General features: G+C 40.6%; 1 protein-coding gene across 4 annotated transcripts; it reads right to left on the reverse strand.

Annotated features, from left to right (window-relative positions):
• Positions 1–29,283: 29,283 nt before the first annotated feature.
• Positions 29,284–313,352, reverse strand: LARGE1 (LARGE xylosyl- and glucuronyltransferase 1). Of its 4 annotated transcripts, XM_063154401.1 has the most exons (18): positions 312,659–313,352; positions 310,661–310,747; positions 266,095–266,469; positions 231,724–231,910; positions 221,431–221,529; positions 177,286–177,569; positions 171,010–171,092; positions 161,495–161,618; positions 141,488–141,659; positions 99,548–99,652; positions 83,448–83,560; positions 81,833–81,958; positions 71,310–71,465; positions 53,565–53,728; positions 48,916–49,194; positions 41,873–42,019; positions 36,574–36,769; positions 29,284–32,405 (listed from the first exon to the last, which is right to left on the reverse strand). In XM_063154401.1, the coding sequence occupies exons 4-18, from the start codon at positions 231,827–231,829 to the stop codon at positions 32,208–32,210; spliced, it is 2,352 nt and encodes a 783-aa protein (XP_063010471.1). In that variant the 5' UTR covers positions 231,830–231,910; positions 266,095–266,469; positions 310,661–310,747; positions 312,659–313,352; the 3' UTR covers positions 29,284–32,207. The 4 variants fall into 4 exon arrangements, with proteins under 4 accessions (XP_063010471.1, XP_063010470.1, XP_063010472.1 ...); XM_063154400.1 differs by lacking the exon at positions 266,095–266,469 and having other exon boundaries at positions 312,659–313,351; XM_063154402.1 differs by lacking the exons at positions 266,095–266,469; positions 310,661–310,747.
• Between the last annotated feature and the right edge of the window lie 263,364 nt (positions 313,353–576,716).

The following is a 576,716-nucleotide window of genomic DNA, read 5'->3' on the forward strand; positions in this document are numbered from 1 at the left end:
TGTTCTATGAAAGACCAGAGCCAGAGACAGTGTAGGCCTGTAATCCAGAGTGGAAATTGTAAGCTGACCTCCTGCAGCCAGTGCATAGCCAAGGCACAGCAGAAACCTTGCACGGCCTCCACTGCAATACTCAGCTCCAGGGAACACCCTGTGCACATGTTTTAGCAACTGGTGTCACCATGCAAAACCCATTTATCTCATCTCAGCCTCATCCATGTCACACAGTCCCCTGCTCCTACTCAGTTCCTACACAACCACACTTGTACCAACTCTGAAGTTGCTCTTCTAGAATCGCTTTATTTCAGAGGCTGAAGTTCGCCCTCTGCAGAGCAGACCTAAAATGTCTGTGGAAATCTCTGCATCCAGCCCAAGCCCAGTCTTTGGGATGCAAAGCACTTTGGGAGTGAGAGCCAGGATTTTAATCAAGATTTAAGTCACAGACCTCATGCCCTCCCTGCAATTAGTCACCCCATTAACCAATTATCCTCACTGTTGGGAGCTGGAACTCGACTTTTAGCCAGATTTTGTATCACTTCAGGTGCCAACCACTGTGCATCATAATTTTCTCTTGGGTTAGAGAGCCATCTAGCAGTGGACTGATCACCTTGCAGATTCCCACAGCACATTAATCCTTTTTCATACAAGCTTACTAAGCATGGATTTTGCTATATACATTTTCCTGAATTAACCTCAAACATTTTCTGAACTTTCCCGACCTCCTCCACCACCAATTATCCTTTTGGAAATGTAGGCAATATAGACCGATGAAAGAAAAGCATTCAGGGACTTAATAAGAGGTGACAGCATTACTCCTTTACAGGTTATTATTTTACTGACTCATTAATTGCTGGATTGCTGCTCACTACCCAAACCAATTGACTTTCAGAGCTTTATGCATTTACACATCGTATGTTCCCACCTCACTACACAGTAGGTTAATCTTTCACTATGTTCTTCATTGGAATCACACTATTGTGGATGGGTTTTCAACATGCCACCCGAAGTTTGTGCAAGGTATTTTACGGAAAGTGTTTTATTGCCAAGAGGAACCCAAGCTAAACATAGCAACATCCTGTCTTTGCTTGTGTAGTGCAGGAAAGAGCACACCCTTCCCTCAAGGGCTTCTAGACCTGGCTTCTCCTCCCCACCAGCCTTGGCACAAAGCACAGCACTGAAACACAGTGGCAGAGCATGATGTGTCTGGAACACAGGCTTTCATCCCCCAGCAGAACACACACTTGTTTTAGCAGCATGACTACAATAGCAGGAGAGTAAGCACCGGAGAAACAGGAAAAGGTGAAGGAAAACAGGTCAGGATCAAGAACAGGGCTGAGCCCTGGTGCAGTGAGAACATGGTCAAATACATACCAGTTTTGCAGATGTATTTGTCAGACAAGTGGCAGGTCCCATTCTGGCTTTTTTCCCAATCTTTGATGCAGGTAACCCCAGACTTACATGAGCCAGCATCTGTCCTTGGGCATTTAAGAGGTATTTCTGACAATACACCAGTCCTCAGGCAGGCACAGAGCTGATATGAACAGAAAAGCAGAGGGCAGTGCAGCTCTTCCCCTCCTGGGGCTCCATCCACTCCCACATCCCTGCTTCCTCCACTACCACAGACAACACGAGCTGGCAATGCTGCCACAGAGGAGAAGGGGACAGTGACTGCAGAAAAGTAAACTCATTATGGCCCCACAGGCAGAAGGTCAGACTCAGACTTGTGACAGGCACGCAAGGCACAAGTCTGGGCTGCTCTAATCTCAACTTTATGATTTATTTTAACCAAGAAAGATTCTAGGCCTTGAATTTTTTACGGACCAAACTGATATTATGATGGAAGATAATGGGTTCAGGAAATGAAAATATTATTTTTAAATTAAAATATATGTAGTGTGATGTTTAAGCTGCTCAGAAGTAACTTTTTTTTTTTTTTCCTGACGGAGTTGATGCTCCTAAATTTTTTGCTTTTTTTCTTTTAGCTGATATTGCAACTACAAACATAACTGTATCCCAGCTCTTTTGGATATGCTTCTCCCTACACCTGGCTTATTAGTGGAATAATTTAAGTCCTTCAGATCACTGACAGGCCACAGGATCCAGGAATCACCTCTGCACCTGTGGTTCACCTAATTGCATGGTCCTCTTGCAAATATGAGTTACTGAATTTCCTGATATGCTGAAAGGAAAAAAACCCCACGATTTACACAGAATCAAAAGTTTTCTCTAAAGCATCTTTTCTTCTTTGGAGGAGCTCACGTAACAGAGGTTTAATGCTTCAGCATCTTTTAAAGAAGAAAACAAAGCAATTTCCACTGCCTTTGCAAGGGACAGTTCTGCATGTGCAGGTGCACACTCACTGCCTGCTGAGCAGCCTTTGGAGCTGCCATCAGCTGTGAAATCCACCCCACTCACCTCCACAGAAGCAGAGAAGACTTTGGGTTGGAAGGGACCTTCAAAAGTAATCTAGTCCAGCCCTACCCTGCAATGAACAGGGACATCTTCAACAAGCTCAAACACTCCGAGCCCCATCCAACCTGGCCTTGAACGTTTCCAGGGATGGGACATCCATCCACCTCTCTGAGCAACCTACTGCAGTGTTTTACCACCTTCACTGTAAAAAAGTATTCCTTCTATAAATTTACCCTCTTTTAGTTTAAAACTATTGTTTCTTGTCCTGCTGCAACAGGTCCTCCCAAAACACTTGTCTGCATCTTTTTTACCCGTGCCCTGTCAGTATTGAAATGCTGCTGTAATTTCTCCCAGATCCTCCTCTGCTGCAGTTTTAACAATCCCAGCTCTCAGCCTATCCTCACAGGAGAAGTGCTGCAGCCCTCTGATTATCCTCACTGCTCTCCTCTGGACCAGCTCCCACTGGACCATGTCCTGCTTCTGCTGGCAGCCCCAGAGCTGGATGCAGCACCACAGGGGGGGTCTCACCAGAGTGGGACAGGGGGCAGAATCCCCTCCCTAAACCTGCTGGCCACGAAGCTGCTTGCTTTCCTGGATTAGCTCATTGTTTTCCCAGGATTAGCGATCTGGAGGCACCATCTAGTGGTGTCTAGAAAACGCAGTCTCTCGCTCAGTTGCAGGTTCTGAGACTTGCAGAAAACTGGTGTCATCTGCACCCTCCACCTCCTTCCAGACAGGGAAGGAAACCTAGCACAGGATAGACAGGAAGTCCTGCAGAAAGAGGTTTGACGAGCCATTACTCACCAGAGTCACAGACAGGCTCTAGACTAAACTAAGCTTCATAAAAAGATGAATAAAAAGACTCAGCTGTGTGTTCACTTGAAGGACAACAGCACAAGGGTGTTGCTCCTGGACCCTGACCTGGCTCCAGAGCCACAAATGGTGCTCTTGGACACAAGATCTCCATTAGGCTTTCAAATAAAGCGATATTTTCATACCAGATCCTGACATCAAAACCCAGGTGGTTTTGTCAGAAGGAGCAACTCCATTTGATAATGTGGCCATTTAATGCAGAATTCAGTATGAAGACCATATGATTCCTGCAGTTTTCCCATTTAACAGCTACTTGTATTCTTCATCCTATCTGTCTTCAGGAAAGCCGGAAAAAGCAGATGCTGATGGAAAGTAAGAAACTGCACCTCACCTAATTCTTAGTATTTGCAATTTATATTTAGTTATAGGCAGTCAAACAAGTTACCTTTTTCTTGCATTCAAAGCACTCTAGACAATAGGCTTTTTAGTCCCCATTGCATTTGCCTTTATAGCCATGAGTATTTCACATACAAGACTTTTGAGCTGAAGGAAACATACGGCTCTATAATCACATGACCCTGCACAGTACTGGAAACAAAGTTTTCACACGTATTTGTTTAGATATGGTGATCTCATATCACCCAGGGACAATAATGCCCAGCTTCTTTCAGTAATGCTTGAGCCAAGAAAAGGATGAAGAACTTTCTTGCAGGCATTTGCCTCACTTTGTGTCTCGTTTGAGCAGGTTTTGTGTATTTTCATCTCTGACTTCACCACTTTCCCCTCTCAGCGGTTTAACTTTTCCTGGCACTCACATTTTGTACATTGAGCTACCAGCACTGTACTCTGGCCCTAACTCTCCATACAAAGAAGAAAGCAGCTCCTTTACCCCTTATACTGTCTCTCCAGAGACACTTTCATCCTGTAGACATATTTATTTAAGGAATATAAAACAAACAACATTTCCTCACCTGTAACAATGAATATAAATTTTTCATTTATTTTCAGCATTCTCTGCAGATTCTGCACTAGAAGCACTCTCCCAGGTTCATCATGCTTTTGTCAAGAGACCTTCCAAAATTACTGAGCCACTACAGCCACACTTTGACCTGTCTTGAGTCAGACTGGCCTCCTGACCAGAGCCTGCAGGGAGCCCTTCAGTGTCAGCCACTGGGATCAGCAAGGGCAGGATCAGAGCACAGTCAGACTGGGAGGAGCACAGAGATTCTGCATAGTGCCAGTGAGAGAGCTGAGCCCAGGGACTGGCTCCAAACTCCAGAAAGGAGGAGGACAGACTATGGAATGAGAGCTTACAACTCCATCTTTGGCTTGTTGACAGGTATTAACATGCCTTCATCTCCACTCTAGCAAGGACCATGGTTATACTGGGAGCCCTCTTTTGGTATTAAACTGTGGTCAAAAGCAGGACTACTTCAGTAACTGCGGGTGTCCAAAATAATAAACAGCTATACAGGGCTTAATTGTTAAAATCAGACTGAAAATTACCCAAACCCCAAAACTGAAAAAATCCCAAATCCTGCAGATGTTTTCTTTAAGATGGCAAAGTGCAGGTCCAGGATTTCCCCCCCCCACCCCTCTGCAAAGGAGTTTAAATAGTTGGGCTGATTCTGTCTGGAGTATATTCAACAAGAGGCAGGTACCCACAACAGAAAACAGCAGCTTAAACAACCTATTGATGCTGAAAGCAACAGAAGACATGCAGATGGGAACATCAAGAAAAATTAACAATAGCTGTTATTTCCTGCACAGCCTATAATTAGATACTAGGGCAGTACCTTATGCATACTTGAGATCCAAGCCAGAATACAGTTTGCTTATTTTTCCATCTCTGCATTCCCATCTGGGCACCTTGTGTTGATGCCTGCCAGCTTTCTGACAAAGCAATATATCTGTGGCTGATAGTGGATAGGAACCATTGTGAAATATGTTTGCTTCAAAACCAAAATGCTATTAATTTCTTTCTCTAAATAAGTGCTGAGAACAGTAAGGTTTAATTTCCTGCCTCCCCCTTTTGCTGACTTCTCTTATTAACCTCAATTTATTTTTTCACCTCAGCCTGCAAGAGAACTTTACAAACCATGGTGTTATTTCAACACTTATTTTTCATTCTGAAGCCTGGCTTGGGAAGACATCAAATGGAGTATTCTACATTTGCTTTAAATAAAAAAACAAAACAAAACACCCTTTTTTGATGCCTAAGCACATCCTGAGAAGTTTCACGTCAGACAGCCATTTTTGGATACCATCCCATAGAAAAGTTCAGACTCTTATGTCCAAGGGATAACGATGGCCCTTCTTGGATGTCAAGAACCACAGCTCCTGTTTCAGGACATATTTTCAGTCCTGCTGTCCAACCCTGCAGTAGGGAAGCCCCAAAAGGTGAGTCTGGGCAAGGGCTGCTCCTGTGCACAGCCCACAGTGCCCTTGGCATTTGCAGATGAGGGCAAAGGGAGAATCTGGCTGGAACATTCTTGTACCTGCCTATCCCCAGCTGGGATGCTGGGCTGAAAATGCCTTGGGGAGTCCACACAACATCATATTGCCAGGTTAGTGACAGCAAAATTGCATCAACACTCACAGGCCACTGCTTGGGAAAGCAGGTGGTGTACAGGCTGGGAGGAAACCCCCTCCAAATCCCCTCCAAAACAGCAGGCATCAGGCTGTCTCTCATTTCGTCTTCTATCTTTTAACAACTCACTTTGGGTAAAGTAGGCTTGAAAGGGAGAATTTAACCAGATGATCAAGTGGTACTTCTTGTTGGCTGAAGGCTATCAGATGAGACAAGATAATACAGTCCTATGGTAATACAAGCACTTATTTTCCAAGTGTCTGAGTCATGAAACCATTTTACCTGTCTTGGGTCTCTCAGGGAGTTGGTACAGCAGAAAAATGCTAAAAGGCATCTGAAAAAGTCACTGCACCTAGAAAAAACTGTGGTGCTGTTTTGGGGTAGTAGCAGAGAGCACAGCAGAATCTAACTTGAGATTCAGCTCACATCCTGCTAAAAAGCCAGTGAGCATATAGAAGATCTGACTGAGCATTTTCCCTCTTTATGTGACCTAGTGTCAACTACAAAGTTCAGGGAAGCACGCCATGGCAGTAAAGATGGATATTTCCAGACAAGTCATAACAGTACAGAAAAGCCTCTCAGTGCCTTCAGTAAAAATCAGTGGATCTGTGCCTACGCTGGGCCATAAGCTTTCATCTAACACTAAAAACCCAAAACTACCTAAAGCAAGTGAAGTCTATGTCGAAGGACGCTGCTCTCTCCCAATTCTAAGAAAATAAAATCAGTTTTAAAGTTGCTTCACACTTCATGGAACAAATCTGCAGCCAGACCCCGACCCAAGAGCTCTGTATGACCCACAGAGGCCCAGAAGGGCAGAGGGGTGAAGTTTGGAAGTTGCCTCTGCAACAGATTTGTTCAGCCTTCCTGCCCAGACCAGAGCAGAAAAGTTTCTCAGGGCCAGGCTTGATGGGATTTTGAACATCTCAAAGGGTAGAGACTCCACAACCTGTCTGGGCTATCTGTTCCAGTGGCCAACCACCCTCACAGCAAAAGAGTAGGGTAGGGTGGGGTAGGGTAGGGTACAGAAGGGTAGAGTAGAGTAGAGTAGAGTAGAGTAGAGTAGAGTAGAGTAGAGTAGAGTATTTTTCTGTTGAATTCTTAAGGTGTTTCTTATTGTGAGGTTATAGCAGTTAGTTCCATGTACCCCATTCAGTTTCCCCAATGGTTTTGCCCTGAAGTTGTTTATTACTATTTTCCTGCCTAATCTTACCTCAGTCCCCATGTCAATCTCCCTTGCATCTCCCTGATTTCCAGACCCTTCCCTGCCAATCCTTGAAGTACTGCCCTCTTCCCTTGTTCATCAAATGTAACCCACCCCTTTCTCTAGAACCTTCCTTGTCTATCATCTTTCTCTCAAAGTTCCATTGGTGTGCCAAGCCTGATCCCCTTCCATGTTATCTGCTATTGGTTACCTAGAATCTGATCCCCACCTAAGTTCCTCCCCTGCTGTTCTACTATGTATTATTCTCTAGAACTCTGTTTTTTAATTGCTCTTACCTTGTTGGAGCTTGTCGCTTGTATTGAACTTCCTCGGAGATTAAACCCTCTTGAGAGCTTATGCAAGTGGCCCCTTTCGTCTCCTTTGTTCTGGCTTTCTCGACTTGGGATTCCTATCAGCAGCTGCCCAGAGCAGCTTTGCTGCCTCTGGGAATTGGGCAGCCCCGCTGTGCTGCCCCCAGACCAGGCTGAGGGGTGGATAGGGGGCAGCTGCTCTTGGCACGGGCCAGGAGGTGAGGGCTAGCCAGAGGAACTCCAAGAGACTGCCCATGTCAGTAGTTTGGAAAGTAACAATGCTCATGTAGTCCAGTGGCAGGATGTGGGCCATGTGTCTCACCTGACACATGCTGATCTCTGCTGTGATAAAGCAGTTGCAGGGCTGCCTGTAGAAAAGGCTGGGTGCAGCCAGAGTAAGCTTTGATGAGACCTCCTGGCAGGCTTCATCTGTGACACAACTTGTGTTGAAGCACCGTCACCGGGTTCTGGATGTGATTATTTTGATTAATAACATTCATACATCACCTCCCTTCTGGAATTTAATTGACATAAGGAACAGAACACGGAAGAAATCTGTGCTGTGCAGTGACCCAAAGATATATGGAGGCCTACTTACAAGCTCAGGTGAAAAATGGGAGAATAATAACACCTATTTCGCAAGGTATTTGACTTATAGGCCTATAACTCTTAAATCTTGGCAAACGTGCTCCAGAATGATCTGGAAATATGAGAAATTTACTGCAGAGTAAGCATTCTCCCCCTAATGAAAGCAGCAGGGCTTCCCACTCCTCCTATTGCCTCCTCCTGCCATTCATCACTGAGCAGGGAAAAGACAGAACTCCAAAGCTCATAGATAGAAATACAATCCTCACACCAGGTTTTACACCTCAATGAACCCCTATTTCAGCAAGGGCTGCTTTACACCATCAGCCTATCCATCAGTCCAGTTCACTTGATAGAGGATGCAAAGAGGAGGAAAGAGACAGGATGTCAAGAAAGGTCTGTTTCTGAGGAGGTGTGAGGGAGGAGTAATGTGGGTAAAGCAGTTTGTAACTGTCCTGCAGGACTGTTGTTGGCTGGGGGCTGAGGTGACACATACCCCAATTACTCATGCTAGCCTAAAGCACAGGACATGAAGCCGTGTTCCTTTTGCTGCTGCTGCTGCCACCACTGGCTCCTCTAAGGGGCTCCAGACACTGCCCAGGGATGGCACCCAACCAGGCTGGCTGGGTCTAGAGAAGACAAAGATCTGTGCTGGGAGACAGCCAAAGAAAGTGGTCTGAAAAAGCTTTCTGCAGGCATTTAGAGATGGAAAAACTATAGGTACCTCTTCGGAAATTGGAACCAGTAAAAGTGAGATGTGAGGCCATAGTGAGAGGAACAGAGCGAAAAGGTGACTGAGTGCAGGCAGAATGAAGATTTGTTTGCTCTGAATTAATGAAGTATTTTGTCTGCACAGAGCCAAAGGACTATAAAGTTTCAGTCTGCACTTGTTTTTAACGCTTAATATTTCTTGCCTTTATAGCAAGAGGCCTTTATAGCTTGACAGCAGAAATAAAGCAGTCTACCAGAAAACAAGCGAGGCGTGAACTGCGATAAGAACAAGGGGAGATCTGTTTACCAGGCAGGATGAAAATATAAGTAATTAGCTTACCAACAGGCGGCAGGGACTGCTCAATCAAAAGGCAACATGATGCACAGAAGACCTTTACTGATGGACACAGAAGAAACTATTTCAAGGAGATCAAATTTAAACTCAGCTAACAGGAATTTAATGATGCTGTCATTAGTAATTCAGATAGCTCTTACAAAAGACATCACTTCCATTATCCAAACTTTTCCAAACCATTTTACTATTCATGAACTATTCATCTGGCCCTTTGCAGTGAACCCCAGGCAGACTGGAGATGCTACTGGTTAATGAATATCCTGTTCAGACTTACTGTGGATGAGAGACGGCCTTAGGCAGAGTCACAAAAGCAATGCTGTGATCTTAAAAAGGATTTTTTCAGCTGAAAAAGAAGTGTGGATGAAGGTCAAAACACAGGTCAGGATGTAGAAGTTCAGAGACTCTCTGTTCTGATCTACCAGCATTCTGTTTGATGCTGAGTCGAGTATTATCTCCACATGTATTCATTTCAAAAGCTGAAAAAATGGTAATAGTTACTTAATTCAAAAGGCCACTGTCATGACCAATCACAAAAAAAATGTTTATAGAACACTATCATATTCTTGGGCATAACACATCACAGAAATGCAAAGTATTGTTTATAATCACAGAGAAAAGACTATTTTAAAAATATCAAGGTTGCAAATTCAAGCATTAGAAAGCTGGAGATTTTCAAAACTAAGGGGATAGATAAAATCTTAGTTTGACTTTTCTATTTGCATGTACAATCATAGAATCATTAAGGCCAGAAAAAACCTCCAAAATCATGAAGTTCAACCTTTGACTGAATATCATCACGCCAACTAAACCATATTGTGAAGTGCCACATCTACTTGTTTTTTGGGCACTTCCAGGGATGGTGACACTACCACTTCCCTGGAGAGCACGTTGCAATGGTTAATCACTCTTTCAGTGCAGAACCTTTCCTAATTTTTCTAAGCTTGAACCTTCCCAGTACAACTTGAGGCCATTTCTCCTTGTTCTGTACTTGTACTTCTCCTTGTACTTGCCTGGGAGGAGAAGCCAGCTGCCACCTGGCTACAACAGCCTCCTTTCAGGGAGCTGTGCAGAGTGATCAGGTTCCCCTTGAGTCTCCTTTTTCCAGACTAAACACCCCCAGCTCCCTCAGCTGCTCCTCTGAGAACCTGTGTTTAGAGCTTTACCATGTGCACTGCTGTTCTCTGGATGCCCTGCAGCACCTCAGTGTCCCTGCAGCGAGGGCCCCAGCGCTGGACACAGGGTGGAGGTGCAGCCCCAGCAGTGCTGAGTACAGCGGGGCAGCCACTGCCCTTGTCCTGCTGCCACATTGCTGCTGATACTGCCACGATGGCCTTGGTCTTCTTGGCCACCTCGGCACACCTGGCTCATGTTCTGCTGCTGTCTGTCAACCAGCACCCCCAGGTCCTTTCCTGCTGGGCAGCTTTCCAGCCACTCTTCCTCTAGCTTGTAGCACTGCATGGGGTTGTTGTGACCCAAGTGCAGGATGTGGCGCTTCACCTCAATGAACCTCATACAAGTGGCCTTGTCCCATCAATCCAGTCTGTCCAGATCCCTCTGCAACACCTTCCTATCCTCCAGCAGGTCAACATTCTCACCCAACCTAATGTCTTCTTCAAACTGACTGAGGGTATGCTTGATCCCCTGTTTGGATCATCAGTGAAGGTATTCAACTGGACTGGCCCCAAAGCAGCCTGGGGGAGCACTCCTCATCACTGGCTGCCATCTGGATTTAAGTCCCTTCACCACAACACTCTGGGCTCGAGCAGTGCATTACAAGGTACTTTGCAAACACAAGTAATTTCAGGGCAGTACCCGGCAGCAGCAGAGCAAACGCTCTCTCTCTATCAACACACACCTAGGAGCCATCACGTACACACCAAGGGGACAGACTCACTCGTGGGGATGTGAGCAGAGCTGGCCAAAAGCCTGGGGAAACCCAGGGCACCGGGAATATTTCTCTGTCTGCTCTGGGGTGCCCTGCTCAGGGGAGCACTGACTTTGACCCTCATTCATGGAGAAAGTTTCCTCGACTTCAAGATAGACTAGAATCCACAAAAGTGTAAAATAGATTGTAGAGAGTAGTGTAGGTGTATCACCTGGTGAGAAATTTAGGTTTTAGGATTTTTAGTATGTTGTGGATGGAAGCAAGATGGAGGGCACAGGGTGTCATCCTGGGTTTCTTCTTCATGCTGCTTCTTCCTTCTTCATGGGTTTGGGTGGCATTTTGTAATTGGGCAGGAAAGCCAGCATTGGGGGCTCTTTGGGATCAGTTATTGTGTTAAACGGGAAAATAATCCAGGTGTCAGTTCTTAATTGGATAGTTTAGTTTTAAAAGACCTTGTAACAAGAGATTGTTAGCCATTTTGTGCTTTCTAATGAAAAGCTGCCAAACTCACACGTGTGAGACTGTTTCATTGATAAGAAATAATAAACACCTGAGTCCAAACGTGAACTACTGTCTCAAGTGCCTTCAATCCAGACCCAGAGAAACTGACAAAAGCCTAAATAGCCACAACCCCCAAAGCTTTCAATAGACAAAGAATTTATTTATGGGTGTGTGATAAAAAACAATGCTAAAAGTATCCACCCTGGAGAGTGTATGTTACACCTATGGAAAACAGCACAACATTCATTCAGTGTTATGTGCAATGATTGGTAGCACTTTGGCATTAACTTTTTTAGAATTTGTTTTTTACTACCTCATCCTGATGTTGCTTTTCCTTCTATTGGATCACTTCTTTTGCCTTGTTTGTGGCATCCCGTACTGCTGCTTCTTGATTTCTGTATTTCTGCTTCTACTCCTTTCATCCCTTATGGTTGTCCTTCCTTCTTTTTCTCTCTGATTTTTCCTCACACACACTTCCAGTTTTTCCTCAAAAAACCTTTCTCCTCTGTTTTCCTCATATGCATTTAATCATTACTGTGTTATCTTACCGTCATCACTGCAAGAGCCCCATGAATGCCCTTCCACTTCCACAGCCCAATACTTTCAGCTAAAAACCAATTTACTGGCAAGAACTGAGGCAACAGATTAGCATAACTTTGATTACAAACTGCTCCATGAAACTGAGAGAAAATCCAAACTAAGAGAGGCACAAACAACAGATATCAGAGGCCAAGAGAGTTTGTGATTACCACAGTGCTCAGTGAAGCATCTACCTGCAGCCTAAATGACTCTGTGGCAGCCTGTGCAAACTACAAGGAGGCTGCCCAGAGCTCTGCCTCCTCTACCTCCTCAATAAGATTTCTGTATGGAATTACCCAGAAGAAAATTAGACTCCTAGAGAAGAAATACATCTCAAAATTGGGCATGCAGTGAGCAAACTTGATAAGAAATATTGCAGGGGAAATGAAATTTCAAAGAGAGAAATGGATTAGTGATAAACCTCTCACACCTGAGCAAATTTTTCATGTCAATTAAGCTTGGGATAGGTCTATTAAGTTTCATAGGAGTTACAACACTGTACATGAGATCTGAATTGTCCTATGGTATTTTAAATATTATCCCCTCTTCCCTGCCCTGTTCTCCCTACAGCATGAAAGTGTCTGTCTAAAGGACAAGAGTCACATTTGCACGACCCAAGTAAGAGGATTCAAAGTGTGCTAATGATCCAAGCTGTTGCATTTGGCATTTTGAAAGGGCAATGCTAGGATCTTGAGATTATGGGCACAAAGACAGATTTAAGCAAATCAAATTCTCACAACTATTCCCATATAGGCCACTTACTTGAATTACAATGTTTCCAGAGGTGACATTTCACTATAGCATTTGGAGCAAAAGGACATGCCTTCCTAAGACAACTTTTTCTTTGTCATCCTGAAATGATGTGCACGCCCAGGACAGAGGGATAGAGAGCCCACTGTGATAAATGAAGTGAAACTTCAGTTAAAAACATCAGGTAGTTTCACATAGAATTAAACATTCCTGTTTTGAGAAGACTACTGAATTTTGTGCAGGCAGAGAAATCAAACTGGGTCTGAGATAAAGCATTTATTACACTGGGCCACCTGCAGAATTATCCAGCAACAACAAATGCAATTTAGATTCACAGCTTACTTACTTACTCCAGGCATGCAAATCACTGGAGAGCAGCACAAAGCATATTTACATTCCCAGTCTTATATGCCCTTCAGCCAAGCCCACTGCAGAACTCTTGTCTTTCAATCATGAGTAAAGTTTCTGTCAATTGTACGAGCTAACCCAGCTGTGCTATGTGTAGTTTTATTTGGTCTGGCTGTGGAGCTAGGAATTACTTCATTTGTCTGGTTGAAAATCCTGATTGGCTCAGTCTCCCCAAGAGCATTTCCACAATAACCTGTAAAACATGTGGCAATCACTGCTTGAAGTACCTGTGGCTTTCTGGTGTCTGCAGATAATCCAGCCACCCAAGATGCAAATTATATAAACAGCTTGGGACACCCTGATCTGGAGAGATGTGCTGTTCCTGTGCCACCATGTATGCAAGACAGACACAGGCAGAGGGACCAAACCTGATCCCCTTTACTTTTTGAGAGAGAGGAAACTGAGACAAGGCTCTGCAAAGTCTTTCCTGGTGAGCACATCCTGAACCCAATTTCCAAGTACTTCCTTATTCCCACAAAAAAAGGCTCCAGGCTACTGGTTCTTAAAGGACTTGGCCAACAAAACTTAGTCTTCTTCCTTTGCTCCATCACAAGAAGCAGGAGCACAAACTCCCCTGGTTACCTCATCCCAGAAACATCCTCCTTATCCTGGCACAGAGCTTTCCAAAGGTGAGGTATGGGATTGCCACCCCATGGTGGGGACAATTCCCAAAGGCCTTACCATCAGAACTTCTGTCCCCCAGCCTGAGTGAGCGGGGAGTGAAGGAAGCATTGTGCCCTGTGAACTGTCCTGCACAAGCACAAAAGCTCACAAGCTCATTTCACCACCCCCATGCTCCAGGCTGGGCTTCCCAAGCTACCAGTTATGTGAGAGAAAGCAGACCCAGGCTCCCAGAGGAACAGATGTTCAGTCCTTGGGTCCTTTGCTAAGGATGTCTCTTGGTTAACGTTATCTCCAACAATAATGTCAGTCTGACATATTACTGACCCTATTCCAAGTGTTTCCAATGAGTCCTCAGAGATTTTGCTACCTGGTACAGACTTTCACCTTGTTTGAGTTGTTAAACCAGTTGTGACTGCTATGAGGTAGTCAGGAAGGTGACTGATACTTTCCAGGAGTCTCTAGTGGCAGAACAATGGCTATAATTAACCAAAACCTGTTTTCCCTCCTTCTGCCTCTTGCTCTCAGAGTGCAAACAGCGACACATATCCTAAGTGTGCACTGAAGTGTGACTCCAGATAAAACAGTGTTCTCTGCTGAAAACAAAACCAACCCCAAATGTAAAACAGGCAAATAAAGTTTCAGATAAAACAATCAAAAAAAAGATCAGACCCATGATTTCCCCAACAGCATTATTTTCTGCTCCCCAAGGAACAGCTGTTTTCAGACTAGATTAGGATCACTCTATTGATGACCCTTCAGAATAAAGTTTCAGGGCAGCAGTTTCTCAAGTTCTACACGATTTACCATCTATATTTTTGTTGCTGCCAAGCATCCTTGCAAGTGCAGAATAACACTGCTCATTCTTGCTCAGCATGAGAGGGATCTCCCATCTCCAGGCATCCTTGTCACACAGACAGTCATGGAAGGGAAGCTAAGCTGAGAGCAGTGCAGAAACAGCAAAATGCAATGCCTGAAATGTAATATGGAAAAAAGCACTAAAGACTCTTCTTAGGGTTGTTGGGGATGTGAACTTTCTTCTTATTTACTGTGATGCCTCTAAAGGCAATGGGCCTGTGCTTATCAGGCAATAGTGTCCCAGGAACGTAGGCAAGAGCAGAAAAAGTCATTAACCAGTACACTGTAAGTAAGTGAAACAGGGAAATCTTTCAGGTTCCTGATTCTTTCCCTCCAAAGAGCTCCTTGCCCTGTTCATCCAGCATTTTACACTGCAGTGCTTAAAATTTGCTAGAAGACTTATTAAAAACACTCACTAGCATTTCCACACAGTTCCAAAGATGTTCCTTACACAGAGGGGCAATAACTTTTGTATGGAGAGAGAGATGAGGAAGACAAGGACACAACTACCCCTACAGGAGAAAAGTAAGAGGGAAAAGGTGTCATTTACCAAGGGGTGAAGTTGTACCCTGTCCAGCTGCCACCAGAGGAGCAGGAAAGCACAACTGCTCTTAGGCTATGTATCATACAGAGGGAAGGAGAGACTGAAGAGCAGGACAAGAAAGCTGGCAAAGTCTCCCTGTATGCCCATCATTGCCCACGCGGGGCAGCAGCCAGCAGAGGGCAATGCCAGCCCACATACACACCACTCCAAAAGCAAACAGGGTGGCCCTGTCTGCCAACCAGTGTCCCAACACTATCTGAAAAGTGTGAATTAAATAGGATATTTCCCCTTTGCAGACCTGTGGCACTCTAGCAGTGATTGTGCTTGCCCGTTTACTGATGCAGCCCTGAGCAGCTCTGTGTGCCATGGCATGGGGAAACAAGGACCTGAAAGTGCATGTCAGGCCCATTCAATACAAAACCTTTTTATTTTTCATCAGTCCCACAGCCATGCAATTGGCTTTCCTGAGTCACTTGCTATGTACAATGGTCTGAGCTGTTATCCACCGCCTTTCAGCTGTGAGGCAGGTAAATGATAAGCAGTTTTGTGCTGCTTGATTTCTCTGTACTTTAAAGTATGCCTGGCTGAGCCTCTGACACTGGACTGTGCATCTTGACATCCTCAATGGTGCCAAGCAGAACTGCAGTCCCTGCTAACACAGCGCAGAACGGAGGTGGGTGTGAACTCACTCACCTAGGAGCTACACCCATGGGCATTCTTTCAGGCTACTGCCTCTCCTGTCAGCTGTCCCCCAAAGCAAAGCAGTCAAATTTTGTATTGTTGCAAGGGTTTTCAGGCATTACATAATAAAATATTGCCTGTGTATGACCAGAAGCTTCAGGTCATGGCAATATGGAGTGCTTTATGTAGTGACAGAAAGAGAGCACAGCTAGGAGAGACAAGGGCAGGAGAGAGCTGGTGTGCAGGGAGAGCACGTGGAAGAGCAGGAGAGTGCCTGGGCTTGCTGAACTCCCAGAAGGAGTTGGGACTGAGGTGCCAACAGAAAGAAATTCAGGCAGGTGCTTGGGCAGAGTACGGCAGTGACGGGTGAGAGCTGCAGGAATTTCTCTATGAGTTGGATATGTTTAAATGAATCAAATAATTGTTTGGCCTGGAAAGGAGCTTAAAAGGTGTTTAGAACTAGTTCAAACTCCCCTGCCATGGTTTGGGACACCTTCCACTAGATCAGGTTGTTCAAAGCCCCATCCATACTGGCTCTGAACACTTCCAGTGATCCACAGCTTCTCTGTGCAGCCTGTTCCAGTGTCTTACCACCCTCACAGTTTGCAACCACAACCTCAACTTGCTTCAGATAACTCAGCTCTATAATGGGCTAAGCCCTCTTTCCCATTAAGGACTCTGTACAAAGGATGAATGTTCAGAGGACACAAAATACTACAGCCTTTAGCACAGGGTTTCAGCATTTGCTTCATGTCTTGAGCCCATCTGAACCCTGTAGCTGGGATTGGTACAGGAATGAAAGGACCTACAAAGTCCCTCTCCACAATACCCCCGTCTTGGCAGTCAGCAGACCACTGCTTCTTGGAAAATTTGGCATGGCATCTCTTCCCCAAAAGGAGAGACCCAGTCAAGCATGTCTCATCTTGTCACAACACATGAACATGCACAGCCCTGCACCTCTCTCTTCTAGTCAAAGTCAAGCAGAGATGTGACAGGCTGAAATATTTTCCCTGTCAATAAGCAAATGCTCCAGTTCCTTTGCCTTCAGCTTTGCAACAGCTTATAAAGCAAACTGCGTTGAGGGCTGGAATCTGCAGTAGAATCCCATTCAATTTTTTTTTCCACACAACAGCTGGGTTAAAAATCTTTGACTAACGTGGTTTCCCTGCCATACTAATCACTTTTCTGAATCAAACCAATGAACCATCCAATTTAAATCTGTTTCTCATGAAACAGACATTTTACAAAGATTCAGGTGTGATAAATAACCACAAAACTTGAGACACTGAGCTGAAAGGAGCCTCCAGCTCCCAGTTCCTGCCTTTCCTGACAGCCAGAGATGTGAAGAAAGCAGTCATCCAGCTCAGGGTCAGGGCTGTGACAGCTCCTCAGTGTGCTGGGAAAGGGCAGATAAACTGCTGGGTCTCTGCTGCGTTGTGTCGTAGCTGAGGGGAGTTGCTGTAGCACAGCAGCAGAAGGACTTTTAAAGGCTCCAGCTGAAAATTAAGCATCTTGTTATTTTAAAGGATGTTTGAAGTTAAAGTCCTATGCCTCACACTCAGCCGCAATGAACAGAACAGGTGGACTGTTTCTAAAAAACTTCCTCACTGCAGGGGGAATACAATGAAATTAAGCCAGACTACACATAGGCAGATGTTCCTACAGCAAGGCAATTCCCAGACAGAGAAGTTCTGATCCATGAACCGCCTCAATGTATGTATGGTACCAAACCCCCCATCTGTGCTGGAGGAAAAAAGCATCATGCTGCTGTGCTGATGGGTTCACTGGATAGGAACACAGTGACACAGGTTTGTGCCACTGCTCTCTCCCTTCCTAGAAATCCCAGGGAAAACATGGAGCCTCACTGAAATAACCCAGGGTTTTCCACACTCTCTGCCAGCCAGCAGCACCTCAGAGGGACATTGTGTAAAAACCACCTCGGTGAGTGCAGTAGCACACAGAGCAAGGAGGAATTCGCCATGAGAGTTGTCCCCAGCTTGAAATGTCCTGTGGTTTGTAGGCCTGCAGCTTACCCAAATAAGAACACACAGCCTCACCACCTCAGCAGCCACTGCATAATGGGAAACACAAAGAGAAGTGAAGAAAGGCTGAAGACAGTGTCGCTAAAACAAGAAATGAGCTCCAAAGAAGAATGCTGCTTTAGGCTTGAGAACAGGCAGTGTTAGGTTCAAAAAAAATTTAATAGAGGAATAAATAAATGCTGTCAGTACAAAGTGACATTTCTGGTCCTTGAAAGCTGTCTCTGCTGTTTGATGGAGCACTGTGGCAGCCCTCTGAGTGTGATGCTCATACACTACTACAACTGTTATTTTGGAGCTGAGCTGACTGATTTGTGTTCAGGGAGCATCTCATTGGGGTTTCCTTTTGCTGACCCTTTGAGGACTGACAGACACACACCTATGATGAGCCTGAAGTCTCAGTCAGTGGTTTGCCTGTAAGTGCCTCAGTGTTGCTTTGTTCCCTCAAGATTCCCTTATGGTTTGCCCAGGCAATCCTGATGGGCAAACCCAACTTCACAAACCTCCTCCAGATTACCACAGACTAGCACATCAGTGAAATATACAGCAGTAGTACAGATCTCCCAATTTCTTCACCACAAACCTAAGTAAATGTTTGACACTTGTTGCAAACATTGCCCAGCCTGAGAAGGTAATGAGCAGATGTGTGGGTATGCACATGTGCTCCCCCAGAAACGAGAGAGTAACCAGGTGAAGAAAGGACAAGGACTTGGGTCTGTCTAGGAGCAATAATGAGACTAACAGGGCCATAACAGGTGGGCTGCTCCCTGAAAACAACATGAAGGAGCTCTTCTCAGGAAGAAATACATGAGAGTTCTCCAGTGCAAGACAAATCCAAGGGCATGATAAAGGAAAGGCAATTGTATATGGATTCTCACACTTGCCTATGCAGTTCAGGAAAGAGGAACAATTGCTTCTAAGAAATGTTGTTATGCCCTGAAGCAGAGGATGAATTGAACCCATTAGAGTTGTTCAATCTTCTCTCTGGTGGCCACTTCAAAACAGTGGCTTTTGTTTAGCAAAATGTGTACAGCAGTTATAATTGCAAAATTAACCTTCAAAATCAGAAACCAGCATAACTGAAGGAGCTGTATCAGCAAAAGCTTGGAACAAGAACTCTGAGGGGTTGTTGCCATTTACCACCTGAAATTGCCAGCTCTGGAGCCAGACTGGGGGGTAAATGTCAGCAAAATGCTATTTTTTTTCCTGGTATACAAAGACTGATATTCAGTGACCAGCTGATACCTGTGGTTTCACCACAGGCAGTACTTGGGTTTGTACAACTGACACCCCTTTCTCAGCTTTGCTGTGAATAACCTATGCTTTTATTTATGCTGCAACACAAAATTACCAAGGCTCAAGGTTTTAGGACATCCCAGCATGTAGGTTATAAAATCCACACTTTGGTGGGTGAATGAGGTTTTTATTTTCGTTTTCCACGCAGGCTCTGGGTACCTTGCCATACAAGTCAAGGTACAGCATGTGACTCATACTACCTTCATGCAACATTATTCTTTAGGCATAATTTGGGCAGGGGGAGAAAGGAGGGAAATCGTAGACTGTGCTGCTGTGTGGCAGGAAAATAAAGGAACTGTAATCAGATTTGGTGTGTGAAAACCTGAGATGAAAACTCAAGTGGCAAATTAGGGAGATATATAGCCCTCTTTCATGCCACTTGAATGGCTAAATGTGTGGCAGAATTCTCATCAGCATCTCCATCCTCACACCTGGCTCTTGAGCAGCATAACATATCCTGAGGCAGCAAGCACACACACATCCCACATCTGTCTGTCCCTCCCAGTCACCAGCTAACTCCTCTGTTAAAACAGCTTGAAGATGAGTGTAGTTACACAAAGACCACCAGAAATCACACACAGAGAGAGAGAGAGCCTGCAGGAGAGTCGGCATGCAATGAATGAATGAATGCCCCATCACTACTTCAGTCTTGGGAACTCAACTTCCCCCTTCTGATGAAATGTAACTTTTGAGCCCAGGCTGAGCACACTGTAATCTGCCCTACTGCACCTGTCCTGGATATTAATAACCAACATAAATCCTAAAGGAAGCACTGTTCTTTATTTCTGATCTGTCAGAGGTGGAGGGATTGGAAGGGTTGTGGGTAATATGGAAATGGCATAGGCAGAGGATCCCTTCTGGGAGCCCGATTATTGAAAAGCGGCTGCTATTTACACAGTTAATGCCATTCACTTCCTGCACCTGCTCAATCATTCATTTCCCAGTGCAAACCAGCTTTGCCTTGCTGCAAAGTCAGGGAATTTAAGGGAGGTACACCTGCAGGTTTTCTTTTTTTCTACGATGACTGCAGAGTTGAGCTTACAAAACTCCCATTTGTACATTTTCAGTCCTTCATCTTCCTTTTTTGCCAATTCTTTTCCCACCCACTTATATGTGTATATGCTTTTCCAAGTATTTATGTTTCTGATAATGAATCCTCTTTTTCTAACTCCTGTTGGACTCGCAGCCCATTCATGTACTCCAAGAAAACCTATTTCATTCTGCAGTTGTCCAAAAACACCCTAAAAATTCAGCTAGCTTCCCCACTTACACTAGTTTTTCTTCATATTCTATCCAGTCTTTGAGAGATGCTCCATGTCCTACATCCAGGGACATCCCATTTTTTATGATGTCCCTATGAATGTAAATTCCATGTTGTCATCCCCAGCAAACACACTTATAGTTGAATCTACTTCAAATTCTGATTTAAAAGAAGACCAGAACAAACCACAAAGAATTATGCAGCTGACCTTTCTTCCCATTCTTGCCCCAGTCTCCTTTCTTGATAACGAATGTCTGCAGAGGCTGTAGGCCACCACGGAGAAAGGAAGCAGGAAGGGAGAGAGCTGTGGCCCCATGGCTCTGCCTGTTAGTGCTTAAGGATTCACCAGCTGTAAGTCACATTAGGGGAGGGGCAGTTGCAGCTCTGAGCACCTGACAAACCCATCAGCAAGGGTTAAGTAAGAAAAGTGAAGGCTTCTGGTTTTTGATTGTTTTTTTTTCCATTATCAGGAGAAGGACTCCTACTTAATGTAAAATCCATGCTGCCACACAGCACATAAAGCCTTTGCAATACTAAGCTGTTAGACTTGCTGCCATGCTGGTGGTGAGCTGTCATCCATTGCAGAGGATCCATCTGCTTGTTGTCATACTTACACAGGAACTGAACAAGCTGCCCCCATCTGCCAAAGTTTTGGCTTTCATTACAGAGAGACAACAGCAGGAAGGAGGTCAAGGTCAAGTAAAGCAGATAAACATGATTAACTTGGAGCAGATGATGACTCACCTGTCTTCAGTGGGAACAGCCTGGTACTAATGTGTCTGATTGAACCAGGGTTGGTGGGATAAACCAACTTAAAGGGAATGACAGTGCAAAAATTAAAAAGTAATAAAAAGCTTGAAGTTGAAAGCAAAACAGCTCATGACCTCTTTCTTTTTGTTCCCATCTGAAGAAACAACGGTATGCTCTTAAAATCAGCACACGTCAAGTCAGACGCTGGAAAGGAATTGAGAGGATTATTTCACAATTTTATTGCACAATTGAAAATTAACCTTTTTTTTTTTTTTTTTTTTCAATATTTACAAGCCATTTACTTTGCACACACAATCTAAACAGCATTTTCCCCAGTAAAATTGTCGCCTAGAAAACTTACACACGGACTGAAGTTTATGTGTAAAATAAGTGGTTTGTGTTAAATGCAAATTGCCTCAGTCTGGAGAGGGAGGTGCTTGGGAGATGAGGTGGCATAAGGAAAGAAGACGCATTTTCTTTCCTCTTTCCTGAAACATTACTTAAAAATCTTTCCCCAAGCTGGGGAGAGAAACAGAAGAGTTGAAGCAGAAGGACAGCCAGTCAGGTAATATATTGGGAAATTCAAGGTGCTGAGTTGAAAAGTCAGAATCTTCAATGACACAAGCCTAGCTCACCCTAAAGGTCATGGCACTCCAGTTTTCCCCTGGAGAATGTAGAATCACCTTGGCCATGAGAGAAAAAGAATGAGGTTTGAGTCTTAAGAAGAAACACACATGGAAAGCCATTGTTGGGGGATTTTACCCCTTTCTCACAGTTTCTTACCTGCACTGTTGGAAATGTGCTGGCTGACACACTGCCACAGACCTGGCACAACCCAACCACCAATGCCAGGGGTAATATTTTACCCACCATTATGAAGCCCACGGTTTTGGGCTGAAAATGAGTGCTTTTCTGCTGTTAGCACAAACTGTCTGTCACAACATGCAGCACGGTCTCTGGAGTGCACAAATCACCCTCCTCCCGTGGCTGATCCACCCACACCTTTTCTGTCACATGGATTGTTGTTCTCAAGTTTGTCAGCTAATATTGAGTATAAGGCCTTGCAGCACTTACTGCTTAGTTTCCAGAGGATTTTGACACCTGCAATCTTAAATGAGTATGTGGCAGCTCTAAAACTGATGCTCACTACCAGCACTGTAACCCTTTCTGCTACTCACAGAGCAAGGGGTGATGTGGTGCTGAAGTGAACTGAAATGCCTCTTCTGAAGTCCTGTTCATTCCATTGACTCTCAAAGGAAACAAAGGGGACTGCGAGGGATGTCAGTCACCAGAAAAGGCTGCCCAGGAAGTGTCACCATCCCTGGAAGTATTTAAAAGATGAATAGGTGTAGCACTTAGGGACATGGCTTAGTGGTGGACTTGGCAGTGTTAGGTTAATGGTTGGACTTGGTCATAGACTTCTTTCCCAACCTAAATGATTCCATGACTCTATGACCAACTCCCACACCATGGGTCTCAAGACAGCTGCCAAGTTGTATGGGCTGAATCAGGGCCTGAATGGTTGTAGCTGGGCACCTAAGAACTAAGGATTCTGGCATTGTGAGATTTATCTGGTATTCAGATCACTTTGGTGCTACCTTTCATCAGGTTTTGGGTATCCTAGGGAGGAGAAGTGGATTAAGTTTTGTTTTTGCATTGATGGCATTTGAAGCCTAAGTATTCTCTCTCCTCTCCCCTCCCCTCCCCTCTCATTTTTTTACTCTCCTTTTTTTTTTTTTTTTTTTTTTTTTTTCTTTATTTTAACATGTTATTGATAGTTTAAGGGAGCCAGTAATGGAGAGGTATCTTTTCTCTGTGTAATAGTTATAATCAGATCTCAGCACTGTGGATGTTGTATATATTGTCTTTAAAATGCCTGTCAACACCAACCTAAGGTAGGATTTAGGGCTGCAGCAGATGGGAACAAGGAGAAAAAGTGGAAAACGCAAGAATGGACTGGCTGAAGAAGGATCCTGAAATGGAACCCTACAGAAATAGGGAAATTTGTAAATACTGGAAACCTGTGCTAAAATTCCTGGCTTGAGGAGATTACTAACCCTCATAGTGCTGCTGATTCCAGCCACACACTTATGCTCTTTCTCTCAAAACAGTATTTTCCTGGAAGGTCTATGGATGTAGTAGACAGAAAACTTTGAACAAAATGAGTATGTTAAAAATAAACCAAAACATAGTGAACCCATTTTTACAGCTTTAAAATGATGAATTTTTTATCAGGTGTAGCTTGAAGATTAAAATTGAAAAAAAAAAAACAACCCTGCAGAATAAACTTGTGTGGAGGTTTAGGTGCCATGTGAGAAACACTGCTCAGTACTGAAATCATGCAGTGGTCTGGTATGAGCCAGTAGACTTTCATACTTATTGGTAGAGACACAGCTAAGGTAGAAATAAAACCTGAGATAGCACAAACTAATAAAAAAAATCCCCCAGGCTACAGGAAAGACTTTCCCTGCACTATCATGGAGGACAACTCAATGGCCCCTCAGTTCTGTTCTTCTCCACAGACAATGCTGTAATGTTTTCAAGTCTGACAGATGCAGAAGAAAGTTGCAACATATTAAAATAAATAAAATAGAATCACAGAATGTTCTGAGTTGGAAAAGATCCACAAGGATTACCAGGTCCAACTCCTGGTGCTGGACAGGACCATCCCCAAGAGTCACACCTTGTGCCTAAGAATATTGTCCAAATGCTTTTTGATCTTTCTCAGGCACAGTGCTGTGACCACTTCCCTGGGGAGCCTGTTCCAGTGCCCAAACACCCCCTGGGTGAAGAACTTTTCCTGATATCAAACCTAAACCTCCCCTGACACAAGTTAAGGCCATTCCCTCAGGTTCTGTCACTGGTCACCAGAGAGAAGAGATCAGGGTCTGCCCCTCCTCTTTCCCTCATCCTGAAGTTTTAATTGCAGTGAGGTCTCCCCCCAAGTTCCTTCTTTTCCAGGCTGAAAAAGCCAAATTATCTCAGGCACCTCCTCTGGCTTCCCTCTAAACCCTTCAGCATCTTTCTGGATCTTTATTATACTGTGGCTCCCAAGCCTGGCCCCAGCCCTGGAGGTGAGGCAGAGCAGAGCAGGACAGTCCCTCCCTGGCCTGGCTGGCTGTGCTGTGCCTGATGCCCCCCAGGACAGGCCTGGCCCTCCTGGCTGCCAGGGCACTGCTGGCTCACGTTCAACTTTGAATATAAATATCTAAATTGAATAACATTAATGAAAATATTTTGCAAACTTTTAATTTCACTTATGAAAATGGAAAAGAAAGCACTAAAATTTAGAAAATATTTGTGTCTTGGGTGATGTGATTCAGAGTTGTTCTTTAGTACATGTGTTTCTTTTTGGCTCTATGAAGCGTAAAGAGAAAGATGATGATAGTGCCTGTATTCTCTGCATTTATGACAGAAGCTGGAAGGTTAACTTGGTGGATATTTTATATTGATGACTCTGTGAATGTCAATCCTTGTGGGTCTTTACAGAACTCAATAGCTTTTTATTTTTTTAAATTGCCGTTGCTGTTCTTTGAAGAAGACTTAACAGTGAAAAATACAAGATGTAAACTCTCTGTGAGCCATTTGAACCTGTATGGAAATATTCATTGATGTTATGGACGGAAAACATAATTTTGCTTATCTGTCTCTTTTGTCAACACGGCAGAAGCTTACTGCCTGGCCTGAACACTGAGTCTCAGGTCAGCTGGATTAATTGGTGCTAATATAATTAATAAACACTGAGCAAGGTGTCAAGGGAAAATATGCACATCTCTTGTTCTCATTCTAGACCAGCCAACTGCTGAGTCCCATCCTTTCCTCACCCCAAGGCGCCTCTGTCACTCACAGCAAGTGTACATGAAAAATGCAGAAGAGCTTGGTGAAATCTGTCATCAGAATAAGAGATTTCATACTGAACTCGCTATTGCCATCTACAAACAGTCCCAGGTGGTGGTGCCCCTTCCTTCCTGCTGCTGATGGTGAGGTCTGACTGGATGAAGAGTTCACGGATCAATCTGCATTGGACAGCTCTTCCTTCCCTTATAGCATCACTGGAGAGCGCTGCTGGAACAAGAGTTCCACAGGCAGATCAAAAGAAGAAATTCTATGAACCTCACTAACTCTAGCTTTGCCCCAAACATTGACCTCAGTGCTGACAATTTAAGAACAGCTGGATAGCTGAGACTCCTACTGTTATCAAGCTTCTATTATCTTTATTCTTTTTTTCCTTTTACTTAAGGGCACCAAAGGATCAGTGTGGGAATCCAAAGAATTGGAACAAATTAAGTATCTTTGAGCTGTGAATGGTTTACTGTCAGTGCTTTCAAGAATTTTACAATCCATAGAATTTACTGAAGGTGGGATGCATTGGCCAGTGTTTGTTGAGAAATGATACAAATCCAGAATGGGGTTAGTCCAGCCCACACATCCTATGAACAGATCTTCTGGGACTTCAAAATGCTTATGTCTTCCTCATTCCTCTGAAAATCTGGCTACTTAAAACAAACCCATCATATCCCCACCTGCAATTATTTACTTCATATTTCTTTGCTTACCTGACAGACTGCTCATAGTCCTTAGAGTGGTCCCAGTGATGGAGCAGACATGCTTGGACAGAGCTGGGATTCATCACTCTTGCAAGTTCAGCTGTTAGGATTTGTAGCCTGGGGGTGAGTGCTACAAGGCCTCTGAATGTGTGATTTCCATCAGCTTCATAGGATCCCCTCCACATGAGAAAAGCCTGCAGAACAGAACTGCAGGTGTTCTGCTCTGAGAGCAGGGGGATAATTGATTTTCCTAAATCAGTTTATACCTATCCTTTGGGGAAAGAAAAAAAGTCTGTCTTTGCTCAAAATCAAGACTGCTATCACATTATGAAAACCTCAATGAAAGAAGAAGTAAAAAGGAGTATCATACACCCAGCTGCTTCATTTGCCCAAATATTATGCATTCTCTGCAAAGAAAGAAAGATAACTCCCTCAAAAAAACCTGAATGAAGAATTGTGCACAGACTACATCCTACTATATATGTGAGAGGGGACAGATACAAGTTTTATGAGCAAATCACCAACACCACCACCAATTTGAAATTTCAGATCTTCTAACTTTCATGTGATTGAATTTGTAGCCTTATCACAAGACTTGTGATGTAATTGTTAATGCTGAAAATTCACACCTCCACTGAGTCTCAATTATGTTGCCATAATACTCAGAAATAGGCTAAGCTTGGCTTGAATTACCTGGCCTAATATGTTTAGGGAGCTCTTCTTGAACATACCTGGTAAGGGTGTCTAAATCCCTGGTTAGAGAATTACCCTCAGGTCAGAACTGTTTCTTTGGGAATAAAATTTTGTGTCTTGTGGCAGTGGACCATGGAGCTCTCAAATGCAGCCTTTCCTACCTGTGCAGTGACTTCCACAAATTCATGCTGCAGAGATTTAAGACATTTTAACCCTACAGAAATAGAAATGTGCTAGAAGTCAGCAAGCTGCTCTTACCATTTGAGGAGAAGCCACACACAATGACTGACCAGATACTAAAATCTAAGCCTGAGTTCAGATTGTTTGCATCCTGACACTTTCAGGGACCTAACACTTCCACTGGAGTAGCCACTAACACGTCTGGACAAATATGTTCATATGAACGACCACATAAATAAATATTTGGCTGGCTTTCTAATTCCCAGATTATTTTTTTCAACTCAACATCATAATTCTTCTCTGTAAACAAACTCCAAATCCCAAGTAAGGGTAAGAGGAAAATGTTCCAGGCAACTGACACATACACAGCTCCTTTTGAAATTCTCAAGGACTTTATGTTCTGTTCTGGGAGTGTATAACTACTCATAAAACCAAACTCTTATAAAAGCAAGATTTTTCTAAATCCAGGTTTGTAAGCATTTTCTGAGCAATTATTTGCTGTGCACAGCCAGCAGCTCTTCCAAGCAATTTCATTTCGTGAAACAATATACAATCTTCAAATAATCCACAATACACCTAAGTGTTTGGATGTAAACACACCATCTAAATATGCATTATTAATTACTAATCCTCAGATGTAAAAATTATTTCATTGAGCTATCAATCCTTCTACATTTTCAGTGCTGCAGTGGAAATACCTGATTATTGGCTGGCATTTTCTACTAGCGACTTATTTGTTCTAGTTTCACCTAGTGGAGTTGCAAAAACTTAGCTGCTTTTTTTTCCCCTAATATTGAAATATGTTTTGAGCTAACAATGATACATTCTCTTTCTCGCACTCCCACCACTGAAAGTGTTAGACCTGGTTGAAGTTCATAAATAATGACACTCACCCCACTTGCTGAGCTTCCTGTGTTCTGCTGCTGCTGCCCTGAAACCTGAGGAACACCCATACAGTATCTGGCAGAGCAGGAGGGAATGTCCTGAGCAATGCCTAAGAGTAATATCTCTGCTGATTTGCCAGGACTCCCAGTGCTTCTGGCCATTAATCTTTCTCAGCTGAAAACAGATGGGGCTATTAGGCAGGCTGGAGTAATGGGGGAAACTGGCAAGACAGAGAAGGAAATGCATTATCTTCTGGGTAGAGCTGCACATAAAAATGAGAACATTAAAAATGTATTTTTCATATTTAATTGGACGATGTATGATTATACCTACCAGAAAATGATGTGCAATGTGCTTTGTGCAGGGTATTTATAAAACTGTTCAGCTGTGCTAGGGCCTTATTTTCCCCTGTGGAGAGAAACAGCAGCTACAGTTTTGATGAGGTTTTTGTGCTTTTCCCTCTAACACAGGGCTTACTCTGCTGCCACAGCTACTGCAAATAACACTACAAAGTGCCTCTGCTTGTTGCAGTAAAAGAAAAACGCAGCTTACAATTTACCAACAAACCACATGAAGCCAACCAGGTAAAAAATCAGTACTTTAGGAGTAATGGGAGCATATGTCAGATTCAGTCTAACTAAGGCAATGGAACTGCATGTACAGCTGCTGGTTCCTTTATGCCATGGCATCCAGGATAACGATTACAAACAGAAAAAATAAAAATAGCAAATTATGAAGTGGGACCAGATTGTTTACATAGGAAAACTAGCAAGGCTGAAAGGAATTACTACAGCTAGGACTTGGGAAAAAACCTGATAGATACTAAGAACTATCCCAGATAAACAGAGACATTTTCTGTGTAGGCAAATGGTAGATGATCCTTTGAGAGGAAGTGATATGATGGAAACTACAGCCAAACTTTTGAAGATGTGTGTATATATCTCTATACATAGATATATCTACTGTGACAACAGAGAAAAGTCATGGAAACATATCATAAGGGTATGATAAGGTATCAATTAAGTGTTTAATCCAAAACTTGCGCTTGCAGAGCCTGTTACATCACAGGAAGAAGCATGAAAACAAAAACAGGAGGACTAGGTGCCAGGCAGCAGGTTATTATTTGGAATAATAATTATGTCTGATAGTGGTGGGATGTCAAAAGGTGCTGGAAAATGCACAGTTCTGGCTTTGGGATTTGAAAAGTTTACAATGACTCCTAAATGTCAATGTTTTGTAGTGGAGAGGGAAAAGGGAGATACAGAAGGGAGATACAGAGCCCAATTTCTGTAATACTTTATTTCTGATCCCCTAATTAGGAAATTAGAAAAATTTCACATTTAGGAAAGTGAAGAGGAAAATACCCTCAAAACCTAGTAGGGTGACATTCAAGGTAAATTTAAAAAACAAAAACATTATTTTCTTTTTAAAGAATCAATGGCTCTAAAAAATGGACTAGAAAAGCTGAAATCCTCAGATTAAAATAGAAAGGGCTCTGATAAGACAGCCATGGAGTATGGTACCCCTTGGATGAATGGAAGACAATGACAAGGAAATGTTGATATGACTAAATGGGTAATTTTAGAAGTTATTCAGGCCAAATAGGAAACTTTCAGAGAATGGAAATAAAACTGTGTAAAGCTGAAAGGAAGGTATGTAACAGTTAAGATGAAGTTTGAGAAAGCTAAGAGGGAATCTGAAGAGCAAACAGTAGGAAGTTAAAACTGAAAATGAACATTTGCTCAGTACACCAAAAGCAGAAAGTGGAGATAATGGGAAGGCCACCCCAAACAAGTAGAAGAAACAATTAAAGACAATAAAGACATTGCCAAGAATCTAAATGATTTATTTGCATCAGTCTTCACTGAGAGGGTGCTGGAGTGGTATCTAAACGAGAGACTCACACTTTCCAAATATCAAAGATAAGGAGAGGTCATAGATTGAAGACTCAAGAGAGAAGTTGCTGGAACAAATCAATAAATCAAATGCATTACGTTACCAGGTTTATCTGCTACTTCTGGAAGATTTCAGGAGAAAACTGAGAATTAAGTAACAAAGTTCCTAGCAAATACTTACTACAGCAGAGGACTGGAAGACAGCCAGTGTTATAACTGAGTTGGGAATTTTTTTTGTTGTCGGTGGTGGAGTTTTTCATGGTGTTGGAGGAGCCCTGTCAGTTACAGACAGATATGCAGTCCTAACTTGCCATCAGGTAAATTGTTTGAAATGTGCTAAAAAACCCCCAAGACCCATACCTCTCAAATTATGAAGCACAGAAACAAATATGACATGACAGATACAAGTCAGTACAGTGTCTATAAGGACAAAAAAAAGGGACTCTTTGTACCTACTACCAATCTCTGAGCTGGTTACACCAGCCAGCACACCTAAGCCTACCCAGGAGGTCCCAAGACTCAACCTACAGGCAAGTAGCAAATCATTACCTCCTTGCTCCCCCATCCTTCACCACTGAGAAGAGAATAATGAGAAGAATGCTTATAATGGAGCAGCCAAATAATGGTTATGCTGCTGTAGGGCAATCCAGCCTACCCTTGGGCAATGTTAAGCCAAGGAGAAATGTACATCTGGAATGCATATGGAACATAATGGTGGCCACACTGAAGCTCTGACTGGAGATTTCTTGTAGGTACAATGAATGGTAGCCTCTCTTAGATCAGCTTTTGGGATCTTTCTGCACACTGGCTAATCAACAGTCCCTGTGCTGCAGGGTTCTTCTCATTCTCAATCAGTACAATGACCTCTGCATTTAATCGTAATACAGGACTTGGGGAGTTAAGACTTTGATGTTTTTAAAAGAACGTATCTTGGCCAGCACTGAGCACTAATATCACTTCTTCCCAGCTCTCTCCAGCTTTTTATGTAAATCTTTACATAAAGCCATTAAGAACAGAGAAAAAAGCTCTTTGGAAAATTATGCAGAGATATATTCTTATGCAGCCAACACTCCCAGGGGAAAAAGTGAAAACTACACAGAGCCTCCCGCCCCTTTTTATTTCTTGTCAAAGACATTGCCTTTTTTGGCTTTTCTTATATATACACAGAATGATGAACTGATATTTGTAGTTTAAATGTCTGGTTTAACTGCGTGGTTTCCACCGTATCAGAAATCTCTCACAAAATGTCAGGTTAGAAATAAAACCAAGCTCTAGAGGGATGAGGTGGGGAAGAAAGTAGAAGGTCCAGTGGCTGAAAAGCAAAATGGAAAAACGTGAGCAGAACGCAATATGGATCCATTTCCCAGCTCAGGCAGTGGTATTGGTACATGTGGTTGTTTGGGGTTTGGGGCAGGGAGACAGACACATTTCTCACTGAGTTGTTTCTGCTTTCTCTATTAACATTGCAACAGAAATTACAAATAGCCCTGAAAGGGGTAGTGCACCTCATCTCTTCCTCCCATGTAAACACAACATTAATACTGAAGATAAAGAAAATGGCAAAAAGTCCAATGTCTTGTTTTCTGCATTTTGCTTGTTAGGTTCCTGTTCGCCCTCCAGCAAATTCTGGTGTGTACCGATGTTGTGAACTTGACCAGTCCACGTTCAAGCAAACACTCACTCAGATTCCCAACACATTCTTTTCTCCCCGTCCAATGGGGAGTTTATTCCTAACAGTTCTGCTCCTTTTAATTATAAACTCCTTTAACGAAGTAGTTCTGAGACCTTGCGGCAGGCAGCAGGAGAGCACCAAGGCTACTAGTTGCCTTTTACTCGTTTATATTCACTGTTCAGCAAAGAAGTCCACTTAAAGCCTAAGGCCCAGAGCCTTCATGGATGGGCAGCATTGAAATGAGCCTACAAATCAGTATTCCCCTGGTACAATGTGCCTTACAGGTAAAATCCAATTCCTGCCTAAAAGAGATAAAGGGTTAGAGCCAGGCCCTTTATCTTATGAGACACATGAGAACAAGTTGCTCTGATGAAAACAGACTTTAAACTGACAAGTTCTGTTCACTTTCTGGCAGAGCAACTGATCTTCTTTACTGGACCACCAAAACAGAAGATGGCAAAGAAACACAAGGGAGATATTTCCTTGGCAAGGAAAGGAGCAGCATTTAGGACTGGGGCCAAGGCAGGGTGGGATATAGGGGATTTTCCTGATAAAACAATTAATTTGAGAAAAAAAAGATCAACTGATATAATGTATACAACTGAGCCAGTAACACACCTTCTCAGGAGTGCAGTATTGTACAAGTGTCCCCTGTGTTTTCAAGGCTAATTCAGACCTTTGGCTCATCCTGCATTAACAAGGTCATCCATTGTTAACAAGGCCCCTGTGAAAGTTCACAGGTGAAAGTTCCCTTTTAAAGTAGTGCAGATTTGAAATTCACAGGACAGAGACCCGAAGATCTTCCTTTACAGATAAAAAGCATGTCAAATTATTAAATAGCAACATGAAATCCTATATTCTGAAGGTCTGTCTGTGCTCTGCAGTCAAGAGAGCGGAGTGCAATCCCAGCCCCTGCCCAGTCCCACCTTGGGTGGCTCAGAGGGCGCCTGGCCGGCCCCGCTCACACGCGCCTCACGAACGCTGAAGCTGACAGAGCCGGGGCAGTCGGGGAAGGGATGAACGAGCATCGTCTGAAGATATGTCACTTCAAATTTCTACTGTTAGAACTGCCAAGTATGATATAAAAACAGAAAGTATTTCTCAGTTTGGAGTTCGAAGGCCAGGCCCCAAACGCTGAGCGGCTCTTGCCTCAGTGTCCCTGTTGGCCAGGCAGGGGCCCCACGCTGCTAACTGTTGTTCTCTGCCGTCAGGTATTTGAGGGCCGCGAAGCCGTAGTGGCGCGACATGTCCTGCTGGAACTCCTCCTTGAGCGTCTTGAGACAGATGCGGTATTGCTTGTTGGAGCGGAACTTGGTGATGTCGAAGCTGGGCGCGTGCGGCATGTGGATCATGTAGGCGTTGGGCAGCACCGTGAACTCGTATTCCTGCGGGACAAAGACACGGCTGTGAGGGGGATCCCCGCCTCCCACACGGCTCCTCCTCAGCCAAACGTGCTCCAGCGCCGAACGGCGCCGTTTGTGTCTCCGGAACAACAAACCCATCAGAGATCTCAAACAAACTGCCTTTGTTTTTTCAAGTAGCTTTTTCTTGGTTTTTTGAAAGATCTACGTAATCTTTTTGTAAAATCATAGAATTTTTGGGGTTAGAAGGCATCTTTAAAGACAATCTAGACCAACCTCCCTGCAATGAGCAGGGACATCTTCAACTAGATCAGGTTGCCAGAGCCCCATCCAATCTGTCCTTGCATGTTTCCAGCAAGGTGGGGTCCATATCCCCTCTGGATAATCTCCTCCAGTGTTTTCCACCCTCATGATAAAAAAACCCCAGCTATTTTAAAACATTTTACCCCATATAAGCCAAATAATGCGGAAATATTACAAAAGGCACACCTGAAGCCATGTCTGCCACACAGATTTTTCAGCAGTGTGATTGCAACAACACAGCTGTGAGTACACAGCTAGAGTCTTACGTGTCCATGCAAAAACATGGATTTGCCCCTAAAATTTATTTTGCTTGGGATAATGGAATAAGCTACATTTACAAAGACAAAACTGCATGGCATATGTTGCTTTGCCTATATGCTAAGATACTTACAGAGACAAAACTGTCCAAAATTATTTATAAACCTGAAATAAGGGGAGAATATGGTGTCATTTATAGGCAATGTGTGAAAATGAACCTGCTAATTCCGTATGCTTTGTGACATTTTAACTCAAATTAAGTTCTTCCTCACAAAGTTTGAGATACTGTGCTAACTCTCCTTCTCCTGTAAAACTACTTCACTTATTCTCTTTATATCTGACCAAGTCCTTTGACAATTTTTGTTGTTGAAAAAATGATGGTTGATTTAAGTCTCCATTATTCCTGTAAGATTCTTTCAATTTTTACAGGTAAATATATGAGGATTAGAGCAAAGCTCAAAAAAGCCTGATTCTTAGACAAGCTGAAAGTTCACTAGTGTAGTAAATGCAACAAGCAGGTATCTTCTGCAAGGAACTGGGTAAGAGATATGAACCTTGTTATTCTGTTGCCAAATGAAGTACCCTAATCACTTTTTTCATATGGAATTTCAAGAAGTCAGATTTGTATTGGATGCAAATGATAAAGAAACTTTGAAGCCTGCACAGTCAAATTTCCTATTTTCTCACATGGTTTCTATCTGTCGCTGTTGCTGGATGGACTCATTAACCCATTAACAAAAGAAACTGGCCAGGGAAGGAACAGCCACAGAGCATGCTGCCTTTACAGGAAGTGGTGCAAAATACCCCCTGGCTTGTAATTCCCAGTCACTTGTAGATTTAGAACTCTGTAGAGAGACAAAGAATATCTGCTGCAGAAAGGCAGAGTACTTCAAAATATTTTAGTAGAGATTTATGGGAAAAAAAAACACACGTGTGCTGATAAACCTGAGTGTTTCATCTGTATGTGCAGCTAAGTGCAGATGCAGCTCCTGTTTCCTTATAAGAATTCCTGCACCCTGACAGACAGTGCTAAAGTGGTAAATCTTGGTGCCAATTTACAATGTTGTCATATACAGGAATGGGGTCCTCTGAGATTCTGTTTGGGGTGAAAAATGTATAGCAAGAGCAAAATAATCTGGTGCTCACATGCAGAATTCATGCACCTGGAAGATGCTTAGGACTAATGGGGAACCAAATGTGAAACCAAAGGCTGGCACCATGGAGTGAGGAGAGCTGATAAACTACAAACTACAGAAAATTACTCTAAAGAACCTTAAAACTACGGGCTGGAGCTGCAGAGGAAGATGCATTCCCCTCATACAACCTTTTCTTTGTTCTCTGTTTGCATCTCAAGGCTGTAATACTGCAGGTCAGGGACTGTCTACACTCTGCAGTGCTAACTCTTCAGCACAGCAGCATTCTCATCCCTCTGAATGGCCTTCAGACACATAAAGCCTGTCAAAAAACTGTGAGTCTACTGCTAATAATCTCCTTTGAAATATGCTGGGCTAGGGTCCTGGAAAATGGGACACTTACAGTCTAGCACAGTCACTGGAAAGGTAGGGAAAGGTTCCTAATGACCTCGCCCTACTGCATGGAAGCCTCTGTTGAGAAGGCAATGCACTTGTAGGAACCTCTGTCCCTAGCTCCTAGATTACAAATTCTTTAGATGGAGACTAGCATTATCTGTGCATTTGTACAGCATCCAGCTCAGTGGACACCTGCATGCTCCCAGAATAACAATGATGATTATCTCCATGCCATGTCCTGCTCTGAGGGATGCCAGTGGCACAGGTTCTTGGAAAGGGATCTGGAACAGACCTCTTGACAGACACTGCAGTCATGACGAGCAGTGAAATAACTGAGAAGCTGCTCTGCCTGCTGGTAATGAAGCCAGCCTAGCAGCTGGCAGCAACCTGATCTGTGCACACCCAAAAGCAAAGGAATGCCACAGGGGAGGTAGCTGTGCCATCCCACGTCTCCTCTAGGCTCATTTGTGGGAGAACTTGCCAATATCCAAATTGCTACAGAGGAAAAGGAAGCTTCTTTTAAATGTGATACTGTGCTCAAGGCTGGAAGAGTGAGAAGAACAATTTCCCAGAGTTAATTCCAACCCAATGGTCATTTAAAATAATTGCACTATGATCAACTTTGAAAACTGTTTCTATTTCCCATGTGTGAATCTGTGCTGAGCAGAAACCTCTGAACAGAAGAGTTAAATCCTGAATGCTACATAAGAGCTGCCACTGGGAACATAAGCCTTGTTACCCATATTAACAAATAATAAACCATTACCCTGGCACTCTCCACAACTGATGGTTAATTAATTAGTGCTTGGAAAGTGCACTAGAAAATTACAGTGCTATAGCAAAGTATTATTAACATTAATATACGGGAAAATGTTTTTTCTAGTCTGTAATAATTTTTTGTCATGCAAGTAGGTACAAATTTGTTGGGAATGACCTTGGCAAACAGAGGGCAAGTGGCTGCCAGCCCAAGGTGACCATGTGGTTTTGTAAGCAGAAGTAGAAAATATCCTTCCCACACATGCCTGCACACAAATACACTGTAGCCCACACCCCAGAGACACAATCTCCCGCTAACTTGCTCCAAGCCTTGAGCTGCTCTGCTTCACATAAACTGGTAAGACTTGAGCAAAGAAGGATCTGCTCTATTCCAGATTGATAGCAGAAGCTATCATAGGAGGAGAAAGATCACCAAAACTGATTTTTTTGGTTAGCATGAAATGCTACTAGTTCAAACACTGGGATTGAAACCAAACTGAAAAAAACTACAACAAACCCAAACTAAAAAGAAATGCCATGACCCAGACCTTACTGATGAGCACAGTGGGTAGCTCCTCATCCAAGAACAGCAGGGTGATGCAAATCCTGCCATTTCAGTGAGCAGCAGCACTGGGCTCCCATGGAGCCATAGTCACTGCCAGCCTCTAAGATTTAGGTTGGCAGCAGGGACCTTGGCAACTCTGAGAGCTCTGGTGCCAGTCTGGGACTCCTGAGCTTTCTCTGCATCCTTATTATTATAAATTCTGCCCAGCAGCTTCATCCCAAGTCACAGATCCAAGAAGCAGGTAGCCCAAGGCACAAGTACCTGGATCCTTTAGAGTCAGCACCACAGCCCCAGACTTTGGAAATGTAAAGACCATCTTTGCAGAAATGTGCTGTCAATTCCAGCCAGAAATTAAAGATGCTTGCCTTGAATTCAACTGAAGATTAGTTTTTGAATTGTAAATTAGTATTTGGGACTCACAAACCTCAATTTAATGGAAAAAATCCAGCTAGGTCTACATGTTCCTTAATAAGTGATGGGATTGGCAACAACTGCTTCAATGCTTCGGTCAGGAGGAAAGCACTACAGGGAGTGTGCCTCTGCAAAACCATGGATTTCTTAAAACTGACAAATAAATGAACTCAGACTCAGCTCTTCATTTAATACTTGACAAGCATTAAACAGAGTGTTCCCAACTCAAGAAGTGCTCATTAAGGAGCTCAGTAAGGCCAGATGAACACTTTGGTGATGCAAAGCGTGACGCCTTCCTACAGGACACAGCCTTGGTTGGAACAACTCTGCTGCAGAGCCCTAGTGAGATACTCGTGTGTCACCTCCTCACCTGTGCATCCAGTTCCATGATGTGAGCTACTTTGTTCCAGCCAAATCCCACAAAGCGCCTGTCATACTCTGGGCAATCCTTCCTGACGACGACGTATGGCTCAAAGTCTGCTTCCCACTCCACGCGGTAGGGAGTGGTGGCCGTTCGCCACTTGGCAAAATTTGTTGGCGCGTGCCCTTTCGTCCAGACGTGGTACCTGAAACAGACATAAACGGCAGGGGCGTGGGGAGGCAATTAGATAGAAAGCATCTTGGCAAGGAAACAAAATATTACCTGTTAGATGAAATGCTCAAAAATAAGGACATTAGCTTACAGTTCACATCATCATTTTCAGGACGCGTCGGAGGCAATTTCTAGGACTATTTCCAGCACGCCTCCCGGAGCTCAATGCTTAAACACATCTAGTTGGTGAAGGATAGTGTGAAAACAGTACCTCATGCTAATGTGAGAAACCATTACACAGTACCCTGTCAGTTCATCTGCACTACAAGGGCTGTGTCTTATTCCTAGCAACCAAGCAGCTGCATCGGTCGGTGCTCTAAAATCGGTGTAGAAATCTGCAGCTCAGACAAAGTCCCTAAAATTAGCTATTTCCCCACCATGGTGATATTCACGATCTGTTTTACAGGCAATTTTATAATTTGCATGAGAGACATGTGCAGCTCTGGAGAGATGTTCTATGTTATTAATTATGGTTATTACTATGGCAGGAACCAAGCTGCATAATTACATTAATAAGTAAAATATTACATAAAGGCTTTCTGCTCTAAGTTCTACATTGTGGGGAGTACTCCTTGGATCTTCAGTAAGGTAATCAATTTGATTTACAGAAGAAGATCCTTTTATATTTGGCTAATCTAGTTTAGGTCACAGCAGGTCTCCTCCTAGCACAGCTTGAATGCACCCCATTAGTGCCAGGGTCAATGACTCTCTCGCCCACTTATTCTAACACTTTCCAAAAATCAATGAGACAAGCTCTTTCTGCAGAGTCACAGATTAATTAATGAAACAAAGGAATAGCAGGTATCTGTATTACAACACTGAGATAGATAGGCAACAGAAGGGACAAAACAAATATCCTGCCAATTTGTAAAGTAAGGTACATTGAATTCACAGGGATGACTCACATGCTAAAAGTGAAGGGATTTGAGCATTAAATATTGAAAAGTTACAGCATGATGTAATGCTTAAATCCCAAAAATTCTCAAAACATTGTAAGCCATTGCTAAAAACAGGAATATAAAATCACAGCCTAGGAGTTTTCTTTTGGACATATTTGCATGGCTTGTAACAGGAGAATCAGAGGTGTTCATCTTTGCTGACTCTCTCTTTAGGGGAAGTGCAGGAAGACTGAATTATTACCATGGCATTGGGGTCACAAGTAATGTATGGTCTTTTGTATGCTGCATTTCTAAACTGTAAATAGGTTTTACCACTCTCAGATATCTCACTTAGGGACCAGGAGAAACAAAACTCTTTTGTATTAAAAAACAGTGAAATAATGACAGTGACAGTGAAATAATTCTCCAGAGATTATTAGCAAGCAGTGCCAGATTCACAAAGATGCTTATAACCCTTAATGCTCTTTGGAATCATTGCCAAAAAGCCTGTCCCTTTTCTTGGCCTCTTTTGGAGATGAGTGGCTAACCTAGCCAGTCATGAATGTGCAGCTATCTACGCTGGAAAAAAACCCCAACCCAACAGTCACAATGTGGGGTTTAAAATTATATAAGATTGTGGAGGGTGCTGTATCTTCTAAAATCCTACCTCCGGCATTTTGAAATTAATTATGATAATAATAATAATAATAATGACTGCTAAACACTTATGAAGTGATTTGTATCTTCAAAGCCCGTACAAACTTTGGTTAATTGAGAGATTCCTGCAGAGAAGCAGCCAAATGCTGCTGTTATTCTAGTAACACTCTCCCACTGATTTAAACAGGGGGTAACAAGATGCTAACCATAAAAAGAATTCAATTTCTTTCCACCCTTTTTGGAAGTATCAGTGTAAGCACCTATAGCACCTCAAGTATAACCTCTGTGGATCAAGACAGCCAACTAGCAGAGCAAAATAAATAATTGGGAAGAGACAATAAATGGAAAATATGGAACTGGGGTTGCAGAGACAAACAACAACAAAAAAAAAACCAACCAAAAAACCCAGAAAGGAAGGAGTAGATTTGATAGTACAAAACCAAGTAACAACAGAAGTTTTTTACTTACCTCTTCAGAGTGATTGATGTGAATAGAAGGAAAGAGAAAGGCAAAAGGACAGCTAAGGTCCTGACAAAGAGGTAAATGAATATTGGATGCTCAAATGAGGTGTACACACAATAGTGATGGAGGAGTAATTAGACTGAAAACAATCTAATTGTGAGAACATTAAAAGAATTGTAAGAGCATTATTGGATTACATATGTACATACAATATATATGGGTTCATACACAGATAATCTGCTGGAACTAGGTCTTGGTCAATGGCTGATTACACGAGCTGTACTGCAAAGAAAGAGAAGCAGACACCATTCTGTGGAGGTCCACAGAGAGGAAGCTCCCATTAAAGGATGAGTCATTCCAACAGACTTTACTATTGGTGATGCAACTGTGAGAAGAGGTTCACTGTCTATACTGGTATTCCATCTCACAGGACAAATGAATAAATGCAATTTTCTGTTCAGGCCCTCCTCACTCAAGACTTAAATACACATTGAATTTTAAGGCCACACTCAATCTGACAATCCCTGGAGTACTTTACAAAAATTGGGAACAACATATTTTTCACTATGCTCGCATTTTTGACAAATCCAAACCAAGTAATTCAATCTCCCTAAAATCACAATGAGTTTCTTTCCCACGGTTCATGGAAAACAACTGCGACACACCACATCCCCTCCTCCTCCACTTTGGATCCAATGCTTCATTTTACTTGTGTTCCTGATTGCTTTTATTTAAAATAAAATTCCATTTTGCTAAAGTTAGTAAAATGAAGTAGTTATTCTTCTCAGAGTGTCTTCCTCCCTGCCTCCTCTAAGTTTCCCGCTTCAGTGAGAGAGATGAGTGAAAGAAGAACTTTCCCACTTCTGTTCCTAGATGCTTCAACATTTTGCTGGATTGTGGATGCAATCAGTTAATTAGTTAATCAGTTGTTGGTTTTTATGTTTTCTCACTATGCTGATGTGTCTCCTGCCAGCTGTGGTTTCCCCTGTGCCTGGGTGTGCCCATCAGCTGCTAGCCAGGCCCTGAGCAGGCACATCCTCGGGAGCACACTCCCAGCCAGCAGCTGCCAAGGGAGCCAGCGAGTTGGCACAGAGCCCCCGCTGTGGCACAGGGTTTCACACAGCACACCTTGCCAGCCACAGATGCTCACTTGTCTTCTCTTTTCTTCTGCTGCGGACTGAGGGATGTAATTGAGAGCCGTTGTGTACTTCTTAGCTGCCCAGAGGTAGAAAAGGTCACCATTTCAAAAAGAGGTGACAAAAGCAATTTCAGTGAGGGAAAGATTGTAATCTACCATGTGGTGTGAGGGACTGGGATGCTGCAGGCACTCTCAGCAATCACTGTCACACCAGTCCTCCCCAGCTCACTCCCACCTGCTCAGCAGCAAATTGCAGCATTATTAAAGCACCTTGAAGGTGGAGGTGGAAATTCTCAGCCCAGAGCTGAGAGCCCAGATGCTTTGTCGCTGTCTACAGATTTGAGCAATGAAATGAGCCAAAACAAACTGAGGAAGCATTTGTAAAATGTATCCTACATTAATATGTACACCAGCTACAGACTGCATGTCCTTCAAGTCTTACTTAACCTTGCTTTGGAAAAACTCCCACTGGTGTTAAAGACATTTTTGCCCGAGTGAGACTTGAGAAAGGATTTGCAAATCCAGCTGTGTATGTAACACACCAACATGCTGTTTAGCTTGGAGATGAAATCTGTAGTGGAAGGCCACCACTGTGCAGCTGACTGCTGACATCTGAAAATCCTGAGGGTGTTATTTTCCACTGGAAAGACTTTTTCTCTCAACTATGGAAGAGGAAACTATTTTTTATCAGATCTCTTGTTAATTTTTATGTCTTTTGTATGTTAAAGAATGATGGCAGAGGGAAAAGTACTTGCTTTATCAGTATCCTTAAGTAACTTTCCAGAGGCATGCCTCTCTCAGTCACCTCAAGTTTCTGTTTCAAGGCAGTTACTGGTAGAATTCTGACACTGATCAGAATTATGTTTTTCAGACTCACACAGGCTGTCTGCTATGGTATGTGCATGCAACCACATGAGGGAAGGGTGGCTGCTGCAATGAGAGAGGTGTGTAATATAGGGAATGAGAAAAGTGTGAGGAAAGCTCTAAAGTAAGAGAAGGATGAGAGGGGTATGATATGGAGCTCCTCCAGCCATGGATAATGCCTAGCTTTTATCTCAGATCTCAAAATACTGCAAAAAGGAGAGGTGAACATTGTTACCTGTATTTCAGAGAAGGGGAACAGAGATGTAAGAAAGCAAAGTGATTCGTGTAGCACCTCTCAGCAGGGGAGCAGTGGAGCTGAGAAGAGAACGCAAGTCTCCTAAGCCCCCTCTCTGTGCAACATCATAAGGCCATATTGTACTCTTCCCATTGCTGAGATGCTTTACAAATGTCTGCTAATCAGACCTTACCACACACACCCAAGAGATGGTTAACCCCTGCTAGCTGCATTTTAAAACTGAGGAGTCTGGCAGGTAATAGAAGTGACTTGTTCACAGCCACAAAAGAAGTCTGCTTCAGAGAGGAGTTCCAAATTTAGGTGTTCTTTGCTTCTTAGCCTCTAGTCAGAGTACTCTCTTACCTCTGCACGGAGGAACTCTAGGTATTTAAGCAGCTGTTTCACGCTTTAAAAGAGCATAAGACAAGCCTGTGTTTGTTTTTCCAGTAAGGAAGAGAACCAATGGGCAGAGATACATTACTTTTGGTCACATGAGAAGACACAGCTACACAGATAGTATTTGGCAGCCAAAAAGTAAATTACACGCACTTGAGTGTAATGGTCACGCTTGATTTTTTGTAGTGCAATAAAAAATGATGAAAATAAAACAAATTCGATTTAACAACTGAAGTCCTTCAGTAGAGGACTGTAATACAAGATAAAATGCTGAGCTTATAGACAGAATATATCCACATGGTTCTGTTCACTGCCTCTCTTTGAATAGGGAAAAAAATTCCAATGAGTTTTCTTAATGCAGCTGACAGTGAAAGAGAAGAACCAAATATTCAGAAGAACATAAAAACCAGATGTAATTACCACAGGTTAAAGAGTACTTTCCATTACCTGAATGTAAAGAGGGTTCCCATGTCCAACATAGATAACAGCTCTGCTTTTGACTTGGGGAAGGAGAGGCGGTAGCGCAGGGTCTCAAAGGCAGGTACAATCAGAGCTTTCTTGGTGTTAGCTAGGTCTAGCTGGATGACAGACTTCCTGGCAAAAGAGAAACAACGAATAAAAACAGGAAAATTTTCAAATGAGCAAATCACTGAGCTTTTCAAGATAAAGTGCAAAAAATGGGTAGTTAGGATACTATAAATGTAACTATGGCCCATATCTTTTCCTACAGGTGCTTCAAATTTTCTTCTCCTTTTGGTTTGCTGCTCTAAGAGCAGGGAGAGCAACAGAATTCCAAATGAGCTTGTGTGTTTGACTGACCAATGCTGATCAGACTGCTGGCAGCAGAGAAGTGCTCTACACTTGAATGGACTGGGATGCCTCTCTTTTTCCTTCTTTTTGCTGCAAGTTGTTCAGGGCACAGACTGTTTTGGTGTGTGAGTGTGTGTGCACATATGTATTTCACACAGGGCTCTTTTCCAGGCAGGGGCCTTGGGATGACTGTTGCAGCAGAGGAGCAGCTTAGCAATCTCTCATCCTGCCTGCCGGAGGTGTTCAGCCTATTTTTTTCTAACAAACTAAAATTCGAAGAAAAAGAAGGTACTTTTCCATCCCCCAACTGAATCTTACTATACCTGTCATTAGAAATAACCCTGTCTCAATTTTTATTTCATTATCTCCATATTTCATACCAGAAATATGCCTCTCTCTCCCTGTCAAAGTCAGTTCCCTTTAACAGGATTCACTGTCCTGACTTTTATGTTACTGCAACAAGCAATCAAGGAGAATGTTGACAAGCAGCAAACTCTCTACAGCCTTTTAAGTTGAAGGAATTGGGATCACTGTCCTAATAACAGAAGAACCAAACAAACAATTTTTCTAAGCCCAGAATACCTAGAATTCATTTATACTGCTGTCACAGAAAATGAAGATGAGCACAACTACTTCATAAAATCTGAATTTTAGGAAATTCATACCACCCTATAGGCCTGTTCTATATTAAGCAATCTGTTCTCAGCTCCTTACTGCAAAGTTTGCATTGTTTAAAGAGCCCCTGACACATTCCAGTTAACTTTTCACAAATGAAGGATTTTAACAGCATCTTATCATAAATAGTTTTTTACTTTCTTCTTGTAGCTTCTCCCTCACCATCACTGGAGGCCAAGATACCTGCATGTCAATAGACACATCCTTCACAACCAGCAGTTGTGACCTTCCAAAGTTGTTAAGCAGTGCCAGTATACAGTCTTTATGATGCTTTTAAATGTTTCTTCCCTTTCACACTTCTGAAAGCAGGGGATACTAATACAGTTTCTTTACCAAAATCTAAGTCTTTCTGGTGTCTGTGCAATCTATCAGCCTTGAGCAGTACAGTTTTAGGGATTCAGTTCTAGGAAGGAGCAGGTAACATTTGTAGTGATGCTCATCCTTTGGGCTCTGCAAGGGAACAGCAGCTTCCATTTATGGCTGTTACTATAACTTTGTTTTATGGACAGCTCAAAAGGCCCAGGCAAAATTCAAGGCCTTGCTGTGCTTGCACTGTCCAAGAGTAGGAAGCAATCCTGCCCACCAAAGTTTACAATCTGAAGCTGACCAGAGCTTCAGCAGGCACAGGTATCAAGCACAAGTAACAGCAGAAACTGTCAGACAGAGCAACTTGTGATGAATCTAGTGCTGAATGTGACTTATTCTCTAAGATATGGGATATAACCACAAAAATGCTGTTGATACCAGCGATCCTTTCTGCACATACTCTGCTGCTCCTGTCACCTCCAAATTTCATACAGTTGTCAATGCCTGAACTATTAGACGGAATAAATGTGCCTTCATGAAGAAATCAAAAAGCAGAGGGAAAAAACTGACAGAACAGCCTGAAGTCACTTGCAGTGACAGAGATCAACATGAAGAGTGAGGTAAGTAAAGAGAAACAGAGGTCTGGAAGCAAGATACTTGAGGTGCGTTCAGGCAACCACAGAGATGTGGAGATACTTCCAAAGTGAAAAAAAAAATAGCAGGATATTCTCTGCAGAAATATTTTCAAGAGATGCATGAAATATTTCATGAGGTGCATGTTGGTATGGTCGGTTGACCTTGGCTGGACATCAAGTGCCCACCAAACTGCTCTCAGCCCTCCTCCTCTGCTGGGTATGGGAGAGAAAAAAAGATGGAAAACAACTTGTATGTTGAGAAGGCAGTTTGCTAAAACAAAACCAAAAGGCTGAGTATGCACCAACAAAGAGAGAAATGAAGATTTTATTTTCTCCTTTCCATCAAGTGATGTCTGGCCACTTTGGGAAGCAGGGCTTCAGCACATAATGGTTGTTGCAGAAGGCAAACATTCTAAATAACAAATGTCCTGCCTTCCTCCTCCTTTTCTCAGCTTTTGTATCTATCTGAGCTGACACCATTTGGCATGGATTCTCTCTGTTCAGTTTGGCTCAGCTGTATTAGTTGTGTCCCCTCCCAAGATCTTGCCCACTCCCAGATGGGGGGCAGAATGATGGAGAGGCAGCACTGATGCTGTGCCCGCACTGCTCAGCAGTAGCCAAAACACTGGTGTGTCATCAGCACCTTTCCAGCTACCAAGGCAAAGCACAGCACTGTGAGGGATGCTACCATCACATGGGGAAAGACCTCCAGCTCAGCCACAACCAGTGCAGGTGGTAAGGTCAAAGTGGAGGGCTCTCCAAAATGAAGCTGGGAGTTGAGGCACACAGACAAGAAGCCCAGCAGCACTGATCTCTGAGTAGAATCACCTGCCCTTGAGGTGGACTCTGTGACATAAAAGACTGATGCAAAGGGAAGAAGAAATCACTGCTGACATCCAGATGTTGAACTTCAGAGACAAAGGACAACAGAAGCCATTTAAACTGTGATAATGGCAGAGAAAAAAACACCTTCCATTTTCTTCTCATAACTTGGCTAGGGTCTGCTCCTTGGACAATCAGCTGAAATTCTAACTTCTTCCTACTGGAAGCAAATCTACCTTTTCATTTTTCTGTTGGATGACTTTTTCTCCTGTTTTGAGTGGAGGTGCTATTTGTTGGTTGGCTGGTTCTGTTACCATTTGGGAATAAGAAAATTTTGTTGATGCTGCCAGATATCTGGAATATAGCGTAGGGAATACATTTCCTTACTTTGCAAGCTAGCACTGGGTAAACTAGGTAATTCTTGCACTATCCTGATGAGGACTGGTTTTTTGGATACAGTAGTATTGATTCAGTATCCACTTTCCTTTCTTATCCTTTTCCCCAAAACCCCAAAATAAGGATTTATGACTATGAAGAGCTAGCTCTCTTTGTGCTAGTGTTGTCCAGGAAACCATTTCCCAGCTATCTTTGTGTTCAGACCTATGTGTGTCATTCTGACACAGTGAAGGTTGGGTTAAACTTTAAATCTAATCAACAATATTTTTCACAAAGCAGTGAAGAAATGAATCCTAAATCACAAGAGTCTCCTCACAGCTGAATGAACTCCAGCATGCTGATATCAGTCTTCTCATCTGCATTGTTATTTTCAAAATTAACACAGAATTCTCATCCTCATATTAGTAGATAGCAAGATCATTCCCATTTTTGGAGGATAGAGAAGCTCAGACAGCGAAAAGCTAGCAACTTAATCCTAAAGCACTACACTCAGAAAAAAAAAGAGTCCATCATCAGGATTTGGAAAGTAGCTGGTTGCAAGTTACAAATATGTCAGTCATTAAGCTTGTGGTCAGAACTGGAGAGTTGCCAACCACTGTTTAATTCATTTGAATGCTCTTCCTCTCTGCAGAAGACACGAATTCATGGACTACAAAGGCAACCAAAACAAAAACCCCAATAGACACAATCTGAACTATCTCCCTAGCTGAGATGCTGAAAAATAAGCAGAACTACTTCACAACTCATGATGTAGGGGACAGATACAAAACCCATGGATGGAGCTGGGATGCTGGGTCCCAATTCATGCTAAATGTGTCACTGGAAGCCAAGGGCACATTTTACACAAATGTGTTAGGAAAGAACTTCAATGCTAGCTGTGACAGCTGTAGATAAGCAGCCTGTCTCACTGTTCTGTGTTACAAGTCACTGTAGGATGACCCAAGCACCTTACTTGCAGCAACCAGAAGAAGCCTTTACCTCTGGGCCACTGACAAGGTGACCTCAGTAACTACTGGTAAACAGGAGATCTTTAAATGATACATTTCCTTCTGTACTTCACAGAAGACTAAAGCAGGACTAAAAGGGTGTTTGATGGAGATAAAAACATTGAAATGGTTTTACTTAGCAGCTATGAAAAAGCTCAATTAGCACAAATCTAAGTGCAAAGCAACAGATAAACAAAGGGATAGGTAACCATCAGCTCCATCAGCTTCTGCTTCAAAACTGGTTGCAACCTTTATCATATGACACCTTCAAAATAAGTTGAAAATATTTTTTGAAATTTCTTTCTTTTCGAGAATATATTATCTGCAGAGACATAAGATGCAATATATGTAAATCAGCAAACTTTCAGTGAGTAGGACTTTCCTGGCTTATTCTGTACAAAGTGATGCCCAAAATACCACACTATTTCCATTTGTTTATGGTTGTTCTCTCTGAGGAAATGAGGATAAAAATGTTTTACATCTCTCTAACAAACAATTGCTGCCATTCAGACAGATAGCACTAATCAGCTATTTGCAGAGGCAGTGGGAACAGTCAATGCAGAAAGACACAGGGTATCCACATTTTAAATAATCTCAATGCAACTCCCTGCTACTTTGCTTAGAAAAATCGTTACAGAAAAAGCTACAAAAGCATCTAGTCCATGTGCAAAAAAAACCAAAAAAACAAAAAAACAAAAAAACAACAAAACCAAAAAACCAATCCAATCAGTTTTTAAAAAGCTGGTAGTAGCAGATTAGCAACTTCAATATTCCCAGGCAAGAGAGACTCTCAGTCAGAGCTGAGTGGTACAGGCCTTAAAAAAGGTTGGCAGGGTAACACAAAGTCTCAGAGGCAGCAGCTCTCAGAGAGCATCTCTGCTTTTTTCTGAAACATCACCAATGCACCACCATAGTGCACTTAGTTCTGTAATACAATATCACCTCATGCGAAATATTTCTATGGTTGTAATATCTCAACGAAATGGTCGTACTTCATTCTGCCTTCTCTCCTCTCTTCTTCCTTTAATTGCTGGCTCCCATCCGTGCACTGTGAAGCAGCATGAGAGAACAAGTTCCTTATCTAGCACTCAATGCCAGTATCAACAGCTGCCATCCTTACTGTGTCCAGCACTGATCTGAAAAAATGTACCACTATGCAACACTAACAGAAGAATAGAGAAATGAGGAATAACTCTTCATCCACGTATCTGGAGATAGCTAATGTGGGCAAGGAACAGAATAATTTTGGAGTGCTCCTAGCACAACTTGAAACGACTTCAACAAAGTAAGAGGAAAGCAAGCTTCCACAGTGTGCTAATACTTCACTGATACAACTGAAATTCAGCATCTTGAAAGCCATAGAATAGTTTGGGCTGGAACTCAAAGGTCATCTAGCCCTTTTTTTTTTCAAGTAGCTTTTTCTTGGTTTTTTGAAAGATCTACTTTCTCTTTTTGTAAAATCATAGAATTTTTTGGGTTGGAAGGCACTTTTAGAGATAATCTAGACCAACCTCCCTGCAGTGAGCAGAGACATTTTCAACTAGATCAGGTTGCTCAGAGCCCCATCCAGCCTGACCTTGAAAATTTACAGGGATGGGATACCCACCACCTGTCTGGGCAACCTGTACCAGCATTTTGACATCCTCATTGCAAAAAACTTACTCCTTGCATCTCATCTAAATCTCCTCTCTGTTAGTTAAAAACCACTTATCCTTGTCCTATCTCAACAGGTTCTACTAAAAAATCCCCATCTTTCTTATTAAGCTCCCTTGATATACTGGAAGGCCATAATAAGGCCTCCACTCCTCCAGGCTGAACACCTTAACTCTCTGATCCCTTCCTCATAGAAGAGGTACTCCACCCCTCTGAATAGTGAGTTTGGCCCTGTAAATGTCTTACGGAGTAAAGCCTGAAAGAAAGAAACTCCTCCATAAGTTCATGATACCAGAAGGCATATATTTTCCTTTACACTCCAAAGCCCCAGGCTTATGAACTGACAGGGAACTGTGAGGAACTGTGAGGAACTGTAGGTACAGGCAGGCCCTCACTGGAACACTTTGATCAACTTTTACCAAATTAGAATAGAGTTGAAAAGCTAGACTGGTTAGGATAAAAGAACTGACATCCTCCTGTCTGGCCACAGGGTGTCCTCCTTGCTCTGTGCTTTGGCCTCAGGTGACCAGCCTCTGCAGGGCAGAAAGATGTTAATTAAAAAAGCTCCGTTAATGGATCAGAAGTCTGTAGTTTGCTCAGCCCAACGTGCTCACATGCAGTATGATACAATACACACTGATGTTACTCCTCCCAGTTTCCTTATGACAATTACTTTGCCTTGACAGGTGCTGGCATTGGAGTCATATTTTTGAGTTGGTTAGACTCTTTTCAAGATAAGGAACTGAATTAAGAGTGTGTCACACAGACAACAAGTTCAATACTGCTCTGCATGTTTTTCTGTCACTGGCATTAAGAACCAGAGATGTTTAGAGAAACTGCCTGTTTCACATCTCTGCTAATAAATGATGCTCTTGGACATTTAATAATACTTAACCCAGTTCAATTTTCAAATTGGTTCCTCTGCAGCCCTGAGGAGATTATTCTAATGGCTAACAAGGCTCACATTCAGATCTGGGTTTTTTCTTTCATAACTGTTTTGCTTTACTTTCCAGTTATAGTCCCTTCTTCTACTCTAAAAATTCTTGCTCTTTGCTGGGCATTGTCACACTTCAGATCATTATACGCTTCCGTTTTCAGATCTGCTCAAACTGCTTTGTTTTGGGAATATGTGAGAAGGGCAGTGGGGAGGGGGAGTGGAGAGGCTGAAATGGTGGGTGGCAGTGGGAATTCCCTCAGTGTCCATTACCTGAGGTACTCGTAGAGTCCATACATGGGCAGGAAGTCGATGTCGGACAGAAACATGTATGGTGTGCTGATGTGCTTCATGGCCACGTTCCTGAGCAGGTTCACAGGGTAGAACTGCCCCTCCTTGTACACGATGTGGTAGCCAACGTTGTGGCGGCTCATCAGGACCTCCGAGCCCTGAGCGTAGCGCAGGAACTGCTGGGCTTCCGCGTCGGAAAGGTACAGTGCCAGGCTGATGGGACCTTCCCAGTGCTTGCAGATGGCTTCAAGCATCTGGAGCCTGGAAGAGGAAGGGTGAGAGTAAGAAAAAGAAAAGCTATTTCCCTGTCTGGGACTCTGTGTCTGTGTTCACCTGACCAAATGCAGAGATCTTTCTCTAAGTGAGACAGATTGGGGATGCTTTATATGCTGTGGAAAGCAGTAAATATTTCTACAGTGTAATTCATTATTTAAGATGGTAAAGTAGAGGTCTCCTCCTGGACAGATGGACTGCACCCTGGATACACCAATCTCACTAAATCCAATGTAGCCTAAGATGGCCCTAAATCAGATACCTAAAGCACCATCATTTTCTGTCTAAAGCTTTGATGCCACAGGAAAACCCACATGGATAACAGGACTTATCTAGTGGGAGCTTGAGCAATTGCAAGGATCTGTTCATGTGGATCTACCTAGAGGATAGAGGGCTCATAAACTTCAACTCTGTCAAGTGCCCAATTCGCATTTCAGGTCAAGCTATTCCCACACAGTAACACACTACAGTGCTCTTCAGCAAGCTTGTGGAGGACAGAGGTGTATGGACCCACAGATCATTTTACCTCCTGTCAGGAAAACCTTCCCCAAATTTTGCAAGGCAGTTAGTCAGATCTTAAAGGCTGTTAAAAGAGACAGGTCAATGGGATACTGCCTTAGGTGAAAATGGGCAATAACTAGAAGAAGGCTGGCTGTCAGGGAAAAGGACAGAAGGGGTGACACATTGATAGAAAGGGATTTACTATTAGTAGGGAGTAAGGAGAGGAGGAAGGACAGACATGGCATTGCTGTGGAATATCAAAAGAACATTTCAGAGAAAACCATCATTAAAAGTACTAACTTGTGTATGTTTACACTGTCTCAAATTTCATTAAATAATTTCTTAAACAGATTGTATTGATGTATATTTTTTAAAAATTCCTGCAGTTACAATACTACTGATGAAAATGACAAGGAAAGATTTCATTTGCAAACATAAATCTAACCCAACTTGGTCAAAATCATTTAAACATTTTGGGTAATTTATTGCCTAGAGATTGAGATGTGTCACCCAAAAGTACTGCAAGGACTGATTACAAAGCCTCTTGATTTAATATGGAGGGAAATGACTTATGCAGCCTAGCCAGATATTCTATTAAAATCTGGGAAGAGTAGATGATGCAAAATTAGTATCTTCACTCTGTTTGAAATCCACATTACTGAATCTTTCCTATTAATATTATACAAAATGCAAGATTTCTGCATTAATAATGCATTTCTGCATTATCATAATCTGAGAAAATATTTTCCCCCTCCTACTATCTCCCAAAGATTTGCAAAAAAAAAAAGAATATACTCATACCAGTAAACACAGTCTGCCTTCTGAATGATTGTGATGATACCAAGATGATATAATCATTTTTTTTTTATATATGAGATATTACCTTACTAGTCTACACTTGGTACATAATTTTCTTTTTATCTGTTATTGAAACAAAGGCTATTATCAGCCTGAAACATACAGCTAAATTTGAAACACAAATCAATATAAACATATCTAAAAGGTATGTAAGGGGTCCAGAATTTTGATTACACAAATAATAAATAGAGGGAAAATACATTTTTTTGCCTCTTTCCAACATAATACAAATCTGCTAATCAGGAGACTCCAATCTGTCAGCACTCAAATTTAGGGCATCAGTTTAAAAATGGAAAACTTGCCTAGTAAAAAATGCAGCAAAATGCCTTCTAAGGACTCCATGCAGTGGACTAATGGCATATATAACTTATTTAAACAGCACACCTGCAAATGCAAACCTTTTCATGATACTGAAGTGGAAAATGGCTTCTGGTGGTACAAGTTCCCAGCTGGACACCTTAGTACCCTTCAGAATACTCCACTGTACTGTGCTGTTCTCATTGACAGGCTCTACTTCCATAAATATGCTACAGGGACTGCTAGGTGATCCTCCATAATCTGCTCTCTGTAAGTTGTTATGTCTCTTTTGACCACAAAACTTAGAATTATGAGTTTCTAAGCACAACATGACCAATTTATTTTGTTTTTTTTTAGTGGACTTGAGGAAATGTGTTCTCTTAAGGACTCTAGAGAAAACAAATGTAGTGCTGTACTGCATAACAATGAGACCATAATTCAGTTGGTAAATTTTTTAAAGGTCTGTTCAGCTAAGTGAATTTTGCTGGAATTCAATTGTTTTGTGAGATTCTTTATTTTTATTTTTCTTAAGAATACTCAACTGATTTCCAGCTCATTCTCAGATTCTCAGATTTCAAGCAGTGTATTGCTAATCATGTCTTTCCTTTTCCCTATTCTGACCTCACATTTTTTTAAGTCCTACTCTGATTTCTGACCATCAGGTACATACTGAACCTTTTAAAAGCCTGCTTAGCCAAAACACGTGCATGAAAATCACACTGAAGCAACCAAGCCATTATTCAAGGAAATGTCACATCACTGCAATAAATGACAACTACCCAGTAATGAACAACCCTCGATGAAGTCTGTCTCAAAGCTTCCACCTAAAACAATAATGTTAGCTTGCAGAATGCATCCCTCTCTTCCATTCCTCAAGCCTACAGGACAGGTAAACCTAAATCTGTCATGACAGTCACGTCAATCTCACCTCCAACGGGACAAGGGGAAGTGCTGGAGTTGTTTTTTTGCTTTTCCTCATCTCCAATAATAATTTCAAAGAATAATTCAGGAATGTAGTGTACAGCATGTTGTTTATGTCCATGTCACCTTACATCTGAGACACTCTTCTTAAATGCCTACAGTTGTGCCAGAGGTGTTTAATAAAAGTGGTTTAAAGAAGATGGAAAAAGATAAGGCAGTAACTGAAAGATGTCAAAGGAAACAAAGCAGCTAAGCAGTTCTTTGGTAGGTTATTATTTATTGATTTTAGCTGAAAGAAAGTATTTCCAACTCAAATCAATAATTTATAGCAACACACCAGTGAAGTAGGGAACACTTTTCCTGCACAGAACCAGGACGGCTGTTCTTCCTGAATAAAAATGTGTGGTTCTGTCTATCAATAAAAACATGTGCCCCAGTGAGGATCCAGAAAGGGAAACAGATGCTCAGACGCTGCATCAGTGCCAGTGAATCAGCACTGAGCCCCAGCTCATTCTTTTTAATTAAATTCTGGGGGGAAAAATATACCATGTGCACACACCGGCTTTACTAATTTACTGTGGCACTCACTCAGGGTCTGGTTCAATTTATTTCTTTACTTTTTTACTCAAAGGTTTGTGAACACTTAAGAAATGTTTCCTCAATTAAAAATCAATACAACAGACACTGATGTGCACAGCACATCATAACACAAAGTGCAGTGCCGAGGCACCACTGGAACAGAATACTCCTTATTCATTTTTGTTTATTTTAAAAACAGGCTGTAAGTGTTTTGTTTGTCTCAGTTCCTGTAACCCTCCTGGAAAACTGCTGAGCTTCTACTAGTGTAGCAGTGGTGTTATTCACGTGCCATGTCGTATTCTGTATGTGCTATGCTCAAGGAAATGAAGAGTTTCTGGATAATACTCAACGAGTTCTGATTTGTTTTGTAACCCACTATGATGGCAGTAACTACAAAGTTTGGATTAGATTTGAACTGAGAAGCTGGAGAAAAAAAAAAGAGAGCTGACAATTACAAAATTTCACAAAACTGGCTGATCCAGACTGCACTTTCTGGAAAATTTCTTCTGAAGAAAAAGCTTCTGAAAAATTTCAGCTAATTGCAGTGGTGGGAATCAGAAAGGTATATGTGGAACTTGTCATGAAATGGATTTCTTTTTCCCCAAATTAAATACTAAATACCCCAAATTAAATTCCACTTCACCTAAGAACTAAAAGCCCAAATGTTCTTCTGAGAATCTACATTTGGATAAAGATGCAATGACTGCTCAGATGGAAATTCTTTATTTCACACTAGCACAGTAAAAAAAAGGTATAATTTTCAACTTCCTAATTTGAAACTAGAATATTTAGTTCTGATTCTTACTGTAAGAAAAATCACTAATTGAAATTTTCTGCAAGGAAAATGCCAATGAAAGCAAAACTAACATCTTCTAGTGCAGAAAAACACATGCAAAAACTTGGGTCAGCTACAACTGCTTGCCTAATTCTATTACAAACATCTGTTTTTTCCTAAGTTACTGCAAAACTCCATGGACTAATAATGCCTGACAATCCCAACAAAGAACAACTTTCTCAGCTCCAGGAGTCAGCCTCTCATGAACTCTACTCATGTAGAGTGTAGCACAGTGTGTGCACTGCACAGACAACATCTAGGCTTCCATGGACATGCATTTTTCCTTTCTCCAAAGCACTCCACAGTCAGATTTCCCTGTAATAAAAAGCTGTCTCACAGTCCCAGATGAACAAGAGGCGTTCCCCACCTGTCCATGGACAGTTGTGCCACGAGTGTCACGTCGGTGTTGTCTGCAGCAGGCTCGTACTCGTAATGCAGAAAGTAGAGATGAGTGCGATGGACGGTGAAGCGCTCGCGACGGAATTCATAGCACAGGTCGTCCTCATCCAGCTCAGACAGCTGCTTCTGGAGCTGCAAGCAAAGAGTGGAAGTAACATCGTTTCCTTGTAATTATTTTAGCACATCAGAGAGAACCAGGAGCCTGGGAAATTGCAGAATGATGCAAAGAGGAATGGAATACATAGAGTAGCAGAGTTTTCCTGAGGTTTCCCTTGTTACTGCACAAGAAATTAGAAGGAAGGGCTTGCAGGTAAATTTATAACGCAGACAGGACACTCTATTATGGTCTATATATTCTCTATATTGCCTGTATTACATACTTTCAAGATCCAGTGACCAATCCCAGGTTGAATAATCATCAAGTCCAGGAGCTAATGTTCCAATGTTTTGCATAATTTCATCCTTACTAGAAACAGTGTTTTACACCAGTCACAGACATTCTTCACTAGCCAACACTCAGCAGCAGACTCAGCACTGAGAGATTCCCAGTCTGCTGCCTCTGCTGGAGAACAGTAACTGCTGCTACCAGCACGGACGGAGAGCTGGGAATGTAACATCTCTAACTGATCATTACTCCTTCTCTTGAGATTTATGTTCTTTCCACTGCAGAGGTGCCAGAAGTAAGCCTTTAAATGGGATTTATGCTTCTGGATACCTAGTTTGAGAAATCTGGAGGATGGTAGATAACTTCCTGGCTCCCTTGGAAACCAAGCCTCTTCAAAGACAAAACGGGCATCTCAAAGCAATCTAATCCCAAGTCTCTTAGACAGGTAGGTTTAAGACAATAAACTTTAGCTCTAGGGAAAGGTAGAAGTGAAAAACTGACGAATTGTCTATGCACATGACCAATTCCATTCCCAAACTAATTATTTTTGGGGTTGGACTAGATGATCATTGAAAGGTCCCTTCCAAATCAAACTATTCTACGATTATATAATTCTCTGATTTTAAAGCCAAGCATCTGGCTAGGATATTGAAAATGCATTAATTTTAAAGGAAAAAACAGTCACACCTGCAATAAAATGTTATGAAGATGAAAATTTTTTATGGTTTTAACATGTGACATTGAGTTCAGTATCTACTGCTCTAAAATGTAGGTTACAGATAAAGTATCATTTTTGTATCTGATTTCTTAAAGTATCCTGTGAGAACAATAGCCAATTAGTAAAACATTCATCAGCAAATGAGAAAAATTATATAGGAATTTTACAAATTTTGATAAAAATCACAGTGTACCTCAAAACTATTTAGTTAAAAAGGTTATTAAATTATAGACACCTTTTTCTCCTGCTCAGAATGAATAAAGTAGTAGTTTCCCCATCTTCAAGAAAAAAGAAAAAGGAAAATGTAGGTATTTTCTGTTGTGTGTTAAGAAGAGCTGTTGTTCTTGGAACTATAAGCATAATGGTTGCCATCCACAGCAATACTTACAACTGACTGTTTTCCTGTGAAGGCTGATGGAATAATTCCTGATATTTTCCTGTACATCACTCTATAATCTTCTTCTGAATAATGGAAATACCTACTTTGATTTCAATGAGTTTTGGATAAGGCTGTCATTCTTCTCTGCTATTGTTCTGCACAGATCTTAAAACACCCCTCAAGAGGGACTGCTATTAGAAAGATGAGAGTCTGAATCTTCACAAATCTTTACTCAGGCAAAACTTCTATTGATATCAAGATCTCTTTTAGGTGGAACAGAAATCAGGAGTTCTTTTACGTATCCTCGGAGTTTCATTCTTTCTGCTTTACAAACCATCATTCAGCTGTTCCTGCACTCTACTTTCAAAAACACATTCAAATAATATTTGAATTAAACTCAATATTTACAACAATGACTAGAAAGCATCTTATATCTTTCTGTTTCTTCCTTGTAAAGGGACATCAGTGTTCCCTTAAAAGAACTATTAAAAAGATTATTGAAATTTTGAAATTTAAATAGTTAAAACAACAGCAATGCACATTTAGGGGTACCTTACTATCCTTCTGAATGTACAAATGACCAGGCCAGAAGATTTTAATTGCACAGCAGTTATTAATCAGGCAGTCACCAAATAATTATCAGATTGCATTTGGCTTGAAAGCCAAGAGGCTAAAATATTTAATTATGAGTTCAAGAATAACATTTGGAGCTAAATTACAGCTTTGTTCACTATTGAACCCTGGCTGAGAGAAGAGGAGGAGACATAGCTTCTGAGAAGTCCCACCTTTTTAATGGTGAAACTCACCAAATCACAAAGTTGGTGATGGAGGTGAAGGAGAGAACGTAAAATTTCTGTAATATAGTCTTTTCTACTGCACACATATTATGTGGATCCATTACTTAAAGACAAAGAACTCTTAGCTTGGTTTGAAGTTTGCTCCCACACTGTCTTCTTGAAAAGATGTGTTTATAATGGGAATGCTGACAGATCTACGCAAACAGATGCTTAAATACAGTGCTCAATCAAAATAAGGACTTGAATATCAGCTGGAATTGATAAAATCTATTGTGGATTTTTTTCCCATTATGGATGCATCCATTACATTGATAATGATATGCCCGACCCAGCAAAAGTTTCTCAGCTGTAGAGAAGCAGCATGTACTCTCATAAGCAAGTACCCTGCTAAGCCAGACTGTGTGCTTCTAGAAGAGTTTCAATGCTAAGGCTACTTGCCACTTAGCATGTGGGAAATGTCACCCCCATGAAACATTCTCACAGCTGAAAAATACTTTCAGACTGTGTGGGGTAGATACTGTCCTAGCAAATACTGTTGTGGGAAACAACACCTGCCTTCATTGGCATCATGGTGCTACTTGGTTCAGAAATAAAAATGAACTCTGGTTCAGAACTTGGTTCAAAAAACAAAAATGAATTATGATATGCATAAGGCCCAAACAGAGAGACAAATACATAAAAGAAATACGGGCTATATTATTTCTCTGGGACACCAGATGTGGCAGGGGATCAGGCTCCATCTCAGGAAAAGTAGTCTTTGAAGCTAGGCTAGTCAGACAAATAACTTAGCCTTGATCTTCCAGGTCTACTTGTCTAACACATTTCTGTGAGATGAGGTGTTTTGTATCCCTGTGACAGATGGCAGACCTGTATGATACATGGCAACACAACTTGTACCTTTCACTGGCAAACTGGTGACTCTGCTCATGAATCTCCCTTCCTGAAGTTGTTCCTAATATAAGCAAATCTGTCATTTGCTTAGTTTTTTTTCCTAAACGGCTGTGCCACTGAAACAAAACCTCACTTCCCACCAAAACCCAGGACTTCATATCAGATGAGATAGATTAAAAATTCAAGATCAGAAGTATTTTCTGAGGGATTATTTATTAAAAAAAGATCAAAGCCCCCCAACAAACAATGTCATGTGTCTACAGGCCAGTTAGATCTTGGGGAAAGGGATAATGTAGGCTCTCTCACCAAGTGTTCAAGTTGAGGTGAGATGACACTAGGCTTAAGTCACCTGCTCAATATCACACTAACACCACAAGAACTGAGCAGCTTAGACAGAAACTCAGAACTTTCAGATCATCTTTCCTTTTCCCAGATGTGTGCAGTTAAGTTTCATAGCACAAAATCATCTCAGCCACTGAAATGAAAACTGACACCAGCCCAGGATGCAACAAAAACCTGGTTATAAACTGCAGCAGTTTCATTTTCTCCTGTGTAGCTGTCCAGTTCCCACCAGTAGGCAATTTGGATTGCAACATTTAGCATTTTGAAGGGTGTGAATTAACAGTTGCCTTTAGCATGGCATAAACAAAACAGATGATGATGTAGAGAGGAAAAAGCATTCACTGAGAGTTGTTTTGGATGACCTACATAAAGTCCTTCTGGCCTCTCCAATGATCAGTAATAAAAACCAGACTAATCCCACGTCAATTAAACTTTTATTCCTCCCACACCATATAATTTTGTACATTTGCTATGGGTCAAATTGAGCCTTCTGTGAAACAAAGCTGTGCTAAGGACAAAGAGGATAGTTCCTGAGCAAACCCACCTGGCAGGAGGAATTTTGCTGCAGTGTGTGAAAACCACTAATACTCCTGCTAAATGGAAGTGTTGGCTTATCCTGACTGCAAATATTCAACACAACTGAGAATGCAATTTTTAGGCTTGTGGAGTATCTCAGACAGTTCTGTATATATCAAGTACAGCTTGATCTTAGCTGCAGATGTCACATTTGGGAGTGCTCTTCATCTCCTTTCCCCAGACCCTTGACAAACATTTTTGGCTGAGCTGTTCCCAGACCCCCTTGCAGCACACTGTCTTGACAGGTATGTCACCTTGCTTTTGTTGCCCCAGATCAGTCTTTGACCCATTCCTTCTTGTGTGGGAAGTTTTATGGGTCCAAGTCAGTCCCAGTCCTGTGTCTCATCCCATGCTCCCTATTCAAGCAGTCTGCCAGCTCCTTATACCTGTAAGTACCCAACTGTCCTTTCCTCTTCTTGGTACACTCTCTCTTTCCTTTCTGCCTTTGACCTGGATTTCATCTCTTTTGTATGTGAATCTGGATTTTTTTCTCCTCCCTACTGTTTGGTCATTGCTGAAGGCAATGCATGTCCCTCAGAGCAGAGACCCAATACAGGTTCCTGCTCTCAGCTCTACTGTCCAGTCAGAACCTGGCATGGAGGATTCAGAGGAAATAATCACAGAAAACACCACTCTTTGTCCAGGTCCCCTGCCTGCAGCATGCCCAACCCTGCTGTGTCACTGGGTATAATCTGGTCATATGTATCCATGCACATTCCTAATAAAGAGTCTCCAGAGACCTGAGCTTCCTGAAAGTCAAAGAAAACGCTACTGGCAATGTGTAAGCCATAATTTTTTTGCATTATAGTTTGCCTAATTTGTCACCAGGCTTGCAAAAGACAGCTCCTTCTCTTAGGTATGGAGTATTTTCATGAAGAAGTCATCAGAACTTTTGGTGTGGACAAACCTCAAAGCTTTCCCCCATGTTTCATGTTAAAAAAATGTGGGAAAAGAAAAAAAGGGCATAACAACATGACAAAAAAAAAAAAAAAATCCCAGTCCATGTGCTCCTCACCTTAATAATATTATAAACAGTTGAAAGCAGTATAATGGCAACTTTCAGGCAAGTAACAGGATGCCAGCTCAGCATTTAATAACAATAACAGTTACAATAATAGAAACAACACAGCTGGGGGAGTCAGGAATTCACCTCAAAACTGCCATATACCATCTGTTATTACTAGAGAAAGACTATGACATCACAAAATAGTAACTTTAAATTGCGGTTCTACAAATGAGGCTGTACTCTTAAAATTCAGCAGGAGCAAAGGGTACTCAAAGCATCAGTCAGACTGTGAGTTCAGGGCTGTGATACTGACTTGGAAGCTTCATTTGCATACAATTATAGTCACTCAGAAATTGCTGATTTGTTAGTTCTGTTTATACTGTGTGGTGCCTTGGTAGAATCTCCCTCTTTTCTGGTGAATACAATTAGTTGGCATGCACAGCCTTTTGCTCATATTAGGAATCTTTGGTTTTGCACAAAAGAAGTAACTAAGTAAAAACATACTTAGTATGTAAGTTCACATCTAAGCAAGTGTGTTAAGGGACAGCTGGAGTTTTTTTTACACTGTTTCTTTGTATTGTGGATTTGAAAAATTGAGAAGAAAAACATGCAGACATTTTTTTTTCTCCTGTGTTTCCTGAAAGTCTTCTCTACTGGGATTCTACTGTCCTTTCCTTAAACTGAGCAGAATCAGTGATATACTTCCTACTGATCTTGCCCTGGGGTTTTGGATCAGGACACAGGCTTCACTAACAGGGATGCTCCATTCAACCTTCAGATACTTTGGCAGAAGTACCTGGTGAGAAGCTGTCTGCAGGAAAGAAGTTTTATAAGAATGCTGAAAGGTTGAGTGTGTGCCTTGGTCTAAAATCAGGCTGACAGTAACTATCTCATAGAGTAACTATAGAGATTGGCTGGAAGATCCTGTTGAAATATTCTGGGCTTTACAGTAGGTCCTTTAGAATAAAATGCTGGATATAAACATTAAAAGCCAATTGAAAATGTCCAAATGTGAGATTATTATATTATTATTTGAGACTGCCTTTTTGGATTTCTCAAAAATCTTCCACATTGCATCCAAATAACAAAGAGGGTGTGGAAATGGAGAAATAGCATGGAATGAATAGGATAGAGTGACTAAGGACACGCTCTAAGGCCCACTCAAGTCAATGACTGTGCTTACAGGAGGGTTTGGTTCCTATTCTGGATTTTCCACCCAGAATCTGCACAGAAGACAAAGGGATGCTGTAATACCAACTTACAGAGAAGAGTCTGCTTTGCATGACCTCACTCAAGCACGTATTGAACAAGGGTACTCTTAGCACATGGCAGGCTCCTGCACCCAGCCTGCTCCTGCCACATAGAGGTCTTGTAGATTGACTACTTTCAAGAAAGGATGAAGCACTCATGTACACATGGACAAACATATATGCATTTTTACATAAACAGATATATTATCCCATTCAGTGGGGTTTTTTTGCCTCCAGTATTTCAGTTTCTGAGCCCTATCTGTTCTCTCCACTCCTTTGCAGTGCTTTGGAACCTAGTAAAGAGTCCAGTCTGGTGAAACTGAAGATCAGCATCTGATTAAATCAGAACTATGCAGTACATTATCCTTGGCCTTCAGACCTCTTAAAATTCACTCTGTGGTATTATACTTTCATAGCAAACATTAGAAAAAGAAAAGAACTGGTACTTCCACATGTATATAGACATAATATATATTTAAGCATACATGTATTCACATGCATACACAGAGGAAGGGTGAGAGAGATTGAAGTGAGATCGAATTACCTTTTAAACTAATGCCCCTTTACATCTCTCTGGCACTGTTAAGAGTCCTTAAAAAGGGAAGATATGTAATTTACATTCATTTTAAGGCCATCTCTGTATACTGATGAGAAGTGTAAAGGGGCCTTAGAGAAACAGAATCAGCCCAGCGGTCCCCACTGCCACACTTCCTTTTCCTGTTCTACAGATATTTGCATTACAAATGGAATGCCCTAATTACAGGTTGAATTGTAAATAAAACATCACTACAAATATTAAGCTGTACAAAAACAGTGGCTGGTATATTGGAACAAGACCTTAAGGGTATCTTTTGACACAGCCAGACTGTGAGTGAGACTCACACCGAACCATTGCTTCTTCCACAGCAGGGCTCAGTGCATTTAGTGCTCAAGTAATTCTCTCCAATTATAAACAGCAGAGCTGTTCTGACATTTTTTCCACTGCTCCACAGTGCACAGAAGCACAGGCAGCTGAGGGAGCACCTTCTACCCATGTACACTGCCTAACGTAAGAAAGCCCTGTTGTGTTTGGGGGTGCCAGCCTCAATTCAGGAAAAAAAAAGGAAAAATAATAGGAAAATGTAACGTAATCAGCAATTCCTACCCCATACATACTTGACTTAACAAAAATGACAGCCTTTCATGTAACATACAAGCTTATGAATTCTAATGGAAGTCTATGAATGCATCTTAGACTGAAGGCTCACCTGGGCCAGCATCCTCTCTCCAGCTGTGAGCTGGCTGCCTAGGGAGTGTAAAAGCGAGGATTTCTCAAAACTCTAACCTAGACCTCAACTTGTGTGTGGTAGCTAGGGAAGAGGCGCTGCGGAAGATAGTCGCGATGTGACGGAAAGCCAGGACCCTCTGTTTCCCGTAGATAAGATCCTCAGTTACTCATAGATAAGAAATTAACATAGGAATGTGGCCCCACTAACAATAGGAATGTTGCCCCACTGAAGTCAGCAACTTTCTACTCCTTACCCAGTACTTTTCCATTCCCTACTAACCATAGATAAGAAAGACAAACCCCTTTTTGATGTAGAGACCCCTTAGACTATAAGACCCCAGGAGAAGAAGTAATAAACGCCTTTAGACCGTCCACCACATTGGTGTCTTCGTGTGTCATTGGCCCGAACGGCCCTGGAGAGTGGGCTGTCGAGCTGTACCTCAGAACCAGGTCGCCTGCCTTGATCTAGAAGGCAACATTTTGGTGCTGGAACCTGGGAAAGCGGCTTACGCCCGGCGAACGGGGATTCTCCTGGAAAGAGGACAGCGACTGCGGCAGCAGGCCTGACCGTAGTGAGTGGGACGCCTCCGGACCCGCGTGGACAATGGAAGCCATAGCAAAGGTCGTAACAGAGATGCATGCACAATGGGGTATAGAATGTAAACTTAGGGATTTAACTCTCGCATTGTCGAGATTAATTAAGCTTGGGGCTATTGAAAGCCCCGTGGACGTCCTACATTCGGACGTGTGGGATAATTGTACAAAAGCCCTGGTGGAGGACACTATGTCCTTGGGTTCAGGGAAAGCCCTAAAATCGTGGGGCAGAGTCATCCAGGCTCTGCAAAAAGCTCGACAAGAGCAAGAAACCCGGAAAGCTGCTCGAACTTGTTTATTAGCCGTGCTGCAGTTGGGGGTGGGCGCGGTGACACAAACCGCGGAGGTGCCTGACCCGGACGGGCGCGCGGAGGCGAGAACGCCAGATCCCCCTCAGGGAGCGGACTCACCATCGGAGGGGGGGGCAGGCGGAAACCAAAGGACCTATTCACCGGTCAATCCGAAAGATGTGCAGGCAATTGTTAAAGCGATTGCGGATAAGGGAATTAATTCTGCCATGGTTTGCACACTTATTGACGGCCTTTTTGGTGGGGACGATATGCTTCCCTTTGATATTAAGCAGACATGTAGAATGATATTTGGCGGTGCGGGGATGATCGTTTTTAAACAAGAATGGGAGGACAATTGCATCAAACAGCTAGCCTTGGTAACAGGGGCAGACCACCCATTGCACGGCTCCAGCATACAGAGGCTAATGGGCACAGACCCCACTATGATCACCCCCCAGCAACAGACTGAGGGCTTGCGGGCCCATGAGGTCATGACAACAACCCGTGCTGCCCGAGAAGCCATCCGTGACGCTTCTAAAGTGGTAGCCAAACCATCTCCGTGGTCTTCCATAAAACAGGGTGAGAGTGAGAGCTTCACTCAGTTTGTGGACAAACTTCAGGCCACATTAGATTCCTCTGCGTTACCCCCAGAGGCGAAGGGTCCCGTGCTGGCAGAGTGCCTACGCCAGCAATGCAATTCAGCCACCAAAGACATTTTAAGGTCACTGCCACAGGGGTCTAATATAGCTGCCATGATCAGACACATTGCAAAGGAGGAACATCTAGCTCCCATTCAAGCAGCAGTTCACACTGCAATAACCAGTGTGATGGCATGCCTTAAGTGTGGCCAGGCAGGCCACTTGGCAGTAAACTGCCCACAGCCAAGGCGCCTATCAGCAACTGCTCCACCCCGCCAAAGGGGAGATAGGGGGCCGTGCTGGGTGTGTGGAAGGAAGGGGCATTTAGCTAAGGAATGCAGATCCAGGCCCCAGGGAAACAGGAGAGGGAGGGGGCACCTGGGCCGCATCCAGCCCCCTCCCACTTGGAATATGCAGCGGCCCAGCTACAACAACCCCCAGTGGGGCAGGGGACCCTCATACCCTATGCCCCCACAGGGAGCAGTCACCTTTGCATCCCCTCCAACAATACAATGGCAGAGTTGTGCAGCACCCTCAATACTTTCGCACCCCCCACCGCCACAAGCCGCCCCGGTGTCACAGGACCAGCAGGGGATGCCCCAGTGCGGGATCCCTGGGTGGCCCTGGCCATGAGAATAGGGAAGGAGCCCCTGATGGTGTGGGGGACATGCCGCCTTTACGGCAGTCAGGATCCCCACGTCGTAGGGCTCCAGTTTTGGGCGGACACGGGATCAGACTGCACGATTATTCCCCAAGCGCACTGGCCCGGGCATTGGCAATTCAAAGAAGTCCCTCCAGTGAACGGAGTGGGGGGGCAGTCCCGGGCATGGAAAAGCACCCAGCTGGTGGCTATAACGCTTCACACGAAAAAGGGACCAGAACAGACAGTAGCAATCTACCCCTACATTTTGCAAAATTCTCCACCCCTGTTAGGAAGGGACGTCCTTTCCATGCTCGGATTTCGGATTACAAATTTATCCTGAGGGCCACTGCCGTACACCCTCCGCTGCCAATAAAATTGACTTGGAAGTCATCAGACCCTGTATGGGTTGAGCAGTGGCCCCTGACACAGCCTCGAATGGCAGCCTTGCTGGAACTGGTCGACCGCGAACTGAAAAAGGGTCACATAGAACCCTCCACCAGCCCATGGAATGCCCCTGTATTTGTGATCCCCAAAAGGTCCGGACAAGGCTATCGTCTCGTCCATGACCTGAGAGAAGTGAACAAGACGATCCGACCCCTGGGTCCAGTCCAGACACTGCTACCCACAAACTCAGCCATCCCTGCAGGGCAGCCGTGCGCAGTGCTGGACATCAAGGACTGTTTCTTCTCAATACCCCTGCACCCTGAGGACAGAGAACGATTCGCCTTTTCCGTGGCGTTTCGGAACGGCGAGCGGCCCAACCTTCGCTTCCAATGGAGAGTGTTTCCACAAGGTCTGGTCGACAGCCCGACCATATGCCAGATCACCGTGGACAAAGCACTGATGCCAGTCCAACACTCCCATCCCGACGCAACCATCATCCAGTACATGGACAACATCCTGGTCGCAGCACCATCGACAAGCCAAGTAGATCACCTGGTGACCACAATCACAGAGACCCTTCAGGCCAACGGCTTCAAGATCGCGAGCACAAAGATCAAGAGAGGACCCTGCGTGACCTTCCTGGGAGTGGGGATCACAAGCTCCCACGTGACACCCCCCGAGATGAAGGTCAACGGAGACGTCGAGACGCTCCACGACGTGCAACGCCTGGTGGGATCGCTGCAGTGGCTTCGCAACATCGTCCTGATTCCTCCTGAGGTCATGGACCCTCTGTATGACCTCCTGAAAGGGAAGAACCCCTGGGATCCCAAGGAGCTGACACCGCAAGCAACGAGCTCCCTCGACTTCATCAAAAACCAGATGTCCACTGGCACGCTTGCCAGGTGGAACCCAGCCATGCCGCTGGACCTATACGTCCACTTTACACCAAAGGGGGGAGTGGGAGCACTGGCCCAAGGGCTCGCTGAAAAGGCCCGACCGATCCAATGGGTGGTCCTCGGAAGACCCGCTCGTGCATTTTCCCCGGGAATCGAATGCATCGCCAGCCTCATCATGAAAGGCAGGAGACTCGCCTTGAAACACCTAGGGACAGAGCCGACAAGCATCCACCTTCCGTTTCGCAAGCAGCCGACCTCGGAGTCAGCCACAATATCGGAGTACCTGGCCCTTGCTCTCTCCGGCTTCGGAGGAGAAATCTCCTACTCCTCCAAGCCACCCTGGACAAAGCTGCTGACCGTAGTCGACATGGACATGCCACCGAAGGTCAAGGACAGACCGCAGCCGGGACCAACGGTCTTCACAGACGCTTCCTCCACGACTTCAACCGCAGCAGCAGTGTGGCAGGCAGGAGAGCAATGGCACTGCATCAAAGCGTGTGACCCCACACTGTCGGTGCAAGAACTGGAGGCAGCAGCAGTGGTTTTGGTGTGCGGACTCTTCCAAGACGAACACCTCAACATCGTAACAGACTCTATATTCGTGGCAAGGCTCTGCCTAGCCATGGCAGGATCAGGAGTGTCAACATCAGCAGCAGCTCTAATGCTGGAAGAAGCACTCTCCTCGCGACAGGGCACCGTGTCAGTCATCCACATCAACAGCCATGACCCAGTCAAAGGTTACTTCCAGATTGGCAACAACAAAGCAGATGCCACAGCAAAAGGCGTTTGGACCTTGCAAAGAGCTTGTCAACTGCACGAGTCGCTCCACATCGGAGTCAAAGTGCTGGCGAAGAGATGCAGAATCCCGACGGCGGACGCAAAACATGTGGTAGCCACCTGCCCTCACTGCCAGAAGTCACCCCTTTGGACCTACGGGGTCAACCCGAGAGGTCTCAAGCCCTCAGAAATCTGGCAGTCGGACTTCACCTGGTGCGAACTGATGAAGCCCCGAGCATGGCTTGCAGTGACAGTGGACACTTATAGCGGAACGATCATAGCCACAAAGCACCCCAAAACTAACTCCAAAACCACAATTCAGCACTGGCTGACAGCCATGGCTTGGCTTGGTATCCCCAAGCAGATCAAAACGGACAACGGTTCCAATTTCACCTCCAAACAAGTACAGGAATTTGCCTCGAAATGGGGCATCACGTTAGTGCAAGGCATCCCATATAACAGTACCGGGCAGGCCATAGTTGAGAGAGCAAACCAGACCCTGAAAACCAAGATAGAAGTGTTGGCAAAAGCAGAGGGCTTTGCCAATGCCATTCCCCCAGGAGATCAGGCACGTATGCTGGCAACCGCTTTGCTGGCACTGAATCAATTCCCTAGGGGAGACGAAACAAACAGTCCCGTCCAAAAACACTGGGTCACTCGAACGCTAGAAGAGGGCCCACAGGTGGTAATTAGAAACGAGCTAGGCGAGTGGGAACGGGGTTGGAGGCTGATGCTCACGGGGAGAGGGTACGTGGCTGTCAAAAAGGACGGCAAAATCAGGTGGTGTCCACTTAAATCGATTAAACCGGACCTTCATAGCGAGCAGAATGAGACTGACCAGAATTGCGAGTCTTTGTTTACAGGACCTGCTCGTGGGACGTCCTCGTGACGCGTACATCCACATTCCAGAGGAAAGCGACAGACCACCAAGCCGTCAGGCCGCACCCGAGAGACCCGCACGGGTGAGACCCAAGCACCAAGGGTGTTTCTGTGTGATTTTGCTGTTGGGGCTTGTTGCCAGAGGGCAAGCCAGCCCAGATCACTACTCCCATCAGCCCTTCAGGTGGGTCATGCAACACCTTAGTAGTGGCAAAGCACTCAGAGAAATCACCACACCAAACACCCCATCCTTTGTGCTGCGCATCACCGACCTGTTTCCAGGACAACCAAAGGTAGACCTCCATTCCCCGCACGCCACACACATGTACCTATCCTACTGGTGCCCAGCTTCAAACCCTGGGAAAAGCTACTGCAATCACCCAGGGTGGGGACATTGTGGGCACTGGGGCTGCGAAACCATTGTCACAGATGCCAGACCGTCGGGGCCTGGGTGGGATCCACAAGAGCCCGACAAATTCTTACAGTTCACCTGGGCACCCATCGGCTGCAAAACACCCTTCTTCTTTCACGAAAACTTCCATCGAAACCAACATAAAATCCCTAGATTTTGGGCATGCACTGATTACAACATGACGGTCTTGCAGCCAGATCACCCTAGCTGGGCCACAGGCAAGACATGGACAGTGGTCCTTCAAGGGTCAAAAGAGAGGGTGAACTTGCAAATTATCAGGCTCCAGCCGTCAGCACCCCGAGCGGTCGGACCCAACAAAGTGATTAAAAGTGTGCCGAAAGGGAGAAACATAACCTACCCCAAAACCTTACCCACAGGGGTCAGCAATGTCCCGACCGGCCATGCGGAAACCTTTCAGATAGGCCACTCAGCCGGGTTGGACTTAGACCCAATCCTTCGTATGTTAGAAGCTACCTCTGTATCCCTGAACGAATCCAACCCTAACCTAACCAAATCCTGCTGGCTTTGTTACGACGTCAAACCCCCCTTTTACGAAGGAGTCGCTTTAAAAACTCCCTTCAGTTATTCCACAGTCGACGCCCCTCACCAGTGCAGATGGGATACCCCTCGCAAAGGAATCACCCTGAGTCAGGTCACAGGCCGAGGCAGATGCTTTGGCAGTGCAACCCTAGCCAAGCGGGAAGGCAACGTCTGCACCAAAATTGTCAGGCCTAACAGGAAAAACAATAAGTGGGCAGTCCCATCCGCATCGGGGATGTGGGTTTGCCAGCGATCCGGAGTGAGTCCTTGTGTGTTCCTTCCCAAATTCAATGACTCTAACGACTTCTGTGTCCAAGTTCTGATTGTTCCTAGGGTCTTGTACCACTCAGACGAAGAGATGTACCATCTTCTTGAGGGACCCGGCCGGCTCCACAAAAGAGAAATAATGACAGGTATAACTATCGCAATGCTGCTCGGCCTGGGAACAGCAGGAACGGCCACGGGTGTCTCAGCCCTAGCGACCCAGCACCAAGGACTGTCACAGCTGCAGGCAACGATTGACGAGGACCTGCAGAGGATCGAGAAATCCATCTCCTTTCTAGAGAAGTCAGTCTCCTCACTCTCAGAAGTGGTCTTGCAGAACAGGCGAGGCCTGGACCTCCTGTTCATGCAGCAAGGGGGCCTGTGTGCTGTCTTAAAAGAGGAGTGAGGTTTCTATGCAGACCACACGGGAGTCGTGAGAGACTCCATGGCTGAACTCCGGAACTGATTGGCACAGAGGCAGAAAGACAGGGAAGCCCAACAGGGCTGGTACGAGTCCTGGTTCAATCAATCACCCTGGCTAACCACTCTGACTTCTGCCCTGATAGGTCCATTTTCGATGCTGTTTCTAACAGTCACCTTCAGACCATGCCTGCTGAACAAGCTGGTCTCGTTCGTTCAGAGCCGCCTGGAACAGACCAACATCCTGTTCATAGGGCGACGACAATTGCTGTGAATTCAACCAGGGGATTCAACCAAAGAACACTGCCAGTCACAAGATTTCCAAACTTGTCTGGCAAAAGCTTACTCAGGTTTCCCAAAACCCCTTTCCCTTGTCAAGTTACAACCTTATACCTCATTTCAGTACCTATGTACATGACTACCTCATTCATTTGTGAAAAGGGGGGGGGAGATGTGGTAGCTAGGGAAGAGGCGCTGCGGAAGATAGTCGCGATGTGACGGAAAGCCAGGACCCTCTGTTTCCCGTAGATAAGACCCTCAGTTACTCATAGATAAGAAACTAACATAGGAATGTGGCCCCACTAACAATAGGAATGTTGCCCCACTGAAGTCAGCAACTTTCTACTCCTTACTCAGTACTTTTCCATTCCCTACTAACCATAGATAAGAAGGACAAACCCCTTTTTGACGTAGAGACCCCTTAGACTATAAGACCCCATGAGAAGAAGTAATAAATGCCATTTGACCGTCCACCACATTGGTGTCTGCGTGTGTCATTGGCCCGAACGGCCCTGGAGAGTGGGCTGTCGAGCTGTACCTCAGAATCAGGTCGCCTGCCTTGATCTAGAAGGCAACACTTGTGGCTCAAGGACTTCTAGCACCAAAGCTTAAAAGCTCCTGATTTATTTGCTTTCTGAGAAGAGTAACTTTTGAGGACATGTATACTTTTAGAAACATTACTTCCTGCTCAAAGCTTCATCACATTGTGAGTGAAATATCTTTGTTCTGAACCTGCTACTTGCTGTTTCCACTTCATGCCCTCTAATTCTTGTACAGGGAGAAATGACAGTGCTTTCCTCCTCACCTCACAAGATGCTCTGCTTCTGAAGATAGTCCTGCAATAGATCACAGGAATGTGCTGTATTTAACAGGACACCTGTGACACTGTATATGCTACAGCAGATAGAGCAAGAGTTGTTTCCAAGATAATCCTGTTCTTAGGGTCTAATAGCTTCAAAGCTGAAACTTGCTTGCTATGTTCTACAATAAAAGGACATAGTCAACTCTACAGGGGAGTTTATATTAAGGGCAACTAATACAAATGTCTTCTCCTAAGTGACTACTCTGAAGTCTTCTGAAGTTGGATTTTTTCCCACTTCAGATTGTTTTGATAGAAGGCTGTTAACTTTTTGGTGCCTCTTGGCAAATTAGGAATCACATATTTTTTTATGCCTAGCTTGCTCTTTTCCAGTATCTTTTTTTTTTTTTTTAATATATATATATATATGATTTATAAATGGAGGAATGAGTTACATTTCTTTTTCAGACACAAGCCATACCATATACCATATTGCATTCTACTTGTCTTGAATAAGAAACAGGCTTGAACAGTTAGTCATTTCCAGTGTCTGTCAACCAGATACAAGTTCAGTAAAATGTGCTGCTTTAAACTTTAGGGACTGCCATTTACAGCAAGGACTTGCATTTGCTCTGCACTGCTCCCAAGGAACTTGTTGTCTGAATAAATCTGTTTATTAAGGATTTATAGAGCTCTGAAAAATACAGCAAGAAGTCTGTGACTGCATTCATGCTCTTTGAACCCACACAACACATTGTGAATTCAGTACAATTTTAACCTGCATTCTCAAAGTGTTATAGAGGTGTGTATTGTTGTCTTTCTTTTAATGTCTCAGTCAGCTGTTCTCTTCCTATTCTACCCTCTACCCTGTCTCTTGTATCTTGATGTCTCCAGGGGCGAGGCTCTTAGTGGTCTTTTATCACATTGAGTTCACTTGATTGTCTAAAAGGCTCTTGCAGAGGATTTTCTTCCTCCATGTGCTTTTGCTTTGCTGGTGCACTTGTCCTCCCTCTCTCTCATTCTCTCTCTTGCTCTTCCTCACCTCCTTGTCTCTCCCAGTTAAGCCCCACTCCTTTCAGAAGACAATGAGATGGTAAAATAAAGTGTCTGGGAAGCTGTGCCTTGGGTCAAAATATATCTGTCCAATCTCTTAGTGCTGCATCTAAAAATATGGGAATGGCATCTCCTGTGGTCCTTTTATTCACATGCTAAATGGAAACACTACCAGCCTCAATGATGATATTGATTGTCAATTACCTCTTAATTGCTAATGTGTACATGATACTGGCTTTGCTTAATTGATTTTTATGTAGACAACATTGCATATTTTAGAAACATTTTTTTTCCTGAATAAACTATTACAGATTCCCTTTTATTTACTTTCAGATTATGTAGGCAAAATTGGTACTTGGTCTACAAATCTCCAGAAAACATATTATACACAAAGAGTTCATATACATCTGGGTATAAACATTTCAGTTAACAGTTTTTTACTTTGGAATTATATGTAGTAATGCACAGGCATACACATACATGTACATCTGTGGGTAAACATCCTTGATTTCAATCATTTTCAAAAGATTTGCTTAGTCTGAAAGGTTCTGATTGCAGATTTTATGCAGACACACATAAATACTGCTTTGATTAGTTAAGGGATAGAAAAAACCTGCAGTCTCACAGCCTCTGTGTACCTTGAAGCCTTTGCTCATTCTGCAGTCTGCAGCACAGCAAAAATTCACAGACCTAAATACCAGTAGTCTTGGTATTTTCCTTTCTTCTTCATTATTTGTGCATTAGTATCTACCAGACAAAACTGACATCACTGTATATTGAACAAATATACAGCAAGAAACAAGACTTCCTGGAAAGTTACAGGTCTGCCATACTGAATCCAAAACAGAGCCCTGGCTACGAAGGCAAAAAGTTAAATCTATCCCAGCTGAAATCACGACAGGATTTAAGGGTGAGACTGCCTAATGGAATAAGAGCCCAAATCCTCATTTTCAGCTTGTGATGTTGGGGATTTTAAAAGGGCAAAGGAGACAAAAAAAAAGTAGCAAAACCCAGGGTAAAGATGGGATTAATACAATGGTTTTACAGGTGAGGAACTGAGGCATAGAGAGATTAAATGATTTGCACAGTGTCTTCCAGGGTGCTGAGCACTGCCTTTAATTCTCCTGAGTTCCACTGCCCTGCACTACCCCCACAACCAACTCTGAGTCTGCAGAAATCCTGTGCCTTGTCTGAACCACCCTTTGTATCACCAAGCCTTAGACATCCCACTTACATTCTCACTGTTAACATCTGCTTCACTGGGGCAGCCAAAGAGTTCCCGTCTCAGCAAATTCCCATCATATTCCAGGAATGTCAGGTAGAGGTTGCGGAAAAACTCCACATGCTTGTTTTTCACTCGCAGCTTCTTCGGTGAGTTCCAGTGAATCACCTCAGAGGGAAAAAAGAGAAAAGACATCCTGCTGTTAGAATACAGATTTGCTTTATCTGCTCTTTTTATGCGTGTTCAGTGTGCTGCCCTCTTAAAAACAGAAGGAAAAAAACCTCCAAACTACCCACATTTTCATCTGTCTTTTTATAGGGAAGGCCTTGCCGTGTGTTCCATAAGTAACTGTACACTCTGGAGGTGATGTGCTTGCAAACTCTTCCATGGTATCACCTGCACATTCTCAACATACTCTATGTTGAGAACAGCACCATGTAAGTGCTTCCACAACTCTCATCGTGGAGCTGATAGTTTGTGGACTCTGCTGAAGAAGACAGAATGACAAGGGACACAGTGACGTAGGTATTAAACATTAATCTCAGATTTCCACATGACCGTTTCTGCTAATGAAACTGATTCCCTGTTTCAGACCAGGCAGCCTTTTTCCTGGTTAGATATTGAGAAGAAGCAGCTTGAAATTAATTCCCATACCCATTTAAATCGTTCAAAAAGTACTGAATTTAATCTAACTTCCTTTTTGCCATTGCTTAATTTAAACAAGGCTGATCTCTGTTGGATTAACACAACACAGCGATGCAGTACAACTTCTCACCCTCTGAGTTCCAATTTCTAGCAGATATTTATCCTCTGCTAATGGGAGATGACTGTGGCCTAGACTTAAACTCCAATGCTGGCATAAAGGGCCTGATCCTCATTTGCATTGAGGCAACTTTGCACTGCTGCCAGTGTGAATGGGAATAGGACCCTAAGGAAAAACCAAGAGGCAATTGATACAGGCTTGCAGGAATGATTTCATTTTACAAGACTATATTTTAGACATGAGAAAGAAATCACCGAATGCTTTGTATTCAGTTTTATTCCTGTGACTTCTAAAGAGGTTAAAAACAAGAGTCTGCCTTCGGAATGTTTCCAAGCTCGAAGTTCTGGAAGTTCTCTGAATCCATTAAGTTAATTGTGTGAAGACACCGTGTCACTCACACGCAGCACAGAGCTGCAGCACCACGGTCAGCTTGGCTCTGAACATCATGGCTCAGGGAGGACACACCGAGCTGAGGCCCTGCACACACAGCAGGAGCAGCCTGGGGAAGATGAATGCAGCTCCCTTGGTGTCAGCAACACAGCTCCACAGGAACAGGAGGTCTCTGAAACCATGGTATTTGTTGCCCAGTGAGTGGATTGGATGAGGAAAGAACAGGACACAGCCTGAATTCTGCCTGGACTACAGCAAACAACAGGTCACTCCACTGAGTGTTTATACTGCCGTAAAAGCTATAGCACTCTATTCTACCCACCCCAAACCCATGAAATATCTGCTGATAAGAAAAGCTTTATCCATTACTGGGATTTCACTGCTAAGCCTTAGGATGTCAGAAAACCATACAAGCTCTTGAAGAAAAACATCTGTAGGGAAAGAAGATAATTTCAGATATTGGCAAATTGCTTTTCCCAGTTATAGGAGCACCTTAAATAAAGATTATGATGCATCCACACACTGCATGAATTTGGGAAATTATTTGGACCAACTTACTTGGTGTAGATATTTGTCCAAGGAATGCTACATTCTTTGCTGGTTTTACATTTGTCCAGATGTTCAAAAGCATAGCATAACTGTGCAGAAACATGTTACTGCATCATGTGGTGAAAATACACCACATAAATGAAAAGAGCTTTGGGTAAGTAAGGGCATAAACGTAGGATAATGGACTTTTTCCACTGAAAAATGGATCATCAAAATCTCCTTTTTTTGAAAAGAACTTGACGTATTTCCTCCATTGTATTAAACTGCAGCAAAAGGCATTAATGATTGAAAAAAATCTCTGCAACTGAATCCTACCTCAGGGAAATGGGCACATGGAACAGAAGCACAGGGCTGAAGGAACCTAAAGAGCTATTTAACAGTTTTACAGGGTACCAGCATGCATTTTTACAAGCAAGCATAGAATGGAAACTGTCTGCTGGTAACTTGTACTTATTTAAGAGTGCTAAGAAGAAAGCTAAGAAGCTGGCAAATGGGACAAAATGCTTGCTAGAAAAACCTTTTGTGTGCTTTCCTTACTGCTCCTACTCTTCATGTGTTTCCTTTTGGATACTGTTGTGGTTTGAGAGGAAGTGAGTTGTTTTGGGATGCTGTGGTCAAGCCAATAGGTGCTCAGATTTGAATATTGGCACCTGGTCTGGCCACTGGGGACATGGATACGCCTCTGAGAACACGGGGGTTAAAAGCAGAGAACTCCAAGGAAAACCTCTCTTGGGCTCCGGTGGGGAAAGCATTCCAGCTGCTGGCTGGGCGGGGGCGGGGAAGCCATGCGGCCGGGTGAGGTGGGCCTGGGCCCTGAGGATGGCAGGGTGGAGGGGCACCAAGAGACATCGGGCAGCCACCCTCCCCCCCGCAGGAGAGAGAGAGAGAGACAGAGAGAGAGAGAGAGAGAGAGAGTCAGAGAGAGAGACAGAGAGAGAGACCGAGCGCCGGTGTCTGTGCCTGTGCCACCTTGAAATTTTATAGCAGGCCGGCTGAGAAGGACACGGGGAGGGTGCGGCGAGAAGGTGCCCAGCAAGGCAGCCGTGGGAGTTCTGGACAGGCAGAGCCTGAGATTTTTAACCCTTTTCTTGGATGATGGAAACCTTACAAATGCTAATCCTCCTGGAGCTGAATGAGAAGAGAGATAGAGATGAGATAAGAGGAAATGGGCCACGAGGGAAGTGGAGAAGAATCTTAGGTGGGAGGAGGTGATGGAGTGGCCTTTGGCTGGACTTTCTTGTATAGCCATGGACAGAACCATTTTTCCTGTGACACAGAGACTGCATTTGGGGGGAGGCAATGGCTCGGAGCCAAGAGAGTTCAGTGTTGTTATGTGAAGGAGTATGTGAACAGAGGTGACGGGTGAGGAGGGTGGTTGGTGCCCTCGATCTTCAGTGGAGGAGAAGATCTCTGTTCTTGAGATCCCTTGGCCCCAGGGGGTGAAATTTGGGGGGGACAGGTGTCCCAAAAGTGAGAGACTGTGCTCTTGTTTGGAACTGGACAAAGCATCCTTAAAAGAAGCAGCTCTGGTCCATGTGCAGTGGTGAGAGCACTGGGCATGGAAGGAAGATGTCACAACAGCAAATGTTCTCCGGGTGGTGCCATGAATGACATGGAAGCACACAAGGTTTCAACTGTGTTTCCTGAGGAAGCCTGTGGCACAAGAGGGACTCCTCTCCTCTTGATCAACTGAGAATTGATTATCTGAAGGGTGGTGATGGACTGAGAGTTGGTGATATGAGGGATGGATGTATTAGAAATTTGGTGGGGGGAGGAGGAATGTTTTTGGAAGGTTTTCATTCTTTCTGTGTGTTTCTTTTTACATACGGTTGTAGGATAATAAAGTTTTCTCTTCTTCATTTCTAAGCTGGAGCCTGCTTTGCTCTATTCCTGGTCACATCTCACAGCAGACACCAGGGAGAAGGTATTTTCATGGGGGCATTGGCATTGTGCCAGCATCAAACTGTGACAGATACTCACAAGCATCCTCATCTTCACAAGCATCCTAATGCTGCTGAGCACTCTGAGCACCCAGAGTCCTGAGACCATGAACACAGACATGGCTAATGACAATAACCTCAGAAACTGTCACAGGACAGGCTCGTAGGTACTGCAGGAAATTCCCATCAACACACAGAGTGTCACATCACAGCCAGGCCTTTGCTGATGCCTCTACCCAGTTGTGTGGGAGATGATTTCAAACCCAGACAACTGCAGTTGTCAGTGCAGAGGCTCTTTGCTGCCGTGCTTCAGGATCTGTTGTGTGTGTAAGCTGGCAAGTGTCAAGGGCTTAGCTGGTGGCTCAGATCTGATCAGATTTGAAACGTGTCAGGGTGCTGCATGTACTCTGATGTCAGGAGCCTGGAGTGAACTGCACACAGCTGAATGGAGCCAGTGACTACCTAAACAAGCTGATTTTTTAATCAAAAAGGACAGGACATGCCAATGTGTGCTAATATGATGTGCTAAAGAAAATCAAGGAACTAACTATGAAACCATCTGGATGACCTGAGGTAGAAAAACCACAAAACAGGTCTAGCGAAAAAGCAGGCTGCTTTTCAAATGTAACACAATTAGACAAATAGTATGTGATATACCAAAGTATAAAAAAGAACAGCAAGTTACAAAAAGCAACAAGACTTTTCACCCTGATATAAAACACTACATCCAAAGACCATATTCTTTTTTATGTCAGCCCACAAACTCACGTTCAGTTCTGGCTGTCTGATATGGTCTATTGCATCATCAGCTACAGCAGAATTTGTGCAGGCCAAGACACTCTTGTAGACTGTCATGGGCATCAGTAAGGTACACAATAAAGATTGCACAGGTAAAGCTATGGCCACTGCATTAAAGACTGTATTGGGCACAACAGTAAATTGATTGGAGAAATAAAAAAGATCAGTTGCCAAGAGACTACAGGGAAATCAGAAGGAAAAAAACCCACTTTGTTTGAAGACTGTTATCTCCACATTAAAAAGAGAAAGTGAATCTAGAAACTGAGAATCTTATTACTCCAACATCCCTGTTCCAAGATGGAATAGCACCATAATACTGTGTTTATTTCTTCTTCTAGTTTCTAAGTTATTTCAAAGCTCTGCTGGCTTACAGAGGAAGTTCCCGCTAGAAATATAAAATTCCACTGCCATTATTACCTCAGGAACAATGCTAGCCTTCAGGTTGACCTACAGAGCCTTCCCACTCTTGATCAGAGCCTCCTGAGGACTATAAGAAAATACACTTCCTTAATCTTCATTTAGCAATTTAAGTACTGAAAGATCAGAACTTAAAATTCCACATCTATTTAACACTTGATTAGTTGTCATCAAGCAATGTGGCACTATCCACATTTCTGTTAATACCACCCTAGTTAATCAGCAACCATTACCACACCCTGATTACACACAGCCAGCCTCCTGGAACACTTCCATACATTTGTAGCCTAAACCAGGCTAACTACACCCATAGTTCCCATTTATTCCCCAGGTTCTGACCCAAGGCACTCAGTGAATGACTCAGTGGGAGCCTCATGGACTGGCAGTGGGATCTGAGATGGGCGGGAAGAAAGGATGTTATATGCTGGAGGAGTCTAGGAAGGCTCTAAAACAGTTATCTGGATGGAAATACACTGAGAACAAAAATCCCAGCAAACTTCCTTACATTACCACCATCTGCATTTAGTCTCTGGGAAGATTAAATATTTCAAACACAATGTTCAAACCATGAAACAATAAACATGAATACATTATTTCTATAGGTACTTTTAACCATTTTTTTCCCCTGAAGCGTTTTCTCTCTCAAAAGGAAGCATTTAGCCAAATGTTTCCTTACAATCTCTTCCATTATTTCACCCAAAGAGACATCTTGATAATTTCTTGCTCTGCTTCAGCCCTTCCAGAATCAGAGAGCAAAGGATATCCTGGATATCCTGTATAATTATATACCTGCTTTCCAGGCTGAAGGGCAAGAAATAAGAATAAATTAAGCTTAAATTTAAGCTTAAAGAAATTTAATTTTGCAAGGCACTGAACAGATATCCTTAATTAAGCCCATTAGCGCTTCACAGTTTAGGTAAACAAGTGGTATTTTGTAAACAGGAAGTTTTTCTGCTAAAAAACTGGACTCCTTACTTAGGCAACCAGACTCTTCTCATTGAATCAATAGGAGTTAAACATTTGGCAAATCTTCATAGTAAAGCCACCTATATATGTCACTTTAATGCCATTGCAATAGGCTTTTTTAGAAGCTTAAATATGCTCCAAACCACACTGCAAATATGCACCACATGTGTAACTTATGCCATGATTAGAAATGTCTGGAAACTTTATTTTTTAAAGTGTGTTTTATCAGAAATAAATGGTTTAATAAAAGAACCAATTTCCTCAGAAAGGTTCATATACTTCATAAGAATGCCATTATGGAGATTTTAATGTAATATTCTAAACCACCTAAGTGGAAGAGACTCAAGTTGGAGTAGCCAGCAACCCTAATTTGGATGTGGGACTCAAATCCCTGACCTGCCTAGTTTGGTGCCCATGGTCCCAGGGATTACTTTACTCCCCTGCTTACTGCCACTGCTGTACGGCACTAAGCTGACAGACTGCCCCTGCCTTGTGCTTTTCAAACGTCATTATTTGTCCTCTGAAGGATTCTTCAACTTCTTTTCCTTCAGCTCCTGTGCCAGTGTTTAATGAGAGGCCTCGTGCCTGCGAGAACACCCCTATAAAAAGCCATGGTGCTTCCTGTGTAACAGGACAGAAACATCTGACTGGCTCCAATGTTCACTCAAAGGAGGGGTGTTGTTTAACCCTCTTGAGCCCTCACTCCTCTCACTGCAGCTCTTCCTGCGTTGGCATTAAAGGGTGCAAGGCTGCAGAACGCCAGAAGTGCTGCAGATTAGAGCAGAAGTGCTTGGACAGCATGGGGCAGCTCAGGGAGTGGAACACAAAGAGGTGAAATGGGTCATGTCTGAGGCAGAGCTGAAATGATGTATTACGGTTATGGAAAAGAAGCTGTTTAAACTTCTGTAAGCAATATCACAAAGTCATCCCAGTGTGGAGGACATTCCCAGGGAGGACACAGCAAATCACAGAACACAAGTTCCCAATGAGGAATTTATGAGATTCATGATTTATCTGTCTGCTGATTTAGTATCAGCTGTATTCAAAACCAGATTGAAAAGCCATCAATAGGTTGTAAAGCATTTTTCAATGTTAAGAGTGTGTATAAATTCTAATAATTTGATACATTCCCATTGAAGAGTCCAGCATCTGATTTCTGTGATTGTGAATTACCAGATTGTCTGCATGTAAATAGCATCTGTATCCTTGACAACCAGACTTTATGACTGACTCATTCAGTGAGGTCATGATTCATTGTCAGAGGTATCAAAATTCAGTACTTTCTTTCACAGTACATTTCCTGCCATTAGGTTTGTGCCAAATCATAGTAACTGAGATTTCCTTACAGGCAGGAACAAAGTACTGACCAAGAAGCAAGCAAAAGCAGGGACTAATCCAGCAAAAGCAATACATAAATGAACCTCAGATTGAGACCAATCCCTCAGAAAAAGGAAAAAAATCAGTAAAATGGATAGAGATGCAATTTAATGTGGTCTAAAAAGAGAAAAAGGTGATCAGAATCCTCTTCAGGCAATATGAAATATTCAGCTGCTCCCTAGGCCTTGCATAAATGTGAGCAAAGCAGCAAAGTGTCTGAATGCACATGCACACAGAGATCCCTGAACAGCCCTGGGGGTCCGAGCTTACTTGACACAATTCTGTGTATAAGAGATGACAAATCCTCAACTCCCATGGACTTTGAGGCTAGATGGAATCAAATCAGCACCTTTTCAGTCTGACAGGAGGAATGCATTCTGTTTTGGGTGAAGAATCCTTGACTGGGTCAGCTTTACCTTTTGAATTTAAATCTCTCCGTTCACTTCCTTCTTTCCTATGCTACTCTTCTTTATCCTCCAGTGCAAACTTCAAAATCTGTCTTTCTTTCCCTCTTACCCTCAAGGTTTGTTTTACCTTGTTTCTCATTCCAGTCTTATCATGCAATAAAGAATGTGCCAAATCTGTTGTGTTGTACCATTTATATTAAATGCCATGGAACTGATGAACTCGGGTGATTTTAAGAGTGAAATTTTTAACTTGGAGTAATGACATTTGTTAAGTTTTTGTGAGACTCAAATACCTAACCAGCTGGCTTCTTTACAGAACTAGAATTTTGATTATTTTCATAATGCAAATTCATAACTTTAATTGGTCTATGCCTTTTTTTTTAAAATTGTATGAAGAATTTTAAACAGTGCTGCCTGAGGGTCAGTTCTTTAACTGCTCAGTATGGGAAAAGCTTTATTGAAACCAGGGGGTTTTATGTGCACTAGATAAGACTCTGACCTCTCTTTCAAGGCAAAGAATTTCAGCCCTAATTTAGTATGTAGGGGATAATTTTAGTAGTGTGAATAAGTCCAGTTTAGCTGAAGAAATTGCTTATGTGTCTGCACCCCTTGTTGAGTTAAAATACCTCAGGCCAGAAAATCAGTGGAAAGCACTGCACATCTTACACTTCACTGCCTATGCTGTAATGGAACTGACAGTGTGACACAATATACAGCAACAATGACCAAGCCTGAATTACAGCTGTAAAGATAAATTTGTTAATTGACGAGAAAGAAAGGATTAATTTGTTTTTAAAATACTGTCAAATGCTTACTTGTAGGTGTTACATATGAGTTAGATGTCCCACACCTGAAGCAGATGAGTTAACACAGTCACTGGACTCAGAAGATCAGACATCTGCTCTGAGGTGAGCTCCAGCCTCCAAATCCACTCATAAAGATGACACTTTGGCTGCCTACATCCAGATGTACAGCAAGGTGTACATCTCAATCCCTGAAAGCACCTCACAGTTATCCTGCCTGCCCATCAGTTGCCTTGCCAAGAGGACATCTCCTGTAGATCTGTGTTTTATCTGCCACTCCTACATGGATACTGCAGAGTCCCTATGGTGACTCAAACCATGTTTAGGCAATGGAACCAAACCCTTGATCCTTGTTACCAGCTTCAGTATCTTTTCCTCATGTAAATGGTTGTGTCTTTACCTTGTGCTGAGTCCAATCTGAGTGTCTCAATAATATAAATTAATCTCAGCATCTAATTCACACCAAAATACTGTGATATGTCACAGGTGGGAGGTGTATTTTTCCGAAGTACATCTTTTAGGAAACATTTTCCCTGTTACACATCTTTCTTTTTGTTTCAGGCCCTGCAATCACTGTCAAACATGATTCTCAACATGAATGCAGTACTAAAATCTCTATCAGTACTTTGTTTCAAGCCATAAAACCATGATGCTTTTAAAGTGCCTGTGTTGATCCTGCCCTACAAACAGGTATTATAAACCATTTAGCGACTAGTGTACTGACAGTACAGTGATCTAACTTTAAAAGCTGTCCTTTATGGATCACACCTGAATAGACAGTTGTGAATAATTTATATATGAAATTCAATCAATGATGGCCAGTTTTGACAGGTCATTTAACCCATGTAGAACTTTTGTCTCTTGAAAGCACATCTTTGGCAAGTGTGTTGAGAATGATTGATTTTCTATATTCATCCTGCATCTGGTGTTCATATTGAACACTCCTGCTCTTACTCTACAAATTGCTACAAGGGAAAACTTTGTTAGATTTAGGATGTATGCTATACAAAGAGGGTGGCCAGACTCTGGAACATGGGGCCCAGGGACCATGTGAAACCTCAGTGTTTGGAGACTCGACACTCATCTGTACAAGGTGCTGAGCAGCTGGGTCTATCTATGTTGGTCCTGCATTAAGTGGGGTTTGGATACTCTCCAGAGAGCCCCTGCAACCTCTTCCATAGTTTTGTGCCTTTGGTTTTTTTTTTAAACCTCATTTTCATTCTCATAACTTGAGTCCAAATATGCAAACCTTAACTGAATTCTAAAATCAGTCACTGAAAACTACCTAATATTTACTATGTTCTGATGCCACCAGTCCGCTCTGATGGAATCTACTGCTGCACAATCTTACTCTACACCTGGACAAAGCTCAATCAAGCTTCAATTCTGAACTCTCTGCATGCTACATTTGAATCTCTGAGTTCAGTCTTTCAAAATGGACAGGGCACAACTGATGTTCACTTACCCATATCTATTAAAATTCATCCTGCTTTAATACTCTACTTATTAATAGTGAAAAATGTGCTAATAAACTCACACTATAGCTTCATTTAATTAAATCAATAGGTTTTTAATCAGTCTTCTTTTTTTCAGGACAAAACATGGAAAAATGAGTGGCAACATGACTGGGTAAAGTGTGTGCAAAGGCTAAATATGAAGTGAGCAAGGTCTTTACATTTCTCCTAATGCATTTCTAGCTAGGGTCTGCCCAATCCTCTCTGAATTTCACTCTGTTAAATGGTGTTCAGCAAAGAGTTTCAAGCTTGTCCAGTACAAAAAGGAAAGGTTTTGTATTCTTTGTCTAGGAAGATCTAAGACCTGGCAAAGCAATAAGAATTCAGTAGTAAGCTGCACTGACACAGGTGGCAGGTGTAAAATGTAAGATGCACCTGTAAATGTAAGGCAAAGCACTTCTTTAACAACTTGCCAAACCCCAAAGCAGCATCTATATTTGAATTTTCTAATAGTAGTCAGAATGCACAAAACCGAAGTCACACTTCCTTTCCCCGTTTCAGTGTCTATACTAACAGTATGTGTTAGTTTCCCCCCTACTTAAGGCAGTTCATCTTTCTCTGGCAGCAGTCCTTCATTCTCTGTCCCAGAGGACACCTCCTGTGCAACTTACCTTCAGGTCAGACACATCTCTGTAGCACTGCTCAGAACGGGTGTGATCAGAAAGCTGCACATTCCAGAAACATGGGAGCTGGTAGACAAGGAAGGGATTTTGTTTGATGACTGCATTGAAGATATCCTAGCAGAAAAAAAAACAGAGAAACATTTGGGTATGTTGTTTCTACTGTGTGATGTGATCTCAACTCCTCCCCCAGCTGACTCTCCTTCTCCCCCTCACAGGCAGAAATTCCAATGGTGATGAAAGGTGAAGTCTATAAACCTTTCTCCATAATTCTGTTGCCTTGGAGGGTGATGTTAATCTAAGGGGTGATGTATAGATCCACACAAGAGGAAAAAGCTCTCCTGACACACAGAGCTAAGGCACTCCAGCAAAGTTTTCTAACATTCATCTTGTACTGCTGGCATGAGGTGTGGCTCCTGTTCTAGTCACCAGGGAGAGTAACAGGCAGTAAAGACACAGTTCCTGCTGGCACTGAATACGGCACCACTTTTTAACAAAGGGCAGGAAAGTGAATCTGGCAGCTATGTTGCTTCAAGGTGAATTACTAGACATGACTTTAGGTAGAACTTTATTGTTGCAACAAGTACCACAGGTACTTTATGGAGAAGGCATGGAGGACAGGTTGCAGAGCAGCCTACACCATGAGGGACAGAAAGTCTTGCCATAAGCAATCATTCCGTTGGAGAAGTTAAAAGGACAATCTGAGGGTAATGTATTAGGGGAAGACTCAAGCAGCCCTGCTCTTGAGTCTGTTCTGCAAAATTCTGTCCCATGCAGGTATTAGACAGCAACTCAGGACCTGACTGAAAACACAGTGAAATTGCAAGAATCTTTTAAATGGACCTCAGGATCACCCTGCAAAGATGCTGTACAGAGTGCACATCTCCATGAGCATGCTTCCTTTGTGGTGACTGGTCAGCAGCCAGAGGTAGCTCTGAAGGAGAACAAATATCTAAATATGATGCTGTATTGAGTTAACATGTTCAAGCTGTTGAGCAAGAATTATTGGTTCAAGTCTAGTATTACATTCTGTTTCTAAATTGAGAGTTGGCAAGAAGCACAAATTGAAAAACTGTATTTCTATGTTTAGGCACACTGTTTCTTCTCCAGGCCTCAGCCTCCTATCTGTGGCAGGGAGACAGCAGCACTTTTGTCTTTACAGGGCTATTGTGGCAAGGAGTACATTAAAAGACATCTGGGACTCATCTGCCAGAAACAGTAAAGAAATCTCAGGAGACTCTTAAAACTAAAATCTGATTACACAATAACCAGTGGGAAAAGACACAGTTTATTTGGACTTTTGGTGCCTGGAGGGTTCTGTGTTAAAGAAGGGAGGACAGAAAAAGAAAGCTTAAAAACCCCTTTTGTCCCTCTTATGAATCATCTGAGCAGAGGAGGTAAAAATGTCAGTGCAGTAAGAGGAACCAAACCTTGAGACTAAATCTCCATTCTCTTCCACATTTTGCCCAGAATGATTCAACAGATGGTGACTACAGGCACAACAGCTTTCCCTTGCCTGTCCCCACATCTCATCCCCTCTCCCTTTCTTTCCTTCCTCAACCCATGGCTCAGTGGTTGTGCCCCAGTCCTGCAGTGTCCCACTCACCTGGTCAGCCAGTGAAGTGGACAGCATGCTCATCAGCTCCCGCTCCGCCGTCAGTCTCCACATCTGCTCCCACTTCATCTTCCGCAATTTATCGAGGAGCAGCAAGATCACCCCTGAAGGGAAACACGGGGCAGAGATAAAGGGAACCCATGGTGTCACGTGCCAGCCAAGGCCCACCCTGCCCATGTGCTGATGCACCAGCTAAAACACAACATAAAGGTATCTGACAGACGTGACTGCAACCCTTGAAACTTCTCTGAGGAACAAATTATCAATGCTGGTTACAACCTAGACCTTGAGAGGGCCTGCCATTGAGGCACCAAGTGTGCACAGAACAGGATCCTCAAACTGGAAATTTTAAGTTGGAAGAAAGATGCCTCAACATTCATTGTATTCCTCAGTTGCTTTTTGGCTGGCCAGAATTCCTAGTGTACAAGAAGGGAGAACAGCGGAAACAATGAAGCTGCATTGAAACACCAGCCAAACCTTTCCTACAGTGTCTTAGAAAAATCTGCTTGAAAAATGAATTGGGAAAGGCTCAGATAAGAGTGCTGTCATGGGGAATGAATGCAGACTGAAGGACCACAAAGAAGGAGTACTGATAAACAGCAGGCTGACAGAAACCACCTAGTAAAATCAATGATGGGTTCTGTGTTGTTTCATATCTTCATTAGTGGAGGGAGGAAGTAAACAGAACAGTAATGACATCTGCAAATGACATTTAACAAGAGGCCTTACAAAAGAATATCACGGCAACTGTAGAGAACCATAGCAGCTACACAGAAGAATACGAAATGACAAAAAGCAGGCACAGGGAAAAGCTGCCTCAGGAGTCCAAGTTGATAAAACTAAAAGTAATGAGAAAAAGAAAGGAAATGTTGTCTGAATGCTTAAGAAAAACTCTCCTAAAACCGCTGCAGTGAAATAAACTAAAAATGGCAGACAAACTACTTTATTTCATGAGTCTTTCCAAATCAGACTATACCAGGATTGGAAAATGGACCTGGAAAAGTGCTGCTCTGGATGGGAGAGGACATAGGTGGTTCCAGTTGCTTCCTATATTTAGTTTCTAGGACATGGAAAGTTTCTTTCTAGTAAAACCTGGCACTGCTATGAATAAAAAGAAAATCTCTCCTGGCAGTGCATTTTGTGGCCTATTTTAGTTGTGTTTTCCATTCAGTCCATCTGGTTCCCAAGGATGCTGGAACCCGTGCTGGAGGGATCCCCTTTCATCTTCAGTCAACATTTCTGCTTCCAGCTGTTGGATTGGGAAGGGATGCATTGTCACAACATGCTGCAGTTCATTTATGCCAGTGTGTTTGTCTTCTCTCCAGCATAAGGAAAGCCTGTTTTGGAGCATGTAGTGTGCATGCATGAGCTTCTAAGAGAGTCATTATACATTGTCTGAAATTCTACATCAGTGTGAAACAGGTTCCTTGTGCTGCAGCAATAAACTGGGTGGGAGATCTCCTCTCCAGCAAAGGACTTTTCCAGCTGGCAAGGACAGTCAGCTTTGCAGTGAAATGCAACTGAGAAGGTTCTTTATTGAGAAAAATAAAGAATAATGGTTAGATAACTGTAATAGAATAGTTTTTATAATTCATAGACAATAGGCCGATTTTTCTTAATTTCTCTAAGCCTCCAAGTCTGAGGAAGAAAAGGGGAAATATTTTAATATGTGCAGTATTCTTTTATTTTTTTTTTGACTTCCACTCTTATCCTAGCAGCAGATTATGGCATTGCAGCTAACAAGATTATGCTGTCCTGAGGGGCTATCATGGTAGCAGCTGAGAGTAGAAGAGGCAGATGGAGTGAAAAAACTGGAATATATGTGAAAAAGGATGTACTAAATTATAATGCAATTATGGCTACTGAAATTATTCACAAAGTTTTACTGTTTCACCATCAAAACTAATTTCAATATGATTTCTATTTTAATTCACCTGCAGGCTTGCGTTTAACACCTTTGTACAGTTTCTATTTAGGCTTTTAATTTACTGCTCCCGGAGAATCAAGTTTAAATATTTACTTATTAGTATAAGTGAGAATAAGACATTTCTACTAAGAGGAGATTTTAATACTATTCACTTAGTGTTATTGAGTCCAAAAGCAAAGCAAAAGCATGTGTTTTGAGAACTTTTAAAACAGTTCACACAGAGGAAAAATTACTTTTTTCAGAACAGTGAACTTCAGGTTCTTGTCTTTATTGTTGTGTTGCCAAAAGCAAATATAACAAATGAACTAACTTCAATCTACACAATTAGTTTGCAGGCAAAGTGTCTGAAATAAGGAAAATATTTGCCTCAGGATCTCCTTCCCTCAGAGTCAAATTGAGTGAAATCTCAGACTAAATTCAAGATGACATACTGAATTTAGCTGAACATAAGGGGAAAAGGGACTCGCTCTCATCTGCTGTGCTGGGGGAAGAAGAAACTGGAGGAAAAACAAGAAATGAAACGAATATTTTATTAACATCTGGCCCCAGGCAGCAGGACTTCTGATCTTTGAGAAGTGCAGGATCTTCCTGCCCTAACCTACCTGAGAAAAACAGAAGGAAAGCTTGGCAGCAAACAAAGAAAAAGAGAGAAGTGGCAACCCAAACATCTCATGAGTATTAAACAAATTATGATTAGCCACAGAGCACCCTATTTTCCTTCTCCTGAGGAAATAGTTCAGGCATATCCAGAGATGTAAATATCTCAAAGATCTAGGAGAAAAAGAAAGCTTTATTACTAAATTGGTGGAAAACATCCTAGTCTTGTTATAACTTGAATGGCATTTCTCTCCTGCTGCTTGATGAGATTTTGCTTGAACTACCAAAATTTGACAGATTCTGAACTGCTCAAACAGGCAAACAAACAAGAAAGTAAACAAACAAACAAACAAAGCAGTTTCTCAAAAATGTCATTTAAGGACACACAAAAAACCCAGCTCCAAAACCAAAATAAAAAAACTCCCCCTAAGCACAAAAAAAAAAAAAAAAAAAAAAATTGGTGAATAAATTGAATAAAACAGGACAATAAACCTGAATTAACATATTTGGATTAGAATGTTTCAGTTGGAAAACACTGCAAAATATTTTTGGTACATCTTAAAGCTTAATTTACTTGAAAATAAGTTTAATCTCAAAATTGATACAAATTAAAAATCTTATAGAAAATTATTACAAGATCTGAAAAGGAAAATAAATTTTCTATTTTGGGTCTAGCCAAACTTTTGGAGTCACCTTTTCCATCCTTATCCCTTTTTTTGATTCAATCTAAACCAACTTTTTTGTTCTTATAATGTTTTCACTAATGGTTTCCAGAGATGCTTTAAGGCATGTCAGCAAATTTGTTCTTCTTTTTTGTTTGCTTTTGTTAATCTGCTCCAGAACAAAATATTTTATTTCATTTTTCTGAACAGTAAATTGAAAGTCTGCAGAAAGATCAGCCATTTCCCTTGGAATACTACCAAGCATCCCCACCTCTTGCTTCTGGAACAAAGACAACAGCTCCTCCTGAAATTCAGAGAGGAACATATAGTAGAGCTGGAAGTAATAAACAACATTTTAAGACAAAACAGAATCACTTAGAGATGTTATAGTGAAACTGGACAAGCTTTCAAACTCAATCAATTTATTACAATGGGCCTTTCAAAATGCCTGAAAAAAACACTCAGTGCTGTGGGGGAAGAAAATGTAGCTCCTGAGAAAGAATTTTCTGTAGGATCTTGCCTGCTTCTTTTGGGTGGAACAGGATGCTTTTGTGAGCCTTTGAGGCAATGCCATCTTATATGAGTAGCACCTCAGAATCCATCCCTGTCAGATTTTTAAAAATTCTTCTTGAAATCAGGCCTGCAACACTGAACCAGCTAGACAAATAACAAGTAGATATCATCCTAATATCCAAAACAGACAGGTAAGACACGCTCCAAAATCTATCATAAAGCAACAGTGAGTTTTAAAAAAATTACTGGGATTTTGCCACAGCTAAGCAGCACACCAACACCAAACCACTGAGTCTGAGAGAAATCATGTTAAACAGGCCTGAAATTATGCAGATTTTGCAATAAATATCTGACCCAGACATTGAGGGCAGTAATCTACCATGTTTTGTGAAACAGATTTGGCACCCAAAATTTGAACTCTGTCTTGAGTGCTGTGGAAGAGCCGTGTGGCTCTGCTGTCCTACGAGAGGCTCCATGATAGTGCTGATTGCTGAGTACTCTAGCAAATACTTACAACTTCTTTTCATTCTCATTTATTGTACTTGAACTCAATGGAAACTGTCCCAGTGTGCAGTGTTAGAGATGTGACTATGCCTTTGCTGGTCAGGGCTCCAAGGACCAGTTTTGTTAAGGACTGCATTTGGAATCCACTGAGCCACAGCTCCACACCACTGACTGTGGCCTCTCTTTTCCACCCACGGTATCAAGAGCAAACAGAAAAACCTAAGTATATGGCTGTTAGGGATTCAAACATTAATTTAAAGTTAGAATTCCAAAACAAGCCACTGAACATTTTTTAAAATGTACATCTTTGTGTGGATGAAATTCACAGCACTTATCTCACTTGGTTTATGGACTATCTGTTGCTCATAATTTGACAAGCCATAATATTACTGCAATAAAGCCATATTTTTCTATAGCTTTTAACATGATGTGACTGAAAGGACTGTCATTCTAGCACATTTCTGGAGCATCCTGATACATTATTTAACTATGAATTTCACGCACCAGTCTTTTTTTCTCAAAAAAGCTTTTCACAATCTAAAATACCCAAACTAACAAAAAAACGCGCACGGTGTTCATTGAGAATAAATGACGATCCACATTGGAACTTTTCTCTCAGAAAACTGAACAGGGCTGAGAAGCTGTTTTGAAACAAAGTGTGCGTCCCTCCAGGCACGGTGACAGAATGCAATAGCCCTCGTTTTCTCGGCACATGTATTAAAAGTGAAAGTTGTCATAGAGGGCAATTTGAAATGTTGTGCAGTCACTCTGTTGGGAGGCTGGTTCCTCCTGAAGCATTATAAACATTTTGTTTACACTTCCTGATAACCATTTAATGAAATAGAAAACTTTTACTTTCTTTATTCTCTTTTTCCCAAGTATGCTACTTTTCCTTAGGCCAAATTAAGATGAATGTTTTACTCAAGCATATTTCTAATTTATTATAGAGCTGCTCACTGTAGCTCAGAATGCCCCAGTTTTCTGATTCTTTACTGCTTAGATGCTATTCTTCCTGAGCAATTTGGAAGAAGATAAACATGTTTTCTATCTTCTATTTAATGACTTCCACTTCTGGGGGAATTTCTCTAACTTTCTTTAAGCCCCAAAGCTGCTGCAGAGGGATTTCCTTGACTCCAGAGTCCAGGAGGTCTGGAGGAGAGGAAACATGAGCCATAAGACTTTTTGCAGGTCTATGGAGGAATACCTCTGCTACTTAGAGACCATCCTGCTCAGTAATGCTCTCTCCTTTTATCTCCCAGAGTCTTCTGAGGAGAACTAACAATTCCACAGGCCTTTCAGAGGTCAGCAAAGAAAAATCTCTAGACCTGAAGAAACTGGCCTTCTCTCACACAGGGCATATAAAATACCAAGCAGTAAAAATTCACACACTTAGCAGCCCAAATTGCTGAAAAGATTCACCTAACATGGAAAACAACATGGCTGTAAAATAACAGAAATATTAGAAAAGTAAGAAATGGAAACTAGGGGTTATTCCCAGCTGCTGTACTTGTTTGGGCATCAAGGAAGACATTAAGGATAGTAATGTTTCTCAAAACCCTGTATCTTGAACCTTGTGCAAAGGGTTGTTGGAGACAAAAACCATCTGTGAAGAAGCTCCTTACATGGCTTCTTTTTGTGACCCTTTGAATATATAGCACAGAGAAATTACATTTTAGAGGCAAAAAAGAAATATTCCAGGGAGTTCTCATTTGGTAAACTATGGAAATGGATTCTAAGAAGGGAAAAAACCCTGTAAGAGGCACATCATTGAAATCTCATAAAATGCAAAAGACTGGGAAAGTTCTTGCTGAGCACTTTTACACCTTAAAGAACACATTCTAACCTCAGACCTGCAAAGGGAGAGAGGAGGGAGGTTTCAGCCTTTATACACTGCATCACCATGGCAGTGGCCACAAGAAGTGGAGATCTGTCTCAAGGACATCTCACAGCACTGCCATGCACAAGGATGAGCTGACACATCTCTGCACATCTCTGTGTCTGAAACACATCATGAAGGTGCCAAAAGTGGCCACTAGCTAAAAGATGGCCAGGTACACATTTTTATAAAGTATTTTGAAATGTGAGATTTAAAATGAAAAGTGATATTGGGGGGGAGGGGTGTGAATGTCGAAAATTTTTACAAAGTTTTTAAGAACTTTCCTTCTCTTCAATACTAAAGCTGCAGTAAATTCTTACACACAAGATTAACTGTGGCTTCATTTGCCTGTGTGCTTAGATGGCTTCAACAGAAAAAAAACCTCCTGATTCAATATTTATTTAGGTGATAAAGTCAGAAAGGATAATTTTTCATTCTTGCATAACAGAGGTCATAGGATTTTTCAAAATCAGTTATGGGCCTACTAGAGCATAACTTCTAGAAAAAAAAATCAGTCTTGATTTAAAAATTTACAACAATGGACAGTCTACCACAAACTTTGATAAGTTATTCCAATGCATAATTACCCTGATGCAGGGTGTTTCCCTTATTCTAATTTGAACATCTCTTTGAACCTTCAGTCATTTGATCTTGTTGAACCTTTGCTAAATTGGCAAGCCCTCTATTAAGAAATGTTATTTTCTCCTCTGAATATTAATAACGTAGGATCAAATTATCCTTTGACTTGCTCCCAGATAAGCTCCTGGAGCCATTTTTTCCAAACTTCATGGGAAATTTTCCAGTATTATTGCTGAATTTTGCAAATTTTCGAGTGGTCATTATTGACCTGTGAAGCTTAGCCCTGGACAAGTAGCTAAATCTATATTTTAAAATATATACAGTCCAAGAAGTGATGCCCAGCAGGCAGAGCACCAAAGCCCTGTTTGCTGTGTGTGTGCAGCTGGGGGTGAGCATGCTCTGCTCAGGGCCTGGCTCTGTCCTGAGCACGCCCTGCTGGCCACATCCATCCAGCACAGCACTTGCCTCTGAGGTCTGGTTATGCTCCTTCAGTTGTCAGACAGAATGATTATCCTGTTTGCATTTCTCAGTGTGGATGACATTATGAGAGAGCCATGTCACAGTTTTCTAGACTGGAGTGTTTTTAGCAAGGAACAGAGGGCTGTGTTGTGTGCACTGGAGAATGTCATCAGGGCATGTGAAATATTTAATCTTCCGATGCCACACTTGAGGATTAGAAAGAGGTGCCAAATGGAGTGTAGTCCTATCCATGCTACCTTCCAGAAATACTTCCTGAAGTGAACAATGAAAAAATTACACTAAATTTATTTTTATTTTTAATGAAAGACAGTTTGGTTCCTGAGAAAGACAGGGTACCAACTAATTTCTGTGTCCTGTGGATAAACAGGGAGCCAAGAGTGAAGAATGAACTGGGCAGCTAAGTTACCTGGCAGTGTAGACATCAGGTGTCACAGGAGTAAAAAGCCTCCAATCCATACAAAACAAATGCCTCTCCTGTACTCATACTTGAAATTACTCTATTTGTACATCCAATGATCACACAAAGTATTTTGTCAATCATAACAAACCTGGAGTTCATCCAATTACCCATACTGGGTATGGATGATTGTCATGCATCTCTTAATTCTTCCTGAGCATAGAATTCTTCATGTCAGTGCCTCAAAACACAGAATTGTGAGTGAGTGAGTGAGTGAGTGAGTGAGTGAGTGAGTGAGTGAGTGAGTGAGTGAGTGAGTGAGTGAGTGTCACAACTCTACAAAAAGCCAGAGGACCTGGACTTTGGGTGAGCTGTGCTGAAGAGGAATCACAGAATAATACAGAATGTCCAGGGTTACTGTGTGGGAGGTCCAGTCATTGCATCTCCGTGTGCAGGCATGTTTGGAAAAAGGGATCACACAAAACTGGTTTTTATGGATAAAAACTGAGGAGGTTTGTTGAAATTTGCTGGCTATTTACCCCATTGAAAGCAAGTACATCTTCCAAAAGTAATTTATCTTAGACTCTCCACCAAAGAACCACCCACCTTTAAAAGAAAAAATAATCTGTTTCTTAATCCTTAGCTCTTGAAAATCAGCCTAAGTCTCTTTAATGCAAGAGTCAGGCATTTATATCAGATCTGGATCTTATCCATGATACTTATCTATGTTTTACTCTTCCACAGAAAGCAGCAAAAAGTGAATGGTAACAGGGACCATTGCCTTAAATTATGTTTGGCTTTTTGGTTTTGATCCTCTCAAAGGCATCATATTCAATCAGGGTCAAAATACCAACAATTTTACAAGGTTTCCACCTGGGACTATGTGAAGAGGAAAAATGCACCCTGCACAGGTGCTAATTATTTTGGCTGGCTTTTAATCTTAACAGTATTTGCCTTATACTTTCCATCGTGGTGGAGAAGAGCTTGCAAAAGCAGTTTCTAATATTAAGAGTAGTCCACAAGGCTAATTGTAACAATGGGCACAGTGAGCAAGAACCTGTCAGCTTTTCTGGGTCTGGTGTTCACTCAACACCTGACCAACAAAGGAGGAGATGTGGTTCAGGGCTGAACGACTGGAAAGGTATTTCTTTCTATTAGGATGACAAAGAGGTTTGGAGTTTCATATTCAGGAAAAAGCAGAAAACTTCCCTCTGCCTTCCCCCCCTCCCCTTAATGGGCAGTTTTATTGACTGAGTGAGATTCAGGAGGAATAGAACATTCTAAGAAATGGATTAGAGGAATGAAAACAGCAGCACACAATGAACAAGCCTGGAAATTAACTACAGTATTTAAAAAAAAAAGCCCAGGAAACATAATCCTTCCTGCACAACCACTTATTTTCTAGTAACAGAGAGAAGGATTAGGTTCCCAACAGAAATACAGGGATTTGCTTAAGGAGCTGTTTATCATGCTCATATAACCAAACTGAGGTACAGTTTGGGTAAGGAGATTGCAAAGTTGGACTGCCAAGCTTGGAGGGTTGTGTTCAGCAATAAAACACCCAGGTGGTGGCCAGGTACAGGGGGTATTCCACAGGAGTTGGTACTGAGCCTGATACTGTTGAGCATTCAGAATAATGATCTGGAAATGGAACAGAATGTGTCCTAGGCAATGTAACACATGACACCACATGGTGGGCTGTGGCCCAATTCCCTGGGGATGGGCAGCTACACAGGGTCCTTGACTGGGCAAGTGGGTAAGAGAAAGCTCCTGAAATTCAACAGAAAGTCCTGAAAAGGACTATTTCTGAATGGAGAGTACATGCTGGGGGCCAGGTGGATAGAAAGGAGATTTCCAGGAGAAGTTCTAAGGGATTGGGTGGACAGCAAGTTGAACATGAGCCAGCAGTGCGACCTTGGGGCAATATTCCATGTGCTGAGCTAGATCAGCCCTCAGGTCATGGGAGGTGATACCACTCTCGGCTCAGCACTTTTAAGACCACATGTGAAGCACTGTTTTGGATTCCTCAGTCAAATAAATACCCTGATACACTGAAGTAAATCCATCAGAGAGCAACTCAAATGGTCATAGGCCTGGCACTCATAAGGATAAGCTGGGAGAACTGGCCTTCTTCAGCCTGGGGAAGAGAAGACTGAGGGATCTCCTGCTGCTTTCTAAAACTACTTAATGGAACAATAATTTTCTAACAGATGCACAGAGACAGAATGAGAGATAACAGTCACATACTGCAGGAAAAGAAAATCTAATTACATAATATGAATTTTTACTTTTATTTTTCACTGAATAGAAAAATAGTGGCTGAATGCAGGAACAGGCTGCTCTGAGAGGTATCCATGAAGACACTTGAAACTCAGATGGAAAAGGCCCATAGCAACCTGAGCTGATTTTCAATGGGAAGAGGGCCAAAAGACTTTGGGAGATCTTTTCTGATCTAAATTGCCTATAATTCAACAATTCTACTTGGGGAAAACTTCTCTTTTCACTGTCTGTGACTTTCTTGAGTACAACTGTATAGAGATGATCTGCATATAGAGTGTACTGCAGCACTCCTGTCCTCCCCTGAGCTCACTTTGACAAAGACTGGGCAGAAGGGAAGGCAGAGGAGCTACAGCATGAACAATTAAAGCCAGGACATGGCTGAACATAAAGACAAGACAATGAGGAAAGGCAAGAAATGAGCTGCTTCTTCTGAGATTTGTGTGTAATCCACAAGATTTGCAGATTCTTCTCTTTTAAAGTCTCTTGGTATTTTTTTAAAGGGGAAAGGTTTGTCCTGAACTTAGTTTGCCCAAACACAAAATGCTAGGTTGCCCTAGCACCCAAGAGATCCTAACAGGATCCAACTATGACCAAATCCAACTGGTTTTGTTGGCACTCTTATTAGTGGGAATGACTTTGACACGGGGTAGACAGACATCTTAGTCTCTCTGCTCCTTTCTGTGACAGGCACCAAGCTCCCTATTAAGAGTCCAAAGATGGAGTCCAACTGTGATGCCTCTTTTCTTTGTTTCGGGACTGTGGCTAAAACTGCTGTCTCTGTCTCTACAGAAAGGAACTGTCTTTCCACAATCACTTTTATGAGCACAATGAGAACCTGGAAAGTGAACTTGCACTTCAGAAGAAAACGTACTGGTTTTACTATCACTATGCATTTGTCTGGGCTTCTCCCATCATATAATAGAAGGTTTTGTTCTCAGTGTAGACACCTCAATGCCTTTACTAAGCTTTTATGTGCAAGTCTTTCATCCAAATTTAACCTGCTAATCATTGTCCCTCTACAATAAAGAGGGCACTTCAGACTGCTGGACAACATAATTACTGATCAAGGTATGTATGTTCACATAAAGAACTGCCTTAATCAAGCTAAAAATAAAACACTTCAAAATGATTTTTTAAATCATTACATGGGAATGCTACATCTAAATGCTACATCTGATTTATGTACATTACATGGAGAACTTTACAGTATGGACCCAGGTCAGATCAATAAAACTCCCAAAATGAAGACAGTTTAATCAACTAAAAAGAGATAGATTTTATTTACTCCAATACAACTAGAATCTGTTATAGACTGTCTAAATGCCATCTTTTTTAATCACATGTTTCCAACAAGATAAATGTTTTCAGTGTTTCAAAACAAGTCTGGTGGTGTTTTTTAAAAACAGTTTTTGCAGGGGCTGAGACATGAAATTGCTAAGGGGTAGAGGAGGTATCTGAGAGAATGCCATGAACAGTAGACTAAGTCAGCCACAGTAATGCCTTTACTACGTGGATAGGCCTCTCAAACTAGAGACCTCATTTTCAAAATCAAAGACATATTGACCCTCATTTCAGAAATGTCAAACATGCTGTAAACAAGTTCTCAGTACATCACATGCTTTAGAAAGTGCATGAGAAAGACCTGAAATGAAGCTATTCTTTGAGGATAGTCGGCTTTAAGATAGCTTATTTTTAAGTGCAAGCTACAGATTATAGACAACAAAGATAGGCATGTGGTCATCAGAAAGCAGAATTATTGCTTTAGCTTCCCACCTTTGACACAAACAGACTGATCTTTCCTGTTGAGACTAAAAGCAAGGAGAGGCTGGCATTCCTAAAGTGCTACCTGGACAATGTGCACAGTATTTGTACTTCAAAGGCACCTTCACATGTATAAAGCTCATGTGTATCACCATGCTTTGCACTGAGAACAGTATGTACTGAGTAAACTCATGGTGTCTTAAAGGAAGAAAAATCTAATCCAAAAAACTGGCACAGTGTGAACCTAGGTAGATGAAGAAAGTGCTGCTTTTTGACTTGTCATGAGTGCTGGACACTGGTTTTTTAATCATTAAAATACATTTTTCATCTGTTTGCAAAGGCTCCAAAGATACTTTGACCCAACCCTAGTGACAGCTCTTCTATTACCAAACATGACTTATATTCCAATTAATGGCAGACAGGAATATTGCAATGGCTTTAGAGGGGGCATGGCTAAGCTTGGTCAGGCCACCATGGTGGGTTTAAAAGGTTCTATAAACCATGACTTTTCTGACTTCTTCATTCACTGAAACAATTTGACAACATCCTCCTCTCTCAAGCAGCCAACATACTTGAGTACAATTATCACAATGTCATGAGCAGAAGCCTGTGGAGCTTGGTGGAAAGCTGCTACCAGGTTTCTGGAGCAGGACCACAGGCAGTGCCATGACTACCAACAGCCCACTCTGCACTGCTTCCCAGTCATTTGTTTTCTGCACTGAAGATGCACAGCATCATCATGAAGGAGCACAAGATGTGATCCAGGCTTATTTCATATAAACAGTCTGTTCTATGCTTGTCTTTCATCATTCAAATTTGTTAAATATAATACAAAAATGACGTAACACATGCTTTCAATTTCCAATTCCACTTCCACAGGTCCTTTTTTTCAGGGAAACAATAAGGGAGCGAGATTAATTCTAGCACTCTTCCAGTCATTACAAACACAAGAGTAATAAGGCACAGTACACATGTAGACTAGTAATTGTTAGGTGCTAGCCATTCCCTTCTGTTCCCAATCCACAAATCTGGTAATGTCACATTTCTCAGTGTGGGAGTATGAATTCTCAGCTCAAGCTGTTGAGACACCTCCTTATAGTTTCTGGTGGCTTCACTGAGCCAGTGCATTTCAGTTGAGCCTCAAATCTTCAGTATGGGCTTCTGTAGTCGAGGAGTCTGAAATCCCCAGGGCCAAAGTTTTTTAAAATTACCCCCAGCACTCAAATTATAAATTTATCCCAAAGCTCCATTTGGCAGGCATGGGGTCCATTCTCAGCTGATGGAAGTTGGCTCTGCTGCACTAAAGCCAGAGAAGTCAGGGGTGAATCACCCCCCTGAAGGAGTGGTCAGAAGCCTTAACAGTCACCAGAGACTGCTTTTAAAAGCTATTGTCCACCATGATGGAAAGTATAAGACAGATAAAAAGTACTAAAAAAAATACTAAAAGCTTTTATGTTTAGAATTTCTTTTATAAGATACTTTTCTGAGGACTAAGATGACTGTTACTTCCGAAATGAACGTCAAACTATACAGGGCAACTCTGAAGCTGTCAGTTTAACATCTGTACAAAGAAAAATCATAGTGTAGCAATACTTTCAAAAGCACAGTTTAGTCAGTGAAAGATAATATAGTTACATAGCAAGAAATTGTGCTTGAATTAGTGTATGAGGAATCTCGAAGAGTTAACTCAGCGCAGACAATCAGCATGGAGTGGATAATACATTAATAGGGCATTTGATTAAGCAGCTTACTGAGTGTTTGCCAGTAGAGTACAGAAAAAAACTTGGAAACCTTTGTGGTACAGAGGGAATTGTGTTTAAAATGCTTGAGAAAGAGAATGTTACCACAAATAAGGAGTGGTTATAACTAAGAACACCTTAAACACTAATTAAATCATATGACTTTGGGTTTGGTCTGGTTTTTCAACAATTATATTATCATCGACTAAAGTATGACTTGGATTATCTGCCTGTGCAAATGAGGAATAATGAAAAACAGCCAAATAAGATCTTTCCTTGAAAATCTGTGCTGGCTGTCAGGAGATCTGTCCTGGGCATATAAGGAGGAGAGGAGTGCAAACGCTTACTGGGTTTAAAGAACCAGCGAAGAAGGAACAAACACATCCCTGCCTTTAATACACCTGCCTTCTGGGACTCTCCCAACCTATATGCTGTCCAGAGAGGCTCAGGCATAGAAAGATAAGAGTGAAAGAGAAATTATCTTCAGAAACTGTGAGGAGCAGTAGAACACTTTTGACTTTGGGAGGTGCTTCAAAATCAAATCTGCCAGGGTTAGGTCTGGCTGAAGAGGCTCACATAAAAATCTCTTTTCCTAGGATTGTATCCTAGGTCTGTAGTAAATACTCTCCCAAGAGCAAGAGCAAAGTCTGTCTGAGAGCCTCCCCATGATCCAGCTCTGTTTAGCTCATTAATGTTTCAGGGGTTTGGGGGCCCTTTCGGAGTTCCTAAGTACAGCTCTAGGCACTGATTTCCATGCCTTCCCCCTCCTGGACTGCTGCCTTCATGAATGTTTTGCTTAGAGATACTGCCCCTCTTTTTGGAGTCCCCCTGCTTCAGTTTTCTGAATCCTCCTTGGCCACACCATTGTGTTCAGTGTCAATTATTTTTATTTACTGAACTCATTACACAAGACCCAGTCTCACCTGAGAAATGTATACCTCCAGTCTCTGCTGGATTACTGAGGCAAACAATTAATTCAATCAAGGAATTTATATTAAAGGGTGCTGATTCTGTCAATAACCTCGTTTCCTACTTCTCAGAGGTTGCACTGTTTCACTCAGTGACCTCTTGTTCCACATCCTTGAAAAAACAACATTCCACTTCTTATGATCACTTGTCAATCTTCCATACATTATCTACCTTCTGGTTTTCTTTCTAAAAAAAGAGTTTTTATAACTACAAGGTAAGTTGTGTGAAGAAAGAAATTGTGAGGAAAATAAAATCTTGTGCAGGATTATGGGATTTTGCATGGCTTGATAGGTATGTATTAATACAAGAATAAACACATGCAGTGTATGTGAAGGACTGAAGATATTTGATTATTTTTGCTTTCAGTGTTAGGTTTATGTGATATACTGACATTTGGTATTCCTATAAACCATTTGGACGAGTAAGTTAAGACAACATAAGTTAAAACCTTACAGATTTTTTTCAACATTAGCATTTTAGATATATGTATTTTATACTACCCACCATACATTACTGCATTATTCTGATCTCATGTGATTGTGCCAGATTCTCTCTGCCAGCATTGAAATGGCAGAAAGGAAAAAGCAAAAATATAGCAGAAAGAAGGTAGCTATAGAAGGTGGTCATTTCTCAGTAGAACAAAAGATACTGCTTTGTGGTGTAACAGTGAACTGAATTGACATCAACAAGTTGAACTGTGTATAACACAAGCTTTCAGATTTCAGGAAAAATCCATGAAACTTATCTCTGTCTCATGCTTTGAGGGGGCTGGGGAACAGGGGTGGGCAGACCTAGCCTTTCTATTTGCAATTCTGGCAAAGACGAGTTAGGAAACAAACCTATTCTGCCAAGATCTTGTTTCCACACCAATCTGTGTTCTGTTAGGCTATTCTTTTGAACATTTCCAGAGAACAGAGATGCTCTGCAGAGGCTAAACTACACATTCACAAAAACTAGTGGGTTTCCCACAAATATACATAAGAATATAGAAATACAGATGACCCAACCACACAACTTGTTCAATCCTTTTTCTAGTTAGTCTGTTTAATTTAATCCAATCTATTTCTGTGAAGCAAAATCACTTTTATGGTGAGTAATTTCCTGATAGTTCAGGGATATTTAAATGGACTCATCTGTTCCAAATGGAGGCTTCACCATCTGTTCTGCCCTTTTATTACAAAGAGAGAGAGAACCGAACTCACTGCATCAGCATTTAAGGGCCCGCAATGAAATGATTTAGGTGTATGTGTGTGTTCTGTATGCACCTGGTATGTTTTCTCACATACCAAACACAAATCAGTGGGAAGACCTGTCTCTTGTAACCTAATAAATTCTCTGATCTAGTGCCTTTATTCCTTTCTCATGGCAGCAGAAACTGAAGGCCAGTAGCTTGCATTTTATTAGGGCAATTATGACCCAGTTGGTGTCCTGCAGGGGTTATTTGGCTCACATTTTGTGATACCATTTATTTCTCTACATAAAACTATCAACTCCTATTCATTCCCTCTTGCTGGGCCTATATACAAGTCACAAGTCATTGGGGACAGAAATCTTGTAGGAGATGCGCTGAGGACCTGTCAGATTGCTGAAAAGCTCTGTTTCTCCCCAAGAATGTCACACAATCTTTTCTAACACCATTTAGAGAAGACCAGAAATTCCAAAATGCATTACATTGCATCATTTTTCCTTTTCAGAAAGATAATTTTAGCTGTAGCTTAGGAAGGGAGGTGCCAGTTACTGAATCTCATATCTCTGTACCAGGAGACTGACTGCAGGTGTTAATTCAAAGCAAACCCTCAGGTCCTACCTGTGTTGTAGCCTCTCCCAAGCGCTGGCCAGGGCCGATGGTTCTTCCAGAGATTGCCCAAATACCAATCACTCTGGTTCTCCACCAAGCCAAGAACTTGCTGCCCTGGAAAATGAGCAAATTGCAAGAATATCATAAGATATAAGACAGTCAATAAATGGAAAAAACACAGGAAATCTGGAGAGGGACAACCAGTGGAAGGAGAAGGCAGAAGATGGGGTGCTGCCTTCCTTCCTTCCATGCCTTCAGAAGAAGCCAGCCTATGTAACAGACAAGCAGGCCTGGGACAGAAATTCAGCATGGCTCATTTCTTCCCTGGCTAGCCTGAGTAATTAAACACTGTGGGAAACCTCTGTCACGCTGACAGAAATATGTCATCCAGACAAATCTGAATGCTGCTTGATTTTAGAATACAATGATGGAGAATCCTCCTAGTGAGAATTAAGTGTTGGTAAAATGATCATCTAATATGAAGATCTGTTCATACTCTGATGGAGATAACATAATTGAAGAACAAGGCTCAATGTCACAAAGAGTGACTGAGAAAAAAGTGACCCTTTTGCTTCAAAAAATACTGGATTTGAAAAGTTTACCTACATAAGAAAGCTGCACTATTTTAATTTAAGAGAGTAATTTAGAAGTCATTTGGGTGAGCCTGTGTAGAATGCTGCATAGAAATTATGACTTCAGTTTTATTTCAGTTTATCTTGCATTGATTAGCAGCTGGCTTCAGCTAGAGTAAAATGTATTTTAAATCAAATGTGTCTAGAAGGTTTGCACTGCTTAAAAATCAACCGAGAAATGAATGTTTGTATAGATAAGGACTTAATTATGTATCCTAAAATGTGGTGTATAAAATGTAAATAAGAGAAGTGATTGAAAGGATGCTGTGGTAATGGAGGATGGAGGGAAGGGGAGAACTGCATTTGAATCTAGTCAGAGAAAGTAAAAGGAATGGTGCTTTGAAAGAGGGACATGCTCAGTGAGGGCACTGAGACTAGTACTGGAAATTATTTTGCAATCTTTTGAGAAAGCAATTAAGCATCATGCTTTGAAGGCTCGTTTTCAAATCCCAGCTATGCTTGTAAAATTGTGTGCATTGTCACAGCAGTGCACTGCAAGCCTGAAATGACCATTGTATGTTGCTTACATAAAACCACGGCTATTTCAGTATGGTCCAACACAAAGGTCGGGCTGAGAACGAGACACAGAGACAGATATGATTAACTCAATTTTATAATTGGCTTGAAAGGTGATTGCAATACACTCTCCTGTGGTATCTGCAATTCAGTGGAATGTCAGTAACCTCAATGTGTCTTGAATGCTGTCTCAAAGAGTGTAAGCAGCAGTGATTGGCCAATGCATATAAAAAAACAAGCCAGAGCACTAGGAAATTTTTCAAGAAGTGAATGGAAATCAATCTAAAAATAACTTTGAGAGATTAACAAATCCACTCCACACCACTCTAGCATCATCCTAATGACAACATGACACTCCTCACCTTATTTTCCAGTGATGTATCTCCTATTCCCTTACATATTTATTATACAGTATATACAATTTTTCATGTTATATCCCATAAATAAATTTTTAAGAAGGTGGAAAAGCTAGGAGAGAGCAAAAGCATCATATCAAACCCATTGGTACTACTGAAAACTGGTAATACTAACTAGATACTAGAGCGCAATGCACAAGCAAGTGAAGGAAATTACAAGCCAGAGGCAAACACATCCTAAGCAGATCTGTTCATACAGATAAATGACAGCATCTCTCAACCTGTGAGACACATGGGACGCACTGGACAGCACATCAGACTTCACAAGCCACATACTGTGAGGAAATATGAAAGGGATCTCAACTGGCTGAAAGGAGCCTAAGGCAAAAAGAGGCCAAAGGACACAATTTAAGCCAACACTTGCTGACTCCCAGCTGGAAGTCTGCCTGTTTATAGCCACTCCCTTACAGCCGAAGTAGAATAAATCAAGATAAGAAACACTGGCTAATAAGGGATGAGGAGAAATAAAAAAAACCAACACAATAGAAAATGCAGGTGCAGCTGGGCTGGAATGGGTTGGCATAGTAGGCAGGAAGAGACTGACCCTATCCATAATCTAATAGCACATTTCACAACCCAGCAGTCCACAGATCCTTCTCAGGATAGTACAGCTACCAGCAAAAGAAATGTCAGAATTCCATTTGCAAGAAGCAGATACCAAACTTCTTTACCACGGAGCATCAATCTGCTTTCATTACTTTAGCCTCATGGATTTCCCAACATGCTACAGACTTCAGCCTTTAAACCAATGGATAAGGAAAAATGAACAAACCTTAATGCTTGTCAATGGTTTTCATTTCCCATGTACCAGCCCAAAATCTCAGTTCCAGTAATTTACCCCTGAAATACTTTTTTCTCAATTATTATTTCTCATGCCAAGATAAACTAAAAAAGGTTTAGGAAATTATGTTGGCATGTATTTACTGTAGCTGTATAATTTCTTTCTGTATTTTCCCTTTATTTTTGATGACACCAGAAAAAAAACTCACTTTCACCAGTAATCCTTGAGGTTTCATATGGGACACAGATGAAGGCAGAAATAAACATCATGTAAGCTTTAAGGCTCAGATACATGGATCAGATAATGTAACTTAGTGTGTATCAACTGAGCTGGAAAAACTGCCTGTACATGCCCTCTTAGCTTGTCACAGACACACAGTAAAATGTATGAGCTAACATGCTCTGGTGTGCTCTTGCAATGGCCTGGCAATGTGCACACGTTCACACACTGTCCTAGAGTAGAGCATTATGCAACTTGTCAGGCTGTTGTAACTCTTACTGGTGCATAAAAGCCTATTAGGCAGATGTGATAGCTTGTCTCCCAAGCCACCTTGGAGAAAATTATGGAGATATGCTTTCCATCTCCTCTAGTTATATTTCTATTTTCTCTAGGCTGGAATAGTGTTGCTGTCTTGCTAAAGAATATATTTTATTTCCCTTTACATTGTCTCTGTGATCTTGATTTAAGGCAGAAGTAATCCAGAAAATAGAACTTCAGCTGCATAGTAAATATTAATGTTTCCAAAAAGGTTTTCATTCTGAATCAATACAGAAAAAAAGAAAATCAGAAATATTTTCTGGAAGACATTCCCAAATATTTTGATCTGAAGATATAAAAATAACATCTAAGAATGTACAATCATCCTCATGTTACATATAATACAGATGCATAATATATACTCTATAGACTACATTATTCCATGTATCTCAAAGTTCAAACAAAAAAAAATCCCAAGTTGTGTCCTTCCAATTGCAACCAACTAAAAATTCACTCAAAAGCTTTCACTCAGTGTTTTAAGGCAATTTTGTTCTTTAAAGAATCATTGTAAGAATATCTGTCTAGTACCAGCTATTTCATTTAGTTATTTACTTTTTCAAGTGCATCACAAAGTTGCAGACATGAAGGCACGTTGAACAGCTCTCTGACCAAAACCAGCCTGTCCCTCTGCCACCCTTTGTGCCTCCCCTGCAAGGTGCTCACAGTTCTGCAGGAAATATCACCAGGTTCACTCCACCTCTGATCATACATCAGTCTGAATTCAGCCTTTCTGGGCAACATAGACCAGAGTTCCCTCCCAGCACGGCCTTTTGGAAAAGGCAAGCATAAAGGAGTTATGTGAGCTATTCTTCCAGCAGATGAGAACACGGTGTCTGCTGTAATGGATTTGAACCTTTCAGCATTCTGAGCTGCTGGTTTCTTCTTCCTAAGAGTTATTATAATAAAATACCACAACTAACAGCAAAAGCTCTATCATTTTCTGTGCTGGTCCTGCAGTTATGATTAAGTGCACTCCTCTCACTCTCTGTTACTCCAGGCACAAGTTAGCTTATGAAAATTAAGCTGTCTTTCTTACTTCTTCATACATCACCACTAACAGCCAGACAAGAGAAAACAAGGCTATGATTCTGGCATGACCACTGTGAAAAATTACCAGGCAGGCAGAATTACAGCTGGATTGCTGGGAGTGGGGCTGTGTGCTGCCTGGCTGTGGGTTGAGACTTCTCCAGAAAGCAGCTGCAGCTACAGCATTTTGCACAGAACAGCTGCCTGACAGCTCCCTCACCATGAGAAGCTTGGTTGTTGCTGGGAAGAGGTTTCCATGGAAAAACAGACACTTCTGAAGCTGACAACTCAGTGCCATTAATTCTGCTTTTGCTTCACAGATTTTTGGTGGCTAATGGAGGGGAAAGCATTATGCTGTAACTCAGACACTGAAGGGGACTCCAGACCTTAATTCAGCTCCCAGCTGTGACACCGATTTCTTGGGTGACACTGAACAGCCTCAATTCTCCCTTAAAAAAACTTTACCCCTCTTCCATTTTGCCGGTCTCACAGGTTGCAAATGTAACTCCTCAGAGTTAGTAAGTGTATGCTACTTTCTACAGGAAGGGTAAGAGCAGCAGCACGTGGCCAGGCTGAAGCTCCATCCAGCACGGAGCTGTCTCCAGCAGCAGGGAGGAGCAGCTGTGCAACACGGAGCACAACAGTGCAGCTGCATGGTGCCTCTTCTTAATAAGGGTCCTCTGCACACAGTCACTCATGGCACATGACACAGCTGAAGGAGTATCAGCTATTTTCCATGTTGGGTCTGGTATCTGCTGCTTTTTCTTGGTGCCAGTCTCGGTGCCTGTGAACAATATTTTCCTTTTCTACCCTATTTTTTCCCTATTTTTTCCTATTTTTAGAGGACTTCATCTTCTTTACAGTCTATGGTACACAGGACCTTAACCTGAGCTCTTGCATTGATGTATTTTGCTATAAAAAAACAATAAAAATAGTAGTAAAAGATTACAGTTATTACAGGTACTTTCAACATCTTCCTTAGTGGAAGTTTTGTTTTTCTTTTAAACCTATAGTGGCTTTCACATGACTCCACTGCAATTAAAGTAAGAGCACTGGACCTACTCCTAATACTTGAGTGTGAATTGCACTCTCTCAGGACATCAGACTGTTTCCAGAAAGGGGAAAATAAGAAGGCAAAAATAAAGGGGAAGGAAGGGCTGGAGTGTCACCTGATTTCCCATGGCCAAAGGATGAGCTGGTATCACTGAAAAGATTCAGCTCACTTCTCCTGGTTGTTGGATTTGCAGGGTTTAGTTGTATTTGGTAGAAGCCTTCAAAGTTAAAATCAAGTGCAAAGTAGTTTTCAGCCTCTAAAAACATAAGTAAGAAATTTCTACACTGCAGAGACTCTTGAAGTAGAACAGAGCAGAACTCTGTCTTGCTACTTCTAACTACTCTAACAGTCATGGTTTAGAAAATTAGGAATTTAATACAGACATGAATGCTGGAGCTACAGCCAGATACTGCCAGAGCAGTGCAGGTCTTCGGTGTAAGCTGAAAGAGAGGAGAAGCACTCCACAAAAATTTAAGATTCAAGCTTGGCAGGATTCAGAACTGCAGCATTCTGCTCCCAAAATGAGACATAGAAATAGAGAATAAAAAACTGACAGAAGGGAAAAGGGGAAAACTTACATCTTCGCAATGCTGGAAATATTCTAAATTGGCCAGTACCAAGCCTGATGAACACTGTCAGGACTAGCTGAATCTATACTGGTTGAATCTATACTGGTGCAATAAAGCAGAGTTATTTTCTGCATGATTCAGAGTTAAAATCTTTGATTAATGCCCTTTGTTTCTTTTCTGCTTCTCCTGATTTCTTTTTCTTTAGCCTTTAAACACCTGCCTAACAAACCCTTCTTTTCTGAAATGTGTGAGGCCACATCCTTAGCTGGTATAAATCAGCATGATTTCAATGAAATTAGTGTACTTGAGCTGACCAATAGCAATTGAATGTGTTGCAGTGCATATTAAATCTTGCCTGAGTGACCCTTTCTTGATGGCCTTCCTGCCCCTGACCATATATTGGTTCATACAAAATAAGTGGCTTCCACAATATTTCACTTCTCCAGCCACATCTCTCATCCACCTCTTCAGATCACTGTCAAGCTCAAGTTCTTCATCCTCACTATCACTGCCCTTTGCAATTCTTGCACTGTCTATATAAATGCATGTTTTTTTCCTGCTCCCAGGCTCATTTCTCTCTTCAACTGCCATGTCCTCTCTCATTCTTAAAAGAGACTCTGTCTTCTCATTCAACAAATGCCCTGACTTACCTCTGAAAATTTATGTCAAGCACAAAATCCCTCAGGACTTTCCTCCAAAATTTTCTTTAGAAATTTTACCATGAGTCCAATGTATAATACACACATAAAATTTTGTGGGTGCTCTATAACACAAGTGTGCCAGACCCTAAAAACACAGTCTGACACGGTTTCATACACTTGTATGGTACAGGATACACTGTGTTCAGCAGAACCGAATGCTTTAACCTCTGCTGTGCATTTATTTCAGAGGTGTGCAAACATAAGACAGACATATGCATTACATTTGTATGCACATATTCACATGCACATACATAAATACATGCATAAATATGTGCAGATAAGTGTGTGCAAATATATAGTCTCTGCTGTGAGACTATATTATTACACATGGAAATGTGAAGTTTCACGGAAAAATGCCTCCTGCAAAAGTTAAACTTTTTTGCTTGATATCTCATTTGCATTTAGTACATTGCTGTCCCCCAGCAACCATTTCTCCTTCTTAGTGGACTAAATAGTCATGGAGAGAAACTGCACGGACAGTTATTAAGGGCCAGGTTGGATGAGAAGGTGGCCAAGGAGAAACTCACTGAAGGTACAGCAGGACTGGCTCAGAAGGGGAGAGGATGGCTCCACAGGAGCACCATGTGCACAGTACACTGGTGCCAGGAGAAGAAGAGAGTGAATACCTGCTAAGAATGGATGGTAGACAAGGCAGATTTAGATACAATAAATCAAGGGCAGAGAAAGTCAAGATGAGCCAGGTTGACTCAATGGAAGAGAAAAGAGCAAGTGAAAGGAATAAAGGCAAACTCTGGCAAGGCAGAAACAAGGATGTAAAGCAATGTTATCAGCTGACTTCTGGGATGTACTCAGAGATGGTGAGGTGACAAGCACAAAAGAAGGTAAAGCAAATCAGACTGGAGAAGAAAAACAACTTGGCAGGAGTCTATACAGAGAGAAACATGACAAATATTTTCTATGTGGTAGGAAGGAGGATTCAAAAGGCATACATAAAAGGTGATCAAGAGGATGAAGCATACAGAACTGGATTGAGAAAGGTTGGGGTGAAGACCTAGATCTGATTCATCTTCATAAGGAAAGATGAAAGAATGAAATCAATCAAGAGAAGAAAATATATTGGGTTTCTGCTCATCTTCTAGTGTCCTCCAAGGAGCTTGTTAGAAAAATTAAGAGGACAGTGAGAAGTCCAGCAAACCCCAGCAAAGCTAGTAAATCTGTCATTAATGTTTACAGCACTTTCATCTGCAGAATTTCAGTGAAATGGATTCTCAGCAGCTGAGTACAAGAGGGTAAGCATAGGAAAAAAGCCTTTCATTTTGCAACAAAACTTTGTTGAGGTTTTCTGCAGTCCCTTCCAACGTGGACCCATTCTGTGACATGCCCAACTCATTGCCATGAAATGTGCTCTGGAATGGAGTCTGGAGAAGAATGAAATGGTTGTGCAATTGTAAGCTTGAGCAGAAGAGAGGCCCATACCAGCTAAACGAGCTGCTGAGCCAGTCCTTCCTCACTCTGTTTTTATGTTACTGTTTATGGTACAAATAGTCCCAGCAGTAAAACTGCTTCTAATTAACAATAGATACCTAACAAGCAATAGGAGACGTCACACAAACCATTTCCAGCTGGTAAATACTTTGATAACCAGGCTGCAAGAGGTCAGCAAGTTGTACCCACTGCTCCGACTACACACCTTACTTTTTTTACTAACACTAATGGCTTTTCCTTTATCATGGTCTCCTTCTAAATTTTTTATTTATTCAATGTAAAACTCCACACTCTTGTAAAATTGAAAACTTCTTTCTCTGAAAGCAGCAAAACATCCTTGTGAACAAAGTCAATTCAAATCCACCCCTTCTAATATTCAGGCACTGATTTGAGAGAAAGGGTCCAGAGTTTCAGGAATAGGCAAGGTTTTAAAACCACTGCTTGAATTTGGGCTATGAAGGAATAAGCGATCACTGAACAAAAAAGGCTTTCTTTTTTGTTTTTGCTGCCAAAGATAATGCAATAAAACTGTGAAGAGCAGGAAAGTAACTATCCATGCACTATGACTCCGCCTGTCTTAAGTGCATCAATTTTATAAAGAGGATAAGGTCCTGATAGGCACATTTTTGTTGGCACAAAGCCCATCTGTGAAACGAGTCTCAGTCACGGGGAGCCGAGCAGCAGCACACAGTGTGTGATCAATAAGGCTCTGATCTGATGCCTTTCAGTAGCAGCACTTCATTAAGGAGAACTTACAGCAGGAGAAACTGAGGCTCATGGTGATGGAATGACACTTCCACGGTCACTGGGGAGGTGAGTGGTGATCTAGGAACAGGTGCCAGGACTTGTGGGACCCAGAGCACCGATTTTAGACATTGAGAAACTGTCCCTAATGAGAGCCTAGTGCCTAAGCTGTCACTGCCAGTAATCACTCAGAAATCCCCACTCAGCTCACCTTCAAGCAGCTGTCAGCTCACTGGGTCCACTGATGGCTGAGTTTTTCCCTGCCACATCTTTGAATGCTACGTGCTGCCCTGACATAGATTTACTTTGGGTACATCCCTTGGGATTCCAGGCATGTCTCATCACTTTCCTCTTGATGTTCCGGCAGCTGCATTTTTCAGTAGTGATGTTAGCTGAATGATCTTAACTCATATTTGCACCAGGTAACAGAGGTTCAAAGCTGTCTCTTTGTCCCTCATTTTCACCACATCACTGCATCACTACTCTTCATCAGGCTTCAGTGATTGTTGTCTGAGGTTGTTGGAATAGCAAACTTCTTTGCAAGCAAGGAATTAGAGAAAGAGAGTTAGAGCTTCTTAATATTCCAAAGACTGCTCAAAGAAATTGTGCACAGCTTCCTACTTATATCCTTTTGGGCAGTTATCATGTATCAACAGCAAGATATTAGCCCCCTTTTCTTTTTACTTAAAAGGAACAAATCTTTTAAATTGATTAACACACCAAGAATGTTTTTAAGCAAGAAATCAGTGTATGCATCATAAGTACTTTCCCCAAGAATCAGAAAAATCCAAAATGCAGAAGCAGAGGCAGATACCCAAGATGAACAATAAGAAAAGGGTTGGTTTTCTAGTGACAATTAAAAAAATCAAAACAAATCAGAAAAAATATAGAAAAGGGCTGTAGCTATCTGCTCAATGTGAAAAAGGTTGCCAAGTTATAGTTTGTTGTGTTGAAATCCAACAAGGTTGACATTATTTTTCCCCTCTGTTGGGTTCAGTTCTGTTAAAAAAATAAACAAGCTTTGCATTTCCCTTTGGCTATGTGGCTTTATCAACCTCTGCAAATTCTTCTAGATGAAAATTCAGGAGTTGTCCCTTCAGTAGACACAGACTGCAATAAGATGATGCTACCTGCCTAGCACTTCTTGCCAATGATCCAATGATATTAAGTGCACTTACTACACTGACAATTGGTTTGTGTAAACAGCTCACTTTATCCTTTTAATTACTGGCTTCAAGACAGGTTAGAGCTCACAAACACTACTGCTAGGAATTATTTATGCATCAGGAGTATGAGACAGTAAGGTGACACAACAAATATTTGTTCAATCCTAATGATTAAGCACAATTAAACCTGTATCAGAAATAGGACAGAGCTCTGACACCAAACAACAACTTGCTGTTTTGCATCTTGAGCCTGCAGAGTAAGAGATGCTTCTGCCAGATGCTATAAAACAGTGGCTGTTTCAGATATTTCATGCTTTAGTGATGAGCTCAAGAGTCTTGGGATCTGTTCCTCGTTCTTATGTTGACCGTCGGTGCAATCAGAGACAGGTCACCTCTTCAGTGAGCTGCAGCCTCCCTAAATAGGATCCTGCACTCAGGCAGTGGAAAAGAAGAAAACAACTTGGAAAACGGAAGTGTTGTAAGTTATTTTCTGAGCAAGAGATGGACCACTGAAAATAGCTAATAAATGTGCAGAGAATTTGCCTTAAATTTGAAAACAACCATCCTTTCTCTATGTTCTTCTCTCTCTTCCAATTTGTACTCTGGAGAGATCTGGATTTAAAGGGTAAAGTGGTTGAGATGTTCTCTTGCTGAAAATATGTTTACTTGTGAACCCAACTTGAAACCATACATTGCATTGGCTGGCTCAGCTTTGACAGCATGTCCAATACTACAGAGTCATGACGGGTGCAAAGGTAAAATTACAAAGCCATCTTGAGCTCACATTGAGCTCAGTACCTTCAGCTCTAAGAATAAATTGTGCAGGATGCCTTGTGGATTGCTAGCAAGCATTAGCTAGTTTACTTTCTTAGTTTATGGCTGTTTACTACACATATGACACATTTTGCTTGCATGACTACAATATTGACCAAAAATGGTCAATATTCCTGATGCAGAATCTAGTAAGGCTTGGAAAAAGCAATAAAGCCCCATTCTTCAGTCTTTTGCAGATCACTCTGTGGATAATACCAGTGGTTTTCAGATGTTTAACACTAGTCTGTCTCAGCACTGATATTTCCTTTTTGTCTCTGTTTATTGGCTTAGTAATGAGTGATTTCTGCTGTTCTGAAGAATCTTCAAGCAAAGAGGAAGAAGGCCATCTCAACTAAGTAAAGGGATAAAAATTAGTGTTATGAAAATCAGCTTAAGTTCTCTCTCCCTCTCTGTTGTTTAATTATTTAGTTAGTGCAGGTCAGGGTTTAATTACGACAAACAGATGAAAAATGTGAGGCCAATAGAGCACAGGAAATAAAGAATTTTATCACACAGCCCTGAGTCAGAGAGTCTTTCAAGTGTTGCAAAAGAGTTGAAGTCCAAAGGCAAAGAGGTGAGAGATTAGCAGAAGGCACCAGTTTCACTTAATAGATCTGTTGGTGATAACAGGAAGAAAGGGCAAGACTTGCTGTCCACTGAAACACAACAAGTCCCATAATGTATTCTGCACATCATATCGTTCAAGCCTCTAATATTTCATTCATTGATTTTATTGTCAAATGAAAAGGCGCTTGCTCCAAATGGCATTTAGTGAGACAGATGGGGAGAGACCCAGAGTTCATTACTAGGAGTTTGCTCACTGGGTAACGTTGACATTATATGATAAAGAGCAAGAAGAAGGCAGAAGTCTACTGGTCCTAATGTTTAGAAAGGTCTTTCTGGTTCTCCTCCTGGAAGCTGAAGGGCTTTGCACCTGGTCAGACTGCAGACTGCCTCACATGTCATCTGAATCCATGAAAATGCATCACTCCAACTTCTCACACAGGCCCTCCCTCCCTCTTCTGGCTGAGGGCTCCTTCCCCTACATTAGTATGGAAAACAGCACAGTAGCGCTCCACAAACCCCACAAACTCATCCCCTGTAATGAGGTCAACTTGTGTGGACCTTCTAAAAGGTTATGTGGACCTTCTAAAAGGTTATGTGCAGGAGAGGCAAGATGTATAATGGATTTAGGCTGAAAATAGCTAGCATTTGCTGGGCTTCAGCAAAACAACAGCATCTGAAGGCAGGCACAGCAGCAGAACTTTAAATGCCCTAGTGGTTAAAAATAAGGTGCCTACCAGCATCTTGGAAAAACTTTTGTGAACTTCTTTATTAATTATGTATAGACACTCCACCTAGATTTAAATTTATACAACAGTATCCCTTTTTTAATCCCAGTCTACTTTTACTGCTTTTTTTAAAGTGACTTTTATAGCAAGGTTTAGCATTCAAGTGTTCATTCAAAAATACTAAAGAATCAAAATTATCATCTCAAATATTGAAAAACCCTCATATTTCCACAGTAAAATGAGAGAGATGCATGAAAGAATTATGAATTCTGAGGACATCAAGAAGCAGGAAGCCAAGTGTGCAGTTGCAGCAGGAAAGCATGCAAAGGGCAGGGAGCTCTGGTATCCGCTAATCCCCTTAATCCCTACTAATGCATGAAGTGTAAGCAATGTCTGCTTTATGAAGTAGTAAAATGCTGCTATGAATTTTGAATCTATCTTGAATCTCAATAAATTTTGCAATCAAAAGGGTAAAAACATCAAGTCAAATAGCAGTAAATTTCTATTTACTCATTTTCCTGTTCACCTGTTTAGGGATGAGATGGAAAACAAAATTAAAACTGAAATATCTAAAATGGACATAGCTAACTCACTCCCTCATAAGCACAAATGTCAGATAGCACACTGTACCTGCTCTTAAAAAAGGGAATAAATCCATGAGGTAAGTATGAGAAAATTATTCACAGCCTATCTGTATCATAAGCCTCTTATGTGATAAAGAAGAAATAAATTTCAAAACAGAGGGCTTCCCTCTCAGTCTTTCTTGGGTAGGAAAAAAAGAAATCCCTCAGGCATCAGATAATCATGTCAGACTAGACACTTTATTAGTTCATAGTTCCATGTAGTGGAAACTGATGTCACCTTTTGTCAGTCATGCTGCATAGCCATTAAGCCATAATAAATACAAATTACAATAGAAACATATTAAATATTTTAGCAAATTAAAAATGGATTGCCTTTCAAGTACTAAAAACCAACAAGAAGTTTATATATGCATTTGCAGATTAGAAAGGAAGTAAGTAACAAAAAAAAAAAAAATACAGTGATATAGAAGACAATTTTGGCTGCATATTGGGAAGATCAGTAAGACCCAGTTAAATGTAGTGATGAAATCTTTACTTCCATTGGATTTAACACTGTGAGGATTCAGACCTAGGTCACATAAATGCTGCAGAAGCAAGCACGCTAATTTGAGAAATTACCATCCCACAGCAGGAGTTCCTGCCCACCCAGTTAATTTCAGTGTCCAGCTATCTGGGTTAGCTGCAGCCCTCTCCACTGCTCCTCCACAATGGCTGTACGGAGAGTGAGAGGGACAGTAAGTCCCCATAAAGCCTGCTCATTTAGCTCATGGAAAAATACTGAAGAGATGATAGCAATAATTTCTTAAATCACTCCAAACAAAATTGTCAGGACATCAGTTTATGGCTCCAAAAGCATCCAGTAAATGGGACATTTACAGATAATCTGTTCTAATCTCTAAAAAAGGTAAATCCTTTGGGAGCACTGAGGGCAGATTTGTGCAAGGCTCCCTCCAGTATCTCACTTCAGTTTCCACCTCTGTCCTTTTAGAAGGCAGAACCGATATTTCTTTTCCATGATTCTTTTCTGGAGGTGCTAACTTATAAAATCCAATTGTGTAGTCCCAGACAGACCTGCCTAGGATGTACTCTTCACAAACAATAGATAATGTAGGTGGTTCTGAGTAACTCCTGCAGTATCATCTGTGCACAGATTTTTTTTTTTTTTTCAAGTCTATCCTAATTAACTCATATTTTAATCCATCCAGTTTCAGTCACCTTCTGTTACAGTGTCATAAGTGACCCCCGGGTCATTTCTTAGCCCCACACTTCATTAGCACTACTTTTAGCTTGGACCTACACTTGCTTCCTGTAATGCCCTAAGTGTTTTCAGAAACAAAGTTCTTCTTTACAAGTATGTTTTCTGTCTAATTTGTAAGCTTTTCTCTCCGTGTTCAATGCTGTAAGATATGGATGGTCAATTGTGCTTTGCAAACTGAAATAAGAAATGCAAGGATCATTTTCAGTGGCACTTACTTACTCAAAGTAACAAAAAGGAGCAGAACACAAGACCCCCTCTATAACACATGAAATGCTTCTAGAGTAAGACATGACCTTATGGTTGAATTTAAAGCTCTTAATCTGTCACTTAGCCCATTAGTTGCATGAGGAAACAAACTCCAAGGCATAGATCAGATTCTGGGACAACCTTCCAGTTTTTATCACCACATGAAGAGCAACTGAGCTCCCACCTTTTCCATGAAAGAAAAATAAGCAATTTTGTATTTAAGCTTACAAGATCAATGCTGCAAGGAAGTGAATTGTAGGAGTATGTCTGCACTAAAAGAAAGGAATATTTATGTGAAATGTGACTTAAGACACAAAAGCATTAAAAAGAGGTCATTATCTGTTTTGGAAGTGGAGAAAAGACTTATATATCATTATCAGATTCTGACCAGCTCTAGAAACTGAAAAGTACTGATGTTATTTCATTTCATGACAGATGGGGATGTTCACCCCTCAGAAAGATTGAAGGAGGGCTGACTCAAGAGCAATTACATATTATAACTAATTTGAAGGATTTTTTCCCTCCTCTTTTCCTCCAAGTCCTCTAAGCTAATTTTGTAGCTAACGCAAGGACAGATCTGAGAGAGTAATTATCGAGCAGGTACGACAGGATTAAGTAAACGCTCTATGACAAGACAATACTGAACTTCTCTCACTGAACCACTACACAAATTATTTGTGGCCAGGATTAAAGTATTTAATTAAATCATCTTTGTGTAGATGAAACATGAAAATCATTTTCTAAATTGCTGCAAGAGAGAAAAACACTTCCCTTCGTTTGCTTCTTACAATCTATTGAGTCTGTAGTTCAAAACCAAAATGATCAAAACAGCAGTGACTCACTGGCAAGAGCATTAGGATAAATCGAACTACCTTGAAGGTTATCTCCTTGCATACTTTTCTCCTCCAGCCAAGATGGTTGCAACACCAGGCAAATGCACCACTGGAGAAAAAGACAGCTTCCAGACCAGAAAAGTACTGTCCCTCCACGATATGAGAGGTTTATACACAAGAATTCTTCTTAAAGTAAAGCTGTCAGTCACTTCAATGAGCTCTTACTCAACATTAGCATTCTGCTAGAGGACTCTGAGGGAGAAAAGGGATTGTAATGTTCTTGTTTCACAGAAACAACAGAAAATAAGGAAGCCTTCCTTCTTAAGAAAAGACTAAGTTTGTGTAGAACAAAGGATTTTTTGACCCCTGAAATCAACAAGGGGAAAACCCATCCAATTTAAGACATAGATTCTTCCTGAGATGTATTTTCTGCAGTACCAGAAGGGAGAACCAACACTGGGAGGGTGCTCAGTTAAGGCCAGAAGGTCCAAAATACTCTCTTGTCTCTCAAGGCCTCCATCAGAAACTATGAGACACAGCAAACCTAGGAGAGAGAGCTGAGAGACAGGTACCTAGTGTTTCTATGGACTGCACTGAAGAACATCTGAAGTCATGGTTGAGCTGGGAGAGAAATTTTAATGTTTCCATAAAAATGTTTTTAAAGTCACATGTAGAAAACTGTTTTGAGTAATGAATACCTGAACTTGGTTGGACTTCATTTGGCTGCAGAATTGAATGGAATAATCTACTGGTGGATAAAATGCAAGGATTTGGACTTAATTCTCTAGCCACTGTCAACTAGGATGGAACGACTTCAAGCTATTTCTTTCTATTTGGACTAGTATCTTGGCTGGAAGAAATCCCAGTGGGGAAGAACTGTGTTAGTTATTAATGCAAATCCTTACTATCTCCCTTCAGAAGAGAAAGGTGTTGTCATTTTTCATACTGGATGTCTACTTCTTACAGCAGAAAGCAAATCAATCCTTTTTCTTTCCTTTTAATTGCAAGCCATAACAAAAAAAAAATAAAATTTACAAAACCATTACAGATGCATCAAAGAATAAAGTATTGTGAATTGATTTTTAGGTCTAAGAAACCTTGTCATAACCTCTTCAAATGACCACAAAGATGAAAAATCTACCTACCGCTAAACTTTATTATTCCCTGTGCTGCATGGATGGTAAAATAAATAATTTTCTGAAGGGAAAAAGAAGGAAAATTAGATAAAACAAATATTACAAAATTTTATAGTAATTTCTTTTAAACTCTACTGTTTCAGAAACAGACTATGGATTCTTTGCTCTCAAAAACAGCAAAACCAGTTAATAAATCTTCTATGTTAATAGTCATTAAATGAACAGTCTGTGTGAATATATGTGCAATAAAAAACCAAGACCTAACCCTCAGTGAGTTTTTGTTCACACAACTATACACATGCATATGTCCATGTGCAGCAGAAACTAGATCAACCCTTCTGAACAATGTTAACAAACAAGGAGTCTCTTTTAATAATTCTAATAATTTCTGGATTTACTCTATTAGTAAGTCACTGTGAATGAGAGAGAAACTAACACTATAAATATGCCTGTAACAACAACATGTACTAGGGAGCGGGGGGAAATATGGAAACAAGCATATGAAACTGCTAATGGAATAATAATAATATAATTCTACCTAAGAATTATAGAGTGAAGGTCTCTTGTAAGCTCCAAGGTGTATGATACTGCACATATTAAAACATTTCCACAGTATAGTCCAAAAGTGATTTAAATACTTACAGCAGCTTTCATAAAAAGTTTGATGTATTTCTTCTGGACCACTTAACAATCATGAGCTGCTGCCTAATTTCCTTTCCCATCATTACTTACTGTCAATAAATGCATGCGTGTTAAAATTAATTTTTCTCCTTTGTAATTAGTCTTGGTCTACCTGCCTGACATATTAACTGATTCTAAAATCTCATATTTGTGACATCAAATGATTTCCATGGTGACAGATTGAGACATATTCCTGAATAAAAGTGGTAAGTGGGTCATATTTGACTGGGAAGGGGAGAAAATTTCCAACTTTCCTTTATATATGTTTGCTTTGATTAGGCTAATCAGTAACTACAGGAAGACACGACTGTGGTACAGTTAATTTGCTGGGGAGCTGATAATCACAGAGGCTTGTGAGGAAGTTTTTAAGGTTATTGTGGGTAATAAAGACTTTAGGAATACGTCAATCACTTTTTGAAGATTAACTAATTTGATTCATAACTTCAGGCTTAGTTCAGTACATAACTTAGTTCACTGATTTTTAATTTTTTTTTAGTGGACTGTTGTAAAGAATATGCCACTTTACAGCCATGTTGCAGTAGCTTTGAACATTAAGTTCAATCTGTACTTGACACTAGAAAATCTCTGGTCCCTGTCTCTTTGCACAAGGAATTTGCTCCCTTCTCAGATTTATTTCCATTTATCAGCTTCAGTTTGCACTGTAGACCATACTTGAGCAATGGAACTGTATCTTATGTCTCTGGGTCGGCATTAAAATTTGATGTGTTCTGCTGCACAGATATGTGTGTCCTTGGATGATATCTGTCAAGGGTGCTCCAGTGAACACCAGTACTGTCAAGTCCTCAAAATTTGCCAGCACTTCTGGCTTTAAAGGGCAACTGAATAAAATATACTTAACAGGGTGGTCTTAAACATCAGCAATAGCACCTACTGTGAGTTCTGATAAAGTGATCCAGTGGTGGGACTCTGTGTGACAGGGAATGAAGACCCTCCATTTGACCCTCACAAATTGACCTGAAGGAGTAAATATTCAGACACAGCAAGCGGGCATGACTCTTTTATCTCAAGTGGAGCCATTCCAACTTGCAGCAGGTTAGAATTTGGCTCAGTAAATTTATACTACAGAAGAATGAAGTGTTTTTCATGTATTTTCTGGGTTTTATATATTTTCTCATAAAAACACCAGCTGCTGGTCTTTGCTGCTGATTAGCAACCTCCCACTTTCCCATTCCAGGCAAGTCAGTGAGGAAAGTTGTCAGACCAAGAACAGAATTGCTGGCAAGGCACCCTCTGGCCAAGGCACGCTCCATGGAGCACATGCTGTGTAGGAGAGGCTTTGCCATTTGGGAAACTGGGCCTCCTGAATTCTAATCCAGAATAGCCCAAGTTTAGCTCCTTAGAAGAGCAAGCTAAACTAAAACTAACAACTTTCACTTTTCAAGTGAAAAAGAAACCAACCTGATTTAGGAAATGCTACCAGCATGGATGTGTATATTGCTGTTTCATCACTGAGAGTACATCCAATGTGATGTTTTCATGGGCAGAAACTCTGCAAGTAGAAAGCACCAGAATCATGTGCGGCCCTAGATGTTCAATTTCACAGAAGATGGTAGTACTTGCCCTCTAAAAGTGTCTGACAGCAATCATTCATGTGTAGTGAAAATGGCACCTCAGAAACCACAGTGAAACCCACCAGCTATGACTTCACGTATTCACAGTAAATCTTTAGCAATTATTCCACTGAGGCTAAACATAAGATAAATCAGAGGATTCTCAGTGTAAAAAGGGCTCAGTGAGGAAAATATTTATTCCTGTGAGGAATTTATTTGGACAGGGGGAGCTTATCCAGAGCTAGGGCCTCTACACACACACATACCCCTTGGAATGACTAGGCAAGACAGAATGGGATGGAGAAAGGAACCCACAAACAGAACCCAGACTGCAGAGGCAGCAAAGTGCCCACTTATGTCTGTGGCAGAGCTGGGAAACAGAGCTCAGATCCCTGCTGTTCCACTTGGTGGAACTGCTCTTCTCCTACTCAATCCCTCTATGGAGTTTTATCAACTTATTTCACGAGCAACAAAGTTTGCCAATACACTGTGACAATGTTAATATGTAAAAATCATGAACGTTTTTTCTTGTTTCAACAGAAGAGTCTAAATAGCTGCTAAGATTGCAAATTAGCTCATTTCTGCTTAAAGGATTAACTTTTTAGATCTTTCGCATATCAGTGAAGTTAAAAGAGAAAAAAAGACACACAATGCTTTCCCAGAGGGAGTAAAGCCACTCCCCCAGCAAAGCTGCTTTCAACTCCAAGTTCTGGTAACAAAATGGCAAAGAAAAAGCTCTCTGCACCAACTTATTAATGTCAGACAAGACCTTGAGAAGTGTTTTGTAACATGTCAGAACACAAAGAATACAGAATTCAGTAATTAGCAATCGTGGAAAGATTATATTGATGTTTTATAGATATTGGTGGGTAAACAGAGGAGGGACAGCAAACAGGAATACTGAAACCACAGCAGACTGGACAGTCAGGTTAATGGGAGTAGTTAAGAAGATTAATATATACTCTGAACTGAACTCCCCTCATCGGTCAGTGCTCCATAATTTAAAAGACAATGCCAGAGCCTTCACTTCAAGGTGACAGAAAATTCTGATGATGAAAAGACACAGCTGAAAACTTACTTTTAATTAAAAAGCAAATAGACTGAAGCTCCCATGTGCCTAAAAGGAAGTAATAGCATTTCAGAAACAGAGGGGAGGAATTATTATTTAGGTAGTTCATTTTATTAAATAAAAGAATTCAAAGAGAACAGTAACAACTTTTCCACCCTAGTATCCTCAATAACATAAGATGATTACTCACTGGCTTAATGAGAAAAAGTTTGAGTCTAAAGAGAAAGCAATTAAACTGACAGATTTGCTGCTACCAAGAACAGATATCCACAAAATGCAGAGCTAGGATGCATTAAATGACCAGAATAATTCATGAACGTGAATAAAGATCATGAAGAAATGGATGACAAAATTCACATTTTCCATGCAATAATACAATAGGCAGACCAGTGACAAGCAAACTGACAGGTGCATGTTGAGATGGACACAGAGGTGACATATTCCTAATATTTATAAAAAATTGATCAAAACGGTTATACTAACAGTTTATGACATATGAGAGCTCAAAAATTAAAGCAAAAGAGGCCAAAACTAGTTTTATATAGAAACTGGAGGCTTCCAGTCAGTTTCCCTTTCTTGCTGCAAAAACTTCTAACCTGCTGAAGTTTAGTTATGAAACTATTTTAGTGTTAAGAATTTACGAGTTGTGGGCAGGAGCTGTTTTTCCTAGGGATCACTGAGCTCTGTAGCCTCAGGCATGCAACATCTGCCACAGCATGTGCCAGTGGGGAGCAGCAGCAGTTCGTCATGGTCAACTGCAACATTTTGCTGACTGCTCCATCTTTTTCCCAATTCTGAACTCAATGATCTTAAACTTCAGCCTAAATTTCAGCATCAAAGGCCTAAGAGGAAGCTAGTACTTCACATATCCTCTGCCGTTGGAAAGACCACATTTGGCAGACACTGTTCAATGAGGGGGATAAAAGAGGATGCTGGTGGAGAGCAGCACTTGGCCCTGAATCCATTAGCCAGGACAGGCTCTGATGTTATCTGCCCTAACTCAATGCTGTATCTCAGTGCATCATCATTTTCAATCTTGCTTAAGTCAATGAGACTACTCATGAGCTTTAACACTTCAGCCTATGATTAAGTACTTGACTAAATAAGGTCATTAAATTTAAATTGTAGATGCTTGCTAGGTACTCCTGAAGGTTGTTCTCTCACCTGCAACATAATCCCTGCAGGCTCATGGCTGGCAAAACAAGTGGCTAAATAACATCCAAATCTGCATGTCAGCAATCCTCCCACTAAACTTAAGACACAGGAAGTTGATTGATTCAAGAGGGAGCTGTGTTTACCCTACTGTTGATGTAGGGAAGAACAGAAGCATGTTATGGTTGTAGAAAAGATTGAAACACACAGGAAAGGAAAGGTGGATGAACCTGGCACACCACAGTGTCTGGCAACCTTAGCTGGTTGAAGTAGCAAAAGCCTTACAACTGTGCAACGTAAGGCTTAATACAGTGTTTTGCCACTGTGTAGTTTTGCCATTTCTCAGCAGAACTATCAGTGCAACATAATATTTTGCCAGTGCAGTTAACTAGCTCAGGTACATGTGCATACATTGGCCCTCACAGAGATATATCCTAAAGGATTCCTACAGGATTAACACGGCACTTCAAACACTACCGAGCTATTTTCACTTTTCTCTATTCAGTGTGCACACCTCAAAGCAGCCCTCTACCCTGCTTCCTACTCCCAAACAGGCCATCAATCACAATGAAGGGTATGCTAAAGCCATAATGCAGATAACAGACCATTAAAAGCTCAAATGAGACGACTAAACACGTTTCATTAATCACAGCACAATCCAGTCTTGAATCAGGAGCTACAGATTTGGCAGGTCACTAATGGAAGGCTTCTTTCTACCTGATCCTAGTGGCTGGGAAAGGGAGTTGCCTTAAACCTTCTGCCCTTCCTCCTCTTCTTTGGGCGCACATGACCTGGGAGTGTTACATGGTTGGGAAAAGACAGTGAGAGAATAGAGAATAAAAATAAGAGACCTGCTATGAAAAAAGAGTGTGAATGCTCTCCAGAGAGCATGGATTCTCAAAGGAGCCAAAACACCCACAGCTTACACAAATTTTAGTAACAGCACTTCTGAAAAACTGGCCAAATTGTCTCCTTCTCCCTTGCAAGGGGTCTTCATTTAGGGATTTGACTGAGTATCAGAAAGAGGCATTATCTTCCTAGGGCCCCAGACCCAGTGCTGATCTTACCAGTTTAAAAGAAAAGCAGGTAAATTTTTAAAGAAAATACGGTAAAAAAGAGATGCCCCCTTTGCACCACTTATTTATACATGTCCAGTTTTCCCAGTAATTTTCCAAGCTCTTTCTAGAAAAAGTCAACAGGTTACCTGCTAGGCAACTGCCAGGTGAACAAAGCTACCTGCTTTGGCTCTTATACATATCTGGCTCTTTAACCCTCCCGATGCCACATGCCTCTGCATCATAGCTTCCAAGTGGCACATACATTTTTGGTTTGTTTTGACTCCAGAAGCAGGTTGGAAAAGGTGGTCCCAGCAGAGGTAGTTTCCTTCAACAGCAGAGACAGAAGACACTCTCAAAAATATTCTAAAATTAGTTGGAAGAGACAAGATGCCAAAACTAAAGGGGCCTAACAGAATGGGCTTCAAGTTTAATCCTAGTGGAGGATGTGAATCAACAAACTTCTTGTAAGGAGGCAGGGTTTTTGACCTTAGTTGAACCTCACTGTGGTCATGCTGAACTCCAAGGTTTACTCTTTTAAAAGACTTTCAAATGAGCAGAGACATCAGTGGTCAATATTGGTGGATGGGTTTTACTATGGAATGCCAAAAAATGGGAAAGAAGTGTTGAATGCAGAACAAGAGCTTTCAAAAGCACAGCAGCAGAGGCTTGATTATGCCAGATATTTGCTACACTGTTTTTGAGCTCATTCTGTTCACAGAAGCATGTTATCACTTAATGTTATCATCATCACTTAGTTATGTTATCACTTAATTCCTGTATACTAAAATGACAGCTTCTATTCGGATAATGTGTGTTTCAGGTAGGATTTTGGAGCACTACCAGTTAAAAGTAGATTATTAACATACTTTCATATGTTAATAAACCCCTGACTCCTATTATTTGTTTTTAATGTTGCCTAATATTTTAAGATCTGCAGAACCTACAGCTCCTGCCAAATGGAAATGGGTTTAGAGGACTCAAAATGTCCCTACTGTGAAATTTCTTGAACACACTGTGCTTTGTGGCAGGGGTTGGAAACACTCCTAAGCATTGAAGAAATTAATTTCCGACATTAATTATGTTTCCCCAGTACAGCATCTTCCTTCCTCTGCGGGGTTAGGCACCAGGGCCCCGAAGATACCTTGGGAGTGTTTATTAGTATTGCACATTCTAGAAGTATCTAGTAACAGGGAAAAGTTGGTGATTACTGCTTTTTTTAAAGAGTAGGCTTTTTGCTCTTATGACTGTTATGAAAAGCAAAGAAGTGTAATATCAATAAACCAGACAACAAACAAGAACTGGATACTGGATACTTTGTTTTTTTATTGACATCATCATTTTTAAGTAGGTCTCCTGATCTTTGAGGGTTTTACCATGGGAGACTATTCCATTTACAGCAGGTTTCAGGAATTAACCTCTTGAAGTCACTATTTCAGGTTCACATATCCCTTCTAACACAGGTGTTTTTTCTCCTGTGTGCAGAAGGCTATGACGATACATTTACTTTCTTTGGCACAGCTACCTGCATATTTTTCAATGCCAGGGTTTTGCAACAAAAGTGATATCACTTTGGTAGCCATCAAATGTTCATGCAGCTCACCAGGATACAACAGAGATGAAGAAATACTGGTCCCATACTGAGAGCTAACTGGCAGCACTTCTTGTACCTGTGTTTTGTGTTAACACCAGTGGGCAAAAAAGCAACACACAGTCCATCACTCACTTCTCCTCTCCCTCAGTGGGACTGGGGAGGAGGAAAGGTAGATTAAAAGCAAGAAAACTTGGAGGTTCAGAGTGGAAAAAAAACCCAAAACCAACAAGCAATTGTTTGATAAGTGAAGTAGAGGAAGAGGGAAGGGAAGAAAACAAATAAAAACAAGTGATGCCACATAGTTACTCCTATTGGTAACTGATGCCCAGCCAGATCCTAATCAAAAGATGTCTAGTCCCCAAAAGCTGCCTCTCTTCCCTTTTAGAAGAGCATGATGCTGAATTCCATGGAATAACAACACTTTTGTTGGTGAGAGTCACCTGCCTGGTTGTGTCCTGTCCCAGCCTATTGGGTGCCCACCAAAGAAGGCACTGTGGGGGCAGAGTGGGAACCAGGGAAGGCCTTGATGCTGTGCAACCACAGCTCAGCAAAAGGCTGAACATGAGTGTGCCAACAGCACTGTTTTGTTACCAAAATCTAAACCCCAACACCATATGTACTGCTATGAAGACAATTATTCCAGACTTTACAGGAGCTTCTCTGCTGTTACCTGCATACACAGCACAGATAAAATGAGACTGGTAAACAAAGGAGTCCAAGTGATGCTAAATATTTTAGCATGTTTTTAAACATTTAAACACATGGGAGTGAGCTTCAGAGTTACCATGTCCTGGACATCTTGTCTTTATTTGGGTTTTGCTGCACCATGACCTCTTCAGGAGACCTGCCAGTGTTCCATGGACACAGCACCTCCTTGCAAGCACCTCCCTGTCTTCGGAGCTCTGTCACCTTTCTCTGCCAGAGAATCTGCTAGGAGGGATTTACTGCCCTGTTCAGCCATCACAACCTACTGCACCATGGGTTTCTTTTGCTTTTGCCAGATATTTTACACACCCTCAGGAAAATGTGACCCAGCTTTTGAGTAAGGAAGTGAACAGGTTAAAGGGGGTGGGAAAATGCAGGAAAGTATCTTGCCAGTATAAGACTGCATGAGTCATATACCGTGTATCAATAATTAAACACTAAAAAGAATGAAGCAGAACAAGTGTGCATTAGAGGTGCATCCCAAATACGGGCTGGAACTAATGAGGCTTTTCTTTTTACCACCAGAGAAAGTTTATTACATGTATTTCAAAGGCAGCTGGCTTAGTGAGCAGTGGAGATGGGTCATATACATCCTTTCCACTGACACTCAGCATAAAAGGAGAAGCATTCATAATGGAATGGCTGAACTGGCTATGAAAATAATAACCCCTGACTTTGAAAAATTTTAAAGAGAGGATTAAACCCAAAAATAAAAAGAGAGGGAAGGGAAGAATGGCATATTAAATAAAAACAGAATCCTGTAGTTATTTCACAGCTACAAAAGGTGTGTGCTGATGCCATACATGGCTCCTCATTCTGACCTCTGTCCAGGTCCACAAAACATGACCTGTGATACACTGGGCTGTTGAAATGCCTCTAATCTCTACAGCTGAGGCTGACCAATTAAATGTTAACAAAACTGAAAGTGGGGTAAAAAGCACCTTGATTACCAGTGTAAATGCAATTACATCAAGAGCTATTGCAGACACCACCAGACCAGGAGACCTGTTATACAGGGACAACAGTGCAGATGGGGAAATTAGAAAAAAAATCATCACGCAAAAGTTACAAGTTAATAAGCCTGAGGAATGGAAACCCAGAGAGAAATACTGAATGAGGTGAAAACAGGTGGAAAGCAGTATATTAGACAATAGAGAGCTACAATCTGCTGTGCTTTTCACAAGGAACTGAAAGACAGGAAATCCTTGGTTCTTGTTTCACTTGTGAGGCTGCCTGGCACTCAGCCCTTGCTCAAGTTAGACCTTCCTGCCTCTAGTGCTGAATCTTGCCTGAACTTGTAAGGTGGAAAGTAACGTGGAAAGAAAAAGTGCTGGTCCTTGCTGACAGCAGAGAGCCACACCACATCTGTGTAGCACCAGATTTCTAAAATGCTCTTGTGACAGAGCTGTACACTCAGACAAATTCAGGTGTTTCTCCTGCACTCCATTGCTAAATCGCCCTGCGATTCTTCACATGAAATCACATCAGCTTGAAAGTGAGCAATTATTAACCTCTCACTGACAGAGCAATGGCATTTCAGGAACAGGACTGTGCCACTCTAACTTGGTCTATAGTGTGTGGAATAAACACAGGACATCCTTAAACTACAGCTCAGATGTAAGTACACAAATTCCAAGCTATTCCAAGCTAAATGAAAGCTATCACAACTTCTCTTGCACAAGAAGTCCTCTCACCAACTTTATCCACATTTCACAGTTTCCAAAATTATAGTTCCTTCATTTTTTCTTGATTTTTAACAGAATTTCATGCATTTTTATTTTTCAGGAAAAATTAATCTGTTAAGCATAGATGGTACGAGTACTTCTAGGAGACTTCTGCTGGCCACTGAAGTCTCTTGTCTTCAAAAGAAACCCCACTCTACATCCCACACATGCACTGTTTTCTAATTAAAAGCTGGATTCTCATCTAATTTTCCCCAATATAAATCCAAGGACAGCTTAAATGAAAGTAATGAAATTGCTCTAGATTCAGTCTATGACAAATGAGACAAGGATCTTGGCCTAATCTCACGAATGTCCCCCTTGAGATCTCCATTAGTAACACTGTTCTTTAAGTGAGAAATGCACCACATTCTTGCAAAATCTTCTGAAGGAAAAAATGGTGGTTTTTTATACATCAATTCTACAGAGTTACTGTAAAATTTTGGTGAGATCTGAGGCAAAATAGTTACAACACCCTGCTATCTCAATATACCTCCTCAGCAACAGCACTAGAAATACAACTGTAACATATAATTAAGTAACTTGTTTCAGTTTGTATATATTCTAAACCTATAAGGGAAAACTGCGATGCAACTACACCTGTCTTCCTTCTCAAGTATCATCAGTACTAGTTTTTTACAATTTCACTCATGGCAGTTTCTGAATTCAGTTGATTTCAAGACACTGCTAAGAGATACTAATCCCATTGGCAGGGCCAGAAATGGGCATTGGAATTGGTAAGGGTGCTTCAAGCTTTCAGGCTAATAAAACACTTGTGACATTTCTTTATCCTGACTCATCTGAAGGAGTCTGCCTCCTCTTTGCCCTTTCACAATGGACTATGAACAAGACATCAGAGCTACAAAGCTCCTTGGAACAAGCTCATGTTTTGCCTGACAGCTAGGCCAGACAGAGGCAGTCTCTGGAGAGAGGAACAAAAAGTATCAGCTATTTTGGACATCTAAAGAAGCATATCCCCAGTGCATTTTTGCAGAGGTGGACATGTAAGCATGATTTTTATTTTTTCTCCCCTGAAAAGCTCTCAGCCTTAAATGACAGCTCTCCTATCTGTGCTTTCAACTCTAGTTGCAACTTCCTTCAGAGTTTATCACTGCTTTGTCAAGCACTGGTCACAAGGGGACAAAAATAATGAAAGGTGCTCTCCAGGTCTCAACACACTTTCCAGAGATTACTAAACTAATCTTAAGTTCTTAATTTTGACAACCTGGAAACCTTACATTTTGTTAGAGAAATTATTAAACATCTTCCTATTCTACCAAGGGATAAATTAAGACTAATCACAGCTTGGGATAATGAAAATCAAATTTCTTCTACTTTAGAATCTGCCTTCCAAACTTCATCACAAGAAATCTGCATTCCCATCTGCCTTCAGTGTGAAAGCCAGAGCTACATAGTAAGGTACCTTAGGACAATATATTCCAACCAAGTTAGTCCAAGCGTCAGTCCAGCCATGGCTCCATGCTCATTAGTACCCAGGTTCTGTTCACGACCGAATCACCCAGCAGAGCAAGCCTCAGACACAGTCAAATGTGGGCACAGATGACATTTCTACTGCATTAGCCAGAACACATGATTTGGAGCTTGGGCTGACTTTAGGCTTACTATGCAAACACAGATGGTGTCTGATCCATGGTAAGGTTTCTCACAATAGTTAATCCATTAGTATTTTAGAAAAAAAAAGAATCAGTGACTTTATATCAGATACCACTTAGTGCTAGGCAGCTATGACATTTCCATCTCTAGTCTTTTATTTATCGTATCACTAAACAGTGACCTTCATTAGTAAGTCTGCACTTCATAATTTTCTACCTTTTGGGGAAAGGTTTTCTACCTTTTGGGGAAAGTACAGAGCTGGCTCTCTGGTGAAGCGTGCCTTGCCATTTCAGAAAGTGTGTTTGAGCAAGAAATTGCAGATGGACCTCAGAGCTCTGTTAAAAACTCATGGTGATGGGAAGACATGAAACAGGTTGTAAACCATAAGAAAGGTGAAAAACAAGGCAGCTCAAACACTGGTGTCACACTCCCAATGACAAAACAGCTCTGAAGCACATGAAGAACTCTTGTTACTGAAACACACTGATATTTAAGCACCATTTTTGCTGCCCATGCTTAGCCGGTACCAACTTTACTGGTTAGGGCAAGGTGGTGCTGATTCCATGTTCTTTATTGCCAATATCCTGACACTCCCAGGGGAATACAGTGGCTTAGGCCAACATCTGCTTCGTTACAGGGTTTGCAAAGAGCATACTGCAACCTCCAGCCCTTCCTTACCTTTGCTTCACTTTAAAAGGAAATCTCCCCAAATTCTCCCTCTGCACAGGTACATATTACAGATCAAGATCTAGATTCCCCCCTAACATGATTCCTGACACTGCAATCTTGCTTCTTTACCTGACTTTATCTCATACAGCAATTTCAAGCAAGTGAGGGAAAAAAAAAAGACTAGAAATCATATTGCATGGTGGTAAGTATTCAGTAATTTAACTGAAACAGGTACTAATTTCAAGGCGATACAGCAGTCCCTCTGAAGTCTGGCAATATTTTTTTCATGGAGTAGAAGTCAACATCAATGTTATAAGGAGATAAAGGAAAAGGAGAAGTAAGTATTTACAACATTTAAGCATTGATTTATTAATTTGAAAATTTTTGACTGGAAAAAGGAGTTGAAGAAGAACTAGGAGGAAATAATGTCCAGTAAATCCTGTTTAGATTCGATGGAAGACATCTGATCTGGAAACTTCAAGATCATGGAAGGGCTTTCCAATACAATGAAAATTAAGGGTAAGAACCATTCTAGGGTATCATTTCTCTGAACATGTTAGAGGGAGGCATTCAGAAAGCAGGAAGGATATCATCTTTCCAACTAATTACTACTCCCAGGGCTGAGTAATTCAGAATGAGGACTGGAGAATTGAGGGTCAAATGAGAGGAAGTAATAGCAGACTTGTCTAGGTTTACAGAGGGGTCAGAAACCATAAAGCATAACTGTAAAGCAATTCCTGCTGTCTCCTTGACATTGGCAAGGGGAATTCTTGCAACATCCCAGCTGGAAACTTTTCTGTTCTTTAAAACATGCATATCAGGAATGAAATTTTTTCATCAATGATGCAACTGATTACAGGAAATTGATAGACCTGTACCTCCCATAAAAATAGTGATCAGTAACAATCTCCACAGCTGTCTGACTATGCTTCTCTATTCTATTTCCAAAGAAGTTGTGTGGCTTGTCATAAGACTATGAACTTGTACTGTGCACTCCATTTACTGGGGCACAGTATATGTCTGCAATGGGTCTTGTAACTTCAATTTGAAGTTTGATAGCAAAGATGCCCAGTAATCTATCAGACCTTAGGAGAGCTGATATACTTCAGTGGTCCACTGCTCTGGACAGTTACACAATGAGTAGATGGAGATGCAGATTAGTGGAAGGAAAAGCTCCATTACTATTCCTTTCAAAACCAAGAGGCTCTGAAGAGCACAGCCATTAAAGGTATCACACAGGAAGAGGCAAAAGTCCTCAATATAAGAGATCACAAACAATTTAGGGACTTGCCAGGTCCCAGCCAGCACCTGAGGCTTGCAGGCCATCAGTATGCAGCTGGAGCCAGCTCTCAGCAGGAATCCCTCTCAGCTTTGTGAGAGGCTGCCTTGTTCTGCAATTCTCACTTCAGCCTCCCAACAGTCTCACGGAAAAGCCCCATGCAGGGAACTTTAAAGAAGTCCCATAATTTCACATCTACAACTATCATGGCAAACTGTTTTTACACTAATTCCCTGGTACACAATCAAAGCCCTAACTCCTGTTTTGTTAGGGTTTTTTTGAGTATTTACTCATGTAGACTGATTAGCCAGCCCTGCTTTAAGCTTAATACTTCTGACCTCCAAGTTAAGCAACAGGAATTTGTTTTTACTCTTTTTCTGTTCTCAGTCAACCATGATACCAGACTTTCTTCCTGGGTTTAAGCATATGCTTCATTTTTGTTGCTTCTTATGTCATTCTGACACTTTCTTAAACCTCTGTAGTGTATTGTAATATACCTGCAAAAGGCCAGCATTAAATACATTACATGAGGGAAAAAAAAAGATTCTCATAAAAACTGTCACCCACAACAGCATGTTTCTATGGTAATACAGGACTGCTTTGGGTTGTTATGGCAACTAAACCTTTAAAAGCAATAGCATAAAACCAAAGCAAAAAAAAGCCCAGAAACAGAGCTTCATCACTACTCTTCTCAATTTTATAAATAATTCTCAGTCGTCCTTCCCCCCACAAAACCTAGATTGAATGTTACAGTGATCAAAACACTTTAGGAAGATAAAGAAAACCACTTGGCTTCACAGCAATGGGTGTGTGGAGAATCTTACCACTCTTTTAAATAAAACTATGACTAGAGGTGCTTGTACATAAACAAACCTCTGGCACCATAGACAACACAAATAAAAAGGTGGTGGCAGTGACAGTAGACTAATTGCTGACTGCAGCTAAGAGGAGATGGTAGAAGGGACAGGCCAAAATTACATTGAATTAAATGCTGTGTTAACTCCTTAATGCTACTATGTACTTCATTATCTCCTCGGCAAGTGGTTTTTTTATAGCCAGATGTCACTGCCAAGAAAATGCAGAAAAATTCTAGATATGTGTGCTTGCCTCTATATAGCTTCACAGAAATCGACTGTGATATACGGTGTTCTTAAATAATTGTAGGTTTCATGATATACCATCTCGACTAACTTGGGATATGTTGCCACCTCTCTCTTCTCCCATTCCTTCTTCCTGCTCAGTATCCTCGCTCTATTCAATCTCCACATTGCTTTCTCCTTTATCTATCAAGTTTTATCCACTTCCCATTACTACATTTGAAAGAATTAAATGAACACAACAGCAGAATTGTCTGTGTGTGAACATCCTCTTCTAAATCTGCTGAGATGCCTCAAAGCTGATATCCCAGAAGAGCAACCCTTTGCTGCCTTGCTTACCACTTCAGCCCTTGTGCACATCAGACCTGTCTGAGGTCACCCAACTTTTTACTTGTGACCCATAACAGGGGGTTAGAGTTGAAAGGAGAACATATTTAAAGATTGCTCTTCCAACTATTCATATCTTTATTTAGTTAGTAAAAAAAAAAAAAAGCTGTAAGTTCAAAGCAGGGATGTTTACATAAATCAGGCAATATAGGAACTAGACTTCTTTACTGATAGCAAGTCAGCAGCATCCTGTTCACTCCAATGTTTTATAAAGGTATTTCTTATCAGATGAGATGCACTCTTTCAGATTTTAGAACACCAGTGCAATAACATTCATATCATCCCTTCTTAGTAGTATGGGAATGAGCGTGAACCTCCAAGTACTGTTAAACATTGGTGCCAGTATGACTCTGCAGCAGGTTGGCAAAGCCCTAGAGAAGTCACTTTGCACCTGCAATAATGGTATCCTGAAGCACACAGAAAGAAAAAGCATTACTGTCAATTAAGCAGAAAATGTGCAGAAGACAATGCAATGAATTAATGAAATTCAGGAAACCCTGTGCCACTTTCAGAGGCGATGTGCATTTCAGTGAGTCGCTGTGAACATAAACTGGCAGACATTTAGTGCTGATGACAGAAGAGTGGTGGCATTGAGTCAGCCAAGGACAATTTTGAAAGAGAAAAAGTACGATGGCTCACTTTGCTGTAGGGCTTCAGACCTGCTCCAAGTCACACATCTCAGCAGGGCAGAAGCAGTAAGCATGTGCTAGATCCTCAGATGGTTCATGCTCTGACACATTTGTCAACATCAACACTGAACGCTGTATCACCTCCTTTGCTATCCACCTCCACCTCTGTTCCCACCACACAAACTCCCTTGGTGTGTCAGAACAGTACTTACTTGACAGCTCTCCCAGTCCTTAGGCAGAGAGGAAAAAACCACTGCATCCCCAAACACAGACATAAGTAGCTTTAGGATTTTACTTGGTTGTGCCAGCAGTTAATGGTTTTCAAGAATCTGTTCTGCTGACATGTTCAGTCCCAGCTCCAGAATGAATCCCAGAACCACACACACCAGAAGCAGCTGACACAGGGTTTGTGTTACACCAAAGCAGGAATACCATCAGCTTAGATTTTGAGACTCTTTTAAGTATTTAGGCAGTGAAGAGGAAAAATGAACTGGCCTGGCTTTTCACCAGAAAATGTCTAATGTGCATCTCTTTTAACTGACATGAACTTGGGCAAAATTTACTGCAACTATGGATTTTGCACTAAAGATCCAAATTCTTTTCAGGACTATGAATTTCACTGTGACTAAATGTAGGAAATAAAATATAAATACAGAAAAGCTGTGGGGACAAAAAGATTTTGTCACCAACTCATACTGTATGTTTATCAATCACCTTTTGGTATGCATCTAGAAGGACTAGGACAAAATTGTTTTTGTTGTTAGCAGTATCTCAAAGGACAAAACATATTTACCTTGAGGAGTTAGAGGGAGTAATGCTCCTCTGTTTAATTGAACTGCTTGGCCCATGCTAAATGCAGCTAGAGATTACTGCAAAGAACAGGGAGTGGAGCCAGTTTCAAATTCAAGTAAAATAAAGACACTTGAGAGATGCAGAGTGAAGTGGGCCATACATACCAAGTTATTTTTTTTCCTTTTAGCTCGCTAGGGTTAACATAAGGGGTTCAAACATCCCTGATTCTCTAGATTAATTGGAAAAAAGAAGCATCTGGAGGTTCTACTTTTCCCACTAAATTGGACTGATTATTGATTTCATTTACATGTCTGACTTCTAGCTGATGTAGCTGTTCCCAGGTTTTGCTCGTGGTACATTTGTACAGAGTCTTAGTGCAGTTATGTAATAAATTGGTTTAATTTTGTACACACATTTTCCTCTTCCCTGGCTGTGCAGAGAGCAATACCATGCACTCACCCTGCTGATGGGATAATCATGCCATTGACCTCTGGGCAATATGTGCTACCTTACAGCTTGAACCCGAGAGACAGATATTCTCTACACCACTTTACCCTATGCAAATCCATGTGCTGCCAAGGACAATATTACAGGCATAATTTGCAGCATAAAACCAAAAAGGTGAAACCTTGAATGAGAGCTTTGTAATTGGAAATGGGGCCTGAGGTCCTTAAAAATATGGATTGCTAATGCAGAACAAGGCAGGTTCAGAGAATGTGCCTGGTTTGGAGAGGGAGAAAACAGAGTATCAAGTTATTACAATGCATGTCACAGAGAGCAGTGAAAAGTGTATGTGCTTGATAGATTGCACGTGATTAGAACGAGGGCCTTAGGCAGGGAAATCTAGCTATTAAATATTCTTTCTTTAGTCCTATTAATACAACTATCAAACTCTAGAGTAAACTTCATTTGTTAGGTGAATGACCCATGTGTCTCTTCCGCCTGGCTTTTCCCCACATGCAGAAGTTACTTTTCATTAGACATTAATAACTCCTGGACAGGCTGCTACTCCCTCCATATTCACTGCCTGCTCATGCACTTGCTCTGCTTTACTGTCACCCAGGGAATGCAGGGGCATTAGTATATGGGCTTAATTTGTGTGCTCCACCCAACAAGACAGGCAGACATTAATGTTTGAGGTTTTTTTAATAGCACTCTAAACAAAATATAATTAAATAAGTTGTAAATTGACAAGGCAGGGGTACTGAATGCACTTGAAAGGAAGCAGAAGAATGTGAACAGACTAAGGGAGAAAGCAATCAGCCTAAAACATTTAGTGGTGGACAGCAACTCCTGATTGATGTCTCCTTTTTAGTTTGGATGGGGGAGTTATTATTTTCCTCCTTGGTTTCTTCCCACCCCTTGTTCTCATATATTTTCCTTTTAGCACAGCCTACTGGCATCTCATTCCCAGCAATACATTTTCCTCTGCCAATAACGAACATGCAAAGCAAAAATGCTCCTTCTGCAAGTCTGCACCCTGTGGGAGCTGGATTTTCTAGCTTCTGAGAAGGCACAGCTTTTGCTAGTCAAGGGAGATGGGGATATGCACTTTGCTCCTTTGATGCCATGCTCTGCCCTGATTTCTCTTAATAAATATTTGGAAGGCAGTTAAAAAAAACTCTAGGTCCATTCTCCACAGCTGGAGGACTGGAGATTAATAGAATTAAAGTCTCTTTAAATCCTCAAGAAAGAGCTCAGAAGAGAAACTGTTTTTTTGCTTTAACACTGAGTGAGTCATACAATGTTTAGTTTAGGTGTTTGATACATCACAGCATCTAAGCCAAAAAGACAGCTGTAGAATGAGTGGCAGGTTAACAAAGACTGGAGAACAATAATGTAGAAAAAGCACTAGACTGAGGTTGAAAAGGTAGAAAAAAGTCCTCAAAATTACAGTGTTACCAACAAAATTTTATTACAAATCATGTAGCATGTGGAGGCTTTATTCTAAGATCTCCAGTTGTGGTATCAAAAGAGGACAGAAAATATCAGTTTTCATTTATAATTAAAACATCTCTATCTCCCATGGGAAGAAGCTTGAAAACATGACCAAAGGGTATCCCTTGGAAATCAGAATGGAAAAACAAAGAACTCAAATCTTTTATTTTATTTTACAATTTACCCCACCATGAGTTATACCCTATTTCTATACATGGTTGGCCTTTCACCTCTAAATATTTCCGCCTGATGGCAGAAACAGACAAAGAAGCATTCAGCTAAAATAGAACTACAGATGTTTCAGAAACTGCAGCCATTCTATTTTGGCAGCAATTCATAATCAGAATTTTCTGATTATGTCCCTTGTCACATTAAAATCCATAAACTAGAATGTGCACATGCTGATCCATATAATAAACTCTCTCCCTTGGAGCTCATTTACTGAGGTCAACCTTCTCACATACTGGCTTCCCAATAAAGGAATATCACAGCAAAGCAAACTGCAATTAGGGAAAAAAAAAAAGAACAAAAAGAACTTCCATGCACTCAGCTTATTTGACAAGTGTGGAGAGAGAGAAGTGTTCCTCCCTAGACCCACAGAATCAGCAAGTACCACCTCTTTGTTTGATCCCCTCCTAATTACAGTCACCAAAATTAACCCCCCAATCACAGTTAAAAACTTGTCTTTTTTCCCCCAAATATCCTAATCCCTTACTTTCTTTCTCTCTTTACCAAAATAAATCAGTATTCTCCTAGTTTCATACACAGATGATGACAGCATTGTGAGACACTGGAGCACAACACCCCTCAAGATTTCTATCAGCTATAGCTAACTAACAGAATTCTCTATCAATGAAGCTTCAAAGATTCTGTAGCAAAAAAGAAGAATGCACCACAATATAAGAATCAGGAATGGAAATTCTTAACCAGATAGAGCCTCCACAGGGACCTTTTCAAAGAGAAACTGTATTTCATTTGTCTAATAACCCTAGAATGAGCTATGCACTCTAGTCTAACCAATAAATACTTATACAAATCTTTCAGAAGCTAACAGATGTTTCTTTTATGAGCAGAGACAAGTGCCATTCGGCCTTTTTAGACACTTATAAAAATTCAGATAATTTTAAGCTATTTTAATAGCTGCCTGACAATTTTATTAATGCACTCTGCTACAATATGATCCTGTTTCCTTCACAAAAAGACTGACTCATACCATGGATTTTATACACACTAAGGTGCATGTTGCTAATGCCATCCTCTTGATTAGTAAGAAAAGAAAGCCTGTTTTACTGACCAGAAGAAACAGAAAGCTCTCTGCAGGATTTAACGTGAGTACTGTGTCAGCCTGCAGAGATCCTGTCTCAAAATCATCTGGAAGCTTTAATGATTTACTCAGTGTAAACTGACAGACTTAAGTACAGAACCTGCCCAGAATCAATTCTATGGCTCAAATCCTGCCTTGAGCCATAGGTGTCAATGAATTTTAAATTTTAATCTTGGCAACAACTGAGTATTTTACATCATCACAAGAACAGCATACACATAAAAAGCACAATCCTTGCAGGAGAGTCAAGGGCTGTAACAGGTATAGTTTATTAAAACAGGGCATCACTGATAGAGCCAAATTGAGGGAAATTTATACAGCACCTGCTGACTCTGCCTGCCTCTCACCAGTGCCATCAGCATCTCACTTTCTGGCATGCTAAATTCACATACAAATGAAAAGTTCTGCATGCACTTGACATTACAACCTTATGTATAATACTTCTTGTAGGAATATAACTACTAAAATCCCTACACAAGATGCTTAAATTTGTGAGGGTTATGATTTTTCCTTTTTTTCTTGTTTGTTTGTTTGTTTGCGCTTTTTCCAGAAGAAGCTGCAAAAATAATATGAACCCAGACTGTTACCTCAGGCTTTCTGCAGAGCAATATGCCAAAGCACCCACATGCTGAGTGTTTGCAAATTTTAAGTTTGGGATTGACTATGTGCCAGTCCCTCTTCAGCTCTGGGCACTTGATCCTGCACCAAAATCGCTGCTGACCTTTTCTGGTATTTATGATGTCAGTATGGATTTTTATCATTATTTGAGCTCCTGCCACAAAGCAAACAGCTTCTATAGCATGTTTTTCCTCATGCAAAGTATGAACATGTGAATCTCAGTATTCCTGTCAATTTTGCCATTTCTCTATCTTGTATGCTTGGTTAATGGAGGTCACCTTCCCAGGGAAGACTTACTTGCACAGATGAACACCAATGGTAGCTTATATTCTCTGGGTGACTTATGAGTAGAGTTATTTGAAATGCAGTAGTTGGGTATTACCCAGTCTCTATTGTTTAAAAGCACTTAAAATATTCATTCTATCAGCTAGCTGGATTGTGAGGCTAACATGCAGTAGTAGTAAGACATCACTGTTCAATAAAGCCTCTGAGTTTTGACATGTACTTAGAAATATCATAATGCCCTTTGATACAGCATTCAGTTTAACATAGAGATCCTCAACACTGATCTCTACAGGGATTATTCAGGTCTCATTTGTGAGTCCCAGCTGTGACTCATGCAAAGCAATATCCTAAAGGAACAAGGCAGACACAGGAATTGTCACCTGACAATGTAAAGCAGGAAGAGAGTCTCTTGCTACTTACAGGAGGAGCACCCAGCACACAGAGACTGTGATCCAGACTGAAACTGCAACTTGTAAGACATATAATTATGATGACTGTTGTAGTCAGGTCGCAAATAAATTTCACCAGACTGGCTGCAGACTCAAACCTTTGAAGTCAATATTTTGGAGGTATATCTCAGTCCTATAGGAAAACATTCTACCTATCTATACAGCAATGGAGAATGAGGCTAAAGCAGAAATGCTCAAACCCCAGCTGAAAAGCTGAACATGACTCTTGAAAGTTATGGGTTCCCAAAGACATATTTATGCATAGAGATTGAAGTTTGTATATAAAACTATTAATAATTACACAATCCCCAACTGGCTCCTAGGAGAAGCTGTTAAATGTTACATTGCTTGAGACACTGTTTCAGGCTACCAAAGAGAGGTGTGAATTTCTCCCAAAGCCTAAGGTTGCCATTTCAAAGAAGAGATTTTTACATTTCTGCACTCTGCTATGGAACAGCTGGATCACTTATTCTAAGGGCATATGCAAAGTGCTTATCAGGAAAGGGCAGAAGAGCAATAATTTACAAAGAAATCCTACTGCCTTTTTTCCATCTACAGAGCGAATGGAGTAGTACCTTTACCACCTAAAATATTAAATTACTATGTAAGGGTCTGATCTTTTCAGCAACTCCTAAGATAACTGGAATAAGAACCTTTGCAGAGCAAGGACTTTGGGTATTGCAGGTGCTGTTTAAAACATGCTGTAGGCCTTCTACACAGCAAATCAGACCTGGTTAGATTATAAGACAGTCCTGAATCTGAGTTTCTTCCAGGCATGGTGTCCGAGAAAAAATGAATCTGAGCTACTGGTTTCCCTTTATCACTGTTTTTGCTGGGAAGAAAAGTCTTCCCAGACACAGAAAGAATCACAGACCCTAGTACCTTCCCTCTGTGTGTGGCTGCAATTTGGAAAAGGCTATTCTGGACTGTCTCATCAGTTATGTTGCAGCGACCTGGAGACAGAAGTTCTTGCCTTTCCTGCACTGATGTGAAAAATTCTTTAGTTTGCACAAAAAGCATCCTGGTGTAGGCAGGTTTATAATGGTGCCTTCTAGCCAGCAACTGGTTGTTGAAGCATCTCTAGAAGGAGACCCAGTGGGTATAAAGCTGCCCTCCTAACTGGGGTTGGGTGTCATGAGAGGCTCCTTTGGAGACTAGCATTTCCCTTCATAGGAGTTTTATTGTACTTCTGTTTATGTAACATTTCAACAAACATTCTAGATTGCCCCCAAGAAATCTTCACGAACTTACCAGGGACTTCTGTGAGAGAAACAAGGAAGACATTAAAACATTAGTTTAGTAAAATATCCTTTGGTGGAATATTTGGGGCTCATGACATGAGACAGTCTTTCAATCTTTTGTAATGCAGGCAGGAGAAATAAAAAGACACTTCAGAAAAATTGAGAATTACCACAGAATTAAGCCAAACATTTACAAAGCAGTAAAAGAGTATCATATCTCTCCAAATTACTTGCCCTTCCTTCCATTTCCATTGAATGATAGAAAATACAATCATTTAGGTTGAAAAAGACCTTTACATCCTACCATCAAAGTAACACTACCAAGTCCATTCCACTAAACCTTGTCCCTACATGCCACATCTACACAGCTTTGAAATGCAGCCAGGGATGGTGACAATTTCCTGGGCAGTCTGTTCCAATGCTTGTCAACCCTTTTTGTTGAGAAATTTTCTGCTCCCTTCTCTGGACATGCTCCAGCACCTCGATGTCATTCTTGCAGTGAAGGGCTCAGAAATGAACATGAGACTTGGGGTGTGGCCTCACCAGTGCTGAGAAGAGAGGGACAATCCCTGCCCTGCTCCTGCTGGCCATGCTATTGCAGATACAGGCCAGGATGCCATCAGCCTTCTTTGGCCGCCTTGGCCCACACTGGCTCATGTTCAGCTGCTGCTGACAAGCACCCAAAGATCCTTTCCCACTGGGCAGCTTTCCGGCCATTCAGCCCCAAACCTGTAGTGCTGCATAGGGCTGTTGTGACCCAAGTGCAGGACCTGGCACTTTGCCTTGTTGAAACTCACAGAACTGGCCCTAGCCCATCGATTCAGCCTGTCCAGATCCCTCCTGTCCAGAGCTTTCCTGGCCTCCAACAGATCAACACTCCCACTCAACTTGGTGTTGACTAAGTGTGCACCCTATCCCCTCACCCAGACCATTGACAAAGATATTAAATCAAACTGGCCCCAATACTGAGCCCTGGGAGACACCACCGGTGACTGGCTGGCAAATGTACTCGGCTCCATTCACCACCACTCTCTGGGCCCAGCCATCCAGCCAGGTTTTTATCCAGAGAACATGTCAAAGCCATGGGAAGCCAGTTTCTGTGAGAATGCTGTGGGAAACCATGTCAAAGGCTTTATTAAAGTTTAAGTAGACAACACCCACGGCCTTTCCCACATCCACTAAGGAGAGCCACGTTTGTCACAGAAGGAGTTCAGGTGGGTCAAGCAGGACCTGTCTTTCACAAACACATGCTGACAGGGCTCGATCCCCTGGTTATCCGGCACACGCTGCAGGACAGCACTCAAGGTGACCTGTTCCATGATCTTCCCTGGCCCCAAGGTCAGGCCAATAGGCCTTTAATGCCCCAGATTCTCCTTCTGGCCCTTTCTGTAAATGGACATTGCATTTATTCATCTCCAGCCCACTGGGACCTCCCTGGTTAGCAAGATCTGCTGACAGATTCAGCCAGGCACTGCCCTGTGACAGTGGTCACAGGGGTCTTCAGGTGAGGAAAGAGAAGAGAATGTTGACTCCATGTTCAGAAGGCTGGATTTATTATTTTATGATATGTATATATTACATTAAAACAATACTAAAAAGAATAGAAGGAAAGGTTTCCTCAGAAGCTAGCTAAGAATAGAAAAGAATTAATAACAAAGATCTGTGGCTTGGACAGAGAGTCCAAGGTATCTGGTCCGTGGTTGGCCATTAATTGTGAACATTCAAGATGGCCCAATCACAGACACACCTGATGCATTCCACAGCAGCAGATAACCATTGTTTACATTTTGTTTCTGAGGCCTCAGCTTCTCAGAAGGGAAAAAATCCTAAAGAAAAGGATTTTCTCAGAAGATGTCTGCGACACTGCCCCTGGCTGGCTACCTCGCCAACTGGGTCAGGAAATAATCTTCCACACACTCCAGGAACTTCCTGGACTGTTTCCTCTCCCCTGTGCTGTATTTCCAGCAGACCTCTGCTAAGTTCAACTTACCTCTCTGGTAAGTTCAAGCCCACCACAAGAACAAGGGCTAGCAACTGTGAGACTTCCCAGCTGCTTACAGAATATTTCTTCTGCCTCCTCATCCCAGGCGAGCGGCCTACAACAGACTCTCACCATGGTATTTGCTTTGTTGGCTCTCCCTCTGATTCTTACCCTAAACACTCGACTCTGATGTCACCATCACGAGGTCACCTTTGCTAATGGAACTGCAGCCTATGACACGGGCTGGAGAACAAGCCTGTGCTTGGACACTTCCTCTCTCCTCCGCAGCATTTAGGATCCAAAGTCTTCTCCCATCCCAGCTCAACACCTGGAGCTACGGCATTGTCTCATCTACTCATTGTTTGCGCACAACTGCCTGGGAGATGAGCAGATGTAGACACTGACCAATTTATTGCCAAGATTAAAAAACTGTGGAGAAGCAGGTGATCAGCTGGAATTGAAAAGACACATGGGACAACTTACAAAATCATTCATTTGGGAGTTGTGCTATGTATGTTAAGAGGGCAGCAGTACAGGAATTCTGACTCCATGTGTAAGTTAGAGTTTTTCACAGCTCTGATCAGACGAACATTCTTGCCTAGCTCTATGGAGATTGATTTGCACACACATTTTATATCCATTAATTATTCTTCTCCATATTTCCATATTTTCTGCCTGTATTTTCTTTCAATCTTAGATCTGCCTCTGCTCCATATTCATCTTTTTACAAGCAGTCTTTATGCCTGGTTTTATCCCCCCTGTAATAAAAGCACGATATCTTCATTAAAATTACAACTGATATTTTAAGCAAGGAGACTATACCCCTTATTGTCTCAACTCAGATTTTGCTCTCTTTGACCATGCAGCCCTCTATGTCCAAGTTCTGTTTATCCACATTTCTTCTCCTGCTATGACATGCTATTCACTGCAGTCAGCCAAATATGGCTATTAATGGGACAGCTGCACACAGTGAGACAGTACAATAGCCCAGCTTTACTTCCTATGCATACATTTATATTACTTAAGGTTGTCAGGGTATACGTTTGTTTACATGAAACTCAAGGTTCAGTGGAGGGAAAGGCTTGGTGAAGAGGTCTGAACAATACATGGAGTAAAAATTGTATATTCCTTAATGAAAGAAGCTTGAGAATAATTAAGCAAAAAGGTGACTGCTTCTGGCTTGCTGAAAAGACATCAGTGTATCCACAGAAGGATACACAGAATGGAAACAAATGCATGAAGAAGTAAGCACTAGAATCCAGTCTTTGACATAGAGCTAAAATAACAGGTCCTGTCCCGGAGCTGGGTACTGAGAAAAGCAGGCCTTGTGGATTTCAGCAGGGGATAAGTACAGTAAACGCGCTCTTTCCTGGCTCCCTCCTAAAGCAGTGGTGTATTTTGGCTTCTCTAAATAAATACTCCCATTTGCTTAGGCTGACTTAGCTTGAGATGATTTTGAGAGAGATGATGAAACACATCAAGGCTGCACTTTTACAGGGTTGTAAACCTTCCAAGCAGGATGCTGGATTGTCTCTGCACTTACCAGCACTGCAATACATATGCTGAGGGCAAGAGGAGAACAAGAGGGTATGTCTCTGACTCTGAACAGCTAGCAACACTGGAACCTGGGAGAATTAAATGGTTTTAGTGGTGTGCTAGCCAGAAAGTGCTCTGCTTTGTGACAGGGTAGTAGGGGAACTTTTTTGTAATCATCTCCTTATAGAGTTACTCTAAAAGTGTCCTTCCTCAGACCAACTATGAAATACATTTTCAAGGAGCTGTGGGAAATGGGAATAGGTAGGGAAAGCTATATTAGGTGCTTAGAATCCAGACCCCTTTATCAACTTATTAAGAGGACCAAACAGCAACTTATTTCTATTCACATGTGTAATTCTTTTCCCTTCTTCTTCCTCCCTGGTTCAAGAATGATCCCAACTTCATTCATTTTCAGTGGTTACATGGAACAGTTAAATTGAAAATAATAATTAAGTTTTATTAAACAAAAAAATTAATAAAACCCAAGTTTTTCCAAAAGGTATTGAACAGTACATAACTACAGCATGCTCATAATTCTTTATCATCTACTGTTTTGTCAGGCTCTCATCTGCCCCAAATAATCAGACCAATAAAACAAACTACATAGATAATCAGTGTTGTCAATTAATCTATACAGAACATCATTGAGAAAAGAGATCACAAAGAGAACAATTACATTCAAGCACCAAAAACTGAAAGAGTGAAAACATTTTACAAAATCTCAGCTAGCCCTTTCACCCACACTGTATTGCTTGCCTCATCATTCTCCCCCCACCCCTCAAATAAGGACAGTAAAAAAATCATTAAAATACCTTTGAACTTGTGAAAGACGGCCCATAGCTCAGCAATGTCAGTGGCAAATGTAATGTCTGTGTCGAGAACAATGACTCGCTCAAGATTGGAAGGTAGAGTCTTAGTCAGAACCAACTTCATCAGCCCGTAAATCCCAGAGTAGTGTTTGTTGGGGATCCAAGACACTTCAGACTTGACAGGAAATGGGAAGTCGGAAAGAGGAAGAAAAAATAATCTTTATTAGAAAGAGAAAATTTTCCTGAAATTAGTTTCTTGTCATAGTGGAAGATCTCTGAGGTGGAAAGTAATCTAAAAGCCTGTATTTAAATTTACTTCAGAAGTGCTGAAATACACTAGTTTCTGAAAGCTTGGGGAAAAAAAGCTCTTTCAGGCAACCCCTTCACACAATATAACTACAATTATTGGAGCCTTTCTGGTCTGGCAGAATTCATTCTGAGACATCCATGTGTCCTTATAAAACTGAAATACATTTTTAGTCTAAAACTTGAGGTGCATCATACATTACTTTAATTTCAACCAAAAAAGAAGTTGTCATCTCAAAATTTTCTCTGCATGATCTTTTCCTTACATTTTTTATAGATTTGGTGGTCAGAATTTCAAAAGGCTAATCATTTGAAATAACGGGCCAGAAAACTGCAAAAAAATTGTTTCTTACAAATGCAAATTTTCCTTAAGCCTTTAAGTTTTAATCTTTAACTTAAAACTACTGAGATCCCACAGACATGCTCAAAAGTAGAGAAATTTACAGAAAATTGTCAACCACACTTTTTGGTTTTATGTATTGAATGTGGCAAACTCAAACATTTTCATTTCTTCACTAAGAGCTAAAAAAAATATTTGTAAAACTTGCAAAATAAAAGTTGGGAGGCTAAGTTCAGTAATGCATTGTACTCTTGACACTGGGATATTCCATGAGCTGTGTTTAGTTTTCTTTCTGTGAGACTCAAGTCCTCAAATTTCAAAAGTTTCTGCTTAGAAGTTTTTGAGAAGTTCCTATTTCCCTGTCTGAAACTCCTTGTTTGTTTTAAGAGGCATGCACTACAATTCCCAGATTTTATGTTTTCCCTGGAGTAGTGCTCTCAATAACTTAAATTAGTATTTTGTCTACAAAATCTTGAGTGAAACAGATTTCAGGATTTGTCCTGGCATGTTACACTTTGGAGAAAGCAGGCAGAAACTCAGTGTCTTCATAAAACTGAGGAGATTTATTCTGTTGCTTAACTATCTTATATCTATTCACTGCCATTGTAAATTTTATTCTATGAAATAAGATTTGCACAAAAAAAAAAAAAAATTCCCCCAAAATCCTTAGAGAAAACCTTCTGTAAGAGAGTGAGTTCCTACATTTCGAAGCTGGAAGCAGGGTTGAAGAACGGCTAATAATAGGTGCTTAGAGCACACTTCTTTTTGAATATAAAGTAACAAGGCCTCTGATGATGTAAGCTGACCTCCTCTATTCCCTTTTAAATGGCTCACAACTTTTCTCTGTATTCTCAGGATTCCTGTATCAGGGCAGAGCTCTCTCCCACTACAAAGTTCATTAAAAAGACAGAGGGAAGTAGAACAAACCTTTAAGGAGAAAGACAAGAATTTCAGGGGAAAGGTGGGAAAAGCAGATTCTCATAGAATAAAACCAGAAAGTCCAAACTGAAGCATGAAGTTTTGGTTGGTTCATTTGAAAACTCAATGCTCCCCAGAAATATCTTCTGTGTGTAACAGAGATAATTTCAAATTCACACTCTCACAACTCTACTTATTTGTGGTCCCTGCTTTCCCATATCGTGGCTTTTGGAATGGACCATCACATCATGTTGTATTTAATTTATACCAAACAGCATCTATTTTGCTTCTGCAAACCATACTGTTCTCAATCTGCCACTTGATATCCTTGTGCTAGACCAGTCATACCTGACATGTTAGAAGTGTTAAGACATTTACAGACTTGAACTTGCTTTTACCCATTGCTATGTTATTAATTTTGGATAGCATGTCCTTCATTCTATTAGCTGAAATGTTTCTCCAGAAAAACACCCACTGTGCTTATGCAAATAAGTTTAATAAGGTAGGCTTCATATGTTGCATGAATAGCCTGACACAAGCAGGGAAGGTAAAAGGTGGCTGGAAAAGCAAATCACCTTCAAAGTGCAGTTATTTTCTTTGCTCTCAGGATTCCTAATTTCTAACACCATATATCTGGTGTTAGAAATTGGGAATCCTGAGAGCAAAGGATTGCTCTCCATGTATCACCACAGGGATGAAACCCATGTCTGGCAATTCCTTCTGATCTGGCACACAGAAGGCAAAAGCCTGCCATCCTGAAGCCTGATGTCTGAAGGCACCACTTTCAAAAATGAAAGGGGCAGCCCTGTTCCAAATGGTCCATCTCAGCTGGCCAGCATGTGTTGGCTTTGAGGATATATTGAAGCCTGGACACTCAATCAGTCCAATTTATCCCCAGTTTCCTCTCCTGTGATACAGAGTTGACTAAGATGCACACAGAGATCCTAATCAGCCCCCAGCATAATTTCTTCATGGCTTTGCTATTCAAGAAGAATGTAACAGTTCCAAATTCACGGTAAGGAAAACTCCTTGCGCTACAAAAGAGCTGTGAAGGCTCATTGTCTGGCTCACCACATTGCGCGAGGAAATACACAGGCACAGCGTTGGAGCAAGTGCTTAGTCCTTATCTTGGTTTTGGCCACAACCTGGAGGTTATTCTGTATCATGTCAAAACCTTGCAGGGAGCAGGGGGAAGGGACTCTGCCTTCTGAGAAGAAGAGTGTGGCTTCTGGTCAAAAAAACCATTTTTCTAAATATTGTCTAAATACTTTCTGTAAGTTTTAATACAATTTTGTTTGCTTAGCACAGTTAAAATGGCCCGTATATGGCATGTTTGTGAATCATAAGCTAGATCAGAGCTGCCTTCAGAGAACAAATATTCCTAGAAGATACATCAGCAACATTAAAAAATAGAGTTAGTAAAAGAGAGTGAAACAAAACAGTGTGACATACTTTGCCATTTGTGTAATTCCTAGTTCAGCAGAAACACCACACCCAGACTTGTCCTTTGAAGCGCGAGCTGCCCCAGAGCCATCCTACGCATGTCTAGGCAGAGACAGACAGCCGACCAGACAGTGAGGTGTACCCAAACATAGAGACTGTTGCTCCCACCTCTCTGGCATTTATCAGGAGATCAGTTCTGTGCTGCATGCAGACTCATGGGCTTGTGATTTTTATATTAAAAAAATTTAGATATTTTAGTTTGTTTTCAGTCTTCAATTATGAAAATAATAAAGATGATTCTGATGAAGGACCTTTAGTGAGTAGATTATTTCACTTAAAAGAATCAGTGTCAGTACCAGCTAAATGCTTTTCTCTTATGAAGAAAAACACAGATCTTGAGAGCTAGAGATCCAAGTCTGGACTCTTCAGATTTTCAGTCTTCAGATTGTTTATTATTTCTTATCTATATAATTTTTTTTCTGCCCAACAGAGGTCTGACCAGCAAGGCAGCCAAGGGCACTCTGACCTCCTACTGGGTGGTTGTCTCTTTTTATACTAAAAACTACATACATCATATTTACTTTTATTTCCTAATACTTTTCACCCATATTAGCAAGTGCACCTTCACCACAGACCAATCCCAAAGTGCCAACATCACCACAACAAATGGATGACAAGAAGAAGAAAGACAAGACACACCCTGATCCCTCCATCTTGTCTCCATAACCCCCCGGTAACAAAACCCTAAAATCTATATTTCACCCTGTAAATACATCATTCCTGCACCATTCATTCTTAAGTGACTCTTATGTCCTCAAACAGGTAGCGCATCCCTAGAAAGATCGAAGTCAAGCTACCAAGCGCTCCTGGCAACATTCTAAGATTTCTGAGCCCCCCAAGGGTTTTCTCGGTAACTCTGGACATCCGGAGTGATGTGCTGAGTTCCCACACCTCACCAGCAAGTTCTCTTCCCTAATTGTGCTGAATCTCTGGGAAAAGCTGACCAAATCACAGTTGCTGTGCACAGCCTGACTCAGCTTTCTCACAGTTGCTACCACTGTATAAATGCTCATTAAGTTAGCAAAAGTGTCATTTTTAACAGAGAAGTCTCATACATAGAGCTTAAAATGTTCCCTTGACTGAGAGAGGGGAGAATGGCAGCCCTTTCTCGGTGAATGACTTGTATGGTGACTACATTCCTAAGCATTTAGGTATTTTCATTTTTTAAAATACTTGAGTCAAATTGCTCACACATTACGATCACCAAGCACAACACTTGTACCAAGTCATCACAAATATATCGAGCCAGACTTTGACTCTTACACTGTACTTCTTTATGGAACTGCATGACTTTTTTATATGTTCTTTTTTTCCCACAAACAGATGATGGGGCAACTTGCCTAAGCTTCCCCGGTGAATACTGACTGCTCCACAGATGTAAGAGAAGTATCTGTACAATGACAGGTTACCTGAGTCTCTATGAAAGGGATGGAGGCTTGGACTTGTACACTTAGCATGAAACAAGTCAGGAAAACAGGACCAGCATGAACAGAATGATAGTGACCAACACAGAAGGACAAAAACCTTTGGAGCTTCTGACACAATACTTTCTGTATTGTGTCAGATCAATCACCCACTGAGCTCAGTGGCTGGGACCATACAATAGATGGTGGCAGCTGCCTACTGAAGAATATAAACCCAGGGGAATTCTATACCAATACTGCTCCCATATATATTTTCATTCTGCAGTGAGTTGCACCACATTTTGGAGCTACTGGTGGTATTAATGTTGGTTAATAAATTTTGGTGGATTTTTCATCTGTGAATTAGATCAAATTAGGATACACTTTCATATTTGGCGAAAGTCCAATTCATTATATTGAATTATTACATTTTGATTTAAACCTCATACTCTTAAAGGTCTTGCATACCAAGACACTTTGCAAATATGACTTTGCTGCACTCACCCTTCTCTTTTCCACATTACTAAAATCATTATAAACAGAGTAGTGAGATGAAGCACAGGAAAAGAAATTATGTATTTGCTGTCTTGTGTACATGTTTACGTGTACACAAAGTGAAGCATCAAAACAGTAGCCAGAGGAAAGATAAACTAAGGCTATATGGGCCTGCAGGACTGTATATGTTTCTCTTATAGTTTACCAGCTTCTCTGAAGCACTAGAGGTTGACAGAAAGCCTAAGAGCCTGATTTGCTACATGCTTCTTGGATTGGAAGGTGATATATAATAGTACCATTAAAAAAAGCTCTCAAAACTTTTAGCTAGCAACTGTATGAACTTAAGACTGCATTTCCTTTCTATAAATAGAAGTTTCCCTTCTAAAAGCATTTCCCCCATTAAAGACTTCTGATTACTTCCCTACCAGAAGAAAATTCTATCCTGACTTTTCCTGATGAATAGGTTGTACCCAATACAGCACCACAAAATCACAGAACAAGCTTGGAAGGTACCTCTGGGAGTGATTTGGTCCAACTTCCCCCTGGCAAGCATGGCCACCCAGAGCCAGTGGCCATGTTCAGATGGCTTTTGACTATGTCCAAGGATAGGGACTCCACAATCTCACTGGGCACCGAGCCAGTGCTTGGTTACCCTCACAGTAAAATAATGTTTCCTGATGTTCAGAGGGCTCCTCCTGTATCTCAGTTTGTGCCCACTGCCCGTTGTTCTGTGTCTGAGCACTCTGACAAGAGCTTGGCTCTATCCTTTTCACACCCTCCCTCCAAGTATTTATGTACAATGATAAGATCCTCCTCCAAGCCTTCTCTTCTCTGGATGAACAGTCCCAGCTCTCTCACCTTCCCTTGCATGTGAGGTGGTTCAATCCCTTCATCATCTCAGTAGCCCTTGGCTGGATTCTCCATTATTTTCACGTCTCTCTTGTGCTGAGGTGCCCAGAACTCAGCCTAGACCCAGCCCTCCTTCTGTGGCCTCAGCAATGCTGAGGGGAAAAGGGTCACGTCCCTTGACCTGGTGTCAATGTTGTATCTAATGCTGTCATTGCTGCAAGGGCAAATTCCTGGCTCTTGTTTGACCTGGTGTCCCCCAGATTCTTTTCTACTAAGCTGCTCTCCAGCAGGGCAACCCTCAGCATGTCATGGCACATGGGTTAGTTCCCATATGCAAAATTTTGCACTTTTTGTTGATCTTCATGAGGTTCCTGTCAGACCCCCTTCTCTGTTATATAGTATTTTTTTGCGATTTACTTAATGAAATTCCTCACTGTCCTACAGAATATATAGCACGGAACACTCTGAGGTACAAGAAGTGCCCCTTGTTCAGTGTGGTAAGATGGAATTTTGGCTGATAAAGTGCTTCCCTGGCAGCATGTCCCTAAACACTTTACCCTGGAAAAATGCAACCTCCAATACCATATTGATTTTGTCACTACATTCACTGCATCTTCCTAGGTATGCCTGGGGGAAAAAAAAAACCAATCAAAATAATGCAGAGCTATGACATAGCATCCCCTTGCCCACTCCAAACCAAAGACACCCGTGCTGCTCGCTGACTCCACAGAAGCACCACCAGGGCAGTGCCTTGCAGGAGGAGCTGTGGGTCAGGCTGGCTGGGGGGAGGCACCAGGCTGACAATCAGCAGCCCTGAGGTGCCCCTTGCATGCCTCTTCTGCATCTCAGAGGTGGGCTCATAAATGGCATCAAACAGAACCCAATTCCAGCACCATCCTGACTAATGGCTGCAGATTCCCTGTGCTGGGGAAACAGCCAGCAGCAAATAGAAGAACTAATAAAACAGGAAAGGCAGAAGGAAGTAGAAAATACAGTCCGTAGATTTTGCCTCTCCAGAGCCTTCATGCCAGGTTTTACCATTAAAAATACCTAGCATCTAGAACAGACTGATTAAAATAAAGAGAAATGTGAATCAGGTTTTGTAATAAATGAATCAATGGAAACATGGATATCCAAAAGTAATTGGCATCTACTTGCTCTTAAACAACTTCAATATAGGCACTATCTTCCTTGAAAATTGCATCAGTCAGACGATAAACTAAGTTTGAAATCTTAAAAGAAGGCAAACAGAGCAAAACTTCCAGGCCACAGCAAAATCACAGAGAGTTTTAAATCTGCACAAGTTGTAGCTGAATTGTATCTCACACTGATCTGAAAAGCAGTGCAATCTACATGGTGAAAGAACTTGCAGCAGGAGGGATCTCTGTGAAGCAAAACCAGCCAAAGTCTTTTGTAGCTGCTGGCTACAGGCAGCCCTTACAAATATCCTAGGCATGGGGAAGAATCCTGAAATTCTGATGTGTGAATCAGGTAACAATAAAAATTGTTATTTCCTCTGACTGGATAAATAACTTTCTAGACACAGCTGACAACTTGTTTTTCACAGCTTTTTCATTACTTGCCTAGTGCTTTGATGCTACTATGAACACTACAAGTAGCAAGATATTGGTTTTTAAATCATGTGGCCTTCATTTAAGACAAAGCTAACAGAACTGGGGCTTTCATGTCACTTCTAAACTGGAGGAAAATACTGCCACCACTTTAATGATGATCATATTCTGTGATTTGTAACATAAAGCACAAAAAGAGGGGGTAAGAAACCAATATTGATTTGCTGGCAGAGGACAGGAAGTTTGCTTTATGCATGGTTTTTCGCATCACTGTTTTTCACACAGGGAGATCTTCATCCTGCTGTGAATATATGCCATACCTCTTCCCACATTCCTGAAACTTGAGTCACAATTCCAGCAGCACTAGCAGGGCTCAGGATTAGTTCCAGGATAATCCTTCCCATTTTACATTGACTATACCTCACAACATCTAACCTCTTTGCTGGGACATGTGACTGATCCCCTTTTTCACTCTCTTGCTTCCAGGGGAGCAGTATCAACACCTTGTTGCAGAGACTGGGTTAACTGGGAATCACTGAGGAAGGAGACAAGTAGGTTACCATTTAAATTTGGGTAAACATTCATGCCTGTCTTTAGCACATTTTAGCACACATAATTATAATAATAATAAAAGATAAAACTTAGATTGAGAAATTCTAAATCCTCATAGATCCTGAGAGGAAGAAGATTGCTGTCACCACCAATAGTTTTCTTAGAAAGAAAGCCAAAAAGAATCTCCTTGCATCTTACCTTCAGAAAATCACTGCACTTGCTCCATCCTTGTCAGGCATCCAGCAAACATTATCAGAAGAGCCTTATTTGAACAAAACCAGACTCTTCTATTAATGTTTGATGGATAACTTGTAACTTCCACATTGAATTTAGTTTTTTCATGGGTGATTCACATGTTTTGATCATACTGATATTCCCCCCCATAACCAGTCCTTACTATTTATATGAATGGTTGTCAAGGAAACCAAAAATACAGCAAAGTTGGGTAACTCTCCTGGATTCAGAATTTCTGGTTTCTGAGTATTTTAAGAAATAATAACTTGCTCTAAGAAACAATTGTAAGGCAAAAGGAATTTATACATCTTTGCTAAAATTATTTTTCTATTTCTGCTGCCCTTTGAGGCTGTTCTTGCTCATCACAGAAGCACTGGTGACTTTAATAGGATTCTGCCTCATCTTTCACTTTAAGAAACAGATGGTATCTTCCACACATGTGTGCAACAAGTCTGGATACAAATAGCAGTGAGCAAAAAGGTTGAGATAGAAATGGATGATTATTTGAACCTCTGGGTCCTGGATAATGTAGAGCAAATGCAGAAACCGTGGAGCAAGCCACAACTGGAAAGGAAGATTAGATACTAAAAAGGCAGAACAAACAAAACCTTCAAAATCAGCATCAGCATACAGCAAAGGAAAATAACTGCAAATTAATTTTCATCTCTGTAGCAAAGTCCATAACACAGTCTGACTGATGTTGAGGATTTTTTTCTTTTCTTTTTTGTATTTTCCTTCCTAATCTCTCACCAATACACACATGCACACAAAGGGCAGACAAGTGGGAAAAACCTAATTCAAGGATGCTTCTTCAAAACAACTTCCTTAACAACAAAATTAAATGAGGGTGCCAAGAGCTTATCCATGTTTTATACGGATACAACTGCAGACATAAACTAAAACTGATGTAGGATTTATTTTGGTCTCTGACACTTAGGCAACAAAACATTCAGCCATACAGCTTCTTCAAAAAAGTAAGGACCAAAATGTAATTCACCTACTGGGATCTTTAGGGACTATCTCACTCCCCTTAGGAATTTAGCTGGCTTTTCTCCCACTTTATTTAGCCCCATAAAACTCAAATGGCCAGTTTCTATTTGAGTCCTTTTATTACTCTCATTAGAGACTTTCTAATTTTTTTTCATTGTTTCTTGCTATCTCCAAAATGCTGAATGCTCTCTTTGTTTTCCTTTCTTCATTTGTGCAAAAAGGGACTGCAGAATGAAAAAGTCTGGCCAGTCTCAGTTAGTGCTGTTTTCTTTGCTTCTTGTTCCTTTGAGGCCCCTGGCCTCAATCACAGCTGTTTTCAGTGCAGCAGTCAAGGGTGGAGGACCTAAAAGAGTCTGAGCATCCCGAGAGAGGTCAGTGAGAACCAGCCAAACACCAGCCTCCAGCCCCACCTCTCCAGAAGAGGGAAAAGAACAAATCTTCCCTAGAAGATAAGATAAAGCCTTTTTTTCTTATTATTTTCTGTCAGTGAATGAGTGAAAAGAGACAAACAAGCTGAAGCAGATAAAATGGCAGGAAGCCAGAGCTTTCTGCTAAAAGCTGACTGACAGGTAGATCTGGCCAGAACTCACCCAGTGGTGAAAACTCAGGGCTGCCCCTCTCACTTCATCTGTATGGAAAGATAAGAAAGATCAATTGCCCGCTTTAATTGCCAGTGAACTCAATCAACAAGCTCTTTGTGCTAATTCATCAGGGAAGATACTAATCCATGAAAATATTATCACTGTCTGATGTACTGAAGCTTTTCCACTTCAGTAACTATGCAAGTACATACACACTGGCTGCAGCCATTCCATGTTCTACACATTTCCATGCAGCTCTTGGGGTCAAAGTCCAGCAACACAACCTGCATTTTGCACATCAGGATAACAAACAGGTTTCACCAAGATGCACTATGCAGGATAAAATGCAACAGCATATCCTGCATAAACACATTTTGATGGATAGACAAAAGCTCCAACTCAGTGACAAAAAAAAAATCTTTTCGTAAGGATTATCAGAGAATAATAGATTATCAGAGAAGGTTGCAGAAGTTACAGTGACTATTGCTTACCAAGTAATACCTGAGAAAGGAGATTGCAGGTGTAAAATACTAGTTATCATGCACAAAAACATTCCCAACCAGACACCAAGAATGTTGAAGGAATGACTTCCCACCCTTTTAAGCCTGAAAGATTCCCATCCAGTTTGTATCCATAGAAAACCGTGTTTGACAGCCAGAGTTGCAAAATAAAAAATCATAGAATATATCAAGTTAGATGGGACTCATAAGAATCACTGAGTGCAACTCTCTTCTCCTCACAGGACTACCTAAAACTAATCCCTATGACTAACAGGTTCATCCATGGTCAGGCTTGGAGCCATGACCAGAGCTCACGAGCTTGGTGACATGACCCTGGGGAGCCTGGTCCAGTGACTGACCACCCTCTCAGTGAAGAACTTTCCTGATGTCCTAGGGTGGTTTGTGGAATGGATGTGGGAATGCAGCTTCCACCAGATATCTGATATCTTAACACAAAGTCAAAACACATCAAATGCTTATGAGAAAAAGGATCCATTCTTCTATTCAGAAGAAAATCCCTACTTACTATTGGGCATCTCACCAGTAAAATCACCTTCCTCCAGACCTAAACTTACACTGTTTCTGCCTAAAGAGTAAGAACAGTAGAACTTCAACAGCTGAAAATGCTACACCAAAAAAAGGGCATTAGTTGGTGGAACACACATCCAACTAGTGGAATAAATGCTATATCCCATAAAGAACTCTTATGTCTCTTTTTTTTCACCAAAAGCAAAGAATTTGCAGGAAAACAAATCAACCTCCACCCTGCAGAGTTGGAGGCCAAGTGAGTGCAACTTCTTATATAGCAATTATTGCTTCATGGGAATAAAAATTACATAAAACAGTGTTCTTTTCTCTAGTGCTAAGTATTACCATCTCTCAAAACTCCTAGGGACTAAAATGCTCCAGGAATACATCCAGAATAAAAAGAATAATAAAGGATAAAAGGTATTACAATTATGAACAAGCAAAACTAACAATTGCCTAGTGCAAGAAGCAGTGAATGTGATAGGGTGAAAAAGTGTTCTTTTTCTTTTTTATTAGAAAGAGCTACATTGTCTCTCCAACAATGCAGCACTAACTAGATAAACAATCTGAAGAAAATAAAGACATTGGGAAAACTGGGCTCCTTCAAAAACAAGAAACACTGAAGTTCATAGTTAATTGCCCTGCTTCTGGTTAAATATCATCAAATACTTCAGATAACAGTTTGCATTAAGTGTCCATATAGCAGGCATGTAACTCTTACAACTTCCTGAAGCATCTGAGGGCTAAGTCCACCAGCGGCACCCTAATTCTACGTAATCTTGGAGTTTCACTCTAAAGACCATCAGATAAAATTGCAAGCAGACAGGTGAACAGAGGTTCCAAATGTCTCAATAAAACAATACAGATGGAACTATTTTAAAGGCTTTCATCTGTGTCAGCTAAAAACTGTGGAATCCATCCAGCTGTGAAAGGGGTCGGATCTCAAGTAATGGAGGAATATATGGGAAAATTAACAGGGGATCAAAATACTACTCAGTTTTCATCTTTTTTTCTTTAAGGGTGAGACCTAGACACCATCAACTTAAGCTCAAAGAATGAAACTTCCACAGGATTTAAAAATTTGATTGGAACAGAGGTAGCTCTACTAAGAGAAATTACTCAAGTCAAATTAACATCAGTGGCATCTCATTAATAACCTTACTATGTATGTCAAAAAATTAATCTTTGTGGGACTGCAGATTGACCTGAAAAGTGATAACTTCACTAAAAGAAACAAAATTTCTCAATTTACAAGTCCAAATGTTCTCATACTAAGTCGACTCAAAAAAGAGGTGATGTAAATAGCATTTCATTAACAATGTTATTACCTATCCCCCCTTTAAAGCAAGTATTGAGACTAAAATCAGACTGTACACCCTTACCTGGACTGAGATGGTTTCAGACCTATGGGAAGAGTGACTCCAGCATATGCTTGTGCTGTGCCAGGCACACAGCATGACTTTGTCATTTTCACTGCTGTGAAAACTTGTCACACAAAAAGGTGTGCCCAGACAAGGTGAACAACATTTCTGTCCACAAGTATGACTATTTCAGCCCCAGTCCTTCAGAAGACTTGGTCCCTACACTGCCTGCTGAACTGCTCCATAGGAAGTAGCTCACATCAGATCTATTGCCCAACACTTCCCTGAATCTCAATTGTTTCTCAGAAATAAGCCAACACCACAAATAAGCCAACATCATTTACAAATGAGGAAATCTAACCATTTCATCTCCCAGGTTGTGAATCAAGAATATTCTTGGAGTCCTTGCAGCCTCCTATATTTTTCAGCTTATCAATCAGGCATGGAAATACATTTACTTCAGTTCTTTGTAAATCTAGAAGCAAAGCTCATTAAACATTTTGATAAAACGCTCACATCAATACTGATCCTCACTAGGAATGCCTTGAGCAGTCACTGCTGCTCTTCTGTGAGTAATTGAATGCCCTTTGACAGGGAGGTGTCCCTGTGAGCAAGTGAAGAGCCATTAAGAGCTAAGACCATCTAACTATAGCCATTATACGTCTTCCTGCTTTCTACCCGCAGGTGCCAAAGAAAGAAATTGTGCTGGAGCACAGGATGACCATTAACTCTCCCCAGCAAGCACAGGGGATATACAACCTACACCCCTCATGCAGATAAAAGTGTTCAAATAACTTCTGTATATCCAAGGTTAGGTCAGCAAAATGCTCTCATTTCTCATAGGTGGATGATAATGCTCTGAGAAAGCAGCTGCTGTAATGGGAATGCATGGAACAAACGATAGCTGCCCAAGTTAGTTTGAGACGTGTCATTTTTAGGCTTTTCCAGGGCATGCTTTTTAATTTCTGTCAAATTGAATAATTTTTGGAAACTCTCATGCAAAGTTATTCATCCTTTTCTCATTCTCTGCTAAAATTGCCTTCCCTGGAGGTGCAGCACATGTTGCTCCAATGAGCAGTGTTGAGGAAGCTGAATGCCAAACAAAAATCCTTGCTGTTGAAATGTCACAGTCAGCTACTATGATACCAATGTGGGTGATTTTATGAGGAAGAGAGTTGGCTCCTTAGTTCTCACTCCACATATGTTACACAGAGCAGCTACACCATCTTCCTGGTGGACACAGAACAGAACAACTGTACTGCTTTTCCCTAGAATCAAGAAAAAGGTGGCACTACAGAGAGGCCGACAGCAATTAGAACTAAATTATAAAACTAACAAAGAAAACTCCAATGTTTTTTCAAAGCACCAGCAGCAGTAGGAAAGTACAAGGGGTTTACAAAGTCAGACATGAAGCTTTCTTCTCGAATAGTAGTGGAAGCACTGCACAATGTAACACAGGAGGCAGACTTCACAAAGGTTCCACTGTGCTGGGGAGTTTGAATTGCTATCTGTTTCCTGGTGGATAGTAATTTCCTCCCAAACAGTCTGAAGGAAAATATCTTGGCTTACAAAACCAAGTCTGTTAATTTCCAGTCATCTTTACTGAAAATTATTGATAAAAGACTGCTCTTAAGATGGCAGCACTGTGTCACAACCACAAGAATCTTTTATCACCTGAGACTTCAGGCCTCTAGTATTCAATATGTCCATTAGCAAAGACACAAAATCTCAATTATAAAGTAGAAATTCAAATCTAAAAATAAGTCATAAAAGTTATACAAATCTGTAAAATGTTTTGATTAGAGACTTCATTTTCCAGTATCTTGGATTTGCATATTTAAAAAAAATAAAGAGAAGGGGACACGACAGGAAGCAGCAGCAGTCAATGCCTATCATTTCACTGACATGTGCAGTGGGCCAGTTTACAGGAAGACAAAAGGCTGGTGAAATGCAGGAGCACTGCAAGCCCCCCATAACATGTGAGGGTTTTAGATCAAAAGCTCAGCGCCATAGAAACACTTTAACTGAATACTTACTGCTGCGTGAATGAATGTAAACATAAACAGATGCTGGGTTTCTCTTTCTGAGTTGCATTAATAGCAATTAGATCTTGCATATGAAGTGGAAAAGAAATGAAGCAAAGTAAAATACTTCTCCTTTATAACTTTGTGTGTTTGCCTCTGAGGCACACAGTGAACTTCTTAACAGATAAACAATCCTGTGCTGCCCTTAAGAATATATAATCTACATGCAGTGCAATGCAAATACAGTCAAACCCTTATAGTCCATGATAGTTTAGGGGTCAGTCACTATTACTGTGATTATTATACGTGGCTGCAACATCCAGTGGAATTTCTTGACTAGGAAGATGATGGAAGGCAGGAGAATGCTGACCAATTTTATTGTTCAAGGCTTTATCAACAATGCTATCATTGTCACCCTCTTAAACTGAAGTGAAAACCACCAAGCTAATAATCTGTTCATCAAATACACTCTCATATCTTCCCAACTGCCAATCAGAATCCCTCTCTCCCATGCTCAGAAAGTGGTAGCTGCCATTCTGTTGAAATATTTGCTTGATCCTGCTTCCAACCTTGGTATATTGCAATACTGCAATACATACAGCCTTATCACTACTATCACTTAATGGAAGAGCTTCTGCTGGTATCCAAAGATTTCATGGCATTTGAGTTGCTTTTAGTGCAATTTGCTGCAAAGACATTTACATATGGAGCATACTTTAAAACAACTAACTTTATTTGGATTTTGACCTACAGTAATGTTTGCATGGACAATGCAATGTGTCAGACAGGACTTGCTTGCTGTCTAAATGGTAAAGGGAGTCTCCATAGCAAGCGTTCTTACAGGGTCATCTTAGCTGGATTGGGTGAGACTCCCTAAAACATGTTTCTATACAACTTTTGTAACCCAGCTGACCCATGGTCCTACCTGACCACAGCAAGATATGTATTATGTGTATAGATCACCTTAACCTATGTACAAAACATTGCCCAACTATCTTAAGTATGTACAATAAACTGTCCTACATGATCATTTCTACACATGCAGAACAGTTCCTATTGATTGTCTTACTCTTGTACAATTGATTGACTTTGCAGCAGGAACTGTCTGTGAATATCTGGGACAGCCAGATTCTTTGTCCAGGATGTTAATCGACATGCTTAAGCATACAAATTGGTCTAGGCACCGCAGGGTCTGCCTGGGGAATCTCAACAACTGTCTGAAATTCCCACGGGGACCACTCTTGTAACAAGCTGTCAAATACTTCTTGTGCCAGCAGTTCCATCAATCACCTAGCTTCAGCTTGGGCTGCTGTCTCAAACCAGTCCTTTATCTCATCTGTGCAGAAATCAAGCCTGGGAGTTCCTGGACCACTGAGGGAATTTAAGTGCACTAGGGGTGCACACAGGCACAGCCCTGAGAACCAACTATGCTACAATCATAATTAAAGAATTAAACTACTTTATTCTTCTGCTTAAGTCTCATAGCCCTTGCCCATTAGCTCAGCTGGCTGGAGCACGGTGCTAATGACACCAAGGTCGTGGGTTCAATCTCTCTACAGACCCTTCACTTACGAGCTTGACTCGATGATCCTTGTGCGTCCCTTCTAACTCAGAGTATTTTGTGATGTCTGTCTAAATGATGTCAATATCTGACCTAGTGAACTGGCTTCAAAGCTGATGGAAGTGGCTAAGAAGTAATTCACCTCATACTGCAGCAAATGCCCAAAGATAGGTGATCTTTATGCCATGCTTTACCTGAGTTTGCTTGTGCCGTATCAGACTACTGATTTTGTAGTGATCTGAGTGCAGATGTCAACATTTCTGATAGGAAATCACCTAATGCAGCACTGGTACTCAGATTTGTGGTCTGTTGTTTCGGGGAACAGTAAAAGCTGCAATATTATCTATATGTATAGCAAAGAATGGAGCTTTCCATATTTCTCTTTCAGATCGAATGTTCATCTATTACAAAACCCTCTTCACCATCCCTTCAAGTTCATAAATCAATTGCAGCACATGTGGGCTAAACTATTTAAAGGAGATGGCTTTTCTACTCTATCAGTGATTAAAGGACAGTGTATCTGGGCCATTTACTCACAGCAGAGCAGGCAACTGCTCATTCTACATTCTGCATTCTTCAGTTCACCTGACGTCACCAGTGTGTCAAGGAACATGTGGGAAAACAAACTCACCTCATCTGTATTCCACCCATCACATATAGTACTGCCTTATCAGCTGTTCCTTCTGCTTGGGACAGCGCAGATCACAATGGATTTAATGCCTGTGTTTCCCTGGGAGTGAACTGACACAAGATTCCATGTTTAACAATGAAGTGCAGAAGCCAAGTGCCCAAGCCACACACCTTCAATAGTTTGTTCTGGAGCTTCTTCATGTAAGACTGAACTGAAAAAAACACTATATCCTGCAGCCACATATGTGCAAATCACAGCTATAATAGATGAATGTTTCACAAGCTTTTTTTTTCCTTTTATTTAATGCTCAAAGACCATTTTCAGTTTCCAGTTATTTTGTGGGATGCATTGTTGTATTAGATACGTCTACGCATTAGGACCAAAGCTGACTAACACAACTAAAGGGATCATATAAAGTGAATTTACACTGCCAAGTAACCTTCCAGTTTGCAGTCACAGCCATATATGGCCACATAAATTCGGAAGAGTTTTGTGTGGGCCATACTGAGTAGTGGAAGAATGAAGAATGTAGCTGTGGAATAGTTCAATTACTGGCACCATTATCAGCAGCCCACACTTCAAGGATGCTTACTGCTGACTACTGACTGCATGCAGCAGGTTTAGTTAATGGGAGAGAGTTCCAAATCCTAACAGCTAGTGAGTTGAGGGAGAGCTTTTAGGCACCCATCCATGTTCCTTGAGGTTATTGGCAAGGCAGTGAGGAGACAGGCCAAGTTATGTTGGGGAAGGTTACAAGCATCTTAGTACAACTGGCTGTTAAAATCTTCAAACTAACTGGTTTAAAGAAATATATCCAGCAAGCTGCCATCTCAACTGTGTCTGACCCTGTTCCTGCAAATGCTGTTATTTTGGCTCAGCTCCACAGTTCAGTTTCCTCCTCTTCCATCCCATCCCATATAATGCACCCCAAGCAAAGATATACCTTTCCTTGGCCATTCTTTCCTGTGCTCCGTCTCTCTTCCAAGCAGGCTGCTGGTAGTTTGGCAGCATCTGCTTCTAGGGAGAGAATGAACCTAGACTCTTTGTGGTGCAACAGCAATGTGAACTGCTGTGTCACTTTGCAAAAGGAAAAATAAGTCTTCTCTAAGTTTTAAAAGGAACATCTGACATGCTTAATTCACAGCAGCAAAGCAGATATGTTGGTTTGCTGGCCCTAGAAATTCTGATATAATCCATAATACCTTGTCTTCCCTTTCTTGCAGTGAAGTGTCCAGTTTTCCTCTAAAACCTGAGAGAAAACAACAGCCAGAGCCAAGACTAATTTTCTGTGCCTTTCTTCAGGACACTGGTATCTGTAACTCTAAGCTATACAGCATGTATTTTAAGAGCTGCAGGATATGTTAAGAAACACTGCCAAATACCAAATACTTTAGTCTCCAAATTGTGCCTTTTAAAAAATTAATATGCTACTGGAAACTGTTGCCTGAATTCTAAATAGCTACTTGAAAACAAAAAAGCATCCATATTATTTATGGAGGATCTAATATTATGTGCTCTCTTCCACTGTTTGAGCAGGAACAGGAGTAGAAGCAGGACTTTTCCTAGGACTTAAGGGCTTAATCTAACATGCCAGCTCCTGCTGCATTAGAAGGAAGAGGCTGGAAGCTCATACATATCCAGTGGGAAAAAAACAAACATGAAATGAAATGTTTTCTGCAGCAGCTAAAATGCATTCCAAAACAACTGAACATCAGTGAATGAAAGCTAAGCAGAAAGTTCTCATGCCATTACTCAGTTTAAACCCTTTTAAAAGTCAGAAATTGGTATTGATTGCAGGCTTAAAAAAGAACTATGGAGGGTCATTTAAACTGAAACATAGCATATACTGTAACAGTGAATCCATAGATCACTTCAGAGAAAGACAAGCTTTCTAGTAAACATCCAGCATCAGCTCTATGTTTTCTTAACACCAGGCAGCAAAATACAGCTCCCAAGAGTGCAGGTGAAATACATGAACCAAACCAATCATTAAATCCTCTCTAGGGGCTACATAAGAAACAAATGAGATGAGCTTCTACAGCTGTCTGTAAACAGCTCCTCTGTCGTCCTTGCTAAAACCTGCAGAATGATCTGGATATGAGCCAGCATCATTCCTGGTTTTTTAAAACTCTGTTTATATTTATAACTCTTTGCTCTCCTTTGCCAGTGTCTATCACATTCTTCTATGCTCAGTACTATATATTGTGGTTTTTTGGCCACTGAAACCAGGGAAATTGCTTGGTATGGAAAATGATGAACTCTGAACAAGAGGGGCAAACCTGGAAAGACCTATTTAGGCATCAATACCTGCATCCAGCTAGATACTGGTCCTCAACCTAAAGCCTATGGGTTGCATGCAAGGTAATCTAGTGTGGATGTAGGTCACTGGTCATATAAAAAATCAAGCCTGAGTGAAGAGGGAGGGACAAAACAGTTATGCTCTGTAGCCTCATATCCTCATATCTTCTCAGTGCTTTGCCTATAATTCAGAAATTGGGGATCACTGAAGTAAGCTCTCTTGATTATTATTTACTTAACTAGATTGGACCATACCCAAATGACCAGAAGGAAAACACTAAGAGGTCTGTCTTCCCCAGCTGAGAGACTAATTAAAAACCCTACAATTTGCAGAAAAGCACATGTAATATAGACACGTACGAGATTGAGAGGAAAAAACCTCCTCCTTGCTATAAAGCTATAAAGAACAGAAGGGGGATCTCTGGCTAATTAGGTTAATATCAGTTTATGGCTTCATGTAAAAGAACCAATGAAAAATAAAAACAGAAACAAAGTATTTTTCTCAAGAATCACTTTTTTTCCTTTTCCATCTCTTTCTAAAGCCTTCTGTATTCAATATTCCACAACGCAGTGTGCTTTGAATTTCCCTTTTAGTAAGTACAGCAATTTGCTAAATTTAGGGTTTTTTCCTTGTTTCAGGGTCCTGTTCAGAACAATCTGGTAAGTAATACAAATTACTGCCACCAACTTCAAATGCTAAAGTCTGAATACCTCATTCTACCTCCACAGGTAAAAAAAACCATACAGCTCCAAATAGATGCTGTGCCTCCATGTTCTGATTTAAACTTTTTAAGTATGAAAAGATAATTACTTTGAGTGATTCCCAACCCCCCCACCCCATTGACTGAACTCTTTTAATAATTTCTTTTGGAAGGGCATCCATACAAAAAAGGTAGCTATTGTTCTAATGCTACCTTGTCGAAGTGTGTGTACTTAAGAGTTTCACACACCTGTGCTTGAGGCACAGTGCAAGGCAGTTAGGTGTTTTCAGTAACAGACTTGGGTTTATTGAGCAAGATTCTTAAGATTTCACCATTGCTACTAGGAAGAAGTATCCTTAAAAAAACATAGTGTTATCAGATGGACAGCCAGAATCCTCTTGCTAGCAAGTGAAATTCTAAGCTGCTACACAAAACATTTCATTAGCTGCTCTCATTCTAGAGAACTGCACTGATTTTAGCCATTTAGCATCTTCCAGTTACGTGTAATCGGGGTTACAACCATGTCAGCTAGAATTAGTTGTCATCGGGGAGAATATTTTTAGGCAGTAGTTCCCCTGCAATTCACCAGTCAGGGGAGATGAGGAACAAAGGGTGACATGAAATCACAAGGATATGACTGACACCTGTGTCTGTGTGTCTTTACCTTGAGCTCATCTGCATCATAGAAGTCTATGCGCACGGCCGGGACCATCCACGTCTGGAACAGAGTGGCCAGGATCTGTTTGGCAATTGCATCTGCGATGAGGTGGAAGTGGAGTGGGTTCCGCCTGATATGAGGAGGGAGAGGAACGCGTTAGTTCAAAGGTTTCTAATTCCTGTTCTTAAAGGACAACATCAGAATTTACAACGTTTTACCTGTGTCTACCATGTCAAGTTTTGAGCGTGCAGCATGTCTGGTGGAGTCCTGCTCTGTGGCCAAAACACTGAGACATAATTTGAATACACATGACCACAACACAATACTCAATCAGTTTCTGGGTGGCTATGAACACACAGAACCTTTGATTCCAGCAGAATGTGATGATTTATAACACCTAAGAGTCTTGTCCCATGCACCAGCTCCTTAAAAAAAGGCCAAGTTAATATGCCTTTGGGGACTTGAGCTTTGGAAATGATTGTTTCAGTTTCTAGGTGAACCTGGTAATTTATCTTTGTAGTAAGAAGACTGTCCTAGGTTAAATATAACAATTTAAATGAAGTTAAATTCTGGGACCCTTGAGTTTACATAGAACTTTTCTACAAAGCAATCTTGGGGAACCAACAGCTGTCCCATAGGAGCCCAAAATTAGATTTTCAGGTGAGTGCCTTCTAGCTATTCACTGGCATAGTGAACAGAATGGAACTTGCAAATCTTACCATATCCTTTTTTCCTAATGGTTAAAGAAAGGCACCAGAGTGCCTTTTACTTCAAAACACCAGATCTGGGTTCACCTCTGTAATCACACGACTTAGGCTAACTGAAAAGCTTCAAAACAAGATGGGTGAAGCCAGTATCAGCAAGACTGGCAAGCTCTGACAAAGTGTATGGGTTTTTCTATACTAATGTGAACTTAGACATTATAAATACCTTGTTTAATTCCCTTAACCTCCCTCCCTTTTAGGGGGAAAATAAGCAAAAAATTTTGATCTTCTGCGGTAGGAAACCTACCAGTGGAAATTACTCACAAATTGTAATCTTCCATGTTTAGCCCTAGCTTAGCAACTTTCTCTGTCAGCAAAAAAGGACAGACTTTGAAAGAACTACTAAGAGGAAAATATGCCTGTTTAGACTTCAGCATGGGATCAACCTTTCTTTGATCCCTAGAGTGGAATAGTGGATTCTCATTCCTATGGAATTTGTAAAGCTAAATGAGTGTACTTGCTAATTGGTATTTTTCATCTAACAAGAGAAGTATTTAGTTTCAGATGTTGATTAAAGCAGAAGATGAGTGATGCTACTACATTCTTCAGTGTGAATGAAAAGTGAGGAAAACTATGTTAGCTCAGGCCAATATACTTCCATTACATTTTTGGGCTTAACCCAAAAAATGAAGGTTATTTTTTCTCCATTTGCTACATTAATAAAAAATGTGTGCCTTCCTTTTAATGTTTCTCTTCTTGCTTTGATGAGTAATACTGCTTCCCACTGCACAAAGTCCACAGGAAAATGTAAAAATACATATATTTGTTCATAGTATTTTAACAGACCCCTCAGCAGAAAGAGGAGATTGTAGTGAGAAGCAGTGTATGACTGGATTTTGCAGATCCAACCCAGCACTCGGGGCTGCCAGTGAAGCTGCTGTGTTGGCTTCAAGGACACTGTGGATCACATTATGTGCTTACAGGAAAAGCAGAAAAGGGCTGGGTAGAAGCCTTATATATGAGATAATCATGATGGCAGAATAAACCCACAGCTGATCTGCCTTAAACAATATCCAAAACACTAAGCCACAACACGCTTTTCAGAAGACAAAGGTCTTTCAATCTCCAGCTTGTCCTAGAGGGAGGAGGGGAGGGGGAAAGGCACAAGCTGCCAGCTGCTGAGTGTCCCATTACCAAGCTAAAGGGATCACAGCAATTACATTTGCTTCACCAGCCCAGCAGGAGAGTAGAAGAGGACATCCTGGCTCATGCAGATTCCGCAGTAACCAGGCATCTTGCCAAGAAAAAAATCAGGAAATAGCAGTGATCAGGAGATACATCTCATTAGTAGAGACAAGGCCAAGAGAAACAAAGTACAACACCGGTGGCTTTGGGTACTGGCAGAGCAGTATCTCAAGACAAATAAATGTTCAATATCAACATACACATCCCACAGAGCTCCCTCTGCTAAGGAGGGGCTGAGTCTGGGTTCTGGTAGGACTACTTCCCAGCTGGTGTTCTTCAGTAATTTCATTCCCTTTTTTATTCTGGGTTATTTATCTTATATTCTAAAGTAGAATAAGGAGAGTAAAAATTCAGTTTAAAAAAAGGAAGCTCCGTCTTCTTTTAAATGATCATTTAGTTAAATGGAATTTATATAAAATATTTCAAGATGAAACACACTAGTTGAAAAGAAAAAATCTGACACAAAGACACTCAGATGTTCAGTAGCAGTTTATACTTATCTGAATGACCCAGAGTGTATGAAACTTATATGGGAACAAGTGGGTGACATTTACTTTAGTTCATCTCCTGCTGGGAGAAAGAAAAAAGGATAGCTGTACTCCCACACAGAAATCTCTTTCAAGTTGTTAGCCTCATGGTAAAGATTCAGCTGGAAGGAAAGTGTGTGTCAGAGGCAAGGCAAAAGATTATCACTTACAAAAATATATCCCCCAAACAGTATAAGGACCTGATGACATCTGCAACTAAATGTGCATCAGCCACAGAAAATTTTACTCCAGACGAGATTTCAGTTCTGTGAAATGTGAGGTTTAGCACGGCGCTGGATGCCAACAGTGCACAGCCTCAAAGCTGGAAGACCTTCTGAAGGTAACCAGACTGGCATACACACAGATGACATCTTTCACCTCTTCTGCTGTCTGCAATATGTGAAGCCTAAAAGATATGGATTGTTTCAAAGTGTTTAAGAAACAAGTTTAGAAGCTTGCAGATCAACCAACATTCATTGTAACAGATACAGAAAAGATTCTGAAAGATGAGAAATCTTTCTCAACAGATGTATGAAAGGGATGTCATGATTATCTGACAACATGATTGAATCAGCGGCTCTAAGAATTGGGGATGACAATCAGGATATTGTGAAGGATTTCCACTGAAGGCTGAATTTCATTAAACTGAGACATTTTGCTCATTTTCCACAGGGCACATCAAGAAAAATAAAAAAACCACACACATAAAGGCTGGTTGTATCTTATACTGATAGAAATCTCTATACTGTACTGGGGACAGTATATTCAACTATGGAATAACATGGGTCAATATAAAGCAACTGTGATAAACTTCTAACACAAAACTAACAGGTTTTGGAAAATCCTCAGTATTCATGTGAATTAATCTGTTTAGGAATAAATGTTTCTAGTATCCCAGGTTTCAGAATAATGAGCCCCAGGTGTTCCAGATTCCTTACTGCAGAAGCAGGTATTGAAACTGCCATAGAATTTCTCACAATGTCCAGGAATACTTAATCTTATTTACTTCAATGATTTTGAACATTTGAATTTCTACCAACTACAACTTTTCACAGTTTCTGCTACATGGAAAATGCTGATGCATTAATGCCTTAATTTGGTAAAATGTAGTTTCAAAATATGGCTATTTCCCATCAAGTGGAAACTTAAGGTTCTAAGTACTCTGTTCAGAAAACTGCAAATCTTCCTACATTAACTTATTTCCATTTATCTTAAGATCAGAACACTATATGATGAAGTAAACCATATGTAAAAAGCACACATTTACTTTCCTAAATTACTTTCCTCAAAAGTGAACAAAGGGAGATTCTAGCCAAGATTTTCAAGCATGGATGCTTAAGTATAGGTTCTTAGGCCTAAATACAGGAGTTTGAATGAATGCCCTCATTTTCAAAATTGCTGAGGTCCTATAAAGTTAGGAAAATGAAAAGACGTCAATTTTTTAAAAGTCAGGCCATGAATTTAGAAGTCTATTCCAAGGTACCCATTTCTCTACATTTTTTCTTATCATGATGTCTTATTCTAGCATTTCAAAACCTCTTATTCTTCATCAGATTTATGATCTGCTTGCTCAAGCATTTGTGGCCCTTTCTTTTCAAATAGCCACTGCCATAGAGTTAAATACAGAAATCTACAATTGAGAAAGGGAGTAGTGAAACCAAGGCTCACTCTTCCCTTCTGCACTATTCCATAACTCAATTGTTATTAATTCAAAAGGCAGCTCCTTGGCTGCTTGGTTACACAGTTCTCTCTCTGCAATAGAGAAATTTTATTTTCTAAGAATACAAAAAGGTCAGTAGTCCAGGGGGTTTATTTCCAGAACCTATACTTTATTAAGGGAAGCACAACAAGGTAGTACCTCTTATATCTCTAACAAATGGTTACAAGAACTTCAAACAGGAATTATAAAAGGCAGTTTGGGAAACTTTTTCTCCTAATGCCCATATGGCAATCCCTCTCTCATATGAGAAAAATTTTAATGTGAAAATCTTCAAGATGTTTTTATACCACTTCACACCCATTTGATGTGGTATTGATGAAAATGCTCCCCAAACTATTGGAGAGAGACTAAATACACACTTGCTGCATCACTCATGGATCTTCTTGTTTAGTGTTTACTTACAGAACTTCTTTGAGAAGTACAAAGACTAAATCATGAACAGATTTTTTTAAACATTGCTTTCTCCATTATGCTTCTATTGTTAGGACAGCTAGAAAAAACAAAAAGTGTGTATTGTTGATGCATTCATATGGATCAGAGAAACCGGGCCACACTTTATGTGTTTTGCCAGAATAACCTCACACAAAATAGACTGACACATTAGAAAAGTTGGAAACACTGTCAGAGGCTTTGAATTCTCAAATTAACTTCATTAAGGCAAAGTGGTCTCAATGGAATATAGCCATTAGATTATATAAGCTTTAATTATCAGCCAGTGTTGACTTGTGACTTTTACTTGGAAATTACATGTCATCCTTTTAATTTAATTTAGATTTTCATTTGCTTTGTCTTATTCTACTTGTTCTGAGAAAAAAAAAAAAAAAGAGTTCATTATTCTTACAGCATTCCGTAACACAGCTTCATATCCCGTTCTTAAAAATGCTCAGCCATACACTTAAAGCAGAGAGGCAACTTCACATTAAAAAGCATTTGTCTCGTTGTCTGGTTTTGTTTACATTTCTTCCAAAGCCCCCACACTCCTATGCCACTATTGCTGTAGTATAAATGGAGAGTTCAGCCAAAGAAGTAAATGTAATGTCTCCTGTGAAGAAGAGGGACTGACACAGTGGGGAAAAAAACAGAAGGCCACAAAAAACCAACACAAGTACTTGCTGGCACAAAAGAGAAGTTAATTGTTTACAGATTGTCAGGCTGACCTAACTGCCAGAAACATGCTATAATTGTGTAAGTTTGTTTTTTATTTTGCTTCCAAATGAAACATAGTGTTAGGCACGTCTTTGAAAAAGGACACATTAAAAGCCATTTTAGCTCTTACTCAAGTTAAGACTTACCCGAACCAAGAAATTATCTTTTTAATATGTAACTGGGATTGTGGGCTGTTTCTGTAGCACTCTAGGGTTTGCAATTTTTAGAAATGGAGTAAAACATTGAAAAAATCACCAATGTAACTTGGACCAATAGTTGCAAAAGATTCAAGGAACATTATCAACCACAAAAAACTGCTTCAATTTTGAAAAAGAAATGCAGGTGCTTTTTAGCTTACCACCATAATCACTGTTTCCAGAAGTATTTGCACTTCATTCTGCCTATTTGACCCAATATAATACATTTTTAGTGTTTAGTCTTTTGGTTTGGAACAACTAAAGTGAGGCTGCTCTAAGGACATGGTGATATGCTTGTGTTAAACTCAGATAATTTCTTTTTACTCCTGCAATGGCTTTATAAAATCTGTCATAATTGGGAATTGGATGTGCAAGAAAGGAAAGTGGCAAAGTTGCAGAGTAGGACTGAGTATTCATTCTACCAGCCTCCCTCTGTGCAGTGCTGCCAATGCATATTTATCAGACTGCAAGCCCTGCACTATCCCAGCTCTGCTGAGTCTCCTCCTGAGAACAGACTGTCAGTTATGTCAAACTGGGTGTTAAAAGCTGCTGGATTTTGTGGCTGGAGCATACATTTTTTTAAAGACAAAACTGGAATCAAGGTCCTTTATCACTGGGAATGAAACACATTTCTGAATTATGGTGTTCTTATGTGGAATCAATCACACTACCCCTTTCCTCTCCTTTTCCCACTCTGGAATCTGAAGATAGATGTGGTTTCTCAAATGGTCTGAAAAAGTAGCTTGCCTAAGTCTCATAATATATATGGTATGACTCAAATCTTGGTGTTTTAGGCCTGTGGAGAGCTGAAATGTTCAATATGCAGGATTTGCTGTACATTCCTGCAAGAGAGGAGAGACAGCACACTCCATCTATAGAAAATCCTGTAGCTTTTATCCTTAATGACCCAGCACTCCTGCTGTTTTGAGTCTCTATTTAGTACTCTAGCTAAAGTTGGGGGTATAACAAATATGTTAATGCTCCCTGGGATTAGACTGACATGGCCTCCTTTTCTCAGAGCTTTTCTATTAGAGAAGTAGAGATTTCCTATGGAAGTAGGGAATTTAGGTATTTAGGTTTGTATCAAAATGCATGCTAAAACATTACTAACCTGTACAGAAATGCCAAATTACTTAAATAATAACCTGTACAGAAATGCCAAAAGAAGGACATGACATCTTCATGAATTCCACATAGATTCAGTGACATCAGTGTCTTACAACAAACACCAACTGAGGTGCAGGAAGACAGGTGAGGACATTAAGCCTGGTTGCTTTGAGGGGTCAGTTGTTTCATCAGTAGATTGAATTCAGGGTGTGTCGAAGGAAAAACAAAATTTCTATGACAATAAGTTTGGCAGCATATTTTTTCTGTTCTTGCAAAACTGTTAAAATTGAATGTGGTGATCCTGGAAATGAAGGACCAGTAGTCTAACTTAGAGATTAGGATGACAAACTTCTTGTTAAGCAAACTTCTCCATTGGAAGCATACAGACCTCTCAAACAATGGCTTTTTGAACAATGCCAGCTACCGTGCACCTCCTGGTGCATATTTAGGATTAGAAGAAGGGACATCTCCATGCTTGTTCTCACTGACGACCCTCAAGTCAGAGGTAAACTTGATGCTGACATCATGAAGCACTGACTATCTGAACCAACCACTTCCAACTCTCCTAATTCAATCCTCCTAAATGCACTATCATGACCTGTCTCCATTCTTCATTCCTATAATTAAACAGATCATACCAACTAAAAGAAGCCTTTCCAATCATCACCATTTCTGAATTGCATAGTGGTCTCCAAAATAACATCATTTGCACATGGCAACCAAAGCAAAGAAACTTAGTTCTAAATTAATATTCAGCTTAATTTGTGGTTTCTTTTTGCTTATTCTGCATCCTTCTACAGAACTGCCATTCCAAAGATAAAGATCCAAGAAAGGAGTGCTACTGAAGCATGGCCATGGAGTCACAGCATCAACTGATGCTTAAGAAGTCTGTGTTTTCTAGAAGATAACAAAGAAATGTCTGTCTCTGTCTCTTTTCTGAGAATATCTTCTCTTTCTAGCAAACAATTTAATACCTAGTGAGAAATCCTAGTTTTAGGCAGGAATGGACTTAGTCTTGTCTTTAAGTATGTTCTGAGCAAACTAGGGAGATAGGTTATCTGGAATGTGCTCAGGTTTCATTAGCTATACTGGACTTTATCTTGACCACCTCTGCTGAGTTCAACAAATCCTTCGACATGAGCAGCAGTGCAGGCCAAAACCAGTATGTTCTTTACAGAGGGAGAATCCATCAGACTTAGAAATACCAATATTAATTACCTTTTTTGTTTAAACGTTTTAATTTTTATTATTTAATAATTTAATTACATGACGGTATTGTTTATAAATTTGCTAATTGCTCAGAGGAGTGCCTTAAGTAAAACAGGGACATTTTCTTTAAAGAACAGAGAGAGGTTGTTTAAACCTTTGAGCTGTGAGATGCCTATTATTTACAGAACATTTGGAAACAGAGAGATTAAAGCCTTCTCAAAATGGATGCAAGTATTAGAATAGACAAACAGGGAGAAGCTTACCAATAGGATAACTAGTGTCATCACAAAAATATGATTTTCTATTAAATCCCTTAGAAACAACAAAAAAATACAAAACCTCCCCACATCCTTGCAATATAAACCCAGTTTACACTGAACAATTCAAACTTCTAATTGGAAATAGATATAGTTTCAACATTTACCAGAATTTTAATGTTTAGTAAAATCCCCCAAAGACAATGAAATGGATATTTACTGTATTTTTGCTTTTGTTATGTTTTTTAGCATTGTTCTTCTGGTCCTACCCCCATCTAACATGAACATGCTACTTCCCAAAAGACTTCCAAAGATTGTGTGTTGATAATGGAAGCTGCTCTCCTATTTTGATTAAACAATACTTATGTGGTCTTTTTTCATACTGGACAAGGTAAGCATCTATATTATTTTAGGAAGCTTACCAAAAACGACAAAATGGTGTACTAAAACCATTGTCAGGGAATGACTACTAAGACTTCCAGCAGGAGACTGGAGGCAAATATAAGGAGCAAAGTGTGGGACTGGAATGCCCCACTCATGACAGACACAAGAAGATATTACCACATGACATGAACAAAAGTAATTCACTCTTGCACAAAACTGTCTTTCAAAAAAAAGCAGCATATTGAAACTACCTCCCTTAATAAGTTGTTTGTACTGTAAGCATATTTTACTAGTCTATTTATCCTGTTCGAACCAAACAGTCTGATCACTTCCCCAATTTTAATCCACTTTTGGCAACATCATGGGAAAGCATTTCCGAGAGAATTTCTAAACTGGACCATGGATACACACATAGGCCCACACAGAGTTTAATGTGAATTCTCTTTTTCCGGAGTTGCTGTCTATTAAGGGAATTGGTTATTTTGTTTTCATTTCACATTTATGCCTCTCAACTTTGGGAGCTAACTGTGCTAACACCAGGTTGCAAAACCTTCTGTGGGACTGTCAGCAGCCATTCCAAAGCCAGAATAAAGCACCTGAATTTAATGAAATAGTGTATATACTGACTGTAACAGCAGGTTTACTTCAAAAACAAATATCAAAATTGGAATCTGGGACAGTTAAGCAACCAATGTGAATTTATCATCTACACCTGAGGCATAAACTGATACCAGAAATAGGCTAAATGAATACATGCTTTACAGTGAAAATAGATACAATCCCTATTCCCACAATGCAACAGGAGTAGCAGGTGGATCTCTGATCCCTCTTACTCACTGTAGAAAATCTTCAAGCAGGTGAAATCTATTTGAGAGGATCATGAATTAAATGTTTCATTCCTTAAAAAGAGAAAGGAACCAGGGAAGGGAATCTGACCTTCTTTTGAAGTAACATAGTAAACCTACAAAAAGCTCATGTAGTAATAATCAGATACACAATATACAGGAAAAGAAAACTTCCTTTACCTGTGAAATAAGACAGACTTGACGAGTGTGACAACATCCCGACTGGCATTGTACCCTGCACAGACAATGGCAACGTGGATAGTCTGTGGGAGAAAAGGAACAAAAAGAACAAAATTAAAGCCTGCTCCTGTGCTCATCACTTGTTAAGGAGAGCACACACATGACACTGCTGTTGTTCAGTGCTGCAATTGTTAGGGATTTGAGTGGGTGTTTTGCAGCTGTTTGCAACCCACTTGAGGCAGTTTGCTAAAAACATCTTAATTGAGTTATAGCACCATCATCATTCCAAAGTCATTACTACCACTACATTACATCAGATGTTCGAGTAGAATTCTACTCAAGCATTTATTAGCTAAGACATACATGTGCATGTATGTACACACACCCTCCCCAAGTAAGCAGCACACAAAATCCTGAGTGTGCAAACATACAGATATTTTTAATCTCCCGAACTAAAGTTTAAAATTGTGTCTGATAATTAGAAGCAGGTATGATCTCAGAAGTTTTGAATTATTTCTGTCTTATGCACAGCCCGTATGGAGAGGGTGAGCAAGCTCTCATGGATGAACATGACTGTGACTATTGGTCTGCCAGGGCAGGATGCATCCCAGTGATGCGATGGGACACAGGCTGTGACTACCAGCATGGGCTGTTCTGGCAGCATTAATGTGATGTTAAACACAACCCCCACAAACACACCCTCTCCACCTCACGACACTGGTAAATTATCACTTATTCTGTGCCTTTTTACCTCCCTTTTAACATGAGGCAGAGGTCTCCTCATCTCTTCAGGAGGAAAGGGAAAATTGAAAAGGTGCTATGAGTCATTATTCAGCAGTAAGTACTAATCTGAAAAATGCTATCACGTTACTCCGCTCTGCTTTTAAAAAGTAGCCATTTCTGCTCCCTAGGGACAAAAAAAAAAATTAATCCTATCAAGTTTTGACTTCAGGTTCTGTGATCTTCTGTTTCTTAGTGGTCACAGAAATGAAGCAGAGTTCACCATGCTGTTAGCACAAAGCTGCCATTGGGGACACAGCTGTGAAACTGCAGGGAAGCCTCATTTGGCTTCCATTTGAAGCTTGGTTAGCTGGTTTCTCACACACACAGCTCTCATTTTCCACAGAATGCCCACTATGCTGAGAACAAATGAGGGATTCTGTCTCCTCATGTAGCCACAGATTCCCAAAGCCTGGCTTGTAACAGAAGCACATTTACACAAGAAGTGCCATGTGTTGGGCACATCTGAAGAGCCCACAGCCCCATCCATTAAGATCCCCTGGTACAAGGCACAACTTGAATCATACAAGTGCCAAGTGGCTGTGCCACAGTGGAACATCCACATGAACATCACAGCTCCCTTCAGCCCTGCTGTGCTTCACAAGCTCAGGCATATTTAAGATCTGATGTTTTAAGAGGACTTGAATTAATAAGACAACTGTCTGTCCAGAGAGGTGTGAGAAAGAATGTACTGTAGTACATTTTGGCAGCCACTCTGTGAGGTATTAGCACTTTATGTTAAAGTCAATGGGAGTTGAGCACGCTCAACACTTGGCAAAAATTGATTGTGTTCCTCTCTTGTGATAAGAGGGGAGAACAGAGACTGCTTATTAATGACTTTTATTACAGCAGGAGTCTGTAATGTACTCATTGGCATAGGTTGCTGTGGGTGCACTGATTCCTGATCCTACATGAACTGCCTCCTCTCTCATTGTCACCTGGTCTCCCTCCCAGGCTTCTGGAAGATCTAAATCCTTTCCCTCAGTGCCAATTAAAATCAAATTAACTGAGAAAACAGTTTCACCCTTGCTTTAAACATTTCACCTGAAGGCACTAGACCAGAAACAAACATTTTAGGGGTTTCCACAGAATAGCACTGTCATATACAGTCAATCATTGTTTTATACCACCTATACTTGCCAGAAAAGCTCTCCTCAAAGCCACTCTCTCTACCTTACAACTTCCCTCCAAATCAGAATTTATTCTGTCAAGTTCTTGCCCACATCTGTTCTCCTTTTACTAAATCAGTTTGTTTCAGAATTGAAAGCATGCATTCCTTGCTGTCTTCTAGTAGCTGCTGTTGCCTTGGATGCTGCTTCAGCCAGGACACAGTGAGAGCAGCATTTACTACGCTTCTGAATGCTCTCTTCCACCACAGAGACACAGGCATCCATGTACCTTCTGCTCAGCCTCTCTGTGGTGTTTGACATTACATATCACTTCTATTCCTGCCTGCAATCAGTTAAACGACAGAGCAATAATCCTCAAGAAAACAGAAATCAAGACCTTTTCTCTCCAAGTTTTTTTCCTGCAGCATGCTTCAAGGCTCAGTCTATTCCTCTCCTTTCCTTGATCAACTTTCCTCTCTCTTGTTGTTTAACTGTTAAATAAAGTCAGTGGAAAAACAGATAAGCCAAATGAAGTTATCAGCCGGAACTGCCTGCAGATGTTTGCATCCCAAGGGGAAAAACATTATTTCCAGTTTTCTCCACTCTTGTTCCAAATGCATGTTTGGATTGAGAGCAGCTGGCTGTACCCAGATTCTGGCAAGATATGGCTGTAATAAGCACTTGAAAGAACTTGCAGCTCCTGAGCATACTACTGTAAGCATCACCTCTCAGATTTTGAAAATTGACACTTCTCCCAAACTCTTTTTATCCATCAGCAGATGGCTGGAAGAGTGTATCCCCCATCCCACCAGAACTGGCCACTGTGATTCACACAACCTCCAGACCCAATGACTGTAGCTAACACCACGGACTAAAGCCACATGACCAAAGAATGCTCCAACTTCCACTGCAAGTGTCAGCCTGCCTGTTTGGCTCAACATGTCCCACCAAACTTCTCACACAAGGCTCTGCATGTTACACTTGCCCCTTTAATGTTGGCATTCCATGGCAGTTTTAGATAACACTAGTTACACTCTAGCCTGGATATTTCAAAATCGCTGCAGGACCAAACTGAGCATTCAAAGTGTCCATCTTCCTACAACGCTCTCTTCAAAGTGAGTGATGGATGTGCTCACCATTTGCTGCAGCAGTCTGGACTCAGGTCATTCACTGGAGATGCTTTTGGATAATGTAACTCACTGCAGCAACAAATGAAATGATGATACGCCTGACGATACAGAGTCAATGAATTCTTCCTCTGTTTATACACAGAGATATGAAGAGGTAATCAAAACACTGTGGAAGTGCATCACAACATTCTCCCTACAGGCTGAGGATCAGGGACACCAACTGAACTATTTTTAATTGTAAATAGTTTAGGAAGCACTCAGGTGTAGGTGCTTCAAAGTACTTAAGGAAGCTAAGCTTCTTTAGGAGAGGGAGTTTGTCATACCAAGGTATATGCTAATGTAGCTCAAAACTCTTACCTCAGCCACTACACACCAGGAAAAGCTTGCCTCTAAATGCAGTATTTCATGTTCTGGCATAATATTAATGTGAAGAAAATATCCAAAACCCAGTTCTTCTACATGAAGAACTGGGCCCCAGATCCATACTGATGAGGAATATACAGTGCCTAGATAAGCATGCATAACTATTTTTTCTCCTTGGGCTACTTTTTGGAATGTTGAAATAATGAGTTTTAAAAACCTGTATTAGTCCTTATAGTTAAAAATAATCTTTGGTAAGACATTTCATACCTCAGTAATTTTCCAGTAGACTTTCCATTGTAGATATTTAATCCTTTATAAATAACTGTTGAATGTGATTAAGAGATATTACAAGTATGTTACAAAATACTTGTGTTTGTTTCCAGGGTTTTTTTTTCCCCAGTGGCAGATAAAATCTGCTTTACAGATTTTACAGCAGATGTGTTACACTGCTGATGTTGGTGAGGATCTGTTTTTGATGGCTGTGGAGCACTACACACTTAACCCTACTGAACAACACTGTGGAGAACAGGAACAATACAAATATGCCTCTAAAATGCTTCAAATGTTAAGTATCTTGCTAAGCCACTAAATGCTATACTGCTAATTATCAATTTCCTAATATATAATATCTTTCAAAAATATTTATAAATACACAATTCAAGTAAATGCTCAGTTTAGGGAGGCACAAGATGGAAAGATAGTGGGATAACACTGTAAGAAAAAGGCATACAATTTTGTTAACTTCCACTGGCATTATGCTCTCCTTCTGAAGCCTGTTGTTACTTCTGACATCTGTGTAAGGACTATGCTTACTCATATTTTCAAGGTTTGTGTTCAAATGGTCTGCTCCTGGGAAGGCATGATGGGCATCTGCTCGCTCAAGGGAGAAGCCCCTTGTCTGGGTGTCTGATATTTTTCTTTCAGTATAATGCTGGTCCATTTTAAAGTATCAGAAGAGCTCTCCTGTGATGCAAGAGTAGAAGGCTGTGCCTGGAATGCAACAAACCCACAGCTATTTGATATAGATCACAATTAACATCACATAGATGATGCTTTATCAGAGATTTAATGTTCATTCATTGTAACTGCATTTTCAAATGTTTTAATCACCATTAAAGACCTTCTCAAATTAGATTGTGAAATGTTATCACCAGTAAATCTCTAAGCACAGACTCAATGAAATGAACAACCCATTCCTGGCACTCTTAGTCTCCACCAGAGCAAGAGTCTTCTTCCTAAGAACCTTTGTTTTTCACTACCCAATTTGTCAACTCTTGCTGTGATCTATTCCAGGGTCAGAAGCTAAAAAAAAACTCCTTTGTTTACACATCTATCTGAAACACAGAAAAGAACCAGAGAATGAAAGGCATCAAGATGCCCCTCACACAAACAAGACAAGAATCTACACTAACAGGATAAATTATGAGACCCTTGGCAAATCTGGCAATAGGGAAGTTTCATTTTCACTTCCATTGCTGTAACTGAGTTACTGACTGAATTCCTTAAGAGAAGAGTAAGAAGTTGAGATCAAAATAGCATGCAGTGAAATAGGGGGATGGCAAATAATGTGAGATTTCGTATTTTATACAAGCATTGCCTCCAGCAGAGTGCTAAACCCCACTGAGCAAGCAAACTCATTGGCAAAACACATTACAAACTGTAAGGCCACTTAAACTATCCCTACTTTAAGCTAGTGTTTTTGTGTCCTAGATTGGTTGGTACATTGAACAACCAAGAACTGAGATTCAGCTCATCACTCCTTAATATAATAATAAGGAAAAAGTGAGGTTTGCTGATTGATGGCCTGATTAAAAGAAATGCCAAAAATCTCACACTGAGGAAAATCAGGCCCTCATTATGTGGAGGAGGGAAAATGAAAAACAAAAACCTCCTCTTCCCTCTCCTTACAATAACATTGTTTCCTTTTTTCTGCATTGTTGGACAAAGACATCCAACTGGAAAGCAGCAGTTCATTTTCAAACTGTGTTTGATATTTTCTCATTGAATAGAATTTATATTAAGAGATAGTTAGGATTTCTTTTTCCTCTCGCACCAATTTTCTTTCAACTTTTATCTTCCAAGTGGCAGCAAGCAAGATAGAAGGTGATATGGTATTACCCTCTTTGTAGAAATAAATGGAGGAAGTTATTTTTGATAACTTTATCAGCTGAGATTGGCATAAGGCCTTTAAGCGAGACTTTCTGTTTTGGATCTATTCATATTTGGACCTGTCATCATTCAGACATCTCACAACTAAGTATCTGGATGACATCCACAGAAGCACTGACATAAAATGGCGAAAACCAAACCAACCACACCAAAACGGTCTCAGAAGCAGATTGCCTGTTCCTGCAGCCAAGCACACTGCTAGTGCACGGCTCACACAAAGCACCTGCTCCCACAGCAACATCCAGATACACTCCTCAAAGTGAGTCAAAAGCACAGGCTGGCTCCATGAACCATGATTTAATTAATCACGAACCCTGAACTGTTTCAATACAGGCACAGAAACAAAGAAATAAGGCTTTTCTAAGCACTCTGGAGTCATTATTATTTAAAATACACAGGGTCAGTTCGCCACAGGTCTTTATCTGCAGAGCTGTAGCAAAGTCAGCTAGAAGCAAGGCTTTGATATCAGGTTCGGGTACACAAGAACGAAAAAGACAAAACGCTGTGATGAAATAATAACTCAGAAGATATTCTGATGACAAATGCATTAAAGGCTTTTTTAAAAAGAATAATAAAAAATTATCCGAAAAGTTGCACGCAGCAGACCTTTAAGACGCTGGTTTTGGAGGAAAATGTTTCAGAGGAAGGAAACGGGGATCTGCAATGTCCTTAAGGGACCACATCTACCAAGCTTTGCTTCTGGCACGTTCCTTTGGCATATTTACCTCACACTTCTCCACCACGGGCTGCTGGCCGCACTCGGAGCTGTTCCCCGCCACGATGCCAGCCCGCAGGCTCTCGCTGTCGCCCGTGCCCTCCTCCATGGAGTAGGTTTTGGAGTGGTTGGCGCGGCGGTGCGCGGGGCCCCGGGCCTGGGCCAGGCTGAGCTGCTTGCGCAGCGCGCGGTTCTCCTCCTCCACCTCCCGCACGCGCACCTCCAGGCTCGACGCCGTGTACCGAGGGCTGTGCGGCTGCGACTCCAGTGGGGACAGCGACACCGGCTTCCCATCTGCACCGCAAGGAAACAGAGCACTTCTGTCAGAACACACCAGCTGCATCTTCCTCTCATGTTGGTGTTGTGAGGCAGAGATGCGCTTCACATACAGCCATGTTTTACGCAGACTTGGCACTCCCAAGCCACGCTTTAGTGCACGGTAAACTTGGACAAATGCTGAATTCTACGAGCTACAGGTCCTACTAATTTTCAAATCACACCAAAAGATAAGCATGTGTTTCTTTGTTCTCATAGGGCTGCCTGCCAGTCTCTAGTCTGGGAAGACAGTCAAGAACATTAGGATTTAATTCAAAGGCAATTAATATACAGTTAAATATATTTTAGAAATGTATGCGAGATGAAATAATTTTGCTATTCCCACTTCCTCCGCAGTCAAATGACAGCATTTTGGCAACCATTTTGTGCCAAACAGTAGCCCCAGCTGATGCACATGTGTGGAACAGATGGGTTTTATTCAGCAACATAGTATTATGTGCTTGCTGAAAAATAAGAGATTCGATGCAGAAACGTTCAATACACATGTGGGCCAAATTCTGGAAAGTATTCTGGCTTAAAAAGACTCAGTGGAATTTTCAAAAAAAATAACAAGGTTCAATTCAACACCTTCAAGTAAAGTGTCTCAAAAATGTTTAATGAAAATCAAATTGAAGCAAAGCAAAAGACAGTGAGAGTTATCCACAGTGTCACAACTAGCAAGAAATGTCTTTGCAGTGATGGTATGTGAGTATCTTACACTAAAGTATTTCTCTGATGTAACTTTCTACTTGCATGTATTAAATCACAAAATTATAGAACTAAAAGGTTGAAAAAATCTCTAAGGTAATTGAGTCCAACTGCTAATCCAGCACCAACATGTTCACCATTATACCACATCCATATCCACATCCATATTTTTTGAACACTTCTAGGGATTGTGCTTTTACCATTTGCCTGAACACCCTATTCCAATACCTGACCATTAGGTCATTTTTTCCTAATATTCAAAAAATCTTCTGTGGCACAGCTTGAAGTCATTTCATCTCATCCTGTCACTTGTTGCCTGTAAGAAGAGGACAACCCTCACCTGGCTACACTCTCATTTAAGGCAGTTTTAGAGAGCAATAAGGTCTCCCCTGAGCCTCCATTTCTCCAGGGTAAGCCCCTCCAGCTCCCTCAGTTTCTCCTCATGGGACTTGTGCTCCAGACACTTCCCCAGCTACACAGCTCTTCTCTGGATATGCTCCAGCACCTCAATACCCAGAAAGTAGGATTCAAGGTGTGACCTCATCAGTGCCAAGTACAGGGACATGATTGCTATTTAATGATTTTTCTAGCACAGACAGTCTCATTGGTTTTATCAAACAAGTAACAGCCTGAGCGGTGTATAAAATGGAAACCATGCAGTTATTGTTTAGAAATTCTCCCTAAAAAGTACATTTTTCACCTACCGACTCAAAACTATCTCCCTGCTATAAAGACCTGTTCATTGCTTGTTCTTTTTCATTGTTTCACATTAACACGAATGATGAGCAGTCCTCTGAATTGACTTCATGAAAAAAACTAGTATGGAAATCAAATCCTCAATTCTAATTCAAATTGTTGAGTTATACAGGTATACACAGTTCCTGTTAGGTATATAAATCATTATCTTAATTTTCATCATCATCTGGATAGAATATCTTGCATTTCTTGCAGGCTATCTTCTACAAAAATATCGTAATTTATTAATTTATCATTAGCAACAGTTATGGATAAATCTGAGACTGAAAAATGTCTCAAGACAAATTCTGGAGTTTGGCCACTGACACGTTGAAACTTGAATGCTCCAGCAAATAGCTAATTCAAAATTTAATGAAATATTTGATAAGCTTGATATAAGAAAATAATGGGTGTATCAACAGAGAAATGTCAACATAAAGGACAGAGCCATGCTACAATTAGACATGCAATAGAATACCGAGTTATCTTTCTCCAGCAAGTTTAGAGGGCCTGGAACTGAAATTGTGTTATTTCTCAGCTGCTGATACTCAAGTTAAGGAAACTAAGACTCATTTGGTTGTGATTCTATTGCATCCCCATTACTCGACAGCAAGAGTGTCGAGTAGACACTCTCAGATAAAAAGAAAAACAGCACCTTTTCTCACCCACCTGCGAGAACAACCAACCTGTGTTATCATCAGACACACAATTACACTGCAAATCTAGCCAAGGACTTCACTGGCTATCTTAACTCCTCACTTGGTGAACATCCAGCCAACACAGATATTAACTCATTGCTTCCTGCCTTTGTCACTGAATTCTGCTAGCTTCAAATAATTACCAGAAAAGGCAGCAAGATATGGAAGTGAATCTCAGAACAACATTCATCAACATTTCAAAATAAGGAAAAAAATTAAACATATCTTTACCTATTCTACAGACATAAATCAATAGATCACAAATTATGCTTTTCCAAAATTAAAGCTTTTAAATTTTTTCTTATCTTTTAGAAACAGATACCATTTTGTACATCTGAACAATTGCAGATATACTGATCAGAAAAGTTCAACTGTTTCTACACAGTATTTAGAAGAAATAGCATAGTCTGAGAAAGGGACTGAAAGAAAATATCACCTTGCTGCCTCAGACTGAAGTTGCAGCAGCTATGAGACCAGCCCGGTGTTTATGCAGCCTTGGCTTTAAGTGCCAGTAACTCCATTACTGTTCTCTCAGTAGCAAATATTTCTGCTGGTATGTAAAAGGAGTAAGGAAATCCTCTCAGGAATTAGCTAGCTAGACTCTTCATCTGAAATGTACAACTAGTTGAAATGCACTGATTTACTACATAAATTATCTATGTTTTATTACAAGTTGCTAAGTCCAAGATATTTTCTGAAATTATCTCTTCTGAGTTCATACAGCTGGCAAGTCATGTCTTGTTACTAATACTACTCACTCTTCTCAGGTGTATCATGTACTAGGTATATTTTCACATCTCAGCTCTCTGCTGCAAATGATAACATGACAATTCCAGGACCCATGTGAAATAAAATTATAAAACCAAAAGTGAACAGAGTTTGATCTTAATACTCAGAAATAAAGTAATATTTTAATAAATTCAGAGATCGCATAACTCATAATTTTTGCACATCTGAGGCTGGCAAGGCTGGTGGCAAGATACTATTTGATTTAGTTCTGTGTGTTTCATCTCATCTCTGAAGAAGGAGTAAGTGGATTAATGTTAGGGACCACTGACGTTTGATTGTGTGTGTTGCCTGGTAGAAGAGTTAAACTGATTGTACTGCACTTCAATTTTATAGTTTTTAGTAACTGGCAGAATGCTCTGAGCTGATTCTAGGCACTTTTAATCTAATCTAAATCAAAATAAAATAACATAACACATAATGAGGTCTGTGTGACTTTGGGACTGAAGATGTCCCAGGGAGCGCTACAAGAAACATTACTGTGCTCTGAAGCAAGTAGTATACTTTGAATGGTGTAATAAATAATAATACAGCTTTTTTTATTATTATTCATTTGGGGTTATTGCTCTATTTTTGAACTTTGGCAGTTTCAGTTTTCAACTTTAGGTTTTTTTTTTCTGTGTCAAGCCTTTTACTTCAGACTTGTGCTAATGCAACAGTACCACAAAGACCTGCAAAATTCCACTGTCCACAAAACAAAACCCAAACACAAAGCTGAATAATTACTTCATGGTTGACAGCAGTCAATGACTTATTCTCACACTAGGTCCAACAATTCAGAAAACTTGACAATATGTAAGTTGTGAATTCTATGGATTATTGAATCTTTCTACATATAGGAAATCACTTGAATTTAAGGTAACAGATTTCATTTAATACTAACTTAAGCAGAATGCCTAGGACACTGGACAAAATAAAGCAATCAGAAAGCAATCCAGCAAAAGTAATTTGAAAGGAGAAGGACTGAACCGGTGGCATTTTCTTTCTTACATACAGAACTTAAAGGACAGGCATTAAAGCCAAGTTCCTTGTTTTGTAGTTACCAGACTTGGGAGAGGTGATAGTTCTGAAAAGGACCCAGTGGCATTGGAAAGTCGCCAAGGAAAGAGGCACAGAGAAAAAAGAACATTTATCCAAGGGTTACCTGGGTAATAGAGAAAGAAGCAAAGTGTAGGAAAGTAAAATTTTCTCTGATTCAGAGAAGAAAAATGCAGAAGCAGGCATCCCAAGTTTTCCAGACAACCCTGATCTGAACTAAAATGCTTACAATTGTGTTAGGAACTGAGGTCCATAAAGTTATGGTGCATGTTTTGGGAGGGTTTTTAAAAACTTTTTACATTTTGTTTGTTAGAAGGCACAAACTACGTGTGTTTTGACATCTTGACAAGGTCTAGAGGTTTCTATACGTTTCAGCCATTACTCATCCCCTGCCTAGTGGCATGCAATGCCTTTAAAACAAACTAATGGCACTGAACTCTAGGCTGCTCCTTAGGTAAGAGGAAGTTATGCTGCCCAGAGACAGTGTTTCAGTCTGCCTATAGATATAAGATATGCTTCCATTTCACATTTGTCAACATTTGAAAATTCACATTATCTCTGCCCACTCTGAAGCATAAGAATTTTAACTAAAAGCCAGTATTTTGCAGAAAGAAATGGGATAGCAGGCAGCCATGCTCATTACTCTCCCCCTGATAAGGGATCAAAATCATTTCAAGTTCATTGCACCATTATTTTTTCCCACATCAAGACCATTGTGGAGAACTCCATGGACTCTAATGTAAAAAAAAAAAATAAGACTGCAGTCAGGTTACAGAGACATAAAAGCCTGGTGTAAGCAGATAAACTATCCTTTCTATTCTGGAGTTCTAGCTCAGCTTTAATCACCCAACATCTTAGTACTCCATGCACTGCTGCTCAGCTGGCTGCTCTGGTAGGTCCTGGCTATCTGGGCAGCTATGAATGAAGTTCTTTCTGCTAACACTTTGGTACTTTAGATATGTGCCTCCATGAGTAGGTGCTAAGGCATCCCAAAGTACCTATTCTCACACTTATCAATTTTTTCTCCAACAACTTTTTGTGAAACACTGCAGTGTGATCTCAGCTGGAAGTAGAAAACCTTGCCTGAACAACCATTTTAACAGGGAAACATAGTCCAAGCAATTCAGGTCTGCAAGCACAGAACTTCATCCTAACATGATATGAGCCAATGAAAAGCTCCTGCTTTTCACGTGTCAGAGGCAGAAACTTGTAACACTGAAAGATGTCACAGTAAGTGCACTGAAGGCTGATGTCCACTTGACAGATCACAAGAAGTAACAAGAAGCCTTTTCATACAGTCCAAACAAGTTTCCTCAGCTCCAACAGAAGAACTTCTCCCCATCACTATTAAGTCCTCCTGAGGATGTGGCATGGACAACACATGTGTTAAGTTACCTGTTATTAGTTAGGAGAGGCTGCTTGCACTGGAGATGCCAATCAACCATCAAACTTGGACTCAGTCAATACTAATTGCACTTAAGAACCTCAGCAATTCTTTAAGTACTAAATTTGTGTTCAATTCCACTGCTGTTAAGGGTACTTAAGAACACATTAACATGGTTTATTGAACCCAAACCTGAACCAGTCAATTCCACTGAAGGTCAGCCTTACTTAAAGAATCACGTTATTGTCTGCTATTCATATACAGGGAAATTACTTTCTGAGTGTCCTTTCCTTGAACAAAATAGCCCTCTACAAGCAGTTGATTCAGAAATTAAACATATCATACAAAAAAACCTTCACCCACAGAACACCAGACTTGCCAAGTGCATTGACTTTGCTTGGCCAGTTTTGGCAGCAGAGGGGCTCCAGGGGCAGCCTCTGTGTGAAGCTCCTGGAAGCCTTCCCCATGTCCTAGAGAGCCAATGCTGGATGGCTCCAACATGGACCTGCTGCTGGCCAAGGCTGAGCCCATCACAAGCAGTGGTTCCCTAAGGGCTGACCACAAAGAAGGGGTAAGAAGTCACTACGCAGAAGCAATTGTAGCCAGAGGAGAGGAGTGAGAATACAGGACAGGAACAACTTTGCAGGTACCAAGGCCAGTGCAGAAGGGAGGTGCTCTAGGTACAGAGCTAAGATTTCCCTGCAGCTGTGGGAAGACTGTGGTGAGGCTGATGTGCCACTGCAGTCCATGGAGGTCCACTGGAGGACCATATGCCAGAGCAAGCGGATGCCCAAGGGAGGCTGTAACCCTGTGGGGAAGCCCACCCTGGAGCACGCTTGCTGGTGGGACTTGTGACCTGTGTCGGGGTGTCACCCTGGAGCAGTGTGTTCCTGAAGGACTGTATCCCATGGGAGAGACCCATGCTGCAGCAATTTATGAACAACTGCAGCCTATGGGAAGGACTCTCTTGGAAGAACTTTGTGGAGGGCTATCTCCCATGGGAGGGACTCCACACTGAAGTAGGGGAACAGTGTGAGGAGAAAGGAGATCACAGGTGATGAACTGACCGCAAGCCCCATTCCCTGTTTTCCTGCACCATTACAAGAAAAAAGGGAGAGAAAATCAGGAGTAAATTTAATTTGGGAAGAAGGTGGAAAATTAAGCGGGCTTTTTAGATTGAGTTTTATTTCTCACTACCCTACTCTCATTTGATTGGTAATAAATAAAATTAATTTTCCTGAGTTGAGCTCTGTTTTGCCTGTGACAGTAATTGGTGACTGACCTCCTTCTGTTCTTGTCTTGACCCATGAACTCTTCATTATATTTTCTCTCCCTGTGGAGCTGAAGAGGGAAAGTGACAGTGCAGCTTTGGTACTTGGTGTCCAGCCAGGGTCAAGCATCCACTGAAGTCAAACACAAGTTTGGAAATGTGAGAATGATGGTCTCCTGTTCAATCTTTGCTGTCATTCCCTTGTGTTTGCTGACAGGATCCTGCATGATCACCACTTTATTTCCAAAGAATATCAGCATCATTGTGTGCAGAGGATGGATGGTGATCATAGCTATTTAGCAGGTTGTTTAAGCTCATCATTCTGTTTGTGACCACGCATACCCATCCTGTTATGAAAAAAAGACTAATTTATTCCCTCACTGGCCTACGATGTTCATTACTATCCATCTTAACACAGCACAGGGATCAGTGATGTTTTTTAAAAAGTTTTTTAAAGGAAAGGTGGTACTATCAGTCCCTCTTTTACAGTCAAGCAAGAAGTTGTGGAGTCCTTAACACTCACAGAAAATACCATTTTCAGATGCACAGCTGAGATGGGTCTGATACAGTTTTTCAACAAATAATCACCTTTTCTACATTCCAATTTTTCAGAGGACAGCTACATATCCAACAGTTATAAGCTTAACATTTCTGTAATGCAGGAGTCTGCAAGTTGGAAATCCAGGAAATGTGGGGAAAAGTACTTAGCAGCCACTTGCAATATCATTGTTTTATGAACACCATGTAATGAACTCGGTGGTAGAGACAGAAACAATTCCTCAGGGCAAATTTGACTTCATAAATTAGAAAGTTGTCCCCTGCCTTGTTCATGACACAACTTCCAGTCTCTTAAATTAACTAAATGGAGGGGTTCAAGAACCACTTTCTCTGAATTGCTGCATTTGCTCTGCAGGCAAAATGGGGAAGGGGTTGTGTTTCAGAAAGGCTTTGCAGTTGTACCATCAATGATGGCATCATGCTGCAGAACTGCAGAGAGCTGCTTATGTGCTGGCTGAGCAAATGCAATTCTGATAGGGATTCTCTAATAGGGATGGTAAAGAGTAAAAGATACCAGGTAAAGAAAAAGCATGAAGCAACAGAATGCAGGAAGAAGATCTAAACATAAACATCCTTCTTGGAAACAGATCTGACTTTTTAAAAATAGTTTGTTTTTGCAAAAGAAATATAGGCTCATTAGCTAGTTATGAATGTTGGCTTATTAGCATATTCAAAACAAGGGCCCATAAGTCTTAAAATATTTGCTCATTTCCTTGTCTAGAATAAAGTAATATTTTTTGTTTGTTCTTCTCATTCTTTCTTTCCCTGTTTTGCATTGCCTTGGCAATATATATGCCTCTTCAAGAAAAGAACTAAAAATAACATTTCTCTCCCTTCCACTGGCAGCAGAGATGTAAGAAAATAATATCTTATCAGAGTGAGCACTGAGGGAAAATAAGATTTTATCAGGGACTTGGCTTGACAAAGATAACATGTTATCAAGAGGGGAACTTGGCAAAGATAACACATTATCAATATCAGGAGTAAAGCCTGGGGAAAATAATGTCTTAATACCTATTAGATTCTAAATAAGCCATCTGTGCTCTTGACAAATTGTTATTTTCTCCAAGTCCCATTCCTGTAAAGATGCTGATTTTTTTGGCAAACCACTTCTTTAGCAGTTGGGAAGCGGGGGAGAAAGAGCAGAAAAGAAGCTCCATCTCCCCAAAGGTAGAGGGGTATTCTCTTTCTGCTCAAAAGCTTTGCAGCAGGTCAAGACTGCCAATGTGACAGCCAGAAAGACTCATTTGTGCGGACCCTGAAGGCATATTGCAGGGAAATCCCCTCCAACAACAGTCAGCAAGCAGCCTGCAGAGCACCCTGTGACAGGAGGAGAGGGTCAATGCCCCTTCTGTCCTCTGACCATGCTACCAGGCCTGAGGTGTTGCCTGTAAGGTTTTTGGCAAACACACTTCTCTACAGAAGCAATGACCCTAAGGCTATCCCTTAGCAGCGACTTTTTGTCATGAACAACCTCATCACAATTAGCAGTATACACGTGGGGTACAAATAAATGAGCTCTTTTAGGTCAGTTACAGACACAAATCCCTGTTCAGTTAGAGGTTACCATTCCCACAGCTTAAGCTGACCCAGAGGGTCACACAGAGCTTCTCACCTCCTGCAGTGCAGCACATCCAACTCAGCTTTAGCTGGTCTGAGCCAGCCCAATTGCCTCTGCCCTGAAGCACTGCCCTCTACCACCTCCACCACAACCACTGCCTGGTGGATGCCTGTGCCCTGAAGCTGAAACCTTCTGCAACTCAATTATAAATCTTCAGAGTTTCAATCTGGATGAATTTAAATAAATTGTGGCACCTCCTGGAAAATGAGAAATCCAATTCATAGTAGGATGGACTACTAAACGTCTTAAATGGCAGAATGTGGGTGAATGCCACTGGTTATTCATAGGAATGGGCAAGCAGGGAATAATTAGAAGGGAAGCTGTGGAGGGCCTGTAGGAGTGTGATGTGAATAATAAAGCACACTTAGGAAAAGGCATATGAATGATATCTGCAGGGTAAGTATTTGTAGCCAGCTGAATTTCCCTGGTGTACAGCACAAGTGGGAGAGAAAACAATGGGATTCGTTAATCTGAAAATTTCCTATGGAGAAGCAGCATCTCTTTTTTCATTAACCATTTGGATTTCTTACACCCAGGTATTCCCTGCTCAGGTGTGAGCTTTGTCTTAAGGTGACTACTGGCCCTGATACAGCAGAATGTATAATCAGCAGCAGGCAGCCATTACAGCTCTCTGAGGTAAAGCATGTGCCCAAATGTGTCACTGCAGCTGTACACACTACTGTGACTATCATTCATGGCATGGGATGTAAAAGACTGGAGCTCCTGCTCAGTAATAAACTGTGGAAGAAACAGGAAGGGGAAAAGCCATCATTTTACAGTGTTTTTTAAGAGGACAGAAAGTACATGAAATAAGTACATGTCAGCTTAGAAAATGTATGTATCTATGTTTCTACAATTGCCACAGTAACCACAAGCTAGAGACAAGCATGCTCAATGCAAGCCTAGTAGCAGTTAATTCCAATTCTGTTGCTGGTAATTAGCCTCAGCTGCTCATCAATAGAGGCTCCAGCTGATAATTATTAAGTTAAACTTCTGAGCAGTATTTGCATATGTAAAGCACGCTTTCCCTGCTGAAGCAACAATGGATGCTATAATGCATTTCCTGATTGTACAGCTCTTGGATTTGGGGAACCTGGGCAAAAGAGTCTGCTTTGCATATCCTTCCTCACCCTCATCAGGCCAACCATTCAGAAGAAATGCACTTGCACACGCTGGCATCTACAAGCTACAGTGGAAAACAATCCTAACCCTGCACAAGAGGGAAAAATTCATTTCAACCAGAATAATACAAAAGACGGTTCTGCACATTCCTCTAAACATTTACCTTAACTTCCTTACAACCTAAAAACATGCAACAACTTGTCTGTGACAAGGTAGCCTGGTCACCTTAAAAGACACACAGTAACTCCAGATTTGGTCCATTAGCTCCCAGTGACCACCCTTCAGATGCGGTGGAAAATTCAGCATCATTATGTGATTCTCTGTTAAGCTTTTTCTGATATTACTTCCTGCAGGTCAGAATTTCATTTCCTGAATGTGATACTTGGTCATCAGTAACAGCCATGCCCCCCTGATTAACTGCAGTGTCAAGAACACAGATAAACACACACCATGACTGGATTACATGTATCTCTTCAGTTCTCCACGTTTTCATAATTCCATGACTGACAACACATGCCCAGATCTGCTTAATACCCAAGGAGTTCAGAGGCACAGTCCCTTTAGGGATAAGGAAACATGAAAAGGAATAGGGAAGACTTTTGTGGAATCCATAGGAAAACTCCTTGTGCCTCCATGTAGCTACCCTATCACTTTGGTTTGAGTCGACTGTAGGCTTAACAGACCTGAATTGTCGATTAACCTGTTAATTGTCGATTAGCAGGCCTGAATGCTTTTTTTATCAGACAACAAGGAATAGTAAGGCAAAAGATCTATTTATTTGATGATAAAAAATATATAGCAAAAGTAAACCAAAAGTTTGGCTTTAGGTAAACATGGGAGATGGGCTGAAAAAGGGAGGTCTAAGGCAATGCAGGTGGTGAGCCTCTAGGAAAGCCACTCTCTTTTAAGTAATGGTTTAAAACTTAGTAAATAGTAAAATTTGTGTGCCTTGCTGGAGTTACACACTGCTCAAAAACTGACTTTCAGCACATAAACAGAAATGCTGCAGTATTAGTTCAGGCTGGTTGGTGATGCTGAAACCTGCTCAAAAGCTTGTTATATCCCTTAATCTCCCTTGGCACCATCAGAGATGCCATCAGAGAACCATGCGCTCGTATTTTGATTGAGGCTGCTGAAAAAGGAGACTGAACACTCACTGAGCATCAAGGATTGTTCAAGGATAAGTAAGTAAGTAAAAAAATCCAAATTCTGCACCACAACATTTCTTCCTTAGTAGTACCAAGATCTGTAAAAACCTTCAAATCTTATAGAGCACAAGCCAACAACAGCAACAGATATGAGCATACATACATAAAGTCAAGTAGCACAGAAAAAATTTTCAGATCAGTGATTGCTCTTCTTTATAAATATATCTGAAGATTACACAAGCAAACAGTGTTATTCCTCTGAAGATGTAACACTGCAAAAGTTATTAGTATCTTTCAGTATTGAGTCTTCTTTTCTCCCCACACATTCTCAGCACTTCATTTGCTGTGACTGTCATTTCAGCCACTTCAGTCCCAAAGAAAAGTGAAGGGAAAATGCAAATAACTGCACATTCAGGACACATGAAGGCTGATCAGTGTTATGACATTTATCTTCACTTATAAAAAGAGATAAAATAACTCTGGAGTTAGTTTCCTGTCCTCCTCATGAAGAAAAATGTCATACCAGATCATCATGAACTATATACAGCAAAATTGCTAACACACTTTGCAGAGGAAAGAAACATCTCAGCAGTGATACAGACGGTAGGTTACATGTCATGGCTATGACATCAGTAATGAAATACACATCATTTTAAAACAGTAGATGTAAAAATCAGTCATGGCAGAAGAAATACACCTACAACAACAGTACATAAATTAGCTAAGGGCAGCTAGTTACTCGCAGAAGTTAAAGTTGTGTTAAATAGCTATGAGTTGTTCATGGAAGTCAACAGTACTTTCAGAATTAGCTTCAGTATGGCCAAATATCTATCCAAGGCTACAATAAATTTTTGGTGATCAGACTCTATTGACATGTAATATGGAACCTCCTTTTTACACTAACTTACTCAACATTTACCTTTTAAAAAGTATTTAGCTTTAATATGGAAATGCTCCTTCTACAAAGATATGGTAAGTTTCTAAGAACTGATTTTTATCAGATGTATCTGATTGCTGTATCACCTAAACAGACATTTAATTTCTATCAGTGATTTAAGTTTCCTATAATACATGAGGAAAATACTCTTTTTTATTATATTGTTATTTTGTTACAAAACTGAAGACAGTGTATAAGAAACATAATCCTCTTTCAAGTAAGCAAAAGGCCACACTTGGTGACTGATGAAAACAAGTGTAGGTCTAACACTGCATGATATGTGCATGCATACAGCACGGTGGTGTTACTCACTTTTATATTGCACCACAAATACACCCAGTGCTGTACTGCTTTAGGTTAGAATGTGGGCTATGTCCCCTGTGCCCCATCACAAACCTGCTGAGCTTCCTGTGAAGCAAGCAAAGGAGATTTTTCATTTTCAAGCAGCCAAAAGTTTATTAAGGTTAAAACCAGCGAACTGGGAGCAAGACTTAGCTGTTCTGCTTACTAAGGGTTTGTCTTGAAACAGATGAGGGGGGATCTTGGAGACTAATTCACATATCTGCTGTGCTGCACAGAAACATCTTAATGCACACTTAGGATCCTCAACTAGATTTCTGAAGAATATGCCTACTCTTGTGTATGGCAACACTGAGGTTAAGCCCTACTGACATACTTATTTACTAATATAAAAGAAAGTTGCTTTACTCAGAGCAGTAGTGCTCAATATTGACAGGATTTGCATGCTTTTAAGTAAACATTTCCTTTTTATTTTTTTTCTCAAATAGATGTCTAGTTTCCCAAGTTTTCATTACCTCCAGGTGTTCCCCTCAAAAGCAGTATGATACCTCTTTAGTAAGTACAGACAATGTAGGATTTTTAAGGATGCTCTTGTGAGGTGAGACTGGATGCAGGGCCAATAGCCATCACCTTTCTACACTGATATATACTACAAACTAATTGATGTCTATGACAAGTTTCTGTGTTGGAGTAATGGGAAGATGAAGGCAGAGGAATTTACGAAAACTACTGTATTGTGTTGTGTCTAGAGGTCAATTACAGTCCTAAAATTGTTCTTTATTCTGTTGACAGATTTGCACTAAATGTATTTCTCCATCTTCCTTTGTTAGTGTAATTATAGGTTTATTCATTTCTACCATTTGAAATATCTTTTATCTTAACATCTTTGCAGAATAGACAGAGAGTTGACCAAAATTGTTGCATATTGAAAAAACACAAATTAACATACCTTATGCCTAAAGAACAATCAGACATGGAAAAAAGTAATAGATCAGCTACATAACAAAAATGCTGCAACCTTAAAAGTCCTTTAAAGATCAAGCAAAAGAAGAAACAACATGATTGGAAAAAAACAACAGAGAAAAAGGTGGCTTCCGTTCTCACCTGCTCCCATCTTGTTTCAGGAAAAAGGAAGGATCTTTGTACTTTTAATTATATATCCCATATAAATTTGAGCTAAACTAGACATGGAAATTAGCTGTTAAGAAGTGACATTGGATAAAGCTGAGGACTGAAAGCTAAAGAACATTGCTTCCATCACTTATATTTTCTCTCAAACATACCCTTACAGAAAGTAAGGAATCTCCATCTACGACATGGACTTCTCCCTTCTAAATTATGACGATCTACTCAGGAAAAACTGAGGCAGGCAAAAGACTAAGAACACTTTATAGTCCTATTACTACAAAGTTTACTTTCTAAATCATGCCTTCTTCTGGTTTTAACTATCACTAAAACAGTACAGATATTGAGTTGTACCACTCCTGACTTTATGCTTTCCTCTGAAGAAGATCCCTTACGTCTAACATTATATAGTATGTATCCCGTCCCTTATGGTAAAATTCCAATAGACAAGACATTCCAGTGTGACTTCTCCTGTTTGGAGAGACAGTCTTTTCTCTCTTGAGAAATTGTAACTTCAGCAGGTACACATGTAAAATTCACACTAACACCTTACCCTAGCACGTTCTATGGAAATTATTTGGTTTCTTATTTGATGAGCACAAATATTTATTGTGAATTCCATCAGACAATGCTTTTCTTTCTTTTCTTGAATAATCTGACTGCATCAAATCAACAGGGAAAGCTGTATTAAAACTGTATTTAAAGTCTTGCAATATTTTAGATTTATTGGAAAGTCAAATTTTGGACCTACATGAGAAAATATCAGTGCTATTTGCTTGCTTCTTTTGCACTAAGATCTCACTTTCATCCCTGCAGCAGAAGCTGAAAAAACATCACCTATCATGATGACAAAAATCAGAAGACAAAGCTTTTAAAAACTTATCAGTTTAGATATAGTAAATTATGCCCTTTGAACTAGCAGTGCAAAATTTTTCTTAGGATTGTTCAAATGCCTTATGCTTTACCATGACAGCAGATACATCAGGTAGGCTGGGTACATGGAAGGATCAGCAGTGACAAGTCTGTGAGAGCTATGGGGAATCCCTAAATTCAGCCTAAAGACAATTAAGAGAATCCTCAGAGTTGTCAGGCATTTAAAGGAATCTAAATACCCTTTAGTAATCTTCAGTAAAACTTGAAAGACTACAGAATTATACCTGATAAAATAATACACAAAATTAACAAGTATTTATCATGATTTTGAATTACTGAGGGTGTATTTATTTTGGTTGGAACTATCCTTGAGAGGGCTCTGCAGGCAAAGTTTCATACTGAAAAATGTTATTTTCACTGATCTCTCCCCAGTACATGTTATGGGGTTCTCTCCTTCTCCAAAGGAGAAGCATTCAAAAGATGTCCAGATTGCAGGAAAGAATGCTCAAATAAAGGTAAAATGCCCTCATTTCTACTGTGTCCCACTATAGTACTTAAAAAGCTGAAGTTTAACTCTGCCAAGCATATCAACCTCCAAATCTGTTAGACAGCAATTACCATGTATTTAATTTCACAGCTGTGCCTTTTCCCTTTTTGATTCAGCTCCACCACCTTTTTCGGCTTCTCTTGTTCAATCCTCTTGCATCTGGTTCATAATCAGGTCCTGATGATCCTTAATGCCTTGATTTCAGAGCCCTGCATTCTCCCAGTTCCTTTCTCCATTTTGAAATTTCTGCAAATTCTATCTCCATCCTCTGTGTGGCTGTGCAGAGTGTAATCCCTCCTAATAGGCTGGTGCTGATCCTGCTCTGTGGATTAAGCAGTGTAAAATGCCTATGTAATGAATTCATACCTTCCAAACTGAGCAGCCCAGGTATATCTAATCTAACCAACTGGCTTTTATCAGCTGCATACAAGAGATGTGAAAATAAGCTTAATTTCAAGCCTCAGTCACATAGCCACAACCGTGTTATTATTTTTTGTATTTAACAGAATGTGCACTTGTGAGGAATTCTAAAGTGCACTCTGTAGTTATACATCTCTAGATTTGGTATGGCTCAAGATTCTTTGAAAATTGTGAAATGACAATATTTTCATGCCTGGTTTTGATTATTTCTCTTAAAAGAGAAAGGGAAGAAATATTACTGAACTTCAAGTGCAATTTTGCTGCTTTCTTCTTGTGAAATCGGTATTCCCATACCAGATGGTGTCTGAGTTATCAAAGTTATTACCCTAAACTCAATTAGGGAAGAATGAAAGTAATTAAGTAGGGGGTGAAGTGACAGAAATATTCAAGATATAAAGATATTGGTGAGGACTCTCTAAATTAGAAATTCATCTATAAATGCAACCTAAAACAGAACAGCTTGAGCCTTCACTTTTAAATATTCTAAGACATTGTGCAAAATTCAGTACTTGCTCAAGTGGGCACAAATCCCAGTGACACAGTGGCTGTAGAAGGTGGGAGTAATTTTTTTTTCTTCTGGAGAGCCTATTAGTAGCAGTCACCAAAACACTCTGAAACAGTTACAGCTCAAAATGCTCCTCTATCTGTTGTGGAAAGGTTTTTCAGGCTGTTTTGTCAACTCAGGAATGCTTGTTTCCTCTCTTAATCCTGGCTGGTTTGTACTCACCACAGCAAAAAACCAATTACAGCAAATACATTTTACCATAAAACCTGTGAAGTAGACACCATAGAGGTACTGTTAACACTTTACATTTCTTTTTTCTCTCCCTGTTTCCTTTTCCTTCCATGAATCAAATCAAAAGTTGTCACTGAGCTACAGGTATGACCAAGAACTGTGGCTACAGGTTTTAAGATGAAGCAGCCAAAAATTATTTTTAACCTACTGACGATGGTATACTTATAGGAGAAATATGTAAGAAAACCCAATGAAAACAAATCTTTTTTACTTACCAACAGTCACTTCTGCATAGCTTCAACTGACAAGAATCATGTTCATGGATAAAACTAATCAGGATTATTTGCTAGTGCTCTGCAGGCTGTTCATTCATTTTCTCTTTAACAGATAGATATATAACCAAATTCTCAAGATATGTGCAGATGAAGGATGGTAAGGAAAATACTGTTTTGTTCTGGAATGCTCAGAATTGGAGCTGCATAGCTGAGAGAAGAGGAACACACACTGCTTTAGAGAACAGGGATGTAGATGGTGCTACTGCCACAGGTAAAATCCCTGTCCAGAAAGAAAACAAATTAAATGCTAATCATGCTTGTAGCTCTTGCTCCTCCACATACCATAACATAGCAATACCATATGATGCCATGCCATACCTAAAAGTACAATGTGGAGCGAATACAAGAATTTCAAGGATAAGCAAGTATAAATTACAAAAATACCAAAAGTACTTCTGCCTTCATTTAGCTCATGTGTGTACAGCAGAAATAAAAGAAATAAAAGCAAAAAGCACTCCTGCATGTACTACCAGGAGAGATGCAAGCCCTAATAATGGTTCCAGTTTGCAGGGCACTGAGCTGGCAAACTGCAGTGCCATGATACATGTGCTTAAGAAAGCTCTTTTCCCACCACTATAAAGAAAGAACTATTTTTAATGTACACTACTTAAATGTTGGTCTTAGCACAACCTCACAAAGGTTACAAACCTCTGTAGGAAGGGTCTGCAGCAGCTCCTTAGAAGGAAGAGTAGAAGCACAGGCAATGAGTATGAACTTCCTAAATGAGCTGGGGCACAGCCTAAGGGAATCTGCCTTCAGTTACATCCTTTCAACAACAGTGGCACACACTTTTCCTGAGCAGGGCTGCTCTCAAGGCTACGCTGGGACCAAAAGCAGAAATATTCTAAAGACTAATTTCTGCAGCTCAAGAAAGAGAAAGAAGGCTTGGAGTACAGTCATAGCAGAGCTGCCACTTGCAAGTCTTAGAAAATATGATCCCTGACAAGTAAAGCTGACTTATGCCACTGGGAACAAGAAAAAATGGATCAGGAAGAAATGGAGAAAAATTCACGACCGGAGACTTTTGTCTCTCTCAGGAACTGATTCACCAGGGTCAAAACAGGACCCTGTTTGAGCATATGGGACTGCTGCATGTATGGTACAGTCATGTCTATCAAATGCTTCTAGAGGGAAACAAAAACATCCATCTGGAATTGCTATCAGTTCAGCTGCAACATTTCTGGAAATGCAGTAGCATGATGGCTTCATGAGCACTGCAGGTTAGGACAGCTACAGCAATGGCACTTCCAAGTGGTGCATGAGAACGTTCCTCCTGTGCCACAAGGGCAGCATAAAGGGCACTCTGCAAACTGTTCCCTTTCTGACCCCCAATAAAGCTACCAATAAATCACAATGAGTGTATCTTGCCAATTGAATTTCAGCGCTCGGAAGATTTTGAACCCAGGGCACAGTAGAGTGATGGGCTTATATATGTCTTCAGGAAAAAGAGCTTAAACTATTAGTGCAATGGAGTATGCAGAGAGCACTGAAGCGCTTCTCCGAGAAACATGAAAATCAGTAACTTGAGGTCACATTTCATATCTGGCTTTGTAAAATGGAAATAGCAAGAAGGAGGCACAAATCCAATTTAAAATAGAGAACATGAACCAGAAAAATAAAAAAAAAAAAAAACATAACAAAAACCCAGAGATGGAGCCGTTAAGACAAAGATGTCAAAAACACCTATTGGGTCTGAGATAAGCATAGCATATGCTGGCAGATGCTGACCCTAATTTCAAATTTACTAAGGAAAAGCATCTGATAGACCTCTGGTTAATTTGTTGGAAAAAGAAAAAAATAAAAAAAAGAGCACACAAACTCTTTAGACTTCTCAATTTTAGGGAAACCTAAAAATCAATGTATTACTAAACTCACCTATCCTAGTTTCAGGGGACAATGAAATCCTAGTAAACTAGTACCTCAAGCTTCTGTAATGTTGACTTACTCAGAGGTATAAGAAATAAATCTAAACCAATGGATATATTTATAGAAGAGCAATTCTCCATAGGCAGTGACATATTCCTCAGCAGTTTCTTTGAGAGTAAAAGAAAACTACTAACGTCAGTAAAGAGTGGTGACTCCCTCTATAATTCAGATGAGGGAGAATCCTACCACGCATCTAGCAGGCCAAAATTATTAAGACAGTGATTGAGAACTCTTTCCCAGAACAGCTTGCTCTGCCAAACCTATATTTTTATCTTTTTTTGAAATTAATTTATTCCCCAGCTGTCAAGAAAAGTCTAGCAATGAAAAACTTTTAAATTTTCTTTTGTTTTTTTCTTGTTTTTCATTCCTAAATCCAGTGTAGACTGGGAGAAGGAAGAATGATGAGCTGGAAAAGCACTCATAATTGTTTTTCTTTAGGTGATAGAGAAGATGAATATTATTTAATTTTTAAAATCCCCCATATTGGTACTTTACAATGAAATTATATTATCTGGATTTTTTTAATGCCTTTCTACCATTTTGTAAAAAAATAAGGTCTTGAAGATCACGTAGATGACTTAGAACCACATACCATTAAAATTAATAGTCACTGAGGAGCCTGAGAGGCACAGATTGCAGGTAGGTGCACTTTTAGGAATATATCCTTATTCAAATTGCTTAAATGGCTTTAAAAATAAAGTCATACCAGCCTAACTTTGTTCTTGAACGTGAGATTTAATATTGTTTTGAACATGCTGTCTGAGGACTTAACACAATTCCATTCTGATGGGCAGGCACCTGCCAATGCTCTGTAAGCACTGTAAGCACAAGCCTCAGGAAATGCAAGGGCTGCTGAAGGAAGGGGGAGAAAACCCACAAACCTGAAACAAGGTTTTTATGCCCATGGCTGCTACTGAAGGGTTTGACCATATCCAGTTTTTATTTTGGTGTGTACTGCAACAATTTGACTTGGAAGATGTTAACTTCTGCCTTACATCTATTATACTGATAATGAAAATCATGCCAAAATTCAAATTTGAACACTCTTTACTATTTTAATAAATGAGACAGGCTAGTGCCCTGTCCTACTAGTGATCATTTGCTTTGTGCAGGTAACAGACCAAAGTATTTCAGTCAGCTCTTAAGTGTGAGTTTTGATAAATGTAGCCTAGTTTTAGGCTGCTCCATTCATCACAGTGGCTCTGAGGCTGCCCATGCTCAGAAACCTCAGAATCAGAACAGAACTTCTTGTGCTACCATGCAGCAGTTAAGTCACATTTTAGAGAAGAATAACAAGCAGCTTCACAAATGGAACATCTTTATGTGGTGGTACACTGTGAATATGAAATACTAACAATAAGATTTTTGGAAAAACAGTTCATTAATTTTTCTTAAGTAAGACTACTGATTAAAATGAAAACATTCCCTGTTCACTTCACTAGCTCCAAATAAAAGAGGAGGTCCTTAGAGTACCTTTTTTCCCCCAGCAGAGTTCAGGAAAATTAAAAACAAAACAACAATCTTTACTCATTTTATATTATTATATTAAAAGTCCTCTTATTTGGTAACAAGCTAACAACCAAAAATCCTTGTTCAAGGGATTTTTCAAGCTTTCAGGCAGCCTACCTGAGCTTCCAGAGAGAGTTCCTGAGCCATGAAATGGGGTATGAAAATGTTTAATCCCTGACTGAACTGCTATCCTTGTGGAAGCACTGTGAGTACATACAATTACATCAGAAAAAAAATTCGTGTTCACCAGCAGTACATTCCATTGTAGGGAAGCAGCTTATTATAACAATACAGAGAGGTTTTTTCACTGGTGCACTTGCGTCTGTGCTGGAAATGCTTCACCAGTACAAGACACAAATTATTGTCTGCTGGGGAGGTGCTCTGAGAAAATACACTCCTTAGACCCCTGCAGTATTTTACACTTTCCTTCCTTTGGATTTCTATAAATAACATTTTTTAATCACCAGCAATTTACATATAAATAAAGCTTGGGAGATGGTGTGGGATTTTTAGAATGGCAGTCATCAGTTACAAGAACAAATAGGCTGTGCTCATCTTCCTAAATCTCTCAGATACTTTTGAACCTGGAATGTGGGCCTATTTCGCCAGCTCCTAAATCACCTGGGTACAACTGAAAAGCACATTCTTAGTGAAAATAAATAGTCTTCAAGACTTTCAAAATAGGATGGCCAGCATTGTGCCTTTTTAATTAATACTCAAATTCTAACACAAATTAGATAGGTATTCCAAACTGTTCAGCTAGTTTAGCTTTCTAAGTATTTTTCAGAATAACAAATTTATTTTTGATATTAACAGCATTTAATCCAAGCACAAAAACTGCATACCCAAAATCACTGATTTGCCTTTTTCTTCAAACTATGTATTTTCCAAAACATTTTGTTGAGTTTGTAGATTTTTTCCAAGCTTTTGAAAGCATAAGGACAATCTTTCACCAAAGTTAAAAAGACACTGGCCAACAATGATATTAAATCATGAATTTTTTTTATTTTTTTTTTTTTTAAGAGCAATTATCAGAAAGAAATATGTAGAGACTGCCTGGATTTAGGCAGTGGTAAAAATGGTAGAGACAAAGATCACTCTCATCAGAAAACAGCATGGCTTTCTGGCATTTATTACTATTACTTATATGAACATATTTTTTAAACAAAACTACAAATGTTACAGAGATAGACAATTCTGTATGGCTCAGGTTAGCACTAAAAAAATACAAATTGGACATCTTCTGTACTGTCCTTCTTTTACTGTTTTTTCTCAGTAAGTTCCATGAAGACCAGCAGTTCAAACTCTGAATTCATATGAGAATTCTAGTTATCAATATAGAAGAAAAGCTAGAGGAGAGACTACATTAAGCACTTGCTATTTTGCAGCAAAAATTATATTTAAAAAGTTATCACAGATGGCATGTACTCCTGCAATGTGGTATTGTTTTCATCATGGGGTCAGCTGCCAAAATAAAGATTTGGACACACAGTTTTACAAAAAACAGATTAGGAACTGTGGGTCCAAAATTTCCTCGGCTGTGATCCACTTAAAAAAGTTACCCTAGGAGCTATGGCAAATATAGGAAATCTGCCTTTGATATAGAAGAATACAACTGAACTTTTCTCACTTTTGCATGACCATGGTGCTGGGCTGTGGAGAGGAGGCTATGTAATAATCTGGATTCTCATCAGTACTTGTGAAATTCACAACTTATAAAATCAAAATACAAGAAATTTCACTTTCTTGCAATGAATCAGCTCCAAGTACAATACTCTATCTTTTTTAGTTTAAACGAATTTCATGGCAGAACTGGACGAAGCCATCTGCTGCCAATTGTCTTGGCAAGCGGCAGCATTGCTGCTGGCTGCTGCCAAAGCACAGCACATTGCCATACATCTGTTAGAGCTGCTATAAACCAGCAAGCTTCAGAGCTCCTCTGCATTGCTTCCCCCTCCCAAATCCCTGAGGGCTGAACATGGCCAAAGTACCACTGGCATGGCAAAGGTGGGAGACCTCATCCAGAATCCTGGCTGTACTGGGGAGCAGGGAGCATCTCTCCCCTGGCTTTGTCCCTCCCTCTTGGACACTGTGAAAGCTGAGAAAAACTGACTGTGTCCAGTAGACACAACCTCCCTTTTTGTACTGAACTACTCATGATGTGCTTAGAAAGGCTCTGGTAGCCATGGGCTGTACAGAGATAGCCAGTGCCTGCTGGTAGCCATGGGCTGGTTCAGAGATAGATAGCCAGTGCCTGCTGGTAGCCATGGGCTGGTTTGGATAGCCAGTGCCTGCTGGTAGCCAGGGCTGGTTCAGAGATAGCCAGTGCCTGCTGGTAGCCAGGGCTGGTTCAGAGATAGCCAGTGCCTGCTGGTAGCCATGGGCTGTACAGAGATAGCCAGTGCCTGCTGGTAGCCATGGGCTGGTTCAGAGATAGATAGCCAGTGCCTGCTGGTAGCCAGGGCTGGTTCAGAGATAGCCAGTGCCTGCTGGTAGCTATGGGCTGGTTCAGAGATAGCCAGTGCCTGCTGGTAGCCAGGGCTGGTTCAGAGATAGATAGCCAGTGCCTGCTGGTAGCCATGGGCTGGTTTGGATAGCCAGTGCCTGCTGGTAGCTATGGGCTGGTTCAGAGATAGCCAGTGCCTGCTGGTAGCCAGGGCTGGTTCAGAGATAGCCAGTGCCTGCTGGTAGCCATGGGCTGTACAGAGATAGCCAGTGCCTGCTGGTAGCCAGGGCTGGTTCAGAGATAGCCAGTGCCTGCTGGTAGCCAGGGCTGGTTTGGATAGCCAGTGCCTGCTGGTAGCCAGGGCTGGTTCAGAGATAGCCAGTGCCTGCTGGTAGCCAGGGCTGGTTCAGAGATAGCCAGTGCCTGCTGGTAGCTATGGGCTGGTTCAGAGATAGCCAGTGCCTGCTGGTAGCCAGGGCTGGTTTGGATAGCCAGTGCCTGCTGGTAGCCAGGGCTGGTTCAGAGATAGCCAGTGCCTGCTGGTAGCCAGGGCTGGTTCAGAGATAGATAGCCAGTGCCTGCTGGTAGCCAGGGCTGGTTTGGATAGCCAGTGCCTGCTGGTAGCCATGGGCTGGTTCAGATTGCCAATGGCAATGCACTGATTTCCTCCTCCTAGAAGCTCACAGGAACCGAGGTCAGGCTGCCAGACAGAAGATGGCCTGAGTTGTTCATCTCCCCCTTTAACCTAGGGGTTGCCATTTAGGGTCCTAGGCAGCTCCTGTGAACTTAGCTCATGTTTTAATGGAGGATTTTGATCACTGTATTGTGAAGCATGCTGAGAAGAGCCTTGAAAGCTTCTCCAAGAACACACTGATGAAATTTTACCTTGCAACAGAGTTGAGAGCACAAAGACACAATATCCAGTCCTTGTGTCAAACACTGCCAACCATTCAGGAGAAGCAGATAATAATGAACTCTCTTAACAGGAAACAATGGTGAAGCACCTAGACATCACTAGTACTGATGTGAAACTCACATGATTGGTGACATTATCCAGGCTCTCACAGCTGCCATAGTGCAGTTATGTAAGATCTCAGGTAATGTGTGAGAGCAAAAATATACTTAGTCCTGCTAATGGTAGAGAAAAAGTGACAAGTAGTTCCCTAAAGGTTTAAAAATAAAAGAGTAAATAAACCTTCCACCTCACCATCCACCAAGATTTTCTGAAACAAGCCCACTGATACCAATGGTGAAACCTCAGATTTTCTGATACGGTCACTTTCAGCCTCTGTTAAATCACAAAAATAATGATAATAAAATAACAATCATTATATCACAAATACAATTATATTTTTATCTTTTATTTTTTAAAATATTATTTTAAAAAAAGGCAACATGCTGTCACAGCTATTTCTTAAATTACCATGTTCAGCAAATATAGGCAAAGAGGCCAGACTAAGTTCCCTGATTTTTGCTGATCGGGTGTGTTTTTAGAGGTTTCATATCAAAACAAGCATCAGAAGAAAGGCCTCAAAATACACACTGAAATACTGATATGTTCTCAAAAGAAACTTGTTTCAAAACAGAGGAATTATTTCTGACTGATTAGTCTGACTTGATAGATCAGAAGAAAATTAGTCAGTGTATTTACAAACCAGCACCCTAAAACATGTCAGAAATGAACACAACAATATGTAGACCCAATACTTAACAAAGAATAAATCAATCCAAGTGGACACAGATAATTTTACTATACAGATTCCCTGAGCAACCAAGGGATAAATAGTGGGTTAAGGAGAGAGCAAAAAGCTGAAAACATACTCTCTTTTATTACCAACTACTATGAATAGAGTCAACAACCACTAATAGCAGAGACACCAGTCCTACATGATTTACAGGCCATAAAGACACTTAGACAGCATTAAATGAATTAAGTTGATTCTCAGCCAGTATTAACTACTACTTAAAAGCAAAAGTATCCAGTCAAGGAGAATCCTTGATCTCTGCTGCTCAAGGTGGGGAGTTCAGGAAGCTGAAGCCAAACTGACAAACCAGCAAGTATCTTAACCTAGGTGCCCTTCCTCAGAAAATGCACTTTGTGTAACATTTTGTGTTCATTTTCATTTCTTGGTTTGCATTGTTTCTAGGATGGCAGTAACTAAGCCCAGTAAACGTGTACATGCATGTGAACCAGTATGAAGAAGTTCCAGCAGGCAGTGTGGTTACTTAGATGACTGAATTTATGTAAACACTTAAGTTTATGCAGAATCAGGGTCTTGTATTTTAGAACAGGATGTAACTCATTTTGTATCTTACATATTCAGTGGGAAACAAGCTGTGAGTGCAGGATTGGGGTTCCATATTTAAAGTCCAGAAATTCAAATTCATCCATGGTTCTCACAGTATCCATTGCTCTCTCCACTTGCACATATGCAGTGCGTTGCATTGCTGTTTATGGTAAGAAATTTATGCTCTGAAGTGTATGTAAACATTATCAACTTATGCTTCCCACAGCTGCTGTAACTCTAAAGTTCTTGGTTTCTGTGCTTTTAAATTAACAGTCATAGCAATATACCAAAGCTGCTTCTTGCACTGAAATCCAATTCTAGGTAATTGTTTTACAGTATATAACCAAAACACTCATATTGATCTCCTGCTCAGAGAGCTTACCTTCTCAGAACATTCTGAAATAGCAGTGGCAGGTCACTTACTGCTACTCTTGCACAGCATCTCATCTTCATACCTATCATTTTCTCAAAATCATGGGGTTTTTTTCAATGTTATGGACACCTGCCCTTGTGAAAGTTCCTATTCATAACACCTATGAAGTTTTCAAGTTAAGTCTCATTGAAATCACTCACTCACAGAAAAAAAATCCAAACAAGACAGATGACATTGTCTCGTCCCCTATCCTTTGTAAATGTCTACAGCATTGAAATTACCATCTTTGTACCTGTCCCCTCCTCATCATGTAGTAAATGAACTTTTAAGCAAAGTGCTAGATACCTCATCTCAATGGGTAACTTTCCTTAAGTCAGAATTGGCAAAAATGGGTACAAAGAATGAAATTATTTCCTGTTACAGTTAAACAGTAATTGAATAATATTTGCAAGGAAAATATTTTTCTCCTGGAAAATAAGCAATTTTCTCAAATAATTAAAAAGTCTTGCATAGGGTTTTCATCAAAATGTAAAATTCAATCCTGAATAGTCACAGTCTGTGAACAACTGTAAGCCTCTTAAAAAGGACATTTAGAATCGAAACATTTTGTCAATCTCAATTCTTTATAAAAACACTTCAATATTTTCATATGTGTATTTGTACAATAGAGATAACTGGAGAATATGGAATACTGCTCTGTTCTGGTGATCTTTATTTAACAAGGAACTCAGTAAGGTGAATTATGCAAAGACCTTCAGAATGGCCTAAGCGCTGGAAAACCTATTTCAGATTGAACTGCTGAAGGACAGAAATCTACTCAGATAAACAGAAGTATGGCTAATAGGCAATTTGCTCATATCCTTTAGGGAAATAGTAAAGTTCACTCCAACAAGACTTCCAATTTTAAGAGAATGGTACAGGAATCAGAGATTGATAATTGAATTTTCAAAAATGAAAGACAGAAACACAGCCTAAATTTTGAGCAAACAAAGTAATTAAGCATTGACATAACTCACCAAAAATCACCAATAATTTTCTGTCTCTGAGTATTTTAAAATCAAGAAGTTTTTGTAAAAAGCAATAAAAAATCCTGTGGCCGATGTCATGCAGAAGACTCCAACTGCATCTTTTTACCTGGCACACTAGTAATTTCCTTAATGTCAATGATTTTGGTGAAGGACTAAGCACAATCAGATAAGAAAAAAATTGTGGACAAGCTAAAAAATGTGCATCCCAGAGTTCAGAGATAGCCCCTGCCTGGAGAACCATATTTCTAAAATTTCAAAGAGGAATTTGGAAGTGCAAGAATCCAAATGTTTAGGATATGTGAACTAATGAAGTACTACCACACTACCAGTGTGAAGCCAGCCAAAGCCAAACTTCATTAATCTGCTGCCATATCTCATGGCACCAAAATCTACAAAATCACACAAAACTTAGACTTGAGTATTACTGGCAGGAAACAAAGTAAAAAAGAAGTAATATAAATGTTAACGAGATGATGTCTGTTTCACTTTATTTAAAAGCCAGACTAATCCCATAATCCTAACAAACAAAAATATTAGGCTCTCCACAATTACAACATAACAATGTCCAGATGGTCCTGTCTGTGGGGAACAAGAAGAACAAGAGGCTTTACAAGTTAAATTCCAGGGAAAAAAAATCCAAGTCCCAAGGAAAACTAAGATAGAGCTACTTTTGGAGGTGTTGAAACAGTGACTTCACTGCAGTAAGTAGCAGCAATTGCTTATAAAGGTATTCCATTTAATTTTTAAAGGGGAGTCAGGTGTATATACTCCAACATTACTGAAGAAAATTTGTGTAATGTAGATAGAACATATTTCAGTTTCCCTTTTTAAATTTGTGTGGTTTATTTAAGAGCTATGAAAACTATAAATCAGCCATTGATTCCTCAGTGATATATACACTAACAAAATAGACAAATAGAGAATTAGAAAGACAGGGAGGAGATTGGAAAGTTCATAATTTTTCCCTTGTGAAGCTTCATTGTGGTGAATAGTTGGAAGAGCCATTTTAGTCACACTGAGGTAGAGCTATTGTGCAAGGATACACACATTCAGTTCCTCGGACTGCAGTGCCCCTTTGTGTAAACTCGGCCCGTGATGCTCCAACACAGGCTTAAAATGGTGCTTCAGAAAAATTTCAAAAGGGGTCTTGAAGCCAGATGATTCAAGCTGGAAGGGTAGTCCCTCAAGAAAAGCTTTTGATACTTGACTAAAAAAAATGAAGGAAGCTAATATGCTGACAAGAAAAGATCAGAAATATGTCTACTCAGCACATACCAACATCATGGAAAACAGTGCATGTTTGGCAGACTAAATGAACTGAATGGGATCTTCTCTCTTATTTAGAGACTTTAGAAAGTCTGTCATTTTTGAACTCAAAAAGTACTGTGATTTCACATAATATGATTAGTTGCACTGCAGACAACTTTAAGACTTAACTTTTGTTAACAGGATATCTTCTATCCAGTGGTCCATACTACATAACCACAGGAAAACAGTGTGCTCAAAAATAAAGGAAGGAATTTGTGCCAGCAACAGCCAAAGCCACTACCTAATATCTATCAGAAAGGACAGGCTGTTTTATTGATTTGAGTATTTACTCTGTGTCAGTACTCAAAAAGGAGAAACAAAATGATCATGATGATTCTTGGGCCTGTTGCACTGATGCCAAATGAACTAAGTGCACTTAAAGTAATGAAAAAGTTCAACCAGAAGTCAGAAGATAGAAAATTAATTGATAGGAAAATAATTAGATAGCCTTTTTTTATAAATATCAATTTGGTAAGACTGATTTTATCTTTACATCTGATTGAAAGTTGGCAACGAAATATTATGTGCAGACGTACAAATTACCATAGCAAGGTGTCTGATCAAGTAACATATTTTCTTGTTAAAAAGAAACAATACCAGGACATTCCACATTAAGAACTAAAACCTGGCTACTTAACCAGACTGCAAGCACCAAGCTTACTGAAACAGGAATACCTGCTGGGATCTCAAAGTACTCACTAATATAGTGGTTCCTATTTAGTATTTATTGATGTTTGAGAAATTAAAAAAAACAACAAAAAAAAACCCAAACCAAACCAAACCAAACCAAACCAAAAAAACAACAACAAAAAAAAAAAAAAAAAAAAAAACAAAAAAAAAACAAAAAACAACCCAAAATTTTACACACAGCACCAAGTTAATAGTGAGAATTATGCCAAAGACAGGGCAGTCCTGCCCACTCAGACAAAATGCAGTTCATTATGTCCAACTGCACAGGAATATTTTTGAGAACAAATAATGCAGACTATATCTATAAAATAGAATCATGTATTTTGGAAAATATTGGTGATGGAAGGGACTTAAAACCAGCATAGGTACGAAGATAATTAAAAAGAGTTTTAAGAAGCAGGAGTGTAAGTCATTTGGTACTTGGAAGTATAATTGGGGAGTAAAGAATAGGAAGTGATAAATATAAGTAGTACCTCTTTATGTAGGGGTGATGAGAATGCTATTTCATACCACCATGACTTCTGTCATGTGCATTTTTTAAAGTATGTTGAAAATCTTGAGAGGGTTTAGAAGAGAGCCAGCAAAAAGTTAAAACTAGAGCTAATGCCCCACAATTGAAAGAGATCAAACTGTTCATCTTGCAAGAAGAAAACTGAGAAGTGAGTTGACTGAACCATGTTAGTTCCTCCACATGAAGAAAAGAGCAGGAATGGAAGAGCCCTTTAATCTTTCGGAAAATGATTTAGCAAGAACCACCAACTTGAAGACAAATTTTTAATGAGAAATGGGGTACACATTTTAGTAGTTGAAAATGACTAATGATTACACAAGCTTCCCAACAAAGACCAGTTCAGACAACTGGGATGTCCTTAATGGCTTTGAACTCAATTAACCTATGACTTCCATCCAAGTTCAGAACTGGTCCTGAGAACTGCACACTGACAGAGTTCATTGAAGCTGCTGCTGCTGACAAGATCAGGCCCCACACTTCCTATCCCACCTCGGCACACAAGGTCCAAACAAGCATATTCCCTGCTCTGCATCCACAAGGGTCTCTCTTGCCATATTTTACCTGAAGGCAACCCATCAAAGAGGAAGCAGCCATCTCCCAACTCTCTTCCTAAGTAAGCACACAGGAAATTGCCACAAGCACGGGTGGCCAAGTTCCATGAATCCTACTGAGCTGCCCAGAGGCAGCGTGACCACTGGTAGCTGCATATTACAGTGCAAACTGCTGTGGATTATCACAGAATTTCCCAAAAGCTGCTGTGCCCTGGGCTGTTCTTCTGGAAACTAATGATTCCTGTGTCTTGGAGTCAGAAACAGCACTCAGCACTCCCACACTGCAAGTAGTAAAGACAGAGAATAGGAAAATAAGATGCACCTACTAAGTACTACTTGAGATGTCATAATTCTTCAACAAATCTTCCTTAGAACTTTAAGACAGATAAAAGAAAATAACCCAGAATTCACTTAGATGAAAATCCCATGTACGTGTCTTAATGTACAGTATAGCTTTTACAGTCTTAATGTGAATGCACATATGAACTGCTACTCAAAGTTTCTTTTCTATAGCAAGAAGATTTTTTATTCCTTAGAATGCCAAAGAAAAACTTGAAATTATTATCTAGTTATAAATTCTGATCTAATAATTCATAACGTAAATGGTAGCTAATGAGGACTTATTTTTAGGAGAACAGATGTAGAGTCACTTTAGAAACAAAACTAGAAATTCAATGTCATGATTTTTGTGATTCAGAATGCAGGATATTAAGATATTTGGGATTGACAAGACTGTATGGGATATTTTTTCCAGCCAAAGAGACACCATCAGTCAAATTAAATTCTGTTAAATATTTAAAAACTGAGAGTGTTTAAAATATTTAAACTTTTGAGGAATTATATCAATTCTTTTCTCCTTTTGCCTATTTTTGTGATTTTACTACTACATTTTCTTTTAGTTTTACAGACTAAGAAAGAGAAGGATGCTGTTCACACTACGGTAGATAGAATCTTTCTTTTATTTTTCTGACATTGAAAATGAAGCTTTACTATGGATGAATTTAATTCATTCATGACAGTTATATATCACCTTGTTGTGCAATTTTTTAACATATTCCCACTTTTTTAAAAACTTAATTAAAAGAAAAAAATGTTTAAATTGCCAGAGATAACATTTTTATTAGCTAGAGGCTAGGACTCACCAGAGAAGCCTGAAGCTTAGTTAAGTATCCATCTTCTTATCATTAATATGTTGGGTTTTTTTTAAGGAAGAAAAATATCTACACAATGGAAAGAATGGATAAGACTTAGAGAATAATTACTCTTGAAGGTTAAAGATTTTCAAATACTCATTAAAGAAATGAATGGAATTAAAAAAGAAAAGCACAGAGTTTTCTTTTTTGATAAATTTCAAGAAAATTGAGAGGTCCACTTTGATTTGTCTGCTAGAATGTATCTTGGTGTCCTCCCTTCCTTGTCTCCAATGAGCTGATAACTCATTCCCTTCCTTAGTACTCATTTGAGTTTTATACACATTTGATGGCACAGACTTGGAAATGAACAACAAACCACACTACATTTTTACAGACAGTGACTTGTGAAAGCTTTAGTTGCAAATACAGAGATATCAGGCGTCTCTCTCCACAAGCTGCTGTCTCACTACATGTCTGTTTTTGGTTCAACATCTCAAAAAGCCAAAAAAAAGCCATCAGGGAGGGTTCAGAGGGAAGGATGGGCAGCCCATGTCAGGCGCTGCAGTAAAGCAGCTGCATTTCACATCCCAGTGTGCAGCTGGCAGGAGGAATTCCCACTATACCCAAACCAAGCTCGGAGCACACTATCTCCTGCCATTTCATACACAGTGCTGTCATGGTTTAGGAATGGTATTCCCCAACTTAGTTCTTCCACCCATCTCCAATTGGAGGCACAAAAGGCAAAGATCATGGGTTGTGATAAAGACAATTTACTGAAAATGGCAATGAGATAAGAAAACAAACAGTAACAGTAACAAGATTAATTAAAAAAACTACAACAAATTATTCACAGAGAGAAAAATTCCCTGATAATTGACAACACCAGACGGCTCCCTCCATGTTTTCTCAACCAGGAAGGAAGCCCTTCTCCTTTCTCTGCCCCAGCAATGACATGAGGTAGTATAGAATAAACTGCTCATGCCTTCTCTCTTGGCTACCACAAAATCTCACCCTGTATTGGCCACAACAAGGAAAAGCATATTTAGGTTTCCTATCTGTGTGCAGTATTTCCCCATTTGCATCTGTGGCATAACACAAGCACAGTTTTGCCATTTAGCAAGCCGAAACCGCTCTTCCTTCCTCTGGTAATATGGGCTTCTGCTCTAGGCTTTTGTCACGCAGACAAATTCAAATTTACTGGAAATTCAAAAAACCCAGGAGACAAGGAAAGCATTAGAGACAGGGAATAACATTTCTTTCCCTTTCAAACTCTGCTTCCAAAGTAAAATGCACTCCAAACTTTAATGATCTATTTAAAACTTCATTATGCAAAAATATATTCTTTTGTCACAAAATGGACATGCCTTTAGGTATGCCACTCGTAACAGTCCTTTAAATATCTTCTAAATCAAGTTGCATTTCAGACAGTGGAAGTTCTACTTTGACTACAAAGATATATTAAAATAATATCCCATAATTACTAACGGTGATTGTACCAATAACAACTAATTAATAATTTGGGAGTTTTGATGATTATTTTGCCCCAAGGTTTTGCGAACTTCTGACAGGGGGAAGTAGGAGAGAAATTGCCCTCTGTGCCTACCAGTGGCAGATACAAACCCTGCCAGGAAGCAAGCAGGTGCTGGCTGAGAGACGAGACAGAACAGGATGGATCAGTCATGCAGATCACTTGGAAAGGCCTCTGCTCTCCTCCAGCGCTTTTTCAGTCCCTTTACTGTTAGGGTTCCCTTCTTGCCTCTGCTTCTATCAGGCTGACCATTATCTCTGTAACTTTGGTGATGGGTAATGGCAGCTTTGAATGCAGACACACCAGAGATGTTTCCATTAACTAATTCAGACACTGACACCAGTAAGGCTAGATCACTTCAGGCTGTACACAGACTCCCAAAATATCCATATTCCACCTTACCTACAGCAGAGGATACTGCATATGTGACAGCAATTCTTCAACTGTACTTCTAAAATGCGATGTAGACATACATTGAGTTTTGATATCCTGTCACAATTGCTTTATTTGAATTGCTTTATTTCTATAAAACATCTGAAAATCTCCCTCCTCGCACCCCTTTTCCCTTTAATCATAAATGACTGAAAAAGAGACAGCTTCTTCTCCCTGTAAAGGAAAATCATGTATTATCTTTTATTTATTCTTAGCTGCAGTGAAATAACACTTAAACCATCTGGCAACTAGCTGAAACTAAGGACAAACACCCTCCACTAATAGTTCAATCAGTGAATGTTTTGAGTTAGAAGAGACCTTTAAAGGTCATCTAGTCCCATACCCTTGCAGTGGGCTGGGACATCAATCACTAGGTTCAGGTTGCTTCAAAGCCCTATCCGACCTGGCCCTGAATGCTTCTGAATATGGGGCATGCACAACTTCTCTGGGAAACCTGTTCCAGCAGGAAAAAGACTATAAGTAAGCAGAGAGAAGCAGGACATAGATTTGTGAAAAAATTTTTAACTATCTTGTTTTCTCGTTTCTCTTAACAGGCCATATGATTTCTCATCACATTTTATTCAGTGAAAGCCCTAAATACAAGCATCTAAGTTTGTGCAAATAAAACAGATGCAAAAACCCCACATAGCTGAGTAGTAGGAAAAAAAGAACAGAAAGCTACATTGGTCAGAAGTTTACTCATAAAGGGGATAATTAATGACAAGAAAGTGTCCCAAAACAAAAACATAAAATGCAGTCAGTGGTTTTGGTTTTTGGGTTTTCTCTAGTTTTGTTTTTTATGTTAAGCATAGCTAAGCTGATATTTAGAGAGCAGAATATGCAGCATAGGAAAGCATTAGACAGGCTGAACTATGCCCATCTGACTTGCATGGATTCTCAAGTCTGAAATGTCTTCCTTGTATAGAAAGGAAAATCTGAACCATATTGGATCTTATCTGTTTTAACTGGGGGGATGCAACACTCTTCTTTTACTTTCATTTCCTGGCTCCTTGGGTCCTTCAGACAGAACACATAACTTTGCTGAACAATGTTGCTTGGTTTCACATCTCAAAAATAACCCCTTTTTTTTTTTTCTAGTGAAAATCAATTTAAAAAAAAGAAAGCAAATGATGCAATTTTTTTAAAGAGAGAGAACAAAAAGTAATGATGTACATGTGCAGGGAAACTAGCAGTGGTTAAAATTTTCTGGTAACATCATCATTGGTGCTGAACAAGGAACACAAACACTGTCAGAGATATAGTAGAATACCAGCCCCTACTCCCACTAGGCAGCACTGCAGATATGTCCCCAGGAATCCAGTAATGGAACAGAGAAAATTGAACATATGTGACAGAGAGAGAGTGAAATGAAGCATAAAGAAGTGCCACACAAAAGGCTTAAAAGGCTTCAAGGTGTGAAACACTGAGGAAGAAGTCAGAGCATGAGGGATGTGTGAACCAGCGCAAGTGCAAACTGAAAACAGGTACAGGATTGTGGCATTCACATTCCCTGAAAAAATCCCTTCACCCAGGATTTTTCTCCTGGGAAGCTGAGAAGCCTCAGAGAAAAGGAAAACAATTCTTATCTCATTGGCTTCTCCTGTGTTTTGCTCCTTTGGAATGTGTTTGGAGATGGTTTACCCACAGGTGATTGTTTCATTTGCTTCTGGTGTGAGTTGTTTTGACTCATTGGCCAACTGGGGCCAAGCTGTGTCGAGACCCTGGAAAGAGTCACGAGTTTTCATTATTATCTTTTCAGCATTCAGTAAGTATCCTTTCTGTATTCTATAGTATAGTATAGTATTCTTTAATATCATTCCTTAAGATAATATAGTATTATAAAGTAATAAATTAGCCTTCTGAGAACATGGAGTCAGATTCATCATTCCTGCCTTCGTTGGGGCATTCTCTGCAAATACAATACACAATTTTGAGCAAGCGAGGCTGAAAGTGATAGAGAGCAAGCAAGCACAAATGTGAAAGAGAAAACAGGGGTGCAGGTGAGCATTCAAGTGAGCAACAGAGCACAGCAGTGACAGGCTGTGATGCAGTAAGAAATGGTGAAAGTAGTTAAACTGAAAACAGTTCCAATTAATTTCTTTTTTGTTGCTGTTTTTACCCTCATCATTGATCAGAAAAGAGAGTTTTAAATGAAAAACACTCCAGACAACCCTGTGAGAAAGAAACAAAAGCCACAGTGATCACTAAGAATTATCAATAAACAAGGCACTGGGAAATTGCTTTCAATTGTGTCCAGTAAGCTGAGTAGTCAGAGTGACCATTCAGTGTGTTTTTTGGAAAAGAGCAGAGCAGAAGAAAGGGCAACAAGTAACTTCAAAAGAGCAACTGAGCACTTAATTCTCCCTTCTCAGATGAACTGCTCTTGTCACAGTCTACTATGAAGCCAAACATACGTACAGAATCACAATAAAGCCTTCAGCAAGGAATTAGGAACACAGAAATTATGGACTACAGACATCAGGTACAACTATCTGTAAGGCATGACTAAATAAGAGGTCTACCACTGTGTTGGGTTTGCATGACAAGGTTTTGGTAGTGGGGTGACTCATGAGCCTTTTGTTATCTTTCCCCTGTTCAGCTGAGGAGAAGAGTGAAGGTGACTTCAGCGGGCAGTCAGTGAAGGTTACCCCACCAGAACACAGCTGCAGTTACATAAAAGTATGAAACCAGAAAATATTTCCCCATTCAAAAGAATTCAAGTTTCAAAAGAAACTTTAAAGAAACAGAGGTATTCCAGTACTTATCTGGATAACAACAGTTATGGTGGTCCAATTACTGTGCTTATTCTGGTAACAGTCTTGATGCATCACCTCTTTCTTTCCCTCTTTATCACACAGACTACAGGATACCTTTTTTAAACGGGTACTACTTCCAAGAGTTTCAAGAAAATTCCCACCTATGTAAGATGTAGAAAAAAGAGGAAGCTATTTCATTTCATGGGGTTAATGGCAGAGAAACTGCTTGTTATGGTTTTTTGAAGACAGCCTCAAGTTCATTAGATTTTAAGAGTATTAAAGCCAAGAGGCTGGATGACTTCCCCATGGGCACTCAAACTCTCAAAAAAGAGTTATTTCATTTAACCTTTTGACAGTCATATTTATTTTACACAATAAATGTAATTTGTCATATTCACAAAAAACTGTAATAAAAGATTTCCATGAATTCATTTATATCTTGGAGGTAAATGAAGGTTTACATGGTGAACAAATAACTCATTAGTGTTTATCTAGTCTCAAATTTGGATTTCATGAACCAGGTTTCATCAACATCAACCTTTATCAAAAACTACATACAGAATATATTATAAATAATATGTAGCATAGCAGGTTGCTAATGATTTCCTCTGGGGTTATGAAGGTTTCATTCTCCTTCCCATCTGTCTTCCTCTCACATATTCTCTGTCCTCTCTCCAGCTGCTCTTTCTGTGGTGGTTTGGGTTTTTTTCCCTTCTTAATTTCTAATTCCATTATCCCAGAGGTGCTACCGCTGTGGCTGATGGGCTCGGCCTTGGCCAGGGGCAGGTTCTTCCTGGAGCTGGCTGGCACAGGCTCTGTTGGACATAAGGAGAGCTCCTCAGGGAAGTCACTCACCCCTGTAACTCCCCACACTACCAAAACTTGGTCACACACACACACACACACACACTCCCCAAATAAACCCTGAACCACCCACTTCGAAAGAAATCCATTTTCTCACATAAGTGCACCCAAGAGCTTTGAGTAGTTCATGTTACACAGTGAGACTGTCACTCAAAAAAGCATTCCTAAAGCTTAACAGCATTCATTTTTCTCCATCAACACTTCTTTGCCTTTGCCTAAAAAGGCTGGTGAGACTAATTAGTTCCCAACACTCCACTATTGTTAACAATAATATTACCTAGCCTATAGAGCATTTTTCATCAGTAGATCAAAAAGTGCTTAGGAAATAAGCCAAGTGTCATTACCTCATCAAGTAATAACCACTAAATAATCAGCTCTGCTTCTGCTTTAATCCTTAAAAATGGTGTTTTAAAATCATGAAGAAGCCAAAACATAATCTCCAAATAATACACCTTCTCTAGCAAAGGAGATTATTTATTTCCTGTTCAGTGGAACCTAAGAGAGCTCCATGAAGCAAATAGTGAATATATTTGCAAAGATATCACATAGGATTAGAAGGGACCTTTGCAGTTATAGAGCTCAGGCCCAGTTGTCCCAGGTTGAAATATCATATAAGCCCTTTCTTAAACAGCTTGAGTTTTGCATTAAAACTAGCGAGAGTTATTTTTCATTAATACCACAGAGAGACTGTGTCAGAAACACACTGATCTGATGAACAGATATTTTCTTCCTATTTGCATTCCTAAATGCACTATTGATCTGATAAAACACATTTGTCTTGGTATTAACAGTATCTGCTTGTGTGAAAAGCTCTGTCCTGTCTTGTGTATTTAGAAAGTTCTCAATCTGGTAAAGGAAAGGAAAAAACAATTAAGTCTCCCATCCTAATATCTAGCAAAGCCTTTCAAGTTGTGCCTGTGGCTATTGATATCATATATACATCACCAACTATCCCCCAGTATCAAATACAACTTTACTAGAAATATTTATTATTCAAAGTCCAAGATCCAGTTCCAGATGGTCACCTAAGAATCCACTATAGTGTATTAAGACTACACTTTTCCAAGGTGCCTTAGATTACACTTACCAACACTGATTTTAATTTGTCACTGTACTGCTCTGCTCTAAAAACATCTGCGGTGATGATTCCACAACTCCTGTTCACAATCTATCAGGACACAGAACTCTCTTCTGTTTAGAGCTACTTCTCCTCTTGTCTAATTCCACCTAAATCTCCCATTGCTACAATTTCAGGCTGTAACTTGCTATGTTCTGAACAAATCCACTTTTGTATGCAATGGAAAGTCTAGCCAGCTTGCAGCATTGAATACAAATGTGCAGTCCTTGTCTTCCTGAGAATTTCACTATTTATCAACCTTTCTCTCTTTGAACAGCTAGAGAAGAGGACTGACCTTCTACCATATGCTTTAGGACTGTACTAAGAGAACCTTCTCAACAAACATCCTCAGAAATAATAATTCAAACATCTTGCATTACTGCTTATGTGAAGTTCTGATCTGTTTTACCCTACCTTTGCTATCTGAATAAACAAAGATCTTCACACTTACATTTTTTCTCCCATACCCATAAGCTGGCAATTTGGTAACAACATTCTGCTGTTATCTTTAGACACAATCTACAGTATTAAAGAGGAATGTGGTTTTTCCCGTAGTCTGGAATCTCAAAGCCATTCTTTCATTGAACAGGACATCCTGAAACAATATTGATTCTCTTAGTTCCATCTCTTTTTTCCTTTTCCTCTGTTCTAGTATCCAGAAATGTACTCTGCCTTTTATATGAATAGAAAATAATTAACCAAAACTTGAGTGTTATAGTTACTTCTTCAGTTTTTTTGTAGTACACTGGAACTGCGCATTAGAGTACACAGGCAGAATATGAACTCCTTATCAAGTTGCAGTCATTGTCTTTTCATTATTCTTCATATTATTTTTAACCACATAGCCATCAGTAGCCTTCCTAGAAGGTTGATGTATAGCCTCTGCTCTTGAATTAGACTAATAATAGAAAGTACTAGGAGGTCTAAAGAGATTTGAATTAGCCTTAAATAGTCCTTCCACTATCAGCCACCACCAAAAATGCCTCACTTACAGGATCACTTTTCTCTTTTCTCTTTAATATATTGCTCATCTAATGTTGCACTTGCTCCTGAGAGGGCCAAATAAGCTGATTATCCATATTCCTTGTAACATCAAATTCTCTCTTAACGATTATTAATAATTTCCTACAGTTTTAAAACATTGATTCAGTTAAATCCATAAACAGTTGATGAGTACCAAATATAAATCATCAATTTGCAAGTTTGACTGGTAGCTTTTATGTTCTGAATAGGTTTCACATTGAAAAATTTCCTGTAATTGCAAAAGATACAAACCTAATGAATAATTTTGAAGGTCCACATTTTCATGGTGCTGAATCTTTTCACACATACATGATGCTCAAATACAAGAATAGTGTGCAGCCCAGTGAGGCTGCTTTTAGTGATCCTGCAAATGATGCTTTCAGAACAGAACTCCATGTCTTCCTGACTCCTCAAGGTAATACCTTCTCTTTTCCATATGAATCCACTGTTTTATTTCATTCCACTACTTGCAATGCATCATAACTTGTCCTTTGTCTTGTCTTCCTGCCTGGATTATTACTAAAGAAAGCCAGCTTGCAACTCCATTCAGCTTGGAGTTTATGACAAGTGACAGTAACACCTGAGAACTGTTCCTTCCTCACTCTCATTCATTAGCTCCTCTATTCATAATTAAAGTCTCACTTTCTCAGTTTTCACCATACCATTAGAACTTCTTTTCTGTGAGATCCATTAAAAACAGGTTCCAACTCTCAACAATTCTGTTTGTGATTCCTACTCTCACTTACTGCAAATGATTCTTCCAACAAGTGTCACATGAAATTACCACAGATGATTTTTCCACCAGTGGAAGTCTTCCATTACTTGTCTGCCACTAACCAGAAGCTTTTTCACCACAGCTCCTAGATCAAGCACCTTACTTTAGTGCAATCAAACAGTAATTAGCAGGAAAACAATCCCTGTCCAGAAATGGCTAAGATTATTCCAATCTTACATGCAGCCAAACAATGTGCCAGGACCTTAGCGGAGTATTTCTAAACATGATTCAAATAATATGTTTTTTCTGTTCGTTGTAATGTAATGATGGATATGCAAGGTAAACAACTGTTAGCTATTAAATATATAAGTCTATTTAAATATGCAAATGTTTTTTCCAAACAACTTGTTTGCAAGGGCAATACCTTGTCCTTAATAAAACAATTAAAGAAATTGCAAGTCTCATCCTCCTCTACACATCAGATGTATTCATAGATTGCTGTATGGTGTAAATATTTTTTCTCCCAAAATTACCATTATGCTTTGCTTCAGGCTGACAATGCCATTCTAGATATGCCTCCCCTGAATCAACCTGCAAATTAAATTGAAGAAAAACAGCAGTACTGTTGCAGATTTGTTGGTGGAAAGGGTTCTGCCTTTTCTTTGGTGGTAGCAATTGCAATGTGTAAATTTTTTTTTAAGCTAATATCTAGACTTACTGGCCTTTTGTGTGTGTAGTCTCCAAGATGAAAAAGTGGCTACTAACAGCAAAAAACTTCTTTTAAAAAGGACCATTTCTAATACAGCTCAGCAAGTTTCTGCGACTTGAAAACTTCAGAGGCCTGCTGAAGTTCCAAGGTTCATCCCAAGTGACCAATATAGATAGAGGCCTTTTAGGAAGCTAAAATAGTGCAGCTACACAAGAGTCTTCCTGGCAATATAGAATAAATCAAAACCTCCAGTACAGAAAAGTACCAGGCTGGGAAGCCAGATTTTCTAAGAGATTTTAAAAGGCAGAATTCTGGATTAAAGATCTCAGGTGCTCAGCCTGAGCCTCTTCAAGTTTGAAGGGACCTGTTTTTCAAACAGGAGAAACACTGACTCAAAACCAGGCAGCCAGAGCCAGAAATGCAAGAATGGCAGCATCCACAATTGCGACCCGCTTAAAATGCTACTTGAGTGTTGTTGCAGCTGGTGGATGAACCCACCAGGGGAGGGACTATGTTAGATCTGCTATTTACAAACAGAGATGGGCTGGTGGGAGATGTGGTGGTTGGAGGTCATTTGGGGCAGAGTGATCATGAAATAATAGAGTTCTCAATACTTGGTGAAGTCAGGAAGAGCACCAGTAAAACTCTTGCACTGGACTTCCGGAGGGCAGACTTTGGCCTGTTCAGGAGACTTATTCAGAGCGTCCCTTGGGAAGCAGCCCTTAAAAACAAAGGAGTTCAGGAAGGGTGGGCATACTTCAAAACAGAGATCTTGAGGGCGCAGGAACAGACCATCCCTGTGTCCCGAAAGATCAGTCAACGGGGTAAACGTCCAGCCTGGCTGGGAAAGGAGGTCTTGGAGAAACTTAAGAATAAAAAGAGGATGTATCAGCGTTGGAAGAAGGGTCAGGTCTCTAAGGAAGTATTCAAGAGGGCTGCTAGAGTATGCAGAAAGAAAATTAGGGAGGCCAAAGCTCAGTTTGAACTCAGAATGGCGACTACTGTTAAAGATAATAAAAAATGTTTTTATAAATATATTAATGGTAGGAAGAAAAGTAAGACCAGCCTTTGTTCTTTATTGGACAAAGGTGGGAACTTAGTATCTGCAGATGAGGAGAAGGCAGAAGTATTTAATGCCTATTTTGCCTCAGTTTTTAATGGGAAGATGACTTGCCCTCAAGACATCTGCCCGTCTGGGCTGGCTGATGGTGTCAGGGAGCAGAATGGTCCCCACATTATCCAAGAGGAGGCTGTCATAGAACTACTGAAATGCTTGGATACTCATAAATCTATGGGACCAGACGGGATCCACCCCAGGGTAATGAGAGATCTGGCAAATGAGTTTGCAAAGCCACTCTCCATCATTTACCAACAGTCATGGTTTACTGGTGAGGTTCCGGCAATTACAGACCAGTCAGCCTGACCTCTATACCTGGCAAAATAATGGAACAGTTTATATTATGCGCCATCATGCAAAATTTGCAGGATGGCCAGGGTATCAGACCCAGCCAGCATGGATTTAGGAGGGGTAGATCATGTCTGACTAACCTGGTCACCTTTTATGACCAGGTAACCAGGCTAGTGGATGCAGGGAAGGCTGTAGATGTTGTTTACTTGGATTTCAGCAAGGCCTTTGACACTGTCTCCCATAGCTTACTCCTAGACAAACTTGCAGGCCGTGGTCTGGACAGGAAAACCCTTTGCTGGGTTCAGAACTGGCTGGATGGCCGGGCTCAGAGAGTGGTGGTGAATGGTGTTGCATCCAGCTGGCGACCAGTCACCAGTGGTGTCCCTCAGGGGTCTGTGCTGGGGCCAGTTCTGTTCAATATTTTTACTGACGACATGGATGAGGGTTTAGAGTCTTTTATTAGTAAATTTGCTGAAGATACTAAATTGGGAATGTGTGTAGATCTGCTAGAGGGACGTAGGGCTCTGCAGAGAGATTTGGAACTGTTGGATGGATGGGCAGAATCAAATGGGATTAACTTCAATAAGTCCAAGTGCCAAGTCCTGCACTTCGGCCACAATAACCCCCTGCACCGATACAAGCTGGGGACGGTGTAGCTGGACAGTGCTCAGGTGGAAAGGGACCTGGGGGTGCTGGTTGACAGTTGATTGCATATGAGCCAGCAGTGTGCCCAGGTGGCCAAGAGGGCCAATGGCATCCTGGCCAGTATCAGGAATGGTGTGGCCAGCAGGAGCAGGGAGGTCATTCTTCCCCTGTACTCGGCACTGGTGAGGCCTCACTTGGAGTATTGTATCCAGTTCTGGGCCCCTCACTTTAGGAGGGATGTTGAGTTGCTTGAGCATGTCCAGAGGAGAGCAACGAGGCTGGTGAGGGGCTTGGAGTACAAGCCATATGAAGAACGACTGAGGGAGCTGGGGTTGTTCAGCCTGGAGAAAAGGAGACTAAGGGGTGACCTCATCACTCTCTACAACTTCCTGAAGGGTGGCTGTGGTGAGCTGGGGGTCAGTCTCTTTTTCCAGGCGACAACAGATAGAACAAGAGGACACAGTCTCAAGCTGCATCAAGGGAGATGCAAGTTAGAATTAAGAAGGAAGTATTTTACAGAAAGAGTGGTCAGATACTGGAATCATTTACCCAGTGAGGTGGTGGAGTCATCATCCCTCGAAGAGTTCAAAAAAAGACTGGATGTGGCACTTGCTGCCATGATCTAGTTGAATTGTTAGAACATGGGTTGGACTTGATGATCTTACAGGTCTCTTCCAGCCTTGAATTTCTGAGATTCTGTGATTCTGTGAGTGATTTCACATCATGTGCTGTTCAAATTAAACTGCAACCTCATTGTTCAACCAACAAATCCACATGTCCACACATCCACAACCTCATACATGAGGTCTATCTGAAGACCACAGAAAAGACTAACCATTTTTCTTTTGTGCTGTGTGTTGCTTTATCTTAGTCTGATCTGCCCTTTTCTAACTTATAAAACTGTAATCTTCTCCTGCTCCTAATGGAGACCCTCTCCTTCTAAAACCTCTTAGAAGCTGACAAAACTCCAGAAATAGGGGGATATGCAGATTGCACATTATCACCTATCAATACTTTGTTAGCATTCAAAAACACAATCACGGGGACTATATGCGGTGCTTTTTATTAAGAGCTCTGGGAATTGGGGTATATTCAACCCAAATCTGACTCCAACCATACATCCGAAATGATCATGTTTTATACTCTATCGTTACATAACTTTCATGTTAATTATTAAACTTATATTGTTCTATTGTATACATAAATTTAGTCCCTCTCAGCATAGTTTCTCACTATTCTTCTTATGGTTATATAATAATTACATTTAATTACTAAACAATCATCACATGTAACAATTATATAATTTATCATACTGCTTACGCAGGTGCAGTTGATCTGGGAAAGCACAAAGCCTAACATTTTTAGATTCTATCTTTAACTTTTTCCAGGGTTCCACTATCAACTTCACTGTCTGGTTGTAGTTAACAGGTGACAGGAGTAGCATCATCTCAGAGAAGAATTTTAATTAAGTTTAGGGCTTCTCTGTAAGGTAAGTTTGTGCCAGTCTGAGACATGCCATTTTGAACAGCAACTGCTATGTCCAACTAGTCGACTACCCCACACGAGTGCTTTTATCAGTACAGATGGCATTTTGGAAGCTGTTTTATGAAGTTTTCAATGTGGACTCTTTCTTGTCATTCCCTAATTCAGTGGGCTCCACATCATCCATGCTGCACCACAAATCTAACCACACTTCTCAGGCACAAATAAATGCATATAAACAGGAGGTGAGGACAAGGAGGATATGGAATTTTTTAAGGGGAGCAGGTAGTCACATACCAAAACAACAACTCCCATAGTTTTCAGTATCTTGACTTAACCCATCTTCCTCCTGAATACAGTAAAAACCATGAGTCCCTTAAGTAGCTTTGTTCAAGAAATAACTTTCTTCTCTCCATCTCCTCACAGTGGTCTTCAATTAAAGTCTAAAATGATGAAATCCTCTGAGATTGACAGAGGAAATAAAAGAAGAGAAACCACTGAAATGCATCTTCAGAAGCAGGTTATTAAATGTCCCACAGACATTGGTGCAAGTGGCAGCCACCAGAGCTTAGTGGAAAAAAGAGCAGAAAATTAAACTTCTCATTGGGTCTGATGATGATTAATCTCTTCTCTGGTGAGCTGAAACTGCTTAATCTTTGCTATTAATATCACATCACTGAGGCACGCGTATGGCAGCTGAAAGGGAGCATATGCAAACAGTTAAAACTGGGGAGAGGAAATAAAGACTGCAAATAACAACAGGGGAACGTTCTGCTCTTAAGTCTCTTAAAAGCAAGAAACTCAGTATGAAGCAGAGAGTCACCATCAGCAACTCTGAAGTCAGGTTACTATGAGGCAGCTCATGGGCAAACAAAGTCATGCAATTTAAAGCAGATAAATAGTAGGTTTCAATCATTTGGTTAAATGACTGCATTTGCATTCTACGGGAAAGATCACTTAATTCATCACATCTCCACTCAAGTGTACATGAACAAGCAACTAATGCCTTCACCCAACTCAAATAAGTCAGATAATTGTTATTTTCAAACTTACTTACCTCTGTGTATATTGGCAAAGCTTTGAAGAAAGTTAGCTGGAGTTCCCTGGAAACCAGCAATTATGTGTAGCTGTGCAGATGGATTTGTAAACTTGGTTCCTATAAGAATAGTATAGAAAATGTAACCTCACTGTTGAGATTTTTACTTTAAACCCTTCGGGGTTTGTAAAGCACTGAAGCAAGAGGTGAAACAGCTAAATCCATTATAGTTAATACTGCTAGAAAACATTCTGTGCATATTACATTTCAGACCAAAAGAATCCTTTGTTAAAGTCAGTGTGGATCCCTTGAGATACACATTATAACAGTTTGATTAGTAGAGAATAAAAAGCAGACTTTTATAGCATTCATTCATCCGAAAACAGTATTCCTGCTAAAGTTAACAAGCAAAATCACAGAGCTGGATTAAATGAAATCCAATGACAGGCAGGAAATACAGTGATGGTGAAATATTAAAGTGGTGATATGATTCCAATTAAATTCTAGAATGCTGAATGCCTTAACATTGGGAAAGAAATGGATGAGAAATCTTCCATGTTTTAATGCTCTAAAGGTAAATTGTAAACACAACAGTGATTTTATGTTTTATTTGGAAAATTGAGAATACAATACTGATAGATTTTAAGTTTATAAGCCTTGATCCCATGAATCAAGGCCAAATTAGTGCTGAAATACATCTTTCTTCTTAAATTTAATAACCATGCTTAACCTGCAATTGAAACTGTGATTTGATCCTTTCTGAAGGGTTATTTTTTCACAACTAAAAAAGTACACTAACCTGGAGCCCAAAACAAATATTTTGCTTGGGAAATTAGTTTTTCTGGACTGGGATGGCAACTGATCATCCTGATAACTAGCTTCTACTAGCTATGGGAAGATTAGCAATTATCCTATGAATTTATCTCTTTTTTTAAACAGCTATAAGTTGTGAGGGCTGTAGCACTGTAGCACTCTCATCTATAGTCCTCAAGGTGATATTTTTGCAGTGCACTTTATGTACTGCTACATCTCATAATCATGATTATTCACTTTACAGGAAACTGAAACTGTTAAAATGATCCTTTTCTGGTTTTTTCCCTATCATCTACTTCTTGTCTCTCACGTCTTACTTTGAAGCCAGAAATATCTGGACAGAAATTAAAGCATGTATTTTTTAACAAGACAGAATAATTTATTCAGAGAAGTGCTAGAATCCTCCACCAGCTTTAAAATCAATTGCAGAAATCTGGCTAGAAGAACAGCTCTGGTTTATCTGGAACACATGGGTCAGATGCAGGAATTACCAGCCAGCATTATTCTATCAATTCTACAACATAAAACAGCCTGTGCAATGTGAGAGACATTGACTGTTAACAGTCACTATGATGGTAAAAACCTACAAATCTTCAAGCAGTAACTGTTCTGTGTAATTTTGAGAAGAATCTACAAATTTGTCTGTCCATTTTGAAACAAATTAAACAAAGACTGTTGCAACTAGTCTAGGAGAGATGCAATTTCACATAAATAAGGAAAGGTGAAGGACAAAGGAGAAAAAATTGTAGGGAAACAAAATGTTGGGGAGAAACACAACAATTTCGGGGTATTTTTTTTTCACCCTACTTAAATCAAGGGGCGAAAAAAATCATATAAGAAACTGATAACTTTCACACTTCTTTATTCCAGCAATTCCCCCAAGTGCTTTTCAACATAGGAGAATAATACCATCCTATTAGCTATGGCTTTATTTCAGCTCCAGAAATAATCTATATATTACAGAAATGGTATGCAACATTCTTTAATTTTAAACTACATTATGACAACCCCAATCCTGTGTCTATGAGCCAAATGAAGATCCTAGTGCAGCACCAACATTCAGCTATAACTGCACTGGGTTTAGACTTCTTAGGAAGAACAATAATCACTAGGAAGACGTAGGGGCCCAGGCTTCAGTGGCCAGATAAGAGTCCACAAGCTGCCCAGGCTTCCCCTGCTGCTCATGGTGGTCCAGGCATCTCCACCCCTGACAGGGCCTGTGCTTGCTCAACAACAGCCAACACAAGCAGGGCTGACTGCGCTAGAACCACACTTTCAGTTCATTCTCTATATACACATTTCTGGTTTTCTAATCAGGACCCTGGTGTGTTACTAACTTAGAGCTTGTAAGCTGCTCCAGGTGTTTAAAAGCTTTTATTGGTGGTGGTGATTTCACTGGGCATTTCAGAAGTTTGGGAAGCACTATGCAAAGAACAAACCACACACCTCTTCTCTATAATAGGTACAGACATTACTACAAGTTCATTGGTAAAAGTATCTCATAGTGAAACACTTCATTTATACAGTAAAATATTTTAACTGGGTCTATAATTATTTTTTAAAGTAAATATATACCAAACAAGCACAGTCTCCTTTGTATTGTGAATTTAATTTAGGAAAATGTGATGATTCTATAATTTTCTTTTTGCAATTTTAACTTCACTACTTTCAGCTCTCCACCCCAATTCCTCATCTCTGCAAACTCTGACATTCAGCAATTTGAAAGACAAAGAATCATAAAATTAAAAATAAAAAAAGGTTTAAAACCTTGATGTTTATTGATGTTTACATCCTGGACTTTGACCATTTCCCAGAATTATAGAGAATTTCAGTCATACCACAGGTTAGAAAGAATTATTATCACAGGATGGCTCAAATAGCTTGAACAGGGTTAAACTGGAAGAGAATCTCAGGCTAAAAATGTATCAGTCTTCAGGTCACCAACTTTTCCTCTTTCTGTTGGTATGCACAAAGCTGAGTGAACCACGATGACTGCTGTCAGGCTATGTTTTTGAATGCAGTTGTGCATGTCACTCAGTAGTCCAAGGATATCTAGATAGATTTTTAAAAAGTCTCTTTCAAGTCTAGAAACAAGAATTGCAAAGCAACACAAGAGAAGTAAAACTCTAAGGGAAGGAAAAAATTAATCAGCTGAACAGTTCAATGGCTGTCAATTCAAATGTCTGAAAAACATTTGAAAAGGGTACAGAAGGTTTAAATAAATGCGTTGAAGATACTGGTATTGTTACGCTAATCATACCTAAAACAAATCCACCCAAAATCAGGGTATCAACCTTCCCACTTAGTTGCTTTTAAATCATTCCAGAGCATAATCTGCAGAACATAAGTATGACTATACACAATGTATGAAGTAATTATTTGAATTTTTTTTTAACCAGACTCCTCCTCCTCCTAGTATTATATACACTTAAAAAAATATTCAAAATATGAGTTTCAAAAGTACTGAAAGGCACTTCAGATACTATTTGCTGTCTAACAAGACAGATTTTTATTTCAAACTTTTTCTTGATCTGAAAAACATCCCACAAATTTTAAATACAAAAAATTCAGAAAAATTGAACAGCCCAGATTAATTGTTTTGAGAATCAAAAAGAAAATTTTCATTTCAATCTTTTAAAGTATCTCTTTTTCAGATTTTTTTTTATCTTATGCTTATATATTTGTTGACCTGCTTGCCCCCAAAGCTCATTGATTAATTTCAAATTACTTTTTTAGAGGGAAAGAAGTCAAGAGGTAATGAAGCTTCTACAATTGCCAGGAACACAAAGAGACAGAGAGAGAGAGATGAGAGATGCCAAACATTTTACCATTGAGAAATACACTGCAGCAGGAGCTCAGGATTTATTTAGACACCAAGAGATCCATATGGGAGCTAGATTATATAAATTGTAGGAAAAGCAACTTCAACATCAATCAGCTGCATGGTATCAATCACAGCAAGTCAGGCTACATTAGTTCCAGCACACAAAGGAGTTCTGATGTACTTAAAATTGCACACTTTTTTTCAGAAAGCCAAGTGTTGCTTCTTGGGGTTTGTTTTTCAGTTTATTTTTAGCCAGATATTTAAGCTCACCTTGCTTTTCTGTTTTTATACTAAAAAACATGTTTTGACGATGAAGTGAGTAACTATCCATCTTTGAAACAGAGAAGGAATGATCAGGAAATAGCAGTCCTACTTTTAAGTCTTCCACACAGCCCTAACAGAATTTGGGCATCCAGATGTCCCTTCTTGGGAGAAATTTGCTCCCTTTTGTGTAATGCAACTTTTATAGATGGTATTTTTCCCAAAAGTTTGTTCAAAGAAGGAGAAAGACCAAGATGAAACAAAACTCTTGAGATTATATTCATTTAGCTGCTGTTCCACAGAAGCTGGGCCCTCACGCCTTTCAAAAAATTCCTTTTCATTCTGACCTTAATGTTTCGGCCAGAAATGACAAATTAAGAGCTGTTGAGGAAAAGAAAGCCAAGAGAAAACTGGTGTTTAGAAGCAAAGAAACATTCCATCCAACCATGAGATTGTACAGAGAACAAAGAAGGTAAGCCCACAGCTTACTTTGCTTTGCTGAAAGCATGTACTTAAAAATATGAGCATCAAAAGAAAACGTGTGCCCTGACTACTGCAATTCCAAAAAGAAATGCAGGCTTGCTTTCCCTTGGCACAGCACACTGACAGAAGAAGTGGCCATTGCAAGATTCAAGGTTTCTCCTGGGATGACAGGGTACTGGTTTAAGAATGTGAACTCCTGGCAAGCTGAAAAAACCCCAGCATTGACTTCAACATTCAACTTCAGCATTCCAGTGGGAACGGACATTACTAGCTAAGGATAAAATTGTATTGCAGAATTCTAAGTTTAATCAGAAAAAGGTTGAGAAGGAAAAAAAAAAAGTCCATGTTCCTCACTAACTCCACCATTTGACCTCCAAAAGCTTCTCATGGCCATCGTGTATTTTGGCTTACACTCCTGGTGCAAGGCCATTCTTGTTATGGTACAGAAACTACTTCAAATTTCCTGTCACTGCTCACAAGAAGGCTATTTATTTATAAAATGGGGAGTCAAATTCTTTCCATATTCACCTAATTTTATTTTCTTAGTCATGGACATATAAGGCTTCTCCAGTCTGTAAAAAAAAAAAACATAGGATCACTGACTCCTCAGTTAAAGATGATGAGCAGAGAACGAGCTCTCCAGCTTTCACAGCATGGACCTTCTGCTCCTTTATCAGCATTCTGTATAGCCAAATCAGCAGGGTTTCATAGAAGGACAAGTTTTCCAGGAGCAGCAAAACTTCTAATAAGCCTGAGGTCCTTGCTATCATAATTGATGGCACTCTGGTAGGATCCCCAAACATATTTAAGAAGGTATAGAGACTGCACTAGAGACAGAGGTGCTTAAGTGGTAATTCTCTATCACCTGGAATAAATGTAACCAGAGAGGAGTCAGCCAGCACTATTTACTCCAGAATGGAAAGGAATGGGTGGTTTTTTGACTAAGGAGAGCCAATATTCACTAAATCTACCTCCTGTACACTTGTTCAGGCACTCCACACAGAAGCACCCTTACATGCAGAGGCACCCTTTCAGGACGTCTCCTCCCAGAACTTTATTAAAAAGACAGGATCAATACAAAGGTGGAAGCTTCTGTTTCAAATGGACATTGGATTAAGTTTTCATGTTTAATTCTGTTGAGACACGTAACAGATAAAATTCGGGCCAACTGAAGGAAACATAGTAAAAAAAGCAATTGTATGTTTTGTGTCTTTTTGATTACATTGTCTGTGAGGGAATTATTTTCTGATGTTTGTTCATCAGTTGCAAGTGTCTGATAGACATTTTAGTAATTACTTATTTGTTTGCCTTTTTCTATGAGCCACTTAATGCAAGGATTAAAAGTTTGGGCAGTTTTCATCATGCACACAGATCACGTGATAAACTTTTGGCACTTAAATGAAAAAAGCTGAACCCCCAGAATCAGTTTTTTGATTCAAGTATTCACAAATATGATTTCAAAATCTACTTCTCATGAATATTAAAACTGGATATTCATTGTTCCCATAGACAGTCTTCTCAATTAACATATTCACTAGGATATTTATGGAAACATACACAAAAAGAGTGTGAACAGCATTAAAGTGAATCCATTTAAATACAAAGATGAATATTTGCAGCCTTCCTTCAACTTATTTTATTGTATTTTATGAGGTGTTTGCCCAACTCTGGCTTCAATCATGTCTCTACAGATGACTTTGACTGAAATGAATTGTTAGGGAATGATAGTTGCCCAACACTGGAGTGAAAAGAGGACAACCAAGGAAAGCAAGTCCCAGGAAAGAAGGCAGGCTCTATTTTTTAAAATGCTACCCAAGCAGTTAAAAGAAAGCAAAGTCAACTATTCCTTTACAGATGTCCATACCAGATCTCACACAACTTTCAATTTTTCATCTTAAGGTTACATTACTGGCTCTGTCTTTCCTGGGAAATATATTCCACACAGGAGCCCTACACACATCCTGTAGGATTTCAGCCTCAAGCAGACCTGCCACACAGGGACTGGTAACACATGGTAACACAAGTGTATTTTCATCCTGTCAAAACAGAGGTGACTGTAAATCTGCTGAGGTCACACAGCCACAGTGAACTTTTTTTTCCTTTTCCTTTTCTTTTTTTTTTTTTTTTTTTTTTTTGAGGAATCAGTAATCCAGAAAGCATGGTGAAATTACAGTTCCAAATCTCCATTTTACATGACCGTCATGGTAAGGGGGAGAAGAAACTGCTTCATATGACTTGGAAAATTAAACTATTTATGGAGCTACCACTAGTTAGCGAAACTACTATTTTCTTTCTAATGAAAATTCATCATGTATTATTTGATTATTTTCTCTTCCCTGTTTTAAATGCACTCCACCCTTCCTACTCTATTACTTTGTCTTTTGAATAAATTCTAAGAATGTTGGAACAATTAGCTTTTTCATTCAAAGTAACAGATAACTGAAATTATGCTGTCCTTGTGCATTATTAGAAACAACAGTAACCAGGTATATACAAAAGCCACAGAATATTCAATATCATCTTTAATATTCTTCTTCATAACCTTAATAGACATTTATCCATGATTAATGAGGCTTTTAGTAGCTACTGCTGTCAGAGCTTGGGTAACACCACCTCCAATGAATATCCTAAAGGAAGGGTCTTACTGCAAGTGTCGAGTGACAACTGTGAAGTAGCAGGCTGCCATGTACTTTCTGACAAGAGAACAAAATCCAAAATAAAACAAAACTGTCTTAAGGAATTTGAAACTATTCAAAAAGCAGGACATGGGAACAGACTGCAGCAAGGCATATTTTACATTACAGACTGACTAACAAGGTTTTTTAAGGGTTTCTAATGTGATCCCACTCCCATGCTATGGCAAATGAATAACTTAAGTTCTTAGATATAAACACATGGATGAGTAATGTAATTTCTAATTACATCAAGAACTTATGACGCAGACACAGCACTACAGATTTCATATCAGAGATTTGAGTCTAGAGCCCTGAAACATACAAAATAAGAAAAAAATGCAGAAGAACAAAAAAATCCCCACAAAATTTTTTGCTATGGCAACTCAGCTAGGTCAATCTTTTTTACTTAGTGAATAAAAGCCCACAGTGATTTTACTACTGTATTTAGGTATCTCCAAACAGAAACATTCCCAGGCCTGGCATGGCAGTTGGATTCACCAAGGGTAAATCATGCTTGACCAACCTGACTGCCTGCTGTGATGAAATGACTATGAATATATGACCAGTTGGTGCAATCTTCCTTAAATTTAAGCACAGTATTCCTGTATCCAAGCTGGGATTTTACCCTATATATGGGTGGACTACTAGATGTGTGAAAAACTATCCAGAATGTTGGGCTCAAATAGAGGGGGCACTCATTCATGGTGTGTCTGCAAGTCCATGTCTTCTCTGTCCTTGGACGTTTTCAAGACACTGTTGAATACAGGCCTAAAAAATGTTGCCTGATTCCAAAATCCACATTGATCTGAGCAAGAGTTTAATTAGAGAACTCTTGAGGTCCCTCCCACACTGAATAATTAAATGAACCTATGACGATACCAGGTATTGATGATTTCTTTAATTTGGTGGAGAAAAGTCTAACAAGAATCATTTACTCAAAACTAAAACTAGATGTACTGAAAAGAAAATTTCTAGCCCTGTGATTAACAAAAGAAACAAGTGCCAGGAGGCAGAGAGGATTCTACATTTGTGATGCTTTCAAATCAAGCCACAATGGTGTTGTGAGGCATTTTCTACTCAGTCCACAATCAACCACAGAATGATGCAATTGTTTATGATGGAAAAGGCCTTCATGACCATTGAGTCTGTCCATTAGCCCAGCACTGCCATGTCCACCACTAAACTGAACCCCCAGAATCAGTTTTTTGATTCAAGTATTCACAAATATGATTTCAAAATCTACTTCCCATGAATATTAAAATGTTCCTAAGTGCCACATATACACATATTTTAAACATCTCCAGGGGTGGTCACCCAAACACTTTCCTGGGTAGCCTGTTCTAATGTTTGTCAACCCTTTCCATTAAGAAATTTTTCCCAATATCCAATCTAAACCTCCTGTGGTGCAACTTGAGGCCATTTCCTCTTGTTCTACTGCTTGTTACTTGGGAGAAGAAAACCACCCCCACCTCACTACAACATTCACAGAGAGCTCAAACATGAGTAAATTGTGGGGACCACTGTGGAGAAAAAAACCCCAAGAAGTCATGTAGAACACCAAAATGGCATTAACTTTTTATCTTAATATCTATACACTAAGGAAAATGTGAGCTGTTATTTGGCTAAATAAGTAATCAATCTTAGTTTTTTAACCAAGAAAATAATCCCCATCCAAAACTAAGAAAAAAGAAAACAGACACAAAAAAAAAAGAACCGATAGTTACTAACTGTACATAATTTCCAGTCCTTTTCCAGTGCAAGGCTTTGTAATAGGTAATGGGCTTTGTTCCCTAGCTTGCATTTAAGATTAATTCACAGTGAGAGCTTTAAGTCACTTCAAATACCTCGTAGCACCAAATTTCAAGATTTGTATTGAGTTCTCTGTAAAAACAAAGGATTCTACTCACAGGGGAATTTAAAACACCGTGGCATTATCAATTGTGGACACAATTAAAATAGTCATTACAATAAAGCAGCACAATATTCTTCTAAAAGCAAAAAAGTGAGGCCTGCATTTGCTCAGCTTTTAAAAATCAAACAAAATCAGTACTACTCTGCCTGCCAGATCATTGTTTTTAAGTATGCAGCTAGCAACCCTCGTATTTCCAATTTAACATGAATCCCACAAGTGTTTTGTTCTAGAATGAGCTCATGGAGTTACTGCACATTAAGGTAGAATTTTGAGTACTTGAATAAATTTGCATAATCAAATATTTGTACATGGAATAGAACAAATTCAGAATCGTATGCAACACACAGAAAAAATCTTTACATGCTCTTACTTGTGATTTAACATGGAAACCTCTTTTGTTTCCAAACACGGCACTGATTTGTCAGCCAAGGATACATGAAAGAAGCTTGACATTTTAAACAATGCCTTTTTAAAATTATCAGACTGTAAACTTGTGACTGAACAGTTTTACAAAGTTGGAACATCTTTCCTCATGCTAATGCAACTACAAACGCTGAACGACTTTTTTTCACTCTTGCCAAAATAACAGACCTGTTGTCCAATATAAAATGCTTCACCTCCACAATAAACAAAACAAACAAATTTTAAAAAGCTACAAAGTAGGAAAGAGCAGGAGAGCCAGAATCCTTGATCCTCCCCTAACTGAAGTATTACTGTTGAACGTCTCTAAGGCCAGGAAAGAAACTTCACCAGACAGGTAATTTAAAAGACAAAGTAGTGATTATTCCCTGTCTCGTTATAAAAAGTGGTCATTACATAGCTGTAAGTCAATGTACCTATAAGCTGGAGGATTTCCATCGAAAAAAAGAAGGGGACAGAAGGATATTCCAACTAAAACAATCCACTGACAGTCAGGTAGATGTGAATCCAAACTACTTTTATGTAAAGAAACCTTATATAGATATGCATTGATTTTCTGTGTTCAGCATATCTGAAATGAGATGCTAAAAATATTACAGGGCATAGGATAGACCTACTTTTAAAAATCAGAAAATACAGAGAAAGATTAGTAGACTGGGCAGGGGGGAGTTGTTGCACATTTTCAAAGTTCAAAGATGAGTGGAAAACCAAGTAATTGTGGCCAGTAATTAACTGAGCATCCTCAGTATCGAAAACATGGTAAGGAAGGCCTTTTGTTGAAATCTGCACTTTGGGAACTATTTCATATGCAAGCCAAACAAAATTTATTTGAATAAAACCAGTGATGACTGATCTACATTTGTCTGCCCAGCTACAAATCATCCAATACCCCACCACCCTCCCCTCAGCCATTATTCCTCTCCTACCTTCAAAACTCCCAGCAAACAGATAAATCCACGTAATTGCTGGGACAAAAAGGATGGTCAGAGAGGCAGCCAGGAATTTCCGTCGCCCTCTGCAGATTCCCAGCATTCTCTCAGGAGTGCAGAATCCCAACCCAAGGCTGTTCCTATGTTGGAAGCAAATAGTCCACAGCCTCCCACATATTACTCCCTGAAAAGGAAAGGAAAAAATATTTCAACAGCTTATCACTCTACAGAAAGTTATAGACTATGCCAGTGTTTCAAAAGACTTAAAAAACAGGGCTAAAAAAGGGCTGCTGCAATTGCAAGGTGGTACCCATTTCAAAATTATCCACAACTACTTAATAATAAAGCAAGTTTTAGAAGTCAAATTAAGACAGTAAGTCAATAAAGCACATCATATCACCTAAATACACACTAAGCTCCACCTCACCAAGAGATGTCAGCTTTATTTATTTATTTTTATTTGTCCTCATTTTACTTTACAGGAACTCTGAGATCTTTGATGCCAATGTGTGCTGGGGTCCCATGGCAGGTAAGAGACAGCCACCCACATTCCTTCACCAGCTCTCAAAGAGCAGAAGTCACAATACTGAATCAGCGATGCGTTGCAATTGGTCATGAACTCAAGCGAGTGAACCAAAAAAAGGAAAGCTGAAGTTTAGGGGTAGAGAGATGTTACTGAAATTACCCACTTTGCACACCAAAAACCAGAGCTGATGAGCTGCTGTGTAAAAGAGGAGAAGAGAAAGTGCAAAATGGGCAAGGAAATACTCATACATAGGGTATATCAGGAGCTTTTAGACTGTATGCCATGAGAAAAATTGATTCTACTGAATAACAGTTTTTATTAGGAAAAAAAAAAATCTGATCCTAATTTGAAATAATTGTTCTGCATTTCAGAGTGGCCAAGAAAAAAATATATGATGATTTTTATTCACAGGAAAACAAATATTCCCACACCAGTGCAGTCATGCAGAGCATAAAAATTATGTTTCATTATGATAGCATGTTTTTTTGAAAGGGAAGGAAAGGCTAGTAGCAGACAAGTTAGAAAAGGAAAGAGAAGTATTCAGTCCATGCAAATCTACTTCAGGTTTTCTGTGAAAGGGCTTAGGTTTTTCAATTCTAAGAATAGAAGTAGTCTACAAGAACGGTAGGGAAAGAAAGAGACTCTGGTCGTACAAGGTGTTTAATAACGGTGCCCTTTGACTTATGCTTCAACCAGCAGTCGAGCTGATACAAGCAATGTATCATTTCTACAGTGACATGTTAACAATGAGAGTGTCTTAGCTCTACAACTCCATATATATTGCAGCAAAAATCAATTCTGAAATTAAATTACAGCAAAAATGAGAATGTAGACAAGAGAAATAGGTTCAGACAAAAAGTCTCTTTTTTGTGCTGGAGATACCTGGCTGCAATAATCAGGCAAACTTACAGCTGTTCCTTGAACATTCAATAGAGCCCACTTTACTACACTACAGTTTAAGAGCCATGATAGTACTCTGACCTTGGAACTGATAAAATGTACTATAATTTGTCCAGAGCCAGCACAAAAAGCATTCCATTGTGTCAGCTTTTCAAGGCAATGAATGCCTCACCACTGAGATTTTGCACAAAATATGTGGGCAGACTTAATATTACAACGGTGGTACTAGAGTCACTCTGTGCTAGAGATGGAGACACACATTTGGTAGATAAATTGTGGAAAGCTCTTGTCTTTACTCACTGTATTTGGATAATGATTACATTTCATTTCTTTTCCTTATAGCACATAGCTTGTACAACTCTGAAGAGAGTCCTCTACATGCCTACTTGACAAACACTGATAATTTTCCAGGCTTCTGTGTTTATAAGCATGTATATTATAAAATGCACAGAATCACTTAAGTAGGAATTCCTTTTTTTCCTTAAATGTACTGGCATGCACCACTGACATCAGTCTGTGCAAAGAAAAATAAACCTCTGAAAATATAAACTCCCAGGCACAGTTATTGGCAAATAGCCACATCTTGCACTGAAACATGCACTGGCTGGATACTGCTCCTATCAATAACACCTGTAAAACTTACAGGTAACAAATTAAGAGTCAACACCACAGTTTCTGAAATCAAACTGTTAAAAGTATGCTGATACAAATTTCCAGGGCAACGACATACAGACTCTGAGTTACAGTGCTGCTAGTGGATTAATTCATCCTGGGGTGGCATATTTAAGAAATAATTTGATTTTTCCTATACATTCTTTTAAATATCCATGCAAGTTAAGTTTCTGAACAGGTTGATATGGAGGATGGAATCCAGCTTTTCTGCTCTATGAACATAAATTACTCTAACAAATCAAAAAGGTATAAGGCACAACACCAGTTCAGCTGCGAAGGAAAGACAGAAATGTGGCAAATTCAGTTTTCTACAAATTGTCATCCTTCAGACAAAACAGCCAAATCATTTTGCACATTCATGCGTATCTTTTATCTAACTAGAAAAACATTTGGGAAAATCCTAAACAGACAAGTCAGCTTGTGATGGATCACCCTAGGAAATGTTAAGATACATCTTTTAACAGTGCTTTAAAAGAGCCATATAGCCACTTTAAATTATGCTTCTGCAATATCCCCACCTTCCCAAAATTGTGAATAGCTTCCCTTGGGTCCTAAATATTCATTTTTAGTGTATAAAATTACAGCCCCTGCTGAGTACTTTTTTTCAAAGTAGATGATGCATCATGTGCAACCCTTACACAAGCGATTACATAAAAGGTCCATGAATGGTAATGAAGACCCTTGGCTTACAGGAAGAGATTTGGACTCAATCATGTATTCACTATTGGCTTTACTCAGAAACAATGTTACCTAATATACCACTGTCAAATAAATTGAAAGAAGACATTGCAGCTCTTTTGACTTGATTTTCTTTTCAACAGTGCCAGATTGACATCCACCACGGAAGGAAAGGGATTTGACACTGGCTGGACCAAGGGCTGAGCACAAAACACAGTTGCACATTTCTGCCATATGAGCCTGCAAATACCTTTCAGAATTCTCCTACAGTCTCCACCACTCCTCAGTAGGACTGCCACAGTCCCACTGAATCAGACTGTCACCTGCCTCAAAGCTCCTCAAAAGCAGTTTCATGGTACAAGCTAAAACTGAAGCTACTTCAGATGTGACATTGCTAGGCACATTCATCTTTTCAGTAAAATGGTTCACTTCATTTGCACAAAGCCATGCAGTGCTCCTCCTGACAGTTTTCAGTCTCAACAGCTATGCTAACTAAACACCTGTACCCAGAAACACACAGCATGAAACATATCAGAAACTGTAAAACAAAGGATGAAGGAATAACCCAGCCAATTTAACCACAGCATCCAGGTGTGGTATTCTGATGAAAAAACAGCCAGTGGTTGCTCCTTTCCTGTTGCCCAATGTTAGCATTTTTAGATCTGAGCCACAAAGAGCAGCTGCAACATTATCAATCCTTATTGGGTTTATCTCAAAGCAAGAGAGACCAAAATTAGACCCAGAGAGAAAGGGAGCATTTATGTTTGCAGTTTCAAACACAGTCTCAGCTACACCCCTCCAGCCACAATCAGATTTTCTGCTTGTGCCACAGGTACTAAAAAGTGCATGCATTGCAAGATATTGTTCTACCTTCCTCTTTAATTGTGCTCCAAGAACACCATATAATCATATTTTAGAAATATGATTCAGTAAATACTACCAACAAAAGCTAGCTGCATGTACATCATATGCGTTATGCCTTGCTGTCAGTGTCAGGTGCTCTGCACTTCTAGGACACACCGGTTTAGGGTTTATAAAACCTACTGCACAGAAGCAGCTCCACAGACTGTGCTGTGACCAGGGGCCAGCTCACTCCTCCCAGACTGCTGCTAACCATGCTCCAAAAGGCTTGGACAATGCCAGTGTGCAGGGTCACAGTGGGAACTAAAATAATTTGGGGTTCTCATTACTAAGACTTACTCATGACTTACCCACTGGACCAGAATGACCTTTCTTACCTTCACGTATAGTCAAGCACTTCCATTAACTACACTAACTTGCCAGAGTGGTTTCTTTGTTTTAAATTGTGGATTATCTCCTCAGCTAAGCATGAAGCAGCTAACCAGTATGAGCAGCACATATATTAAAGTATGTAACACAACACTAATCACATTGGTATTCAGTTTCTATATATTTATTTCTTTTAATTACGGCATGAGAACTCGACTATGTCAGACATTCAGCAGGAGTTCTGTGAAACAATGGAAGTAATTATGAAAACAAAAATCAAACACAATTAACTAGATTTAACTGCTCTACTATAAAAAGCTTTTCTAACTACTTCAAACATTTCCTTGCATTTGTTACAGTTAATCTTTTCCCAGTAATCTTCCATTTGTTTTCAGAGCCGCTGGAAATAAATATATACAGTTAAAGCTGTTTACACAGCAATCCTGTGCCGTGGCTTTGTTGTGTTTTTTAAATTAATGTTATCTAATTCTTTTTGCTCTTGCAGTCTCTCTGCTCTCTTTCTGCACACTTGCAGTCACAGAGTCAATGAACAATTTCTGCTGCAAAGCTTTTCCCTTGGCTCTGTATCAATGTGGCATTCATCCCTTATGGGAATTTTTTCAGATTTTTGTCAAAAACATAAATAACAAAGTAAAAAAGCAGTATCTTATGCATTTTTTCTGGTTTTTTTTACATGTTGGTAATGAGGGTTTATAATGAGTTTACTCCTTGACAGATTTTATCTTGCAGCTTTGCAGTCTTCCCATTATGGGAGCCGGTTGTCATGTGACATTGTAATATTAAAGAAAAGTTTGATATCATAAAGGCAGGGTGTAGAGTAAACTCAATATGAAAAAATTAAATGATAAATCTTTATTTAATTAAACATTTCTCTGTTAATTTTCATGGTTTAAGCCCAGACAGCAACTAAATACAACACAGCCACTTGCTCCCCACATATCTTTCCAAAAGAATGGGGAGGAGAATCAGAAAAGGGGAAAACTCATGGGATGAGACAAGAACACCCTAATAATTCAAACGAGGTAAAACATTATTGTTATAATCACCATTATTATTACCACAACAGCAACAGTAACTGTAATGAAAAGGAGAGAGAGAAAGGAATAAAACCCAAGAAAAAGCAAGTGATGCCCAATACAGTTGCTCACTGCCTGCTGACCAATTCCCAAGCAGCAGCCAGCCCCTTCCAGAAAACTCTCCCAATTTGTATACTGGGCATGTTGTCATATGTATGGAAGATCTCTGGCCTTTGGGTCAGCTGTCCTGGCCATGCTTCCTACTGGCTTCTCGTGCAGCTCTCATTGGCAGAGCATGGGAAACTGAAAAAACATTTTATTTGAATAAGTATGACTAAGCAACAGCCAAAATATCAGGGTGTTATCAACATTATTCTCATATCCAAAACACAGCACTGTTCCAGCTACTAAGAAGAAAATTAACTCTATTCCAGTCAAAACCAGGATAGTGAATATATTCCACTTCTCAAGGTTTTAGAAGAGAAACAGCATCTTTAAAGAAAATGCCATCTCTTCTCCCATCAATCTCTTCTTCTTCCACCCAGAAGAAATTAATGCAGAAACAAATCTAAGGCCCCTTTTGTTCCCACACTCCAAATTTCCTTGGCACTGGAGAACCTCAAAATCAGATTTCTTAACCCTACAGTACCATGACTTTAAAGAAGTGAAGCCACTTTAAAGTAAAAGATTACAGCAGAGTTCCAAATGCTACCAAATGCACTCTTTCTCAACTAGTTACAAGGAAGCAGTCCTATCTGTAAGAGAGAAAATAGCCAGTAAGTTGACAGCACAAATGAGTTCTGCCTTGGAACCGTGCTAAGTGCTCTGAGGGCACACAGGATTGACATCTTTTATATCTTCACTCAGTACATGCTGTGGCTTAAGGAAAATTCTATTAGTGCCTTGTTAATCAAAGTTTTCTAGAAGGTTCCAGCTGTAAGAAACACCACCACAGGAATGAAATGTCTCTTGACAGTAGTCACAGACAGAGAGAAGCAAACAAATAACATGCTTTCACATTTTTCTGCTTCCATTCCAAGTACCCCTTTATGCATGTACATATATATATTTACATATGCACTTGTAATGGTATTCTTTTTTCCTTTCAAGCATACACTTTCATTCAAAAGAATGAAAGCCTGCAACTTCCAAAATTATTACTGAGGAATAAAACAATCTAAGATTAACAGGATAAGAATATTTTCCTAAGTCTCCAATCAAATGTCACTGTTAATATGAGGGGGGAAAAATGCAATCAGTTGAGAACAAAGAGAAGCAACAAAATACAATCATGACAGAAAGATTTATCTTGCCTGTAACATTTCATTTGCAACCAAAGAATTATATTTACTTTTAAAGCAGCTACTGACCTCTTTTCTCTCAAGGAGTTCTCCAAACTCCATCTTTATTCCACTTTCTCAGCTATATGGGCATACAGCATCCGTATTTCCTGACTCCCCATCTCATCTAAGGACTCAGCACAACTCAAAGAAAGTGAAATAGAGCCTGGCTTGGTTCGTGTATGGCAGAATTCTAACAAGGCCCTACTACACCTACTAAGAGTACCTTAGAATTTGAGATCTCAATGCCCCTGAATTATGAACATACTGGAGACTATGACCAGCCATCAGGACCACATATCTGTGATACAGGACCTGGCAACAGAAAAGCAGCTCTCCTTCAATCACAGTCTAGAGTCAGGCCACAGCATTACTACATGTATGAATTCCAGACTTATAACAAGGACATAGCTTTCCAAATCCAAGCATCTCTACCTAAAGTAGTGGCAGAAGGCAATTAAAAAAAAAAAAAAAATCAAAACCAAAAATAGGTAATATGCTATCTGTTTTAACCTCAAAGAAAACATCAGTTTGTTGGTGCATCACTGCTCTGCCAAGCTCTACACCAGAGCCGCCTCCTACTGCATAATCAGAGAGACAAGCCATGGGTTTGTTCATCCACCATGTGCACATACAACCACATAGAAAAGAAAATGCTCTTTAAAACAGGAGTAGGGCACTATGTGCATCATACATAACTCTTCTCTGCGATTTTTATGCTAATACTTTGCTTCTCAGCTGAAGTTCTTGGATGCTTGTTCAAAAGCAGTGTTTACCTCCATTAGAATCCACTATGTATAAAGCTGCTCTAACAAGGAAATTGATTAAAGATTCATTAGAAAGTTTTGCTCAGGAGAGAACAATTATTTCTTGAACTGTTCCTCCCTGACAAAAAAAAAATCCATCTCTCTATGAAGCAAAGTCCTACTATAAAAAATTCTAAAAAGCATGACAAAAACCCCCCTTTTATTTTACTGCATAGATCTCAAACTACAAGTTTGTTTTACATGAGAATTTATAACATGCTTACATATTCATAGCATGTTTACAGCAGCTACTTACTTGGCAGATGGAAATAAAAGCTGGCATCATACTTATAAATTGATATTTATTAAATATTTATATTAAATTAGGCAAATTAAATTTTTTTAAAAATAAAGGAAGAGAGAAATGGGCCCAGGTGGCTCTCTCCTTAACCCTGACAGTAAGAAAGAAGGAGCTGAGGAGTGCATAGATCCCATGGGTCAAAAGTCAGTTGTGCAGCTGGTACTGAGTGACAGGAGACACCTGGCTGCAGCAATCAGGTGATGGATGAATAGAGGTGTTTTAAGAAGGACTAGCCAAGAAGATCAGAAGGAGGAATTGTTCTGTGTGTGAGAACAGCTGAAATACCTGCAGATCTCCTTAAGATCATCCCCCTCTACCCAGCAGTAATGAGAAACAAGTGGAATGCTGTGTCCAGGTCTGTGCTCCCCAGTGACGCTGCCAAAGAGGCTGCAGAGCCTCCACCCCTCGGGACATTCAACACTCAACTAGCCTCCAACAACCTCCTTTAGCTGAGCTCGCTTTAAAGCAAGGTGCTGAACTAGGCAATCTCCAGAGGTCCCTTCCAAATGCAACTCTATAATTCCTGATGCCACAATTTTGTACCCAGTCATAAAACAAATAGTGGCCATTTAATGTAAATCCTCAAAATTCAAACTAATTCAAACTAATTCAAACTAATAGTTATTCTGCTATGCATGAATGAACATGCACATAAACAATTATTTTGAAACACACAGAGAATCCCAGGTTAAACTTTTAGCTAGTACAAATCAATATAGTTTTAGTAAGATCAATTCAACTAGCATCAATTCACAAAAACTATGGACTAAGTCTCCCAAACTTGATGAAAAGTTGCATTTTTTTATATAAGCAACAAAGTTCTCACCTCATTACTATTGCCTAAATATTACCAAATACATAAATGTTTTACCATATTTATATAAAATGAAAGTTACAAGAACTGCTGGTAATTTCCTATTTGAATAATTAAGAATCACCAAATAGGTAATGAAGTGTAGTGTATGGAAATATGTGACCATAACCAAAAGCAGAAGATAAATCTTTTGCTACAATCACAGTGCTGCTTTACCAAGCACACTACAGAGTCTCAATAGCTCTTTGATGCTACTATAGAACATCAAATAGCAGCAAGAATTGTGAGCAACCCTTTGTTTGTAAGTTTCCTGCAGAAATACCTGTGTTTCAAGGTCCAATATTTACTATTTCTTAAATATTATACCATCCAAGTGGGCTATAAGGATCTTTTATTACAGTAGGCTTTCTGAAGGCTGAGTGGGTTCTCTATGAATTAATGGGAAAGGCACTTACACCCCACACTCCATTTTACCTGACAGAAAAGCAAAGCTCTTGCAGAATAATTTGGTATCAGTCACTTTAAGTAGGAAAGGCAGCTGTGGATTTAGGTTATTTCACATAGGACACGTTCTTGAACACTGGAACACAACTTGATGCACTGGAATTTATATACATGGATGTCTCATGGCTTCGTATTCAGTAGAACACAGATCTATATGGGTATTAGACAATGACACAAGAGTTCTAATTACAAAAGGGCCATGAAAGGCGTTACCAAAGCTAAACAAAGACGTAGAAACCAGCCTCAAGAGGAGATCCTGGCAAAAATGCTTTCTGAAGAATCCTTATTTTCCATGTGTGCAGTCAGCATTAAAATAGAATCATAGAAAAGTTCAGGTTGGAAGGGACCCCTAGAGGTCATTTAGTCCAATCCTCTACACAGCAGGTTGAATAATGTTCCTTCAAACCAACATATCATTTGCAGAGCTCTTTACTCTTCCTTTAAAAACTACTGTCTGAGGGAGGGTGGTGAGCCTGGAAAAAAGGGCAGTGGACTCTGTGCTCCTATGTTCTCTCCATTTCCAGAAATGACAATGATTTTCACTAAACATTTCATTTTATCTCTGTATGAAAACTTCACTGTTTGCAATTTCTACTGATCTCATTATCATCACCATTCTTTTTGGAAGTTCCTATAATTCTGCAATTAGACGAAGGAACAGAAATAATAAGTATAAAATATTTAGAAAGTCTCTTAAAAAGAAAATTAATACAGTGAAAAGAATTACCTTATTCAAATGCACATAATTAACAATTCCACGTTAAATCTGATTATAATTCATAATTTTCAGGGCAAAGGGGAGGTTGCCAGACCCTTTCTAATGAAAGAAAAAGAGGTTAATGATGATGTTGAGGATCATGAAAAGATGTAGAGGAACATAAAGGCATGGCCATGTTACATAAGACAAAAGCATGCTTTGCACTGGCTGGTGGAGATAAAAGAGAGACAGAGGATGAACACCTTTTATTCTCTCTCCTAACTGCTTCTATATTCCAGTATCTTTTAAGACAATTTGACTCTTTCTGTGTCTAGCAATCACTAAGAAAGCAGAAGTAAAGCTACCCTGTAGGACTTCAATAGCAAGTCTCATGAGAGCAGGACAAAGACTGGGTAAGAGTCTCAGAAGAATTTAGATGAAAGAGATCTTAACTCTCAAGTCTAAGATAGTTGTCAACTGGATGAAAGTATTTCACCCAAGTGAAACAGTCAAGCAGAAATGACTGAAAGTTTTATTATGAATATTCACAGCTGCAAAGCAAATGCTGAAAGACTCATCAGCTTTCTATACTGAAGTTTGAATCCTGGCACATTCCCCATATTACATCTTTATAGTTTAAAACCAAGAAATCCTTAAATATGTCTTTATACAAAAAAACTTAAGAACACAGATATAAATATTACTTAAACTGATACCAAAGCCAAAACAATACATTTGAAATACATTTTTAAAGAAGTTAGTCTAAGCAATGGAGCTGCAGTTCAAATAATCCCATGAGTACCAATATTTTAATAACTTGGCTCCCCGCTCATTCCAGATCTGTGATTTGCTAAGGTTCTCCACGTATCCCTTAGTTCCTGGGCTTCCTTTCAGGGTGAGACAGGGAGGTTCTTCTGACACAAAAGCAGGAGAATTTTTGAACAGCATTTCCCACAGGGGCTATTCCCTACAGACAGCATAGATAAGATTGCGCCGTGTGCACTGTAACACTCCCCCAGTACTGCCTCAGCAGGTTTGCTGCCTTCAGGCACTGCCATCATGAAATACAACACACACCCCCCTCTGCATCATGACATGACTTGGGCGGGCTGTGGCAGTTTTTGTGGATCATACAAAGACACAAAAATAGCGCTCCCTTGGGATCCAAGCAGAGGATGTTACGCAACACAGATGCAGGCAGTCTGTTCCACAGGGGCCAGGCCCTTCCACCTCTTGGCCTGCAGACCAGGACATCTGGAGGCAATGCCTTTGCAGTACAACTCTCATAGTTATAATGTCAGTTTTGTTACCTACAGATGGTCTACTCTATTCTTGTATCACGAGCATCACATTATCTGTTGCCATAACCCTACGGGACACAGGGACACAATATTTTGAATCTATGGGCCATGTAAACTGCAGATTAAACGATCATAAACTAAATGAGGTCAATTCAGTTATAACTGCACAGAGACTGGGATCACAATACTGACCCCAAGGCCAATGCTTCAGCATCAAGATGAGCTATACCTCAATATGTACTGCAACAGAGAGCAGTAACCACTACAGATCACTGACTGCACTTTCAGCAGAGCAGCTTTCTCACTTGCTCAAGGGAACCTGTCAGTGAGACAGCATGAAAATATAATGGTTGGGAAAACAATTCCAGCACACTTCTAAAAATAAAACTTTTTGAAACTTTTTTTGTTGCTAGGAGATGCAAAAATATAGGACATAACAATGTAGTTATTTGAAGAGCAAGAAAAGCAGTCCAGAGTTTTATTATTATTATTAGCTAATGTGATGCAGACAGACAGGTTGGTTTTGACAACAAATTACATAATACTGTTTTTCCAAAATTCACCCACAGCCATGAGGACACAGTTTGGTAGGACAAGTTTTGTTTATTGCCAAGCTTCTATTAACCACTTTTTCAATTGATGAAAAAGATTTTTTTAAAAAAGACTAAAAAGGGCTCGAATGCCTTTGGTTTTTTAGCTGCGGTGGATGAGACCTATGGATATACAAAATACGTGCAGTGATTATGTGTTTTATTGCAGAGCTGAAAGAGAAGGTAAATCCTTTATTTCTAACAATGAAACTGCAATGAGAATATTTGAACAAATTAAATGGTCCAAATTTTTAAAAGCTGTCATTATTTGCAGAACATAGTACTAATGTTAAGTCTGGGATACACAAGTTAATAGAAAACTAGAGTATTTTTTTCACCGCCAACTCCTGGGAAAATATGAGCTGCACATATTTTACAGGCAACTTAGAATTTAGTCTTGGAAGTCCTGAAGTTAAACTTTCAATAATTTCTCCTCATTTGCCACAAAAACTTTAAAATTGTAAAACTCATTTTGTTTGCCTTGTTTTATGGAAATGTCAAGGTATACCTTGTGGTGACTGCATTTCTTACACTGTGCTACTGAGAGACACTTAAAATGTATTTAGTTATTAGAAGGAGCTCTGGTACATAAAGTGAAGCCAGCCCAAATGTATGCTTTGAGTGTGTTAAGAATGACAAGGCTGGAAATTTCAACTGTAAGGCTGCTGAAATACCTCTTCTATAACATGCTAAAAATGCCCTGTGCAGTCTTCAGACATTTACTGGCATTTAGACATAATTTTGTAGTTAAAGGGTAAATTATGTTCTGAGTGGTTGGTTCTTTGGCCACAACTTTTAAAATTATTTATCTAACAAAAAAAAACCCATAAAAGCAGGGAAAAAAAAGAAAAATGCTTGTGCCAGTAATAGGCATTACCTCCAAAATGCATACCCATTGGCTTTGCATTTCAATGGCATAAAGCAAAATCATCTACATTTGATTCAATTTCTCTAAAAAGAAATATTCTTTTAAAAGGAAAACAGATTTATTCCTGAAAGGGTTCAACTTGATGAAATAGTAATATGGATGTTCATTGTTTGTATTTTGTACAGTTTATGTACTCTCTTATCGAATAGTCTCACATTTGCAAACTTGTAATATATATTACTTTCTAGCTCACATACAGCAGTTGGAAGAATACTTTACTTTTTTAAACACACTTTGAGAGATTAAAGAAACCAGGTAATATTTATTGATATGGCTGACCTTAAACTTACAGCATCTCTACAGCCAAAGACTTCTACAAACTGATTTTGAGAGACAGTGAAATATACTGAAAGCAACAATGAGCACCATTTTAAATAAGAAAATGAAGCTGCAGATTACTGGATAGCAGGGTTAATGACTACTAAAAAGTTGTACAGTGAAAAATATGCTAAAGAAAATGGTGTTCCTGTAAAATGTCCCCTAAACTAAGGTAATATATCTTTTTCTGCCTAAGTGGCCATTTCAACAACATGCATTAGCAGCCTGACAACCTTGGGTGTCTCAGAACTGAAAAGAGTTCAGTGTGGAGGGGAAGAAGGGACTGCTCTTCTCATTTTCTTAAACAGTACCTTCAGATTGGACAGCTTTGAAAGCTAGTATCTCAAATCATATCTGCAACTACAAAAACATGAACTTTTCCTTTTTAAGGAAAATGCTGTAGTTTTATTAGAACTTCAAGAACTGATCTTGAAATAAAATGTCACCTCCTCCTGGCTTCTGAGAAAATCACAAGGGTTAGCACTACTGTTGGAGGCATCACTGGAAATGCACAGATCTGTTGGGCACGAGTGCCAACCATTACTTGATACTGATCTCATTTCAGGCTCTTATCATGCAGCTTTTGGAATTTCTATGTCTGATTCAGGCCGAATGCGTCTGCTGTATATAAGTGACTTCCAAACACACATACTATGCTGACAAAACGTTTATAAACTCTAACAAACAGATGCCTGGAGTAGTTTGTAACCAATCGAGGTAGAGGTTCTTGAATATTTTAACTATTGAGAAGACCTTACCAATTATACACATACAGATGAAAATATATGTTAAGACATTTACAGATGAATATTATAAACCAGTTCTATGAAGTAAAGCAAAATGGTAAAGGTTGACTCATGCCTTCTTAGTGTCTAAAAACACCTTGGAAGAAGCAACGTTGAAGAGCAACACAACTTGAGGTATTTTTTTGACACCTTCAAAGCTATATTCCATGATATGATCAAACACTGTATGTGTCATTCTTCTAATCCTTAAAGTGATAGCAAATAATTACATTAAATCATTTGGGGGAAAACTGCCTTTTGAACAGAAACAAGCACAGGGGTTTATCAGCTGAAAAACTATGAAACACTACAACAGTTCTTTTGAAGAACTTTAATTTACTACTTTTGATGCTAAAATACTTAAGCAGTAGAAATAGAATTGTTTTAGCTGTTCTCATCCCTCCTTTGAGGGTCACAAATTTTCTAGTATTTCCAACATTCCTGTAACATATATTGATACAAAGATTCCTGGATCTTTAAATTAAATGTCATAATACTTAAATATCTTTGAGTTTCCTTGCGTCTTTAAGGTAAAAAATGTAGGAGTTTGAGGAAAATTCATTACCCAGCAAGTCAATGGTAAAGTTAAGAAAAGAAGCCAAAGAGCCCAACTGTAGTGAAAATCTCATCTAAGCAATACCTCAATCCTCATTAATATTTTACCACAGTAGCTCAATAATATTGTCTAAGTGCCACTAACAAAGATTAATGAATGAGATCTACACATTTCGTGTATTTTTTAAGGTTTTTTTCTTTTAACATGGTGGATTTTCTGTTTAGGTTTTATTGCCATCTGTGAGGTTAGAGATATTGGATAAGAACATCTAAAATTGTTTTGCTACACGAGGAATATAAATGACTTGAAGGTATAAAAATTCTAAAGTTTATGGGGAAAAAAGTTCAATCTGCATGCTAATAGCAGTAATATTATCAATTGAAACCCTACAGCTACCATGACATATGTCTCACAAATTCAACCTCTATTCCTTTTGGTGAATCAATGTGGAAAAACACAGGGAAGCAGGCAGTTTCAGCTACAACTGAGAAATAATTCAATAAGTCATTTTACATCAGCATTCTAATTCAGAGGAGGAACACTTTCATCCCTTTTGACACAATCTCCCTAAGCATTCCTTCTTATGCTAGACTGAGCTACATGACTGTAGCTGAGACTCTCAGACTGAGGAGTCTGAGAGGGACAAAAAAACCAGAAGATACATTCCAGAGGGTATGCTAAAGGATGCTCAGCTGCTGGGACAAGACTGCAACTAGACCACTGTAAAAACCTTGAATGAATGCAGCCTGTGTATCTGGTCCTCTGCACTATTTCACTCTACACACTCACTCCTGCTGGGCCTCAGTAATTGCTAACATGGACAAAGCTGTACCACATCAAGCTGCAGAAAATGCTGAAACCACACCAAGTAAGAGGTAAAGTGGAAAAGAACAGTTTCATACAGCTGTATTAATGAGGAACAAGTCACAAGCTGTGGAGCTGTCAGAAAAATCAACAGCTGTGATCAAATGCAAGTTTTTTCTTCATCTAAAAATTAGGCTATAAAAGAATTCCCTTTTTTATCATCCCAGTCATAACCTGTCTTGGGCTGAAACAGAACAGCTCAGCTAATTAGATACTTGATAAAGGTAGCTTATTTGGGGCATTTTCCTGCGTTTGCATTTACAGCAGGCAAAGGAGGCAAATTACTTACTTAGCATCAACACTTTTGCACTTCAAACCTAAAATTCTAGACCAGTTAATTCCTCAAAGGTAGCAACGAATGAGACACATTCCAATTCCCAGTACTTCAAAGAAACTTTTTAACTGAGACATACAGAAATTACCCAGGCTGCTGCTGCCGTCCTAAACGCTTCCAAGCAAACATCGAGTTTGTTCCAGGCAGGAGGGTGACACACCGAGATGCCACCCCGCGGTGCTGCCCTCCTAGAGGTTTGGAAGCACGCAGGCAAGCTGCAGCAGGAGGGAGCAGACCGAAGGCAGCCGTGCTATGGCAGCAGGTGGCGGGACGCGCTGCGGGCAGGAGCGACAATCGCGACAATCGCGACAATCCATCCCCGCACCCAGGGTAAGCAGCGGCACGGCTGCGGGACACAAACAGCAGCCAGGCCGGGGGGAAATCGCCTCACCCAACGCTAGAAGCGAGCGCCTGGCTTACCCACGTAGTGCAAACAACAGTAATACTGTGCAAACAGAACTTAGTCACAGTCAAAATGGCAACATTTTCACATTTTTCCTCTTCCCAGCGCAGAAACCCCTTCTCGTGCGACTAAGCCTATGGAGCTCAGCATAGGAGGATCACACCTAATAAGCGATGTGCAAATAGAGCAAGCTCTTGTCCCTACAGACCTTCAGTCTAAAAGCATCCAGACAAAAAATACTCCGTTCTTCCGTAGTGCAGCATAACAAGGCAGACTGAGGTGCCTTGTCTGTTATCAGACTAAGCCTGAAACGTGACCTTAAAAATGGATTCCAAAGACGAAGTCACCACCATAACTGCAAATTATTCCTCTTTAAAAGCATTATTACCACAGAGCCATGCATGCTCTTTTCCATTTCATCACCTAAGAGAAGCTATCTGCTCAGACTCTCTCACTCATCAACAAATTATTAAGCAACACAGCTGGACATCACACACATTCTAAAATTAACAATTAAGAAAGCACCTCAATTCTCCTTTAGGGCTTTTTGCATCTAATTTTTTTTAAGACATGATTATTTGGGGATGAATTTTTTTAGGAAGTTCTCAGTGTCACACTTCAACAGTCACTAGTTTTGCTTTCTTCAAACATTTTAAAACAAAAGAAATTCTAAGGATTATTTCCAGAAATCTGTTTTGCAGTCCTATAACTTGGCATGTGCCCAGCATTTAGTGTTGAATTACAGCTCTGGGAAATAAATGAAACATCATTTCCAAAAGAAATGGTATTTTTCACAGCAGTTTATAAATGTATTGAGGGATAAATTCCATTTTTAACAAACCAGTCAGAACTGATCTCACACAGGAAACTCCAACACAATCTTTAAAAAAGAAAAGAAAAAAAAAGACAGAAAACACTTAGAAAACAGCTCTGCGTGATGCTACTCAAAAAGCAAAGAAAGTATGTTCTTCCTGGGGGCTGACAGGGCTCAGGGCCACTGGTCAGACACCATCCAGCCTAGGGATCATGAAGGTCTCACCTTTTCCTGTCCATCCCTACTCAGTGAACTAAGAACCCAATGCACACCTAGATTTTGCCTACCCTTTCCATTGACAATGCACATTCTTACTGTATTTAAAAACTGGCATCACAGTAATCATCTTGTTCTTTCATTCCAAGCTTCCATGGGTTGTTTTAATTTAACACTGGCCACCTTGTGCACATGAACAGGAACACAAGCAGGTGTCTCGTGTTACGTGCACGAAGAATTTAGAGAACTAACCTGAAACAATTTGGGTTTACATATCTGCTTTACAGACAGGGAAGTGGATGCTCCTTTGTACGAGTTGTGGGGCTGATTTTCACAATCTAGACTTTAGGAAAAACCACACAATTTCTTGTTTAGTTAACAGTATTGTGGTTTTAAGGCACAGCACCAGAGCTGTACACGGGACTGTGGTCACAGAGGGGAAAAAGCAGTCTCATAGGGGAGCTATGCACAATAATAAACACTTGAGCTAACATCACTTCTCCTGAGACAGCATTTGACTTTGCTCTGCAGAGAATCAGAAAAAGGGAGGTTACAGCCTGAATAGGTGTTTTGCAAACAAAACACTAGAAAAAGCTTAGCACATTTCCATACCCAAATGCAAAAAGGACACCAACAAAGCTGACAGGAATGGCTTTACAAGGTGCTGCCAAGTAAAAAAAATTAATTTCTGTAATGCTCACATATTGTCAACAATCATTGCTTCCCTTGATACCTGGCAACTGCAAAACAGGGACACCTCCTTCCACATGTTTAGTTCATACTTTTCCCACACTCACACTAAAGCCTGACACAACAATTATTAGTTTAGACCTCCAAAATTCTCACATTTAGACAGCGTGAAAATCTTATCAGAACCTGTGGGAGCATCATTATCCTCCAAATTCTTCACAGATGGAAAGCAGTGGCTGAGAGATATCCTACTGCTTTTTAGGAAGGCAGCAAAAAAATCAAAATGCAAAACAAAGAAATAGAAGATGGAAGCCTAGATCCAAATAATGGACAACAGACTATTAGTTATTTTTTGAAGACAATCTTCTCATTAACCTTTATCAAATCCTTAAAAGACAATACCTTAAAAAAGGCCCATTGACTTTTTTGTTATGATTTAGCTTTGCAGAAATGGAAGGTAACAATCATAGTTTAGGGGAAAAAAAGGACTATTTTTACAAAGGCTTTTTTGAGGATCTAGAGTCCAATAATGTAGGAAGTCCAAAAATAAATAATTTTTAAAGTATGCTTTGCCATTGTGGGAAGTCTTCCATTTAATAAATCCACTTCTGTAAAGACTGAAGAAGACACGACTGCACAGAGTACAAGATATCCAAATCTAGGCTCCCTTTTCCATAAAAGGTTGGAGCAAATGACCTTTTAAGCCCTTCCTAACCTGGGCTCTTCTCTGATTTTATGAAAAAAATGCTCATTTTGTATTAAAGGTCACAAGTTCTAGATTTAGAGACTTTCAAGGAAGTTATATGCACTCAAAACAAGGTCTTACAAAGTCTCAAATTCAGAAATAAAATTAATACAGATAGAATTAGCAACTAGTTTCAAATATGTAGGTTTTAAGAAGTTATGACCTACATTATAATGCAAAAATAGGCCCCAGAATGGAAAGGTCGAGTCACCCCTTCTGTTGCTAAAAAGAAGACAGGGCTCGTAGAAGTATTAAAAATATCTTTTACCATTTTATTTTAATTTTAGTGGGTTTTTTTACACATTACTTTGAATCATCTTCATATTGTTTGGCAAATACCAAGATTTTGGAAAGGAAATGAAAGACCTTTTCTCCATCTGAGCTCAAATAAAAGCAAGGTTGCTTCATCACTCACTAGCTTAGCCCTGGAAAAGCAAGAGCTAATCATAATATACAAGAATCTGTAAAAAGGAAAGACACAAAACCTGTAATCACTCATATATATTAGCAAGAAACAAAAATCTTCTGTAAAAGATTAGCTGTTATTGCAGAATAGGTATTCTGACTCACGTTTCTATCACTGATAATGCCTCTTAGGAAAATAAATAAACATTTCCCAACCTCTTCACAGAAGCAATTTCTCCCATATAATACATTATCTCTTCTGGTTATTATGAATTGTAATGTATGCACATTCTTCCTCTCAGATCATTTGTTTACAATATAAGCTAATGAATTCAGTATCTTTTCTTTTTCTTAGTCCAGGGTGTTTTCATAGGGAGCATAAAAGTCTAATTTTTCAGGCAAAGATTTCAATTAATAAAGGACCAGAAAAAGCTCAGAAAGCAAATCATACCGTGGGCAGGGTGAGGGAAGTGCCCAACACAGGAAGGACATTGACCTGAAGTGAGTCCATCCATGAATGATGATTAGAGGGATGGAACACCTCTCCTACATGGAAAGGCTGAGACAACTGGGTTTGTTCTGCCTGGAGAAGGCCTCAGGGTGACCTGATAGGAACCTTTTGGTACCTGAAGGGAGCCTACAGGAAAGATGGAGAGGGATTTTTTAAAAGGACATGTGGTGACAGGACAAGGGAGAATGGCTTCAAACTGAGATCAGGTTTAGATGAAATATAGGAAGAAATTCTTTACTGTGAGGGTGCTTAGGCACTGAAACCAGTTGCCCAGAAAAGTTGTGGGTGCTCCATCCCTGGAAGAGTTCATGGCTAGGTTGGTTGGGGCTTTGAGCAACCTGGTCTAGTAAAAGACATCCCTGCTCATGGCTGTGAGAGAATAAAACAGAGGATATACCTACAGCTTTTACAATGAAGCTCCTCCTTTCCAGAACTAGAGAGATCCAAGGGATTACAGAACTCACTTACACATAGCAAAGGATGCTTTTTTCATCCCATCAATCAATTAAATGTGGAGAGAGCAGGACTATGAAAAAGCGTTTGGATGAAGGATGAATGGAAACATTGTGAAAGGACCAAAAGAAACCAGTAAGAGATATCACATGCTGATGGGCACACCCAAATACACCAGTTATCAACTGCACTTCCATATGCAGCTTCTCAAGAGGTCTGGTTTTAGAAAATAAAGGACAAAATTAAATCATTAAGAGAAGGTGACAGGAAGAACAGGATAAGAGCTATAAACCACCCAGACAAGGACAGTACAGAAATCAGCAGCATTGCCTATTGACTTACAGCAATGCTACAGAATGAAAGGACCAAGATTGCAATCACTGTCAACTCCTGAAGAGTACAAAAGGTACAGTCAAAAAAACCCATGTGATCATCAATCAAGAAGAAAAATGCAGAAGATATGATGAGGACTTAATAGCCAACATCTTCTATCCTACCTGTGCCTGTAAGTAATCCCAGCCCCATCACCTGATCCCACATCTAGGTGCTTCTGAATATGCAATAAGAAAGTGAAATCAGTGAAAGATTAAGTATGAGAAGGAAAAATGTGTTTTGTTGAAGTAAAATCACCTGTCCTTCCTATAGGCCTTCCCCTATTATATTTTGTCACACTAGTTGCTAAACCTGTGATCCCTTGTGCTCCCAGGCCAGGGCACTGAAAAAAGCCAAACCATGCCTTGTTCACAGCAGGAAACCTCCTACTTACTGCAGAAGCCAACATGCTTGGGGATGCTGAATCATGGGATCCCATTCAAAAATGCATGCTTACTGCATAGTCTCATGTGAAAACATATGCCACACAATCAAATAACTATCCCTAAGCATCTTACATGCTGGGATTTTAATAATTAGGGAAATCTGTTCATAAACAGGAAAACGAGCTATGTGTCACTCAAGTATAAACACCCTTGTCATGCAAGCCTTTTCTTGCTGTCTTTTATAAAATGAATGACCAGGAAAGGATACAGCAACTAAATGTTGTACAGTCAATAAAGCTAGTAGCAGCTACTGTTATTACTTGTACTAATGCAGTAATTAATTCCCTTCTCTCACACACGGCAGCTTCCTCTAATGGAGCTCCATCCATGAACACCAAAACAGGCAGAGTCCTTCCTTCAGCAGCAACAGGCCAAGGTCTGTGATGTGTGCAGATCCAAGTCCTGCCCCTGCTGGCACTGTGAAATTCTATACAGCCATGGTAAAGACAGTGACAACCACGAAGCAGCTACACATTTGTTACAGCTCAGACACTGGTTAACAGCTCCCCATTCCAGTTCCACAGATGGAACCGTGCTTACAAGCATGGCATCACATATACAATCAATTATATTATTTAACTTCTTGCAGCTGTAAGCAAATGAATGGACTCCCCATTGCATTTGATGGAGAAGTAGCAACTTTTAAGCAAACAATAGCATGAGCCACAAAGAGTTTAAAAGCTGAAAGGCAAAACAAAGGGAGTCAATTTCCCACAAAGTTCTAGTTCTAGTATGCAAAATCGTGGAAGCATTAGTAAGTAAAGCATGTTACTACAGAAGTAGCCTTAAATACTGTAAACACTCGGTGTGGTTAGTGCTTTAACAACATGCACATTAAGTATTACTGTTTGAAGCTTTAACTCAATAAATTACAGCTCCACTACTCTGCCTCTAAAATAAGGTTTTTTCCTATGAAATCTATTACAACATAGGATAAGGCAACATTTCATTAACATGCAAGTGTGGAAAATAATGAGCCCACACAGTCATAGTTCGCAACACAGATAGACATTTTTACTTTATTTAAACAAAACAAAAAGAAGTTGGCCGGGGAAAAGAAGAGCCTTAAGAGAAAAGAAGCAGACTATGTTTGCTCTAATGGGAGGTAAAGAAAGAACAAAGAAACTTCTGACCCCAGGCGCAGCCAAAAATAAAAGGAGTAATGTGGCTTTTTTCCTCACACAATTGCTGACTCTGTATTCGCTTATTCCCATTACATACCATTCAGATATGCAAAGGAGCTGGTAATTTCTTCAGGGGAAGATTTTTGCCATGTTATTTATTAGCTAGGAAATAATTCCTGACACATGCTGAATTTTTGACAGACTTCCTCAGTTTTGACTCAGTCTTTTGACAATTATACAGCAGCAGTGCCTATGAATAAAAGTAATTTCTCTTTGCTTCTTATGCTGTGATTATTCAAGTCCTCCTGATAGCACTTATTGAGTCATTTCAAATACTATTAATTTTCTAAAACTTCTACCTATTCATATTACTTGTGAGTTTAAGCCTGTTTGTTTCGTCCTTGTCTCAAATAATGGTTAGATTTTTAACATCCTTAAAATGTCTGTGTAGTGATGAATGATACTGCACAGACCCTCTGTAAGCAGGAATTGTGTGTATTTCTCCAAGTGTTATACCTCAACTAGCATACCTCTGTTGAACCTTCAATATTGTCTGCCACTTTATTCCATAATAGAGATACACAGTTCCTAAGGTGGCAAAGCTTTTTGAATCATTGCTTTTGAGAATCTAATTTAAGACATCGTAGTGGGAGGTCCCACTTTCATAAAGTAGAATTCAGTATTCCATGAAAATCAGGCTTCTTTTAGTTAAACTCATATGCCTCACAGGCTAAAAATAAGTGCAAGAAAATCAGAGTTATCTTCAGAGGAAAACTCTTGCATCACTGCTGACAGAAGAAAACCGGCCCCTGAAACATGTTATGCCACCAAGCCTCAACTGTGGTCATGAAATATTGAGCCTAAGCCCTATGCACGGTAACTCTGAGTTTGTACATCATGTACCTTCTTTGACCTCTGCATCCTTCCTTTTGAATCAAAATTTAATTTATTGGAAAGCTTCATAGGCATAAGTATTAAAACACAACAGCAGAGTGCAAGTTTCTTTACAAAGCATCCCTGAGAACTCAGCATGAAAATTCAAAGGAACATTAGGTACACTAGCAAGCAGTTAGGTAATTGAAAGGTTAGGAAGTGACTAAAAAAGCTGCAGCCATCTGATCATTTGCTTGAGAACAACTTTATCAACAACCTTCTCCCCCCATAATCAAATATAATTTAACATAATCAAATATTCTCAGAGTCTCCTAGCTACTGTGGTGCAAAGAAGTGGAAGGTGAAAAAGCAGTAAAGGAAAATGGAGCAGGAACTGAAGAGGAGCAGGACATGGAGAAGCTTGCTTGACAGATGCTCTAGCCCTTTGTCAGGACTTCCACTCAAGCACAGAGACTGAGGGGTCAGGACACCCTAGGCACCACACACAAGGACTGCAGCCAGCCAGAGCAGGGACAGAGGGATTCTTCCAACAGTCAGTCTCCTGTGATCCCCCAGCAAATGAGAGATTGTTATCAAAGGCAGCTCAGCTCCCTGGAACAGAGAAGCACTGAGACACCAGAGCCATAAGGATCCCATTCTAGCTGCCTTTATGGCAATAGCATATAGGCATATGCCACTGCCACACTGCATGAACACACTGCAACAGACCAAGGGTATTTCTCATCTTATACACTGACTTAAAGGATTAACTGCTCCTCCTATCACTGGTGAAACTTCTGCAACAGTGGCATGCAAAAAACTTCTTTAATGTTATAGAAATTATAGAACAGTATCTCCCGGTGTTCAGCCATCCACACATAGCTTCTGCATTTCTTACTCAAACTTCATCTCCTTCCAGCCTAAGCAAAGGAAGAAATATCAGAAATATCATACTCTTCCACAGTGCTCACAGTGATGTTCAGCATTTGTAAGATGCTGACAGAAGATTGTAACAATCTCAAAGGGCAAATAAAATTATGTTATGGTGGTGGCAGAAATTGCAGAAATTCACATCTAAAAGCATCAATTGCATTTCTGCACTCTGGGGTTCACTTGCAAGATCTGTATTTTTAGAAATATGCATCATGGACATCAGAGCAGCCCCAGCTAGTATCACAGAATTCCAGACAGTTATTTTCAATTCGTTCCAAGTGCCTTTTTAAGTGATGGGAAGAGGAAGGCGTGATACAAGTAGTTGTTCACACTTGCTGTACCATCTTTCCCATTATACCAAGTGCAGTGGGACCACCAGGAAGCTTTCTGCACTGAGGACAGCCTCCACTCCCGTTCTCTACACAAGCTCTGTGTGCTGAGAAGATGCTGCACTCTGCAGCTGGCAGTTTCTGGAAGAAATTGACTGCTGCTTTGTGTGGGATGGCAGATAGTGCAACTACCATGGAGATACCAAAACACTGACGTCACTACTTTAGCTACTGAAGTCAGATCCTTATGATTAAAAAAAAAAAAAAAAAAGGGTTGGTAACTGCAAAGAACTCTTTTTAGGTCTAGTTTTTGGCTCATTTCCATCTCAGTTCAATAATTGCTGGAAGGCCATAATTCCACCAGCTGTTAAGATGTTGGGGTTTTTCTTTTCTCTTTAACAAAACTTTCCAATGGTATAATTCCTCCCATGAGCATTCTGTCTGATATGCCATTAAATTCTGGGAAGCATCTTCACTAACAAAGCTCAGTGACTGCAGCTACAGCAGCGTGCATCAGAACAACACATTCCATGTTTTCTGTGCTTTATCTCTTTGCTCTTGCAAGTAGCAGTAATAAAAGTTGTTGCCATAACTCTCCTTGACAGCACCGTATTTAAGGCTGCACCCTTTCAAGAGAGTCTTGAAGAGATGATATATTAAACAAAGTACTTCAGGCATGGATGGAGCTGTCCTGTCCTTCTTTGTCAAGGGAATAGAACAATATTTGAAACAAGCCCCTCTGAGCACTGAAAAACCTTGTTTGTGTATTCCATGATGAGACACGAAGTATGAACAATGAAGTGCATAATCCAAGTTGTTCTATTACTGGTGTGATGAATGGGGTTGATATTACAACATGCAAGAACAGAGGCTGTTACAGCAGAGACATTTGTATTAATATCTTTAATGTATTTAATCTAAATAACTGCCTAAATGCCACACTGTTCTACTATATGGTGTATCTCCCATATGAGGTCCTGAATCTTGCATTTTCAAAATGTTCCAGTTTGTCTGCTATGGCCATTTCTATCTTTTAGGGGAAGAAAAGCAACTGCCTCATGGATGCTGTCAACACAGTTCACAGTATTGGCCTTGAACCTGTAAATAAAACTCTGCATGTGTTTTCTGCATCTCCTAGTTAAATAATAGGCTCAGTATTACCTACTGTCAGTGCAGTCCTTTTCAGAGTCTCTGAAAGAAGAGGAGAGCAGAACTTGCCAAGGATAAGCAAAACAAGCCTGCAAATACACTAGGATCTGGCTTTACACATCTCTACTTTCCAGCAATGCAACTACATTGGCTGAGGCCAGTACTTGAGAAAATGCTTTTTTACCACTGAGGCAATTCCACTCCTTTAGTAAAGCCAAGTTAAAAACAGAGCAGGGGAGAATGAGGAAGGAGGAGGGACAGTGTGAGAACAACTTTGCTAAACACAAATCATGTTGTGGTTTAACCCAAAACCACTCTAACACTGTATATGGTTTTTTACCACCAAGTTGTAGTAGAATTTAAAATTCACTTTTTCCTTATGGTTTCAAACCTCAATTTTAGTCTTGCTAAGAAAGCTATCAATTCCAGAACAGCAGGTAGGAGATACACCCAACCCAATATCTCTAAGCATCAGGTAGAAGGATAATGAGCTGGGTGACTCCTTCAGAATCTTGGAATAGCAACAGGTACCAGAATGTTATTTTCTTCATTTTCTACAAAGTCTTATCAATTCTGACACTAAGAAACAATATTTTTAAGAATAAAATCACAATTCCATCCCAGTTTAAATCCACTGGAACTAAGAGACAAATTGCTGATGGCTTGACCAGATTGTCAGCACATATATAAAACCCACACAGAGCTCATGAAACCTATTTGTTTCCATCTTCAAGAAAGTAGAAAGAAGTTTTATGATAAAGCCCTGATCTTGGCCTTATCAACCGAGCGATGCAGGATGGTCCGGGAACTCAGTCCCTCAGAGTGCCCGAATACCCAGTTAGCTCGTTGCTGCAGGCTACCCTTAGCAAGCTCAGTGATTGTCAGCCCTTTAGTGATTACCAGCTTTCTTAGGATTTCAGCTCTTTGCCTGCTTGCTAGGGCGCCTTTAGCTGAAGCAGAAGCAGACACAAGAGAGGAGAAGGAGAGGTCCTGGCAGTTCCACAGCGATGGTTTATTGGGGAGTCTGTGAAGGGTTCCAGCGACAGCTCTTCTTCTGTCAAATGGGCTAAACCAGCCCCTTTTTATAGGGTATGGGGGATCCAAACTTGTCCAATAGTAATGGTCAAGGAGAAGTGGCCTATGAGGTTACAGAGAGAAGCTATGGGGGCCAGGGGCAGAAGACAGGAGCTTATTTTGCTGTCTCATCATGACTCAGCAGTTCCTACTGTTAAGTCTCAATCCTCCATGGAGCTCTCCCAAGCTCTGTGGAGTCTGCTACAAAGCTTCATGCACTTTCCAAGACAAAACTGATTTACTTAATATAAATCACATATCGTAACTATTGATAGGTGGCCACAAGACTGGGCAAGGGTCTAATCATATGAATAAATGCTGCAGTTGTCTCCATATCTGACAACCAGATCAAACAGGATAAAAGGTATTGGTAATTAAGTTGTGAAACCATTTACATGGGAATTCAGTCTGGAAAGACTAAAAACCACTTTGCTTGGCACAGGGTTTTGTAAGGTCCCAAACCCATGCTGTTAGCAAGGCATAACTAAGAGAGATGGGAAAACAGAACCCTCTGAGACAACAAGATAATTTTTCAGGTTTTCTTCTTGTGAATTCTTTTTTGCAGTCAGGAAACATGAATTCATATTGATAAAATCCTTTGCATGACACAAAATTAAATCAGGACTATAATTTACCTCATTAAAATTATTTCTACAGAACCTCTTTAAATATATATAATACATACATTGAAATTTATTAACATTCATTTATCATTAATAGATATTCTTTTGTTTGAAATAGAACAATTCCTTCCCACATCCAAATGCCAGGACACTACTGGGGATGGGGAAGGAGCAACCTCCTTCAAAAGGGTAACATCCAGGACAGGGGATGAAAAACTGCCAACTTTTCTAATTCAAATGATACTCCACTGCTAACAGAAGAAGAGGTGTAAAGCAGCCACCTTCAGCTCACTCCTATTCCTGTCACTTCTGCACCTTGTCCTAATGACAGAGAGCTTTGATTTTCACGTGTTCTACACTGCAGTCACATTTGGGGTCTGTAAATACCAAGCCAGAATTGAAATTCAGCAGCTTTGGCTTAAGCAGGAGGTACCCAGAGCTGCAGGATACAGTGACATTCCCTGAGAGTGCAGGGGCTTCTCCAGTAGCAGCTAATGAACAGCTGAAAGAGCAGCAGCTGCCCAAGAGTTATTCTGGGGGTTGACTGAGATTGTTTACCATATGTGGAGACTGATAAAGACCATCCCACTGCCCTTTCAGTCACCTGCTTTCAAAGCTCTCATTATTACCATGTTTCCTACAAATCACTCATTACAGCCCTTACCACTTGCTATCACAGTGGTCTGAATACTAGTAACTCAAAAAGCTCTAATCAAGTAAGGTGCAGCCAAACTGATAATGTATATAAAGCACCAGGATTCCTTTGAGACGCAGTTGTACTTGGAAGATGACATATTGTAAGGTTTAGAAGACAGTCTGTGTAGTTACTCTCTTCTCAGTCCAGTCCTCTGCCCTGGTGACCCAAATATTAAGGCCTAAGAGGAGAATGAAAGGGCTGCCTACTTAACTGCCAACCCTAACTCCAGTAGTATAATAATTCCTATTGTAGAAGCTAAGAGGATGCAATCCATATTCCTACTACCATTCCTCTTAAAAAAAAAAAGGAAAAAGAAAGAAATCAAGTAAGCTATTTACATTTTTCTGATCACTACTGAATTATGTACACATGTCTGCAATGTCTGAAGTAACTGGGAAACCCAATATTATTTACATCTAATCAAAGTAAACAATCAATGTCTACTTAAAATCTCCTATTCCACTGCAACGATACTCAACATTTTGAAAAACATTCAAAAAAACCCTAAAAAATTCATATTTTCATATCATGCTTGCAAGAAAATTGATATACATGATCTAGTGAGAGAATAGCTCTTTGTTGACAGTTTCTGAGAGAAAGTAATTTCACAGCCATTTGATTTGCTCTTTATGCTTGTAGTCTATCAAGAGATAAGAATTTTAACCAGTTTAAGAGCACAAAAGAATAAGCATCAATATTAAGTAGGAGAACAAACCCTTGTATATATAGTTACACATATATAATTTTTGTACTAAACACCTCTCACATTTCAATGTGAGTATGAGCTCGCCTCTGGCATTAGAGTATAGATGATGCGCTTTTTTAAATATTCTTTCCAACTGAGTGTCATGATTAAAAAGTCTGGTTGCACAAACAGTTAGGTCTCTGGGCAGTCCAAGGGGTTTATAAGCTCAACACACATTTCAGTCCACAGGGACAACAGAAGATGGAATAGAACAAACGCAGCCAGTTTTAGCTAATTGATAAAAACGGAAAAGAATTCTAAGGGGAAAAAAAAAAAAACAACCTGTGGTGGTGAAAAGTTCAATAAACAGAAAAAGAATGCTTCCAGAACACAAAACAGAGCTAGAGTAACACTGTAACAAAAGTATTACAATGTTCTCATTCTGAGAAAACACATGCCACGAGCAAAATGCATGCTACTACCTTGTTAAAGCCAAACCTCACCTGTGTTTTTAATTAAGTTTCCTACGGGAACAAAGCTTGTGCAATTACTTTGTTGTCAGTAATAACTTCAGTACCTGTTGGGCATCTTGTATCAATTTGAAATCCTTCCTTCATTCTGGCATCACCATTCAAAAGAAAGAACCATCAAGAAAGGGCATGTCCCTGCAGCAGAGGTTTTACCTGCCTCTAAAATTGTCTGTTTAAAGGTTCTGTAGGCCACTAGTTTTTTAATTTTTGGACCATCTACCCCATGATTTTAACGAGATGATACTAGAGAAGGTTTTGTGCTGTACCTCTGTAGTTGGCACACACTTCTCAGGGTACAAAGATTCAATAGCACTGTGAAGCAGGTAGGGAAGAACACCAAAAACAAAACTGGATACGGCCAACACATACTTTGTACAAATCCTGGCTTACAGTGCACAAAACCTACCGTAACTTTTCTAATTTTAGACATCTGAAGTCTTACAAAAATTCATCTGCGACTTTGTAAACCAGTTCACTGAAAACTTGACATCCAAAACAAGGTGCACAGGATCAGCTAAGCATGATGTGAGAAGCTGGCAGCACTATGCTGACAGAGTAAAGGTTATCCCAGTAACCTTCATTGTATTTGGCCAGTTTCCCAAAGATAAAGACAGGGTTGGTTTGTTTAATCCTTGTGTGAAAATCTTCCATTTCCACCCTAGTATTTCTTTAGGCAACATATAAAATTGAGATCTCTAGAAATGCTCAGTAAAAGCCCAGCTATACTCTCACTAAATAGGATAAAAGTTTTGCTACTGACCTAGAGGAAAACAAAACAAGCTCTCAGTTTTATTCTGAAGGGTATCTGAATTCTAATCTTAATGTTCAATTGAAGTTTTCTATTAGAACATGAAATAGCATCATAGTTGAACAACCATTTTTAGCAATCCTAAGGAGAAAAGCACCTTTACCACTTAATTCTTCTTCTTCCAAGAATCATTCATACAGAGCTGTCTGTGAAATCAAAGCAAAGGGAAAGGATGAAAAAGCCTGTAAGAATCAAAACACATGTATATACATCCTTTATAGTTATATAGTTTAATTTAATCCCTTCATAAAAATGAAGCCTTCCAAATAAAAAGTAGCCTGAGTTAAAGTCTATGCCTATTCCTTTTTACATGTTTCAGCAAAGCCAACAGAAGAAAAATCCTAAGTCTAAATTGTAAAACATGGTACTATGCTAGAGGTGCCTACACTCAAGACTGATAATCTTGCCTGGTCCTTAAAAGCAAATGAATTTTTGAAAATTAATCTTCTGCAATAGTAGTTTTATACTCACCCAGGACTACAGAACATAGATTCCTGCCCTTTGCAACATATACATTGCTTAAAAAATGAAGTTTCAATTCCCCTGCTCACCCACAGGCCCTCTCCTGACTGCTGCTCATCACATCTTGAAAGCAGCGTCATCCACCAAACAGAAGGGAAACCTGAGGCAGAGATCATCTAGGATCATCAGCAAATCCACAGACAAGGTGAGATGAGAATTTAGGAGGAGAAGGGGAATTGTATCGTATACTGTACTAAGGCACACCTTCTCTCTTTACAGCCAAAAAACAACACCAGAAACAGCAGGTGTATGAAATCTATAGCTAAGTGAGGAAGACTAGTAGGAACTCCTCCCCTTGTTCAATTGTTTGACATCCAGGCTCTGCCAAGCCAAAAGGGTGAAAGGATTCACATCCTCCGTGTTCCATTTCCCATTTTCCTTATTCTGGCTGTGAAAAGCACTTGGGGCCAAAAAAATACTCAAACTGTCCCAATTAGTACAAGTTACTTCGTAATTTCAATAAATTCAAAGCACATAGAAAAAGGAAGATTCAGTTGCTGTTGTAACTGGTTTCTCCTAACATGCAAAGTTTGTGGTCTGCAAACATCAAGTAACCAAAATTTATCCTAAACATTTTCACTTTCACATAATCCAGAACTTCAAAAATAGGAACTTTGTTAACAGCATCCCATTATTTGGAAGCATAAAACAAAATTTTGTTTGTGTCTCAGCACCTCCAAAGCCATCCAACCCACCTATGGAAACATGGAATTATGCACAGACATACATACACACGCTTCTTACTCAGTATATACACAGTTTGCATTTGTATTAAAAAGAATGTACACAACCTGTTTAAATCTACAGTGTTCACATTTTTGTCAATAAATAGGCGGACATTTTAAAATATACACACTATACATGCAGCATTTTTAGAAGCAGGAAATAAATTTCTTGAAAAACATCAGGTATTTCATGTATCATAAGGACTTTTAAAAGAACATCAACAGCTTGTCCACTTGGATGGTAAAAAGGAGAGAGCAAGCCTCCTGAGCCAAATTATCTCAAAATGTGTCCTCTTTCATCCAGTTCTATCATTTAGTTAGCTTAGAGAAAGATGGGTGGGTTGACCAGAATGGTGAAAACTAAGAAGCAGATACTGTTTAACCAAATACAGAGTAGATCCAGTGGAATCTGTCAACTCAGTGTTACACAGCAACAATGTCAGTAAGCAAAAATCCAGATCCTGACTATATAATTCAGACTTAGGGAAAAAGAACAAGTCCTTTATGATTCTCCAGGATCTCCTCTGCTTTTACCAATCATCTAGAAATACCTACAAGGTTGCCAGTCCTTTATTCCTACTGTCTGAAATCAGATTCAAATAAGCTGCATACCTCAATGTCTCAACAAAAGAAATATTTTTGTTGCCTGCAAGTATCTAGCACATAGGATTGAGATAGAGAGACATAATCAGAACTTGTCTCTCCTGCACCGCACAACTTTCTGCATCACCTTTTTTTCCCCTCACAAGACTTTTCTGAGCTGTATTTTTTAAATCATTTGTGGAGGAAAACACATAGAGACTTTCACCTCTTCTATTAGGTATGATTGAGATCTGAAATGACTGCATATTTGTTTCCTCTGAAGGTCTTCAACTTCTTTTCTTGTAAAAAGGAATGCTTGTCTCTCTAGGTATTTCCTATTCATAACTTCTGGATAATTTCATCTAAATTTGACAGTGTCGACATCTTCAATAGATGAAATTCTTGCTAGTTTTCTGAAAATTGGCAACTAACAGAGCACAAAAAGAAAAAAGTGAGCACTGCCAGTGAAGGAAGGTAATTACACCTCAATCTTTATCCAACACTTTAGCATGTAAATGGGTTTGCACTAACCACCCTGTCTGTTGTTAATTCTCCAAGTAAGTAGGAGATATGAGTGGGATCTCTGAATGTTTTGTAGAGAGGTAAATTAGGATAACAGGATACATTTCAATAGAAAATCAGTCCTCATTAGTTCAGCTGTTTATGAAGCATCCTGTTTTACATTTAAATTCCATACTCAGTATACTATTGAGCACTGTGGTTAGCAGAACAAATAGTGTTTTGACATTGGAAGAAATTGAAAACTGAACCATCAAAAAAAGAGGGAGAAATTTAGTCAGAGTTATGACAACTCTTTACTGATATAAAACCCAGAAGATCTGTAAAGAGGTATCAGACAGAAGTCTGAAAAGCAACTAGTTGAGGGTGTCATGAAAGCAGAGATCTGATCTTCCCTGCCATCCTGAATGAATGCCAAATTAGAATGTCAGGGAGAAGGGATTCAAGAACTCTCTCACTTCTGTTTATAGTTCAGAGTTTAAAAGAGGTTCCTTCAATAAATAATGCAAGTATCCAGATAACGTCCTCAACATCTTTGTGCATTTCAAGCCAAGAAACATTCTAACTTTGCAACTGTAATTTTTCCTGCCACCAGGTCAAATGAGAAAGAGTAGAAACACCCTGTTCTCCAAGAGCAGCAATGCTGTCCATTTTAAGATAACATGCAAACTTACCAGGGGCTCTAACACAGCAGTCTTTTTAACACACTTAAATATTATCTTCAATCTTATCAAATATTTATATAAAATATTTAAATATTATATTTATTAATACAGATATAATAATATATAAGATATACTGTATAAAAATAAATATAAAAATATAATAATATATAAAATTATATATTCTCATAATCCAGAAAATTATTTTTTGGCAATGTGTTTTAGACCCCAAGGATGGCACTGTACCTCCTTTCAGCAGACACAGCTCTTCCCAGAGCTGTGCTGTTCTCTCCACAAGGCAGTCACAGAAGGCAGAACACCACTCCTCTGCCACTACCTCAATAACCAGACAAGCCAAAGCAATACCTCCCCTCTGCTCATTTTCCACATTACAATCACCTTTTCTGAACACAGTATGTAGTGTTCTGGATGCACAGCATTGCAGGGAAGCTACAGAAGTACAATAGTTTCAGTATTTCCCAACTTTGCAAAACCACCTTTCCTGCCTGATTCTTTTTAAGATCATATTTGCTCTCCTTTAGGATTGCATCACAAAACATACACAGTTCATAACCACCTTGCAGCTAACAACCCCATTCCATTCTTTCCCTTCATTGGTCATTTTCAAACAACAGCATTTCCAACACATAAATGGGGGCTTTACATTTGCATGCTATCCATATAATTCATCTCTTTTCACTTCTGTCTACTATTCCAGTGTTCCACATCATCAGTCATTTCTCTCTCCACCTTTCACTCTTTATTTTAAACTTGAATTTTTTCATCTTCAGTAGCATTTACCCACGTAACATCATATTCTGAAATCCAAATAAAGACTCCTGCTCCTTTTTATAAATTAGTTGCCATTTTAGATAGCAGATTAGTGTGGTATTAGCACCTCCCATGCTAAACTCCTGATGCATTTTTTATCATTTGCTGTTCACCTCCATATCTGTAAGCAATCCCTTCCTCAAAGTATGTTCTAAACTAATGCACTGAGATCAAAATAAGAAGTGGAATGCAGTCAAGGGAATATCTGTGCTCTGGTTTAAAAGAGAGACACCACAGCTACCCTTTTCTAGCCACATAAAACAACCTCTTATCTGGCAATTCTAAAAAAATCATAACCAGCAGACTTACAATTTCATGGGCTGGTTACTTCAATATTCTGAGGTAGGGATTTTCAGGTCTGTGCAGTTCCAACACATTAAATGCTTTGCAGTTTGCTTTCACCTCAGAAATGGTAATTTTCATGTCTATACATACACCCCTTCCCAAGAGCTAGCCTGCCTTCCCTACACACCCTGCATTATCATGTCTACTGTAAACAACAGCAGAGCATTCATTAAGGTTTCAGGCCAGATGTAGATTACACTTTAATCACCACCTAATCATTTCTGTATGTTGTTTTCATGTTTCCTTTCTCATGCTCTCATTACATAAAGAGTTACAGAGTAGACAGCTCTGTATTTTCACTTTCTTTAAAAAGAGATCTACTCTTCTGCATTGGTGACAAACTTCAGCACTGAGCGTGTGTTGAAGGCTATTCTATAAATAGGAACAATCTCATTCACCATGGGAATCACTGAATTAATCCCAAAAAAGAGAAGAAGGTTTAAGAACTCCTGGAAGTGGAGTTCTTAAACCTGAAAACTGGGCGATGGGAGACTGAGCAAAAGTATGTGTAAAGTAGTAAAAGAGATGTCCAGGCAGCAGCTGTGGAGCTTTTAAATATACTGTATCTTTTCATAAATAAAACTGGATCTTCTGTCTTTGAGTAGATTTTGGTCATTCTTTCACAGCAGTGAACATATGAGGTAAATACTAATGTGAACTTGATTCAGAATGATTTAGAAAGTAGCTGTGCTGCTGCAAGGTACAACTAAATGGGTTAATCCTCACCTGTGATGTGTGCACAGGTTACCAGGAGGCAGGCAGTTAACTTTTACTAAGTGCTAAGAAACAACACGTATCCACATTTGTACCCTAGACTGAAACACAGCAGGGTGAGGCACTCCAGCCCTCAGCTGACAGAGAAGCTGCCGCCCAGACGCTGCTCTGGAGTCAGGGAGAGCATGTACACAACCAGCACAGGTAGCTGGGATACAGAATCCTATTATTCATATTAATCTGCTTAAGTATCAGAATCCTCCAAATCTACTCAAAGGTTATCAGTAGCTCACCACTACACACATGCAAGTCTGGAAATGTGGTTTTTGTGCTGTAGAGCCCTAACTTAGGCCCAGTACTGTACACACAGACTCAGGAACACTGAACAGAGGGGAATCATCATCTACCTCACCCTGCTGGCTACACTCTTGCTAATACAACCCAGCATGTAACTGTCCTTCTTTGCTTTGAGGACGTCTGACTGATGTCCAACTTGTCATCAAGCAGGGTTCCCAAGTCATCTTGTGCACAGCTACTTTCCACCCAGTCTGCCCCCATCCTGTAGTTACTTCTGAGTTAATTCCATGTCAGGCGCAGGACTTCATGCTTGCCTTCCATTCCCTTCTTTGATTTGGGTTCTTTCTTATTCCTCCTCTGTATCCAAGTTGAGAGACACAGGTAAATGTGATAGGGATCCAGAATTTCTCCAGGAGAGGGATCAAGGTGTGACTCTCCTTTCTCAGCTGTGTAATCAAGGAATTCTTAGTCACAACAGGACTATTCTATACAAAAAAAAAGAAAAAAAAAAGCATATAGCATAACAAAACATCTTTCAAACTCTCCAGCTATCAGCATACTACCCTGTAAACCACTTTCACCAATCAGACATTTTTCTTTTCAGAAACTCTTAGACTTTACTGCAAAATCTTGAAGTCCTGTTTCAAAAGAAAAAAAGAAAACCCTGTGTTCCTCTCCTACCAGTCTTCTTGGAAATTAAGTCACCCTTATTTCTTTTTTCTTTATCTACTAGATGATAGCTAGTAATCTAACTTCTTGTCAAGAAGTGGAAATATATTTTTCCTTTATCTCAGACAGCAATTCTAGATTGCCACAAGTGCTGAAATTTCCTCCTGCTTTTTGTTTCAAAACTAAATAGCTACATTACCTTGATTTGATACTAATGGGGGTGGGAGATGTCCTATTTCTGAACATGTGCTATTTACAGAACAGTCTCATGTCAGTGCTAAAACACAGAACGAGTGAGTCATCTGTATCCTGTACATGAAAAACTAAAATGATTGCTTCAATACTTACAAACCCCTTGACCACCTCTCCTATTCTAGCAACACACCAAGAGCAGCACAGCACAGTTATGCATTGAATAAGGAAAGAATTCTCATCCTACCAGGCATGCCATATGTAGAGCATTAACTTAAACTGGGGCAAAGAGGATTTACATAATAGCTTTATACACTAATCATGTCATCTTCGGACCTCTACAGTTGGCAAATAAAAAAATGGTGCCCTATTTATCAGGATAATTACTCAAGGGATCTACAACACAAGAGAAAACCTACATAAAATCAGTACAACACAACTTTCTTCCCCATTCCCTAAATACTTTAAGTCTAAAAAGTACAATTAAGCAAAATTCTTTTTGTCCTTCTCAGTCATCCAAATACCCTGTAGCAACACCACAGGAACATGTGGACTAATTTGAAGCAGTTCAAAGAAGGTAACTCAGAAGAATGGATATGTTATCAACAGACCTAAATTTGCTTGTTTCAGATTACTTTTCTGGGGAGGAAAGGTACTGTCGGTGAGGAATACAGCAGTGCTAATATAACACAGTATTAGTAAGCCAGGTCAAAAGCAGTACAAAATCCCCAGTAAATACTCATCACAATTACTCCAAACACAATCCTGTAATCGTCAATACTTAAAATTTTATTTATTTATCCTTACATTGATTTGTAAGTTTCACAAAATGAGCAAACTGCAGCATTGACAGAAGAAAAGCCTGCAGTATGCTAATCTCACCCAGCTTTGCCAAGCCACCTCTCTCTTGATCTGCAATAACTCTTCATTTTAGTTACTGATCTCCCTTGAAAAGGGGTTCTAGATTATGGCAGACAGATTAGAGTTGAGAAAAGTTGTCCAGCAGAATAAGAACAACTAACTCTTTCACTTGAAGGTGAATACTGTGGTATTGATCCCTTCTGTAAGACAGTTACAGCATGAAAGGCAAAAGCTAAATTTTAAGAGGATCCTATTACTATGGTCAACTAACATAACCACTGAAAGAGATGACCTCTGCCCAAACAAACTTAAAATATACAACAAAAAGAGGGAACATTAACGAGGTACTCAGTACAGAACAGGCAGTGAAACTGATAGATTTTAGTTTAATATATTATATATTAAACTAATTATAATTAAACTAATTAAAATATATTTTAGTTTAATATATTATAACATTATTCTTTTCTTTCATGCACACAACGATGGGGTTGCAGAGGATGTGTGTTTTAAGGAGGAATTCAGTCAAGAAAACCAGGCTTTACAAATACATATAAGGTAAGAACAGCTTTCTGATGCAGAGAGAAATTCTAAACCTAAGAGTCAACATGAGAAAAGATAAATAAGCAAGAAGAACTGACAATGAGGCAGCAATGCAGGCAGAGAGGGAAGAAGGGGGACTAATGGTACAGGCAAAGACTTCCAGCATCCTGGCTGTCAAACGTCCTGATGGCTGTTGGGTAGCTCTGGGCATGGCCAAAAATTAGTTCAACAGTAAAGGTACTTCAACACACAACAGTTGTTCTTTGTACCTCAGTAGAACTAATTAAGGACAGTGTTAAGCACAGAATAAATGATATTTGAATGAGGTGGAAACCAATCAGAAAACATGGCAAGTAATTCTTCAGCTGAGTTAACACAACCCCTACAGGTGTTCAGCCAAAAGCAAAGCAAAAATCTGTCAAAGTCTTGCACAAACTGTCTCCATATAAAGCCAGAAGTCATTCTTTGTTCAGGTAGATTCTCTTACCCTTATCTGTAGCACTGTTTCTTTCAGATTAGAGTATATGTCTTCAGAGAATCATAACCCAAATCTGCACGACTCCATTTGTGCAATTTAACTTCCAGATCACAACTACGAGACTCCTACATCCTAGCTGTAAGCTACTCTAGAGGAAACTCTGACTGGAACACACAAGACATGGATAGTGAGGCACGCCACTGTTTAATTTCCATCACTTTTTATTCAGTCTTGCTGTGGTAGCAGGTCTTGCTCCAAGGAGCTGCCTTTATATAAATAGAATCATTTGACTTCCCAGCCCAGAAGAGTCACTGTCCATCTTCTCCAAGGAAAAGGTGGGAGGATGAATGGAAGGAATCATGCTACAGGCCAGACTGGCCCATGAACTTTAATCTGGATCAAGCTGCTGTAAATCATATAGAACAGACTCACAGACAAGATGGAAATTTTGGCACTGAACATGTTTAACATATTTCTCCTGTCCACTGATGGTGGAAAACAAACCTCTAGACAACTACACATCTATTCTAAAGAGCACTTCAACCACATGAAACGAGTTGCATATACAGGATATTCACCTTAAGGGGATTTCTTTCTCCTCCTTTGGGATTTTCTTTCCCATTTTCACAGATCTCATGTCCAACACTTGCTAGAAAGCTAACTTTTCTTCTAAAATTCTTAGTGTAGAACAGAGCAGGAACATGTTGAGTTAGTCTGTGCAAAAAACATGCTCTTAAAGAAGGTTAAAATGGGGTCTTAAACCAAATACCTTAACAATTTTGAGCTGGAGGAGGCTACTGACTCAGTTTGGGTAGCTTGTACTTCTGCTTCATGGAAGAAATAAAAAAAAATTTCAACCTCTAATTGATACTTCTGAAGAAGTCTGTATTTATTGTTTTATTTAATAATTCATTCAATTTTTCATGCAAGCTATGCAGGTAATGAAGTTTTACTCACTAGAATGCATAGAATTGAAGTCTCTCAAACTACAGAAACTAAAACCTACAAATAAGTAAACCCATTTTTTACCTTTTCTCATTATACCCTTTCTTTGCAAGAAGGGTTATGAGTTATATACACAGACTTCAACCAGAACCAACTTCATGCCAATGTCTATCCTCTCTTTGTTACCCACACAGAAAATATGAGAATATATTGTTCTTTCCACAAAGTTATCTAGTGCCTAGAGCAGTCACCTAAGACAGTCACATAAACATTTTAAGAACCCAACAAGAAGCAATGACGAACAAAACATGTTTTCCTGAAAATGTATGAGTAATTACCTCGTTATCTTAAGCTTTACTGATAATGCTATAATGGATGCAATAGTACTTAGAAACGAAATTATTAGAGACTTTATATAGCAGTACAGCATAAACCTAAATATCACAATGTATTGCCACATAAATCAACAGTAACAAGAAATCTCCATGCCCAGCTTTTTGCTTAAAAATCCATCTCCATTATAAAAGAATTTGGATAATGTGCTAAACATGGAGAATGTGCTATATTGACTATCCTCATTAAAAACACAAATAGCAGATATACAAAACACCAACAGCAGTAATTGACTTGATGGTTTCAAACAAATTGAGTGCACACTAGAAAATCCCCGTGAAAGGAATACAGGACTCCTAGATCCAGAATCTGGCAGGGAAAGCCAAGACACAAGAGAAAGTCAAATTGCTAAACGCAATATGACAGAACTGGTGATAAATAAGTAAGCTCTGTTTTGCAAATTATCAAATGCAATGTAAAGTACTGCGGGCATGTCCCGCAGTGGTTTACATCACACTTCACTGACTATGTTGATTACCATTTTATGAGCAGAGACAAGTCCTTCGCTTGTCCATAGATCTTTTTCCAGAATCATTCTGCTTCTCACTCCAAGACAGAGCTGAGATCCTAGCTGCTGTTGTGCATTATAGTCTCGTAATAGCTATGTACTATTTAGTTTTGTGGGTATCAAAACAGCAGGACTTTCTAGAGATTGCTACTTCTCCCGAGGTCAAAATAAAAACCATACCTGCATTAGGAGAAATGGCAAATTTCCCTAGGAATCCTGGACAGACTGAACTTGCCAAGCTGTGTTATAATCAAGCAGCAAGTTAAGTAATGAAGACCTTACATAGCTCAGTTAATTATCTTCTCACCTTGCTATCCCGAATCATGCCATTTCCCAGATCAAACTCCTATCCTGAAATACAACTTTCTGAATGGAAAATTGTCACAGCATACGTCACAGCTGCGACAGCCACAATACACAGAGTATTACCATACAATTTCAGAAAGCTTTAAGCATTTGCCCAGACAGAGTAACACCACACCACATCAGAAGGCTTCAGGTTCCTGCCCATCCAGAATAACACCAGCTCACTCCACAAGGCTGCAAGCACCTGCTCCTGTTGTTCTTTAGCCCAACCCTTCATACCCCTCATGTCCATGCACTGCACCTGTGTGCCCTCTGTTCCCTTGGGTGATGGGTCAGTGCCCCTGGGCACTCCATGGTTCATTGCTGTCAATGCTGCTCACCTGCTGCTCACAGCTGCAGCCCATTGGGGATGAGACTTGGCCACAGCCCCACTCCCAATCACCACAAGCTGTGAACCTCCAGAAAATCATCCAGGCACAAGAGAAAATTTAGATTTTTCCCATTTGTCCAGTTTTTCCAGAAAGCCTTCAATGAACAAACATTCATTTTGCTGTTCATCTCTTTTGCTCTCAACATAGCGTTTTTCTTGTGTTTGTAAACAATGAACAAGTATAAGTATTCACTTCCTTTTTTTCTGACCCATCAAAAAAAAAAAAAAAAAAAAAACTGCCATGGGAGCCTGCCACCTGACTAATCAAGGGCCCTTCTATCACACACAATATTCTCATGCACTGAAAAAAGTAATATGTATTCCTCAAGAGGAGATGGGAATGGTGCTGTTTAACTTTTTCAAAGGCAAGGATACTGGAAATGTGCATGAAGCTGCCCTGCTACCATATGCTTCTGGGCATAATTAGTCAACCAGAAACTTTCCCTTGAGAATGACAAGGCAAGAAGAGAATGCAATCACTGCATAAAATAGGAATGAACAGGTCATGCTGGTGAAGTGAGGAAATAACAACGCGCCAGCCTTCCAGGCAGTTTTGCTCTGCAAGGTAACAGGTAACACGTCAGAAAGAGATGTGCAAGACCAACACTTAATGATGCACCTGTTTTCTATCACAACTATAAAATCCTAACTACAAAAGTTCCTTTGGGCTCAAACACAAGAAATGGTTTAGGTAATTAAATAAACCCCCTAGGTGGTTGTATTTCCACAACATTTCTGAAGTTTTTGAAACACTTTCTGAAGTTTTCCACAACATTTTTGAAGTTTTTTCTGTTTCTTCGAGGGTTACAAATCATACAAGGTTAAAATATGAAAAACAAAACACATTTCTGACAAACAGTAATTAGAGCTTGGACACTCCATGAGCTGTACTACTTGTCACACCTCTGGCTGCTCCAAATTTTTCATCTATTTCAACCATAGCAAGGCCCCTTGCACTTCCCTCTGTGATTGCTGGTAGTTCTCCCAGCTTTGTATAGAGGATGGCTGACAACTGGTCTATCATGTAGCCTGGCCTCTTTTACTAGAAACACTCCCTGCTGCCTGCAAGGGCACTTTGTCCTCCAGCATGGGAGGTAACTCTTGTAGCTGGGATTGCAGCACAGTGCATCTCAAAAAAAGTGCCATGACAGAGACAAGTGGTCCTGGTTTGATTGACAAAGTTGAATCCAAAGCTGCCAATAAACTGCTGCCTCAGCCACCTGCTGTGGAAGCTGGCATTTAATCATGTGAGTATCAAGACAAATAGGTCAAAACTCCTTTCCACACTCCTTTCCTTTCCAAAACTCCTTTCCTTACCCAGCATCTACCAGGATACTACGACAAACTTGAAAAATAAAAGAACCCAATTTTCAGCTATTCATGGATCAGGTTTAAAGCTCAAATACAAGTGGTTATTTCTCCTACCACTTTTATTGTCTTGTTTTTGACACAGTTACTTTTCTCCCTAGTATCTGTAATAAAAATTGAAATTAACACTGCTAAATTTTATGTAGCTCCTTATTCACGTTTTACCAAAATCCTTCTATCAAATACAGGACAATAAATGTCTACATCTTCCCATGAGTGGTACTGCTCTAGAATCCCCATTTGTTAAATGTGCCAGCAGAAAGAACATACTGTGTGAATGCTACAGCAAGCTTTCTTTTCTGTGAGTCAATAAAAATATTTTTCAACAACTGATATCTAGTAAAGAAAAATATACATACATTATTTCTATACATACACACACGTGAATATGCACCTGAACATTTGATATGGAATTCAAAGAGTATCTGGATTCATAATAATTCATCAGTAATAGCCACTGACAGTATTTAGCAGCCTTTTAAAACTTTTTAAGAACTGATAAATATTTCTTGCTCTTCTTATACTTTCAAAACAGGTTCCATGACACTGCAGACCTTGTTTCTTTCTATTAAAATGACGCTGTTTTAATTCAGCCATTTTTAATGTAGAAATGGCTACTTTATTTATATTAATGCAATTTAATTTCTGTGTAACATTTTATTATGACCACCACCTATGACTCAGCAACCCTTTACTGTTCAAAACAAGGTGATTCCTAAAACAAAGGATCCCATTCCAGCATCATGTTCTATTTACCTCATTAAAACAAACCACATACTCACAAGTTGTGTTAATGCAGAAATTTTCTTAAAACAATTTGAATATGCCAGTCTTCAATTCGCCCTGTTCTTTACTGCTGCACTGCACAAAGAGTGACTGATGAAGAATTCACCTATCCTAGCACAATCTAACAGTTGGACCTCTAAACTAGCTGTATGTAGGAAAAATGAATGACAGCTGCACCAAGCGCCAAAGGAATAAAGAACAAGAGAGGTCTGCAGCTCAGACATTTTTCTCAAAAATAATTTATAGGTGGCAGCAAGAGCCATGGTGATTTGTTAACTTAAAAATGCCTTCTCTTTGCCCTTTTCTGTCCTTCTCCTTTCCTGTTTTCTTTTGCTGCCTAGTCTACTTTTTCATTATCTTCTTTCCTTCTCCCATTAAATCTTTGGTTTTTTATGGTCTCCCTGAGTCCTTCTGTGACTACATCAACAAGCCCCCCAGAAGTACTTAATACCAACAGTGTTTTCTCACTCCTGAGAAGTATCAACACTTCATTTATTCCACCTCAGAAACCTCAAAAATCCAGGAGAGTCTTTATTCCCTTTCCCCCTCCCACTTTCAACCTCTCTTTGACTCAAAACATGAGCCTGAATCAGAAACCTCCTTACTGGTATCATAAGAAGAGCCACAATAGAAACAAAGAAGCACCTACAGTTCAAAGATCACACTGTTACTTGCCATAACCAATGCTGCACTTCGAGAAGCATTTCTATTATACCAAGTCTTCTGGGTGATGGAGACTTTTAACCCTGACCCCCAGTCTCCAGCAATCACACAGACTCTGAACAAAACCACTGAATGAAGAGCTATACTTTTATTAAGAAGTAACTTTCAGTTTTAACTACTGCAGGGAAAAATAAAACCATAAAAGATGAAGTACATAAATAATAAAGGCCCAGTACTTATTTCCATGGGTTTGAATCTCATAGCTGCTTTTTGGAGGGAAAGCAGGTTTATGATATGCAATTCTGGAACTGACAGTAACACTGTAAAAGGAAACATTTGACTCTTCTGCTCATCATGATTACTGTAGACTTGCAGCAAGCATTATGTTTGCATTCTTAGGTGATGGGGAAAATTATTCTGCAGCAAACCAGATTCTTGTTCAACTCAAGGCAGAGAGAGACAGGTACATGGAATACCCTTCCTCTAATGTGGAATCACCCATGCAGTTTGTAGTAGGATGAGAGCTTTTGTTTCAATTGATGAAATTAGAAATCTGAAAAGAATTCCTAGTTACATATGAACCAGGAAGAACTCAGCCTGAGTATGGAGATCCAACCTGCAATTTTTTTGTGTTTTACACTGGCTAACCTCCAAGCTCAAGAAAATGAAATCACAGAACATCTTGAGCTGGAAGGGATCCATCAGGATCATCAAGTCCAACTTTTGGCTCTGCCCAGGGCAGCCCCAAGAGTCTCACCATGTGCCTGAGAGCCTCATTCAAATGCTTCTAGAACTCTGTCAGGCTTGCTGCTGTGACCACTTCCCTGGGGAGCCCATTCCACAACCGAAACATTAGAAGAACCTTTTCCTAATGTCTTTTCCAAAATCTCTCCTGACCTGGCTTGTTGCTGTACCCTGGGGTCCTGTCACTGGTGAGCAGAGAAGAGATCAGCATCAGGACTTGTCTGCAGTTTGCAACATCTCCCATTCACATTTCCTCCTCTAGATTTACACATTCTTCAATAAGATTATTCTTTAACAGCTCTCCTGGACTTTCGACAAACAAGCCAAACATTGGACCTCACGTACTCCTTAAACGACAATAGGTCTCCTACGAGTTCAGAGTAAACTAAATTGTCAGTATCTTAAAGAAACACCCAAAAGCCCTTGAAACCAAGAAAGCTACAGCTTTGATCCTGGCAACATGCTTTCAGATGCTTAACTTCAACACCAAGAATTGTCCACTCTACAGCATTGCTTGATTTACTGAAGTGAAGGCATGGTTCATGTATTGACAGAATTAGGGCCTTAGTGAAGAGGGACTGCATTCTGAATATTTTGTTATCTCAGTGTTGCAGCTCTTGCAATCGCTACAAGCTGCCTGATATTTGTTTTTCTGCTTCCAAATCACAAGAGCTTTAAGAGCTTGAAGAATTGAACCATAACAGCTCAAAAACCCACATGTAAATAAGAGGAATCTATTTAAAAATGCGACTTTTTTTTAGCAACCTTCTGATTTTAAAAATTACATGAGTGTGCTGCAAGGACTGATCTCATTTCTCAGTTTGCACATGGATTCTGATAGCAGCTGGGGAACTTCCATGAAGTGCAGCACTGAATTATTTCCCCAACTCCCAATAACCCTTTAAATAAATGCAACACAACAAAACCTTGAGCGGAATCTCCTAGAAGGATGGGAAGTTGAGGGTTTTTTTGAGTTGCAGAAGGGAAAAAAGATACCCTCCTTGAACAGAAGGAAGGCCACTGTGGATTATAGTAGTATTTCTTCAAACTTTTATTTTTTCTTTTTTTTTCTTTTTTCATTGAAAAATGTAAAGACAGATATTACACTATTTTTCACATCTGTTATCAATAGATACAGACAAAATATTGATTTTTCTTTTTCTTCTTCACTTCAGTACTGTCCTACTTTTTTTACACTCCCACAGCTCTCTGAGCATGTGGAAACAACTGCTCTTGACACCATATGAAATCCAAACAGCTCTTTCAGACTTTAAGAGGTGGAATCCTCCACAGAAGAAATAAAAATACTGAGATCTCATTGTAAACTACCATACTTGTCAAATCAAGTATTCAGTAACAAAATATCACATACAGTTAATCTAGACTGTTTCTGTTCGGCATTCTTAGACCAGTCAAGTCTAGAAAAAGTCAGCGAGAGTGTGAACTCATTCAAGGCAAATTCTCCCAAGGCCTCCTACTAGTCTTAAAACTAGAATTCAGATCATACTTAATCAAAGGTATTCAAAAATTAGCACTGTGTGGAGTTTCAGCTGTTTACTAAGGTTGCAGTTGCTGATGCTCCAATAAAAACTTAAATATTGACAGGGGTACTACTCAGAACAGATTTTTGAAGACAACTGATAAGATATTAAGAACGAATGATGATTTTGGTGCCTAGTTTTTGCCCAGCCTACATTCGCAAACCACAGAAGAATGGCACCATTCCAGATTCTTGAACTCCAAAGAAAGAAATACAAACGCACATCATTTTTTAGGTGAGAAAACAAGAATGGGCAAAGAACCCTGATTTCTTCTGTAGGTGCTTTTTTCCATATCAGTTCCAGCTTTAAGACAAGGTCCCCTGAAACCCAAATAGATAGGACCACACACCATAAGCCTTCCCATCACTGCAGACACCGTCAGCGCTCCAGAAACAGATTTCAACTCTGGACAACTTTTCCCTTCCTCCCAGCAATCTCCTCTGCACTACTACTGAACCCCCTGTATATGAAATAGATTTAGAATCTACTTTTTGAATTCCCCTGTGGCAGGAAGAAAATAAAAACCCATTCTACGAATCTTTAACTGAGTATTGCTATGGCAACAATCATAATTCAGAACTTTTAAAGCAATTTCTAATGGGAAGTATTTATACAGACAAGTTAGTACATGGCTTTAAAACAGACAGAGATGTGTAATCAATCAGGGGGAATTACTGACAAAAAAGATGAAAATAATTTCAAATATAACACTATAAGTTTTAAACCATGACTGTTTGACCTGGTATTTATACAGGACAACAATGAGTATAGAAATGCTTCCTTGACCAGGTAAGTGAAAAAGCACAGATTTGGGCACTGAAGTATAGAAATTCTTATGATGATCAAGCAATGAATTCAAATAAAAGAGTTGAAAAATAGCACTTCCTCCTCTGCTTTGATCTCCCATAGAGTTTACAATTACACTTCAGTGCAGTTTTCAGTGGCACAGAAACTCCTCATTAACTTTCTTAACTGACAGATTAAGATCAAAAGCAATTATGATTTTCTAGAAAAATACAATGGGCTGTGACTTTAGAGGTAAGAGTTCTACCTATAACTCCAGATCAAGACCTACACAATTTGGTCATATTACAGTTGTTTGCATTTCCCATTCACACCATGAGGTAACACTAGCTTTCCCCTAACCCTATGTCCAACTTTTCTTTTTGTTAGGTCATTAACTTTTCCAAGAAGGACTGTTCTCATGACGTGGTTACAGAGGCACAGGGCACAGATTTTTGGTTGGGATTTCTGACTGTTATGACCTGCATGTTTCAAAATGTGTATGACAGCTAAAAGACTGGTAGTAAAATTAAGCATTTACTGTGGCCCTAATGATCCAACACAATCTGTAAGTGCAATAATATAAATAACACTTAGAGTAGCACCAAAAGAAAAAGGTGACAACATATAATCACAACTGCTTTTGATTGCTAAGCTTCATCTGCGTCAGACAGAGAACAGTGACCACCTGTCCACAACCCGCTTATAATTGGGGAAGCTGAGAAATAATCTGTAGTATTACTATTTTGAGGGGCTTTTTTGTTCACTCCCTCTTTCCCTTTCTATTTTCAGGAGAGCCAAGTCTAAAAATAAAGTGAGAGGCACATAGCACAGCACTGCTTAAATGGGATTTTGTTTTGAGACATTTTGCCTCAACAAAAAGAGTCAGAGAAACTCTAATAAAGAGTTTCCACAAGCTACCTTGAGATCACCATGGTTTTATAGTATATATTGTATATATTACTATATATATATATATATAACTGTGTCTGATTCAATAACATACTTATTTTTAGAAGACCTAAAAGTTGATGTATTCTATTATGCTTCCAACAGCAATAGTAACCTTTCAAAGGATGTATCAAATTCTGACTAAAGCCAGATATCAACATCTACATGTGAGAAAACGAGCTCCACAGCAAGGCAATTCCAATACCACTATATCAGCAGGATGAAGAGAATGCAGTCCTTAGAGGAATGCAAGGCACTGAGACTCTAAGTTCAATTAGCAGTATATGGAGGATAGGATTTCTATCAATTCATCAGCTGCCTTGCTGTAGCACCCTCTACTAACCTTACCTAAAATTCACACCATGAAATAGCTCAAAGAACAGCATCTGCCTCAGGAAAACTCTGTACTATAAGCATTTATTTTCTTAACTACCAAAATTATTACATTTCCACCACTAATCTAACCAAGATGACAATATTCTGCTCCAAATCTGCAGTACTGGGAACTTTCTCAGGTGCATTTGATAGCACTGCTTGTTATGGCAGTCACTGATGAAGTTTTCCCTTTCACAATTAATACAGCAAGCACTGGTTAAAATACTGCCTTCTAAATGGCACAAATAATAGCTGTAAAGAAGTGGCAACAGGAAAAATTTTCCAGTCTTGAGAAATCTGCTTCTAAGATAAAATAATTCTCATATGTTGTAACAGATGCTGAGAAATGATTTTTTTAAAAAGCCCGTTTACATAGGACACACGCAAATACATTTATTTTTTTACTTCCTCTGCAGCTGCAGCTAAGAAACGATTCCCAGATCTTTGCTGAGATAGTTGGTGATTATCACGTGCAAATAAAAGAAACAAACATCAACACATTGTATGCCACATTAAGTTCCATTCCTGATAAAACCATTAGGGGACAGCAACACAGTCAAATGAGTGGTGAAAAGACACAATGAGCTGAAATGAGTGAGGAAATTTTACACTATTGAAAAGACATTACAAATGAAGCCCAGTAAGGACAGTGTCAATTACATGCTTCTGCCACTGTTCATGGTTCTCTTGTCAATTCTATACAATCAACATTCATCACTGCAAAGTTCTGGCTTTCAGCATCTCATCACTGTTATTTTAGAAAACTTAGTATGAATGGATGCACATTTAACAATTTTATGCAATTCTGATTCTAAATTTTTGTTCTGACCTCATTGTATGAAGAGAATTAATATTCATACATTTTATATTTAAAAATAAATCCAATTGTCAGTTTAAGAAACAACTGCAAAGATGACTTGATGAAGTATAGAATGAAGCATGAAGTTTAGAACTACCACAGAAGAAAAAGCCCATACTGGGAATAGAAGAAGCCTAACAGTAAAAAACACAATGCAGTATTTGCAAAAATAGCCTGGGCTGTTCTTACAACCTGCTTCCATACGGGAGGTCTTCGGTCCCAGAGCAATCAGGTATTGAGTGGGCTGCAAATCATACTTCTGTAAATACAAATATGATTTTGTTTCTCTTTATGTGTCAAAGATTCGCTGACATTCATGCTGTTTATCTTTAAAGCATGTGCCTGCACTTACATAAAATTCATTAAGGAGACTGTTACTCAATAGGTGCATTTATTTTGGAGTTATTTTTACTTTGAATCTTCCATTTTGCCCTTCACCACCCATCTTTATCCTGGTAAGCTGATGAGGAAAGGTCAGTGAGCATAGGAGCAAATTTGGTATTCAGCTGAGCATCACATTAAAGATAAAACTGACAGCTGTAAGAAGATAAAGGGTAACTCATTCTCACTTGGTTAACTTCTGTGGACAAAGTTGGTACTGAGCACAGAAGAAACACTGACTTTCCTCAGTATGAGTTAGACAGGCTTTCAGAAATCAGTGCTAGCAGTAAACAGATAAAAGTCAATGAGACTGGTTTGTCTACCTGGGGACATTGAGAAAAATCAATCAATTCGTGTTAACTACACGCGTGGAATTTGAGTAGATTAACTGGACTACATTTAGGGACTGTGTGAACATGCTTGCTCAGAATCACAAGCTCTGCTTGGTTTGAAACAATTCAACTGGAAAAAGAAAGTACCCACAGAATAGATTTAATCAAGTTAAACTCACTTCTTAAGAAGTGACATGTTTAACAATACAGCTCTGTTTTCCAGAGTCCCCATGTGTGCCATCCTTGACTTCACACATAAAATTTTTACAGAAGCCTCAGCTCAAGGATTGCTTATCCTTTACTGCTCACTGCTTCAGGACATGGAATTGGAACTCATGGAATAAGAGCAAAATTCACATCACAGAATCACAGATTCATTAAAGGTGGAAAAGACCTTCAAGATCATCAAGTCCAAGCTCTGACTAGACATTACCATGCTACTAAGTGCCATGTTCAGTTGTTTCTTGAACACTTCCAGAGATTGTGACTACACTACTTCCCTGGGCAGCCTGTTCCACTGCTTGACAGCCTTTCAGTTAAGAAATTCTTTTTGAGTTCCAAACTGAACCTTCCCTGGTGCCATTTGGAGGCAATTTCCTCTTGTCACTGGCTGCCTGGGAAAAGAGGCCAATCCTCATCTGGATACACTTTTCAGGCAGCTGTAAAGCAATAAGGTCACCCCTGAGCCTACTCTTCTCCGGACTAAACACCTCCAGCTCCCTCAGCTGCCTCTCATATAACTCATTCCCCAGCCCCAGTGCCCTTCTCTGCACATACTCCATCACCTCAATGTCCTCCTTGCAGTGAGGGAACCAGAACTGAACACAGAATAGGAGCTATAGCCTCCCCACTACTTAGGACAGGGGGGAAATCACTGCTCTGGTTCTCCTGGCCGCACTGCAGCTGATACAGGCCAGGATGCCACCAGCCTTCTTGGCCACCTGAGCACACCTGACTCGTGTTCAGCTGCCATTGACCAGCACCCCCAGTTCCTTTTCTATCCTGGCTGCTTTCCAGCCACTCTTCCTCCAACTAGCAGCACTCCCTGAGGTTGTTGTGATCACAGACTGGTTTGGATTGGAATGGACCTTGAAAATCATCCAGTTCCAACCTCCCTGCTGTGGGCAGAGACACCATCAAGTAGAGCAGATTGCTCAGAGTACACGACCCAGAACTTGGCCTTATTGAACCTAATACTATTAGTCCTTAGCCCATGGATCCAGCCTGTCCAGATCTCTCTGCAGAGCCCTCCAGCCCCCAGCAGATCAATAGTCCTGCCCAACTTAGTGTCATCTGTGCATCTGGTGAGAGTACACTCGATCCCCTCATCCAGATCCCTGATAAAGATACTGAGCAGGACTGGACCCAATACTGAGCTCTGGGGAACACCATGAGTGACCGGAAGCCAAGTGGATGCGACATCATCCATCCCCACTCTCTAGGCCTGGCCAGCCAGTTTTCAACCCAGGGAAGAGCATATTTGCCTAAGCTATGGACTGCCAGCTTCTCCAAAATGCTGTGGGAGACGGTATCAAAGTCCAAGCAGAATACATCCACAGGCATTCCCTCATCCACTTGGTGGGTCACCTGGCCATAAAAGTAACAATCAGTCGCTGTGCTTAGCTAGAATATACCAGCAAGGCTTGTCCTTCCAGAAGAAAAAAAATGCACCCAAAAATCTCCCTGTGGGTTGCAACATCTGTCCTGAACCAACAGATGTAACACACCTGTAGAACACATCAGACATGCACTGGGTACATGCTCATTCAGGTTTCAGTGGCCAAGTACACGACAATCAGGTGCCCTGGACTAGTCAGTGCCATTGCTGATGAAACCTGCAGACCACTCTCTGCTTGTTCCTACACTCACTAAATCTGGGATGTGTTTATTCGCAGAAGCTGTGATCACACCTCCTAACAGTGGCTTTTATCTGCCATAGTTTTGCATAATTTCACACATGCAATTACTTACATAGGTTTCAGATTCCTTGGCTCTGCACAGCAACTTCCATATAAAGTCAGCAGAGTCAAATTATGTCCTCACATGTTGATTTGGATGTGAAAGACTGTACATTTTACATACTTTTATCTATTTATAAATGTATGTGAGCTTATGAGGATATGCACATAATGAAAGGCATTGCACCACAGTGACACCTCCAGTTGAATCTTTTTTCTCAGAGAGATTTCAAGCCTCACAATATGGAGTCTAGGTGACAAATGAACCCTGTATTTCTGTCAAATATACCTATGGCTTTGAGACTCATATGCAATGCCAATTACAGACAAGCAGAGGGCAAGAATGTGGATTTAACCAAACTGCCCTTCTAATAGCTTGGATTTTTCTTCTGCTATGGTAATAAAAGGACAAGGAATACCTTATTTCCAACCACCAGACTGACAGTTGCCTATTTGATTATTCATTATCCTCCTTCATTGTCTTAAACAACGCCTGCTTTAGTGATTTATCATGTTTTTAAATTAAACTCGATAGTTTAGAAAAACTTCATTGATGAGGCACTGAACTTCTCAGATTGAAGGGGAGGATTTTCAAATGCACAGATATAAATCAGGAATTAAATTCCTTCTGAAAGCCACTGGGAGTAAGCCTACTGTCGGGGGCCTCTATCGTCAGTGAAGATGTTTCAGCAAGAACCTAAGACAACATCAGTCTGAGCACTAGTCCAGCTTAGACAGCCTTAGCCTAGGCATGAAAGGTCCTATCTGGAGCACTGACTGCACTTGCTGACTTAGCTGTCATTACTGCTTTAGCACTGCCCCTGAAGAAAGGAGCTGGGGTTCAGGCACTCACTGTCTAGTGCTGTCAGGTCATGGCTTAAGCAGTCAGTGAGAGAACCAAAGGTATCTCCTCAGTTTAAACACAGATTTCCCATGTATGAAATGTAGGCCTTCCACACAGGGCAAAGAAACTCAGACCTGCAAAAATTTCTGCTGCACAAGACGACACATTTGAATTTGACTTATTTAAGAAGTCATATATCACCATTCTTCCAAAAGGATCCTCCCCATCTAAACCAGTTTTGGAGCTTCTGTTAAGACATACCTGTTGTAGATCACAGAATCATGAGAGAGTCTGGGTTGAAAGGGACCCTGAAGATGACATCTAGTTCCACTCCCCTGTCATGGACAGGGACACCTTCCACTACACCAGGTTGCTCAGAGCACCATCCAACCCAGCCTTGAACACTTCCAGGGATGGAACATCCACTGCTTCTCTGGGCAACCTGTTCCAGTGCCTCACAACCAGCACAGTAAAAGGTTTTGAGTAATACATAAAATGTAGGCTGAAAACTCCCCCAAAATCTTAACAGTCCTAGTACCATTCTCCTATTAACATTCTACTAAAACCATGGCATTTACATACATCTCCAGAAGGGACACATTATTAAGGGTGCATCCCTCAATTGCTATGCACAACAACTGTTCTTCTTCAAAAATTCATCTGTGGCTAAGGAAAGGCATTTTTATTTCTTCCTGCTCTTCCTGTTCCATTGAATTCAGACTTTCAGAGTATTATCAGAAAAAGACCAAATTCCTTTCTTCTCCCCAGCCCTTCTATAATGAAGGCATGCTTTTGAGGAAAAGAAGGGAAAAGGTCAGTATGGGATAACTTGGATTCACTAACAAAGAATTAATAGTCATATTAATGTGGAATAAACTTCTATCAAAAGAAAATTCTGTAACAAACCTCCATATCAATACTGCCGGTACAAACTGGACAGTAAGCTCAAGTGAACTATTAGACCCGAATACAATTAATCTAAAACCTCCTTTTTACAGTAAGATAAGGAGTAGTAGCACAGCAGAGTAGCCAAGACCACAATATAAGACCATTTATGAAGGCACATGAGTATTATGAGGTACAAAACAGCCAGGCGCAGGCACAAAACACCATTTTCCTAGGCACCTCTCAAATCCTAAATTAGGTATAATTAAAGATTAGATTTTCCTCTTCTAGGAGTTGCTCAGAATGAACCAATCTACTTGCTGTCTACTGTGTCTACTCATGTGACTAAATTATAAAGCTCACCAAGATATCACAGGTGAAAAGATCAAATATCCCTTGCTTTTGACACCTATGGCATGGTAAAACAACATACTAAAATAATTCCTCACCGTTTCTGGCTGGACAGCACAGAGTTAAGTTTTATCACTTCAAATACTCTGATGCCCTCCTGCAGCAAGGAATAAACACAAAATCTTCACGTTAATGAAAAAGAATTACAATATGTGACTGTCTGATTATCTGCAGACAATCATATTTGATAGGAATACAAGAATTCTTTGGCATTATATACCATCTTTATAAATGATTTCCCCTGAAAGAAGTTATGGTAAACAGCTTCTACAGCACAGGCAGACTGCAGCTATGTACATATGCATAGGACAAAGAAAAGATAAGGTTGCCAGCTTCAAAGATGAGAGGGCAGAAATGGAAGCTTACTCACAAGTCATACATACTGGAGGTGTGAGGTAGGAGGGAAGAAGAACAGGCTCATCCTGAAAACAAGGATCACTGCACATTCCCAAAATTAATTTGGCACTGAATATGAAAATAATAATAAATACATATATATAAATATCTAAAAATAAGAGCTCCAGAAAGTTGTCTTTGATCTGAATAAAAAAGGTTACATCATGAACTGCTAAGACAAGGCAAGATAGAAAGGCAGATCAAAATCTTTCACATAAAGGGATCAGGATAAATAACTTCAGTGATGGAAAGACCAATGTATTGCACCATCAGTAAAATGAGTATCTAATAACAGCTATAACCATGCCAACTCCCAGACAGGGAAACCAATCTTGGCAAAATCTCCAGCCTAAACTAAGTGCATTTCTTTTAAAACTTTTAGTACTGGGAAACATTCTAGAAAGCTGGATTACAATATCACTTTCTTTAAAACAATTGTACATTATAGATTCAACAGGCTCTGCCAGTAACAAATACACTCACCCACTCACCAACTGTGGATAAGAAACTCTGCAAGGCAAATGGACACAAGATTTATTGCCTTCTGCAAATCTCAGATTTTCATCTACATACATAACTACATATATCATACAATACTCAAAGCCCTGCTGTAGGACTGTCTCTCCCTGGAGCAAAAAAGGCAGCCTGAGACAACAGAAAGGGGTGTGAGGGATTATTTCTTCTTTTTGAAGCAGCCTAACTTTGTCTTCTCAAAATCAGACACAGGCCCCCTTCCACAAACTCCAGCTCCCCTTTTTATCTCCTGAATTAGAGTATTTAACAGAATGACCACCAGTACTTGATGAAGTTTCCACTTCCTAAGGGAAGCCAATTCTGTTGGCTGGCTATAGAACAGAATTTCAGAACTCATATCAGACATAAAAGGGATGAAAGAACCTACCCCACGGTACTCTGTCAAAAATGCTACACAAGTATCTCCCATTGCATCAATATTTCATGTCTCCTGGCCCCTGAGAGAAGGGAAGTTGCACAGCATCCCCAACAGAGGAAAAAACACTGTTTTTCTTCTTTTTTGTTTAAACAAATGGAACACTACTTTTAGAATCCATATATATCAGAAAGCTTCCCAGAACTACCGCCTTCGTTTCCTATCTTTTGCTCCTGCCATGAATCATACATACAATACCAGTTAAACCTTCCCTTTAGGTGTCACATACTGCTCCAAGACTAGCGATTATTTCTGTTACATTTGCTTTACTATAAAGCTTCACAGAATGCTATGCATATACAGGTAATAATTTCCCTTCAGCTTAGCTGATGAAATTCTGAAACTATTTCACTGACACACATCACTTCAATGGTACACAAGATAAGACAAGTTCCTTGTTTTTCCTTTTAAGCTTCTGTGGAAGCAGTTTCTTTCCCATGAACACTGGCTAGTTTGTTTTGTCTAGTAATTGAAATAGTACAACATCTTGCTTAGTTTCCTCTAAAGCACAACTAAGTTTTAGTGCTCATAAAACAGGCAGCAGTACTGAAAAACCTAGGTACACTAAGAGATCAGGCCAACTTGCTCATAGACACTAAAAACTGTTAGTAACTTTCATTCCCCAACAACAACAAAAAACCCACCTTCTTAGGGAATGGCCAGGTGTCCCATAGCTGGTAGTGCTTCCCTCTCCCTCGCTGCTGGAGTTACCCTCCTCAAGCTGTAGTGCTGCATGTCCAACTCTCTAATCTTACAGGCCCTTTGCACACTGCCAGCAAACACCATTGAGTGTGATTCTCCCAAACACATTTTGAAAAGGCACCCTAACACACTGCAATGATACTGAACACAAGTTCTGTATCTGCTGTCTCCTTTCTCTGTTTCATTCTCCACACTGAGTCTCCCCTCCCAGTGTTTCACCACACTGGCAGAGAAAGGCAGCCATGGTTCCAGCTGCCTGCAACTTAATAAAAGTCATTAGGCAAAAGCATGTATTTCTATTGCTACAAACAGAACACTCAGAAAAGTACTGCTTGAAAGGAGAGAAAATTAAGAGGCTCATAAAGTACAACCAAGGAAAAGTAAAACATCTATAAAATGTGTTTTTAGGCACTTGTAGGGATTTTGCTGTAAAAATGTTCCTTAAGTCTAATACTGTCTTAATAGTTAATCAGCAAAAAAGCTGATCTGACTTGCTTAATCTAAGTTGAATCATGAGCAAGACATTAGAACTAGAGGATTTCCAAAGGTTCCTTCCAACCCAAATTATTTGACAAATCCACAAAAAACATTAAGGGAGTCTTAGGATTGCTGTTGGACATCTAGAGACCTGGGAGTACAACACAATCAACACTTCCATGATGACTTCAAAATGGCACTGCAGAAGGAAGGGAAGACTAGAGAGTTCTGGGGAAGCTCTTGCAGGAGTCTCACCAGACTGATGAAGATCCATACAGCTTGGTAGATAAAGTTGTATCAATCTAGACATGATGCTTAAGAACAATAAAGGAGCTTGTAGACAACTTGCTACTCTAAAAATACTTTTTGCCTTCTATTTTTGTTCTGCTCTGAAAACTGTTTAAGATGGCATTATATACACCACCGGACACGCATTTCTAAAAGAGAAAATAAAGTACAAGAACTTTGCTAAACCCAGTGGCTGGTTAGAGACACTAACTCTAACCAGCCACTTAGGATTAACTGCCAGGACTTAGGATTCTGAAATTCCACCGTTGGTAAAGACATTGCACTGAATCTTTGAGATAATAAAGGGTACATATGTCCCCCACACCATGAAATCCAGCTTTCAGGAAGGACAGTGGAAATGTGAGCCACAGTAAGTATATTAAAATACACTACAAAACTGTGGTATATAGTTTCTTTCTCTCTCTCTCTTTTTTTTTTTTTACAAACAGCATTGCTCTGTTTATATTCAAGAAGTCATAAAGGCTTAAAAGAATCAGCGTTACTACTGACATGTCTCTCTAACTAAAATGATGAGGTTGACTTATCTGTTCCAAAGAAATTTATTAACATAAGGCAAATTAGGAAGACTTTAAGTACCTTAGAAATCCATTTCTTGTTTTCTGCTCATCTCTGAAGAAGAGATAGATAATGAAACTCAGTCAAGTCAGACAAAATTTCATATTGTCAGTGTGGCAGTATTTGGGTTTCAGACAATAAGAATTTTGTCATCCTCTAAAATAAGTTTATTATCAGCACTTTTTTTTACAACTCTATGCACTTTTGTACTTCTTATTTTAAGGAAAAAAGCTTCTTTTACAGCACTTACATAGAGGCTCATTTTAAAGCTTACATATTCTCTTGGCTTACTTTAAGGATAGATGAAGCTGGCAGCTGTCCACTGAGAGAGTTAGGAGCAGTAAAAAAACCCACAACTTAGAGTGTTCATTATTCACTAAACAAAGTTATCACCCACCAGTAAATGGGCAAACTGGCAGGAATGATGACACTAATTCCTTACCAGCCTGCTGGAGATGAAAGGAGCACTCCTCCCTGCTCCAGGAAGTAAAGTTAAAACCTTTTGGTGCTTTCTCTTATTACGAGAAATGCTGTCAAAAGCTGCAAATAATTCCAGTTAAGACTGCCCAGGAAAAAAAGTAAAGATGGCATGATGCCTACTGATTCTTATGAATGGGAAAAGTACAAATGCTGGCAAAGTCCACTTTTTGGTATCATACACTTAAGATCCTGGCACAGCTGACAGAAACCCCTGGTATACAGACCCCAAAGAACTGGAGTTCTTGTATATCTGCAAGGCCTACATTTTCCAACTTGCGCACTTGAGCTTTGTAGTCTTTAATTATGAACAAAGTCTTCAAACATATCTCTAGAGTAATAGATATCATCCCAGACTTCTGCCCCCACAAAAAAATCTAGACAATTTTTTACATGGAAAAATGATTTTGAAGGTGGAACTTGAAAGCATTTACATTCATATTTTTGTAAGGCATGAACACAGGGACCAAGTGGAACTCAACTTTTTCTCTCTAAATGCACTCCACTGCTAACCATGCCTGCTCCAGCAGAACTCAAAATGTTACAGTGCATTGAATACTGCAGAACAGCTCAGCTCTTCACTGCAGCCCTATAAATCAAGACAATGACAAACCTCAGCCCTTCTTAAAGAGCTTCTTACCTTTCATTTTACCACTTCTACTACTTTTCTTGCCGCTGACACATCACCACTATCCCCAGAAATCCCACCACTTCAATCTAGTAGGGAACAAGGTTCATGTATCTCTCATAGAAGAAAAGAAAATTGTATGTAGAAATTACCATGATGGTTACTCAGCTCTTCCCAGTGTTAGTAATATATTCTGTACAATTACATTTCATTTAAGTGGCTCAGGATAACAAGCAGAATGAGAAATTCTCCTATTATAACAGACCCACAAAGAGGCATGAGTCTGGAGTGATTAGTCAGGACCAGCCTGTATTCCAATTCTGTATTTAAACTCTTTTGAAAACTGTATGAAAGGGGAGAAAGTGTAACAAATATAATAACTTTTTTTCTGGAAAAGAGAGCAATAAAGGTTTGCTTATCCAATATTAGAGAGCACACATGGTAACTCAGATTGGAAAACAAACACAACCATTAACACAAGGTCCGGTTTCCATTCATTTCTAGCTCCGCCAAAATCCCAAATCTGAGGGGTTTTCAAGGCTACCTGTCTCCCCACCCTCTGAGTTTTTTTTCACATTTTTACATCATGCTTTGCAATTTTAAATCTGGCATAAGGAGATCCCTTCGCTGCTGATGGAGCTTTATACATTTTCTGTCCTGAATCACTGGGTAACAAGTGTTTGTATGACCACTTCTCATACCGTCCAGTCCAACCTGTGAGCTCAATCAACATGTCAAACTTTCAGGTGCTATAGGAAAAAACATGGATTAGAGTCACACGCACCCAAACGCCCCAAACAAAATATTTCAGCCTGTAAAATAGAAAATTTAATTTCTGATTGTGAAGTACCACAGAAATCAATTGGGTCAAAATGTTCTTCAGAATAATATGCTCATTAAAGTTCCAAGATGTCGAGTCAAATCATATTGTAAGGTAAAATATCTGCTTACAATCTCCTCCAGGAAATGCCTGCACAACATGTTTAACCAGCAGGCACACAGGCAACTTTAATTCTGACATGTCTTAAAGTGCTTTGGTTTTGATTTTTTAGTCTTTCACGTTTTTTAACGTGACACATCTTTGAGCAACTTGACAGTTCAACAGTTAGGATGCAGTACCTCTGTTGCTGCTGGATTCCCAAATACCAATGTTTATTGTTTCATTATTCTTCCTTTAGTGGCACCAAAATATTAAAAAAAAGAAGAGAACTTAACCATTCTAAACTCAGCATAAACACTCCAGGGGTAATGTCATTTTTCTCTCAATTTTGTATAAATTTCAGTACATATTAATTTTAAAAACCCCTGAAAAAAAGAGAGAATAACATCCAAGAAATTTCAACACTGATTACCCTCTTTCATTTAACTGATTTTTCCTCTGACATAGTTTGACATTGGTCTGTTTTTTCAACAGCAGTTTTTAGCAGTAGAGCACATTTCTGGCACAGACTGTCAGCCACAAACTTGGGATCTCAGGTGTCCATAACATTGACCCAGATTATCTCTTAAGTAGCGTCCCCTGTGTGGAAATCTGGAGAGAAACAAGCTGAGGAGCACACACTTTCTCCTTCAACATTCAGGTGGGTAAGCAACATAACATGATATGCGAGGGGGTAGAGATCCTGGAGCTGCTTTTAGCCCCATGGCCCAACCAGGGCCTTTTCTTGCAATGCCTAAAAGAAAGAATAATTGCTATAGGTTCATTTCTCCATCATCTGTGTCTGCATTTCCAAAGGAATAAACTACAAAAATTTTGAGAAAGAACATGCTGAAACTACTGCAAAGTATAAAGACATTTAGCAAAAAAACCTTACTTTCTACAGCAATGGGTACCATGTTCTGGAAAGGTAAAATTTCTAAAGAAATACAAGTCAAACACACTTGCCATCAGAAACCTTTTCTACAACCTCCAGCCTACAAGGAAAAGCTTTTTCTCTCAGATGAGAACATGGCCACCTCACATTGATCCCAGCATCAGCCACTTCCAGGCAAAATTACCATAATTAATTGTAATTTGGTCAGAAAATTGAAACAATTTCTTCCAAATCTCTATTCCACCTTGGCAGAACACAGCATTTTCCTGCCTACTGTCAGTTCACAGCCCAATTGCAAGGGAGTGTCTCACAGTGTCCCCCAAACCCACCTCTGCTGCTGCCTCCAGGTCCCAGCAGAGGACCTGGCAGGTCCCAGCAGGAATAAAATATACATTCATGGGTATCTGCTGTGCACTAGCCATCTGAAGGAGACAGCACTGATTTTGCCTTTATTCCACACCACTAGGAACCACAACATTTAGAACACCTGAAAAGAAGACCAAAAAAGGGATTGCAAATGTACAGTAACATATTCAAGAGCCAAAAAGTCCAAAACAAAAATATTTTCCCCAACCAATGTAGGATAAAGGCACAAAATTCTAGAAAGGCTCTTGAGGACTTTACGCAGATGTGTCACCCTCAAGAATGGCCACATATGACAGTGACTGAAAGTACAAAGAGTCCAAAGATTAGTTAAACATCTTGAGTGACACAAACAAAATGTACAAAAGGAAGATGTTTAACAGAGCAAGGCCCTGTCCACCAGACTTTCGGCTTGCATACTATGGATAGTCAAGAGTTCACAAACAGCTGGATTGATTACAAAGATCAAGAAAACAAAGAAAACTTAAATGTCTCTAAAAGAAAAGATTTTTATTTTCTGATGAAATCAGCAAGAGCTTCCAAAGCAAATCTCAAGACAACAGCACACAGGGAAATTAATTGTTTCCATGCTTTTAACTGCTTTGCTTGGTCCAGACAGTGCTTCTGCACACACACATTACCACTCATATCAAACTCATAAAATGTTAGTATTTCTTTTACAAACCTCTACTTGTATGCCAGCAGTGGTCAAACACGTCTAACGGTGCTGTTATCTACCACCTTCTTGATGCGCACTGACACCAGACTTGATAGAGGGATCTCAGGTTTTAAAGAGCCTGAAATCATCATAAAGGCAGTCTGGCCATGATTTCAAAATAATATAATCTGAAGAGTAGGAAGACAATATCACTTCATTTTGTCCTCCACTGGGCATGAAAATATATCTGCAAACTCTTGCTTTTTCCCCTGCAGTAGTCCTGGTATTTTGTGTAAATTAGTAAGGACAGTTTATCCAAGAGGACAACACCTCAGTCATTCAAGCAGGATCATAAAATTTACAGCCTGAAATTTGACAGCAAAGCTATCAACTTTATGAAACTTTTATTATCAGTAGTTGAAAAATGCACCATTAACTAAACATACCCTTTCTTTTGTGTTTTACAAGAATCTTTTACAAGTTCCCGTGTAGGAACATTAGGAATATTTACACTCTTGGTGTCCAGGCCAGTGTCACCCCAACAAACCACCCTTCTTTAAACTATGGTGCTTATTAACTTGGTTCTAGCTCTCACTCACAACTATCCCTGGCTTGAACTATCCCTGGCTTCTAATATCAACTAGAAATAAACAGAATCCATGAGATGAAGGCAGTACTTTAGTTGTGAACCTTTATCAATACACCAGGGAGTGGACTGCTGAACTTGTGGCTAATTACCAATTGTTATGCTGGTTCTGCATGTAAAAATTGCTGTTACTTTGGCATGGACAGTGACAGCTCCAATTAATAGATACAAAAACAATTCTTGGCAAAAGAAAGCAAAACATGGCCAAACATGCTAATGCAGCAGTCTGTTCTTGAATTCCCAAGTCTGGACTAAGTAAATATTTTTAAGCCTCTATGAGGTGAAAAGAAGGACAAAAAAAAAAAAAAAAATTCAGTTTTTGCAGCCACTGAGGTTCTCAGCTTCTTTTAATGTGAAGCTTTTAAGGAGAAGTAACTAATCTACCCTGCTCCCTGTTTGTGTTTGTAAATGTAATGGAAAGATGCAAAGCAATCCTTGTTCTGTAAGTTAGTGAACCATCTCTTGCAACAGAGGTAATAAATGGAATGGCTCTAGCACACAACATATGAGCACAAAATACATGTCAAAGAGTAATTCTGGCTTGGTCCAGGAGTTACCTCCATCTATGAAACAAACTTATTTCTTCATCAGCCCTCTTAAGTTTTAAACACAAAATATAAACCAGCTCAGTATTTTTCACATGCAGATGAAACTAAACACAAATTTTTAGAACATGAACAGTGCAATTGTTTAGAGCAGAAGGAGATCAATTTTGAAGAAAAAATTCTCCATTAGAGATCCATTGTCATTCCTAGGAAAAACATCTCACAAATACAACCAAAAGTCACGTGTGTGCTCCCAGGACAGAAGGGGAAAAGATTTCCATAACAGACCTTTGAATGAAAAGCTCAGGGAGGAACTTGTGCGGTTTTTAATCCACTCTAAATTTTTTAACAGTGCTAAGAAGTAGTTGATGTGGAGCTGAAGGGAATTCCACACAAACGTGCCTTAGTGAAGTTTTGCCTACTAATAAACCTCTTGAGGGTAACAGAGAATAGTACTGATCTTCTGAACCTGATACTGACCGTGACCTCTGCTTCCACAGTGAATTTCAGGGATGGCTGAAAGCTGATCACACTCTCCCCAGATATCAGCTGAGGGCGGCTCTAGTCAGATGCCTACCCCAATAACAGAACATTTAAATCTGAGTTGCTTTGGGATTTAGCCAGTCTTGTAGCCTTCCTTTTTCTTCTCCTCCTCTCATTTCTCTCATGCTCTTATAAAGATTACGCAGCCAACCATACTAAAAATCCATACAAAGTGACCAATTATCACAAAGCACCTGAGAAAACTCACATTACAAAGGAAGTTCTTTTTTTTGAGGAAAACTCAAATTATAAAGGATTTTCTACTGTAACCAGAAAAGGACCTGTGTTGCAACTTAATGCTCTAATGCAGGAGAGTAACAGTAGACTACGTGGTTATAAAGGGAGCAGAATGTCCAAGTTCAGTTATTGATTTTTACTGTTTTCAAAAAAATATCAGGCTAATTCTTGGATTAGAGAATAAAGGGTAAGCCCTACAGGGAAAAAGAATTTGCTTCTTTCTAGATACAGGACAGGTTCATTTAAATCTCAATAAATGGATTTTAAGAACTCTTCCTGAAACATTAACTGTGCTTTTTCTTCAATTTTAAGTCATCATGTGGGATGATAATGTTCTTTTACTGGTAATACTAAGTCTTGGGCCAGCCAGAAAGCAAAAAGGAATTTTAGAAGGGTGGGAAAGAGGAATTTCATGTACCGTACAGCATTTAATCTTGCTAGAGAAGTTAATTTGAAACTTTAGCTAGCTCCCATTCTCCCAATATCTGCTGGATATAGTTACCTTTTGTTTTGTTGAGAAATGTGAAGTCTTTTCTTATTCCAACTGACCTATTTTATTCCAAGAGCTACTAATAAAATGTGCTGCCATATTCTTAAGCTTCTTCAAAAAATCATGACAGTTGTGCCATTCAGTATTTGCTACCACTAACCTCAGAACAGGTACAGCTGTCCCTCTAATCTTTTGAGCTTACATAGTTTGTTATTAGATTAATGCCCTTTTAATATTTTCTCTAGGTCAGTTTGGCATTTGTGCACTGTTTTCTGAATGGTCTGTGCTTCTAGCCAATACTGCTCAATTGGCTTCCTACAGAAATTCCTGGGGAAAAACCAGGAAACACAACTGATAACACAAGACAAAACCATCAGTGATCCAACCTTAAAATGTGAGACTTTCTTTGACTCAATATCTTAAAAGATGAAAAACTCAGCATTAGATTTAGCTTAACCTTTATTTATGGACTCCAAAATTCTTGTAATGGGGAATAGCTGTTGGAATTCTACAGCCTGAATCATCGGGCCAGATAATCAGATTGATTTTTCTGGCATTAGCAAACATCTCATTATGGAAAACACCCCCCCCCCCAAAAAAAAACAGAAAAAAGAAAAACATGAAAAATGAAAGCACTAAGAAATGCCGAACACCCGACACTCCTAAACAGTGAAACAAAACAAAAATACCAAGCATGTCCCCTATTACATCTCAACAGGATATCCATCTGGAAAGTCTTACCTTCCAGATGCTTTCCCCTACTATTTCATGGTCCTGCTAATCTCTGAAACTACCCCTAGGGGGAAAACAAAACATTACACAATTTATTGTCATGCTGTTGTTTTCAAATTGGACAACATACAGGGAAATAGATCCTGGACAACAATCAGTGTCAATATTACAACTATAGGAGCATAAAACCAGAACTGGATCAAATTGAAATAAAATTGAATACAAACCCTGTATCAAAATACATTAATAAAAGCAAAAAAGCATCTTATAACAACACAACAGTAAGTGCATATGCAAAGAATAAAAATCCTAAACAAATTAGGAAGCCTACCTATCTGTTCTCCTCAAACAATCAGAGTCAAATCACATGTCTATGGCCAAACCTTTATACAACTTACTTCTTTTTTTTAACATAGAAGCATGAAGTCAGTTAAGCCAAACTACTACTAAAGCAGTTTGGAGAAGTCCACAAAATGTTCTCCCCATGCTTTGGTAGGATGAAAAGTTTTCCTCTTACAGAAATCATCTCTACCCTAAAGAATCTCATAAGCCTGTCAGTGAAGCAAGGCAGAGGCATTTTATTCAGTTAGAGGGACTTTGAAATCAAATCCTTTAAATCTGAAAGTGACACTTCCTAGCCAGATACATAAATATTTGGGCTTTAGTCTATTTGGACTACTTTTGATACCACTGGAGTTCTGCGGTCAGAAGCCCTACTGCCCTTTGTGAGTGACTGGAACACACTGAATAGGGCATTCCCATGCACAAAGTACCTCCACAAGGAGCTGACAAAGTACTCACAAAAAATAAATATCTCAGGTAGCTAAAAAAGAATGAGTTTTATTGCTCTGATTTTCTTTTGCTGGATTGCTTTTAAGTGTGATTGAATTTACATAATACCTCTTTCCAACTCAAGGTGCAACAACAGTACAAGCAAGCAAAGAGCTGGTTCCAAATACAAATTGAGTAGTAACAAACTTCTGGCATATCAGTGCAAAGAGACACACAGTGAGGAACAAGTATTTGGTTCTGCCATTCTCTGTAGCATTACTTGCAAAAGATTTGGGGGTGTTTTGAGAACATACTATTTCATTCTTTCCAGGTGTGTTATCTAAAAAAAACTCCTTATATCAGCAAGTAACAATTAAAATCACTGCAGCAAGTTCACATAAAAAAAGTAAAAGTATGGGTTTACACACCTTTATGCTCCCAAGGTGAAAGCACCCAGACACACATGTTCCAAATAATAAAGCAATACATGTATCCTGCACATATAAAAAACAACTCCTAAAATTACTATGAATGTCTGCCCACCATCAGTCTTTCTTCAGGATATAGAAAATATTTCAGTCATCATTTCCATCTGCAAATATAAAAAGTATCCCATTTTAAAAAGAAAGCACAACACAGTTATAATCTTCAGCTGGAAAACATCCTCCTTTACATGGCATTCAGATAGCTCAAAAGACAGAACACATTCATGAAACGACATAAAAAGCATCTTCTAAGCTATATGAGGGATATCAGCCAAAATTTCCTGCATTGTTCTTTAAGTTGTAACAGTTACAAGCAGAGAGATGCTGTATTTCAGTAGAGCTAGAGAAGACAGGTTCATTTGCTGTAGTAACATTTACTACAGAAATATTTTTATTTGCCATAGCATCACCCCCTACTGCACAAGCAGCTATCTAGTAAGGCAGAAGTACTTGCCTTTCTCACCACTGCTAGTTTGTCTCAGAGGTTTTTCAAAGATTTCTGCTCATAAAATCTTTGTCAAAATGCACTTGCACATAGCACAAGGCAAAGAGGAGATGAGAGACAGATGCTTCTGCATGGTAGTGGGTGGGATGGGAGAGAAGCTGGGGAAACAGCTTTGCATCCAATCCATTACAGCTATTTTCCTTTTAACCATCTAACAGCAAGTCACAAATTCACCCTAAACACATCAAATCCTCTGAACTTAGGAAATGATGCATTATTGAAGTCATGGCAGGGAAGCCAACTCAGTTTAGAGGACATAAAAGACTAACACTAAAACAACCTTTTTCATCACAAGGTTATGGATTAAACACAAAGGCAATGTTTTAATGTAGTGAGAAGATGCACAGTCAGAGAAAAAGCAAGGTAAAAGCGTCATTTGTACTTCTTTCCAGAATAAACTCCTTCCTAGAAAAATTCCTCTCAGACAGATTTCCCCTCTCAAAAACAGCACTACAATCTCATGATTCCCTGCTCCAGCATGCAACCTTTCTTCCACATACATTTTCCTCAGCTGAGTGTACATCTCTTGGAATAAGCTGGGTGTCTAAGATCTGAAACTCACATCCATCCCATATAGATTCTACTAATGCATCATTTACTACTGTAAAACTGCAGCTGCAGTAAAGTTGGAAAGGAAAGAAATTTCTCTTTTTTTTCTTTCTGCTTTTGATTGCTTATCTTAATAAAGGCCTTTAAGGGTTGCAATATTTGTCAAAATACACAAAGTTGTAAGTTTTACCAACCTATATTCACATATGCCAACTACACATAACACATACTGCAAGTACAGCACATGTGTATCTTACTAAAGTTCCAATATATCAAAGCACAAAATGGAAGACATTTCTATGTAGTACCACCATGGAACAGAGCTAAGTGAGCAGAAAATCCTTATCTAGCTTGATCTAAGCTATTGAAAGTGAAATCAGAGGTGAAATGCATACAGCAAGGATGACTAAACCCATAAGTGGTCCAAAGTTATTTGGTTTATTACATGAATTCAAGAGACTACAATCATTGTGAACAGGCTATTATCAAATCTCTTCAGTGACAAAGCTTTCTGTCCAAGATAACAAATAAAGCAAGTGCATAAATCACAGGGATATGTGGCTTAAGGCCATTATCCCAGGATTACAGGCTGGATTTTTGCATTGTCCATCTTTGCTTTTAGTACCTCCATCTCTGTTTCCATATTGTAGCTGTTAATACCACTGCTATCTGAAGGCTAGAGTCCCCTATAGTTATGAATGGCAAACAGAAAAAACACTCTCACAGGTTCAGATAAGAGTCTAGAGTAAGATTTAAAAGTACACTCAGTAAACTTGATTTAGTAGTGTGCTTTTAATGAGCTCTGCCAGTCTTGTCCAACTGTGTATGCTTCAATTACAGAGCACCATGCTCAGCACCACAGACTGTGGTTGCCAGGCACCACCAAAGACCCACGGCTCTTGTGCTCACCATGGTGCAAACATCTAATGAAGAAACTATGCTTGTTTAAAAGATGCTCACAAAATCCAAAGGTAAGGAAAACAAGTGGCTAAACCAGGGAAATATATATCTGTAGACTAAACAGGCAAGTACAGCAATCAGCAGCCACCACACATTTGGGGATGCAGCAAGGGAGTAATCAATCACCTCTCAAACAAGACCACCACTGTCATTGACAAATTTAGAATATTCATTACACACAGTGTGTAAACTTCTCACAGTCTAAGTCAAAATGAAGACTTAAGAAAATATGCTGGAATTATACAGCACACAAATTCAGATTTTAACCTGGAACTCCAGATACAATGAGAAATCAATGCTCTGCGCAACCCTAAGCAGACAATTAAAAGATTTCACCTACAAAAGTAGCCTACAAACCTTATACAGGTCATCATACCACCTCACCTTGTTAAAATTACAGACATCACTACAGACACATACACTTCTCAATTTTAAAGAATACTTTTCAGAATACATAAATAAAAACATCCCAAATACTTATATTACCATCAACCTCTTTTTTTTTCCCCAGTAAGAAAGTGAAAACTTGATCTTAAGGCAAGTCCTCTTTCCTACAGCCACATAGACACATGTGATCCAAAATGTGGATCAAAACCTGATCAGTAAAAACATGAGGCAGTATAGTGAAAGTTGGGGTACAAAAACTAGAAGCAAAATCAGAAGTGAGAGTGCCAGTGAGGAGGTAAAGAAGAAATACAAGCATGCTGTTCTAATCTACTAATACGGGAAAACTTGAATACTATTTCCAAAACCAGAATGCTCTTTCTGACTACTAAGCCACTATTCTTGTAACGATGAGGAAGAAAGAAATTGGTTGGAAATCTTCACTCCTAAATTCCTGCTTCAAAATTATGGCACTTTTCAGCAAGGCAGTTGCTGACTAAAGTAAAATAGCAAAGCTGAGCAGTAATTAAGAGATTACATTTACAACACAATTTCACATTTGTACAGGAGGCAATATGCTTCTTACAACATGAAATTCCCCATAAAACACATGGAGATATAACTCCATCTAAGCCTTGAAGTTGTCCTGTGAAATATTCCATCACCTCCTTTGGTAAATAAATATGCACTCTGTCCTGGTTTCAGCCAGGACAGGGTTAATTTTCCCAACAGCCAGGAGGGGCATGACTGGGACTGGAGGTTACTCTGCACCACCTCAGGTCATTTTCTGGGGATGGAGCAAAGGGTCCTTCCCAGGGTACCACAGCATGGCAGAGGGAACAGTTGGGTACATTCACCTCTTCCTTGGACACTCCATCATTAGGATTGTTACTGTTAATTTCTAGTTCATTGCTGTTTCCAATAAATCGTTCATATCTCAACCTCTTTTGTGCCTCCAGTTGTCCTCCCCAGCCCACCAGATGGGGACAAGAAAAGGCAAAGTGAGCAAGCCGTGTGTGGTTTGGAGTGTTTCAGTGAGAACACTTCATTGGGGAATACCATTTCTAAACCAAGACACACTTGAAGAAAGACAACTACTGAAAGCAAAATTTAGGAGGTAATGATAATACTCAAAGAGCACAGTTATTGCAACTTTTGAAGACCATGTATTCAAGTCCTGCTCCAAAATTTAAATTGACAGACATCATGCTGTTACATTTCTACATAGCTAGAGCAAGCCTCAGTGGATTTGCAATACAACTGATAAAAATTTTTAAGCTGTATTTACAGAAATAAGACCTGTATCAGTTTACACTTTGTTTAAAATCATTCATTTCAGTTTGTCAATTCCTGAATGTTTTAGATGCACATGCAAATAAAAATAACATAGATGAGTCTGCATTTCCTAGCCAATTGAGAACAACTTGAAAATTGCCTGCAGATCACCATTCATTCTAAATAATTTCATTGGAGTTAATGACCTTACAGATGAGAATTTTGACTATGTAACACTCCATACTTATCTTCACCTCAAAGGAAGATATTCCTAAAAGACCCGGAGCATTCACTACTTTTCAGTTTAATATATAAACATGGGACAGGCAGTTAGACATGTCAGCATTCTAATTCGATTTCTGTAGAATTTCTTCCTCTCATATGTAGTTTCACAATGGCAACAAATATTACAGTAACTGTTCCAAGTCTGGTTAGAAAATCCCTACTTTATTTGCATGTTCTGTTTTTTAAAGAAATAAATACACACAAAACCAAAACTTCACTCCACCTGTTAGCTACAGACATGCAGGGAGAGAAAAAAGAAACCCTACTAAGCAAAACAGCGCCTTGGACATCCAGTGATGCTTAAAGAGATTAATTTAATGCATCAAGCACAGCCCATTCTGCATTCTGGTAAAACAATCTCAGATACACTCCTATGCCAGCCCTTAGCAAAGCAGCTTCTACAATACAGATCTTTGCCTGCATCAAAAAGATACTCCTGAGCCACAGTGTTAGAGTAAAAGCTCTGCTCTCCATAAGCCCAAAATTTTTAGAATCACTGCATCCTCTCCAGTTTTCACACAAAGTATAAGCCATGACAAGAACACCTCAAAGGAAAATTAGTTTTAAATGAAAGTAAGAATACTTAGCACCTTTCTTGCGCATTTCAGCTTTCAAAAACACTTTGCAAATATTAACATGCCAAGATATAAAAGCACCATTGTTTCAGCCAAAGGCAGCAAGAAGAGAGGATGCAGAAGTCGGTAGCAAAATGGATGGATGGCTGCTATGTTAATTTTGTAAACCATGGTTTCATTTCCATCATAGTCATGCATTGAAACACATTCTGCACTACTAGAACAAAGATGTACTATTTTACTGAATATTGAGAGATTCTGGCAGACCTGACTTAATTTCAATTCGAATACTTCTTCCACTGAAATTCCTGTTGCTTTTCTCAAATTAAACCTGCAACACCTTTTTTTATTCTACACCACCATGAAAAAAGCTTTCACAATCTTATTAAGAACTGTTTTTTAACTCTGCAGTTCCCATTACTGCCTTTCCAAAGGCACACCTGCCCAGCAGAGTCAGGATGATAGATACAAAGACGTCATTTGTTAAAGTTTGCTCAGTGCACGCTCTGAATTCCATTCTCTTTTTATAGGGCACTGTGTAGCTCTTTAGCCTCTAATAGGAAAGACTTATGCAAAAAGATTCACCACAAAGCATCATCTGCTACATTCATATTAATTTGGGGTGTCACACACTACTAATGTAGATCACTGTTGGGATCTCTTCAGAGAACTCCATGCAATCCCAAAGCATCATTGCATGCATGCCAGTATTCCCCCACAGAAAACACTGGGAGCTGACGGACAGCCAGTTAATCCCAAACACCAGGACTCAGACAGGTCCTCATCTGCATTGGTTAGTACCTCACTCCCTCCATCAGCAGCACTGATTTGAGGGAGACAGACCATAGAAAAAGTAAGGCAAGATTGGCCAAGTTTTTCACTTCAGTATTTAACATCCAGCTCATTAAGGGTACAGCCTGAAGCCCTGTGAACCTGGCAGAAACATTCCCACTCAGGTGTTGAGGAGGGCTTTGAACAATTCAGAGCTCGAACTTGATATTGATAAAGGAACAGAAGCTAGCTAAGAGCAAGAGGCACAGGTTTCACATCCTCCCACTGTTCAGCCCAGTTCAGCAGGCTTGATTACTAGTGGGAATTTGCACTGGGTTATCTCAGCCAACTCAGATGAAAGGTCCAGTCAGCAGAAAAAGCATGGAAATCGGCTCCAGGTTAGCATTTGACAGGACTATCTAACTGAAAACATCCTAGGGTATCATGTAGCAATCTCCTTGGGTAGAAGCAATGAGGATTTGAAAATGGATCTGAGAAAATTAGAACAATTAGAGCCATTTCTCACTAGAAAGATGGAAATTAATATTACAAACAGATCCTGAAAATGCTTCTGTCTTAATATTTTTATCTCTGACCGGCTGCAAAATCAGCGCTCAATCCACTAAAACTCCATCAGAAATACCACTTTGTTCTGATTAATCAAAGACACCAAGTCCTAAAAAATATCTCAGTACCTGACTCAAAACAGACCAAATGGAACAAGTTTGTAGTGATCAGTACAATTGTATCACAAACTCAGAGATGCATGGTAAAGAATAGACACAAAAAATACAAGGAAACTTACATTTCTTTCTATCTGTGATGAATGACTCAGTTCCTGCCATGTTAGATGCATTTCATCTTCATAAATTACCATCACATGGCAGGTGCAGTGGGATCTGTCTCAATCCTGTTAAAGGTTTTTTGTTTAGATAATACAAAAATGGTACTAAATACCACTCTAGTATTTTATTTTAGCACTTTCAAACTGAATATAAAAATATACTTAAAATACCGTATCAGTGTAAAAAAAATGCAGTCTAACAGAGAAAGTCAGTTGCGTCCTAGAACTAAAGTGATTTTTTTCAGAATCATCCCATGTTGCTGCTTTCAGTAGATCTCAATACAGGAATACAAACTGTGTTTTTTCCAAAGGCATTTTAACAAACTGAGATTAAAAGTACAGTCCAAGAAATTTGAAAAGGGGAAAAGTACAAACTACCAGTTTTCAAACACTTCAGCATGCTCCGCTGTATTTTCTAAGCACTTTTGGGCAGGAATGCTTCCTTGTGTTAGGAATTTCTGTCACTCCAGTTATGTTGGTTGATGGTGTGAAGAGTGACTGCTGATTGATGTCACTTGGCTAGCAGAAGCTGCCACACTAGTCACAGTTATACTGGCAAAAACAGTGCTTTCAGTTGAATTGCTTCCCTCCATTGTGGAATTTATTTTTTGCATGAATAAACATCAATATTGTAAACACAAGGAATTCAAGATTTATATGCAGTTTCATGGTTACAATTTTGCTGGGATGAATGGAGACACATTGCAATAGCTTGCATGAGTAGAGTGCTGCAAAGGAGGGATACAAGCTCATGGGGAAGGGCGTGTCAGAAGGACCTGGAGGTGGAGACACCTCTCATGAGAGAGGCATCAGAATGCATGGAACTTAGTCTGGGCATGGATGATGAACTAAGTGAGAGCTTAGAGGCACGGATTAGAGAGCAGACCAGTATGGGTGACACTGTAGTGAGAGAGCATCTGCTACAGGGCACCTGGCCAGGAAATCAAGTGGATAAGGCCCTCTACAGACAGGGAGCAGCAACCTCAAATTCACAGGCCCTGTCCTCATGGAGGAGGACTTCAACCACTCTGGTATCTGCAGGAAGGACAACACTAGATGCTTATCCAGGGATAAGCAAGCATCTAGAGCATTCCTGGAGAGCACTGATAGATTCCTGACCTAAGTGATGATAGAGAAGCCAACAACAAGACACTCTGTGCTGGACCTCTTACTTACTAAAAAGGAAGGGCTCCTCAGAGACATGAAGGTCACAGGCAGCCTTAAGCTGAAGTGACCCTGGTGGCATTCACAACACCAATAGGAGGGAGAAGGGCAAAAAACCAAGATCACAGTCCTGGCATTCAGGATAGCAGACTTTGGTCTCTCTGGAGACCTGCTTGAAAATAGCCCACGGAACAGGGCCCTGGAAGGAAAGCCGGATCAGAGAAAGCTGCTTCATACCCAAGGATCCAAACTCAAGAAACATTCATCCCGAAGAGCAGAGAGTCACACAAAAATGGCAGGAGGCCTATAGAGATGAAAAAGGAGATCCTGGCAAAACTCAAACACAAAAAGAAAGCATACAAAATGAGGAAGCAGGAAGAGGCAGACTGAAAGGAGTACAGAGACACCGTCTAAGCATGCAGAAATGCAGTCAGGAAAGCCCACCTGGAGCTAAAACTAGTGAGGCATGTCAAGAATAAGTATCTGAATGGAGAGTAGAGCCAGATCTTCTCAGTGATCCTGTTCAGTGACAGCAAAAGAAGCAACACGCACAAACTGAAACACAGGAGTCCCTCTGAACATAAGGAAACACTTTTTTGCCCAGAGAGATTGTGGAGTCTCGATCCTTGAAAATACTCAAGAGTATCTGGATTTCATCCTAGGCAACTGGCTCTAGGTGGCCCTGCTTGAGCAAGTGTGATGGGCCAGATGGTCTCCAGCAGCCCCTTCCAACCTCAACCATTACCTGATTCTTTCAAAGCACTGCTGTTACAGAAAACTTCCAGGCACAAACCAGTGTCTGGCTACTGGTTTAGACCAGCCTTCCTGATCACACAGTATTCTTCAGGTACACTCAGTGTACTTGTGCTTCACCCAGCATGCAATGAGCCCTCTCTCAACCAGAGCCCCTAGGCATTTTAATAAAATTAATTAACAACTGCTTTGTGTATTGCATTCACAATTTGAATGTAATAGATCTTTTCTCAGACCATATTATTTTCATATACAGCAACTTAAAGTATGAAGCTAAGGACAAAAGGAAAATAAAAAATCTTAACAGAAACAAAACTTGGGCCTTTCTTAATATATTAGTGTTCAAAGGCAGGACAGATGAAACTGAGGAACAAAACTCAAAACACATTGAATAAAATATGTTGTAAAATTAATTATTTTAAAAAATCTTGATACTAACCTCAGATCCAGAAATCTTTACTACTGATGCATAATACAGCATTTTTATAACTGAGAACAGAAAGGGAAGAAACCGTGAAATATTTGAAGAGCTTTAGGATGTTTAAAAAATTGTTCTCTATCAAATTTTATCACCTTCAGACACCTGTCAAACATGGATTTACCTCAATGCTGTTTCTCTCATTCTCCCCACCCTTGCCCCCTTAACAAACATGCCCAGCAACATGGCACTAGCTTTCTGTTCAGACAAATGCTGAGTCTGCCCCTGCTCATCATGGGTCAAAGAGGATATAAAATGATGCAATCAATAAAGCTGCCATATTTTTAGTCCAGTTAACATATGTCAATAATCCAGGGGAAATTCTGGCTTCCTTACTGTTCATTTATGGCAGCTTTTCTTCTAAATGGGAGTGGCCTTTTCCAGTTACACTCTCTAGGTTGTTAGCACCACCTGACCATAAACAAACTTCGTATATTTAAAGAACAATAACCTACAACTTTTAAATACCAAGACATATATTAATTTACACCTTTAAGCATTTTTCTATTTCCTTCTTTTCCATCTTCGAGATGTAAAACACACTCCTTTCTTCCCCTGGTCACAGCACTGCCTCTGTATCAACAAAAAAGTATTTGTAAATTCCACTTTGATGCATTTATTTTGTCTGTTTTCCATTTGTCAATTAACTTTCACTTGTTTAAGATGAACATAAATCCTGAATATTTACACAACACAATTATTATATGCCAAGTATCATTAGGGATTTGGTTTCATCATCTAAGGCACAACTATATTAAGCAGTAATTCTTGCCAAAGACGACAACTATTCACATAGTCCACATATTTAAGGCACAGGACAGCGACTCTTTCAGGAAACCAGGGTTCTGCTCTTTGTTTTTTTGATTAACCACTTAGACAACTTTGCTCAAATCACTTCACCCACAGTGCATCAGTTTGTTGTCAGAGAATGGGTTTATCTTTCTATGCTGTCATTTTCCTCACTCTAAGCAGCTCTGTAAAGCATTCAGAAGCCTACTGATTTATTTCCACAACACCTCTAAGACTAGGAAATTGGCAAAGTTATTCTGCATATGAAAAATACTGTCATCAGTTCCCATTCCTTACATAGTAGTGGCACAATATTACTATTTTTGCTCATCTTAATAAAGAATAAATGTTAGGAACATATTTCTTCTCAACCCATTCACCAACTGTGCACAGTTAATTCACATTGCAACAGTAATATAAATCAAGATCTAAGCTTACTAAACAGCACCTCAGATGCTTTTAGTATATAAAATGCAGTGGGATGCAGTGGGATATATCTCAGGTGCCAGGCTGAGAGTAGTGGAAACTGGCAGTGTGACTAAGTTCAGATTTTAAGTCCAACTTCCCCAGCACAGCACACAAAAGCAAGGGGCAAGACTCCGGATAGCAACAGTAGAAATGTAATTCCCAAAACTGGTAACCATATTGCAAGACATTACAATGCAGGGTTCTACACTCTCAAACCAGCTGGAAAGCATCCTAATTTTGGCTGTGCAGGAATCATTCCCAAAGCAAAGCCTTCAGGTGGAAAGGAAGTGTTCCAGCAATGAAGGATTACATGGCTAACCTGAACAGTGTAAGACTGAATGAATTTGCTAGAAGCTACTATTTTAATCTAGCAGCCTTTAAGCTGCAGTAGCATTATAGTGGGAACAAGGGAAAAGGCGGGCAGACTGTAACATTTGGAAGGAAAGGTGGGAATTTAAGCTACTGTGACTATACTCCCTTCTTCACATCTGAGGTCTGAGAGCAACTATGGAACAATGAGAATTTATTCCCATACACATTTCTTCTTTCTCAAAGTTCCTGCTCATCACCAAATGGTTTGGCTTAGCCACTAGCACATCCCATAGTCCAATTCACTCACTATCAGCACTGATTTTTTCCCCTTCTTTCTTCATTTGTAGCACCTCCATCTTGACAACACAAATCTCAAGGAGGAAGACATCACCAACTAAAAGCTTCTACCATTTCTTAAAACTGATTATTTTTGCTTTGTGGAAGTTAAGGCAAACATGCAGCTCTTCTAGTTCTAAAAATGGTTCACAACATCATCACCTACTGATTTCTACTACTTGGAATAGTTCCTCAGAAGAGGAACAGATTTCTTATAATGCAGCTGATATTAAAGAGTTCTGGAATATCAAGATCAAGAATGTAAGTTATAACTTTCCAATAAAAGCAACAAAAATATGTCCACCTTTACAGGGACCTCACCTACTTCAATGCTCCAATTCTCTACTTTGATAAAAAAGCATCTAATTGTACAGTATGCTCAATATGGAAGAATCCAAAAATACAGACAATTGCACCCTTTCAAAGCAGTAGGAACCATCTTTATCTCATTTCAGAATTCCCAAGCATGCCAGCCAATATTTTATCTTTGAAAATTTGTCTTACATGAATGACAACCTACAGGTTTAAATCTGAGTCACATTCTAGAACCAGTCTTAGGACTGAAAAACGATGAGACTACAGAAATACAGAATTTTGCTACTGCTTGAAGAGCCTCAAGGTGAATGTCAGTTCATTTTATATAAAAATACCAGGAAGCCTCATGCATCCCTTCTGCTAACAAAACAATGAAAAGTAATATTATTAAGAACAATATCATACATTTGGGTATTTAATAATGCTAAAATTATAGGGTTTCATTTCTTATTTCTATCCAATGGCATACACCTTCCTAGAACCTTTGACATGAAAAATATTGAATTAAGCAGATTCATACAGTGAAGTCCAGTAATTTTTAAACACAAAATCCCATTTGCAGTACTGATTAGAAGCAGCATTAACTGAAGACAGAAGGGAAAACAATCACCAAGAGAATTTAGTACTGAGGGGTTCAGGGGCACAGCAGGGAAATCAGAAAGAGGAAGACAATGAAACCTCACCAGAAGAAGATGGATTGAGAAATCTAAGTATCAACTGAAAACATCACCTCACTTGACTAGTTCTCAATTCTTCTTGCTCACCCCACTCCACCATTCAGTGACACTTGACATTCCACAATGAGAAATACTCAGTTCTTCAAGCTAACAACTTAAATTCATTCCCAAATCCATCTATAAATTGTAAGCAGTTTCATATTTCAGTTAATAAATAAAACTCTACAACTCCTTCTCTTCATTTCTCTCCCCTTTCTCTTGTGTCCTGCTAAAACAAAATCCTTCATTCTTCTTTGTATTTAAATGAAGATTCCTCAGTAACAATTTCTAGTTTTCTCCCAGTCTTAAGTCTTAGCTGCCAAGTGCCTATCAGTAGATAAAATCTAAAAGCTTATGGTAGAATTGAAATGCTGATACTCTGTATGTTAGTATTTAATTCTGGGATAAACTGTAGAGGAGCTATTGAGAGATGCATGTCAGCAACTTAACTTCCCTGGAAGTTTTAAGCAGCAGAACATTTCTTGTGAAGGAAGCAGAGGGTCGCTTAAATTTATTTTTTTTTCCTTACACATGTTTTTTTAACACATGTAACTCTCAGCACAGCTGAGTGAAAGCAGGTTAACACTGACATGGGTGGTGTCCTTATTTAAGAAAGCTCTGGTTCTGGTGTTACCACTGCTAGTGGCAGTTTGGTCAAACAACAGCAGATGAGAAATTGCTATGATTTTCACAGATTTCTGGGAAAACAGAAAATCAAGCCACTCTTCCTTGATCTGACCCTTGACAAGCTGCCTCTCAGCCAGCACATATAGTCTTGGTCATCATGTGCAACTATTCCCTGAGGATTAAAAATTGGTATAGACATGGAGTAACAGAAATGACTCATCAATAGACAAAAATGCATGGGAGAAGAGTAGAGTGGTGATGGCACTGCTCTTCTAGCATTCACTAGTCAAGCAACCAGAGCCACGAGGACAGGGAACTCCAACCTTAAAAAAGAATCTATTTCTTTTTATTATTCTCAGGCATACTTATCTTACGTGGGGATTAGGAATGAAGGCTGCACTCTGCCTGCACCTGCTGAGATTTCCAACTTCTTCCACCACTAGGGTTACATTATCAGATCTGACTTTTTGCTACAGTACAGGCTGGACGTTGCTGGGGCTCTTTTTGATAATTTTAAGTGTAGCTTCTACCCAGTTGACCCGGTGTTGTGGAAATAGTAGCGAAAGCTGAGAAAGAAGGTGATGTGGATACTACTATAAACATTATCAGACCTGGTCAGATCTGCAAATTAGAATGAGTAATGGAACTATTTTGCACAGTTTGCTTCTAATTCTGACACAGATGGCACTTAAACAAGGATTCCAGACTTGGCAGATTTCTTCAAAGTCAGTGCCAAGGCCAGGATAATCCTTTCTAGCAATTTTCTCCTTGATTTCTGAGCTACCAACTTCCAAATAAAATAGAATTTCTTATCTGCTGCTCCCTTTCTACAGCCATGCACTGAGCAAGCTCTGACAAATACAAGACCTTCAAATACTGAACCAAGCAACACCAAAAGAGTAATGAATCCCTACAAGGCACAACCCCCATTTCTTAACCTTTATCTTCAGGTGGGTCTATCACAAGGAAGACAAAAATTAGTGATTCAATGAAAAGGAAATTAAAAAAAAGTAAAAATATCTTCCTTGAGGTAGTTCTGACTCTCCACCTCTTAAATTATGCCAAGTGTGGCATAATGAACAATGACTGTTTTTAAGGCCAGCATTAATCAACAATGGTTGTTTTCTAAAGTTAGCATTCACTACCAAAAGGAAGATGAGCCAAACCCAGACAACAGAGCAAAAACAGTGCAAGGGACACGTGTGTACATTTGCCTGCAATGGACATTGTGTACATTTCCTTGCAATGGACATGAGCAATGGACATTGTGTACATTTCCTCACACAAAACTACTTTTGAGAAAGTTCTTTAGTCACAGCATTAGGCAAATAACCAACAGAGCCAACTCTGAAGAGAATGGAAACACACTCATGAAGAATAACCAACTGCAAATTTGCACTGACCATTATATTCTCTTCTGAGATGAATCTTAACGTTATCAGCACAGACACATTACAGGAGAAGAAGATACACCAGAAATCTCATATCCTTAAAACAGACATTTTGTTGATTTATTCTAATAAAGACGATGAAAAGTCTTCAAAGCTGACAAGAGCTCATTAACATAGGCTTTCATACAAGACAGGGAAAAAGGATAGACACACATTTTTTAAAAAATTAATTGCTGTTCAGGGTCTAGATAAACACTTCCATCAATATCAATATGAGTTTGCATATAGGGACAGTTTAGCATACAGTGCAAAGACTCTGTAGCCAGATTATGAATTTTACCAATTATAAGCCTTTATAAACATCAGGCAAAAAAAAAAAGCTTGTTTTTTGTTGTTTTGTGTCTGTGTTTGTTTTTTAAGATTGCTCTTATAAGGCCACATAAAAGCTTTAAAGTAATCAGACAAAGGATAAAAGAGGAGACTATCCCAGTAAGGGTCTATTAACAACTGATTGTTTATCCCAGGTAAAAACAAAAGCCACACATCTGAGCAGAAAGTAGTCTCACGAGTTCAAAATCATTGTTTTTAAGAACACTTCAGTTCAGTGAGTTAAGTGCACTTGGGAGACACCTAATTTTACAGTTTTCTAAAATAATTAATTCAGAAGCAATACTACTTTTACTAATATTAAAGTCCTACGCACTGAAATTTCAGATCAAGCCTCTGACAGATCTTAATGTTTCCAACAGGCATGCAGTCATTCATTCCAGCTCTGCACTTTGGCTTTCTGAGGACTGTACTCCAGAATTTCTGCAGATTGAGTAGCTGGCACAGAGAACTCAAGATATAACTAATACTATTTTCAGTGCTCCTTTATAGAAAACCAGTGCATGTCTCTTCCGACCTGAGAAAACTTACAATCTTCTCACGTCATCCAAACAACAAAGAAAATAAAGTTGTCATGTATATTTCAGACATTTAAAAAAAAATATCTTGCTCCATACTGCCAGTCAAATACCTCCAAGCTATGCTTCACCTACCAGCAACTGAGAAGAGGGTATATACTTCAAACACAAAAGATGCCACACACAACATAACCCAAAAATCATAAGAATTAAATATCAACAGGATGGAAAATACGCACCAGCTACTACTGCAGGCAATTAAAAGACAAAAAAAAATCAAAACCAACCTACCAATCCAATTATCCATCAGAGACTCTGCAGCTACTGCGGCTCTTACATGACTTGCAGCCTTTCTGATCAAGGGCCGTCACAGGACATCTAAGTGATAAGAATTTCACATTTCAAAGTCAGAATACCTACCAGCAATTGCCAGTTTTCAAGAAGCACAGGGATACCTCTTCCACTTTTTTCCATTTTAAAATACTGAAACACAGTGAAGACATTCAATGTAAGGTTTTTTGTTCACTTGTCCTATTCCAGTAACTAAACTAACCTCTGATTGTCAATCTCCTTTGCAGCAGGGAGCAAAACGACTTTGTTAGAAGACCCCTGCCCTTAACTCATCACCTAAGTTTCTATATATGATTTCTCCTCTAAGCTTACAGTATTACGATGAAGCTCCACAAGGGCAGAAAAAAGAACATTTCATAGGTATCATCACAACAGTCTATGCATTTTCACCACTGAATGAGGAGAAGAAGCCCATCCAAACCAGTCCCCCTAGCGACTCAGTGGGAGTCTGAAGAGATGTGGCATATCACTACTCTCTCTTTTCGTGTGTGAGACCAGCTTTCTATTTTTGCTTTGGGGTTTTTCCCTGGTAGAAGACATAACTCCTTACAGAAACTAGGCAACATTTTAACCCATTCATCAAATTTCCCTCTACTTCTACTTCTGAACAACTTTAAAATATTTTGTACACAAAAAATTAAATCTGTATCCAGCAGATAGCATTAAATAAAATATGCTGACCTGTTGGCAATTGCCAGGTCTGATTTTAACACAGCACTTTTTTTAGCCTGTTGCTTTCTAGTCTTTCCAGCCTTTCCAGCACTGATACTGTCTAAAAAAAAAGCTAAGAATATTTAAAAGACATGTGATTTATTGCCATTTCCAACCTGGCATCCATACATTCCAGAATACATGCATGACAATCAATGCTGTAAAAATGTTTCCTGTCGTACTTTTAAGAGTGCTATGTGAAATACATACAGAAAAAGGTAAGACCTTCTAACAACTGTTCAAATGCCTCCACTGGCTAATTTTCATTTAAAAATGCATGTAGGGAAAAAGTAGTCTTTATATACTGTGTACCAGTAGCCCTGTTCTAAGCTGAACAAAGCAGGAGACACCGTACTCAGGTGAAAACACAAAAATCGCTTGTCTGATGTTCAACAAAGAAGAAAAACCACTTGCTTGCTAAAACTGGGTACAGGAGAAAAACTAGGAATCTCTCCAAAAAGTGTTACATAAGGCATTGTCAAACTTCACGTCACCTCCACAGGGCCGCAAGTTGCTATTTTCCCCCATCCCCCGGTGCGCAGGGATTAATGATCTAAATGACACACTTCTCGGATAGGAGGTAATAGCAGAAGCCTTCCCAAAGGAGCGCTTCCCGGGCTGGAGGTTTGCAGGGGAGGCTGGCGGGTGATGGGGAAATCACCCTGCTCGGCTCAGCGTCCCAGCCCAACTCCGGCTCTGCCCCCGGCTCCCGTTCGGGCGGGCAGAGCGCTCACGCCCCGCGGCTCGACTCCCTCCGTCCCAGGCGCGGCCGCCAGCCCCGGCTCTCCCGGCCGCGGAGCAGCGGCACTCGGCGGGGCCGGAGCCCCGGCTCTCCCGGCCGCGGAGCAGCGGCACTCGGCGGGGCCGGAGCCCCGGCTCTCCCGGCCGCGGAGCAGCGGCACTCGGCGGGGCCGGAGCCGGAGCGCAGCCCGGCCGGAGCAGAGGGCGTGCGGCGCCGGGCCAGCGAGCGGAGCGGAGAACCCTCCCTCGCCCGGGGGGACGTGCCCCTTTGTGCCGGGGAGCGACACGCGCGCCTCCGCCTGAGCATCTCTTCAATTCCGGATCTGACGGGGATTAAAATCCAGCACATAAAGCTGCCAGCCCTGCCCTCCGGACTCGGGTGCCCCCTCCCCGGGCTGCTGGAAGGGAGACACTCACCGATTGTTTCTTGCCCTCCCCCGCCTCTCGCCTCCAAAAGCAGCAGAGACTCGACAAGAAGGTGCTTACCTTCCCCGGGTGGCTCCCGGGCCGGGCGCTCAGCGCCAGCCGCTCCGCGCAAACAAGCGCTCCTTCCCCCTCCTGCGCTCCAGGCGGGCAGCTCCGGCTCCGTCCCCGCAGCCCGGCGCTCCGGAGGTGTCTGCCAGCGGCTCCCAGCTGGGGCGGCAGCGGCAGCTTCACTCTCCGCGGGACGAGGAGCCGCTAACGGTGGGAGGAGGAGGAGGGCGGTGGCGAGGTCCCGACTCTTCCCGGGATGCGCCGCCGAGGTGGCCGCCTCCTCCGCCGCCCAGCTCAGCTCTCTCCGGGGCCTGCCGCCCCGCTCTGTCCCGAGGTGCAGCCCGGCCGCGTCCGTCCGTCCGTCCCGCTCGCCTTCCCCCGCCCTCTCTCCGGCGGCGAACCGCGCGGCGCACAGGCCCCGCCGGCGGCCAGGAGGACCCGGGGGCAACGGGGGATTCCGGCCCAGCCTCCTGCCCGCTCCCCGGGGCCTGGTGCACACTGTCCGCGGGGAGAGGAGGCCCTGCCCCGGCCTGGCGATCAGCTCCGGGAAGGTCACCGGCACGGCGGAGCCGAGCACGGAGAGGCTCCCTCCGGAACCGCCGCGGTCGCTGCTATTGCTGCCGGCCCGGAGTCAGCGACCGCTGGGTGCCGCGCTCCGACCGGGTTCGCTCCGTGCCCGTGCCTGGAGACCGCCCCCGAGTCTGAGTGCCAGGCTGCCCCCTTCCCCTTCCTTCCTTCCTCGCCTCCCGCCCCTTCCCCGCTGTCAGCCTTCCCCCGCCGGCTCCCTCCGGCGCCCGGTGCCAGGCTGCCCCCTGCGGGTGCCGGGGCCGCGGCTGCCCGCCCGGCGGGCCGAGGCGGAGCCGGGAGCGGCCGCCGCTGCCGCTCGGCGGGTGCCGGGAGCCGCACGCCCGCCGCCGCGCTGCCCCGGGCTGGCTCAGCGGCGGCCGCAGCGCCCGTGTGTCTGTGTCATGTCTGTGCCTGGGCGGGCGGAGGCGCGGGCCGAGGCGGGGCCAGCCCGCTCTCACGCCGCCCAGCGACAGGCGCCGAGCGCCCAACCAGCGGCGGCCGCCGCCGCGCAGCACCCGCCCGCGCAGCGGGGCTCCCCGGGCCGCTACACCTGGGCAGCGCCGAGGGGGCCCCGCCGGCGTGACAGCCAGTCCGGGCCGCGCCGCCGTCACAGCCAGCCCGGGCCGCGGGGGCAGCGCCGGTGCCGAGCGCCGCCCGGCGCGGGTAAGTGCGGGGAGGGCGCGGAGCGGCCCGGCCCGGCCCCTGCCTCGGGCGCCGGCGGCGGTGGAAGACCCAACTCCGAGCGCCGGTACCGCGTCAGGAATGAATAAATATGACGGCTTCTGGCTTACATGTGTGCTTGTAAGGAGCGTGTCCCTGCGATGTGTCCTTTCGTGCTGGCAGCTGCTGAGTCGAGTGATAAGCGCACCTTTTGTTATTTCTTTTTTTCCCCCCGTGAACATAGAGCAACCATCAACGCGGTTTTTTTTTAATTCATAATTGTACTTCATTAGCAGTGTCAAATGGATTTTTGCAATACATCAGCATTCTCAGAGTACTGTATGATAAGCTGTGTGTATGGGTGTATAGTGTGCCTGAAATTCCAGTAGGAATATGCAAGGAGAACAGTGTGCATACAATGCATAAGAAAGGCATCGATCCATTCTTAGAATGGAAGATGAAGCAAAGTATACATGTGCTTTGAGTAGCAATGTAAATAATCAAAATATGAGTAATTGAGTTAGTAATCAGGATTTGACTGCTTTCTTCTAGAAAGATAAGGGAATAGTTTAGTGTTCTCTAAAAGATACAGTGAATGCTAATTTCTCTCATTACATCAGCTGCTTGAATGCTGTAACTCATGCAGAAGTTTCTTTATTGGGCAAAAATTATGTTTTGCAGTATACTGTACCAAAGTATTGTGAACTCTGGAACAGGTTATTCATAGCAAGATAGTATTTGGTAGACTTGATTAAGGTATTGGTTCATCAAGCTTATTGTTCTACCACCAGCAGCATCCTTTTCCTGATGCTTTAGTCAAGCATGATATCAGATGAACTGAAGTAAATCGTGATGTTGGATATGCCACTGATAACACAAAAGTGTTTAGTTTACTAACTGAAAATTTCGACATACTGTGATAACTAGGAGAACATTTTGCAGGGGGGAAAAACCCAACTCTGCTTATCTGTAAAAATAATTTAGTTATTTTAGGAAGGATTTTCTAGAATAGCTGTGGTTGCATACAGATTGGCGTCTATGTGCTTACTTTCATGAGCAAATCAAAGCCAGAAATGAGCTGTACTGAACTGACTTATTTTCTCCTTTCTCCTATATGAAGCTAAAGGATTAGCCTTAAAGTAATAATGTTCTCTTGCACTGTGGAAGGATTGCAACTGCTTTGGTGACAGTGACAATGAATGAATTTCTGGGGATGTAGGGAGGACGAAGCAGGGCTGTGTGTACAGCTTCATTATTAAGAAAGCCAGGCTGTCCCCTCTCTGTTACTATAATTTTCAGCAGTTTCATAGTTTCCAGCCTCATGCTATTGCTAACCTGCCAGAGTCGGATCCTACATAATATTGAACAATTTCTGGAGGTTCTTAAGTTCTTATCTTCTGTTTAGAACAGGGAACTCTCAGAACCCACAAGAATTCTTAGGGTTTAAGAGCAGCATGGATTATTAGGATTATCTAATATGCTACCATACGTGACAAATGATAGAACTTCATACTGGGACAAAATGTCTTACTTCCAATTGCTCTCTATCTGTCAGGTTGGTGACCTACCCACAAAAGGACAACAGTTGTCCAAACCCAGAGCAATGTTTGTCAGAGGCTCCAGCTGAGAATGCTTACCACGAGGTTACAAAACCTGACAGGGACAGGAAGAATGACTACCTATGAAGATAGACTTTTTCAGAAACTGTGTTTACAAGCAAGTAATCTTTTTCATAGTCACAATAAAATTGCTCTATCAGTCTTTGTCCTTGAAAATCCTGAAGTTGCAATTGCTTTGGACATTGAGTAAACAAGCAGTGCAGAAGGATATTTATGCCAAGGACAGGTAGAAGAAATTAGATGCAAATATTTGCACTTCAGATGTCATTCAGCCAGGAGGAAGGTTTCTCTAGAAACTACACAGGTTCTGGAGTGAGATGTCTATTTGCATGTTAAAGAAACAAACAAAAAAAGCAAAACCTATAGTAATGTCAAGCATATAACTTTTTTTTTTAAATTATTGTTTCATTAGGTAAAAATCTCAAACCTTCAATAGTCCTATTATTTAAAAATGTTATAAACCAGATGTTTATTTTTAAATAGAAATGTGTCAATTTTGTAATATTGTTAAAGGATTGATTTATAGTGATGTAAAATTATAATGTGAGTATTTGGTCTCATTTTTTCTTTACTATAACAAAAGATAAGTCACAACAGTTCAGAAGATCAAACAGATTATAATGTTACTACACCAGAACATCAGTAAATAAAATAATTATAATGTCTGATCATAAGACCCTGCACACTTACAGATTATCTGGTTTTTGATTAAAAGAATAAAATTACTTTGCATTTTAGCATTTCTTGTGAAAGGGAGGTGTTAGGCCCACAAGTATTCAAACTTATAAAAGTGCATGAAGTTCATCTCCCATTTAACACCAATGAAGTCCTTTTTACATTCTTACAGTTGCTTCATTGTTCTAGCTGAATTCAACCACTATGAGGTCTTTTGAGAAAAAAAAGACAGTGCTTTGTTCAGAAGGCGACTGAAAAGTGCATTATTACTTTAAATAGTGCAGTTTGTGCCAGTTGAAATGGAAGCTAAAATATTCCTGAAAACCGGGAGCTTATTTTGTCCCCATTCCTACACACACACTCTTGTGGCTGGTCAACATTTTGAATACCTAGTGAGGTAGATGCTGCTCTGTCACACTCAGGATATGGGATATGCACGGACAAAGCCGAGTTCTCCATTGCCTTCTTTTATGTGGAGTTGATGAAATAGCTACTTTTCATAAAATCAACCATTCAGGGTGTTGTCACAGCGAACAGAAAGTCAAATCTGATTTAGCTGGCTAGTTGGATTGTGCTAACTGATCCACAGAAGGTTGTGACTCTTTGTTTGTGGATTGCTTTTCTTCTAAATGCTAAATTGTGCATCTTGCTGATAGTATCAGAGCATGGAGAGCAAGACCAAAAGTCTGAAGCAAGTCCTAACCCTTGAGATGCTCGTTACCATCTGCTGCTGCAATGAGTACAGCACTACTGCAGAACAGGCTGCCTGGCATGTCTTGTGGTAGGAAAAGGCATTTAGACAAGAAATAAGTGAAATTTAATCTACTTGGGAAAAATAAATTCCCAGTTCTCGAGTATGAAGTAGAAGCTCTGTTAAATATGCTGTCCACAATGGGCAGTAAATTAAAATTTAATGGAGATTTTCCTGTTACAGAAAAAATTAAAAAAAAAAAAAAATAAAAACACCAAAACAACAAAAGCCAAGAAAGAGCAAAGAGCAAGATTCAGATTTCCTGGATTTATAGGAACTGGAGAAAAATAAACACTGATAAACTGAATGCCTTTAAATAGCCAGAAAACACCATAAAAACCTAAAACTCTAAGAATGCAAAGGAAATTTACTTATTAATTCAGAAATTACTTCTCTTATACCAAAATAGCATTTAGACAATAGTTTAGAATAGTTAACTGTTTAGAAACAGTTAACCCAGATTGTTCTGTTTCTCTCATTACATCAGGTGCCGCTACATCAGAAGATGTCATTTTCATGTTGGTTTCTCCCAGATTTCAATTGTACTTCTAGTTGTAAATCGGTAAACACCCATAACTAGAGGCTTACCTAGCGTTATGCCTTATAAGAAAAATATTGTGAAGGAAATATATTGCTTTATATTTCTGACAGAACTCTCTGTATACTTTTCTTTCATTGTTGCCATTTACTACTTTCCATTTGTTGTGATTCAGTCATTTAGAGAAGAGTTGGGGGGTTTTGTTCTTTTAGTTGTTCATTTGGTTGGTCTTCTTTAAGGATTAGTGATTTTAAACCAATAAAAACTAATGAAGATATGCAGAATAAATATGATGCAGCTTTAATTTTATGAAGATAATCTGATTTCAGGTTGATAGTACTTCTATAAATTTTGATCTACCATGATGAAGACTATCTTGTGTTTCTACTTACAGAAATAATTGTTACTGTTTTGATTATATGTTTTACATAACTTAGAAAAAACTTAATTTCATGCACTATTTATTTTTTCATATTTTTTTATGCCAAGGAATCTTAACCCCTATGCTATTTGCAGCAACATTCTGGATAATTTGCAGTACCTTAATTGTGCTGTGCTAACACGTGTCATTGCCTTTACAGAGTCCTCTGGGAAAGAAAAGTATCACTGGACAAACTTTAAAATAATTTCAAATTTCACTGGCTAGGAAGGGGACAGTGACCCCGGCACTCCTAAGCCTAAATCAAGGTATGTCAAGGTCTGTGGAGCAGCTGCATTGATTTCACTGCCATTTAAGCTGAAATATCCTTGATGTCCTAATCTGTGTTCTGGGAAAACATATATACACACGCACTTTTATGAGGTTTTTTTTAATAATTGTTTCTATTTGACTGCTTCACCTCACTGCCAAGCAAACCGTGGATCTAGTGTCTCTTTCTTGTTACTGTGTTTCCTTTGTTACACTTGGCCATTTATTACCCTGCGCTGTGAATGCTGAGACTAAGAAAAGCCTTAACTGAATTGTAGACATGTATAATTAATATCTGCCAGCCTTTCTAGAAATATTAAAGCACAGTGTGTATTATTCCTCCAGTCTTAGCCTTATACATTTAGATTTTAATTCTGAGGACACCTTTCACTGGTGAAAAAGAGGATACTCTATCTGATCCCAAGAAGACCTTTTTTTCCATTAGCAATACCTGTTTTATACATGGAAGTTTTAATTGTTTCCAGAACAGCTTCATTAACTTCTGAAAGTGTTACCAATACAGGCCTCCCCAGAGCCAAGGTTCTAATTAGAAAGAAAACTGGCCTTAGATTAGTTTGAAGAGTGGTGTCTTTTTTTTTTTTTTAAAGAGAACCGGAAAGCTCATTCCATCATTGACAGCGTGTTTCTTCCAGAATGTAGGAATAACTGCCAGTTGTATGAACTCAGAAAATACCTGTGAGAAATGAATGATTCCCACAATAAAGCAACCTCTTCAGACAACCAAAAATAGTAAGCCTAATAATGATTATGTAAATAATGTTGAGATGTGCATTCAAGGTCTGTGCAGTTCAAGCAATGTCCTTTATGACCAACAGTCTATGTCAGCTCCAGGGTCCCTGCCTCAGTGGGTTGGGCATGTTTGGAGGTTGCCTTATGAGTGCTTGGGTTGCTTCCTCAGGTACCCAGACTGTCAGTAGTAATCTGGCCTTTGTCACATTTACACTGATTTTATATTAAACATGCTTTAAGTCTGACCAAAAAAAAAAAAATCTATACAGGACTAAAGAGTGAGTGTAAATAGAAAATGTAAACTAAATTAAAATAGATGGATGAATAATAAAAACACGGATCCTAGACTTGTTAAAATAATTTGAAGGTTTGTGTTGATGGTCAGGCCTTTAAAATCTGTATGAAAAATGTACCTGGATTGAAAATAGGTACTAAGGGAAAAGAAATTACCCCCAACTTTTTTTATAAGGATCACTGCCTGATGTATCAAATGGGAAAGTTTCTGGCCAAGAATAAAAGACAGTAACCATCAGTTAAACCCTGGAACTTCCATATTTTTTCCCATGAAGGTTGTGTTTTAAATATTTTCTAGGAGGATTTCTCTAGAAAGCAGAAGTGCATTATAGCTGCTACTTTCCAGTGAAGAGAGAGTAAAATAAACCCCAGATCCTGAGTAATGACTCAGGCTTATTTGCTTTTTGGCTGTTGCAACAATAGGAATGCCCAGTTTGAAAGTGTTCTGGCAGTTTAACAAAATTTGTAGAAGAAAGTCCACTTTCATGTCCTTGTCAGACAAAAGCACACTGAAAATGTGTGTACATGGTTCTGAATATAAACAGGGAGCATAGTCTGAGCAGCTAACACAGACTTATTTAAGTGGTCACAACTGGTTGTGTATCTTAGAAATGTACTGTGAATAAACTAAAATGTTCTTTTTCTGGGGATGAGGTGTGACTGTGAGCTTCATCCTGCTCTCTGTGCAGGATTGTCAGTGCTGAAGAAAGTTTCTGTGTTCTTGCTGACATTTCAGAAGTTGTGAGCTACGATCTGTACTTGCTACATTGGCAAAAGAATAGGACAGGTCACGCCATCTCAGCAGTGAAACTGTCAGTAACAAGGATAATCCTCAGTCTCAACAGCAGTTACAGGGAAGTTGATGCTAAGGTCAGGCAACAAGGCAAGACCAATACTAGTGCCAATGAACCTGTCAACATTAAACACCTCTTTTTCAGAGTGGTACTTCAACGCTTCAATAGTCTGTGCTTCAGACTGTGTCTTGACATGGTAGGGGGTTTTCCTTTCATTTGGGTGAAGCTAAAGCTGTCAGACCTACTAGAGGCCAAGCAAACAAGGCCAGAAACAGGACAGACCTTTAGAGTCTGAAGGTGACATTGAAGGAATCCAACATCAGACACAAAAAATGCCCCAGAAATTTAAGGTATTTTACACTCTGTGCATGTACTTGTCTTTCAGAGCTTGGCAGCCACAGGGGTGCTAGCATTGCTGCTTCCTCTGAAATTGCAGTCTCTATCAGATTGTGTACTGAGGAAAGGCGTAAGCTTATATTTACACCATGGATGGTGTCAGAATTCACAGTTCCTGCACCACCTAAAAGAAATGACCAGACCAAGCAAATTTTCCAGTGAAATCAACACATGTTTAAGTCCATGAAGGGAAGAATTTCATCTAGAGAGAAAATAACTTTGAACAACACTTTTCCAACCAACATACAAGAGCTCAGTGCTGGAAAACAAAAAAACTATCCTGTCACTGTGCCCTTTGCCCATTTTGAAAATATTTCCAAGTGTGATACTTTATTGTTCGTATGTCAGCTTGACATTGCAACAGTTCCAGTGAGAGGTTATAACTTGAGAGATTTCTCCCGTACCAGACTTGATGCCAATGGCTTTTGGAAACTTTTGCCCACCTTCTTCCACTCAGCATAACTAGGTGCAAAATAGATGCAGCCAAGACAAGTGATCATCAGCAGGAGAAACTGTATTTCCTTGCCTTCTCCCACATCTAGGTGAAAAAGCAGCCACTCCTTGGCAATGGGCTTTATGCCAAGTGCAGCAGTAGCTTTGTTAGGGCAATCACTCAGCTTCATTATTACCTCATTTTTATCAATTAGCTGATTGAAAGGAAGGATTAGTGCAAGTTCTCTTTCTGCACTGTAATCTGTGATAAGTTTGAGAGGTGTTGGAATATTTACTACTGGGTGATTGGCAGCTGGAGCCTCAGAACTAGTGATGGTTTATAAATCCTTTCCGAATTCTGCTAGGGAACAATGATACCAGTCTGGGAACATTAAAGGAAAAAAATAATATTTAACCGAGCCTTTAGAAATCTGTATGTGCTTAGTAGAAAGTTGATAAAAGGGAACAGCTGCATCATTAAAGAATCTATACCCATAAAGTAAGCTCAGACCTCTGCTTCTTTCTTGACTAACTCAGCACCTAAGAAAGCTCACTCTCCTTAGAACCATTACCAGGCTTTACATCTGCTGATCCCTGACAGCAAATGATTTAAAAAAAAATTCTCTTCACCACTGCAAGAGAAAAACTGAGTTTTTTCTAAACTGGATATCTCTCTCTAGTCAAGCCCGGGTAGGGATGGATGCTGGAATTAACAATGGTGAGTTTATTTCTTCAATAGGAGGGAGAAAGAGAACAAAAGATATTTGATGGGGTGGTGGGATACAAAATGAAAAGCAGGATTGTCTGGGTGAAGAAATCACATGTTGCTAAGATAGAAATGGATATCTTAAGAGTTCTGTGAAGTTGGCACCTGATCCTTTTGCACATCAAATAAAGTAAGGGCCTGGTGGAAATCACTCTGTCATGATGTAATTAAGAATAATGTTATAATCTGAAAAAAAAATCTGTTTGCTTGTGAGAACTTAGTTGTCTAATTTTATATACTTGAGTTTGCAACCACAGCAATGTTCTGTTAAGGTGGCTTTGGTGTGTAAGTCTGGATATTGCAGGAATGGAGAAGATGGAGTCTTAATAAAGATTTTCTTGCTTCAAGCTTGTACTGACTGCATTGCTCACAAGTGCCTATATGAACAGGAAGATTTTTTTTCATAGTTTCTTTCTAATGATGGTAAAAAAAAATTCCCAAAACCTACTAATAGGCACAAGTAAAGGTCAGATGCCAAGATATCGTTGAAGGTCTCAGAATATTATGATAGTCCAAAGAGTTTGTATTTGTTGTGGACTACAGTTAGAATAGAATTCTGCCATCAGATTTGGGATTTGATCCCTGAAATAATAAAACAGATATTTTCCTTTCTAAGCACTTTTTAAGAAACCAGCTCATTAATAAATGACAGGTTTTGAAAAATATTTTGGCAGGATTGGTGTAACAGGGCATGAGCAGAAAGACAATCCTAGCAACCAGCATTCACATGGTTAAAGGCTTACATGCAAGTGACACCTACATGACAAACTGGATGCTGGAAGATACAGCTGTTACTGCTTAACTTCCATCCATCTGCCCCATTACCTCAGCAGATCAGTTGTTATATGTGCTAGTAACCAGGTGCACACAATGATTAATTTGATAAACTCTCTTTCTACAGTTGAACAAATTTAGGCTCCAAAGAAAGTTGTGGCCTATCTATCCTGTAACTGATAGCAGAATATCCATAACACACAATCACACAACCATTTAGGCTGGAAAAACCTCTAAATAACTAACTTCGGGCCAGAAAATGTGAAAGAGGTGCAAACAGAGAATACTGTCTAAAGACATTAAAAGGCTGATTTTAAAGAGGAATTATACCAGCTGAATTGATGTTATGTTCCAGTTGATTTTCTAGACCTATTCCTTCTGCTGGGAAAGGAGGCAGCCTTTCGGAAAAAAATAATTTTTAGTTTCCTCTGCTGCAAAGAATAGTTTCAGAAGAAGGACATGCTTGAAGCTATTTGTTACAAAATGTTTAGGTTGGCCAGAGAGCTTGAGACTTCACAAATATGCCTCAAATATGCAGTGCAATGGAGTTTCAGCATAGTGTACATCCCTGATATAACTGGTGCTTAACATGCTGTTTCAAAGGCATCCTTTCAAGAAAATTTCAGTAGACCCAATCTCCAGCCTGTCCACAGGGTAGTTGTGCAGATCCACACTATATTTAGTGGGAAAATGACACTTTCTATGTTAGAGCCTTAACATATATTGAACTGATCAACATTCTTTCAATGACACGATTGCACAACAAAGTCAGTAGCCCCACAACTCTATACTTGCCAGTTAATTTTGGTGGAAACATGTAGATACTGTTTTTTGGGGTTTTTTTGTTTTGTTTTGTTTTGTTTTGTTTTGTTTTGTTTTGTTTTGTTTTGTTTTGTTTTGTTTTGTTAGCAGGGCTGTTCCTTTTAGGAGTCTGATAGCAGTAATATACTTTCCATTTTGTGTGTGTCATTTCACCAGGGACAGAAAGATATGGATGAAGTACGAAGAGCAAATGCGGGAGGACAAGTAGTTAGTAGAAATCACTAAACTCCAATGCTAAAAATATCCTGTCCCCACCAGTTTAAATTCACACCTACTCCTCTGAGTAGGTAAGAGAAAACAGAAAATTTCCATCTGCAGCTTTTGAAACTCCATTTGTCTCCTGAGTACTGAGCACCAGATCTTCAGCTGCTAGTGCTGAAACCTTACCATGTTTCTGGCAGATCCATTCTTCAACACCAGACTGCCAACTTGAGTGTCTAAATTCCATATGACCTCAGCAGTACTTGAGGGCAAACAACAATTGCCTGGGGATCTCACAGGATATTGTCAGCCTGACTGGGCTAAGCTGGGTAGTAGAAGAGAGCATTTTACAGTTGGGTACAATGTGCAATTCATTCCTTAGCCTCTTCCTGACTGTTTCCAGCTCTGCCTCTAGCACTGCTGCTCAAACATACTGCTTTCCTAGAGCTAGACACTAGCTCCTAATGAAGCCCATCAGCAGTACATTCGCTGTTCAAAACGGGGGGGGGTGACCATCTCAAAGCAAACCAGACACCAGAAATAACCCTGCAGTGTGGACATGGACTGGGCAGTGAGCAAAAAGGATGGAATCAAAGAACTGCATCATGCATTTACGAAGTTTAGGTGAAATTAACACAATAGTACACCAGGCTGGAATGTAGTTGCTGGAAATGTGGTCACAAAGGTCTTTTTGACTGGTTAAGGCTGTTAATGAGAAAAATTACTTCGCTTCTAATTGGTATGCATGTTAAAAGCTGTGCCCCAAACAAGTGGAAATCAGATAGGATTCTGAACAGACTGTGTAAAAGAAGTCCCAAGGAGTGGAACTCAGAGAAAAGGAACTTGCTGGTAAAACAAGTTAATTTTACCAGTCACGGCAAATAATGTCAAACAGATTCTTTATACTTGCATATTTTTGTGATGTCAAGCTGTAAGAGCTCAGAAATTTTCCAGAGCTTGTTGCAAATGCTATTGCTCAGTGGAGGTCTGAGACTCTTTGGGACAAGACTGAAGATCCCATCTCTAGCCTCAGCGAGTCACCAAAGGCTATGGGTACTGAGACCACAGCTGTGGAAAAGATATACAGATATGCTGAGTACTGCATATTGTCAATTTTCACAGGGAAATCAAGAAGGCTTTTATAGGATTGTGTAAACCTTTGCAACAGAGCAGCACCATAGCACCATGTGTGGACCAGGTGAGCCTCTATACCAAGGCTGTGGAAAACCAGCTGTGATTGCAGCTATCACCACTGAGAAAACAGCCAGGATGAAGAGAATTAAACAGTCTGAAACAATTATTGCATAGGAAATTGTTCCAGAGGGAATCAAAAGGTGCAGTAGGAAAAAAGAACTAGTTTGGTGGAATCTACTACTGCTGTTATGAAAATATTGATTTGGAAAATAAGTTCTGAGGTAGTAATCTCTATATGATACAAAGGTAATTTTCCAGTTGACACACGTTTTTTCAGAGGGGAAGAAAATCAGCCTGACTTCTGTACTTCTGTAGTTATAGGAATCCCTTTTCCAAATTTCTCATCTATTCATATATTTCCATATTCCCTTGATTTTTTAAAAGCAGTTATTCATGGCTGCAAGTGCAAACATCTGGCCAGTGGGAGGGAGTAAAAGGTAGCCAGAATAAAGAACAGTTGTCTGGAGCACAGACAAATCACTGAAGAACTTTGCTGCTTATTTCTTGATTTCTTCTTTTTTTTTTTTTTTTTTTTTTTCCCTTTTATGGCTTGCGTTGGTGGGATTTACAGTCTAAGAGCTAACTCATTGTTAATGCTGGTTCTCATCTGGGAATAGACACATTTAAATGCTCATACTGTTGTAGGCACTGAAATTTAGCAAGCCTTTTTTTAACAGTGCTATTCTATAAAAAGCATAGGGAATGCCCATAAGAGGATCTTTTCCTTTAGCAAAAAGACACAACCTGATTAGAACATTACATAATCTTAATATATCTTTGGTATCTTTGGTATTTAATGCAGAACTCAGACCCTAAGGTGCTGGTGATAACAGCATGCTGGAAAGTGGAAAACTGCCAGTCTGGTGACTTTTTTGTGGTTTGCCCAGAACTGATGGCAATTGCTAGATGAGAAGAAACACATGAGAGGAAAAGAAGGATGGCTGCCAACACTAAAAGTCACTGTTGCTCTTTCTTCTTCAGCTAAGACAAGAAGCCAATGCTCCAGCCATAAGCAGGAATGGGGTTGGTGGAGGATTAAGGAGCAGTGACAGATACTTGGCCTCTGGAAGAGGTTGAGAATGTCTGAGTGAAAAGATGGTCCTTGAATGCAGATCTCCAAAACTGAACGAAAATAAGTCTTAAAAACACATGAAGGGGGGAAAAAAAGGAGGTGGAGAGAGGAATAGGTCAGAAAGAAGAAATTGCGGCATGATAAAAGAAGAGGTGGGGGTGAACAATGGAGCCAGAGACCTATGCAAAAATAAATGAAAATAATGAAGGAAAAACACTAGCTGCTGTTTCAGTGAGCTGAAGGAAGTAAATAAGATTAAATGTGGGAGAAAATCACAGAGAATAAACACGGAAGGCTACAAACCTCATTGCAGCTCACAGCTTTCCCAGTGTGCTGAATGACTAACTCAACCATCTCATCCAACTTGTGAAATATTCAAAATACCATTAGTTAATTTTGTAACCTCCTCCCTGGAAATGCAGTACACTTTTTATACCACTGAAGATGTGCCTCACAAGTGGAAATAGTGGTTAATTTGACAAATTATTAACTGTTGAGCCCAACTGTCCCATCAGTAACCAGCTTGAAAAGGAAGACCAGTAAATGTGATGGCAGTGGAACATTAGCGTGTAAAACAGTGATCATTCTGTAGAGGTTAAATGGAAATGGCAAAACATCTATGCTGCCTCTTGCCCACTCTGAGCTTGTGCAGTATCTAAAGTCAGTCTCCAAATGTTACATACTAGAGTGAAGTCAAGATAAAAGATTTGAGCCTATCCCTGATCTGATCTCTCATGACAAGGAGAGGACAGTTTAGGAATATCAGCTTCAAGTGTTAATGAACACAGAATATAAGCAGGGACTGATATATTTTATTTATAAACACAGTATAGAAAACAACCTCCAATTTCCTGGAGTTCTTGGCTTCTTGCAAGGACTCTTGTCCCTTTTAGTATTCAGTATGGATTATGTTCAAAGTAAATTCCTCTGTTAAATGTCAGCAAATCCAATAAATGCATTAGCATCTTATCTAAGCAGATTGTTCCAAGTGGTTTTACAATGGTTAGTACATTTTATATGCAGCAAAAATCTTTAGCAATATCTGTTTTCCTTAGTTTCCTGTTAATTTGGCAAGGACTGGCACACCAGGCTTCATCACAGACCAAGACTGCATCAGGCAGGATGAACTCCTGATGAACATTGACCACTGAGACTAATAATAATAATACCTAGTTATTAGGCAAAAGTTTCTCCTGTGTGGGCACTCACAATTCTCCTCAAAGCAGACTGTGAGAATATTTGCAGCAGCTTTTGTCTCTCCCTGTAAACTGGTGAAGCCCCCACCAAAATGCAAATTAAAGTGCTGCTTTAGTCATACCACCAAGGTCTCATAGTTTCTGCTTCCAGTTTTAACAGAAAGATTGTTAAAAAAAAACAAAAACCCTAAACACATCAATGACCAAACCACCAAGACAAACTAACTCAGGGTACGAACTTAGACTCAGCTGTTGCCAGACAGAATTCCTTTTATCAGAACTTTATCCCAAATATTCAAAGTCTAACAGTCCACATCTTCCTCCAGCAGGCAGCAGGAGATTCTGGCAGATTCAGTTATGAGTCTGGGCCAGCAAGAGGTTTCTGCTCATTTGTAAAGTACAATTTGAGGTACAATTAAGATTTTTGTGTTGTGAGGGTTTCACAGAATGCAGTGCAGATGAAACATTTGAGTTAGCAAAATGACAGTCCAGAGATTGCAATGCAAAATTAGACCAGATAAAATTGTAGAGGGAGCATTTTAAAGAGAAAGATAAGCAAATGTCGCATTGGGGTTAAGGTCCTCAGGAAGTTAGAAGTGAAATTCAGTGACTTCAAGGGTCTTTGGAAAATGGTAGCTTATTTCTTGGACAATGCAGTGACACACCAGCTGGTAGGGAGGGGTGATGCCAGATGCTTCAATGTGTGCAGTGAGGTAGTGGGGGAGAAGATGAAGTAAAGGGAATTTTCTCCAGTCTAATAGGCAGCTAGAGGAAAATTATTTCAGGAATCAAAAGCATAAGGAGAAAAAATACAGTGGCTCAGCATACTGGAAACTCAAGATGAATGTAGAGCTCTCTTGCATCCCAAAGACAGACAATTTTCTCTTATTGAGAATTTTATTGTTCATGCCCATCTCCAAGACACAGGAGGATCATGGCTCTGGAATCTCACAAAGTTACAGCCAGACAACAATTTCCCCAAAAAGTGACAGAGGAAAAAGATTTGTAGCACTGGTAAGAGTGTTTCTAAAAGAGAAAAATCTGCTTTGAAGATGTTGTACACAATCATGTAAAGTCTCAAGCTGGAACTGACGTAAATCTCACATGGAGAAAGAAGGATGACAGAGCTGGTGTGGGACTTGCAGCCAGCTGTGGACCACCCCAAGAAGACTGTTTTTCACTTCCACATTAACTTCACAATATGCAGTTTTCAGTCCTGTTGATGTTGATGCATCCTTCTGTTTCTAGCAGCTGCCTGTGCACAGTATGTATTGTGGTAGAGGAATAATGAATCAGAGAATGCTTTCTCATGAGACTAGGCTAAGCAAGATGCCTGTCTGGTGGTAGCCAGCTTCTTTACTAATAAAAAATTCAAACCGTTACATCTCCTTCACTCTAGGGCTGGCTCCAGCACTCAGTCAGCCTCTTCCTCACAGAAAGCTGACAGTTAGACCAATTTTAAAGCATAAAAATCTCCTCATCTTGTCTTCATCTTTCCCAAAAGAAGCAGAACTGAGCTTAAAAAACCAAAACCACGTAACCTAAACCCATAGTTTTAAGAGGTACTTGTCCCCGGACAGGTACCTGATAAAGCAGCATTTTAAACCACTTTTCCCTGGCATTCTTTTCACCTATTACTCTTGACCTGTAAATCAGCTCTCAGGAGCACTGTAATGACTGAAGCAACAAGTCCTGAGCCCTGTATCGGACAAACACAACTGAAGGGACAGCAGAGAACATGCTTTGTAGAGGAAGAGGCAGCAATACTGAAAGCATTCATTGCCTTAGCAACTAGGACAACCTCTTCTTTAATTAGCACATCATGGTCTGAACTTTGCTAATAGAACCTGCCCACACTGCATGCTAACCATGGGTTAGGTAATCTCGCGCTTGCCAACACAGGCAGCCGACCACGCTTCTGCTTCCTGACATTCTCCACATGAGCACTCTGTTCTCAGGTCCCACATCTGCAGGCAGGCTGTGGGTGGTGTTAATGAATGATACATCCTTGTGGTTTCTCACCCTGGACTCATGATCTCCTATCCCATCACATATTTGTCTGGGCTGGCAGGCACAGGGTGCTGTGGAACAGCTCCTGTGTGCTCTCTTAGGATTTGGGAGGTTACTGTCCATGACAAAGGAATTGTTTCCTGGCATTAGCTTAGCAGATATGGCAGAGAAATAAGAGGGCTACCTCACTGCCCAAGCAACCCCCCTTGGCCTATCCTCCCCAGTTCCTCTCCCTGCCACCCTCTTCTGGAGTTTCTTCACCAGTGGCATTACTGATGACTACATGTAATTTCTAAGATCCAATGGCACAAGCAATTCTGGAATACACTCTTCCAGAAGATACGCCATATAGGTTTGTAGGGCAGTTATTTTCTGTTCCTTCCCTAAAATTGCAGGGAGAAATACTTATTAAAAACCTGATCAAAAGAAAATAGATATCTGGATGAAAACAAGCTTTGAGGGGAAAAAATTAGGGTTTACAAAGTCATTGTCATATCTCTGACTACAGCTCATTGAAATTTGTATCAACATAGCAATAGTAGCACTAAGTTTAGAGCAGAAAGTGAAACTGGTCTGAGTTAACACTGCTCAAGTATTCTGGGCTGAATTCTGTACTGCCATTGGCATTAGAGAAGGAGGGTCCAAAGCTAGCATGGGTCTGTGTATGGGAAATCCTACTGAAGCAGTAGAACATATCATGGTCTGAGACAACAGGTCTCACTAAGTGGGAAAAATACAGCATTCAACAGAAGAGAGAACTACATTTTGACTGTTTTAAATGCTTTATTTAATAACACTCTGAACTAAGGAAGCAAACTCTTCTCTTTTTTCTCCTGCTATATTTAATTAATCCTGGGATTTAGGGAAAGAACACAAGATCTTATGCTGGGTTTGGAACGCCTGCTCAGCAAAGCAGTGAATGACACTGACTACTTGTGGGATCACCTTCAGGGTACTTTCACCCACGGTTTCTGTAAAACTGCACGACAAGATGTTTCTTAATTAAAATATTTACATGTTAAAAATGTTGAAGGAGAGGTTTTCATAATAATGTGGGGATGGTTTCTGTAGATATTTATTTAGGGTTTTGGTGTGGTATGTTTTGTTTGTTTTTAATGTTGAACAAGATGAGCAGAAAGAGAAAGCTGCTGCCATCCTACAAAAGTAGAGATACCTATTCAAGATACCAGATATTCCTTATAAAGGTACACTCTTAGAAGCATGAAATTGCACCTCAAAATCAGTAAATTCTCTGAGTGCACATGCATACCATACAGCATCAATCACACATAAAATACTAACCTTGCATTATCGAATGCAGTTAATGCTTGGAATGCTGGCAAGAAGATGCTTTTCTTCTGTTCTTTAAAATGTCAAACTTTTAACAGATCATTGCCCCAACAGAATCAGAGATTCAGAGAAGTGCCGTGATCAAAGACACCCACCATTCTTCTGAAGAGGAATTCAGGAAATGCAAGTTCAACTAGTATATAGAACTATCACCTCTTTGCTCTGGTTATGTGCATCTTTAAATTAGCCATTAGATAATTCTGCCACTTCACTGAACTTTCTGCATTGAGGATATTTATTCTTCCTTGTCCAGGAGGAATGACTTTAGTGGTAGTTATGGAAATAAAAGAGATAATAAAGCTCCCATGCAAATCTTATGTTTTTTGTATTTTCTTATTAGACTGTAAAGTGATATTCCCAAAGGTGTGGAGTCAGGAATGTTTTAAAACTGCTGATGAGCATCACCCATTGCTATCTTAATTAAATAGTAGTGATTTACCCATTACAAAATACTTTGTTCCATTACAAAATCCCTTCCTAGTGTATGGAGGCATAAAAAGAGGGTGTAATATGAACTGCATAAACCATTTCTATGGAATCGAAATAGTGAAGTTGACTTCCTCTTGTGAAGTATTTTGAGATCTACTCATGGAACGTGCAGTGGGGGCAGGTAATTTCATTATTACTCTAAAAGACTCTTGCCCTTGTCTACATTGGAAGGTACTTGCTCAAGCAATTAAGATATGGAATGCTATCAATTCAGGGTGTTCCTTCCTTTTGCTGGAATAGTAATAGGATCTTGGAAACCACATAATAAAATTACTTTTCAAATGAAATCTGACATACTTGCGCACTGCTGTTTGTTTTTATGCACTGGTCCCTCCACCTATGGAGAGATCTTGCTGAGAGTTCCTGTTGCATTCCCAGAATAGTGATGATGATACTGCATTAAACATCTCCTTGGAAGCCAGCAAGCCTCTATTGCTTCTGTAAACATCTCTGGCAAGCCAAGCTTGCTCTTCTCTTCCTGTGCCATGGAACCATGGGGAAGCAGGAATGAAAGAAAGAATCCCTCAATCCATTAAAACCTGGAATTTCTGCAATATTCAACCTTCCAAGATTATTTGTTTCTGGAATAGGAGAGCCTTCCCACATGGTGATGATTGGTGGGAGAGTAGAAGAAAAGCAACAGAAATTTCCTGTGAAAAGTTTTTCTTTTCACTTTTTCTGTTTTGTGAAGATAGCCAGGAGAGGGTTTTCAGAGCTGTCCTTATTCTTTATGTCTCTCTTATCCTTTCATAAAAGTCTGCATGGTGTCAGCATCCCACACCCAAGGAATTTTGGTTCACTAATGCCCAGATTAGGGTACTCATGAAGATTCAGAAGAGATTTTATGATGTTTGTTTGCCAGAGCACATAGCTTTGAGAGGTGAAAAAAAAAGATAAAACCAAAATAGGTGTTTGGATTAAAAGTACTTTTAAACTGTAAACTTTAGCATGAGAACTTCTGTCATCAATTTGCTTTTGCACATAGAGTGGGTTAAACCAGGGAACTTCCAATAGGTTTCCTGGGTAGCAGGCAGATCGTGTATGTTAAAGGTTTTCCTTTACCTGAGAGAGTGGAGCCAGACTTCCTGGAGAAAGAGCACTGTGCATTCAAGTCTGATTTGCCATTATCATTAAATACTCTTTAATGACAACGTATAGTATGGGGAAAAACTGGTGAGAAATGCTAAAAGAAACTCATGTCAGTGCTATGATTTGTTGACATGTTTAAAACTCATCCCTGAAATGGATTGCTTTGAGTGAAGCACTAACTATACAATGACCACAACTCTTGTCAGGAACCTCTTGTTTGCCAAAAGGGAAGCTGTAGTCCCCAAAATTTTGTTTTACGTTCACCTGCTACATGGTGTAGTAGGAGTCCCTCTGTTTCACACACATTTGGCCAGTCAGGGGGACTCTTGGGTTCAGCATTCTTAATCACTTTATTATTGGATTGTTTTTTGGGCCACCCTGTGTGCATTAATCAAAAAAGTCCAGATCAAGAGAGGTCAAAGCAATGCCTCCCCAAATTTGCCACTGCCCTTTCCACAATTGAGAGCACTCCTTTAAACTTTGGACCAACATTTTTCTTTATGGCATCAGTGGACTAGGGTAACATTTACTTCAAATGAAATGTATTTCCATAAGAGTGACAGAGGGCCCCTGTAGCCTTGCTTGCCTGCAGGAGCAGGGCAAGAGGAAATGCCAAGGGCAAGTCTCGCTCAGACCTGCAGTCTTGTTCCCTTTGGAGCCAGAATGTGTTTCTTTTTTTATTCTTCCCTTCAGCAATGAATTGAGTTCCTGTAGCAGAAGGAAGGATTGTTGACCTATACATTCACAGTGGAAAGGTTACTTCAATCAGAGGGGAAAAAAGTCAAAAACAAGAGGAAATGGTTCCCAAATTGTGTGTGTGCATCTGGGAAAGAAAGCTCTTCTACTCTTAAACAGAGGTGTCAGAACAGAGCTCCTTTATGGTACTTCCAGCAATCATTCCAGATGACATTTCTTACTGTTTTTAGTATTAACATGAGCACACTTGCAAGCTCCACTCCTAAGTCAGAACACACTGTTAGCAATTGTACAAATAATTTCACACTTTCCCTTCATGGGAGATCTTAACAACTCTTCAGGAGACTATACAGAGCAATTATCAGGCCAAAAAACTTGGTTTTAGTTAACAAAAAAGTCAATGAAAAAGTATATTAAGCATATTCCTTGACTCAACACAGAATAAGAAACTATTAACCCCTTAACCCCTTAACAAAGGATTTGTTTGGAGGTTTTTTTTGGTCTTTTTTTTTTTTTTTGTTCTTTTTTTTTTTTTTTTTTTTTTTTTTTTATTTATGCAGAAGGTCCCTCCCTGTTATCTCCAAAAATGCCAGTGAAAATGCCATGTGAGGATGAGGAATTGATCTTATTTCCTCAATATGAATATGCACTGCCCTGTGGCTCTGGGCAGAGCTCAACTGTGAAGAGTCACAGGGACAGCACAGGTCCCTGGTAATTACTTCTGTGGATGGGGACAAATATAATAAAAAGCAGGGCATTAATGGACTTCAGAAGCCTCCGTGGTCAAAGTACATGAACCTTGTATCAGCCAGAGGTTGGGAGGGCTAAAGCAATTTCACCAGTTGTGTGATCTTTCTGTGAGTGGAGCGAGAGGCTCATGAGAGCACAGCAGAGCCTTTGTGTACACAAGTGAGCACAAAAGCTTGATGCTCTTCCAAAGCAAGGACAGGGGAAGCAGTTAGTGTGAACCCTCTGATTCAAGAACAGGTACCTTAGGACATGACAGTAAGAAGCACATCCTGCATGAAATCAGGTGTTTGCAATGTTTCTAAAGGGTGCAGAGGACTTGTGTGTATCTGGGGGGTGTGGGGAGGGTGAGGTTAGGCAAAAGAGGAAAGAAGAAAATGAAGTTCTTTAGTTAGTTCTTAAAATTACTGAGGCTAAAATATTTCCTAGCAACCCTGACAGCTCATTTCTGACTTGTTGTCCTTTGAGCCAGCCACAGCACTAGTTTTTAAATTCCGGCAAGAAATTCAAAGCTGTTCAACAAGTCCTCAAACCATAATAAAACAATCACGTTTTCTGTATATAAGTTTGTACACAAGACAGTATGTATAATTAGTCATGCACAATCACCTGTATTTACTGGAATCTGAGTTTTCCAAGACAAATGCATCCTCCTGTTTACAACATTTTTTTTCCTCAGAGACTGCACAGCGATTGCTTTTCACATAATAAAGGTGATTTACTTCCTTGTTGCATCACTTTGAAAATGTGGCTGCTTCTGGAATGATACTGAGCCAAATGGTTTAGGTATCTGGCCAAGAGTAAGTCTGTGAAGTTGGAGCAAGTAAGACTTCTGTTCAGCTCAGTGCCAGTTCCCCAAATTGCTATACTGTACCAGTTTCCCTAAGGCCATTTCTTTACAGGACAACATCTCTCCTTTTGACCTTGGACCTTTTAGTCTAATATCCTTTTGACAGTGCCTTGTAACATGCTAAAGATATGGTACATTTCACCTGGGCTTTTGCACCAGACCACAATGCAACATTTTACTCAAAATCAGCCTGTGGCTGCACAGAGGTAAGCAAAATTTGCAGTGTCTATAGTGAACACAGCTGTACCTTGAAATATCCATCCACAGATATACTGAAAACCTGACTACACAAGGCTTTAATGAACTCGGTGTAAATTTGAAGTCAGTTTAAAGCATGAAGGTTGAACTTGATGTCCAGCTGAGACCCCTTTCCATCTAAAGTGTTGTGTGGTTCTTCACAGAAGCCAGGCATGACAAGGAGTATGATGTGAAGTTGAATTAAAGTCAGACTGCCCTGATTCACTAGAGCTGGTGTAGAAGTGACCAGGTCACCAACAAAAGTCATCCCAGCTCACTCACACAGATGTTTGGTGAAAGGTGGAGTGCTATGGAGCGAGGCCACTAACTGTGAGTGCTGATCTCAGCTCTGGAGCAAGCAGCAGTCACCTACATTCAGACAAACAAAAGCATCTCCTTCCTGTAGATTTCAAATTTCTTCAGTCCTACCTCAGGTGCTGAAAGGAGTAGTAGTTCCCTGCTCATGACAGACTCTAAGTGTACACAAGAAAGACTTGTCATTGTGAAAGAACTATTTTGGCTGTAGATCTTGTTTTACTTTCCAAATTCAATATTGCTGTCCCACCAAACTGCCTTTGGAACTGATTTTAGGGCTTCTGTCAGAAAAGCCAGCAGCAGAAAGACTCTCTTATTTCTAAGTAACATAGCTATGCTAGAGACTCCAAAGGTGCCTCTGATTCTTGTTGCTTGCTGGAGAACTTTCCTGGGCGTGCTCTATCTTGAGGAAATTAGAGCAGCTCCCAGAAACTCTGCTTCAGTTTCAACAGGAGTCCAGAGCGATATAGAAACGACGGGTATGATTCACTTCTCCAGATTCATCTTGTCTTAGTGTAGGTGTCTAAAATAGGTCAAATGAATCACAGCCTAAAATTCCTGCTTAAAAGACAGTCTACTTGCCTTGCTCAGATACATGTTTTCATTCCAAATGATTCTCACAGACAGTTCTGACACTCAGACCACAATAGGAATGGTACATGTATGTTCAGCTATATTGACATATCAAGTAATCAGTATAATGAAATTACATATTTCAATGCATTTGAAATAATTGTAATTCTTTTATGAACATTACCCAAATAGTAATTTCATAATTTCTGGGCTCCAGAGTGAAGGCAGGAATGTTAGGCTTACTGACCAAATGGTGAATATTTCTCTAGAGAGCTCCAAACATCACTCACAGATCAACAAAGACTTCTCCATCTTCCAAATCCCAAGACCTCTCTTCTACCTTTATATTTGCTATGACAGGAGATGCATTATTTATATCCAGGAAAAGACAGTTAAAAAAATGAGAGGAGGGACTATCTGCCAAACTTCTAAATCTAGTAAATTCTGCCACTAATATGGTAACAGCCTCTTTTTCTTATGAGAGAAAGAATTAATTCAGTTCACTCAAGAGAAATAGCAGTTAGCTTTTCACAGTGTTCAAAGGTCCTATGGTTCATATTAACTTCATTCATAGGTCTGGCTCAACAAATTGAATCACACTGCACTGATCTCTCATTCTACCTCATTATTTTAGCTTATTTCACCAAGAACACAGTCTTTGCTAGCATTCTTTTAAAGCCAGGGAATAACAGCCAACACACACATGCAGAGTCCATCTCCCTTGAAAGAAAATGACATTATGACTTACAAGCAAGATTTTACTCCTTGCATGGACTATCATAGTCTACAAAAATCACAGATATAACATTGATCCCAAAATACCCCTGTTCTTGCCCACAAGTTTTTATGCCATTGCCTCAGCACTCTGAAACACATCTATATAGGAACTAGAATAATTTGTGAATTCTGCTGAGCAGATTCTATCAGAACATAATTGTCTACCTGGAATCCCATTCATGATGCTTTTGTTATCCAACTTGAAAACAATCCAGAGTCAGGTGGGTGAAACACATATGGTGCGCGCACACACACACACACACACACACACACGTGTGTGTGTGCGTGTATATATTTTTATATATATATGCATACATACATAATGGATATGGATCTCTGGAAAGATTCAGATGAGAGAAAACAAAGCCATAAAACAGGGGTACAAATTATCATATCTCCATAATAGTTTAATAGTTTCTGGAGGAGAAGATAAACACTCTCTCTCACTGATGCTCAATGATCACCTGTGTTTCACCATTTCTAACACCCATCACAAAGGTTCTCTAAGTCTGAATAAATTCACTCTCTGCCATGATCCCTTTAAGGTATTTTAAACTAAAGCAACCAAAAAAAAAAAAAAAACAAAACACAATATATCCTGTATGACTATTCATTGTTTCATTTATCTTTGCCACAAGCTTGTAATTTTCACTATTAAACACCTAGATAACTACCAAGAAATCACTATTTACTGGCCAAATGTGTCTCCATTAAACACAGTGTATGCTAATACTATCTCAGTTAAGTAACAGTTATTCATTATCCTCAGGCTAAATTGTTTCACTGGCAGATGTCTCATCAAAACAGCTGTTCTGAGCAACCACAACCATACAAACCAGGGGATTTTCTATTGTTGTTATTGTTGTTGTTATTATTAACAATAAGCATTTACATAAACACTTCAGATGTATGCAACTCGCAATTACTCTCTAGGAGTTCCTTGCCCTGAAAGTTTGGTAATTCAAAGATCATTTATCACCGTGGAAGCAATTGCTAATTGGTGATAGCACAATACAGGACATGCTTTTTGATATTACCATTATCCTGGAGCAAGTGTTTGAACTTATCTTCTGCTACTTTGGAAATTTTCCTCGACAACCTAAAGAGAAACAAATTTAAAAAGACTGCATTCTCAGCAGCCAGAACTGGACTGGAGAGTTTTCTCATCTTTCCTCTTTCTCCATTTCCTCTCCTCTCTCTTTGTCTTTTGGACTTCTCTGTGCATTTGTTCTCACCAAGAGCCCTATTCCCCTCCCACCAGCACAATGTGCTGTACTGTCCTTCCTTCTCCCTGTTGGAGGAATCTCCGTGCTGAGAAAGGCAGGAAAAGCAGGTTTCAGCCCTCTGCTTTCCTGTCTGCCTGCCTGGAGTGCTGCTTAGCCTCTCCTGCCTGGAGAGAGTTCACCCAGGCCCTCCTCAAGGGCAATGCTTGCACAACAGAGCCAGCTGCATAGACATCTCAAACATTTAGCAGCCAAGTTCTAACAAGGCTGTAATGAGCACAAATTAAATTTCTCAAATGCTCAACCTTGAATATAAATAAAAAATAAAAGCCATTTTCTGTAGGAACAGTAGAAGGTGGAAAGGCCACCTCTACCAGGTACTGTGTCCATCCTCCAAAGAATGGGGCCACCACAGTTTTGATAATAAAGTTTTACCTACTTGCTGTCATGGCAAAACAGTGGTTTCACCCCTTAGCCTTATTTCAGAGAGTTTTTCAACCATTTTTGTCAAACCTTAAAAAAGTGCATTTGCTTATTCTGAGATAAAAGTCCCACATAGGAAACATCAGTGCAGTTGAAGTGAGTAGAAGTTGAAAATAAAGACCTACAAAGGGAAGTGACAAGAAACCCGGGTAAGTGACATTTTTAAAGGCACTTGCAAAAGATCAGTAATTGGGAAAGAAACAGGAATGTGAGCCTGTGCTTCCAGTCTCCCTAGTTGAGTAGAGAGTGCTTAAGCAGCTCAGATGCTCTGTGACAGGACCCAGGAGAGTGTGGACTGTGGGGGGACCGAGCTGGAGTCAGGACAGAAGCACAGGAGCTGGATAATCCAGCGTGGCCACCCAGGCTGCGCAGGGAGGAGCAGGATGGCAACAGGAGCCAGCCCACAGCGGGGCTCAGCGCCCGGGAGGGGAGCAGAGCTCTCCTGCTCTGTGTCAATGGCAGCTCGGGCCCAAATGGCAGCTCGGTCCCAAATGGCAGCTTGGGCCCAAATGGCAGCTCAGGCCCCAATGGCAGCTCGGGCCCAAATGGCAGCTCAGGCCCCAATGGCAGCTCAGGCCCCAATGGCAGCTCGGTCCCAAATGGCCACTCAGGCCCAAATGGCAGCTCAGGCCCAAATGGCAGCTCAGGCCCAAATGGCCACTCAGGCCCCAAAGGCAGCTCAGGCCCCAAAGGCAGCTCAGGCCCAAATGGCAGCTCTGGCCCCAGTGGCAGCATCTCCACTCAGCAGAGAGGCAGGCGGGTGCGGCATCGCCTGGGATCCAGGAGGCTGCATGTGGCAGCAGCATTGCCACCTCACCTCCGATGAACTGACACAGCAATGAACTGAACGCAGCTCCCCTTGCAAAGATCTTGTTTCATCTGTTGAATTAAGCTTGTTAGACAAACCCCAGAGAGATTTGGGGTCTTTTTTTCCTTTTTCATAATCTGTGAAAGTTAGAAGCTTGTATTCTTCCACACAGTCATACCCTTGTCTTTTCACTGTTTCATAAATGCATATTTTGACTGCCTGAAATCACCAGTAGTTCCAATGTGAATGCAAGAAACTCTCAGAGGATGGTTAATCAAGACCATTAGCAAGGTTCCATGTAGAGTGTTAAATACCAGTCTGGGTAAATTTAACTGTGCGACAGTAAATGGAATAAGTAGAATCACCATGTTGCTAGTCTGGTCAGGGCAAGCAGAGGTATTCAAAGTTTATGTTGCCCAAACTACATGAGTCAAGCAGTTCTACTTTGTTGTTTTTAATGATGTTGAGTGGGAGACACTTCAAGTCCCAAAATGTTTTTTTTTTTTAATTTTAGATTTATTCTTAACCTAGGCAAAAATAAAAAAAATCAATATCTTAAAAATGTTCACTGTGAGAAACCCTCCCCAGACACAAAAACTAGTTCAAGTAAGAGAGATCTATTTCGTTTCAATAATTTTAAAATATTTTGATTTGATTTTCACTATCTCTTATGTATCCCTGATATTTTGATCCTTCTCCTTCTCTGAGAATTTCATAAAACTCTTTTTAACTTGCAGCTTTTGTTTCAAAAAGAAGAAAAATCTGAAAATTATCAGTTCAATATGTTTAATTGTAACATCCTCATCCCTCATTACAGCCATTAAGAATTTGCATTCTTAAAATAGGACAGGGAGCCCTGGAGTCAGATCCCATCTCCTTTGTCAGGAACTGTGAATCTTATCTACATCCATGGTGAGCTAGATGCCGCTGACAAGATCTAAAGAAGCTTTTAAGCTAATAATTCCTCAGATAGCTTGGAATCTGGGTGAGAGCCAGTGGAAGTCTGGCATGCCGTCTGATAAATTTTGCTAGCAATACAGTGGCTTTTCAAGCTTTGATGAACCTTGTGTCAGAGTATCTCTAAGAGATAGCATCTTCATCTTTACATACAGATTGCTCCGGAAAATCAGCACCCATAGCACAATCAGCATGCAGCAGTTGCTAGTGCCCAATCCTAACTATTTGTCATTTTACTGAGTTATTTAATTTTTTCTTCAGAGGATACTCAGGTTATTTTGCAGAAGTATGACTCCACTGGCAGATAGAGAAACTGGGGGAAGGAAGAAGGTCTTGTGATGAGTACGGCACAAATTATGTCCGTCTGTGCCTATTGGGAGCAGGAGGTGCCCATCAAGGGCACCAAGGTGCTGTAAAGCATTTTCTTGAATCTTCTGATGACTAAAAATATTTGCAAATCCATTCCCAGTCCTTTCCTTAAATAAGTGAAAGATAAGTTTAACTTTATGTTTAGTGTGCTCCAAAACTGAGGCATCGTGACTCATGGTGAATCATGAGCACACTGGTTCTCAAAAGTTTCTTCGTCTTTTTCATTGACTGAAAAGGAAAATGCTTTTTAGGAAGAAGTGGGCTTCAGGAGCTGTCTATGTGGTATGTAAAAACACATCAGGAGGCCAGAAGGCACTATTCCAAAGTTTGGGAGGTTTTTGTCCTTGCAAATCAGGAGGTCACATAGAGCTTAAATTCTTGGATAAACACTTATCTTATTTTCTTCATCACTGAGGAGTAAAAATAGACAAAATGAGAACTTCTGCCCTTGCCAGAGTGGGTCAGACAGCTCTGGCACAGTTCAGCACAGAAACACAACATATTTATGTATTCCTTTAAACCAGCTCAGCAAATAGCCTGATTTGTGCCTACTTTTTGCAATTATTTTTTAGGAAAAAAATCTTTCACAGTCTTCCCGTAAATAATTCATGAGAATATTTATCTTAAACTCCTTGTCCCTTGGCCCCATAACTACTTGCTCTTTAAATAATACCTGTGGTTTGTGTACATGTAACTGACTGTGCCTCAATTGCCTATAACAATACAGGTAATTTTCTTTGGCTGCAACACTCTATCATTACTTTGGCTCTCTGCTTAATATGTCACAGTAATGAATGCATAACAATGCCAGGTAACTTTTCCTCTGCTTGTCTCCAAGTTATTTAAAGTGAAGGGAGGAGGGGCAGAGGCTGGCATCTAATTAACAATTTGTTCATTTCAGCTTTGTAATGAGAAAGAGAAAGGAAAAATATGAGGATGGCTGTTTATTACTTAAGCCAATATAATGTCAATCCATGACTGTGGCTGGCAGTGTGACTTTCTGAGGCTATTTCTTTGTGGGTATGTAAAAAACTGCAAAGAAAATGAAGTGTAAAAAAAACAGACAAGCATCAGGAGGAAAATATTTCATCTTGTACACAACTAAATGGGAAAAGAGACAAGCAGGCAACAGATGACAGATGAATGGGCCTATGATGGACTGCATTTTTTGTGTCAAAACAGAGCCCACTGTCTAACAGTCATTCAGATGGTAGGAGAGGCACCACACAGCATGATTTCCAGTTCAGCTGGCACTTAGGGGTTTAATTATGTACATGGTAAATATTCTGCGATGATGATATCCTGACTTCACATATAGGCACCCAAAGCCAAGGCTCCTTTCTAGCTCTGCCTCTCCTACTGTTCTTAGTTTTCACTTTGAACTGATATAAAACTGTGCTGTGAATTCCCAGGGATGAGGGAAGCTGTCACAAATGCCACATCACCTGTTTCCATTCCTGCCTCACAGAGAACATTAATTCCTCTGTTTGTTCATGGCAGGGGTCCTGTGCTCTGACATGACTCCTGCTCTCTGACATGAAGTGGTTTGAAAAGACAAATAAGGCTGGCTCAGGGTTTATTTTTACATTGGCAGGTGGATATAACCTGCACAGTCCACTTGTTTTCTGCTCTTCTTTTTGACTATCCTGTAGCTCCAGCAGTGTAGCTCAACACAGGTGCTTTCCTTAAAACTGAAATGACACTGAGGGTGTCAAATAGAGCTTACAGATAAGCAAAAAGGATTTCTGACCAGTCAGCTTTCCAGAACTGACCAGAAACTTTCAACCTGGAAGGAAAAGCAAGAGGCTTTTTGCAAAGTACAGCAAGAAATAATTGCTTATTTATGAATACTTAAATAATAGAGCATAACTACTTCTGTATGCTCAAAATAGATGGTTTTGTTAACTATAGTGGAGCATTCATTCCTGCACACAACTGCCATTGGTGGGCAGAAGTCCACCAATGATGGACTGAGCTGTCCCTTCTCTTTGGTGATTTCTTTCACACTGTCTCCAACTTCACTTTTGCTGGTGTATAACCAGAAGTAACTTCACTTAAGTCACAGAATGAGAAAATGGGTCAGGTTGGAAAGGATCACCGTCAGTGATCTGGTCCAGCCTCCCTGTGCCTCATCTCTCTTGTACTGGACACAGCACGGAACTGGACACAGCACTCCAGATGTGCCTCACTAGGGTTAATAGAGGGGCAGGATCATCTCCCTTGACCTCCTGGAAATTCCCTTCCTAATGCACCCCAGGACACCACAGACCTCCTTGGCCCCAGGGCTCACTGCTGGCTCATGGACAGCTTGTTGTCCAGCAGGACCTCCAGGTCCTTCTCCATAGAGCTGCTTTCCAGCAGGTGGGACCCCAGCCTGTACTGGTGCAGGACCCTACCTTTATTTTTGCAGAATTTCAGACAGTTCCTCTCTGCCCATCTCTCTAACCTGTCAAGGTCTTTCTGAAGGACTGCACAACCCTCTGGGGTATTGGCCATTCCTTCCAGCTTGGTGTCATCACTGCACTTCATTCAAGACATTGATGAACAAGTTAAACAATACTGGGCTCAGTTCTGGACCTTGTGGGACAAGACTAGTGACAGGCTACAACTGGACCCTGTGCCACTGATGATGGCTGCCTGCTAACTCTGTTGTGGTTGTCAGAGGAAATGGAAAATCCCTTCTGTACTTTTGCAGCTTTGTCACAGCTTTTAGGAACACTTTGAGAAGCTGTCTCTGATTTACAAAGCCCTTCCAGCTGCAGGCTGTGGTTTCCCTTCCTAAGGCTGTTTCTGTTCATTACAGCAATTGAAAAAAGCTGGGGCTTTTCTCCATTTAATCTCCACACAGGAGATCTGCCTATTCTGTCTGCATGATACTTTTCCTTGATGCTCCTAAACCTCAGAAATTGCTCCTCTGCTACCCTAATAGAAGAAATACATATTGACTCTCACAGCATGTGGCTATCCCAGAGGGTCACAGGTAAATGAACTTTTAATTGGCCTTCTGTTTGTGTGTGTGATTGGGGATTCAGGGGCATGGGAAGATGCAAAGTACTTGTCAAATAAGTGGTTAATTATTCAGCAATAGCAGAGATGAGCTAAATGAGGAGAAATTGATCTTGCAGGACATAATTGGAGCTGATTTTTCTAAGGGGAGCTAACACCTCTTTGTGACCCTAGGTTATGCAGAGGTCCAGAGATCTAACTAGGGTAAGGCAGATACTTCTGTATGTCTTCCAATATTTGGTGAAGGAGTAAAGCAGGGAGGCCCAGCTGTGCTGTCATTTACCCTGGGCTTCCTCTTAGGACCCTTGCCTATTCTGTATTGAGGAACACAGCTGCCAGTTTCCCCTGTAAGCATCTGGGAAGTATTCCATGACATATTCCCTTAGTTACAGAGTCTTCCTTCTTTATACTGTAAAAGATGAGACACAGAGAGAGAGCAAGAGACCTGTGTACCTTCAATGGACTCTGCTTTATAACTGAACTGCATTATCCAAGCTTCCCAGATGGAATATGCAATTTCAGTGAGTTCACAACCAGTGATTTCTCTTTATTTGTCGGTTGTTTTCCTGCCACGTGATACTAAGAAGGTATGAAAGTTGCCGAGGTGTCAGCAGTCGAGGAAACAAATATGCTGATAAAATGACTTATTAGGTTGCAGTAACAAAAACTGTCTAAATTCCTTGCTAACAAAACCTGGTCATGATAAATTACATCTCTGCATTTGAAAGCACCCCCAGTTCCCTAATAACAACCTCTCCAGATGAATCCGTGCAGCACCGGCTGTTTCAGTTTATGGGATACTCACGCCATGTCTGTTTGAAGAATTGATGACCCTCTGTAGCTGTTTCAAAACCAATTTGTCCGCACACTGTGAGATAAAGATTTTCACTTCTGTTGAGTGTTAACCCAGAGACTGCTGAACTTCTGCAGCCCTCCCAGAAAATGAGACCTGTGGAGGAAAGGGATGTAGAGCTCTGTCTGATGACAGCAGAGTGGAGATACAGAAACATGAACTCTTTAGAAGTGCTGTACACATTTTGATAATGTCTTTATAAATCCCATATTAAGAGGAAATCATAAGTGAATATACTATTCTATAGGAAATGCTAATGGTTTAGAAGACTAGGAAATTCTGAGCCAATTCTGCTCTCCTACATTACTAGGACTATGGAGAACATTACATGTGCAAGGGAGTTTTCAACATATTGGACCTTTCTAAAGGATAAAGGAAATCTAATATATGGAAACTTCTTCAGAAAGTTTTAAACTCTCTCTTGGCTTAAACAGAAGAGTCTAGGCTAAAACATGCAATTGTGCCTGTGACTTTTGGTTATCAGAGAATTACAGAATGGGTGAGATTGGAAGTGGCCTCTGGAGGTCATCTTGTCTCTGCTCTGGTTCAAACAGGGCCACCTACATCAAGTTCTTCAGGACCATCTCCAGATGAGTTTCAAATATCTCCAATGGTGGAGACTCCACAGTCTCCCTGGACAATCTGTGCCAGTGCTTGGTCACCCTCACAGCAAAAAAGTATTTTCTGATGCTTACAGAGAACCTCCTGTGTTTCAGTTTGTGCCCCTTGTCCCTCGTCCTGTCACTAAAAAACTCTGAAGGGCACTTGGCTGTATCTTCTTTGCACCCTCCTTGTAGAAATTTATGTAAAATAGTAAGATCCTCCTCCAAGCCTTCTCTTTCCTGTGCTGAGCAGCGTCAGCTCTCCCAGCCTTTCCTTACATGTGTGGCACTCCAGTCCCTTCATCATCTTAGTGGACTACACTGGACTCTCTCCAATGTGTCCATGTCTCTCTTCTATTGGGGAGCCCAAAACTGGACCCAGCACTCCAGATGTGATCTGTCCAGTGGTGAGTGGAGGGGAATGATCTCCTCCCTGGACCTGCTGGCAGCATTGCTCCTAATGCAGCCCAGGATGTCACTGGCCTTCTTTGCTGCAAGGGCATGCTGCTGGCATATTCTCAACTCAATGTCCAAGAGGATCCCAGGGGCTTTTCTGTTGTGCTATTTTCCAGCAAGACAATGTTCAGCATTTACAGGTGCCTGGGTTCCCCTGTAGAATTTAATGAGGTTTCTGCCAGGTCATTTCTGCCAGAGTATCAGCCCCTAGCCCCAGTTTTGTGTCACTGGCAAACCTGCAGACAGTACCCTCTGCCTCATTATCCAAATCATTAATGAAGATGTTTATCAGAATCAGAGTCAGTATTGCCCTCTGGGGCACACTGCTACTTACTGGCCTCCATGTATACTTTGTGCCAGAGGATCACCATCCTCTGGGCCCAGCTGTTCAGACAGTTTTTGATCCAGCTCACCATCTGCTCATCCAACCCATACTGCAACAACTTGTCTATGAGGATTTAAGCCTTCCTTGATAGCCTTAGGAAAGGCCAGGTAGACAATGCCCACTGCTTTCCTCTCATCTACCAAGCCTATTCTTTCATCACAATTTGGTCAGGTACCAGGCTGGAAATATTTTGAACACTGAACTAGAAATGACTAAAGTAGAACAGGTTTGCAGAAAGCATCTGCTTAATACTTCCTGCAAGTCAGTCTTTTATAGGCATCTAAGATTGCACATTTAAATTAAGCAGTTTAAATTTTATCTTAAATGAAGCTGGAAGAAAATAGCAATTCAAGATGTATGCCTGACTACTGCAGGCAACATCTTTACTGTTATGGTTAACAATCAGGGGAAGAAAGGAGCTGTTTAAGAAAAATCCTTCAATTTATGGTTTTTCTTATTAGTACAGATCTGAAAATTATGCCTTTCTGTGTGCTATTAAGTGCTGATTTTTAAGTGTTAGAGGTCTCCATGAGGTCTGATTTAATTATTTAGTATTCCATAAAGGCCTAGTTTCAGCTCCTCCATAAGTCATTGGAAATGTTCCCTTGATCTCAGCGTGTAGGTCCCTCTGAGTGCTGCTTAAGCTGAGCGTTCAGCCTCTGGAAGGAAGAATTACTGCCTGCTGTGCATCGCTGGAGCTCTCCCAGTTCCCCCTGGTGACCTGCCACAGCCTCTCCAAACAGAGCAATTGGTCCAGTGAGGAAAACAGAGGAGACAGACCCATCGGGGAGGAATCTCTCCCGCCATTGTGGCCATATTTTAAGTTGCCTTTTCACTGAGTAAATCTACAGGCTGCAAGATCCTGGTTTTTTGGTAACATCTCTTTTTCAGCTTCTTCAGTTACCCCTGTCTCCTTTATCTATCAAACCCCTTAACCACCTGTCAGCAACATTTGAGAAGGACTGTGAATAACACTCAAGCTTCTGTTTGTACTTCTCTGCGACCTTCTCCAGATCAAAGCCCTTCCCACACTGGGAGTATCTGCTATGTCCTGGCTCTGTAGGAGACCAGATCAATGCTGTGCTTCCTCTGTATTCAGGGCCCACCTACTGACTCCAAAAAATTGTGAGGGTTGAATGATATCTCCTCTAAGAAGAAAGAAGGGTAAAAAGGGATGGGCTTCAAAGTTTAAAGGCCAGCTTAAATCTTCAAATGTCTTCCATGTCTGGCCGACACCTTGCCTAGAACTGCAAGACAAACCAGTGGGATACAAACATGAGGGAGGAGACCATAGCACATGTCAAAGCTCATTTTATTCCCACAAAAGTAAACCCAGAGATGAATACCCTATTTTAGACCTGTGTGATTATGTCTGTATATATATTGGACTACCTGTATACATAAATTGTAGAGCTATAGTCACAAATTTTTGAGTTTTTGAGATGAAAGGTTTAAGTTTTTTAGAACTGACAGCATGTTGTTGTTTGGGGTTTCTGCAAAGTGAGTTGATAATATAAGAGATACTGTAAGTTCTACTGGTTTATTTGGACACCAAATATCAGACCAGAATCAAAACCTGCTTCAATACCTCTAAAAATCTAAGTAGTTGCTTAATATGTCCATTCTGGAAAGCAGTTAATTGAGCACTTACATTTATGCACCTTTAAGTCCTATTGATTTTAAAATGGAATTTAAGCACACACCTAAATGCTTCACTGATTTTTTATATGGGGAACAAAAGAATTGCATAGGGGAGCAGATTAAAGGTCCTTCTAATAAGGTGTCCAATACTCATCAATGCTCAATAATGCATTTTACTTTTTAGTGCTATACCATGAAGAAATTTCTTCCTGACCTCATCAGGTAACCATGCTCTGAAGCATGAGAATTGATAGCCCTTGTAATTGTATTTAGCTGGTGTCCTTGCAGATGTTCTTTTTATTTATATAAATGCTGAACCACTTGAACATGGCGAGTGATCATTCTCAATACCTAGACCAGTGAATATTATAGTTTAGTTATACCTTTTGTAAACATCGCCTTTCATCCACTCACAATGTGTTGCTTTGTAATTTCATTCAATGGCCACCAATTTCTCTTTTATTACCAAAAAGGCTGACTAGTAGTGCTTCCTTTGCCTTCCTTTTATCATTTATAATTCTCCATACCTTTATCGTAGCTACCTTCAGTTCTCAAGTTATTACTTTTCTTCTTCTGAAATGTCTTAAAGTGAACTACCTTACAATCACATCTTTGGCATAAACTCCAGCTCAGCAGCAATACATGGGGAGGAAAATAGCAGGCCTTTGTTGTCAATTATTCCATGTTTTTGTGAGCAGGTCGCACAGAGTAATAAAAGGATACTATTTCTTTCCTGTCTCATTTTTTGGTAAGTGTGGAGAATGACCACGTCTTCTTTGCCTGAGGCTGATTTCTGACATTCTCTCTCATATGTTATTACACACGTAGGTTCACTGAAGTCAGTGGAGATCTAATCTTGTGGAAGCATCTAAAATTCTCTGTGAGAGATTTTCTGCATCTGACCCCATATGGATTCATCATGTAATGAAGGTACAAAAAGACAGAAGGATAGGAAAGGAGAAAATCAGATGATCAGATCCTGCAGTAACTTTTGAAATGGTTAAAAGGCAACACGAGGCATTTCCAATTCTTTACTCACTTCCTCTAGTTTTTAAAACAGTAAAATGAGACTGTTCTGTTCGATGCCAGTATTGTGATAGTAGAGACTGTGGCTCTTAGGGGAATGATTGGGGCAGAGAAATACCAAGAGCTGGAGAACTTGCTCTGAAAAGGCTCCTGTGCTGGAAGGAGCTGCTCACACACAAAGAAAGGAGACAGGCTGGTGCTGCTTGGGGAGGAGCTGGGTCAGAGCAGGGATTGCTGATGAAGTCTGGTCAAGGTCACTGGATGCAAGAAAAGCTTTTTCACATTCAAGGGGTGCTGTCTAGTGGATGAGCCCAAGAGAGGAATGGGCTGAGATACTGGGAGACAGGTCTGGGGAAAAAACTTGAAGATCCAGGCACAAAACAGATGGGCAAGGAAAAGTGTAGATGCCAGTGGGGATACCAGGTTATAGGTCAAGGGAACAGGGAAGAAACTGATTCAGAAAAGAGAAAGGAAAAGCATTTAAAAAGGGAAATAAGTGGCTTCTTTTTGCTATGTCCAATATGACCAAATTAAATAATCTTAAGCATTTCTAATCTTCCTTTCAATGGAAACTCTCCAAGGCTTCCCAGCCTCAGTAGGCAATCACTTTAGGCTCTGAAGCATGAGATATGATTACCATTATAATTATCTTAGCTTGTATAGATACAAATGTTACTAATGGTCATGAAATTATCCAGTGTGGGCTCTTTTTTCCCCTTCCTTTTAGACAGTCTTTGCATTAGTGTCCTTAGCTTCCTAGGATTGTGAATTTGTGAAGAGGAGTACATGCTGCACAAGTCAGTCCACTCCTCAGATTTGTTCTAAATATTCAGCCTTTTACAATCCCTGGCCAACAGCTTCCCTTGGGTTTCTGAAGGATTTTGAATAATGAGAAGTGAATTGGGAAATGAACTATTGTAATGAGTGAATTTTATCAGATGGTTTTATGGAAATTGGTGGATTATTTATATATACTATAATTGTAACATCATTCACTAAATACATTTCAGCGCTAAATGTACTGCTTATTAATTTACATTTTAAGAGTCCCCTTGTTCTTGCACTATGTGACAATATGAAAAGCACAGACTGATTAGTTTTCACTGTTTCTCGTGTAATTATGAATACCTCAATAAAATCTCTCCTAACTCCTTTCTCCTTTCAGGCAAAATAGAATAAGGTCGTTTAAATTTACAGGTTTGACTTTTGACAAGTAGATAAGTTTGCCTCATTATCTGAAATATTGCCCTATACTTTCCTAAATTGTTACTGGAAATTTCAACACACTGTTTAACTGCACAGGCTTTCTTTGATACTCAGGGCACACCACTCAGGCCTGTGTGGGGTATTTACCACAATACCACCTCACTCCTCACTTCACTGCACAGGTCTTTTGTACAACCGGACACACAGCCTGGGACCTGATTTGGAAAACAGCCCAGATGAAGCCCAGGGTTTTCTTTAAATGATTTTGATGGGTGATAAGCTAAAATGAAAGAAGGCTTAAATGCATTGAAAGAAGACCTAAATGACTCCACAAAAATGGCCAGGAAGCTTTTAGTGAGCAGTCCTTTGGGGGAGGGACTGTCTTTTAGACAGTCCTATGACTGACCAGCTCCTATGGCTGGGGTTGGGGTGTAGCTAGTGCTGCTGGTGCCACCACAAATACCACGCTCTGGAAGTAGCAGGATTAGTAATCCCTGCCTTAATACCCCCCTTCTATACAAGCCCCCAACTCTCTGTTCCCCAATTCCTGTACAATGTTATTGCTTACAGGACTTTTCATAGCCTGTCCACTTCCTCAGCTGCATCATGAGACTTGCATCCCCCTCCTGTGCCCCTAATTCAGGAAAGAAAATTGTTGGGCAACAGACCTGCATGGGCAGGCTGAGCAAAGCAGGCGACCACAGAGCTCACTCTGAAACCTGTCCTCCTATGATGACATTGATTTGGATCTCTTTCCTCTATTCAGACCTGATTCTTACAAGGCACAGGTGTTTCAAATCTCTGAAACCTCCTGAAGGGTTGCTTGAAAATGGGCAATGACTTTAGGACATAGGAAAGCAGCAGGCAGAAGAATGCTTTAATGAGGCTTGTTTCCTCAGGAAGTGAGGGTAACAAATAAATAGTCAAGAGCCAAGCTGCAGGTATCAGTGATAATCATAGAAAGCTTAATATATTTTTTGTTTCCCTGTAGTAGTACTCATTGTAAGACCCTTGGTCTGGGCTTCTCAGATGGGTGGAAGTATTTAATAAATCTGTCTATCATGAGAATAGGGAGTTATCCTGGCAACTCTCAGATTTCTGCTTGCTATTTCTGTGCTCTTTCCTTCTTCATGTAGCAAGGAAGCTTAGTTCTGGAGAGGGGAAAAAAACAGGGTATGTGTGCCCAGCAGGGTGGAAAGGCCAATGGCCTTTCACACACCTGTGATTCACAGTGTGGGTCATGAATGCCACATGCTGGATCAATGATCTTCCTTTCTCAGCAGAGACTTATTCCCTTTGGTCCATCAGACCCTCTTGGCTGATAAAGAGGAAATATTATTCCTGGAGGAATACAGCAGATTTCTGCTGAGGAAACTCCACCATTGGTTTAGAGAAAGTGCTACAGATGAGAATGGGCCTAGATGGGGAACCATCTGTGTGTGATGTCCAGCTGGGCAGATGGAGACCCTGCTTTTGGCTCCTTCTGCTTTCAGCTTTTTTCTGGTTTCATCCACCCCTGTGAATGCCTGTGTGGATAGAGAAGATCAGTTTTCACCATGATGCTCATTAAAGCTGAAACTCTGACTGTAGCAAATAGGCTGTGAAGGGCTAAAGTTACAGCACCTGTGCCTATTATACAGGTCTTGCTGCTTTCCTTCTCCCTTCTGCTAACCCTTTCAGAAGACAGGCTGTGTGTGTGTCTGTGTCTGTGTGTGTGTGTCTGTGTGTGTACAAGAGAGATGGACACCTTGAACTGGACTCTTCCCTGCTGCTGACACCACACTTCTACCTCAGCAAGATGCTGCCCTGGCAGGAGCTGCCAGCCTTCCAGCAAAGCATCATCTGTCAGGTGGAGCATTAAGCTGCTCTCTGTGGAAGCCAGGCCTATTAAAATACAGCCCATCTCAGGGATATAGTGGGAGATGCATTGACCACTCTCAACATAAAGAATAGGAGCAGACTTCCTGCGCTCAGCATTTCCACCTGAAAACCAGCTTGGTAAATGATTCCTTTGCATGCTCCTTACCTTGTCTCCACAGGCTTCCCAGGCTGGTGTGTTTACTGTAACTCTTTGTTGCATCCTTAGTCAATTTTTCCACTTGTTATAAAAGAAATAAAAGTTTACCAAACAGATGAATAATTCTGATTAACTATAAATGGCTGGATGCCAGGGGTGTCCCTATGGTGCAATTATCCACTCCCTCTTTGCTGTAGCAGAAGAGCATCTCTCTAAAATATCTGTCAGATGCTGCTGCTGCAGTAATGTAGTGCTCTGCAGGCAAAACCCATGGCTCTGCCTCACCCACCTCCATGCAAACTACTGTGGGGATCCACCTCACAGCTGGGATCTTAGGGCAAAGCATTATAAGCTATTTCCCCACATTGTTTGGTGAGCAAATCAGCAATCCTTACACTGGATTCAACTCAGAAATACCTCCCCGAAGCTGTTGAGTCTCATAAAGCCCAGGATATGCATGTAGAGCCACAGTAGCTATGTTTCAGCACGTGAATTTTTAACGATGCTGCTCTGCTGGAGTGGTGCTGCTTACAGCTCACACTGCACCCCTGGCCAGCAATTTTCCTGCAAGCCAAAGGGTTTATGAGCATGAGGTAATCACAACCTGGCTCCAGCCTCCATTCCCCTATCTCCAGTGCCCATTCCCTCTATCAAGATCTTGACTGTCTTTTTTGCCACGCAAAGGCAGCTCTTCCATCCTGTCTTATTCACCACTAACAAATCTTCAGGAGAAAGTTGTTACTGATGTCTCTGCTATAGCAAAAGCTTCATTTGAGCAACAATTTCTCTTCCTGCATGCTCAGATTCTTCTTTTTAGTTTCTTATCTTTCATAGAGGGGCATTTCTAAAGGAAATTAATCACAGGAACCTTTTCCACCCCCTCCTCAGATCAGGAGGTTCAGCCCAGCCCTTATCCCTGGGTTACAGGATACTCAAGAATTAAATTACCTCAAAACCTCCTCTTGATTTGCTTCCTTCACTAGGATTTAAATATTCACCAGAGAAAGATAACTCTCTGTTGTGGAAGCCAGGAGCAATTGGAGTTTTGGTTTCTGCTTCAGTGAGTTTTTACATGAAGCTCAGGTGAGAAAGAGAAAGCACAAAACAGAGTATAAGCCTGAAAAGCATAAAAAAGCCCATATATAAGAGCAATCATCAGTCCTTATGCTCAACCATAAAAGCGCACATGCTGTCTCTGTCCCAGACCCCCAGAATTAATTTCAGTAAAAATGGTCACAGAAGCAAACTTCAGCATTTGACTTCTTCCATTCTCCCAAAGAAAATATTAGCTCCCCAGGAGTTACCTGGGGGCTTTAAATAAAACCCTCCATTAAAAGGTTTTATGCAAATCCAGGAGCAGAGATTCTCTTCCTTCCCCCAAAATGCTTATTCAAGCTTTTAATTTGAGGAAATTTTAATCTTTAAATTTATTTTGTTCTTAATGCAAGTTTAGTACATTTTAACAAAAACCCTTTTGTCTAACTATTCAGAAAAGTAGGCCGTGTTTCTTCTTAAAAATCCCACGGACCTCAAATTAACTCTGGAGTGTTGTAGGAGGTTAAATTTAATACCATCCCTCTGACTTGCATCGATTGGCAATGCAGCTATTTCTGCTGTACATTTTCCTTCTTTCCAATGTCATTATTATTTGGTTTTTTTTGAAATGTGGGAGGATCTATCCATCCTACCTAATTCTGAACCAGGACTCTGCTGTGCTAAGTGTTATACAAACACAAAAGAAACCCATGGCTCCTTCCCTGAGCACGCAGGGCTGTGAGACAGTGATGAGGAGCTCAGTAACCACGGCCAGAGCACCTGCAGCAGCTGCTCGGCCAGACTCAAGGTTTTTGGGAGGGGTGTCAACAGCTTTGATGGCCTTAATGTGACTTTGGAGGAAAACAATGCAAAAGTAATTGTGGGTTTTAATGACAACCTATTGAAAGGTGAAGGTGCTATGCAGAGTAAAAACTGCAAAGGTGTTTATCAGAAATAGTAACATAAGCAGAAAAAGCCCAGTGTCACTGAAATAGCAGGGACTGTTACCATGCTGCTTGTTTCACTTTAACTCTGCTACTGCTGAAGGAAATGTTGTTCCTCTGCTTAGCTCTGGCATGTTGTAATTATTCCAAGAGTCTCCATGAGGATGCAACATCAGCACATTATGATTCTGACACATTATCTGAACCAGTATGGATAAGATAAATCTCAATATCTAGAGGTCATAATCACTACTGGTAGTAATAGCTGAAGCTTTCTCTACATCAGAGAGTCAGCACAGGCTCAGCAAAATCCCAGTTAAACCCTTGGATTATACAGATGACGTGTAACTAGGAAGTGTAGGTGTCCTCTAGGTAATTTTCATGCAAATGTGTTTAATTCTGAAGATATTAGCTCTCTGGGCTCCCAGTGCCCCAACATGTACTCTGCTTTCCTTGCTGATAAGCTGAGAAGCTACTCTGATACCACAGACAGCAGAAGGGCTGTATTTATATCCTGCTGGAGTACTACTTCAGAGGTTGTGGGAATGCCTGCAAAATTTGCAGGTCAGCATTTCACAGTAATAAGTAGATGGAAACTGTAAATCACTTCCCACACTCAAGTTATGAGATCTGCCCTCCACAACAGTTAATAGTCATCTTTGTTAAAAAGGAAAACAAAGCAAAAAAACATCAAAGAGAAACAAAGCTACAGGAGGTTTTTACTTCACAGCTGCATGCGTGCAATCCACTGATGCTTTCCCAAATTTGAAAAGGATTCTAAGGTTCAAGGGAGCAGATTGGAACAAATATCTGCTGGGAGATAGCAGCAAGCCTCTATTCAAAAGGATGTGAGGAATAAACAGCAAAATAGTAACACAATGGGTTAAGTCAATCCTGACCTTTTTGAAATGGAGACTATGGTAATTTATTCGATGATGCATGGAAATACCATTAGACACCCAGTGCTGGATGTTGCTCTGCAACTACAGACTTGTGAAATCCTTTGCTCTTCTTCCACACTTGTGCTCCTGGCCATGGATGCTTCCTAAGCTGGAGAAGCAGTTGACAATGGAAGGTCCTCTCTGTTGCTTAGAAGACACTCGGATTCCTGGTGCTTCCAACTGATCCCAACAGGATGTTCCAAAGATAGACTACTACCAAAAATCAAAACCCGAAAAAGCAGCCAAACAAAACCAAAACACAAACCAAACCTCAACAAACAAACAAAAAAGAAATTTAAAAAAATATAGCTATACTCACTTTGTAAGGCAAAGTAAGCTGTTTCAAGTGATGATCCCAAAAGAAATGCTAAAACAAGAGGAAACACTTGGGAGCTTCATATGATGTCTTCATCCTGGCCCAGTCTGTTTGTTTATTTATTCCCCTGATTTATAGACCATCTACTACCATGGCAGGAGGGTGTTTATTTACACATACAAGAACATAAATTTTGATGAATTCCATAAAAGCTAGAGAACAAACAAAGCTTAAGAAAAAGCCCCAAACCTCTACCTAACGCTAAACATCTTGAGTTGTGCTCTGAATTACTACACAGGAACTATTTTGAGCTCTGGGGTTTTTCACAGAGATGACTGATAAAAATAAAGGACTACAAGAATTTTTGAAGGCATTGAAATAAAGGTCATCGGACAATTTCTTGAAAGCTCATATGTGATTTAGAAAATAAAGTCTTATTTTGAAAGACACCTAGGTACTGAATATTATCAGCATTTAGCATCTCATTCTAGTGAAAACACTGAAGATTAAATTTCTTGTCTTGGGCGGGTCTAGGTCTATAAAGGTCTTGTGGCCTTTCAAAGTACTTTAGTTTTAAAGCTTTAGGTTTAAATTAGTTTTATAATTAAGTTTTACGTTCCTCAATCATTTGGATTGTGTAAGACTATTGGAGAGCCCAAAATGCCTTTACGAATCTGAACCTTGGGAAATGAATGTCTCTTGACACTGGATGAGACTGCAGGCCTGCATGCCACATTCACTGAGACTGGAGCAAGGGAAGTGCTTCAACTCTGCTAAGGGCCTCAGGACCACTTGTCCAAGCAAGACATTTTCAAAGGCACAGAGAATTCCAAGATCCTCAGTGTTGTCTGATATGGGTTAGGAGGAGAATTTCAAGTAATATATTAACATGAAACTTAGCTTTCTCAAAGGAGACAGAGGCTTCCAAATCAGACAAACTGTGTCTTCCAAATTCAGTCTGTTGTTAAGAAAGAATTTTAACTATGAGTTTACTCAGCCCTCAGTAAAGTTATTGGAGAGTTCTCTCCAAATCTCTTGGAGAACAGAATAGTTCTGTGACAAGTTGCAGTAAAGGAGGAAATCTATTGCAATGCTTTGCTAACCTTACTGCTAAAACTTCTCTAACACTACCTTGCTTTCAGTTTTTCCTCATTATTTCCCACCTTAACCACCATGGACATGAACAAAACTTGATTCTTTCCTTTGCAGCAGTTTTGTATTTATTTCTAGAGACAGTTATATTTTTGTTCATTTCTCTCTTCTTTACAATACATAAATCCAATTGTTGCAATATATCCTTGAAGAAATTTAACTTTTTCACCTTACCTGTTCATCAGATGGTGGATACAAATCAGTTATAACAGTGGTTGAAGATGGATGTCCTCTGCATCTCTGCAGCATTAACAACAATGTCCCTCAAAAAGTCCAGTAGAAAACTGAAATGCAGACTGAGTGAGACTCAGTGGTAGAGGTAGAGCATTATTGATCATTTAGGCAGGTCTGCATGCCCAACCAGGCAGCAACACTTTTTGTAAACTTGCAAGTAGGGTGAACCTGCGAGACCTAATCTTTTTTGTAAAGGGAACAACGATAAGCAATGGATTTAATTTTTTTGCCCTGAGACTACAGAAAAGTGGGAGCTTGTTCCCAGTTTCTTCATAAGCTGAACCTTGCTGACTAAAAAACAGAGTGTCTGATTCCATGAGTATCATTTTCAGACTGATTGTGTCAAAAGGGATGGAGCGGAGGCAAATCAGCTCTCACTATACAAGAGAGATGCAGTATGAGCTGTGTGCAAACCTTCAGGGAGGGTTTTGGTGAGGAGCTCTGCACTGTGAACTTGTGCTCAGGGGTGAACAGCTGATAGTACTGCCTGTGGGCTGAATGACATTGTCAACAACAACCCCAGTAATCTTGGGGCTTCAGAAATGTGATTCAGTTCCAGCCTTCTGATAAGCAGGGAAGTATACTTGAATGCAGTGTCTGAGAGATGTGCTAGCTTTGAACCTGATCTAGTCAAACAAATGATGAAGAAGAGAAAAATATTCATCATGATTTCAGGAAAGATGTGAAGTAAGAAGAGGAGAAGTAATGTATTGCTTGAAATATGGATTCAAAGTTTTTAAAGCATGCATATGTTTTAACAAAGAGAAAATATTATGTTCCATGATTATGATATATTTGAACAGGGAACATAATTTGTTAGATGTCTCGCATTAAACTCTTATTTTGGCTAATAAATACATAATGCTTATGTAAAGTGTTATAGCACAAAAATATATTTATTGCTAGTGGGAGGCTGTTTGTATTAGGAACAAAATTACTACTTCTAAGCTGCCATTCAATGAAGGTTATCCAATCTAAACAAAGTCTATGGTCCTGGAGATTTTCTAAAAGAACTGCTGGAATTTGGCACCTAGGGTGGAACACATAGCTGCAGCTCTTGAGGCTGGCTCATGGACACCTCTGAGTGAAGTGGCAGGATTAATTCGTAGACTTGGCAAATGATTCTTCTGTTTATACAGCTCAGCAGGATATTTGCTTTCTCCACAACAGCAGGACACTGTGGATTCATGTTCAGTTCGTGATCTGCTGTAACTCCCACCTCCTTTCCTACAGAGTTGCTGGATTTCTCTGTTCTGTAGTCATTCATACTCCACACATGGCTGTTCACTTTCATGCGGTTTCCTCCCTCATATCCTGTTCTTGTTCATTTGTGATTTTGCCATGTGTTCACTGATCTATTGGATACTATGCCTTCCTAGCAAAATGCACCAGGATACTGTGAAGAACTGTGGAGTTCTCAGGTATCATCAAATTATTTTCCTCCTCCTGCCCTAAAAAATAGCCTGTCTAATTGGGCAGAAGTGAGATCAGGAGAGAAGAGATGTCTTCCTTTATTGTCAGGATTGGACTACATATGGCCCTTAAGAAAGTCCACAGAAGAGGCTCAGGATAGGAAGAATCAGAAAGATATCTTTGTTCACGTGTGATGTGGGCAGAGTCAAGGCACGAGGTGGTTTCCTGCCACAGACAACAATGGCTATTGCCTGTGGCCTCTCTTTTGGTGTTAGCAGGTCCAGAGATCTGCAAATCTGATCTGGCATTTCTGGTGCCTTTTTAACCTGATAGTTTTGTAATTTACCTGCCCACTAGACAGAGATCTGCTACCACAACAGAAATCACTAGGGAGAAAAAAAAAAAATACAATAAATCCCCCAACAGCCCCTCAACCTTAAATTTTTCTGAGGAACACTGGAAAGGGTTAGAGGCCTCTCACCCCCTCTGACCATTCCATCCAAATGATTTCCTTTTTTTTCCAGTTCACTTATCTACACTTTTTCAGGCTCAGAAGACACTTGTTAGGGAAGTACAGAAAATCACACTGTCAGATGGGTTGGCATGAAAAAATTACCCAGAAAGATAAGCATCCAAGTGTCTTGAGACAGCACTGAAATGGAAAGAGGTTATAAATAAGGAAACTGGCGAGAGTGGCTTATTAAGAATTCTGTCCTGTGCTTCCATGTAGAAGGACCATATTCCTGGCACCAAGGGGATGGCTTGCCTGCTGCTACCATACCTCTTCACTAAATGTGTGATCACTTCTGCAAAGACATGCAGCCCTGCAAGCGCTCAGTGCCATGTTGCCATCCACACCAAATGTGCATCTGAGATGCCGCAGATTATGGGCCCACCACTGGTGACAAAACCACCTGCAAACATTTTTTTCATTTTAAGAATGAAAGTTTCATCTCAGATCAAGCAGAATGTTACATTGTGGAGTAAAATCTGTGCCTTTTTAGGAAAAAAAAAAAAAGCTAGGGCTTTCCAAACAAGAGAGTTTGGGGGGGAAGTCAAGAGTTTGATTCACAAATTGCCAAAACAGACTGCTTCAACTTTCCACTTTCTGTTAATTTTCTCAAGTTATTTGGTGGACAGTGAGTCAACTGAATGAAATCAACAGGGAAAAATAAGAGACAGTACAAATGAAAAATAACTCTTTCCTGCTCCAAAAGTAAGAAGATATTTTCTACCTGTAAACTTACTTTGAACTTACCTTGGGGCAGACAGCAGTTTCCCTGGCAAGCCCAGCTCACTTCAAGTGTTTTACTCCTAAGGTGCCATTTTGCCTTTCCCTGCTGCTCTCAAACACCTTTCTTGGGGCAAAATTTTAGAGTAGATACAATCCTAAACCACCATAGGTCTTACTGTTTTCTTTCTATCTGTCCTTTTCACTGATTTTTCTTCCACTGCAAGTATTTTCTACATACATAGGTTTTTTTCACACGTTGCAAGAACACTTTCCTTCTCTCTTCCCCTCTGTATCTGCTTTTTTTTCCTTTTCTTTTCCTGGCCATCTTTCCTACAGTCCTGTTGTTTTGTACAAGGAAAAGTCTGTACTGCATCTTTTAATGGTGCAGCCATTCTATTCTCTCTTAAGTTCTTCCAGCAGCTCACTGCAAAACAGTGAGGGTGATAAACAGCCTCAACACCTTTTTATACAGTGGCAGAAGCATTTCTGTCTCCTTACTGGGGATGTATCCCACAATCACATTTATTAGGCATGGTTACCCTGTGACTGATTTATCACATAGGTCCGTGTCATTCGCCATTGTACCCAAGTGAGGCATTCCTACCTCACAGGAGATATTCCTCAATGATACTACGCTGGGAAATGCTGTCAATGCACAGGAGAAGAAAGCAATGCTACAGGGACAAGTGGCCAAAGTTAAGGACTGAAATAACAGGAACGGGATGACAGCCACTACCTTAAACTACACCATCATGAGCCTGGGGACTAATAAGAATTTCTGCTTCAGAGAGGAATTGGAAACAATGCATTAAAGGCAACCAAAAATAAAAGATTTTCATTAAAGAAAAAGGAACATATTTTTCTCTGGACAAGATTGTTGATATGAAAGAAATTAACTTGCTAACTTGTATGTCTTGTTAAGAGGATTTGATTAACAGTGATTCTCTAGGCAAATATTCTGACTGCAGTAAAAATAGTGCTTTCCATCAAAAGTTTTCAATTATAAAGTTATCCTTCTCTATATGTAGCTACTACTTACAGCCCATTTTTTACCAGACTGGTAGATGTCTTTACATCATTAAACCAACTATTTAGCTCATTTTATTCGAGAAGGGTCAAAATATCTTTTCTAACTGCCAGTAAGTTTCTGGCCACAAAGAACATGATGAAGGCTCCCCCAAAAGCTTCTCAAAGAGTTCTGTCTTGACTTCAAGACCAGAGATTAGTGACTTTAGCAAAACAATCCCTGAGCCCAAAAAGCCAGTCCCCAAGGAGGGTTTGGGGTGAACTCTGTGCAAAAGCAGCTTTTTCCATTTCCACCACACAGATGCTCATTTCTTTCTTAAACTCTCAAAATCCTGTTTTTTTATTAACCTTTTAATTTTTTCTTTCTTTTTTTGCCCCATAAAGATTTGTCTGCTTGTGTGCAGCTCACCCCTTTCCTTAAAATCTTCTTAATTTTCATTCCTTATGCCAAATGAAAGAGCATTGTGTCCAGGGCAACAGAATGAGTAGTCTCTGTGGCTGTTCTGTTAAGCAGCCCATGAGAGATGGTCCATTGATCTTGCAAACTGTACTGCAGAATTTTGTTAAGTCCTGACACACCTTACGGCTCACAGAGGTCCAGGGGTGCAGAAGGGTACATCAAAAGCAGCTCAGAGGTGAGTGGTTCAAAGGGCATCTCTCCATTTCTTTCTGGAGATTCTACCTGGAATCCAGTTCAGTTCACCCCATTTCTTTGTGGGTAGTGAACTGGATCCCAGGTAGACCAGTGATAGTGGCTTCATTTTCCTGTGGTCCTTTCAGATAATCCACTAGCCAGACTCCATGGTTCTCCCTTCTACCTCTCCCTGTAAGTCATGTCATATGTCCCTGCCCAAGACCTGTTTGAACTACTTGTGAACAGCACATTGCTCAAGGTCAACCAATTCACCACACTTGACTGATTCTGCCCAGCAGCTCTTTGAAGCGTAAGGTTAGGGAAGGAAATTTTGGACTGGAAAGGTCTCAGATGGATGAGTTGTGGTACAGATGAAATCTGTCTGAATAAAAGGTACTATTTGCATGCCCCTCTGAACTCTTCAGCCCTTATTGAATTTTCTCCCTTGAGGCTCTTTCACTTTGGTGCTGAATTCCAGAAATTCAATAGCCAAGCCATTCCCATTAATATACTGTCTCTCTCCTTAACTGTGTTTCCTACACATCTCTATAAATAGATTTAGGCACTACACTTTCACTGTGTTCTTTAAAGCTGTGAACTTCTGTTACCATAGAGATTTTTTAAAAAATATTTAGCCATGAAAGTACTAATATTAGACTGTAGGTTCTTTGGGCAGGGAATTCCTTTCTGTCTGTGTATTGTCCTTTTCCAGACATATTATAAACATTACATATTCTATAGGTAGATCTGTTTTACAAGCTTTTTCATGGATATGAATCTTTTCCATCCTCTGAGCTTCTTTGAGGTAAATGAATCCTTTCTATATGTAGCAGATAAACAGGTGGTTAGCTCTGCATCTTTGCTTTTTCACCTGGCCCTTCTCTTATTGGAAGAACTGAGCCTTTGTCTGCATGGATCTTTTCTTTGCTTCTGTGAGAATTAGGTCCAGAAGAAACCATTTTGCTTCTACTTAGCGAAAGTCTAATCTGAATGATGTAGGGATTTGCATACATTTACCATTGGTGCTGTGAAAACTGCTGCTATCATCTGCCTCTAGTACGGCAGGTTTCAAGGGAACTGGAAGAGTCTGCATTATTAGGACTAAATTAAACACTGACTTCAATTGCTTCATCTTAATAAACCCTCCACTAAGCACAAGGAGAGTCTTTATCAAGCTTGAGTATGCCCTTAACTTCTGGAAGCAAAAGAAATAACTATGTTCACCCCTTTTTTACCCTCCTCCCTTTGAGGGGATGCTGGGAGGGTATCTACATAAGCTTTCAGACAACTCAGAAATCAAATGAATCATTCTGTGGGCGTAAAGTTGGAAATCAGCCTGTGTTTTAGAAGAAAATGTAATTGACAGGGTTTTAAACAAAAGAGACGCCACAGAAGCAAAGCTTGTCACACCATGTCAGCATCTGACTGGGCTCATGTGTTGTGACTCGAAATGCTCTGAGGCTCGGGCAGTGGATAGGGAAAGGACAAGTGAAAGAATAACTCTGCTGCTCCACTAAGCTTAGTGACTCTAATGAGGTATTTTGTTGAAAGGGATGGAGCTGTTGAAGGGGAAATATGTAAGATGCGCAATACCCAAACTTAGTGGGATTGGTAGCAGCTACCAATTTCTTCACAGCTGGAAAAGTGCTTAAATCCTAAGCAAGATCAGAAAACATAGGGGACTGACTTTCTTTCTCCTAGCTCCAATTGCAGCTCTCCTGCCACAACAGAGTTGGGTGTATGTGGCCTTCTCTGGCTCTAGAGAAGCCTTGAGTGGTTTTACCTGGAGAGTGTCTTAGGATGCATCATGAATTGGTGATTTAGGTTGCTCAGAGAATCACCACCAAAGGTATCAGCAAAAGCAGGTCTAATATGAAAGTTAAAGCACAAGAAAGTTATCTTGGTTTGAGTTCCAAGGGTCTCACTTAGGTCTGCTGTTTATAGGTTTGCAAGAGAATTGGCTTTAGTTGTAGCAATTTTCCATCCTGGTCACAACTCATGTCAGTAACTTTCTATAAAAGTTGAAAATTGTTGTTCCACTTGGATTGTTACTCAGGCAAGAAAAGTAAGTTTCCAAGGCTGTTAAAAAACAAGCTCATGAAATAGCACAAGTTCCTGGGAACAGACACTGTTTCTGATAAGCTCAAGAGGAGCTGGCCCAAGTGCTGTTATTCAAGGCTGAGGTCTAAGGAACATTTGTGAGATCATAGTGTAGTGTGGGGGATGCACTGCCACAGGTTGTGACTGACATGTATCAGCAGATCCACCTACTGAAATGTTATATTTCTTCACAAAAGAGGTTCAACAGAGGGAGTGGCAGCATGCACTGTTCCCCCATGCCCTGGCAAAGGACTGTGCAGCAGCCTTTGCTCTGAGGATGAGAAATGGCTGTGAGTGTGCAGATTAGGGCTCTATACATAAATAAGTTGAAGGACACAGAGATTAAGGCTTGTGGGGTAGTAAGGAAGATTATTTGAGAGGTAGGCACAGTACTGAGACCTGGCTTCTCGTCACCTTGGAGTCCTTCCAGTCAAAAGCGAGAGATGGATTTGTCTGAATTCCCTCCTGGAGGTACTGTCTTGCTAGTCATTGATTACAGAGTGATTTTAAGGCAATAATATTCCAGGCTTTAGGGAGCACAGTCAGGCATCTAACTACCAGCAGGATGAATCTGTGCCTGGGAGGGAAGAAAAGCGTCAGTCCAATCTTACCCTTTTGTCTTCCAATTTGCCTGTTTTACAAGGAACCAATTTTAGTTGTTCTGCGCTGCAAAACAATAAAAAGTGATGTGCTTTTTCTGTCTCAATGGCTTTATGTCTTTCTTTTCCTTCCCCTTACTTTTTTCCCATTCTTTATATCTGTTGCCATTATATTCTATACAATTTCTTTCATATTATACTGTTATTGTATTTAATCTGATTTTCCTGTGATCCAATACTGTTTGAACACATTTGTGTCAATATCTTACATCTAGCAACCTGCCTCATTGGGCTGATTTTTTGTTGTCTTCTGCACTTTCTATTTCCAGCTCTCCTTTGCTGCTCTGTTGTCTATTGCCTTTGTTTACTCTACTTCACCAGTTTCACCTGGCCCTCAGTTCAGACCTACACCTCAAATAAAAACAAAAATCCCTCTTCTTGACTGGTATCATATACGTTTATAAATACATGCAGGAAAGGGTGAGGGGCAATTTCACAAAATCATGGACCCAAGACCCTTCAACTGAGATGACTGTCATTCTGCTTCCCAGCTTCAGAGAAATGAATGTGATGGACCTTTTCATCACAACACTTTACTCCTTTCCCCCAAGTCCAGAGAGCACTCAGGGAAACCTGGCAAATGATGGTAAGGTCTCCTGAGAGATGTGAGCCATTCTGCAGGAACAGATGGCGTTTCCCACAGTTAATCAGTGTTAAGGAGAGCAGAACAATCTTCTCTCCACAAGCCTGCCATCCCAAGGTGACAGTGTGACTGCAGGACCACTGGATATGGTTAGTTCCTGTGACTGAACCCAAGACTTAGCTGACATATGGACAGAAGGGAGGAAAATGCGAGTCTTCATCCCAGGTGATGTGGATTCTGGGCACCTTCTCCTCCTTGTTCTGGTTTCTTGAGGACAAGTGTGCCGCAGGCTCCATCTGGTTCTGTAATAAAGGATAAATTATTAAAATAAATAAAATATTGATGAGATGTTCTATAAAACAGAGGGCCTTTAAAGTATTGATTAAGAATTGAGAAAGTCATAATGAGTTTTATCTGCAGAAATGATTGGGAAATAATTTTTGTGTAGTACCTCTCTTCATGGAGCAGGTAAAAGGCAATATTTAATCCCCGGACTTGACTGTCAACTCTATAGTTTATAAACCATCCAAACACAAATTTTTACAAGGTCATTGTCTGGTCCACCCAAGAGCCTTGCGGCACCTCATACAAAGTAATAAAATTTCACGATAGAATTAAGAAACAACTAATTACCCTTATAGTAAGGATAGGACCAAATAGGAAGATCAACTTTCCACATCCTGCAGTGTATGTTTCGCCTGATAGCTTTCAAAACTACATGGAATCAAGAAAAAGATGTGTAAAGGCAAAAATACGGATCTCTTAAATCGTTAAAAGAACTAAATAGTTCTTCCTTAAATAAAGAATAAATACCAATTATTGGTTTTGGATTAGAAAGGTATGACCTATTCTAAGTTGGTTCTTCAGAGTCAGCTGGAACACACATGCTTAGTAATAGCTATAAAATTGCCAAATGTACGTCACAATTTTGGCATTTATGCGATTCTTGTAATCTGCTCCTAGTGAGGAGCATCAGGCTGGTTGTTAAGGTATCTGCAAACTGACATCATGTGCTTCCCTTTGTTGGAATGTAACTTCCCTGGAGTTTCCCTTATCATGACTTTCTCTCACAGGAAAGCACCAAATTCTCTGACTCAGCACCTGCACAAACCCTTTCCCAGACTCCCATCATGCAGGCAACTTGTCCTCAGGCTCAGCTGTTTGGGACAGGTTGCAGTAAAAATCAGTTGTGGATTTACCCAGTCCTTCCAGCTGCCTTTTAGCCCCTTCTAAAAGACAGAAGGGTCTCTCTACTGCTTTTGGAGAAAGGCACCTTCAGGGAGTGAGTCAGTCTTACCTAAGATCTAATCAAAAGCTTGGCACTTCTAGAGGGTGAATCAGACCTTAGCTGGGCTGAATCACTCCCTGCAGCTGTCTATCAATCTGACCAGCTGGCTAAGTCTCCCAACTATGGTGCCTCTGAATTGCCTCCCGACTGGTTTCTTTTGAGCTTGGTAAGTGCCACAGTTAATCAAAACTTCACCTATAAAATCCTGCATTTCTCCTTTCTGTCTCTCACCCAAAGCTTATGGTCTGCCTCTGAAGCACTTGACTTCGTATATCTCACCATGAATTCCTGATTCTTTACTGCTGAGGTTTTCCAGCTGCCTCCTCCACCTGCAGAGCCATGAAGGAACTAGTTCTCCAGTAGGTTTCAGTCAATTAATTCTATTAAGTTATTTCCAGTTGAATAGGTTAATGACTCACTCTTGACCTATCTGGTAGATCCTTGGCAGGTCCTGCCAATTTTTGGTATCTTTCTACATATTGTGGTTCTTTACTATGACCCACAAAATAAGCAGAGGCCTAACCTATGACTGATTTAAAACTGACTTGCTATGAACCTGATGTCACTGCATCCATTTATAACGTATCAGAATTTACTTCACACTCTTCTCTTCATAATTCCCTAGCTCCTGTCTGTGGGTTACTATCTAGAAATCTATTAGAAGATATGTTAATAGTGGCATTAAATACCTTCTCTATAACTTGAATGGAATATTCCATAAAGCAAGGTCTCAGATTTAGAGGAAAGGAATTGCAGAGGTAATACAGCACTCCTGAAATATTGATGTGGAAATGTCAAGATCATATAGGATAAGTATGTCTTGTTAGGGTCTTTGTTTTTTAGGGTTGCAAAGCCTGGGGCACAGATCAACAAAAGTATTTCCACTGCAAACACTGAACATTGCAGTGCCTGGCTTTCAAACCCTTCATTCCTGATTTAACAACACTTTGGAGGGTTGGGTGCTAAGGAACAGAATTCACTAGAGCCAGCATGCTGAGAAGAGAGCTACTTAAATTAGCCAATAGGAGAAAACAACAGGAGGGATGAGTTTTAAATCACGTCTCTCTTGGGGATTGAATGCCTTAATTTGACTTCATGGAGATTAGTTTGCAGGCTGCATTGCCTATGCAGGGAGGAAAGTGTTTGAAGGCTCTTTAGCAAAGGCATGACGAAGCCCAATCGTTAGAAAACAGGAGTAAAAAAATCAAATTGGAAGCACAGAGCATGTTTTAAAGAATCAGGATAATTAACTGCTGAATTAGCTTATCAAAAGATATAACACATTTTCCACCTACTGAGTGGCATCTTGCACTCTGAATTTCTCCATCAATACTGAAAACAACTAAAATGCATGTGTATGGTTCAGGAATTACTGGGTGATAATATTTGTCAGGAGCTTAGTGCACATAATCTACCATCTCCTGTCTTTTAAACAGATTAATCTGCTTTTACCAGGGCTAAATTTGGCCTCACTCCTGTTCCTGTGTGCTCAGTGATGTTTTGATATAGAATAATGTGAGTTAAAGATTGTATCATCTTGTCTTGTCATCTCTCTGCACCCATTGCAGGATTGTCCTTTATTTTTCTGTTCATTAGTACTTTGACCAGGGCTTTTTTAATGTATGAACTGCTTCTGTCGTTTCTCCTGGGATTATTCAGCAGTCTATTAGAGCTCATTACTGGAACATTTTCAACGTATAAATTGTCCTTCAAATCCTCTGCTCTCTTACCTGTCATTTCTTTAAAGTCATACCCGCTATGGCTCCAGTTCTCCCTCTCTTTTTGCTGATTATTTTTTGGTTAGAAATACACTAGTCATAGATAGTCAACCTATGTAGTGGCAAGAAACCTACACCTTTTACATAATTCAAATTTATCTCTCATTCTGGATCTGGGAGCCTGGTCCACTTCCATTTTTGGTCTTGCAGTGCCTCAACAGGATCCCTGGGAAAACCCCATCACCAGCTGTGTGTGGTCCACTCTCAGTACTTCCCCATTGTGTGCTCTGCAAGGTACAAGTGCTGCTGACTGTGACCCCCTGAAGCTTTGAGTGATATTTTATAGAGGATCAGCAAAATTAACCATGCTTGGTGGATGCTACTTTCCCCTCCCCAGTTTAATCAAACTCTGTAAGCTGGGACATGCATTTGGGACAAAATGAACCCCATCAAAAGCAACAACCTGATTTTGGCTAAGTTAGATCTTTTAATCTTTCCTGCATGATTGCATAACCTCAGGTGGAAGAAACTTATAATCACATTGGCTTTTCTCTTCAGTGCATTGCATTGCAGACTTGTAACTCATTTATTCATTCCCACCATCCATCTCTTACCAGTCAGCTCTTCAAGTATTTCCCTTTCCTCAAAAAAAAAAAAAAAAAAAATTAGTTTCAGAAGAGTTTTCCCCTGTGTGAATTTTCCCAGGCTGAATCTAATTTTGTTTTATTTTCAAACTCTATTTCTTTCCCAGCTTTGACAGTTACGGGGCAAGTACAAGAAGCTACACGGAATTAAATGCAATCCACACTACTTCTCTGTTCTCCTTGGGATTTGCAACAATTCCTGCTTTTGTATCACCTGTGAATGTAATTGACTCAATCTTCATTTTGGATAAGGATTGTAACTGCTCAGTGAAGAAGTGGCCATGGTGAGATCTGAATAGATTCAATCTCTCAACTAAGGGAGGGATTATCTTTCTAATAGGAAATTATTTTAGCAGTGTGTTTATTTACGTGAGAATCTTATGTCTGTTTTTATGTCACACAACATTTTCTGTGCGAGCTGAGAGCAAACTTTCTTCACCTTTTTTTCACTAATTTTGCCTTGAAGTGAGAAGTGATTGGATTTGCAAGCCCGATGCACGCTCTAAAATGCTGTAATGATGATTGCTTGTGAGTTTTTTACCAGATCTGTGCTTTCAGGGTCGCTGGTTTGTTGGTTTTGGGTTTTTTATTTTTCACTGAAGGGGTGGGTACAATGTCAGTGATGCCAGCAGCTACTCCTGCAGCCATTCCCTGAGACAGCAGCTGCGCTGAGCCCTGCGCCCAGAGCCACCAGCAGCTTTCTTTGGCTAAGAGGCGCTGCTGAGCTGCCGTGTCAGAGCCAGCAGAGGGAGCAAAAAACATTGTGTTCAGGAGCCGCATTAGGGTTTTGTTCTTTAAGTATCATCTGTTTAAGTGAAAAGTTTTCTTTTTTAGTCTCAAACAGGGTTTTTTTCCTTGCTTTTATACTTACACTAGAATTGTCTCACCTAAAAACTTCCTTCTCCTTCCATAGGACTGTCAAAACCTTTAAGGCTCTCATAGAAAATGAGAGTCACCTGTCCCATCTTAGGTCTGTGGGAGCAACATGAAATGGAAGAAGTGCTGCAGTACCAGTGGTAAATCTTATAATGCAGCTGCTATGGAGCAAAAATACATGGAGATTGGGAAGCATGAAGACTGAGTGTATTGCAATGTGCAGCACCACCTCTCGCATCCTCTTTGAAGTTTCTTAGAACTTTGCGTACATCAGCATAGCAACAGAGCTGAGCAGTGCTGAAGCTTGCTGAGACTCCTTCTCCACACTGGACTTTGAGTAGCTGGGGGCAGAGGCAGCTGCCAGTGCAGCACTGGGCAGCACCAGCAAGCTGAGCGGAGGTCCTGTGTTTCTGCCTGCTCACGGAGCCTGGATTTGCTCTTGTGCTCCCTATTGTGAATGTTGCAGCTGCTTTTTAACATCTTAGAGAGCTCTTTGAGCAAAGGGTCACCTTGCTGCCTTAATGTGTAGTGCTGAAGGCAGCAGGATCCCTATACCTAATGGGGAAATAATTATCATAATTAAAGCAACCAATCATCAGTTTGGTTACCTTATCAGTAGGTCAGCCTCTGAGCCCAAGAGTCAGGATGGTCTTGCTACTAAGTAAACTCATATACTCAATTAATATCTGCCCTTTGTTCTTCTATCCATTATGCAGCATGAGACAAACACAAATATTTTTCCTCTAAACTTTTCAAAAAGTTCATTTAAGAAGCACAAAGTCAAGCCTGATAAAGTGCAGTGTAGAACTCTGCAAATAATTACTTTGAAGTTTGTTATTTTTCATTCAGAATTCTGGATGCAAATGCTGTGTATATACTTTAAATTTATCCCCTTTCTACTAAATGCCATATGCTATTGATTGGAGCCATAAACATAGTAATTGGTCTAAACAGAACTGAACAGGCCATTGGGATTCCCTTACAAATGCAATTGCAGATTTTTTTCCACAGAATTAAGAAAAGCCAAACATTTGATCAATAATTTAAGAGGCCATTTTGTGCCTGAATATGTTCACGATGGAAGGATTTCTGGCAGAATTTAGAAAAGCTGACATTACTTAAAATAGATATGCCTTAGAAAGGTATCCAGTAAAAAATCTGGCCTTCTATATAAAAGGAGAAGGATAGGATGTCATAATAGCACAATACTGAAAAAGGTTGTTTGCTTTCTGGTCACGAATTCCACTGTTCAAATGAATTTCTAAACCTTTAATGAAGTCAGCAAGGATGCTGAAAGAAGACTTCTGGAACCAAAGTGCTAGGTCCTGACTGCAAATCCAGGTACCTAAGCAAGGTAAATGCCTATTTGATTAAGGATCACCATCATCATCCCCAAAAAGATTCTTTTCTACTGTAATCTGTAAAGCTCTGCAAAATGGCCCAGAAGAAGGTAAGATGAGGTAGAGATGCTATATTTAGTTTCAATTTCTCTGGTTTTTCACTGCTTTTCTGTTTTTATCAGGATGACTCTCTTCTCCTTTGCTGAAAAGGTGTGTAAGATGGAGTATAATACGAAGAATGCAAGGTGCTGAGAAAGAAGAGTGGTAATTGCCAGTCAAGCATGGCAGATAGACATTACTGACACAGAAACTGTATGGAATAACATCATCCCTGAACAGGGAGACAGCTACAGAAATAGCAAATGGGAAGCAAAATCCAAATGCAATAAAACTTTTGGCATCCTTCTTGTATGTGGGCTTTAAAAAATGTGAGTATGCCCCACTTCAATGAAAAGCTACACTAAGTATGTCACAACCTTCAGCTTTCCAGCACACATTTAAAGGATGAAAGTGAATGAACATGGTGAAAGCACAGAGTGCTTGACACAGAAGCAATTAAGGTAGGTTTTTCTTAGTTTCTGAAAATGTGAAGTGTGTGAGAAAATAGGGAAATTAACACTTGAACCTCCACAGTCCACCTGGAAAGCACTGCAAAAATTTTAGGTGTATTATTAATAAAATTGTCCTAAGCTAGATCATGAGTTGACAAAATCAAATGAATGAGGTAAAGATTTGTCCAGATAGTCTGAACTCTGCATTTATAGAAAACTGGACGGAGAAGGTTGAGGATCAATGCAATCATCTCTAAAACAGCTAGAAATCTCGACAGAGTAACTGGAAAGAGAACAAAAGAGAAAGCTTTAGCTGTAGCTTTCAGTCATTGCCAAACATACCCAAAACTCGATTCTTAACGTCATGTAGTCCTGGTTACTGCTTAGAGATAAATAACACAGGAGAAAAGCAATAATAAAATCATGGACTCATAGAATAGTTGCGTTTGGAAGGGACCATCAGAGGTCACCTAGTCCAATGCTCCTGCAATGACCAGGAATATCTTCAGCTAGACCAGGTTTCTCAGAGCCCCACCCAACCTGACCTTGAATGTTTCCAAGGTGGGGTATTCACCCCTCTCTCTGGGCAACCTGTTTTGGTTCAGCTCCACTAAAACTTAGAGCTTCTGGATTCAGAAATTATTAAATTCAAAGCCAGCAAATCACTTCCTGTGGCTCTGAGTGTGGAACTACATGGTCTGACCAAAGCCATTAGTTCTTGAAGGTTTTCTGGGTTGCTGCCTGTCACCTTTCACAGTGTTGTACTATGGACTGGTGATAGTGAGATTTAAAAACCTGTGGTATGGACTACGACGTGGAATCCAATGGGATGAGGATTTCATACATCTGTCTGCATGGTGTTTACAAGCCTGACAAGTGCTGAGTTTTGTTGAGCAAGCTTTGGTAGTGGGTGTCAGAAATGACCTTGCCAAATAAACACACATTTTTGTGGTGACTGCTTCACACAGATGCATTCCAGCAACGAGAGTCTCACTGCCTGATTCCCTGAGGTATTTAAGTGCCTTATTCCCATTGATGTCAATGGGAATCAGGTAGTTACGAGAGGACAGGGCTCTCCCATCCTGCTGTTGTGTAAGATGGAAAAAGATGGAAAGGATCTGGCAATGATGGCTTCAAAATAATTTCCTGTGCCCTGTATCTGTAAAACTACTGAAGGTCTTCCTGAGGCTCTGCTCTGTGATAGAGCAGGTCTGTGGCTGCCCTTGCCTTCCCAGACAGAGATCATGAGACACAGGGAAGAGCTTTAACACACAGTGGGCCACCCCCATTCCCTGACACTCAGGCTGGCAAACCCCCTTTCACGTGAGCTTCAGGATACTTGTCAGGAAGTGTGTTCAGATTCCTGAGATCTGGAAGGTCAAAGACATTCAGTGCAGGTGAGAACCAGGCTGCAGTGTGACAGGGGCTTATCTCTGAATGGGCAACCAGGTGCAGCTCTGGGCTGCAAAGTCTGATTTTTGAATCTAAACTATTCCATATTTGAATATGTCTTTGTACCCCAATACCTAGCACAATTCTGGCACTGATTAACCTTTCCACTTGATTTTGGATGTTTATGTCCCTGCGGGGTGTCACTTTAATGATTATTTTCCTGTGCAAGCCTTTTCCCCTTTCACCGAGAAGTCTCTCACCATGCCAAGCCCTTGGGCTGCCTGTGTGTGTTGGACAGTTAAAATCCCTGTCAGTCTCCTGCCTTCTAGCCTTTGCTTTGGAGTGTCACAACAGCCAAGCAACAGCTCCTGTGATTTAAGCTTTATCACTTGCTTAAAATTCACATGGGCTAAACCTAGCCACAATGAAAGGTTTTGTCTTCAAATATATTAAAATATTTAAAGCCACCATTGCTGCTAAACTTCTCAAATTTCTGGAATATGTAATTCCAGTTGAATGAAGTTATTTAAATAGACTGTGCTTTGGGAATATGGCCCATAGGCTTTTAAAGAATTAGAAATCACTACAAAGCCATGGGCTCTCACAGGGATGCACACACACACATCAGCTCACACACATGCTCAACCAAGCCTATGCTACCAAGGGAAAGAAAAATTTGAAAAAGCTTTAAAAGCTTGATCTTGGAGCTGGTATGGAAGGTCATGAATGGAAGGAAAACCAGGAAGCCTGTGGCAGAGCTTTCAGTTCGTTGTAAAACCTGCTTCTGATTCCTGCAAGAGGCCCAAAGCACATCACCATCCACTGCTCAGCTACTCTCTCACGAGCTGAAAACCAAGTACTCTAAAGCCAGGAGGAAGCAGGAGGCTACAAGGATTATTTACCTTAACTAGACTTTCTAATTTCCATAATTTCTGCTGCTTAGAGAACCGACCCCTGACTCTTTTTCTTTACCAGGATTCAGAGTCATTATCTCTGCAATTAAAGCAGTTACAGAGGTACATTTGGAATGCAGGTTCCTTTGAATTATTGCTAATAGAAATATTGAGGAGCTCTGTTAGCTTTGATCTCTTATCACATTGTGCACAGAGCTCATTCTTGTCTCTTTCTCCCTCCCTCTCCCTCTCCAAGCATGGCTGCTCCCAGCATCTCTGTGTGTAATCAGACATGTCACACCTCCACAGAGGTAAATTGGGTTTATGTAAAAAGGAAAATTAAATTAAAACTGGTTAGGAATTAATTGTAACTGCCTTGGATTAATCTATCATTTTAGACTATTATTGGCACATCAGGGCAAAAGATCAGCTAACCCAGTTTTTGGAGTGTTCAGGGGAGGGAGCACATTCATCTGCAGCTAAAGAGGCAGCAGTAACTTCTTGGAGAGATGTTATTTACTTTTATGAAGTTTTAATTCTTTTGACATAGTGAAATATGCAGCATCAGCTGATCCTTTTAACAGCAAAATCTGTCTTTTCACTTATGGAAGGACACACCACATTTCGTCTATGTCAGCAAAAGGACTTTATAAATTGCATACCTGAAAAACCCATATGAACTTAGACAAAGTGGTCAACATGCCGAAGCCAAGGAGTTAACTATCTCCACGAAAAGCAAAAACCACCAAATCATAGGTTATAATAAATAGGCATAAGAGAAATAATGTTCTATCAAAGTAGTTTGAAGGAAAAACCCTGTTATTTCTGACAACACAGTTGCTGCAAAAGAAAAATATTTTATCCTCATAAAGGCATCTTCTTTCTATGCCATAGCCAGAGTCTTTATGACACGCTTTTTAATGACAGATGAAAAATTGTCACTTAATGTCACCTGGATTTAATGGGGAAATGTAACAACTCAAGGGAAACTGAAATGCACAGCTAGATATCAAAATATTTGGTGAAGTAATGAGAAAATGAAGTCAATATATAGTTCTTAGGGTGGAAATTCTTAAAACTTAAGATCAGCCCTACTGCTTTAATTTGAACATCATCTGTTCAATGTATCCCAGTTTTGAAACTCAGAATCCTGACAGGAAGAAAGTCATAGGCACTTGGTTAAACATATTTTCCAGAGTCTAATCCCTTTGACCTAGTTTGTGTGGTCTTAAATAAGTCACCTTTCCAGGTACCAATTTCCACACCTGAAAAGCAGATTTGATGTGCTTGCAGTGACACCACAAGTATGAATTCACTGCTGTGTCCCTGGCTCACTCCAGATATCATTGCCACATAAATGCAGAGCTCTGCCTGAAATACTGACGCTACTCTGGAAATGACAACACAAGCCACTTCCTCAAGTCACTTGTATCCATAAGCACCTGGATGAGAGCAGGGATTTTAGGGTAGTGTAACAGCCCCGCACTCAGTGACCAGCTGCTGAGCAATGATTTGGAAGGACTGTCTCAATTACAGCTGAAGCACAGCCTTCATCACCTCCAGGTGACAGAATTACCAGAGCATGCTGAGTGGCAGAATATCAGCACAGCACTTTTCTGTTATTAGTGAGGATATATTAGAATAAAGCTGCCTTTATTCATGACAGACAATAGGCAGACACTTTTGTTCTAGGGAGAGGATGAGTCTCTTTTTTTTCACATAGGAAAATGACACTTTAGCTGCAGCCTTTAGTCTGGAAACAATAGTCTACAGCAATGAGAAATAAGAAAATTATTCTCTGGAATGGCTTCAAAATTCTCTGCAGCCCAAGTGAAATTGCTATATAAAGCTTGGGAAAGCAAGACAGGAAGAGGCCACTGGAAAGAGAGAAAATAATTTAATGCCATTTAGAGCAAACATAAGAGATCATGTTGTAGATACTTACTCATGTAGTCCCAGCTACTGATAATCTATAGCTCTCTAATAGTTGGGTGTGGAGGTACCCACACAGCCCACCTTTGGAAAATCAATTCTGTGCGTGTATATTGCTGGGATTAGAAGTTTTGGACTAGTTGTAAAAAGATGTTTAGAAATGTGTAGGTGTACAAAGGTCTAGGGTGTAAGAGTTTGGTCTTATGGTTTATCAGCTGGTTTATTGCTGACATTATGCCTCAAATGTTTATTTTGCTGGCTGACATTTAAGTACCTGTCATTAATAAATCAACAAAGCACTTCCATCCTGATCTGTCTTAACAATTCAAACTGTGCAATTCTTCCCTGCTACAACAGATGTCTTGTGATTGGGGCATTTATTACAGACCAAAATTACTATCTGTGTAGATAAATAAGGATTAGTTCTTGCAACAAGAGAATTTTTGTCTTTAGAGAAAATCGGTCAATTAATCTGAATAAACTGAACCACAAAAAGAACGGAATGAGCCTGTTAATAAAGTCTAGATGTACATTGATGTAGTTATCCAAATTTAAAAGAATATTATAAACTTTGCTTTGAATCTGACTGAGCTAAACTTGAATGTGACTGTGACAAATTAACTTTGGATACAGTCCCAGAAAAGAGTCAAAACTGAATTAGGGTCTAATACCTGATTAAAATGGATTTAATGTCACCCTTGAAAAGAAGATAAAAAAAGCTGGCCTCTGTGGTTAGCTGAAAGAGATGAAGATACTTACCCATCTATGGGCCTCAGTAACCTCAAACTAAACTTCTTCATATTTTCAAAAGAATGCAGACCAATAGAGTTAGTGAGTGCTCCCCTTTAAAATACCAGCTATGTTATATTCTTGGTCCTCAGCCACGTCAGGTCACACGAGATGTTGATCTTGGCCAAGAGGAATAAGTAGAAAGAATGGCTGAAATTAGAAGGGGCTAATGACACAACTCATTTTGAGATCAGTTCAGATCAGCTGAGGGGACTGGATCAGCATTTTTTGACCAGAGGCAATCAGGATATCTGCTAGAAAAAGGTAATTAGACATCCTAGAATCATGAGTTGCCCAGCTGGAAGCTAATGAGTTATGGAACCCAAATGAAGGAGAAACAGACCCTAATTAGGCTAAATAGGAATTCCTGGAGGAGCAGGGAAATGTCAAGGAGTAGACAGAAAAACTTTTTCCAGTGCTTTTTAACCATTTTTTAAAAGAAAAATAATTGGGGTTTCTTTTAGCGTAATTATTTCTACTTTTATTGCAAAATTGAAATCACCTTCTCTTTCTGTTTCCCTCAGCTTCTCTGTCCAAGTCAGTGCTCTCTTCTTAATACAGAAGGTTTGGCAGTAGTTTTCCAGGTGGAGAACACACTCTCTTACCATGGAGGTTTGCTGCACAGGCTATGGATGCAGGAAGGAGATCATTGCTGGCAGTATCAGCAAGGTGTGGCTCTCCTTGAGCACACAAATCTGAACTTTATTATCCCTGAAGGGGTCCCATACTAAACAGTGAAAGACATCCTACTTGGAACTAGAATTCTGCCTCCACACTTACTGTGTCTTGGACTCCTATCACACCTGCTCCATCACTGTTCACTGCATTCACTTGGAGGAATTTTGATCCAAGTGGCTTTAAAAGGAGATCTGGAGGGCCAAATAAATCTTTCAGATGCATATTGAGTTTTGGATTTGGATCAAATTTACCTCCAGTCCATGTATATATTTAAATAAAGAAGCCTAAAGCAGAAGCTGCAGTCTTTGGGAATACACCCACCTCTTCTCAAACAACTGCTTTTAGGCAGACAGTGTCATCAATCCATGCACAATGGTTACATGGGCTATGCATGGGAGGAAAGAGGGGAGCTGAGAAGCCTCTTTCAATGCCTCCAGGGATGCTTTCAGCTGTGTTGTTGTGATGTATCAGGCTGAAAGAAGGTTGAGAGACAATGGCAAGAGAGCAGCAGCTGTGTCAACAGCCAACACTTGTATTCAAGGATGCTGAGGTTTTCAAACTGGTTGCTTAAAGTGAAAAATGTATATATAAGTGGCCTTGATTCACCTTCATTAACAGATGTTCTCTCCTATGAGATCTATTTATTTTGTTAGAGTGACTGGAATTAAGAGCTAAAATTTGGTCAGAGGCTTTTGAAAGGTGTAGATTTTCCCTGTAAGACAGTATGGCAGAGCAAATGAGTGTATCTGGTATTCTGTGTGTTACAGCCTCTCTCCCTGAAGCAGAATCAGGGAACAACCTAGGTCAGGATGACTCGGATACTGCCTGGTACAAGACCCTGCTGCAGGAAGAGCTGGTGTCCAAAGCAGAGCAGGATGGATCAAACACAAGCCATAAAGGGGTGGCTTCCTCTTGCCCACAGACACACGTGCATTTCATGTGGGCACAGGGCAGTGCCATGGCTGCTGCCCTGATTTGCAAGGACTGGAAGAGAGCTTGACTTTTTCAGTGAAACTTGGTGAACAGCACAGACAAATGGCAAAATGACAAAGCTTGCATACAAGAGAAGACAAATCCTTTCTCAGAGCTGACCTTGCTAAAAACACAGACATAACACAGCCCAAACTGTGAGAAATTTCACATTGCATATACACCTCCAGATGATTCTTTAGACATTTGTGACAACAAAGGAAAAAAAAACAAAACAAAGCTGCCAAGAAAGTATTCTGAAATCCACAATGCCCTTGGGGAATAATGAGGGAAGAAAGACAAGAGAGAAAACTGAAATCATAATTCCCTAACAGGTAAAGCCCATACTGGCAGCCAGTGCCTTCCTCCAAAAGGTTACAGCCGAACTAGATAAAACCAACCAATTCTAGACTGCCCTTTCAGTGTTTCCTCCCACCAAGAGGAAATATTTGGCCAGGCTACCCTTATGGCTACCCTTGGACAGATATTTTGGCATTTCTGCTTTCTGTTCCACAGGTTCAAAGCTGGAGGAGAAGTGATTGCATCTCTTGGGCCTACCCATGTACAGACTCCCATTGAATAAAAGAAGAAAGGAGTGTTTCTATTTTCCATTTTACAGGGGGCAGATGGAAACTCCACAGCTTTTAGCAGACTTGGGTACTCAGCCTATCTTCCTGGATTAGCAGCACAGTGACTTAAATCCAGGATCAGTTATCCTCTTGGTGGGATAGTGTTAAGACAGTGGATACTTGTATCACTGAACTTTTGGGGAAGACCAGCAGTAAATATTAGACCTATGTAAGAAGCATTCTGTTAGACAGTTTAGGAAGAGTGAAAAGAATCTCCTGATGGAGCCAGGAAATAGATTTACTCTGCTCTGAGAATGTGCAAGCTCAAAAGGCTGTTCTTCCTTATGGGGATGCTAGTGATGAAAGCATGAAAGTCAAACGTAATTTCTTTCCTGGGGATGGTAAGGGGGAAGTGCAAAGCTCACTGCAGTCATCTTTGGTAAGGAAGATACTCTTTTGTGGTTTTTCTTTGTTCTTCTTCCTTGAATTCTCCTGCTAATTTAATGTCTCTCTTTTCCCATGGCTGTTCAATCTGTTCATCTTTCTTTGCCTTCCCTTCATGCATCTCAGTAATCCCATGCACCAAATTCAAACTCTTGCCTGGCTAGATTGCCTCCTCAAGGCTCATGGGCTGAAGCCTATTTTGGTTGCTCCTCAGCCTAGCAAATTCATTCTCTCTTCTGCCTTCCCTTGTGAGATATCATCAGTATTTCTTGGATGCCTCTACCCAGCGTGTGTACAAACCTGTCAACCCCCTGACATGGCTCAGTCACAACGCCCTGCTGGAGTTTCCAAACAGCAAGGAAGCTGTCCATGAGCAGCTATGAGAAGAAATGTCAGCCTGGCAGTGGGCTGCTGGAAATCACACGTGGGAAGGAAAAAGTCAAAGCTGAGCTCAGGGCTGTAGTCTGAACTGCAGAACTGTTCCTAAACTTACCCAGCAGGCACCAGCTGTCTCCTGTGGGAGCAATAACACTTCCATGTCTGCCTGGGCTTATATACTTATATCTGCCCCATCACCAGTCTGCTAAGTGACTATTTGAACACTATTTGCTCCCTAGGAATCCCTGCTTATCTTACAGAGAGGTCCCTAGGTGTCATTTGCCAGATGGAAACATTGCACAAATTGAGCTTCACCTCTATGGATGAACCAGCACTGAGACTGACTTAACATCAGTGATGTAGATAAATACCACTCATATTCCAACCTGCAACCTGCTTGGTCTAATCAGCCTGGGGCAAAGGAGACTGAGGAGAGACTTCACTGCAGTTACAACTTCCTTGTGAGGGATTGAGGAGGGGGCACACCCTGATCTTTTCTCTGTGGTGACCAGTGACAGGGCATAGCCTGAAGTTGTGTCAGAGGAGGTTTAGGTTGGATATTAGGAAAAGGTTCCTCACCCAGAGGGTGACTTGGCTCTGTAACAGCTCCCTAGGGAAGGGGTCACAGCATCAAGCCTGACAGAGCTCAAGAAGCATTTGGACAATGCTCTTGGGCACATAGTGTGACTCTTGGGAATGGTGCTGTGCAGGGCCAGGAGTTGGACTCAATGATCTTTATGGCCCCTTCCAACTCAGCATATTCTGTAATTCTGTGATTTTGTAAATGGAAAGATGCACTTCCTTTGCAAAAAGCAAATGCTGATAGGTCAAATGTGGATCTGAACAATTTTGGGAAAGCTCAGCTAACTTCTGCTATAAGATTTGCTGTATGTAGATGATTTTCTCTGTGTCTCACCATCATCAAATGCAGACATGCCCATAACCAAACATTAATTTATTTTTGGTCACTCTTTTATCCTACTTCATTTTTCCTCCATATGCTATAAAAGAAAAAAAAAAAAAAAGGAAAAGAAAAGAAAAAGAGTGAAAATGCTGTAGAAAGACAGAGATAAAAAGGGAAGGAAGGGAAGCAATTACAGAAGGTTGACACATTGGAGTCCATTTTCTCAATGAGAAGTTGATTTGGACCTATTTTTGTCAGGACAAAAGATAACAGCTAAGGAAACATGACCTACTAAATTTGAAAGAAAACTCTGGCAATTGAATGTCAGTAAGCAGTCAAAACAGTAACAGTAAGCAAACATGCAGGGATATCCCTGGCTTCATAGTAAGTAAAAAACCCCCTGGAACTACACACATTTCATATTGCACTCTGTCTCCCTCTCATGGTACACCTTTCTTTCTAATCGGAGAAATCCATGGAGTGGCTGACATAAGGGATCCATTGCTTCTAGTGTGATATCCCTGGAAGGATTGGAAGGACCAGGGACCAGAATAGCACCAGCTCAGCTGCCCAGGTTAACACACTGAGGTGGTATCCCAGGTTATGTTGGGTCCAGCACCATCTTAACTGCACATAGGAGCTGCTGCTAGAGGTGCTCTGAGCAGCACCAGGACCTATTGGCATTGTGTGGGGCACACATCTTCTTTTTCCCTGAACCCTGCAGAGTGCTGAAGTCATATTCTCCCTACCCAGCTGCATCCACATCTTCAGTACCCCTATTCCTCAGGATAAGGATAATGTGATTTTGCACAGATTTTCTACCTTTTTCAATTAAAGATAGCAAATGCAACATCAAACATTTCCATTCCTATTGCTTTTTCCATCCTTTCTTTCCCTATCTGTACTCTTTTCTTCCTCAGGTAAAGCCTGCTCTTTCATCTTCAGTGTCATAACAAGAATCCAAAGTAAAACTGCACTCAGTGAGCAATGGATGTACAGTACACAGGGTCTGTAGGACAGAGCCTCACTTCTACATATACATATAAGCTTTATATCAAAGTTTAAAATGCAACCACATAGGTAAGCCAGTGAATCTGCTAAGCTGAAGATATGAGGATCCTTTCTTATTTCTTTTTTCTTAAGCATACAGACTTCCCACTAGAGTCATTATACAATTTCCCTGGGGTGGTCCTTCTAACAAAAATTCAGGAACAACTTCTACATATTTTGAAAAAGTCTCAGTGAAACTTTGAATTTTATGTTCTGCATGTTAAGGGATAAAGGTATTAATGCAAGTCATTTACGGATTTTGAACATTGAACATTGTTTTTCCGTTCTCAATTGAAAAGATGAGCCTAATGCATGCAAAGAGCAGCAACATTTTCCCACTCAAGCTGTATGAATATTTAACCATAAGAGGTTTCTTTTTGCCTAATCTGGAAAAGTGATAGGGGCAGGGGGGAATCTACAATGACTTGAGACTCCTGAGCACAATGATGCAGTGCATTCACTCACAGGATACTCTTCCTACCAATTCCTTGAGAAATATCCCTGGAGATGCCAATCTGGGTGCAGGTCTGGAGAGAGTCAGTTGTGTGCTGAGCACAGAGAGACTGAGGTGTGAAGTGGCAGCTCTACAGTTATCCCAGAACTGCATTGAACACAAAGTGACATTGAACAGGTTATCTGCTGAAATTGCCAACACTGTATGAAGTTTTAGTATTGGTCAGGATATCCTGACCACATTCACAGAAAGTCTGTTCCTACCTGTGTTGGCCACTGGCTGGGAAGCGTGGAAATATGAGCCTAGCCACCTCTGCTGTTTTACAGAGCTTCTCTTCCTCTTTTCTAATTCCTGCAGCTACCTCTGTCATTTTCATCCTTCTCCTCAAGCCCTGCAAAAGGGCCCAAAGGCTTTGGAAGTATGTCCTGTTAGGTGGTGAAGAACACGACTCAAAATACAAAATGCATTAGAGAGAGTGTGGAGTTGGAAGGCTTCTCTCCCTGTCAGGCCACAAGCAGCTGTTGTGAACCAGCTCTCATACCCAGATTTTCCTGCAGTTTGATGACACTGACAGCTAATGCTGATGACACAGGGGCTGGTTATTACTGGAAAACAAGGGGTGAGGCTACTGCTGTGGGCCAAACAATTAACGCCTCAGTGGGCTCCAGGGAGCAAGCAAGCTTGCTAAAGTACCAGGGAACCAGGAGTGGTGGCAGTGGCACACACAGACATCACGTGGAGCTTGCACAGTCCTTGATAAAGTCTGAAAGATGTAATCTTAGGTTTGGCATGTTCATTTTTTTTAACCACACAAGCTACCTTTGATTTTCCCTGCATTTTATACCAGCTGATCTGGTTCAGCTGTGACAGTTCATCTTAATTCAAATTACCAGAACTTCATTTGGTTTGGCCTCTAATTTAATATATTGTTCCCTATCTGATTTTAAGTTGCTTATGCCATGCCAGTCTGGTGTCTCTTCTGTGTGTAGCACTGTTCCTGAAGCTCCTCAAGTTCAACTGCCAGAGACAACTGTACTCCAGAGACCTTGTTAATAAATATCTGTCCCTTTGCTATTCTAATCTTCTGTCTCTGTCAAACAAAGTTGCTGATTGCACAAAACAATTTTGTGTTTGTTCTAGTGTTTGAAACTTTGGAATTAAACTTTTGGAATGAAACTTTTGATTCTGTAATTGAAAGGAGGAGATTACAGAGGATAATAGCTTGAAACTAATAAAGAAAATATTCTTGTCAAAACATACTTGAAATTTTCCTCTGCACCAAGACAAAAAATTCAATAATGATGATTTTATTTAACACTGAAATGGAAAATAGGGAAATAATAAAAATTTTGTTCCACTTGATTTCAAAGCACTCTTCAAGATTAAAACAAACAAAAATCAATCTTTTGTTAAAAACGTGGAATTGAAACATTCCTCCCCCTTACCACCCTCCCCCTTACATATTTCTTTTATTCATTTTGGCTAAAGCAGTCTGCAAATCCAACCTGGATTTGCAAAAAATGTAAGTAATTTTCAAACTGCAATTTTAGTTATCAAATAATTATCCATTTGAGAAATGTGTATGGCTCAGACTTTGTAAAGAAAACCTAAATAGGAGACACCAAATTCATGTTTATTTATGACAAAAATCTTTCTTTGGGATTCTTGGCTGCTGTGGTCAGTATGCTTCTCTGTGCCTTCTTTACTACTTTGCTTTTCCTGGCTACTTCTGGATGAAAGAAAAAGGGAAAAATAAGCCTTTTAGTGAATTGGAGGCTCTTGTTGCACATTCTTTTTGTGTTGATGACCGAACTCTGTTCTCAGGATTCCTTGCTGCTTCTGTTTCTCAGCCTATCAGTCTCTTTTATTTGCCTCAGCATTAAAAACGTTTGGTGCCTTTTTTAAAGGATAAAAAGGAAATAAACCCTGGAGTATAAAGGAAAAACAGTGTTGGGAAGATAGGAATATTCAGCTTAAATATTATGAGTTAAAGCATTTGATTAAAAACCATCAAAATCTCCCAAAGGAGATGGAGCTGGGAAGTGGAATGCAGAAGCAATGGCTTCCATCCATGGTGCCAGTGGGGGAAGAGGCAGGCGCAGATGGGAATTCATCCTGGGAGGTGACAGAGAAGCAGTTGCCTGCCATTCAGGTGTGAATGAGGCTGCTGTGCGCAGCGCTGGTGCAGGAGGGCTGTGGAGTCTGCACGCAGTGCTGGGCGCTCTGCAGCAGGGATTTGGGAGCAGGCACTGTCTTGGCAGGGTCAAAGCCCACCTGAAGCAGAATGGGAGCCGGGAAACTGCAATACCATCCTTGTTAGGCACAAGAGCACATCCTAATTATCTTTTTGTGTGTGTGTGTGTCAGTGTACACAAGGGTATAGGCAATGTTTTAATAGATCTGAAAAACATCTGCAGGTCAAGCTAAAACAAGGAGATTTTCCTTGGCCTCTGGACCACAGAAGGGTCCCTACTGTACCTGACCAAAGGCCTGATGGTCCCAGCACTTTTTCACAGTAACAACTAATGGGCGTTAAATAGATGGATCAGCAGTGATTATCACATCAGATTGGGCACAATCAAATCCTCATAACTGGTTAAGGAGGTTTACATGCTGGATTAAGCACAAAAGCTTTTTAATTTGTTGATCTGCCTCTAAAAATGACCTGAGAGAGATGAGTGGAGGTCTCCAGAGCAGGTGGAATATCTTCTTGCTACCAGCCTAACATTCAAACGACTAGACAGATCTAATGCTGGAGTGTACAAGGCGGTTTGGGCACAGTAATTTAGGAGCTGAGCTGTTCCAGAATAATTTTCTTACAGAGCCATTCCCATTTAACAATTATAAGCTGGGAAGGGAGGCAGGTGGAGGAATTTACACTCCATTTTGCATCTAAAATGATATCTCTGCCTTGTCTGGGTCAGGCAAGCACAAGATGAAATATATATAAAGCACACTGATAGAAGTTTGAGTTTCTAAAGCCCAGTTTGTGAGGACTTGAAAAACAAATATGGCCTTTTCAACTCATCTTGTGACAGAATTAAAATAAAGCTGTCCAGAGTGACTGTCAAAACAAGAAAAGACTGATTACCTGACAAAAAGTTAGTAGAAATTCATAACAGAATAAACTATGCAAGAACAAAATTATGCTGGGATGCAAATTGATATTTTAGTGTAATGCTTGGTTTTCTTTGTAACACTGATTTGTCATCTGCTGTACCAGGTATACCAAAAGCTTGCAAATCCTCTATGATCATGTAATCAATATAGCACATTGATGGGGTTTATTTCTCAACGACCAAAATGCTCAATTTTGATGCTGAATCCTGGAAGCAGTGCTTTGGTATAGCTGCCAAACCTAAATCCAGAAGAATAAATAGAGCCCACGAGGGGTAATGGGCTCAGCTGCAGTGCTGCTGCAAAAAGGCTGACACTGACAACTGTTTTGCTGCTTAATTTTTTCCTATCAACAAAGGGGAGCTACCTTAGCTCTCCAACCCTCAGCATAATGCAGTGGGTACACAGGTTAATATTCATTACACATTCAAGGGATGTAGAGTATAGCAAGCTCAGGTCTGGAAGCTTCTGTGAACAGTGTTTGTCTTTCTGTTGTGTGGCAGCACAACACACAGCAGCAGCAGAACTCCTGGAACAGGGCTGGGTTGCTAGGCAGTGTGTCCACATAAATATTAAGTCCTAATGATATATCAGCAACATATGTCTCTGCACGTTTAGAATGCATTTGCTTCAGCATGCTCTTAAGTGCTTTGCTGAACTGAAGCCATAACTGCTAAATGGTGAATTTGAACGGGAAAATGCCACAGGAGAATGGTCTACAAAGAATAAAATCAAATTATTCTTGGGAATGATAAACAAGCATATATAAAATGAGCCACATAACTAGTTGTTTTAATGCTGTGAGTGGAGTGCAGATAAAGGCTAGGAAGTTATAAACACTGATGCAACTCTGCTAAATTCAGTGGATATGAATTTATTGTCCATGAGGATTTGCTTAAATCTAGACTTCCTTTCCCACTGGTATAAATGATTCAAGACTCACAGGGCATCAGATACCCCACTGCAGAGAGCAGCAACAGAAATCCATCCCTTTCTGAGCTGAGTACAGAATGCAAGAGCTGTTAGGATGGGAATCTAAGAGTTTAACCAGGATGGTCAGGTACAACTAAGAGAAAGTCCAGAGAGCTGAGCCTGGCTGTATGTCTCATGGATAATTAAATATTGTGAGGAAGGTAAATCCCATTTTCACTTCTGTTTCCATTAAATGTTGCTCTGCCAAGGGGTGGGGATAGAATGGGGGATGCAGAGCTACTGTTCAGGATAAAAAAAGAAGGGAAGTAAAAGACAGCTCCAGATGAAATGGACAAGCAGCAGCAAAATTCTGACTCTGACATCACTGGCAAAGACCTGTAGAAATTGCCTACACCAAATCAATCTTTCAAATCCGTGAGTAGAAAAAATAGGTAATATTAAGTTATAGATAGTAATTCATTCTTAATTTGCATTTTAAACCAACGCTTCTTTCCGTCTTTTTGTCTCTTCCATCTTTTTTTCACCTTTTCATCAACACTGGAAACTCAAAGAGGGGTTGCTACTTCTGAAAATCAATCAGAATAGAAAGGAGATCTAATAGAAACAAAAAAGTCTCTTAACCCTTGCCATCCCCACCCAGTCCTAGGCTTATTCATTGTTCCAGTCTGAAAATTAATTGCAAAATTTAATGAAGCAAAATAAAAAAAGATTATGGAGATGACTGAAGTCTCTTCAGGAACCAAAAAATAATCTCTAGAAAGTGGGGTTTTGGCAGTGATTGAACCTGCAAAAATGAAAAAGCTGAAAGGCTCACAGGAAGTTGTTGACTAAATCCTAATTACAGTATAAATCTCTATCTCAAGCTTCACAGGAGGTCAGGAAAAAAAGTCAAATGCTTACTATTTTGACTAAATACTTAGGAAAAAAAAGCCAAACATCTGATGTTTGTGCTTTTATTGGACCAGGACAAGAAGTGTCATGAGAGCAGTGAATTCCGAAGCAGATTGCAATTAGCAGCCAAGGAACTGCCTTCAGTGGGTTACCCTCTGCGCCCTGCAGCATGACCAGATGTGTTTAAGCACAGGTATGCTGTAGAATGCCTTGCATGAAACTGCTGACCACCTGAATGGGCAAAAGGCAAGGGAGGTAACACTGGTAATGATAACTGTGAAAAGTCACAAAAGCCAGTGACATCTCCCAAGAATGTGGCCAAAATTTCAAGATCTACTCCTTTAGATCTGTTTCCCTGCCAACCTGCTTGCCTGTTGAAGCAAGTGGTAGGAGAACAGATATCAGGCTTACTTGTTCTTGGATCTCAGGCACTAATGAGTAAGAAATAGTCAGAGTGGATGACATAGAGTTTTGGAACTGCATTGTAAAATCACATGTCAGGAAGGAATGGAAGTCAGAGAAATGTAGAATTTGTTCCTATGCCTTGAGTAGCAGTCATATTCTAAAATCAGGAGATAATTAGATATTGAACAGCTTTTTAAAAGAATTTTGAAACTTACCTAAAATTAATTTATATTAATTTTACTTCATAGATAACAGTGCACTAGAACTTACAAGGTATTAGCTTTACGTTTTTGTGGAAGTACACAAAACTGGTCCATTTTTGTAGCACTTCTGCAGAATGTATATTTTCCCTGGGGATTGGCAACAGTATTTAGAAAATAGACGATTTCTTCTAAGATGGTTAGCAGAATTTTCTCTCAGATACACTGTATTATGAATTGTCAAACACTTCTGCCACTAAGATACATTAATTATATTGTATTTTTGTGAATCTTTTACTTTGACCCTACACAGAAGAAACTCCAAATTGGAGGTGGCAGCTGGGGCAGGGGTCATTCTCTGTTCCGCACTGGAAGGCAATGGCAGTGCATGTTTTTCTCTCTCAAATTTCACCTTACATGCATCCTCAATTCAGTCTATCTGCTTTCTGCCATTTAGAGGGCTCTCCACAACCTTTGCTGATACTTCTATTTCTATGGAAACAGTCTTTCTTACTTATTCTGTGGCAAATTTCAAGCTGTCTTTTCACATATTTTTCTTTTTCTTTTTTTTTTCTTTTTTTTTTTTTTTAATTTTAGGTCTCCTTTCCTTTGCCTTTTCTCTCTGCTTCTTCTGTACTTGCCTACCTTCCTTTTCCCTCACATCTATATGCCTTTTTATTTGCTACTCTTTGTGGCCCCTGAATAATCTGTGCTATAATTTTTCCTTCCACTCCTTTTTCTTTCCAGTCTCTTTCTATTCCATTTTGTCTTCACCCTTTCTATTGTTTCGTTGTACCCTCTTGTCTCTCAGATGTTTCACCTTTTTCTCCCTACATCATTCATTTGAAGATTTTTTTACTTTAACATGTCCCTTTCCCAACACATGCATGTGTCTATTCCCTAATTTCATCTTCCACATTTCTGTGAGGTCCCAGACATTCACTTCCCTCTGTCCTCAGCCTCACTGCCAGTCTTTGCAAAAGGGTGAAAAACCTTTCTAAATTCAGTTGTGGGTTAAAAAACTGTGAAGAATGCCCTGCAGAGATCAGCAGAAGAATGTCCCAGAGAGATTAATGAGCACAGTTTATGGAGGGGCAGAAGTGCTATGGGCTTCTTGGGGATATCTCTGTAAATCCAGGAGTTAGTCTAGCAGGTGAGGCTGATGCTCAGTGCTTCAAACTAAAATTTTACATTAACAAAACTTTAAAATCCTGTGTGTCATGGTGTCATCCTGTCCATTTTGTCCACAGCAGTGGGTTAGTGACAGATATTGTAAACCTTAATATCTTCTCTGAACCTCAGAAAATTTTAACCCAATCTGCCTCTTCACCTATTCAATAAGGGACTTACTCTTCTTTCTAGTAAGGCACTTACAAAGCATTCCTGCAGTTGTTTTGAGACCCTCCTGTAAATGACAGTCATTATCATTATTGATAATTAGAACCTAAATACTCCTGCTGTAATTTCATCCTGCATCCCAGGTCATTGCAGGCTATTTTATGAATGATCATGGTATCATAGAATCATTAAGGTTGGAAAAGATATTTTAGTTCTTTCAGTCCAAAGATTAGCCAGTACTTCCAAGTCCACCACTAAACCATGTCCCTAAGTACCACATCTTTAGAATGCTTCCTGGGATGGTGATCATGTCACTTCATTGTGCAGCCCATTCCAATGTTTGGTCACCTTTTCAGTGAAGAATTTTTTACTGATATCCAATCTAATGATATTTCATTGTGTTCTCTTAGAACATTCTTTGAGTATACCTACATTAGAGAAAAATTGAGACAGTTTAATTGTCGCAGACATTTTTTCATAGAAATCCTTTCTTTCAGATTTGTCCATCTTCTGGGAAGCTGAGGGCCCCAGAAGAAGAATGTAAACAATTGTTATCAGCTGCTGTGAAATGCAATAGGATGCACCTGTGATTGGTTCATGTTCCATGTTTATAATTGAGGGCCAATCACAGGAGCAAGCTGGGGACAGAGACCCTGGACACAGAACTTTGTTATGGATTTTCTTTTCTATTCTATTCTTAGCTTAGCAAGCCTCTGCAACTTCTCTCTTTATTCCTATTAGTATAGTAATAATGTATTATATAGCATATATCAATAAATCCAGCCTTCTGATCAAGAAACAAGATTCTCATACTTCTCTCACCCCAGCGACCTCCTCAGGTCACTGTAATATTTAATATGCTTAATTTTCTAATTATTCAGTATTTTGGAGAGCTCTCTCCTATCTGTGATATTGTTGGCGGGGGTAGACAATTTTCTTCACAGTAGCTGGTATCGGTCTCTGCTTTAGTTTTGTGCTGGAAACAGTGTTGATAGTTCAGGGATGTTTTAGTTACTGCTGAGCAGCGCTTACACAGAGTCAAGGCCTTTTCTGCTTCACCCCACCAGTGAGGAGGAGGCTGAGGGTGCACAAGAAGCTGGGAGGTGACACAGCCAGGACAGCTGACCCAAAGGATGTTACACAGCACACTGGCACCATGTTCAGCATATAAAGCTGAAGGCAAAAGGAAGAAGGGCATTTGGAGTGAATGATTGTGTTTGTCTTCCTAAATCACTGTTATGCATTCTGGACCCTTGCTTTCCTGGGGATGGCCGTACACCTTCCTGCCCATGGGAAGTGGTGAATGAATTTCTTGTTTTGCTTTCCTTGTATGTGTGCAAGCCTTTTGCTTTACCTATTTAGCTGTCTTTGTCTCAGCCCATGAGCTTTTTCACCTTTACTCTCCCACCATCCCACTGGGGAGGAATGAGCAACTGGCTGTGTGGGGCTGAGTTGCCAGCTGGAGTTAAACCACAGCATTATCACTTTCCTCCTCACCAAATCGATGGATCTAGCTCTCTTCTGTTTCGTTCCTATTTGAAATACTCTGCTGTGATTCTAATAAGTTTCACTTCCCTTTCTCAAAATATTTTTTTGTTTTTCTCACAGTCTCTTTAATTGAATTGACCAAAAGTAAATGTAGTAGTCAAAGTAAGGACATGCTGTAGAACCAGTTGTATATAATGGCATTTTATATAATTTTGTCTTTGCTATTCACAATCTCCTTTCCCATGCAGCCAAACATCTTATTTGCTGCTTCTTCATGCACAGCAGATGTCTTCACTGAATGATCTGTAATGGTGCCTGGAACTATTTTCCTGAGAAATAACAGCTTATTCTGAATCCGTCAGTATATATCAGTATTTTAAATAGTTCCTTCCAGTGCTGGTTACCTTACACTTGTCTAAAATAAATCTGTTATTGTGTTGCAAATTTCTCTAATTTGATCGATCTTAGAATTTCTCCCCTCATTTCCACTGAAAGATTTTATTCCTCTTGGCAATACTACAGCTTTCTTTGGTCACACTCTGTTCCTATTATTTAATATTATTTAATATTTACACAGTGGGATTGATCCATCCCCTGATCAACACCTGATATACAAAGACCTGTTTGGAGATGTTGTAAGAAGTAAACCCATCTTTTCGGCCACCCTGGAGAGTGAAGGGATGTCTGTAGCCACACAAAGAGAGTGCAGCTGCCTCAGGAAGTGTAATTATGGGGCAATTCTCTAATTAATTTCTCCTCTTAATTGAACTGTTCCTGCATTATCTTCATGAAATCCAGAGCAGCTCTGCCCTGGAGCAACTGTGCTCACCAGGAGCAGCTGTCCCTCTGGGCTGAGAGTGTGATGGAGCTGCAGTAACTTCAGCCTGGCTCTCTGTGTGCTGTGCCATTTCCTGAGAGTGTTGACAATCCAGGGCTTCTGATTTTCTTCTGATTTTGACCCCCAGCTGGACTCTGCTTAACAGCAATTGTCTTCTCATTTCCTCATGTGAAAATCAAAACAGGCCAACAAACTGGTTTAAGAGCTTCGTCCCCAAGACAGTATTGATCCCATCCTCTTACACTGGGCATCAATAACAGGACAAGCACATGCAGAAATGGGTTTTACCTGTGAGACCCTGTGGATAGCATAGGCATAAGGCAGCACAGTCCTGGCTGCCAGGGCCCATCCACAGCTCCAGCCAGGGAGCAGGACACTGGGCACGGTCCCAAGCATTTGGCATCAGCCAGGGATGGGCCATGGGCAAGGGTGGGCACTCAAATGGGATACAAAACTATGTATGGGGCTAGATTCTGGTACAGTTGTAGCCTAAAAGCACTCAAAAAGTACCCACACAGGCAATAGGATTGTACATTGTTAAATGATGGAAAATAAAAAAATGCATTGTTTTGTAACTAAGCAAGTTCCTGATACTGGGATTTTTTACAGGAGAATTATGGCAGTAGGAAAGTCTTGATGTCCTATTACCTGGGACATTTAAAATTAAGCTGATCACAACATCAGCACATGCACTGTGGGAAACACTCCAAAGATAGATAGGTAATGCAGTGGAGAAAAGGGGTTTTCAATCTCTTATTATGATGAAATTATAGCTTGAATTGTTCAGCAAGAAAAAGTTGCAGGGATTCGTTACATGCAATTTAAATCTTTCAGTTTTGTTACATATGCAAAGAACAAACTAAATCCCAACAGGATATCACCATACTGTGCCCGTGCCATCCAGGTAAGGGTGTATGAACAGCATGCAGTCATGTTCATAATGAATAAGAAATGAAACCAAAGCCTGTCACTTTTGCTACACTGGCCTTTCTGCCAGTGAGAATGACATATGCCATTATTACTTTAGACATTTTAACCAGTTTATCCACAAGAAAGAAAGGGGGGAAAAAAGAACTCTTGATGAACTATTAATTACAAATGGGCTTAAAATACTAATTATCACTGGAAATATAGGGCAAAACCTTGCCCTGGGACATGCAGAAAAAACCCTGTTGTCTTCAGAGTGACTTGCAAGTGTATATCCAAGGGCAATGATTAGACTATTATTATTTGCTCAAATAAATAAGCCAGGTAATAATGAAGAAGGACATTCTTAGTGTTTCATCCATAACACTGCAACCTCGAGCCACATATATTTTCAGATTCAACCTGGAATCTTTTACAGCATGCAATTAGCCTGACAAAATACTGTTTCAAGTCTCATTCATTAAGAGATTCCTGAGGGTCTTGGTATTTTGCTTTAAAAAAACCCAAACATTATTTCAGAAAGTACAAAGCAACTTTTCAACTGAGAGTAGACCCTCAAAAATGAGAGGGAAGGAAGGGAGGGAGGGAGGGAGGGAGGAAGACAAAACAAATATGTGCATTGGAGTTTATAAAATTGAAAAGACATCTTTGTTCATATCTGCATCTGTGAAATGCCCTCTTAAAGTCACACATGAATTATACAGAGAAACTGGAAGGTTCTTATTTCTAGAATGATCTCTTGGGTTCATTTAGTGGAAGAGGCATCCCAGATCTACTTGAAGACTTTGTGAACCAAGAAATTTGTGGACTTGGAAATTTACTAAGATTTTAAAATACTAATGTAAAACAGGTATTGACACTTGAGAAATGCAAAGCTTTTAAAATGTTTTCTAATCCCTGAATAAACAAGCTTAGCTCTTGGAACCTGGTATTGTATTTTCAGAAGTAAGGCATCTTAAAGCATTTCTGATAAAGACCTGAGTGCTGGTCATTTGGAAAACTGGGCCCTTTGAACCATCTTAAATGGGACACACATTGTGATTCTGCCTATTGAAAATTTATTCTTGAATTCCTGATGCTTGTTTGAAGTTTGCACTGCTAAGAATACTGAAGACAGCGCAAATACATTAATTTTCAGCAACATCTTTCGTGGACAAGGGCTTATAAGGTAATTGCAAAAGCTCAATTGGATACTTATAGTGTCATTGATTATTATTTAATAATTATTAAATATTATGGTTAATATTAATATTTAATTAAGTGTAAATAAATATTATTATTAATAATATTGGTTTATTAATATTATAGATTAATTTATTATATATTATAAATTATTTATTTGTATTGTATTATTGATTTATTAATATAATTGTGAATTAATATTATTATAACTAATAATGTTAATTAACAATTACTATTATTATTTATAATAATAGTCTCAATTTATTTGTTTTGAATAACTTTTTTGGTGTTCTGTCCAGATCTGCTGAACAGTAATGCCAGCGGGCTCTGGCATGCTTTAACATCAGGTCCAGCATTCCTGGCCTGAACTATAAAACTGCTCTTGTCTTCAAGGGATGAGGAGGCTATTTCCACAGTACACAAAAATATCTCTGGCAACAATAGGAGCAGTCACTCCTTTGCTCATCTGCAAGATAAAATGTTCTTCTGTAAAATAGCAGGTAATGGTAATGCAGCTTTTGACCTTCAGCGGGGAAACTCTCATTGCTGAGTCTTGATCTTGGGTCTACATGCTCTATTTCCTTTGAGAATGCCTAGATAGTTACTGGAAGCTATCACCCCAGTAACTGCTTTGAATATGAGACAGCTGAACTCCTGCTAATAGCTCTGCCCTGCTGCAGTTCCCTCACATATGGTTTCTCCTATGCAGAACTACTATCAGCAAGAAATCTGGCCTCATTGTCTCAGGTAGATTGCATTTGCCTGTTCAGTTTTCATTGCCATCTTTCAATCTGATTTTTTTTAACCTGTTATCTCATGTTCTGTTGTATTCAAAAGATTCTAATGTTGCAGGAAAGCCACAATGGAATATTAGATAATCACTCATTACATTTTATGAAACGTGTCTAAATTACTACAAAATATTTCTCTACTATGCAACCTACTTGAATTCTAGTACTGTGAGGATTTGCTTACATGCTAATTAATGCCTGGTGGTTTGAAGTTTTAAAGTTTCTCAAAAAAAAAAAAAAAAAAAGAAAAACCCAACATCCCCCCCCCAAATCCCCCAACAAAAACAACAAAAACAAACAAAAAACCCAAGCAAACAAACAACAACAAAAAAAACCAAATCAAACCCAACATCCCCAAAACCCAAATCAAGCCTATCTTAAGTATTTCCAGAAGGGCACCAAGAAACAGAGGAACTTCTAATCACAGAGGAATTTATTAATCGTTTTTTTTCTCTTCTTTAATGTTAAAAGACCTGATTCCTGCAGGATCAGTAAAGTATTTGCTTAACTCTGTTTAAGTTGCTGTCAGACCTGTCCTTAGCATATGAAGTAAAGTTAGAGACAGCTGTGGTGTCAGTATCAACCAATGGTACAGAGTATCAAAATAAAAATATAAATAAAATTTTTTTTAAAAAAGTATCCTATAGACTATGGAAAAAAACAGTAATTTCCTAATTACCTCTGAAATCTGAGCTTGACAAGAAAATATATCACACAGGTCTTTGTTGAATGTGGAAAAAGACAGCCTTCATATGAAAACATCATGCAGCATCTTCCCATCTTTCTGTCCTCAGCTATGACTGTTATTTGTTATAGATGACCAGATCTTACTTCATTCATTAGAGAGCAGCATAGTAGATGCCATTTGCAGGATGTGTAAGCCTTAATAGTCCTTTAAACCTTGAGGAAGATTCTAAATCTTCTGGACTTCACTATCCTCGACTTGTACAAGAATCTATTATGTCTGAAAAGCCCCAGTCCCAGCTTCACCAGGTCTGGATTTTACCTGTGAAACCTCATGGCTCAGACTGAGATATATTGACAGAACACAAAAATCAAAGAGTAATATGCCCATTATCAGCTTTTCAGAAAAATTATTTTTTCTAATTTTGTTCTCTTTTTGCAGTAATACTTTGGAAAAGTCACAGACTCTCCTTTCCCCTTCTGACTTGAAACATTTGTTTTTGGCCAACATAACGCTACCTCTCTTGTTGTGAGTTTTTCAAGGCAGACCTGTCACATACACAGGTCACAATGAATGATGAAAATTGATGCATAGACACCATATGGAAAATCGTCAATAGGCACTAGAATTGCATGACACTTCAAATGCCGTACTCCGAATAATCCTATCCTGCTTCCTGGCTGGAGGTGTTTCTGAGACATCAGGCAGGCGAGAGCATAAGTATAGTGAGGGATTCCAAATCTAAAGAGTATTTTGAATCTTAAAACCATTTAACTGTCTGAAGCTATTTCATCTCCTCACAACCTTGTGAATTTTGCAATTTCTTGATTTCCTCCGATTTTAGTGAGCTAAGAGATAATGAATAGGAGTTTTCCCTCAGGCTGCTGCTGGGGTTATGTTTTCACACCCCCCATTCATGATGAAGTGCTCATGAAGCTTATCATGAGCCATTGCAGTTTACAGCTTGATTTTGCTCTGCAATAAAATGTCAGGCTTAAGGCTGTGCCTATAAATGGCAGGAGAAGCTCAGCTGTCCACTCTGCCAAGCCAGAGCAGGAACCTTGGCAGCCCCTCAAGTGTTATAAACACAGTTTCTCATCATTTTGTTTTCTGGAGCAAAGCTGGAAAAGATAATGTAAGGGTACCCCAAAGGCTTCAAGAACCTAAAATGACTCAAAAGGTGTAAAGAGCATATCAGGATTTATAAGATAACCACGCTGTTTTAGTTTGTATTTTTTTGATTTGTGGGACTGGCAGCTCGGGTTAGACACACTTTGCATATGAGACTCCGACTGATTTCACAGACACAGGAGAATCCACTGTTTCTGGGGTTTGGTTGTATGTACCTGGCAGGATTCTGCACAGACAGAGTCACTGTTTTCTTTGGGCAAGTGAGGACCCCTAATTAAGCCTTGTTGTTTTTCTGGGGCTGAGCTTACACAGCTACAAGCTGGTTTGCAGCTAGCAGCTGTGAAGACAGCACTGATGGAGGCGTGTTTTCCAGCGGCAGCAAAGTGCCTTGGCTCAGATTCCTGCTGTCCCAGTGGAGTGGTTATAAAGCACTTTCATGCTTTGTTTCTGGTTCAGATAGCCCCTGGCATCGATGTGAGCACCCCCCAGGGCAGGATGAGCTGCTGTGACCCTGTTCTCACATGCAAGCCAGCATGTGAGAGGCAGTCAGGAGCTGTATCTGTGGGAAAAGTCAGCTTGCCTTTCCAAGGGGAGGTTCCCAGGGTTTTCTTAATTTTGAATGCAAGCACTAATGCATAAAGGGAAGTGGTGGGGAGAGCAAAACTGAACATCAATGCACTCAGCTGAATATAAGAGGGGGAGCTGTGGATAGCACCTTTAAACCTGGAAGGTTAAGACCATTAGAGTAAGGGTAATTTCATAGTGGAAAACCTATTTTATTTTACTTTCTGTTGAGAGAAGTAAAATTGCAATGCAGTTTTCACTGCACAGTTAGGGACTGGCAGCCTTTATGCACTGTACAGCCTATGGGATAGCAGAAATAAAGGTGCTTGCTTTCTTCTGAGGTTTCAGAAAATAATTTTGAAACAAATTAACAAGAATGAGACTTTGTGACATCAATTACTTATCTCCAAAAAAGGTATGTTCTGGCAGAAAGCTAGCTATCTAAAAAGCTAGGGGAGGTCACAAAGACATGTAACTTATACAGACTTGCTGATGAAATATGTAATGAACCTTGTCCACAGAATTATTAGATATTACAAAACAGTTTTGAGATGCCTTTTTTTTGGCAACTTAACTTTTAAGACTTACGGTTAGTGTGAACGTTCTTTGATGACCATAATGACTTGTTGAAATGTTGGCTTTTTAAGGAAATATGACTGAAATCTATGTCCATCCACCTCTTTGCTTGCTCTTTGCTCTCTCACCCTCTTGACCAAGCTGGTTGGTGCTACCAGAATCAGCAAAAGGGCAAAGTATCTCCAAGTTACAAAGATCTGACAAGTTCTTGAAAAAATTGACAGCTGAGAAAAAATGGAAGCCTCAGATTAATACAGTCATTGGGGCAAAAGCTTCATCACAAACGCAAGCATGGGCTGAACTAACCACAGTAGATGAAAAATATAAAATTATAGACCTGAAGTTTGGTTGCATGGGAGGGACTTGGGGTAGGCAGAGGACTAGCTGAGGTAATCCTGGTAGGGGCAGGCAGAAAGATGAACAGAGGTCAGATGCAAGTAAATAGAAATCCAGTAATTATTAATTCTGTTGTTACCATAACTTTTTTTATTTTTTTATTTTTTTTTTTTACCACAAATTAGAATTCCAAATAGTCACAAACATCCAGGAGCTGCAGAATAAAGTCAGACACCAGGTTTCACAACAATTGCTGTGCTAGATCTGCTAACATTGCAGCACCAGAGCTCATTCTTACCTTTCCACAGGGTCAACCAAATGCTGGGTGGTAACGCTGACCTCATTAAAAGCAATTTTCATAAGCAGTCTCTATGCTTGGTGTAAGGACCTCATTAAAGAAATCACAGCTTAATAATATAAGGGTTCATTGGAGGTTAGATTTGTCAGCAGAAAATGGCCAACTTTAGTAATTCTGTGACACAAACACATCTTTCAGAGATGAGGGAAAGGACAATCTAATATCCCAGTGATTTGCAAGAGGCATCTCAGATAAACCCAAAATTAAGTTCCTAGCTTCCAAATACTTAGGGCAGAATGTTTTAGAATTAGAAGTATCTATTGTTTTCTTTTCTAACATGGATGTCACTTCTGGAGGACCTGTGATGCCTAAGGATTTTTAGTTTTTTAATATATATTTTTATAGTTTCTAACACCTTCTTACCCTTTTCCCACCTTCTAGGCCTTTTTCACACTGTAGAACTATAGCTAACCCTTTCTAACAGATTATGTCACACTCTTGAAATTTTGTTTAGTGTTATTTCCAAGAAAATAATTTCTAACAAGGACATCTTGTTTTGCACCAGCATTTGAGAGACAAAACAAGACATAAAGCAAAAAACTCCCTGGAGACACTCCAAGGGGCAGGCCCAAGGCTGGGTCACCAGGGCAACTGCTCTCCTATTGGCTGTACTTGCTAGATAGACTAATTCGTTAACCTTATAAAAATTGTAGAAATCCTATGCCATGCATGCTCATAGTTATTTTTGTGTACCCGAAAGCTTTCATTAAATAACAGCTCTTTATAAATACCACTTTAATATTGTTTGGAAAATTTTTCTTTTGATTCCAGGCAACAGTAGCTGCTTTGATTGAAAATTAATATGTTGATACAAAATCCCACAAAGGATGTGTTTTTCACCATCCTCCAATCTCACATATCTACCAAATATCTCAGCAGCCTGGGAAGAGAGTCAGCTGCTTATATTCAGGAAGGATCTCAGACATAATCCTTGTTTGTCAGAAGGTACAAGGTAGAAGGGAGCTTTTCCTCAGTAATTTTTGGGTTGTTTCCCCACAGAGTGCAGTGGAGTGGTCAAAATGGCGGCACAGGCACCTGAGAGGAGCTGAGCTCAGCGGAGCGGCCATGGAACCCAGCTCAGCCAACCTCCCTTCCAGGGGTTTGTTTGTCACTGCTGTCCTTTGTTCTGGGCTGGGGGGGGATGCTGCCTGTGGGAGTCCCTCACCATCTCATCTTTGTCCCCGCCAGCCATGTGCTGTGGCCTGTGGGGGCAGTCGCCATCTCACCTCTCTCCGGGAAGCCGGGGATGCGGCCTGTGGGGCACGGCCACCATTTTGTGTTTGTTCCTGATGTTCAATGCCTTCTGATGGGTAAAATATCTTCTCCTTTTGAACACTTTAGTTATAAATATTGTGGTTGTTACTGTGCATTTCTTATTCCATTGCTCTGTGCTTTCAGTAAGTTATCATCTCAACCCATAGTTTCTGCTTTTGTCCCTCCCTTACCAGAAGGGGTAGAGGTAGCAGAGTGGCTTATTTTGAATTTAAATTCCTGCTAGGGTTTAACCGCTACACATGCACACACACAGACTTCTCACTGTGTCCCTTCTTGGTACAGCTGTTTATGTATTCTATGTCTTAAGACAAACTGACTTGATGGGGTTTTTTGGTGTACCATAATCCCAACTTCTCCACTCTCATCCTGCTTTTGGCTGCCTGGTACTGAGGATCATGACTATGCCTAAAGGCAGAGATGTCCTCTCTATTGAAGCAGAAGTGTAGCTGATCAAGTTATTCCTTGCCTCATCCTTTTCCCCACTGTTCAATATTGAATTGACTGTCTTCCAGGCGTTATTTCTCCCTCAGCTCCCTGAGCTGTGCCAATAGCCCACACTGCCTTCAGTCACAATTTAGGCTAAACTAGCTGATTTTGTACTGAAGCAGGCTATAAACACTCATACAACCTCATGATGCAGGTTGGCTACAAAGACAGGCAGGAGTTCATGATGGATAGCCAGTAGGCAGAAAAATCTTAATCCACTACAAGATATATCCAATGGGATTTTATGTCTGTATCCGTATATATATATTATAGATAGTCACAGAGACTGAGGCCAGAACTACAAAGTATTTTAAAGGGAAGCAAAGCTCCAATCTATCTCTTAAATCACAACCTGTGTGGCTTCCTTAAAGACACACAGGGAATCTATGATGGAACAGGAAATTGAATTAAGATTCACAGGTAGCAAGTCTAAATTGCATTTTTTTTCAAAGTTGGAAGTCGAGTTAGAAAAACAATTTACAACTAAGCACTTCACAGCAGTGGAATAGGAAAGTTTTAGTTTATTTAAAGTATAGCAACTTCTGTGAATTGCAGGTGTTACAGATTAACACTTTAATGGGAGCCACATGCATTGCATCCTTGATGTCTGACTACTAACTCAGATTTAAGAGATAAAATTGTTTTGACATCTAAGGAGGACATGATGTTCTTTCTGAATATAGATCAAGCTGTCTGTGACATGTAAATGAAACTCTTCTGAGTATTTTTTTCTTAAAGAAATGTGATCAAAAAGAAAGGTAGAGAATTTTTCATCCTTATATGCTATCCTGGGAGTCCAGTTCTAATTACAGAGTCTCTTTGGACAATAGCAACGTTTAAATCTTGTTTTGCTGAAACACTTAAGCACGTACTTAGGTAAGGTTGTTTTCAGAACTGCATGTAAATAATACTTAGGTCACAATGCTTTTCCATGGTCCTGACTGTAATTTCCATTCATTGATTCTGATTGTCTGGTTAAATTTTTGGAAGATGTTTACATAAATATTAATATACATTGCCATTAGTGTACACTGTTTTTCCCCTTGTCTGCTTAAATGTGTGCCACAGACCTCCTGTATGTCTCATAAAATATTTCTTAAACTGGTTTCACACTGCTTCTATTTTTTCTAGAATAATCCAAATTTTCAGTTTTTCTTTTCATTCTGTTCTTTCATCTGAGGAAAAATCATTCTGTACTCTGAAGTTTTGTATTGGAGACAGCCACCCTAAACTCTATAAGGAAGCAGAAGATGACATGTCATGCAAATGGACCCAAACTCCATTTCCTTTCAACAAACAGGACATTCCCCTAATGGCACTGCCACTTCACAGAATTACAGAATCAAAGAATCATGGAATAGTTTAGGTTGGAAAACACCTCTAAGATCACTGAGTCCAATCATTACCTGATCACTACTTTGGCTACCACAAAACTGTATCTCTTAGTGACCTATCTACATGTTTTGAACATGTAGAGGGATGGCCTCAGACTCTGCAAACCTCTGCAGAGTTATGTAATGTTCTGTCTCTGTGCTCCCTCTCCCTTTGACATCAGAATGGTTTGCTTTCCATCTTTAGCTTCCATGGTAGCATGCCTCTTCTTCTCAGTGTCATGTTCTGTCTCATGCTCTTGCACAGGCTGTCTCCTCATTAATCACTATTTGGTCCTATTCATGCTTTTTCCCCCTCTATTGCAACAGTCTGTAACTGCATGGACTCAGATGCTCACATCTACTTGCACTGCATTCTCTCTTTGGCTTATACAAATCCCTACTTATTCAGTATTTATGTATTTTCCCTTGTGTGCTTGATTTCTACAATTTCTACAAAAAAACAAGTATTTATTTACACAGAGGCCACATGGAGGAAGTTATGGAGGAAGTTTGCCAAAGATTTTGTATACATTCACTAATTCAGTTTCACATGAGACAGAGTGCACGAAGTAGCAACACAGGAAGCTTTCTTTGAAGAGGTTTTGTAACTTTTCCACTCATAGTTTAGTGGTACCATCCTTGGGCATGTGGCTTTGATTCAGGATGCCATGCATAAAGAGAGGCCCTTTGGTTTGTTCTACTTCATGGTGGAGAAGATGGAGCATGAACACATTCCAGAACTTGGTGAGACAGAGATGCTTAATTCGATAGGTACTTTCCAGGTGATCCAGAAAAAGTAGTATCTGTGCCCTGTTTTTCTGAGTCCTGATGCTGTGGTTTTTCTATGAGTATCTGTCATCTAATTCCAGGAGTATTGTGTTTTCTGTGGCTTTCTTTTCTTTTTCCTTTCTGTCCCACTTACAAGAGAGCTACAATAGCTCCAACAGGATATTTCAGATTTTCTGAAACAGAAATGCAAAGGGATATACAACATTCAACCTTTAACAGAGTTGTTTTGCCTTCTAATTTCTGTTTAAAGAAGTAACAAACCCTTAAAACAAGACTGCCATGCTCATTATTCTCTGCTTTCCCTCAGGCACATGCTGTGTGAGTGGGAAAAATTACATCTCACAGTCTGATGCTGGCTACTTTCTCTCCCTTAGCTTGCCTCCATCCTTTTTCAGGGTTTTATCAGAGCAAGGTGATAAATCAGGTAGAATGATCCTGCCATCAGCTTTACTCTGGAAATCTAAATTAGGTGACAAGGAGAGAGATAGAAAGAGTTTGTGGAGAAAGCACCAGTGATCATGGAGATTTCAATAACAGATTCTTCATTTTGTGTGGGAAAAGTGTCTTCCAGAATTGATATAATGTGCCATTGTGCACCCTTCAGTCCCTTCCAGCACATGGAAGCCATGTCATTATGGCATAAGGCAATTTCCATTCAAAGTATCTAAAAATCCTGGCAAAAGAAGAGATTATGATTTACCCTGTCTTCCCTTTTTTCCTTTGACAGCGTGCTAAGTGCATAACTATGCTCATGGCATTCAGGGCAGTCTGACCCACTCATGCCAAATCAGTAGATGATACCTTCTCCAGGTAAGAAGGGATGAGAAAATGGCCTCATGTTGCACCAGGGGAGGTTTAATTGGATATTAGGAAAAATTCTCTCACTGAAAGATTGGTCAGGTACTGAAACAGAATGCTCAGAGATGTGATGAAATCAACATTTCTTGGAAATGTTCAAAAAGTGCCTAGTTGTGGCAGCTGGGGACATGATTTAGTGGTGAAGATGGCTGGACTTCATGATCTTGGAGGTCTTTTCCAACCTTAACATTTCTATGATTCTAAGACATAGTGGAGAACAAACGAGGTCAAGGCCTCATATCCATGAAATGGAGAGCTCTGCTAATGGTAACAACCACTTCTTAACATGCAAGATCATGCTAAAGTAAGGAATATTTGTCACCAGGTATAGATAGAGATACATCTGAAAATGTTAAATTTTCAGAAAATTTTACAGAAAATGGATGAGAAAAAGTTTAATTACTTTTGGCAGGTTTAAACCCCTTCTTCGGACTTTCAAAACAGGAGAAGGTATGTACCAAGTTTGTATCCTACACTCTCCTCTTCAGATAAAGAGGGCATGGACTGTCTAAGGTACTTGTGATTTATACTGTTACTGATATATCTTCTCACTTTCTACATCTGCAAACAGGTGATTCTGGGAGGTGAACACCATTATGTCAATGACCAAGGATAACTCTGTGAATCTGTGTCACACTTACAGGAGACAGACTCTGCAAAGAAACAGCTGTGAAAAGTCAGCAGGTATCACCAGTCCTAAGCCTTCTTTGAATATCTTGCAGCTGAATTTTGGGACCAAAATAAGGTGAGGTTTCCTTTTATTTGACTTTCGGGCATTTAGATTTCATAAGGATAATTTTTAATCTTTTGTTTGCAAGCTACCTAAGATGACAAGAAACCAGAGTGTGAAACTTATAAAATCTTGAAACTGGGCAGTGCAATATTTAGCCTTAATGTCACTCTGTTAACTGGGGACAAGGTAGCTTTCTGTAAAAAAAAGAAAAATCCAAAAAACCAACAAAACCAAACCAGAACCAAACCCAAAACCAACAAAAAGCCCCAAACCAAAAAAACCAACAACAAAACCAGATTATAGGAGAATTGCGTCCGATAGGAGAATAAGAAGCAAGGACCCTCAGAATAGCCATCATCTCTGAAGAATTTCATTCTTGTTCCTGCTTAGCTCAAGCGAAATCCGTGTAAGGGTTTGTCCCAATTCCAATTAGTCCATCGTAGGTCAGTATATCTGGAAAGTCCTAAAAAGATCTGTGCAGTTATTTCAGGAGACTGAGCAGCCCAATTTCTGTTCAGTTAAATGTCAGCTGAGCATACCTGGAACTTTGCAAGTATTGCTTCCCTGAAAAAGATGAAGGCTGACTCTGACAGAGAAGTAGAAGGTGAGAATGGAGAGATGCAAGTAGCTGAATCTCTTAAATGTTCCTGAGTGTCATTAAAAATAAGGGTGACCAAGGAATGTAAATGTAAAAGACACCTAGGTCAAAACTTGAAGTGTGATTTTGGTGCAGCATCTCTGGCTACATTAACTGGATATAGTCTGAAACAAAAGAATTTGAAAAGTATTTACAGTATCCTGAAGGTATTTTGACATCTGTGCATTTGGATGTTTTAGTTTTGCACTGAGGGGATAAGGGCAGAATAATTCCTGCTTGAACTTTACTCACTGGAAAAGTAAAATCATTGCTTTTGCCAATGAGAAAGAGTAACTGAACAAGTTCTGGCCAAGTTCATACCAAAGGTGCTGAACCCTTCTCTTTGAAGGGATATCATGTAGCAGAGATAATTTTTTACTGCATGCTGATATTTCCTCCAAATTAACTTAAACTGGCATTCTGCCTCAAAAGCTGAAAAATATTGAACCTGACACTCTGCTTGTTTGTTCTCCATTCAGAATGTCTACAGCTACCCTTTTTGTGACTTTTCTATTGCTGCTGGGTTTCCACTTAGATTGCTTAGATGTCCTTTCTCACTATTCTCAAAATCTCTGCTGGCCCCCAAGTGACTCCTACACTGTGACTCATGGGCCTCTTTCATCAGGAGGCAAAATAATGGTCTCCTCCGACACATGCTGGATGTGTTCTGCACAGCTCCAGGGTTTCTGCTGCTGCTAATGAGATTTTTCTGGAGGGTTGGGAAAGATCATTAAGGAAAGATTTCTGCAAGCCCAATATTAGTTTTTCAGTGTTTAACTAGGGGTGCCTCCTCACAGCTCAATGCTAATAATGGCAGAATGATTGTTTTGGTAGCAGGGTGGTCAAGGATCATCTCACTGATGTCAACACACAGGTCTATCTGCTAGACTGGGTGTTTTTGAATTTTTGAAGTGATGAAAAAAAGGAGCAATACTTTCAGGCTTATAGTAAGGTGAGTTGTGGAGCTGAGTGCTAAGTGAAAGACTTGTCACAAGGCTAATGGTGACAGGCCAGGTATAACCTGGCTGCACATAGAGGGAATTCCTACCTTAGTTAGGTATCCAGTGAAGAAAGGAGGGAAAATTATCAGAAATACTTAGTTTGAGAGCAATCCCTGTCCTTGAAGACAAACAGGATGGTACTAGGTGGTGATGGGTTGAGGAAAATGAAAACTGTCCTTGGAAGACAGCCTTGTCAGCTGCTGATTGTGGGCTTGGTTAGAGAATGGGAATCATGGGGAAGAGAGCATTGGGATAGGAACTGTGGATAGCATAAAATAGCTATAAGAATAGCTATAAGCTAGAAGAGCTATGGGACAGACAACACATAAGAATTTGGAAAATAGAAAGGGAAATCTCCCTGAGATGCTATTCATTAGTATTGTCAGAAAGGATTCAAGAGGATTGTGGATAAATATTTGAAGAAGGTACAAGTCGTGCAGGGAGACAGAAAAATGAGTAATTAAGCATTTTTCATTTGCTCTAGACAACATTCTTTACTCCCAGACCTGAGCTGACAAAGGCCTTAGGTTTCCCTATTTCCTACTTTGGAAGATAGCATGGCAACCCTTAATTCTTGGAACTTGGAATGCTGAGATACAGGGTTTAAACAACACTGAAGTAGCTGAAAAATTGAAGAAAGGAGAGGCTGAAAGGCATCACTGATGTGGCATGCTTCATAGATTTTGCAAGAGCAGGAGAAAAGATCACCCTGATGGGGACACTGTGCCTTTAAAAGGACCTTGGCAGGAAAAAAGTGCATTTAAGAGGAAGCTTAGGTTTGGGCATGCTGATATATTAAGCTTCAAAAACAGTTACTCAGGTCACAGAGCTTTCCTGGAACAGTAGCAGAACTGTCCAAAGGCTTAGTGCCAAGGGATTTCTGAACACCACATCTAAAACAAAGCAAAGTGTCCTTTTTTGTGAAGTGCAGCAGGTAAAACCACTGCAGAACTAAACCACTGAGATCGTACATGAAAGCCACAAGAAGTATGAATTCTGCTCTGCTTTACATGCAGTGGTGGGCAAAAGATGATAAAATTTACATGGTTGCTGTATTTTTCACATTCTGTCTGTTGTCAAACATTTATTGCTTCTAAAATTTTAGTTGAAGGGATGGCTAATTATTAAACTATAACAAAGATGTGTATTTTCTCATAGTAAAAATAAAATGGATAACTGTAGGTTTTACTAAAAATACAACAAACAGATGAAAGATTTCAAGAGGATCCAGGGTTAAGAGCTATTTTTACAGTTTCTGGGAATTAATGATGTTCCTGTTAAGATACCAGATCATAATTATCTACTAACAGTGATAAATGTATAAACAATCATACTGGCAATAGCAGGAGGGCAGTAGTTACACATGGGGGTGTCTTTAGGGAACTGCAAAGCTCTGGGTGTAGATTAGATTTGAAGGATCCCAAATTCCCCATCATTATTGGTCTTGAGGCTGTTTTCTTTCCTCCTGTAAAGCCAAACAATCCTGGAAGGGTTTTAAACTCAGGTCAACAAAACTGCTGACAGAAAGGTTATATTCACATTAGCCAAGGGAGGAGTAAGTCTCTTCTTTGGGATTTACATCTGCACAAGAAGCAAATTTCCATTAAAATGGAAACACTTCCCAAGTTAGAGATCTTTTTTCTTGCTGACATCAAATATTTTCTTGTCTTCTTGCTGTGTTCGCTCTGTTTCTGGCTGGAATTTCTCAGGGCACTTAGATTTACCTAAATTTAATTCTTGCCTTAGGGTATGGTTTTGGCAAACTGTCAGTTGGCATGTGCTGGGGAGTCAGGGCATTTCCCTGGGAAACATACTCTCCAGTAAAATCTGTTCCACACTGATAACATTTAGATCTGAGGAAAAAACAGCAGAAAAGTATGGCCAAGGGCCTTTGGCAACTTCAGAGAGAGGCAGAGTTCCAGCCTACAGCTGCTCAAGAAAGCCTAAATTTACTAGAAAAGAGGGAGCCTTTCTGGAAGCCATTAGGCTTGCAGGAAAGCTAAAGCAGCAAGATAGGCACAGCTAGTTTGCATCACATGCAAGCCTGCAAGGACAGAAAAGGTAGAAAGTGAGACAGTTGCCATAGGGAAACTCATCTTTAGCCTGGGTACATTAATCAGCAATTTGCGAGTGATGTTATATGTGCACAACAGAGTAGGGATGCAAATGTAAGGGGAAGAGAAGGGCTGGAGAAGCTGAATTGTTTAGACTCTTTCCATACTTCCACAGGTAAACAAAGGTGAGACTGCCTCTAGCAAGTCTTCCTGTGAGTGGCAGATCAAAGGCAGTCTGGCTACCCATAAAACTTTCTGGATTGGCTTTTAAAGGCATGAATGTCAATTGACTTTTACTCTTTAGAAATTATAGCATTCAAATTTCTCTCCTTTCATGGATACCAACAATATAGTCTTCTTCAAGATTATCAACAGCAGTTTAAATGAACTTAAAATAATTCAGGTAACTGTTCCTCTGGTAATTTAGCTGAAATCAGACAGAGTTCAAAAGTTAGGAATGCAAGATGCATGGAGAGAATAAAAAAGTTGACGTGCCAAGTGCAATTGCACAGGTATGGTTGTCTTCAGCTCAGAAAGCAGCCTAAAAGCTGTTTGTTGGCAGATAAAAGGCCGACAGTGACTGTTACCACTGCTGCTCAGGATGAAATCCTGGAAACCATAAGAATGGCTATTAGAATGAGGAGGCTATGACAAGCCATAGCCTGTTTCTTTCAGCAGTGTAGAACACAGCTTGCAGAAGTGAGATTCCTAAGGTCATATAGAAAAGCAGCAAGATCACAAGAAGTTACACATATTGTTTGCAAGTAGAAAATTCAAGAAAGGGGCTAAAGACACCTTTATTCAGGGCTCATAATCAGTGACACTGAAGAAACACTGATATGTTTCTCTCTTCATCTCTGAAACAGCCTTTCTTTACTCACTGCACTTTCATCATCAGCTAAACTGTGTTTCTCTGTTCTGTGTGTTTAGAAATTGCAAATATTTAAGAATTTGATGGGGCTCTGTGAGTGGGTAGCTCAACTGCAGATATTATGCACAATTTATTTTTTTCTCAGATTAGAGTATTTAATATAAATCTCTTAAGACAAAGGAAAGGCTGTGTGCTGTTCCAGTCAAAACTCCCGACCAATTGAATAGTTAACCATATATTTTAGGCCAATGGTAGTTAATGGGTAAAACTTACTGGAAGTAAAACTTAGCCCATGGCTAAATGGCAGTAGGAGTAAGAAAGTAAAAAATCAGGACTTTTATGCTGATGATAAGCATACAAATTCTGTAGAACTCCTCAACTAAATCAATATCCAGTCATCCTGAATCCTTATGATAATTGATTTGGAGAAAATAGAACCTTCCTTCACAATACACTTATCTTTTCCCTAAAGATATAGATAGTTCAAAAATAAGAAAATAAGAATAAGAAATAATCATGGATTTTTGAGGCTTTTTGATTTTGCTGGATTAAGCTTAACCATTCTGCAACAGGTGGAAGCTTATTGAGTTATTTCTGAATACAATTTAGAACCTGCAGCAAAAAAGTTTTTTAATTGGAATATTAATGAAAACTCCATGTAATTTGAAAGGCTGAAAAGTTCAACAAACTGATAAAGTCATTATTGTGGGGAGGAGAAAATGAAAAATGTGTAAGAAATCTGAACCATCTCTTCTAGGCAGAAGCTGGTCCCTAAAGTGCTATGATCATTGCCCAGAAGTGGCACTCAGTTCCCTATGATTTCTTTTCCTAAGGCTTTGGACAGTAGTGTGGGGAGTGGATGCTTATTTTGAGGGCAGCCAAATTACTTCTAAACTGCATCATGAGGCCTTTCTTTTACTAAAGTGTTTTATCATTTCATGGAAGTGGTCTTCCCCGCAGCCTGTGGATGGGGCTCACTACCCAGGCAGCCCCAGCCCGCCACATCTCTCAGGGCTTTTCCAGAGACAGTTGCTTCTCTCCAGGGAGTGAGTTGAGTGTTAGTAATGTTTCTTTCCCTCAAAGAGTGCAAGAGTGAACCCCTTAGGCCCAGTAGGAGACAAGTGCCTGAGTCTGTTAGCAGTGTTCAGCAGCATGAGGCCTGGCTGTGTACAGCCATGGACTGTTAGATTTTGAATTAAATATAACAAAGGCAATGGGAAAACAGAACAAACTGGATAAAGGGGCATCATTCCATTACTCTAGACTTCAAGGGGCTTACCAAAATCAAGTGTGTATTGCAAACATTTAAACAAAGAGCATGTGAATTCATGTTATGCAGATACAGAAATACATCAGCTGCAACAAATGATCTTATAAGTTTCTGTAACTGCTAGGAAAATGTCTGGATGACAAAGCCCCCCACATTTCTCTGAGTTTTGCCCAGGGGACCACAGACTGACTAATGAACTTGTCAGTAAGGCTGACAGGGCTTTAGAATTACAGCAGAGTAAGAGTTCCTATCCAGAATGCTGTAATGAGAGTGTTTTGTGCTGGCTGGATAATACCTGTATGGATCACTCCTTTTATTTCCATGCCCTTTGCAGCCTTTCGTGTTGATCAAAAATCTTGTATCTCCAAAACTGCCCACCAGACAGGCCCTATTAGCTTTTTTCTCTTGCAAAGTCCCTTTATGGGTGAAGACAGCTCAGGCTGCATTAGGGCTTCAATGTAGATCTTTCACCTTGTAAATTGCTTTAGCTGATGTCGGTTGATGCATTTCAAATCAAATGTCACGTTCTCAGTGTTGCCTGTAACTTCTACACCACACTTCCCTCCCATGCCCAGGGTAGGCCCATGAATCCTGATCTCCAATATCTTCCTGCTGCCTAGCAAATTATAATTTATTTTACCACTCTTGAGACAAATCTCTATTTGACAGCTGTTTCCTGGTGAAAGCAGCTGTTTTGTCAGCAATTTAGTGGCAGAAGCCTCTTCCTGGGACAAAAATCCTTGACTTAAACATTTCAAAATATCTACTCTGAAGACAGCGGAAATTCTATTCTCTATAACTCATGTGACCTATTTTCCTATGAGAGGGGGAAAACAAAGCAAAATTAATGCATTAAGTAGAGATTATGAGGAAAAGTAGACTTTGTAAGGAAGAACTGCAGCTGGCAGGTATCTAGTCATTGTCATTCAATGGAGGCACCCTATGTTTTCAACACTACTGCCCTGTGCTGACAGGTTCCAAAGTCCAGTGGCATCTTAGTCATAAGCACCAGTGGGCAGCCTCAAGCACAGGAAGGCAGATGGCACTGCAAAGCCTGCCTCTGTTTGAAGCTAGAACAAAACCAAATCCATGCCTAGAAAAGCTATTTATTCTGTCTTCATTATGGGGCTGAATCACAAAGCTCTAACCCCGGGCACCTGTTGCTGCCTGAAATCAGTGCGTCACCAGGGGATGTCCAGTCTCTCATGACAACTGTCATCTTGACTGGCACACTGTAAATAGAACCAGGGAATCACTGCCCCTAAACCCACAAGTTATCACAGTTTGTGTTGGTGCATCAGCACCAAGCAGGTCTGTGTCCTGAGAGGAGCTGCTGCTCTATAATCCCCCTCTGAGCCAGGGGCTGCAGAATCTACAAGGAAATATTTTATTTCACGCAGTGTCAGGGAAGCTGGGAAATAGGTGGGAAAAGGTCAGCTCTGAAAAGATGCTTTTACAGACTCAGGCTTGCAAATCTTGAAGAAACTGCACAGTCTGAGACACTGAATTGTCAGAAGTTCCATTTGTACTCTTAAAGGTACTGGCTCTGTGGGAGGTGTGAGTTCATTCAGCTGGTCACTGCACAGCCTGCAGCGTGTTTGAACTCCTGATCTGAAATGTCCTGCAGATACCTGGCTAGAGGGGCCGCGCTGGGAAACGTCAGTCCTGGCTAAAATAGGAAAAAAAGGAGGTGCTGTGGGAGAAATTATGACTAAAAATAGAATGTTTTCCCCCTCGTTACAAAATACAGGTAAAAATAAAATTCAACACTTCCAGTCTTTCTGCATCTCTGAATGATAGCCAGGTATGAATTCATGGCACTTGTCTCACTGCTAAATAATGCAAAACAAAAGCAACTTCCACATTTATTTTTAGTTCAGTTTGTTAAATTACAATGCTTACAACAGGGTTAAATTTGGTCCTAAAAAGTGGTTTGTCCTGGGAAGTCTGTTGTAACTAATAACCCATTTATGTTCCCATTACTTGTTTTAAAATGCATATGGGATTAGTGTGTCTTCATTGTGAAGTTTTTCCAATGAAAAGTGATTTTTTTATCCAAACAAGGATTTTCCTTTTTGAATAAATATAATAATAATACATTTTTATTGTTTTTCATAAGGAAAAAATTGATATAACCTTCTGGCAATAAAATATCTCTTTCTTTATAAATTTATTTGGTCTTATTCAGTTTTGAAAATTGAATGCATATTTTTTTTTTCTTGCAGAGATCTCCAATAATAGTGTTTCAGGTTTGTTTGTATGTTTGGTTTTTTGGTTTGGTTGGTTTTTCTTTTTTTATTTCTAAAACATGCCCATGAAAAAATTTTAAAAGTCCCAGTAAGTGAGTATTATTGCTTCTATGCTTTGAACAGAGTACAATTGCTGGCTCTTTTGTTTCATAAATTCCCCATACAAATATACATTGTACCCAGTTTAGGTTCCTGAAAGATACAGGGATTAGAAACCTCTTTAGCCTGACTAAATCCTTTGGAAATTTAAAATGGAAAATATTATCATGGTTTGAGTGTTAAATCTACCAAAATTTTGTGTAACCAGTTAATTATTTGCTTGAGAGGATCCCTAAATCTTGTGAAAGCAGGGAGCTTTGGCAATGATGCAATCCCCAAACCAGAAAGGGAAGCACACAGTTGTCATGCAGAGTGGGGGGAAATGCCAAGCAGCTGAGGAGTTTTGAAGGCTTTTTGTTGGAAAGGCTTTGCTGAGAGGACAGGTACACCCGTGTAATTTAAAGGAACAGTTTAAGAAGAGAGAATTAAGGAAAACTCCAGGGAACTGATCAAGTACAAACAGTTGGTATAAAAAATGCGTCTAAAGAACAGGCAAAAAGTGCCTCCAGGAAACATAAAAGGGAAGAGGGAGGGAGTGCATTGTGAGCCAGTGCACAAATGGCAGGAGCAGGTGAGCAGCTAAACTCTGACTCTCACTTCCTCCTGCCTCTAAAACAGCACGACTGTGATGCATCCCACTGTAGTTACAGGAGAGTGTCCAAAGACCCTCATCATCCAAATGTTTCATTTCCTGAAGCAAGAACCTGCAAAACTCTGATATTTAGGACTGGCTGCTGTGGCCAGGAAGTCATGTTATTTTGTGATAGGAGTATCAAACCATGGTGATAACTTTGCAGGAGGAGCTGGGAAAGGGTAGATACTTTTTAATAAAAACAAATCTGTGCTGCCAAGATATAAATAGGATGGATTAATTTTCTGCTCATCCGACTTTGTAAGAAGCTCTCTAGAACTCCTCAATCAGCAAAAAAAAAAAAATGTATCTAAAATGTGATAGAAAGGAATTCCAGAGAGTTCAGGCTTGAGAAGTGACCATTCAAATGTCTTTTAAGGTGTTAAAGCTTGGCACTATTATGGTTTCTGATGATCTTATAGATTTAACTTTTTTTTAAGTGACTTTTTTCTTCTATCTGAAATGGGACCTTGGTAGCTAATTTTAATTTATTATGGCTACCTTGATTTGTCTGGCAGCAAGGTGGTGGTCAAGCAGATTCTGAAAGTAGGGTCTTTTTAGGTCAGACAGTAAAGGGCATGGGTGTGGAAGACAAAAGACTGAAGAACAAAGAGCAGAAGGATAAAGAACAGTTAGAATAGGAGGTGTGAAGACATCACAGCTATTTACCTATCTGTCACAGCACACCTTCCTGTCACCTCTGCAGGGCCACTGATGTCTAAAATATGTGAAGCAAAAGTAATTATCCTGTCTCAGGGGCTCTGGCTTTTTATAGAAGTCAGTTAGTTTGAGGCATTTTCTGTTCAAAATTAAATTAGAAGCAGGCTTTTCAAAACAGCTGAGCTACTGAATGTCTCAGTATGACGTTTCCACACACATGCATGTGTTTTTGGCATGCAGCTGGCATTTTTCCCAGCTTCCTGAGACAAATGGCCTACTTCTGGGTGCATTTTCCCTTCAAAATCCCACCTCGATACATGGTAGTGTTTTGAATTTCCAATTAATTTTCTTTCTTTCTTTCTTTTTAGGTAGGTATCTGAATTTGTAATACAGCCAGGTATTCCAGAAACAAAAATAATTTACATGCTGAGGGGAATGATGCATTGAGCAAGCATGGGTTATTGTTTTTGAAATTGGGGAATATCTTAATATAATACAACAAACTTCAATGAGGGAAGATCCTTATTACATATCTTTCATCAGAATGCAATAAAGGACTAGCAGGAGACAAATGTATAAAGAAGAGCAGAGGAAAGTAAAGAAATACATGGGTATCTTCTCTGTATGTGCTTTTCAGCTCTATGCATTTTGTAGTTCTGAGTCTATTTAACTATCAAAAAGCATGCTCAGAAATATGGACTGACAAAATACGCAACTCCTTTTCTTCTCTCTCAGTTCTGGCATGATGGAAGGATTTCAGGTGTGTGAAGGCCTCCTTGGAAAAACAAAATGAAGTACCAGGGCATTGTTTTGGAAATGGAAATGCACCCAGCAGTAGGTAGAAACCCAAATTCCTTTGCTCTGCAGTTTCCATCACAGAAAAAACAGAGTTCTGCATTCAGGATGTCCTTGTGTGCTAGCATGGCAAGCGTCTGATGTATTTCAAGCTTATAATTTTGCTTTTCAAATGTTTGGTTTTTCATTTCTCTATGTTTTTTCCCCTCTCCGTTGGGCAGATGATGGTTCTTATGAGGGGTCATCAGTATTCCTGGGAACAGATTCACCGGGGAAGAATAAAAATGGGATGTAGATTCTCTCTTTCCCTGCCAGTGCTGCCTGATTAAATAAGTGTGCTTCTGATTGTGAGACAAGAGAGGTATTGCACTGCCATGCAGCCAAAACCTCCACACTGGGGCTATGTCTGGCCCAGTTTATGGATTGCTCTTATTTTAAAGAAAATCCTTTGCTAGCCCCTTATTTTTCAGATTCATCACAGCAGATGCTAAAAGATAGATTATGTCTGGATTTTTGCAGTCGGATTTCCTCTCTGCTCCTTTGCTGAGGCAGAGTAAAAGTATTCTTCCCTTTTTTAAATAAAAGCACCATGCATGACAATTTTCCATGTTTCTGAAATATTTGTAAAACTTTTGCAGAAAGATGTGGAAGGCCACTATAAATTCTTTTTTTTTAACCTACTTGGGTGAACAAGAAAGGCAAGGAGAGGACAGGAAATGGGACAATTGCTCTTTCCTTACAATCTAGAAGTCACTACTGATGGAGGTAATTACTGGGAGAGTCTTTTCTGCCTTCTCCACAAGTGGAGGTAGTAAAATCAGGCATCAATACTTGAGGGGATGCTAGCAAGGAATAAGAACTGACATTTGGATTGAGGTCTCCGTAAATGGCAGTTTGTCATTACATTGATGTGCATTGTTAAAAATTTTTATATGCTTCCAGAGGCTGAATATTTGACATATTTGTAGTAATGAATGAGCCTTCCAAAGTGGATTATACAAAGTACAACATTTCAGGCTAATTTTGAGCACTGTGTTTACTTTGGAAGCCCTTTAAATCCACTCTAAAATGGTTAAACCAGAACTGTCTGCTGAAGCATTTTAGGCTTTCTGAAACAGAATTACAAGAGAAATTGCTTTTACAAAAAGTCAACAAAAATGTTTTGCCTTGCACAGGGCAAAAGTAGAAATACTTACTGCAGAAACAGGAAACAGAAACAATTTCATCGTTCAGACAGCACATACATAGATTTTCCTCAGCACCTTCTTTCAGGAGAGATCATCCCAGGAATTCAGTACCACTTTCTAAGTGAGAACTCAAGAAAAACAGAGTATTTCTTGTTATAGTGTTACACTGCCAGCAGTGACTGATAACCAGTCACTAAACCAGGGACTCCAGGTAAAGGCACAGGGACTCCTGAACTTCCTTAGCAGATCAGAGGAATTGTTTCTTTTAATTTCCAGGTTGTATAATTCTTTCCTTTCATTTTTTTCTCCCTCCTCTACCCTGCCCATCAATAAAGGTTAGGCAAATAGTTCACTGAAAATGTTAGGACATGAAAAAACTTTGGATCAGGATTGTTGCTGGCTGCATAGCAATGGGGCAGAGATCAGGGCAGCTGGTGCTGCACACCAGCAACCAAGGGTCCTGGCAAAGGCTGTATACAGAAAACCCACTCATTGCCTCCTGCTGTCGGGCAGGTTTTTGTCAGTGCTGACAGCCTGTCCCCTTCATGAGCATCAAATTAATTCCAGCACTAAAATAAATCTCAAATCGAGCCATGGCTGATAAAGAACCCACAGCATGTCCTTGTTACCTTCTACGTGTGCCTGTCTCCTGTCTCTGCTGGAAGGGCTCCTTAACCAGCTCTGCATGAGCAAACAGATGGGAAGCAAGCGAATCTTTCCCTCTGCTACCTCAGCCACTCTAGACTGTGACACATGGAGGCTCCCAATGGTGGGATTTACATAACAATTTAATTTTAAAGAAAGAGGACATATATTTTTCTGGCAGCTGTGTAATTAGTGTAGTTCCTCAGCAGACTCACCACTGCTCCTTCTGCTTTTTACGAGAAAGTTAGAAATGCCAGACGGGTTTTAGCAGACAGTGGTTTTCTAGAGTGAAAGTCAAAGCCCTTGCTGGAGTGGGTAAAAACTGATCCAAAATATGACTTCAGCTTCATTCCCTGCCTTCAATCTTACATGTCCTTTGATTTCCATGCACAGAATTTGGATGTGTTCTAAGGACAACCCCAGGGCGCAAAGATAAAGATAGGAATGTGATCTGGGGGCTTTATTTGTGGATTGGCCTACATGTTGATCATACTTATGTACAGCTCTGTTTGAAGTTGTATTAGTTCTGTTTTCATCTCTAAGCTTTATGCCTTTATGGTATTGATCTCATAAATACAAATACTTCAGAATAATTGCAGAAAACTTGCGAGAGGAGAAGAAAAGGCCTTGCATAATTTAAAATCTCTTCTAATTTTTTCTCTTCTTTATGCCATAGTTTTTGAGGAATGCTGGACAGGGTGGGAAAGATCATAATCTCAACCTTTGAAGACAGGCAAGGGGATAATGAGAATTTAGGCAATAAGGCTGTAAAAGTATCTACACTACTTTTGTAAAATTGACAGAATAACAAGAGTTACATCTTTGCTTTTAGTCTGCAGTAGATTTACCTTCTCTAAAGTCATGGTGATGAGTACTGACAAGCACCAGCCCCCTTGGAGAGGAGTAAACACTTTGTACTTCAGAGGCTTGTGGCCATTGAAGACATGGTACACTGAATATTATTAGCTCCCTAGTGCTCACCCCAGACTGATGGTGAAGTGTTTTGCTGGCCTGGAATGACCACATGTGGCAAACAAATACACATTCATTCCATCCATTTTGTGCCTGAGAAATCCTTTTGGGGAGGCTAAATAGAAAACAGAGAAGTGTCTTTGTGTGCAAATGCTTTCATTGTACTTCAAACTGACAAAACCCCGTTTATTTACCCAGGTCATGGTTCAGACTATCCTGAACTATCCTTATTTCTATCTGATTCCATTGGAAGAATTATAGGGCAGAGGGTAAAGTTTGGCTACAGGTGGAGCAGGTTTCTTTCTGCTGTTCCTGCTTTTGTGCTTTTTTCCTTCACCCATCTTTTTTTTTTTTTTAATTGAATTCTATGTTGAGACTATGTGCCTCTCTGCCTCTTTAATCTTCCACTTTGAATTCATTTGCAATGTGATAGATCGAGTTTGTGTTTCAGGAGGTGTCAGTGGGACCATGATAATGCATCTCAAATGGTAAAGTCTGCATCTTAATTGAGTACCCATGTTCCTCCTTGGCCATGTCCTCTGCCACAAATTCAGTATAAGGGGGCACAGGGAGAAGGGGCTGGCATTGAGGAGGGGGAAGGGAAAAGAGAAGGCACTGAAGAGTTTTAAAAGGATTTGTGTTAATTCCTTCAAGACATCCCAATGTGATGTTTCTCAGTCAATAGGAGATTAGATTGAAGAGAGGATAGCCACTGTTAATCCTCTTCTATCCATTCCCACAATGGGTATTAATATAGGAACAAAACACAAACAAACTTGCAGAGGATTTGTTTTTTGTTCATTTTTTCCTTTTCACTGCATGTCAAGAAGAGCACTGAAGATCAGAGTCTTTGGTCTCATTTTTCCCAGGAAGGCAGTAGTCAAGGGGGATTGTCACATGTGCTGGACTGATTACTCAGGCTGTCTGCAGCTGCAGACCTCTCAGCCCAGAGCAGCAACTGTAGCCAGGCAGAATAAGCATTTCTCCTTCCACAAGGTTGGAGGGAAAGGGCAGTGATTCAGGGTCCATGTTTCCTTTAAGTGAGACCATGTGATTCAAACTTTGTCATTACCATGAACCTTCTGGGTTTCTTACCACACTTTTTAGGAAGAAATTTCCCTTGCATTCACTCAGTATCAGCACGAATACTAAAGAGTGTTTCTAGACAGCCAGAGCCAGGGGAGCTGTGAGCCATTTCAATTCCAGTGAGTCCATCTGGCCATTCTCTCACCTACCCCTTTATTAAGGCATATCTGGTTTATTTACATGCTACAAAGAAAGGGAAGCACTAGTGATTAATAACTGTTTCCCTCCTCATGCACTGATCAGACAATTATTAAGTACCTTCATGCCTTGTTTGAAATGACTTTAGAGACCTTCTGTATTCTTGCTGTCTCCTGGATCTCCCCCAGAGCAAGAATACATGTCCTAAAATAGGTCAATGTGCTCACCTTTCCTTAGAGAGCAGACTGGCAGTGAATATGGGAGCAAATGAAGAGGACATTGAGGTGGGGAAAAAGAAGAGTCTTTCTTCATTCAACCACCTCCTATATTTTTTCCTATTGATAAAAGAAGAAAAAAAAAAGATAAATTAATGAAAAATTAATGCAAGATACCAGCCTGATCTTTAAATATTCCCTGCCTAAATATGAACATCCTGACTCTTGATGGCAAGTATGTTCTGCCAGTATTAACCTTTGGGGAAGACTGAGGTTATGATCATAAGCATTTCGATTGTAACTTTTATCATAAGGTACTGAAGTGATTCACCAGCACTAACCTTGGAATAACCTTCTCGATCAGTTAGTTACCAGTTCTCCTCTTTTACATACAGAAAAGCAGTGTTGCAGAGCTTTGAAGCAACTTTCCCAACATAGTTCATAGCCTGTGGCATAACTCTGGACTAAGGCACAGGTCTCTGGGCTCCAACATTGGTGCCTTGAGCACAGGGTGACACTCCTGAAGGCAGCCCATTGCCAGACAAAGTGGGACTTTATTCCTCATTTCCAGTCAGCACTGTAGCAGCAGAGAACTTCTGCTCCCTTTGCTTTTGGTCAAGCCTTTTCCCTACAGAGAAATAAATAATCCATTTACTGTTTCTGCCTGACATATCATCGAACATGCACAGCTCAGACATCTAAAACACAGGTGAACAGAAATAGAATCTGTTTTAATATATAATTGTCCAGTTTATTTTAGGATTCTGGAAAAAAGAATGTTCCCTATTACACACAGGAGCTTTAAGTAGGTTTCATAGGCATCACCTGTCATTTTCAAGCAGAAGATTGATATGGCTTGGCATCAATTTTATCCATGGTCTCTGCTTCCCTCTTCTTTCCTTAAATATGTTTTTATTCTTTACCCCAGTATCTGATTTTGATGAGCTTTCTGTCACTCTCCAGACCAGACTGTCCAACACAGGATGTCAACTACCATCAGAACACAGATATGCCATTCTTCCCATGGAGCATGTGAAGAGTAGAGCACCTCAGGGATTGTTCCAGCCCATCAGACCTAGCCCTGCTCTGCTCCTGCTCTCTAGTAGGAGCTGTGGGGTGTGAAGGAAACATGGACAGCCTCAGCATACCAACATATACAGGCTGGGCTCCAGCTGCTCCTTTGATTGTTTGCAACTTGGCTGGACTTACTGGTTAGCTCAAGCATAAAAAAAGAATCCCTCCCTATGCAATAAATAACAGTGGCTTATTTTTTTTCCCCCTGTTACATCTGTGTCAGCCATAGCTGGGCAATTCTTCATCATGAAAGTACCAGCCAAGCCTTGAAATCCAAGCCTTTTTTACAGGCAGTGATGTGCTTTCAGAGACTCAGCAGCTCATGTTCTCCAGAGAAGAAGGAGAAAATCACTCAAAACACTAAATAATATCCTGACTGAAAGAAAATGAGAGCCCAGAAGGTCTCTGACCTTCTTTGGCATTTTACTTTGACAAACCTCATAGCACCCAAAACAGCCTTCCCAAAGGTCCTGGAGCTCTTGGAAAAATCAGCAGACTGCACTTGCTGTAATTATTTGGTTGTTCTAGTATGCATGTTCAATTCTCACTTCTTTCCTTTGCCCTGTTACAGTTTTTATCTCTTCCTTGTTTAATCTGGTATAGTTACCACTTTGCTTCACAGAGCTCAGATATATTTCCTTTCAGGTGTAGCTTTAGTGAACAATAAATTTGAATCCAGTCACTCATAACACTCTTAACCAATTTAAGCTCTCTCTTCACTAAATTCGGGGCCTACTCAAGGAAAAACTCTCCTCCATATTTCCCCTCTCTCCCAAACCAAGGTCTCTTCCACACTGATTGATTCACCATCACCTCTCACATGCCAGCTGCAGCTGAAAAGCTCCACCTGCTGCTATTACTCAGCAGTAATTGCACTGCACTTTTGTGCAGGCTACAGGCATTCATCATCAGGATGACTCAATAAGGCAGCCCTGAATTGATGAAAGGCCTTAGAGCCTCCATTTCTCTTGTACATGCAATAGCCACCTTCTGGACAAACTCTGGTGTGTGTTGGGTGGATGGAAGAATGCATTTTATGATGAGTAATTTACTTGCCAAAATTTGTCTCATCTCCTCCCTGTTCTCAGGCAGTGTGAGGACCAATCCTTGCAGTCATATATTACTCCCTGAGTATTTCCTGTGAGCGATGTTGCATGTGTAGCTTATCCTCAGGCAGTCCCCTAGAGAGTGTTCAAAACCAAAGCTGAGTGACAGATGCATCCAGTCTGCAAGCCAGGACCTTGGTGCCTCCCAGGAGACCCAAATCCTTTGTGCCTGCTTATTCTGCTGCTGGCTGTGCATGGCCCTTTGCCTGGGCTTGAGCTCTCACCATGGCTACAGTCTCACTCAGGCTTCCACCTGATGTGTTCCAACTCCTTCCCAGCTGCAGCCCCATCACTGGCCAGGCACACAGGGAAATCCCTTCCTTCACTTCCTCATTTGTTTGAAAGCAGCCAAAGGGCCAGGTGTCACTGATTCCCCTCAGGGGCAAACAAGAGGGCAGGAGAGAGCTGCTGCTGAAATGTCCACTTGTTTCTCTCCAACGCCATTTCCCCTGCTGCTGCAGGACTGACCATGCACACGTGGTGTGGAGGGATTCACAGGAACATTAACTTATTTCTAGTGGAGGTATTTCTCTGCCTGTGCTGGGCAAATGTAACACTGGGGTGAAGGTCTCTAGAGAGTTCAAAATTCACTTTTCATAACCATTATGTAATATTCCCTTGCAGCTGTCTGGCAGAACATTTCTGCTAACTAAATCACCAGAACAGACCTGGAAAGCAAGCAGAGCGTATACCTGCAGGGACATACAATATTTATTTACCACTTGCAGAGTTCTTTCATTTTGCTGTGGAATACCATTTATGCGGCTTTGGAAAGATGCAACAGCTGTGTCAGGAGGCAAACCTAAGTCAAGAAAACTGGCACTATTATGAACTCTGTCTGTAGCATCCCAGCAGCTCCTCCAGTGCCTCTGGTCACCCTGACCTGGGCAGCAGAAGCATTTCTGTTTGCTGTGGTGTGATGAGTGTGAGCATATTGGTGAATGAGGAATGTCAGATGTTATGCTGGAGTTGCTGAATAGGCTTTCCACCTTCATTTCTGTGGGTTTTCTTTGATTTCCCTTGTGCAGGTTGTGGAATGCATTCCTATGTATTTTAGATATCTACACCTACATACATATGTATCTCAAAGAGTCTCTGTATATATATGCATCTCTATATAGCACCATATTTATAATCATTACCAGTATGAGGGGAGAGTTACAAATCTGAAATACAGCAGACATGCATTGCTGGTGCTGTCAGTGGGACTGCATCAAAGCTGACTGAGAATATTAACAGGCTTCTTTTCCCCCCCAAGTATCAACTCTTTGAAAATTCAGCCTATTTGACAATTGGTCCAAAATGAAAGGAAAAAAAGAGAGTTGCCAAATCTTTCAGTTTGAAAAACGTTAAAGATTTTTTCTCTCATTTCAAAATTAAAAATGTGGTTGAAAATGTGATAAATTTTACCTTCTTTGGTTGGGAAACATGGTTCTCTCCAAACTATTTCTGTCCCACACTTTCTGGCATTCTTAGAAGCTAATTGGTCTAGAGTTTTAAAGGTATCGCATATCAAATGTGTCTGAAGATGCAGACAAGTGTACACAGTTCTAAAAAAATAAAACTAAATTTCATTATGCATTGTTAGGTACCAAAGTATCTTTACAAACCTGGCCTGTATTTCTTCTGTAGGTGGGTGTCACAAGTGTTAGAGTAACCAATGATTCATTGCAGATGTTTTCCTTGGGACACACAATTGCTTGGTATTACCTTCTTCAGGACTCCTCAGAGATCTGGTCCTCATTTCCAGAGAGAGAAAAAAACTCATCCTCTAGTCCTCCTGTTTTACAATTTTATGTGCTTTAATTGTGAAATCAAGTAATTAGGAAGTGTAACATAAAATAATTATTAACCCAATTTATTTTAATTTATGTTGATACAAACAAAACCAATTAATCTAATTATCAGGATAATTAATCCATTCTTAATAAATCAACAACCTTATAAGCTTTATCTAACACACTGGAGGACAGCAGCTAGCTGCCAGGCATAAGCACAACATAGCATTATCAGCACCAGCTGGAACAACTTATTTCATTCTGAATGCCAGATATAGCAAGGTGTCAGTCACTCCCAGATCAAAGGTGATAGTGGTGTTCATTTAGATAGTCTGTTCAAATTACAGATGGTCAGACAGTAGCCAATGTCTCTGCTTTGCCAAGGGAGGCCACATAAAAACATTGTGGTGTGCATCACAATGATGCAGCTTGTTACATTCAAAATTCAGATGAAAATGTACTGGAAATGCTTTCAGGATTAATCACACAACATTCCCAATCTAAAATTTTGTGCATGCATGATTCTTTAAGTTAGAGATGCCTTAGACATGCAGAATATATTAGTTAGCTGTCATTAATAAGAAAATCCCCATATTATCTGCAAACACATGTACACACACAGAGAAAACCACATTAAGTGTCAGAATTCCCCTTTTACTGACACTAGAACTACCCTTCTAAGAAAAGGATCACAGAAAAACAAAGGTCTTATGTTTAGCTGATATAATTTCTGTGACTTTTTTCTGAGAGTTTCAGGAAGCTAACACATTGTTCAGAAAATTAATTAGCCATTTCCTTGAACTACCTGTTTTACACTGATAATTTTTCTGTCCAATCATCCTGTGTATTGCAGCACATCTGCCCACTTTTTGTGGCTTTCTGGGAAGGTAGAGAGAAGAAAAAGTTGTTTAGGTGTGGTGGTAATGTGATGGCAGCAGCAGGCAGACCCAGTTTCAGTGGCTAGGAAAGAGCAACATAGATTTTTTGATTTTTCAGAAGGGATGATGCAGCTTATCCCACTTCTTCCTAACTTCTGCTTACCAGTTTCTTGGCAAATTCAAATGAAATGCTTCTGAATTCACTAGCATTGCTTGATATATCTCACTTCTCCCTTTAAAAGACAATCCTATATCATCACAAGGAAAACAAAAAGTCATCCTATCAGACAGAGAATATATAGATTTTTTTAATATTTCAGATCATGGCTCAATGGATAGATGTCACTTATTCTATTCCACAAGAGTTCTGGCTCAAAAATTACTTGGAAGTAAAGAGACAGAAAAACACTTGTGCTAAAGATAGTAATTCTGTCAACTCCACACAGCAGTTGCTAATCTGCAAGGACCCACAGAACTGCTTCTTGACAGCTAGTTTCCAGCTCCACTTTGATCCAGGCAAATTTAAGAACAAATATCACCATTTGTCACCAAAAAGCCAGGGGACTTTCCCTGTACTAACTTGGATTTTTAATCAAAGTTCCCTAGACGCAGGCCTGGTTTTGTCCTCTCAGTATAGCCTCCAGAACAGACAAGCCTGATCCTAGTTAGGTCACCTTAATGTAACTGGATCTAAATGTGTATTGCAAATAAATTAATTTAGTAACAATAGTAATAGTAATAGTAATAGTAATAGTAATAGTAATAGTAGCTCAGGTTTCATTGTAAAAGGGTAGTATTTTGCCACACAAGACACAAGCTATAAACTCCCCAGAAAAGTAGATGTGTGATCTAGGGAGGAGTTAAGTTTTGTACGGTGGTGATTTCTTGCATTTTCTAAGGCAGACCACTTGAATTTCAAGTCTTATAATTCTGAATGGTGGTGGTGTTGGTTAATTTTGTTGTTGCTGCAGTATTATAATTTCTCTCTGTGCTTGGAAAGCCTTGCAGGGCTAGCAGGAGATGAGAGCTGCTTGTGGGTTTCATGGGTACTTGCAGGCACTCTGAAATAGTGAGACTGAGATTTTTGAATTCCAGTTGCAGAGGGCAAGTTGTGGGGACAGGGGTAGTCTCAAGCCCTTCAAATTTCATTGTCACAGTGTTATTTTGTCTGTCCTAGTCTACCTCTGTCTTCCCAACTCAGTGGTTCCCAGTTTTCCCTTTTCTGATCAAACATTAGAATAGGCTACCTAGGGCAAATGATTCTATGGCTCTATTGGGAAAAACCTCCTGCAATTAACAGCATCTTTTGTTCTTCTCATTAATGGAACTGGGGACCCAATGGGTCCTGTATCATAAAGCCCTCCCTCTCCTTCCTCCACAGAAGATAAACCTGACTTATGACAGAACAGGGCTTAGTTGCTTCATTTAAAGGCTACAATGGTCCCTTCTGTACATCTTGATGCAGCATGTTATGTCAAGTGGCAGAAAAGGTTCAGAGGCACATTCCCCAGCGCAAGAAATGCCACTGCTGGAGCAGACTGGGAAAGCTGCAAACAGCAGGGATGGGGCATGGGGGGGTTGCAGAGGGTGTGCAAAATCACCTGGGCTTTCCTGGCAATGCTGCAGGTGTTTACAGTAAACAAAAGGCAATGTCTCTCTGAAATACAAAGAACAGCTGGACTCTAGCAGTGCTCTCTGTTGAGTTTTCTTCAGCATTGTCTCCAGTTTGCTTTCTGCTGTTGGCTGCCTTTGACACTGCAAGGTCTTAAGGTCTTTCTTGTGTGACACTTTCCCAACCCGATTGTGATGCTGGTCAGGTTCCTCCTGCTTCCTCCCACCCTGGAAATGTTTGTTCATCAAGAGAAAGCACCTTCCTATATGCATTACAGCTCCTGATTGACAGGCTGGGCAGAAAGTGTAATTTGTAATGTTGAAGTGAGGTTGACAGGAATAAACTAGCGGTCTGAATTTTTGCTTTGCTACTACGTTGAGATAAATTGATCTTGCTTCTCCATTGTTTTAGCTATGCAAGAAGAAGGACTTCTCTGTTTTCCCACACTAGGCAGTTGCAGCAGGCAGGAGGAGGTTCCACTAGCCAGCAGCCAAAGATACAAGATACATATGCAGAGAAGATTAACAAGGTTTTAAAAAGTAAGAATCTTTTTAAAATAGCCTTTAGGAAGATTAGTGTATGTGTACTTGAGCCCTTATCCCAGCCAAGGGGAAGGACTGACAGTAATTTATGATTAGTTTGAAACCTTTATCTGTAGCCTAAGATTTGCTTACGGTTTAAGACAAGAAAAGATATGCAGTGATTAAAGGCCAGGACTGGGAATCCAGGGCTCCAGGGTCTTACACTCATTTACACTGAATTACATTAATTTAGGGTGTATTCTTTAGCCTCCCAATACATCTCCCTTCTTCTGCATCACCTTTCCCATTAAAACAATTCCCTTTCTGACACCATTGTCTGAATTACTTATGCCTTTCTTTGAGAGTCACGCTTAAAAATATATTGTAGCCTGGAAAGCACCCAGAAAAAGGGAAAAGAAAAAACCTGATGGCAAGGGCTGGATAAACTACATTTCTGAAAAAGCTCCTACTCTGAATATCAAACCCCTGTATCATTCTTGAAATCCTTCTAAGATTAGACTTGGTCTCTCAGGCTTTGAAGACTAAAAGAAGCTTTTCTGTGTGGCACCTTTTGTATGGACTTTGCAGAGTCCAAGGGCCACCTAAAAATGTCAGAGAGAGCTAAGCTCCTTCTGCAACTACGTGGGTGTAGGCAAAGAGCGGGTATGAAGGCAAGGGGAGAGGAGTTGGGTTCATGCCTACAAAGACATGACAGCAGGGCAATATTTGACTGGAAGGAGAGCATCATGTGCAGGAGCTACTGAGGTGTGTCCCTCATGGGAATGCTGTGCCCTCAGGACACAGCACAGGACTCACAGCCCTGGAGGATGACTGTGTCCCCAGCTTTTGCCATCAGAGGGAATGCTTCAAGAAAAGAAATCTTGGTGTGATGATCTTCCTGTGACCCTGCAGTGATGCCCTCCACATTACCTCCTCTTGGAAAGAGCTCTCTAAAGGGATCTTGTCACCCTGCAGAATATTAACACATTCACCAGACTTGTCTCACAGCTCCTTCCCATTTTTACACCAACATAGTGCATTCTTTGCTCCTTCCCTGGCTTTTTCTGCCTTTGGAGCATATCAGGGAGACAGAGGAACATGACTGGGAGCTGACCTTGACAGCTGGAGTTCAGTAGAGATGTGGAGAATACTGGTTGTGTTCTAGTTCCTCAGTGAAAGGTGGATGGCTGAGAAGTGTGCCATCAGTGTTCTCTCGGCCCATGCTCTGGGATGGACCACACAAGAAACCATGTTTACCTTAAAGTAGTGGGATCCACATAAAGAGATCTGAAGTTCTTCACCAATTTTAGTTGAACAAAAAAGGTAGTTGCTTGAGGCATTTGAGAAGATAAAATGAGAAAAGATCTGGGCTATGATGTGTTGCAAGGAACTCATGGCTCTTCCTTTTATTTCGTCCCTTCTCTTCCTTCCGCCCTCAGCTGGACATCAAAAAATTGTCTTTAATAATTCTGTCTGCCTCTCAGTTTTTTAGAAGTTTTGCTCCAGTTTATAAATAAGCCTCACTTCCCAGTTACATGAATGCTCCTGATTTTGGCTAGAGAACTGGGATACTTACCCAGGAACTGCCAATTCCCCCTCTCTCTGTATAACCCCCCAGACGGGGAGGATAATAATTACATGTGAGGTCAGGCAGAGAAAGTGAACAATGCAACTGAAGATAGTGATGACTAAATAGAAGAAAGAAAGGAAAGAAGAGTGAAGCAGTGGATCATGCCCAAGTGAACAGTGATGGGGTAGGGCAGATCACTGCACTCCTCCAGAGACTTTTGCACAAGCAACATATCTAAATGACACTCTGAATCGGTCTCCTGTTACCAACACATTGATTTCAGCTTGACAGGGAAATTAGGCATCAGAGTTTAAATGAAATGGAGTCCTGCTGTTTCCATGGCATTCTCCCATGTCAGAGTAATGGAGGGAACACTGTGATTTGTATAAGAGTAAACAAAATAAGGCTGCTGCAAAGGCAGTAAGTTTTTTTTTCCATTCAGACTAAAAATCCCAAATGTTCTCATCATAGATTCTCTCTTTCCCCACCTCTGCTTCAGCAGAGAGACTTTTGTCCTACATACAGCCTTTATTTCAGTTGACTGGATCCCACAGAGAGCCTTATTCCTGGATAAATAGCATTAAATACATAACAGATAAATTAAAGGACTGATAGCTTAATCATGTATAACAAACTACATGTTTCTTTGATATATCCAGCTTTTCTGTATCAATTTTGGGGTTTTCCCCTGTCCTATAATCTTCTCCACTAGTTACAGGATCCTTGTGTGGCTCACTTGAGATGGTATTTTGGTATTTCATATCCTATCCTTCCACCCTTCCAAGGAAATCAGTCTACTCCTGAAGCTGAAATCTTAAGGTGTGAAAAATGAGCAACCCAATATCAGCTTAGCATGTAGTTCCCACTGCAGCCTGTCAGTGGAAATGGAAAGGTTCATCTCTGGGCAGCATGGGCAAGGAGAGCTTTGGGTCTAGTATTTTCTTTGCATCAGCACCAGCCTTCTCACCTGACAGAACAAAAGGCCATTTATCAGGCTCTATCCCATCAACACTAGTAATTTCTTACCTCCCAAGCACTTGAAATAGTTTGCATAAATATTTGTGTAACCACGGCATGAGAGGTTTCCTACCTCAAGCAAAGAGATAACATAAAGAAGGCATTAGCCCACATGGCATTAGCTCTGTGGTACCACAGTTGCATCACTTCCATCCCTGAAACATCTTGGATATGACTGTGTTCCCCCACATTGTACAGGGTGGGCATTCTCTGCAAAGATCTAAAACTGCAGCTGCCTCAAGTTTGTCCTTCCAACCATACAGCAAAATCTCACCTCCCAGAAACAGAATCTTGGGTTTGCTCTGGCAGTGACAGCAGCTCTTCCTCCCTTCCTTCTGGCCTGAAACATAAGCAGGGATCACATTTGTGGTCTCAGGCAAAATTCAAAGTCACAGAAGAGGAAAAAAAAGCAGATTTACTCCTTTTTAAACTTATACACATAAGGGAGCTACAAACCTAGTTGTTTCTTCCCCAGCCCATTTTATCATCTAAGCAGCATCAAGTTGGCATGCAACCAACCACTGTGATTTTACCACTATGGTCATAGATTTCAGCAAATTTGTTTTCCCCAGACAAACAGAGACAGGCTAATAAATGCAGATGAAAGATAAAATGCAGCAGAAAGTGAAGGGATAGGAAAAAAGAATGAGCACACTTGTCAGAGTGTGGTGATGAATGGGTAGCTATTATTTTCAGACTCAGGCATGTACTGGGAATTGACTTTGGACAAGTCGAAGTTGCAGGTCAAGGTCAATACCTGAGTCAAGCTTATGATTCAAAGTCTGGATCGTGTTTCCTCCTCACTCTTCACAGCTGGGGCAGTAGGGCAATACTAAATATTAATATTTCACCTTAGAAACTAGGACTGTTTTTAAAGGGATCCACACACAATTAAACTCCAATAAACAAAGTGAAGCTACACCTTAATGAGCGTGAAGGAGGGTGTCCAACTGACCACCAAGGATTTACCAGGGCTGGATCCCCAGCATCATTGTCCTAGGAATGTGTTATAGCTGGAAAAGAGAAAGCTAAAACCAACAGTGAGAGCAAAAGACTATGTTTCTTGTAACTTACAACCATAGGAGCAATGCTGCTGCATGGGTACCAATGTTGGGGGAACAACTGCTGTAAGGTTGAACACAAAAATGGTGGGCTTATGCTTTAGCTTTTAAACTCACTGCCAACACAGACTAAGCTCCCCATTGTAACTGTCAGCCATAGAGTTCAAACTTGGAATAAAATATTTTTAAAGTCTAAGGAAATGACAGACAGAAAATGAATAAGAGCTATGATGAAGCATCCTCTGCTGTCTACTAACTTACTTTGTTTCATGCATTTTATCATACTGGGAAAAAACTGTTGGTTATTTTACAGTCCTCTACACCTTGACTTAAGATCACTAAAAAGAAATGTTCCACAAGCAATGAACTGTCCATAGGACAGTTTTAAGACTTCCTTAGAGTTTCATGATAGTAATCCACAGTCATAAATCCATCTCAATTTCTGCTGACTTGCTAGATGTGGTGCATCTGCATGAATGATCTTGCTATCACAAGAATTTTCTGAACTTCTATCCATGGAAAAAAAACAGAGCATAACTTTCAAGTTTTCATCTTCCATTTAAAAGTTTGAAAAAATGAATGGCACTGAAGATTCCCCTGTATTTGCACAGGAAGTGGGTCAAGCTACTCAAAAGTGTACAAGTCTAGAGCAAATTTTCAGAGTAGTGAAGGAAATGCGTATATTCGTGAAATGAGAAAAAGACTAAGTGAAAGCTTAATAAACTCCCAAAGGGAACAGGAAAAGAAAAGATGTTAATTCAATTACTGCTGATAACATTTTGAAAGAGTGTGTGTATGTGAGAGAGAGAGAGGGGGAAATTAGTACATCAACTTGGAATGTGAGAGAGAGAGAGGGGGAAATTAGTACATCAACTTGGAATCCTTAATTACCAGCATGTTAATTACACAACAAAGCTATCCTCTAATAATGAAAGAAATGAACAAATATCAAAAGTGTTGTTCCATTTAATCCAGAAAAGGAGTGCTGAGATCCAAAGTTGTGTGATGTAAATCTGGAAGAATTCCAAAGAAGTCAAGAGAGTTAGCCATTCTCCAGCATAAGACAGCAGAGATGTGATGCAGTAAGGAAATACACAAAGTACTGTCTGATTTCTCTCTCAGAAGGAGAGAGGCTATGAGGTTGGTTCCCTTTGCTCCCTGCATGTGACTGAATGCTGACTAATGTGTGGTTTAACTAATGAGGTTCCTTGGCTTGGATCATTGACCTCTTCCAAATGGGCTGCTGTGTGAGTAGCCTTTACAGAGGTTATAACTCTTCTGTTAATTGGGAACCAGAGGTAATTAGGAAAATGGAATCACTTCAGTGTTTTGTTACTAACAGAGATGAATCAAAAAAGTAAATATTTCACTCAGATATACGTTAGGCTATTTATTAGGCTGATGTTGCCTATACACGTCTGGTTCTGTTTAACCTGCTGGTAAGACTTGTGCTTCAAACCCTTCACCAGCTTCATTGTCCTTCTCTGGACATTCTCCAGCACCTCAATGTCCTTCTTGTGGTGAGGTGTGCAAAACTCAACACCAGATTTGATGTGTGACTCACCAGGACCCAGTACACAGGCACAATCACTGCCCTCATCCTGCTGGCCATACTTTTCCTGACACAGGCCAGGATGACATTGGCAAAACCACAGGACAGGGATCAACTTATCTTTTACATTCTCTCCAGTTTTTACCAGAGTTGGATAAGGTAGCCACTCTGCAACATACCAGACATGAGCAAGCCTTATCTGAGGTTTTCGTCACATTCAGAGCCACAAAAGAGTAAAACAGACTTTTCTGTACTTCAGAGAAATTATTGGGCAAATATGCCCTCTTTTGCCTTATATCCAGCTTCTCAGAATTCATACATAGACCTAGCATAGGGTGGCTGGATTTCATCAAAGGTTTCCTTCGCTTAAGGGTTTATTCTTCCCCTGATGAGCTCTTGTGACTCCCACAGCCACTGATGGGAAGCAATGCATGCCTGGGAGGAGAGCTCTGTCCCCCCTCAGTGACAAAGGAAAGAGTGGTTTTATCAGAGTGAGATGGGGAAGAACAGAAGGAAAAGAAAAGCTTTGAAAACTGTCTAATTATAGGCTGGTGTTTTAACTGCTCCACCAGACAGTGCATGTACCGAGCATTTAGCAAGTACAGGTTTGTTTTTCTTGATTAGAGAGGAGCCTTTGAAAGATTGGTGAATGTATGGAAAATAGAAAAGAGTAAAGCTCACACCGCTGGTGAAATTCTGATGTGGCTGCTGAAGGGAATGCAGTGGTGTATTAGCAGCAATGAGGATGATGCTGCTGCTCTTCTTGTGCAGACAGCACTCTTGACTTCATTCAACTGAGTAAGCATTCAAGTACAGGAATTTCCATAAAGGAACCTGAAGAATTCTATGATGATCACTTATGAGGAATTGGGTCCCTGTGGTGGCAACTCTTACTGAACAGGGACAGCCTTTGCCTTTCCCCACTGGTAGCCTAAACAGGAGATTAACATTAACCCCAGAGGTGCCTTAGCTCCTAATCAATAATAGATTCACTCATCATTTTTGTTATGGGAGATCCAAATTCAGCCCTCCTGGGAAATTCAGTAGGAGGACAGGGATGGTTGTATATGAAAATAGAAGAAAAAATAAATTATTAAGAGTATTCTGTGTAATGTAGGTGAGTGTTCGTGTGCCCACAGGGCTATGGTGCTCCATTCTTCCAGCTCATACCTGAGCAGCTCTGCCCACTTCCAGGAGCCCTCCATCCCAGCCAATTATATTGTAGGTACAACTTCCACATAACAGAGTACAGAGTCAGAAAACTCTGCAGATAGGTCTTTTCTTGCCTTTAAGTAAATAAATCATTCTCCCCCTCTTCTTCTATATAACTCTGTAACCAGTTTCATCTTGACTAAAATGCACATGAGTTCAAAGAACAGCTGTTTAAAAACAGCTTCTTAAAATAGATTTTATTCTCACTTCAGTGCTGATGCTAGTCCTCCTTCCTGGTTTCTGCCTCAGAGTTTCAGTCAGACCTATCCCTACTCCTTGTATATCTGCTTAATCTCTTCACTGCCAGCCACAATTGCAAAGTAATCTTCCAAGAGATTTTCTCAGCTACTTACTGCAAGGACACTTCATTCCATGCAGAAAAGACCCCAAATTGGCCAGCAGGGAAGAAAAGAGTAACAAAGCCATTTATAAGATGCATCTACCTGTCAGGTCATTCCTCTGCTTGCAACTACACAGAAAAAAAAAAAAAAAAAAAAGAAGAAACTCCTAAACTGATGATGCAGCTGTTAAAACCAATTTTGCCATAATGCCACCAAGAGATTTAAATGGCACATTAATTTCTACCATAGAGGCAGAACAATAAGAAATGTGCATATTACAGTAAATATTGTGCCTGAGATCTCATGGGAAACTGCAGAGCTCATATGCTTGACCTGGCATAGGTTTGTGTACCTGAATTTGCATAGCAAAACCTGGAAAAGAAACATGAATTATGAACCCTGGGAGAGGTGTCTCACAGTGCACCAGGGTTCAGACCTTGGAAGTTCTCACATCTCAGAGGATTGAATGAGCCTAACAATACAGTGACTCCACATTTAGTAAAAGAGGTTTTAAAATTTTTGGAGGGCAACATTAGTCTGCTCCCATGTGACTGAAGAGACTGAAAGGCCTGAGGAGCATGTGCAGGTTGCTGAGAGGTATCTGCTAGAGAATCCCACTCTGGCCCTCTGCCAGCACAGCAGGGCTAACTCTCTTCTGCCACCTCCCTAAAGTTGACTGCAAAATGTATAGAAAAAAGGAAACTTCACAAACTCATTCGTTTCCAGTGAAAGGTACTGTCTTAATAGCTCTGGAGAATTATTTACCTTCAGTGGGTAGCAAACTGTACTGTGTCTTCTTTTTTCATTGCCCATCAGAGGGCAAGTGGGAAATTAAATCCCTGGAGATGAGGCAGTATCTGGCCTCCCTATTAAAATAAAAGCAGTAAAAATACTTTCTCATTGAATTTAAGAAGGCCCAAACAAGTAAAAGCAATTCTGTAGATAGATATAATAGGTTTTTTCTTTGGCAATCTATAGTCTGAATATAACACAGGAAGGAAAGGCATGAGAGAAGTTAGGACCCAAACAGAGAGTGTTCTGAACTACCTCTGCAGTTTTTAATTTCTCTGCATGTTTGATGCTCTATGCAGGTTCCCTTTGCTGTGTGTGGTTCTCATGGAAAATCCCTATAGAGTTCAGCTCCACAATGGTGGGGATTGCTGTGATGCACATCATCTTTGGTCTTTCAAGCACTGAATGAAGAGCTACAGTTTCTTTCCATGCAGTGATGCGGTTATGAAAATACTCTATTTCCATCTGCCAATTTTCCACTTTTACGGCTGGCTCAAAGAATTTCAAGCCTGCTGACTGTTCTGCTTTGTGACAAAATATTAAGCACTGAATTTCCATTATCTGCATTAATGGGATGTGCAGGTACTACATGTAAATAGCAAGTGCCAGCATGGAGACACCTCTCCTTTGAAATTTCAAAGAGATACTTTTGTAGCTCTAAAATGGTTTTGGAAGTTTCTCAAATGCTGTTATTTGGACTTGGGGTTTTTTTTTTCAGTAAAGAAAGCTATTTCTGCATCCTCCCATTTATCTCCCACTCCTTTTGCTTCCTGCAAGATAGTTGGAATGCTATGGTTCAAACTCAAAGTATGCCTTGCTACTTAGCGATGGTGAAGCTTTCCTATGCACTCCCTGGGGCTGTCAGGGGTCAGGCTGCAGCTTGTCTTTTCCCAGCAAGGCTTTCCAGGAAGACAAGTTCACTACAGAAACCGGGGAAACCTGGAGGATCGGCTAGCACAGATGTCAGAGCAACACGCGAGGAGTTTTTCTCCATAGGGGATAAATCTTCAGGACCTGAAGGAGTCTTTTAAGAATTTAAGAATGCCTTTAGCCTCTTCTTCTTTCAGTTTCTTGTTGATGCTGTATGCCAAGAAGGCTGTATTCCTAATTAATGTAAATGTAATGCTATCCAAGAGCCTCATGGGCTTTAACCATTCTCAGGGGTAAACACAGGGACGTGCTGTACAGTGAGCTGCTAAGCAGTCTGTCCTCACACCTGCCTCTGCTGTCACAGAAAGTGTGCCCTGCAGAGCTCTGCTTCCTACTCATCTCTGCCTGAAGTCTGTACATCCTTGTCTCAGTGCTGACCATCACCCCACCTCCCACTGGGATTTAAAAGAAATCAAGTGGGCAGGTGGAGAATAACTGATGTGTCATAATCAAAGTAAATCAGCAGACATAGTTCAACCATCATTTACTCTCCTATGGCAGGAAATATGCTGGAGAGAAATTTTTTACTGTGCAGCTGTCACACACATGAGTCTAGGAGAACCTTTGCTCCTTCTCTTTTTTTACCTATGCTAGAATGGTGTCCTGCTAATATTCCACTCTTGATTTTACCTTGTAGGTTGCAACACTGATTGAACTATGCATATGCAACTTGTTTCTCATCCATGTGCTTTGTAAAGCTGAGAGAAGCACATGAATGTAATATATATACTGTGGATTTTTTTTTTCTTTATGAAAAGAATTCCTTTTTAAAAAGTAGTCATGAGCCAATCCAGATGGTAAAATTTGCCCTGTTTCATTAAAGTCAATAGTACTGCAGCAGTTTACAAGAGGTAGAGAGGTGAGTCTGCAGAGTCAGGAGGTTAAATGACAGATCTGTCCAAGCAGTTTGTCAAAAAAACCTGTTGGAGACTAAATAATTACCCAGAACACCTTCCTAATGTAGAGCTGTTCTTGGTTCATTAACTAAGACTTTATTCAACTAGTTCCAAGTGATAGGGTTCTACCATTTTCCTCATAATTTCCTCACAATTAAAACAAAAAAATCCTAATATTATGTCCCTGGTCTTCTGTACAGGCTCAGTTCCTTCCTGGTTTCTACCAGGGCATTCTAATTATAAAGAGGCCTTGAGCTCTATGTGTGATCTTGCATCTCTTCTCAGATATCTCCCACTCTTAAGAACTTCAGGAGAATTGCTCTTTTCACTCTCACTGTATCATACAATTCTTTCATGGTTTGGACAGACTTTCCAATTCTAGTACTAAGTGAAGGAAACAAACTCTAAAATGAATGTTGAGCCTCTCCATTGAAAGGCAGTTTGAAAAAGAGAATAAATGCTAGACCATCTTCTGAGATGCAGGGTGCCCAGTGAACCTGGGCAGCAGCAGAAGTACTCTGTTAACAGCACCAGACCTGGTTCCAGTACAGGGCACTTTCCCTCTTCACCATTGAGTTTCTTTTGGTCCATCAGCATTTTAAAGTGCTTTCCTTGCCAGCATGCTGATTTCACCCACAGCCCACTGTCCCTTCTAAGTTTTGCTTTGCTGTTACCCTGATTTCTGGTTTCCAATACTTCTCCAGTATTACAGATGATTCCTTGCCCAACCATCATCACCTGAGTTTCCTTGAGTCAGATCTAATATTGCATTGTGATTGCTTGACTATTCTTCTCATTCTTCCTCAACAAATACTGAGGCTCCTAAGCCCACAGCAATAAGAAAAGAAAGCAAACAAAACCATAGTGAATGAAGCTTCTTTCCCAAGGCTTAGGGACATGCTTGGAGATGTCTCAATTCCCTTTTCCAGCTTTATAAACTGCTAGACATAGTCATTATCATCTCAGAGCTGAATCTACTGTGAAGCTATGGAAACTGCTTTAAAGTACGGCTTAACTACCCCGCACATTCCCTTCCTTTCCTGACCCTTCACACCCACCAGGAGCTGAAGAAGGAGGTGATGATGGGTGCTGAGGACTGGGAGAATCACCACTGGCTCTTTGCCAGCTGCTATGCAGAAAGCACTGCCAGCTTCTCCCACCATTCTCCTCTGTCACTGCTTATCCTCTCTGGTGTTTATAACCTGTGTGATTTTGAAAATGAAGGTGAGAGATTCTCTCCCATGGGAGGTACAGTACAGGGTTGATCTTAGTTAGAGACCACAGAAGGGTGAGCTGGGGACCCAATCCACCAAAGTACCTGCAGCCTGAGTTATATTTGCTGCAGTCTTATGAGTGAAAGACAGAAAGCAAGACCCTATTACAGTCCTCATTTCTTTTCTACTGTTGGCTGTAAATGTTTATCATGTAGCTCAATGCATCCTGTCAGCAAGAAGAGAAAACCAAATAAAGCAAAGGAAGGTTTTATTAATGTCTCTCTGATCAGAATGGGTTTATGGTAGTAAAAGGACCCAGACACAGGGTCTTGCTTGAATTAAAAATAAGTTCTTATAATAAAGACAGGTGAGAGGAATATTTATACAAATACAAGTAAGGAAAAAAGGATGGAGGGAAGCTCTAGTCTTAATTGGGTATGTGAAGGTACGGAGAGAAAGAGTGACTGGGAAATACATCCCTTCTGGGAAAATGAATTCTTTTTTATAATAGGAGAGTTCTATTCTTGTAGGCTTTGAAGTAACTTCCTTTTTTTTTGTCTTTGTCAAGGCATCATGTTTGGCCACTTGAGTGTAGTCTGTCATTCTAGCTTAAACAAGAGGAGAACTTTGCCTTGTGCATTGTGATGCTGTGGTTTGATGGATCCAGATGAGGCTCAGGAGATGACAGCATTGCTTTCAGCTCTGTCACTGGCTTGCAGGTTGACCCGGCCCAGTCATGTAATCAATCTTTGTCTCATTTACCTGCCTTAAAGTGAGACTAGTGGGAATAAATCTATCAATTTTTAAGCTTCTATTAGGTATTCCTGGTAAAAATATTGGATTCAAGCTTGTGTGAAAAGGACTAGAGATACATTGTCACTTATATTCAAATATTTATTTTAATGTAAATAAAAAAAATAAGCCAATAGAGAGACTCCTCTTTGTCCTGATAACTTGAAGGAAAATTTAAGAATATTCCTGTAGATTATAGAATTCCTTGAAAAGGAATATTCCTATGGTGCTTTCAGAGGGTCTCAGTCTTTGCTCTCTGCTCTGTTGAGGATTGGTGAATTGCAAGCATGCGGTTGCATTTTTGACATGGGACCAAAACATTGAAACCACCATGGAGCACAGCACAGTGTAGCTCAGAAGTGCCCACACTGGCTCTGACACTCATCCCAATAAGAGTTCTACTTGACCTTATTTTCCCTGCCTTTTTAACATGAGCACAGCTAATGCCCCTGAAATTTTTCCAATACTTGCACTCAGAGATTTTGCACAGTGCCCTTGGCGTTTCCCAAGCACGCCAGATGCTCCACAGCTCTGAATGGTTATATTTATATTGTATTTTCATCCTAGACTTGAGCCCTGGGCTTTGGCTTCACACAGTTTGCTATTTTGCCCAAACGGATCTCAGCTGTCAGGAAGGGGTTCAGATCATCCTGCCTGAGTGTGGAAGGAGCTGCACCTTGTGCTCTCTCTTCCCCCTCCACCCCACGCTCACACCTCATTTGCTGCAGCAGGACTGACCTGAGAGGTTTAGGCTGCCTGTGCAAGAGACAGGACACTCAAGCCTTTACCGAGGCTAAGAATAGGAAATAAATCAAAGTTCTGATCTCATCTTGTGTAAGAATCCGTGTCTGGGCAGGCTGTTTGGGTCCAATCTGGCTAGCTATGGACCCCAGCCCACATGACCTTACATAGGACAAAAGGCAAAAGATAAGAAGTGCTCTTCTCCACGAGGGGGCAAAGTCCTAAATTTATTTCCTTGATAGGACACCCGATCATCCAGGTTATACCCCAGGTAAGAAAAAGAAGAGACCAGATGCCTCATGGCAAGAGACTTTTACACCCAGAGAATGGGGGGCGGAGGAAGAGGACCACAGCCAATGGGATACAAGTGAGGAGGGGGCTCAGGGAGGAGTAAACCTAGGACAAACCATCACCACAGGGCTTCTGGGGCAGGGAAAAGCCATGTGATATAAAAGAGGAATTCCATGAGGATAAAAACATACTATTCTGTGCAATAATACAGAACCCAGTGCAAAACAACTAAATAGCTATTTCATGCAATACAAAAATCTTGCACTGCATTGCTCTTTTCAGCAGCTGCTACACAGAAGGAGCCAGTCAAGAACAGAGCCTTTTCCAGGCATACTTGCTCCCATAAGCACATTAGCCCTGGAAACATAAACAGAAGGCAGAAGAATGTCTTGGGATTATGTTTTCCTTTCCTTGTACCGCGTGTCTCTACTTTTTCTCTCTTCCTCTCTCTCTCATCCCTCTCTCTCAGGTGACTGCTGTTTCTCTTTGCAATGCCATGCAAGAACAGCCCACACGCTGGGCATCAAATGGAGATGATATGGATCCACATTTCAGCAATTTATCTTTTGCTGGCTTGTTTGAGACTCAAAGTACCAATCTGCCTTTTAATACCTCAGGTACTACTAAATTTGAAGTGACTCTGAGGAATAGCTACACAAATTCAGAAAGCTTTTTACATAGCCTCAGCTTCAATATAGATGGATGTGTTTATTTCTTTATTCCTTCCTGCAAAAACAGTAAAGTATGTAGGTGGACATCTAGTCAGACTTTTGGGATGCCTGTCTGAGATCTGTCCCACTCCTCAAAGGCTTGGCGCTAGAAAAGAGAAGTAAATGCAGTCTAGGATGGATTTTGCACATAGTCGAAGCTATTGGGCAAACAACAACAACAAAAATTTCAAGATTACCCATTACCAAGCTAGGTATTAATTTCAGCTGATTTTATTATGGCAAGTCCAGAACTAAACACTCCACTTTTAATATTAGAAGCAGCATTTAATCACCTCATTTGTGCAGTCAGCAACCGAAAACATATTCCATCTTAAAAACTGTTGGAAAGGGAAGGGGATGACAATGGTGCGATTTGCTGGAGACACCAATAAAAAGTATGTAACAAAACTAAACTTCAAGAGTTGGTAAAAGATGGTGGCACCAAAGCAATGTTCATTTGGTGTCTGACTCACCTATCTAGACATAGACATAAAGTGCCTTGTATAGGCAGCTGCTCTGCCACTGCTCAACAGAGGCCCAGCCAGGGCACAAGGGGAAACTGAAATTTCACTACCCTTGTTTGACAGTCTGTAGCTGATGGCTTTAAACAGTCCTAAATCCTGTCCTATAAAAATACTCTTTAAAATGTGCTTGAGAGTGTGAGGAAAGTAAAACTTTGTGGGTTTTTTTTTAATTATTTCCTGGCTCTTTCCCAGTGGTAGTTATAGACACTGAGTGTGTATGCAGGCACACAGTCACATGCTTTTCCCTTAAAATTAGGAAATATAAACTACATGAAGGTCTCCTGGTGCATGAAAACTGAAAAAGTAAAAAAAAAAACTTAAAAAAAATGCATTTAAGAACAGTAAGGCTGTGTTCTCTCCGTTGCTTACAGCTTGGACTCCAGTGCAACAGGAATTTAAATAACTGCTTAAGAATCAGACAGTTTTTCTGTTTTACTACTAGGTCATTTTTGGGGTGCAGATGGATGGGACAGTGGGTGGCTTGTCCTCATCACAGATCCCTGGATTTCCTCCACTGAAAATGATTAGTCTCCAGTGCTGGAATGCTGTCTGGACCAACACTGGAGGAGATGGATGTCTCCCTAGCTGTTGTCAGGCTGGCTTTGCTTGTTGTGACATATTCCAAACAGATAACTTCACATTTTGGGCATGGGCTAAAGCCTGAGCTGAAGAAGGATGGGTTTAGGTATGTGCTGAGTGATTTCCCTAGTTAGAGCTGGAACAACTAGCAGATCACACTCTGTAAAGCACCAATGTCTGAAAAAAGCAGCACATCCTAGATCCCTAATTACTGGTGTTCCAGTGGGAACTTCTTTTAATTTGGTTTTCTGACCTGAGAGACTTTTTACAGGGGCATGAGTGATATGTGATAGAACCAAGGGTTATGGTTCCAAACTGAAAAATAGTAGGTATAAATCAGTTATTAGGAGGAAACTCTTTGCTGTGAGGGTAGTGAGACACTGGAACAGGTTTCTCAGAAAAGCTGTGGGTGCTCCATCCCTGGAAATGTTCAAGGCCAGGCTGGACAGGGCTTCAAGTAACCTGGTCTAGTGGTACAGTGGATGGAGGTTGATGGTCCCTTCCAACCCAAACCATTCTCTGATTCCATGCTAACTAGTCAGCAGATACCTATGAGGAATTAGACCCTCTGGAATACTTTCCTGGATCCTTAACACAGGTGGGCCACATCAACTTCTAGTTCAGAGAAGACTTGACGTATTCTCCCCATGGCCACGCTTGAATCCCTTCAGCTGCACAGCTGCTATAGCAGAGCTGCTCCATTTACCTGCATGACCAAAGTTGTCCCAGGCTGCTTTCATTGCCAAAGGACAGAGCTATAGAGCTAAGCATCTCCAGCCCATGGTTTGCGCTGGAGCAGAATGGACCACAGAGGGCAATGGGTTCAAACAGCACTCCTGACTGCAGAACCCAGCAGCTCTTCTTCTGCACCTGCTGACAGAAGAATTTTGGGAGGATAAATCCAACCCCAGCAGTAGATTAGCTCTGATTTGTGTGCATATTATAATTCTGTGAGGGCACTGCTGTGTAGATTTCCTTTCCTGAGGCTATTTAACAGAGGTTTCATTATGGAAGGAGATGATACAGGTCCATGTAATTTCAAAGGAGAACAAAGCTTGCTGTAGAGGTGTGAGCAGAATCCTGGAAGCTATCTGGAGTCAGGCTGATCAGATAACATTTCCCAGACAGTTTTCATTAGAAAAGAAGTCTTTAATTAAGTCTTATAGTTTTTTGCAAAACCGTATGAATTTCTGTGGAATTCCTGCAGGAGAAAACATTTTTAAAATAAAAATAGATTTAGGATCCCATTTCAAAATTTTGGTTTGAAACAGGGAAATTGTATTGGTACTACTTTTCCATGCATTTTTCATATTTCTGTTTTGTGTATGCCTTCTTTCATGAGGTCACTGTTGAAATGTTCTCATTTTAATTTTTGTACAATAAAGCAATCTCTTGGATATTAATGAAGCCAGGATTTAATCCAATTCACAAAAAGAGCTAAGAAACTCTAATTAGCTCAATGTGATTGCCCTCAATAATTGAAGGCAGACAAACACCAGGATATTTCAATGACCACTGGCATTCACTTTGATATACCATCAGCAGTAGAAACAAATGTTATATGGTCTTAATTAAAATGATTTTTTTAAACCTACACAAAATTTTGGAATTATTTTTGAAAGGCAGGTAAGATATATTGGAAGATTTAAAAAAAGAAATCTTTTGGAAGTCTGATTATTTTTCTCTTCTTTCTGGAATTCTACCTCCATATTTGAAATTGAGCTTGCTAGTGAGTAACCTACAGTAAATTTGGCGTTAATGGTTTAAAATGATGCTAGCCCAGCTGCATTGTTTCTACTGATTGAGATAACCAGCCTCAGAGTAAGGTTCAATGAACTTTGTGCAGCCCCCTAATTGCTTTCCTCAAAAGGGGCATTTATCTAAAGGTGCCAGACTTTAAAAAGAAGGGGCTGGGACAGGGTCTGACTTTGAGTCTTGTCTTTCAGTCTGTCTCAGAAGCAGTGACTTCCAGCAGGGTAAAAAGGCAAATTGCTGGAGGCAGAGCATTTTATCTGGTCCTGGATGCTTGCCCACCCCTGCCAGGTAGCCAGCATCCCATAGCATCTGCAGGCAGATCTCACCCTGCCTTTGTCTTAATTCCCCCTTCTGTAAAGAATGTAAGTAATAATGTAACTACCTACCTCAAAGCAATGCAGGAATTAATTACTGTTAGTAAAGTCCTTTGAAGATAAGATCTAAGTATTATTATTAATAATTTACCTGCAATTTGCTCTGTGCCTTAAAAGACAGAAATAATTTACCATGAAATTATGTGATACTACCTAGGGCTAAATTAAGGTCTTGAATGGATGTGAAGGGCTTAGATTACTGCTAATGTAAACTACTGTGTAGAGCTGCCAAAAGGCAGAACTGGGCTTTATGTAAATACCCAGCCAGGACCTCATTATATCACACAAAATTAGTACTTATAGGATACAAAGGTTGTTTAAGTTGTAAGTTACCCATTTCCTGAGATATATACAGAGGTGCAGATCTTCAAAGACAGCCTCTTCAAGAGAAGTAAAAATTATTTAGTATATGCATTTAAAGATAATAACACAAAAGGCTGAAGATTTATTACTCGAAGAGTCAACACATGAGGCTTTCCTTGGTTTCTTCAGACTGACACAATAACCCACTTTGCATAATTTATCTCCCATTGTTTACCTCATTCATTATCCTAATGAGATACTTAAGCATAATCTCCCTCAGAAATACTTGCTTTGCCATAGGAGTGAAGGTTTAAGCTTCAGGGGAATGAGATTCAGTGCTGAAAAACCAAGAGACCTGTGAACAGAAATGGAGAGACCAAGTGACCCATGACAGCTCCTCCTGTCAGAGGGAGCAGAGAGCCACATTCTCCCCTGGCATTCTTGGTATTTAGGAGAGAAAATGATGCAGTTCCAGTCCTTCCTGCACCTTGAGAGCAAAGGGATGGTTCCAAGCAGAACCATCATATACCCCTGCTTAGCTACAACCCATGCTGCAGTAACTTGCCATGAAGTCAACTTTCCTTTGTGTGATAAATGATGATAAGCCACCTGCAACACTTCATTAATCTCTCCTTTAAACCTTTTCCAGGGATGAAGCCACACTTTACTTCTATAGTTTATGAACACACACTCAGAGATATGAAAGGGGAGAGAAATACACCCATTTGAATGTAGGATTCTTGGCAGCCACCACAGCCATGAGACAAAACAGGTTGATTGTGGTGTCAGTAGAGAATATCTTCTCTCCCAGTCTGAGGACCAGGCTCTGGGCAAATTTTATGCACAGAGCATAGCAAGCAACATGAGGAAGGCTTAGTATTTTGTAATAGATGATAAGCTTTGGCCAAGTTTTCATCATATCTGTGAGATATCTTCCTGAAGCCATATCAAATTTATATATCCAAGGTTAACAAGAGAAAATACTAATGAGGATGAAATAGCAGGGATGATAAACTCTAGCTGCTGAGGAGGTGAAAATACAAATAATTTTCCTGTGAGCAAGAAGTGGTAGTGTTGGTGTAGCAGCAGTACAATGAGGAGCTGGAATGGATGGCCTAAAGATACCATGATGTATGTCCAATACTTGGTGATAACAGAGTCCTGATTTTTCCTGCCTGGAGACAGAGTTATCCTCTCTATTATTTGCTTAGCAAACCAAAGCAGTGGAAAAACCTTCTCTGTTTTTAGTCTGTATTTGAGCAACTGAATCATGATGGAGAATTTAGGTCAAGCTAAGCAGATTTAGCTTAAGGACCTGACCATTGTTCTTAAACTGCATTTGCCCCAGTGTTTGGATGTGAGTGGTAACATGAGTCCCTCTCACAGCAGTACAGCTTATGTGGTAGGAGACAACAAAAAAGTATCATACCCTCTCCTAAAACAAGAATACTATTACAGCTATTTCACAGAGTCATTAGCTACTATTTATAGGGATTCTGAAGCAAGTTTTCAACTACAGAATTTAAAATTGTCATTAATGCCTTGCTTTGCAGAGCTTTCATGGCTCACTTTTGGATCTGCACAGATCAAAGTGCTCAGGAGAAAGTTAATTTACAGTTAACAATACTATGTTTGTACATGTTATTTGTGCAGTTCCAGTTTTAACCAGGAGACAGCGGTGGTGCTTAAAGCAATCCATGACTTTGTCTGTTTCTCAGAAAATATTCTGAGAACTCAAATTTCCCCCAGAACACCAACAATCAAGTCCTCTGCTTTTACCAGTTCAGAGTATGGATGTGAAACTAACCCAGGAAAATACGCAGCTAATGACAGTAGGAAATCAGACCCTGTTTTTTAATGTGTTCTACTTTGTGTGGATATTAAAAATTCATGAGGAAAAATTCATGGTTTGGAGACTTGCCCATAAAAAATCATCAAATATCAAAGACTGACATTTTGTTTCCTCATCTGCATCGGGATAAAACTACTGGCTCTCTTTCTGGCTGTGACCTAAAGTCCTACCCTGGGCTTAGGAAACCTTTCTGACAAAAATTTCATAGAGATGCTGATGTTCTTACTATGACAACTTCAGTTTGAACAGAAAAGTATTTTTCTATTAATCCTCAGTTTTCTGAGGGTAGTTTGAGACAGCCCCAAGTATAAAACTTGATTCAGAATATGATCCAGCTTAATTTCATTGTCATCTGTGGTCCTCATTCCTCATCTTTATTTAATGGTTAAGGGCCTTTTTGAATTTGCCAAGATGGTGCATCTCTCAGTTTCTAGAACTGTGGCATTCACATTCTCTGAACAGAGAGAGACATAATTCTCTCTCTCAGGATTTTCCCTGGAGAAGCACAGAGAGAAGAAGAGGAAACAAGTCTTATCTCTGCTTGCTGCTCCTGTTGTTTTGCACATGTGGAATGTATTAGGAAGATTGTTTACCTGAAGTGATTTGTCAGTTGGATTCTGCTGAGGATTGTTTTGTTTCCTTGGCCAATTGGGTCAAAGCTGTATCCTGACAGTCTCAGACAGTCATGGATTTTTCTTTACTTTTCTTTACTTTTCTTTATAGTATAGTATAGTATAGTATAGTATAGTATAGTATAGTATAGTATAGTATAGTATAGTATAGTATAGTATAGTATAGTCTAGTATAGTATAGTATCTCTTTAGTATAGTTATGACATAGTATTAATGTAATATAGTATAGTTTTAATAAAGCAATTGTTCAGCATTCTGAATCATGGAGTCAGATGCCAATCATTCCCAGATGTTGGGGTCTCCTGAATTCGATATAGAACCCTACTTAGAGCTCATAGGTACCACAGGTGTCAATTGCCTTTGTTGCTTCTCAAATCCACGTGCAGCCATTTGGTGATCACAGGATCAGGTCTGCTACCAGGTTGGAGATATTTCTTCAGCTTTTAACACTTATGACTACACTATCACCCAGGTCAAGTGCTGACTGCATTTTCAAACAGTTCTTTGCATGTTGGCTCCACAAAGACAGGTACTAGTTAATAAATTGGATATTTTTGTTGTATTTGTAGCAAATTAGAGTAGCAGGTGTCACAGGAGTTGAATGCACACACCCAAGAGTCACCAGTTCAGCTGATACTGTAGGCATATTTTTAGATGCCTCTTGTACTAAACTGAGCTATACTGACATTTGTGATTTGTTTTCAGTAATATTTTCTGGTAGCAGAATCTGTCTGGTCCTCATGGTCAGTGAACTGTGGGCTCAGTCATTCACACTTCCATTACATTGCACTGGATCCCAGCCACCTCATATGCTGAGTTCTTAGCTACAGAGGCTGCTGTCAGCCCCTCAGATTGGCCTCCACCCTTTTCAGAGACTTTCCAGAGTCAATTGAATCAACTATCTTCTGGTGTTATCTTCAATATAATGGACCCTGGATGCCTAACACCTACCAGACAAAGGAACACAGAAAAATCTGTCTTTTAGCAGAGGGCAATAAGTCTCTACATGGTAGTATGTGGCCTACTTTTCAAACACTAAAGTTGACATGGAGATGAAAACCAACGCTTAGATAGATATGAGAAAAAGAAGAATTAAGGCAGTGGAATGAAAAACCCGTTACTCAGACCCACAGAGCAAAGTCTGAAGGGAGAGAAAATGTTCTTCACAAGAGGAAGTGACAGCAAAGTAAAACTGTTCTCAGACCGAGATGAAGGACTTTTTCAGGCTTCTCTGTTTCTACTGTACTAACATTTCTGATGTGTTGAATCTGATTTGCAATTTACTTCCATTATAAACTTCTACTGTCAGCCCTATGTCCAAACTCAGTCTTCTCAAATGTTTCATTATGTCTCAGTCTTTGTTATATTGAAATACTTGCTGTCAGGGACATAACTTGGTTTGTCACTACATGATCAGTATTCATGGCAGCCATCTCTGAAATTGTCTTGAGCAATCAACCTCATGCAAGCAGTGATATTGGCAAGGCTGGAATTCTCAAGTTGTCCATGGATGCAGGTGCCTTAGGGGCTACTGGCATGGAATCAAATAGAAATAGCAAAGCCTTTCTTGTTTCAGCTGTTTTGCTTGGTGTGGTTGCACTTTTATATTGATTTGATTACACTTTTATAGGTACAGATGTTTCCTCTGGATCCATTAAAGAATTGAAAATGGACCTTCCATTATGGAAGAAACAATTTTCTGCATAATACAGATGACACCATGACATCTTTCAAGCAAGGTGGCCCTCTGGGGAGTGTTCATTGTTCCTATGTTTATCTCTGATCCTCATGGTTTTCATTTAAGGGTAGCTTTTCAGTAATTAGGGTAATACTCTCTAGATACATCTGAGTTTTCTGCTATTGTTAACTGACCTAGTGAAGAGGAGCCTTGCTTAAGCTGTAATAACACTACTTTGAACAGCACAGTGATAGCAAAGAAAAAGAAATTAGGATAAAATAAAATAACCCCATAAGTAATTGTAAAGCCTGTGGCTTCTTTCATAAGTTTTGCAATTACAATAAGTATGTGCTGTGACAAAAATGAATGCAAAATAATATCCTTGCAAGATCCACAATGAATCATTTATTGGTTAAATAACTGTCGTTTCTGAAAGGAATCATGGGGCAGTAATGCTTCTAAAAACTGTGACTGACAGGTTGTAGACTTCTACCCAAGAGAGGTTCTGGGAGTTTGTATTGTTTATTTACAAAGGATACTAGTAGGTGGAACTCTACACGGAAATTTTTTGCCAGGGTTTGACTGCTGTCTTCATTTTAAACCTAGAAAATCAAAAGTTTTCAAATTCATGAGGTAAGTGAGAACAATCCCACTTCTACTTCCAGCTTCTTCTGGGGAGGAGAAACAAGAAATTATTCACGGTATCTGCTGAATAAGGAGCCTCCAGGTTCTCAGTTCCTTGTTGGCTCCAGTTCTTAGCTGCAATCCAGCATTCCTAAAACCCTGGAGTAATGAAAGACTAAATGCCTTATGACAGGCAGGAGGTGGGGAGCTGGGGACTTTGAAGCTTGTAAACTCAGTATCCCACAGCGTCTGGGCTTTCCATCCCGTATCAGCTTGACAGGAGAGTGAACTGTCAAGCAGAGGGGAGTCCAAAAAATGGAGTTTCTTGTCCTCCAGTTGGAAAGGCAGGCTGGTAGCAGGCCAGGTGAAGTTTCCAGTCGGGTTTGGAAGCCTGTCATTGGTTTTGCAGCAACTTCATTTGCAATTAAACTGTCTCAAAGAAGAATTTTGTTTTTGATGAATAAACAGTTCTTCTGCAGGAGGGAAAAACTAAACTAAGCAGGGAATTTCCAATTAGCTACAATAATAGGCCTGTTGCTCACTGAGTGTGGCACTTGAAGAAAATATATTCCAGAAAGCAGAGTCATGGGGGTGGGAGGAGGAGTCTGTCTATGGGTAGGTAATAGGTAACCAACAAGTGGCTGTGTTGGAAATATGCACTGATGATGCTTTGCTATTAGTGCAGCCAGGGGTTTGCAATGAAGATGTAGTAGGCAAAAATGCCTGTGCTGACTGTATGACTTCTGCTGAAGTGATTATCCTGCTCATCCCTGCCCATCCTCTACTTTGTGTTCTCTCCAGCTCTCCTCCAAGTCATCAGCAACCTGATTCATCTCAATGAACTGATAAAAGGGTAGTTACTTCCTTTTCTTCTCAATGTATTTTCTGCCATCATTAGGATAGCCTCAGAGTTGGAAGCTGGAGTAGGGAAAAAAGGGAAAAGGAGGAAAGCAGGATCTCTTTTCTAGCTCCCTTTCCCAGGGTCAGTAAGCCCTTTGAGCCATATCCCTTATGGCCAGTCATGCATAGACGCATCAGACTGTCTGTGCAGAGTCCGTGCTTCAACATAAATTTCTAAACCTGTCTTCAGGTTGCTTCTTTGAAATTAACCTCTCCTTGCCAATTCTTCTCAATGTACTGTACTTGTTTTAATTGTCCTCATAATTCTTGGAAAATCTGTAGTATAGATCTGTAATGCAGAAGTTACTGGCAGGTCCTATTTTCACATGCCTTGGTCCTGCCTGAGCATTCTTGAGGGTACTGTTGTTGACAAATGTATGGCACACGAAAGTTATATCCTATGCCAGCCTACTGACAGCAATGAGACGTTTGTCCATGGGAAACCAATGGACTTTCTGTAAGATCTCTGACACATGAAACATATGGATTATAGAATTTTTCTCATTAGTCTAATTTTCTAAGACACAAGCAATTTAGTCTATCTCAGCTCAGATGGCAAGATTCAATTTCCCACCATTGCCACAAAACTTGAGTAAGCTTGGGTTATTCTTTGACAACAAAATAAAGGAACAAAAAAATCACATTATTTTTCTCTTTAAAAATCTTAGGAAGTTTTTAATACAATCAAAGATTTTGGAGCTTCCCAAGAGTTCAAGGCTGATTGAATTTGGCAATACCAAGTTTCCAACAATGCAGGAAACATTTTGCTTGATGGAGAATGAAATCATACCTGGAGTTTCCCTCTCACCCAAACTCCTTAAAAAGATTTTCAGAATGGTGACATTACAACTCTAACCAGTGAGAGCTGATTTCGGTAATTTCACCAGATGCTTCACCAAGGAAACATGGTCATCACTTAAAAAACCTATAATGACTATTTGTTTGGAATCAGCAAGGGATTTTGTACTAATTCCTGAGGTTTCAGGAGAGCAGTGAATTTTATGCTAAATTTATTCATAGACTAGATGTATCTTTTTATAAAGTGCATAATAACTCTGATTTGTGTGTTCAGATAATACTATCTGCTCAGACTTGTGAAGGAAAAGGCAGGTTCTGCTCCTATATCCCTAGGGAGGACCTCTGCCTCCTGCACTTTTTTAAAAATTTAATTCATTTGAGGGGAGGGGGAATATGGAGAAGAAGAGAGGTTAAAAATTTGTATAGCAGTTCCAAAACATTGAAGAAAATTCAGCCACCTTTTGCTTGATGCAGTTACAAAGCAGTTCAATTTGTAAAAAGGCACATCTACAAGAAAACAAATTAAGCCAAAACTGAAGGGAACATTTGTCTCCTGGTGAAACTGTGAAATCCAGTGTAATATTTTTAATTATTTTTTTTTTATTAGCTCAGGTGTTCTCAAGCTTTGGCAGTAAGAGAGGCCATTTTGCAGTGACATGATGTGTAATATTGACAGAATCAATTGCCCAGCATCCCAGAACACTGGCCTGCTTCTCAAGCTGGGTCACTCATGGAATAAAACAGCATTTCATGTCCTGGAAGATCATATTTTGCTATAGCATATCTGTCACATAAACTAGCAAGACTGGAAGTAAGACAGCTTTTTAGAGCACCTTGCACCTTCAAATTTCAAGGCACTTTGCAGGGACAGGGCTTAAAAGGCAAACATGAGAGGACTCATTAGTGCCGCATGCTCTTCCTGCCCCTCTGCTGCTTCTGCTGCAAAATGCACCTGGTGCTGATTTCCTTTGTAATGCACCTTGGGGAAAAGGGAAACACATTGTCTGAGTGGGATAGCATTCTGATAGAAATAACTGCAAGGAGAAAGGTCCTGCCCCAGAGTGTGTCTAGCCTCAGGCTCCACTCACACAATGCATTCAGCATGCAGTGCCTTGGTGCTCTGTGAGCAGTTCAGCTGACTTCAGTGCTGCCTGAAGTGCACCTTCACAGTGCCTAAAGTAAACACGTACAGGTAAGACTTTGACAAGTCATAGGCCAGGTACTGCAGCCTTGTGAAATTCCCTTTGCTATGGATCTCTATATCTGTGGAGAGCTCCACAGAAACACGTGCCACTTCTGACTCCAAGTTCTACCTGGTGAGAAAAAGCAAGAGATGAAGGAAAAATATGCAACGGAGGGAGAAGGAAGGAGTAAAGCATGTGGGAACATGACTGTTGGGAAAAGAGGGATGTGGGACAGCTTAAAGTTGTAGGTATCTCTGGGCACCTTCATATAGGCAGAGGTGGAGAGGCTGAGCTGGCCATACCCACAGGTGTGGAAGCAATCTAGCTCCAGTTTAGAAACCACATGGCTGTAATAATGAGGCCTGGGTTTGATCTCTGCAGACTTAGCCTGCACACAACTGTTAGCTGAGATATTGGGGCCAGCCAAGTACAGTGGTAGATACATGGGTACCAAATCCTCTTTCCAATCATTCCTCTCTGGGGGGCAATTCACTTGCAGATTGCTAAATATCTTGCATTCACACTGGGTCTTGTCCAGCAGTGCTTTGCTCCTACTTCCTGTTTGTGATTCAAAGAAACATAAACGAGGAAAGTATTGTTTTCAGATGTGAGATTTTTTTTTTTTTTTTTTTTTTGGGGGGGGGGTAATCTCATGGTTTCGGGGAACGGACCTGATTTATCTGAATGTTTTGGACTGGCAGTGTTGCATCTGGATTAGCCTTTCCTATTGTGAAGTTGCTAGTTGAAAGTCCTAAGGACCTCAGTCCAGATCCATATTTACCCAGATAGCTAAACTGAATGCTGTGCAATTTTAGTGCATGTGAGTATTCCAGAGAAAACTTTAGCAGGAATCAGATTCTCCTTTTAAATTTTTCGTCTCACACGTTTCTGACTTTTGAGCTTAATTAAATCCCACAGATGGTTGGCATTATGGCAGGAACAAGCAATATCTATTGAAAATCCCTCCTAAAGAGAAACCCTTTTGCTTGGCCCATTTCTGCACTGGGAACTGAGTGGTGTGAGCTACTGCCTTTCTAAGAGCAGCCATATTGGTGTGATCCGAACGGATTTAGGCACAAGTCTTGGCACATGATATTAATATCTCCTTGCTGCACGGATAAACATATTCAGATCATCAGGAACACTCCTGATATTACAATGGGAGAAGATACTAACCAGCAAAGAAGTAGAACTTTTGAAGAGTTTTTCCACCATTCTGACAATGGAGCTAAAGGGAAAAGATAAATATTAGTAGATATGGAAAAGAGTAGGTAAGGGAGAGGGGAAAAGAACCAGAACCAGATGGAGAAAAAAAGAAGAAGATAAAAGGAAGGAAAATTAAAGAAAAGGGGAAAAATGTGGAACATAGGTACCCAAAGAGAATTTGGGTCTTTCTAGAGAACTATTTTTTTTTTTTTCAAAATGTCTGTTGTCTGTAGCATGTTTCACAGGCACTGAAAAAAATATGTGGAGGAAATGGATTATTATTTAATTTCTGAAGTTGTTTGTGCATCTACTTGACCTGATAGGTATCTATAAGCCAAATAGCTGAAAACTACTACTCTAGATATTGGACATGAAAACATTTGTTTTGCTATCCATGCAGCTGTAGAAGTGATAAATGAGAGATGGAAAGAAACAGGCGTTCTGTAAGAATGCAGATTATCTCTGACGGGGAAAAGACAATGTACTGGCAACTCAGTAGTAGCTGAAGCAAATGACAGAAACAAAGAGAGAAAATAGGTCTTAAAGGAGGCAAAAATAAATTGGCACAATCATTTTTCTTGATCTGTGACTTTCATAATAGGGCAGTTTGGCAACTCAGCCATCTCTGAGCACCTAGAAAGAGAGTTCAATAATGAGGCAGCCCTGGCCCCAGCAGCAGCAGCCAGCAGCTGAGGATGGCAGTGATCATTTGCTGGCACCTGAAACTCAGATCAATGCACCCTGCTCTGGGTGAGCTACAGGGGGATGGAGGGAGCAGAATCTTAATTGAAGCTCACAATAAGAGTGAAATACCCCTGCTAGAGTTACAAGTTTTTCTCATTACTGTTAAAAGTTGGAACAGTAAAAAAATCATGTTCCCTCCTCTGTCTCTACCTGTGGAGGAAGAGGGGACATCCGCAGAAAGTCTCCTCTGGAAGATCCCTCAGCCCCTCCACATGCTTCCTGAGCACAAGCCCTTAGCATGGGTTTCCAGGGGTGCAGTTAAGTGTCTCCTGAGTATTTATTTCTGCTGCTTAGTTGAAAGTTAAATACAAATCTTAGTTCTTTTTCAGACTCCTGAACTGCCACACTCCTGTCTTACCCCCAGAGCTGAAGGAGCAATTTAAAAGACTTAACTACATGTTATCATCATTTCTGTTTTGATGTGTTATTGCTAATTTGCATCCTCATTCCCTTACCTTCAAATCTAATAGAAGACAAGAGCTGTTCCCTTTTATCCCATTTTCTTTTATTTCTCCTCTTATTTTTTTTAATAAGGAGAAAGACATAAAGAAAGCAAGAAAATAAATACAAATACTGAAACAGCTCCAGATGAAAGGCAGTAAAATGACTGCCTGCTGCTCCCTCTTGAACTGACTGGCAGCAACTCAGAATTTCTCCTGTTGGAAACTGTGGGATTCCTCTCTTTGCACTGCTGGATCCTTTTAACTCCATCAGGTCTGGCCAGGAGACATGGCTGCAGCAGCAGCAGGTTTCTCAAGAGACTTGGAGACTGAGCAAGATGAGAAAGAGGTGTTCCTTGAACTTTTCCAGGAGTATAATAAGTCCAACCCACCTGCTGTCTCACCTTCCCTGACTTGGAAGGACTTCAGCTGCCATGCAAGGACTGAGAGGGTCTCATCCATTTTTTCCTCATCACCTTCCTGCTCTGTTTCTTCAATCCTTTTCCAAGAAATCTAAGAACAAGCTGCCATTTGAAAGATGGTACGAAGGAAAAGTAGCAGCAGAATTGAGAATAGAATAAAAAACTACACTTCATATCTCCTGAAGTGTCCTGAGCCACGCAGTACATCTTGTAGGTGCTTGTGTCTGGAGTCTTCCTTCTTGGAAAAATACAATCTGTGTGAGATGTGAGCTATGAAACCCTGTAACGGGGGCAAATGTTCACATGGCTTCCAGGAGAGCTCTCAGCATCCAGGCCTTGAAGCTGCCTGGTCAGTCCTGCTCCAGCCATGTCTTTCCTGTCTCTGCATCACAGTATGAGTGCAGCCAGAGAAGAGTTGAAAGCTGAGCACACTAAACCGGGCTTAAGTAATGTCTCTTCATCACCTGTGGGGTGTTTAAAAGCCAGGAGAAAGTTCACACTAGTCAGGCTGCTGCTTCAGCCTGTAAAACCAGCCACTGCTCAGCTTGGACTTGTGGGAGACCATGAAGGTTTCTGAGGAGCTGTCTCCCCTTAGCATGGTCTGGTCTCCTGGGGTGCAAAGACAAGTGAGTAGCTGCACATCCCCTGCTCTGGTCTCATGACAGACCTATTTCTGGGCTGACACCAGTGGTACCCACATCAGAGACATCTCCACTTAAACAGCGCTGGCCTCTCCCTCCTCTGCCTTTGGATTTGACCCTCCTGCTGCCTGGGCTGGCTGTGCTGCCCTCCATGCTCCATCCATGAGGGATGTGTGATTCCCAGTGCACTCTGGGGTGTGCCTCCACCCCAGAGAGCTTCAGAGGCCAGTGACACAAGCACTCTGTGACCTCGCTCGTGTCAGCGGGGTGCAAATCAAACAAAGCAGAGCTGCTCTTTGCTGAGTGCTGACTCTCTAGGTGCTGGACTAACATATGAGGGAGTGAAGAGACAGCAACCCCCAGCCACAGCCCTGCATTGCAGGCTAAGCCAGGCTCAAATCAGAGAGGTAGTGAGAGCACCTCTGCCTTGGAATCAGATCCTCCCTGCCTGTGCCATCCCTCCATGCAGAGTCCAGCTTTCACGCCAATGAAACAGAGCCCTGTTTAAAAACGCAGCTGCAGCCATCACTGGGGTTTTTCCCTGAGCACAAATATTCCTTTGACAGTATGTCTGTATCAAGTTAACTGGCAACAGAACTGCTGTTCTCTCCAGTCTAAGTAAAACATGTGAGTCCCTGCATTTAGGGCTTTGAGTCACAGAAGGAGCCCTGCTCCCCCATGGTTTCCAGTCTGCATTCCCATCCCCAGGTCATGCCGTTCCCTTTCCCTTTTGCCCCCATGTGGACAGAGTCCTCCCCTCCCTTCCCTTTCCCAAAACCTCTGGGTCCCCTGTCTCACATTTTCCCAGGTCAATCCCTGTGCTCTCGCACAGCATCTTCCCTTGTCCTTTTCCTTTGTGGCTAATAAAGGAGATTTGACTGACTGCCTTTGCTACCTATTGAAAATCATGTATTACTGCTACAATGAGGTTTTTTGGTTTGATTTGTTATGTTTTGTTTTTTTGGGGTTTTTTTTGTTTTTTGTTTTTTTTTTTTTAATTGACCTAATGGAAAAGAGAAGAAACCAAAATATTAATTTGCTCACTAAGACCTCAGGAAATCTAAACCTCAGGAATCCTTAAAGCACCAGGAGATGAGACATAAATTAAACAAATTACTCCAAACTCATTCCTGACACAGCTCTAAGTCTGATGCACACAAAGGAGGAAAATTGAGGGATGACAGCATCTCCATTTTCTTTGCCTTGTATAACCACTGTTGAAAGCAGAAAGGATGTTCCAGCAGAAACTTCCTCAACAAAGAAACAACCCTGAAGTATTCCTCCACACTGTTCTCCAAACAGCTCTGATTCTTTCCCTTAAGAAGGGGGAAAGAGGAAGGTGTTATCCAAGAAGGAAGACACACTGGTGCCTGCGACAAAATAAAACTCACAGACTTGTCTGTGCTGGCCTTCTATAAGTTCTTGCTTGTTAAAAAAAAATGGAGCTGTGTTTATTGCCTGGTGGGCCTTGGGAACCTTTCCTGAGCTAACTCCCGAGCAACTTAAAGCCCCACTATACAAAAGTGCTTGTGTCCCACAGGTGGTGGTGGTATCAGTGAAAGCAGAGCTCCAAGCCTCAGGAATCCAGCTGGCAGCACCCAGCTTAGGAGATGTGGAAAACAGTTTGGAAGAGCAGGTGGGAGCTGTTTTATCTCTTGCAGCCAGTGAAGGATCTGGGTGGCTCCAGCAAACCAACTGTTCCTTTCATAATGCCTTCTTTTCTTTCACGTTGTCGTTGACACACTGGGTATCTTTGTTTGACTTGTTGATCCTGGTGTGCCTGAGTGCCTGTTAATGAGCTCAGAGGCCTTGTCCCATCATTTTCCTCTTTGTGACATTGTACTACTCAAAGGCATTTTTCTGAATAGGGGATGCAAACATTGAATAAAGCTACAAAATGCCAGTCTTCAGTTAGGGAGGAAGATTGTTCTAAATGGTGTGCAAGAGCTGCCTTCCTTGCAGACACTAACCAAGCAATGGTGGGTCATGGTCCCTCCTATTCTCTGGGAAGCTGCAGGCTGGGAACAGCAACTGCACTTCTGCTCCCTCCTGGCAATTCAGTGTGCTGAACCCTTGACCACCACTTGATTTAAGGGATGCTTTCTACTCTCTGTTTGGTCATTAATTATTTATTTGTTAAGTCATGTAATGACTGTGTTGATCATTAACAAATCCATCTGGGGCTAATGTGCGTGTCATATCCACTGCGACAGGAGACAGTACAGCAAAGCAAACCAACCAGACAACCAATTTCTTTCTCTCTTTTCTTTATCTATTTGTATGTAATTGATTTGCAGTTAGTTGATTTTTCAATTTGGCTTTTTGAGGTTGGTTTACAAGTACTGATGTTTTTTTCTTTTGTGTTTTGTTTCTTTTCTTTTTAAAAAGGATTCTAATTTACATCTGTCTGCAACTCCCTGCTGGGGATTCATCAGGCAAATAAACCTTTTCCTTCCTTTTTTTTTTAAGTACAGTTTTTTCCAACCGCCAGAATCAAAGACTCAAAGGACTAAATCTTTAGGACTAGATTTTTTCCAAAGTTGGTTATCTCCAATTGAAGTACTACAACAAACAGCAGAACTTCACAACACTGAAGTACACAGACACCCAGACTCCTTTAGAAATGTGGCAGTCTCTTGGCAGTCATATGCTGGTGAAGATGTCAGACTAATTGCTGTGTCCATAGAGTACTTTCTATTATGCAGCACAAGAATCCTTTTGTCAGCACTCCCCAGCAATATCTGATTGATCAGACCATTTCTCAGAATGAGAAGCTACAAAAACAACTTATTTTTGATGGATACTCCACAGAAATGCAATCTATATCAGTGTTTTGTCATAAGGTTGTCTTTCCACTACGAGTTTGACCAGGGCAATGCAAACCAGTGTTAACTGGCATGGTCTCCTAGTCTTTGCAGCACTTAGCTGCTTAAAAATGGTAGCAAATCAAAACTAAGTGGAGGTAAAAGGTTTGGCATTATATAGCAATTCCCCAAGTTATTATCTGTCTCTGTTTATTCTGATACATGTTTCAGAACATTTCATTGAATATGTGCTGCTAGTTTAACTGAAGTGGGGCAAGGTGTTTGGTTTCTTTGTTTTTATAGTCTGCCTCCTTAATTTTATGAAACATTTTCTCCACATTTTCCTAATGGGAGTGGAACTCTGCTCCATTCTCTTTTTCAGGCTCTTCTCACTATGGAAGTGGTGGCTGGCTGGATGTGCTGGGTGGAGAGACCTGTGAATGAACATCTCCCAGTGATGAGTGGGTGGACAATAAAAACTGAGCCCATAGTTTTAGAGGAAAATGGAAACAGAAGCACATGGAACCTCAACACTGACAAGGGCAAAGCTCAGACTTAATCCTTCATGCTAAGGTTGTGCCATCCACTCACAGCAGGCTGCCAACCCATGGTTCAGCTCTGTGGAACACTACCTGGTGATGGATGTTATGTGTTTGGGTGCCAGGAATGGTTCTGCCCTGAGCCTGAGGCAAGCTCAGAGCTTTGCAGTGCTTCCTTAACCTTGATCTGTGCTGGAAAGGCCAGATGATGCAGGGCAAAGTGGTTACCAGCAAGTGGCTAACCCTGAGAGTCACAGCATTAGACCTGAATCTCACAACTGCCCAACAGGTCAGTCCCTTATGCACACATTTTCTTCTTTCTCTTGTAAAACTGGGAGTGAATCCATGAGAACTCTGCCTTCAGCAAGGCAATGTGGGGCTCTCCAAATTAGTTGAGATTTAGAGTTGGGCTGTTTTCTCAGTGGTACTTTCTGTTCAAAATTCCAGCTTGGCAGGGATTAAGAGTCATTGCCAAGAAATCCAGTCCCGTTTGACACCCATTAGGTCCCCAAAATACAGCCTCCAGTCTGAACAAAGCAAGCAGAACAAGAATAAAAGATCATAACATTGAACTGCTTTTCCCGTTGTGTGGGTGTAAAGAAATCCCCATGGAGTAGCTGAAGTTTTTGCAAAAATACTCTCAGCAATACATTGCTGGTAAAGAGCTTTCTGTGATATATAGGGTATGTGAGGCTGCAGCACAGTGGACATAATTCACTACTTCTGCTTGAAAATAAATCCTACTCCAAGTGGCATGAAATGAAGGTAGGAAAAGGCAGGGAGAGTGGAGATATTTCAAGGAACAGAAAAGGGATAATTGCATTGCAGGCCTGATTTTGTCTTAATTCAGCTTATATTTTACAGACTCAGACAATCCTCCTTCACTGACCCTGTTGGGTTGCAAGGTGTTAGATTTCTTGCAGACAAGATAAAGGAGATATTGCAAAAGTACCCTACAAAAGGAGAGTCTGGACTGTGTTGCTACTCTCTGTATTCTGAGGATTTGTGATGCTTTTTCTGCAGCAGATCACTTGTGTAAGTTTGGGCAAGGCATCTTGCTTTTTCCCCCTCATCCTTTTAGGTCAGGGACTATTTCTCATTAGCTTTGTGTAGAGCTCCTGGCACATAGAGACACTGATTTTGGTGAAGGTCCTTAACTGCAGAACAAGAGGTGTGTGAGGAGCATACAAATAGTAAATGTCATTGTTCTGAGTGAGTGATGTGATCATAGATATTGAACACTTAATTGACTCCCTCCAAGCATAAACATTAGGAACATTTGAAATGCCCCAGGAGTAAGTGAAACATTCCCAGAGGTCTGACAGACATGGCCCAGGACCTGTGGGACACCCTGAAGCAGCATCTAGAAGCCAGGGAGAATACTGCAGGGCATCCCAGATGGCTTTAGATGCCTGCAGTGAGAGACATTAACAGAGATCTGGAGCTTTTCCTCATTAAGCTGGTTTGGAGGCCTCTGTACAAGGAATTGGCATAGACTTCTTTCCCTCCCTGCAGCACCTTTCCCTCTGTTCCAGGGCCCCACACTGTGAACAAGGGTATAATTTGCAGTGCTAGCTCACCTTTGTTGTAGGGGATTACTGCAGCCTAGGGCCAGGGTGAAGGGGTACCAGAGGGGGCCCCAGGTGGAATAGCAGTGGTGAGCACTCATTCTCTCTGCAGTGACTTGTCCATGAACTTTTGGGTCATGTTAACCAGGATGCTTTAGACACAAACAATCTTTTTTTTTTCCCCCCCCATTCACTGAACCAAAAGAAACAGTGCTGCTCTTTCAGCCCAACCAGCAGAATAGAATATACATGAAGAAAAAAAGTGGGTCTATTCCTTATCCTGTAAAAACAAAGGTGGAGAAGAATCATCCAGATTCGCCATCATCTCTGTGTGATTGGCTAACCATATGTCTAGGCTCAATAAGGAAAAGAAAAAAGTCTGTATAAAATGCAGGTGTCATTTGACATATTTATATCAAATTAATTAAGGATCAATAATCCTTAAGGGGAAGAAATGAAGAGAGAAAGAGATTTAAGAGCCTACGTTTATAATAAAGCCTCTATCTGGCCTTATTATCAAGCAGCACAAGTTAGCCCGGGAGCTCAGTCCCCAGGGGGACAGGGTGCCCAAAGCTAAGCTAGTTCAGGCCGATCGCGAGGACAAACCCCCATAGCAAGCTTGGTGATTATCAGTTCTTATAGTGATCGCAACTCTTAGGATTTCAGCTCTTGCTTGCTAGGTAGGGGTGCCCTCAGGCTGAGGCTGCAGCAGACGGAGAAAGAGGAGAAGAAGCATGCTGGTTGGTTCCACAGAGAAGGCTTTATTGGGGAAGTCTGTGAAGGGTCCCAGAGACAGCTCTTCTTCTGCCAAATGGACTAAAGTATGTCTCTTTTATAGGGTTGAGGGAAATCCAGATTTGACCAATAGTAAGGGTTAAGTAACATGGCCTATAGGGTTACAGAGATAAGCTATGGAGCGGGGGGCCAGGGAGACAGGGATTTATGTTGCTGTGTCAGCATTCCTATTGTTCAGATTCTCCATGGTGCTTTTCCTAAGTTCATAGGCTTTACTACATACATTGACCTCCAAGTAAAACTGAAAGAAATTATTAGACATAAAATCTAACATATTTTTGCAGCTATGTCCTATAAATATAAGTTAAGGTGTAGACTGTCCCCAAGAACTGTTTCCCTAACCATGTGGGTTTAAAAAGCTTGTCTAAAAGCTTGTCAGCTACACAGAAGGGAAGACAACAAAGTTTAGATTTCATCTTGGGATAAATAGATTGAATACAGTTTTCTTTCCATTTTGTCACCCTGTCTATATATCTCTTTCTAACTAAGGTCTCCCTTGGGTTTTGTAAATAAATATTTTTAATTTGCTTTTGCCTTCAAGGCCTGCTTTGAGTGTAAGTAATGCATAGTGTGGTCTGCTCCAAGAGATGGTGTGAGTCATGCAGGCCAGTTCCTTGTGCAGCCTCAGAGTTCCTAGTACCCTAGTGGAAAGCCTTGCACATCAGAGAGAATTCCCTGCAGCATGACAAGAGGGAGAAAAAAAAAAAAAGAAACCATGGAGCTGGAATCTCTCTCCTTTTTGGTTGTATGTTTTTCCTTTCTTCTTTGTGGTTTTTTTAATACCTGTGAGGAATTATTTGCAGCTTTGAAATCATATACAAATATTTCCCAATAAGAATTAATGATCAATAGAGTTAGTTTACTGCCAGACAAGGTCATCAAACCAAATGCAGTAGATTTAAAAGTGAATGAATGATTCTCGGAGCATTGAAAACATTTATAGTTTTATTAACCCAATATGAGGGAGGTTGAATTTCACTTGCAAGGGATCACAAAGAGTTCTGGCCTTTCATACACGCAAAAATATAAACTTTCAAGTGCTTTAAGTTGCTTCCAGGACCATGTGACTGAAGCTATTGGGTCACTGTGAAAATCAGCGTATCCCCATAAAGTTACACAGCTCTCCTTTTTCAGTGATAAAAATAAGATAAATTCCATCTTGCATTGCATATTGATGAGCAGAACTCAAAAGAACTGACTTGTGTTTTTCTTACAGTGGCAAAAAGAGCGTTGACTGTAATGAATTGCAGGTAGAGTTTAACTATTTGTTTGATCCCTTGAACAAAGACCTTAACTCCAGAGCTTTTAACCTTTCTTAGCTGTTAATGAAAGACCTGCTTTTCAGTTGGGTAACTGCTATGTGTGAATCATCTCAGGACAAATACATGAGACTGATTAGATGTTTCATTAAACTGCTCATATTAATTCATTTGTAAGCCTGTAGTCTGAAGCTGAGATACAACACTATGTTAATGAGAAAGTATCACAAGTAAATAATTTTGTATGATGATGATTTCAGCCACCTTTTTAGAAATTCCACCCTAAAATGTAGTGTTTTAGCATGCAAGAAAATCATGGAGGGATGGACCATTCTAATCTCACCTCCCATTCTAATCTTTGCATTATATTATAAGTGCTGCATTTTCCAGAAAAATTTAAATAACTATTTCAGTTATTTTTATTCCTGACATATTACATGGTAGGCAACAGCACCACCTTCCCCCCCCCCCCCCCCCCAGGATTTTAGAAAAGAATAGAAATGCACTGGATGTTTTATCTGGTGTTCCACATATCACTGTGATTAGTTTATGAAGATTTAAAGCTACCCTGTGCATGGAATTACTTGAAAAACCCAATTCTGCAATGTCCAAACAGCTCTGGATTTGGACATTTGTGATGGGATTAATGTTTCTTACCTTTGCCTTCTAAACAGTAAATGATTTCTGCAGCCTGGCTGCCTAGATTTGCTCTCCAATAGAGAGACTCTTAGATGCTGTGTTTGAAGAGGATGAATTGCCTTCTGGCATGTTATATCTCTCCACCACTTTTATGGGCTGTAGAAGAACCCTAAGTTTCCAGACGCCTGGCTGAACTGCCTGGTTTTACCTGAAAGACTGATTTAGGTACAGACATACTCAAGAGTAACAGTGTGCCACTTCACTTTAATGTGGTCTGCTTGGACAGTGAATTTAGTGGAATGAAAGCAAAACACTGAGTAAGCTTGCCCACATACAGATTATGGGGGAAAAAAGTACTAATTTTCATATTATCAGGTGATGCTCCATGTTCAACCTCATTGCCTTACAAGCAGCAAGTGCACAAACTGCCCCATTGGAGTGTTAGTGTGACCATAAGTCAACAGTTTGTTAAAATACCACAGGTTGCTGGTGATGGATCATACATTTTTATTCACAGATTTGTTCCAGAATATTTCTTATACTTCAAATGTACATTCCAGTTGAATGTGGTTTAATTTTTAGCTGGAGATATGTCCATAATGCTGGAGTGACATTTTCACATGTACTTGCTTAGAATTAGAGTTCATATTATCAAAGGTATTTCCATTCAAATGACCAGAAGCTACAGGACTGAATATCTTTGAGGATCTGGAGTTAAGTCCCATGTTCAAAATAAGAGGCCCTTAAGAGATTATTGAGAGCAAGTGGAATAGAGGTCTCTGAATTCTCTTGATAAAGATGTCTGGGTTATAAAATTTGTGCTGGCATGCTGAAATATGTTTTTAAAATTTGTTTTAGCCAATTCATAAAGCATAAATTCAAGGAGTGAAGAAGACATGCACCTCTTTTCTCTACCATTTAATATATTGTTCTATGCAATTATAAGTTATCTGGAGGTAACGACTCATTCTAGGAATAAGTGTAGAGTGTCTTCTCAAAATACCATCTATGGGTATGGAGTTTGTGTCTGATATTACACTCTTCTATAAGGCAGCTGTAATTCCAGTTATATATGTGTACACACACAAATATAGCCATATGCCTTTTCAGATCTTAACTCTTTTCAAGCTAGATTTCTGTCATATGAGCTTATTACTATGAATGCAAATAGGAAAATTACTATGAATGTAAAATTTACTTTGTTTAAGCTCACCACCATCAGCAAGAAACTCAGGAAAGATTAATTTTGGCTCTATCCAAAGAAAGGTGGGATAGCAAACTTTACTTATATTCCTACTGCTGTTTGCTGATTTTTATGAAAGATGAATCAACAGTGTTGAAAAACAAAAAGTCAATTTGATGCTTTTCCTGCCAAGTTTCAGAGACGATTCTCTAAGGCACATCCTATCTTCACTGTAGAAAAAAATACCCTCTTAGAGGGATATATCTGATGATCATGTGGGTGGTTATTGTCATTCAAATTTAAAAACAAATTAACCTTGCCAAGACTTATGAGCAAAGTCTTACATTCCTTTCTGATTTTTATCTTCCTTATCCCTCTCAGATATTCAGGTCTCATGGATTAAAAGGCCATTAAGAATCATCAGGACATCTTGTCTTACCTTCTGTGTAAGCAATTTTACTTCCTCCACAGACATGCAGCAACATGCTGTCTTTTCTTCATTGTTCTACTCACATTTTGCATATTTGCAAATGGAGGCAAAATTTGCACCTAAGCCTGATGGGAATACTCTTGGAATAAGACCTAGTCTGTGCAAAGTAACAGCAATAATCACAAATTAGAATAGATCCCCCCTAAATCTTATTTTCAGACACATGATCAACCTCTGCTGACCAACTGAACTGTGAAATTTCTGAAACTCTCTGTGTGCCTCTCCATACCTTATTTTAAAAAAACCACCATGACAGATCTCAGTCTACTGTCATTGCATTAGCCAGAGTCATTGCATTAGCCAGAGTTTAAATGTGCAAGTGTGGACCATCTGCCATGCCACAATATTTTTACACTGCTTAAATGTGACCATTTGCATGAGCCATCAATGTGTTTTGCTGGAAAGAAACAGTATTTGTATTTTGTATTTTTCCATGAAGCATTTTGATGTATGCTTGGCCCTGCAAGAAAGGTGATCTGAAGGTCTGGCTGCATCTCTCCACAGTTAGTGATGCATTGCACACTTTCCTTCAGAATTCTGTTCCAAATAATGCAATTTCACATCCCCCTGATGCTCCGTGGTTTAAATTTAATTTGTATGCAGTTTGTATCACTTAGGAACAAGGGGAAAGAAATAGCACAGTTGTAGTACATGATAATAATGCTTTTCTCCCACTTTTTTTCTGTCTTGACTAACCAAACTAGAAATACTCCAGGAAAAGTAATGATTCTTAGCATGTTTGTTCACACTGGTCAATACCCTACATAACACAGGTTCTGGGACTACCAGAAAATATTCTGTGAAAAGCTGGGAAAAGGAAGAGTTGCTGTCTAGTCTCTACTGGCTACAGTGATGAGGTCTCATTTAACTACGAAAGGAAGGCAAGGTCATTCATTCAGATATATCCAACTGCATCACAGCCACTGGTCTTTAGTCACATGGAAGTTAGGTGAGATGAATCTGTCCATAATGTCTCCTTCCCCACTATTTAGATATAAACCAGCAGATTTTGTGCTTGGCTGGTCTTTCAAATTTGCAGTGGGAACTTTTTCCCTCTAAAGCTATTCACTGTGTCTTGTGGTGGAAACTGACAGCTCATCTCGATCCTGTGTGGAATTAAAAGTAGCATGACATTTCCCAAGGTTATAACAAAGCCTCTATGAAAACACAAACACATCATCAGGGCTGGCACAAAACTAAGGCCTTATTTGATCCTTCTGTGTAATTTCTGCTTTGTCTGTGAATCTAGCTATTTCTGGACAACCATTCTTGTGGTTGTGCCACAAAATGTCAGACAGAGGACATGGAGACCTGGGCCATGGTAGTGGGGAAAGTATACTGAACTGCTGGGTCCACTGATGCTATATTGTTTCTGTCTAATCACACAGTCAACCAGGTCTCATTTTTCTTCTTATCTGACCTATGATTGTATAGGTACAATCTTTTGCCTCTCTTTGATAAGTAGCCATCTCTGGTGTGGAACTGAAAGAGCTGAGCCAATGAAGTTCCGTTCAGCAGATAATTTGCTTTTTCACTTCACTTTAAACCCTGTTCTGTTTGCCTTGTTAAATATTTTATGATGTTCCTGGTCTCCTTTTGAAAGGAGATTTGCTGCTTTATTTATTTGCATGCTACTGATCTGTGCTCAGGTTTGTAAAACTTAGCTTATCTCAAAAAGTCTCCTTCAAGAGCGGGTCCTTGATACACAGTGGGTACTTGATACTGGAGCTGTTCATCCCAAGATAACTGAACTTCAATCTTCCTTTGTGTCCTGTAGTGCCAGACTGACAGTTCTGTACTAAATCTTGTTTGTGCCCGTCACAGAATTAAAGTACTTAAAGCAAAACAGAGAGACATTGTCTGTCCATAAAAAGTCCAGTAAGTGCCCTGCTGTGAGTGCATTTTGCACATTCTTGTGTGAGATACTGGCCACCAACGCTAAGTCTAATTCAAGTGTCAGGCAAACAACAGCATTGAATTAATTTTATAGAAATTTCCTGGGTGATGCTTCTCCACTTGGAAGAGATCTTTTCCACCTGCAGTCTTCTGCAGACAAATCTGCTCTATCAACCCATACTCTGTGATCAGGGGTATTTTCTGTTCATTTTATCCATGTACCATATTTTTCTGATTAAAAAAGGGGTGTGGAATGCACGAGGAAGAAAGTCTACTTTATGGCATCCTAAATCAGTTCCATTTTAAATAGCATTTTTTGTCCTCACAGCAATTTAGAGCTTTCAAAGATTAAGATAGCAAATATGCTTCTGCAAATTTTACAGTGAACATCTGTATACTCTTCCATAATCAGATTGCCAAAGGAAGAGAAGACAAGGAAGGAATACCGTCAAGCAAACTCTGAGCAAGCAAATGAGACCATAATCAGGCATTGACCAGCACTTTTCCTTCTTTTCCTATGTCTGCAACTGTGCCTGATGGCTCTGATGATACCCCTCATTTCTGACCTGGGAAACCATCTGCAATTATGCCAGTTTAGGTCTGTTTCAAAAACATCTTTCTTCATGCACCACCTGCAGTGTTCTTTGGGAATCTTTATTTCACTTGTATTTTTAGTCAAAGCTATAATTCTTGTAAAATCACTAGTGAGATATTGAGATTATGCTCATCTGTAGCTACTGAATGTTTCCAGACCAGATATAAAGAACAACAAGGGAAAAGTTTTGACAAAGTAAAATCCATGTCTTGAGGCAAATGCAGACAAACATCACCTGGCACAATTTGCCAAACAAGATACTGTGTAAGAAATTATAAAAAGAGAGGTAAAAAAATCAACCACTTTCACTTGATAATTTATTACCCTCTCTAGGTCTTTCCAGGTCAGTCAGCAAAGTCTGGAAACTGAGATCCCTCTGCAATAGCAATAGCTTTGTAGGAATCAGATGAGCAATTCCAGGGTGGATGCATTAGACTCTCAAGTCTGTCTGTGGAAAAAGCAGGGTAGAGCAAATCAGGGTATAAACTTACAGCAGGTAGAGCACTTTGTGCTGACACTTATAGGAATATTGTCCATATAGTAATATTCAGAAAAAAAAATTAAAGCCCATTTGACTCCATTCAAACCTTGTGATGGATGCTTCTTCAGAACAAATGTAGCTTTTATTCAGTTCAGTTTATTTCCAATTTCCAGAGGCTGTGCAAAGATTTAATGCAGTTTATCTTATCCATTATAAATGCACTTGGTTTTTAAAGCTGGATTTAACCTTCCTCAATGTCACTGTGTCAATAAATGCTCCAGCCATAGGGGTATTTACGAGAATAATGATAATATGGGGCAGGCCAGCCTCACTTTACAGCCTGTGGAGAGATAATGGTTACATACGTAATGTTAAATGCCTTGAGCTGGCCTGCTTAGAAGAACTCTCTCGCTTCATTGACTGTGGAAAAAGACTGGGCAGGCTGATTTTCTTTATTTTTACCTAAATTAGCCTTTAGGAGTACCCTTCAGTCTGCATGCTCATACCTTTATGTACGCACATAGGTTACTTCATTTTCAAAGTAAATAGTCTCTCTATGGATCTGTTTGCACTAGTATAATAAAATAAAGCAACTCACAACTGCATTGAATGAAAGGGTATAGCTACTGAAGAGATAAACAAATTATTCTGTGCTCTCTGGAAATGTAATAGCTCTCAGGACTCCAGCTCAAAACCTTTTAAGATGTTTGGCAACAATATTTTCTGCTCCTATTTACCCTAGGCCCATTAGCTGCATTAATAATGAAAGAGAAGAAAATAGAAACTAAGACAGTCTTTGCCTTCCTGAAGACATTGATTGCAATTCTGGAACAGTTTATTCTTGACCTTAGACAAACTTGTCCTGTCCTGAGGGTTGAAATCTGAAAATTAGGGAAAGTTGACATTTCTGTACCAAATATCAACTAGTTCAGTCTTCACTGGTGTGGAGAAGAAAGAATTATCTGATTGCCATCACGCTGGGCACTGGGTGACTGACTCTTAGAGGTAGAGCACATCTTCCTTGGCTCACCAGCTGGGTTTGTTTTATCTTTGTAATTACATTTATATGGCTGTGACTGCGTAGGAGCATATGGACACCTTTCTGAGACTTCATGGATTTCTGCCCAGAATTACAGTGGAAAGCCATTTCCAGCACTGGTTAGGAAACCTACCAAGAAGCATACAAAGAAATTCATTATTGGGGCATGCTACCAATCAGCGGTGATTACTGCAAAATATTTCTTAAATTATCTTTGACTGTTTTTCTCCTGCAGTGTTGCTGAATTCCCATGATTTCTATTTTGTGACTCCTGTTTTCTCAGCCATACACTTATATACTGAGTAAGAAGTTCATGCTTATTATAAACATTAGGATATTATTGCATTGATGTCATCACTGCAGGGACTTGTCCTTCCCTCTTGCCATCATATAATCTGAGGTTTTAACTCACATACAGGAAGAGCAAACAGAAAACAGCTATATGCATATTCTTGAAACTCTGAGCTATAAAGCTAAAACATATATAAAATTGGACAAGTGAATATTTATTCCAGCCAAGATCTAAAATTTTCCTCCCAAAAACACAGTAGTTCATAAGCTAAGTGACACCAGGAAGTCCATGTATTGCTGCACCTTAGACACTTTCCTGACATATTACTTTCTAGCTCCTCAAAAGCTCCAGTTCAATGGCCTCTGCTGTTCCGTCTCAACTTGCATCTGGCTGACTTTCTTGTCTAGCTTGCAAAAGACCCTTCATACCCTGCCAGACACAATATTTGGCCAGGTCTCACACCAGAGCTTTGAAAAGGGAGCATAACTTTCTTACTTGCACAGAATGAGACTAGCTTAGCAGGGAGAAGATGGTGGCAAGATCTACTTGGTAAAGCTTTCCTCGTATTTCAGCAGGTAGATATTTTCTAGCTACTGATATAACCTTCTGGTCAGTGAGGTGTGACCAACTTGACTATTGTGGCAAGACTTAAAGACTACATCTCCCTTAAAAGAGAAACTGGACATGTCTGAGCCTTCAGTGATGATGCCTTGTGGGGTGTGTGGGATGCTTTGTGGAGTGTGTACCTGATGCTGTGAGGGACTATGGGATGTCAAATATGATGTCCCTGGGAGATGAAGGTAGCAGAACCCAGATGCACCTCTCCAGGGCTGGGAGATGTGAGTGCTCAGAGAGTGGTGGTGACTGCAGTCACCAGTACCAGGTGCATGGGAGATCCCAACACCACATTACAGAGCCCTTCTCCCCAGGGCTTTTGATGATGGCTGTGGGAATATACCAGAGAAATCACTGATACTAACTGCATACTTGGTCACTGGTGCCCTCCCTCGCCCCCTCAGGCCCTTCCAGTGCCTTGTCCACTTGGTCTTCAATGGCTTCCACACTTCAGTGCACCGCTGGGACAGACCAGAACAACCCTCCACTTAGAGGAAGCATTTTTTGGGGCTTTCCCAGGTTTCTTACTCTGTCCAATGTCCTCTCACAAAGAAGTCCATAGGGGGCACCAAGCTACCCTAAGGCCCTGGTGACTGGAAGCCAGGCTGGTGGTTTTGGTGCCATCCATGACTCTCCAGCTGCCTGCTGTCCTACCTCTCCTTATCTGGCAGAGTGTGCACTCTGCAGCAGGTTACTCACAGCACAACGTGATTAACGTGGCTGGGAACTCTCTGGCGCAATGTCCTGAGAGATTTTAAGTGCCAGAGAGTCTAATACCTGCAAATATATTTATCTTCCTTTGAATATTTCATCAACTTGGAATTCATGAACTGGATCTTTTACACAGGAGTTTTATGAATTATGTACCAGAATCGATGATTCTTCCTACTTTGTCCATATTTTACTTTGTCTCAAAGCCACAGTGGGGATCACAGCCCATCAAAGCTGCTGCAGCAATTAGAGATCAAATGGCATTGAAGGAGGCAGGCATGTGAGGCCCAGAGTATTCCCCCGATTTGTGGCCCAGGAAAAAAGCTTTTCTTAGTTGTAGTTTCCCGTCTCATTTTTTTGTATTTCAGCTCCCTCTCCTTCTGCCTCGCTGTTGTGGTGAACATGGGGTCACTGGGAGCTGACTCACCGCTGCTACTCATCAAACACACCTATCTGGCTTTTACCTCTCACCTGTGCCGCCGACAGGGATGCCAGTTGTTCCTGTTGGGAAATGGCTCTTGTATCTTCCCTGCTGGCACTAACTATACTGGTAGCTTTCTATAGGTTAGTTTTTAGTGTTTTTCAATGGAGAAATAAGTGCTATGGGTGAAGATTACTTATGTTATGCCAGGCTGGGTTATGTTATGTCAAATTACATTACATTGTCGGAATGCTTCTGGCTCAGCCATTAACAACCCACAATCTTCAGTATCAGGAACTGAAGATCTATAAACTTCTAGTTCTGCATTTAAAGTGTTTAGTTGAAACCACAATCCCCCTGTGCACAGTGGAGGTGGGAGGGGAGAGAAAGAGGCACAGTTACAAGATGCTAATTGTGCAGCTTGTTGTGCTAGTGGAAGGCATCCTGGTACTGTGCTGATGAGAGCAGTATAAAAATAGCCCAGATAGAAGTGAGACTTCCATCACTCTCCTGCTCCTCACCTCTCACCTGAATCACTTTTGCAGGCTGTTGCATTGCCTCTTATGAGAACCACTATGTGAGTGGAGTTTAATTAAAACTGAGATCAGAGGCATGAGAAGGTCTTGCAGGCTGGCACATAAAGAAGCTTGTGCCAAGTGATTTGTAGCAAAGTGAAAGAAAGCTTTCCCTCTAGATATTATTTTTTTGCATCCCAGGTTTTGCTGTTGGGAACTCAAATGTTCTTTGCATACATCCCCCAAATATCCAAGTCAAACAAAGTGAAATCCAGATTACAGTTAAAGAGTAAATGGATTCCTTATAAATATTTCTTCCCATATTTTTCTTGCTTACTAGAGCTATGCCACTCATTGAATACCATCCAGCTCAAGGGGAGCTTGCTGACTTCTTCAACTATCTGCCTAAGTCCTGTTTCTCACAGGGGGCAGCTCTTTATATCCCAGGGATTCCTTTCTCCTCCAAACTCTAATGTGGAATTCTGACTTCCTGCAGTGCTAGACCAGTAATCATAGGAAGGCAACTTCATTGCAGCTTCAGACCAAACAGTTTTGCAAGAAAGTGGACCTTTCTGGATGTTGCACTGCCTCACAGGCCTGAAAAATCAGCTTAAGCAAGAGGATGCTCTAGTACTGAACCATAATGTCTCACTGAAGCTCAGGACTGTCAGCAGAGACTTCCCTGCTTTTAGGATTGAGTTGAGGATCTCAGCATGGATTTCATATTTCTTCAAATGCTGTACTATTACTAGCATGGCCCAGCCACCTGACTTCTGTTCTCTTGCTACTGACTTGGCTACAACAAAGGAGAGAGGATGATCACAGATGCAGGTGGGTGTTTTTTTACTGAAAATGCAACACTTTTCTTCCTAGAACAAGTTTTTGAACAAAGAATGACAAAAGTGCAATCCATCTGCAGTTACAATACTAATGAGTCTTGTAGGAATTGGTTCTCAGATGGCCAAAGTCAAGCCACCTCTGAGTAATGACTGTAAATAGGCGAAATCTATTTACTTAAAAAAAAACTTTAAAAAAAGCACTAAAGCTTGAGTCCAATAACAATAATATGACACTGAATCTCTTCCCTAGGTAATGATGCAGCAAGCAGATCAGTTAAAGTCTCCAAGCTTCTGCTTGGCTGCTGCAGTGAGCACTCACACTGAAGAATATCAGGGACTCATGGCAGAGCATGTTACTTGGTCAGCTTTTCAGACAAGCCTCAAGTTAGAGTGTGCTTCAGGTAAAACAGAATTGACAACCGTCCCCAGACCCTGGACAGCTTTTTTCAAATGTAACTTAAATTACTGGTGTGGCACTGATTGTACTGCAAAAATTTCCTCTGGCTGTTTTATATGCGCTTTCTGCCTTGAGCTTGGGGTGTCTGCTTGGCAGGCAGCCCCTGTTGTGCTGTTCTGTGCCATGGGAAAATACATGCAGAACATGTACCTCCAGAACATTATTGCACTGTAGTCCTACACTACCGCCCAAACCAAGTTCCTAAAATTTAATGGATGAGGCTATGTGAGCACATAGCTCCCAGCTCCCCAGTTCTTCCACAGACAGCCTTAAGTCGTAGTCCATGTGCGTCTTGTGCTGCAGAAAGCCCTGAGCAGCAAGATGAACAGCAGTTTTAAATGTACACGAGCAACAGGAGCAAAGTAAAAAATAATAACATAAAACATAGTCTTAATAAAATGCAACCAAGCAGTTGACAGTAAGCTAGTCAGAAAGATGAGGAATGTAAAGTCTTTGTCATTGGAAATTCCACTTTCTGTCTCAAATCTGGTGGCTTCAGAACTATATCAGCAATACCAGTGCCAAAGAGACCTTCTAGGCTGCTAATAAACAGACAGCATAAGATATCTTCCCTTCTTTTTACTGTTATTATGAGAGAACAGTGAATATAAATTTCAGCTGGTGTGTATAATAAAGGAACCTGAGTGCCACCACTGAGAAACCCCAAAGAAGAGAACAGCCAATAATAAATAGCTCTAAAGACAAAACCAACCAGAAGGCAAATAAATACCAGACTTAAAGACTGGAGTTCATAATGCTTTGTCTAAGTCTTCTTATACTCAGAGGAACAAAGTTATACACCAAAAAAGGAGGGGAAAAACCCCAACCCAATGTAAAAATATATTACCTGATTCTGAGATATGTGGAAGAAAGGTGAGAGTACTGGTAGTGATATCTTTGAGAAAAGACAAAAGAAAAGTGTTCAAAAGGAAAGAAGGAAGAAAATGTAATGAATTCTGAAAAGCAATATTTTGGAAGAAAAGCAGCAAGTCTGGGGATAGTTAACAATAAGTTATCATAAGGTTTCTTGCAGACTCAGCCTTGTGTCTCTTTCTGCAGCTCTACTTGTGATCAAAGCTGGAATAGCAAACAATTCTTGTCTTTTCACCAATTTAGAGATCATAAAATTACACTTATGACTAAATAATAAACTGTGCTTCCTTTCTTTATACCTAAGGCATATGCTGAATGTGGTAAACTGCTGACAACACAGGAGTAGATGGGTTAAGAGGCAAGTGTCCAGAACACAGATAACTCATCTTCTTGCTTCCTGTGAAGAAAGGATGTTGTTTAATACCTTACAGAGGGTTCCTCTTCTGGATCACAGCAACCTTGAAAAAACTTTCCTCCCAGAAAACATGCTACTTGCCATGTTTTCTGGCAGATGCACTTGTTGCTGCTGTTTCAGTATTTTAGGGTAACTTTTCCTCCTGCAGGAGGGCGAAGTAAAGCTCCAGAGCTGGACTTCCTTTTTAAACTTTGCAAGAGGACATTATCTACCTGTCCAGAGCGGGAGGTAGATAATAGCTCCAATAGCAACATACTGCTCTAATAGCCTTGAAGTTCAACACTGGCCAACATACTAGAATGATATGCTTAACATAGAGAGTGCAGAATGCCTGTAGTTTGTTTATATCATGAAACATGTTCCTTCTTGAATGAATGGAATTTACTAAAAAGCACCACAATTGGCAAAAAAGGCAGAAAGGTTTCTGCACAGCATGAGCTCCAACTTCTTTTTTCTTTTCCTATTTGAAGGTTTTTTTACCTAGGGACTATGCCCTATCTGGAGCTTTGCAAGGCGCAAAGGGACATCTAATGGTTTGTTCATACATTGCAAGCAAACCCAGTGCTAGAACGGGTGTCATGTGATGAATTTTTGAATACAACCAGGTTCTGCTTGCCAGGTATTTACGTCTTTTCCATAGAGCTTTCACTCTATCAGATAATTTCTTTTGGCTTCCCATTCTGGAGATGAAAAGAAACTTGTATCTTAGAGTTTTATGTATTTACCCCTTTCTCAAAACAGGGTTATAAAGTGAGAGATGCTGAAATTTGGTGGTGCTGTGATAGAGACAAACCAACTGAATCTTCATTCCTCAGCCCAGAAGTAATAGACCATTCCACCTTCAAGCCCTAAGCTCCTACTTTGATCAGTAAAGATTGTACAGTCAGCTGGATTTGTGTCTGATTTCCAATCCTCTTAGTACAAGGGAAGGAAGCCGTAATTAAACCTGTGCCCACCTTCATCTCAGAACAATGGATAATATTTACATTTTGTTCAAAGGTGATTAAGAGGGTTCTGTAAGGGCAAATTATCTTTTCATCAGTGCCACTAGTAGCAGGATTAGCTAATGGATATTTTGACACATGCAGGTTATTGCACCCTGAACAGTTGTGTATAGTTACAGCACACACCCGATCATGAGATCAATCAATTCACAGCAGAGCTGTCCTACATGCAAAGGAACTATGGACATTTCAGCTCTGTTGGAGAATTGCATAGTTGTGAGTGCTCAGCACCTCTCCACACATGGCCTTTGCTCCTGATTCAAACATTACTTTCATAAAGGTTCTTCTAAGACCCATTATTCTTTATATCCATCCTGCTCCTGTGACGTGCAATAGGCTGCTAGAGAGCATGAGATCCATAGGGCATCCAGAGTGAGTTTGAACCTTCTCGGAACAGAAGGTGTTGGCTGAAAGTACTGGACAATGTGTGTTTGATTTGTCCTTTGTCAAGGTCACACCTGGCTGACTGCCTCTGCAAGATTCCTGGGTATCAGTAATTAACAACATCCTCCTCTTCTCTGCAGATGAGTTTTTGTTCTTCCTTTGAAAGTTCTCTTGTCTGCTATGAACTACATGGAGAGAAAGTGAGTGACGGGCCTCATTATTTTAAATGGAGCTTGACAGAACCTAACAAAGAGCATAAAACAGAGCAACTTTCACACACAATAGCACCAAGGCACTTACAGCAAGGCTGAGAACTCAATTACAGCCCATTACTGTCGGAACTGTCTCCTGCTCTCTTGTTCTGTCCCTGTCCATTGGTTTCCACAAAATGAATTTGCTTTTGGCAAAGGTCAATCTCTTCAGCTGTGGTGTTTTGGCTAGTGATTCCTATTAGCACGAGTCAGTGCTGATTCCAGCCTTCTCACAAATATCAGGAGGAAAACAACTGAAGGAAAAATGTGTTTTCCTGTTTGATAATTCTGCAGAATGGCAAAACTCAGTCAACTACAAGGTAAAAAGCAGTATGTTGTTATGAAGTGTTCTTGCAGAAAGGTTATGACATGAGCCTGTAATACATCATGAATACACGCACATACACATCTCCAAACAATGCATGCATATAGCCTGGTTGCACATTTTTTACTGTTATTCAGACTTTTTTCATTTATCAGACTTTTTGCGGTTTATCCAAGGTCTCTCTCACATGATTTTATAATGTTTTCATAATTCTTCTAGTGAAGAACCAGTGAGAACTAGATTAAAATCATTGCACTGGCTCCAGTGGCTTAAAACCTGCTCAATTTCTGCCTGCCCGTGAACAGCTCCACGTGGTCATCAAGACACACTGCCATATGTGTCAGTGTAAGTGAGGCACTGAGATGGCAGGACTCCTGCAGACAGGACTGCAGTAGAATGAAAAACAGATCCTTGGAAGCAACAGATTGGCATTGGACAGCCTGCCAACAGGCACTCCAGGGTGTAAGAAACAGACCCATTTTAAAGTGCATTAAAATGCTTTTTGAAAGAAATGTATTAAAAGATGGTTGAGGTTGAAATGACAATCAAGTTAAGAGTCAAAGTGAGTTGCACAACATAATCAACCTTTCCTGTATATATCCATTATTGCTACACTTTTATCCATCATCCTGTGCAAAGGTGGCAGCTGAATTTGAAATAAAGCTCAGCCATCCAGCTTTTGAAACAGAGAACATCCCTTCTGTTCTCGCCAGCTCCTATCTCCTCCATTATCCACTCTGTGTGTTGAACAAGAATCCTGGAGTAGAGGGCAATGTATGCTTGTTTCTGACATTTCCTCAGCTTCACGATCTGCCTCTTCAGACTTTTAATATTGGCATGCCACCTTATTTTTTCACTGAGCTTGCACCCTGGCTTTTCCACAAAAACTGCTGGGAGGCTGGGTGCCAACATGAACTCCTGTTTTTTCAGCTAACGGAGTAACTGGTATCATCAGTAGACCTTTGTTGTCTATGAAACCTAAGTACAGAAGGGGAAGCTAACACACATTTCACAACTGTGGACTAAAACTATTTGTTGGAAGGGCAAGGTCTATGCAGTGGGGGATTCCACACCTCTGGATGCTGCTTCATATTTCTGGCAGGAGGGAAGGCTTAGTGTTATGAGAGTCAAAATACATAGAAGAGATGGTTTAGGGGAGTTTAGAAACATGAACAATAGATAGGGAAAATGTAAAGTGAGTTTGGTAGCTACAGAGATTTTTTAATGAGTGTAAAAATTCTGACTTACAATGCAAAATGTACTAAATTTTGTCAGTCATAACAAAGAGCTTTTTTTTATTTCCCAGTTCCCCCAGCAAGCAAATGTCATGTCTGTGTTTAGGATTAGAAAATTTGTTTTCAAAAAATAAAAAAGGAACTAATTCATTAATGAAAAACAAAGAAATAGAGTATTTTCCCTTTTCACCTTCCTTAAAAGGATTGAAACACCTTTTGCTGCAATTAGAGAAAATATGTAATTGACTTTGAGCATATTACTCTACATGGATAAATTCTTATACAGAAAAGAAAAGGCATATTTAGCATAGTAACTGGTGCACAGTGTATAGCAATGAGCATTACTGCTCTCTCTGGCTGTTATATAATGATATTACTGTTACTCCAAGGGCATTAGTACCTGCTTTGTATACCAGTTTCCCTGTTAATAGTTAAACCTTAGAATCAGCTGTTATTTGCTTATTCACCCTTCTCTTCATTGGCTTTCTTACAGATTCTAACATATGCATTAAAAAAGCTTGCCAGAATTTTCTGAGAAAACAAGAGTTTTCCTTCAGGTTTTCAGACAAATGTGTTTGCATATGAGGGCTAAATGTTCCTGGAAAATGCTTAAAAATTCCAGTGAGCAAGTATAATCCTCATTTTTCAAAAGTCAGGTGAGTAGAGCTGAACTCTGACCAGCTGCCTGGAAAGACCAACGTGCTATGTGAGATGTGATCCTTGCACAGCTGCTGGCAGATGCTTGGTCCTTCCTCCTGCCTTTATGAAAGGCTGGACTCCAGTTGCACAAACCCTCTCCTCCAGCAGCTGCACACGTATTCCCAGGGTATGGCATATCACAATCCAAGATCCCAAGTAGCTGGGGGACAAAAAGCTCAAAGAATTTGTTTCAAAATCTCTTTCATTCTGCTTGTTCAAAGCAGGCTTGGTTTTGATTTTGTCATGCTGGCATATCACACAATGGTAAAATACATCCTTTAGACTAGCCTGATTTCATCTCTCAAATAGTTGCTGATGCCTGAAAATATTTTACAGTTCTGCAGTTAGGTTTTGGTATGCTGGGTCCCGGCAACCAAAAGATGTTTTGTGCCATTGAGCACATTGAAAGTTATTTTCAGTAAGGACAACTTTTTTCCTTGTCTTTTGATGGTGTTGAAAGATGTCTTGCAGGACCTGGGTGTTGTTGAAATCTATGTGGGTTTGACTAAGAAGCTGTACAGTTCTCTTTTATTATATCCATTCCCTATAACATGTTTTGTTGCTACCAGCATTTTCAGACCTCTGACAGTAAATCTGGTTCCCCTGTTTCTTGCAGGATTTGTTTATTTGTACACTCCCAGGGTAACGGCTATATTTTTGTGATGTTTGAAATAATGGCGTGCAGAAGGGTACACAAACAAAATGGGACCTTCAGGCCAGGCCACAGTGTAACAAATGTCAGTATTTTTCTTGCTGCTTTTTTCTCCTTCCGCTCCATTTTCTTCCCTCTGCACGACCTCTCTCTATTCTCTATTTAATCTTGAAAAATGTTCCATTTCTGTTTCCTGTGAGGGTGGGAGAATAGTGGGCTGAGGGAAACTGTTGAGGAACTGTCCAGCACACTTCTGTCCTTCGCATTCTTATCTTTCCAACACAGTTTCTTTTGTTCACACAGACTGAGTAAATGGGGAGTTTCCACCAAATCTCTGGCCCATCTTGTCTTAGATGCTCCCTGCTCTGCAGACAGCTAGTGGTAGGAAAAGGAAGAGAGCTAATGAGGATGGATGACCTGATATCCTTCAATGTGTGTGATGGCCAGCCCAGCTGTGGGACTTCTATGGTAAAACAGATTTTAGTCTTCTTTCCCATAGCTACATATCAATAACTTCTTTTCCTGGAACAATATTCTCTGCTTTTAGGCACTCTTCCTCTTGTCAAGCTCTAAATTAGATTGCTTTGGGAATCACACAGCTGAAAGCCCAAAATATGACCTTATCTTCATATAGATGGATGAGAGTAACCAATAATCTCCACTCAAGCTATATTTTACCTCTCACTGAAAACAATGAGGATCTTTAACTTCTCTAAGAGCTACAGAAATGATGCATCAGGCAAGACTGCATCAGCAAGACAACCAAGCAATTTTCTGATACTCAGAACAAAAAGGAACTCAAGGCAAAAAGATATAGGCTTCTGTGTCTTTAAACTCAAAGACACTATTAATGACTTCTCAGAGAGTTCCAACAAAAAGCTGCACTACCAGCTCTCTTTTTCCACCCCTGTTCCCTAGATCTTTCTATACATTTCTCAATAATGGTGAATACTGGAACTCAGGTAGCTGCATCACACACAACCACAGTTGTAATAGAAGTCGGATACATAGAATGTCTGTGTCAGTTGTTTTACTCAGACAGCATTTTTTTCTCTCAGACAAACTATACCTCAAAAACTTCTCAGCATAAAACCTCTCTGATCATTCAGAGTATATCCATGCATTTTACCAGGATCCTTTACCATCAATCTCACACTGAAGAACACTGCAGCATGCAGATTTTAAAACTGGACATAATGCAAAATAGCTCATTTATTTGTCACTCGCTTGGAGTGTCACCAATTCCCATGGAAAGATACAAGCAGTTATTCTTGAAGGAATAATAATCAGAAAAAAAATCAGTGTTTAAGAGGTTTGTGAGAAGTTGTATATAGCAGGACATCTCTGTTGTATGAGGATAATTTCTTCATCTGACCAAAAAGCTACGAATCCTATAGCAATTTTCTTCAACAATTTATTAACAACCACCTGGCCATTAGAGTGTCCATGGATTTCACCAACCTCAACTTTCTAATTATCATGATTAACATTAAAAAATAAATGTATTTTGAACAATCATGTTCAAAATCCCCAGCACAGCCACATATTCCTCCACAAACCAGTCACCTATAAAGAACACTAAGTGAGTGTGGCAAATAACAATAAATAGTGCTCAAGAAACAATCGCATTGTGCTAGAGAAACAAATGTAGAAACAGCTGGTTTCTTAGATTTGTAAGATTTTCAGAGATCCTGCAGTAGAAATAATGAAATACATGAATCTCTGCTTTTCTCAGACTGAAATGAATACCATGCAGTGGACTGTAAGCACTCCACAGCACAACAAATTCCTGGAGCAGACTAGGACCCAGTTATGAATGGAAGGACCTTCCTAACAAAGTAGTCATTCCAAGTCTGATCACCCAAAAACTCTTTGTTGCTAACACTCAGAACTCTTGAAATCACCAGATGTTCACCAGCAGCCCTCCATTCATTTTACCTCTTACCGACCCATTTCAAAATGCAAACTACATCCTTCCTTCTCTCTCTCTCTTTCCTTCCAGACTCATAGCTCTCTCTTTTCCACGTTTTCTGAATTTTTTGAGGGAGAAACAAAACTATATCAAATGAAAAGCAATTATTTCTAGTCTATACTTCAGCTTGGGCTTCAGTGCTCATCTTGTCTAACAAAAAGACTGTGATAAAATTTTCTGTGCTTTCCAGCTCTTTACAGAGTGGCAGGGTTCTTTATTAGACAAGCTGACAAGCTTCATTAAACTTTTCATTGCATTTTTGCTGGACATGTCTTAACACAGCACGTTTACAGTCACACAGATTTTGTGTTGTAATTCAGTGAGCATTATGTACCATCCAGCTGCATTTAATGGAGTCTCATGGGTGTGAGCAGGTCCATAACCTCTTAATTAAAAACGCTGTAGCACAAACAGACCCAAAAGACTGCAATAGTACCTGATAGACAATTAAAGCAAAGCTCTAATAGCTTTGTTGCTTGCCTCTAGTGATAAAATAGAACAATCAGAAAGCTCAATAAAAATCTATCAGTCTGTGTGGAGAAACATATTTTGTGTAAGACTGGAAAATGCTGCACTACCTGTGAGCAGTGTTACAAATATTATTTTTTTTTTATGTTAAGAACCCTTTGGTGGCAGAGCTACTTTAAGTGAACTACATCCTGACAAAAATTACTCCTTCACTTCCTACCATCCTACTTCTTGTGTGGGATTGTTTGAAAGAATGGAAAATCTGTTTCACACACATGCATACACAAACCCCTGTGTTTTTAACCAAAACCTCTCTCTCTGTAAGAGATTCCTTTCTGTTAAAGAAAACTGTACCCATAGATGCAATATGGAGCAGAACACTGGTAAGGCACTGATAAACACCAAGAGAGTGCTGGAGATGAGGGAGGAAGGAAAGCAGGCAGTGGGCAGAAAGATCTTAAGCCACCTTTTGTGCTGAAGGCTATCACATGGAGTACTGCTCTTGGTATTTCCAGAACATTTTCCTTTACTAAGTGATTCAAAGTATCTGTTGAAAACACCTAGAACCTTTGTACCTCTCTAGAAAAAAAAAAGAAAAAAACCTTTAAAAGTGTATGTTCTGCATTCTTTTTTCCTCTTTGTTTCGTGATCAAAAGTGTATCACCATTTGAAGAGAAAGTTAAAGATTAGCTGTTCTGACTTTCACTAAAACCAGAAGTGACGAGATGTCATTACAGACCCTGTTTTCATTCCAAGATACGTAGATCCCATTGCTGTAGATAACCATTGTAACTTTTAACTGCACAGTCTTCAAATCTTTTAAATATGAGGCTGTCAGGCTACCATCAGACCCTGACTTTGATCAAGGTAGACTTGAGCCATTGTGATTGCTACCCAGAAGACATACTTAGTTTGCATAGAGTATTATTCTTATAGAACCTGTGTCAGATGCCATTTCTGTGTTTCCATCAACTTTGGGGACATTTTGGACAAATTATTTAATGTTTCTTAGACTTTACCTCTGGCAGAATGTTAATGCAAAAAAAAGAAGCAATTAAGTCCACTTTGTCTTAGCCTGTTTTGTCATAGAGCTGTTAAGCTTGGGATACATTTCTAATTGCCTGCCCAAGCCATTCACCTAAATTATGTGAGAGCTGATTTAATTATCCTTAAAAGCTTCCCTCTAAATGAAATTCCATCTTATCCTTATATATCTCTCAGTATAAAGCATGCCTAGAATTTTCTACTGTTCTTAAAATAGCAAAACCATGTTATGGGATTGACTTATCCTAAAGTGAGGCTTCTCACTCTTTTTTTACATCAGGGAGTCAACAAGTGCCACAGTCCTGTAAAGTTTTGTACCTGTTACTCATTCCCCCTAAGGGTGCAGAATAACCTCCACCCCAGCTTTCATGTTAAGCCTTCTCATTGCTGAAAACTCCTCTGTATGAGCTCACATTTACTAGACATGTTATTGTTTTCTAAAGAATTAAGCTGAATATTATTTTTGCTTCCTGAAGTAAGTTGTTAAGTATTTGTGAAAAATTAAACCCCATATATTCTGGTGCAAAAATTGTTTGTCTCAGAGATGCATTAAACAGAGCCATACCACAGCATTATAGAGCTATTTGCCTGTGGAATGCCTCACAGTCTCTTACAAGACTTAAAATTATACATTTTCTCCAGGGAACTTCAAACTAATATAGAGATTTTGAACTTCAACAAGCCAGACTCTGTCCCACAATGCATCTTTATGGTTATTGATGTATGGCAGAACCAAAATTCAGTCTATTTAGATGTAGATGTGGATAGAGATTTATAGATGTGTTCTGCTTTAAGGAGCTTTGTTTTTCTACAGAATCAGCATTTTCCAGATCAAAATATTTATGTGCACACATTTGGCAGAGATACTTGTCTTCGAAAAACAGTCCCAATGGAAACTTTTCAAATAGCAGAATTTTGAATCTATGCTGCTAGATACCTGCCTTTCATCACCTTCACACTGTACCTAATGTTTGCTTGTGGGCTCTATTGTGTGGCACTCATTTAATGAGGCATCCTTAGGGTTAAGAGAAGCTTCTTGTATTTGGTACAAAATGTCCCTAAAACAAGCATACACATATGTTCCCAAGAGGAAGGAAGGAAATGATGGATCAAAGCACTCTCTTATCAGCTTTATTATCTTTATTCTGATGTGCCTGCTAAACACTCTTTTATTACCTGATAAGAATTTGCTAAAATAAAGGCGAAGTTGGATATCATTTATACCTTTTAAGATACGTAATATGTAGAATATTGCAAAAAGTGCTAAGACTGTTGCATCAAGGTTCTTTGAATAGCAGAGGACAATGCCTCTCTCTTGTCTCCCAGAGAAGCTATCTGCTTGACATTTGTTTCTAAATGTCAGCAAGACCAGAATGGGTGAAATGAGTCACTGAACTTTTCTTGCTGTTGGCTAGGGAGCAAGGATGGCTAGTTTAAAATAAGAGTAGGGAAAGGAGAGAGAATATCTGTACTCAGAGGAGAGAGGAGGTTGCTTTTTCCTGTTGGTGTCTGTCCATATGAGGTTATGGTCACAAAGCAGCAGTTAGTTCACTCTTAACGAGACAAACCAGAACCTGAATGGGTGTTTGTAATGTGACAGCTGGTTTATCCAGGAAAGACTAGGAATGATGCTCAGCCCCTGAGGGTGGTTTGGAAGCAGGTAAGAGTGGAGGCTGTGGCTCAAACTCATGGAGGAGTCCTTCATTGAATACTACTGGTGACAAGTAGAAGATGCAGAATACAGGGCACATGTTTTGCATCTGAGAAGAGTGAAACTGATATCAGCAGAAAACTGATAAGGCTTCAGATTTATGCTGTTAGAGCAAGTGGTAGGAAGAAAAAGCATGGTTTGGCAGCCTTGGACAATTCCAGGCTGTCTCTTTCTCCACCCAGGCTCCACACAGCTTATTTCTCTCTTTGCCCTGCTTTTGCAGATTTCTAAAAATGGTTTTAAGTGGAGCTCTCACTGAATTCTAACTGAGAGAATCATTCCAGGACTCTTCAAGGAATTCTGGCAATACCTCCAAAATTACTTTCCTTGATAATTTCTCTTTTAAGCTCCCTAGTTTATCCACTTCTTCTACCTTCCCTCCAATTTTCATCTTCTTTTTGGCTTCTTCTTTACCACCTCTGTGTCTTGTGGTTTTCACCACTGTGTGGTGAAAAATGAACATTGACCAAAGAACTCTCATCCTCCCCTGGGGAAATAGAGGAATTAAAGATAAATTGTTCTGCTCCATTTTATTTTTTTGTTTTGTTTTGTTTTTCCTGCCCCCAATTATCATTTATTCTTATTCCTTTTCTCCTTCTCTTCTTTAGTTCTACTAACTCTCTTTCTTACTGTCTGTTTTCTGTTTTAATGACAGATTTCTGACAGAGTAACTTGCTGCAGGTCAGTGGAAATTAGGAGAATTTGTTTTTCTATTATTGCTACAGCTTTGCACAACACAAGTTAATGTAGCATTGCAGTTGTGATGATCTTGACAAGCTTGGAAATGACATTTCAATTCCAAATCACAGCCATTTATAACTTTCTTAAAAAAATATTACCTTTGGGGCTCACATTTTTCATGCTCAGTCTCAGTTCAAGACTCAATTGGTTTTAGAAACTTTCATAAACATCAATCCAGCTGTTTGTATTTTTTTCAAAGTTATCCAATGAAGAGGAGGGAAAAAATTGTTTTCACCATTTAAGGCATTTTTCATATGCTTTTCAGCCCCAGCAACTCAAAACAACTTTGTTTTGAAACTTCACCCTTGAAAATGAACGTACTCCTGAATGATGCACTGCTGTGTTTGAAGAAATTTGGTTTGGAAATTACATACTTATAAACATCAGAACAGTGTGTGCTGAGCATGTACAAAACATTATATCCCTTCTTTGATTTAGACCTCTACCCAACAGTGATTAATGTTCCCAGGCATGAATATTTGTTTGTGCACTCATGAAAAATAGAGATGAATAAGATCTATTGTATCATCTAGTTTATCTTACCTCCAAAGGCTTAAGGCTGCACTCTCTATTTGTACCAGTGACAGAAGTTGAGTCACAGAAAGGTCCTTTCTTGAAAGTTTTCTGCAGAGCTTTAGTGGAACACGGTCAGCAATTATAACTCCAAAGAACATTTCTTCATTTTTACCTTGGCTTTGCCATCTAAAACATTTTCTAGAATTTCTTGACATGAAATTCAAGAAATGGTAAAATGTGTACTGAACAGGTTTAACTATTGCCCAGTCTAGCCTCAGGCACTCAGCTCCTTTGGCCTGCTTTGTAATTTGAACAACCTGAAGATCTTGTCAGGAAGTTTCCCTTGTTGTGATTTGCATTGTGAAGATCTTCAGGTTATGGCAATAGTCAAGTCATTACCAGTTATGTCCCTCTAAACAGTACTCTTCTCTCTTTATTACTTGTTTTTTATTATGAATACATGTAGCAGATCATGCCAATGACCATTTATTTTTTTAGACAACCTAGTTGTGCCAAGCTTCCTTCATCTTTGTCTGTAAGCAAGTTCATGGAGTCATTCAGTTATCCAAAAGATTCTTGTCTCTCATTGCACTCATTACACTCATCCCCAGTTCTCCTATTATCCCAGCATATCTGCTTTTTTGCACTTCTTCATATTTTTCATTAAGTTTTTGATTTTAATAATAGGGCCTGGAATAGAAAGCAGTTCTCAATGGTACTTAACAGCATCCCATGGCAGGGCTACTCTAGGAAAACATTTTGGCTGGCTAGGAAATAGTAAATATTTATCCTGAAAGAAAAAATTATCTTAGTTCTTAACTAAACATGTGGGATATTTCTATGGCATTAAAAAATGAAGAAGAAGCAGAAGAAGAAGAAAAGAGCAAGGAAAAAAAGAAATAATCCACAAAATGTTTGATGTCACTGAAAAATATTTTGAACTGGGACATTTAAGACTGTCAGCAATGTTTTTAAGACAGACTAGCTAATACACTTATATAACAGAATTTTAAATCTAGATTTGTATCTCTGCAGGAAAAGGAAAGAGGATATTTGCAATTGTGTTAGCATACCATAGTTAGTCCATCATTCCTCTGAAGAATTACTGTCACAAGATGACACATTTGAAGGAAAATACCAAAAGACACCAAATACTTCTTCTTAACTCCCTGACATGCTACTTCTGGAAAGCTTATGCAATTTTAAAAAATTGCAAAGTTTTTCAAAACAGCTGTTTGTTTCAGGGACCTGTATTTTCTGAGACATTGAGCTGGAATCTCATTTTCAGAAAGAACTAAGTACTGCAACTTTGAAAAATGGGCTTTTTTAGTTGTCCCAAATTGGAAGTTGAAAAAGGAGATTCCCAGAACTAATATTTCTTTTTGAATACATGTTCTAAATTACTGGAACACAGGCAGTAGCATAGCAGAGACAGCACAATATATTTCTCTTTGTCTGGTAGAGAAATGCCACATTTCTTTAAGAAAACCATGTATTTTAATGGAACTAAGATTAAAATTTGGCTGTAATTGGCAGATTTGAAGAAGTTATTTTATTCTAACTTATTTATGTAAAAACCAATAAACTGTTCGACATATAATTACTTATGAGACATCTATGGCAAGAAACCAGTTTACATACTTCTTCCAAAAATGAACAGGAAGTGAAAATTTCCTTCTCAAGAGAATTTTAAATAATCTCAAAACCAGGACATGCTATTAAAAGTGTAAGTTGTCATAATACGGACTTTTTACAATTAGCTGGTTTCAGAAATGTAATTTGACAATGTTCCTTTAATCCTTTTACATTTTGTTCTCTCTTTCTTGGCTAATTAGAATGATTTGCCCTTGTCATTTTTATAAAATCTCTTTATATATTTAAAGTGTACTGTCATCCCATGCCATGATCTAACTATGATCATTTTGACTCTGGATAAGTAGATAAAACTGCTAAAAACTCACTCAAACACTTACATGATGTGCATATCTTCTTAATCTCTGTGTACATAAATAGGAATACACCAATGCACTATAGGGTGAAATTTTATTTGAAGTGGTTTTTTGCAGGACAAAGGAATAAGGCATAGGAATTTTCATGAAGTTTCAAACTATTATATCATGATTTGAAAAACTAAACATACCCCAAAGGTTCTTTATTACTTTTTTAACGTGTGAGTTTTTTCATAGCCCTTCTGTTGTGGTACCTTGAAATTGTATCATCTGGGACCTACTGCAATTATATTATTTTCATCCTGACTTTGTGGACAAAATAACATTTTGGAGTGAGAACATTGAAAATTGCTTCACTCTTGGCCAAAGTCAGGGATACTGCAGATAGAAGTGGTAGAAAGGTGGGATGAATGTTGTCAGCTTTCACAAATCTCACCAACATATTCTTCCTCAAAAGGAAGATAGTATAGGACAGACTTCAGAGGAAATATTAGCAGCTAATATTCTAATGTGGTGGTTTGGTAGTCCAGGCACAACAATATAGAAATTCTTCTCTACTGTGCTAATGTCATGGCAACCTTTTCTGATGGTTGCAGTAAACTTTCAGCAGAATGAAGTGTGTGGTACAGTTGCAGAAGCTAGGCTGACCCATGGTAAAGAAGTTTAAATGGAGGATTCTTCTTCTTTCAATTCATATTCATTGACTTCTCAAAAGACTGAGTCATGGATATCCATTCCCAGACATCCTTTCAGGAGAAACAAGGCTGAAAATTATTGCATTTGTGTTGTTTGCAAATGATTGCAACTATGTTTTGCAGTGTTTTTTTCTGGGAGGTTCCTTATTTCACTTTTTCAGAGCCCAGCTATGTGATGGCAGAGTTACTGACCTTGTGGTCAATGTAATAATCCTCAGCTGCCCTACCACAATTATTTCTCTCACATATATTTATATCACTGCTGCTGAAGCTTCAGGATATTGCTGCAGTACCAATAATAAATATTAATATTTCTATAGCAATCAATTGCTCTTAATTACTTTCGCTCCAGGAGCCAAGTGAGAGAGGAGCCAAGTTCTGAAGAAGAGAGATTCTTATTCAGTGCCTTATTTCCAAAGGAGAGAAGAAATGCAGAGAGAACGGGAAATCTGCCAGCAAAAGGAGACACCTGAAAGAGGAAAAGATAAATATTTAGCCACCAAGATCTGTTAAAGTACAAAACATCATCTATAATTCAGATTCAAAATTACTTTATTTAAATAATATCACAACTTTACTACAAATAGTCTTCCTATGCTGTCAAGTTACAAGGTAAATGTGAGACACGTACCTCAGTCTTAACTTACTTCCTCTCCACTGAAAGTGGGGCTGTCACTGGAACTCGTTTTTGAACTGTTACTATATTTGTACTTTTTTCATGCTATAGTTAGATCTTTATCACAACTCCAAGGTTGAACAGTGGAAAAATTGGACAAAAATATTACTCCAGAATGATTCATCCATTGGAGACCTTGATCCAAATTTTGTGCAGAAGGGCTGAGCAGTGAGCATCCAGTGAAAGGTGGCAGAGAGAAGTTCCCATGGCCCCCCAGCAGAGGCAGTGCATGCTGTGCTTATGGAGGCTTGGCCAAGGGGAGCTTCACTCCAACCATGCCTAAAGCTTTCAAATCTACCCAGCCTGTCCATGCCAGCATCACCACCTGGTGCCAGGGAATGGAGCACCCCCCCAGGTTTTACAGACCTTTGTTGCTACAACAGGACTTGGGAGTAACTGGCTGAGGGGCAATTTGATTCCTTATGAATAACATAGGGAAAAGCCATGGGAAGAGCTGGAACTCAACTTCTCATCCTCTGGCTTCCTACAGAGGCTCAGTGACCTGTCAGCTAGCAATTCAACAGGAGTTTAGACAGGGAAAAGTCATCCAGGAATGTTGTCTTCTGAGAGGAGGAAAGAGGGAAATTCAAGAGCACAGGAAAGCAGCCCATGTGGAATGAACAAGGAAATGAGACTACAGAGAGAAGGGAGGTCCAGAGAGGCTTTTGAAAGAGTCTTCAGTCCTGTGAAGGATTGCATAATATAGTATTTGTTTTTACACAAAATAGAGTAAATAATTTTGCAGTACTGACAAATCTCTCTCTCTTTTGCAACTGTTCTCCATCTTTTGTTGTTCTGATTTTTATGGTTCAGATATCAGAGAATCACTTTCTTTTTTTCCTTCTTAGGAATGAAATAACTACTTTTTCATGTAGGTGGTGAGAGAAATAGGGAGAAATTGATTTTAATGCTTCCAAAAATTCTTCACTGTGTCAGTAATTTCCTTGTCCAGCGATGGTCTGCATTCACAAGAAACATAATTTCCATTGTATCACTGCACTGTCACTGTGGGATGTGTCACAGAAGAGCATCTTAGCTTCGGGCCCTGAGAGAGGGCTCTAGGCATGGCTTGGGAAGGCATGTACACAGAATAAAAGCTGCTTCCAAAGACTGTGAAGCTGAGAGCCTGGAGGTGTTTGTACCCGGAGCTTTGACTATCAGTGGAGATAAAAGGCATCTATGGAAAAGTCTGGAATGTTGCAGCTAGTATTTGGCCAGAGAGAAAAAGGCTGACCAAGGCTACTAAAAACACTAGGGATATGCTGAAAGTTCTTAGGAGACACAGAAAAGTTTCCATTTGTGCTCTGGATATAATGCAGGTTTTATGTGAAAGACTGCTTTTATAAGCACTGCAGTGTAGAGAGGTGGATAAATTCAGATCTGTCTGGAAAGAAAACCAGATGTGATATTTATCTGAGATTAGCAATCATACAAAGGTGCAATATCTCCATAGAGAGAGCTTTTGCTTCTCTGTCATGATCTTTCAGAATCTTCCAGTCACTGTGGGTGGTTCAGATGATAGTCCTTTCTCAGTCTTTACCAGGTAAGAAACATGAGTGAGAATATTTGGATGCTGAATCAGGAGTAGGGGAATATGGAGGGCTCTCACAGGAGGTTATGAAAAAGGAAAAGAAATGGAGTTATTGTCTCTCAACAGTTTGTCAAAATAAAGTTTCCAGAAACTAAATCTTCATTACAGCACTTTGGTAGAGGTTGCTGGGCAGCACAACACTGGGGTCCTCACCCTGGGGCCAGGCAGGAGGATGGATGGTTTTGCCATGTTTGCAGAAGTCCCCACATCTTTTGCATTGCTGGGCTTCTTCCGGCTGGCACTTTGTCACCTAAACTCAAAAATTATGTTTGGTTGTCATCAAGTGTTTGGTTGTTAAAAACAAGCTGTCATCCTGGTAGCCTACAAATATGATGTATAATTAAGTGTATTCTGTCCTATGTTTCCAAAGCAGTGTTACAATAATGTCAAGATATGATAATCTAGAAAAAGGCAGTTGGAAACAGGAGTAGCCAGACATGTAGGATGTTTCTGTGTCTCCAACATGTTCATTAATTTTGAGGACTATGGCCTTACACCCCAGACTGCACATTGCAACATCCACCCCAAGAACAGGGGCAGCAACAGTGGAGCTCAATAAAAAGCAAGTGTTGAGATTTATGTGGGAGCAGGTGGAGAATAGGATGAAAGAGTGCAGGTTTGTCACTTTTCTTTCTGTGGAGTCTGTTCTTACTAACATTGATGGCATCAGGACTTCACCCCTCCTCTTTGTAACAGCACTGTGAGTGTGGAAGCAGACTCCCTTAGGGCAGCTGGAGGACTGCATCCATTCCTCACAGCACATCTCGGGGGGTATGTGCTCTGCTCACATGGTGCAACATCCATCTCATGGCAGGGTGCTCTCCTCTTCTTCCACTGGTACCACCTGCCTGTGGGTACTCTCCCAGAGTCACTGTCCTGCTGGAGCTACAGGCTGACCTAGAAATGCAGCATTTCTTCCTGTTTGTGTGATTGAGTTGCTCATGGGAGAAAAAGCACCAAGTCATACAGGACTTCCAAAAATGAAGATTAGAAAGCATCAGTGAGCCAAGCACCAGTACCCATTTCATGTGTGATATAATTAAATGGTTATTTACAACAGGGTTTTTTAAACCATCATTGTTTTGGACTCTCTCTACCCTATTTATTATATTATAATTTCACTATATACTTTGCTAAGCATTGGCAGCCATTTACTTTTATTACACTGCTGTATCTTTGCCTCTCCTGAGCACTTTAATTGCGTTAGGTGCATTGAACATATCTGAACTGTTGCATAGCAGAGGAGTGATGTCTCTGGATATTTATAAAGTCTCTTTTTATAAATGATTTGGAAGAAACACATGGCTTTTGAAATTATATCTCAGACTTTCTTTTCAGGACTGCATGTCTAATGTGGGTAAATAGTTACTGCTTGTAAGAGAAACCAATATGAGAAAGGGAAAGAACCATCTCAATTTGACATTTAGTGAAAAAATTCAGGTTTTATAAAGTGCCTTCTACACCAAGAAACATCTGAAAAAAAATTTACAGATCTTTTCAGCCTATCTCCCTTCCCCGTCTCATCTTCAAATTTTGTTCCATAATGAAAAACTCTTTTTTTTTGCTTTTTTTGCTTGTCTCACTCTCTCCAATTACAAGTGCAGGGGCCAAGAAAAGAGGAGAATTATCCCTGGTCAGCAAGAGGATCTCCTTACACTGATGAGCTAAGGACAAGAGCAGTTCAGCTGAAGGGAGTACAAAACCTTTTTCAGTGCTATTAAGAAAAGCATATGGGCGAGGAGCTGATCCAACATATTTTCAGTTGGGTTTTGTTTGCCAGCTCTGCAACCTGTTTTGTCTTTTCTTGCAGAGGGATTCGCTTCCTTCTTAAATGCAACAGCTTCAGAACCACCTAAGTATCCTAAGGAGTACATCCAATGGAAAGTCACAGTCACTCCTGAGTGCCTGTGGTACTTCTGGGAGATTTGACCAGCAGAAGCTAAGAAAAGCCAGAGGAAATGTCTTGACTAGTGAAATTTTGATGTTTTCCCATATGTCAACAGCTCTTGCACTAGGGACATGCAGTCTCAGAAGTGCCAGGGAGAATGGAGTAATCACTTCCCTCTGCCTGTTGATTACACTTTTCCTAAAACCTCCCAATGCTTATTTGGCTGCCTTTGCTACAAGAAAACACTGTGGAGGCATGTTCAGTTCTCTCAGTCTTTTTATGCAAAGCTGCTTTCCAGCCCTTCAGTCTCTGGCCTGCACTGTTGCATGGGGTTATTTCATCCCTCACGCAGAACTTGGTATTTGCCTCTCTAGAATTTCATGGTCCTGTCATTTTTACAGCCTGTCTATGTCCCTCTGAGTAGTGATCATACCCTCTTTCATGAAAACTGCTCCCCCTGGTTTGGTATCATCTGCAGCCTTGCCAGGAGTGAGCTCTCTCTCATCACTCTGGTTGTTAACAATCATAATAAATTATTGTGTCCCAGTACTAGTTCCTGTGGGATGCCACTGATAAGACTATCAGCTGGACTTGTTACAGTGGATTGCTACTGTTGGAGCCCCACAAGTTTTCCACACTTTCATCAACTCAGTCCATAGTTCTCCAGTTTGTTTATGGACAATACATAGCCTCTCTAGTTCCCTGTTCCAATGCTTAACCACTCTCAACAGTGAGGCTTTTTCCCTTATATCCAGTCAGATTTACTTTTTCTGAGACTTTTGATCATTGATTTTTTTTGTTTTTTGTTGTGTACCTCAGAGATGGGTTCCATCTTCCCTATAAATCTACTTTCAGTTGTAGCAGACAGAAATTAAATCTCTTTCCGCCATCCTTTCTCCAGCATGAAGAAATGCAGCTACATCCATCTTTCCTCACAGACTGTTCTCCAGCCCTCTATCCATCTTCATAACACTCTGGCAAACTTGATGTAGTTATCACTCTCCCTCCAACAGGGATCCAGAACTGGACAGAATGCTGTACATGCAGGCCAAGGAAAGGGGAATGCTCCCTTAAAGCTCCTGGCTATGCCTGAGGTGGTCTCTACCTCCAAAGCAGAAGAGGCAGTGAGAAGGCTCTGCAGGAGAGGCTCTGCAGGGAACTGTGGTATGTCCTGGAATCCCAGTGTCCCCATCCCCTTTCTTGGAGAGCAGGCTGATATGTACCCCAGATTTAATTTGGACAATGCGAAGACATCAGGACACAGAGGTAAGGATGTGTGTAGGCCCCCCAGACTTGCTCCTGTGTGGTGAGAGTATCCTGGTGCTGGATACTCTCAAAGAGTTTCCAGGTCCTGCAGGCTGTGCTGTAGTCTAGAAGATGGCTCAGACTGGAAGGTGGCAATGCCTGCCCTGTATAAACAGTACAGGAGGGGTATGGCTGAGGAGACAGGGGGCTCACAGTCTTGTTTTGACACGCACAGCCCACGCCTGTGGGACTTGTATGGTAGTTGTAAATTTGATTTGGCTGTGTATGACAAATCTTATCTGTATATTGTGGTCTTGCTTGTGAACAGAACAGCCCCACTGGGGCCCAGATTAGATTTGTATGGGAAGCATAGTCAAAACTAGGCATTTTTCCTTTGGGAAAATATGTGTGCTTTGTGCAGACATCTGTGGGAAAGATAAACAAGTAGAATAGTCATCCATTGCGTGCAAAGAGAAGAGATAATTAATCTTACTGCTTTTCCCTGGATAGAGTTAATTTCCTAGTAGCTTGTGGGGTGCCGTATTCTGGATTTGTGCATTGACAACACCCCAATGCTTTAGCTATTGCTGGACAGCCCTTTAAAGCATCATGGCTGTTTCTGCTTCTCACACTGGCCTGCCAGGGAGGAGGCTAGGCATGCACAAGAAGGTAGGAGGAGAAACAGCTGGGACAGCTGAACCCAATGGAAAAAATTGAGATTTTTTAACTTACAACACATGACATTTTGCTCCACAATAAAAGCTGTGGGGAAAAGCAGGAAGGGTGAATGTTTTCAGTAGCAGCAGGGCCAGAAGTTGGGCTTTGATGATCCTTCCAACTCAGAATATTCCATGATTCTTCCCAAGTCACCTTTTCTTCCCAAGTCACCACTACATATGATGGAGTCCTGCTTTCCTGGGGTGGGCTTACACCTGCCTGCTGAGAGGAAATGATGAACAAATCCTGTAGGCAAATTCTGCTTTATCTAATGTGCAGCTTTTGCTTTACCTATTAACCTGTGTTTATATCAACCCATGAGTTTTCACACTCTTGCCGTTCTGATTCTCTTCCCCATCCCACAAAGAGGAGTGAGAGGGGCTGTAGGACTTAGTTGCCTACTGGGGTTAAACCACAACATAAATATTTGTGATCCGTTCCATGGACAGCATGTGGAAGACTGATGCAAGATAGCCAGTCTTTTTTCTTGCCTCTTGAACTTCACTTTTCAGTCTCTGGGAGAATTCTAAGAACCATTTCCTTTTAAAAGTACGAAGTCAATAGCTGTTAAAGGAGGGCTGCCACTGAGCTTGCATACTGTGGAAGCAGGGCATGAAAACAAGAGCTGAGTTCTAGAATAAACATCAGACCAGGAATGGTGATGTTTTTACAGCAATTCATTGAGTACTCCCTCCAAGGTACTGGTCATGCCTGGTTTATTACTTTTAGATTGGTATTTGTGCATGTTTTTGAAAATAGAATTAAGATGAGGATTTTTCTGCCATTTGGGGGGGGTGAGGGTAGGGCAGGTGTTCAGCTTTCTTCCTTTTGTTTTTCATTATGTATTCTATGTGGTCCCACACTGATACCCTAATAAAATATTCTTACCTCTCATATAGAAGATTGATTGTTGTTTTTAATTAAGAAATCATCAGCTAGCATTTGACAGGCCATTTTCAGCCTCATTACAAATGTGTTCTTGATTAAATTTCTGGTATATTCAATATCCTGTAAATCAGAGAAGAGTGCTTTCTCTTTTCTACTATTCTATAGTAAACATGGCAGATATGATGTCAATAGCATGTGCTTAGCATAAAGTACAATAATGGTAATGGGGAGTTGAAAACCATGTAAACCTGACTCCTCAGAGTGGAACTGAATTCAGTAGCTTACTCATCTGGAGATCAGTTAGGAAAGTGTTGTCTGGCCCATCTAGAAGATTTCTTCTTATACAGAAATAACATTAAAAAAAATTGGAAGACCCTAGTCTATGGTCTTCTCAAGAGTGTGTCTTCAGAGCTGGGGAGAGAAAGGAAGATGGAAAAGTACTAGAAATCAAAGCTGAGCAGGAACTTAGTGCTGCATGCTCTGTGAAGGAGGTGTCAGTGCAAAGCAAAAGTAGATCAAAAAGGTGTGGGGGGGGGGTAGTATGTGTGTCTTAGAGACAAAAGATGAAACAAAGGTAGTATGTAAGAAGGGGAGAAGTAAGAAGCACTCAGAGTTTTGCATATCAACAAAAGTGAAATTATAAATCTAAAAATTAAGAAGTAAAATCAAAACTTGATGACAGGAAGGATAAAACTCATTAATGGACCTCACAGGACCTGCCTAAATGCCCTGCCAGATATGGCTTAAAAGAAAAATAACACATATCACCAAAAAAAAAAAAAAAAAAAAAAAAAAAACCTACAAGAATACATTCTTCTCTTTTGGAAGATGCATCTTTCTTCTCTCCACTAAACTGGGTGCACCTCAGTTGTCTGACCTTCTCAATTAAAATGTCTATGGCTGGTTACTTCCCACAGAACATTTCTATGCTGACATCTCCTCTTTCTCCTTTCTTGATAAACCAAGTTTAAGTTAGACTGGCTGGTGTTTGTCTTAAGGTAGTTAAAAGATGCCCTGCACTTTGGTTGTCACTAGACAGAAACTCTTTTCTGCGTCTTCTCTCCCACCATTATCTGTCTGTTGATGTCTGGGAAAGCACCTGAAAGCCAAGGATAAGTACTGGGTAGAAGGTGTACAGGTGACAGTAACTGTCATAGACATCTATTTTTCACTCTGTATTTTTATCTATTATAGGTCTTACAGAAGAACTTGAGGTACCTTGGAAACTGTCTGGTGTTCTCTGTAATAATTCTGCTGGTCTGGTCTGGAGTGACTTCTGAAATATTAATAGTACTACTTAACTGCATTCAGGTGATGCTTCATGTGTTTACCACCTCCAGGCTACCTTCTCCACCCCTTTTACAGAGCCTAGTACAATTTCTAAGTGGTGAATATTTTAAATAAGGTTGAACCACCCTGGAACTGATGTTAGTTTTGCTGATGCCTGACAAAAAGGAGAGTACAAGCTGAAAAACACAAAATTGATTTCACATTTGTTTGCAGCAGCACGACATAAAATTGCAGTGGATTGGAAACAAAAGGAAGTTCTATGTCTAGACGAAAGAGGCTGAAAGGATATTTGGGAGAGATGATAATGGAAAAGTTAACTGATGTCAGAAGTGATTACACAGGAGGCTTCCATGCACTATAGCTGCCTCTCTACAACTATATTCAGCAAAGTTCAGCAATACCCATTGCTTGATGCCCCCAGCTGCCACTGCATTCTTTCACACTTTTGCAAATGCTGGTTAATATAACATTTTCCTGCTCTGCTGCTTAAAGGACACATATCAAAAAGATGGCTTAATTTCCAAAAGGCTCTGATGTGTAATATGGAAATAGTGCCACATGGTAAGCTCACTAATAATACTAAGTCCAGTGCATTTTGCTTGAACATGCTTTAATCTGACAGCTTTTATTCCTGCTATGTGCTAGCGTTACATTTTTCCTTTGATCAAAATAAAAATAATGAGAAATGCATAGCACAGGCTTGGTAGAAATATTAATTCATATTTTTATTGGGACACATAATCCTAAAATACCTTCTCTTTACAGAACCAGAATCCTAAACCACACTGTAAATAGAATTAAATTGGTGGGGTTATGTTTAATTTTTTTCTCATTCCTCCATCTCTTGCCTGCCTGACTCATTACCCTCCTTTAAGTTCCCCAGCAAGATAAAACTGAATACCAGAGGTTGGTAAACATCTTCATTTTCAAATGACAAAAAACATCTTCATTTTCAAATGACAAAAACTGAACTGTGTTCATGAAAGTCTAATCAACAGAGCTGAGCAGAAATTTTGTAATCCAATGTTTTCTCATAAGAAAATGCAGATTTGAACATCATCTAATGGGACAGAGGGAAAGACAGGACAAAACCGGTATTTTTATAAGGTAAAAAAATCTGTTTAAAAATACTTATGCAGTAATATTCCAATAGTTCATTTTGAAACAAGCTATAATTTGCTTATTATTTGGGGTAGAAATTTAAGCTGTGATAATGATAAAATAGCTCTGGAGTATTTCACTTTTATATTTTAAACATTGATTATAAGCTTGGTATATTCTTTTACAGCCATAGAATCACAGAATGACTTGTGTTGGAAGGGACCTTAAGGATCATCCAGTTCCAAGCCTACTGCCCTGGCAGGGAAGCTTCCACTAGACCAGGTTGCTCAAAGCCCAGTCCAACCTGGCCCTGAACACTTCCAGAGACGGGGCATCCACAACCTCTCTGGGCAACCTGTTCAACTGCTTCACTACTCTCACAAGAAATATTTTTTTTCCTGAAATCTAATCTAAATTTCTACTCTTTCAGTTCAAAGTCTTCACCTATCTCCTCTCCAGCTCTCCTGCAGGCCTCTTTTAGTTACTGACAGCTGTAATAATGTCTCCCTGCAGCCTTCTCTTCCCCAGGCTGAACAGCCCCAACTGCCTCAGTGTGCCTTCACAGGAGAGGAGTTCCAGTCTTCTGATCAAATAACTGGTCCCCTCTGGACTTGCTCTAACAGGTCCACATCTTTCCAGTGCTGAAAACCCCAGACGGATGCAGAACTCCGGGTGGGGTCTCACAAGAGCAGAGCAGAGGGGGAGAATGACCTGATGCTGAATATTTAGAAATATGTAGAAATATTCAGCATCAGAAATGAAACTTTCTGGATGCCTGAAATCTGAAATTCTGATATGAAGAAAAGCTTTGACTAAGCAAAGATTAAAGCTTTGAATTTGTATTATGTAGCACTTCAAATGTTTTTCAGTTTCCTTAATTTTAAGCAAACAAACAAACATCACAAAAATAATGTGAAATATCTTCTGGCATGTCCAGTTTTATTCTGGGCCAGCATTTTTTATTGGTGAAATTTACCAACAGACCTTCCTGAAACAACATAAATCATTGGAATTACTGGTGGATTAAATAGGATTTACTTTTCTCAATTACAAAAATACCATGTGACCTCAATGAAAAGTTTAATCCTAAGACTTCAAACTTTGATGCTCAAAATTATCTGAACTGTGTAGAATGGGTTTACTTTTAAAAATTTTACTTCTACAAGGAAATGATCAGTTTATGGAAATCAGACAAAATGGCAGGCAGCAGAACCTGGCTGACTGCAGTCAGAAATATGAGCCTTTTGAATTTCTGGGCCACTTGAATTTCAGTCTTTTCCTTTCTTGAATCCCTGGTGTCATTTTTGGGGTCCTGTGCAGGCTCTGTAGCACAGAATATTCATTGCTGCTAACCTGGGCAATAAGGACATGGCCTGCAAGAACCAGCTGCTGCACAGCTGGCCAGGCTCCTCCTCCTCCAGACTTTCCTTAACTTAGGGGGCATTTAGGAGCATTAAGGGTGATGGTAAGGAAGGAGACAGGGAGAATGCCATTTTCTATATAAAGCTGCCCTAAGTTAGTATAATTAGATGGAACATAACTAAGCCTGGGGCTGATTTATACTAATGTGATGCTCATGTGAAAGGTGCCCTGGGTCAGGATGTGCAAAGACAGCAGTAAGCAGATCTCAAAATGTAAACTCCAGTCTGCAGTACTGTAACAGATAAAACATTGCATTAGGCCCCCACACAAAGCACTCTGGTTTAGACCAGGTTGATTGAATTGAATTAAACTGAGCTAAACTGCATTTTGAAAACAAATCATGATTTCACACACTGCGATTTGACTCTTAAAAGATAAAGAAATTAATCTATATTTTGAGAACATAATGTAGGCTTTGCTGAGCTATTTCTGTGCACAGATTACACTGTACATTTTTACAAACCATTAATGGGAATTCAGAGCCCTCAGAGCTTTCTGTATTGAATCTCCATCTGACATTAGCACAAGATCTGTCCAACTCTCACAGCAGCAAGGAGGGCCTTGGTCTCAAGGAGACCTGGAGGGACAGAATCTGAAAGAATAATATCTTTAACCTTAGGGTACCAGGGATGGATCTAATAGCCCTGGTGATTGTGCTAGCTTCAGACCTTAAATCATCCTTTTCAGTTGATATATAAGGCCAGATTCTCTTGTGTCCTCTGGTTGCTTTGAGCTGTTACTGTAAGAGAACAAGCCATAAGCTGAAGTTGTCTCACTGATTAAACCAAATTTATAGTTGTTTTTCCACTGCAAGAAAGACAGAGATATCTGAACCATGATTTACAAAGACTGAGAGAAGAATATCACAACATTATCAACCTTTAATGATGATGGAAACTGTAAGCTCTCATAAGCATTTTCCTGAGACGTAGAAATAGAAAGGTTCAGGTCCAGCAATTACCCCTCTATGGACTGGGGATCTTTTGTACATAAAATATTTGGCAAAGGTATAGTTCTCTGATACTGCATTCTGTTCACAACAACTAAATCCTGCAGATGGTGGATGGGGGCAAAACATTTCTCTTTTCCTTATCTTCCTGGCATATTCTGAGGAAAGCAGCTCTGCATTTTCAGGGCTATCCTACATGTTAAAAAGCTTATACCCAAGACTCCAAATCAATAACAATTCTCAAAAATATTTTCCCAGGCAAGTAACTGAATCTTCTCTAAAATATCAGCAAGACTAGAGATTGTCCATAGGGCCAGGTTATACCTGCCAATTCCCTTTCGCTCTGATACAGCATGCACTTATCTTGTCCTTTTGTTTATCTCTGTTTGGGAAAAGAGAGGTTCCTGGTGTTACTTTAGAGTCTATTTTAAACTGTGGTGAGGTCATAATCTTGGGTTTTAAGTCTACTAATATAATATTACTAAATGTTTTTTAGCCAAGCACTTCCGCCTCACCAGTGACAGACCTTCTCTTGAGAACTGGTGGGCTTTTGCCCACTGTGACATACTTTGAATTCTGGGGGAAATCTGCAGGATAAGAATACAATTTAGAGATTGGTGCTTTAATTAGCTAACTGAGCCAGACTCTGTTGTGCCTGGCATTTCCTAAGGCTGTCAAAAGGAACTGGTTACACCCTTCTCCCCTTACCCTGGAACAAGTGTTACACCATGCTCTGTTTCCCAGCCTCGGGGAGCTTTGGTAGTCAATTGCAACTGAAATAAAAGTTCAGCAAGTTAAATGTATCCCAAATGCAACATGTAGTTCTGCCATTACGTGGCTTCAGAGGTGGCAGAAGACAATAAAAGTTCATCTCTACTGTGTGGCTCTTGTGAGCACAAGGAATCAATCTCTTGTCAGGGAGACTCATCAGTCTCTCACGCTTGAGATACTGCAAAGTACAAGGTACTTCAGATATGTCCTTTTGGTTAGTGTTGCCCACTAAAATCCTGAAAACCCTGTTTGCTCCTACATTCCTTTTCCTGTTGCATGGCTTTAAGCAAATACTCCATCTCTTTGATTGCAAGACAACAGAAATGGCTAAAAATGGCCAAGAGGCACAATGGAGTTTCCTGCTTCTCTAAGCACAAAAATAAATCAATGCATCTGGAGACAGCATGCCACAATTAAGTCTTCTGCTTAATTTGTAAGATTTGCTTGTGAATATTAAGGTTCTCTCTCTGGTGTTTTCATAATGGCTCAATTATCTTTTTTATCTGATGCATTTTCAAGAAAGGTATTAATGTATTTTAAAAAATAGTATTATAGCTCTTCCTCTCTAAAGTAAGACATTAACTTGTGGTACCAATAGGACTTTGTGGGTAGAGGGTGGGGGAATAACATTACAGTTAAATCAAGCATTATAAAATACCCATACTTGCAGCTTAGTTCTACTCATCATGAATGAGCTGGAGGATATTTTTTATCTGCAGCATTTGCTTCAATCCATGCAGCTGATGAGGCCAGGTCTTGTTATGAACACGGCACATTCACCCACAGGTATTGCTAGTTTCCTTTGCAAAGCAGGGCAGGCTGGCATTCCTAGTTGTATCTTATTGACAGAAAAGGTTCCCAGGGGATGAGGATCAATTACCAAACCCATGGTACCAAATCCATGCTTGTTTTGGAAAAACAAAGAGAGGAGTTGTAAATGGCATACAATGGAGAGAGAAACTAGCAAGCTTTCCCAGGTGAAAACTTTAATGAATTTTGAATGTTGTAGTGCAAAGAAGAAAGCAGTGCAATATGGTTTGTATTTAGAAAGGAGGTTTCAATGATGTGTTTAATGCAGTATCTTCTTTTACTACAAAATTATCCAAATGTTCTGTTTCACATGAAAGTATTTTTGCCTTCAAGTTTCCAGCTTTTTGCATCATTGATACTGCTACTGTTCAAAATACTGCATCATTGACACTACTGCAGTTCAAAATACCTTTCTTTTTTTTTTTTCAGGAGCTTCCAGTTCTCAAAAGACAACAACTCTGGAAGATCAGTGAAGAATGAGAGTTGAGGGACTGTGAGGGCTGTGCAGGAATTAATCTTAGTCATGAAAACATATGGATGTGAGGGAGGGTAGACATTATTTTGCCAGTGGCTGGAGAACACAAACGCAAAACAACTGTCCAGCTTGTCAGAATTACCACGCATGAATATCCATGAGTGGATATTTATTATAAAACATTGCTATGTTTAGGGTTGCCAATCCCAGTAGGAAGGCTTCAGAAAATGTTGTGTTTTGAAACAATGCTGATGGTATTTGCTATTCTGTAGTCCACTGCTCTATCAAACATAGCTATCAGATATTTTAAAGGGTCCAGTGGACGTAAGAGATCAAGGTGGAAACTGGTGTGTTGTGTCCTGTAAATTCACAGTTACTCACAATGTACTTTGACTTTCATAGGAACATGAATGCAGACATCAACCTGCTCACAAGAAACATTTCAAGTGGTACTGATGGGAAATATGGATTCCGTGATTCTATCCAAATAGGTCAATTTAAAGGAGAGTTTATTTTTTTAAGTGTGAGAAGTGCTCCCCTGGCTCTTTCCTGAGTGAACATTAAAATTTTCCATTTTATATTGTTTTTTATTTGGCATTTAGTGTCAATATTTGGCTGAATAGTTCTACATATTGCAAAACTAAGGACAAGAGTGGTTTCATTTTCACTGGTTCTTGGCTTTCTGTAAAGTAAAAACAGTATGTCTTGTTTTGCATGAAATTTTGAAAGTTGAGTTATTCAGATTCAGCTATGGTTATTGTTGTGAAATCAGTTTTTCCTAGGTTTGGTGGCAACAGAATTCTCTGACTTGGAAAAAGTATTCAATGCACAAGAAACACTCGTAGGGGAAGAGTCCAACAGGGACTGCAGGAATAAGAACACAGCTTTGAGTGATGGCTACATATGTCCTTGTGGCTTCTATTATTCCAGTGCAGCTCTCCACTGGAGTGCTTTTTGCACTCAGGCCCCCTTCTGCTTAAGCACCAGTAGATGACCTTGTATAACAAGGCTGTGTGATATTGGAGTACAAACCTACATTTACCTGTTGGCCTAATTTGAAGAAGTTTTAATGGTGCTGGGTATGGAGCTGGGATGATCTCAGGACAAGAAGTTACCCCAGCAGTTCACTGTGTCAGCTGGAAACAGACGCATGTTGTGGGTTTGCACAGTCTGCATGCAGCTTGGCCAGTCATCTTGCAGCAGGAGAAGCCCCTAGTTTGGAAGACAAAGACAGAAAGTGAAGGACAAGCAATGGCACAAAATGTCTGGCAAAAGGAACTATTTTATCTTTGCAGGAAGAGCCCAGGGAGAGGTGAAGAGAGCAAGACAAATCTGATGAGCAGAGGAACTGTGAGAGCAAGCAAGGAGAATGAGAGATAGCACACAGACAGTTTGAGAAGGAGACAAGGTGCAGATAAGGAGCTGTATCTATCTAATAGATATTCTTCCCTTAATTCTAATGGAAATTCTATCTCCCAGAGCCTGTCAGTGGAAACCTAATCCACCTCTAAGGGATACACAGCACTGCTCAAAGCAGAATTCAGATGATGACAAGGTCATTTTCATCTCATCTACTCTAACAGCCCAGCACCTTCCTTCCCCCCTCGCTTCCCCTTCCTTGCACAAGCTGAGAAAGGAGAAGAGATGCTGAATGACAAGTAACATTTCTAAAACACCCAGCATAATTCAGGGATGGCTCTGCAGCTGCTGCGGAGAGTTTAACTTTGCTTTTCTGAAGAGTAGCTACTCTGTTGTTTGTTTGGGGCTCTACAGGTGACCAAGGAGTTGCACTGAACAAATAGTTGCTGAAAATGCAAAGTTTACAGAGCTGGCACATGAGCTACCCTTTTCTGTCTTCTGAATGGAAAGCTGAGGATGTATTACAACCCGGCCTCAATTCAATGCTAACCCTACTTAAAAGGTGGACCAGATGACCTTCTGAAGTACCTTCAAACTCAATAAAACTGTGATCTCCTTAGCTATGTGAGATAGATAAATAGATATATGCACATATGCATGTGGACACATATATACCTTAAGTTCTTTGGCTAGAAAAATAGTCCACATGTATGAAGACCAAGCACATGAATAAACAGTTTCTCCTTGTCTTTAACTTTCTTGCCACAGACCAAATCCTAAGAAATAGTGGTCACATTTCCCAGCATGACTGATCAACTCGCAGAATCAGGATGAAATGTCTGTCTTCACTAATTTAATCAATTTTATGGAATTTAAGTATTTCCCAGATTTGTTGCATGTTTATTTCTTCTTGTCTTCTTTCACAGGGCTACAATCTTTCAAAAAAGTGACCAGTTGCTCAGCTGTGCTGCTGAAATAGGCACCTCTACATGAAGGAGATACTTGCTTATGAAGAGTGTTTAAGCTCCAGCACATGCTCATGAGAAGCAGGTGGATTCACCTCCAGTTGCATCCAAAGTGCAAACACAGTGGCTCATCTTTTCAAGGGACTTGAGGCTGACACTTTTGTTACACATATCCCAGGCATCTACCATAGCAACCTGAAAACTTTCCTGGAACTGGTTTACAGTCTATTCCCGGAGAACTTGCTTTTTTCGCTCAGTGTCAGTAACAAAAGTGATTTCAGCCTGCCACTCCCATCACTGAAGTTCTTACTTCTACCTGAGTTCTTTTCTACTGAGTTCTTTCTACCTGAGGGCCAGCAGTCAGCTTTGTCAGGCAAATGGTTCTTGATTATTTATGGAACATTTCTGCAGCAGAACAAAAAGTCTGCCACTGGTAAAGACCAGCATTTCCAGAGAAGGAAAAGCAACCTAATCTTGAATGGCTGTGACAAGTAAAAGCTCTGCTATTTGCTTCTAGACTCATATTCATATCTAAATTGTTGCACTTGTTCTTTCCTTAGCTTTACTGTAAGTACACTTACATGGATCTTCATATCTTGCTAATCCTGACCTTGATGTGCTGAATTATCTTCTTGGTTTGGTTTTGGACCTGGCTTGTCACTATGATTGCTGAGCTGGAGGATGATCCTGGTTACCCTCACTAGACTTGCTCCGCTTGCTTTGCTTCACTACTGGGGGACTGTGATCTTGCTGTGAGGCCACTGTCCCTTCTGCTCTGCTCCCACCACTTGTGGCTCCCCTTCTCTTTAGGAGCAGCCTGCTCAGGCTGGACATGGATTACACTCGATGTGCAGAGATGGCCTTATGACAAAAGACTGACAAATACTCTAAATGTGTGTGGTCAGAACAAAGTCTATTTGGTCAAGCAGTTTGCAATGAACAGGACACTGCACTGTAGCTCTTCAGCCACATGGTCCTGCTGCACCCCAACAGGGGTTTGGACCAGCAGACACTGCACTCTCTCTACCTCTGAAAAACTTTGAACTCCTAACTTGTCTGATGCATGTCTACATCCATTTAATAGTCACATATGGCCATAGATCATTAATGTACAACCTGATTACACAGCTGCTTCTCTTTGCTAATGACCTCCAGGATCAAGCTCAGCTTGACAGATGCAGAAGTACTAACCACAGTGATGAAAGAGCACTTGGTCCTGGCAATCTGAGTGTGGGGGAGTAGAAGAGAATATTGCACAATTTTTTTAGATTATTAATAAGATGTCACAGATCTGTAACCATCATGTTAATGAACAGATCCATCTGTCTTGTTAGGGAATCTGCTACTGAAAGAGTTCTTGCCAATAGCTCAGGGAAGTGAGGTGGGAATACTTTGTAGTTTTCTCAGTAATCATCCAATACCAACCTCAATGAGGCTGCAAGGAAGCACCAGTGTAGTCTGAAGAATTGATGTACCCACTAAAGCATTACAGCCCGAGTATTGTGTGACTAATATGGGTTTGACAAGGACACGGGTGTGCCTACATTTTTGAATGGTCTAGTAGAAGCTAAATAAGTACTAAGTAAGTGTCTGAAAAATCCCTATAAATTTTCAGGCCTGTAGGGGATGATCTTACTTCTCTGAGTGCTGTCCATGTTAAGACTGGTTGTTTTTATAGCTCCATTTTATCTAGAGACACCTCAAGGGTGGCATTTAGGGTTAATGGGGGGTTTCTTCAGGCATCCTTAAGATGCCCCATTCCATGACCCTGTGGCAGAATGCCATGGTTGAGTGAAGAGACCAAGGGTGTTCCTGAGGGTAGCTGTGCCTCATCTGCCCTCATTGCTAAACAGCTGGAGCTGCAGCTGCCTGGGAAACCTGCAGGTGTCAAGAGGAACACTGAAAACTCTTCAACGAGGGGCTGAAGGGCTGATAGAAGTCCTGGCTCACCTCAGTCAAAGCCCTACTGTCTTATTGAAAAAGAGCAGAATAGTAATAATAGAGACCTATCCTTTGCATTTTGATAACCACAGAATGCTCCAGCTGGGATTTTGCAGGGACTCTGGATCTCTCTGATAGTCATGCAGAGAGCTTATAGCCTGTGGTGCCTTATAATCTGTGGTATCCAGAGCAGAGCTCTCTCTAAAGAACTATGTGTGAATAGTGTGGCATCAACCTGACCTAGTCACTCAGAGCAGTGATTGCAGTAATTTGCACTTATGACTCTGTGTCAATGTTAAAAGATTAAAATTGAAAGTATCAGTACTTCTATCTTTTACTATTCCCCTCCTCAATGATTATTTTCGTGCTCATACTAACAGTTAGCATGGAGGTCAGAGAGATCATTTCCATAACTCATTTTTCATACAGCTTTTGCCCTGTATCTTAACTCAAGGCACTCCAGATCACACAGTATTCTCCATATAAAAAGTACTGATATTGGCCTTAAACCAGGAATCACTACTTTCCTTTCATAGTAACTGTCCCCATAGTCATAATGAAAAATGCAGTTATTACAGTGTCCTCCTTGCTTCCTCCTGTGCTATCCCTCTCTGAGTCCTCCTCTAGGTGAGTGAGCCCTGGAATGCGTCCTTGGGGAATTCACAAGCTCCAAAAGGAACAGACTGGATATGGACTCTGTCCCCATATGTGGTGCTCACCCCACTGACAAATACAGTTCTGAATGAAGCAACTTGGAGCTGCTCTCACTCACAGCACTTTGCAGCCAGCACAGCAGCATGTGGGAGCTGGGTGCTCTGTTCCAGCTCATCATGACCTCTTTCTCTGAATATTCTGGTGTAGAAAGAAAATTCAGGGACACAGCTTCATCTGCATGGATGAGGAAGAGACATCATTCTCTTTTCAAGGTGATTTTGGGTCATACCACTACAGTGGTGAAAAAACCTGGGTGCAGAGCCAGAATTGCCTGTCAGTCTCCTTCAAAAAGCGAGACAGCAGGCTGGTTGTTTCAGCTCTCTGTTTCACTCAGGGAAGCCTCATATTCCTCTGAGAGTGATCAGCCTAGCTAGTAAGAACAGAAACACAACTATAATTAGTAGAAATCACTGCTTAGAAAAAGACCCCAAGAGTGAGCCATGCCAATAGCTTATAACTTAGAAGACTCATCAACAGTTAATTAACAATGGAGGCATTGAAAAATTAAGTATATTTACGGCTGCAAGAGGCAGTGGCAATGCAAATCTGGGCCTATCTGAATTTACTCTTACTTTTAGTGGGAGTGTTGGAATGTTTCATGCAAGAGATTTGAATTAAAACAACCCAAAGCTTGACCCAATCCCAAACCTTTAATTATACTATATAAATATACATGAAAGGTACACTTAAGATACTATGTTCTGTTGTTATGGCAACTGATATTTTAAAAAGGGATGATGAGAAATAAGCAAAGAAAAGCTATATGGAAACAAATGCATTGTGTTGTTATAGCAACCTTTTAATTTCAAAGAGGCTGGGAATTACCTGTGGGGTAAGCATTGCTGGGAACCTGCTTCCAGATGTGGTTGAGGTGGGCCAGAGAAAATCATATTATATTGAAGACTGTATTTTGGTTGAAGTCTAACTCTTGCAATTATAGGGTACCTTCTATATAAGACAATCAGTAACTTAAAGCAGAAACAATGGGTTTATCTCTGTCTTGTCAATTTACCAGGCTGCTGTTCTGTAACATTTGTAATATTTCCAAACTGATTTGCTTTCTGTGTCAGTCTTTCAGAAGCATATTAATATGTAGGGTCCACAAGATTTGTCTTAAAATCATGAGATTCCCTGGGAAGAAACATGTAAATATGAATGCCTGGAAGAGTTTAAGGCCAGGTTGAATGCAGGTCTGAGCAACCTGGTCTAGTGGAAGGTGTCCCTTCTCCATGGCAGGGACATTGCAACTAGAGCATCTTTAAGGTCCCTTCAACCCAAACCATTCCATAAGTCTATGGTTCTATTATACACACACACAGATATAAATATATATATATGTGTATATATGTATGTATGCCTGTCTTCCTCATTCTTGTTTTAAGTGCTCCCATGTGCCAATCAGTTTGTGTCACCTCTTCCCTCATTATTGTCTTACACTCTCTTGGTTGTTTCATACCCTCCATTCTCCCAGGGACCTACTCAACCTGAGCTAACAAGCAATTTCACACCTGGGAGGGGTGAAGCTAAATTTACAGGAATCTTGAACTCCAAAGGGCTATTGCACAGCTAGTAACAATTCTAGTCTCTTGCTGATTTTGCTTAGCAAATGTGACAAAACAGAATGGGAGAAATGCAGTCCTGAGGAGAGATATTGTGTGAGAATGGAACCAAGGCAGTAATTGCACTTAAATATATAATGACACTTCAGCCACCGTATACAAGAACACTCTGAAATCACCCCATTAGCTATGAAGTGATAGAAAAAGAATCCTTGCAGAGCACTGCTCATTCACAAGCCACAGGACCAGCACTGCAACCAAGAATAACTTCACCATCCTGTAAAGTTGCTGTGAGAGGAAAATTAGGGCCCAGTGCCTTCTCTTGCTTCACGCACCTGCTGGGCACAGATGTGTTGGGAGAAAGGGGAGCATGGGGGGCTGTTGCTTCCCATTGGCTCTGCCCAGCTCACCAGCAGTGCTTGCAGGATGTTTATGACCCAGTCACAGCCAAGCAATACCTTTTATTTTTGCTTTTAGCTGGACAACAGAAGCTTCTGCCTCCTATTGACATAGCAGGAACCTGGTTTTTCTTCTTATGTAAATAGGAGCTTGCCTCAAAGCTGCAGCCTGTCTTCTTGCTCTTGGGAATGGGGAGTGATTTTCAGCTTTCTGAGGGAGGTCACAGCTGGTAAGCGTGCATTTCAGACCTGGCCCTTCCAGGCTGGTGGGTCACTTGGGAGCAGAGGAGGAGCAGGAATATGGCATGCACTGGTTGGGTGTAGCAAGTGTAACATCTAACCTGCCTTCTTTACAAAAAACAGAGTTAATTCTAATTCTGGAAGTCAGCAGAGGTACGTGAACATTTGCAAATCCAACCTACATGCATGAACAAGGCCCTACAACACAAAGGGACAGGGATGACAACTTATCTGCAGAGATGGCCAAAAGGCTGTGTCTATTGCACAGGTGTGTGGTGGAGCTGCAGAGCTGGGGAAGGATGCTCTGGGCTCCTGGAGGTTGGGAACTCTGTCAGTCACAGAATCACAGAATACGCTGGGTTGGAAGGGACCCACAAGGATCATAGAGTCCAGCTGCACAGGGCAACCCCATGAATCACACCAAATGCCTGAGAATATTGTCCAAATGCTTCTTGAACTCTGTCAGGCTTGGTGCTGGGACCACTTCTCTGGGTACCTCTGTGTGAAGAGCATTTTTGTAATTCTGAACACAGAGTGCATCACATGGACTTAGTAAATCCAAGGAATGCAACACCAGGAGTTAGCCAACAATATAGGTGGGATTTATTTTAGCAGGGTTTGGCTGTGCTAATATGTAGTGCAAACTATGTTGAAGCTTCTTAAAAGGACTTTCTTCCTGCTTATCTTAAAAACTTGTTCACAGACGCAGCAAATCACTTCTGGAGGTTCTTTCTCACTTCAGTAGTGAGGAAATATAGAGAGCTGGGAAAGAAACCCTGTTTCTGAGTATTAGCTGTGCAGGAACTAACCCATATATTCTCAATATGGCCTGAGACTCACTAGAAAGCACTCAGCTTAAGAGAAGGGTTTGCAATGGGAAGATGTGCTCCTTCAGTACCAGTATCATCCTGGGAAATGCTGGAATAATATTCTTGCCAGGCTCAAGTACAGTTCAGCTTTGAGTCACCTTTGTTTGTGCTGTGGGTTTCATGGGGTGTCTGAAGCTCCTGAGGGCCGGCACAGCTCCTGTTAGAGTGTAAGTGCTGTGCAGACCCAGTGCGGGAGCACAGAAAAGATTCCTAGGGCTGTTTGCTAATGCCCAGACTGTGCTCTGGATCTGGACCTCAAGAGAGATTAGGAAGCAACCAGTCCAGCCTCAGGAAGCATAGCAGAAAGGAAAACCCAAAGTGTCTGAAGTGTTTTATTTATTGTGGTCTGTCCCCCTGCCTTGGCTTTTTCTATTACCACATGCATTTCTGTGGAAAAGTTCATTTCTCATCAAAAGTAGAGGTAGGGGGCAGAGATGTTAGTTCAATTTTCATTTATTGTTTGTCAATAGTGACAGCCAGCATTTGTTTAAATGTGGTAGGTGGTTCATTTTTTTTCCAGTTAAAGTCTCAAACAATGATCCTTATTCAAGGTTTGTTCATTTTCTACCAGAAAATATATGAGTAAAAAACCGATTTTCCAATCAGCTTTTCTTCTTGCTCCTGCATCTTGATGTCTGTGATTCATTGACTTTCATAAAGGCTTCTCTTTACATTCAAGACAGTACTGATTTTACATTTTCCCATTTTTCCTGTGTCATCCAACACCTCCTTCTATTGCCTCACTCACTTGGGTCAGATTCCCATGTTTATGCAACTTAAACCCTTCTCCAAATCAGCACAATGCTATCACTTTGTTTATGAAGATACAGAAATATCCATTTCAGTATGTTCATACTTTGTACTGATAGAAATAATCCTACCCCATTTCAGGCTTGTTCCTTCTAGGGACTGTATTGCTGTAGCAATTGCACAAGAAAAAATTGCATTCACAACCAAAAATAACTTAATCATTACTGACACTGAATAGAGAACTCATTATGAGGTAGGTGGTGGAAATAATGGTTCTATTTTGACCATTTGGTAATCATTAAAGTTGAAAATGGACACATAAATGCCCTTATCACACTGAACCTAGCTCCAAGATTTGGACAGATTTCACTGGAGAAGAGGTGGATCCCTCTTTCCTTCTCCTTCTTCTGCTAAGCTTGAGGACATCCTTGACTGGAAATATAAGGCTAGCTTCAAGTTTAAATGGCAGGAGCACTGTTTACATTTCTGTTTGTTTACTGAGACCTTGAAATGCCTCTACAGAGCAGTCTGCTCTCAGAGCGACTGAATATATTAAATTCCAACACCTCTTCTCTCTAATCAGAACTGAAAGATTGGCTTCAGAAAACAAATGGGATATTATTTTGCCATAATGGTGTTTCATATTTATATCACTAGGTCTGAAAGGAAATGCAACAAAAAAAATTAAGGGAAGAAGGAGAAAAAAAATGTCCTAAATGTTTAATGATCCTCAGCAAACAATCTGTCCAAAGAAGGAAAGATTTTTTGCCAGTCTGACAACTGATCTATAATCTTGTTCTACTTTGTTAGTGTTCCCATCCCCTCCCAGCTCTGCCTTATACATCTTCTAGGAAACTTCACAGAAAGAATTCTTGCTCTCAGTGCACCCTCTTCCTTCCCCAGACGTTTTCAAGGTAGAGTTTAGCTGAGCACTTCTTGCACAGACTGCTATTACCTTCCAGGAATAAGTTCAGCGTTTCCAAAAGAGGCTCAAATTCCAGGCCAAATACATGTTCAGCTGAGTACAGGACTAGAAGGGACCTACAAAGGACCTTGGGAAATCCAGTCTGCCTTCCCACTCCTATCTAGACCAGTTTTCAGATTTAAGTTTCCTGTTCCAGCAGCTGGGCCACTGGCATTTTTAATCCGCTCCTGATAGGACCTATTTCTTTAAAGGTCTTCTTTAAACATTCTTTAAAGAATTCTCAATTCTTCTGACCTTTTGCATTGCTCCCTGAAGAAGCCTTAGGGCTATGGGACCCCCTGAGAGTTACTGCTCCCGTGAAATATCCATTCCATACAGTTGATTACACGATTATCAAAAAGGCTTCAGGGTGATTGAGTATGCATGAAACAGAATAAAATGGAGGAATGTAGTCCTGTGTGTTGTTTTCCTCATGCCAAAGTAAAAACATTAGTTTGAAGAAAGCTGAGTGTAATAAATTTCATTTAAGTTTTGCACTGGTTAGATGGTCCCCCAGACATACCTGAATAGAAGACCATCTTCTTCCTATCTGTGTCTGTGTCCTTGTCACTGAACTCCTCCTGCCTCTGGAGTAGGGAATTGGCTTTTATTGCTGAGTCCGCTGTTTGCCTTTCCCATTCAGCAGAGGGAGAACTACAAGGTCTGTGATGCACGTGTTCATATACACCTGCCTTGTTTCAGAGAAGTTCCTGCAAAAAAAATGGACAACCTATTTGGTTCAAAGTCCTCCTAATAAGATAGTTTTTACTTAACGTAGTGATAAAAGAAGTACTGACAAGATTTCCTCATGCTAGTTACAAGGATTTGTGACTAACCCTGAAAGTCCTGCTTAAAATGTGTTGTGGCTTAAGCTCAGCTTAAAATGAAGGAAATGAAGCATCATGCAGCTGCTTTCTCTGTGGAGAGTCTGGTTCTAGCATGGCTTAAAGAAAGAGGCCATGAAGGTATACAAGCTGAGGGAAAAGTAAAAGGTAGTTGTAAAGCATTTTCCAGGCTTGATTCTATAAACAATTAGGCTCTCTCAAGCATCACTTTATAAACAATAAGGTTCTCAGACAGTCTTCCCATAACAGGCAAAACACTCTGTCCTTGGGCTCTCTGGGAAAAGATAGCTCCCTGGGAACAGATATGGAAGTTTTGGGAACTTTTCATATCACAGTGGGAACGCTAGTCCTGTTTTTAATAAACAATTATAGGTATTGTAAAACAAAAGGAGTGGTTAGAGTTTTCTCTGTTAACCTATCATGAGCTTGGATTTTGCAATATGCATGAAGTTAATTAACACTGTTATATAAGGTGGCTGATTGATCAATAAACTGGAGTTTGATGCATCAATCGGATGGTTGTCTCCCTTCACTTCAATATTTCTCAATCTCCTGCTCTCCCCTCAACGCAGTGGAATGGGAAGAGGAGTCAAAATAAAACTTGTAAGTTGAGATAAGAACAATTTAATAGGGAGAACAAAAGCCATAGAGAGAAGCAAATCAAGGAATTAATTGACTGCTCCTCATAGGCAGGGGGGTGTTCATCCACCTCCAGGAGAGCAGGGCCCTATCACACGTAGCAGTGACTTGGGAAGACAAACACCATCATTCTAAATGTCCTCCCTTTCTCCTTCTTCCACTTTGTATACTGAACATGGTGTCATTTGGTCTGGAATATCCCTTTGGTCAGTTGGGGTCACCAGTCCTGGCTGTGTCTTCTCTCAGCCTTCCATGCATCCCCAGTCTCCCCACCAACGTGGCAGTAGGAAAGTAAAAAAGGCCTTGGCTCTGTGTAAGCCCTGTTCAGCAATAGCAAAAACATTTCTGCATCATCAACCCTGTATTCAGCCCAAATCCAAAACACAGCCCCACACCAGCCACTGTGAAGAAAGTTAACTCTACCCCAGCCAAAAGCAGCACAACAGGGATGTGCCAGGCCACAGAGCATGTCAGATTAGGGAGGGAGTGCTGTGACATTCAGACTGGAACAGCAACGTCACAGAAGCTTATATAAATGTTCAGGGATTAGGGCAAAGCTTTGCAGAATGCAACAAGAGATTTAATCAAAATTGACATTTTCCAGGATAATTGAATGACAACGGAGGCAATTGCTGCTGCCAGCAATGGAGTGAAACACAAACCAAATGTGTGTTTGTGGTGGATTTCAACAGCTGATTATTCGAGTTCCTAAGCTTCCTTTCTCTGGAAGAATGAAGGGTATGGCAGGAGGACACACCTTCCATATGTACTGTTTCTCACATTCTTTCCTTCCGTCTTGGGGCAATACTGGAGAGAGGATTACATGGCAGAGAAATCTTTGCTTGGTCTGTTCCAACACAACAGTTCTTTTAATTACTGGATTCATCAGCTGTCCCAGAGAGGATTCATTGCAGTCAGCTTAGAAAATATAATTTATTTGTGATTAAAAAAAGGTCTGGACCAACGCTTTAAGACACCTGAAGGTGCAAAACTGAGTAATACCAACTGAGTATTACTAACTCAATACTGAGTAATACTACTTTACTCTGTAGTAAAGCTTTTCCTTACTTATCTCTGGTGTCATTTCAGTGGGCAAAGCTCTGCTGGCAATATTTTTCAACATAGGCTGCAATTGCAACCCAGCCTCCTCCTCCAACACAGAGGTTCTCAGACTGTGTCCCACAGAGCACACGGGACTGGCTGCCAACAGCAGCTGCTTCCTCACATGTTTCTGGCTCCTTCTCTTCACTTCCAACAGTTAGAAATAGTTACAAATACATTTAAGTGCTCTTGTGATGTTTCTTTCCCATACAGGCAATTACTATTATTGGCACAGGGATTTACTCTTCAGCGAATAGAAAAGGCAGTAACTACACACTCACAGATTGGAGTTCTGATGGCCCAGATAAGCTCTGTGGCAAAAAAAGGGAAAGTCTCAGTATTAATGCAAAGGATCCCTGCTATAAGGACATCATAATTAGCTGGTAATGCTTAATCTTTTCAGGTCACTGGCTCGTATCAGTGAAAATACCCCTTGGGTTTCTGAATGTCTGATAGATGTAATAAGGGCTCTAGGTTCATTAATTCTCATGTTAATAATGTTTTTAATTTGTTGTATTCATTTCATAACTAATATTTGGCTTTCAAAGCTGCAAGTATAATGTCTCCCTTTAAGGAAAGCAGTCTGGAGAAAAAAGCCAGTAATTGCATGATTTGTATATCAGCTTCACTTAAAAAGAGACCAGAAGAGAGAAATTATTTTTATTTCTTTCAATGTCACAAACTCAAAGAGGCCAACTGCATCATTTTTTTCTCACACTTGGCTATTGGGACTGTACATATTTAACTCTTGGCTCTTCACATCCAGGACATGTAATGTACCATTCCCACCAAGGCCTTCTCCTGCCCCACAGACAACACACCTGGACTTGGATTAACACTGAACTTCATTTGGCAGAAATGAAGAACCATCTGAGGAAAAAGTTTTTCAAAGGCACAAACATTTTCTCAGATCTTCTTGATCTTGAGATTTATTTGCCTTGACTCCAGCTTCCCTTGAAAAATCCAGAGCAACATTTCTTACAGGCCATGTCACCTTGCCAGTGGCTCCAACAAATCTGTGTGCAGGACAAGAACTGTTGTGAAGTGGGAATATCACTGCCACTCTAGTTCCTTTGGCTTTGTCTGTGTTCTCCATGGTAAGGAGGCACAAGAATGCAGGAATGAGAGAGCTGTCTCTACAGCACCGAGGACTGGAACCACAACATTGAATGCTTGGCAGAAAACACAAGGGATGGTTGGGTTAGCCCAAGGTAAAAGGGCAATGACTTTAAACATCATTTATTATTTTATTTCTGCTGTAGGGAATAGGAACTGTCAACAAATGCTTATGACAATTGATTTCAAGACAGTAAGAGAACAATAATACCTAAAATGTCACTTTTCAGCAGGCATGGATTATAGAGTAACTGGATTTCATCACTGAAGGAAAAATAGCCATAGGACGATTTATTATCTGTTACTATTGGTCTTTCTGTTGACCTTTACAAATAGAGGTAAAACCTCTTCTTCACTGTAGTGTGTATGACTTTGACTGCTGTGCTGAGTAAAGGTAGTCTGTCATCCAACTGCCTCAAGCCCATGCCTCACATCCAAACCCAGTCATTTGGATAGAAAAAACACAAGGATATGTTGCAGAGTTTCTTCAAAAAATGCAAAAAATAAATATGTGAAAAGGCATTAAGAACATTCCTCTCACAATCAGGCCTCTCACACCAGGTCAGCAAGGTCTGCAATCAAACATCCAAGGGTTATCATCAAGATAATCTCCAAGAGTTATTGTCAACTTGTGCAGCTCTCCAGCCTGAGTCTGCTTGAAAAGATCAAAGAACCCTAGACATTGATCATAACACAGGCCTGCCAAAAGACAGGCATTTAGCATGGAGCAGCATCCTTAGCACAGTCCAGATGGCTCTTTGAAGAGCTTTCATTATGCTTTGTTCCACTGCAACAACAGCTCTCAATGGCATTCTTGTTTTGTTTTGTTATCAGGCTCTGGAGAGCAGGAAGCACATGATTCTGCTGTGTTCCTCATATATACAGTTCAACTACCACCCTGTCACCCTCTTGTTCCCAGTGCAATGTGCTAAACATGCAATTAACAGATGGCTGTTGCAGGAGAAGAGGGAAATAGCTCTGGAGTTCAGCAGCCCTAAGGGGTAGCAAATGGTCTCAGCAGGAAAATGTCAATTGAGCTTTATTTTCCTGGTGTGGCCGGGCTCTTCTCAGCCCAAGAGTGAACTGCAGCCTCAGCAAATGCACCATCTCATCGCAGCAGGGGCCTCCCAGTTTTACTCAAAATTTGGGTTTGCATCATCATGGCTACAAGAAGCAATAACTGGTTATTCTGTGTTATAAATGACCAAATCAGAAGCCAAATTTATAAGAAAATTTTAGCAAAGATTTATTAGATCATCAATAAGATAGAATTTCGAGATAGAAAAAACCACCACAGCCAAGGCAGCATCAACCCCGGGATCGGCGCTGGGTGAACCTGGATCAGACTGACAAAGTGTCAGGGTCTCCCCTGTGGTTCACCCCGAGTGCTTCTCGCAGCGAGCTTTTATACAGTTTATTCTGCCTGGGGCAGAAATGACTGAATGTTCCTTTGTGTCCCTTCACATGCAGAACCGGGGCCATACATGTGCAGGGTTGGACAAAAGTCCAGTTCCAGTGTTCAGATGATGTCAGAGCACTCCGGAGCAGTCAGTATTCACTTGTAAAGGGTGGCACCGTAGTAGATGCAATCTCCGATGAGCAGATCACTCTTGAGTGGCCCGGACATTCCAGGGAAGTCAGTGATCATGGCCCAGGAAGGTTCCAATCATACATTAAAAGGCTTGATATTATCTTAACGTTGTCCGGGAACTAATTGAATAAAAATAAGGCTCTGCTCCCGGCTGGGGTGGTCAGAGACATAGCTTGGATTTTACAATATTTTATACATAAATAGCATGAATTATCTCTACCATATACTACATTCTGGCAGTTCTGAACCCACAGATGTGCAAACAAGCTGGGCAGTGTTTTAATGTGCATTTCCATCACGCTCTTCTCTACTGGAATTTCTTGGCAAACCTCGAAATAGGCCGTGCCTGTACCTACAGATGGATAGAGCAATAAATCTTTACATTTGCTGTTTTCCAAAGTAGCATTCAAGTCAGCAAAAACTTAGAAATATTCCTATTGCCAGTGCATAACTCCCTCAGATGCCTGCAAGAGCACAGGCAACATTTCCTTGATTTGTGCGCTGGATTGCCTCTGATCCATTCATTGCAATTTCCTGAGCCTATTGCCAATTCAGAAACTATTTCTGATATCAAATGAAGGCAAACACCCCCCATCTCTAACCCCCACATCTCTGCCCCATCTTTGCTTGGGCACAGCAGTTCACAATGGAGGAAAACAAAGATGATGACCCAGAACAAATTATTTAGACCTGAACTATTTAGGCCCAAACTTTGGACTACCATTTTGACAACATTAATCTAAGATGCAAATCTCTTTCCCAAATACCTGTTGAAGATAGTTGTGAGAGCAGCTTATGGTGTGCTGCTTTACAACTTTGCACATATGTAATTCCTTAATGGGTTTTCCTGACATTTTTTTGTTTTTTTCACAGCACAATTTTATAAATGGGAAAAATTAGGAAGAACATGAGACATGAGAAACTTCCTAGTAAGAGAGGGGAGCCAGTCTGGCACAAGGCAAAAAATGTACATTATTATGTTCTTTTCTTTGTTAAGCTAAGAGATAATATAATCAGAATTAAAAACAATATGCCAGAAGCATTGCATCTCTATCTGAAAAGTTTACTGTGAATTTTAGGAATATTTCTCACCCTTTTTAACTTGTTTGATTCAGGAACTTCTAAAATCATGCAAAAATTGTAAAAAACAGGTATTCAAACTGTTTTTATGGTGTTTCTCAGTAGTATCCTGTGACTTTTATTTCCAGTAAAAAAAATATTGTTATTTAGAATACCTGTTTTGCAAGTGAAAAAAAGCTTAACATGATGCTTCAAATGCAATATGAGCAATTATATTCTGTCTGAATATTTTTTCCGAAAGTCTCATTAGATACAACCCCATATCATCAAACTAGCAACACAGAACACACTGCAGGAGTACAAATGGCATGAGCTGTGAAGAGTTTAAATGAAGAAAGGTACAGAATGGTAAAAGCTAGACAGAATACCTGAAGGACAACTGTGAAACTAGAATTCCAACACCAAATAAAAATACCAGCTTCCTAAAGAAAAAGAGCAAACTTGAAAAGACCAGTAATGACTGTCATGTCATCTTTGACACCGCTGATGTATTACAGGAACAAAAGGGCAACTTCTACAAATTAAAACTCTTAAAATTATGTGATGTCGGCAACATCTGAAATGAGCTTTTGAAACATGGGCCTGAATAAACACAGGATTTATTTATTCTAAACATTCAGCTCTAACATGTTTCAGAAATACAGTGCAGCAGATTAATTTTCCCAATATATTCAAGCAGAGATACTCTCAAGCAAAGTAATTGCACAGATACTTGTATTAATAGCTACATGAGCAGATGATTCTGTCCTTTTCCTTCAAAAATCTGTTCCCCTAGACTATTACTCTGATAAAGAATGAAACCGTCTGTGGCCACTAACAACATAATTAATAAAAGCCAAATTAGTTTCCCTCCTGAAAAATGAACCATGGACAACATCTTCACCTTACAGATACCATTAACAAAAGTTTTAACCTCCCCTACCTTATCCATGAAATGAAGAAGTTATTTTCCCCTTCACAGACTTTCTTAAATAGGCTCCATCTGGTCCTTCTTTCTGCTAGAAAGTCAAACTAGTGGGCAGAGCTGGGATGCTCTTTGAATGCAATAGTAGGCGACACATGTAAAATAAAAAATGAAAGTCTAAAAGCTTATTAAAAATTAAGCTCTACCTGTAATTTCAACTCAAATCACTTGTGTCTAGCTATGAGCAACTTGTTAGCTAACCTTGAAGAGCTCTTGCCCTAAAAACAAAAGTTCTGCCATTTGTTCTGGAGTATAATCACCCATCTGAGAGTTTGTAATGTCTCCCTGATGAAAACCAGGATAATTCAGTCCTAGTTTTCAGATGGTGCCAAGCTTTTGCCTGTGTGGTTTGATGAGGAAAACAACCTGTACATTTTGAAGTCTCCAGTGAAAACACCAGGAAGTTTTGGTCTAGTGTTAAACTGCTAGGACGCTTATGGTTTTGAATTGATTCAGCCTCCTGAGATATCGAATACATTGAAGGAAAAATATGTTTGGTCTCTCTTGGCAAGGGCAGCGGCAGCAGATACTTTCTTTGTGTTAAAGCTCTAAAGCAGGACCCTTGCCTGGTGGTGCTACCAGAGCCACATACAAAATCTCACCAAATTGTTCTTTGGGGAATCACTGGTCTGCAGTGAGAAGGGTTACATACGAAGGAGATGTTGTCTATCCACATCCATGGCAGCATTGTACAGCAGGTCAGAACATCAACACAGCTGAGAAACACACACAATGCCCGGGCATCGAACTAAAATGCAAATCTTTGAGAAATGCTCATTAAACACTGTAAAAGACTGTGGGATGCCACAGATCCCATGCAGATTCATGACACCAGCAGACCTCTGTGTGCTGTAATATACAAATGTAAGGCATACACTTGCCAGACAGCCTCAGTGGTCATAAACTAAAGGTGGAAAATGAGAGGCATAATGCACAGCTAGAACCCAGAGGAGACAAGCCATATAAATCATGAGGGGAAAAAGGGGAAGAAGTGATTTTTTTTCCCCCAGCAGTATCCAAAATGTGAAAATGCATGAAAATTTTACTCCCTTGGACTCTGAGAGAATAAGAGAAACATTTCTTACCCAAAAGTTACAAACAGTATTTGTTAAACCTTGGGGGAAAAAGAGAAGGAAAAAAGTAAAAAGGGAAGTACTATGCAGCAACATAAAATTACACCTGAAGGATCAGAAGGATTACATCCCAGGAAGGCTGCTGTCTGCCTGTCTTGGAAGAACCACATACCCTGCACCTTTGATAGCTCCCTCAGGAACCTGTCCTTTTCCAGGCTTTAACAAGGCTGTGTGCACATGTCAAAGAGTACCATGCCACCACTGTTTCATCTAACAGCAGTCAGAACAGTGAAGTCACAAATGGATCTGGTGGAATTTCAGGCTTGTCTGTATCACTCTTTCACTGTGGCATCTGGCAGTGATTTGCAGTAGTTCACAGGGTAGAAGAAATGCCCCATATTATAAACATATTGTAGTCTGATTTCCAATGTAAATAAGGCAAATGTGGTTATTTGGGTAAAAAGAAAAAATGGAGAAAATAAATACTGCAGGTTTAAATGGAGAAATTAGGAAGTCCATTTTTTAAAAAATCATTCAAAAAAGCCAATTATACTGAAAATTAGCTTCCCTGGTTCCCTTTCTCATGCAGGTACGCATGTTATTTTGTAGACCTGTGCTTATTCTACTGGTGACATCTTGATCTTTCTTAGCTGCATGCTGTCTTTTTAGTTAATGCAAAGGATGTCACCTGCATGACTCATGCAAGCAGAGGTTATCTCCAAGTAGTCAACAGATATAGATGTCCTTCAACTCATCCACAAGGGTTGGCAGCAGTTCCTTTCTTGGAGACACTGTGCAGTGTAAACTCTGAGAAGATTTGTGTTAGCTCCCCATTCCCCAGCAGCCCTAGCAAACAGGATGAGGTGATTGTAAATCATTTCAGTATCAGCCCTGAGCAAGCTGATTGTCTCAAATTAATTTCTTTGTGGACAGAGGTTTCAGAAATGCCACAATTTCAGTTCCATCTGTCTGCAGAAAACAATCAGGGCAATGAGACAGGATGAAAATGCAGTGCTTGCCTTGCTTGCCCCAGCCTATTGCTGCTGGACCAACAAGCTGACCAGCAATAGGTTGCAGACCAGAGCAAGGCATGTGGTAGCACTAACATTGAGCTCACCTCCCAGCTCAAATGGCCACCAGGGAGAGGCATAGATTGCTGTTGTTGTTATCTGAAGTCACTGCACTACAAGAGCATATGACAGGTAGGTTAACACACCCATTTACAGTCATTTGGCCTCGCCTGCCACCATTTCTGGACTTCACTCCTGTGAATGGCATTCTGACATGAGACAGGAGTTTGAAGGGAAGGGAAACAGCCCCTAAACTGGATGGTAATTAGCTGGTAATTTGCACACTCCCACTGTGGCTAAAGTTATGAGTACAGTGTCTCAAGAACATTATTCCACCGGACTGTCAGTCCAGGGCCTTTCATCAGAGTTTAAATTCAGCCCATTTTCCTTTTTATGGTCTAAAAAGCGAGTCTGTAAAATGAATTCTTAGTGTTTCCTATTTATTCCCTCTCAGTGACTTCCATATGAAACATGCTTCATTTAAAACTCAAAAATAAGGCTTTTACCTGCCACCAAATATAAGTTCAAAGCAATTTCTCACAATCAAGTTATGTTCCTTCTCTTTCATACATCATCACTAACAACAATGATTCTGGGGTCAAAAAGGAGGAGGAGTGTGTGTTTTCATGACGGATGTGGCAACATGGAACAGAACTCACTTTTGCCTGACTACAGTGCTGACAGTAGTAAGATTTTATTTGTGTCAGTAAAAATAAGGGTTGCCATTAAGTCAGGGAGACCTAGTGCATGAAATGCTGTTTTTATCACCGCTTTCCTCAGCATAACCTCACTTTAAACAAAGCCACAAAACAAGAATGCCTCCCCAATGCTGCATCTTGTTTAATTCAGGTTGCCAGAGAGCAAGGCAATTTGTCAGAGACTATGCCTGCATTGTCATGTTGCACTGGTGGCTCATAATTCTGGTGTGGTTTATTCAGGGGTCTTAATTCTTGGCTCATGGCAACAAGCAGACAAAGGGATGGCATGTAAGTGTCCTTTTGGCCAGTGCTGACTCATTGGCCACCTGTGTAGTTCTGAAGCCTCTGCCTGAATTTTGAACTTCATGATTTGCAATGTTCAACTTTATTCATTGTGCACCAAATGAAATTTGAAATGAGGGGGTTTTTTGTGTGCTAGGTTAAAAAAGAAAAAAAAAGAAAAAAGAAGGAAAAGAAAAATGAAACATTATTCCCAACATGTTTTATGAAAGGATTCAGGGACAAAAATCTGGTCTTGAGAAGTCTAACCTTTACACATCTGACCTTCAGATCCAAAACAGCATCTCCAGAGAAAGAGATGGAAGAACTGGTTTGCTATCCATGTCTCCCAGGTTGCTCAGACTTAGACTTAGGTTACAGGTAATTCTCAGGACAGGATCATCCTAAAATTTGCCCCTCTCTTTGCATCTGTTTCACTGCAGATAACCTTTTCATAACCTTTTAAATCTCTCTGGATTCCTTGGAGTGAGGAACTTGATAAGACATGGGAACTGAACCTTTCTTTCTTGAGAGATTTCTAACCAGCAGGCTCTGGACCATTCTGTATTGACATAGATTGACCACTTCTGCCATCAATGCCAGCTGCAGTCCAGAGATCTGATCCTCACTGCAGCAGGAGGAAGTAATGGAGGAAGAGCAAGCATGGGCCACACACACGGATCTTTGCTCCAGACAGGAATTCCTTGACTTTTTCTTAGGGATTTTACAAAGTGCCCTAAGTTACGGACTACTGGGATCTGATCTTCCGTCATAGATCTGATCCTGTGAATTGTTGCATCCTCCTGTGATTCCCCCACTGATCTCACATTCTGGGCAAGTAAGGAAGGTTGCCCTGTCACTGAATATGTGAACAAGCTCCTCCTGAAAATGAGTCATATGACTCCTCTTTCCCCATTCCATGGGAATAATGGCACTGAGCCCATGAGAGAGAATGGTGGAGGTGTCACTAGCATCTCTTCCCCTTTTCATTTAGGTTCTTAGAGGAGAATCTTACTCCTTCCTCAGGTCTATGGCAGATCAAGCTTACCACTTGTATCCTGTGGTTATGGAAGAGTGGGAATTAAAACCCTGTTTCAGAACTCCTGGTTTGGGTAATGTTCCTTAAAAGCAGAGTTACCCACAGAGTGAAGACAAGGCACTCTAACAGTGGGAAAAGCCCGACTCTGTCGCAGACATCTTTTCATTAAAATCCTTTCTTAGGATTTTTCCTTGTGAGAAGCTGCAGTTTCAGCAACCAAATGTACACAATGGTTATCTGCTGCTGTGGAATGCAGCAGGTGGATCCGTGATTGGTCTCGTGTGGATGTTTGGATTTACTGACCACTCATGGCAGAGCTGCTCTCACTCTCTGCTGAGACACAGATCTTTGTCATTCATTCTTTTCTATTCTTAGCTTAGCTAGCCTTCTGAGAACTTTTCTTTCTATTCCTTTTAGTATAGTTATAATGTAATATATATATCATAAAATAATAAATCAAGCCTTCTGATCATGAGGTCAACATTTTCGTCTCTCTCTCATCCTGAAAACCATTGTGACCACTGTCACACGACTCCCTCATTTTGATCACAGCCTCAACATTCCTGGGTTTTTTAAGTGCATTTCATGCAGGAAGTGAATCAGACCCAAGATAAATATGGGTCCACATCTAAGGAAAATGTATGGGTGCACATAGGAGCCTGAACATGTAGGCAAGGATTAAATCATGAAGGATAAGGGAAAGCCAGAAATGAAGTGTTTTGAATTACCATTCTCTGCTGAAAGAGCTCTCAGCAAATTGCCCTAGTAGGTATTGCTAAATTAAATCTCTTGTATCTGCTCCATTGCAGGTAATCTTTTTGAGAAAAAAAAAATAAAAGTGGACTTTATTGATTGTGATAATTTCATACCATTTTTAATGGCAACTTTCTTAAGACAGGAAAAATCAGCTGTCTGCTTTGGTCAATTTGACCTGCTAGAGAGTTATTGTTGTTTTATTAGTGTACATGCAAAGAGCTCATGGCTTGCCTCTTGCCAGGCCTCAGTGGAAAACACAGTGCAGAAAGTTTTGACATGAGTACAAACAAGTCTGCTTTGTCAAAAACATGTAGAGGTTTAGTGCTTTGAACTCAAATAAATCAACACATGAAGTGTATATTTTCAAAATTCAAATGTTTTCTTTATGAAATGATACTGAAACTGTAGTTCAGGTACCTGCTGCTGCGTAGTTCTCACTTTATACAGAGTTTCCTATAAGAATGACATCTCATGATCTCATGCATCATGTTCTCCAACTTGGTAGAAGCTGGTGACGCCTCATGCCAGTTGCATCATCCTAGTGGAAAATGGGAACTGGGTCCATATAAGCCCAGCCTAGAGGATTAATGTAGAGTGTGGGGTCCTGAACTACTGTACCTCAGCTCCCCATGTGGGTGTTTTGGAGGTGAAACAGTCTCTTTACATTTAAAATCTTCAGAATAGCAGCACTTTTGCTTCTCCTCCCATTCAGAAGACACAATTTACAAGATGGTATGCTGAACTTTGGAAACCAAATTTTTCACGGAAAAATTGTCAAGAATAGCCGTGGATCTCATTCTTCTGAAGTTTTATATTTGCTAACACCACAAATGGTCCTAGCAGCTACTGTTGCATCAGAAAAAGCCAGGAAAAAAAGAAGCTTTGAACTAGACACAAATTCCACAGTGGCCAAACATTACATTTTCAAGCCATCACTATAGTGGACTTGGAAAGATGATTTGGCACAATAAGGGACAGGCTACCACAGCCTGCTCAGCACTGAGAGGTTAAAGAGAAAGCTTTGGCCTCCACTGCTGTCAGCTTAGTGCTCGTAAAATAGCTTAAAAGCACTTTACATCTTTTTTTTAAAGCAGCAGGTAAAAAAAGCATGAAATGTGGCAGAGACAAGTAATCAGGTTCTCTGAATAACAACTTTCTTCCTTACAAAATCTAAATCTTGTTCCCTTTACTCCTCCAATTCATTCTCTCAGCCTTTGCATCATTTAAGTTCCCTCTCTGACTCCTAGAAACAGTCATTGACATGAATGACGATCAAGGGAAGGAAAAGTATGGTAACTTAGCTTCATCTGCTTGAAGTTGTTGCTTCAGCTTCAGCAGCTTTAAGTTGTTTGTTTCACTGAGATTGTGATGGAGAAAGGAGTAGTTGCAGAACAGCTCAGTCTTTGCCATGGAGACAGTGATGGGGAGAGTATATCTGATGAAACTCACTCAAAACTAAGTGACAAAGTTTTCTCGGCTGTAGAAAAGCAATTAATTACTGTGAAAGGTAGACCTAATTTTGTGCCAGAACAATCTGGAACAACATACTGAAATCTGCTCTGTGTCAGCTGAGTTAGAGCTTCTATCAGAGCACGTATTAGAAATTCAGTATATTTTCAATATAAAGTGCTCTCTGGTAGAAGCCATCTTCCAGCTAAAGCACTGAGTCCTTCAAGGAAGGTCTATTTTAGGGAAAATACCTCCTGGAAGTGTTCTTGTGAGGTGATGTGCCTCCTGTTTTCCTAGATGCAGAGCAGGAGAGAAACTAAAGGGAGAGAAATATGTGAGAGAGAGATCATAACCAGAGCACTTGGACCTTAGCACTGTGTCATTGAGAGCCCCATCACCTGGTGTCATGGGCACCCTGTTAAATAACCCTCTTCATAGGCCTCTCAAGACACATCTTCTAACATTCATGTTTCCTACACTCTCTAGTCTGTTTCCAGCCTCCTTGCTCCTGATTTCAACTTTCTATGCATTACTTTTCTGTTAAGATAGGTTCCAGAGAACCCTATGGGAAGAAGAAACCAATTGTTGAATTTGTCCTCATGTTAGATTGTTAGCAATACATAAACAAAAGATAAACATGTTGGACAGTCTTCTTCTAAGGAGCATGATGGCCATTTGGCTTGGACACCTGAGCAAGATGTAAAATACAGTGCCTTCTTCACTGGTGCTTTTCACTTTCGTGTCATATTTCATGAAGATGGGGCTTTCTAAAACAGGTGCTTAAAAAAGATCAAGTTTTGGCATATTAGGCCAAATTGAAGAATCACCAGGTAAAAACATGGGAGTTCATCTTGATTCCATGCAATTACTCCATTGTTTTGTTCTTTCCTCTACCATTACAATGTTGGATTTTTCCTCTTTAATATACTGTGCTTACAAATATTGATTTTTCCTTATTACTTTCTAATTTTTTTGGCCCATCCACAACCCAAGATTTATTGCAAGGACAGGACTTCACTCTCCCTGTTCCTCATTATTTATAAGAGAATTGCAAGAAACAGATAACTCAATGTTTTCTGTCCCCTCTCCAAGTTTATTTCTCTCTGCTGATGGAGCTGACCTTCAAGGTTGAGCAAGCTTCTCAGTAGTGGTTTGAGATCAGATCTCTCCTTTTTCAGGGTGGCAGTCCTTGGCACTTCTGGGTGCAACACCTGTGAAATGACCCCTGCTGCTGTGGCACAAATCCTGATGTTGCTCTACGGCACCATTGCTTGCCTGAAAGGTTCACACATGGAGCATTCAGGTTGTTCCTTACTTTGTGAGTGACCATTCACAATCACACCCTAAGAGCCGGTGGTGCTGCAACTTCTCACCCCTTGTCATTGTACTACTTAAAGAAGAGGGCTTGCAAACCAGCCCAAAACCAGCCCAAAACACTGCTGTAAGCTGTGTCACAGGGTTTCAACTTTAGAACCCACCCTGCTGCTCTGCTACCCCACACAAAATAATGCTGTTGTTGGATGTTCTGAGTTTGACAGAGGTTTAGCTTTGCAGGAGAAAAGGCTTTATGCTCTCAGCAGTTGTTTCCAACATCAGCAATGAACTCTAATGCTCTGTTTGAGTCTCACCTTTCTACTGATATATCAGAATCATAACTTAACTCATGTGAAAAGGAATAGACATTTTTTTTTGTTAGAATTTTTTTTAAAGTTTTCCAAAGTGATTCTTCTATGGCTCTATTATAATAGATAGGCTTCTAATGATAGCATCATTTTTTTCTTACTGCAACATAAAGAGGAGGCAATACATTAAAGTGATAAAGCTCACAGTATCACTTGAACTAATGAGTATCTCTCTGGTCAGAAGGAAGCAGAGGGAAAGAGGGGCCAATTTCCCTAAGAGGTCCTTTGTTGCGGTTCAGTAACCCAGCTGTCACTCACTGCTTGGAACATGCTAATGCAGAGAGTTGAGGCCAGAAGTGGCTGTGGGCAAAAGTGAAATCCAACCAGAAGGGCTGAGCGAATTCATGCTGTGCGGGATTTGCCAGGCTGAGGAGTCAGACCCAGGGAGGCAGGATCCCTGCAGAAGCTGCTTTTTAAGAAGCAGAAGTGCAGCACTCTCCCCTGAAGCAGGCACATTGCTCTACACCACCTGTGTTTTCTTCTAGCCAAGCCCTGAAATTCATTCTGGAGGAATTGCATGAAGAGGACCAGGCAGGAAAAGCCACCTGCAGTGTGCACCTACAATACCCTGACAGCAAGGGCATAGAGCCCCCAGGTACTATAACTGACACATGAAGGACAAAAATCTGCACAAAAAAGTGCCAGGAGTTGGACTTCTAAGTCTTTATTAGGCTTCCAAAATAAAAGTCTGCAATTTTTTGAAAGAGTTCAGCACTGGGGAGATCACATTCAGAGTCTGTTCTTAAGTGTGGTTACCATTAAGCAGGATATGCAGCTCCCATACTGGGAAACCCAGATTAGCATAACCACATGCAAATTTTCACACAGCACAGAAGAGAACCAATTTCAGAGTATAAAGTCAGGTTTTTAATAGCTTTTTTTCATCCTCATATTAAAAATCAAGCTGGCCCCGTGGGCAGTATGGCTAACAAAGCCTGGGTTTTCACTGACTCGTGTCTTGTGACTGGATTTACAGGAATTTTAGAATATGAAACCTCCAGCTGAAGCCTTTGTTGCCCTGGAGGGCACGGATAAGGGTGTGCTTCTTTGCACAGGGCTCACATGGCAGATTTGCTCACAGGCAACACTGAAAAGCTCTCTCTGAGCATGTATTTTGGTGAAGCTTGAATGATCAAAACATAGCTGAGACCTCCTTCTCAAAGTAAGATACATTTAGAAAAAATGGCTCTGGATTTTTAAATTTTTTTTTATGAATGAACTGACAGAGTGATCAGAGACATTTCTTTTATTTAACAAAGGAGGCCAAAGATTGATGCAAGTTTCTTTGCAAGTTAATATTGGATAATAGCAATAGCCACTGTCAAGTACCAATGATTATAATATATTACTCCATTTAGATTGTCTGTATAAATGTCTCTCTTAAGCAAAAGGACAAATACTCTACTTTTCTCCTCTACTCCAACCACCAGCCTGTATACATTTTCCTAGTGACCATACAACAGAAGGCTCCTTCTGCAACTTGTGCAGTTAAGAGAGATTACAAAGATTAAATTCTTCATCCAGAAACATTAGGTTTCATTAAAATTCAAATGTTCTTTTTTCCCTGTGTGTGTTCCAACAGAATCTGGGGTTACAAATCCAATTTTTCAGGTTCTGTGACCAGCACTGAGTGCCTGCTCCCAGCACCCTGGAACACTTGCAACTGTGCCTTTTGCTGCAATGCTCTGACCCGTGCTACTGTGACAATTCTTTCACTGACTGTCCAGCTTGTTTATGCAAATTCTACTTGGATAATTAAAAACACAGTCCAGAAGTCATGTTAATAGCTTTTCTGAATAGCTACACTTAGAAATTTCTTCCCCTATTGACAAATAGCAAACAGGAGTCCAAAGCAGAATTAAGCTTCTGGCACCCAAACTGTAATTCTGATAAGTAATTTTTCATAACACCCAGTGTGTTCAAAGAATCTTCAGTTACAATATATAGTGCAATAAATAAAAGCTTGTGTCTACTTATACAAATAAAGAACACAAAGTGAAAACCTCTGAAGTGTTCCATGTTTACTAATGGAAGAAAATACAGCTGCCTGCTCTGTTCCATCTTTCCTCACCTCCCTCCCCACTGGCTGCTTGCACCTTGTCAGAAACTTCAGCTTTCTGTCTCTGGAGCCAGCACTGTCTCTGTGCTGCCCGTTCATACAGGACCTGGAATCACGAGGTATTTATCAGGGCCTCCAGCTGCTGCCACAATATACGTAATTTTATCAGCCTAATGTTTTATTTATTTGCACTTAACTTTCCTATTTAAAGGGGAGAGAATGTGGGAATATTAATGGAAAAGTTGGGGGCAGGGAGCTGAAATGAGTTATTAAAAGTTTCACCACTTGAGCTTTTAAGCTTCTCCATCTGAAGCTGCTCAGTTTGATGTGAATGCATGCATATCTCTCATGCAAATTGTCCCAGAGGCAGCTATTTTGGGCAGAGCTATATTCATTGTGGTGTCACAAAAGGTCGATTAGGTCTGCCGAAATTCCTGGTTGATGCTGATTGACTGTGAGCGACATTTAAGTCTTTCAGATTTCCTTATCTAGCCCATTCTCTGCAGGCTGAACACGGACGTGCACCTTATGCAACCTCACAACAGACACCCCGAGCTGCAGATTTAGGAGCTTTTTAATTATCTGTGTGTAAGGAGGGAAAGAAACTGTGATGATTTTCTTTTCGTGTTGAGGGGAGTTCTTTTCAGTCTGATGCAGGAAGTGACACAAAACCCAGTGAGATGAGCAAATAGGGCTCTTCTCCCAGAGCTGAGAAAATTGAACAGATTTTCCTCAAATGTTCTCACAGAAATATACCTGTCGGCCAACAATGAAGTGGAAAAGCATCTTCACCTGAAAATGCAGATTGTTATGGAGAAGGCTAACCAAGAGAAAAGAGAGGGGGTGAAATTGAAACTCCTTTGAATCCTGAAGTCTGCTATCTGACTTCACATGAACCCTGCAATTTCTACTCAGCACTGCCAGTTACTCTGGTGCTATGTACCTCTACTTTGCTTATCTACTTTGCAAAACTACCAATATTCCCTTCATCTTGCTTAAAAGAAGAAACTTAATTTTTGAAAAGTTTTGCAGAGAGAAGTGATGGTCTGCTTGAAAACTGCCCATTTTAGAAAATGGGTTCTAAAGAAAATATGAAGTGCTGCAGCCTAAGGCATAGACACAGATGCATATACAAAGAGGTGAAGGGAAAGGAACACAACTTTCTTTCTACTCTTCACTTTCTCTGTAGATTTTTCCAGGTTAAACTCTCAGGCTCGGCAGGCTTGCTGGGTCTAGCCACAGAACAATTTGGGCTAATATTTGCTGCTGTGCAGATGCTCGAAGATGGAGATGGAAAGGCTTCCAGCAATGAACATAGTAAAAGTGGATGGAAGGTCCTCAAATCCTTTCTGCTGGACTTCCCACACACTTCTTTTGTGTGAAGAATGTGGTCATTTGTGGCTGTGTAATTTCTGATATCTCGAACAATGCATGGAATGATGAGCACCTATTGGTTCTAGTGATTGGCAACTTTTGGCAGGCATTTAAGAGATTTTTAAACAACCCTTAATCCCTCACAGCTGTGACTGAATGCAGACCAAAAGAATTGGCATTCCCTCTGCATCCTTTGACTTTAAATATAATCACTTGGTGGCAGTGATCGTGCACATTGTCTTTAACAGTGGAGGAAATGAGCTTTAATTTTACAAAGTGATTGCATCTTGGCTTTCAGAGATGCCTACTGCAAGCCTATTCAACACATGCCCCAGTCCCTGGGCACAGAGCAGCACTATAAGCAGCAGAACCATTCCATGAGCTGCATCTGTAACTATCCCCTTGAATAGCTAAAATGTAGCTGATAGCTTTGGCCCGAAAGCTCAGGTATTTCTAACAGTGCTTGTCCTCACTTTGTCCGACATTACACGTGTGTGTGAAACCAGCTCAGATGTGGGACTTTGTAGTGGATCATGCACTGGAAATGGGAGGAAGAGCACATTTCACCTGAGGTCTGTCATGTGCCCCCAGTTTTTCTCCTGTTCGTAAAACTTCCCTGCTTTGGGATTTTGAAAAAGCACGCATATATTTGGCTTTCTTAATTCAGGGGGCAAAGAGGGTTACCAGAGGACCATACAGACACAGGAACCTTTAGCAGTTACAGTAAGAAGACAGTAAATATGATCATTTCACAGTCAGTTCATTTTCATTTATTTTTAACACCTCAGGACAATAACTGGCGTGATGGGGCTATTTTAAAATCATTACCTTACTATATTCTGTATTACATCCATTCAATTTCTCACTTAAGATTAAACAACCCACTTGAAGGAAAATATCTTTTTATTAAAGTCACATTTTAAAAAAACAGGTACTGAGATTATGAGGAATTAAATATTTACATTCATATGGAAGAATTGCCATAGAAGGAAGCATCTTTTCTTCCAGACACTGAAAACACAACTATGATTTAGAGAATCCTCTCTACTGTAAAAGAAACAATTTCTTTCTCTCTCACATGATTTCTTCTCCTCACACACACACTGCACTCTTAGCCAGTGACCAGGAGAGACCACAAACATGACTCAGCTAAGTGACCTTTTCCCTATTAACTTTAACAATTGAATCTGCAAAATAACAGCGTGTGAACATTTGTTGACTAGTTAAAAGAAGCAAGTCAGCAAACAAAACACATTACATCACTTTGGGTATTCACCATACCAAAATAGCTTGTACAAGGCACAGTTGATGGCAAAACAACTTGGACTGGCTGTTCAAGGAGTTGACCCTTGTGGGACTGTGACCTCATCCCATGCCAGAGAGAGCTGCACCCTCACAGCACCCCTGGAGCAGCCTGGTACATAGGGGTGCAAAGGTGAGTGGCCTCATGGGGGCTTTTCATCAGCACTTACAGGTTGTAGAGAGGGATAAGGATACATCTAAACACTCAAGCACCTGTAGCCCCCAAGGGAAAAGAGAAACTTGCACGTCCTTTGTGTGATGAGGGATCCTACTGGCGGATGCATAGTTTGAAAATTTGGACTAGTTGTAAAAAGATGCTGCAAAATCGAGTTCGCACAGTACTATTTTTTAAGAGCCTGATCTTATTTACCCATTGTATTGCTGATATTGATCCTGAATATATAGTTGACTGGCAGTTAATTACATGTCATTAAGTAAAACAACACACTGTCACAGTACCAAGCTACTTTAAACAACATGAATTGTGCAGTTTTTCCCTTCAATACCCATTATACAGTGGTCCATTTTTGCAGACAGATGTAAGCTATAAACACGCACTGGATCTCACAGCTGCCTGATGTTCCACAGGAATCAGGCAGGCTGGAGATAGGTGGCAGGTTTTGATGCAGTACATGAGTCCTGGCCATGTTGTCTGGCCCCAACCCCAGCTCCTGCTATACCACAGGTACCTTGGCAGCTGCCAGCACCTCCAATCTCTTGTGTCCCATAAGGCCATGTCTGGCTCCTGAAGGGTTTGAACTCTCTCCAATGCTCTTGGTCACAGCAGGAAGATTTTCCAAGGCCTCTTGATTTCTGTGTGAATGCCACCTCACGACCCTGAATGACATCCCCAGAAGGCAGCCTCTTCATCTCACTTCACCTGCGGGCAGTGTGTGTGCTGGGAGCTTGAGCTGCCCCTTAACTTGCTGAGCCCCTGATGTACTTAGGGGTTTCAGTGTCTCCAAGTGCTCACACAAGCTATTTCCATTGCCATCTCTGGATGCTCTGTTGGATGAGGATGTGATGTCAAGTCACATTATGTCCAGAGAGATATGAAAAGACAGGTTTTAATATACAATGTCACTTCTTTCTTTATCTTACCCAGTCAACTCTGGCAATTAATGCTCCAGCTCAGAGGTTCAAACTTCCCTTTGGGGCCACTGGGAAAACCATGCTTTGCGAACTCTGTGAGAGAGCCTTTTCTTTCTCACCTCTGGAGGCCTTCTTCATACCTTCAAGAGCTTAAAGGAAAGGCAGGACCTCCTAGCAGGTTCAGTGGTCCTGTCATATCTTTGGAGCCCCTTGCTCCCAAGAAATGTCTCATCCCAACCAGCATCCTGGGAAGAGGAAGGGACAGGACAATGGCATGCTCCCTGTGGCAGATATCTCTACATCACAGTTCTACCAAAACCCTTGTGGAGAAATTGGGAGTGACAAAGTCTACTTCCTCTGAACAGCAGATAGGCAGTAGCAAAAGTTCCTGTTCCTTGAAATGAAAGCAGCACATATTCTACTTGCCATTACGCCCCCAAACCTAAGGCCATCCTGAGATCAAGAAAATGACTGGGAAAACCGTGTCATAAAAGCTGCTCATAGGTCTGCAGCCAATCATTCCAGAGGCAGGTGCTATGATCAGGATCTCACAGCAGCCATCCACACTCTTTCATCTCATTTTCCTGGAATGAATATCCCCTCTCTCCACAGTTCTGAAACAGCATGACCTTCTTAATTGCTATGAGTTCCCTCTTGTTTTTATATTTTTCAACTTCTTTGACTGTCCCTGGTCCATTACAAAGGAAAACCTCTCTCTCTGAAGATCAAGTTGGGACAGTTTATTTCCCAGAAAGGGTGAGTTGTCACATTTGAAGCAGCATTGGGTGCTCGTCGGCAGCAGCTTGTCCCCCTGCCCGAGGCACCATGTGGGAAGAAGGCAGTCTGTCCCTCCCTTACTGCCACGCTTTGTGTTCACCACCCTTACCAAAAACTCACTTCACTGCAGGGTTCACAGTCAAGGCTGATGATTTCACAAGAGATCTGAAGCCCTATTTCAAGCCTTTTTGTTATTTTAAAGAACATAATTTTTTTTATCTTCCTGCCTTATGGTAGACATTCTTTTGTCCTTAGAAATACTTAGGCACAAGCTGTGCAAGGATAACAAACAATAACTACAGTCTCATGGACAGCCGAAGCCATTTACATGGGAAAGAAAAAAACAACAACCACAAAACAAATGCCGAATCAAATAAAATCACACTGATCTTGGTAGCTCTGGCTAAGAGAGGTCTCACCAGCATGGCTGAGCAATGATGATTTCAAACTTCAAGAGCAGTAGTAGGGGCAATTCTCTTGTCTGTTGTCACATGACGGGCTTTCTACTCAGAGCATGCATTGTCCTGAAAAGCTTTTCTTTGCATCTATGCTAAGAGATTTGTTGTTTTATACTGACCCACATCAGCTGTTTCAATCCCAGACATTTCTACCCTCCTGTCTTATGTTCAGAAGCACCCCTGAAGTTGATACAACTACTTGGGTGCAGACCTACCCTTTGGTCTTGGCACTTCAGAGGCCCCAAGCAGAACTGTGCTCTTCTGCACAAAAATTAGTAGCCAAGAGAGGCAGAGAATTGCAATTCTGATCCTAGGTCTTGCTTGAAAGCCAAATAGGGGAAATAGAGCCTTGAAAATATTTTATTGTCACTGGCTTTGCTGGGACTAAAGTGGACACAATACATGGCTCAAGAATATTTTAACAGAGGTTGGATCAAATCCCTTAAGATTCTCTCTCACCAATAATTTTTTATTCTTCATAGTTAGTCCTAGAAGTGATTTTTTCTGAAAGCAAAGGGGGGCTTATCTGCAAAGCAAGAAAATTACTCCATCTGACACCTCCTTGTACAAACTCAATTGCATAGGAAGCACTTCAATATTGCAGTGAGGGGGCATAATTCCTGCTGGGTGCTGATCATTCATGGCTTTGAAACTCATTTTGGCATGTTTGCCCTTGGGACCACTCATGCACTTGAATTTAGCAAAGTGCCCTTTGCACATACCTGGATTGGGATCAAAATTCTTACCTTAAGTAGGGCGTGAGGTGGTTCATCTTTAAAACTAAATTAAAATGTTGACTTGTGTAACCTTCAGCATGTCCCTCCAGATGAAAATGACTCAGTGTTACCCCAGTAGATAAATCTCCTTGGAAAGTTCATGCATAAACTGTATTTAAGGAAAATTGCTTCTAATTATGCAAAGATATTAACAACCATCCCATCTGATTGTAATGAGGATAATTTGCATTATTCCCAAACAAAAAGCTTCACTAGAAGAGTTATGGCTGTTATGCATTTTGCTACAGTCCAGCTAGTGATCAGAAAACCATTATCTTGCTTTCTTTACAGACATTCTACTGCACAAAAAAGTCAGAATGGCTGAAGATGAACAGTTTGCAATCCGTCACCATGTGCCCCATTGCTACCTAACCCTCCATCATTTACCACCACAGTTTCTTAATTTATTTTTCCTTTCTAAGCCTTCTTCTGCTCTTTGTTTGGTTCTGAAAGAAGTACACCATTGGACTTCAATTACAGGTTTTTCTCAAAAATGTTGTAAAGAACTCTGAATGGACTATAATCAGAGGACTATTTTGGTTATGTCAGAGGATGGTCAAATCTTGTACAGTATTATGTGGTGAAGCAGCACAATACTATATCTATTAGAGTGATCAATCCAATCCATTTGAATTATGAAATGCATAGAAGATATAATCTAGGGAGAGTTCATGTATGGAAGTTTGTGTTTAGCAACATGGTTTGTGAGCCTATATGGGATGTATGTACACACTGCCTAATAAATAATCTCTGAGTGCCATAAGCTGAAGTTTTAAATCAGCCTCAGAGAGTCATGCATCTAACTCCCTTATGTCTTTGAAATCCCAGACACAATATTCTAGAAATAGGAAAGGGGCTTGAATAGTAATTACAAGCATATTTTGAAACCGGGAGAGGGAAAAAAACCTGGATTCTGGGTATTGTAAATTGAGGAAGGAGAGAATGATGAACTGTGTCTTTAGGAGCTAAAGGACCAATATACTCCTGTGGCCTTGAAAGTTTGTATGAATTATCTAGCAGTCATACAGTGCGCTTGTAGCAGTGTTTTCTTTGCAGAAAGCCCTGACTCCTTTCAGGGTTTTATAGTTTATTTCCTTTATGAAAATTAAAACTGGATAAAGGGCAGAGGGAAAGAAATGCAGCTGGTGGGTATGTGGGTTTCTCTTGTTGTTTTGTATGAACTGAATATTTTTCATTAGGCTGTGTCCATATTAGGAGCCATAATGAGGGATAATGAGAGACATGGTGAATAAACAAAAGAAGGGACATTCTCTGCTAATGTTAATTGGCATCATTAATGAAAATCAGCACAGAAACAGTGGTTTTCACTACCTGAGAATCTCATCCAGAGTGCTTAAATCTCTTCTAGCAAAGTAAACCAAATTAGTGCAGGGTTTGTGTCTGTTATGCTCACGTAGCAGTTGGCTGAAAATTGCAAGCTTTTTTGTAAATATTTATAATTAACTTATCTGGAATTAACCAGGAGTGTATCTGTACAGGTATAAAGAGAAATACCTCATCTTGGTTTCATGTTAAGCAATGTATTTCTTTATATCTAGCCATTTAAGTGTCAGCAACTCCAGAGCTTACTTTGCTGTCTACAATTTTGCATTTTTCAGTAGATATATGCTATGGCAGTCCTAAACACAGTTATGTGGAACTCTTTTGTACATTATCAGCAGTAATCACATGCAAAAGGTCGTTTCTACGTCTGAGGAAGAATTCCTGGGCTACACACTAATTGCAGAGCCCACAACCCTGAAAAACTTGGTCCTTCTATCAACACAATTTCAAAAACCCAGAGAGGCTGCTTGAGTTTTCATTTAGGATAACAAAGAAATGAATACCAGAAAAAGCTATTTGGATTTGTGTACTGTGCTCAGCTGCAATTTCCAGGGGAATATAACTTCTGATTGAAGAGTTGCATGTGTTTGGGTAATCAATCCATGATGGATTCTGCATGGATTCTCTACTCTCCAGTAAAATGTAGACTTGTCTTTCAGTTTTTCTTACATTTATGGTTCTCAAAGTCTCTGCTTCCTTGGAAGCTATTTGCATTAAAAATTAAGAACTTAATTATCCTCTATGTCTCTTTCATTTTTATTAAACTGGATTGAAACCAGGCAGCAGATTCAATAGTCATTGGGGGAAGGAATTTGAAGTCACACAGACAGACAATGTGCAGTCTGTGTACATATAAAAATAAGGAATAAAACAAAGAATTTCCCAATTTGGCAGCTGCAACTACAATCATTCTGTGACCCTTCTGCATTCCTTCTACTCATCTTCCCTCCTCATAAATTTGCTGGCCCTTCTCCTCTAATTCTTCATTTCACTGCTGCAACTCCTTCTCCCTGCTCCTACCCTACTTTTCTATTGGGAATATCTTTCTTATCCTTCCCTCCCTGAAGGTTTGCATCCCAGCAGAGTTGCTTCTGCTCTGGTGTTACAATGTAGAAATCAAAGCAACAGGAATTTTGCTTTGAAATGAGAAGCTTGCCTAAACACATCCAACACATTCAGCAGGAACACTTTCTGCTGCCCCCTGCCTATATACATTTGGTTCTCTTAATTGTTCATCTCTATTCAAAGCAATTTCCTCGGCACACACATTTTCATTAAATGTAATGAAGGAAGGACAATTTAGCATCCCACCTGTGACAATGCACTGATTCAAATCGTGATGACCTGTTGTGAATACTTGGCCTTCAGTCAAGATTTTGATTAGTGAGCAGAAGTAACCTTTGCATAATTAAGATTGTAGCGAGAATTTATTTATTCTGAGCCAGTTTAATTTAAAAGTAAAAGTCCATTAATTAGATAATATATGAAGGCACCTCCAAAGCACTCACTGGCAGAATATCTGAGAATTTACAGTTTGCCTCACTTCATATTCTGAAAAGTTTGTCACGTGTATAGTCTCCAGAAGGGGGGTAATTTATTTGTGGGTACACTGAAAGTAAAGCAGAGAAGCAGCCTGTAAAATAGGGAGCTTGAAATTTTTTATGTCAATCATATCTAGAACAATATGAAGTAATTCTTGCTTTTCTGTCATGCAGCAGCTCATGAATGGTTTGGCCTAGAAACTTCAAATATGATTTATTCAAAAGGTCTTCATCCCTCCCACTCTGCATAAAAAGAGGAGAAGGTTGGTGAACTTGGAAGCCATCCCCTGGAAATTTGGAAACAGCAGAGCTGCCTGATGGGATCTGAAATAGCTTATTGAGTTTGTCACTGACACTATGGGCTTCTGTAGTCACAAAATATGAGAATAGACAGCAACAGTCTGTATTGCTGTTGGAGAGGGAGCTTGGCTTCCTTGCAGCCAGCTGTTCTTTTAGTCACAAGCCAGCACCAAATCTGTATTAGTCCCTTAATACATAGGGACTATTAATAATCTCCATGGCACACAAACTACACCAGTGCGTGGAGCTTCTGAGTCCGTGACTCCTCTATTAACTCCACCATCTGAGACACACAATCATTTTCTGATTTGTTCTTGTTGGTCTCCCAGTCTCATAACATATGGGGAGCACTCAAGAGACACTTAGGAGTGAAGAGAAGGGGTTTTTCTTTATGATGCACCTTCTACCATCACCATGATGCCATCCGGCTTGAAAAGCTCACTGAACAAAGCAAACAGCATAGCAGTGATAACAGGCAGCTGTGGCTTTAGCAAGAAGGAATACACAAAAAAATCCAAAAAGTAGCTGTCAGATAATTACAGAGCTTTATGCTGTAGCCTGCCTATGTGCATTTCTTGAGATATTTATTAGAAACACATAACACCTTCATTATAATAAAAAACTTCATTCACTTACTTTTGTGAGCCTACATTGAAAATTTCAAGAACATGTTACACAAAAAATGCTTTTTTAAAATATCTGTGGTTGAGGACAGTGTTCACGCATAATTTACTCCCTTACCACTTAAAAAAAAAAAAAGTAGAAGAATGTGATAACCATAAAGTTAGGTCTCAACATAAGTAAATAGAAGCTTGTTACATGCCTCCCAGCTCATTTGCATTTCAAATGTAAATATTAATAGATACCTGTGTTTGAGATGGATGACTCATCTCAATGGTTGAAACCAATGGTCAGAAATTGTATCACAAAATGTTTGAGGCTTATTGAGCAGAAATATGGGATTTTATATTGTAAGAATACCCCCATCTGCTTCTGGGAGTATGCCAGGGGGTGTATGAAATACCTTCAAAGTTAGCTTCTCTTGCATTTTGCTTCAGTAGCCTGATGGGATATTTCATGTTGTAGTTGCTCTCCTTTTGTCATTATCTAATTCACAAAAGAAGTTTGCTTCCATAATTCCACAACCACAGACATTAGATAAGAGGTGTGGCTCAAAAAGTGAACTTCCTACATAGAAGCTGGGGACATCAGGGATCTAAACCAGCTTTTAGATGACTTGGCAAAAATAGTATGTATTGTTTGGTTTTGTGCCAAAATACTTTGGTCTTTGACTTTTTTTCTCTCTAAACACAAACATGGACTTTTCCCCCTTTGCATTTCTACATTAAATTCTTGACTCATCCAGAATATAAACAAGCCTCATGAACTTCAGTTTAATGATGAAGAGATGAGAGGGAGAAAGAAGTTTTCCGATGCCTTTCATTTGACGTGACTTTTGAATTGAAGACAAAACATCAGCAACCTTCACAGAATCACAGAATATGCAGGGTAGGAAGAGACCCACAAGGATTACCAGGTCCAACTCCCGGCCCTGGACAGGACCATCCTCAAGAGTCACACCATGTGCCTGAGAATATTGTCCAAATGCTTTTTGAACTTTCTCAGGCACAGTGCTGTGACCACTTCCCTGGGGAGCCTGTTCCAGTGCTCAAACACCCTCTGGTGAAAAACCTTTTCCTGGTATCAAACCTAAACCTCCCCTCACACAACTTCAGGCCATTCCCTGGGTTCTGTCACTGGTCACCAGAGAGACGAGATCAGTCTGCCCCTCCTCTTTCCCTCATGAGGAACTTGTAACTGCAGCAAGGCCTCCCCTCAGTCTCCCCCAGGCTGAGCAGACCAACTGACCTCAGCCAATCCTCATATGGCTTTCCCTCAAGGCCCTTCATCATCTTTGTGGCACTATTTTGGGTGATTTCTGATAGTTTAGTATCTTTCTTGTGGCTCCCAAGCCTGGCCCCAGCCCTGGAGGTGAGGCAGAGCAGAGCAGGACAATCCCTCCCTGGCCTGGCTGGCTGGCTGTGCCTGATGCCCCCCAGGACAGGCCTGGCCCTCCTGGCTGCCAGGGCACTGCTGGCTCACGTTCAACTTGCCATGAACCAGGACCCTCAGGGCCCTTTCCACGGCACTGCTCTCCAGCATCATATTTCCCAGGCTGTCTGTACATCGAGGGTTGCCCCATCCCAGGTGCAGAATCCAGCACTTTTCATTGCTGAACTTCATACAGCTGGTGATTCCTCAGCCCTCTGATTTATGCAGGTCTCTCTTCAGGGCCTTCCCTCCTTCAATGGAGGCAACAGCTCCTGCCAGCTCTGGATCATCTGTGAACTCGCTTAGTATCCCTTCCAGTCCTGCATCCGAGTCATTTATGAAGATGTTGAAGAGTACAGGCCCAAGAATGGAGCCCTGTGGAACCCCACTAGAGACAGGTCCCTAGTCTGATGCCACCCCATTCACTATAACCTTTTGTTCCTGTCCTTTGCACCTTACTCAATTTTTTAGCTGTTGAAAATTGCCCTTAAATAAACCAAATTGCAGTTATATTTTTCTAGTCTTCAGTGAAAAAGGGAGGTGTGCTTTTCTGTCCTACTTACTGGTTCCGTGAATCTGCTGGTGTGCAGGTATATTTTGAAAGCTTTGAATTACACACTGATTGTTAAATGAGAAGACAGCCAATACTGAGTATAGTAGCTATAAGTGCTATTTGGAGTAGTTAATCACTCATTTTGCATTGATGTTATATATTTTTGTCCCACTTAGTGTCAACTGATACAAACCAGCATCCATGATACTGAATTAGTGAGAAATAATCCAGTAGTGAATTAGTAAAAACTCTCTTTACAAGGCAAGTGATTATTTCTGTAACACATTAAGCTTTAAAAAAATGTTGTTAATACTAGATAAAATCTCACAATGTGTGTTTCAGGAAAAGCTTGAATGTCAGGAGTGTGTTTTCATTTCTGGGGACTGACATGTCAGATTCTTGTGCCCAAGGCAGTAACTTGCAATTTTCCTGTAACAGATTTCTTCTGGGTTTGCACTGAAATAGCTCCTTATTGTGTCTTCTAAATCTACCTTCCATTTCTTGAAAACTTGAAAACAAGAATTAAATTATTTTTCTCGGCAGAAATGTCAGCGAGGAGGCTTAACATTCATTTATTTCTACAAAGTAGTGATGGTGAATATTACATGTAAGTATGTATTTGTGCAGCAGCTCTCAATCTGTAGTCTGTGGTGTCTGGTCTATTCTTAGTTGTATAAGCAACTCTTACATCCCCTGTACCAGAGACATTAACTATATTTGCTAGGGATCAGAGATCCACAGCCTGGAAAAACACAGTGTCCAAGGAAACAAATGTGTAGAAGTTGTCATCTGTAGGTCTAAACAGCTTAATATAAACTGCTTGAGGATGCAACCAAAAACCAGAGCGAAATCTCGTGCATCTTCCCTTTTCTTCTGCTACCTACTCGTTCGCCTCATCCTCTGCTTTCATTCAAGGAGGCCAATAAAACCAAGCAAGTTATCTTCTCTCTTCCATAAATGGCATCTTCTGCTATGAGATGTGTTTGAATTGAGAGCTCAGATTTTCTTCTTTCTCTCGAGTTTGTGCTATCCATCTCCTGGCAGAAATACCTGCATTATGTCTCTAAACAGCCAGCATATGATTAAAGCATCACAACCAATAAACATGAAACAGCAATGCTTATCAGAGTTGGTGAAAAGATAGCTTCTTCATGCTTTTAGTGACCACTTCAGTCCTTGTCAGTGGCTTTTTTTCATTTTGTTCCTTCTGTTGACTTGAAATCTTAGGACTGGCCTTGGATTTTAAGGGGAAGATGACATCAGTACTAAAATTAGCTTTTTGCTTACTTTGTAATTCCCACAGGCAAAAGATATATGAAATATTTCTCACAAAGAGCCTGAAGCCAAGTATCTCCTCAGCACCTTGCTGTGCTGGGTAGTCCTGTACAACTGCCTCTTTTGCTTCCCCCTTCCTATGGAGCAGGCAGGCAGGTGGATGCTTTCATTTTTTTCTCCATTGAGAGAGGCTTTCAGGCCCCTGGTGTCTTCAGAGGAAGAGCGAGAGACCCTGAAACAGGCTTTCATGAGGACAAAAAGTCACCTAGACACCTGGTTCCCCTTGAGGGCCACAGCTGGTCTCTTTAATGAGTATTTGAATATATTGTATGTGTACCTATGATTTCCAAGACTTTCTGTTTCTTCACGTGTCTCTTCTCAAGGAACTGAGTTGGTTTTGCTGATGCATGAAGACAGATAGTGACATACTATTCTTTCCTTAGATAAACACACATACTTGAGAAAAGACAGAGGGAATAGAAATAGATAAACAAATGCACAAAAATGGTAAGCATAAATATTGTAGATGTAGATAGGGGGAAAATATATGGCAGGCAGATCTCTAGAGAAACAGATGGATAGCCCACAGCAATAAGCAGTAGATGTCTATAAAAGATAGGCAAATGCAGTGTTAAATGATTCGTGACTCTTCAAAATTTAATTTGCCATGAAAGCCCATCATAAATGATGCAAAGGCAGTACCAAGTAGAAAAGTAGGTTTTCTTCTTAACCTGTGGGATGGAAAGTTATCTGACGGGTTACAATGAGCAAACATGAATGCAGATACACAGAGATATCTCAGCACTTGACAGTTCTCAAAGTTTATTGTCAAACCAAATTAGCAGAAGTCTGCCATGTATGGGCAGGCAGAACAGCAGGCAAGATGCTAAAATGTCTGCAGTGAAATCATTGCCTCCCATGGCATTCTTACCACCATCTCCTTCCCCTTGACCTCCATTCACTGGTTCATAAGATATTAAGGTGTCAGCAGTCAAAAGCAACTGCTGGGAAAGGTTGAAAGCACCTTATTTACTCCCCATTGTCTTTCCTACTTAATTTACTGGTACCTGTCAGTCATGATATGGCTGAGAAAAGGGTAAGGGCCTTTTTTTTTTCTCAGTAGAACTAAAGAACACTTAAGCACTATTCCCAGACTCTGATAAGCAGACTACAGTTGAAGTTGTAACAAACATGTGGAATCGAGATAAAGTAACCAGCGAAGTCTGACTTTCATATGCTTGTGGAGTGCCTCTGGGGAAGAGTGATACAAAGAATTGTGCAGTTACATGTAAGTTCTTGTCTTCAGAGACCTCCTTGCCCTCAGTTTGAAAACTTTGTTCTCTATTCACCTTATAATACATTTGTTTGGGTAGATGGACACCTATAATGTGCAAGCTTCCCACAAGATGAGATGTGAACTCTGTGCACAAGGAAACTGAATCTTCCCTCAAGGTGACATCTCCTGATTCAGCTACCAGCTCCATCCTTGTGGTTCTTCTGCCTCATATGTAGCTAGAGTGTCAGAGCTTTGCTAGATTGTCCCATTTAAACGTTTTTAAGTTAAATTTCTATGTGCACAGTGCTCAGCCCATGTTGGTAATATGCAAAAAAACATGAGGTCAAGTCACACTTTCAAATGGGAAATCCCACAGCTCTTCAGACAGTATTATCCCTCTCTGTCCTTATTCCGCTGCATGCCATCAGGCCAGCTCACAGAGATCCCCCCTCCTCTCAGCATTTAGTCTTGCCTGATGTCCTCAGGGAAGCAAGGAATTAAATGGAATGGATTTTTAAAAGAAAAGCAAGGGAGCCCTCCTGCTGGAGCTGAATAACGTTGAGACAGCTCTGTCAGCTGCATGTCTTCACTTTGCAGGGAGCTGTCAGTAAGCTCTTTAAAGTTGGGGAACTTACGCAGGGAAAACAATCGTGTGTGTCACTTGTAATCTACATGCGCAAATTGCACCACGTTGAAAGCAAGAAAATTCATTTTTATTTGTATAAATAGATCTGGTAGATTTCATTAAGATTAGGTCAGACTGTGGAGTTATCACATAGGCTTGTTTGCACTTTTTGTTAATCTTCATTTGCAAATGCTGATTAGTGCCACAAAACTCTCTTGCTGTTTATTGTAAAAGCCTTCTCTTCTTTTTTTCCTGTCAGAAAGGCTCAGGAGGAGGGAGAGGGGAGGGAGGAAGACAAAGAAGGGGACTTCAAAGCTAGTAGCCAGAACCAGAAGGAACATGAAAGTGGATTTACTTGAATCAGGAAAGGAGGAAGGGAGGACAAGAGAGAGAAACTCTGGTACTGTCTTAGCATCCTGGATGGGGCAGACCCAAGCAGGACGTCCTGATAATGAAGCAGTGGTGCAAGAACAGTGCAGATCAGTGGGTCAAAACAGGAGGGACATAGAAACTACTGGAAACTGGGCAAGTGGCACTTCCCCTCTGCTTTCCAGTTCATGCAGTTCTTACATCCCTCTGACAGTGATATACAAGTCCCTCCTGGTGGCCCATCAGATGATGTTGTCTGCCTGTTATCTGCAGTTTGCCCTTCTCCCATCCTCTCCAGAAAGAAATGGTGGATACTGAGTACAGTATGTTATTTTGAAATACTTCTGTTGGGTCACTAAATTTTATGCTTTACACAGATTGACACCTACACTGCTGCAATCAGCTAGATCTCAGATTTTAAGAGAAGATTTTTAATAGACATCACTCTGTAACAGGTACTTGTTCATAGTGCTAACTCCTCAGGTAAATCTGGGGCTCTGGGATGAAAAGACAGAGATGGAAGGCTGTGTGAAAAGGAGGAAGCAACAGAATGGGAATTCCAACAAAGAGTGAGGGGTATTGAGGGAGGAGTACAAGTAGGGGCATGGGGAAGCTGTGAGTGATGCTGGAGAGGTCAGTACATGTGTATGCATAGCAAGTGCCCTCACACCAGGGCTGAAACACAGCCCTTGCCCAGACAAACTTACCTATATCTTTTCCTTGTGTTTTGTTCTAGCCTCTGCTTCCTGCCATGATGTATCAGAATACAATAAGCATCACAAACAGAGCAATCCTCTCTCTCTCTCTCTCTTTTTTTTTTTTTTTTAATAAGCCTTTCCTTTCACATAGATCTCCTTCATATCTTCATTTAAATGCTGACTGTTTTTCAAACTGTTTCCCAGCAGGATCTGGTAATTAGGTCAGTTTATTAGCACCTAATTCTTTCACCAAATACTGAACAAATTCATCAGGGTATTCAAAGTACAAGAGGGGTGTGGATTTGTATAGTCAGCACTCAGGTTCCCCCAAGCCCCATTCTGGAATAATGGCCCTGGATTGCTCTTCAGTGACAGAACCCACTACAGCATGGAGGAAAAATAAAACTGCTTTCCAAAGATCCCAAGGGTAGAGACTGTGGGAAGCATGTGCAACATTTTTTCAAAGAATGTATTCACAGCAATTTTTTTCCTTTTATGAGTAATATGCTAGAAGAAAATGTAAGTAACAATACAAAATTAAATTTGGTGAATGTGCTGAGGGGCAATCCTTAGAGAAACCTTATCTATCTTGAGTATTCAAACACATCAAATTGCTGGGCAGGATGGCAATTACTGCACTGCATATATTCAATTTGCTCTTGTATATACAATATTATCTTCTGTAAGGAACGGCAAACTGCAGAACATATTTCAGTAAACACTATTCTGAGTAAACAGAAATGGCTTGAGTGTGCACTTCTGTGCATAATAATATACCAATGAAATATTGCTCTGACAGAGCTGCTAAGTGTCAGGGAGATCACATCCAATGAGAACTTCTTCAGTGTTAGGAGGTTCTTCTTCAGAGGCTGGGAGAGACAGTCTCTAGTATTTCTGGTGTTTCCTATCCTGTGGGGAGAATGCAGGTGTTCCTCTTGTTCAGGCAAATTAAAGAAAAAATGAAGGCAGTTCCATTATTCTTTTAGAGACTCTGTCACAAGTGCAGAGACAGGCCAATCCACCCATATGTGCCCATACTGAGGTATGTATACAAATGCACTTGTGTGTGTATATATACACACACATATACAGGACTAAAATCCTGTGTCCCCTTATATTTCAGATGAATGTCCCACCATGCTGAAGGTTGCGTAAGCCTCCCCTTTTTATTTGACTTATTACAGGAGCACACTGCTAGCTATCACCCAAATACACCAGCAGGCTGTATTAGCATTGGAGAAGCTGCAGGGGAGAGCCAGCATTCAGGCCTGGAGCAGAACAGGCACATTTTGTATAAATTCTTGTCAGAACATGCTGATTCATCAAAATTAAGCTTTTTGCAGAAAAAGGCTAGCTCCTCTGCCATTTTCCTTTGGCATAACATGTCGGCTTCTTTTCAATTAAAATATTTTATTTAAGAGGTCAAGATGGCCTTTCTGGTTTAGAGCTGAAAGTAAATTATAGTTTTAAAATGGGAAAAATTACACATCTATTTAAAAATGCAGTATTTTGAAAAAGTTCAGGAGAGATCCATTCACTCATCCAACTGAACACATGGAAAATTCAAATCATGTCTCACATGAGGAGGGATTCTTTGTAACCACTATTACCAGTTTTCATTATGTTATTAAAATTCTTCTTACTCAACTGCACATGTCTCTCTAGTCATAGTACTCTTCTGCCTGTGTTTTACCAGGACACTTTTCCCTCAGCAGAAGTTCTGCACTGTATGCAGTGACATTTCCAGCACTAATTCAAGAGCATAAGCATTCTGAGCATCATGCCCCCTTTCAAATGGTACCCAAGTATTGAGGAAAGAAAACACCCACAGAATGTGCACAAATATTTTTGGTTGCATGTCTTTTTCTCTTGGCTTCCTCCCCTCCTGCACCTCATGGATGTTATGTTGAAAGCTTTTTATAGAAAATTCTCTACCAATACAAATGAGTTAAACTTCATTGTAATCAAGACATCTGCAGTTCTTTATATCACTAAAGAATTCGTTCTGGTTGATATTTTTTTTGTTTTAAAGGTTCCTCTTCCCAGTGCTGCTATCCAGGCTCCCTAGAGTGAAACCACTCCCCCTGCTCTTTTTGATGCTGCTTCACTGCAAAGGCCAGAAAGCCAATGATTTGGTCATGAAAGAGCCACCAGCTTTAATTTTTAATTGTAGAACAGGGAACTGAGAACACCTGCTAAGTCAGGGGGGGCAATGTGTGAGAGGCTCAATTCCATCTAAGGTGGATTGGGGAGGTGTAGTATGACATTTCCAGCAGACAGGAGAGTAGCCTTCATCTGAAGAGACAATAACTTCTTGACACACTCTAACTCAATCACTTATGATTATCTGACTCTACCCTTGAGCAATAAGGATAAAAAGCTTTTTTTAAATTGACTTAAAGTCCACATAAAAAGGTTGCACCAGTTCAGTTAAATTAATTTAAAACCTGATTATTTAAATCAGCACCACTTCTGTGTGCAGACAAGATCTAAGTGTTATGCTTTGTGGATGTAGCAAGTCCTACTGAGGGTACTGAAATGGCCAATTTTCCTCACAATCACCCTCTACTGGGACTGAGAAAAGAGTTATAAAAGATTGAAATTTGGCTTTCTTGGACACTTTCCTATTCAAGATATTCCAAAGAGCTTTTCAGTAATAAGCTGGATGCTGGTGCTGCAGAGAGAGCACAGACAAACACAGAGGCTCTTAATTCAACAGCAGTGGCTCCAAAAGAGCTATGAAGGTTAAAGTCTCTATTACTAAAACAGAGACTGTTGGCAATCTGCCTTAGAAGTCTCTTCTCTAGGACACCCCTGTGGATGGCCTTCATCCTGATGAGCCTGAATTGCCATCTGACACCAGATGCTATTGCAATATTCATGTCACTATTTAGGAATACGTGCAGCAAGCTTACACGCATGGAATGGGTCCTGGGACATTAGGGGAGGGTGTGGTGAAGCTGGCCAAGAATAGAGCACTCCTGGGGAGAAGCACACAGGGAGACAGAAGCCAAGAGACCAACTAGCATTGCTGGGAGCAAGTGAATACGTTATGGTTTTTACCAAATTAAAGCTGCATTGAAGGAATTTCAGACCTTTTTTCTTGAGATGCCTTAGTGCCTGGAAGGCACTGGAAGTCTCAGACAGAGACTGAAGGCTGCTGCTGGATATATAAACAGTCAGAACCAGCCTGCAGTTGTCACAGACAAACACAAACACCATTGCATCACCTGGAGGCATCCCAATTAAATGGAATTGTCATCTTCACCAAGCCAGAGTTAGCACGATTAAATGTCATTAGGTTTAAATTAGGTTTGCTCCAAGAGATGTCCTGAATAAACAAATTTCCTGATTAAGTCCAAGTGGCATGTACTTTAATAAACTCTGTAACCACACTCTTGCACTTTTCCTAGTTTTATTGTTTCCTTGACTCTAACTTTCTGGCCGTCATAGCATTCAGCTCATGGTCAAACCCTTAAGTGCAAAAGCTCTGCATATACAAGTCCTTTTATTTTTGCAATGTTATTTTCAGATTTTATTAAAGGAAAGAGAGCTTGTTTCAAAAATCAGGTCCTTGGTAATGTAGGAAAAATGTATATGCACAGCTAAAGCTAACACAGTTGATTAGGGAACCAACCGTAATATTCTGGTGGCTGCAAGGTGTTGAAGGGATGAGTGCAGATTGTGTACAATCAATCACAGAAATATGAGGTACTTTTTAGCTTCCTGTCAGAGATCCTGCTTATTCCCTCACAACAAGACTGGGATGAGCTCAGCCTGACTTTTCTCTGTATAGACATTCAGGGATGCCCCAGTGTGACTTTTCTGCTCTGCTGATCCTTTCCTCTCCCTTCCTCTATATCTGGTTGCAGATTACTGAATGAGAGACTTGAAAACTTCTGGCATTCAACCACTGAAACTGTGTGGATTTTAAGGGTTTCAGTTGATGGCTTGAAAACATTACAGACAAATGTCTTGGTTTGAAGGACAGGTGTCTGCCAAGGAAGGCAGGAGCCTCTGAATTATTAGGACTTTGAAATTAAGAGGGTTTCAGGTGCAGATATGGGACAAGAAATAACAGTTTTTTACTGGTGTGCATGTTATAGCAAGGCGAGCACACAGAACCTCAGAGAAGCCCCAGCCGTCTCTGGGCCGCGGGCGCTTTCCCTTTGCTGCAGGTCCGGTCCCAGCCGCCAGGGGCGCTGCGGGCTTGCGGCCAGGCAGGGCAGGTGCGCTGATTCCCTGCACCGGCAGGGGGCGCTGCAGCGCGAGCGGGGTGTCCCTCACATGGGTACGGCGGGAGGGGAGAGGGGAGCAGAGCCCTGCCCCTCACAAATGGAGCCCCGCCCCTCACACATGGAGCCCTGCCCCTCACTGACTGGGGCCCTGCCCCTCACCGACTGGGGCCCCGCCCCTCACACATGGAGCCCCACCCCTCACACATGGAGCCCTGCCCCTCACTGACTGGGGCCCCGCCCCTCACACATGGAGCCCCACCCCTCACACATGGAGCCCCACCCCTCACACATGGAGCCCCGCCCCTCACACATGGAGCCCCACCCCTCACACATGGGGCCCCACCCCTCACACATGGAGCCCCGCCCCTCACACATGGAGCCCCACCCCTCACACATGGAGCCCCGCCCCTCACACATGGAGCCCCACCCCTCACACGTGGAGCCCCGCCCCTCACACGTGAAGCCCCGCCCCTCACTGACTGGGGCCCCGCCCCTCACACATGGAGCCCTGCCCCTCACACATGGAGCCCCGCCCTTCACACCTGGCCTAAACCTCGGCCTTCCCAAGAGAAAAACCCGCAGGTGTTAGCGTAGCCAGCTCCACCCTTCCCCCACCTTGGCCATTTCTTTTGTCTCTCTTAAGTGCCATTGTTATCACTTAGCAACAGATGGGACAAAATTCTATGAGAGAAAAAAAAACCAAAAGGAAAAATTCTAACCCCCAGCAACAAATATAAAAAACTCAGGTCTTTCTAAAAAAGATGCTCCTGTCAAGAAATAAGAACAAAAGCTTTTCTCTACCAGTACAAGAGGAAAAAGTTTGGGAATAAGATTCAGGGCAACACAAGAGCTTTGCAGGAAGCAGCCAGATTGAGAGAGGACTTTTTCCAGGCCAAGGTAACTCACCATAATCTTGTCTCTCACTCTTTTTGTATAAGATACGCTACTAGCTCCAGAGCACCTCACTGATGAGTCCATTAATCTAGTTCTAGTGCCTGATCAGCTCCAGCTCATGGTATCACTCTTCTGCCCTGTACACATGTAATGTCCCAGCAAAAGGACCCAGCCTGGAAGTGCACAAACCTCTGGGGAGGAAAAAACATTACTTAAGTCCCGAGTTTGAAGATAACTGGCAGTCCTGCCACCCTGAATAAGTTACCTGAAACTAAGAAAGTGTGCAAGCAGAGATAAGGAAAAAAGTTAACAATTAGGGGGGTTAAGCACCAGAATGGATCTTCCAGAGAGACTGTGCAATCTCCATCCTGGCAAATTTGCAGGCTCTGCCTTGCAATCCCAGTCAACCTGCTGCTCTGAGCAGTTATACAAAGGCACTGCTCTCCTGGATCACCTGTGGAACCTGTTATTACACTGCATGAGGCCCAGCCCAGCTCCTCCAAGGAATGGAAGGTGAACACAGAAAACACCTATGTCTCTTCTCTAAGCAGTCCTGGGAAAGTCCTATGGATGTGCCAGACAAAGGCTGAATAAGTCAGTTGCCTTTCATCCATGCAGCTCAATAAAGACACTGAACAGCTCTGTTGCTGCTCATTGTTGCTGTCTGAGTGACATTTGAAGAAATAAAGAAAATGAGACTGTCATTATGCATTGCAAAGCTGAATAATTAAAATTGCCTCCATCATGCCTCTGTTTGATCATAGGTTTTATTCATATAACATTCCCTCTTTTATATACTGAAAAGGTAAGGCATAAAACGACTTAGCAGCTGGGCACAGCATTGCCTAGAGAAAGGAACTGAGTTTCAACTGCCTCATCTCAAACCAGGAAACTGGTGACACTCAAAAAATTTTAAAGCTGATCTAAGTAAAGAAACTTATTTTTGTGACTCCAACTACCATAGCAGTTGCTTAGGCTGGCTTAAAGAAAAAGTACATACATTGCCATTGTTATAGATGGCTAATGAGATGATTGGCTCTCGCAATTAAAAGATAACTATTGTGTGAAATATTTAAAAAAGCTACAAGTGATGCATAGTTATGTTGTTGTAGTCCTCTGTTTTCCCCATAGTTCCCTTTCTCCCCCCCTGTACTGTTGCCATCAGACAGCCTGGGTTGTCTGAGACAGGTACAAAGAAGCTGCACATGTGCCCCTTGCATGGGTGAGTTGGGAATGGAAAAGCTTGGTACTTAGGGGGTGCGGAATGGCAACACCTGACCTCCAACCAAGTTACTAGAAAGCAGTTTCCACTGATAAATGGCAAAGAAGAGCTGACAGACAGACTTTGGGAGGGGCCAGGGCTGGCTGATGCAACCCCCAGGGGTATCAAAGACTGAGCACCCACCTTGAAGATGAACCAGCCATGTGGTATTCATGAGGGGCAGTTCCCAGTGCTGCAGCTTTTTCCTTATGTAGTCTTTTGCTGTATTTTTGTTAAGGTTTAATAAACCTTTTTAAAGTTTCAAAGTGAGCAGTTGTTTCTCACACCTTTGTCATGGAGGCTGAAAATATGTTCTGTGTCACACCTATACATAGAGGACTCTTGCCTGGACTGTGCATCTGACCTTCACCAGAGCTGTCACTCACAAACACATTGGAAATTACAGCTCATTCTTTGGACTCACAATGCCCACCTAATGTGTTCAAAATAAGCTTCCTGTTTACTTTAGACTATACCTAAACCCACAAGCTGAATGGTTCTCTGAATGCCCTTGTCGAACATAAAAGCCTTTCTTGTCCTTGTGATTTTCCACGGCTGCCTCAGGTGTCTGTGCTGCTGCAAACAGCAATTAAAGGACAAGAAACCTGTCTGTCAAGCACAGATCCAAAAGACACTGCATTTATCCCTCCCCTTATTTGCTTTCTAGCTGGCAGAAAACATTCCGTGATCAAGGTACGCACTTTGCCTCGGGACTCCTTTCTCTCCTATGAGTGTAAATATTGTTCGTACAGAAAATAATTGAGTCCTCCAGCCACTGATTTGTGTGGACAAGTACCGATTGAAGGCTGGATTCCTGTGTCCCAATATATTCACCCAGGTCCTTCCACTAGTGCTTTGTTTGAGTGCCTGTAGGCTGCTCTCAGGGTGTTCCTTAGATCTTCCAGATCACTTCTGAGAGGCAATAAACTTTTCTCCACTGAGTGGGTTTAGGCATTTTCCTCAAAGATCGCCTTCATTCAGGAGCAATGAAAAAACTGCAAGAGCAATTCCCTTGTCTAGGAAGACTCAGGCCCATTGCTCTTGAAGTAGTACTAAACTGCAGTATGTGTTGAACTCGATTACAATTCTCTGTCCAGGGCATCTTACACAAAATATTGTGTGTCATGACACAAATAATGGGACATCCAGCTCTGCTTTCAATTAGATTAACTCTGAACAAATTATGTTTGGCAGGACAGCTTTCAAAGGAAGGAAAACGAGTGAGGTAGCCACATCATCTTTAAAAAAGCATGCTGTGATTTTTTCTTGGTTGGTATTACTGCAGCAGTGCAGAAGCATTTTCTTTATATCTAGTGTATATTATTGCCTTTATTCACCTGAATATACATAACTGCATCATCTCTGCTCCATTGTACAAAGCTCCTGGCACGTTTTTGATGGGAAGTATAAGCACATGTAGTTTTCCTAAGAAACAACAGCTGAAAGACTTCTGATACTCACAGCTTCTAATATAATCTGCAATTGATACAAAAAGCACGAGAACTTTTTGATTGTATTTTCCATATTTCAGCTTTACTCTCTGCTTATTTATGTCCACCATGAAAATAAAATGTAGCCAAGTCTTCTTCACCAGTATTCCTACATATCAAGAAGACAGAATCAGCCTCTTCACAGCCATGTATGGAAAGAAGAGACGTGGTGGGCATAAACTGAAGAAAGAGAGATTCATATCAGATATGAGAAAAACTTCTCATATTGAAGACAGATTATCCAGACGGACTGTGCCTCCAGTTTCCTGTCCTTGGAGGTTCTGAACTCCTGAATGGGTACAGATGTGAAAAATCGGTTTTGACCTTGTCTTTCTTGTAGTAAATTAAATATTATTAAGCCAAAGAACATCCAGCTGAGCTATAACATTCTTTGATGCGGTAAAATATGCTGCCATAATAGAAATGGCAAAAGGCACCTAGTGGAGGTGCCAAAGAGGAGTGCAATCCCAACTACTTTCCCATGACTGGGTAGGGTTTAACAGCTTTGGATAATGAGCAAGCTGAACCTTTCCACATTCTATTAAACTTCAAGCTATGTTCAGATTGTTTGGCATCTAAGTTCATCCCTTGCTATCAGAAGAAGAAATGCTGCTGGGTTTTGGTTTGTTTGTTCCTCCCACACCAATCTCTGTCCCCAGACTGTGTTCTGGAACTGCTTTTCTCCTCAAAAGCTTACTGCCTGAGCGTTGGAGCAGGCTGTGGTAAATGCTTAACTGCCCAAGCTAGCCTCCTTTCAGCTGTCATCACTCAAGTACCAACAGTGGAAAATGAAAATAGTTATCCTATTCTGGGCAAAGTTGCTTCAAAAATAAGCCAGAGGAACAGGGATATTCAATATAGCTGGTTGACAGGAGCCATCTCTTAGTCGTCATCAAATCACTTATGTACCTAGGCCATAAAGGTAACACTAAACTTGAAAGTATTTTCAGCACAGAATACTAAATGGAAGATCTGGTATATGTTTCTTGGAAAGGGTATCAGGATATCTGGGCATCATCACTATGATGTAATGAAAATTATATTTCAGAGATGGAATATGAAATGCAGGACTGTTCCAAGGATGAGAAGTATATAGTGTTTATATGGAAACAACAACAAGTTGTCTACTTCCATCCAAAACAGGAGTGGAATACAATTCCTCCAGGGTACTTTTCACACACTCAGTGAACATTGACTTGACAGCAGATAATAAAAAGTTTGCCTGAACTATCTCTGATCACAGGACTGCCATGGCTTGGTTGAATCACTCCTGGCTCTAGGAATATAATTTGCATTAAACTACTTTGGGTATTAACTTGTGATTTTAGTTCCCATTGTCTCAATGCCAAGATTTACCCTATGTCTCCTGAAGCAAAAGTGTGCTATGCATTACAGTACTGAATTAAGTTCTGTGGGAAAATGTGTGTGTATGCAAAGCATGCTTCTGGCTGAAGAGCAAGGTAGTGAATTACGTCTGATAATATCTTAAATATGATAATATGTGATAAAGATATCAGTACATGTGATTTCACGTGAATACATGAGGCAGTTGTATATGTCCATTGAATTCCAATTTCCTTTTGCCCTCCTTCAATAGCATTTTTGTCACTTTAATGAATGAATGTAGCAGCTAGCGTTGTTGGGAGGATGTTTTTAAATGCTGCATGTCTACTTCAACCTCATATCCTGTGTTTATCTTGTCACCTGTGCTGTGGTCATAATCCATGGTTGAACAGCTCTTTGCTTTTGGGGGACCAGAGTCTGTCAGTGTTTATCCACCATTCCTTTCAACAATTTCTCTTTCCTTCCAAACTATGGCTATTTTGTGGCCTTATGAAGGACATGAAAATATTGTGTGTGCCACAACTGAACTGGGACACCTTGTACAACAGTCTTGACAAACCCTTCGCCTCCTCTGGTCTCCTCACGTGTCCCTCCTAGCAAATGCAAAACTGTGCTGTGTTGATATGATAGCACCAAAGGAGATATGAATCAAGACTATCAGTACTAAACGAGGGAAGTGAACACATATAAGTGAACACTTAATTTTTGTGTAGAGCCATTGGTGCATTTTCCTCTCCTGTGGATTGCAAAGCAATGCAAGAGAAGTATTCAGAAAATAAAAAAGAATAATTCAAATCTCTTTCTCTTGCAAAAAAATAAGTCCCAGTTTTATTTCATTTCCAGAAAAACTCTGGTCAGATGTAGGTTTTCTCCTACAGTGGTATGCCTGCTTTCCTCAGTTTGCTTATAAGGATCTCCAGGAAGCTGAGGACACAGCTGACTTAGCTATGGGCATTTATGAAATGTTTCAAATAGAAGGGTCTGTATAGTCAAAAGGCTGAGGGCACAGCCTCTCCCTGGCCTGACTGGATTGTAGGATCTGAGACACATAGATGGATTTAGCACGGCTGTCTTGCACCCAGGACAAGCTCCAGCTGGAGTTTCTGCCTCTACTGGCACTGAACACAAAGCCCTACTTCTCATCCTCTTCCACCTCCTCCTCCTGTCCTTACCTGGGAGGCTGTGGCCTCTCTTCCTACAGGGAACAATTCAGCATCCCATTGTCATGACTCAGTACTCTGAACCCAACCAGCTTCTGGGCGCAGCATGACCACAGCAGTAAGAGCCATCTTGATAAATGTTTAACATTACAGAGCTTTTTCTTCCATGAAAAGAAACCAAGGATTAAATGTTCAATTCCTTTCTGCTCTGTGCACATTTATGTTTTCTCTAAATGAGGCCACATACCCTAACTCTGTTCCCCCTCCCCCTCTGGAAGCTCCTACTCTCTCATTATTTTAAGGCATCAAACCTGACTCAGTAAATCTCTTATTTCAGAACTGTCATGTTTTAGCCTCAGAACACAAACACAGTATTTGTTCCTAGAGTGCTTCCTTTTTAATGCTTTAAAAGCTGTTACAAATGTCTTGTTTCCTCCCAGCCACAGCTGTATTAGATTATCTGTTCTGGTTTTGGTTGTTTTTTTCTAAAAGAAAAAAAGTAGAACTCCTGATGCAAACTCAGCCCTTTAGAACAGCAACTGATTTTTAACTTTTTACTCCCCAGACCAAAGGTTAACCCCTCTTGTCAGTTACTAAAGGTTGTACTGGATGCCAGGAAGGAGCAGCATTTTTCGAGTCAAGATTTCTAGGAGCAAAATTGAGACACACCATTTTCAGAGTGTACCTGAAATAGGCAGCCTGTGGGGAGCAAGCAGGTTTGTTAAAATTGCAAAAGGATGAAGAAAGAAGACAAAGGAAAACTTGCTGCAAAGGACAAAATGTTTCTTTTCCAACCATTGCCTAGGGATGGGGTGGGAAAAGAGAGCTGCTCTGTGGTGCATCTTTTTAGGTAGTAAAAGCAAAGCACCAGCAGAAAAGTTACCAGGGAGAGTAATGCAAAAACAAAGCAAAATATTCTTACCAGTTAAACCATGGTTTTAAATTGTAATGAATTATCTTTGTATATTTTCAAATTCAAATACTGCTGAAGGAACACAAAATTATGTTGTGTGCTGATGAAGAGTACTGTTTTTAAAAAAACAATTACCTTTCTGAATTCTAGGATAATCAAAAGACAGACAATCTTCAGTTTTGGTTTTCTCTTAAAAACGACTGGATGGGATCCAAGGAATCTTGGATATGCTTTAGTACAGTAGATAACAGCTTAATTATTGAAGCTGAAAATATAAATTTGCCTAGATGAGGACAGCAGGAACAAAGCAATGTGTCTATGTCACTGTAGATCCATCCTATTTAACTTACTGTAATACTGTATGAGAATAAACAATATAATGGATAGTGGTAGGTTGATAAACAGATATAAACCATCCCTCTGGAAAGGATAAGACTACTCATAGAAGGGTGATTCAAGAAGTTAGATAACACACTGTGAAGAGAAAACCCCTGTCATAGATTTAAAGGCTAATGATGAGGATATAAAGTTGGAATTAGTGAGCAGTATACTGTGTTATGGATGTGACTTCTGTAGTGCCTCTCCCTGACAAGGTATTTTCCAGACCCAAGGCTGGAAAGCTTCCATCTCCAAGAGGTGGGAACTAAGGAAGTCACACTTTTAGAGCAAAGGAGAAGGAGTGCAGCATTAGGAGTACAAACTCAAACTGAATCTTCTGCATCAGGGAAGAAATGTGCTCTACTGATGTCAAGGAGTGTTCCTCACAAAGAGAGTTTTTTTTCAGAAAAATATGGTCAGCAACACCTGCACTCTCAAGATGGAGGTGAGGACACAAGCCTGTTCATTACACTCATTCTTGACTGACAAGGTGTGCCACCCTACCTGAGCTGGCTTCTCCCTTCCTTGTGCAGATTTGCTCAGGAAGATGGAGAAGCAGAGCCCAGTTTGTCTCAGGACAAGCATTGACCATGGGAAGGCTGAGCCCCACCAGAAGGATCAATGGGAGCCAATTTCCTGAGTCTTGCATTAGCTTGCCACCAATGAATGCTTATGTCTGAGGCAATGTGGATTGGTTTTCCTCTTTTTTTCAGCTATATCCCCTGCTCAACACAGCTCATAGTATTGTAAGCAGGCATGAGGAAAATCAGGATGTCCTGAGACAAACAGAACCCCAACATTAACCCTGAGCACAAGCTGATCAACTAGCATCGCAGTCTAGTGTTTCTCACTGCTGGACTGCTCTGGAGGTTGCTACTGCTGCACTCAGGGACCCCAGAGCAAATTACAACTTGATAAAAAATGGAGAAGCATTATCCTGTTCTAAGGGGGCCCAGAAAGAAAAGGAGGTGGTCATTATAGATGGATAAACAAAAGAGTGAAAATCTGCGTCTGTCGGTGGCCATAACACTGCAGCGCTATTTCTTAACTGATTGTCACAGCCCACTGGCTTTTGTTTTGGTTGCTGGCTTAGACAAAGAGCTGGCATGCCCTCTGCCTCCTGCTAGTGCAGTTTAAAACAAGTACTGTGGGCTTGATGCTAGCCCTAATGTGCATGCTGGGGTCTCTCTGTTCTTAGTTTGCAGTTTGCACTTGTATTTAGGTCCTCTGCTTGTTTATGATTTATGAAGCTTTCACTCTGTCTATTGCGTTTAACAAGCAGTGTGAAGAAAAGAGAAAGCTTTTAGCTCCAAGGCAAAAAGAGAAAAGAAATGGTTTCTCCTATTCCTTTAATGCAATTTAAAGGAGATTGGAAGTTAAAGAAGCCAGAAAGTGAAAGATGGAATGGCAGAGGGAGAACAAAGAAAACCCTAGACACCTTTAATTTTCCCTAGAGGAGAATGTTCGGAAAGACCAAGATGCTTTTTCCCCTCCAGCCCCCAAACAGAAGTATTTTTCAGACACACAGATTGGATTTTCAGCGTTCCCAAATCATCTTGGCAAGGTAAAGATACCTTGTACAATCCTCATCATCTTTTATTATCTCTACTAAACCAAGTCAAGTGTTATTTAATTAAAAGGGACACGTAAGGCTAGGTCAGGCAACTCGAGTATAAAGGCAGATACCCAAGACAGCTCCTCAGTTTGGCAGAGATGCTACAAAGCTTAGGGACTGGGAAGGAGGCACTGCAGTGAATCACCTGTGGTTAAAAAAGACACTCTTCCTGGGGAGTGAGGGAAATAGATGGGGCATCTGGGATAATCTGGTCTGAGGCTGCAGCTCTGGAGCTGAGCAGAGGCTGCTGAAAAGGCTTGAATACAGACTGCAGTTTTGTTTCACTGACCAATATTTTCTGAACCCCCTTGGAACTTAAACCATGTGCACCCTCATTGGTTCACTGCCAGGTCTCATCCTCCAGATGTATTAAGCCACTTTCTAGATATGGTGAAAGGAAGTTAGAGAGTCAGGTCCTTGTGCTGGACAACATCAGATCTCAAAGAAAAGATGGCATGCCAGCCAATACTTCATCCTTGTTTTTGCTGGAGGTCTCTCTAAATATCAAGACTACAAGTATGGCTTTGAACTTTTATTGTGACCTCAATAAATTCAGATGATTTAACCTCTTTCTAATGACACAGAAGTCAGGTTAAGCAGTTTATTCATTACCTAGGAGGTAAGGTTTGTTAAAGTCAAAAACAAAAAAGTGCACAGGGTTAACAGTCTTTGGTTCAAGACCAGAACAGTCCAACTTTTGTGGTTATGAAGAAGGGAACCCTTCCAGCCATCCTGCATAAAAGTTCCTTTTCGTTCTGTTATAGGCTTCTGTTATATTTAAATGCCTCAAACTCTAAGAAAAAAAAAATACTTGTATTAGAAAAAAAGCACAGCACATTTATTACTGAAGACATTGGTTCTTCCTTACCTCATCCATGTCTTTCCTAAATACCAGGAGAAATAATGTGATATAGTTGCAGTAATTGTGAAGGTAATAAAGAAAGGAAGATGAGAAAAATTACCATTTCATATTTTTTCTGAAAAGAGGCAGAAAGGCCTCATACACACATGTTTTCCACACCCAGGTCAGCTTTGATCTCTGCAAACATAAGGTTTAAGCCAAAAGGATATTATTTTCTAAAGGTTTTAAGCATCTGCAAGTAAAGGCTTAAGGTAAAAGTAGCTTCTCATTTGTAAGTCACTATAATTATAGTGACTTATATATAATTAGTTCATGAAAGTGACCAAAATATTTAAATGAGGTTTAATTATAAAGATTGAAGAGATGATTTCAGGAAAGTGAATTGCAACCTTCCAAATTAAGACAGAAATAAAAATCAAGGCAGAATAAAAAAAAAGTGCTTTAATTATACTTCATATTTTTCCTCAAACTCATTGCAAAGCTATATGGATAGCAGTAGTCACACACATACTGAATTTGGGGTGTGATACAGCAGGACTTTGGTACCAGCAACCTGTATTATTCAGTCTGGGGACATCAGTGCACCACCAAAGTCAAGAGCACAGCTCCCCTTTATTTCCATGGGCTTTTGAGGTATGGAAGAGGCAGTGATTAATGGAAGCTTCTCCATTTTATTCACAATTCTTTCACCAGGCCACTTCCTAATTGTACAGTTTTGATAGTAGGCAGGCTCTTGCTCCTGTATACACTCTGGATTGATGGATTTCTTCATTTTGGGCTTCCCACTCACTCCGAACCTCTGGTTCTTCTGTGCATTAAAGGTCAGGCTTCAATTTTCTTGCCTGGCTACTTCTTATTCCATCTCAGGTGTTTTGTAATTAGATCATACAACACTGTGATGTATGTGAAAGGTGCTTTATAAATCAGTATATAATAACAACATAACAATACTGCATCCATTTGTTAAAGAAGAGGGAGGGTATTCTTACTATTCAGAATATAATTTCCTCAAGGTGAACCTGAGGCAGGACACCAGGCCTAAAGAGCACCATTGCTCTGCAGAATTGCCACCCAGGAGAGAGTGCTGCAGAGGCTGAAGCACAGAGGCAGGCATTCCCTCACCCAGGTTTTGTGTCTGGAGTTGCCACTTAGTGTGAACAATAAAGTCACCTGGAAGTCAAGAGCCAGACTTTCAAGGGTGTCGAGACATCTAAGGGTAATCAATAGTCACCGAGATTTTCACACCCATCTCCAGCTGCAGTGAAGGAGAGATGGTGCTTAAGTGCACTTTAGACAACCGAATGCCGCTGAAGACCTGACTTTTCATTTCCCTTTGCTCTTGCTTCTCTGTGCAGCAGAGGTAATACTGCCTGCCTGGCAAAGGGCTGACAGTTTTCACCCTGTCATGACCACATTTAATCTGTGTCAGGAAAGTGCTGTTTAAAAAGCAGAAGGTGTTCCTGTATTTTTGGGAAGTGCTAATGGCCACTGCATGCCAGCCTTTGACACACAAGCGACTACAAACACAGCTACAGCCAAATGAGGAATTAAGCTATCCTTCCTGAGGTAACCACACTTGCCATGATGCACAGGAGGCAGAGGTACCCAGACATGCCCTGATGCAAGTAATCCTGCCACCAGTGCCACCAGACTCAGATGTAAAGGGTCACTTGGTGCTGTGTCCCACATGGATATGGCCCCAACAGACTCTGATCAGGCTGGAGAGAAGCATCCCAGGCTCCTTCAGGCAACGCGGGGTGGGAGATGTGGTTTAGCCACAACCCTGAGTATTCCTCAGGCATGGCAGCAGAGTGTTTATGTGATCAATTCAATGGGCAGGAGAGCAAGAGAATCGGTTAAAAAGGGCTACACCAGTTCTTGGAAGCCTTGGGAATGGAAGAAAGATGGCCAGAAAGTTTCCAGTGCCCATATATACATATTTACTCTCCCAACAACATGTTATTCCTACATTCAGCTCTGTGCTGCTCCATGCTTTCATCTTCTTGAAAGCAGCAGTTCCAGTGACAGGGTGCTTTGTACCCTTGGGCTGGATGCCAACTGCTGTGTGCTGAGCTACCCATGCACAGTCAGGCCAGTTTAACTGCCTAAAACCCCAGTCCTAGCTGGGACATCATCTGCTAATGATATGTCTGCCAGCTATAAAACCTGCCAGTTACAATATTCATCTTCCTACCCGTGGTCTTAAGGGGAAGATGAATTAGGATTTTTATGTCCTTAAAATGGCATATTTAAATACTCCTCATTATACACGAGATATTCTTTTAGAGCTAGAAGAGTGAGGACTTCTTCTGAACTGCAGCTGAATACACACTGGGGTCCTGATTCTCACTCTCCCTCCCCACAAGAGACAGACATGCTCACAGCATGTGGACTGCATGCTGCAGATGTTGGACAGGAGAGAGGGCTTCAATGACTTATCCCTGCTGAGGAGAGCTGAAGGAAAGACCCATTTTCCTTCTCTTGCTGTCCTGGACTGCAGTTGCATCAGAGGAGGGAGATGCACAGGTGTTGTTTTGTCCTAGTATTACTCACTGCTTGAGCTAGATAAAAAACAGCCCCAAGTGCTGTGTATGACAGCACAGAGCTTAAAACATGGAGTAGAAACAGATGGGTGGTTGTAGGAGCTGCACTGATTCCAGCCTGGGTCCACATTCCTATACTCTGCTGTAGGGTGATTGGTATATGTTAGTTTGGGTTCAGTGCTCCATCTCAGTGATCTGGTTCCTGGAGCATCTATACAGACACGCAGAGCAGCTATTTCATAGGTTGTCCTTCAATTATTTCCCTTTCCCAGCAGCTCTGGGAAACAGTCACTTGGCTGGAAAAGGAGGAAACACATCCACTCTGTCTGAGATCTAAGCTGGTCCATTTCTAGAAATTGGAGGACTGTATAAAATAGATCTGCTTTACCATCCCCACCAAGCAGATCAGGGAACTGCAGGTGGTATGTCCACAAGTCATAAAACCTGTCAGTTACAGTATTTATATTTCTACCATGTGTTTAAAAGAAATAAACTTAGAGAAGGTTAATTAATATTTTAATGCCTTTCAAGTGATGTATTTAAGTATGGGGAACTGACCAGGCAGGTCAGGGTGCACCTCAGACTTCATCAAATGATTAGCAAAAGTAGTGTCAGGATATAGGCCTCAATGCTAGTGCCTGAGGTGCACCTGAACAGAGCAGGAAAGTGATTCAAGGCCCATGGCTGTCATATCCCTGCTGTTTGCTTTGAGGATAGCAAACAGCAATCATAGCACAGCTCTTTTTAGCCCATGTATTTGGGCTTCCTTCCCACAGAAACCAGGAGGATGGGCAGGAGTGGAGTCAGCCCATGGCTGGGGCATCTATCAGGAGATCGTCTGAGTTCCTGGGTAAGTCCAAGATTTCAGATACAGTCTCCATTGTATTAATGCATCACATGGGACACCTCCTATCTAATGCAAGCTTTTGAGATGGATCACCTGAATTATCTTCTGTATCCCACTGCATCCACCCAGCTTTAGCAGATTCTGAGAACTACCAGGCTGACCAGGAGTGGTGGTAAAGGCTCTGCACCTAGCTAGCTCATGTTTGAGACACAGTGTCCCTCTATGGAAACACCACAGATTTCATAAAATAATGGTATTGATTTTTGTTTTCTATTTACTGCCGTGGACATTGCTTCCCTCTGTATTTCTTGTTTCTTTTTCCTATCTATCTAATAAGGTTTCTGAAATCTTCCTAAAGTGCCAGAAAATAACAGTTGAATAAGCACATCTTGTTGGTGCAAAATCTTTGACAGCACTTAGACAAAAATTCTGGCCTTCCAAGCAGAAATATTTGCCCCTTCAACTTTTGTCACTTTTAAGCCCTACCCCATCTCCAGAACTTTGATTTATTAATTCACTAAGTCACAAAGAGTTTTGATTGCTGTTGAACTGTGCAAAATGACTGAAGGCCCCGTATAAAAGCCAGTTCTGCCTTGTGCCTGACAGGCAGTGTTCAAGCATTAAATCAGAGATTGTGTGGAGGCTAGGCAGTGTCAGCTACATCTGCTACATGGGCAGCTGCACACCAGCAGCTGATGAGGTGTTTTGACACAGATGTGTCACTGAGGAAGTCAAAGGGAGAGGCAAGCTTCATAAGTGGAATTTTAGAGCCCCTTCTCATCATGTTTGCAGCATATTAAGGTGCTTTATTGCACTGTGAGAACATATGAAAGCTTCTAGGGAGAAAAGAGTACACAGCTCTCATGGCAGGAACCCAGCAACTAAGCATGTGTGCAAGTATAAAGGAAAAATAATTTTCACCCTTCACTCTGATAATTAGCTCAGCTGTCCTTCTCTCATGTCACCTTTTTAACAGCTTTCTTCATGCTGGAAGATTTATGTATCTCCCCATCTCGGACTACATCAGCTCTACTGTGGAAAGATGGGTGGGAGTAAAATTAGAGGAAACTGAGAGGTTATGTTCCCATCCTAGCAGAACTTAGTACAGAAATTACAGGATAAACACAGCTGCTACTCCCTGGATGGACACAGTTGGCATGCTCCACAATGGCTCCTCATACAGCAGTAAGCACCTGCTGAAGGGGATGGAATGGACCAAATATTTATTTGCTGTCCTACTGCCTACTCAGTTGTTTTGACATTCCTTAGCATTCCTTTGCTGTACCTTTACTGATTTGCACTGGCTGATTTCAAACCACCTCTTAAGCTTTTCAGCACATTTAGCATGGCATCCCTGTATTTCAGGATACTTCCAGTATCAGTTTGGTGCTAGCCCCAAGACCATTAGGTGTGTCCCTTATTGTTGCATTCCAGTGCATCCCAGATGATACTGAAAATTATGAGTAGAGCCTGATTATCCACTGAATAGACAACAGTCTTGATAATAATTATATAACTTATAAAATAACATTTTATAAATGTTATAAAACATTTTATAAACTTATAAAATAACATGTCCAGGGACAGCGAGCTTAGGAGCGGCCTCTAAAAGTCATCTTGCCTTTAGGATTGAAACTGTTTTTGATGGATAATACCTACTTTGCTTTCAAAATGCCCAGTGCTGATCACCACCTAGCCTCAAAAGGCAGTGTCTTCCCACCACTGATTAGCACATTCCTTCCTGGTTTACTTGTGAGAAAATGCCTCCTAATATATAGCACATGTCACATTTACTTAAATTGTTGTATTCTGTTTTGAACAATATTTCTAAGTAAAAGAAACACATAAATATTAATGTTGATTATTACCTGTAACAATGTATGTAACCACACGTGTGTTCCCTTTAGTTTGGCTGGAAACAAAGCAGACCTAATTAGAGGGTCATAGAGACATATTAATGAGGTGCTGAACCCAAGGTTTGAAGATTTCCTAAGAGAAAATTGAATGGCCAGGCCAGAAATTATTTTTATTTTACTTTCTGTAGTAAACATGCAGCAAGAGTCTGCATGGATTAGTTGCTGGGTGTATCTACATGCATGGTACATGGCTGTACCTGTTGGGACAAGTTGGTTTAGTGTGTGTGCTGCTGGTGAAAGTGCCTAGAAGTGGTTACCAGAGAGAATTTAAGAGCCAGGCAGCTGTATTTGTACTTTGCCTGCCATTCTTATAGCTACTAACTCTGCCAAACTCAGGGACTACCCACAGAAATGCCTGCTACAGAGTGACTCCTGACTGAGGTCTTGTCTGTTCTGCTTTCAGCTGGAATAGAGTTAATTTTCTTCTTAGTTGCAAGTACAGATCTACTCTTTGACTTTTGAACAGAAAGAACAAACGAACAACCAACGTCCCTTTTGCTAATCTCGAAGTGAGAAGGATTAATAAACTGTGAATTTTCAGGGAACTCTTACTCAATTGAAGTCATGTCACCTTTCGTTTCCTGCCTGCAAAATCCCTGAGGCATGCAGAGCTACAAAGTCACACTCAGGCACACTCCAGCAAATGTTGGGGCAGGTTCTCTAAGTATTTAAAAGGGGAATAATCCTTTTGTGTGATTTTGAGACTTATCACTTTGGAACTTTTTTCAGAGGCAGCGGTCTCATTGAAAATGAAGCATCTGCTATAGCTTTTATAATTTTAGCTAATATGTTCCCTAACATCCTGCTTTCTGTGACATCAACATAGTTATGAAGACCAAAAGCAGAGACAGACATCACTGTGGATTTCTACAGTATTTTTTTCTGGCACCCTTATGGCTGCAGCATCTTCATATGTATTTTGGCCATAAACAGAATTCAGATATATTTCTCCATAGTCCCTCCATCTACTTGTATTTCTATTTCATGAAGTTACTCAGTTCCCTCTTATGATACATAATGGTGCTTCAGCTTTCTGAAGACAGTTCATCCCTGGCTGCAGCAGCTGTGGAGAGCACAGGGAAGGATATTGCAAGTGGTGGGAGGTGATGGACACTGCTGACTGAGACCTATATTAGGTGTCTTTTCAGATGGCTAAAAGTGAGATTAATCTCTAGGCATCCCAAATGGTCCCTTTGTCTCTTCTTTTTCTCAGGGCTGCCAAAGCACATTCCATGGAGCTGGAAATTCATAGCACAAACCTCCAAGGGTGGGCAGTCTGTGCCCTGAAGGCTCAGATTCCCCCACCAGACGGATACTGCTGCTTGTGGTTTCTCTTGAGCTGGGGAGGGAGGTTTGTATTTGATGTAATTCAAGCCTGCAGAAGAGTCCAGCTATGCTGCAGAAGTGTGTGAGACACAATCTGACCCCACATTGCTGATGTGGGATGGCACTGCAGCAGGTCTGGTCTGAGAACACACTTAACCAAGCAGTGCCCCTTTTGATCTTAATCCTCTGCTGCCTTGGATTCTTCTGCCTGATTTGTTTCATGTTATTACCCAGAAAAAAGAAAATAAATTACCCAGAAGGTATTGTGACCAAATTGCTGAAGTTCAGTGAAACTTTTCTATTTCTTTTCACAGAATGCTTTTCTGTACTTTGTCATACTTACCTGAAAGCTTCTCATGTGGATAGGAATGGAGTTCATAACACTAATTAAACTCTCAGGACATGAGCAGAAGCTGAAGATGGGCTGTCAGAGACATCAAACTGGTGTCCATAATCCCAGGCAAATGCATAATTTGTCTCATTGGATTTCATTTTATTTTTTAATGAATCTACTTCTTCTAAGTTTCTCCTGGGAATTCCATTTTTTGGGGTACCTAGGGTGTCTCTTCATAACTGAGGAGGCTAGAATCATCCATCTTTTAGCCTCACATCTTACAAATCACTTAAGGTTCATGGAAATTATACAGACTCTGAGATGTAGCTGCAGAGCATCTCAAAGTGAAGTGTATGTTGTCACCATTGGTTGGTTCTCCCAAGCCAAACTGATTTCCTAGAGGAAAAGACACATCTTCCTATGGCTAAAGGGAAAATGGTGTGGTGGATTTTAAGTTTTGAGTGGGAAGTACGAGTGGAAAAGCAGACCATAAGAGGAAGAAATAATCATGGATGTCTCAAAATTTTATGTGTCTGAGAAATATACGTCTCTTGTATTTCTAAACTACTAATCTTATAAAAACAAAAATCCAAAAAGGTGTGTTGCCAGAAATGAAAAGTCTCTTAGTGGCTGCAAAATTCACTTCAGGCTGCTAATTTGTAAACTAATAAACTCTTTTCAACCATCAAAGCTACATTAGGCATCTATTAAAGCATTAAGGAAGGAAGGTAACCAAGCCAGAGATGATATTATGTCTTTATTTCCTGTATACCGGATAATATATGCTCCTGAGAATGTGGCAAAAGAAACCACAATATTCCCCTGTTCCAGTTTACAATGGAGTGGAAATTAGATACAAAGACATTGCTAGACTTAACAGTCAGAGTAACAGCACCACTGGCTACTAGAAACAATTAATCTGAGTCTCTTCTGGTCTCCTGAGAATCTTGAAACAAAGGTGTGAACTAGGAAGGCAGAGGGCCAGTTCAGCACACACTCTCCCCAGTTTCTCTCATTTACTTGCTGGAGTTTGAAATTTCATTTATGGATCCATATTAGAAAAAAACTAACAAATATACAGAACTTTAATTTCAGAGTGTGATTTCAATCTCAGTAACTCACCTTGGCCTCAAAGCCAAAAAGTATGACTCTCTGTAAAACCAATTACGTCCAAGTCTCCCATAGCCATGATTGTCCAAAATGGATGAGTGCTGTTGTTCTCCTAAATTCTTTAGGGCTTCCAATATACACATAATGTTCTGCTCCCTGTTTGAGTGCTGCATTGAGTTTGGACCTGAAGCAAAGTCAGGTGGAAAAGGATCCCTTGGACAAAGCTGATTAAAATGTCCAGGGAAAGGACTCCCTGTATTTCCCTCACTAGGAAAGGGAGGCTGCTCATGGCCACAAGCCTCTGAATTGTTGTCTGATGCCTGGAGCACAAAGAGCCTCAGGCTTGCACCAACTCAAGCAAGGTTAGAGGGAGCCTTAAATCCAAGGGAAGATTTGCTTGGTTTGAAAACCTTAGAGGGCACTTCTGCTTGGACTTCAGAGGTGTCCCTTTGACTCCTGGAGGGTTCTTCTCTGCAGCAGTGGAAAGGCCCTTCAGGGTTTTCTGGGAGCTTTTGTTCTTTTTGAATGAGTCTTGTCCCTTCACTTGTTTGTCATTAGGACATCAGCCTTCAGGGAAATGCCACAGACAGCAACAGAGGATCTGTAGAGAGCAGCAAGGCAAGAGCTAGCACAGGAAAATGAACCTTCATTCTGCTCTCTGATTTTCCACAGCATCTTGGTGTGTCTCAAAGGTTTGTCTGGAGCAATGTGGGGAAATGTGCTTTTTGAAAATGTTACTCTTGCACAAATCTTTTGGAAGAAAATGTCCAGGGAGATGAACAGAATAGTAATCTGAGAGGGCTTCAGTGAAATGCTGCCTGGGCAGGACAGTGGTGAAGGGAAGGGGATATTCCTTTCAATGGAAGGGGGAGCAAGCTAAGGAACAAAAAAAACAAATGCAGTTGTGCCACAGAATGATCAGATGTTGCATGAACATCATGTGAGGAAGGTTTTCAGGACAGAGCAATCCATTGAGTTAAAGCCCCATGACTACTGTGGGACAGGACTCACAAAATTTTACCATATTATGATTTTTCTTGGTAAAATCCATAGTACTTCCCAAGTGACTTGAACATTGGAGTTTTGAGGTGTGAGCTCTGAAGAGCTCTGCTGGGTCAGAGCACTTTCCCTTTGAAATTCCCAGGGATAGCAGATGCTTGAATCTGCAGTGCTTCGTGGGTGGGTGCCAGAAGAAAAGGAAGCTGACAGGAAACGTGTTTTTCCTCAGATTGTGTGAAAATCAATACAATCTCCTGGCATACTCTTTGTTCATTACCTGGCAAAAGTAAAATATAACCCATCTTCTGTTGAAAAACTTCTGGCCAGATTTTGTTGAAGGACATGGGGATGAAGAGGTAGAAAAGGTTGGTGAAAGGCATGGGACATGGCTGGGCATAGGACTTGGCTGCTACTCAGCATGTGATAAGAAATCACCAGAGAGGAGCTCCTAGTGTAAGGAATCAGATCTGGTACTCAGTATATTGTCTCCTGCCTGCAGACAACTGCCCATGAAAGATTACTTCACTGGAGCTAGCCAAAGTATTTCTTTTTTCTCAGGGTCTCCCTCTTCAGAAAGGTTGAGCTAAGGTTGGGTTTTGTGCATCCTTGGGGAAGTTGGCACTTCAGAACAGCCGTGGGAGTATTTAGGACAGCAGTTTGCAGCCTGCAGGCTCCCCTGGGGCTCACTGCTGTTTCTAAGGGACTGGTGAAAGCTGGCTCAGAATAGAAAGGTCAGTACGCTTGAAGCAATTTTTAGTTCTGCTAGCAAACTGCAGGGAGCCAAAAGTTATCACTCTAGAAATAGTCATGGAATTAAAGCATGGGCTTGATTCCAACACTGGTGCCTGTGCATGTGCCTGTGGCCCCAGCAATCTCATGTCTGAAGCAGAGCTAGTCACTCCTCTCCACCACACGCTGGTGCCCAATGCCTTGGAAGGAAGACCTCCACATTTCTCTGTGCCTCTGGCCACTTGACAGAGGATGAGCCTTTCAACATCCATTATTTGTCTCCCGACAGTTCTCTGCCAGGGCTCAGCAGTCAACAAGACTGCAGTTTTCAATATTATTTTGCACACATCACCCTGACCCAATGCTCAAAGAGCTCATGTCTGTCTCCTCGGCCAAGTTTTCACCAGACTGTTGCTCACTGGCATGGTGCACACCAAAGACCTCACTGTCATGTCTGTGCCTTGAGCATGAACTCAGAAGAATTGCTATAACTCAAGGTGCAACATCCAGAAAATCATCTTTGGACCTTTAAAACCATACGTGTCTCACCTGCAATCACACTAGAGATGGCTGAATCATCAGGAGGAGGTCTTTCTAAGAGATTCAGCAAAACCAATTAAGTTTTACCACTGGTATCAGTAAAAGCAAAATTTAATTCTGAAGGTTCATAGAATCATAGAACAGCTTGGATTGGAAGATTGGAAGGGACCTTAAAGATCATCTAGTTCCAAGCCCCCTTCCAAGGGACACCTTTAATTTCACCAGGTTGCTCAGAGCCTCATCCAACCTGACCTTGAACACTTCCAGGGGTGGAGCACCCACAACTTCTCTTGACAATCTGGTCCAGTGCCTCACTACCCTCACAGTAAAGAATTTCTTCCTAATATCTAATCTAAACCAAATCTCTCTGTTTGGAAGCCATGCCCCCTCTTGTCACCCCATGCTTTTGTAAATAGTCCCTCTCCATCTTTCTTGTAGGTTCCCTTCAGGCTCTGGAAGGCAGCAATTGGGTCACCCCAAAGCCTTCTCTCCTCCAGCCTTTGCTTGTGGGAGAGGTGCTCCATCCCTCTAAACATCTTTTTGGCCCTCCTCTGGGCTTGCTCCAACAGATTGATGTCCTTCCTGAGCTGGGGCCCCAGAGCTGCAGCACTGCAGGTGGGGTCCCACCAGAGCAGAGGAGAAAGGAGCAGAATCCCCTCCTGCAGCCTGCTCTCCACACTGCTTTTGGGGCAGCCCAGGATTCCATGGGCTCCCTGGGCTGTGAGCTCACGCTGCCAGGTCATGCCCAGCCTGTCGCCCACCAGCACCCCTGAGTCCTTCTGGGCAGGGCTGCTCTGAGCCTGTTCATCCCTGTTCATCCCCAGCCTGGGTTGGTACCTGGGGGTGCTCTTACCCAGGTGCAGCCCCTTGCACTTGGTCTTATCGAACCCCATGAGATTTCCATGGGCCCACTTCCCCAGCTTGTTCAGGTCCCTCTGGATGGCATCTCATCTTTCAGGATCTGCTCTTGCGGAGCATAAAATGGGACTGCTCAGTCTGTCCAACACGTAGATCAGTCTTATTGAACCTCTGATCAGCACTGTTATATAAATATTAAATAGTAGCACTAAGAAGAAGGGAAAGAATTATTCAAATTGGACAGTAGCAATAAAATAAGGACTAATACATTAAAACTTAAAAAATTAAATTTACATTATTTAATTCTGTAACTGTGTGATTTAACTCAGCAAATTGCTTAAGGGTCCATTTTGCATGAAAAGTGCTGTAAAAGCTGAGTTTTATTGTTTCACATTTATCTTGAGTGTTAAGAAAATTTTTCAGAGGCAGCAAATACAATGAAAGAGAGACTTTGCCTAGTGGAAGAAGTGGAATTTGGACAATGGTAAATTCATGCATCCTCTGTTTAGTGCAGGTGAACTAATGGCTGTTTAAGACAATGAACTGAGTGTGACTTCTGCCTTAAGAAGTCTCAACACATTCACAGATGTAGGTGGGCATCACAGTGTGCTGGCTGTTTGCTTCATTCTGTGCATCCCCTCTTGGGCACATCAGGAAAAGGAGGCTCAGTCAGGTTCAGCACTACTCAGAGCCTGCCCAGCTGTTCTTTCATTTGTCTGAGACATTTCCTCAGACTGTGTTGGGTCCCTGAAAAGTTTCTTTCTTACAGTTTCTACAGTTACCTTGAAGAACAAATTTGTGTCCTTTAGTAAGGGAAGTGATTGAGAACATTGTTGGGAATCAAAAGTATCAGCACTGGTAAAACTGGAAGCTGTAGCTCCAACTGTGGTGCTCATCCCTTCCAGCTAGAAATCACTGGCACAGGTAGATGCACAGATACACATTCCTTCACAAACTTTACATTAGTTTGCTCATGCTGTGGGTAATGTATGCACAGATACTTTTATCTCACTTCATTTGGCAAAATCCAGAGCTTTGGGTTTCCAAGCACTAGTGGCTTATTGTAAGATTTAAAAATCCTGACTTCAGAGAGGTCAAAGACAGGGCTTTTGGTTATTACCCTGTGTATTTCCCAGAAGGACCACTGAGGGGGAAGGAAAAAAAGAGAGATGGGGAACAAATACTGCCTTGTTGCCTGTGTTTGTCCAGTGCCTAACCAGGTGGAATCCCAATCTCTCAGGTTACTGCAGCTTTGAAGTGTAATATTGTTAATAATAAATAATAATGTGCTCAGCTTGTCTCTCCCTTTCCCCAGTGTAGTTTCTGGTCTGTGATAAATTCACTCAAAATGAGAGTAAAAAATGTTTTTGTCCAGATATAAATGATGCTCTGATACACAAAGTGTAGAATTAATGCCACCACATGATTTTATATCCTAAGTAGAATTTGGGCACTCGGAACTGTGCCTTGGGATGTCCGTCCTTTCTTGAAAGTTATTGACTACCCTCTGTCTTTTATAATAATCATGATGTTGTTTTTGATCTGGAATGATTTTGAAATCTTGCAGTATCCTATATGCACTTCCAGTATATTATTCTGTCACTACAGGACTGTGTGCAGTCCAGCTCACAAAATCCCTGGTCTACAAGTGAGACAAAGCTGAACTCAAATTTTCTTCGATCTGTTAGTGTTTTGTATTCCTACAGATATTTTTAATAGATGTCTCCTTTCTAATACAGCCCAACATTTCTATATTCTTCATGCTTTCATGTAGGGAACTCATTGATTTATTATTATTTAGCAGCTAAAAATATCTCCTGTTTCTGACTTAGCAGCAATACTTCTCTCTCTCCATGAAAACATACAGGAAAAAACCACAATCCTGCAGTATGTGTTTTAACTTCCATATACCAGAGTCAATATTTGCTTTCAGTATGTTGTTCCTCTGATGAAAAAAATGGAACAGTACATAAGTGTCTTTGAACAAACTACTGTTTTAGAGAAGACTAAATCAATAGAGTAAATACAGAGTTAAAAGTAAAAAAACCCAGTTTTGGTAATAGTTAATAAGATGATACATTTTAATTTTTTTCTGCACTTCATCATTAGCCTTTTATTTTTATTTCTTTAACATCTCTAAGCTTTACCAAGACCAATATCAGGATATGAAAAATGAAGCTTCCTTAACAGGCTTAAGACTAGAGAGATATGCAGCTGATCTGTGCCTTGCTATAAAATCCCCCTAGCCCAGAGTGCAATAATCATCTTGCTAATCACAGAATATCATCTTTCATTTCAGGAAACTGCTCTCAGCACCTCGGGAAATTTCCTCTGAATGAATCACAAAGAATCATTTCATTTCTAAATTACAAATTAAACAAATGACAATTAATTGAGCAAATAGCTAGCTCTATTACTGCCTCTCTTCTTGCTGCCTGTGGATCTCCTCCTGCTCAGGCCTCCCTGCTTTTCTTGCCTTGGATCCAGCTTGTTCACCACAACCAGCTGCAGCTTCTGAAATTTCCCTTCCTTGCTGGCCCAAACATTTTCTATTCTCTTCACTTAGCAGAAGCTTTCTTCTCCTTGCTCTCTTCCCTGGCTGAAAAGGAGCACAGTGATGAGAAAGGTGAGGGGTCTGCAGAAGGTTTTCTCCAGACTGTGGCTCATTAACTGCCCACTAAAGGTTTTACAGCCACGTGGCTTCCAAGAGGCCACCTAATGCCTGCTGCTGGGTGCTATGGAATCAGTTCTCCTAACTTGCTCCCTGCTCTCTGCTTTGCCTCTGACACCAAGGTAGTGCTGACATCCTCCTTTTCGCCCAGCATTCCAAACCCTGGGTGTTCCCACCTGATCAGTAACAGTGGGGAGCTTCTCAGAGTGGCCTGAGGGAGGCAATGGCTAACCGAGCGCAATAACCAGAAACAGAGGTGGTGGGGTTGCCTGACAGAAAATTTGAGCAAAAACGACCACCTTAATTTTGTTTGTTCAGTTGGAACCACAGGCTTCCTTCAGCCCTTGCTCACTGTTTCAGTATCTTCTGGAGTTTGTGTTATTTTGAAGTTTCTGAGTTTCCAAAAGGTGTGTTCCCTCTGAGATTTTCCTTCTCTCAAAATTGATTCCAAGACCTTTCTACTAAACTTCATCTGAAGTTTCTAGGACAAGCTGCCTTGAGAATAAAATGCAGTTAAAAAAGCCACAAAGCAGTGAAAAAAAATTCAGGATGCCACATCGGTGAAGTTTACATCTATTTGGAGACTGAGCTAGAGGCTGTATCAGATATTAAACCTTCAGTTGATGCATCACCTTTGATCTCTGGCAAAAATAGTGGTGTTTTGACAATAGCAAATGATGAAAAACAAGAAGAAAAAAATCTAGTTTATTTTATTTTTGTCAGAATAGTTACGGACAGAATTCATTCTGAGGAAGAAAAGAAATCTATTCAGAGGCTTGTGTTAATTCCAAGTGAGCACATAAATCCAGTTTGGGGTTTGTACTTCACATGGAACTTTTCTCCTGAGATTAGATATTGGTAAATCTTGAACTTCTGAAGCTTTGTACCCTGCTCAGACAGATTTTTGCAGAAATGTAATTGAAGCCAGAGCACAGACACCCATGTGGGAAAGGAGAGAAGTAGAATTATAAATATAAAAAATACAGAAGGAGCCGAAGCGATGAAGAAAACGGGGTGTTATGGGATTCTGGAATCACAGGAATGCACTAAGTGATGGAACATGCCCCCTGCTCTCAGAATTAGCTGCTTCATTAACAACGGCTCTGCTCAGCCAGGGAAGTTAATTAAAGGCTGCAGCCAGGCGTGCACAGAGCGAGCAGCCCTGCACAGGGAGGCTGCTGCTGCTGCTGCTCCATGCAGGCTGGCAGAACAGACTTTGTCCTCCTTCACTGCCATGCCTGGAACAGCCATGCTCCTGTGCCTCCCCCAGGGAGGTGGCAATCGGTCCCTGCCCCGATGGCACGTGCCATGCTGGGCCCTGTGACACTGAGGGAGAGTCACTGGGGCACGGGCACCGTGCAAGTGTCACACCTCGGGTGCAGGGCCAAGCCCAGAAAGGAACGTGGTGTGTTTCAGTTGTCCACGCGGACAGCTGTGGCCAACTGCAATGTTGATGCAATTTCCCCAATTTCAGGACAATAAGGGAAAATTTAGCCCCAGTTATGGGCATTTTAGGCAAATAGGGTCAAATTAGGCTCCACTGCTCACAATGCATGGGGCCAGTGCTTTCCATGAACATACATGGACACATATAGACAAATGGAAAAGTTTGATTAAAAATCTTTGCTTTAGTTTACTGATGCATCAATAAAATGGCTCTCCCAGCCTCTCCACTCTGGCTCTCTATGGGTCAGCAGCAGACCAGCACAGGTGGGAGAACTCAGACTGTCAAGTGAATGAGTGAATGCCATGATTTTTATCCACCATTTTACCTAGGCTACTCTGAGGCTTAGAACCAAAGGACTCCCTAGATGAAAGGAGCAGAAATAGCCGGGAAAAAAATATCCAAAATCATAAAACCACCTCAGAACAACTGAACTGACTTATTGCAGGATTTGTAAAAATAAATAAATAATGTCTTCTGGGCTTTCAAGCCTTGCCACACACTCCGCTTGAGTGACTTGGTAGAGCTCAACTGTGAATGAATTAAAAGGAAAAAAAAAAAACCAAACATAAAACCAAATCCCAAGGCACAACCTCTGCTGTCTCAAGGGATTGCTCCAAAGCTGTCAGCACTGCACTGCACAGGGCAGTGTGCCCCAGGTCTGGTTTGCTGGCTGTCCCGCCGTGTTCAGATGTTCCCTCAGCCACAGCAGGGAACCAGGTGCCTCTCCCTTTCTACCTGAAGCTGTCCCAAGCGTGGGGTCTGGGCAGCAGAGAAGTGCCCCCTGCACCCTTGGGGAGCCCTAGGGCAGCTGTGAAGGGCCTGCAGCGGCCTGGGCCCAGCTGTGGCTGCTCTACAGGATGCAAGGGGGCAATCACTAGAAAAATGAAAAGAGGGTGAATGTCTGTGTTGGGTTAATTAACAGGAAACCACAGATAGTATGGAGGGGAGGCCTCCCAAAGAGGCAGAGAGGATGGCTGGAGGCAGTCTCTGTTTCAGTGATCCAGTGCATGACTTGGAGTCCTGAATCATGAAGCTAGTGGTGGGTACACAATGGCTTTCAGTTTTTCTCATTCTGTATTTCCATTGAGAGACACTTTCAACCTTCAGACCAGCAGTGAGATGAAGGTCTGGGCAAAACAGCTCAGCAGCAGTCCTGGACGAATTCATCAAGTGCTTCCTATTGAATGCAAGTTTGTTTCCCAAACTGTTTTGTCTGTATTTAAGATGCTTTTGGTGTTTGCTTCCCAGAAATATTGTAGCAAAGCATCTTTGCCAGAATGAAAGCTCATGAAAAATGAATGTTGAGACACAATCTGCAAATATGCACTGAGAGTAAATTTCCTGTTGTTCAAGCAATTGTAAAATTCATAATTTGCCTTATATTTTATTATATAAATTACACAATCAGAGCACAGTAACAATATGAAGTGAATTATGTATCTAACCAACATTGCATGCATTCCAAATATCCTCAACAAATTACTGGTGAACAATCTACAGGCTAAGAATTATTTGCTTGCAAAATGTATGGATCTTTTCAAATAACAAAGTCATTACAGGAAATTCTTGTCTATTCCCAGAAAAATCTGTAAATAGAGTGTGAAAATGAAGAAAAAAAAAAGAGATTCATTGTGCTCAACTCATGCAATCTAACTCTGTAATTGACCATCCATGTGATTAAAGAGCTGTCAAGGATAAGCTCTTGAGGATGGAGTACCTGGTGCAGATATCAAACTGTGACAAAATCAGAGAATTTATTTGGACAATCACATGGAGAACCAACATGCCCAAACCTAATTTTGGTGTGAAGAGCTTCCTGCAGGGAGAAAATCAGAGTTCTTAGCAAAGATCTGCAAAGCTTCCTCAAGTTCTGCCTCCTTCTTGGAGAAAGTAAAACACAATTGCATAGAGACCTTTGCAAATAATGCCCTTTGGAATCTCACCTCATCCTGGGTAAACCACCTTCCATCTTCTCTGAGCCAGGGAGATACTGTTTAAATCAATCTTCAGTTGAGTTGGTGACCCAGCACTGGGGTAAGGGGGCAAGAAGGTCTGAGTGCTGTTTCCCTCTCTCCTTTGAAACATGAGCAAGTAATTTCCCCACTCAGTACTGTTTTCCTAATTTCTCCTGTTTCATTGTTTGCTGCAGAAATTAGGATTCAGATGGGCTAAGTGCTGTTTTTTCCTGTGGTGCAAAAGTGCACACACCAGGGCTGATTCTCACCTGAGCATCCTTTAGACCAAGACACCAAGATTCCTATTTAGTTGATGGACAGAGGCAGCTGCAGGAGAAGACACTGACCCCACCTTTCTAAAAAGCTATCACAGAATGGGCTGGTTTGCTGTTGACAGCTGTAGAGAGAACCCTTTCAACAAGCGCAGCGCAGGTGCTTCATTTTGGGTGGCTAACATCGGCTGAATTTCTTTCCCCAGATTCACACAGCACCTTGCACAATGCGGCCCGGATCTGCCTTGAGACCTGCAAACACTAGTACGGATTTTATTCAACGAGAGAAAACTTAATTAAAAATTTCCCATGGGGACTGCCTTCTATTCTAGATATTCAAGGCTTTTAATTTAAAGAACAGAATGATTGAATCTTCCCATCACATCAGTAAGGTAGATAATGACCCTTAAAATTTCTTCTAGCATGAAAATTCAGGCAGAGAAAGACAAAGTGAATAGAAACACAGGTGCTAATTCCACCTTCACATCCCAAAAGGCACATTGAGCAAAGATACAATAAAACCAGATAATAAGATAAGGCAGATAAATGGCTTGTAAGAGGAAGACAACCTCTTGAAGTAAGTTTAAATATGTTTTCAGAAGTGTTGTTCCACAAGAAAGGAAGGGAGACTTGGTTTTGTGCTATTGGGTGCACAAGCTAGTGGCTCTTGAATAAACTCAAAAAACACACAAAGAGATGTGGTCACTTGGTTCCTGTTCCTATTCCTCCGTGTCTGTCCTTTTCTGCACAGACACTGTGGCTTCTCCCTGAAATGAACTCACTGCAGGTGCTGCCATGCCATCCTAAGGGAAGGGTGATGTGTTCTGCTTTCTGGGTCCACCTGGCAGAATTCACTGCGAAACAGGGATGCCTCCAAGTGAGATGGAGACACCTGAATCAGCACTGGACACTGCTGTCAGTGTCCATGGCCCCTTTCCAAACCCTCACTCAAGGCTGCAGCTGGCTGCCAAATTTGGAACAATTATGCAAGAGAACTCACTATTAGCCAGGCACGTGGATCTGAGCTGATCTTTTCTTCCTTTAAAGAACAATCCCACATTTCATGTCTGCAGTGCGAAATTATATCTGACACGTAATTTAAAAACCAAGCCTTACTCCAGTAAATGGGATCAAACAGCAGGGCATTTCATTTGACAGAATGGATATTTCTAGTTTTAATATTGCATTAACTTTTCCTCTCCATGCCCCTCATGGATTTTTCATTCTTAGGCAGCAGTGCCTGACTTCTAACCAGAGTTGTCAGTCTGACCAGGATTTCAACAGTTCCCTTGGGTTCAGAGAGGGCTCCTGGAGAGCTGACATCAGCTCCCTGTTATTGTCCATACCTTGTTTCACTTGTGCCAGATGAGAAACTTTGATCTTAGAGGGATTGGAATGACCCCATTAGGTAGAAGTGATACAGGATTAAATTGCCAATAACCACAACAGCTTAGAAGGCTGCTGCCCTCCACCTAACACAGCTTTCAAGAGGCCTGCAATATCACCTCGTGTCTGGGGCCCTGGTAACGCACTCCCAGATTGTGAATCATCTTGGTCTTGCATCTTCCTAGCTCAGCTTACAGGCAAATATCATTGTCTGCCTACACAGCAGGCAGTCTACTACACAGTAGTCTAGACAAAACCTCACTCCCTTGTTTTCCCCTGTGACTCCTGAAAACTGTGCTGTCACAAGGAGAATGTCGAGTAGGGACTTCCTAAGTGTTAGTGTCACAGTGCTAGCAAATGTGAGGTTTTATACTTCTCAGAAGGTGATTAGCTATAATATGAATAATACAGTACCTATCCTAGACACCCTGGATGACAAGTCTGAGTAATTACTCCAGCATGATGCAGTAAAGTGCTCTAGCTAAATGCCTAAGTGCTACAAAACAACAGCTTTTAATTAAAGTAACCAAATATCTGTAATGTTGGGTAAAAGAACTGTAAATTTGAGAATGTTGTAAACATTTTGGACATCAGATAAAGACCAGTCTTTGATCAAAGAATGGAAAAATTAGCATGACAAGAGAATTTGAGGGACACAATCATACCAGGACAGTTTTGTGGAAATTGCATCAGAAAATTGACAAGCCTCACTAACCAGGAGGACCAGAGCTCTGCTAGAGAGTTGGATCCCCAGAACCTGTGTGGGCCTTCCCTACACTGCCAATGCCATGTTATTTGACACTGCCAGGAGAGAGAAGGGGGACCTTCATGTCAGTAAAAAACCAGCTCCATGCTGTATTGACACACATCAGCACTGATCTCGGATCCCTTTACATGACAGATGGTAGTAATTTAATCATGTACCAGTAGATGTTTTCTATCAAGCCTAGTTGCTGTAATTCAATGTCCAAAATGATACTGAGTGTTTTCCATAGGATTCTTTTTATTTTTGACAAAGAGTAACGTCAAGAAAAACGCCTTCTAACTGCCTCTGCCAAAAGAGGGGAAGAGAGCAAAAGAATTGACACCTGCACATGTTGTCTGTGCCTTTAGGGATGAAATTCCTGTTCCATCTGGGTGGTACAACATGAGAACACTTCCTCCCTCCTAAGAAACTCACATGACCTCTCGGTCTTGCCCACAGCTCACCAACTGATTTGTAATGAGTGCCACTTGAAATCATCGCAGCATGTTTCTTCAAGTAATGTATCCTGCCTGCACAAAGCTCATCCACCCCATCCTGCCTGCTCTTGCACCCCTGTTGAAGAGCTTCATCTGCAGCGACATTTACAGTGAATCGAGTTTTCTTGTGCATGGCTCAAATTTGCTTTATGTCTCCTTGTATATTTTCCCTTTGCATCCTTGGACTGTCTGCTTTTTATGGAGGCTGATTTCTCTGCAGATCAAAACCCCGAGCCAGTCCTGTGGAGACCATTAGACTCACTTTAAGTAACCACTTTAGGCACCTGAGCAGTAAAGTGTGTTCAGCCACCAGACATTGCTCTGGGCTCTGGGAATTCCTGGGTCACCTGTGTTAATGCAGCTGGTTTGTTAACTGTGCCCAGTGGGGTGGGTTGTTCAGTGCTTCTGCATTGTCCATTCATGTTTTGAATGTATTTTGCATACCATGGATCCCACAGAAAGTACATTTTTAATCCAAACTAGTAAATTGTACCATGTTTGCAATTTTTGAATCATAGAATGGGTTGAGTTGGAAGGGCCTTAAAGATCTCCTCATTCCAACCTTCCAGCTGGAATAGGGGACACCTTTCACTAGACCATGTTGCTCAGAGCCCCATTCATGACCTTGAGGATTTCCAGTGATTGGAATCTTTACCTGTATTTTTAAATGGAAAAAAAATCTGGATTAATTGTATAAATAATTCTTACTCCTTCCGAATCATTGAGGGGAATTGGTCTCTCTACTGCAAAATCACCAACTGACTTGGCATCTAGTATTATTCCAATTTTGTTCTTCCTATCATTTTCTTTATCCTTGTAGGTATGCAGCAGTTCATTTTTATTCCTTGAGATATTCCACAAAGGCAAGTCCTCTTGAAAATTCATGTCCCTACTTGTTTTGAAGAAAATGGGCTGTAATTAAGTGAAGTTGCATTACTTACAAAGTTGTCATTTGCAACACCAAATACATAAAAGCAAGGGAAATGCATCATTAAGGACATAAATCTTCTCTTCTACCCACCTAATAAATAAACAAACATATTATTCTTATCAGGTACAAAGTACAGCACACTTCATCAAACTCCAGAAATGTAAACCCCCACCTGTTCTTTCAACAGCAGCATTACAATGAAGTGCAGATCTTTCCTTAAAAAAAAAAAAGGCCTAAAACTCTGGACTCAGATTCTTACAGTGGCATAAATCAGCATAGTTCTTCTGGCTTCAGAGATTGAGTTGTTTAACATTTGTTGAAAATGTGACCCATTGTATGTGAAGTTCTTTGTTCTGCTCCATAATTCTCTTTCTCGTTTGGAGCTAATATTCTCCTTTGACTCCTATGTGTTGTGGGCTGGTAGGATCCCATTTCTAAATCAAAACTGATGTCTTCCTAAAGATGTATTCTATATCACACCTGCATTAATTCAGGGCAATTTAGATGGCTGATCTGACTCCAACACCTTACTTGTTCCTTTTCACCTTGAAGGGAGTGAAGATTTTTGAAGAATTCAGTATGATCAGAGGGACTATGGTTAGAAGGCTGCAGGTTGAATCACACTGTCACAGGGTGTAAAGGAGCAGAGAGTTTTGTGGGGTGATTTGCAAGTGTGTCTTCTTTCCTACCTGCAGTCCCTGGGTCCTAGTGACATTCATCTACCACTTTTTTGATTCTTCTCTCTTTGTACAAAGGGCCACGTCTCCGCTAGTCATCCATGGCTCATGGACTTTCTGGCCCTGGTGCCAGTAATAACCTGGCTGAAGTTTGACCTCAGAGTCACACTGTGCCTTAGAAACACAAACAACAGGTTGCAGAAACTTATCGTAAAATGGATTAGAGCAGATTTTTCTCCTGTGATCCCAAATTGCTCAGAGACCGTAGTTTTGAGGAGACACTCCTGAATTTGCCCCCACCTCAATCTCTGTAGCTTGATCGGAGGACAGGGCAAGCTGGTAAACACGCTGTGGGTGGTGGGTGACCTTGGGAAGAGCTTTGGGCTGCTGCTGGACTCACAGTGATGGCATGTCAAGAGGCACAGGAGGCAAGGCTAGTGCAAACACCTGGTCACTGTGGAGCTTGGTGTGAGGGATGCTTAAGAAAGCAGAAAATGCCTCCTTCTTTGCTTCCACAGCTACCGTCAGGCAGACTGACACAACAATTTGTTCCCATCACTGCTGCTTGCATTCTTTGCATCCTTCCTCTCTTTTGGCTCTGTGAAATCACTTCCCACTGTGCATTGTCAGTGCTGGACCCAGATGGATACATCTGCAAATTTGGGGGATTTCTGCTTTAGGGGACAGACAGGTACTGTTGGTACTGGGACAATCCTGGGCCCAGGCCTCTCTGGCTAGCTGACTGTCTTCAGAGACCTTTCCTGGTTAAGGACATGACCCTGGCCAGTTGAGTGAGAGATTATATAACCACAAAATAAGCAACATTTCCAAAATAAAGCTGACATTCATGCTAACTTCTTCAGAAATTTAATGGATGTATACCTCACCTTTCCTATGATGTATACAAATTGCTTGGTGGGGAAACGTTTGGACGTAAATAGCAAAATATATTCTCAGTCCAGGCAGCTCACAGCTAAAGAATTCACATAACAAATTAGAGCAAGTGAAAGAGCTTGAAGACATAGTTAAAAAAACCCCACTGAGTATGATATTTACTCTCAGTAACAGACAATTACTATATTTCTTAAATTCACCGTCAAAAAGTTTAGTTACTGGTAAGTCTGAGCTAAAACTCGTAATTAAGACAGAACTTCAAAATTCAACAGTTAATCATAGAATATTAGAGGAAAGATACTGAAAGGA

The sequence above is a fragment of the Melospiza melodia genome, chromosome 4 (genome assembly GCF_035770615.1).
Source record: "Melospiza melodia melodia isolate bMelMel2 chromosome 4, bMelMel2.pri, whole genome shotgun sequence".
NCBI classification, from domain to species: domain Eukaryota; kingdom Metazoa; phylum Chordata; class Aves; order Passeriformes; family Passerellidae; genus Melospiza; species Melospiza melodia.

Bases quoted from the DNA above. Each gene is read 5' to 3' on its own strand.
- LARGE1 (XM_063154402.1), bottom strand. From the start codon at position 231,829: ATGCTGGGAATCTGCAGAGGGCGACGGAAATTCCTGGCTGCCTCTCTG. The intron at 141,660-161,494 runs GTAAAGACACAC...TTTCCTGTCAAG, and splicing joins ATGATGCAGATGAGCTCAAG to TCTGAAGTGTCTTGGATCCC. The intron at 49,195-53,564 runs GTGGGGAACGCC...TTCCTCTTCCAG, and splicing joins GCACAACTGTCCATGGACAG to GCTCCAGATGCTTGAAGCCA.